General features: G+C 36.8%; 2 protein-coding genes across 2 annotated transcripts; both read right to left on the bottom strand.

The window, feature by feature from the left end:
• Nucleotides 1–10,369: 10,369 nt before the first annotated feature.
• On the bottom strand, nucleotides 10,370–469,468 carry KCND2 (potassium voltage-gated channel subfamily D member 2). Its single transcript, XM_032642997.1, is given in 7 exon segments — nucleotides 10,370–10,573; nucleotides 12,234–12,481; nucleotides 15,324–15,458; nucleotides 16,543–16,638; nucleotides 22,476–22,619; nucleotides 22,621–22,639; nucleotides 468,354–469,468. Coding segments are annotated over 7 exon segments (1,935 nt in total). The 3' UTR covers nucleotides 10,370–10,395.
• LOC116759344 (60S ribosomal protein L28-like) lies at nucleotides 399,634–400,019 on the bottom strand. The gene has a single exon (XM_032642999.1). The coding sequence runs from the start codon at nucleotides 399,994–399,996 to the stop codon at nucleotides 399,634–399,636; it is 363 nt and encodes a 120-aa protein (XP_032498890.1). The 5' UTR covers nucleotides 399,997–400,019.
• Nucleotides 469,469–576,716: the final 107,248 nt, after the last annotated feature.

A 576,716-nucleotide genomic window follows, 5' to 3' on the forward strand; every position in this document is an offset into this window, starting at 1 on the left:
TTTTTTGGATAATTCCCACTTCTCTCTTTTGAGCCCCAGTAGATATGTCCTCAAAGAGAACTTTTCTGGACCTTGAATCTTAACAATTTGCAATTACATATTATCTGTGTCTTTATTTGCTTAGTGATAGTCTTTTCAACTAGATGCAAGCACTGTGATGATGGGAATCTATTTGTCTTTTCTGTTGTTTTATTTCAAGTGTCTAGCAGAGCAGTGCTCAATCAGTATCTGTTGAATTAATGAAGTGAATGAATGAACTGTGGCTGATGCAAGTACCTCTTCATTTCAGGGACGAAAACACAATGCAGAGATAAGCAAATCACAAGCTGTTCCTAGATCTGATGCCTTTAAGTGATGAAATCCAGAATTGTGTGTTACATGCAGATTTGATACTATTTAATTTTACTGTTAACAAAAGGAGAGACTCTGCTGGAGGGGGGATGTGCACGGGCTTTGTAGCCGACCTGGGTTTAGCTCCATCTTAATCATTCACTGGTGCTGTGGCCCAGGCCTAGTTAGTTTCCTCGCTTGGAAAATGTTTTTCCTAACTCCAACTCCAAAGCTGTTGCTGAGAGTTGAAAGGAAGTGAATGGCTCACGTTGCCGGCTTCATGAATAAATATTAGCTGTCATTTTCACTGAAAGACCTTTATTTTGGCACTTAACTATGAAAGGGAAAGAAATAGGAACCAAGAATGATAAACTGTTGATTTCTTTAAAATACCCAGAAAAATTTCACTCCCGGATCATATAAAGGCCTGAAATAACAGGTAGTAGAAGGGAAATATTAAAACCCATGAATTTTACTGAAATCAAATAGATAGGTTCTTGGGGCTTCCCTGGTGACGCAGTGGTTGGGAGTCTGCCTGCCGATGCAGGGGACGCGGGTTTGTGCCCCGGTCCGGGAAGATCCCACGTGCCGCGGAGCGGCTGGGCCCGTGAGCCATGGCCGCTGAGCCTGCGCGTCTGGAGTCTGTGCTCCGCAACGGGAGAGGCCACAACAGTGAGAGGCCCGCGTACTGAAAAAAAAAAAAAAAAAAAAAAAGTAGATAGGCTCTTTACATTCCAAGGGAAATGTGTGTGTGCTTCCTAGGCCTGGAATGTTCTGTGCATGTCTGGCTCCTCCTTCTGCAGGTCTCACATGCCTTTTCCTACAGGCCATTTCTTCAACACCATGTTAAGTATCCCCCAACTCCTCCCCACACCACCACTGCCTTGCTGATATGAGCACTTTATACTTTTTTCCTGGTATGTCACTATGAACTTAGGTTGCTTAATTATCTATATATGTCTGCCTATGTTGGGTGCAAGTCAATGAGTAGACTATAAATACTGAAAGGTAGCAGGACATGCCACCCCAGGATATGACTGTAAGAGTTTAGGACTTGCCACCCCAAGATATGCTGCTTTGGTATATTGATTATTTGGCACTATAGGCACTTGAAATACAGCAAAGGCAGGGACAGGTGTTCTCTGAACTGCCCTTATCTGCATAAAGATAGAGCCTCCAAAAGCATCTCAATTGTCATCATTTCTCCTCCCCGGGCATTTCTTCAACCAGTGGGGACTGAGTCTTGTCACAGAAGAGGAGACTAGAAGTCTGCCCCACATCCAGACACACTTTGTCATAAATGATCACCACTTCCATCTATTCCTCAAAGGGCCCATTTATCTTTCCTAAAAATCGTCTACTGTCCCCTAAGAGGCCTACGTCCCACTCCCCGCTTTCCCTATTAAGATGGTATTTAATCCTGAATTCTAGGCCACTTAGGGGGTTTACTCATTTTCTCCGAGTATCTCACATATATACATGAGGTATACTGTTAAGAAACATCTTTATTTTTCTTTGCTTGCTTTTCTCTTGTTAGCCTATGTTTTGTTACAAGGCGTCTCAGCCAGGAACTCAGAAGGGTAGAGGGAAATGATTTTTCCTTCCCTACGATACCAACAAGAACAGGATCTTGTCATTGCTTTATCCCAGCACCTAACACGCTGCCTGGAATGTACAATGTGCTCACAAAGAAAATGAATGAATAGGATGGTTACCTCTATAGCCTGAGAGTCATTATGCCCCTTTGCAGAACTGTTTTTGTCACAGCTGAAGTATAATGCACTTATACTTCTTTGTTAGAAAATCTCTTGTAATTTATATAATTTGAAGCTATGGCCATTAAACTATACATTAAGGGGGCTTCACACAACTTTCTTGAGTTGCATCTTCGCTGCTTAATATTCAGGATGCATTAACATTCCCTTTGAGTGAGGGGACTTTTCTTCCTTCCTCTGGGTGTGTCCACAGTTCTCCACAGTGTCATATACAATGACTAACGTGGACTGGAGAATGTGGGCATGTGTGTACATCTGTGAACCGTATAAATTATAAAGCCCAGAGAAAGTGGTTTAGCCCCTTGAAAAGTAGGAAGAATAAGGGAGGAGCTCATAGATACTTTTTTTTTTTTTGTTTGCGGTTTGCGGGCCTCTCACTGCCGTGCCCTCTCCCGTTGCGGAGCACAGGCCTCGGGTGCGCAGGCTCAGCGGCCATGGCTCACGGGCCCAGTCGCTCCGCGGAATGTGGGATACTTCCCATACCGGGGCACGAACCCGTGTGCCCTGCATCGGCAGGTGGACTTTCAACCACTGCGCCACCAGGGAAGGCCCTAATATTTTATATTACATGTTTCTATTATGAGAAATGCACTGGATGCTTAAGTTAACTTATTTGTTTGACTTTACCTTACATTGTGAAAAACTGTTGAGGCTGTGCTCTAAAGTGTATTTTGGTCGTTGAATATATTTTTCTCTGTTATGAGAAGAAATAACACAATTTTTCTCTGTTAGGAGAAAGGAAGCACAGCTAATTAAAAATGAACGATAGCCACTCTGAAGTTCATTTGTATTTAAATTTTGACTATGGTCAGGGATTATTACAGAAACATATTTAACCAGAATCAGAGACACTCAGACACCATAAACTGAAGCATTTATAACCTCACTTCTTGACTTATGGCCTTAACATTATTCTCCTAAATTGAGTTTATTTATAATCATTTTATCATTCATTCTAAATTTCGGTGAGATACTTATTATAACTTGAGGCTATAGATGATGGGGGAAATGTCTTGAATTAATTTCAAATAATCCTACATAATTGATAGTCTATATCTAATAGTAAATAACTGCAGTGTAATTGAACTAAATTCTCAGAATCTCTGCCAATGACCTGAATTCTAGGTAAGATAGTGAAAGAAACTGACATGACATTGAATTCTTCTGGTCTTTCAAACTCTATATCTTCCAAACCATATACAGTTTCAGGTTCCTTCAGTCACCCATGGCCCCATTTCTTTCTTAGTCTCTCATTAGTGGGCTCGCGCACACTTGGATGAATAAATGCATTTTGTTTTAGATACTAGTGGAGCTGTCTGATACTATATTTATGTCTCCTTTTCAAATATAGTTTGATTTTTATATTTGAGTTTACCTGCTATATATTCCTACTTTGGAAAAAACAGAAATGAGAGTTTTTATCCTTCTGTAAGACAATTTGGAGAAATTTTACTATTTCATGGAAGCAAATTTTTATAATTTATCATCATGTTCAGTAGGATTTGAAAATCATAGGCCATGTGTAATATTAATATTTCTATACTTTTCTTTTTAATAATAATTGCACCTTAATTTTTCATGTAAAGAAAGTTTTGGACACATTGATACTCCCAATGAGTAATATGTTTACCTTTTGAGAAATAGGAAAGAAAAGATTGAAGTGGAAGGTAAAAATAAATTATTAATAGGCCAGTATTATTTTGGAACATAAAACATGCAAATGATGAAACCCAAAGAAGTTTTATGACAAACAGTTATATCCCAAGTACCATTTTAATATCCCAAGTACCATTTTAAAAGGTACATTAAATTTTCTACAGTTCAATATAAATCAAATGTCCATGTTTACACCTTTCCTAAAGCTTTCTATTTTATTAGGAGAAAATAAAAGCTATCAACTACCTACAGAAAAAGTTTGGAATTCTTTGTGAGGATGGAAAAATCCAAAATATTTTTAATCGTATCATATTAACTTGGAATACTGATTTATGCCATCACTTCGCCTATCTGAATATTTCTGTGCCTTATTTTGTACGTGGTATTAAATGCCAATAGGCATTTCATTATCGTCCTCCAGAATTTTTGTCTGCAGGAATTTGAGGAAGATACAAAAGATAATGAAGGGTGGGAACTGTGGTTTTGACTTTAATGCTAAAATGTTCTGCTATTATAAGCCTCTAGGGTGTGGACTATGGGCCAATTAGATGCTGCACATGTAACTACAGCCCTGATCAACAACCTTGAGAATTTTGGCAAGCCTTGCTCAAGAAGGGGAGTGAGCAAGAGATGATGTATGCTCTAACACATAATTCTCTCTGTTCCTGAAAAATTAACTCAATACGTTTGCTATGCTGATACGGAGTTGTTAGAAAATCTTTGTCAACTAGGACAGCACTATATTTCCCAGCTAGGTTCCATTTTTATTTTAATTCACCAATAGTCAATCAGGAATATTACTAATAGCACATTTTTCAAGATAAGAAAAAAACTTGGATCAAAGAAAATGGAAAGAAAAATTGATCGTCTTTGATAACGACATTGTAACCATTAGAGCAGGGATATAATAAGACTTCCTCCTACCTCCCATTTAAAAAAATTTCTCTTTCACTCTAGGAAAAGAAATAGCATCAATATTTCTACAAAATAGAACTCTGTGATTTAGTTTAAAATTTTATATTATTTGAATTAGGAAAACCCAGACCCATCCAGTTTCAGTGTTAAAGTTTTCTCAACCAGAATGTGGCCAATACAGAGCTTAGATTAATACATGTAATTAATGGATTGATGCATGGAAAGTGATTAGCACAGCGACTGGCATATAGTTAGGACTAAATAAAATTATCAGTCATTATTATTGTTATCTTTTCATGGTTGTTATAATCATTGTTACTTAGTGCCCATTTTGAATCTACAGAAGAAAGAACCTGTATATTGAAAAGAATGAATTAGAATTTTTCCTCTATGGTTTGTACATTCATTTCTTACGAGGTTGGCTGAGAATAAAAATAAAGCACGTTAAGTCCAGATTAAGCCCTATGTAATATTGTGTGTGACATTTTTACTTTTGAAATTTTTATATCCAGTGCCTCTGATAAGGAAATCTAACAGATTCATCAACCCAAGGTCAAGGTCCATGCTTTGGCTCTTTTAGCTCTCCCATTTTTCAGTATCAGTTCCTTACTCTGCTATTTTAGGGTTTCATTCTCTGCTGTACAGGGAGCTTGGGAGATCTCTGAGCAATTTATCAATGTTTAAATATTAGAAACTGATAATAGGTTAAGATAAATACCTTTTGGTGTTGTAATGTGTAGCTCTAACAAAGAAATTAACTTGATCAAACCAAAAAAAATGTTGGATTGTCAATTAGAATCAAAACCCAAGGATGCTGCTCTATCACCTTGTAGCCCTTTTTTTCTAGGGTTTTCTTTTTTTCTTTTCTTCTAGGGTTCCTCCAAATCTCTGTCTACATCTTTGGTCCCACCCTTTAATACCCTTCTTCAGCCAGCCCCATGTTTTGGAACTAACACAGACCACCCTGGCCCAACTTTTTGGTGAGTGCCACTAATTATGAACTTCCCTTTCTTTCTAGACTTACTGCTCGGTTGTGCCATTCTCGCACACATCTCAGTGGGAATAGTCAGATGAACTAATTTGAGGTGTGGTGTTGGGATTCACGGCAGCACTGTGTGGTACTCTTCCTGTAAAACTGTTTTAATAGCTTTCTTCACATCTTTTGAAACTATGGTAGGAAGAGCAGAGTGGATACTTGGAAAAGGCTGTGTTTTTACAATGCTCAAATCATTAACGTGAAGTTCTGCCTCCTTTTCTGTTTGCTTTGTCTTGTCTTGCTTTCCATTCTTTAGAAATACTCATGCGCTCTTATTCCGCTCCCCCTCCCCCCCATAGAAAGAGGACCACACCCTACAGAACGAGGATTTTAATGACATGATGGGGAGATTTTAGAAAGTACTTCAAAGAACACCATCTGATGTAAACTCTGTTGAAGAGATATCTTCAGGAGATTAAGTAAGAAAATGACTGTCAATATGACAGAAGGGAGGATACCTGTCATGTAGGATTCTGAATAGCAAAGTGAAGCAGAGAGCACTCCAAGCTGTTTTCCCCTACGTAAGTCCTTGAGGAGGATTTGGTCTCGATTCCTGAATGCTATTTCTCCAGCACCTATCACGATCTCTAGTCCGTCCTATGCACTCAATAACTAGAGTTATAAATAGAATGAACATTAGTTACTTATTGGATTTCCATAGAAAAACCAGAAAGGAAAATGATTAGGGGAAGAGGGAGAATAATCTAGTAAAAGAATGATTAGTGCTTGAAGAGAAATAAGGGAAAAGGTAAGGTGGGCAGTAAAGGACACAGGATTAGAAGGTACATTATGGATCTGATATTATTCCTCTAAAAGCTTTTTGCAATATATATATATATAATAATTGTCTTAAGCAAATGTGGTGTTCAAAAGTCACAATTCCTTATAAGTACAAAATCTTACTTATTGGAGACTGTTTTACCACCCTAAACACAGCCAGCTCAGGTGGATAATTTAATAATTCAAAAAATTACAGTCGCCTACATGATTGTGTTGACAGTTCTGATGAAGTTTACACAGTGCCGACCAATAACCATCCTTGTACCTGTGAGTTAATCAAACACTTTAATAACACTCTAGGGAAGAGGAGTTGGCTTTCTTATAAAACTCAGAGGAGTCATCTATCAAGAAACCCCTTTTTATTCTCTTAAGCAATGTTGTCGGCAGTCATTGATCTAACTCCCTGGAGGCTATTTTCAGGTCAACCTCTATAACTAAGTTGAAGGAATAGGGAGGTGTGCTGAACCTTTTAATGCAAGATTGGCATCTCAATAAATCAAGGACTGTAAAGGAAAATAATTAATAAGAAAAAAATGGAGACTATCCACTCAAGAGACTCACTAGTTATCACTAGTTAAAAGCACCCTCTGTACTAACTAAATGACTTACTCTTTCTCCTTCTTCTAATAATCTCTTAACATTTTCTTGCTTTTGGTCCCCTGTTGAAGAAAAACCATCAGTATGTGTATATTTAAAATAAAAGAATAAAAAATCTGCGTGTTTGTGTATAAATATAAATAAATACACACACACACACACACACACACACACACACACACACACAGCTAGACAAATAAATCGCCTGTTTCCATAGATAGAAAAGAGTCTTTGACTAAGAATCTAATTGGGTTCTGACCAAAGTTATTACCCCAGAGCTTCTCTTTGCTTAACTCAAGCAGTGGTGATCAAGAAGTGTGTAAGTTTCAGGTATCAGCCTTACTTCTCTCTGGTCGACACTGTGCAAGAGGCAAGCGGCATTTAGGGAACAGGCTAATAACTGTGGTCACACACTGTAGAAAAGCATCCTACTTGAAAATATCGATATAAAAAACAACTGATTTAACCCGACTATCTTTTTTTTAAAACCAGTAAAACCTTGCAATACACTTTACATGATCATAGTTAGTAGCTACGGAGGTGTAGTTGCCAAGATATTTCCAAAAATGACTATTTAAAGCAGTGGCACTCTTTCATCTTTAAATGATATTAACTTCTCTATTGAAGTCTCTGCCTAAATTCCCAATTGTTGGCAGAAAATTATTATCTCCACCATTTAGAGTAGATTTGTGTCAGCACACGATCGATGGTTCTTTGAGTTTGTCCATGTTACAGGCTTCTCCAAATATGTACGAAGAGTGTAGTACACCCTGGATTTTGGGAAAGGAAGTCAGTCTACAAAAAAACAGGGCAACAGTCAACCATGTCCTGTTCAAGCATGCACCATGTTTTATTTAAGTATTTCCAAAGGTCTATTTTTTCCAGCATAATGCAGATATTATGCTATCCTTTGAATAAGATATACGGATTTCAAACAAAATTGTCAAAAACAATGACCTTGGTTACTCCATATGGCACACAGAAATAATTACATTTCACTTACAATACAGATGCACTTAACACAGTCCTCAATAGTCATTCACCACCAAACACAGTATATTTTTAAATCACCTAAAACACCAAAAAAATTTTTTCTTTTCTGAAAGTCTAAAGAATTAATAGTTTTGGATAAATGATAAGTTGAAAAGGAGGCAGAATTGCAACAGAAATAATCTAACTGCATTTTTAAATGTAATATTAAGAACATGAAAATAGAACTTTTCCTTGGGAATCAAAAGACCTAAGTATTCCTGATTGAGTTTTTCTTTAGCCTACTTTTTAAAAAAAGTTTTCAACAAATGCCATCAAAGAAGGTTTCACTCTATATTTGCTCTAGAAGCATAAAGTGACATGAGGCAGGTGTTAATATAATTATTAATATTCACGCTTCAGGAGATTAGTAACTTTTAAAAGACATACTAGGAATAAAGCTAGTTCTTCCCGTGAGATAGTAGAGTTTATCTGACTTTCACTCAGCAAGTGTTTATAAATCTACTGGGTGCTCAGCATTGTTCTGGAAGCTAGTCTAGAAAGGGGAAGCAAGAATTTCTGGCTTTACTTGAAAATGGTTGGATTATTTCCTCCTTATGATAAATTATGATAAGCATTTTAAAAATCTCTATAGTAGACGGATAATTATTAACTCTTTCCATGTATTGAAGCTAAACTTATTCCTTACAGTGGTGGTTTGGAATGAACAAAACTTTTCACTGGACATAAAACTTTTTTACACTGTCACGTGCAGACGTGTCTGCTGATGTATTTTAAAGGTGAAAAGGTATCAAGACTTTTCAGTTAAATGTACATAGAGCTCAATTTTGCATCATCAAACTCCTGTCCTCCTGATTTAGAGGAGAAAATTGCTCCTTGCAATATGCAGGAACCTTTCTGAGACAAATCTGTGCTGTCTTCCCCAGTGGCGTAGAAAGCAGGCTTTCAACAAATATTGCTGCATAAAGCACTCCAGTTTATCTCTGCATTTCAATTCACGCTAGTTATTCTCAAAATGGATTCGAGATCTAAAGCAAAATAAATAATACATCAAGCGAGATTCTGGGATCACTGATCCTGTGATGTTAATCCCAGCCAATTCTTTTCATGAAACATACAATGATATATCCGGTATCTGGGCTTTTCCATAACAGCAAAAAGGTTAGAGATAATTCATAGATGTCAACTCCTTTTTTTCCTGATTTTTGACAAGGGGATTGACGATGATGATAATCTACTTATAAGATAACTTGTTGGAGAATACAAAAGTAGGAAAGTCCTTTGAACTACAAAACATTAGTCCAGCTGATGATGATAAATCCAATAGAAAGGTGCTATAGAAATACAGGAACAAATAATGCACTGTCACAGGAATACAGTGGACCAAAGAATATTACAGAAAAACATTTACGGCACAAGGGTTTTGGATTAAAAAGTTATCTAAAACCTGGCGACACGAGAAGTTTTTCTATGGAATGTGGCTCTTACTGTATCTAAGAAGATCTGGAAATACAACAACAGAAAATCCTGATTCCTGATACAACAGGTGTACAATGAATTATTGCAGTTGTAACAGTATCTAGGTGCAAGGTAAAACAATAATTAATACTGAACTAGCTGAACACTTTAGATTTACTAGTGAGCATCCCCATGAGAAATACTGCAGTTCTAAAAGGAGTTTATTTGCACAGCCCACCATGGAACATGAACAGTCAGCTTGTTGTAAGTACACAGAAATTCCCTCTTTCTACAATTATAGTTTATCATGCCGATTCTGAAGACAACGTAAGGAAACTGAGATCACGGCTCCAAAGAATTCTAGCATGCATTATGATGGTTTCCTTCAGTCAATACAAACGTGTTGTATGAGGTTTCTTTTTTTTAATGTGTAATAATAATCTTCATCATAGCCAATGTTCATGGTTTTAACAGGAAAAATTTTTATCAAAATGTTTTCCGTATTTTTTTTGTTTTGCATTCAACTGGAACATTATGTTCAAAGATTTATTTTATTTATTTTATTAAAAAAGAGTTCTGGTCATAAGAAGCATCAATAGGTGGCATTTCATTGTGCTCATTCACAAAGTCAAAGGGCCACAGACTATTTCTCAGTTTGACAGGTTAGACTCCATCTAGACATGCCATTTGGTGGTTTTATTTCCATCTTCAAGTTTGGAAACTTTGTCTTTGTTTCACTACCAACCTCCTTGCTTTGTCGTTTTCATCTGCGAAACGTTTATTGTTTCTTCTTTCTTCCACATTGGGATTCTTTCCACAGCCAGGGCTCAAATTCTCTTGGACCTGATTCCGACTGTCTTACAGAGCAGACACTCTGACAATGTTGCCTCCTGAGTACTCAGGAGACTCTGGCCTGTCATCTCCTTCGGGGGTGGTTACTGGAGGTGTTGGGATGCTTATTATTGCTGTAGTCACATAAGGTTGTTCACAGTTTAGTTTAACACACTCTTCCATTTTGGCATTTAAACTGGATCGGCTGGTGAGGAAAACATAGATTTAAGAAAGTGAGTCGTTTACTTAAAATTTTCTTTCCAATAACGGAGGAATACATGTTTTCATGTTTATAAGTAACATTTTAAATGGCTAAGAACAATCACCAAGATTAAAAAAAATGAAACACCAAACCTTAAGATAAATTAACGTGAACGTTAGGGCATTAACATCGAACAAATGTCTAAAAGCCAGCTGAATCTGGTTCAATCGGTGTTTCTCAAAGTGTTTTCTACAAAAATGCAGAGCAGGTGAGTTTTGGAAAGCCTAAGTTGAGCAAAGTAAAATAGTTTTCTTTAAGACAGGACCTCTGAGAGGTTTGAGATACCATCATGAAAGGGACATACCCTGTGGATAAACCTCAATTCTTTTGCCCACAGAATCTCTTTACTACCTTGTCTCTTTGGGATATATGAGGCCCTTAAGGCTCTCAACTTAGTGACAGCCAAATATTAAGAACTCAAGTTAGTCATTACTAATACTTAAACATTTTCCCAAGTGGTATTCTTGCATGAGTTATATACTCTGTGTAGGGAGGGGGAAAGAGGGTAGGAGTAAGGAGGGTAGACATAGGAGCTTTAAACTACTTTTTTTCCCATAGAAAACTTAATTAAAATGCTTGTCCTAAGATTTTCTTTATAAACACTTCTTCATTTTCTACTTTGTTTTGGAATAAATGTAAAACAAGATACAGGTAGAATATCTTAGAGACAGAAATCTTTCATTGCTCCAACATTTAATATTGGAGCAATGAAATAATAATGGAATAATAATATTCCATTTAATCCCAGAGACATCTGATTTTTTTCCACAAAGACTGTTGGATGCCAACAAAGAAGTAGCACTGAATTAACAGACTGTTAATCTGAAAAGATAAGCTTTTTAATTTGAAGAACAAAGGAAAATTCTTTGGACAGAAATTGATCTTTATAATGATTTATCTAGTTGAAATGTACTATTGATACTTACTATTACACATGTATGATTTTGGTCAAAAGAAGTAGCACGTAAACAGAAGCAAAGGGAAAATACCAATAGAAAAATTTCACTTAAACTGTCCACAAACTCACCAGAGGTAAACAATTTCAGCATTTTGCTTATCTTTTTTTGATATTGGATTGAGTTTTGTGTTTGTTGAGGCCCCAAATACCTTTATGATCAAAACTGCATACTGATTCAAAAGATTCCTTTGGGCATAGTTTTATTTTTCACTGTGACATTAACTATGTTGAATATTTTTGGGTGCTGTTGAATACCTTTCAATCATATCAATGTCAACTTAATTTGTCTCTTTTGCTTGTGTTGACTATCATTTCAGGCCATGTGTGTTGACTTAGGGGACTCCTGAGTGTAGAGGTATCTGCTCAAGAAAAAGTTGTGAGGTTGAAGAGGTAAGAATACATTTGTGTGTGCCTGACCTTCTTATCTTCTTTCTATTCTTTTAGTACTGATCCAGCTACACCTTTGACTCTTAGTGAATATTACAGTAGATTAATTTTCCTACTTGTTTCAGACCAGTTTTGTCTCATTCTAGACCCGAGGAACTAGGGTTTAATTGCCACAGCGGTGGCAACATGACAGTAGGTGGAGATGTGCTCTGAGAAGCAGCACAGGTGTGTTAAGGCACACAGATTAATCTCAGGTACCTGTTAGATAGCGGGGTTCTCTCCACACATCTAATCTGAATCGTGCTGAGTTCTTGCACACTGCCTCGGTGGCTTCCTGATATGTTGGCGTTTGGAATGCGGAAAGTTTTTTTGTGTCGTCTTGAACAGCAAGTGCTGGTGATGCCTTGTTGTGAAGAGACAGAGGGACTGTGACTTGAAGGACGATTAACTGTTGCGACTTGCATGCAGCTTTCTTCAAAGACTTGTTCATCCACAAACTCGTGATTCTGTTCCATAGTGGTAAGAAATGTGAAGAGAGCAGAGGAACACATTTTAACTTAAAAAAATGTATCTATTGTTTTTCCTGAAGTACGGTTGACTTACAGTATTATCACATTTTACCTCTGAAAAAAAGATGTGAATAGTTTTCTTTTTAGAAATGAAATATGCCCACGTACATTTACACTATCTTATGGGTAAAAAAATATCATTTTCATGATAATTAGAATCTCAAAGCTTCTTGTTGGCCTTTGTGTGAAAATAATCTCTCTCTAGTTAGACCCTGAGACTGATATACACAGACTGATTTAGTATCCGTTTATAGACTAACTTTACCTTGAAATATCATTTATTAAGTTAAATATAAAATCTGGAAGTGATCAACTAAATATTAGAAACCCTCAAAAATGAATATAGATAATACCCGTGGGGAATGTGTAAATTCACATGTACTTTATTTTTAAACAAATTGACAGACTGAAGTTATGAGAAAGAGACTATTTCAATAGAATGTTCCAAGTTAGATTGTCTGTTATATATTAGCAAATATTTTCACATGGGATTGAAATATTTTTTAATTAGAAAATGAGATAACTAAGACAATTCCCATTCCTTTAGATGCTCCTCTAAAATTCCCAGTATATAGAAAAATATGACTTATTAAGTAAGTAAAATAAGACTTATTCAATAAGTAAAATAAATTTATCAGAATGCATCACTTTATATTTGACCCAGAAGGGGTTAGCCACTGAACTTTCGAGGTCTCCATTCTTATCTTTGTGATACATCACTGGCTGGACCCATGATCTCTGTCTATGTTCCTCTAACCCAGAAGCCAACGGTGATGGACATCGTCTCACATACCACACCTTAGTGAAACACAGTGTAAAATCTGCTTTTAAAATATTTAATAAAGAATTGCTTCCTAAATTGCCTATGTCATACTTTTACCTCAGAAACATAAGGGAAAACATTTTTGGTCTGAACTACTAAGAGTATCTTCAATTACTATTTTTTTTCTTTGTGTGGGTGGGAATAGTCTTATAATAGAAGGCTTTGTCATGCCAATTTCACTTAATCATCTCTCATCCTAAAATATTAGTAAAACAACTGAAGGAATTTACTGGCTAATAGGAAAAATATTGTTTTAGTGACTCATTTTGCCATTTCTTTGCTGAGACAAGCATTTTGAAGTAAATGAAATTTAACATTCTGTTTAGAGTCCAGAGGATAATATGATCAGCTGAGACAGAATTTCATGTTAAATGTTAAATTTTATAGAAAAAAATACAGCTCACAAAGGAGTCACAATCTGTTACAATGCACACTTCACATACATAATACAAGTCATAAGGCGTGACATTCTAATTTATCTCATCAGGATTGAAAGGGAAGAAGTCATTCTGTGGCTGGTTAACGTATATTTTTGTAGGTAGCTCAATTAAACTATATTAATTAGTATTGAATAATTTTGATTAAAAAGCCCTAAAAGGTAAAATAGTCAAAAAATGGAAATAGAAAGAAAAGATAGGGATACATACATTTGATTATTGTTATCATTTAACTTTCAAAGAGTTATCCTAATAAAGTATAGATCTTTATTTAAGATACTAATATAATCTGTTCAAAGCCCTCAAATAATTTTCCATTTATTACGAGATAAAGATCAAACTTCTTTACGTGCCTCCAAAACACAAGGTTATCTGGCCACTGCCTTCCTCTCCTCCTCTACTTGTGCCATGGTACCCTCTTTCCTCTGACCACCCTCAAGTTCTTTTACTTCCTCTTAGGCCAAGTTCCAGTCTTCCTCAGGTGCTTACATCAACTTTTAGCCCCTTCATTTCTTTGCCTAACTAACTCATAATGGTCTTGTGGTTCTTAACTCAAGTTCCACCAGGAAGCTTTGCCTGACCTGGTACCCTCTGGCTCCACCCTCTTTGCCCTCAGTCCACTGGGGCCCATTTTTGCTTCCCCTGCTAGTTGTCCTTCTCCAGTAACATCCATGTTTTGTCCCAAACCCGCAGGCTCAAGGCGGGGCAGAGGCCATACCTGACTTCATGGTGTATCTTGGGTCTGGCTCACTGTCTGGCACGTAATAGGCAAGTAATACATGTTGGTTGAAAGACTATATAAGTATATGAATAAGTGGATGGACAGTATGTCAGAACTGAGAATACAAATATGTGCCTCTGGTGAGTGAACAAGCAGACTTGATCAAATACGGTGAAAGTTTTATTCTGCTCTGTGGTCACAGACTGTGATCCCTTTTGACAAGCTAGCTAGAAAACAGATGCCTTTGTTAAAGAGGCGGTCCAACTGGGAGCTTACAAGTGGAGAAATGCAGACTGAATCCTCAGCCCCAAGGGGTATGCCAGTAATTAAGTGCGTCATTTTCTTATGAGAACAGATAGTTTTTATTATCAATCTCTGTTTATTATACCTGTGAATGAAAGAAATGCTTATATTCAGTTATTCTCTATTTTGTTATTACTATTGCTATTCCCTTTATCCAGATGTCAGGAACACTTAAACTTCATTATTTTTATTTCTGTTTAAACAGTATTTTAAGAATCAGGAGAAGATATTCTATAGGACTTGCAGTCAGCTATTGGAAGACAGCTTTCCATCTGCATTAAACTGATATTTTAGCCTAGGGTTAAGATTACCACTAAGGATAAAAACATTTTAATAAGTCTCTAAAATACTTTCTAAGTTGAAATGTCACTACAGTCTTTCAAAGTAATTTCAATTACTGTGGATTTTTTTTGGTTTTTAGTATATTTTGCAGTAATGCAGATGGCGAAATTGTGCTTGGATGCATTAAATATTCACAAAAACCAGTGGGACTACTGTCTGAGTTGCAGGGGCAGCCAGTCCTGCCTTTTCCTTACCGTGGTTTTTTTCCAGGCAGTGGAGCAGGTGGTGGTGCTGGGTTTCAAAGCTGGAGCCGGACTTGCTAACAAAGCCTTGCTCATCCTCAGAGGACTGTTAACAGGGAGAAGACAGAAGGGTTTTCTATTTTATTTGCAAACAATGAGAACCTCAGCCACATATTTCCACAGAGAGATCTGGCCTATTTCCTGAGATTAAACGGCAGCATTTAAAAAAATTTTTTAACTAAAATGGATCAAATGTAGAGTTGCTTTGAGTTTGATAATCAGCATTTTACGTTTTCATCAAATTAGGCGGTCTGGCCTTTTAGACTTGCCTCCATGAGTTGAAACTTTAATTGTCTTTTACTCATTCATCTCCCAGCTACCTTTGAAAGCCTGGGATAATAATATTTAATCTAGTACTTAGATAATCCCGAAACCACCTTCATGCTTACGTACACAAAAGCTATTACGTAAGTAAAGATGACTGGAATCCTAAAAATTAAAAGAGAGTTTTGAGGTAAAAGTAAAGTTTCTCAAATTATATTTCATACCATGTGAACTTTATAACACAGAATGGTGTTCCCTCTTCAGTAAGAAGTAAAACAAGACAGATGTCAACTCTCCCGCCGCCGCATCGCCACTCAAATGAACTTTAAGGAGCATACGTAATTTTGAAATTAAAAAAAAAAAACAACCTAGGTATCTGAGTCGTTGAGAATTTTTGACTTTTCCCAAGTTTCTGTGAGATAGTGCAGAAATATTGCCCAACATGAATGGGAATCATGATTCACTGGCAATATTTCGCAGCCCCAGCTTCTAGCCTCAGCCAGTAAGGTCCAGGGCGACAGGCATGGAATTGGCTATTTATCCAAGGAGTCCTGGTTTGTTTTTGTGCAAATATGGTATTATAAACCATAATCTGTATACTAAACATACACAGTCATTGTATTCCGCCTGGGATGCCATTGTTAGAAAACAATTTTCGTGGATAGTTCTAGTAAAGACACATTTCTTTCCTCTTAAAAAAAAAAGAGAAAAGATGGTACAGGGTGAGGTTATTAAAAGATGACACCTTTGTTGTTTCATAGCCATTTTCGCAACTACCCACAATAAAATTATATGGTTAAGTAGAACTAAATCAATATTGCACCAATAATTTGAACATTAAAGGAAACGAAATGTTTGACTCGTACCTGCAGTTGGTTACTGAGTAAGCCATTCCGTTTGCTCTGCATGTAAGCATTTGCACTTCCGCTTTTAGCTGCCCGGATCCTGGCCAGTCTGGCTTTCTGTAAGAGAAGAAGAAGCAATGTCCTATTAAGATCTATGACTGGATTTCTTAAAACACTGAGTGCATTCTTATATAATCCTACTGTCGGCGCACATATTTTAAAAGCATGCCAGCTTCTCACATATAACTACTGAATAGTAAACTTTCACCATTGAAGTGCTTTATTTTAGTTAACGTTTATCAGTGAGATTGATGAACTACTCTGGAGTTGGGTTATACGTTTAAGAATTGTAATTAAGTCTTTACAGTAAGATCACGTTATTTCAGTGTTGTTTCTGTCAATTGTATCAAGAGAAAAATAGCAGCACGGCTTATATTTTCACTTATCCCAATCTGAGTAACTTAATGAAATGAAGACCCAGCAAACCAACAGCCAAGTTGTTTTCATTTAAACTAATGTTCTTTTAAATTTAGTAACTAAGTTCCAGGAACCTACTGCCTTTCTTTTTTTTTCTTTCCTCCTCTCTTCCCTACCCCTCCCCTCCCCTCCCCTCTCTACTTCTTACCTGCCTCCCTCCTGCTCTCCTTCCTTCCTTCCTCTCTCCCTTCCTTCAGTCCTTCCTTTAAAGAAAACTATTCAGTTGTATCTGCATCCTCAAATATCAAATTCTGTTTTTGCAATTCTTTTGTTAAATTGGCCAGTGTAGACGCTGTACAACATGGGCTCTCTAAAAAAAAAAAAAATTACCACTACCCTAAATTTATCCACTTTGTCTACTGGTTGGACTTCTGATATTCTGTTCTACTTTAAAACTGCTGTTGTATATCTGCCCCAGACTGTCATGGTATGAGTCTGGTTTTCATTTCCTGGGAAGCACTATTTTGGTGACCATTCTGTTCGTGTGACACATATAACGAGTGTACGTAAGGAAGAAACTGGAGTGGCTTGGGTAAGAACTTACTTGTAATGACTCTGTCTTTTCCCTTTCTAAACAACCCTGAGGAAGACTATCTCAGTCTCTAGCCCTGGAATCCTCTTTTTAATAAAACAATTTTTATTATCTAGATTTTTTAAATGGAGAATGAATATATACATATGACAAAAATTTTGATACCACAATAGTACGTGAAAAACAAGTAAGTCTCTCTGGACTTACCTACTCCTGTTCTTCAGGGTCAACCACTGGCAATATTTCTAAAGAATCTTACCAGAAATATTCTAGACATAAAAAAGCAAATATATATTCCTATGTATATACGCATACATTTTTACTCGGGAGAATATGCTACACACTCTTCTGGACTCAGCTGTTTTCATTTAGTGCAACTGGGACTCCTCCCATATCTACATAAAGCCACCTCATTTTATTTACGGTTGTGTAATATGCCACTGTAGGAATGAGAAGCATCATTTAGCTAGCAGGCCAACCACAATTAAGTTTTAAGGCACTTTTTGCTACTACAAGAAATGTTGCCTGCTTGGAACACCATGAGCCGATCTGCAAGACGAATTTCTAGAAGCAGCATTATTCCTGGATCAAAGGGTGTGTGTGTTTGTTTTGTTTGATAGGTTTTACCAAACTTCCCTCCACAGTTGTACCAAGGTGCCCCTTTACCCACACCCACAGCATTTGACAGTAGCACCGAGATGTTGGAAGCTCTCAGAATAGCATTAAGATATCATCTGGCTTCAACCCCATCCCTTCTTCGAAGAAGAAGAATTCTCCTTCGAAGAAGAAGAATTTCTTCTTCGTGTGTGCTGATTCCAGGTTAAAAGAAAACTGTACATAGATCATATTTATAAGTGATGGGAAAAATAGACAAATTTCACTCTTGGTTGGCACGATAGTGTTTAGATGACTCAAAATACTGAGACAGTACTAGAGAATGAAGTTGGAAGGTAGAAAATGCTTAACTTCAAGCTGTATGGTGCAGCCAGGATTTCAGAACAGACTCAATAAAACAACGGGAAGTGACAAGCACATTTGGAAATGACTTAGAATTGACGTAATAATTCAGAAATAAGTAATATAAATATACATTTGGTTTCCAGAAAGGGGTATTGTTGAAACTTCAGTCCTAAAGTCTCACTGGGCTCCTGGAACATTCAATGTTCCAGCAAATATATATTTGCCTTTTTTGGTTCCCTTCCTCCCTCAACCTTCCCCTCCTCTTTCTTTCTTTTTTTTTGTAACCACTGCATGTAATTATATTGCCTATATCATAGTTACTAGTCTCACCTATGTCATTCTCCAAGCATTTAGCCTCAGTATTAGGAAATATTACTTTCTTTGATAAATGAAACATGTACATTACCCAAAAATACTGTCCAACAAAGGAAAATGACATATTTTCCATAATGGAAAACCTACATATTATGGCAACAACTACCACAGAAGTAGTTCTAAGTTAGGGAAAAAGAAACAGTTGTTTAGAGACAGAATAGCTATTTAGCTAAGTCATGTACTGTGTTAGAAAAAGAACCTCCCATCTCAGTTTCATTCACGACTTTTCTTTCATTTTACTACAGTACTATATGACTTAATTGGTTTACTTGGTCTTGTGGCACACCATGCCAAATGTCTGCTGAATGCTGGCCTTCAACCAGAATACCAGAAATAGTAGATTAAAAAATGGAACTAAGTATAAGGCACTAAAATGCGAGACATGGTAATGCTCTCAAGATACATTAAGCTTTGGCTAAGAAGATAATACTCATAAAAAGATAAAAGTCAAAATAAGTCAAACAGAATTGCCAAATAGAGAATAGAGATAGCAAGTGACGTAAGATTTGGGGGGAAGAGAGAAATGCCTATGAGTTGGTCTGTCAAGGGGAAATTACATTGAGGATGCAGGACCTGGGATAAGATCAGAAATTTGAAGAGAGTAAGAAAAGAGACCAAATGTCTCCATATTCTGCCATTATATTCTGGTGTGTGTGTGTGTGTGTGTGTGTGTGTGTGCGTGCGTGCATGTGTAGAAGAGGATTTTTTCTTCAGATACTGAACACTTGCTATTTTTAATTGAAAAGAACAAATGCAGATATGCAAGACTGTCTTATTTTAATTGTGTATAAGGTTTTGCTTGAGCTTGGTGCTGTCAATGGGACTAAACATAAACAATTCTGGTCTAAAAAAGCATTTTGTAATATTTATTATTCAGCTTGACTGACACTTTTACTGAACGGACATCTTGCTTGACTGAATTAGCTGGTTATTTTTGCACAACTCTGATATTTGTCAAATCACCCAGTTCCAGATAAATCGAAACTATCTTAGCCTAACGAATGTTTATTGTTTTTTTAAAAAATTTCTTGGGAAGGAAAAATAGAAAATATCCCTTGGTAAGTAACTATTTATTTCCATATCCACCTTTCTTTCTTAGATGACTATGTTCAGTTTTTGGTCACAGGACTATTTACTGGACATATCACATTAGGTTATTATATTTGACTTTCTATATACTAGTAGTCACAATATTAAAATTCATTGCATTATGGCAGAAACTTAGAATACAGGAGATACTTTAAGATAAAAAATTCATAAATCATGCTTTTCAATTTAGTGTACTTTAAGATATCATATTTATTTATTTTTACATTCTAAATTTATTTAGATAAAAAAGCTTCTAAAACATTCTAAGATTTTTCTATATTGATTTGCTTGTTCAGATGACAAATTTAAAAAAAGAACAGATATTTTGAAGACTGGTTTATTTGAAAATCAGATTTGTACTTCGAACAGTTTTCATGCAGGTAGCTCTTTTTTTTTTTGGCATTGAGAAAATGAATGATAGGTGGCTATATTAAAGAAGTTGTTTCTAGACTGGAGATGGATGGATGCTGGAGAGCTATGCTTTTTGTAGGATTTCTGTTATTTTTAAACGATGCACTTGTGTGTACCCAGTAGAGAGACTGTAGTGTGTGGGCAGAGCCACAGCTGTGGTACATGACAAGCCCTGATGGATGCCAACTGTGGCCAAAATTCCTCCATCTCTGCTTGTGAAAGTGTGCCCTGCCTGAGACTACAACTACCCAGAGGGTGTCTTGTTTATTGGATTATCAGTTTTATTTATTACTATTCTCTATAATAATTAGTTAAAGGCTTGATACTTGTCCAAAAATGGGGGAATTCCATAAAGCAAGAAACTACAAGGCTAAAAGAGTGATTCTTTGCTAAAGGAAGCAGACCTCTGACAATGGATGTCAACAAATTCTCTGGACAACATGCTGTGTGACCACGTTGGTTAACCTGAACTTCCCAAAGAGTTACTTTACGAGGTTTTATATTTTATACTGTATGAAGTATAAAGTATACTTTTTGCTTTACTAAAGAGATCAACATTGTTCGAAAGCATGTTTAAAATCCTGTTCTAGAACTACCTACAAAGCCAGTTATGAACTGCACCAAAATCTCTCATGATATTTTAGAGTTATAGCCAATACTGTACATCCACTTTAGTCATGGTTATGAATGCTTTTTTTGATATTAAAAAAATAAATCTATTCTTAAAGGACATGATACAGTATCCACGAAGAATCCTGGAAATCTAGCACCATAGCCTTAAGGAAACTGTAAAAGAGATTTCCATAATTATTTTTAAGTAACAAGGGCCCTGACTCTCAAGGTGATTATTTTGACAAAGAATGGGGAGGGGAAGTGTGCTAACATTTAGTCAGTTTTTCTTTTTTTTAACATCTTTATTGGAGTATCATTGCTTTACAATGGTGTGTTAGTTTCTGCTGTATAACAAAGTGAATCAGCTATACATGTACATATATCCCCATATCCCCTCCCTCTTGTAGCCAGTTTTTCTGAGAGGCATCTATCTTAGTGTTCAAGTGTATGAACCTGGAAGCCAGATCCCTTGGACTGAGTGAGAGTTCTCCAATTTTTTAGGTATGCAACCTTAGAATTTCTCAAATCCTGGGTAGTTTAGAATTCTCATCTACGAAATAGGAATAATAATGGTAACTAACTTCTAGACTTGTTGAGAAGACTGTATAAATTATTTAAAAAAAAAACCATCAAACCAATACCTGGCACATAGGAAGCCACCAGTAAATGTTAAATCTTGTTAATACTATGAACATGCTTATATACATTTACATATAATCTTAATCTTATTGTGATGTAGGTATTGTTTTCCTGCTTTCACAAAGGAGTATGCAACCTGTTTACTCTGAGATCAGTCCATTGATGTGAAGTTCAGAGAAACAGTAAACTGCTGGGCCAAAAATAAAACTCAGCTACTAATGATCAAATTTCTCCTACTTCCTGTGTCAACTATGTGGATATCCGAGGACCTATTTCGGTGCCTTTAATAGCCCCTGTCTACTGGAAGCGGCTTGATCCCTGACGGACAGAGACTAGATGAATCAGATCGAGAAATCTGATTCTCATAAAATTGCCAAGAATCTATCTTTGGTTTACTACTGTCATTAGCGCTGTTCACCAAATATTTCTTTCCTTTTGTCTCTGGTTGCACAGGAAGATTGTCTTTCCCTGCCTCTTTTGAAGTTACACACGGCTATGTGACGGACTTTGGTTAAGGCAGTAGAGATGGAAGTGATTTGGCCCACTTCCAGGAGGAGGTTTTAGGAGTCAGTGTGTGATTCACCAAGTCCTTTCACACCCTGCCTGAATGATTGCAGACGCACACTGTCGAGATGGAGTTTCTATCACCAGACCAATCTGTAGCATGAAGAAATACTCCTTGTTGCTTTAAGCCACTAAGATATTAAGGTTCTTTTTTTACTATAGTATAATTTTAGCTTGTGCTGACTGATGCAGCTATCGACCAAATCCAGAAACACTGAACAGCCAGTAGGGGATTTTAAAGCTTACTATACAAATGGGAGACACTAAATCATGGTTGCACAGAACTGAATACAACCTTTTGTGCTCTCCGTTTGTCTGCTCGTTGATTTTGGTGGTAGATTCGACTGAAGTTGGATACAATCACTGGGACAGGCAGAGCAATGACCAAGACCCCGCTCAGCGAACAGATGGATCCGAAAATCTTCCCTGCTATGGTTTTTTGGTACCATGTCACCATACCTTGGGTTAGAGAAAAAACATATTAAGTCATAGAAAGTTATTTCTGTCTGCTACAAATAGTTTTCAGCTTTAACTCAAATGATTTTTTGGACCAATTTTTTCATGGCTAAAATATACATGGCTTGAGACTTCAATAAACTAGACATTATGAATATCTGAGTATAAAAATTACCTTTCAACTTTGCAGAAATTGACTCTAACATTTACAAATTGCTTTGATTGGAAAATATTTTAAGCCAGATGATGTAATGAGAACTGTTTAATTTGTCCTTTATATCACATCGGCACTTTTCTTTACATTTTACTTATAGTCAACATTTCCACGCTGAATGTCATAGTCTAGATAACACTCTTTTCCACTTAATTTTTTTCAACATTGGACTGGTTATGAAATTTAAATAGAAAAAGTGGTACATCACATTCCTGTCATCAGATATAATATCTTCAAAAAGTGAACTTTCCAAGGTCCCATTAACCTTCACTTGTGAAATCCAATGGCCATTTCGCCATGACGATCTTACTCAATCTCTTATTTGTATTTGATTTGTTTTTCTCTCTCCTTAAAATACTTCTGTTGGCTTCAACGTTAGCAAACTTCCTTAGTGGCCTTCTGCCTCATTGGTTGCTTCTTCTCCATCTTCTTTTCTGGCTCCTTTCCCTTATCTGATTTCTAAATTTTGGAGTAATTTAGGTCTCAGCCTCTTATCTTCTCCATATAAACCTCTTCCTATGTGATTTTATCCAGTCCCATAGCTTAGAACTATCTACATGCTGCCGATACACTAATTTACATCGACACCCTGATGTCTATCTTGAAAATCAGACAGTGGGTTCTGCTCTGATTATTCCTACCGCTAGATATTAAGAACACCCCAAAAAAAAAAAAAAAAAAAAAAAAAGAACCAATTAAGACTTAAATTAGCCAAAAAGGAACTCTTATTTCCCTAGCTCCCTCCAGCCCCCTCAAATCTGTTCCTCTCATCGTCTACCACCTCTAATTAAACAGAACCACAAACCACCCAGTTGCTCATATATCAACACAGAAAGAGCCACCCATCTTTCGTCCCTGCATCTCATTTCTCAGCCAATCTTGCTGCCTCTGACCAAACCAAACTATATTCCATCCGGGTTTCTTTCCTCAACCTCCATTTTACAATAATCTAAGCCATCATCATCGCTTCCCAGAGCCATGGATATTGCTTCTACTTGAACTTTTGTTTCTACATTTACCTCGTTAGAATTCATACCAATATAACAGCCAGAGTTATAGTTTTTAACATGGAGGTTGGGCTCTTGCTACTTTGCTTAAACTTTCTAATAAACCTGAAACTAAAATAAATCCAAACTCCTCACTCTTGTCTCCACCGGCTTACATCCTTTAGTCTCTGGCTATATTTCACGCCATCTTCCACCAGGCTCCCCATCCTCTGGCCACATTGGCCATCTGAATTTCTATCACATGTGCAGCCCCTAGATCATCATTATTCAGGATGAAACTTCATTGTCTCCATTCCAGAAGGTATTTTCTGGCCATCTTCCCCTTAGTGGTATTCTTTTCCCCCAGTCTTTCTCTATAACACCTTCCCATTTGACTATCTTCACGGTACTTATTAACACATGAAACTTCCTAATTTGTTCATGTGTTTTTTCTTTAGCTCCCCACATGCCCTGCTGACATGAGAATATAACCTTGATAAAGCTGGAGCTGTTCTATTTTGTATCTCACTAGCACAAAGCAAGTTCTTAATAAATATTAGTTAACTGAATATATTTTCTCTACCTTATTGATATAGAGTTCTTCTAAGAGTTCGTTCCTGGAGAGGGGGTCAAGGAGGAGGTCTTTTTTTATTGAAATATAAGTGACATATAACATTATATTAGTTTCAGGTGGACAACATATCGATTTGATATATGCATTTTTAATTGAGATATAAGTGACTTATAACATTCTATTAGTTTCAAGAAGGAGATCTTCTGATCATAGTATTGCAGAAGTTGCCCAGCTGCACCTCTGGAGCTCCAGCTACTCCCTGCTTGCTTTAGGGCTCCAGGGTGCTCAGCGCACTGAGAGTTTAGTCCTTAGAAACAGGGCACAGATATTGGAATCCAGACTTAGGGAGTTTGACAGTACCTGGGGATACACTGTATCTTGAAGGGTGATCTAGGAAACGATCATTCTAATTAACATTGTTTTTTGTGGGAACACATTTATATGTCAATATGGAGATGGAAGTTGCAGAAGAATTGGCCCAGGAAAGGCTGCTGGGAGTGACAGCAGGTTGTACTGACTAGCACTTCATTCTGTGACCCCGTTCCAGGCTCTAGTCCTCTGCTTTGAAGGCTCAGTGACTCATTCTTGTCAGTGTTTGATCAGCAGTTGAGCTAATTCACTGTAACTAAAATTCCCACACGGTTCTGGCATCAGAACGACAGTATTAATATACAGTAAAAGAAAAAAAACAACCCAAGAACTGGAATGCTGCATCCATATGAAACAGGGTCTCTTTCCATAGTCCATCGGGGAAGCTAAATCATAATCTGAAGATTATGTTAGTGAGGAAACAGTCAAAACCAAAGGAAATTACAAGGTGAGCGTAAAAGGCTCGAGGTCCTTCTTACCATAAGGATAGGCCAGTGGAAGATCAACTTTTTATACAACGCTGTGCACATGAGCCAATTACCATGTTCACCACAGTTCATGAGTGCCCGGCGATAATTTATAAATATCTTCTTTCCTTTTGCACTGACTATGCGTGAGCTCTGAAGAAATCTATAACACACATACTCCCCATATGTACATGCATACTTAAAAACAGCTTTTCAAAAAGGAGATTTGATTTTAATGTTTAACAGTTAGGATCTAGAAAGTGTCTCTCAAAAAGGAAAGTAAATAAAACTCAACTATTTGTTAGAGCCAGAGAAGGTAAGCATGAAGTCCATGTATCGATAATTAAAGTAAACCTTTTAAAATAAATTAAAACAGCTAAATGAATCCACCATATAGTTTTTCCTGCCTCTTTCTAAGAGATTTTTTAAAATTACTATTTATTAACTACTTTTTTGTATTTTAGGCTCACTATGTCATCCAGTGGGCAAGGTCAGCATACTTGTGATTATTAGAAAAAATTAAGGGCTAAACCGAACCCAAAGTTCAGTAAGACTTTAAGAAGAGAGATTGGTAAACTCAGATGGCAGGTGATGGTGGTGATAGGGAGGGGGGTAGTCATGCCCTTAGAAAGGCCACGCCTAAAAGAAGAAGGGAGAAAATAGATTCTGAGGGATTCAGTCAAAGGGATTCTGGGCCAACTGATAAAGCAAGTTTCCCTGAGAAAGCAATTTTTGATGAGGTGCCTGGAATTCAACTAGAAAAATAATCACTGTAAATCCTTTTTGAATATAAACAGAGATTATAATTTGAATAAAGCAGAAACTGAACTCATTACTCGGGGTGGGGCGGAAATGGGTAAAATGAAACATCTCGTTCGTGTTGTAACAAAAGGGGAGAAAGTAAGGATATAAACCAGCTTGCTGAAAGGCAGCAAATTCCCATCTAGAAGGATCCATAAGGGGAAAGAGATAACAGATACAAAAGGGGTGGTTTAATGTCATATAGCCATGCTGATCTGCATCAAATACAGTTATATCTGTTATTTACCTTTGTCATGTTTGTTTTGTAATCCAAATTTCCTTCACAATCAAGAAAGTGAACACTTGAGATGACTGACCAGTACCGCAATGGTTACGGTGGGAAGAGGCAGCGAGAGCACAGTGCTCGTTGGTGGGAATATCTCTCATCTTTCTACTCTTGGGTGGAAAGACAGATCTTTCACACATTACAGGAAATTAGGATGGTAGCCAAAGCTGAGGGAGATGGTGAAAGTACAAGGGAGCGGAACCAGCAGGATATTAAGGTAGTCCAGGCTGCCCTGTGATTACTCATGCAAGGACAGCCCAAGGCTTGGCTGATTGCAAAGGAGCACCTGCTGCCCCCTTCCATACACTCCTTGGTACTGAATCTACTACCCTCTCTGCTCTTCTCCTTGGCCCCCTGTCCTTATTAAGATTAAACTGCTGTTGATATTTGTAATAGTTGAAGCACATTTCATTCATTTGACTCTGTTGGAGAATCATGGAAAATGCACAGTGTGATTTGTATCTGTTCTTACATTGTCCGTTTGGTCTCTCTTCTCACTTGGGAATGACCTTGAGAATCGAAATGGGTAATTTTTACCTGCAAACTTGTAACTGAGCACAGAATCTGCTAGGGATGGGAAATAGCTCTCTGGCAAACCAAGTGCTTTCCTTTGTTCAACAAAGGATCTTTTAACTAGTATTCAAACTCCAACTCGTAGCAAGAAGCAAAATAGCCTTACAGACCTCAGGAATCATATCTCTGAAATTCAGTGGAGGAAAGGCATAGCACAGAAAACTTCATAATGCGAAGTGACACTTATCGTGGCCAAATGATCATTTTAAAGTTTACGTATTGCCTACAGTACTGCCATCTTTTAATGATTATTCTTATCCTAGGCAACTCGTTTGCCGGTTGGTATTTTATTTTTTATTTATCATATAAAAACACACTTTTCCCAACTCCTTATTCTTAAATTTATGCTAAGCCCAGCAGTATTATATATTCTATTCTTGTTTTCTTCAGAATTTAATATTATGCCTCAAGTCTTCAAAAATCCATTTTCCAAAAAGAGTTACACTAGAAAATTACGTAGATGTGGTTTTGTTTCCACAGAGACATCTTTTTCTATACTTAAATGAAATTGATTAAAAGAGTATGAGGGGCCTCTAAAGTCAAATAAGATAAATCTTGAATTCTTAAAATTTAGAAGAAAACAGTAGAGAGGATAGCATGATATAAAAGAAAAACTACCAATTAGTTTTACATTATGAAAAATGAGTAGACGTGAGCTTTGTTAATCGAAGGGAAGCTTTCCCCATACTTCTACTTTCCTCTGCTTCTTCTAACTTTTCCTTCTTTCTCCCACATTCACCATATAGAGTCACTCCAGTTTCTTTCTGCTCCTTTTTCACCCTGAACATCTGCCAAACTTTATGTTTATTGCTCCCTTTCCTCCTTTCATCAGTTAAAAGGTACAATATGGAGGTGTCATTCACATAAAAATGTTAATTCTAAATGTGTACTTACTGCCCCAAAATACTTGGTTAAAATTACATATTTTGCCATGTGTTAAAGATCATATTGAGTGGAGGACCAATTTCTCAAGAAGAGTTTCAATTGTTGATTCTAGAAGATTTTAATCTCTAATATTATCCAAAAGTTTCATGCTAAGTACTTGAATTCTGGCATGCATTCAATGCCCAAAAGTGGTAAATCTGGTTATTTCAGACAATCAGATAGAATGAATATATCATCTATCTATCAATCTAACTATCTATCTTCCCAATTTATCAAGTAATACTGAAATAGGATAGAAAATCTAAATAATTTTTAAGCATAATATGGTGTAAACCAAATTTTACTAATATCTACTCAAATTTTCCATTTTTGGCATGTCTCCAGAAATCATATGGCTAAAAACATTTAGATCTCCAATGGAGAACAATTCCCTTGACTGCTTTAACACAGTGTGAACACAATACTTCTAGCTTCTTAGTCCTATTCATACAGCTCTATTTTTTCTTCTCTTTTTATTTGAAGAGTATAAACGTAGGCTCATTGGATAAAGCAGAAATGTTATATAAGGCAAACCTCCCCAGCTAAGGCATGACTTTCCATCTGTGAAACTATTTCCCATGGATACCAAGAAAGAAAACAAAACTCAGGAATTTTATGAATAATTATAAAGGTATAAAAGATCTTCGTATAACAGGAAGGAAATGCTGATTTGAAAATAAACCTCGATGCTTATTGTAATTCAATCTCTTGCTCTCCCTTTTTCTTTTTTACAATGAAAAAGTCTTAAATTGCTAGGTACAAGGGACAGAGTGAATGGATTCTGTGCAGTTGCACTGAAGTCCAGGACATCCTGTACGCTGTATCCAGCAGGTGCTAGTTCAATAAATACTATATTTCGGCTACTACATGAGTATTAAAAAAAAACCAACAACTTTGTATGGAACATAAATCAGGATTTGGGGGTAGAAGTATTTGAAGACTAGGTATCTGCTATGATTATGATATGTTTACATGCTCCCTCAATCCCATACACAATTCATAAGTTGAAATCCTGATGCCCCCTGTGATGACGTTAGGAGGCGGTGGGGTCCGGGGGGTGGCCTTTGGGAGATGATTAGGTCATGAGGGTGGAGCGCTCGTGAATGGGCTTCATGCTTTTGTAAAAAGAGACCCAACAAAGCTCCCTAGCCTCTTCTGGCATGTGAAGGCACACAGAGAAGTGCCGTCTGTGAACCAGGAAATGGGCCTCACCTGCCACCACATAGCATCTGCTGGCGCCATAACCTTGGACTTCTCGGCCTCCAGGACTCTGAGAAATACATTTTTGTTGCTTATAAACTACCTAATCTGTGAAATTTTGTTATAACAGTCCAAATGGACTAAGGCATCTAATTAAATAATTAGATAAAAGTAAGTGATATGTATAATAACATCCTGGTAAAAGCAATTAGCTGATTGTGTGTTTGTGTGTGTGTGTGTGTATTTTAATTACTGATTTTGCGTTTGAATATTTCTCCTAGACCTGACTGCTAGTCAGAGAAGTCTGAGAAATAATTTCTTCTGACGTGGAAGCTGGATCACTTCTCAACTAATAATTCTACCCCTTAGGGCCTCAGTAGCTATGTTATTCATGAATTTTTCTGCCATCAACTTAGCATTCTAGAAGGATCACAGTTTGATGGATAATTTTTATAGTAGCTGCAATGTGTGCAAATAGCAAACAGCTTTTTTAAAAGTGTTGCTATATGACACCTGCTTATGGTACAGAACTTGTTTGCCAGAGGGGCCCTGGTATTACTTTGACACGGTAAAATCAATGTTTGCCTAAAAAGCTGCCTTGAGTTTGTTTCCACCTCTCTTCCTGCAGGATCAGTCACTATACTATCCTAGCTGTGTGGAAAATTTGACCATTGTTTTTGATTATCTAACATATATAGTTATTTAGAGTATTCTCTGTCTTCTCCTGTTTCTTTAAATCTAAACCAAATTTTGAGCTAATTTTTTTTTTTGTGGTACGCGGGCCTCTCACTGTTGTGGCCTCTCCCGTTGCGGAGCACAGGCTCCGGACGCGCAGGCTCAGCGGCCATAGCTCACGGGCTCAGCCGCTCTGCGGCACGTGGGATCCTCCCGGACCGCGGCACGAACCCGTGTCCCCTGCATCGGCAGGGGGACTCTCAACCACTGCGCCACCAGGGAAAGGCCCATGAACTAATTTTTTAAAGTGTATTTTTTGGTTTTACTTTTTCCACTGTTCACAACATTAATAATCTTAGCATCTACTAAATGAAAGGGGCAGCTAGAGTAAGCCCTTATTCCCATAATTAGAGGTTCCTAGCCAGGAGTCCATGGATTCTTAAGGAATTCATGAGTAAAATTCAGGTGGGTCAGGGAACTCTACGATAGTTTCTGTCTTCACAGGCATTTTCCTGAAGGTTGTCAGACCTTTTATAAAATTATTGAAAGTGTAATAGTCAAAGTAATGTTTAAAATGTATAGTTTGAATATTTAAGGACATATCACTTCGTCAGTATAAACAGTTTGAACACACTGCACAAAGGAAATGCTGTGAAAATCCCAGCATTATTTTACAACTGCAGAAATACCAAATGCCCACTAGGGGGCATAAAAACCTAAATGAAAGTTTGGAAATCAGCATCTCTTTTGGTTTTCACAAGCTGAGGGAGAGAGAGAGAGAACTATTTCCAGTAAATTGCCTGTATGGATCCCTTATCTTTGCCTACACGCATTCAATATTTAGGCTATATTTTGGGCATCTTATTCCTCTGGAAAGCTGAACAGGACAAAACCTCACCAATGTCATAGATTATCTATGTTTAGGGTATTTCCAAAAAGTGGGAACAGAATTCTGACAGCATTGTCTACTTCTTGTAGAAAGATACGTACATTTCTGTAATGTGAAATATCACTGAAGCATTATTTTCAGTAAGGAGCCCTTTAACCAAGGCTTTTAGTGTAAAAAATTAGGGGGAATTAAAGGACTGGGCTTGTGTATAGAAAAGGGGAAAACTGAGGAAAGGACAGATTCTTTTGGCACATTTACTCCCATTTGTACACTAAACTCTCAAAACAAGATTTCAGGCGCTCACTAACTGTTCCTCCAGCTTGTGCCCTTTTGAAACACAAATTCTTTTCTGTCTTCTATTTTTTCTCTTGATTTTAGCCTATTAAACGATCAAATGAGAATTTAAAGGCTGCAAATAAACCATACGACCCTGACCCAATATCCTAATAAAAATTTTTTACCCAAATAAATATCATCAGTAAAAGCCTTTATAGTCTTCTTTAAAGAATGCTTTGTTATTTTCAAAGTATTCTTGTCAGAGCCCCCATTCTCACATTTACTTTATTCTTCGTTTTTAAAAAAGTTATGAAAATATATGTACAATTGATTATTGTGAGGCATGCATATTAAAAACAAAACAACCCTGGAGCTGGCTTTCCCAGCTGTGGGACCACCGGAAATACTTTCCCTTGCTCTTGGATCCTAGTCTTTGTTTCCTGAAGCTATCCTTTCACCCTCACATATCTTAGAGTCTGATCATGTCATTCTCTTGCATGAAAGCCTTCATTGTCTCTCCATCACCTGCAGGAAAAAGCTCCAGCTTCTTAGCATGATTCACACAGCTCTTCATGACTTGGCCCCCAGCTTCCACTGCTCACCCGCATACCCCTCATGCTCTAACTGGAGCAAAAAACTTTCTATTACTGAAATGTACTACATCCCTCCATTCCTCTATGTCTTTGTATACACTTTTGTTCTAGAATACTCTCGTCTGCATAAATCGTTTGGGTGAACTAATTTACTGTGACAAAGAACAGGCATCAGTTCTTTATTTATTTATTTATTTTTAAAAGGCATTGGTTCTTATTTGAAGAACTTCTTGACAATTTTCTCTCTGTCCAGTAAGAGTAAAGCCTCCTTCTTCAATGCCTCCCATGCTGCTTGCAACTAACAGAGCACAATTAGTTTTCTTACAGGTCTTTTTTTTTTTTTTTTTTTTTTTGAGGTACGCGGGCCTCTCACTGTTGTGGCCTCTCCGGCTGCGGAGCACAGGCTCCGGACGCGCAGGCTCAGCGGCCATGGCTCACGGGCCCAGCCGCTCCGTGGCATGTGGGATCTTCCCGGACCGGGGCACGAACCCGTGTCCCCTGCATCGGCAGGCGGACTCTCAACCACTGCGCCACCAGGGAAGCCCTTACAGGTCTTTTTTCTCCCACTAAACTAGGAGGTCCAGGAGGTCAAGGATCACGTCACCATTATAAACCCAACTCTAACACACACCTTGTCCAAGTGCTGAGCAAATAGTTGAAACTCAATGAATGTTTACTGCTTAAATAAATCCTGCAGGGAGAGGTTTGATGGTAAACAATAAATATGGGAGGGAGTGAAGGAGAGTACACATCTCCTGCTCTTTTTCTCTTGATCAGATTTCCTTTTCTTCTCCACGCCCAGCACCATCTCATCTCCTCAATTTGTCTAAATTCCTCTTCGGATACTTAGATGATATGCCCAGAATAACCCAGTTCTACACTGTCGATTAACCTTACTTTTTATACCCAGAGAAATTATTTTTAACCTACATGATTTAAAATGAACAGAGAAGCCAAGAGACCTGACACTTTTCAGTTCCAACCGGCTTTCCATTGTCACATGCTTAACCAACATGTATCCGGCCGGAATTTCAAAATACAAATCCCTTCAAATTTGACAGGTTTCGCAATCCTCAAGTGCCCAACAATTTGAACACATATGACTCATGCTTCTCTGAATCTCACATATCATCCTGGGAAATGGCTAAGTCCTTCCACATCTCTCTAGCCTTCTCGAGGATGCTGCTAATATTAGATAGTGAGCATCAGCGATTCTCTGAAAATGTCATTGTTTGGTACCCATTTTTCTTAACAAGGTCCTTTCTGGTTATGCCCTGGGAGTATATTGGAGGAGATATGCTTATCTTCCACCAGAAGAAAGTTAATACATCTAGCAAGTCAAGGTCCCTGCCAATACCTGGTCATCTTGGCTCTGGGCTGATGGCACCAATTTCCATATTTTGGTGTGTTCAGGTTTTGCATCCCAAGGGGTTTCATCTTCAACGGTCAGAGCTGCTCTCACACTGGGAACTTTCTTCAGTTACCTGCTGCAGCTGTCCTTTGAAAGGTAACTCTGTGGGAGGAAGCTCCCCACTGTTCCTGGTTCTAAGTCACTGCTGCTGCACTGCGCGCTGTCACCCAGGGAGCCAAATCCCAGTGCCATTTTGACAGTTCTGCTCGTAAGTCTGTTTTCTTATAACCAGCCACTGATCTCCTCTGCTAACACCACCAAAATTATTCATTGTTTCCAATGCATTCAGACCCTGAAGTGCCTTTACCACTGGAAGAAGGAGGAGTTGGTCCCCAGGATCTTGCCTGCAGCACCAGTCTTAGAGGAGAATTCAGTTGGGCTAAATAAAAGCATGAAGTGGAGATGTTTATCATGAAAGTTTTAATTTTTTTTTCCACCTGAGTTTACACAGTCTAAAAACCTGTTAGCTGTTATAGGCCTCATGAGACCTTTAAGATGTCTTCAAGTATTTACCTATTTTATTTTGAACTGTACTTTAAAAATTACTTACGGATTATCCAGTAATGACCTAACACATCTCGTTTCTAATTCCACCCAGGAAGGCTTGATAATTTTGCCTCCTATTACCTACTCTTTAAATTTTACAAAAAGGAACGCACGCAATTCTAATTGTACTGGAGATAAGACTTGCTTGTCTTGCAGGCAATTAGGTTCTGATTTAGCAGCAGCAGTGTCTGAGGGAGAAGGTGGTGCAGCAAACACAAGCTGTGTCATTTCTGTAGATCTAGAGGCTGTGAAGTCCAAGGTCAAGATGCTGACACATTTAGTGTCTGGTGAGAACCCACCTCCTAGTTCACTGACGGCTGTCCTTTTGCATGTCCTCACATGGCAGCAGGAGGGAGGGAGCTATTTGGGGACACTAATCCTACGCATGAGGGCTCCACCCTCATGACCTAATCACCTCCCAAAGGCCCCACCTCCAAATACCACCACAGTGAGTGTTAGGATTTAACATATGAATTTGGGGGGGGGCACATTCTGTCTGTAGCATGATCTAGTGGCAGTTCCATGAATGGCCTGGCACCCCTCACTCAGCTGACCATCCTGGGCAGGTGCTGGGCTCCTCCTGTCTTGTAGTGAAGGTGAGAATCCCGTTTGGAGCTCACTAGCACCGAACAGTTTCTCATGAGGCATACAGCCAGGTCAGATGTCTGCCTTGTAGCCTCCCTATCTATGCATCATTCTGCCCAGTCACTGACCAGGAAAGTCACTTCTTTCCTGTTAAAAATTCCAAAATTCTTTAAGCAAAAATAATTTAATATGATTATGCCTCATGCAAATAGTCACAGCTGTTTAAATATAATAGGAAGTGAGATTGGAGAAGCTGTGATTTAACCTCCCAAAGACAGCCAGGCATTTCCACTAAAATTCTGGTCTTCAATTTAACCTAGAAAGTTTCTATATCCTTAAACAAACTTTGTTTTTGATGAGAATCCAAGGGCCTATATTTATATTAAAGATGCTTTTGGAGAACAATTCTATTCTGTTCAGTGTGAGACAAAGTTATTTTCTAAAATTGAATGAAGATACTATATTCATTTTGTGTTTAGATTCTTTCACCTCTTCCTTAGGAGATTAAAGCATTGATTGAATGATCATTTTTTCTGTTACCTATGTAAGTTAAGGCATATCCTGAAAAAACATAAATGAAGAGGGTCTTAAATAAATACATGTCTCTACCTCTATAGTCCTAACTGGTCAGATTCCTATATGAAAATTCTCCTGTGATAGGATCTAGCTTCAAAAATTTACAATGAAACAAAAAGGTGCACCTGTTAAAACATAAACCAACTAAAAAGAAACTTCTATAAAACATTATTTTCCTGAAGTTTTATTTTAAGGAAAAAGAGGAAACAAATTATGTAAAAATAAGTTGAAACTAGAAATTAAAATTAAAAAAAATTCCAGAATATATCTCACATTCCAAGCACACTAATACTTTCTTTTTTTTTTTTTTTTTTTTTAAATATTTATTTATTTATTTATGGCTGTGTTGGGTCTTCGTTTCTGTGTGAGGGCTTTCTCCAGTTGTGGTAAGCGGGGGCCACTCTTCATCGCGGTGCGCGGGCCTCTCACTATTGCGGCCTCTCTTGTTGCGGAGCACAGGCTCCAGACGCGCAGGCTCAGTAGCTGTGGCTCACGGGCCCAGTTGCTCCGCGGCATGTGGGATCTTCCCAGACCGGGCTCGAACCCGTGTCCCCTGCATTGGCAGGCAGATTCTCAACCACTGCGCCACCAGGGAAGCCCACTAATACTTTCTTACATCTTTTTGTATGTTCCTAATTTTTCTGGAAATGAGGTTAGATTATAGGCACAATGCCTTACTTTAAAAATAGTATTGTTTGTATTCAAGGTCTAAGCAGGAAAACAGAAAGGACCTCAAGTATTTACAACAGAATGGACTTAATGAAGGGAATTCTTTTTGGGGGTGGGGGGTCGGGGCGGAGGTGGATTTGCTGAGACAGGAGTGGAGTCTAACCCAGGGGGTCACAGCAGCTGAAAGGCATTCCACCATGAGGTTGCAGGGGCAAAGGAGGAGGAAGCTCGCTGAGCTCAAGGGCAGAGACCCTGATCGAAGTTGGGTCCTTACCAGGCCTTTGAGAAGGAAGAAGAGCCACTGAAAAGGGTTAACTGCTGCCTTAGAAGATGCAGAGAAGAAAACCTGGTTCCTCCTCCATCCCCTTCCAATCTTCCTTTGGCCTGCCTGGCAAAAAATCAGATCACAAGCCAGCCTGGGAAATGCAGACCACTAGGGTGTAGCTAGTAAAAGGCATTATCCAACTGGAACCCAGGGCTTTTTCCCCCCAAAGCAGGTCTCTGCCCACTTCACCACAGCTCACTGCTAAGGTCTGTTCTGATTCCAAGATGTTATGACCCAGACGCAGAGCTGTTATTTGGTTGATTGACTCCAGAGCTCCCCTAAAAAGCAGCAAATTACATTTTACCAGAATTAGAATCCTGGTAGTGAGACTGATAGGAACTCTCTGGGTAGCAGTGCCATGTGTCATGCCATCTTATTTTTGGAAACATCACAAGCACATCAGGCTTCCTACCCTAAGGACTAAGGGACAGTTGGACCTTCTTCTAGGGCAGGCTTGAGGTATTTCAGTTTCTATCAAATATGTGTGTTTCAATCCATCGTAAATTGAGAATAAGCTGAAGAACCAAAATATCTGTTTTGACGGAGTGAGAAAAAAAATGCCAAACATAAAGCAATCTTATAAAGATGTCCAATTAGATCAGATGATTGGAAAATGTTCTACTTGTATGAAATTGGGCACAATGTGTAATAAAAGCTGGTCCCTTGTGGCTTCCAAGGCTTGTGGTAAGTGCTGACAAGAGGCTCTTAATTAGAATAAATCATTCCAGAGTTGTATCCTTCAACAGATCATTGAGAATGCCATTAGTAATAAATTAAAGCATATTTGAAAGGCAGGTGAATAGATGTGAAACCAAATTACTTTCCAAAATGAATAGAGTTCCACAATTAGTTTACTTGCTTGTCAGCCTGTTTGTTGCAGAAGTATCTGCTTTGGTTGTTGTTATTTTTGTTGTCGTTTTTTATTCTAGTAATGAAAGTCTATAGCTAAACGTGTCAGAGCCTAGCTGTTAGTTATAAATTTAAGTACAGAAAATATATTCTTATGTTTAAAGGAAAATATAAGATTGTGGATGAGGGTTTTGGCAATAAAATAATAAACGATGTCTGCTTTAAATTAAAAAGTACATAGCGGTTCCCTTATAGATGTCAATAACATGGAAAGCTGGAATACTCTTAAAATTTGACAACTTGATGTTTCTACCAGTAATGAGAGTTTATAATAACCGTTTATTTACGGCTGTAGAGTAAAGCCTTTACAACACAGGACCTGAACCTCTAAAAGCATCACTATGTGATCAATGGTGCTTGATTTTTCACTATGAGAAAATGAGGCTGAAACCTGAAACGGCAGAAGTAACATTTCTTGAAATATTCCTTGAAACATTTGCTTGTGGTTTTATACATACAAATAAAATTGTCTGCTTGGATAAAAGCACTTGAAGTGCTTTTTACTTAAAGTAGTGAACTTCCACATATAAAAAAGAAAAAATAAGTTAAAGGAAATGAAAAAAGCTAAAAGCAAATATCCCTCTTAAATACATTTTCTTCCTTTCTTTTCTCTCTCCCTTTCTTACTCAAAAATTTATCTAGTTCCTATAGTGAGTGAGGTACTTCGATACTGATAATAAATTCAACACTTGGTTTTTTTTTTTCTTCCCCAAAGATCTTACAGTTCAGGAAGGAAGTTAGAGCAATAAACAAAGAATTGAACTCTCATTATCTCAGGTTTCTAAATACTTATGCATATTTTCTCTTACCTTCAAGATGCCTAAGGTTATTGTTTGCATTGAGCTCTATCTGATCTAACTTCTGCTGGAAACATGTTAATTATCTTGCTTGGACCTCTACTATTCACACTAAGGAGGAATGCCCCAATGGTCTACCCTCTTCAACCCTAAGCAAATCTCCTTTCCTCATTCTCAATTGTTTCTGGACTATTTTAAATGAGAGGTAATAATGTCATTAGGTTGCCTATGTTGTTCCTAACAGGCTCATTCAGAGCCCTCTTTCTGTAAAGGGCAAGATGGTGATCTTTTAGGCTTTGCAGGACATATGGCTTCTGTCACAACTACTCAACTTTGTTGCTGTAGTGCAAAAACAGGCCTAGATCATCCGTAAATGAATGAGGGTAACTATAATCCAATAAAGATTTGTGCCCATAAATAAATAAAAACTTTATTTATGGGCCCTGCAATTTGAATTTCATATAATTCTATGTGTCAAGAAATATTCTTCTTCTTTTGATTTTCTTCCCCTAACCATTTAAATATGTAAATGCTCTCCTAAAGTCCCAAGTGGTACAAAAACAGGAGATGGGTTGTACTGGACGTGTGGGTCGTATTTTATCAACCTCTGACTTAGAGGGGCCATTCTTTGTGTAATCAACTCACTGCGGAAAGGTTAAGTGTTGTTTTCCTGTAGAAGAGTTCGAAACCATTCAACTAAATGTTTCCTCAATACTGTTAGACATATTTCTTCAAACATTTTGTAATTTTTTTTTTTTTTTTTCCGCGGGCCTCTCACTGTTGTGGCCTCTCCCGTTGCGGAGCACAGGCTCCGGTGGCGCAGGCTCAGCGGCCATGGCTCACGGGCCCAGCCGCCCCACGGCATGTGGGATTCTCCCAGGCCGGGGCACGAACCCGCGTCCCCTGCATCGGCAGGAGGACTCCCAACCGCTGCACCACCAGGGAAGCCCCCATTTTGTAATTTTTGACTCTAACATTGTACCTTGTGGAGGGAAGAGAGTAGCGGAACCTCTGTATCCCAGCTCATCTGCCCCTTTCCCATCACAACCCCCTCCATCACTACTGGTGTCAATGAGTGTAAAGCAGATGAAAGGGGAAACAGGTTGATGGTTGGCTTGCTGTCTACTCTTTCTTTTCTTTCTTGGCTGCACAGCATGGCTTGTGGGATCCTAGTTCCCCGACTAGGGATTGAACCTGGGTCCATGGCAATGAAAGCCCAAGTCTTAACCACTGGACTGCCAGGGAATTCCTGCTGTCTACTCTTTACATAATATTGCTACAGAGGGTGGGAGGAGGATGTACTATATTCCAAAACCTCTGCTAAGTGTGGGAAGGCAGAGCTAAAAGAAGCAGTCCTTGTCCTGAGTGACTTCTAGTAGGGAGAGAGCCTGCACAGGAAATAACAAGTGACTACCACCATAATAGAAATAACTGGGGAATTCCTCGGGAGTTGAGTGTACTTGGGAAATACTTCCACAAGTATTTGGAAAGGAGGCAGATTGGAACTGAGTCTAGAAGAATAAAAAGGAGTGAGTCAAACAATCAAAAGAAAGGATACGTTGTTAAGAGGATTCCAGGCAACTCCTAGCAGCAGGGATGGTCTTCTGAGGAGGCGGAATAAGTCCCTGCCTCTGATGATGCTGAGATACCTTCCTGACAACTTCCTGTCTCTCATACTCTTTGAATTACTTAAATTCCAAGACGAGCAACCTATTCTGCCTAAGAATTCTTCTCTTTGCTAAAGTACAACTATTTGAGTACTAACACATTAAGCTTTTGAACTCATTTGTATCTCTTTGGGATTAAATTTATATATCAAATTGTTTCTTGAAGGCAGATTTTAATGGGGAAAGAAAGGTTCAAAGAAGGAAATAGGGTCCAGTAATGAAGCCTGCAGCATTGAAGTCCAAACTTGGACTGTTTGAAAGTTTTACCCAGGGCTGGTTGTGTCTAGAGAAAGCTTTTTTCGTGAACTGACTTTTAAAGGGGCATTTGTTTGTCTAGCAGGAGTGAAGGGAACCAGCCATCATGCCTTAGAGACCCTGTATTGATCTTTGCAGACAAACCACTAAATAGGACTTGACTGCTACACGATGGAGGATTAATCCTCCCTTCTGCATAAGCCTACAGTGGGCATGTCAATATGCATTTATGAAACCTTGCTCTGTGCAAAGAAGAGAGCGGAGAACCCAATAAGCAAATTAATGTAGGGAAGAAAAAAGGGAATGTGGCCAACATGTTTCATTTTTCTTCAGTGAAACTCGATTCAGTGAAATCAGAAAAAAACAAGTTTTAATATAACTTCCTAACTCTATTCATGGTTTTTAACTTACATGGTTTATACACAGTTTGATGCTAATTATATTATCATTTAGAAGGAATAAGATGTGAAAAAAATATTTTTATCACCTTAGTGAGGCTTTCTTGTTGAAACATCCCAAAGATTACAGAAGATTTGAAATAAGAATGAATCTAGGTAATTATAAACTCCTGCTAGCCTAGAAATATAATTTTGAGTGGAATTCTGCTTAGGCTTACTAAGTGAGTAGGCAAGTAGGAAATTTATCTGAGTGAAGTCAAACAAATTTCACATCTAAAATAATATGAAGTAGTTGTTTTTTTTAAACCAAATTGATTAGGTAAGATATAATTTTAACTCCCTAATCATTAATTAATGACAAAAGTCAAACAAGTACACAGATGGTTTTCAGTAAAGACAGCAAGTAGAGAACACACGGAAAGCTACATGTTGGCTTTAATGTCAAGTCAGAGAAAATTATGGTGCCTGTGAAGAGTCATCACTACATACCTACTGAAACATGGTACCATTAATGAAAGAGGATGTGGGGTCACGGGAGTATGTGTTAATTTTAAGCTCTACGATCTTTCTCATGATATACGCGATGTGCTGTTTTAACCTCCTCCCAACTTTTCTACTCGGAAACAAATGTAATCTTGCGGTAATTGCAATTCCAGCATCCTGACGTAGCAAGTAAGGGACTTTGAGGATGATTCTGATGAGTTTGTTTTAGCTGTTTTCGTGCCTTTGTGTACAGAACATCCACTCTTCACATGGTGATGTCTTCTTCTGAGAGCAGGACCATCTCACTCTCATGGGGTAATGGATCCAGATAAGAAGAGTAGCCAGCAGTTAACTGGACACAAAGAGGTAAGTGTAGCAATATTTTCTATTCTTTCATTAATTGGATATGTAAAGTACAAGTAACTTCAGAGGGGCAGAACCAACCTTGAAGATTTTCTTACTTTACCTGCTTACACAACTACCAATTTTTTTTTTCCCCCAAAACTAACCTTAACAACCCTAAAAAGCCCCGCATAAAACAAAACAGAGCAAAAACACAAAAAGCAGGGCTTCCCTGGTGGTGCAGTGGTTGGGAGTCCGCCTGCTGATGCAGGGGACGTGGGTTCGTGCCCCGGTCCGGGAAGATCCCACATGCCGCAGAGCGGCTGGGCCCGTGAGCCATGGCCGCTGAGCCTGCGCGTCCGGAGCCTCTGCTCCACAACGGGGGAGGCCACAACAGTGAGAGGCCTGTGTACCACACACAAAACACACACACACACAAAGCAAAAGAGAACTAACTTTGGGACAACAGAGATCACCTAACTTGGAACACTCTGCCAAATCCCTGCCATGTGTAAGCAGAGAGACATGACTCACCAACGGGACCCACCTCCACCAACCAAGATCCTCTTGAAGCAGTCAAGCTTGCTCAGTTATGAGAGTGCTCTGTCTCTAATGCTCCAGAAGGTGGATGCCAAGGAAAGCCTCAGAAATGAGTCAGAGGTCTATTTTGTATAGTTGGTCTGCACTGTCTTTGGGCTCTAAGTTCTCGATTCACCATCATTGGTTCTACTATCTCAGTAAGTCTTTAATTATCTCAAGAGCTATTTGATGTTTCCAAAAAGCTTTTCTGTGATTTAATTTCTATTTCGTTCACTTGAAATTTTTATATATGGCATTCTGCTCTCTAAAAATGGGTGCACGTTATAAACTCAGAACAAGAAGAGGAAGATGTCTCAATTCCCAAAGGTTAGGAATGGCTACCGTGATGAGCTTTTCCATTTTTATCTTCTATTTCATCATAGAACACACTCTTCCTCCCCAGGGAGAAGGTAAGTACCATAAGTATTAAATGTGAGCAAACTGGATAATACAGAAAGAATAGGCGAAATGCGTCTGAATATTGCTAGGTTCTTATGATTCCAAATTAATATACAATTCTGGAAGAAAAGTGTTCAAAGATGAGAAATAACAACCGGTAAGCTACATCAATGTGATTAGTTGTTTCCATGGATAGCTCTTTGCAGGCACAATGTTGGCTCATCCTGGGTTGTAATACAAACAAATCCATGAATTATAACTGAACACCTTTTATATGTTAATTGCATTGTGTTTATAACAACACATGTTTTTACTTACCTAATCAGATAAAAACAGTAATTTATTTCTTTGTCAGAACTCCTTTATCATCTAAAGGAAGCTTTATCTGATTAACTTTAGCTGGTAGATTAAAATTCTCGATGCTTCAACATACATTCTCAATGGACGCATGTAGGAGGGAAACGACTTTTTAGGAAGAAAACAAAAGTGAGCTTGTTTAGGAAAACTGAATGATTATAGGACTCATAATTATATATCGAACATTTGATCTTCTTGTACTCATTATCTATTAGCATTAGAGATTAAATAATAATCAATGTGCTCAAGAAAGCACTGTAATGGATCTACTACTCTCCAGATATGAGCAAAAAGCTTTTTCATTTTATAGCTTTCCTGAAATAAGCTATTGCATAGAGGGAAATGCTTGCTGTCGAGCCAGTATTGTTACTGGGCTTTTTTGTATTTGCTATGTCTGAATTTGCTTCTGGCATTCCAGTAAAACTAAACCAAACCAAAACGAGAATAGTGTATCATCACAATCCAGACTTTCTAAAGTCCTTACCCTCACATTTTAGCTGTGCAGTTCACATAACTAAAAACGTTACAACAAAACCTCCCAATGACAGCAGAGGTCAACGAGCCCCAGTTGGCACTTTAGTTTGTTTCAGGAAAAATTAGATGCATTTAAATTTCAGATTAGCAAGAGATGACAGGATCATTTGAATGAGGGTTTATTGCAGAGACACTTGTCAGAAATCATGTCCATCTCTGATGGCACATCGCCAAGATTTGTAACCTGCATGGATTTTACTAAAAAAAAAAAAAAAAAGTGTCTACTGTTACTCGTTGTCAAACACTAGCATATTATGCCTCTTATTACTCTTTCCCAGTTGACGGCATTTTATTTGAAGCAACAAGATTGGAGATATCTCATTTTAATCTTGACAAGACAGGGAGTCAGAACTGCTGTGGTCAAGCTCAGCCCTGTCTCCTAGCAGACTTGTGGATGTAGAGTGAGTAATTTAACCTCTTTGAGACTGTCTGATTATCTGCGATATGTGGGGATGAGCATATTCACTCTTGCTGCTTCCAAATTTGTGATGGGGGGTCATTACTCTAAACCATCTCATCCAGGGGGACTCTGCTGTTAGAGATGAGTTGGTGCGTTTCATAAATCATATTTATACAAAGTTCATAACCCCATCACTGGGTAGGTATTATCATCTACCCTTATTTTACAGATAAAGGAAAGAAGGCTTAAAGGGGCTAAGTAACTGCAGGGACAATCACAGGAGAAGCAAGAAGGGCCTAGGTGGGCCTGAACTCACATTCTTCAAGGGGCTTGCATGTGGTCTTTTCCCCTTTTTTACAAATGATGCTTTGCCTCCAGATGACATGCATGCTTATCAATGGCAGAGCTGAAATCTGACCCCAGGTATTCTGGAACTTGCAGGTGGAATCAATGTCTTTCAAGAAGCAAATGGGGGTAGATCCTGAATCCGTTCAGGAAATTTAGGTTCAGCCATCACTTCAGGGACCTGTAGCTGGTTTTTGAACTTCCAATTTTAGAGGACTATTGCTTTTAGTTTCCTTCTATTTTAAAATCAAATAAAATTTATTTTCTCAGGTGGAAATGTATTGCACTTTTCATTATGGACTTCTGTTTGCTCTCCTATCTAATATTCTTTCGTTCATTTATATTCTTCCTAGACCATAAAGATAAGTTAAAAAATAGATTTCAGAAATCCAAAATTCAAAGGAAAACCACAAAACTGAAGTTTTCAAAAGCTAAAGAGGCTCCACGGATGGAAGTACAAATTAGACCCACCGTACTAAAGAGAGAGCGCTTTCTATCTCAGTCCTTTTAAGATCCATGTTGATAAAAAGTAGAGCAAGAAGCCCCAGTTCTGCCTGATCTCATCAACTGTTAACCATTTAAATTGGGAGGAAGCACCTGAGACATCAGCTATCAACTCTAGAGCATAAATACTCAGTCTTCTTCATTTTCCTTAAGCTTATTTAGAGTCTTTATTACACAATCAGCTCTTTTACCGTCCACTTTAGCTGGTGTATTTTTATTTTTTCATTTCTTGTGTTGCCTGATTATAGCCTGAAACTCAATAGAGTTAATTGTGCTCCTAACTTTAAAAACAGACCTTGGTGAACCTGCATATTAAAATGAACCAAAATAAAAAATGAACTCACACTGAAAAGTCTGTTATGAATTGCTTTTGCCCAGAAACCAAAGCCTCAAGGAATAGAACCAGAATATTCTCTGAACTAAAGCTGAACAGAACTTGTATAAAACACAAAAACCATTTAAAATCTTTCACTTATCCCTAAAGAAATACAAAGAAGTCGTGTCAAATCCTCAGTGACAAGAAAGGCTATTTAATTTAGGGAACCCTATTGGGTCCCTTTTGCTGGCATGACCCTCTCCCACGGCCTATCTGGTTCTAGTTGCTTTCATAAGAAAAACATAATTTCCTTCGTTATAGGCCTTTGGTATTTCTTAAATTAAGTTTGGAAAAGAACATCTTCATAGCTAACAGACACTGAACTGTTTTAGGCTTCCTGGTAAAGTAAATGCAAGTCATTCAAATACAGTGTTAAATTCATTGCTTTACATATACTGACCTTCGGCTTTATTGAATAAAGAATAAATGTTATACAGCATGTGGAATATAAACTTACAGATCTAAATGTACATAGGCACTATACTGATGAAATCAGTATTTTTGAATCCTTAATCAAATGCTAAAATCAATATCTTCTTTTTTTTTTTTTGCAGTACACGGGCCTTTCACTGCTGTGGCCCGTTGCGGAGCACAGGCTCCGGACGCGCAGGCTCAGCGGCCATGGCCCACGGGCCCAGCCGCTCCGTGGCATGTGGGATCTCCCGGACCGGGGCACGAACCCGTGTCCCCCGCATCGGCAGGCAGACTCCCAACCACTGCACCACCAGGGAAGCCCTAAAATCAGTATCTTTGATGAGAGGATGTGACATCTCTCAGACAACTGATGATTTCTTTATAATTTTTATGTAAGCATTTGTATGTTATATACAATATATAAAAAAGTATATAAATGTAATATATAATCTACATTTTATATCTTTGTATCATATATATGAACCAGGAAATATTTAGTACAAAATTTTCTAATTGTAGTGTTGTTTAAGGAACTATACTGTGTATTTATATCTTCAGATAAGTAGTGGCAGAAAAGCAGAAAATACGTAAGCAACAGTGTCGACAGCCTAAAAACGTACAGAAGAACATAGCTAACTGCCTAATGTGAATTAAAAAATCAGACCAAGGGGCGAAGAGTGTACAATAGCTCTAGTTTGGTAAAAGCATACAGAGATTATCATTATTGTATCTCTTGCTTTAGTGAGCGTAGTGAGAATGGATCAGGTAGGAATGCATGTTCTGCCAGCCCTGAGTGAAAATCCTACTGCTGCCACGTAGCCTGTGTGTGAATTCCTTAACCTTGACGAGACTAAGTTTTCTTATCTGTCAAACAGAGCTGAAAACCTCAGTTAGTTAATTTTCTTGATACAGTCTAAGTACCAATCTTAGAATGGCTCCTTACGCCAAGACAGTCTCAAGTTATGATGATAAATAAGAAAACTTGTGTTTGGTATGGTTACCAGACCATTTGCCCTCAGAACTGCGGTTCATGTCAGGAGAAACTGGGGGAAAATGCAAAATCAACCCAGGCTCAAAGAACTGAGATGATAGTTGACCTCCTTTATGACTGTCTCTCTTTTCAAAGGGGCTGAAGTGTACAACGTCCTCCTGGCTAAAATATTTGCAATTGCATTATTGTATTGTTTAACTTTTATTCAATTTTAATAATGAGACAGAGGAGAAAATATTGCTTCACTAAATTACCTGCTCCCCACTCAGATCTGAATATTTAATAGCTCAGTCAATGGCAAAGCAATTATAAATGTCTGCAAATAAAAATAATTCCTTATTCCTGGTGTGCAAACGTATATATGTGCCTTCCTTATCAGTTACAATAGAAGTTTGAAAAGAGATTTGGGAACAATTTGTCATTCTTTCTTGTCCTCACAGTGTATTGAAATTAGGGATCTTTACCTTATTATAATTTGATTCATTACTGTGAATTTGAAGTGTGATTAAACCGTCAGGTACAAAGCAGCAACACAGTAGATACACACCGCGCACAGGGCTGGCTTCATGGGTGTGTGACGTTGCATTTACACACGGCCATGTGCTCACAAAGGCCCCCGGCTGGGTTTAATGTTCTGCTGCTGCCATCCTGAAGTTCTTAATAATTCTATCTTTGATGTTGTGTTTTGTAAGTGCAATCCTGTGGGACGACGGAGCACACACAAGAGCGGGGGAGATGCACACAGCATGGGCATCTGCTGTTCCTTGCTGCTCTATTTGCATATAACACGTCCCTTGAGCACAGAATCCTAGTGGATCCACACTAGGTGGGAGTTCAGCAAGACTCAAAGCAAGTACAAGATGAGTGTTACATCCCCGCCTGCGGAAGTGGGGAGTGCTCACAGCCCTGAAAAGTCACGCTTTCCTCTTGAAGCAGATTGTGGTTCAAACACAGAAAGAAGAAATGGCATTCTAAGAACTGTGAACAAGAACTTCTACCGCATCCCTTTTGCCTCCTGTTTTTTTGCCGACCACTTAGGCTGAAAAGGATGACCTAGAAGGAAAGGGGAAAGATAGGGCAACTGTAGGAATCCAAAACTTTTCCTTTCAGCCTTTCCTCACTCATCAGCAAGCTAAAGGTTGACAATGTTGGTGTAATGGGAGCTAATCATTGAAGGTACATAAAAACTACTGAGTTAGTTTTGTGCAGCGTTTCCATTATTCTTATAAAACCAAAATACACATGTGTATTTGCGTTATGAAATGCGGACTGTGTAATTTTGGTGTTTCTGTATAGAAGGGGAATATTCACATTTGCATTTAACTCTGATATTGCCCAATGTAAAGATGAGCTATAAAATTTACGGTAATAATTTAAAGTTGTAAGTTTTCTTTATTTAGAACCCCGTTAAGTAGCAAATAAAAATTATGACAAGTGAAGGGAAACTGTGGAAGAAGGGATAAAACTTTCCGTTTTAACACTTTTAAGGGACTTTATTTCATGCTTTTTGAACAGGGGCTCGCATTTTTATTCTGCGCTCAGTTCTGCGAATTACGTAGCCTAGCTGGCAAGAACAGGGTAACACAGTGGTTAAGTCTAAAGGCTTTGAAGCCACCCAGAGCTAGATCTAACTCATGTTCTGCCACTTAGCCATGGCCTCATTTTTCTAAGCTTCAGTTTTCTCATCACTTAATTATTTAATCAACCTATATTTATTGAGCTTACTGGGTATACTGTGAGGTACACAAGTGAGTTTCTTTACCTTCATAGAGCTTACATGGTAAAGAGGAAGACAGAAATTCAACCGATAAACAAAAAATAAGTGCATAATTACACATTAAGATAAGGGCTACGAAGAAAGACAAGGATATTTTGAAAAAGAAAATTGGGGAGGGTGTTGAGACCTAATTTATTTTGGGTAGTGAAATACTTAAGTTGAGACATAGAAGATGAGTAGGAGATAACTGGGAAAAGAGTTGGGCAAGGGAAGACATGAAAATACCTAACTCATAAGGCATCTATGAAGATTGATACACATGAAAAATATTAGGACAGTCCTGGCAATAGTACACAGTGAACACAAGATAACTTTATTATTATTAGAAGACTTATACTAGTCGGTCTAGAAGGTGATTTTTAGCTTTATCCTCACTATCCATTCACATTAGGTAATGTGTGTATAAATATTTTTCTAGAAAGTTCCTTATCAGCATAGTCACTCATTTAATGATATTTAGCTGAACTTCAAGTATGGAATAGGATTCCATTCTGTTAATTCTCTCTCCTTGGCAAAGCTCTTTCTTATACACACATATCAATTTCTAATGAATTTACTCGGAAGGCCCGTAGTTCGTGGTCTGAATCTATATGTTGTCTGACTCAGTTTTGTTTCACTGCATTGTGATAGCATGCTTCCCTTTGGGCATAAGAGCATTTCAATTAAAGAAAGCTAGTGAACGCCTTTCCTTCCTGTATTTAGTTTTCTCTTACTTGTCATTGATTTTAGCAACTGTCATGAAAATGAGAAAAAAAAAGTGTCTTTCTTCTCTTTGAGTTGTCACTTTTGTCTCTCCCTTTCTGCCAGTCACGGAATTAGCGTCTCCCTTATGCCTCTTTTATCAGAAAACAGGCTCTGTGTCATCTTCCCTGATGGAATCCCAGGTCTGAGGTCAAGTTAGCTAGTTTCTTGCCAAAGCAGAAACAGCTGGGAAAGGCTGGCAAGTGTAGAACTATCCCTGGGCAAAACACTGTGATAGGTGACAGTGGTATTTGCTGTCACTTTGCCCCCTCATCACTAGCTCTCTTACAGTCTTCTTTCCTTTATCACCCTGAGCCCTCAAGCTGATGGAGCAGTATCCTACTGCAGCCTGCCTTGTCCCTCAGCAGCATCCTGAGTGCCTGACAACCCCTTGTTCACCCCAACCAGAGGCAGATAACAAAGCATGAACTTCAGGGCTCTGAGAAGTGTCCTATCAATGTGTTCACAGTGTCAAGTCTGTATTTAATTTTCCAGAGTAAGTTATTGTACCCACTATAGACTGGCGCTGCTGTCTCTTTCTACTTGTACTTTACCGTCTTCATATTTCCCCTTTGGTCAGAAAGTGTGGGAGCACTTTGGGATCTAGCTAAAGGATTAAGTTGAGCATACATGTAGTTTGAGTTTAGTGGGCTACATTTATGTGATTCATAGCCACTTCCATGAATAGTTACTATTGTCATAGCTGTCCTGGTGTAGGAATTATTTCCAGAAATACACATACCACCCTCTGTGCCAGTCTCCCTGTACTTGACCCAAAGGCACAGGGCTGGAATCTGTATCAATATAGAAATGTGTTCTACATCATCTGGCAATGGAAATAGGTGGGTTTCTTCTAGATTGTCCAGAAGCTAGTCTGAGGAAAAGTCTTCCAATCATTAGATGTGTAAAGTGGTAAGCAAAATATTAAGTTCTCATTAATGTCAAGTTAAAAGACAAGTTTTCTCCTGTCAGGGATAGAATTGATCATTGAAGGTACACTGCATCATACACTTTTAATGGGAATTTTAAAGTAGAATTGTACCTAGTTACATTTCTAGAAAGACAGAATTCTTGCCTTTTTAGGAAACAAACCTTTAATAGTACTACAAACTATAAATATGTCTGTTTTATGCACCCCAACTACCAGTTAAATAAAAACCAAATTTTGATCAACGATGCTATAGCACAGACTGAATTCTGCTTAATTCTCTATGTAGAAAATACTACAAATACTATTCTTATGCAAAGAGGTGAGCAACAAGTATGCGACCTAAAAATGTAAGGCAAAAGTATTATAAATGTGTGGTAAACAATTAATTCATAGAAATATTTCCTGGATTTTGTGACATTTATGTTACTATTCAACTTTCTTAAAATGTATAAGTTGCTGTATTTTCATAATTCTAAATAAATATTTTTCTATGAAATTTTGCATTCATTTTGCATGTTTGTCTTAAAGAGTCCTCAAAACTATATAAGCTTCAGGCCCCCTAAAAGCTGTTACCATCCTCATTTCAACCCTATACATCTTAATCATCAGAAAATTAATGTTACGGTGGCAAGCATTTTCTGTTACCCTTAGTACAATTTTATGGTGGGGTACTAGCCTCTGTTATATACCCGTTCCAAAGGGTCTTCTAATCTAACTTTATAAAATGAACAGTGAACTGCACAATCCCACCCTCTGGATTTACACGCTGGTCCACAGCTGGAAGTGAAATAGAAGTTAGTCAATAAGGAACCCTTTATGGGGATAAGAGAGACAGAAGGGGATTCCAGGGAGCTGTGTGGACTAGGGTTGGAATGGATAAAGAGAGAAGAGAGAAACTGAGCAATACATCATGTGAGCAGAGAGAAAGGGGAGAGAGCAAGACCTTTATTTCTTTTCAAGTCCTCATTCCAACATGCTCTGTCTTGAGATCCATGGATCTCTCTGTAACGTTATAACATCCCTGCTTCACATCTCTCATTTATTGGGATTTGAATGACTCTCTGTTCCTGGCAGGGAAAAAAGTCCTGAAAAATCATCCTTCTCAATGAATTTGCATTTTACTGGAGGACTCTGAAAAATAATAGTTATGATTAATTGAATGCCACCAAATTATTGAATACCGACATCATCTCTAACCTTCACAATGTGTCCAGCAGGTAGCTATCATCGACATTTTAAAAGTGAGAAAATGACCTCGAGCAGATGAGTAACTTGCTAAATAAAGATCATGTAACTGGAAAGCAAAGCTGGGCTGGAACTCACCTTTGTCTGACTCTAAACTGCGTTCTATCTGTTATACCACACTACCTACCCGTGTCTAAAGCCAAAGGAAGTAATTTCTGCTGATGAAATTTTATGTGACTTTGAACACATGACTGTTGGATGTTGGAAGCCACAGAGATCATCCAATTAAGTCCCTCATTTTTACATTAAGGTCATTGACATCTTACAAGGGATGCAGATCAAAGTTCCCGAATAAGTGTTGGAGCAGAGCCAAGAACTTGGGTCTCCTGGTTTCCTTCCATTAAAATTTACTTATTCTGATAATGTACAAGAATCCCAGACATAGCCCAATACTCCTTGAATAAAAACTATTTACCTTTGGTAAATTCACATCTAATACTTCATAGTTTTATTCCAAAAGAATAGATTAATAGGCAATATTCAAGAAGTTTAAATATGAATTCTTTTAAAAAGTGATTTAAATTTTATTCCACATGTTCATTAATTTTAAAGGATTTACACTTTGTGTCATCTAGATTATTTAAAAACTAGAAAAAATGACAGTAATACTTGCTATCAGTAGCACCTGCTGTGTTTTACATATATTATTTCTAATCCATGCATAATGTAGTATGATATATATAGGGACAATGAAACTTAGATAAATTAACTGACAAATGGCCATCCAAATGATAAGGGCCAGAACAGGATTTAATCCAGATCTTGGTTGACTACAAATAGTAAATATTTTACCAATTTTGTTGAAGTTAATATACATAAGATTCAAAATGTGGGCATTTAGACATGGCTTATGTTATGCCCTTATTATTTTGTGCTTCTTTTCTTGCTATCTGTGAAATGATTATGGCTTGCCATTGAAATCAACAGTCTGGTTAATAGTTTTTAAATATTCCTTGAACAGAAACCTTGGTATATAAATACTCAAGACTGTGAATTTTCTCACTGAGAAGGAATAGCCTTTGAAGAAAAAATACATTATAAGAAAAACAGCGTACCTGACCAGGGCTTTAAGATTTAAGAATCATTTCTGTATTTCAAACTGAAGTTCAAGCATTTAGAAGATTTATTTAAGTCCCTAGGAAAAAAACATCTTGGGAATTCTACTATCCGGAATAATGCATCATCCAAAAATAAACCGGAATTTATTATGAAATTTTGCTATTTTAGAAGTGCCTTTTCTATAAATTGCTACTTGGCTATGGTTGGTTACACTGATATTGATTTTTGTTCTTCTCGAATAAACAGATAGAGGTCATGAAAGGTAATATTCTTTACCTAGACTTTTTCATTCAGGATTCTATTAGAAGGAATGTAGACAGGACTGGATAGTATTTGGCCAATAGCCATTATTATGTGAGGTGAAATGAATATAAATTTAGCAGAGTGCCTTGCATACCCTAAAAGCTCAGTGAGTTAGTTATTGCTATTTTTATTATTGGCTATAGAAAGATGCCAGGGAAACCATCAGTGATGTGGATGGCTCCCTAAAATGAACACAGCATTTTGTCAAATGTTTCACGAGACATCCAAGTGTGCTAGGCTAGTGGTGAAATAAAGCTGCTTTGCGTAGCTACAAGATGGGATTTCTGGGTTTGGTTTGCTCCTGGCTTTTTGCCATCCATGTCAGAGCCCTTGTCGATTGCTGTGGAAATGTGATCTGACCTGCTGATGTGATGCTGCTGACACCACAGTGCGGCCAGCGCCACCTGCAATGTATCAGCACTTTTCTGGCTGCAAGTTCCACATACCTCTAACAAATACCCAATTTCTCACTCTGCGGATGCACTTTCTTTTCTCCTTCTTGAACTTAGGCCCCCAATTTAGGGCTGTGTGATAACTGTTCTTCTGAATGTTACAGTCAATGAACGGCCTCACGTCATTTTCCACTTATAGTCAACTGAAAGAAAAAATTGGCAACCAAACACTCTGTCAGCATAGCCACATTGCTCCCAATAATTTTAACTGTAAAGGGTGAAAAAAATCAGTTCAGTATCCAGGTAATTATTCTCCACTAGGGTTCACCACCTTTGAAAGGCAGTTTGCCAAGGTCCTGAATATCACCACCTGAAGGGTGATGGCTAAATGCTGACTCCTGTCATGAAGCAGTAAGAATGGAAGAACACTTGCCTTGGATAGCTCCTAAAGGAAGTTACTGATGAGGGGTAGAGGCAGCTATCATTTTGGTGTTAATTTAATAGGCAGTTGGTGGCAGTGATGGTTGTATCCAGCTCATGTTCCAGTGAAAAGTGGCATGTGTGAAAATTTGACCCATGGTCAGATATTTTTTCTCTTTGACAGCAGCCATTCCAGAGTTTCTCAATAATGTCAACTTAGCCCCCCGTCACTGGACCAATTAGGACATCTAGATTCCACATTCCACATTTGAGACCAAGTTTTCCACTCTTTTCCTGGATATATTAGAATTGTGTAAACTGAGCCAAGACAAGAATAATCAAAAAGTGAACTAATATAACTTTCCATGCAAATGACTTAGGAAGAGGAGCTCTCCTTTAGAACATGACCAATTAGCCATCCTGATTTCCATCCTAAATTCACCTAGTGTCTACTTCACTTCTTGTCTCCTTCCCTGCTGGGCAGGGAGGGAGCTCTGGAAGCTTTTAATTTTCATTGTGAGTGGAACTGTGTGGCAGAAATTTCTATAAAGTCAATATAGCTAGTATACATTTTCCTTAGTAATAGAACTAGAACCCAAATTTTTACAATTGAAGTATAGTTGATTTACAATGTTGTGTTAGTTTCTGGTGTACGGCAAAGTGATTCGGTTGCATATATATATATTCTTTTTCATATTCTTTTCCATTATGTTTTATTACAGGATTCTGAATATAGTTCCCTGTGCCATACAGTACACCTTGTTGTTTATCTGTTTTATATATAGTAGTTTGTACCTGCTAATCCCAAACTCCTAATTTATCTCCCCCCAACCCCACTTTCCCCTTTGGTAACCATAAGTTTGTCTTCTACGTCTCTGAGTCTGTTTCTGTTTTGTAAATAAGTTCACTTGTATCATATTTTGATTGCACATATAACTGATATCATATGGTATTTGTCTTTCTCTTTCTGACTTACTTCACTTAGTATGATAATCTCTAAGTCCATCCATGTTGCTGCAAATTGCATTATTCCATTCTTCTTTATGTCTGAGTTTTCCACTTTACATATATACTACATCTTCTTAATCCATTCACCTGTCAATGGACATTTAGGTTGCTTCCATGTCTTGGCTATTGTAAATAGTGCTGCCATGAACATTGGGGTGCATGTATCTTTTTGAATTTGAAGCGTTTTCTCCAAATATAGGCCCAGGAGTGGGATTGCTGGATCACATGGCAACTCTATTTTTAGTTTTTTAAGGAACCTCCATACTGTTTTCCATAGTGGCTGCACCAATTTACATTCCCACTTACAATGAAGGAGGCTAGAACCCTAATTTTTTTGGCTATGCATTACAGTCATTCAACTAGGTACTAATTCAGCTAGGTATTACCATGTGACTAAGTGCTGGGCAGTGAAATAAATGCAGATATGTTGGAAAGAACTCTGGGGGAATTTTCCTTAAAAAGGAAAAGGAATATCTATATTTTTCCCCTTTCTACCTTCTACTGCCTGAAACATAAATGAAATAGATGGAACTCCAGCAGCCCTTTTCGGCCATGAGGACAAGGCCACATCTTAAGGGTAAGATGTGATCTAGAAGGAGACTGTGTCTCTCTAGACTTTGTGGAGTCACTGTATCAGCCTTCTATGTCCTACCTTTATTCTTCTTATATGTAAGGGTCAAAGGTACTTCTATCTTGTTTAAGTTACCTGGTCAAAATGAATCTTGATACAGATCATAATGCACACTACAGAAGGTTTTTTTTTTAAACATTACATTTATTAGCTATCGTCTTCCCCTCTATGACTCTGCACAACCCTATGTACTTTTGTGTTTACTAAATATTTAATGAGCAAATGAATCTTAACCATCATAGGATAGTTTTGTGCTACATCTGTAGAACTGAAAACATTGATTTCAAAATTTGTTTGCTTCATTAACGACCTTGCCAACTTGATTAAAATTGTTGTCAACTTTTGAAAAATTAATTTTTTTGTTCTTTAAGTGCTCAAAAGTTTGCATGTTGACAAGGGCCATAATGTATTAATTATGATTTATGTCATGGTTGTAAGATCATATCTAAATGGAATATTGACTTCAAACAAAAAAAACCCTAAGAGATAGCTTATTTATCATGTCATAATTTCATATCATGGCCATAAATAAAAATGTGACTTTGTAAATTGAATAGGCTATCACTCTGGGATCATGTCCCCCACTGCTTCCACAAGGTACAGTCCTACTTAATGGGAAAGAGTTAATATGGATACAGATAACTTTGTGAGTGTCCTTTTTAAAAGACTTTTTAAAGAAAAGTGATCTTTTCTCAAGTGTAATTAGCCTTATATCAATTAGCCTTATATCAATCAATTATATGTAATTAGCCTTATCAATATCATATGAATCTTCTCCCTTTCTACTGGCTCATTATTTGCAGTAAATATACATGAACAACAACAAAAAAAACAAACAAAAACAACAAACACTTCTCACCACTCAGTGAGACACTAAAGGACCATTTACTTTAGTGTCCTTTAGAGATAAACTTCATGAAAGATTAGTGTAAACTCACTCTCTATCCTCACTTTGATGAGACTTTACTAATGTAATTTATCTTGATCAACCTTTAGCATTTGCCACTCTTTTTAACATTATCCCTGAAGCTCTCTTAACTCTCAGCTTCTCTGGGAGCTCTTGTCCTGAATCTCCCAATTTAGCAGCCACCCCTTACTCTCATTCGCTGTGTCTTTTCTCCCACCATGCTTAAAACATTGTTTTTCTTAGTATTCTTTCTTGAGTTTTTTTTCTCTCTCACTTCACATGTCACCTATTTTCTGATGACTCATAATTGTACATTCTATTTCCTGAAATTTAGAGTTGTATTTCTGTAATCCTTAAAAAAATCTACAAACCTAAGGCTCATCTCACCCACCTAAATGTCAAGCTGCTGCCTCTACCCTCTCCAACAGTGTTTTCTCTTTTGGGTGATGACATCCTTATTTTCCTTCTCTATTCCTCTTTGCTTTGGAAAACTCATTCATCCTTTAAGATTAATTTCAAGTTTCATTTCTGCCTGGAAATGTTCCTGACCTTAATGGGGGATTTTCCCTCTCAGGTGCTCCTGTTCTTTGCCCCATAACACCAAGGTCTTACTTCTGTTTAATATTTTCACTCTGTTGTATTATTAAATTACTTATAAGTCATTCTCACTCCGCTTGTAGCTCCTTTTGAGCTGGGCTTCAGGTTGTTTATCTCTGTCTTTGGGATCTGCTACAGTGATTCACAAATGAACTCAAGGAATCCTTTTGAATAAATGAGTGAATGTTTCCTTAACCTTTGCAGATAGAGCCATAGTTTGGATACATTATTCACGGATTTCATCCGTTTTTCATTTGCTAGACTTTAATCATCTCCTATCTCAACTCGTCTTTTTTCATAAGTAAATTCCTATTAAGTTTACAGACTTTTTTTCACCTTAAAGAAATACCTAAGTGTATAGGAAAGAACTGCAGAATAATCATAGTAGTATTTTCTTGTTTCCCTATCTTTTGAACCCAAAACAGAACTGTTTTCTTGGTGGTGAGGGAGAAATACATGTCAGATTCTAATACCAAATTCCTTTTATATGGTAATTGTGATTAGAAACCTGACCTACTTATTGGGTCTGACACTAGGATTTATTCTAAATTTAGTCAATTAATCTACAGCCTGGCTCCAGTAGGTACTCACTAAATATCTGTTGAGTGATTTTATGCACAAATGACTTCATCCATTATTTCAAGTTGAGATAGCATGTGGACTAGCTCATAACTCATGGTAGTCATGAATAGCTGACATTTACTGAGGGCACAAAATGTGCCAGGCTCTGTTTCTTACTGTTTTATATGTATTATCCCATTTAATCCTCATAACAACCTTATAAGGTAGGTAATCAAGATGATGATGATAATGGTGATGATTATCATTTAACAAATTGGGAAACTGAGTCACAGAGCGGTTAAGGAAATTGTCTAGAATATCACCACTAGCAGGCAGTAGACCTGAAAGTTAAGTCCAGCAGTCTGGCTACAGCCTGCATGCTCTTAAGTAACCTGCAATAGGTGCTCTGTGATAAACAAAGGGACTCTCCATATACTTTTAAAGTAAATTTATATAGACAAATAGGCTTGCCTAAAATATGAGGGTTATGGGTAACCTAAAGAATTATTCCTTGACCTTTTATCAGAGTATAAATATAGTGATATTTAAAAATCCACAACCACAATTGGGTGAACTATAAACAAAAGCCCTTTATTATTTTCTAAAATGTCCAGTAATTTTATTTGAGAGCAGTTGATACACGATGTTAAATATATTTCTTCAGTCTCAGGCCCTGCTGACTATATTTTACTGTTTAGTGGCAGGCTACTTCCACTTTAACTATATTTCACAACTTTGTTGATTGCTGTTCTTACCATTATCCTGTCATTAGCCTCTCAGCTTCTACTTTTCATTTTCTTGCAGTGGGTCCGTGAGGGTAAATCTATTGCTTCCTTACTCTTTTGCATTTTACATGCTTTCACGTTTTTATGAAACCTCTCTAAAGGATAATCTGTATATCACCACATGCATGACTTACATATTAGAGTATACAGGAAAAATTTATACTCTGCAAAAGCTGTTAAAACCTGTTTAGCATATCAGACTAGGAACTCTTTATTATGAGGTATCTTGGTGCTCTTTTTAAATATCCTGGAGCTCTTCATAGCTTCTAAAACAAATAATTATAATAAAAATTCCTCTCGCACAAAGGTAAATCTAAAGGGGGATTATTTTATTCATCTAGACGGAAAAAGTATTAACTTTTTAGAGCCTGGCATTCTAAAAATCAACACTGGAAAGATGCTTAGTTAAGTAATGCAAAAATTATCAGGTGCGGTATAAAAAGTTTTCCTCTGATGACTTTACCTCATGGCAATCTCATCTGGAAGGAGAAAACACATAAACTATACCTGTAATTAGAATGCAAACTCACTCATTTATCAGCACTTAGGGAAGATTGATCCCCTCAATACACTCTCTCCCTATGTGAAAATGATAACACTTACCCTGATTCAGCAGTTCAAAGCTCTACAAAATAGAATATCCTCAAGATTTAAAAAAGGGATAATGTCACTATTTGCAAATGTATATAAATGTATTTTTCAAATATTTAAGTAATTATATTGATATTGATAATCTATAAGCATTTTACTTACTCATCAAGCAAGACAATTTAAGGTTTAGATTCAGTTCACACAGCTTTGTAACATGACCAACTTCAATATGGAAAAATGACCCAGGAGATCCCCATATACTTCCGTTAAAGTATTACATGTTGGGTGGGGTCTTTGCAGGCCACTCCTAATTAGCAATGAGAATGGTTAAATTAAACTTGGCCCTGGCACTCTTAACAAAATGGTAATTTATATTTTAGCTCAGCCAAAATTCTTTTCTGTTGAGGAAAGAAAACATATATAGTGAAAGGATTTCCTTTTACTCATTCAGTACTAACCAAGAATGTCTGCAACCCATATGGAAAAGAGCATCACACTGGGTTGTCTAGGAAAAATAAAACCAGGTTTTTCTAAAAGTAAATTACAGTTTGAGTTAGATAGCTTTATGCAATAGAAATGTTGCTTGGGATAATGACAATTCTGGCTGGATGCCTTGTTTGATGCTCCCAGAAGTGGTTTCGGTTGAGACTATTAAGTAAAAGGATTGATATGATATGGAACTCCAGTCAGTGGTGCTCCTTGTATGAGGATTAGTTGACTCTTCGATTTATTTTGGCATTTCATTTTACACCTCTTTTTGAAATCAACTCATGGCCTTGTGGTCAATCAACTTACATCTGTAAACTACTCAGTGAACTTCTACTTTGAAATACTTTATACGTATTCTGATTAGTCTTAACATGATCTCAATCTTTACTAAAAATAAATAAATAAAGGGCTTTAAATGCAGAGAGGAGAAAGCAGAGGGCTCTGCATGGATAAGCAGAAGAAAATGAAATTTCCATTTTCACTGTTTTTGTCATCGTCATCATCATCATCAATAAATATATTTATTAGGTTCACACATGCACTTGCCACTTCCTGCTTTTTCTTCATTATAATTTCACTTGAAGGCAAACACATTTGGGGATTATTAAAAACATGCTAATTCAGACAGTTTCATCAGTAAATGTTATAGGGGAAATTGGATATTCACATGCAAAAGAATTAAATGAGACCCTTACCTTACACCACCCACAAAAATGAACACAAAATGAATTAAGAACTCAAATGTAAGACCTGAAACTCCTAGAAGAAAACATAGACCCTTGACATGGGTCTTGACAATGACTTTTTGGATATGATGCCTAAAGTACAAGCAACAAAATAAAAAATAAATGAGTGAGACTACATCAAACTAAAATGCTTCTACACGACAAAAGAAACAGTCAACAAAATGAAATGGCAACCTATGGAATGGGAGAAAATATTTGCAAACCACACATCTGATATGGAACTCATATCCAAACTATATAAGGAACCCATATAACTCAATAGCAAACAACAACAGTGATTTTACAGAGATTTTCTTACTTGGAACAGCAAGTCATGTGATTTCTGAGCTTGCCCAATGCTGAGGTTTAACTTCACAGTCATCTACTAACCAGCACAGGGCAAGGGCAAACATCTCAGAGCACCCCAGGCATCATGATGGGTAGTAATAACAACAAGAAACAGAACTGCAGTGGTCCTTCTAACTCATTTTAGTCTTATTCATAATTGGAGGCTGTAGGACATAATTATGGAAAAACAATCTATCATTCTACTGGAACAGAGGGCAGCTGAGTTAGGACTTGACATTACCTCTGGCCTGGCTCATAAAAGGAGAGATAGTTGTCCACCAACTTGAGTGTATATCTGGCCATTTCCAGTAGAAGAAAGGATTGCAAAGTCATACTTAGTTATTTATAGATTGTGTCTGACTTAATTAATCCCAGGTACCAGACTGTACAGTTCTTATGAACATAAAATACTTTGTAAAGACCACCTGTGAGGACGGACCCTACCTAGGTCTAGGTGTCTAACATGAAGGGCTGTTTTCTAAAATATCAAGCTAGGATGGGCCTGCCCCACCAAAATGTAGATAGGACAGAGAGACCAAGTTTTAAAGTTTGGGGAAATGTAGACAATAATTGCATCAAGCTGGAGGCACTGGCACAAATGGGCTTGGGAAACAAGGCACCAACATGGGTTGCCAAGAGTTGGTTCTGAGTCTAATTCCCAGTAAGTAGACAGAGAAGATTATTCCTGTCAATTTTCATATTGCTACCCCTATTGTCCCAGGAGAGTAGAAAGGAAAGACACAGATAGACGCACTGGGGATTTAGACGGGACACTGTTCTAGCTGTCACTTTCTAGTTGTGTGACCTTAACCTCTCTGAGTCTCAGTTTTTTCTTCTGTAAAATAGGAGTAATAATACTTACTTTTTTGTGAGGACTAATTTTTGAGGTGGCACATATAAAATAGCTAATAACGGAGCTAGATGTGCAATAACCACACACTGGAGGCTATTTTACTTCCCTACTTCTTTCCTTTCTCTCCTCTTCTCCCCTTTTGTATCTCTCCTTCTCCCTCTCCCTCCTTTCTTTGACTCGGTCCTCTCATTCTTTTTTCATTATCTACTGAAAACTATTTTTAAACCACTTCCCATTTGCTAAGGACTATGTTTGTCACTGAGGATAAGTTGGTGCCTCAAAGTGGGAAAATGATCCCGGCCCACATCCGCTTACTGTTTAATAAATAAAAGAGACAAACATTAATCAAAGTAGGACATAGTGAGTGTAAAGAATTATAACTATTAAGTATAAAGCAGAAGTAGATGGTGTTATGAGAGTGAGTAATAGGGCTGCTAGTACCTTTTCCTTTTCCCCTTTCTATAAGTATAAACAGAAAAACAGACTATGCTAGAATAGAACCCAAAAAGCTGATAGAAAACGTAAATGCTTATGTGCTGATGAATTGATCTTGAAAATGCATGACTGCTGGTATTTCTGTATTTTGAATTTCTGGAATCAGGAAGTTGAATAAGAAACATATTTCTATTTTATGTTTGTATCTTACACTTCTTTGGCTCAGTTTTCTGGGATAGTAGTTGTTTTAGTAGACTTTCATAGGTTTACTCTTCCTTTGAGTAAATGAATAGAAATTTCTTTGTTCCCTTGGGGAAAAAATATACTTTGGAGTTCAAAACAGTCGAACGCCCAGAAACTCTATGTTAAATCACATTACAACCCCTCAATAGAAAATAAAGCTTCTTCCCTCATAGGAGTTTCATTGTAATGAATAGAACTAAGGCAGCTTCACAGTATGGAGTGCCCTGTAGGGGCTGAATTCTCTCCCAGGCCCTGTGGCTTGGACAGAATAGAGCACTCAAAGTCCCCATCTACATAAAAACTCCTGCTACAAAGTGACAAAATTCAGCAGTCCCAAGCAGCAAGACACTCTCTTATTGGATAATAATTCTCTTCTAGTTAATCCTAGAAGGGATGGGTTCCTTGCAGGAGGTCTTGGACTCTGGGATAAAATTAACTTTTTATTAAAGGACTGTGCCTGGGAAATCTCTTTTCCTCACTTGTCCTGTCTGTCAAGTCTGGGGAATTTGAATTCTGTCAGTCACATAAACATAATCTAGTGTGACATTTACTCTCATTATAATAAGTGACTACTTTATGGACAAAACTGGGAGAGAAAAAAAAAAGATAACTTCCAAAGATCTTTAATAGAAAATTTGGAGTTAAGTGATTCACAAAGCATCATAGTCAAAGACCATCATTTCAGAAGTTACCCTTGGAGTAGATTAACGAGCTGTGGCGCTCTTTGTTGCACTAGGAGTTGGCCTTCATGTAATATATCACACACACACACACACACACACACACACTAACAGACTCGTTATCTCTTCTCCAACTACCCATCATCAAACAAAAGAAAAATCTCTCTTGACTCCACTTCCCTCTCTGGCTGCCTCTTCGTTTCTCTCCTTCCTTCCCTTATAGCAACATTCTTTGAAAGATGCCATCCCCAGGGCATCTCCTTTCATTATTAGACTTTCTTCCCTGCCACTTCACCAAAATTGCTCCTTTGAATGTCCTCTGAGTGGCTAAATCTGAAGATCAATTCACAGTGTTGGTCTGACTCGGTCCATTCACAGCATTTGACACAGATGAACACACACTCCTCCTTGAAATACTTCCTTCACTCGGCTTTAGGACCCCGAGTCCTGCTGGTTTCCCTCCTAGCTGACCTCTGCTTCTCGGCCTCCACCTTGCATGGACCCCTTTGCACTGGAGTCACCCAGCCCTCAGGACCAGCACCACTCCTCTTTTATATGCATACTCACTCCCTTGGTGATCGCAGAGTGACTGGCTTTCTAATATTTATACTCAGATGACGCCCAAACTAGATCTTGTCCTTACATTCCAGACTCACACATCCAACTGCTCATGTGTCATGTTGAGTTGATGTCCAGTAAGCATCTCAACATTAACATGTCCCAAACTCCACTCTTAATCTCCCCCTCTGGTTCTGGTACTCCCTGCCTCTCCCAGTTTAAAGGTAGCATCATTCCTCTAGCTGCTCAGGCCAAAAACCTTGGAGCCATCCTGGACATCTTTCTCTTACACTCACTGTGCAATCTGCTAGCAAACCACGTCAGCTCAACATCTGAAACATACCTACTGCCCCTTCTCTTCTTTACATGTTCTCTGCCAACACTCTGGTCAAGCCACCATCTTCTCTCTCCTGGATTATTGTGACAGCCTCCCGATTGGTCTCCCCACTTGTGCCGTGTCTCTCATAGTCAAGTTTAGTCTAGTAACCAGAGATCCTGACAAAGCAGATGCTAGAAATGTCTGATAGATTTTACTGCTCTGATTAAAACCCTGCATTGTCTTCTAACCTCACTGTGGATGAAACCAAAGTCATGGGGATGGTCTACATGGCATACATCATCTGACACCCAGGTAAAGCTTCCTGCCCTCCCTGTACTAGTGTTACTCCCTGGCCTCCATGCTATTCTTCACCAACAACATACATGCTCCTGCCTCTGGGCTTTTGCACTTGCCTGGAATTCTCTTTTCCTAGATATCCAAGGCCTTTAGGTCTTCACTTAAATGTCATCAATACCTCCTGGGAGTTATTTGTGAATTTCTTTCCTTCTTAAGAAGTATTACCTAAAAAGGTAATACAACCATCTTTGTGTGTCTGTGTGTTTTCATTTAAAAAAGAATAAAGCCAATTTAAAAGTCATCCTAAAGAGGGTATTTTTCTGCATGCCTCACACTTGCATAATACATTAGCTCTTCATGGACAAGTACCAGGGAGCATACTTTGTCTATTGAACGTCTGTCACTGAAAATAAATAATATTTTCATTTTTGATAAAAAATTGTTGTTGAAAAAAGGAATATTTTCTAATCTCAGAAATACATTAAAGAATTTATACTGTGATTTACAGGGTGCCAAGGAGAAGATCAGGAAGTAGGTAGAAATATCTATAAGTATTGTTGATTTGAATAGAACTTCAACACATCCCTTGGTTGACGGTAAAAGGGTTTAAGAGATGGGCACTAGTATATAACCTTCCAAATCTTCCACTCCCCTACCCTGGTACAGAGGGTCAGAAATCTTGCTGCTTAGCTGAAGGATGCTCTGGGGAATTACTTAATGGAGACTATTCCCAAGATAAAAAAAGCTGTTTAGTTTCCTAACCTCGTTTATTTATTTGTCCCTAGGGAGAATAAAGAAGGGACTGCAAAATGAAGTTGACTTACACAAATTCCATGCTCCAAAGAAGCATCTTATTACAATCTTCAAGTACATTATCCAAGTAGTTTTAGAGAGAAGGATAGTGATGATTTATGACCAAGTTTTCATATAAATCATTATTAGTAAATCAGTATATTGATCCAAAAATAAAATGAGGGCAACCTGCATCATAAATTTTATGATTTGAGATTTATTATCTATATTTCAAGTAAATATTAGGTCTGATTTATACAGATGGGGATTTTAGGTTCATAGTCTTTATAAACAAAAATACAGCAAACTATGAAATTAGATTATCGAGCTGGAAATATTTTAGTTCAAAGACAAAATTAAGTACCTGTTTCAATGTATGTATCCAAGGTACAAACATTTATAAAAAGGGGAACTGAAGTTTTTGCGGTATTATTCACTATGATTCAAAATTGGTGACAAGCAAAAAGAAAACAATACCAGTGTTTCACGGTATTCTGTACAGTGCTGTTGAATTTTTTGTGTCCTCGTTTGCATTTTTCTTGTCCAGAAACAGAAAATGCAATGTGAATATCTGAGTTAGGCCCACCTCTGTGCATTTTTCAGCTCGTGGTCCCATTTCTCATGAAATAAGCCTCTGCAATATAACGATGCTATGTGTGGGTGATAACCATGATAAGGTTCTCTCTAGCATCTGGAAAAATGGTAAAGCAGAGGGGGTACCATTTGGAAGAGAAGATTGACTATGAGTAGTCTGCTTTTGGATACATCACTGAGTTATCCCATCTGCAAACGACCCTCCCTTTCTTTTGTTTTTCATATTCTGGATCTAGCTATTGGCATACAGGAGGTAAGACTTCCCTTCCTCATGCTCTGTCTTATAAAAGATCTTGTTTTGAGAGTGCTAACATTGGGAAAGACAGACAAAAGTATTTTCAGAGTGGTGCAGGTATTTCTATTTTTAAAATCCTAACCAGGCTTGAGTATTATTCTTTAAACATTTTTTTCCTCAGAGATTATGTTATGGAATGAAGATGGAGTCTCAAAATGAAACAAAGACTGAGAATAACAGACATAGTTTTCAGAAGCTCAAAGATAAGGACAATGAATTCTCATTGCTCTATGGAGGATCTTCAGGGACTGGGAAGACCTCCAACTATAGAGCAAGGTTTGTCAAATTACAGCCCATGGGCGAATTTGGTCTACCTCGTGTTCTTGTACAGCCTGCAAGCTGAGAACAGTTCTTAAAATTTTAAATGGCTGAAAACAATAAAAAAATTTTCATGGAAATAGTATGAAATTCAAATATCAGGGCCTATAAAGTTCTATTGGAGCTCACACATGTTCATTTGCATGTTTTCTGTGATTGCTTTCATGCTACAATGGCAGAGTTGGGTAATTTCCACAAAGTGTGTATGGTCTGCAAAGCTGGAAATAATTACTCTCTGGTGCTTTACAGAAAAAGTTCAGAAATTCTTTACCCAAATTGCAGTAGGATTCAGCCTCACAGTCTAAACTAAATGCAGAATTCTTTCCATACCTGCAATATTGATTTATCTACCCTTATTTTATTATTGTAAGTACAATTAAATAACTGAACTTCAATGACAAAAGAGATACTTTTGAAACAAGTAAACTGTTTTAAAAAGGTGAAGTATTTTAAAGGGTATATTTCAATCCCTATTTCACTAACTATAAGAATTATGTATCTTTTGCCCTTAATATTATGAGAATACCTTGATTAGAATATTGCTTATTATAACTCACCAGTTAATCTTATTTGGAATCGAGATATTCTTATGTGGGCCTTCAGAAATGCAAAATGCTTGATGTAAAGACCCTCTAAGCCAGGGGTCCCCAAACCTAAGGCTGCAGGCTAGTACCAGTCTGTGGCCTGTTTGGAAGTGGGCCGCACAGCGTGGGGTGATCGGCGGGTGAGTGAACGAAGCTTCATCTGCCGCTCCCCATCGCTCCCCATGGCTCGCATTACCTCCTGAACCATCCCCTCCTCCCTACCCCTGTCTGTGGAAAAATTGTCTTCCATGAAACCGGTCCCTGGTGCCAAAAAGGTTGGGGACCACTGCTCTAGGCTATACCCCTCAGGGACTAATATCTTGACCTTTGCTAGAGAGAAACTTTTGTTTTTTGTTTTGTTTTTTTGGTACGCGGGCCTCTCACTGTCGTGGTCTCTCCCTTTGCAGAGCACAGGCTCCGGACGCGCAGGCCCAGCAGCCATGGCTCATGGGCCCAGCCGCTCCGCGGCATGTGGGATCTTCTCGGACCGGGGCATGAACCCGTGTCCCCTGCAGCGGCAGGCGGACTCTCAACCACTGCGCCACCAGGGAAGCCCTGGTTTTTCTCCTTTAGAAACAGATTCTAATAGGACAACACCTGAGTACCAGGGGAGTGGGGAAGAAAAGTTCTCTTCCTATCAGAATGGCATCACCTTTTACTTTTTCTTAGTAGTAGAGAAATGTTAAAAAATTGGCTTGTCAGAATGTTCCTTAGAAACCGTTTTTTGAAAGAGCTTTCTTCCTTATGTAGAACAAAACATATTTTATCAGGATTCAAACAAAGCTGTGGAGTAGAAATTTTACTGCTTTTGTGACAGCCAACATGGAGTTGATATTGCAATGCTGAATGAGACCAGATTCTGCAGTGAAAAATAGCTTGTAGAGCAGGAGTTGGCTACACTTGCGTTTGGGTATTTCTGTGTTCAGCTCTGTGATCATGCATTTATCTCAGAGCTCCAAATTCTGCCAACTGACACTGTGGCATCTGATATCACATCCACTTCCTAGGGCTCCACGCATATTGTCAGATTATTGTCCCAGACACGTAATCTGATGCGAGGGAAGTGTTTGTGAGAACTTGAACAGACTCCTGCATCGATGTCTGTATTGGCCCAAGACAGGTCTCATGACACAGAAGAACCTTCAGAGCGTACACATTCTTAGTGCTTATTTAACTGCCCAATTTTTAACAACCAAATCGGTAAGGGTGATGTTCCTTACAGTGGAGCGGGAGAGAGTTTCACCTTTCTCCTAGTCTTGGTTTAGACACACACAGGGACTCTACCTTTCTCAGTGCTCATCTATGTTGCTGCCTCTGGGCCTTACTAGTAATTGTTTCTGAGACTTAAGATCTACCAGAAGATACAACAGAGTAATTACCCAGAGTCGACCCAGAATACGTACCTTCCTGTGTGGCTTAAAGTTGGCTTGAAGTGCAAAACCTCTTATTTCTTAATGGGAATAGGATGAAAACTACTAAGCAATCTGCTACAGGTCTCATTATCTACAAGGGAAATTCACATATCCTATTATGATATTCTAGGAGTGCTTCTTGTAATTTTTTTCTATTAATCTATGACTCCTTAAAAATGACTTCTACTTACATGTAGTTGCATAAGCCACGAGGCCCCAGGCACTGAAATGCAGTGTGCTAACTTGAACTTCATGAAACATATTTTAGCAAAGATGAACTTGCTATATTTGAAGGCCTCAGGTGTAAGGCGACTTCATGCTAGCATGCACACAGAGTTCAATACTTTGTACAAAATTAGGCCTTGTCTTGACAGAAGCTTTCTAGTTAATCAGCAATATCCCTTTTGCTTTTAGGTGATGATAAAGTACTCCATTTTCTTATTACAACAATTTTACTAAATAAAGGCTCTATTTGGAGATGGTCCCTATTATCCCAATGGCCCAAATAAGAAGCCACAGAAACATAAAAAAAAAAAAGTACAAGGTTATTTTATACACGCTGCAATGAAATCATCTGTGTTTACTTCACCATTCCTACATTACTCCATCTGCATTTAAGGTCTCAACTCTCAAGTCTGCTGAATCTCTGGAGCGCTACTTCCACTTCTAATTTCTTTTTCTTCTTAAAGAAAAATCAAGGGGATTTAACTTTTTGTTTATTCAGAATTCTCATCCCCTATTTTACTAAAGTTTCTGTACTAGAACTTGCTTTTGTCGTAACTATGCTCATCTGATCTTGTCATTGAATACACTGCTACCCTCAAATTTTCAATCTCCTTAGTCATCTTTTTTCTCTGAGCATAGAATGTCCTGATTGTGTTATACATGTTCAAATTGTGCATATGTTAAATAAGAGTTATAATATTATTTAAATAGTTTAATTATTCCTTTTGCTAAGTATCTTAGAAAATAGAACTTTTTACATTCATTTTGAGTATTTGCTTCTTGCACTGACTATAAAAATGCTATCAGTACCTTTCCAATTAGTTCTCTTGATGCTATCCCTTTTCACAGAGGATAAAGCACTTCTGAGTCCCACAGATATCTTTCAACACCATACCCTACAGAGTTTCTTGGCGACACATCATTATTAGTGTGTCTTCTTGCTGACCTGTTTAAGAAATGCCAACTAGTATGTCCATAGTAGACTAAAGTTCCTCCTCCATCTCCATTTGCAGTGTCATCAACAGAGAAAGCAAATCAACAACTGTAGGACTTTTTCATTTATTCATCAAACATGCACTGAATGACAGACACTCTGTTTGGTGTTTGATATAAAACTTGGCTCAGATTGCTAGGGGGAGGAAGTAATTTCCTCAGCCAGTGTCTCTACTTTCAAGACTGGCTAAAAGTCAGAATTTAATTACATTTTTCAGGTGAAAAATTGCACTCGTATTCAATTTCTGTGGCAGATATTGGTGTTTCCTTTTTCTTCAGCCATACCTCTTTTTTTCTTCCTTAAAGAAGTCCAATTTTACTCAGGTATGGGATAATGTTTTTCTCTGAAAAAGCAGCATCCAACCAGTGTTTCATGAGATAAACCAATAGGTTGTCTAAGTCAGCCACGGCAATCCCATTTGTCTCTACCAATAATGGGTTTTGAGACGGACAAATGAAGCAGTTTTGGCCAACAGGATAGATGGGGAGTCTTCTGGAAGTCCCAGCACATGGGAAGACTGGCCTTTCTATTCATATGGAAGTTGTTCTATGAAGACACGGTACTTACAGCTCCTATAGTTATCTTAAAACCCTAAGTAGGGAAATCACCAACACACCAAATGAAGACAGAGCAGAAAAGTGGAATAAACATTATTAAGCTACTAAATCAAACATGGAATGGCCTAACCCCAGAACTCTTGTTAAGAGAGAGACAATAAATGACTATTTCTTAAAGTACTTTTAGCTGGGCATTGTGTTACACACAGCTAAAAACCTTAACCCGATACAGTTAAAACCGTGTTCCCCCTTAACATAATCCTGAGTCACTGCTTCATTTCTGAAGACTTCTCTCAGCTTTAGCTGTATGATGTTGTTATAAAAGAGAGTGCTGTGTCTTTCAATAATCATTAAGATGGCTAATCAGTAGGACCAGTTTTTATACCATTAGCGGAGAGCTGGGATCAGTTTTAGTTGGTTCCATGGAGTGTTTGCCCTTTTCGTGTATATTGGTGTTTTATAGAAGGAACAGCGCGTCATAGGAATTTTAACCCATTTTACATGTTATTTCAATTCACTGTCCTAGATTTTATTTTACTCTGTATTCTACTAATTAGGAAAGGTGACCATTATTGAAAATGCATCTGAAAGATTGCTAATTTTTAAGTGTCCTGATAATATAATTTACCATGTGCAGCAAGAGATGTACTGTATTATGGAGCTCATATTTGTTAATATTATCTTTTATTCCTCCACATATCTCTGAGGGAAATAACTGATGGAGTGATAACAACCTACACTTGGAGAAAACATACAGAAATCTTGTGAAATTATGTTTACGTTCCTTAACTTGGAAAAAGGAAAATAAGGGAAGGTTACTACCGCACTGATTAACTGAATTGCTTCCAGTTATGGTAACTTCTGTTCTAGCAGAGTTTGAGATTATATTTTTGAAAATGAGACAATAAAGTGCAATTAAAGCTACTTTACATTCATTACGTTACGTAGGATCTTATCACTTAAAAAAACAGTATTTTTTCCATTGTACAGTTATCTACTTAAAGTTTAACTGTGCCTTTTTGGGAGTTTCATTTAATTATCTCTAAGTTAGTATTAGCTGCTTAGTTAGCTTAATTAGGTTATTATGAGATAAATAAAACCTTTCATATGAACATTCAGTAAAGGGTATTTCCATGTATGGTATTAAAAATAATCCCCTATCTCCGATATCAAAACTAGCATTCACATACTCTTCCTGTGTTTTCTTAGCAGTACTGCTGACAAATAGGCTTCTTGATATTCAACAATAAAAATGTAAATAGTGATAACCAAAAGACAGAGAGAAATTATGTAGCCCCAAACTCATTTATGTGCATAGGATAGTTTGATAAAAATAGAGTAGAAGGAAATTTAGTGACTTTCTAGTAAAATCATAATGCTTATGCCTTCATTTTATAGAGGTAGATATAGAAATTATTTGTTACTGATGCATTTAAAATATTTCTAACAGAAATGTCACCAGACGTCGGCACAGGTGAAGAACTGTGCTTGCAGAGTGAATGTGTTCAGTTAGTCATGTTCCCCATTTCTCTATCAAAACCTTCCTCACTGATGATAAAAGAATCTGGAAGCATTACTACTGAAGGGATTTTATAATCCAAGTATGCCACCTCTACACCCTCTACACCTCCATCCAGAGAGGAGAAAACTAAAACATAGAAATCTAAGGCTCCTCAATTATTTAGTAGCAACAGAGGTCCTGGCACTCCTAATTTCAGTCCAGTGCTCTGAAATGAATAGTCCTGGGCAGTGAACTCGTTAGGGGCCACACGTGACATCCAAATGCCACTTTGAAATAAGTCTCCTTTGGAGAACTGTATGTTTATATAGCCTGAGATGCACTAGCCATGAATACGTTGTTCAAAATGTGAAACTAATTTCAGTCCTTGAATGTGAACTATGGGGTTTCATCGTAAAGCACTAACCAGCATCGTGTACCATTACCGATAGTCCAACAGCTGTGCCAACACATGGTACCATGCTGGCATATCAGTCAGGGGCCTCAAGACCAAAGGGGACTTGCTTTTTTTGATTTAGTGATTCAGAGTTTATTAACTGTATCTGGATCACTTGTGCCTGAAATCCGTTTTATCTAAAATTAAACTTAGGGCTTCCCTGGTGGTGCAGTGGTTGAGAGTCCGCCTGCTGATGCAGGGGACATGGGTTTGTGCCCCGGTCCGGGAAGATCCCACATGCCGTGGAGCTGCTGGGCCCATGAGCCATGGCCGCGGAGCCTGTGCGTCCGGAGCCTGTGCTCCGCAACGGGAAAGGCCACACAGTGAGAGGCCCATGTACCGCAAAAAAAAAAAATTAAATTAAATTAAACTACTTATTCCCTACCTTATTTCTTCATTTCTTTATTCAACAAATATTTACTGAATGCTTCTTTGTGTCAGGCAACGCTCTAGAATGAAGGGATTTTCACAGCAGTGGATAAAACAAATTCCCTTCTCCCAAGGAGCTAACATAGTATTGGATTAGACTGAAAATAAATTAATATTTAATGAAATGAAAGGCAGCAATAAGAACTCTGCAAAGTTAGTGGTTAGAGAGATTGCACCTAGAGAAAAATATGGACTGGTGGCCAGAGAAGTCCTCTGTAATATGACATTTGGTCAAAGCTCCCATGTATGTGGCGCTTAGCATGTGCTATTTTGCCTTGTAATTTGTTATAGTCATTCATTGAGTATTTGTTATGTGCCTTCTGCTGTAAGGTATGCTGTCTCATATCATACGTGCATGAAACAGTCACAAGTCGTTGCCCTCATGGGGCTCACAGTCCAGGATCAGAGATACAACATGTATACATAGTAAGAACTAAAACAAGGCAGATAGTGGTAAATGTGGAAGAGAAATATTGGTAATGTGCTGAGGAGTTTAGAAGATGGAAAGAAAACGAAGGAAATGCTCATTTCTATTAATCTTGCCTCTTCCCCAACACATAGTAAGGAGGTAGGAATGATGTATTTTTCTTTCTTTGTATTTCAACTTCCTCACACAGTACCTTCCCTGTTTGGGTCTTGTTTGTACTATGGAAGTTTGCTGTAGATGACTATTCTCTGAATGTTGTTTCTTCTATCAGTTAGTGACTGCTGTCCTTTAAACTGTACTGTAGGTGACAACTATTCACATGTAAATGAATCATGTCTAAAACAAAATGTAGCTTCCTCTTTTAATTCTCTTGTATATGTCTACCTACCCCAATTTAAGCCATCTCCCACTTCTTCCTCTCTCTTAATCTATCGGTAGCCACATTATGAAGAGATGACTCTGGGTCTTCGTATCAATCTATGTAGGTATTAGGGGCACTTGAACGATGCATGTTTAGGTGAGCAAATGAATAAATGATAGGACCCCTTCTGTGTATTGAATTTGGCATTATTTAAATCACTTATGAAATGGACATTTTTTTCATGATTAAATGGAGCAGAGAAATGAAGAAAATTTTAAGTTAAAAAAAAAAGCTTTTAAAAGGAATGTACAGCTTGGATTTCATGGTTATTTTATTTATTTATTTATTTTGCGGTACGCGGGCCTCTCACCGTTGTGGCCTCTCCCGTTGCGGAGCACAGGCTCCGGACGCGCAGGCTCAGCGGCCATGGCTCACGGGCCCAGCCGCTCTGCGGCATGTGGGATCATCCCGGACTGGGGCACGAACCCGTATCACCTGCATCGGCAGGCGGACTCTCAACCACTGCGCCACCAGGGAAGGCCCTCATGGTTATTCTTAGTGGAGCAATAGAACTTCCGCTTCTAGTGCTTGGTTAGGCAGCAATTTCTTTAAGCAGGTGAAAAAAAAAATAAAGGAACTAAATTAATTATGTGCATAAAATATGCTGTCCATGCATTTAAATACACGCAGGGTTGTCTTCTTTTATGAGCCCTTTCAAATCCCAGATGTCTCATTTTAAAAGGAATTCTTTCAGTTTCTCTTTCAGTCAAAAGATTCAACCATTTTCATTTTCTGAGGGAAGAAGCCCCCAAAGCCACATAGAAGTTTTTAATCCTGCCCTAATAGAGGGTGAATTTTCCAAAATGCCTGCGTCTAAGGTAAACAAAATCCATTAAGAAGTAGTTATTAAGCCCTATGGACAGAAAATAATATTAGTAGCCTAAAAATCATAGCTTTGGGGTAATGAAACTCATTGGAAGTAGAATACAGAAGCAGGAACAGAAAAGGCAGAGGGCTCCTTTAGTATAAAAAAAATGATTATGATGAAAAATATAACTAATTGGTATTTTCATTGTTTCTTTCAATAAGAAAATCTCAAGAAACCTTACGGGACAAGAAGGGTGATAAAATGAAGCCTCAGGGTAGGCTATCCGATGGAACAGGATGGAAATATATACAAGTACAGAAACTTCACTGTTTACGTAAGTTGTGTAACGGCCTAGTCATATATATATATATATATTCTGTCTGTATATACTCGCTACCAGATTTAGTACTTTTGAAGGGCTTAAGGTTTAAAAGCAAGAAAATTCTTTTAGAAAGTACTGTTACCTTACAAGTGTAGTTCTAAAGTCAAGTACAACTGGATCAAGTCTCAAAAGGTTTTATGCTTTGAATTAATACATACACACACACACACAAACTAGACTGTTATATTCACAATATACCCTTATTGAGAGGGAATATATATACATAAATATGAAAGATTTTAATATATGTATATATATGCATATATATGTATACACATGTATGTATTTTATATCTATATCTATAGATATATCTATATCTGTATCTGTAGTGATATTGATATCAATATCTATATGGTGTAAGATTTCTAGGGAATTATAATTATTTTTTAAATTAATTAATTAATTAATTTTTGGCTGCGTTGTGCCTTTGTTGCTGCGTGAGGGCTTTCTCTAGTTGTGGCGAGCGGGGGCTACCCTTCATTGCGGTGCACAGGCTTTTCATTGTGGTGGCTTCTCTTGTTGCGGAGCACGGACTCAGTAGTCGTGGCTCATGGGCTCTAGAGCGCAGGCTCAGTAGTTGTGGTGCCCGGGCTTAGTTGCCCCGCAGCATGTGGGAATCTTCCCGGACCAAGGGTTGAACCTGTGTCCCCTGCATTGGCAGGTGGATTCTTAACAACTGTACCACCAGGGAAGTCCAGTTCTAGGGAATTAAAAACTGTAAAACGAAGTCCTATTCAATAAAATCCAACAGGGAATTAGAAATGCACAATATCTATTTAGCTGCTGGTATAAATGTAAGTGATGTTCTTGCTAAGAGCAGATTCCCTTAACCATCTTAGAATTAATATTTAAGAATCACAATGAAGTTTAAATGTAACCCATGCTAACACAGTACATGTGTTCTGTTCAGATAAGGAGTATTTTCAATAAATGGAGTGAAGGATCAGCCTTGGTCTCAATTCATTAAAGCCATCTATTGCACTGACAATTCAACAAAACGGTTCAGAAATTAACGATTATGTTTCCAATAAAACATATAGATGGAACGCTGATTAAACTATATGGACTACTGATTAGTTTCCTGAACCCTAAAATAACGCTTGCTATACATATTCTTACTGACCTAGAAATAAGCTTGAATCTCCTTTTAAAACATAAGCCTACGTTAGTCAACTTAGGAATTAAAGAACACATTCATATTGAAATCTTTTCCTACAGAAGCTAGTCTTTGTAATATCTCAGCACTTTGAAAATGAAAGTACTAAAATCACATATAACCACTGGAGATGATGTCCCAAAGACTGACAGACCTCATCTAATTTATGCTCTTCATGTCTCTGGAAGTTCAGGTTCCTATATTCTATCTACTGGATATTCAAATTTCTGTAATTCAAAGTAACATTTAGATCAGCACTGGATCTTTCATATATACTTGAATTCTCACCACCAATTATACATGGTCATGGAAACTCAACTCAATAGTGGACCCATCTCTGTCCTTAACTATTTCACAAAAACTAGCTGGATAGGGAGTCTTTGGGACTCACAAGTGGCCTGTTTCATCATCCTTTCCTGGATCTTATCAGTTCTTGGTTTATTGGCTTATTCTTCCTTGGAACTGATGTTTTTCAAGGTGACTGGCTACTGGCAGACCCTCTGATGTCAGTCATGTAATGTATTACATTTGTATCATCTTACATTTGTATTAAATGTAGCATCTTGTTAGCACTGTCTCTGTTTTCACTAAATATCAAGTCGTAAAAAACTTTTTTTACCAGGCCCAGTAGCTGTGATTTCTGCCTTTATTCAGTTCCAAAGATTGCTATATAGTCATCCTCTGCTCTTAAATCCTGGCAGCCTGATCACTGTCAGGGTCTCTGTGATAAGAATAGCAACTTTCAGCCCACTCTGATCATGCATTGCTTGATTTTTCCATAGTGATTACCCACTGGATTAACAGAATGCTTATTTAATCAGGACCCAACGTAATTAGTTATAACTTTATGATTTCGGGTTTCTGTCCTTCAACAACAGAGAAAATTTGATCACTACATTTAAATCCTTTAAAAGAAGATACCATTCTTAGTTCTTATGTAGTTTGATCACCCAGATTCTTCTTTTCTAACTTCTATCTTGCATCATCGAACAGTTGGATTTGTAAGCATTTTAGTCATTGTATTTTGAAATAGCCAGAAACACAAGGGAAGGAAATGTTGGAAGAAAGCTAGAAAACAAGCCTGGTTACCATGGCAAATATATGCACAGTATTTCCTAAGAGAAATGTAAATAATTGATCAGGAATTTTGCTCACTATTTAACTCATCTCTCTATATCTCAAAATATATTTATCTTCAAATGAATCAGATTATGATATTCAAGGCATTATTAAAGAAATATGAGTTTGTGGCCAATGTAGAATTCGTATAATCTAAAATGAATGAATCTGGTGTTAAGCCAAATACAGAAAATGCTACAGGTAACTCTACAACTGAGAAAGACTAACAATCCACACAATTTAAAGACATCTAGAAACTAAGTCGATCCGATGCAGAGCCGAGCACAGTGAGACTAAGCGATGCCCACACTGCATTTAAACAAAGTGAAATACATCCAAACTATGTTTTCAGTTAATGATAAAATTCCACTTAATTGCAAAAAAGAAAGGGAAGCTTTTAAAGACAAGACTTCACACACACACATACACACACACAATCAAAGAAAATCCTTTCAACACTGGCAACAGAAAAGCAACCGGCCAAAACAGTTCAATACAACAACACATTTATTGAGCATCTCTAAATGCTAGGTTGTTTTTGCTGCTGAGGATAGTTAAAAAAGTAAGCGGATGCTACACTTAGATAACTTACAAACTAGTCGAGCGGTTGGCAGCTATATAGCTCATTATAATACTATAATAAATGAGATCATTGAGAAATAAGAAGTGTTGTGAGAGCACAATGACCTTTGAGGTTGTTCTTATTCCTGACATCTACAGTTCCAGCTGCATGCAGATAGGTCTGAGATAGAAATAGGTCTGTGGCAGATGGGAAGTCTCGCTACGATTCATTCTTATACATATTCCAGAGTCTTAGACATATGCTGCATATAAGCATGCAATCACCACAGACAAACAGCAGCCACTCAATAAGGAATCATCAGGTTAAAAACCATTGGAGTTAGCAAGCTAAAGTAGTGTGAACAGAGTTTAAAATTTGTATTGATTCTAATTAACTAGATAGATGAAATAGTTGTGATTTGATGAAAGATTTGTAAGAAAAGAAAGTCTTATTTCCAAAGAAAGTTGTAGGTTGGAAAAGTTTTTTTTTTTTTAATTTCTAATCAAGGCTGGGATAAGATCAAGTCAGTAAACATCATAGAAATTCTGTAAATATCAAGAAATTGCTTTTAAAAGTGATGTATATTGAAGACACATTTATTTTGAAATTAATTTTATTATAAAGACACACTTTACTATTTTACTTTTTTGAGAAAAGAAAAGCCCTCCCCCCACATACAGACCCCAGGAAGAATATAAGTAAACTGCACTAATATTAAATTTGAGGGCCTTGGGCCTTGCAGGCACGTGTGGTTGGCCACGAAACTAGAAGTTTATGGAACTAGGAAGATATACCAATAAATTACCTTTAGGATCTACCTATTTTCTAATAGAAGAAGGGAAAATTTAATAACTGGAGGGATTAGGTTGTTTATCTGAAAATATTTGTCTAAAAAATTCTCAGACACATAGAATATAACCAGGTCTACTAACAGCTTTCCCTCAGGAAATTCTAGATAAAATTTAACATGCCTAGACCTGCAGTCATATATTCATTCCTTAATTTACTATTCTATCAATTTATATTGATTGAACTCATACGAGACCCTAGGATACAAATTCTTTTTCAGACTTTAAATTGAGTGCCTTAGATTCGCAGGTAGGGTCTATTATGGGACTAATATAAATAAAATACTTTCGTCTGTCATTAGAGGGACACCTAGATTAGGCTGGCCTGTGGCAGGTCATTTAAATAAGGCATTTTACAGGTGTTATCTGTGTTGCCTTGAAGGAAAAATCAGAGTTAGGCAGGTAAAGAAGGGAAGGCTGTATAAAGGCAGGAGGAATGAGTAAGAAACATTCAAAAACTCACACAATTCAAAATGCCTGGAATATAGATTGGGAAATGCAGATGATGTTGAATGTTGTCCCTAGGTCATGGAAGGCATTTAATGCCATTATAAGGCTTAGACCTTATTTTATAGTCTATGAGGAACCACTGAAGGATTTACAGCAAGGGAATGACATAATAAGATCTGCATTTTGGTAGGCTCATTCCGGCTGCAGAGCAAAGAATTGGTTAGAGCAGGACAAGACAAGACAGGAGACCAGTAAGGAGGTTGATGATGCATTCAAGTGTGAAGTAATGATGTGGAGTCAGATGACTCTGAGATCTGTAGACTTAACACAAATAGGAATGGTGGCTGAAGAGGCTCAATGTCAATGACGACTCTCAGATTTCTGGTTGGGCAACTGGTTAGATGCAGATGCTTACCACCAGTATGGGAATAAAAGAAGAGATGCAGATTTTGTGGGAAATAAAGGGAATTTAATTTTGAACATGTTAGTTTTGAGGAAGTTACAAAATATCCAGTTTGAGACAACTGGAATGCTATATATGTATGGATCTTGTATTTGTTTGACTATGCCAGACTGGTTACTATGGAAAAAGGATGATGCATGGGAATTTTACTATAGTATAAAATCTGAAAGGTTTCTCCCAGGTTCTTATGAGTGAAGCCAACTTCACAATTCATGGAAGCCGCCAGTGAGAAGACTGCCTCTGCCAGTTGCTGTTTCTATGTTCTACAGCTATATAGAGAAGCTCAGAGTTTGGGAAATCATTAAATTTTTTCTTGCCCTTCTCAAGTTAGAGATAGGAAATCTAGACAGCCTTTCAGTGGATTCTCTCTTTGTATCTCCTTACCTGTGGAAAAGCCTAGTAACTGAGATATGTAGTCAGATAGCTTTTGTTTTCCTATAGCCAGAGCACCAAGTTAGCAAATGATGAAAACAGTGTTTCACCATATCCATTATTTTCTCTGCTAGTTGTATAAATTCATCTAAATTCCATTGGTTCTAGCGGGTTAGAGAAACTCACAGAGCAACTTTAGAAGCCAAGTAAATGTAAGCTCTATATTCCTGTTTGTATGATAATTTGAGTGACCCTGGAGAAGGACGTGGCTGAAACTCAAAAGATTTATTTGTAGCCTACACAGAATTCTCCTCTTGGAAAATTCATTACTATCACCTCCATTTTACACATGGGAGATAATGAGGTTAGAGTATCATTATTTGTTTCCTCTAGGAAATAAAGAAAGCTTACTAACTCTGTCTATTAAATCCTATTTAGTTGGTTCTGCTAAGATCCATTTTGAATGTCTTAATATTTTACAATTATTATGGCTTCCCTAAAAGAAAAGAGCTTTACCAATCTATTTACATGACGAACTAGAAAGAATGGACTGCTAAAGGTTTTTGAGAAGAGCTGTTTAGAAACAGGATCATCTATAAAACACTTTTAAAAGGAACTAATCAAACTTTGCAACCGGTCCTCGATAATAAAGAAAAATGCCAATGTAGTGAAAGATAAAAATGCAATGATTTGGTAGCTCTATCATCATAAATATCAACGAGTTCTGTAATTTTAATGTTGCTGAAATTGGCACTAGGGCATTATTGATTTTCTGCATCATCTAGTGGTTTCCTGCAAATATCTTTTATAAAAGTGCATTATACATCTTCTTCATAGTCTTTCCTTGGGTCATATACTATCAAATCCTGCAGAGTACTATTCATTCAGCAGTAAGTTAAAGTCATCGAACATATTTCTATTAAAATTTTATTAGACTTGAACTAATATCCTGAAGCTGATACAGTGTAATTTTCCTGTTCAACCAGCCACCTGATTGCTTTATGTTAAGAAACATTTTAAAAATCAGGAAAACTTCCACAAAGGGCTATTAGAATTCATTAGAATTTTAGTTTTTGGCATTTTTAATGTAGACATAATTATTTTAAAGGCATATTGAAATAGTGACTTTCCTTTCTCATGAAATCCCTCCTCTTTTTTTCCCCCAGTTCTTTTCACTTGGGCAAAAAAAGACATTCTCATATCATGACCTATGTGAAATGTGTGTTAATTTCTGTTCAAGTCCCAGCTGCTTTACATCTTGACATAGAATAATTACTGCACCACACCATGTTAGAAAGAGAGAAGATAGAAGATAATTACTGAACTTTATGTTACTGTTGATGTGTGAAATGTTTCAACGAAGAAAATCCATTCATTTTGATAATAGAGGCACACTGGTTAAATGTGCAACTTTGTCCCATGAAAAATTTACTCTTAACACATTTTTCCCCTAGTAAACCATTATCTAAGAGCGCTTCAGTGAATTTTGATTTTATTTGGGGGGATATGAGACACACATATTTTAATGTGCATATTCTTCCTCTGGGTCACTTGGGCATAGTAAAAAGAACCTTTTTAGTTACTGACATATTTAAAGGCACTTTCTGCTTCTATTTGGGGCTGTCAGTGTATAATAAGTTTACTTTGGCATTACATGTCATCTTTGGTATTCTATGTCATCATCTCACACCTGAGAAGAGCATCTGCGTTTCTTGTCAGGGCAAGAAGCTAAGGTCAAAGTGGAGTGACACGTCTGGGTCAGCTGTTTCTTTGTTCCCTTTTTTATTGCTTTCTCCTTTTTCTGAAGTTCAGTTAAAGAGACAAGTTCGGGCATGTTCATGTCTGCTGCACAGAGACAGAAACTGGATAACCATGAAAAGGTTAGAGATATTTGGCTGAAGGGTTCTAATATTTTACATAAAATGGGAATTATGAGGTATTTCTCATGCTGTCCAATTTTTTCTTAAGACCACTCTTAGAAACTGAATAAGGGGCTAGAGGCCCATTAATCTCACCCAGTGTGGTGTTCCTTAGATTCTTATTACATACATGCATTCATCTGACTCAGGATGTTACTTCTTAGATTTTTATATATATACAGTATGCAGTTCACTTTTTTCTTTCTTATTACTATAATTAATTAATTGGAAATGCAGCTAAGATAGATAACATATTAACCCAAACCTGGATCCATCATCGATGGCTGCATGGATTCTGAGACCACTTTGAAGCTATATGCAAAAGACTTTCTATGTATGTGGCATCTGCACTTTTCTGGAGAGATCCACAGCTTTTAGTAGAACCTAGATGTCCCTCAAAGTTGGGAATCTTTGTTAATGGACCACATTCCTCTAACTAGCCACCATATAGGTTTTTCTTATCAAATTAAAAATGAGAAATCAAAGCCTATGCCTATGCTTTTTGCTATAGTAAGAGTCTTATTCTCTAGGGGAAAAAGAGGCTAAAAGCTTAAAATTAGCCTGCCACTTTATGCCTAATTAGTAGATAGTTGATTGGAATTCAGCTTGTGATGTATATTCTCCTCATGAAGTGTTCTGCAGGATTACTTAGGCTTCTTTCTCTCTTTCTTTCTGTTTCTTCCTCTTTCTCCTCCTACTCTTTTCTCAATTTTTCTTTGTCTCTCCCTCTGTGTAGCTAAAAAGTACAAATTAGAGACCTATTGAATAAATTTGGCCCTAAAATTTCTCTACTGTTAATTTCCTAAGTATTGGTGCTTTTTTGCCCCCTTGTATTATCCAGAGAACTACATGTAAGTGGTTAATAAAAAGAGACATGTTGAAGCATTATCCTTTGATGGAGTTTGTTCTTAGATAAAGTGGAGGGACCTAGTGGTTAAGAGTTAGACTAACTGTGCTGACTTAACCTAGCAACATAGGGTTGGGTCCAGATAGTAGGCACTGGAGATGCTCCTGCAAGGACTTACACATACCTCACATTGGACAACAAACAGGAAAATGGGGACATTCTCACTTGCATATATGCTAATTTACCCTTGAGTAAATAGGGAAATAAAATTCCAACCTGAAGTTCCCAAGGGTGACCTAAGGTATCATTTACATTTTGAGTCCCTGTTTTATCAGAATTGCACTGTTCTTGTAAATACTAGATTGTACATTCCTCAAGGAAATTACCTGCATCTTTTATCTTAGTATTTTTAGACACTAGTGGGGTACGGCACATAGTAGGTATTCAAAATTGACCAACTACAGTTCTCCATCCTAATTGGTAGGAATTCACTTTTTCTCCTTGCTGATGGTGGTCTTTTTAATCATTTCTGCCTTTTAATGCCACAGATCACAATGTTCTTTAATGTTCCTTTCCCAACACCCCCCCATGGCATATTTAGATGTATAACTAACAATTTATCAGATTGATTCAACGCTAAAAATATTTTGTGATGTAATGCTAGACTGGCATTATGCAGTCGCTTGTGAATAACTGTCAAACCTGCCTGGTCTTTTAAAATAAAATCCTTTCAAATTTCTCAGAGACTTGTACCCCATAATAGTTTTCTTAATAATTCTGTCCTCCTCGCCAGTATTATTTTCTGGTTGATTTGAAATTTTACTTGTCTAATCAAGAACTTAATATTTAGCATATTCGGTTATTCACAAAAATATGGGCCATATTTGAAATACTACCTGTAATTACTAATAGAGCAATTGCAGTTTTATACTTGATTGGCTCTGCGTGCTTCTGGATGATTTTCCCATTTGTTATTTGAATAATTATGCTTGTAAAATAAGACATAAGCACAGAAAGAGCTAATCTAGTTTGATCATTGCAGAACTATTTGAAGAAAAAGAGATGGGCTGTGTTAGTCAATGATCGTAAAGAGAATGAAAAGTAAATGACTCCAGTGGTTTCTTTTAGATTAGTAAAAGCAGCACAGAAAAACCTCCCAATTGCCCTTCTTCATCCTTAACTAATTTGATGTTGGCTTTATTGCTAGCAAGTCCACAGGCAAACACAACACCTTTCCTCTGTACCCTCAAGGAATAAAAGCTGTTGGCAATATTTGGAAGAAAATAAGGGTCTTGAATCTGTTTTTGTGCTACATAGACATGCAACTCAGTAAACTGGTTAATGAAGAATTAACTCAGTTTAAGATACTGAAAAGTGTATTGACACATCAAGTAAAGTTGTGTGTAAAACAAATCAAACGTGGGTATTGCCTAGGAGAGAGGTAGATGCGTTAGTAATGTTCAACCTAAATATCTGGCATGTTTTTTTAAATGTAGAACTATAAAAAGACAAATAATTATCAACTCATCAACCAACCAACTCATAAACAAAATCAGATTATTTCAGTAATTACTCAATAGATTATCTTATTATGGTGATACTCAAGCTTATTTCCTTCTACTCCATCATCCCCTTAAATATCCACCTGTTTGCTCTATAACCTGAGTGGCAAAAAGGAATTAAGTTTATGAACTGGAGTGCCACTGCCATCCACATAAAACTCAACTTTTCTGGAAACATCAGCATTTGGGGTCCCCGTGCTTTCAGTTCTGGTTAATTAAAACATGGCTTCAAGAATCTTTCAAATAAAAACCGGTAATCCGGAACAAATGATAATTAAATATGATATTCAGTATCTCTAAAGATAGATATATTTTTTCAGGGTATGAGGCATTTAAAATGCTAAATTGGTAAATATTCTGCTACTATTTGGTTTGAAAGTTACTGCAGAGTTTACCTACCTCCAAATATCTCTCCTACAGAGTTCTCTGGCTTAGAATAATTACTGAATCACTAACGTGATAGCCAAGGCATCCGGAAAGTCATAGGTGAAATGGAAGCAAAGCTTTACGGCTGCAACCAGGGGCTCATGAGTTCTATTTTCTCACCAGCATAATTGTCCTTGGCACATGATGATTGTACTTCCACTAGAAAACCTACAGTGACAGCTTATAAATGGTGTTGCTAAATATGTATTTCTTATGGCTTGTATCTTCCTCTCTCTTCTTTTCCTTTCTTCTCTCCCTCCCTCCTTTTCTCCCTTCCTCTCTCTCTTTGTTCTTTCAATAAGTTATTGCAGAAATCCTACCATGAGTCCAGCAGTGTATTAAATTCAAAATACAAAGATTAAAAATTTGGACCAGTTTGGTGAAGACTTAAGACATTCATATGATGACTTCAGACAAAGCTCTGATGATTGGTTTATAAACACTTTTGATCAAGGCAGGAAAATAAATAGTATGTTGAAAAAAAAAGTAAAGTAAAAGTAGTTGTTTGTAAAGCAAGACCATTCATGATGATAAGAAGGCTGAAGAACAAACAGCCAACTAACAAAAAACTAAGACACTAATGCAAAAACAAACATTGTCTAAAATTATGTATCCAGGAGTCAAAATGTGTGTGTGTGTGTACATGCATGCATGTATGCAAGTGTACATGTATATGCTTGCTTGCAGGTGCCTTTATTGCAAAGGTGTTTAGTATTGAAATGAAGGCCAATGAAATAGGTCATCAAAGGTCATAGAGACATTAACTCACTTTTGTTCTCCTACGCAAACACTCCAGAATTATAGTTGCATCACTGAGCACAAATGCTATGAAATGCTCTGGAAATTTAAATTGTGGTAGATAATGGTGAGAAAACTAGTTGCTGACTCTTGAAAGACAGAGAAGAGGCTGCACCGGCAGGTGAAGAGATATTGCAAAGAGTGTGTTTTCATGACAACCTCTTTCATAGCTGCATTAGCTTGGAATTTTATCCATGATCCAGAATTAAGTGAGAAACACATGTCACATTACAGAGAATTAAGCATGTACTTGTAAACATATACATATATACGTAAACACATTTTTATGAGCACAGAAAAAAGTGAAAAAATATAAATATAGATAGGTTAGTATTGGTTAACTCAGAAAGATGAGACTGGAGAAGAGTGGGGATAAATGACTAAATTTTTTCTTTACACTTTGTGTATTTTTATTGTTATGTCTAGCTGTTTTGTTCTATAGTTAAAAAATTCAGCAAATTTAAAAAGTAAAAGTTTAAAAAATTTTTGCTGTTGTTCTTAAAGTTTTTTTATTTATCATAGATTAGCAAAATCATCATAAAATTGGAGGACTGTCATGGGGTTGTCATCTTTTTAATTGTCCCATTTCATAAAATAAAAAAAAAAAAAATAAAGCAAGTAGGGAAGGCATAAAATCAGTTTATGAAAAATCAAAAAATTGTTATTTTGCTCTTTTTATTGTTTATTAGTGAAATTTGATCATAAAGTGATTTCATTTGTAACCTCTCCTTTTCGTTAATATGGTTAATTGACGTGAAGTAAAAGTGGATTCCAGTAGTAAAAAAAGAAAATAAAGGAGTAAGTGATTATTCCTCTAAGATAAGTACTTAGAAAGTGCTCCAAGAAATAAGAAATTAAAGTACTTCCAATCTATCATGTTCTAGCACATGTTACAAATGTACCCTTCCAAGTCACATTATATGTCTAGAGGAACATACTTTTTCCCAGGCTGGGGTCAGGCCTGAATGGTTTGGAGAGCTTCAGAAGAGTCCTGATTATTAGTAAAATAGTTCTATAGTTATATGTTTGGTTAGTCACCCTTATAAACAAGTTGGGGCACCTGTTAAAACTTCTTTCTAGCCTGAACGCATTCGGATGAATCAGTCATTGTGTTGGCTGACCAAGTCATTTAGTAAGGTAAAAGTCTTTGGAGTCCATTGAAGAAAATAAATAGGTGTCAGAAATCAGGATCAGGTCCAAATCTTTATTGTACCCTTACCTTCTGGTTTTAAATTTCTTTTTGCAGTTCTTGTGTTTCAGTGGATAATTTGGAACATAGGTAAATTTTATTTAGGTGGTTGAGTTATTTGGAGTAAGAAAGGTTAAGAGAATATGAAGGATAACTTCATCTTCATTTAGAAAGGAGAAAATGAAGAATAGATATTTTTACTTGATATGTAAACTCAGCTTGCCTCCCCTCACATGTTATAAATATCACACATTTTATTTTACTTTTTTTGGTAAAGTATGGCTATTATAGGAACAAGAAGTAGAAAAAGCCATTGTGTAGAACTGTGTTGTAAGGAAAGAAATATAATCAGGTCATTGAAACATTGCTTATTTGGGAAACATGCTGGGCTACAGATAGGGCTAGGTTATACAGAATTTTCTGATAATCAAAATGATAACTGTTATACCAAAACTTTTACCTGAATAAAAGCAACAGTATTCTAAATGCTTGGAGGTATTTAGAAGAAGATTATAATGCTTATTCAATTAAATTTTACAAAAAATGTACGGAATATCTAGCCATTTTCTCTACGGCAAACACTGTGTAGTAACACAGGATGAACATTCTATAGGAACTGTTCAAACAATGGGTATAAGCTTTTTAAAGTCCAGCCACAGAGTAGGTCATCATTAAAAAATGCTTCAACGTATTATTTCATTTACTCAGGTATTGTAAGTGTAATGATCTGAAACACCATTCACCAAAGTCTCGCGTAACAGGATTGCAGAGCCTGTGCTACTCTCCTTTCTTCTTTTACCTTGTGTCCCTCACTCTAAGCCTCAGGAACCTGTGGCCACGAGTATCACGACTAACAGCACCGCAGCATATTTTTGTGTTCAAAAAAAGAATAAACTGCTTCTTCACGTCCAGGTTTTAAACAAATAAAGGTTTTTTGTCTCTGCTTCTAGGAGCAATGCAGATCAGCCATTTTGTGGATTAGAAGAGTCGATCCTCTCTGCTCTCCACTCCCCCAAAGTTATCATGTAGGTTCAGATATTTTGAACCCACTTGCCTTTATAAACTGTACTGAAATTAAAAAGCATGATCTAAATATCATTTGAGAAAGTTTACCATATAAAATAGGATTGAAAGAAAGTGGTACTTAACACTCCTTCTCTTCCCGTTTTCTAGAAAAAAGGCCTGCTGTATGGTTCATTTTTAAATGGTGGGTAGAAAAAAGCTACATGATAGGAATGCATTTTTTACAAATACTTCATTCAATCAAATCCAAGAATACTGTATTCTTGCTCGAAATTACAGAGCCATTACAACATATTCTTGGCTATGCTAATACCATTGATACTTTCGTATGCAAGCAAGCCTCAGTTCATATTACAATGATCTATGTTTGCACCTTAGCATATAATGGTTTTTCAAGGCCACGCTGGCAGCCCTATCCTAATCAATAATAATGGCATGGTTTGAGTTTCTACAGTAAATTAAATCTAAACAAACTTAACATAAAAGTTATTTCTATTGAAATCCAACCAACTGGAAAGAAATAGGAGGCATGATACATAGGGCAAAGAAATGATCCATTCTTAACTGAAGATTCCTTTTCATATCTACTTTTGTTTTATTTAGAGAAAAGATTTTCTTCTTGATTAAGAAGCTTTCTTCACATGATCAGTCATTGTTTCTCTTCTGAAAATTAAAAAAAAAGAATGTATGCATTTTAATCAGAAGACTTTATGTACAATGCTCACTGCTTTTAATTTGAAGAAACACTTCAGGACCAAGCAACTTAAAAAAAAATAGTAGAATTTGAATAACATAATTAAAAGTATGCCTTGCCCGTATGTTGTAGTAGGGGGAAATGTCTATAACAAGAAGTTATTTACCTTGTAACATACTATATCAATCACGACCATTCATAATATCTCACCCACAAGGAACCTACAGCATCTCTAGGGGGTGATAATCTTTCCTACTGATCTCTGAGGCAACTAGAAAATCCAAAAGTAATTTTTTTTGCTATATTTGCCTTGCGGAAACTCGTTTTCTGTTTAACTATAAATGACTCATTGGATTGACGTACAAGGACAGTTGCTAATTTACTTACTATTTTCTCCTCATGGTATGCAATCAACACTACAACATCTTAATCAAAGAAAAGTTTCACAATCGCAATTTAAATGTAGGAGGCAACCGTGCATTTGCCAGTCATTTTCCACCCTTGTATATACAGAATTTAAATATGTCACATAATTCCACACACAAATACTGCTTTGCAGGTGGCGCCTTTTACTGCCATGCTTGTTGGATTAAGGTCTCTGATCAGGGAGTCCATGTGGTTGTGTCATTTTACAGCTATAGTTATAACTCAGAGTTGAGTTAGTAAAGAGTTTCAAAGAGAGAGCTGTCTCCCATCAGCTCAATTGTAGGATATGTGGAGCTCAGATCCCCTCATCCTAGAGGTATAGACAAACCTTTTACATACTTTTGCTTAGATGAAGGCATGGCAGGACCAAAGGGAAACCGGTCTCTCAAGTTTGAATAATCTTTCTTTGCTCCCTTCTCTCCATTGGTGGCATATTTGCTTCTTCTCCCTTTCCACCATTTACCTTTAGGCACCCAGCACTTTCCTATTTTATAAATCCCTAGTCCTAGCAAAAATTACCGCTATTGACTGAATGTTTATGTCACCCCCTCAAAAAAAAATTCATTATGTTGAAACAATCTCCAAAGTAATGGTATTTGGAAGTGGGTCTTTGGGGGGGGGTGATTAGTTCTTGTGGGCAGAACCTTCATGAGTGGGATTAGAGCCTTTATATAAGAGGTCGCAGAGAGTTCCCTTGCCCCTTCTGCCATGTGAGGACGCAAGGAAAAAATGGTCATCTATGACCAGGCAGGAGCTCTCACCAGACACCGCATCTGCTAGTGCCTTGATCTTGGACTTCTCAGCCTCCAGAACTATGAGAGATACATTTCTGTTATTTATAAGCCACCCAGTTTTTTGTATTTTTTTTTATAGCAGCCCAAACGGACTAAGTCGTTACTCATTCTGTTAGTCATATATTGAGGATTATTTCATACAAAGTCACGAAGGTTCCAATCCCTGTATATATTTCACCTCTCTTATTGGTGTTTAAGTTTGAAGGAAGGATTCAGTTTTGTTCATTTTTGTATTTTTTCAGGATTCAACACATTCCTGCTGCTGTAGGGCCATCCCACAATGCCTATCACGTACTGCGCTGGACAACTTTTGAATGAATGTGTGTGTAAGGAGAACACCTTCAGGTAAAGCATTTTAATGACTTGTTACATAGCATTTTAAATGTGAGGCAATAAGAGGATTATAATAATGATCAGGAGAGTGAATCCTGGAGCAAAGGAAACACTTTGGCGTGCTGGGGCTAGGACTCTGTCAAATAATCCCTGGCTGTTTGTAGGTAAAGAAGATTGGGACTGATATATACATACTACTATATATAAAATAGGTAACTAATGAGGACCTACTCTATAGCACAGGGAACTCTACTCAATACTCTGTAATGACCTATATTGGAAAAGAATCTAAAAAAGAGTAGATATACGTGTATGTGTAACTGATTCACTTTGCTGTTACAGCAGAAATTAACACAACACTAAATCAACTCTACTCCAATCAGGACCTTTTCTTTAAAGGTTTAAATGTTGGAGTATATGTTGGTGCTGCTGACATAGATAATGACTTACTTTTCACATAATATCAGGGAAAACAGCCATGGTTGAAAATAAGCTCTGGAAAACTGATCCAATGAAGAGAGAATAACATAAAAAAACAACTGATTTGGTTACTTTAAATAATGATAATTTCAATCACATACTTGATGAACTGCTTGTCATTTATGTCTAAACCCCATGTCACCCAGTAGACATTATGTGTCTCATAAATATTTGCCAGAATAACTTGGTTTGATTAAAACAATGAAATCACTCATCTGGTTTCATGTTTTGGAGATTATTCTGCATAGCAGTCTGCCACTAAACCACAAAAGAATACAAATACGTGAGCTGTTTTAGATATTGGGGATATAGAAGGAACAAAGCAGACTCAATTTCTTGCTTGTTTGGGGCTTACAACCATCACTACTGATAGCTCTTCCTCTTGAAAAAAATTGCCTTTTGTCTAAAATATCGTATGAGTTTGATGAGGGGTATTGATCGAATTCTGGTGGAAAATGGATTTGGTATTAGGTTAACCAGTATCCAGGCCACTTATCTTCTCTTGGTTCCATAAGAAGCTGAAGCATGAGTAGTAGCAAGATCCTTCAGAATGTGTTTTACTGGTCAAGAGGAAAACCAGAATATATAAACCTAAATAAATCTATCAAATATTGAAAGACAGTCACAAGGAAAAGTACATGCCTAATAAATATAAACTAAGAGTAAAAGCTTCCCATCTACCAAGAGCCAGCAATAGGCTCAAACGGGGGCCAGCACCATAATATCAGAGAAAATCTGGTATGCTGTATGTCAATGCCTGTTTTCACATCTGTTATGGGCAAAAATAATCTGTTTCTAATAACATCAGCTCAAATTATTTTTTTACTGTTTTTGACAGTACCCCATTCAATTCTGCAAAATGGCCTTTGTATACTGGAGATGAACACTCTTCCCAGAATTAGCAGTAAGAATGCATGGAAGTGAATTCCATTTCAATGCGTATCTGGTCCAGTGAAAATATCTCCTCTTGCCACGTGGCTATAGCTGTTTATTGCTCCGACGTGACAAACTTCCAGAAAACAGAATGTTTTTCCCCTCTGTGCAAGCACTGTTAAAGAGGTATTTCCCTCCGCCTTTATGGCAAAAAGTTTTCTTGGGATGTGAGTTTACTGCATTTGCATGTGTGGCCCAGAGGCCTCGTACAGTCTCAGCTGGATAGGTCCCTTGGAAAGGGAAGTAGCTAACATATCACATTTTATGATGAGGCTGCCAGACTGTCGCTCCCCCATATACACCTCCTAGTTGTTCTGCACGAGGGACTCCCTAGGGTGAGTGGGAGAGATAAATGAGGTGCTGAGGGGAATAATAATTTTGCACAAGGTGAAAGGATAAAGGAAAAGTGAAAAACATTCCTGCCTAGCCACAGGATAAGTCATATTAATTAGCCTGCGTATGACACAACTCCATAAGTGGAAATGAAATTTATGAAAAGAGAACCATAAAATGGATACACCTCATAGATAAATATTACTTGAATGCTACACTTCACAGCTTTTCCACATTGTATCAAATTACTTCATTATTCATGACCTTATTAAAATACATTATAGGTACACTTGGATATGAATCCTAAATACTTAATTTCAGCATGCTCTGTGTATTTAAAAATATAAGGAAACCTCCATTTCTACCATTTCAGATTTAGACATTTGCTTTACAGTGACAAATGATTAAGGGAAAGAGTTTTCTGTGGTTCATTTGGTTAAATACCTACGAGTCAAGTCTAGTCCACAGTAATGTAAAGGGTCAGTTATGTGCATAATCTAAAAAACATGAACACACCTTGGCCTCTAGAATATAACCTTAAGTATTTTCCACATGCTTACCTTCTGAATTTTGTTTGGTTTAGGATATTAATAAAATTTGTATTTATATCGTGGGACAAAAATTGGTCATGAAATGTCTCCCAAACATTGGTCGAATTTTGGACCAAGGGGAGGAACTGAGAAATGGAATATTGCCTGCCATATCAGTAAACAAAGGATGCCACAGCGAACAGAGATTGCAGCCAACTCCTATGGTGAGCTGGTGAGCCCTGAGGAAACTCAGGATGTGAAAACACAGGATACTGGCCCCAGATAGCTGAGGTGCATATCAAAAGAATGATTTCAGTGAGCCCAGACTCTTACATCTTCCCATACATAGAAAACAGTACTTTCCTTAACTTGAGATATCTAGTTTTCTTTTATTAACAGTAATCTTTTATTCCTACTACCTGCCGTTTGTTACAAAACTCCTATATATCCTAGCTCCCCCCCTCACCTCCTTGGAGCAATTTTAACAGGGTTACTTGAGATGCTGTCTCCCAGGCTTGAAGTCCTCAGTATGTCCGCTGAATAAAACATAACTCTCAAGTTTAAAAAAGAAATTGTATTTATAAATATACCCCAACTGATGACCAGGAAAGCCAGATCAGCCATGAAAAGAGATACATGCTAGTATGGAACACCATTTAGTATTTTTTTTTCTTTTTTCTTTTTTTTTTTTTTTTACGGTATGCGGGCCTCTCACTGCTGTGGCCTCTCCCGTTGTGGAGCACAGGCTCCGGACGCGCAAGCTCAGCGGCCATGGTTCACGGGCCTAGCCGCTCCGCGGCATGTGGGATCTTCCCGGACCGGGGCACGAACCCGTGTCCCCTGCATCGGCAGGCGGATTCTCAACCACTGCGCCACCAGGGAAGCCCACCACTTAGTTTTAAATACATGATATAGATTATCTGTAAGTAGATAAAGAAGAGTTAATGGTATATTAAAAGTTTCCCTCCTTTGAACCCTCTTACACTGTTGGTGGGAATGTAAACTGATACAGCCACTATTGAGAACACTATGGAGGTTCCTTAAAAAACTAAAAACAGAACTATCACATGACCCAGCAATCCCACTCCTGGGCATATACCTGGAGAAAACCATAATTCAAAAAGATACATGTGCCCCAATGTTCATTGCAGCACTATTTACAATAGCCAGGACATGGAAGCAACCTAAATGTCCATCAACAGAAGAATGGATAAAGAAGATGTGGTACATATATACAATGGAATATTACTCAGCCATAAAAAGGAATGAAATTGTGCAATTTGTAGAGATGTGGATAGACTTAGAGACTGTCATACAGAGTGAAGTAAGTCAGAAAGAGAAAAGCAAATATCATATAATATCACTTATATGTGGAATCTAGAAAAATGATACAGATGAACTTATTTGCAAAGCAGAAATAGAGACACAGATGTACAGAACAGACATAAATGTACAGATGTACAGAACAGACGGGGCAGGGGAAGTAGGAGGTGGGTTGAATTGGGAGATTGGGATTGACACATAAACACTACTCTGTATAAAATAGATGACTAATGAGAACCTCCTTTGTAGCACAGGGAACTCTACTCAGTGATCTGCGGTGACTTAAATGGGAAGGAAATCCAAAAAAGAGGAAATATATGTATATGTATAGCTGATTCACTTTGCCGTACAGCAGAAACTCACACAACATTGTAAAGCAACTATACTCCAATAAAATTTTTAAAAAGTTCCCCCCCTTTGTTAAAATACTTCTGCAAAATTATGAACTAAATATAATTTTAAACAGTTAAAAACCCAGCAAAGTTTGTGGTTTGAGTGTGTGCAATCAAGGTATAGCCTTTCTTCTTTAATCTTGCTCTATATAATTAGATTGATTAGATATATAGATATAGAGATAGATCATTTCAATTATAATTGTAGGCAAATATTAACGCTTCTGCTTTAGACTTTTTCTAATTAGAATATAGGTAATTATTCACAGCAAAGAGGCAAATTTTCCCTTCCTTTTTCATTCTTCCGATCTTCCATTAGTTTTTTTTGTTTTTAATATTGTGGTAAAAAAATAGCATAAGCTTTACCATCTTAATTTTTTTTTTTTTTTTTTTTTGCGGTACGCAGGCCTCTCACTGTTGTGGCCTCTCCCGCTGTGGAGCACAGGCTCCAGACGTGCAGGCTCAGCGGCCATGGCTCATGGGCCCAGCCACTCCACGGCATGTGGGATCTTCCCGGACCGGGGCACGAACCCGTGTCCCCTGCATTGGCAGGTGGACTCTCAACAACTATGGCACCAGGGAAGCCCCATCTTAATCATTTTTAAGTGTATGGTTCAGTAATGTTGCTTTAACAAACATCTGTGAGAAAACTAGTAGGTCATGAACAATTAGAATCTAGTATTAAACTGACTTTATGTACTTTTTCTAGAAAAACTTGAGCACAAGAGTTTACTGGAAAGCTCAATGCTCCTTTAAGAAATGTGTTTTTTCTATTAACATATTCCCCTTAAAATATTGTACATAAATAATTTTATCAACAGACTAGAGTTATATTTCTTTAACATGTGCCTATATCAGCATTGTTTCTCTTGTGTGATGAAAGGAGTAATCACTATAGTATAATGATTATCTTTTCTTCTCCAAGGAGTAATTAGGAATGCAACCCTGAATAAGTAATGGTATGTAAGTTACTGCTGGCATCCCAAGGATCCAGTAGCTTACACATTCTTCTTTTCAAAAGGTTTTTTCCTTTGATTATTATGCCTCATTTATGCTATCAAATATAGGATTCATCCCTTTTTTATAGCTGATGCTGCTTGTTTTGGAGTAAAGTAATCGAAGTTTATTGACTTCCTGGGGGAAAAAGTAATCTAAAGAATTTAAAAAATATTCTCCCTCTAGAAAAAATTCAAACTTTCTTCTACATAAATATAAAAATGGATTAACATGTATAACTCTTGTGAATTTACAGAAAAACTTCCCACCATGATAATTTTTATAAATATGGTTGGGAAGACATTCTGTGTTTTAGGTATATCTTTTGTTAACTCATTTAATGCTTTTTGAATAGGTAATACATACACATAATATCATGTTCAAAGAGAACAAAAGTGTATATAATGGTAAGTGAGTATTTCAATTTTTTCCCTTTCCCCAGTAACCATTGTGACTATTTTTTGTGTATCCTTTTAGGGATAGCTATTAATATATAAGAATATACAGATGCAATATGTGTTTATCCATATCGATATTCAAAGCTATATCTATTTATATCCATAAAGTTATATCTTTCTGCACTAATGATTTTATACTACACACACAATGGTGCACTTTGCCATTTTTCTTGACGTTGTATCAGCACATATTGTGCCATCTGGTTCTTTTTAACCGTTGTATAGTATTACATTCTATGAAACTGTCTGAATATACATTCATATAATGTCTAACATTTATCTAATAATTCAATAATCCAGTCCACTACTGTGTTGAACATTTATATGGCTTCAAATTTTTTGCTACTATAACCACTACAATAAATATTCTTATACATGTTACTTCACAAACGGCCAATATGTCTGCACAATACATTTTTAGAATTAGTACTGATGAATCAAATATTCTGTGAATTATAAATTATGATTGATATTTCCAAGTCACTCTCCATATAAATTGTACCATTTAACATGCCAACACTCAATGGATACAAGTATCTATTACTCCTCCCATTCATAGAGTATTTTATGTTAAAGTACCATATCTCCAGTCAATACCTGCTTAATTAAATATGATATTTTTCATTCTGTTAAAAAACATTTTTCTTCCTGAAAATATCAAATAACCCGCATTCTTGGGGTCATCCTAGGATTTGAAGAAAGAATCAAGCACAACTTGCTATTAAAACTGGCTGTAGAACCATGTGAGAGATTTCAATCACTCCTGCCTTCTCTGTAATAAAACAATACAACTTAATGGAAAAGGGTATTAAAATAATTGCTAATAATAAACACTTTTGAGTGCTAACCATATACGAACACTGTACAGAGAATTCAGAATTGGAAATGGTTTGAGTACATTTAAGGCACAGTTTAAAGTTAGATAAACAGGGCTTCTCTGGTGGTGCAGTGGTTAAGAATCTGCCTACCAATGCAGGGGGCACAGGTTTGAGCCCTGGTCCAGGGAAGATCCCACATGCTGCGTAGCAACTAAGCCCAGGTGCCACAACTACTGAGCCTGTGCTCTAGAGCCCGCGAGCCACGACAACTGAGCCTGCGAGACACAACTACTGAGCCCGTGAGCCACAACTACCGGAGCCTGCTCACCTAGAGGCAATGCTCCGCAGCAAGAGAAGCCGCTGCAATGAGAAGCCCGCACTGCAACGAAGAGTAGCCCCCGCTCGCAGCAATGAAGACCCAACGCAGCCAATAAATAAATGAAATTTAAAAATAAATGCATAAATAAAAAATAAAGTTGGGTAGACAGAATAGACATAAAAACACGCCTTTCACAGGATATTAGCTCGGTGCTTTGTGACAGCCTGGAGGGGTGGGATAGGGAGAGTGGGAGGGAGGGAGACGCAAGAGGGAAGATATATGGGAACATATGTATATGTATAACTGATTCACTTTGTTATAAAGCAGAAACTAACACACCATTGTAAAGCAATTATACCCCAATAAAGATGTTTAAAAAAAAACAAAAAACACGCTTTTTTTCAAGTCTATTGCTTGTTAACTTTCCCCAAGCAAAGTTAATGCTTCTCTCTTCCCATAGATAATTCCCACAGTCCTCTGTTTATATTGTGCCCCTTCTCACTGTGTGCCCTTCTCTTTGTGTTTATTTACTGACCTCTCAGCACCTTTCTGGACTGTGAGACCTTCAGGTCAGGAACTCAAGTTTTTGTATAGCCTCAGTATTTAGCATAACACTGGCTACATTGTAAGTGTGTTAACTATTGATTGTTTTATGAATAAGTGGATGCTGAGCAGTATCTTTTTTATCCTCACAATACATCCATGATGTAAATAATATTATTGTTTTAGATGAGCTAATTGGCATGTATAAGAGATAGCTCATTCTAGGTCGTATGGCTAGTTATTTGTAAAGGCAGAATTCATGTCTTAAGACGTTCCGACACCAAATTCAAGCTTTGGATGAAAAACAAGATGCTGCCTGCTAGGGAACAAATGAACTAATGAAGGCATCTCTCAGGCCCAACTGAGATCCAAGTCCTGCAGAATCACTGAGATTTGGTCTCAAATCTTTCCCTTATTGGGCTTTGACTATTCCACTGTCCCTGGGGGTTCTTCTCCATGGAGAATGATTGTAGAGAAAGTGAGTTTCTGCAATCACCTCTGTTCTTTTGGTCGCCAAAAACACATCCTCTATACACTAAAAGTTTTCCTGTTAATCACTAGGAGAAAGAAGATGGGGGTAAAAATTATAACAAGATGAGGAAATTACAAAGGTTCTGGAAAACTTAAAAGTTGTCTTTCTTTTGTGGTATGATACCTTAGTCTCTTCTTCTCTCCAAACTCAAGCTATGCCTAGTTTCCTCTCTCTAGCAGAAGGAAATGAAATTAGAGTTGAGATAGACAATGAAGTGGTGAGCCTCCACACACCAACATTACGAGGTAGCTCATGGAACCACATAGAGATAGTACACCGCCACTTACCCCAAATATGATTCAATTAAGATCATTTCCAGAAATGTCTTCTTAGTTCTCAAGGTCCATTCTCTTGGACTACATGAGGAAATTTGGGCTTCTGATTCATTATCTCTACTACCACAGTCTCTAAGTTATGAGTTAACAATGGGTTTTCTCAATGTTTTTTGGTTTTGTTTTTGTAATCACTGAGAAATATAGACAGCTAAAGTCAAGAGGCATGAGGGCATCTAGAGCAGAAGCATGTCTTTCTATCCTTCTAGTTCTTTCTTCTTCTTGTTCTGATCCATTTCTCATTAGATTGCATTATCTGTGACAGAAGGGCTTCTGGATAATTTGGGAGGTAGAGAGGAAATGTATCTTAACACTAAGATTAACAGATTTCCAACAGCTTTGTTAAACTGGATTGAAACATATTATTCACCAGAAATAGGCAGAATCACAAGAAGATTGATAAAATCAGAAACATGTAAGGTGTTCATGGGGACCAAATGTTTTCCTTTTGAGAAGACTCTAAAAAAGAAACTAATTTTAAGGCAATGAAAAGGTGCCTTGAATAATTGATTGCCTTAAAATAATTTATGAACTCAAATTTAAAATTTAGAGAAAGGAAACAGGATACCAGTGAGAAGCAGAATAATGTAGATTTATCACTTATTAGTTCAACATGAACTTTGCAATGTGCACAGCAGTTTGGTGGAAATACAAAATTTCTTGCCTTCTTGGGGCTTATCTTCTCCTGGATGGAAGAGGCTCTAAGCTAGGAATGAGGAGAAATGGATTCTAATCATAACTTCAAAAAAGACTCACTATATTAATCTAGGCAAATCACTTCATCTACCTCTAACCTCATTTTCAAGCTGAGGTTTTTCCTACTTATTTTATACAGTGTTGTTATAAAAATAGTGAATGTGAAAGCACTATACAAAGCCTATCGAGCTATACCAAAATAACAGGATGATATTTATTGTGTCTTATTCATTATAGGTCAGTAGGCACAGCTCTATGAGATTTCTGAATCAACTATTAATTCTGAATTCTTACCCACATTGGTAAACCTTGTTAACACAATTAGATAAATGTCTAGTTGAGTGGCCATCAAAATAACCAAAAAGCCAACTCCACTATGAATTATACTGGCATTCCTCTTTGCCCCATAACAGTATGACATGGCTAGGCAAACTAGACCAGAATATCACAGTTAGAAGAAGTCCTGAATAATTTCTACAGAACAAGAAAGTTTTAAAAATATTTATGAGCCCCTCCCCCAAATTCTGATGGTTTTCATGACTCTTTTAAAAGTTCACACGCATATATATGAAACCTTAGTCAAATGGAATTCTGGTGATTCATTTTTCTTTATTTGACTTTTATGAATTCATAAATACGAGACAATTTAAGTCCAATGTTGATTAACTTCCTTTATTTCTCAATGAAATATCTTTGCCCTTTGGAGAAAAGATAATTTATTCGGACTCTCTCTCTTTCTCTTCCTCCCTACCCCATCCTCCCTACCCCTCTCTGTCTCTCTCCAACTATTTACTTAAAGTAAGCGTTCTTGGAATATCCTATTGTTTATCCATTGAACATTACTGACTTACTTATCTTAGAAGATTTTTTTTCTTCTTTGTAATGAATCCCAATTTTTAACTATCTTCATAGGACAAAAAAGGCCATAGGATTAAAAAAAATCTTATCAGTGCTAATGTGTGAGTAATGATGCATTTCTTAGATAATAACATAGCTCTACATAAAATAAATCACAAGACTACGTATCTTGATTGTCACTGAGAAAAGAAGTCTAAGTTTGAGTTCTACTCAATTATTCTGTCACTAATTAGCTGTATGTCCTTGGGAGAATCCCTTAACAACTGTAGGCTCACTTTCCTCAACATTTAAATGAGGGGTTAAGATTAGTCTGTCGTTAAGATCTTTTCTTCCAGTGTCAAGGAGTCTATGAAACTTCTTGTATTTATAAGAGGTGCATTTCAATTTGCTAAGCAAAAGCTTCATTAATGTGATTATTAATTTTTAATTACATTACTATCATCTCTTAATAAGAATTTGCTTTTAAGAAATTAAAATACAATTTACAGTGACTTTGTAGTATTCCTAAGAGATATAAGTTAAGTTATAAAAAACACAGTAGCCATAAATAGAAAATGCTATTCTGGTTATAGAATACATAGGTAAATTATATCTTAGGGTCGCTGTAGTGAACTGTATACAAAGTGCAGATGAAAGTCTAATTTTTCAGGGCTTTTAGGCCTTCTAATCATCATGGATTTTGTTATTTTTAAAAGCTTGAGGAAGATATCAAATTTAAAATTTAAAGTCAACCCAAAGTCATAAATGTATATTGGAGGCACAGAGTTAAGACAGTGGCCTAGTTCCTTTCCTCTCACACTGAGGTGTCCTTTGCATTTTTGCACTGTCTGAATTCCTCTCTGCTTGTGTCTGCTCACCTGTGTTGCTATGCCTTATCTGCTCCTTTCCACATCTCTCTTCTTTCTCCCTCCATCTTGCAGTGTGTTCTTGCTTTTATCCTTCTTGTCTGTCTCCCTACTCTTCTTCTCTATTTTCACGTCCTTCTAGTAAACTATATTCCTTAATATTTTTCCTTTTCTTCCTTCTACTTGCTACTCTGAATTTAGTTTTTACTTCCATCTCCATAGTAACCCCATAGTTGAGCCCCCATTTCTCTTTATTATCTTTTTAATCCCTCTTCCGTTTGATTTTTTGATCTGCACTACACATACTCATTCATCCCAATCTGTGACCATTATTACCTTTACTTATTCATTATTTTAATTGTAAATATTTATTGAGCCTCTATATGGGCCATCAAGTTTTCTGCCTCTCTCCATGGAGACAAAATATTAGATAAAAAGACAGGTAATAGGGCTTCCCTGGTGGCGCAGTGGTTGAGAGTCCGCCTGCCGATGCAGGGGATGCGGGTTCGTGCCCTGGTCCGGGAAGATCCCACATGCCGCGGAGCGGCTGGGCCCGTGAGCCATGGCCGCTGAGCCTGCGCGTCCGGAGCCTGTGCTCCGCAACGGGAGAGGCCACAACAGTGAGAGGCCCGCGTACCGCAAAAAAAAAAAAAAAAAAAAAAAAAAAAAAAAGACAGGTAATATAGAAGAGAAGAAAAAGATATTTTAATCATATCCCTTGTTAGAAGTATGAAATCATCCACTTATTTATTCAATAAAAAATAAAACATAACTAATAATTAATTAGTTTATAAGCCATTGCTAATATGACTCTACTTAGACATGATTGCATAAGCAAGGCAAGATTCCTATATGCATCTCTCTGTATATACACAAAAGAATCATACCCATATTCATGAGCATATCTAAGTCTCTATATAGCATATATATATGAATAAAATCTATTTTTCTGGTCAATGTTTCCACTAAATTTATTAGAAGTTGTGAGTAGATATCCATGTTAAGTGAACATAAAAGTATAAATACTAGATAGTATACACACATACACACACATATAGACAGAATAGAATATTAAAAGTAACGGAAACTTACAACAAAGTTAACCTGAAAAATATTTGATGAAGTATATTAATAGTATTGTACTGAACAACAGTTAGGCTTGAATGGTAAGCCCTTCATGTAAAAGAAAATAATTAGCCTTTTATTTTTCCACAGCCAAATCTTTCACCAAACTCTTGGCTTCTTAATTTGACTAGAAATAAAAACAGATTTATTTTCAGTATGAAAACAAACTGATTTAATTAGATTGCTTTCCTAACAAATCATTAATGTTTGTAAAGGGAGTGAGAAAGGTGAGAGGAATCTTGATGTGTAGGACACACAGAAGACAAATGGTTTTATCAGGAGTAAAATAAAAATGGTGGCATGTGGTCCATGGGTTGTTGTGGAATAGTAGTATAGGCAGGGATTGTCTATGGTAATATATCCTCTTCTTTTCCTAAAAGCCATGGCAATTGTGATTTAAGTATTGAAGATTCAAGGTACTATCCTCACACCGGTAGCTAGTTACAGAGAACTGGGTTCAATGCAGTCAGGGCAGCCTGGGGCTGATACAGTGAAAGCAAACTCTGTGGCCTGAAGGTTGACATGATGTTTAACTGAAGGCAAATTAAGATCACAAGTCTTTGAATTCAGATACACTCAGTCAGTGGGGAGCATCACTGTATAAGGGTAGAGCTGGAAATGGAAAAACAAATCACAGGGGAAGTCAAGTTCAAAACCTAGCAGTATAGAGATTATTACTTCACAGTGCCTCAGATAAAAGAAATACTCTCAACCTAATATCTTCAGTGAATACTTTGTCATTTAGGCTATTTCTTAAAACTCTGTGTATCTGAGAAATGAATCTGAAAGTTTAATTAAAAAAATGGTTCCATGAGCTGTCTTTCCATAAGATCAAACACACTCGAGTAAATAAAATCAAGAAGGAAAGTTCAAAAAGCAAAGTTAGGCTTGTATTTTGGTTATCAGAAAATGCACTTTTCTTACTGTTGTCTATAGGAATACGGTTTGCACTAATTCAGTCTTGAATCTTTTTGCTGAGATGAAAACAAAATGATTTAATTCTTTCCCCACTGGTAGGATATCTGTATATTCCCTTGCATTTTGCTTTAAATAGCTTCCGCATTTAGAAACTGAGCTCTAGTTTCTTCCTTCCTTTTTTTTTCGCCATAAAATGGAAGCTATGCAGCTATTCATAGAGTCTTGGAGTGGGAAAAGTTTATTACTGCATCACAGCAAAACAAATCTAAAGATGAGAGTTGAGACAGAAAAGAAATCACAATAAGCAAAATTGAGAGTCAAATACCTAATTTTAAATAAATCACAATCAACAAAATCACAAATAGAGAAATAATTTTTTAAAAAGATGTCTTTGGCCATGATTGCATCTAACAGTGAAACAATTCTGAGCTATTGGGAAAAGGGAAAAGAAGGAGCTATCATTGTGGAAGGACAGGAACTAGGCAGAAGTCAGGCCATGGAGATCAAGGATACCAACGCCATAGGACGGTTGTTATGGGGTGAATGATTTTCAAGTTTCTTTTCATCGCTTATTTGGAAAAAGAGTCACTTCCTGGGCTCTGTTAAATGTGTCACAAATGGTGGTAAGAAGAAAATCTTGGGTCAGATTGTTATAGGGAAATGTCTGGCTTGCAAAACAATTCCAGCGTATCTCATTTTAATTTCCTACTGCCACAGAAGTGATTTCGTGGTCCAGGTCTGCACAAAACATAACAAAGCCACATCCTGGTGGAGGACGCTTAACATGATGGTATCTATTTTCTCACCTCACTAAATGTGAGGGCTTCCAATTCTTCCTAAAAGAGAAGGAAAATGGACCTTGCTAAGTGTCCCTTGAGTTTATGGCTTTATACAAATGAATGTAAAATATCCAGCCATTGGACACAAAACCCTATATTAGCGTGATATTTATCACGTGGCCAGCTGATAGGCAGACTTTTATAGCAATGAGGCCCGGGGCTACAGTTCTGTTCAATCTCTTTATTTAGTTGTAAGGACTGGAACTACTTCTGAACTTATATCTGTTTTACTAAACCAATTTCCTGAGTCATCTAACAACATATAACAAATGTCCTCTTGAACGCAGATCACTGCAGTAGGCACAAAGAGATTGAAGGCAGATATAGGACATATAAGAAGTTTACAGAGAGACAGAACAACTTCACAGGGAAAAAGCAAACTAGCAACACATAAGCTGGTGTAACTGTGAATCCATTCAACAAATATTCATCGTCTATCATGGTCCACATACTGTTAACTGTCAAAACAAATGTGGCCTAAGTAGATTCTAAGCCTAGCCTATATACTTAGGACCAAATCCCAGCCAGTAAACACAACCACTATGAGGGCTTAAAAGAATTATCAACGAAAGTCATTTCCAGTCTAGGATGCACTAGGAGAGGGAGTAAACATTAGACACACAAACAATGTCTGTGGTTCTCACTCTAAGTAAATCTGCTCTTAATTAACTCCAAGGATAGGATCTGGCTTCTGACAGTAATGAACAATTTACCAGTAAACAGAACCTAAAGCCATCATGAAATTATAAAGTGAATTTGTGTGATGTGCACATCCCTATCTTTGTGTGAAAGACAAACATTTTCTGCTTACAAGGAACATTTAATCTAGTTGAGACAAAACTGGATGCTGCCATCTTGACCAGAAATAAAATCTTTGCTAATGATTTCTTTGCTTCGATATATTTATGCTAACATTATTTAGTATTATAGAAACTAAATATGACCATTTCCTGGCACTTCGTGCGTTTTTAGGGATCTGGAAATTGATTTTTAAGTCGTTTATCCTGGCAGTTTCCTTGGTAAAGCTAACAGGTCTATCATTTACAGTACCTACCTTTCTAGAATCACCAAATTTTATTTGTCAATAGAGCCTGGCTGGAATGTCTGAGCCTCAGAAATGGAACTAAGTTCTAGTATGTGACTAATATATTTTTCAGTAGAGCTGAAAACAGGAATGTCCCTAATACCCATCATATTATCTTTCTCTACATATAATATTCTGAAATTCCTGTCCTAGCCTTGAAATATTACTCTAAACTCAAACTTGGTAGGTTGTGTCCCTATGGAGATTTCATTCAGTTTCTTAAGAACTAGGGTATAAGTTAGTTAACATTTAAACATATCTCACTTTAAAAACATACATACTTTTGCCAAGTTCATTTTGAAATAGTTTTTAGTGCGATAACAGGGAGAAATAAGCCTAGATTACTTATGTTTTTCCTAATAATATGCCCTGAAAATAGCTAATAAAAATAATAACATAGAAAACTAATAATATTATCCTACTTTTACATTTTATTCTTATTATGTTAATGTCACTCATGAGATTAAAAGTGTATTTCCCATGTCTAATATTCTTAGTTCCTTACTTTGGCACAAAAAAGTATTTATATGTGAAATACAGAAAGGCTTTAGAGGATGGTGCCTTATTCAGTACAAAATTCCAATATACAGTAAGTCCCCTCCATACGAATGAGCTCTGTTGCGAGAGCGCGTTCGTAAGTCCAATTTGTTCGTAAGTCCAACAAAGCCTAGGTACGCAACTAACACAATCAGCTATGTAGTACTGTACTGTAATAGGTTTATAATACTTTTCACACAAATAATACATAACAAACAAATACAAAAAATAAACATTTTTAATCTTACGGTACAGTACCTTGAAAAGTACAGTGGTACAGTACAACAGCTGGCATCCAGGGGCTGGCATCGAGTGAACAGGCAAGAAGAGTTAGTGACTGGAAGAGGGAGAGGAGATGGCAGATGGTAGAGCTGAAGGATTGTCAGCAATAGGAGACGGAGGGCAAGCTGCAATTTCACCCATGCTTGACGCTGATGGCACAGGTTCTGGTTCCTTGCTGGATTCTATCTACCCTCTTGAAAAAACGATCCAGTGATATCTGGGTAGTACTGTACCAGCTACATCACCGCTGCTTTTACACTTGCTTCTGGACATCCTGGGCTTGAAATAAAGATACTGTACTACTATACTCTATACAGTACTGTACAGTGAAGTACACAAAAGCACAACCGCTTGTAGAGGATGCACTCACGTGACAATGTACGCCAGACATGTGAACTAACTTTTGTGACTGGACATGCGAACACATGTTCGCATCTTTGAAAGTTCGCAGCTTGAAGGTTCGTATACCGCTCTTAATTTGTCATTCTTTAATTAGCAAACATTTTTTCACACTTACTATGTGCAAAGCTTGAGACAGTTGTGTCTGGAAGGATTTTTATGACAGATATTATGGAATAACGTGCTTTGAAAGCTGGAGTGTGCCATACAATGTAAGTTATCATCTTCATAGAGTTGAAAATTTTATTATAAAAATTCTGATATGTATTATGGAAAAACATGCTATTTTGGTATCACATAACATGCTTAAAGTCTTAGTATTTTATTTTCTAGATGTGTAATCTTGGCAAACCACTTAACCTCTCTGAGAACCAGTGTTTTAATCGACAATGACTGCTTCATAGAGAGATGGTTAGATTTAAATAATGTATGTGAAAGTGCTCTGTAAATTCTGAGGTAGTTTATAAATGTTGATTATTATAATAAAATATGGTTCCTGACTTAAAGAGGTGGAATATCTAACAGAAAAGAAAAAAGCCTGTTAAAATGCATCAAAAAATTTTTAATTCTCCTTAAAGGATTTAATGAAAGTCACATAGTATTTTTATATACTAAAAATGTATATACAAAGGCATTTAAAAAATAAGCATTTGACATACAAATATTATATATAAATTGTATATGGTATATATTATATGTATACTAAAATGTGTATGCAATAAAAATGGCATTTTTTATTATATGAATGGACAGATCTGGTTGCAGATTTCTCTTTGAGGGCAAGATCAATATCTTTGATCCTGGGATGTTTTTGTGATACAAATAGGGAAAGGATAAAAAAAAAACCTGCCAATAGTCAGCTCTCATAAATATTATAGGAAAAATGAAGCCCATTAGAAAGATGCTCTCAAGAGCAAACATCCAGAAATACTTTAATTACATTCTGATTCAATAATACTTTTGTTATATGAACTTAAACTAGGCATCAAAATCCCAGCACCAATAAGGACAGGGAAATTCTACGAGCTCTTACCTTGTTAGCCAATGACAATGGCTGATTTTTCAGGCTACATGTTAGTAGGTGAACACTTTTCTTTCTTTTTTTCCCCCCATTATCTTTTATCATTATGCTTCATAACACAGAACACTGGTTATTCTTTCCAGGAAATTTTTATAACTGGACTTTTAAGTATCAAATGAAAGAAAAAAGAAAAATGCTCAGAAAAGTTTTAATAAGGTTCTCACTTTACAAGGAATATCCAATTCAGTGATGTAATGACATTAATAATGTCATTTCATGTCATTGCGTGGATATTAAGCAATGCCACTTTGAAGTTTTATCTATCAGCCCATTGCATCTGGGGGGCATTTCTCCTGGGATGCCCCCTCACAAGGCCTATTAAAGTCAGTGGGACTCAGGTACCCAGTGGAAAGAAGAGGCAGATACTTGGAGAAAATGTCCATTATCAATGTGATTTACACAAGCTCACAGATGAGTTTGGTCTCTACAAGCATGCCAGTGGGGGAAAAGCTTGGCTGGAAATCTTGCTTGCTTGTCTCCAGGGAATCTAGAGGGCTCAGGGCCTTTTGGAATAGCCATTCCAGAAAGACTATCTCGTTTTATTTTCCCCACGTGTTCTCCTTGGGTTCAACATTGCAGGATTAGCTGGGGGCTGACAAATGACAGCCCCTGAATGAGCTGATGCCAGATCTACACAGAGACTAGGTAATTGGATCTGCTAGGTTAACTAAGCAGTTGGCCTAAACGAAGCCCTGAGGACTTCAATCAGATTCCATTTTAATTCTCTGGATAATCTGATATCCTACCTTGGTTGTAGAAGGAGCATTTCTCAGCTCACTCTCTTTCCCTTGCTTTTACTCTATAATCCTCCTATGAGAAATGTAGCCCACGTAGCAAAAAATGCAAATCATATCACCAACCTGGGCCTCGGCTCGATGGCTCCAATGACTGGGCAATATCTTTCAGAGCAAGAAGCCAAATGAAGGATTTACACCAGGAGCTATTAGTACTAACCAAATTCACAACACAATGAACATAAAACTTTTCCTCCTGTGAGACATGTTTTTGCGAGTTTGCATTATAACTTTAGCCTGTTCTCTATGGAAATACACATTTATACAAATATAAATCACTTAAATATGTGGAACTATATACCGTTGATAAATAAGGTTTACAACGCCTCTTATGTTTATGATGTATTTTTATGCAACACAACCATTTAACGCAAGGGTTCAAGGATCCTATTGACATTTATTTTTCTTCTTACCATATATTTATTAAGCCTGAATATAACATTCACATTAACATCAAACACACGTAAAATATGAAATTGCTAGAGAGGGATGATGACATATTTTAGTACTTTGATGGCGGTGCCAACATTTCATTTAGGATATTTATGTATGTCAACTAAAAAGGACAATAAATTTCAGTGAAGGCTCAATATATTACAAGACTTTTCATCAACACACTCCACAGGGTAGGCTAAAACTACAGAGGGAAGGAAGAAATACTGCTGAATAATCAATCTTTGAAAGCATTCAATGTTATTAAAAAAGTTACATTTAAAATATCCGTAAGTCTGAAAAATGAATGCAGCCGAAGTGGTATGATGCATATACGTGGGTATGAGAATTACATGGAACATTTACCTCTCTTTCTAATTTTTAGAATTAAGATTATTAAACAAAAATACATTAAAAAATACTATGGGATATTAGTGATGCTAGGCCGTTGATACAAACTCCACCCCTGCAGGTAGAGAAATCTCTTTGTGCGAAGCATTTTTTAGTTTCCAGAAACCACGCTTGCTAACTGGCACAGAATAAGCCTCCACATGTCTCAAACACGTAACAAAACCGGCAGACACACTTTTCAGTTTTAAGGGTCGGTGAGTTGGATTAGATACATTCTTTACTTGTATCTGCTACTGAAGATTGGAGTAAAGTTTGCTTATCTTTCCCCTATCCTGAGTGTGAACTGAACTGATGTGTCTAATATTTCAGCATTATAGACAAGTATTAACATGAATCCTTAAAAAAAAACACTATGCCCATTCTGTTGCAAATGATCAACATAATGAGAAGAATGGGAGAAGCACAGTTTTTTATTCCCCAGGGGGTGGAGTTGCACTGCTCCCCGCTAGAGCTGACAGTAGCATATTTTAAAGCGAAGGGACAGAGGCCCATAGTTGTGCTTCTTCTTCCTTTGGAAGGAATCATTTTATTCCCTATAAAAAGACCAGCATTCCTGTTTTTCAAGCTTTGTTCTCTGGTACTTAAAAATGTATCATATTGAAAGGAGACGTTTCCTAAGATCCCACCACAAAAGCAGGCCTCCTGATTCTGTGCTGTTCCAGAGTTATTCTTTTTCACTTGCATTTGCTCTGTGAATAAAGTCAGAAAAATTGACACAATTTTCTCTATCTTCTGTTGCCAAGAAGGAGATCTCTTCCCCAAATCAATGCCATCAAAGCTGCTGTAGGGTCTCTTTCTCTAGGCCTTATTTAGTAATACCAAGGTGTGTGTGCATGCTAGCATTTGAAGTTCTTTCAAGTATAAATGAGGCACCACAGGAAAACTGTTCTATAAAATTTATTCTGGGAAAATGAGCTTGAAAACACTCTCAGCAGAATATCTCTACAGAGGAATCTGGCAAAGTGACAACCTATATATTTTTGTTTTTCACTTTGGTAAATCAATCTCTCCAGACATACACACACACACACACACACACACACACACACACACACACACACACACACACAATAAGACCTCTCTCTCAATGGGAGTCATGACTGTAAATAATCTATACGTTGTTGGTACTTTTAATGGTCTCTTTCATTTCTATATAAGCCTAAAACATGTATGAAGCACCTGCTGGGTGCAAGTACTCTTGATTTCCAGAGAGAAATTTCCATTTTGAAGGAGAGGGAGGTATGTAAGCCTCCTCAGTGTGAAGACTGTTTACAAATGAGACCTATTATTCTCAAAATCTTAGGGAGGAAATGATTTTGTCATCACACTGAGAACTATACATATATCATCTCTATCCCTCTCCTAAGGGGTAATATCATATTCTGTCCAAAGGACCCTTTTAGCATTTACATGCAATTTAACACTCAAGAGAATAAACTTGAAAGTTGTAAAGTAAATAGATATCAGTTACGTAGAGAATCCAAATCTCTCCCCAAATTTTAGGGAAAATTCTCCCTTTTGCAAATTAGTTTCCTACTGCATCTATTATGGAACTGGAATACTTAGAGGTACACTTAGGAGTTATCTTAAATCTACCATCCCGACTATGTCTGTCCCTCAGTCGGCTTGCGGTTCAGTGTGTCTTACAGATCCCCAATCTCTGGAAGCTCAGATAGAGAGGCAGTCACGGAGAGTTTTCACTGGAGATGTTTTACAGTTCTCCACTCATTTGTTTTGAACTTAAACAGTAAAATGAGAAAGATAAAAACAGCCCGAGAGCTTGTAGGTAAGATCCTCTTTACCAGTACATGTCTAAGAAATTCCGAGGGAAGACCCTAATCCTAAATGTACCTGTCAAAATTTTGCTATGACCTTAACTTCACTGAAGCCATTTTATTCTCCTCTGCCACTTAAGCCAATATGATCTAATATCTCAATTTTACTGTTTCCTGTATCAGTAGTGTTTGTATTTTTGAAGGATGGTTGTCTTCCAGTGTCTGCTTCTTTATACTTTATTTTCGCTTTGGGGGAGGCAGGCATTCCACTGGGTCTTCATTTTCAAACTCTCAGCCAAAGCCACCCAGGAGCTAACGTCTTCCACCTAGGTCCCAGAACTCTGTGATGGCTATCATATTCTCCAGACTATTGATAGGGATAAAGACACTTCAAGCACTTTAGTTATCTGAAGAAGTTTAGAGAACGTATTTCCCAATTCTAGCTTAGTAAAAAGTCACCATAGACGGACTTTTTTCACCTAAACAGTGATTACATCAAGTTAATTTACTTATCCACAAACAATACAGGCATTGAAATGGCTAGATAAATTGTGGCTTCAGGTTAATGCTTATATCAGAAATGGACAGAAAAAAAATCTTTTCTGCATTTGTATAGTATTATTGATGACCAATAAAGGAATCACACTAGAGTTGTTTCTTACTCCTTAAGTGGACGATTGCCTAGAAATAGTTGAGAAATGCAAAGATTTTAAAGAAAAAATTTGACTAAGGATACTACTTTTCAAAGAGAGAGACATAGGTGAGGATGATTAACAGGTAAAAACCTTCAGTTACAAAATAAATGAGTCACAGGTATAAAATGTACAATGTGGGGAATATAGCCAATAATTTTATAATATCTTTGTATGGTGTCAGATGACAACTAGATTTATCATGGTGATCAATTTGAAATGTACAGAAATATTAAATCACTATGTTGTGTACCAGGAACTACCATAGTATTGTAGGTCAATTATACTTCAAAAACAAACTCACAGAAAAAGAGATCAGATGTGTGGTTACCATAGGCTGGGGTTGGGGGAAGGGGAATTAGATGAAGAGAGTCGAAAAGTACAAACTTCCAATTATAAGATAAATAAGTACCAGGGACGTAATGTACAACGTGATAAAGATAACACTGCTACAGGTGATAAATGAAAGTTGTGATAAAGATAACACTGCTACAGGTGATAAATGAAAGTTGTTAAGAGAGCAAAACCTAAGAGTTCTTATCACATGGGAAAGTAATTTATTTCTTTAATGCTGTGTCCATATGACATGATGGATGTTCACTAAACCTCTTGTGGTCATCATTTCATGATGTATGTATGTATGTATGTATGTAGTATGTATGCTACAAACCTTATGCTTATACATACAGCACTGTATGCCAATTATATCTCAATAAAACTGGAAGCAAAACAGTATCCATTTCAAATCTTTTATCTGTTTTGAGTCTGGTTACAACCCCTTGTACTTTGGCAGGACAGGTAGTATTAGCACCCATGTATTTTGGACTCAATGAGGTTTTGGATTTATGCAACAAGTAAGAAACAGAGAAGGAGCTTGATTTTCAGACATAATGTTGGGACTCTTTTTACTATCCTCACCAGTTTCTTATTTAATTTGACTCTTCTTCTGAAGTCTATGGAAAGAGAAAAGAAGCTAGATGGCAAGTTATGGAGACTCAATTCGAGAAATGAGACTCATCAAAATTTAGCAAACATTTTTTGGCACTTATTATGTGTCTTGAAATGTGACTTAACTATGAAGCAAATCTGGTTACTCACTTAGTCTAGACTGTATGTTCTTCAAGGGCAGACACCACTTCTTACTCATCTTTGGCTCAGAGAGTAAAGTGCTGGCATGGAATGGTTCACAAGGAATGCCTGTTGAATGAAATTACAGGGCAGACCTTGATTCTGGATGAATTGTCTTCTCTCTCCAGTTAGTTTACATAATGGAGCCACAAAAATAGAACTTATAAGTGCCAGTTCTCCTTCTTATAGTTCTGCAAGTCTTTAACAGTAGAGTATTTGGTTGTCAATTTGCCAGAGGTTGTATAGGCACTGGGTAAAAGAATTGAAGAGCTGTGCTATTACTTGGTGGATTACAGAGGAGAAAGCTGCCAGTTTAGATATCTTGCAAAACGCTCATTCCTGAATATTTTTTAACCTAAATGATGTTCTTAGTAGTTTACTTCACAGATCTTCAGACAGCTCTTTAATACATTCTTTCATGTCATCAAGACATTTTGCTAAAACTCATCTAGTTGCATTATTATCCAGGCAAAGCTGCAGCTATGTGGGAACTCAATCTCTTCATAAGTGAGAAAAGTGCGGCTTCATTTGATAAGAAGGAGGATATTGGCAAACACAGCAAAAAATCTAGTTAATCACAAATTTTAACCACTATCTAGTTGACATGTGCCTGCTGTGCTAATTGCTTCATTACCTAATTATGCAAAAAAGAATAGCATCCACAGCAAACACAGCCCGTGAAGCATTATTAAAATACAAAGAAACATGCTCTAGACTCTTTAGTGCAAGCATAAATATTTCATAATGAGGAAGAGTGCTTATTATATAAAAGTAATGAAGATTTTGTAGCTAGCTTGAGTTCTTCCTTTCACTAAACCTCCATAATGCTATGACGTGCCCTGACTTCTGCTGCCTGTGTTAAAGTCTTGTCCTGACTCCCAACCCACAAAGTAAGATTCTTTTTAGGGCATTGTTACATATCCCTTATCTAACAGATAATTTCTGATCACTGTGTATTTGTTAAATAAAAGAATAAATAAATAAGGAAGTGAATAAATCAGTGAATAAATAAACCCATCAATCAAGAGAATAGCTGTGGAACTAGAAGTGAGGCCCAGAAACCACTTTACTCAGACAAAAGATAGTAGCTTCTAGAACAGAAAGACCACAGCTGTGTTTTCAAGCTTATTAATAAGTGCCTTTAGTCCAGGAATTGATTTTTAAATAAACATACCCATCCCTGGGCAAGCAAATGAATATTGTCATTTGAAGTCTTCATGTTCCATTGCCTTAAATGTTTTTGAAACTCTTTAAGAATTGTTCTTGGAGAGTTTACGACTCATCCAAGAAATTCAGTTTCATTATTTTTCTACTTTTTTTCCTCAAACTCAAAAACAATATTTTGTCCTTGCAAATTAGAGCTCACCATTCATAGCGCTTAAATTTGTATGGTTAAAAAATTCAAAGATATACTTAAAGCTTAAATACTTATAATTGTTGCAGATATTATGAAGAAAGTTTTTATCATCCCGAATATAATTTTTTTTAAAAGAGTATCAAGTATCATAAAAAAGGGAGGCATCCCTGGAATAAACATATGTGCTCCAGGGTGTCTATTCTTTTTTTTTTTTTAACATCTTTATTGGAGTATAATTGCTTTACAATGTTGTGTTAGTTTCTGCTGTATAACAAAGTGAATCAGCTATACATATACATATATCCCCATATCTCCTCCCTCTTGCGTCTCCCTCCCACTCTCCCTAATCCACCCCTCTAGGTGGTCACAAAGCACCGAGCTGATCTCCCTCTGCTATGTGGCTGCTTCCCTCTAGCTATCTATTTTACATTTGGTAGTGCATATATGTCCATGCCACTCTTTCACTTCGTCCCAGCTTACCCTTCCCCCTCCCCGTGTCCTCAAATCCATTCTCTATGTCTGCGTCTTTATTCCTGTCCTGCCCCTAGGTTCTTCAGAACCATTTTTTTTTTTAGATTCCATATATATGTGTTAGCATACGGTATTTATTTTTCTCTTTCTGACTTACTGCACTCTGTATGACAGACTCTAGGTCGATCCACCTCACTACAAATAACTCAGTTTCCTTCCCTTTTATGGCTGAGTAATACTCCATTGTATATATGTGCCACATCTTCTTTATCCATTCATCTGTCGATGGGCACTTAGGTTACTTCCATGTCCTAGCTATTGTAAATAGAGCTGTAATGAACATTGTGGTACATGACTCTTTTTGAATTATGGTTTTCTCAGGGCATATGCCCAGTAGTGGGATTGCTGGGTCATATGGTAGTTCCATTTTTAGTTTTTTAAGGAACCTCCATACTGTTCTCCATAGTGGCTGTATCAATTTACATTCCCACCAACAGTGCAAGAGGGTTCCCTTTTCTCCACACAGGGTGTCTATTCTGAGGGAGGTAACAAACACTCATCTGATTATATGATCTCTGTCATATTTTCTTTTTTTTTCATTTGGTCAACGCTGCCTGTTGTATTTTCAATCTTTCACATTTTAGCAAACAAGCTCACCCCTTCTCTTATGCCTACCAATATTTGTGTAGTTCTTATAATGTTCTCAGCATTTTTCTGGCTCTCAGGATAAAGAGAATAAGGTACTATCCCTGCCCTCAAACTTTATAATGAGACACTAATATCTTGACAAGTCAAGGTAGCACCCACAGCCAATACTTAGTCCTTCCAATGGGTCTCAAGATGAAATATGTTGATTCCTATCCTAGCCAACTGAATGTTTAGTATTGTTATTTTAGCCATTCATTTCTCTATTACATCACACAGTCAGTTTTGAATATCGATATATTTATGGATGACATGCTCTAGACTCTAGGGCTACAGATGTGAACGAGACAGGCAAGCTCATAAAACAAGAAACTTAAATGTCATGACTATTTTCAGCAGGGAAATAAAAGGTATTAGATTCCCACTAGCAGGAAGATCTAACCTGGTTTGAGGGATTGGGAAAGTCCTTGCTAAGGAAACGATGTCAACAAATAGATTTTGAGGATCAACAGGAATCATCCGAGTAAATAAGAGGTAAGACTATTTCAGGAAGAGGGACCAGCATGACGTGGTTGACATGTGAGGAAGAGGACCTATGAGGTAGTTCTGCAGAAGTTCCAAAGTCGCTGACATCCAGACCTGGAGGTGGGGGAGTAGCCTGAGGTTAGGATGGATTGGGGGGCAGCAAGAGTCATGGGGATCTCAATATGGACCGGACTTTACCCTATGGCCAGTGAGAAGCTATTACAAGGCTTTAGATAGGGTGGTGACATGGTCACTTTTGTAATTTTAAAATTTCACTTTGGTGGCAAAGTGAATAGGAAGGAGGTGAGCAAGAAAAAACATGAGGAGTCTCTTAGGAGTTACCACAAGTGCCAGATGAGAAATGATGGTGGCAGTAAGTTATGCCGGATGGCTTAGGGAGCTAACTGGAGTTCATTTAACCGTTGAGTGCGATCACAAATATAACACCCAGGGCTCTGGATTGAGTATCCAGTGTATGTAGTACCGATTCCTGTGCCAGGAAACATGGTGAATGGAGCAGTTCAGTGTTGGTCTTATTAAGGAAGAAATGTGTTTGAGACATTTGAGTAGAGATGAAATAGACAAGTAATACTATCCGATCCTTGGATCGAATTTTAGTGTGTTTACAGCATGCTTTCTCACTTAAACCTATACACAAAATCTTAATGTAAAAAGGCATTGTAATGCAAGTATTATTATTCAATTAATATTTGTGGCTTGTGTAATACCCCCATTTTGTAAATAAAGCAACTGAGGCTCAAAGAGTTGAAAAGTGTTTCTTACCCAAGGTTGATTATAGGCCTAGAATTTGTAGCTTCAAATTTTATAGTCAATTGATTAGATCAATATTACATTGTCTAAAATGAAAAGATTCTACAAATGTCAAAGATCATGGTGATATTAGATACTATTTAGAAAGCTGACCTTATCTTTATAACCATATATTTACATGCATTTATGATAATTTGTTTTCCTTATACTCAAATAGCTTCAAAATGCTTGCCCAATGCTCAGATTTGAAATCCTTGCTATCTTACCCAATATAAAACTTGACACATTCTCTAGACAACATAAGGTTGACGTAAGTTCAGGCTTATAAATTTTCTTGACCATAATGCAGAAGTTGCCATTTTGCCAGAAGAGACTACTAAGCTTTTTCATTTATACACCATATGATGAATTCAGAGTAGCAAAATAGTTGAAAACATGGGCTACATAATTAAATTCTCTGGGTTCCAATCTTAGGCCCTTAGTCTTCCAGTAATTTTGATAAAGCACTTAAACTTTCTTAACTTCATCTGTAAAAGGAGAAATAATAATACTCATGAGTTTTGGGGGGAGAATTAAATGAGATAATCCAGATAAACCTGTGCTTACTTAAGTTTGACTCTAATATTACAGTGTTGTCCTAGGAAATAATATGTCTTTTTTCTTTCAAATGTTTATTGCCCTTTCTTTTTTTTTTTTTTTCTTGCTGTACGCGGGCCTCTCACTGTTGTGGCCTCTCCTGTTGCGGAGCATAGGCTGCGGACGCGCAGGCTCAGCGGCCATGGCTCACGGGCCCAGCTGCTACCAGGGCACGAACCTGCGTCCCCTGCATCGGCAGGCGGACTCGCAACCACTGTGCCACCAGGGAAGCCTTATTGCCCTTTCTTGACCATCCATTAAATGCCCGCATTAGAGTTGGTTTCTCTCTATATGAATACATTGCAGCTTCAGCCCTTGCTTCAATATGCTTGAAAAGTGATTTTCTTTGCATTGATAAATAGTTTCCCCTAATGGATGAGTCTCTTCGGACCTACCTGCCACATTTGCTGAAAAACAGAAACTTTATAACCAGTAGCATTGTTCTCCTTTCCACAGCTCTAGTGAAAGAACAATAAGTTTTAAGAGCAAATTGCCAATTAATTTAAATTGAAAAACAGACACCTTTAACCCTACCACCTCTTAATTTCCTTTTTCTCTGAGAAAGAAAGAAGACATTTCTCTCAATACTTGAAACAGCAATAAATCAAGGTTGTGTGATTTACATAGGATAATCAAGCCTGTGAGTGTCCTGTTACCAATGGAATTATTTTTCTTGTAGCTTGACTAACAGTTTAAGAAACACTGCAGGTTTTAAAGTCTCTCCTTATACCAAGGTTGGAGCTTCACCCTAATACAGTGAAAGAAAGTGAGTCCTTATCAGTCTTGGGAGAATCTTGGTGTCTCTGAAGACAGACTGTAGACAACCAATCAGATAGATGCCGGCCTGTCTAATGGGGAGTCCTTCTAAGTTCATAGGCTACCTCTAAAGTTAGCAGAGCAGAATATTAACCCCAGATCCTCAGTGTGTGATCCGTGGCACGCTACCTAAATTTCCAGGCCCATTTCCTGATCTGTGAGATAGTAAATAACACTTAGTGATGTTGTAATGATTTAGTGGGTTAATTTACATAGCACATATATTATACACAGGGCAATAAATAAATCATGGTTATTATTATTTAGTAAAATCAAATGAATAAAATAGACATGGTGTGGGAAATTTTGGTCAAGTATACTTTTTTTTCTCATTTTGTAATGAGTAATATGGCCTCCATATTTCAGTAGTAAAAAAAAAAAATATATATATATATATATATATATGTATTCAGAATGTTCCTCTCACTCTTCAAATAATCCAGACAGAACCAGTTTCTTGTTCTGTATGTAATGTACTTCACCTCTCTAAAGAAAGTAGTAACTGTAAGTTACAGGTTGTTGTCTCTGGTTTTAAAATTTCATTTATTTTAACTACTTTCAATTTCTTAGATGCAAGGTGTATACAAGACAGAATTATTTGTTTTCTGGAAGTATGCCCTTGTTTCCCACTGTTCAGCATGCGTGCGTATATATTGCTGAAATTACATCCTAATGATAGCAAATTGCAGAGCTATGCAATATTCTGTCCCATTTTTTTTTTTAGAAATAGAAAATCGGGAGACTTTAATAGCAGATGCTGCATCGTGAATACAATTTACTGGAACTGCTCTTGTCTAATCATATAGAAACCATGTTATGTCCTGGAGAGGTTATAAAAATATATAGGAATCCATTTATCCTCCAAGAAAACTGAGGCCTTAGAGTAATGACAAGAACCTGCAACTGAGTTGGGAGCCCTGACGTCATGAACTGAGACAGTGTCCTAATGACTTGATGTTGCAAGTCCACAACATACTGAATACATGAATAAAATGAGGACAACACTGACCACATAGGGTACCTATTATTTTAATCTTTCTCTGTTATTCCTTCGTAAGAATTTTTCTAAAGAGAATTTATACGTTTGTATAATGAAGAGTTTATAATCCTCATTTCTAGGTTAAATTGAAAATAAAGAACTATTGGTTCTTGATGCTTTTATTAGGAACAGATAAAATGAATTATGTGTACATAAAGTTACTTTTCCATATTTTCTATTTGTAGCTATAAACGGCAATCTATGCACAGTGATGTGTAGTCCAAACAATAGTCATTCCTTTCCAATATCATCCAGAAATCCAACTCCATAAAGTAGTTAAATATGCTGTTTTAGAAAGCACTGCATCAAGTAGACTATGTAATTTTATTTCCTGCTAGAGGAAAACTCTAATGCTGATTTCTCTGTGTATCCGCCTAAAAAGTGAAAAAGACTCATGTGAAAGCTTGCATTTTTAATATGGTCTTTCACATTTACATTATTTTAAGCCTTTGCAAAGTAATGAATTTCAATAACTTTAGACACTAGTTTTGATTTAAAGAATCACTGGGCCACAAATGGAAATGTTAAGACTATCTAAATGCCGGGCTACTTTTTAGTATATTCGTAGTTTTAAGTCTAGACAAATATATCAGCATCTCAGAAAACAAGAGTTGGACACATCATGATTCAGTGGATAGAGATGGTGAGAACATATTATTTAAACATGCAAAAGTGATATTTTATGATACCCTATGTTTGATTCAATGTCATCTGAATGAAAAAAGGATCAAAATATTACCATGAAAAAAATCTCAGACATTTTTCAAGATAATAGGCATTCATTTCCTCTTCTATCAGTAGTTTTGGAAGCAGTTGTTAGAAATACATCTAATCTCTTTTAAACTGCAGATCCTTAAGGCTGATACGATCACTAAACCAAAGATTTTCTAATTTACAGATTTAGTTAGCAGACGTAGTTAGCACTATTCCCAGAGCATTAACAGGCACATATACCTAATTTCAATTTCTTCCTTAAAATACTGTTGTAGTCTGCTTCTGCCAGGAATAATTTTCATATTAACACAACAACAAATGAAAATGCAAAATTTTAACTTAAAGATTTAAACACTCATGTCATTTATCCTAGAAAACCATATTGTGAAAAGTACATGTGATTCAATAGCCTTTAAGAGAGATACCATAATTCTCATTCTTCTAGTAGTTTGGGATTTCCCTAATGATATAAGCAACAAGAAGCAATTTTACTAGTATTACATGGATATTTTTATTTACTAGGCTTTCCTAATAGTTCCTTTATATAAATATTTAAAACAAGTTCTTATGAAATAAAAAATGTCTGAATTTTTGGTGTAACAGTTTCTCTACCATTCATGTCTGAAGGAATGGACTTTGTTGAATCATAGCTGGATATTTCTATAACTAGAGCAATGGAAATTGACACCTAAAATTTTGGATAGTTTGGAAAAAAAGAAAACTTCTTGCACATTAAACAAATGCAACAGCAACTTTGACTCCTCACATCACGGTCTGTATCACGAAGATTTTGTATCATGTTTCTTGTTTTTAAGACACTATGGTGCCTTAATTATTTCCAAAATGTTAATGAATTTGTACTGGCCAAAGAGTAACTAGCTCAGTGTATTGGGGTCAGTAATGCCTCGGTGTTCCACGTCATTATGAAAGTGACTTGCTAATTGCCTATCTACACATGATTCAGTGCTGAATATGGCAAAACAACTGGTTTACCATACTTTGAGAACATCCCCCTCAATAAGAGAAATGCCACGATCATATACTAATTGTCTTTATCTTCTTTAAATGACAGTGCTGGCATTTCTTTCCTTTGGTGCACACACTCCTATGTTAATTATTGTATGTATACTGATGACTCCCACATTTATAACTTCAGCCCCAACTTCTCCCTTGAACTCCAGACTCATATATCCAACAGCCTAATTAATTTCCATTTAGACGCTCAACTGACATCTCAAGCTTCATATGTTCAAAACCAAACTTAATTTCCACCCATCTGTTCCAACACGGCTCCATTATTCCAGTTGTTCAGACTAAAAGCTTTAGAATCATCCCTTACTCTTTCTCTTTCTCACACACACCACAGTCCATCCAACAGCCTCCAAATATACCTAGACTCTTGTCAAGTCCAACCATGTCACCTACCTACCCAATGGAAGCCATATAGCTCTCACCTGTACTACTGTAATCGTCTTCCAACTAACTCGCAGCGTCCATCTTGGACACCTACCCACTGTTCATCATTCAACAGGCAGAACAATTCATTTAAAATATGTCTGATTATTTAATCTTCACCTCACTCAAAGCATTGCTAAAATCAAAAGTTCAATGCATGGTTTACAAGGTCTACAACACTTGCTTTGCATTGCCTCCTCTAGTCCCAATTCATTTTGTTCTCTTTGCTTCCTCTAGACCAACCTGAGCACTCTTTCTCATACTCATACATGCTGAGCAGTTTCTTGCCTCAGGGCCCTTGAACTTATTTCTTCTGTCTTGAAAATTCTTCTCTCAGATACTGCGTGGCTCTTTCTGTTTATTTAAATTATTCCTGAAATGACACCTTATCAGACACTCTTCATGAGCTCCTATATCACTCACTCCCTTACGCCCCCCATTTTTCTTAATAGCTTCATCATATTCATTGCATATTTATAATCTTCATCCTTTAACTAGAATGTAAGTCCCTGAGTTCTGAGACTTTGGTTTCTCACGGTAGTTTCATCAGCACATAAGAACAATGCCTGGCACAATGCAGGAAAACAATACAAATTTACTGAGTTAATACAGAAAAGCCATGTGAAGTGATGGTGTGGAGACTTCTGTAATTAAAGCCAGATTTACAGAAGTTTCCTGGGGTGTTGTCCATTTATGTGGTGGCTGGACCTGGGCACTTGGGCTTATGGAATATGCTCCTTCTATAGCCTCTAGAATTCCTAGGAACATAAGGGAAAGAATTTTTCCCCTATAGGGACATGGTTAGTCCTGATTTCATTGATGTATTCTTATTTATGACACATATATGCCAAGGGAAATGGCATTCTTAGTCGCTAATTATAGGTATGCAGGTATACTTAGCTTCAAAATCTGACTTACTCACCTGGAAAAACAGTCATTAAAAAACTGAAATTACCTCAGAGGAGATTTCTGGTGAGGACAGGCACAGTTGGTTAGCAGCACCATAGCTAACACTGCCTCAGTGTCTGGTGATGTACATATTCCCTTGAGCCTGTGGAATGTCTGTACTGACTTGCTCTCTTTGTGTTTGATGCAGTAACTCTAAGAGTACCTGGGCTCTCTCTTAGTACCTCTCAGGTGACCCTATTGTTCAGAAAATAGCATGGAGTTTTGGTTTGCCTATGTGTTTGGTTTTATACCTTTAGCTTTCTCATCAACTCATGAGAGGAGATGATCAAAATCTCTGTCTTATTATCTGTCTTTACTTCTTTATACTGCATCTGTGTCTTGTTATATGGTTTTTCTCCTTTCCATATATTTGTACATTTGCTGCCATCAGTGCTTCTTAGATTAAAAAAAAAAAAATATATATATATATATATATATGCATTGTTATATCTACTCAGGGTCAAAGACTCCTGGAACCTTTCAGGCCTAACAAACTTTTTTTTTTTAATTTCTCAAATTACTAATTATTGTAGATTAAATAAAGTTTTAACTTTGGATACCTTAAGGCCTTTCAGCAAAGGCGATTGAAGCAGCAATTACTAGGTGTCTGCAAATAAATGGATGGTTTCCTGGCCTATTTATAATAAATTAATAGATGGTCTTAATATTGTACATAATCTATTATAAATGCACCTGCACAGTGGGTATATACAATTCTGTATGAAAATCTTTGATTAAACTATTTGGGACATTGTCATAACGTCCCACCTTAAACTGTAGTATAGACCAAAACATATCACTTTAATTCAATAGAAGAGATGAGCTCTCTGAGAAGTTTATTAATGTGACTGCTAGAAGGACATTGTCAAGTGAATCAAATTAAAGAACAATTCTTTTAGAGCTGAAATATACTCTAGCGGTTAACATTTAATAGGAACTTTACTTTTCAAATAAGCATTTGTTTGAAAAACTGACATAAATCAACATTAAGAGTCCTGTTGTAACCTTTTAAATCAAATACCTCTTTGTTAAAATAAACATTTCTTCTTTATCCATTTTTAAAAAATAATCATATTAAAAGTAGGATGTTATTCTAGGTTCATCTGCTTTTCTCTTCAACTAGTTGAAAAGACCCAGAAAGGCAGGCAATGTCTTCTCTGTGTCCCTGTGACAAGCACAGTGCTGGACACATTGCAGATATTAAATAAGGGTTCATGGAAACAGTGGATTCAACTTCCAGTCCCGTTTAGGTTCCTACTGTACTAAGTGCTTACTCGAAGTTATATCAGAATATAATGGCTTTGTGGTGTATGATGAAAATCGTACTGTGCACAGATGGGAGTCGATGTTGACCAGCTCTAGATAAAACTGAAAGAGACAGAGACTTTGCTTACCGCATATCACAGCACCAGATGGGAACTTGGGGGTCGTGAGCTAACAAGCATGAGGTTTTCTGTAGGAGAATCTTACAGAGATATATTTCTTTCGTGTACCACATTTTTCAAAGCATATTTACTGTGAGCTTCATTTGAAATTCCAAACAACATTATGGGTTGCATAGGGCAAAGACTATAATCTCCTTTTTAAAAATAGGAAGAAAATCTTACAAATAGAAAGGCAATGATTTGCCCAAGGTCACACAATGAATCAGCTTTCAAATCTTAAAGACAATTGCATCTTAATGTGCAGTGGAGGCTACTGTAATGTTTACTTTTAAGTAAATTCCAGTATTCCAGAAGAGATTGGTGCCATTAATTATGGACTGATTTGGAGATATGCCAGTTTTTGATACTATTGTTGGAAACAAATAGTGTTGGTTGATGACGGCACTTATACTACAACTAGCCAACCATGTACGCTTTGCAAAATTCATTAACCTCAGGATCACCTTGCTTAGAACCACCTAGCTGTGATTACTCTTTTAACCTAAATTTCATTAGAAATATACACATTAATATACAGAATGATAATTGGCATTGACTTTTATGAATCCTTGTTACATCTCCAAAGGAGTAGATGACACTTGAAAAAAGAGGCCATACCCTTTCTTTTATGGATTCTCCACTGTAATGCTTAATGGCAAAGTGGGCTTTTGATAACTTTTTTATTATATATTTAGTACATAAACTTACTCTTCGTAGAGTTTTATATAGATACAAAAATGGATCAGGCAAATTTATAAACTATTTATCAAGCAATAAAAGAGAAAATGTGAGAAAAGTAAATGATTAAATATTAATGTAGACCACACATTTTTAATAGTGATATTAAATTTAAAGCAAAAACTATAGGCTAAATGTTTTACCAGACACAGTAAAACTCTTAGAGGAAAACATAGGCACAACACTCTTTGACATAAATCACAGCAAAATCTATTTGACCCACCTCCTAGAGTAATGAAAATTAAAACAAATAAACAAATGGGACCTAATTAAACTTAAAAGCTTTTGCACAGCAAAGGAAACCATAAGCAAGACTAAAAGACAATCCTCAGAATGGGAGAAAATATTTGCTAATGAAGCAACTGACAAAGGATTAATCTCCAATATATACAAGCAGCTCATATGGCGCAATATCAAAAAAACAAACAACCCAATCCAAAAATGGGCAGAAGACCTAAATAGACATTTCTCCAAAGAAGCCATACAGATAGCCAACAAACACACGAAAAGATGCTCAACATCACTAATTATTAGAGAAATGCAAATCAAAACTACAGCGAGATATCACCTCACACCAGTCAGAATGGCCATCATCAAAAAATCTACAAACAGTAAATAATGGAGAGGGTGTGGAGAAAAGGGAACCCTCATACACTGCTGATGGGAATGTAAGCTGATACAGCCACTATGGAAAACAGTACGGAGGTGCCTTAAAAAACTGAAAATAGAACTACTATATGATCCAGCAATCCCACTACTGGGCATATACCCAGAGAAAACCATAATTAAAAAAACACATACACCCCAATGTTCATAGCAGCAGTATTTATGATAGCCAGGTCATGGATACAACCTAAATGTCCATTGACAGATGAATGGATAAAGAAGATGTGCGGGGAGAGCTTTAAGATGGCGGAAGAATAAGTCGCGGAGATCACCTTCCTCCCCACAGATACGTCAGAAATACCTCTACGTGTGGAACAACTGCTACAGAACACCTACTGAACGCTGGCAGAAGACCTCAGACCTCCCAAAAGGCAAGAAACTCCCCACATACCTGGGTAGGGCCAAAGAAAAAAGAATAAACAGAGACAAAGAATAGGGACGGGACCTGCACCAGTGGGAGGGAGCTGTGAAGGAGGAAAGGTTTTCACACACTAGGAAGCCCCTTCGCGGGCAGGCAGAGACTGCACGGGGCGGAGAGGGGAAGCTTCGGGGCCAGGGAGGAGAGCGCAGCAACAGGGGTGCGGAGGGCAAAGCGGAGAGATTCCCACACAGAGGATCGGTGCCGACCGGCACTCACCAGCCCGAGACGGGTGCTCACCTGCCGAGACGGGTGGGGGCTGGGAGCTGAGGCTTGGGCTTCGAAGGTTGGATCCCAGGGAGAGGACTGGCGGCGTGAACACAGCCTGAAGGGGTTAGTGCGCCGCAGTTAGCCGGGAGGGAGTCCGGGAAAAAGTCTGGACCTGCCGAAAAGGCAAGAGACTTTGTCTTGCCTGTTTCCTGGTGCGTGAGGAGACGGGATTCAGAGCACCGCGTTAACGAGCTCCAGAGACCGGCGTAAGACGCTAAAGCTGCTGCTGCCGCCACCAAGATGCCTGTGTGCAAACACAGGTCACTATCCACACCACCCCTCCCGGGAGCCTGTGCAGCCCGCCACTGCCAGAGTCCCCTGATCCAGGGACAGCTTCCCCGGGAGAACGCACGCACGGCGCGCCTCACGCTGGTGCAATGTCATGGCGGCCTCTGCTGCCGCAGGCCCGCCCCGCATCGAGACCCCTCCCTCCCCCCCCCCCCATCCCGGCCTGAGTGAGCCAGAGCCCCCGAATCAGCTGCTCCTTTAACCCTGTCCTGTCTGAGACAGGAACAGATGCTGTCAGGCGACCTACATGCAGAGGCGGGTCCAAATCCAAAGCTGAACCCCGGGGGGCTGTGTGAACAAAGAATAGAAAGGGAAATGTCTCCCAGCAGCCTCAGGAGCAGCGGATTAAATCTCTACGATCAACTTGATGTACCTGCATCTGTGGAATACCTGAATAGACAACAAATCAATCCAAAATTGAGGCGGTGGACTTCAGAAGCAACTATATATATATATTTTTCCCTTTTTCTCTCTTTGTGACTGTGTATGTATATGCTTCTGTGTTTGATTTTGTCTGTATACCTTTGCTTTTACCATTTGTCCTAGGGTTCTGTCTGTCCGGTTTTTTTGTTTTTTTTTTACTTAAAACTTTTTTTTTCTTAATAATTATTTTTTATTCTAATAACTTTATTTTACTTTATTTTACCTTCTTCTTTCTTTCCTCCCTTTTATTCTGAGCTGTGTGGATGACAGGCTCCTCGTGCTCCAGCCAGGCGTCAGGGCTGTGCCACTGAGGTGGGAGAGCCAAGTTTAGGACACTGGTCCACAAGAGACCTCCCAGCTCCACGTAATATCAAACGGGGAAAATCTCCTAGAGATCTCCATCTCAACGCCAAGACCCAGCTCCACTCAAAAACCAGCAAGCTACAGTGCTGGACACCCTATGCCAAACAACTAGCAAGACAGGAACACAACCCCACCCATTAGCAGAGAGGCTGTCTAAAATCATAATAAGGCCACAGACACCCCAAAACACACCACCAGACGTGGACCTGCCCAACAGAAAGACAAGATCCAGCCTCATCCACCAGAACACAGGCACTAGTCCCCTCCACCAGGAAGCCTACACAACCCACTGAACCAACCTTAGCCACTGGGGACAGACACCAAAAACAACGGGAACTACGAACCTGCAGGCTGCGAAAAGGAGACCCCAAACACAGTAAGTTAAGCAAAATAAGAAGACAGAGAAACACACAGCAGATGAAGGACCAAGGCAAAAACCAACCAGACCTAACAAATGAAGAGGAAATAGGCAGTCTACCTGAAAAAGAATTCAGAATAATTATAGTAAAGATGATCCAAAATCTTGGAAATAGAATGGAGAAAATACAAGAAACTTTTCACAAGGACCTAGAAGAACTAAAGGGCAAACAAACAGTGATGAACAACACAATAAATGAAATTAAAAATTCTCTAGAAGGGATCAATAGCAGAATAACTGAGGCAGAAGAACGGATAAGTGACCTGGAAGATAAAATAGTGGAAATAACTACTGCAGAGCAGAATAAAGAAAAAAGAATGAAAAGAATTAAGGACAGTCTCAGAGACCTCTGGGACAACATTAAACGCACCAACATTCGAATTATAGGTGTCCCAGAAGAAGATGAGAAAAAGAAAGGGACTGAGAAAATATTTGAAGAGATTATAGTTGAAAACTTCCCTAATATGGGAAAAGAAATAGTTAATCAAGTCCAGGAAGCAGAGAGAGTCCCATACAGGATAAATCCAAGGAGAAACATGCCAAGACACATATTAATCAAACTATCATAAATTAAATACAATGAACAAATATTAAGAGCAGCAAGAGAAAAATAACAAATAACACATAAGGGAATCCCCATAAGGTTAACAGCTGATCTTTCAGCAGAATCTCTGCAAGCCAGAAGGGACTGGCAGGACATACTTAAAGTGATGAAGGAGAAAAACCTACAACCAAGATTACTCTACCCAGCAAGGATCTCATTCAGATTTGACGGAGAAATTAAAATCTTTACAGACAAGCAAAAGCTAACAGAATTCAGCACCACAAAACCAGCTTTACAACAAATGCTAAAGGAACTTCTCTAGCCAGGAAACACAAGAGAAGGAAAAGACCTACAATAACAAACCCAAAACAATTAAGAAAATGGGAATAGGGACATACATATCGATAATTACCTTACATGTAAATGGATTAAATGCTCCAACCAAAAGACCTAGACTGGCCTAAGACATAGACATAGACTGAAAGTGAGGGGATGGAAAAAGATATTCCATGCAAATGGAAATCAAAAGAAAGCTGGAGTAGCAATTCTCATATCAGACAAAATAGACTTTAAAACAAAGACTATTACAAGAGACAAAGAAGGACACTATATAATGATTAAGGGATCAATCCAAGAAGAAGATATAACAATTGTAAAAATTTATGCACCCAACATAGGAGCACCTTAAAACATAAGGCAAATACTAACAGGCATAAAAGGGGAAATTTACAGTAACACAATCATAGTAGGGGACTTTAACAGCCCACTTTCACCAATGGAAAGATCATCCAAAATGAAATGAAATAAGGAAACACAAGCTTTAAATGAGACATTAAACAAGATGGATTTAATTGATATTTGTAGGACATTCCATCCAAAAACAGCAGAACACACATTCTTTGCAAGTGCTCATGGAACAATCTCCAGGCTAGATCATATCTTGGGTCACAAATCAAGCCTTGGTAAATTAAAAAAATTGAAATCGTATCAAGTTTCTTTTCCGACCACAACGCTATGAGACTAGATATCAATTACGGGAAAAAATCTGTAAGAAATACAAACACATGGAGGCGAAACAACACATTACTTAATAACCAAGAGATCACTGAAGAAATCGAAAAATACCTAGAAACAAATGACAATGAAAACCTGACAACCCAAACCTATGGGATGCAGCAAAAGCAGTTGTAAGAGGGACGTTTATAGCAATATAATCCTACCTTAAGAAAGAAGAAACATCTCAAATAAACAACCTAATCTTATACCTAAAGCAATTAGAGAAAGAAGAACAAAAAAAAACCCAAAGTTAGCAGAAGGAAAGAAATCATAAAGATCAGATCAGAAATACATGAAAAAGAAATGAAGGAAACGATAGCAAAGATCAATAAAACTAAAAGCTGGTTCTTTGAGAAGATAAACAAAATTGATAAACCATTAGCCAGACTTATCAAGAAAAAAAGGGGGAACACTCAAATCAATAGATTTAGAAAAGAAAAAGGAGAAGTAACAACTGACACTACAGAAATACATAGGATCATGAGAGATTACTACAAGCAACAGTATGCCAATAAAATGGACAACCTGGAAGAAATGGACAAATTCTTAGAAATGCAAAACTTTCCAAGACTGAACGAGGAAGAAATAGAAAATATGAACAGACCAATCACAAGCACTGAAATTGAAACTGATTAAAAATCTTCCAACAAACCAAAATCCTGGACCAGATGCCTTCACAGGCGAATTCTATGAAACATTTAGAGAAGAGCTAACACCTATCCTTCTCAAACTCTTCCAAAATATAGCAGAGGGAGGAACACTCCCAAACTCATTCTATGAGGCCATCATCACCCTGATACCAAAACCAGACAAAGGTGTCACAAAAAAAGAAAACTACAGGCCAATATCACTGATGAACATAGATGCAAAAATCCTCAACAAAATACTAGCAAAGAGAATCCAACAGCACATTAAAAGGATCATACACTATGATCAAGTGGGGTTTATCCCAGGAATGCAAGGATTCTTCAGTATAAGCAAGTAAATCCACGTGATGCACCATATTAACAAATTGAAGGAGAAAAACCACATGATCATCTCAATAGATGCAGAGAAAGCTTTTGACAAAATTCAACACCCATTTATGATAAAAACCCTCCAGAAAATGGGCATAGAAGGAACCTATCTCAACATAATAAAGGCCATATAAGACAAACCCAGAGCCAACATTGTCCTGAATGGTAAAAAACTGAAAACATTTCCACCAAGAACAGGAACAAGACAAGGTTGCCCAGTCTCACCACTATTATTCAACATAGTTTTGGAAGTTTTAGCCACAGCAATCAGAGAAGAAAAGGAAATAAAAGGAATCCAAATCAGAAAAGAAGAAGTAAAGCTGTCAATGTTTGCAAATGACATGATACTATACATAGAGAATCCTAAAGATGCTACCAGAAAACTACTAGAGCTAATCAATGAATTTGGTAAAGTAGCAGGATACAAAATTAATAATGCACAGAAATCTCTTGCATTTCTATACACTAATGATGAAAAATGTGGAAGTGAAATCAAGAAAACACTCCTATTTACCATTGCAACAAAAAGAATAAAATATCTAGGAATAAACCTACCTAAGGAGACAAAAGACCTGTATGCAGAATATTATAAGACACTGATGAAAGAAATTAAAGATGATACAAATAGATGGATAGATATACCATGTTCTTGGATTGGAAGAATCAACATTGTGAAAATGACTCTACTACCCAAAGCAATCTACAGATTCAATGCAATCCCTATCAAACTGCCACTGGCATTTTTCACAGAACTAGAACAAAAAATTTCACAATTTGTATGGAAACACAAAAGATCCCGAATAGCCAAAGCAATCCTGAGAAAGAAAAACAGAGCTGGAGGAATCAGGCTCCCTCACTTCAGACTATACTACAAAGCTACAGTAATCAAGACAGTATGGTGCTGGCACAGAAACAGAAATATAGATCAATGGAACAGGATAGAAAGCCCAGAGATAAACCCATGCACATATGGTCACCTTATCTTTGATAAAGGAGGCAAGAATATACAGTGGAGAAAAGACAGCCTCTTCAATAAGTGGTGCTGGGAAAACTGGACAGCTACATATAAAAGAATGAAATTAGAACACTCCCTAATACCACACACAAAAATAAACTCAAAATGGATTAAAGACCTAAATGTAAGGCCAGACACCATAAAACTCTTAGAGGAAAACATAGGCACAACACTCTATGACATAAATCACAGCAAGATCCTTTTTGACCCACCTCCTAGAGAAATGGAAATAAAAATAAAAATAAACAAATGGGACCTAATGAAACTTAATAAGTTTTGCACAGCAAAGGAAACCATAAACGAGACGAAAAGACAACCTTCAGAATGGGAGAAAATATTTGCAAATGAAGAAACTGACAAAGGATTAATCTCCAAAATTTACAAGCAGCTCATGCATGAGCTCAACATTAAAAAAACAAACAACCCAATCCAAAAATGGGCAGAAGACCTAAATAGACATTTCTCCAAAGAAGATATACAGATTGCCAACAGACACATGAAAGAATGCTCAACATCATTAATCATTAGAGAAATGCAAATGAAAACTACAATGAGATATCATCTCACACCGGTCAGAATGGCAATCATCAAAAAAATCTAGAAACAATAAATGCTGGAGAGGGTGTGGAGAAAAGGGAACCCTCTTGTACTTTTGGTGAGAATGTAAATTGATACGGCCACTATGGAGAACAGTATGGAGGTTCCTTAAGCAACTAAAAATAGAACTGCCATAGGACCCAGCAATCCCACTACTGGGCATATACCTTGAGAAAACCATAATTCAAAAGGAGTCATGTACCAAAATGTTCATTGCAGCTCTATTTACAATGGCCAGGACATGGAAGCCACCAAAGTGTCCATCAACAGATGAATGGATAAAGATGTGGCACATATATACAATGGAATATTACTCAGCAATAAAAAGGAACGAAACTGAGTTATTTGTAGTAGGTGGATGGACCTAGAGACTGTCATACAGAGTGAAGTAAGACAGAAGGAGCAAAACAAATATTGTATGCTAACACATATATTTGGAATCTAAAAAGAAAAAAAAAATGGTCATGAAGAACCTAGGGGCAAGATGGGAATAAAGATGCAGACCTACTAAAGAATGGACTTGAGGATACGGGGAGGGGGAAGGGTAAGCTGGGACAAAGTGAGAGAGTGGCATGGACATATATACACTACTAAATGTTAAATAGATAGCTAGTGGGAAGCAGCCGCATAGCACAGGGAGATCAGGTCGGTGCTTTGTGACCACCTAGAGGGGTGGATTAGGGAGAGTGGGAGGGAGACGCAAGAGGGAGGAGATATGGAGATATATGTATATGTATAGCTGATTCACTTTGTTATACAGCAGAAACTAACACACCATCGTAAAGCAATTATACTCCAATAAAGATGTTAAAAAAAAAAAATGATGTGGTACATATATACGATGGAATATTACTCAGCCATAAAAAGGAATGAAATTGGGTCATTTGTAGAGATGTGGATGGACCCAGAGAGTGTCATAGAGAATGAAGTAAGTCAGAAAGAGAAAAGCAAATATTGTATAATAACCCATATATGAGGAATATAAAATGATATAGATGATCTTATTTGCAAAGCACAGAGACACAGACATAGAGAACAAATGTATGGATACCAAGGGGGAAAGGGGTGAGGTGGGAGGAATTGGGAGACTGGGATTGACACATATACGTTACTGAAACTATGTATAAAATAGACAACTGATGGAAACATACTGTATCGCACAGGGAACTCTACCTAATGCACTGTGGTAATGTAAATGGGAGGGAAGTCCAAAAGGGAGGGGATATCTATATGTGTATGGCTGATTCATTTTGCTGTGCAGTGGAGGCTAACACTACATTGTAAAGCAATCATACTCCAATAAAAATTAATTAAAATCCCATAGGAAGTATAAACATTGTTATAACAATTGAAAATAGGTTCTCGTTTTAGATTAAAAATATCACAGAATTTAAAGTGTATCTTTGTCCTTTCATATGTCCTTACCTACATATTCAAAATTACATTCTCCCAAAGAAATTTTATAAAGGTAGCTTAAAACTTCTCTTTTTCAATTTGCAGGTAGGACAAAATATTGAAGATTTATCATAATCAGTAATAAAATGTAGCAATGAATCCAAAATTTTCACGTTTCTTATATTTGTTCTTGCTTTTGTCTAACACATTCATGATTCCCTCAACTTTTTCATAAGGAAGTTATTATCGTGACTTTCTTAGATTTCACAGTTCGGAAAGCTTAGATATGCTTCTGAATATGCCTTATTCCAATAATCTTTGAATTTCTTCATGATTTCTATTGAGTTTTCCACAAGTAAAATAAAATTTTCTCCCTCATATATAGTATGGATTAATGGACCCTTTCCTTGAGACTTTTCAATCTGAATTGAATGAATGATTCTATCTCAGATTAGAAAAGGGGGGAGGCAAGAAATCAGTTGAAATACAGTATATGGAACACAGCAACATAAATATGAAACCTATAATAAAGTTCTAAAATATATTCTTATTTTACATTTAAATTAAGTTAAAATTATGTGATAGTAGATAGTATTTTTGCAAAGCTTAGAGAAAAATCCAGAGATGTGAGAAATGGAATGGAGACTGCATGCAATGTCTTTAATGAGATCATTACATTTTTCTGTTAATGGTAGCAGCTTTACTTTGACATTTTACTATGCTTTAAAAAAATTTTTTTTTCTGCCAATTACTTACTCTGCTTCATCTGTTCTAAGTGATGCAGTACACTATATCACCTGATCTTAGATATCACTTATGAGGGCTACTTTTCAGTTAATTTTATGGCCGCTACATACTATAGTTATATGTTAAGACCATACGATATGGGCCAAGTTTCATTCTATTTCTTCCCCGGGAAGTGAATCACATAATAGGCAAAACTGAAATTAGATGCTTTTAGATACAATTAGTGAGTGATTTTTTTCTTAGCTGTGAACTTTATAAATTTGATCAAAACTTGTGTTGCTTCTTTTACAATATAATAAAGCTGCTTTCCCGAACATGACTACTCCTATCATTAAATATATTATCAGACAATGCCATGTTCTCTATTTACATTTTAATTTTTTATGAAAGATATCTGATTGGCTTCCTCCCCCATGGGTTGTTAGTAATTCCACATACTAACTGTTTAATGACAATATTTTTAAATATGAGAGAATAATAATAATTGTGCCAAATATGAGTCTCCCAGTAGAATGCAATAAATTATTTTTGTTGTTTTTCTTTTTTGGTGGTAAAGTTGCTGAAGATTTCAAAAGTCTGGAGATGCTCAAATTCCGGAAAGCTGCACCATAATTAACGTGTACTCTTTGGTAGAAGGATCCATGAAACAAATTTATCTTGAGTCCGAAATATACTGATACATCTATCTAATTTTGTTCAGGCTTAGTTATGTGATTTAACATAGCAAAGCGAATGATGTGTAAGGATGTCTTTTATTTGATGTCAAATTTAAATCCTGGAAGATTAATTGAATTGACAGTTAGAAGCTAAAGTTAAGAGCTTGTTGAATCTCCCATCTTCCATTTTCTCTTGAACCATTTTACACACTACCACCAAGAATAACTTTCCTAAAAACATAATGATCACTTTACAGGCGGCTCAAAAACTCTACATTTGTTCATTGCTTATTAGTCAAACATTTGCATCAACCAACTCGTTCCAACTTATTTTCAACCTAAACTAAATCTTATGCTTTGGGCACATTGGCTATACTAATCTCAGAACATTCCTTGTCCTTCACCCCTCCACAACTTGGCTCACCTCCTACAAGCCTAGAATTGCTTGTCTTCCACTCTGACCATTCATACTTTTGTAATTCTTCAGGACCTGGGTTAATACTCATAAAGCTTTCTGCAGTTCCTTCCTCTGAGCACCTTAAAAATGATTGTTTCTGTAATTAACTAGACAGTTTAAATCATGTGTTTCGTGGTATCTTTTTAATTCAAGAAACATTACTGAATGTCTTCCATATGCAAAGCAGTGGTGTGAGTGCTGTAGGACCTTGGTACTCAAAGTGTGGTCAGAGGAACCAGAAGCATTGTTGAAAATGCAGAATCTCAGAATCCGTCTGAGAACTATTGAGCCCTACTGAGCCAGGGTCGAGTCTTCATGGTAACAGGATCCCTCTGTGATTAAAGTTGGAGGAGAACCATGGTGGAGGGAGCAAATCATACCTGCCCTCACACAGAGCACCAACTAATTGTGGAGCACTAAATAATCAAGGCAGAGTGAAAGTCGGCAGAAAACTGTAAACAAAGTTCCCAGGGTGGGGGGATGCTGAAGGGAGAGAAGATCACAACCAATACAATAATAACTACGCCATGGAGTACCACTAATAATAATAGACACTTATTTGCTGATTCTAATGCGTATACTTGGTCCAATGCTAGGCATTTAAGGTGTCTTGTTTCCAATCCCCACAATGATCATGCTATGTAGTTATTAGGACCCTCATTTCACACATGAGAAAAAAGTGGGTTTAAAAAGATTATATACTAGTCAGCTATTGTCCAGGTCAGGATTTAAATCCATGGCTGTTTTCTCTGTTCTTTTTGACATTCCCCTGCCTAAACTTGTCATTTATATCACTACTCATACATTACTTTTCCGTTGAATGTGTTATTTTTCTCGAACTTGATTTCAAAGACTTTTCTGACCTTTTTTTTGGCCCTGTTGTGCTTGGCTTGTTGGATCTTTTTCCCCGACCAGGAATTGAACCCGGGCCCTCGGCAGTGTGAGCACCGAGTCCTAACCACTGGACCGCCAGGAAATTCCTCAAAGACTTTTCAAGTCTTCACCTTTATGCTTCTTTGATTCTGCTATAGGACTGATTGAAGGTACTAAATAAATATTACATTGGTATCTGAAAATTAACAATTCTCCAAAGGAGAATTTTTTCAATTTTGACAATATAGGACATACACTGGTTTGGTTTAGTCACAAATGTCTCAGTATAAAGGAAGGGGGTCTAAAGTGTGCATGTGTGTGTGTATGTGTGTGGAAACAGAAGAGTTATTTGAAAACCTGAGAGAATAAAATAATGACATTAGCCTGAGTATTCCATGATTCCGCTATGATCTCCTGAATACAGTGGGAAAGTAGGATATGTTTTATTAATGTATTTATTTGTTTACTTATTAACAGAAATGATGAGACTGTATATTTAATATTTACATTAATTATTTTGTTATTAATTAAATTACCTAATAACCCTTGGTAAATAACCTTTGGGTAAAAACTCCCATTCAGTCATCCCATAGAAAACCTGTCGTATCTATTGGGTTGGCCAAAAAGTTCGTTTGGGTTTTTCCATAACGTCAGGCTCCCTCTCTTAAAAAAGAATCCTGTAAATGCAAATATATTAGTTTTCATGATCTCTAAACTTTAAAGTTGATGTCTTAATAATTAAACCATTCTTCCAGAGAGGCTTAACATATGTTGAATTCTCTTAAAACGAACTCAGACACATCAGTTCTAGGTTGTTTAAAATCCAATATAACATGGCAATAAGCCATTTACTTAAGTAGAGGATTTTTATTTTGGAATAAGTGGCAATTTTCTTTTTCTTATAATCTAGTACAGCCCATAGAGTATATTGTAAGAGTTTCCTTTATAACTTGGTCAGATCATAACAAATTAATTAAATAAAGAAATAAGCCTTTGAGAAAGAAAGCTAGCTTCATTCTCCAAAACAAGATATTCCTTCATTTTTTAATATAGTTGAATGCCATTCCTCACAGAAGTATCAGAGGTAGCAGAACTCTTTCAGAAAAGATGAACAAAAAAAGGAAATAACTCCACTCATAGCACTCCTAGACTTTCTGCCTTCATAGTCAATGGCAGTTGTAAATGGAGATACTGAAATTTACCCCTATAATCTTGTTTTCTTCTCGCATAAAGCTATACAACATTTTCTCTTTTGTTCTTTTTATTCTGTTTCAAAATGTATTTTTCAATTACCAGCTGCCTACATGTTCTGAATTATTTGTACTGGGTGACAACAAGTTTTACCAACTTCATTATTTATTTTTTTTAGAAAAAACAACCCAATACTTATATCACCATTATTTTATAAAAGAAATTACATTTTCTATTAAAGAGCAGGTTTTAAATTGAAAAAATACTTTAATGAAAAGCTCACTTCACTGCCCGTATTGTTTAATTTTGCTCCCATGAAAACTAAAATATTTATCACAGACTTCAAAATGTATTAACCTGTATTTGGGAGTCTCTGGGTTAAGCAATACAGGCAGGTGTATTGTCCCCAGAATCACTGAAAAAATTGGCACTTCATCCTTCAATGTGTTTAACAGAAGCACAAGTGAAAGGTTAGGGGGTGACTTGTCAGAATGAGAGACAGGCTCAAGGTGACAAGATATCACAGGGGTATGTTAAAGATCTCTTTTTTAATTTTACCCAAGGTTTGCCCAGGATCTAAATCTTTGCAAAGACGGTTTTTACTTGTCCAATAACATTCAACTTATTTGGATCAAGACCGTATGACTTAGCATATCAATTTTCCCTCTTCCTATCAGTGGAGAGAAGTAGACTAATTCTTAAAATCATGAGTTTTTACAAATTCCTGGACAAAAAAATTGATACAAATTCACTTAGTTTTCCCAAGAAATTTTAACTCTTTTGTAATAGAATGTTTTGGCAAAAAATACCTTGTAGGAATCTTTTTCTTCTGTATTAAAACCACAAATAATTTTATCATGATTAGTTTTCCTAGATTTAGTTTTGTTCCTTCATTTATTCAAAATACGTGAACAAAATATATTAACTGAACTCTGACTACTAGGAACTGTGCTAGAGATATAGCAGTAAGAGAGATAAACATGGTCCCTGCCCTCAACATTTACCCTGATCTCCAGATTATATTCTTTCATGGATAAGACCTTATAGATTATAAAGGAATGAAAATGACTGAATCCCTCTCAAGAGTAAGAGTTTTTTGCAGTTAGAATTCTGCCAGTTTTTCATATGAGAGAATGAGTGATAGTATTTAAATGAAAAACTCAAGATACCAATTTTTAAATGTTACTTAATTATTGTTTTCTTTTCATAATTAATAGAATTATTTCTGTACTTAAAAAATTCTCAACACTCTCATCATTTGAGGTAATATAAACTATTTTTTTCATGCAATTAGACAGAAATGTTGATTTTTTTTAAGACATTAGAAGAAGGATACTCATATTGCCTAAATATTAGCTTTATGAATAATTTCACAGCTTGGTACATTTATCTGCAAAACAAATCCATTTCAGCCTCCTCTCTCCCACACACTATCTTGAATAGGGCAGATATGAATCTTGCTTTTGTATTTCTGTTTCACAAATTCATAATGCGATGTTCAGTTTTCAAAAGACTACAACAAGCCAAGAATCGTCATGACAATAAGAAAAATAAAATAAAGGCTTCCTGACTGTTGGGTTAATGCTCTTTAAGGAACCATGTCATGTGATCATATTCTGGTTGTTTAGTTTCCATTGCCATCGTTACAAATTCTATTTCATGCCTGTGAATTATATTTTCTAAGTTTGCATGCACAAAATAATATTTATTACACACTGGTTGGTTTTCTGATTTCTTAAATTCATGCATGAACAGGTAGCTGCTTTGTTTCAACTATTCCATAGGCCAGGTGATGTTAGGGTAAAAAGTTTAGTCATGTTTTCATCCCCTGATATAACTATTTCATTCTTCAGTCATACAACAAATATCTAAGAGAAGAGATAGTAAATAAATAATGACTTTCAACTTCTGGGATTCCTCTGGCAAATCTTCCTAAAATCACTAATGTGAGAACAGAGGATGTCAGAAAGAAATACTTTATGGGTTTTTTAACTGATGGCTCCAGCCTGAAATACAGCGAAATGTTGCTGACTGAAGTTCATTTAGACCAGATTAAACTGTAACTGAAAAGGCCTATCCTAGTCCACTGTAAATCAATCATTAACGTGATAATTAGAAAAAATATATACTAGGAGGAAGACAGTAAAAGCTTGCATTTTTTTCTGAAATAATTTTATGTATCTCCTTGTGAAACAATTGCAGTTGTACAAATGCTAAATGTTAATTATATTAATAATCGATAAACTTCAACACCAAGTAATTACATGTTTATAATTAGGGACCATAAAGTTAATGTAGCTATAATTCAGTTTAGACTCACTGAGAAACTATCCTTTTTTATGAGATAATATTTTAGGAAGAAGACAGATTAATGATCATTGAGACAGAGAGCTTAGATGATGTCATTTAACTACAAACTTTTTAGGCTTTTGTGAACACAATATTATCTATTTAATTCTACAATTTAAATAGAAAATATTTTAAATGTCGAAATGGAATTACGTTTTACAGAAGAGTCACTTGACTCATATTTGACTCATAGTTTGATTGTGCTTCCAAGATGGGAAAGTGGATAAACTGGCTTAAAGCAATTCATTACAAAAATCTAGAACACACATTCATTACAATTTCATTATAAGGTATCAAGCTGTGGTACAATTTCACTATAAGGTATCAAGCTGTGGCATACAAATGGTGATTCGGATGTTACCCAGAAGAATATAGTTGCTGGAAGCATCTTGCTATACCCGTTTCATGTATAACAGGCCCCCAGGTCAGAGCCTAAGGGCAGTGTGCAGTGAAACTCTAGAATATAAGTCATCCACATGGCACACCTAGAATTTACAGCATACGTCTTATCTTCCGAACGTGACATTTATGTTGCTGGTGGGGTTAATATACAGTGATTAGTGTGATCACTGGGGTTAGGTCATTCATTTTTGAATGATTAACCCTATGGTCAGTAGCATGTGCATGTTGTGCTCAGATGTTTGGGAAGAAAGAGACAAGGTGGAACTAAAAGCAGAAAGGGCAGAGAATCAAGGACACTGGGTGGAGCTAAGAACAAGAAGGGCTAAGAAGGTGATTTGGCATTAGGGTCTGAAGGATGCTCAAGTCTGACCCACCTTGAGAAACGCAAGTTACAGTATAACCTAACACACACACACCCCTGAAACAAAGTTTCATGAAACTTTTACCTTTGTTTCCCCTATTTAAATAAGATGGAAGATATATCCTATTTTATTTATATTTTATTCTATTCTCTTTCATTAAAAAGTATTACTGGTCCTTACAAAATAAGTCGATTTGACTTCGCTAATGAGTCATGATGTAGAGCTGAAAAAAAGTGACTCATTTTAATGAATGGCTCTTAATATAAACTACATGGATAGGTTTGAAGAGCTTATTAAAGTCACAAAATTATTTGAGGAGATGGTCCGTATCCACCAGATCCTGAAATGGATTCAGGACATCCCCGCAAGATAAAAGGTAAAATACATAGAACTATTTACAGTTAGAATAGTACAGAGTACACATGTATTATACTAACAACTTTATATGCGTCATCTCATTTAATCCTTACAACAGCCTTTACAGATTGGTACAAATTGTATCCAAAAACTTTCGTTGCATAGCACTCAATGGGAGAAAATTATTTTTTCCTTCAATTACTTAGTTGTTAAACAGCAAATAGGATTTTAATACAGGCATTTTGACTCCAGGCCATAATTTTTTCAAGCCTGTGAAATCCAGTAAACTTAACTTCCTCCCTCCCTCCCTTCCTTCTTTCCCACAAAAAGATTTATTCATAACCTGCTCTGTGCCATACATTGAGAACATAAATGTAACAAAGACTACCCTGACACCCTGTATAGCCCAGTGAAAGATAAACAGAAGTCAAGGCTGAGGGACATTTCGAAACCACAATAAGAGTCAAAGAAGAAATAGACATAAATTGACCTTGAAACTAGGGCAACTTCTTTTGACAGTCTTTTGTAAATTTCATCATCCAGTGGGAAACAATGCTAGATTTGGCAGGTCAAGATCTGTAACCTAGGAATCTGCCACACTTAGCATATCTCAGATTCTTGGTAGTAGACTGGTACACGCACCCTGGAGGGTCCTTTATTGGGACGAAGGTACATTCCTTTGAATGTTCACATGTTAACTCTAGGGTGCTGTTTGCAGTATTGAGATTAAATGCTGGTTGTTACAACCCACTGAGAAATCTGCAGAGTCTCTAGTAGTATCTCAGTTGTGGGAAAAGGGCTCAGGTGGTACAGAGCTGCAATTCTTTACCATAAGATTAATTTTATCAAAGGTCAAATTCTCCAGGTCTGGGTGTAACTCATGAAATTGACAATGTGCCTGTCAACTTCTCTGACAATACGTATAATAAAGATTCAGAATTATAGCAAAACAGAGAACTCTTTACAAAGAGTCATTCAAGGCTAAATTGCTTTTTACAAAGGCTAAGAGACCTCAACCTATTAGCTAAGGGCTTAGTTCCTTTTTCCATTTCACACACATAAATTTAGATAGAAACATCTTTGCAATAGATGGTGGCTAATGCTGGTTGTAATTATTAGGAATACGGGGAATGAAGGTGAAGCATCTCACAGTAATTGATTCTAGTTAGTGTTATCTGTTGAAATGTTTGGTGTGATTTTAAAGTCTTACGATTTTAAGAAAATGTCAAAATATTCTGTAGAAAACAAGAGTCAATATGGGAAGCTACAACTACTTTCAATTATTCTGTAATTCTTCTTTTGTAATTGTCTTCAGCCAGTTATGAGCCATATGGGAAAATATGTCTATTTGATTTATAGTCCCTTTATAGGGGCTATAATTTTATCAGTCCCTTTGTCTAATTTTGATCCTTGTTTTATATACCATATTTTGCTTATTGAAACTTTAGCTGTTTCTGAAAATTAGTTAATCTTTAGAGAAGAAAACTTATCATCATTTAAAAATATTCTTTCTAAAAGCTCTGCAGGCAATTTCAAAGGAAGTTTCCAGAAATAATGTCAATAAAGCTAGCATTTCTAGAGAAGATATGCAGGCTCCTAAAGGGATTGCTTTGAAGGGAAAGAATCTGTTTGAATATGTATAATTTCTGACAATGTTGATAAAATTTCTTCTATGACAACATTACATTGTAAAACACTTAACAATCTGCAAAGGAGAGAAAAAAACTCTTCATCTCCATTGGGATATATTCTTAATGCTGCTGTAATGTTCATTTTAGCATAGTTTATATGACTCTCAAAAGAGTGTCTAAACCTCCCCAGGGGTCTCTGGGTGAATGTTCCTGTCATATAAACAGAGGGACGAAGAGAATTGTTTGGGTGTAGAGTTTGATGAGGCTCTACAAACACTGAAATTGGGGCGATATCTCCTAGTCCCTTGGCCATCACATGAGTGATGATGCTTCTCTCATTCTGAGAATGTTTCCAGATATCTCAAGCTTAATATGGCCAAAATATCTTCAACTCGTCCTTCCCATTCTTTTTCTTCTCAATCAATATACCCAGTTGCTGAAGTCAGGTATCTGGAATTACTCCCTTTTTCTAAACATACAACTCTGAATCTTCAGCAATTTATCCACAATAGATGGTCTCAAATCCCACAACTTCTTTTCATGACTATCTTTATGAGCTTACTTCAGATCATTTAACAGTTATCCCCTAATTTCCTTCTCCTTTTCCACCTCCTTTCCACAAACCTGTATTAACACAGCAGCAAAGGGATCCTCTTACCAGGTAAATCTTAAATCTAAGCATGAGGTTCTCTTGGAATTATCCTTTCAATTGTAGTTTATTTCACTTAGAATGAAATCTCAAGTCTTTGCCATGTCCTAGATGGCTCTGAATGATGACTCCCCTCCCCTCCTGTTTTTCCCTCCAGAATCATTTGAGCTCCATTATTTATGTTTCCCCTAACATTTAAAATAAAGTCAGAGGTACTCAGATGAGAATGACACTCAAGACCCTCCAAAATTACCCAGGATTATCTCTGTTCTATCACACCTCTTCAACAATAATGCATCTTGTGTTCCAATCATGTTGATCTATTGAACTAACATGTTATCCAGTATAATAACATCCCAGATATTTCTCACCATCAACCCTGAAAATATGTTTACCTCAATTCACTGAAAAACTCAACCTATGTGATTGAGGTAGAACCAAATTCCAAGAAGTAAGAACTCCCTGAACTTTGCAAGTCAGTGCAATTCCAGTCATTTTAACACGTCATCCTTGAACATCGAGTAGCTTCAAGGCAAAGGATTCAGTCTTGAGAGAAGGAAATGGCTCCTTTGGAAAAGGAGCCCATGTAGCCCGATGCAATTTCAGACCATGCCATGAATCTATAATACTAGGAAAGCCAAGCCCTGGAGAAGCAATTATTTGTTACATTTTACTCTCTCCTATTTTCTAGTACAATAGCAGGGCAGTTAAAAAGGTGATTTATATAGAACTACATTCTGGTAACCACAGGCAGGATTTACAGGAGAAATGCTAAAGGAACAACAATAAACCACATGGAGAAGACCTTGGCTATTGGGAAGAAACAGCAGCACTTTAGCATCCTGTCACTCTGAGTTGGCGTTGCCCCTTATCAAATAAGGATGCGCCCAGGAAAGCTACAAGTGTCAGCCCCCAGGAAGACAATGGGCATATTGCCTTGAAATATGGGAGAGTACTTCTCCTTTAAGACAATAATACATTGGACTTCTTCATTACTATTACTTCCCCGGCCTAGGCTAGCAAACAATTTCTACATAAGAATATCTTATAATTAGACCCTTGGCCTTCAGAAATGGAGCCACACTCTGTGGGGTTTACAAACTATCTGCCAATCCAAATTCTGTTTACAAATGATCTTGGAGCCAGATTTCAGTGAAGGACTTTCAATGGCAAGGCCACTTTCTGTCACTGCAAATGGTTGCAAGTTTTCTTTCTTGAGGTTTGCATTTTCCAGCTATCTGCAGGCAGAGAGTAGACCAACTGACCTTTTGAGGTACTGTGGTGTGCCATTTTTCTGAATCACTGTGTAATAGCTGGTAGGTGTCCCCCAAACCCAGAGCACGGCCCTAAAAAGGAATTGAAAATTAAGAGAAACATCCAGTTTTCTACTATACAATGTATTGAATTTCCTCTCGATTTCTATGGCTATCTTTGAGCTTTTCCTATCAATAGATTCGTATGCACACAATTCTATAAAGAGCAGCTTGTCTGAAATTTCATTTATTTTACAATTTGAATTTATAAAATGATTTGTGAAACAAGGTCTGGGAATAACATGCAACCCTTTCCCAATTTATCAGTGGAAATTCAATTATTTTAACAAATGTCTAAAGAAGTAACTGAGTGAGACACACGTGATTGTAGTGTTCATCAGTTTATCAAGTTTCATATAGATCAGAAAATTATAAAGGCTAGTAACCAAAGCTCACTACATATACGATAAGAAGGGCCTCATTCTTCTAGGAACTAACCTCCATGATTGAAACGCAGGTTCCTTAGGACTTACCTTTAGCCAGTGAATTATAAAGACCTGGAATCTTAATGTGTGCATGCAGTAATTCGTCGGACTATTCAATGCAACACTCTGAAAGGGGTAAAATTTAATTATTTGAAGAATAACGTGAAAAAGTTTGTAAAACAAATATTCATGTCTCACATGAAATGCAGTAAAACAGACATGGCTGTTTTATATTTCTACATATTCCTTCATAATTTATTTAGTACCTTATTTAGTACCTCAGCAGCTCATCGTACGTGTTATTTCTTTCACTGCTGAATGACTCTTAATTACTTTATTTAACGGGACACAAATGTACACAAAATGAGTGTCATGAGGAGACAGGGCTATGGAACAAAGTGTAACATTCGCTCTTTATTTCATGCACTGTAAGTTTAAGGGTTTGGGCAGAGGGGATTTGAAAGACGAATTGTGGTGCTTTGTTCTGATATAGTTGCTTGTTCAAATTCAGCCTGAGTTGTTTATCAATGCTTTAGATATAAATTCAGGGACAAATTAGCAACGGAGCAATAGCTCTGTATCTGCTCAGTAGTAGTCAGCAACTCACAAAAGACACATCTTGGGGAGAGAGAGCTACTGGCTAAATTTTCTATAGGGCGGATTGGGAAAGCTGTAAGAACGAAGTCGCTGCATTCATTTTGGATCAAGCGCATTTCAGTGTTTGGAGAACCCCCGATGGTTGTGCGTCTTTTTGGTAAGAGAAAATTCAACAGAGCTGTTACGGCAGAGCCCCACCCGTGTGGTATAAACACCACGGGCCAAAGATATCTTCCTATGAAACATCCTTTTCTCTTCTAACCTCCGTTAGCGGTTTACTCAAGCAAGCACAGGCAAGAGCCCTGTGATGATTCCAAGGTTTTGTAACCTTTAGAGGAGGTTTTAAATATCATTAAAAGGAGGTCTTAAAAGGTCATCTTATCAGGCGACTCATCTTGGAACAAAGTCTGTTTTTCACTTTATTGTGGAGAACAGAAAATTAAATCTTTTTATATTCTCTCTCTCAGGTTTTAATCTCTGCATCTTTATTCATCTGTTCCTTTCTAATCTGAACAATTCAATCGGAGTTTTCTGGACACAGACCAGAGTTTTAAGAACAATTCTTTCCACTGCCCTTTCACCCCAACTCTAACCAAATAAATATCCCAAATCCACTTACATCCTTTCATCAAAAATTCATTTCAATGTTAACCTACACCTCCTGAAAATAGAGGGCACCAAGTCACAAATCTTCCTTGGCTGGGCCAGAGGAGGTCTATGAACTGCTGCAAGTGGCCTTGAAAGTTTATGGTTGACTACCTCAGTTTTCTTTAAGATTCTGTTCTTAACATGAAGTTTTGAATTTATAACAAAACTCTTTGAAGCTTCACATTTTAGAACAGCACGAAAAGGTACAATGACAAATTATGTGTATAATCATGAAACACTCTCTGAAAACTGTTTGGAATTTTTTAAGTAACAAAGCATAGAGGAGCCCAGATATTTGCCATCAGGGCAACCTTGTCTCCCACCGGCTTTCATTTAATGGCACGGTTCCCTACTTCCAGAGGGCGGCTGTAGGCTGCAGGACATGGTACTTAGTAATCAATTATCCTCCCTTAATGATAGAAGTAAAACTTAGATCATGTGTGATTTCTTTGGGATGGCAAGATGGGCGTTTTCAGAAATGATGTGAGAAATGGCTTTTGATAGATGGGAGCTTGGAGTTCTAAGAACAGCTGAGTGGGTGAAGAGAATAAAAGGGCAGGCTGGTTCATAGTCCTGAAAATACACATGTATCTACATAAAAAAGCAATAAAAACAAGGTGAGCAGATGAAGAGCATGCTGTTATGCTCCCCTTTAGTATGAAGACATGCGTTTTATAAAAAAGAGAGAATGCAGCTTCCTTAAAAATGACATAATCATGGAATGACTATACAAAGCTCTGAAAATAGTTAGTTTCCTCATGAATACTGATTTCATAGTAGTATAGCTCTCCTGGGTTTATTGCAGGGCAGGTAATTGATTTGTTTCCTCCAGAGCCTTGCCTCTCGAGCACAGTCCAGGCCACCACCAGTATAGGCATCTCTGGAAACCTTGTAGGAAATTCAGAATCTCGGGTCCCACCCCACAACGGAATCAGGCTCTGCATCTTATCAATATCCACAGTGATTCATGTGCATATGAGAGTGGGACAAACTCTAGTCCAGGAGACTCTCTATTTCTCTTGCATTTTTGGATGGAGGTGGTTAAACCCAGCTGCCCTGCATGAAACACTTGGTTCTAGCACTGTGAGCTTTTCAGTTATTGAGGAGGGATCCGGCTTCTCATTCTTAAAATGTTTCAAAGATTGTTCCATAATCCTCAGGGAGACTAAGAAGTACAGCTGGTTCAGCTAAAAGGTGCTATCGAGGCCTGCTTCATACTTTCATTATCCTTTCTGTAACTTCAAGTTCAGGGCAGGATAGTCAGACAGACACCTTCTGTGGTTTAGTCACACATGCCACTGAGTATCTGGGGCTTTGTATAAAGTAAATATGATAATATATCTGAAAGCACCTAGCACACAGTAGGCACTCAAATAGATGTGTGTTATTTGTGGGATAATTACTGTACTCATTCTAAATTATTGCAAAACAGCACTTTATATTTAAACATTCAGCATTCCTACGAGCAGGATGTGGACTTCACAAGTCCAAGGTAGAGGATTTTCGTATTGCTCTTCATTTATAGTCAAAGGGTACATGGAAGAAGGGCAGATTTATGGGCGTGTGACCTGTGCCATCGTACAGGGTGGCCTTACACTTGTTTTAAAGCCCAGCTATGACTGTCTTGAAATTTAAAAATAATTTCTGTACAAGAGGCTCGGCATTTTCATTTTGAAAATTACATAGCTGGACCTGTGTGGAAGAGATCTAGTGGTAAGCAGATCTTTTAAAATTTAACCAGAAATCCTGGCCTTAACTTCTCCCGTTGTAAACACAACAGATGGGAGAATTCTTCAGTAATGGCTTGTACTACAAAATCCTCAGTGTCTTTAAGCTTCAAAAGTTCACAGAACTCAAACACAGAAGTTTGGTTTTTTTTTTTCGCACAGCAATTATAGAAAAATAATGGGTGATGTCAAGATATACATACTATATGCATTAGCCCTCCCCAGTGTTGGTTTGACCACATCAGTAGATCCGTTTCTGGCAAAGTCTGACTGCCAAGAAATATATTTAGTAAGTTCCCAAGACTACTCCAAATCATGTGAACAGTTGTGTCAGGGTTGACAGCGGGCTCTCCTTCTCATCAATGAAAGTAAAACATGTTAGTTAACAATTTCAGTCAATCTAGTACGCTCTAAGACATCACAGGGGAAATGGAAGCTTTATTATAGAATCTGTTTCCCTCAACTTAATATGCTATGGACATTATCAAAGTCCTTAAGACAGTGGTTCAGTAGCTGTTGTATCATTGCATTCTTAACCACGTAAGAAAAACATTCAGAATATTATGAATTGCTTTGCATGACCAGCATGGTGTTCTGATATGATTAACCTGCTGAAAACCGAGGTCATATCTAAGCCTCAGTAGGAAAGCGTCCCACAGAGAGTCAGATCTCCTTTGTGTAACAGACAACTAGGCGGTGTACGTGTGACTCCTTAGAGGGTACATCAACTAACTGGTCAGTTACTTGTTTTTGTTTTTGCTGTTGTTCTTGTTTTGTTTTGTTTTTACGAAGGCAGTTTAATCGTGAAAGCCAACCAGACCTTTGGAAGTCTGGCAGATTGACGGTATCAGACACTAGTTCAAGCTGTGAAGGAATTTTTCCACTTGGTGTTTGGAGGAGTTGCTGGCCATATTTAATGTTAACTGTTAAATTTTCCTAGTCTTCCTGATGATGTGGCTGTGTGAATAAAGTACTGGAAACCATATAACTCTGGAGAGCTGGGAGTAAAGAATAGAAAATTGTGGGAAGCCCAAACAGCAGAAGTGAAATGACAGAAGAAAACAAAGCAAAAGGACTGTGAAGACTGCTGCAGCTCAGCTTTGGATTTCTGCAAACAAAAGACGAGAGGCAAATTAATCTCTTGTGCTGGGATCAGAGGTACTATAAATTAGGTTGGAAAACTAGAAGTGCCATAACCAAGGACCCTGTAAGTAGAAAATGTAGCAACACCCCTAAAAACCTGTCTATGTACTCGCAAATGGAAGAAATGCCTGGATAATTTTATCTCTGTGTGGTATCCTGCTGCCTGGGACTTTCAGTTGTGCTTGCACATGTAATGAAAGATTGCTGGTTCTAAGAACCTCTGAAAAGCAAGTAAATCTAAAACAAGTAAGTTATAAAATCATGAGGAGGCTGGTGTCACCATCCCCTCTTCATCCTGCAGTCTATGCTATTTTAGATTTTATTTACAATTTTCCATCTTTCTATACTGCTTTCCTCTTGATTCTGAATTATATTTGATCACCGTGTATCCTTCAATTAAATTTCTCAGATATTATAGACATATGAACAATGAGTTTTCTGGAGTGTAGGTCTAATCATGCAATCTTCAACAGCTCTACGCCTCCTACAGAAGAAAAAAAAAAATCTACATTGCTTAGACTGGTATTAAATGCAGTCCTTAGTCTAGGCTTAATATTTCTTCAACCTTATTTGTCACTATTTTCTTTCAGATAGTCTATGTAACAGTCAAGCAGACCTACTTCCCTTTTCCTGTCTGGGACTAGTGTTTTCTTAACGTCCATGCCATTGTTTCTACTGCTTCCTTTGTCTGAATTCCTCTTCCTCCATCTTACCCATTTCACCCCTACTCATGCTTTGTCCAAAACAAACAGTACAGCCTCTGTGGAACCTTGCCTATTTAGTCTCCGAGGTGAGAGCAATATTCCTTCACCCTTATTTTGTAATTCCATTATCTGTATCCCTTTTAAAAGATTTATCATGTTTGACTCGTATTTTAGTCACACACATGCCTTATTTATCACATTGAGAGTAATCTTGTATACACTAAAAAGTGCCTTAAGCATAGAATTCACTGAATAAATAATGAAAGAATGAATTTAATGAATGAATATTTACCTGGGATAAAGGGACAAACAGATAAATAATAACATGGTTTATGAGAGAGTGGATGGAACTAGAAAATAAAATTGGAAGTCTGTAGGTTTCTTACCCTATAGATACGTTACATTGAATATTCAGTAATATTCAATGAATACTCAGAAATATTCAATGCTATCCTTAAGATTGCATTAATGTCTCAGTAAAACTGGAAGAAAACATTTTCCTGAAAAAGATTGCATTAATGGAGTGATGGCAGTGGGAATGGCAAGGTAGAACCTCTGAAAACCTCACCTGCATAAAAGCAATGACAACACTGACAAAAATGATCAAAATACACTCTTACAGAAGTCTGGAAATTAACCAAAGGCTTGCAACAATGTGGACAGCATTTATTCAAAGAAAAAAATGGCTGCATCTCCATAAGAAAAGTGAGGTTTACATGTTTTTAACTCACCTATTCCCATTCTGTTCTCCCCAGCTTCATAGGAGTCTTTAAAACCAACAGCCCTGTAATCACAGTGAAAGCTAGCAGCCTGACAGGAATGCAGGGTTAGTTTAACATTTGAAAATTAATCACTGTAATACATAATATCAATAAATAAGGGAGCAGAACACATGATCATCTCAACAGATGAGGAAAAATATTTGGAAAAATCCAACACTCTTTCATGATGAAAATATCTTTCAAACTAGGAAGAGAAGGGAACTTGCCCAACCTAATAAATGGAATCTATGAAAAACCTATATCTAACATCATCCTTAATGGTGAAATACTGAATGCTTCCCCCTAAGATCAGGAAAAATATATTTTACTGGAGTTTCTAGTCAGGGCAATTAGATAAGAAAAATAAATAAAAGGCATCTAGGTTGGAAATGAAGAAGTAAATCTATCTGTATTTGAAGATGATATGATCCTGTATACAGAAAACCCTAAGGGATACACACACACACACACACACACACACACACACACACACACACAGAGCCAATAAATGAGTTCTGATGATTGAAGGAAATAAGATTAATATGTGAAAATCAATCATATTTCTATGTACTAGCAATAAACAATCCAAAAACAAAATTAGGAAAACAATTCCATTTATAATAGCTTCACAAAGAATAAAATATTTAGGAATAGATCTAACAAAAGAAGCATAAGACTTGTACACTGAAAACTCCAAGACACATAGAAAGAAATTAAACACCTAAGTGAATGGAAACACATCCTGTGTTTGCATGGCTAAAATGGCAAAATTCCCCAAATTAATCTACAGATTCAACACAATCTCTATCAGGATCCCAGCTGGCTGCTTTGCAGAAATTGACAAGCTGTCCTAAAATTCATACAGAAATTCAAGAGACCTAAGGTAGTAAAAACAATCTTGAAGAACTAGTTGTGACTCGCACTTTCTGATTTTAAAACTTACTACAAATCTACAATAATCAAGACAGTGAGGTACCGGCATAAAGATAGATAGATGTAGATCAATGGAACAGAATTAAGAGTCCAGAAATAAATAAACTCTCACATTTACAGTCAATTGATTTTCCACAAGAATGCCATGGCAATTCAACTGAGAAATAATGATCTTTTCGATGAGTACTGGGACAACTGGATATCCACAGGCAGATGAAGAATGAAGCTGGACCCCTATGCACATTATATACAAAAATTAACTCAGTGTGGATCAAATATCTAAACAGGAAGAGTTAAAACAGTACAACTCACATAAGAAAACACAGGTGTAAATCTTCATGATCTTAGATCAGGCAATGGTTTCTTAGATATAACACCAAAAGCACAGACAACAAAAGAAAAAAATAGATAAATTGGATTCATCAAAATTAAAAATTGTGTGCTTCAAAGGACCCTATCAAGGAAGTGAAAAGACAGTCCATGGAATGGGAGAAAATATTTGCAAATCATATATCTAATAAGGAACTTATATCTATAATATGTAAATCATGCTCACAACACAATAAAGACAAAAAACTCAGTTAAAAATGGGCAAAGGATTTGAATAATCATTTCTCCAAAGAAGATACACAAATGGCCAATAAGCATGGGAAAAGATGCTCAGCATCATTAACCATAAGGAAAATTAAAATCAATACCACTTCACACCTAGTATGATGGTTCTAAGAAAAGATAAATAATAAGTGCTGATGTGGATTTGTGGAATTGGAACGCTTATACTTGCTAGTAGAAATGTAAAATGTTGCAGTCAGTTTGAAAAACAATTTGGCAGTCCCTCAAAAAGCTTGACATTGAGTTACTATACGACACATCAATTCCGCTTTTAATTGTACACCCAGGAGAACAGAAAAGATATGTCCCCACAAAATCTTGTATATGAATGTTAATACCAGAATTAATCATAAAAGCCAAAAAGTGGAAACAAGCCAAATGTCTATCAATTGATGAATGGATAAACAAAATGTGGTATACTCATATAATGGAATATTATTCAGCCATAAAACTGACTGATGTACTAATATAGGCTACAACATGGATAAACCTTGACAACGTTACGCTGGGTGAAAGATGCTAGGTACTAAAGGCCACATATGGTATGACTCCATTTATATGAAATGTTCAGAATAGGCAAATCCATAGAGACAAAACAGAGTAGTGGTTGCCAGGACCTTGAGGGAGGCGAGAGTGAGGAGTGACAGATAATGGTCTAGAGTTTCTTTTGGGGGTAATAGAGACGTTCTGAAATTAGATAATGGCTGTGCAACTGTTTCAGCCCTTGACAAAGGTCACATGGGGGACAAAACTGCCCTGCTGAGAACCACTGATGAGACCTATATGTATTGTAAAAGATCTCAAGGAAGTATTATTAAATGACTCTAATAATAAAAAGGTAGAACAAAAAACTGCACTGATGTCATTTCAAAAATTGCTTGCAGTTCAGGAGAAGAGCAAATTTCAAACGGATAGAGTAGGAATCACCTGCAAAATAACTTTCCTATATGAATAATAGGTAGTAACATTCTACCTATGTCAAGGTATGCTAGAATGATTAAGAGGTCACTTTTATGAATGTTTTTTAATAACTGTTAGATGAAAGATGATGCACCATAAAAAGATATTTTTCCTGTTACATTTTGTACTTGACACAGTACTAAAAAGTATTCACTCTGTTTTCCACAATGATTAAAGCATAAATATATAAATAAAAACAAATCAAAACTTTTCATATTCCAGACAAGAAAATGCAAGGAGCACCTGTTTCTACTTTAATTGCCAGAGAGAACTTTGAATCTAAATTGGATCCTCTGAAAGAAGAGATATCACCTTAGTTTAAAAGTACCAAGGTAAAGGGCTTCCCTGGTGGCGCAGTGGTTGATAGTCCGCCTGCCAATGCAGGGGACACGGGTTCGTGTCTCGGTCCGGGAATATCCCACATGCCGCGGAGCGGCTGGGCCCGTGGGCCATGGCCGCTGAGCCTGCGCGTCCGGAGCGTGTGCTCCGCAACGGGAGAGGCCACAACAGTGAGAGGCCTGCGTACCGCAAAAAAAAAAAATAAGAAGAAAAACAAACAAAAAAAATACCAAGGTAAAAAGACAAAGAGGTAAAGCATCCTTATCAAGTTTCACTTAATAAGAATAACAGTAATCAGAATAATAGCACATAATATTTACAGAGTAACAGTAATCTTTTACATTTTAGAATTCATTAAATGTCAGGCCTTGCACTGCCCATTTTAAATTGCATTTAATTACATGATCCTATTAGGTGTGGCTCAAGGGATCACTCCCTTTTACAGCTATGGAAACTGGGTTTAATAAGATTCAGGACAGACAGGCAAGAAGTGATAAGATTGGGTCCTGAATTCAGGTTTATTTAATTACAAAGCCCATATATTATACCAGCTTCCCACTAAAGTTTTAAAAATTTCTTAAATCGTAAGAATCAGTGTACGACAAAGGGTATGACTTATTTTGTATTTCTTATTACATAGAACTGAATCTCTCACTCCATCTCTGCCAGTAGAAATAAAATTCACTACGATGAACATTTTGCAAGTATGTTTTCACACGACAGGGACCAGAGAAACTTTCAACACCGGGATTTGTTGTGGGTCTGGAGAAGGCCAGGATATGATGTCTGGCTCTACCCAAAAACTCAGCACAGGAGGTGAAAGCCAGGGAGGCTTAATAGGTGTGGAGCAGCCAAGATTGAACCTATGCCTGTCTCACTGCTGACCACTTGTTTTTTCTATGGCATCATGCCGCTCATCACAACCCTGCAAAACAGATAATACACATCAACTACAGGACTGGGCACCAGCCTCAAACCCTAACTGTGCACTCAGAGTGTGGTATAGAACTCAGGACCACACTCACCCTCAGAAAAGCAGACAGCCTGACTCTTGGAAACGGTCTGGCCTGGGGCTTTGACACATGAGCAGTCCCCTTGGGATATTTGAGAAGCTGTTCTTAGAAGGCACACGCATAATAGTCTCCTTCTGGGTTGGGGAGCTGTAAAAGGTACTTCCATGTTTGCTATTATATTTGAACTTCAATAGGAACCCATTAAATAGTAATCCAGATTCTATTATGCTTTAATTTTGTAAATGAAGAGATGGAGATTCAAAGAATTTAAGTAAATTCAAATAGGTCACATGTCAATGAGTGGGAAAACGTAGGTCTTCTAGTTCCATATGTAGGTAGTGTTCTCTCCGTTACACCAGGCTCATATGTAGACTACATTATTTTTTTCCAGGAAATGTTTTGCTCTATTATTTCTTTGTAGGTTAATACTTGAATCTCTCACACAATTTGTGTTGAGTTCATTCTTATCTCTCTCTCAGGAGTACAGGGAACATTTCAATAGATTTCTAAGAGTAATATTTACTCTCGCAAACTGTTTCTGAATCTGAGTATTTATTTCTATCTGCTCTACTTTATTTCAAGAATTCCTCTAAAATGTTTCCATAGAAACAACTGGAGAAGAAAATGATGAGCTTTGTAACATTCTCAGTGGATGTCTTTCTGAATTTGGGGCATTCATTCCTCAAAAGATTTGAGATGTTTGTTCTTTGAGGCAGGATAAATTTCTAAAGGGGATTCTCTTTACATATCTACTAGTGTTTTAGGTTAGAAGCTCATACTCTATAATTTTAATGAAATATTCCAAAGACTGGAATATATTCAAGCTCCATATTGTAGCTTAAGAGGGGTGCCCTCACCTATGTTATCTGCATGAATCCCTCTCTCTGCTCAGCGTTTTCACAATTTCCTAATGCTGAGGTTGGGTCATGGGGCCCAGATGATAGATGACTGCAGAAAGCACATGCATCTGAAGTGGGATGACCAAGAAGAAAACAAACAAGGAAAATGTACACAAAACCTTGGTGGTGTACTTGTAGAAGAAAAGAGGTAACAGACAGATGAATCCCAACACCAGGAATTTTGACACATTTAGAGGATCATTGAGGTCCAATATTTTTCCGTGGTAATCCATTTAACACCCATGAATTCTCTAAAATGAGGAAATCTGATAAATGTAGAGGATGTTGAAATTTCCCCTTATTGCTGTTTATATGACTTTATTATTTACATCTGTACCACAAAAGACTTGAAGTGGAGGCCATAATTCTGTCAGTAGGAATGGAGCTCTACAGCTTTTGTTCAGTGCATAGGGAACAGCAATAACTAATGCTGTCTGCTGTCGAGTGTCCTAAATGATATGCTCTTTTCTTCACTGGACAGTTTTATGTTGGAAATTTTTTTTTATCTACCTCTTCAAGGTGAGCAAATTGCAAAAATCACTGAATGGATTTCTATATTGGCCTCGCACGTGAGCAGATGGACCTGTAAATTAGCTAAGTGAGGAGGGGATATGTGCTCCAAGGGATACTAAGGTTCACTGCGGGTGAGAAGTTTTCTTTTTTTAACATCTTTATTGGAGTATAATTGCTTTACAATGGTGTGTTAGTTTCTGCTTTATAACAAAGTGAATCTGTTATACATATACATATGTTCCCATATCACCTCCCTCTTGCTTCTCCCTCCCTCCCACCCTCCCTGTCCCAACCCTCTAGGGTGGTGACAGATAATGGTCTAGGTGGTATCTCCCTGTGCTGTGCGGCCGCTTCCCACTAGCTATCTATTTTACATTTGGTAGTGTATACGTGTCAGCACTACTCTCTCACTTTTTTCCAGCTCACCCTTCCCCCTCCCCGTGTCCTCAAGTCCATTCTCTAGTAGGTCTGCGTCTTTATTCCCATCCTGCCCCTAGTTTCTTCAGAACCTTTTTTTTGTTTGTTTTAGATTCCACGTATGTGTTAGCATACGGTATTTGTTGTATGTAAACTAAACTAAAATGTTAGTTTCTCTTTTAACATGTAACTTCCTACTACAAATAGGCATATTGATCCTTCATATTTTTGGAACCAGTGTATCTTTGCTTTATTACTTTCTAAGCATATACTGGCTGGTATCATACTTTTCATATATGAATAACAATTTGGCAATAGTTTGGCTAATATTTAATTCATTAAAAAGTCCCAAAGTTAACATAATTATAAAAGAGTTCTTCAGGGAAAATTAGATACACTTTGCCTAATATTGTTGAGACATAGTGAATCTAAGTAAATAACAGAGAGACAGGTTGCACTTATCAAAGACTATCTGGAAAAATTCATTTAATATCATTATAATGAAGAGGGTGAGCATCTTTACCTTCTGGTTTCATAAAGATTATCAAAAAGGCAAACATAAGGTCAATGTTAACAAGAGTCATTCATACCTTCATTCATTCATTCACTCAGAGATTACTCCCACTTTCCCTTAGTTTCTCTACCTTTCTCTCTCCCTCCTCTTTGCCTCCTTCCCTTTCCTTTTTTCTCCCTCCCTTCCTCCCTTCCTTCTTTCCTCCCTCCCTCCCTCCCTTTCTTCCAGATCATATTATTTGAGTGCCTTCTATCTGCTGGGTCCTATAGGTACAAAGCTCTACCTTTTGAGGAACTCACAGTGTGGTTTTAAGAGAAACTCACTTGATCATTTTAAAGCTCAACTGTTTTTATTCTATGGCCTCTCAAAAAGGGGATTAAAAAATATCATTGAGACTGTTTTGACCTGGCAGTCTCTAAGCCCCAACGTATTCTTTGAGATATTAGCCAGGAGAGAACAATTTCTTTAAAATGGATTTTTAAAGTACTGATTTCTATTATGAGTTTAGTGGGAACTGAAGTGAGATTATTCTGCTTGGTATGCAGGAGTCTTAGGCGACATCTCTCCCGAGGGGTACACTGTGGACTTCTGACATACCAACCTCCAGTTTGTTATTGAATGTTTGAGGACTTCTTTAACTCTCCCTGTATGTTTGGGGCTTTGAAGTATCTGTTCCACCACAGAAAGAAAAGAGCTGTGGTGTAAACTGTGATTTCCAAAAACCAATCTGTATACTGGGTTGTACTATCTGCCGAAGAATTAACTCAACAACTATTTTTTGCACCCTTACCAAATGCCTTTACTGTGGGGAACTTGTTCCAAATCCAGATATCATGAGATCTACTTCTAGAGTTTCATGTTAGCTTGGTTGGAGGTGAGATCCCCAGACCCATTTTTAAAAGCGTTTATAAGATTGAGATTTGGAGTCCCTTGGGAGAATACCTTATGTATTAGAGTTCTAAAACCTCTGCCCTTTGAATTATCTGGTTATGAAAAGTGGAAGATCCCCATGAGCCACAGAGAAGAGTGACAAGGCTGGCCGTTTGGTGGAGGTTACAATTCTCCATTAAGCTTACAGTATTTTTCACAACACGTTCTGCTGTATTATTTTATTTATCCTAACCCAATCTCATGAGGTGTATAGATGTACTGGTGTTGTCTTCTACTCCTGGAGGGGATAAACTTCTGCCTGAAGTTGCAGAGGCTGGATTAGAATCAGTTTTCCAGCTCCATGAGTGGGGCCCTTCCCACTGAACCACATTGTCTCCCTCTATAGGCCAATCCATTCTTCTGCTACTTTGATACTCAGTGGGCAATAATTCAGAATAACGTAAGCTACGGAAGAGTACACTTTAATATTGCTACATGTTTTGAACCTAAAGTCTCCAAATATCTCACGAGCATTCAACAAATTTGAAAAGAAATGTTTCATTTGTAATCCTAACTATATGGGTGGAAATCTGAGGTATAACTTTACTGAAAGGCATTGAACATGGTTGGTGATGGTATATACTGGGGAAAGGGCTTCTCATTTTTGACTTTTTCAAAGAAAGTGCATGGGAAATCCAGATGAAGCAGAATCATGTTAGGAAAAGAATCAATCCATAATTAATTTAACGTGGAAAACCTGTATACAAATTGCAGTGGAGATTTTCTAGCAGTCCAAGAAAAAAATATTTACTTTTCTCATGATATAAACACAGACAGCTTTTCAGAAACTTTCCTGACACTGAGACATAAGTAAAATTTCTCTTATCAAGTCCTCATAACAAGATTATTGTGAAGGTTATCATAAAGGTCATCCTAAACAATGATCTATGTAATAAGTATCATTAAAAAATAGGTGACAGTGATATAACACCAAAATTTAATTTGGTAAAAAATTCTACAAAAAACAAACAAACAAAAGGGCTTCCCTGGTGGTGCAGTGGTTGAGAGTCCGCCTGCCGATGCAGGGGACACGGGTTCGTGCCCCAGTCCGGGAAGGTCCCACATGCCGCGGAGTGGCTAGGCCCGTGAGCCATGGCCGCTGAGCCTGCGCGTCCGGAGCCTGTGCTCCACAATGGGAGAGGCCACAACAGTGAGAGGCCCGCGTACCGCATAAAAAAAAAAAAAAAAAAAAAAAATTCTACAAAAGACAAAACCACTACAGGTGGATTTGGGGCCACCTATCCTGAGAATTAGATGAAAGTTGTGATTGGAACATCTCCCTCCAAAAATATAGACACAAAATTAAAGTTGCAATATGTGTAATGAAAAAACTTCTATGTAAAATGAAGGACCTAGCAGCACCCTACATTCCTCACATTCAGAATCCCTCCAATAAATGAATGGATAGTTTTAATGTCCCATTAATATTTGCCACAATCAGGCTTTTGATAAGGAATAAAATCAAGGCTTTGAAGTCTGAAATCTCTGGCAAGAGTCATATTTTTTTGGTGACTGATCAAAGGGAGAAACAATCCACTGGCAGAGGATGAAGTTAAGAGCCTTTATGAAAATTAAGGAACACAACCAACAGGTAAACTTCAGAGGCCTCTCTCTGACTAGAAATAAACAAAATGGCAATAATAATAATAGTAATCATAATAATAAAACCATATATTGAGCTCTTAGATGTTCTCACTCAAGTTTCCACTCAACTCTAGGAAGTTACTACTATCATAATCCCCATTCTAAATAGGAATAAACTGGGGCACAGTGAGATCAAGTAACTTGCCCCAGTTCTGACTCCAGAAAAGACACCTGAATTAATAGAATTCACTTGTAAAGTTTTCAGTTCTCCACTGGGGAAAAAAAAATGATGGCAGTTATTCTTCCCAGAGCATAAATTGTTTTAAAATAAATTGAACTCATAAATAATTGAACCCATAAAAGGCAAACTTTTTGTATTAAATCGCATGTTAAAATAAAAGAGTAACAATCATAAACTTTACTGCCTGCTGCCTTGTCCTAGCATTTGAGGATTTTAGGCTCAGTGAGCTAGAAAGCACTTCAACAGTCACTGCCTGTCCTCTTGCAAATGCTTTCACTTGTAGTAAATGGTTGTCAAATGTTCTTGGTCTTATGGCTTAAAATATCTACAGTCTCAGCTGCCACAAGAGTCTACTACATTCTTCAATATGTCTATGTATATTATGTTCTATATTAAATGTATATTTTGGTAAGAGTGTTAACAATTAAGTTTTAAAGTCAAAATTTCTATTTATTCTTGTGTTCTGCATATTCATCATTCACCTCTGATGTTTATTTCACACCATGAATTTATCATATCATAGTCCACACTCTAACGTGCACTTAAAATCTATTATCCATTATTTATGTTAAGTTCTCATCTTAGAAAAAAAGAAGATTCTCAAGCTATTGCATGACCGAATTTAGCTTTGTGCAAATAAACATTGCCTAGGCATGTGAGCCAGCTCCTAATTTTACGGTTAAGTATTTATCAGCTTCGGCCTGTGTCTTCCGAAGAATGTTTCTGGGCTGGCTTATGAGAAGGTGTTTTTTTGTTTGTTTGTTTGTTTTTTTTGTGGTTCGTGGGCCTCTCACTCCTGTGGCCTCTCCCGTTGCAGAGCACAGGCTCCAGACGCGCAGGCTCAGCGGCCATGGCTCATGGGCCCAGCCGCTCCGCAGCATGTGGGATCTTCCCAGACCGGGACACGAACCCGTGTTCCCTGAATCGGCAGGCGGACTCTCAACCACTGAGCCACCAGGGAAGCCCGAGAAGGTGTTTTTGATGAATGTTGTTGCTTTGCTTTGTGACAACGCACACTTTGTTTTGCTTTATGACATTTTAATTTGGGTTTTTCAAACTTAGTGCAAGAGATAATACTCTGAAACTCCACAACATTGCTCTGTGAAACTTTATTGAAAAAAATACTGCCAGATAGGCAGATAGATAAATGGTCCCAAACCTAAAGAAATTAGATAAGGGTAATTTAAAAATATACATTAGACAATGGTATAAAATTAATTCAGTTCTCTTCCTGTTTCTGTCTATTTTGCTATGCCGTCTTCCACCTGCCTTTTAAAGTTTTCATCTTAAGTGGTGAGTGAATGTAGTTTTCTTCACAAGCTTCTGTTTCCGAGGCCCACAGATGTCAAGAGGAGGGAGGAGTGACTGCAGCTGTGAAGCAGAATCAAGTTCCTTCCTTCCCGGTAAATAGCGGGGTGAGTAGTATTCTGCTTTGCTTTCTATAGGTAGTTTCCTATTAGATTCAATTTTAAGATGATGGGCCCAAACTAAATGGTCTCTGAGGTTCTGATCCTAGATTCTACTCTGAGGGATCTAGATTCTAGTCTGAGGGACCCATTCAGGAAAAACAAGCTCATTACTGTTTCCTCAAGAGCCCTGGGTACAAATCCTGAGATATCCTAGAACTAAACCAGCCCCTGAGGCCCTTTGCTCCTGATGGAAGAAATCAGTCTCCTACCTATTGGGCTTCATCTGGACCTCTTCACTTTTGACATATTTGATAGTTAAGGAATCCTGTGTGTGTGTGTATTATATATACATATACATACATATGTAATATAAAGTTTATATATTTATATATTATATATACATAATTTTTTACATAGTTACCTCCCTCTATTATTTCTAGCTATGATAAAAACCAATGATTACTACATATGCCCTTCAAAAGGACACACTATCATTTACATCATTTTAATTCTGGAATTTAGGATTACAAATGCAAGTTACAATGAGATAGGGACTCTAAATTACCTTCTGTACATCTTTTAGAATATAATGAAATAATAAGAAAAGCACTTAAAATCAGAAATGCCACTAACTCCTCACTTTCTTTCAGTAAAAGTCTCATTAAATTTCATGTGAGTTTATGCACATAAGGTCACCTTATCTTTGATAAAGCAGGCAAGAATATACAATGGAGAAAAAGCCTCTTCAATAACTGGTGCTGGGAAAACTGGACAGCTACATGTAAAAGAATGAAATTAGAACACCTCCTAACACCAAACACAAAAAAAACCTCAGAATGGATTAAAGACCTAAATGTAAGGCCAGACACCATAAAACTCTTCGAGGAAAACATAGGCAGAACACTCTATGACATAAAACACAGCTAGATACTTTTTGACCCACCTCCTAGAGAAATGGAAATAAAAACAAAAATAAACAAATGGAACCTAATGAAACTTAAAAGCTTTTGCACAGCAAAGGAAACCATTAACAAGATGAAAAGACAACCCTCAAATGGGAGAAAATATTTGCAAATGAAGCAACTGACAAAGGATTAACCTCCAAAATTTACAAGCAGCACATGCAGCTCAATAACAAAAAAACAAACAACCCAATCCAAAAATGGCCAGAAGACCTAAATAGATATTTCTCCAAAGAACATATACAGATTGTCAACAGAACTACCATATGACCCAGCAATCCCACTACTGGGCATACACCCTGAGAAAAACATAATTCAAAAAGAGTCATGTACCACAATGTTCATTGCAGCACTATGTACAATAGCCAGGACATGGAAGCAACCTAAGTGTCCATCAACAGATGAATGGATAAAGAAGATGCAGCACATATATACAATGGAGTATTACTCAGCCATAAAAGGGAAGGAAACTGAGTTATTTGTAGTGAGGTGGATGGACCTAGAATGGACCTAGAGTCTGTCATACAGAGTGAAGTAAGTCAGAAAGAGGAAAACAAATACCGTATGCTAACACATATGTATGGAATCTAAAAAAAAAAAAAAAAAAAGGTTCTGATGAACCTAGGGGCAGGACAGGAATAAAGATGCAGGCATAGAGAATGGACTTGAGGACATGGGGAGGGGGAAGGGTAAGCTGGGACGAAGTGACAGAGTGACATGGACATATATACACTACCAAATGTTAAAATAGATAGCTAGTGGGAAGCAGCCGCATAGCACAGGGAGATCAGCTCGGTGCTCTGTGACCACCTAGAGGGGTAGGATAGTGAGGGTGGAAGGGAGATGCAAGAGGGCGGGGATATGGGGATATATGTATACATACAGCTAATTCACTTTGTTATACAGCAGAAACTAACACACCATTGCAAAGCAACTATACTCCAAAAAAGATGTTAAAAAAAATTTCATGTGAGTTTTTATTACATTAAGAACCATAGAATTATGTCCTACAAATTATAACAGTATAAACATTCAGCTAAGGAGAGGAGCACATGTGTTAAAATAAAAAGAGATAGTTTTGTTATTTACTGGGTGAAGTGGGTATCCTTTCTCTGATATTTTACTATTCAGGAGTGAACATGAATACAAAGATATTGTTAAAGTACTTGTAAAACACCCTTGGCTTCTGAACACAGGTCTCAGACTTTAGGGGATCTTTGAGTCTACTGCAAAATCTATAGGAGCTGTCTGTAGATTAGCATTTGTGAATACTACCAAATTATTTTTTATGTTATTTGAAGCACTAAAAAATTAAAGTTATAAGAAGAAATGCAACAGCACACAGTAGGAGTTGTAATATGGACTTCATGCATTATTATAAAAGCAGTGTAACACTTCATGAGACTGGGACATTGTGAGGATAGGAGATTTATAAACCTGAAAGTGGTTGTTCTTCATCATTATATGGAGAGAACAGAGTGACTGATGTTACAAAAAAAACGTTGAAGAGAAAGGTTATCTTATCTGTGATTTTTTTTCCTTCCCCAAAGATAGATATATCTGTTAGGAGCTCTATTCACCTGGAAAAAAAAATCCTGTAAATCATTATGATATGTATTCCCCTGTCACTTATGACCACATGAATAAACCATTCTTACTGATTGTAAAACAGATCAAGAAGAATAGTATATAGCTGCCTTGAGGCTAAAATTTTGAAAAATTATGACACCTTTAAAAAAATAGTATTCTTAGTATCTACTTGTCTAGGTTAGAAATGGAATTTAGTAAAGATTTCTATTTCCCACGTTCCCTTTTGAATCTGTGACTCAACACATGTCTCCGCTAGATTTGGTGCATTTTAAAGAAACAGTTGTGGCCTGAATTAGAGGTCTTGGAAGCTTTAGAAATGCTTTAGAAATTTCAAAATGTTTAGAAACATTTAGGAAATGTTTGACTAAAACTGCAAAACGAGATACCAGAATTCTGTTTGCCTTTACGGAAAATGTTTACAGCATTTGGGCATCAAATGTGTTTGATTTATAGAGCTAAAATAGTGAATATATTAAAAATGTATATATTCAGAGATTGTCCCCTTCTATCCTTAAGAAAAAAAAAGACTAGCTAAAAAGCCATGTTTGGATTTCAAGTAGGAATCTGAAGGTAATTTAATAATGTGGTATAATATTGGATCTATTCCAAAATCAAAGAAGTCATCTATATTTATTTTGGGGGCTTTTTAGGTAGTTGGGCTTGATTCTTTAATGAAAACAAAGTGTTATTTCATCATGATAAAAGATGTTGAAGAGACTTGAAAAGTAAGGGTAGTCTTAGCCTAAATGAAACCATTCAAACAGGGCTATGAATGTGCCTTTGGCAGAGATTTATAACATCTACTTAAAATGCTACCCCGGTAGGAAATGAAAAGAAGAAAAAGAAAAAAATCCTCTGAAAGTCAGGAAACCATTGAGGAAGCAGTGAAAATCTCAACAATAAAATACTGAAATCACGAATAATATATTTTCAGCTCTTTGACAGTCTACAAAATGCACAATTATACAGACTTATACAGTAGGGAAAAGGGAGACTCAGTTGCTTAAAAGTGGCAGAACATTCTTTATCTGTACCTGACAATTTCTGATACAGGTTCAATTTATAATGATTTTGATAACAACACCATATCTTACAAGTTTAATTATGAATAAAGATTTTGGTGAATGTTAAGTGTAACCAAAGATCGCTTTTGTCCGTTGACAAGAGCAAAGACAAAAAAATACAACAATGATGAGCATTTCAGTATTTAAATAGAGAAAATGAGAATGGAAAAGCCTTCAGCAAGAAAAATAAATAAGAGCCAGCAACACTAGTTTAACTTTGGAATATACAGGCGCGATTTTCATAAGAACGTATAATGCCATTATTTTGCAATTACCTGTCTTTTATGTACACACACACGTTTGTGTGTGTTTATAATCACTGTATGTTTATACTGTATGCTATCTAAGATATTTAGAATCTGATCACATAATATATTGAGGAAAAAAGCTCATATAGACATCAGAGAGAGTAGCCTGTTGTATTTTTCTTGAGAAAGGATTACACAAATGAGCTCAGAATTTATAGACTGAGCTGGACTGAGCCACATGACTGTTAAAGGATCAATCTTGAAAATCTGCCATTTCAACCCAGTGAAACCTGGGAATTTTCTCATTAATGTGGACTCAATGACTAGGCAGTGACGGCTCAGAGACATCGGGAAGGATCATCTGATTTACTAGCGGTGAACATTTAAGGGATTAAGATTCATTACCATTGCTATCAAATATCACTTTTGGTGGAAGTCCCTGGTTCCAACAGCTAAGTATTGATCTGTATCACTGACTACGTTTTGTCTTTAGTCCCCTGGCCCAGCTTCTTGATTCCCTGCCCTGCCTCCTGGAGTTCATTCTTTACCTGCTTTTATAAATGGCACCTGCCTTCTACTTCTTTCCTACTGTCCTTTCTCTCCTTCTTGCCTGGTTCGTGATCTCTTACCTTTTTAAATATATGACAAACTAACCCTCTTCCAGTCTACCTGAATTTCAGGCCCTGGCTTCCTCCACAGAGTCCTGGTACAGTATGCTTCTCTGCATTCTTTCCTCTATTTATTCTGTCTGCCCAAGTCGTGCCTATGTAGTGAGCACATTCACAAACCTCTCCTTTCCCACATATTTTAAGAAATTCAAATTGGACCACATTAAACGTTCGCCAACCTTGGTAATATTCCTTACTTTCCCCTGTCTTTCCCCCTTTCTCTGCCTACGTTCTTCCCTCCACGTTTCCTTGTGAGTTATCCAAGGGCTTGACATGTTTTCACTGAGGTGAATTTATATAACTCTAATATTTCTCAGCACTTCATGTGCACAAAAAAGCAAGCATTAGTAATGTCACTATTCTACTTGGTCATTCCCAAGAAAAAGAGGCACACTATGTATGTATCAGGAACTCTGAGTTTGAAAAAAGCCCTGCCCAACCCAAGTGCTCTTCTATGCTGCCATCCTGAAAAGGGTGTGCTCAGCCAGGTGAAAAAAGTCAGCTCTGACTCACACAAATATACCAAAGAAATCCTAGCTACTTGTGGGTCCCTTCTTTTTCTGCCACTGAATTTTTTTTTTCATTTCAATGCTGATCATGAGAACTAATATAGTATATTTTTTTAAATTATAGGTGATTTTTTAAAAAAATTGATATTGATTTTTGGCTGGGTTGGGTCTTCGTTTCTGTGTGAGGGCTTTCTCTAGTTGCGGTGAGCGGGGGGCCACTCTTTATCACAGTGCGCGGGCCTCTCTATCGCGGCCTCTCTTGTTGCGGAGCACAGGCTCCAGATGCGCAGGCTCAGCGGCCATGGCTCACGGGCCCAGTTGCTCCGCGGCATGTGGGATCTTCCCAGACCAGGGCTCGAACCCGTGTCCCCTGCATTGGCAGGCAGATTCTCAACCACTGTGCCACCAGGGAAGCCCCTAATATGGTATTTTTTAATAAGCCCAATACGACTGCACATTTTCAGCTTTTATTTTGTTTTAGTGAATATTTCATCTTTCACCCAGTGTGCCTGCACTTGCAGAATGCCTTGTACAGAGATTGTACATGGTTCGCGTCTTGAGGATGACCAGTAAGGATTGTTGAGAGTCCCATTATGTTTCTGTGAGAGTTTGGGGGAGTTGGGGCGAGTCCTTCTGGCAGGAGAATGTTCTGCAGGAAGCTAATTCCTAGAAGGGGCGCCTTTAGACTGCTCCCAATGTACTTGTTTCAAATACTAACACGTTCAATTTTTTTCACTGATCGTTTAGAATGACATTGAATGTAAAATCCATCTTAGCCGAGCCAATGTATTTCTTCTTTCTGTTAAGAGAGTCAGTTTGCCAAGTTACAACATGGGTCACCTAAGAAATAACAGCAGGGATATCAGCAAGGAGACTTTAAAATGTGCTGTAAGAGCCACCTGAAAGTGAAACTAACAATGATCAGTAAAAGCCACGACTGAACACAATCAATAAGTGACCCAGGTCTAGGGGAAGTTTTGGGAAATGGATCTGCATGGAAGGCTAAGCTGTTGATACACAAGGGCAGCATATGTGCTATGAGGTAATTCAAAATGTAACGTATGCCCCTGAAGAGGATAGAAAGCTTATTTATATGAGTAAAGCATGTGCTCCATATGTCTCTGTCAACTGTGCATTCCAGATATTTACCTCAGTTTCATGAGAATTTCTCAAGGGAATAAAAATTGATATGATTAACACCCTCTGAAATTCCACTGGATCTATTAGCCACTTCCTTTCCTCACTGACCCAACACTGTTGAATCCGATGACCTCCCTGATGTCCTGTGGTTGACGCCTTCCCAGCTGAATTCTTTAGACATTAGTCTAGATAGTTGATTAAATTTTTGTTTGATATTTTTTTCCTTCAAAGCTTAATGTCTTCCTATACTTCCCTGTCTTAATTTTTTTTACTTGTGTTTCTTTCACCATTCACACACACACACACACACACACACACACACACCGTGGCTGAATTTGTTCCCCCCGAAATTCATATGTTGAAGTCCTAATCTCAGAATGTTACTATCTGGAGATAGGATCCCTAAAGAGGCAATTAAGTTAAAATGAAATCATTTTGGTGGTCCCTAATCCAATATGACTGTTGTCCTTATAAGAAGAGGAAATGTGGACACAGCAAAGTACAGAGGGAAGACCATGGGAAAGCACGGAGAAGACTGTCATCTACAAATGAAGGACAGAGACTTCAGAAGACATCAACACTGCCGACACCTTGGTCTTAGATTTCTAGCCTCCAGAACTATGAGAAAATAAATTTCTGGTATTTAAGTCACTCAGTCTGTGGTACTTTCTTATGGCAGCACTAGCAAAATAATACAAAATATAATAGACACACACACACATACATATGTCTTCGTGTGTGCGTGTATAAACATAACTATTTGTATGTATGTATTTGGTTCAATTCAACAGTTCATAGTTCAGTTTCAAAAACTGTACAACCTTATACCAATAATATAAAACACATTAGAAAAAATCATATTTTTAAACATAAATTTGGGAAATAAATAAAAATAGTCATCAAGAAGAATGCACCCCGATGTTCACTGCAGCTCCATTTACAATAGCCAAGACATGGAAGCAACCTAAATGTGCATCGCCAGATGAATGGATAAAGATGTGATACATATATACAATAGAATATTACTCAGCCATAAAAAAAATGAAATGATGCCATTTGCAGCAGCATAGATGGACCTAGAGATTATCATACTAAGTGAAGTAAGCCAGACAAAGACAAATATCATATGATATTGCTTATATGGGGAATGACCCACAGACATAGAAAACAAACTTATGGTTGCCAAAGGTGAAAGGGGGGGAAAGGGATAAATTAGGAGGCTGGGATTAACATATACACACTACTATATATAAAATAGATAAACAACAAGGTCCTACTGTACAGCACAGAGAACTCTACTCAGTATTGTAATAACCAATAAGGAAAAAGTATCTGAAAAGGAACAGATATATATACATATACAAGTATAACTGAATCATTGTGCTGTACACCTGAAACTAACACTACATCGTAAATCAACTATACTTCAACAAAATAAAAAGGAAAAAAAAAGAAGAATTAGAGACCATGGCGATGAACGTGGAGTGGTCCTGAGTGTGGAGCATATTGACCAGAGTGGAGATCCGAAATAAGGGAGGAAAGGGTATAGGATATTCCTTATCCACGTTCCTAACAGTGACTGAGTTCTTACCAATTATCATCATGGTTACAGGTACCTATTCAATATTAACTACGAGTAAGACGCTCTGCTAGTCCTATAGGTTATACTGCAAATACATCCTATGCTTTCTACCCTCCAGCAGTTTACAGTGACGTTGATATACACACACAAAACACACTCACATATGCAGAAAGAGAGAGAGAGTGCAGTGAAGATCAGATAGGACGAGAGACGACAGACCACAATTAAAAGCTAAGAAAACTGTTTGAAGCCATTCTGAAAGTTCTGTGGGTTATATAAGAGCTGAAAGTGAGCCTGGAAAGGAAGGAAAGAAAATGAATAATAAAAATGAAACGCCTGCTGGGCCAGGATTGGGGCCAAGGATAAGATCAAAATTGACCAAAAGATGAAGAGATGATTTTTTTAGGGGAAATTTATGTATTTGTTTGTTTATTTATAATCCTCTAAAGATTTGCTGAGACATTGACTTAATCCTTGGAAGTTTAGGAGTGGATAAGATCTCTGAGGATGAAGACATAAAGAAAAAAATGAGCACAAAGCTAAATACCTTGAGGGAAAAGCACACTTTATAGAATGGTTGGATAGAGAATACCAGCAAAAGAGGCGGAGAAGGGTTAGTCAGAGGGCTTGGAAGAGGCTCAAGTCCTCGCAGTGTGACAGAATCTAACCTGTGGGAGAAGCAGCGAGTGGCCAATAATAGAAAAGGCAGTAAAAGGTGAAGGGAAACAGACTGATTTAATGAGCAGATGATCATTCGTGTCCTTAAAACAATATCAGTACAGGATGAGGACAGAAGCTTCACTGCATAATATTAGAATGAGGAGGGTATATATGATGGCAAAACAAAAACCCTTCATTGAAAAGTTTAGATTTGCTAGAAATAATTTTTCAAACTTGAAGAGGAGCTAGTGGGAGAAGGGTCACATGATTTTTTTTTTATCTTGATGAGAAAGTGTTTGGATCATTGGATCTTCGAGGGGCAGCGAGAAGGGAGTGATTAACTTTGCTGCAGTATTGGGGCTGGGAGAGGTCACGGACCAGGTTCCGAAAAATCCAAGGAGAAAAGGTGGGGAGCAATTATACTGTTTTTTTCTAGATGAAGAGTGATATGTATTATCCTGAAACATTAAGGGGATCGAGGGCTTTCTTTTCTTTTCCTTTTACATTTTGATAAATTGTTAATATCTGCCAATTTTGGATTCCAGGCAAATAGCTTGCTGCTGGTTCACCATGCCTACTCTCTATCTGAGCAGAAATAAAAGGCACTAAGCTAAAGCTACAGAAACTAAAGCTACAAGCCACATTTTTCTTCTGTGAGGAATAAATGTAAGCGGAGCATTGCTTCTCTCCACACAGAAAGGAACTGAACCGTTGCTATTTCTTCTCCTTATTGTTGTATTTTATCCCTCTCTTACATTCTAATTATATCCCCATCAGGATGCATATTTCTCTCTTCAGTTCAATCCACACACTTTTACATCGTCCCTACTGTGGGCAAGACTGTGTTAAGGGCCGCCTATGATAGAAACTCTATCAGACTCAGAAAACAGGCAAGTGAGAAACAAACGGGTAAACTTGCTTGTAGAAAGAGGAACTTAAACTGACTCTAAAAACTACAAACTGTTGACACTGTCACACTTAACAAATTTGTTCAGAACAGCATGAATAAACCTAGAAAACTCTGCTTCGTGAATACTACTCGTTATTACACCTGCTAATAAGGCATTGCATTAGGAATCATTTATCTTGAGTTCTCAGAAGTTCAGTTTCAAATTCCAGTTTAGCAGACTCATAGTACATATTTTACTGTATGTCATCTCAAGTAATTTTGGAAATAGGTATCATATATGAATTATTGCAGTTGACATATAATATAGAAATTATTTAGGCCAGTCTTCCACCGAATTTAGGATTCCCTGCTCAGCTCTCCTTACAGGAAGGTCATTTGGCCTTTCTTCGAGTGCTTTTACAGGTGGGGGGCTCACTACCTTTTCAGACTGATCATTGTGTCAGAATGAAAACAAGCCCATACACTAAAGATATGGAAGTTATCTTCAGATTCTGGCTGCAAATTACAAAGCAGACAGCGTAAGATATTAGTTTGTCAAACACAAAAAATGGCTTCTTATAATGGAAAAGAAAATCATGTCTTTCTTATTAACAGAATACAAGTTCTAAGAAAAGGTGAATTGTGAATGTATTCAAGAATCAACAGAAAACATCAGACATTTGGAACAGGGGCAGGTGTTTGTAAACAATGAGAGACTGTCTGAATAATTATCACTTAGAAGATGCAGTGTCCTAATTTGGATTAGTGGCTTCTGCTGGCTCTCAAGTTTCAGGTCTGCCTTGCTGACTGTTTGTCTGGGAGAAGAAGGAGGAGGAAGCCTAGGGGGGAGGAGGGAGAGGACTAAGAAGAAGAAGAGGGACAGTTCACCTGTTTTCTGGACTAACTCGCCTCCTCTGATTCTTTTTCTCTAGGTTTTCACTGCCCTACTGAGGATGGTTATGGTCTCCGGATATGCAAACCCTGAAGGAAATAGTAGGACATTAATATCTGTGAGAAATGGGATGGAGACAGTGGGATTTTCATGGGAAATGTTATCTGTGGGTATGGATATAATCCAGGCAACACTGGGGGCTTCTAAGACTCAGTCTTCAACTACATGTTTCTCAGTATCAAGGATGGAGACAGGATGTCCAGCCTTGGGCCACTAAGGGCATTCCCAGATTTGCTGGCATATCCCACGTCTAGGTGCCCTCCATCATTCTTTCAATGCTTAACTTTTCTTCTGCTCTAGCATACTTAGCACAAAAGGAAGTTGCCCAATTTTATGCTATACTCTTTCTATAGTTTATTTCTGGTTTATTATGGTTAAAATAAATGCTCTTTAACTTGAAGCAAAATTAGAAATATGTGGACTCTGTACATCTTTGGAAAAACATCTTGGTGGGACGAAGTGAGAGAGTGGCATGGACATATATACACTACCAAATGTAAAAGCGATAGCTGGTGGGAAGCAGCTGCATAGCACAGGGAGATCAGCTCGGTGCTATGTGACCACCTAGAGGGGTGGGATAGGGAGGGAGGGAGGGAGGGAGACACAAGAGGGAGGGGATATCGGGATATATGTATATGTATAACTGATTCACTTTGTTATAAAGCAGAAACTAACACACCATTGTAAAGCAATTATACTCCAATAAAGATGTTAAAAAATAAAGTGTTCGTTCTGGAGTGGAATTCTAGGGAGGAATAGTTTTCATTTTATAAGAACAAATGTAGATTTCATAAACTTTATTTCTTGAATGGTATATCTTATTACTCACCTTGCTGAAGACAGAAAATAATTACAAAGCAATTATTGGCTAACTGTAAGCTCGTGGAGCAACCATAAGTGATAAGATTTAATGTGCTAGATTAGCATTTTTTATGGCAATATAAAATGAGTAGAATTTTAAGTTGGTGTTTCATTGCTTCACAAGAGGATTTTTTCTGGATGAATAAAAACTTATCTGAAAGGCTTTTTTCTTAAGAATACTAAGGATTTTTTTTAAGCATCCAGGAAGACATAGTTAACTAAGTGCTGCTCAGCATGGGCTGAAATGGAGGCAAGTAGGTCTTCATTCCTATCCTTGCAGCCAAGAGAAAGTCACTTCACAGAATTGTAGGAATGACGTGTGTTCCAGGAAAGGCATAGTTCACAACTGGCACATTCACAATAAGTTATGGACAAAAATTAAAAGGGAAAAATCAAAATGACCTTGCGGCTATATTATTACTGTTCTTTTCTCTCTTCCCAGATTTAATGTTTAGTTTTTCTTAAAACATGAAACAGATCATTTAAAAATCTCATTGTTAAAATTTAAAAAATCATCATTACATGTTTATATATTCTTCATAAGGATATTGGCAACATGATCCATTTTTTTTTAACAGTAAAACATTACACAATTGTGCACATCAGTCTTTATCAGGCTGTCATCATCTGTGGATTCTTCTCACTTTCTACGACTGGCCTAAGGATGGAGTAGTCTATTTCTTAGGAGAATGAAGAAAACAGGTTTAGAGGTAAATCTTCCATTCACTTATACAACTGAACAAAAAAGATACTTCATTTTTGTGACAGGGTGGTGCCTGGGGCTCTTTCATAAGCTGCTAGAGGAAATTTACATTTGCAAACAAATTTTTTTGACATCCAGTTTGGCAATATGAATAAAGAACTCCAAAATTATTCATACTCTTTGAACTTGCAGTCCCACAGAATCTAGCCCAAGGAAATAATTAGAGGTAATTAAAGGCACAAAGTTTTTCCTCATAACATTATCTATGAACACAAAAACATTGGAAGCAACCTAAATGTTTAACAGTAGCGTAAGAGCTAACACATTTGTAAGATGTAACACTGTGCAGTGATTAAAATATTTTACTTTAAAATTGCATGATATTTGAAAATCATTTTGTCCTTTCTCTGTTTGCCACAATAAGTATGATGTGTTCCAACCAGCCACGACATAAAATTGTGAGAGAATTAGGATGTAAAACTCTGTATACATCATGATCCTATTTGAGTAGTAGAGCGATGTATATGTACATATAGAAAGGAAAAGACATTCACTAAGATGTGAAAAAATGAAGTGTACAGTCTAAGAACTGCTAAGAATTTTAGACGTGACTTTGTCAAACTCATTTATTTTAGAGATGAGAAAGCTGAGGTAAGAGATGGAAAAAGATTCTTCCAAGGGCATGTGAGTTAGGAGTATGCCTGTCCATAATGTGATGGCCAGAGTCACAGCTTGCTTCTGTGACTCATTGTTAACAAACACAGCTTGAGACTCAGGGCTGAATAAGAGCATATTCTCCTGACTGTAGGTTCCCCAAACTCTGAGCACCATATGGCCAGGTGGACAGATTTTAAATTGTCAGAATCATTTTATAAGGAGACTCTTGATAAGGAGTTATTTATTTATTTAATATATCTCTTCGTAAGAGTGAAGAACGGGATCCATCCTATAGTAAGGATCCGCTCTATTTATGAGTAAGGAAATTTTGGATACTTCAAAGAAAAACATCTCTAGAAAACCACCATAATAGTCCCCCCAAAGATCAAACTATTACTGTTTGTTTTGTTCAAGTTGCAAAAGCTGATTTGAACAGAAAGAGTGAGAATGAGAGAGAGAGGAGTGAGTGCGCATGCTTGAGAGAAACAGTCTAGAACGGTGGTTTCTAACCCTGGCACCACATTAGAATCACCTAGAAGCTATAAAAATCCCAATGCACAGGCTGTACCCCAGCTCAATAAAAACAATTTCTGAAAGTAGGACTCAGGCTTTGGTATATGGTATTTTTTAATGCTCCCCAGGTGATTTAAATGTGCAGCCCAGTCTGAGAGCCATCAGTCTAGATGGCTCTCAAACTTGGCTTATCATTATTTTTGATAATTTATTTTGGTTCTTTGATACTTTGTCCTTTGCTGCAATAGCCTTTTACTCAATGCCCGGGTTCTCCATTTCTTTTCTTTTCTTTTATTTTATTTTTGCGGTATGCGGGCCTCTCACTGTTGTGGCCTCTCCCGTTGCGGAGCACAGGCTCCGGACGCACAGGCTCATCGGCCATGGCTCACGGGCCCAGCCGCTCCGCTGCATGCGGGATCTTCCCGGACCGGGGCACGAACCCGTGTCCCCTGCATCAGCAGGCGGACTCTCAACCACTGCACCACCAGGGAAGCCCTCCATTTCTTTTAAATGTTTGGGTCATTGATCAGATATTGTAACTAAAGGCCTTCCTGAGCACATTAAGTGCCATTTTTGTTGTCATTTGTTCCTTCTCAAGTATTGTCATTGCTATTTTTAATCACCTTTCATTTTTACTTTCATATATGATATGTGGAACTTGGCTGTTGTCGAGTATTTCTGTTCACTTGCACGGTCACAAGACAGTTGACTGTGATTGAGTTCAAGCTACTTTGGTCAACATGCACCTAAAATCGATTCCTTATGGAGGCAATTAAAAGGAAGTCCTTCAGATTTTAAAACTGAATACATTTAACTGCATTATAAACAACTGTCAACAGTGTTATTTTTGTTCATATTTTAGGTTAAATTCTGTGATGGAAAAATATAAATATTATTCTCTAGTGAAAGAACAAGAAAAAGTCGAGGATCTTAAGCCTTAATGTTTTCTAGGATTTACTTAAATTAGTTTTATATTTTCCTCATTCTAAGAGGATCTTTAACTTGGCCTCACTTTAAATGCCTAATACTAGCACAGGGACAAAATTGCCGAGATTAAAGCATTAAAGCAATGTAAAAATATTTTTTAATGCCCAAATTTAAGTTATTTAAAATGAGAATAGTATACAGAAAATTGAAGATAGGATTTCTCACAGGATTCTAAATTTTCTTTTCTTGATTTAATTTCAGAATAACTTCTCAACTTTAATTTATTTAAGTAGACTTTTACAGAACTGGTATCTTGCTCAATATGTGATATCTCACTTGACAACATATTAAGGTTTGGGCCTTGTGACTGTATCAGACATGCAAAAGGCTCTTTCTTCTTCTCACAGGGATATTTATTTACCCTTGCAGGCTTGCATTTACATTACTCTCAAGTTGATAGCACCCAAAAGATTTTTTTTTAATGAATGAAACCTCTATCCAAATGCCAACTGAAGATGTATTTTCCAAATCCATTCCCTTCATTTGTTATGAAAAATGTCCTTAGGTGCCCTGGACTACTAGGAGAAGAAGGTGGGTAAGGACAGTAACTGTCAAAATAAATTTAAGGGGGAAAAATGCAAGTGGCAGAACAACTGTTTCAGGAAAAGTCTTCACTTCAATTTGCAGTGCTCTGGGAACTTCAGATGAGCAAAGCTTGGAAATTTGTTTCTTCTTGCATTTCTGGTAGACTTTCAACGTTTCAGTCAAACCTTGAAAATGATTCTTGAGGCTAGCTTCCAATGAGCATTTTACAATTGCATCTGAAGACTGATAATGTGTAATATAAAACAAAAATGGGAAAAAAAGTGAAGCATTACAACATGAGTGACATAGTTACTTTTCTTGTACGTGTAAATTTACCTGTTGTGGGAGATTAAAGTAATCAACTTACCGCTTTATCAGAATTTTTAAAGATAGAATTTAAATCATCATAATCTGTCACATTGAATAAGGCAATGTATTGTCTGATGTATACATAAGCATTTGTACAAGTAATAAACCACATATAAACCACGTAAAGACATTTCTAAACACGGCGCTTCGCTTCTATGGTGATCCAGAAAAAACTAAAAATAGAGCTACCATATGATCCAGCAATCCCACTCCTGGGCGTATATCTGGAGAAAACCATAATTAGAAAATATACATGTATCCCAATGTTCATCACAGCACTATTTACAATAGCCAGGACATGGAAGCAACCTAAATGTCCATCGACGGAGGAATGGATAAAAAAGATGTAGTACATACATACAATGGAATATTACTCAGCTATAAAAAAGAATGAAATAATGCCATTTGCAGGTGACATAGATGGACCTAGAGATTGTTATACTGAGTGAAGTCAGACAGAGAAAGAGAAATATCATATGATATCGCTTCTATGTGGAATGTAAAAAAATGGTACAAATGAACCTATTTACAAAACAGAAATAGGGGCTTCCCTGGTGGTGCAGTGGTTAAGAATCTGCCTGCCAATTCAGGGGACACAGGTTCATGCCCTGGTCCGGGAAGATCCCACCTGCCACGGAGCAAATAAGCCCGTGCACCACAACTACTGAGCCTGCGCTCTAGAGCCCGTGAGCCACAACTACTGAAGCCCGTGCGCCTAGAGCCTGAGCTCCACAATAAGAGAAGCCACTGCAATGAGAAGCCCGTGCACTGCAAGAAAGAGTAGCCCCTGCTTGCCACAAGTAGAGAAAACCTGCACACAGTAACGAAGACTCAACGCAGCCAAAAATAAATAAATAAATTTAAATAGTTTACAAAAACTAAAATAAAGAACTTAAAAAAAAAACAGAAATAGAGTCACAGATGTAGAAAACAAACTTATGGTTACCAAGGGGAAAAGGGTTGAAAGGATAAATTGGAAGACTGGCATTGACATATACACACTGCTATATATAAAATAGATAACTAATAAGAACCTACTGTATAGCACAAGGAACTCTACTCAATACTCTGTAATGGCCCATATGGGAATAGAATCTAAAAAAGAGTAGATATATGTATATGTATAACTGATTCACTTTTCTGTGTAGCAGAAACTAACACAACATTGTAAATCAACTATACTCCAATAAAAATTAATTTTAAAAAAAGGCACTCCTAGACTTACAAGATTTTGACTTGTGATTTTTTCAACTTTGTGATGGTACAAAAGCAATACGAATTCAGCAATACAAAACTGAACTGCGAATTTTGAATTTTGATCTTTTCCCAGGCTAGCGATATGTAGTAAGATCCTCTCTCATGTGTTCTCATGAGGTCACAAGGGTAAGTAATTTGAAGAGGATCTATATGTAGAAACCATACACTTCTACATTGTCTTTGCAAATAGTGATAGTGTAGAATGAATTGCGCTTGAAATCCATTCTCCAGTCTAATACCACAACCTATGCATCTAGATATTTACTACTCTCATATGAATGTAAAAATATTTTTGAACAGATGGTCTTTGTACATTGTTTAAGCAATCAATGAACTGTATTTTAATTTACTTGAAAAAAAAAGCAGACATTGTACTGATGAGAAAAATCAAGCAATAGCTCCATTCTCAGCTTCTGCCTAAGCCTATATGGTAAGAATCAGGGAAATCATTCTTTTTATTTACCCAAGTGACACACAGATGAAGGTACTGCAGATAAACACCACCAATAAGAAACCGGTCACAAAGATAAAGCTGGGAAAATCCAGGTTTGGAAGCTAAGCATTTCTGCTCACTAGTGTTCCCCTTTCTGTCACTATTCCTTAGTTTTACCATTCTAATCAGGTTTCTGGGAGTAGAGATTAAGAGTGAAATGACATCAGAGAGAAGAAGGAGGAAAAATCGTTTTGGTGAAAAACATAAACAGCAAAGCCATAAAATTGTGTCTGGAGTACAAATGCCTGCCTTTGAGGAAGACTAGGCTAGTGGATCATACTGTTGGCAAATCCTGGCTTATTTTTAATAGTATCATTGGTTTTATTTAGCCAGATGTTTAGGTGCTGCATATCGTGGAAGATGGTTCATTGAGAAAGAGTTATGTAGCTTCTAAAGAGAAGACAGATGTTGAACATGAAAAGGAACCCTAAGGAGTAGTTCCTTGCCATGATACTTTATGGAAAATAAAAACCTAAACCTGAATTGTTTCCTGTCCATTTTTCCAGGGTAGAGTGAGAGAGGCATGGAAAGCTAGTCTGTCCTCAATTCAGGAACTGATTGAAAGAACAGCCAGACTGCCTTACGTTTTGCCTTTTTCTTTCTCTCCCTCCTTCCTTCCCTCCCTCCCTCCCTTCCACAAACGCATACTGAATCACTGCTCTGTGCTTTGCACAGGGCTTCAGGAACTGTACCAAGTTGAGCCAAGATTCCATTTCATTTATCTGATTTCAGTTTTAATTCATTTATTAAACCTAATAACGTTGTCTTTCTAAATCCTTTTCTCTATTTTATTCATATCTCAGCGTCTCTCTTCAGTTCAAAGCTGTAAAGCTAGTAGATTTATTAGTCACAAATAAAGGGTCAATATAGTAAATGCTGAGCTAGGCAAAGATGCTTAGGTACACAGAGTCCATATACCTACCATACCATTAATATCTGAATGTGAGTGGCAATGGAGAGGAACGTATAAGCTCTGCTTTGGTGAAGCTCTGAGGTGGGGTGCGGAGTGGGTGTCGGAAGAACGGGAGTGGGTGTGGTCACAGAAATGCTAAAGAAGCCTAGAAAGGAGCAATGGGGTGAAAGTCCTTAGATTCGGCAAAGTTACAGCAGTATTTGTATCACAGTGGCACTTTTATTTTTCAAACCTTTTTAACATTACTAACACAAGACATATTTAAGAAATACCAACTATTTATACCACTTTGGACATTAGCCAGGAAAGGAAAAGTTACACTCACTGTTAAGAACAGGATCGGTGGTGTTATATTTGTGAAAGAAATGCTGCTAGGTGATTGGAATTTTAAGAAATCCGAAGATGAAGGTAACAACGTGAGGAAACTATAATAGAGGTAAAACTATAATGAATACAGGAATGGTCAAATACTTAACTGAGAAGCATCTTCAGTGAGAAAGGTAATATTTATACATGAACATAGAAGAAGATATTATGAGATTTAGTAATAAATTAATTGTTTTGAGAGAGCACAAGAGAAAATGCAAAGATTAGCTGAAATAGAGAAAAATTGAAGGAAAGGGAGAAATTTAAATATCACTAGAATTCAATCGCCAATTTCCAAATATCTAATTTCCTTATATTATGCAGATATTCTAAAATCATATTCTAACAAACACAAATTATTTACACAAACGTTAAGAGGTAGGAGGGAAATGAATTAAAACAAGTATTTACACACAGAGGGAGGCTGGCACTTCTCTAAACATCCTTGATTTATTACCTAACAGAGACAGAAGTGGGAGTGTTTCAGTGATCTTTTTTTTCAACCATCATTAGCATTTGTCAAATAAAAATGAATCCCCCTTCTGAAAGGTCCCTTGTCTCCATTACAGCTCAATCAACCTGTCAGTCTTATGGCCCAGTGCAGGCTGCTCTCCAATTACACATCAACCTCCACTGTCCGCTATCTCAGAATCTCAATGTATAAACAAGAGTTTACAAAAAATCACTTTAGAGAGATATTATACTGTGGTTTACTGGAAAGATCATTTAAGCTAAAAAAATCTTTCTTTTTTTATTCTCCAAACTAGATTTTCTTTAAGTAACACCTGCTAGTTATATAATTGGCAAACACAGGAAAAATTTCCCATACGACAGTATTTTATATTTACTGATGCAGAGTCAGTTTGGTTTTTTAAAATATCGATTGTGTTTCTTTTTCATGATGCAGGAGCATTCTGTGTAGGGGGGTGGGCAGGAGGTGGCGAAAGGTGGTAAACAAGCAGAAAAAAAAAAAAGGCTTCATTACTCCAGTCTGAGTTCTTAATTTTGATTTGTACTAATAACAACATCCCCCAAAGTGAAATAAATGATTTGGGCTATTAAGTTTTATTTATAAATAAGGGGATACAATCAGGAAATAATTAGATAAATAATTTTCAGAGGCAACAATGAACAATTAGAAATCGTACTCTTAGGTATACAGCACTGGAGGGTATTCTGCTTCTCTTATCATTAATCCAGGAATTAGATTAATCAAGGAATCAAGTCTGGAATTAGAGCATCCACTTATTTGTAAAGGTTCTTAAGTAATACTACAGTTAAGGAAGGTGCTAACTACAGCATACAATGTGGTCACCTCAGAAATATCTTTATATGAAAGAGACTGCATAGCATGGATAAATTGAGAAATAAATGTACGTATTAATGCAAACTTCCTTCTGGATCAACTCAGAACTATGCCACCAAATTAACATTTTATTTTTTACTCTATCCCTATGCACTTACCCTTTCTATCTGCTGGTGGTGCTAGTGAGATATAGAGTGACCAGAAGTGAATGATGCATTCACTCATTCAGCCAGTTATTGAACATCTAGGAAGTGCCAGGGGAAACAAAAATTAAAAAAAAAAAAAAAAACCAAAATCAGACACACCCTGCCTTTATGCAGTAGATGAATAATCAACTCCTAAATACCAAATAATTCGTAAAAAACCTCATCATCTTTACCATAGCAAACACTTATATAGCACTTACTAAATTAACTCATTTTTTTCTCATAACAACTTGAAGGGGTAGGTCCTCTTACTAGCTCTATTTTATCGGTAAGGGGATTAAAGACGCAGAGACGTTTAGTAACTTGCTGAAGATAAAACATTTAAAAATGTTAGAAACCAGACAGCCTGGCCCAGAATTCATGCGCGAATCCACCTCTCAACACTAATTCTAGGTGTTAAAATCCTGACTGTTAATTGTACTTTAAAGCCGTATTTCCATGATTGGGACGTTTGTCACATTTCTTAAGTAATTCTTTTGGAAGTCTTGCGGTTTGGTTTTGATAAGACCTTTGCCCTAAAGTAAGATACAAAAGTGTTTTGAAAGGAATTGCAATGTCTTAATTTCTCATTCCTTTATAGTCATTTGAATTATTTGAAGTTCAATAAGACTTTTCTTCTTGATTAGTCTTTATCCTAATAATGGGAATGCACATTTTGCTAAGATAAATAAGAATCTGGTCAGTCTCTTTAGAAACTCAGTATTTCTAGAGTCAAATGATTTTTAATTCATCACAGAATACTTACGGAGTTTTAAGCCTGAGATTTTTAGTTTAATACAGAGCAGTCTTCACGTAACCCCACTAAATTTTCTACAGTATTAATCTTCCGGGTTAGAAAAAGGTTTATTTGCTGCCTGCCTCAAAGTCATTACACTTAGTTCCTCTACTTATGTTGAAAAGGCTTAGGTAAATGTTCCTGGATATTTTTGCAATGCTTTAAATTGGAAACTGATTTGTATCAACCATTTTTCATGTAGGTCTATTTCCAAGAACATACGTAGGGAAGTCCTAAATTAATCCTTGACGCATGCATTGGTTAAATTCAGGAGCTCTACATGCACCATTGATACAACCTACGTATAACTGGAAAGATGAAAGAGGTGAGTGCTAACCTGGTTTGATCCTACAGATTGTGATCTTATCGACAAACATCTAATTTTCTTCCCTAAGCATTGGCATGATGGCACACGTGATGTCAGTGCGTAAGATTAAAATCTGCAACCAGCTTTTCAGGCGGCAATATAAATCTTAATGAAAATGTTATACTGCATAATTATTGTGTCAGGAAGCAATTATAAGCAATGCTTTATACTGGGAGGAGAAAAGCATTTACTCATTTTAGATATTTGTGTCTCTCTGAAAATATTTGCATATAAAGACAAGTGATTGCAGAAGTTTATGGGTTGTCCTCACCCTGGTAGCTAAAATTCTGAAAGTGCTCTACCATATTCCTGTCTGAAATGCAAAACTGTAGCTCAAGCTTTGTAGGTATACCTGAAAGAAAATCTACTTCTGAGTTCGAAATTGTGGCAAATGTATTTTCTTTTCAGATTGCTGGCTATTTTTCAGATGACAGATACATGGATTTCAAAACAACGAATATACTTGAGGCAGTCATTTGTATCAAGTGGAGGGAATGATATAAAAATATAAACTGGATACCATTTCTATTGAAATTTTGGATCACTAAGGAATTACATTAAGTATATACAATTTCACGCGGGCCTCTCACTGTTGTGGCCTCTCCCATTGCGGAGCACAGGCTCTGGACACGCAGGCTCAGCGGCCACGGCTCACGGGCCCAGCCACTCCGCGGCATGTGGGATCTTCCCAGACCGGGGCACGAACCCGTGTCCCCTGCATTGGCAGGCGGACTCTCAACCACTGCGCCACCAGGGAAGCCCAAGTATACACAATTATATATGGCTGTTCACAGATCAGGTAGCAGAGTATGGTTATACCTATTACAGAGCTTTTATAAAGAAGAACCTTCATATTCTATGCAAAAGCATAGCAATCGTTGTGACTGCTGAAGAGATAATAAAAGGGTTGGTTGCAATGGTCTTTGAATACAGATAAGCACAACAGGAGCAAGAACATGAGGATTATTTTATTGGAGTTTTTTTTCCTTCAGAGACATGTCTGATAATAGCACTGATGAAAATGAATTTCCTATTTCTAAAAATGCAAAACAGGCTTATGTACAAACAAAATGTTTAGCATTTTTCAATGCACTCATCAGTAAAGCATAATCATAAACTTTATATATGAGCCAACATCTTAGCCCACTGTTAGAGGTTTAGGTAGGAATGTAAATGTATTTAAATATATTTGTATAAAGGTCTCTATGAAAATCATGTGTGAAAAAGATGAATAACTTGAACATTTAGAAGAAGCAATGTCAATAACAAAAAAGAAAAATATATGGAAATGAGATTTGGGAACCATAAGTTTGTGTGTTTATATATGTGTGTGTGTGTATATGTGTGTGTGTGCGTGTGTGTGTGTGTGTATGTATATATTCTGTTCTGTTCTGTTGATTTGTTAAACTTTCCTGAGCCTCAGTGAGCCTTATAAAATAGTAATGGAAATTCTTGCTAAAGAGGTGATAGAAATATTTTAAAAGACATATTAATATCTAGGTTACATTACATCAAGTAATTTAGAACAATGAGGAAAACAATGTCTCTTTTCCCGATTAATTCTTTCCCTTTTCCCCTAATCCATACAATGTTCTGCTATTTCAGAGTAGATGAATACAAATGCCAAAGCGACACCCTCAACATACACATGTCAGTAAGAGAAACAAAATTACAAGTCCCTGAACAAAAGCACCTTTTCTTTTTTTAGCTTTAGAAGTTCTCAGGGGCTCTTACTATCCATGACAGCCATCAGCTAACCCCTATGGATGGGTATTATGGTCTGGGAGCCCTCAATATTAAGTCCTTTGGGTGTCCTTTGATGAATAGGATGGCTTGTATACTCAGGAATTAGAGAATAATTCTGTAATCCTTGTGTTAAATCACTGGAAAATTGACTAATCATTCTCATCTTGACAGAATTTCTGAAAGTTAAAAATACTTGTCAACAATGCAGACTTTGATTTACTAAGTATAACAGAAGCAGAGTCTTGCAAACTCCTTCTCAGGTATTCTGCAAGGATATGCAGTCATATTTTTATTATTCAAAGAAGGAACACTGTACGAAGAGAATCCCAAGTCTCTTTTTCCTTGACTTAACAGACATGCAGTTCATTATGAAAATCATGAAATATCAGGAACTCTCATTCTTTTCTAGAAAATGATCTATGATTTCACACCTATGCAGAAAGATTCTTACAAACAGAATTCCCTAAACCAACTGTGTTAGAACTTACCAGATCCTAAACAGGCTTTTCACAGAAAAGCTGTCAACACAGCTATATTATGAACTGATAATTTTATTCATTGCTTGCCATCGTTCTCTTTACTGGAAATGCAACCAGAGGGGCTGTTACAGTCCTAGAATGTCTATTTTTACTAAGTTTTATTCCCTCTCTTTTCTGTGATGGGTAGACTATAAGTAACATAAAATATATAATGCAATGATGATTTTGAAAATATCCCATATTTCCTCCTTAAATTCAGATTAGCAACCATTGTCAGATGTAAAAATCTTTTTCTTGTAAATTAAAATGAGAATGTCATAGCCTTCAATCTGAAAAGCATTTTAAAGAGTATTTATTAGTACAATCTCCTTGCCCAGATATGGATCTTGAGGTCTACAGCTATGAGGTGCCGCGGACAAGGTCACAGAAGTAGTGACAATGCAGATCTCCTCGTGTCCAGTTCAGGTCTTTCCACTCTAATACAGTGCCGGTAACAGGATAATAGTCACAGGAAAGTGATTTTGTCTTTAATCTGTGGGTATCTATTCATAATATATAGTGTCCTACTTAAAATGTAAGAGAAATGTATTATTTATATTATTGGGACTTAAATTGAGCATGAGTGAATGCAAATTTTGAAAATGAGAACCTCACCTCCATTGCAAGCATCTAAAAATGTCACTCTACATGAGCAGGCATATTCGGTAATATATGAAGTATGATTAAAAATAAGAATGAAGTTGGGCACATTTTGTAGAGAGGATTCTAAAGGATGAACTGATTAAAACCTGTATCAGAATCATTCGAGGTTCTCATTAAAATGCAAATTCCTCAGCCCTGAACTAGAGTACCGAATCAGAATTTCTAGCAGTGGGAATATTAATTACATATTTTATTATAAATCTTAGGTAACAGACACAGAAAAATTGAGAATCAGATGTTTAAGGCCTTATATAACTACATAAGGATTATTAGAGACAATCTTGACATTTCTCATGCTTTATAAAAAATACATTTGTTCCCTTAATTTTTACATATGTTTTCCTAGAATGCATGTAAAACCTCCTGAGTTAAAACTTCAAAACCACAAGTAATTCTATGGAGAACACCCCAAAGAGTTAAATTAATTTTGATGTGTTGGAGCTTAAATCTAATTCTATTACACCCTGTTAAGAAATGTATGGCAGATGTATATGTATTTATATCCGTGTTGAGTAACATCTTTATTAATCAAACAGCTCTAATTTATTGATGCAAACTCTCAGTAACCAGTCATTAATCCATGGGCTACTATTGTGGTTTCCTCCAGGAAATCCTTTGACTGATGGGCCGTCAAAATGTGGATGGGAGAGCCCAGACCTGCAATACGGAGAAGAATATAGGGTGCTGTCTCAAGCTGATCATAAAAGCAGCCGTATCTATGGCATCAATTTCAAAATTGAACAAAAATTACAACAAAAATTACAACAATATAGCACACATTAGATGTTGGCCTTATTATTATTAATGAGTTCTAGATTAATTATCCCTTTTGATCTTTTCAGTGCTCCTGTGCTTTTATGGATGAGCAAACAGAGGCTTGCAGAGACAAAGTTATTTGTTACATATTTTCGTATAGTATTGTAGAAATGAGGATTTTAAAAAAATTATTTATTCACGTTTTTCCTGTTAGTATACATCCAAAAATAAAGAAGACACACTGTTTATCCCTGAGTAGCTACAAGTAGAAACATAAATATATAGACCAAGTGAGAGTAGCATCGACATATATACACCACCAAATGTAAAATAGATAGCTAGTGGGAAGCAGCTGCATAGCACAGGGAGATCAGCTCGGTGCTTTGCGATGACCTAGAAGGGTGGGATAGGGAGGGTGGGAGGGAGGCTCAAGAGGGAGAGGATATAGGGATATATGTATGCATATGGCTGATTCAAGTTGCTGTATAACAGAAGCTAACACAGAATTGTGAAGCAATTATACTCCAATAAAGATGTATAAAATAAATATATAGAAAGGTGATTTTTTTCTATATAATAACTTTTTTAAAACATCTTTATTGGAGTATAATTGTTTTACAGTGGTGTGTTAGTTTCTGCTGTATAACAAAGTGAATCAGCTATACATATACATATATCCCCATTTCTCCTCCCTCTTGTGTCTCCCTCCCACCCTCGCTATCCCATCCCTCTAGGTGGTCACAAAGCACTGAGCTGATCTCTCTGTGCTATGTGGCTGCTTCCCACTAGCTATCTATTTTACGTTTGGTAGTGTATATATGTCCATGTCACTCTGTCACTTCGTCCCAGCTTACCCTTCCCCTTCCCCATGTCCTCAAGTCCATTCTCTATGTCTGCGTCTTTATTCCTGTCCTGTCCCTAGGTTCTTCAGAACCTTCTTTTTTTTTAGATTCCATATATATGTGTTAGCATATGGTATTTGTTTTCCTCTTTCTGATTTACTGCACTCTGTATGACAGTCTCTAGGTCCATCCACCTTACTACAAATAACTCAATTTCATTTCCTTTTATGGCTGAGTAATATTCCATTGTGTATATGTGCCACATCTTCTTTATCCATTCATCCGATGATGGACACTTAGGTTGCTTCCATGTCCTGGCTATTGTAAATAGAGCTGCAATGAACATTTTGGTACATGATTCTTTTTGAATTATGGTTTTCTCAGGGTATATGTCCAGTAGTGGGATTGCTGGGTCATATGGTAGTTCTATTTTTAGTTTTTTAAGGAACCTCCATACTGTTCTCCATAGTGGCTGTGTCAATTTACATTCCCACCAACAGTGCAAGAGGGTTCCCTTTTCTCCACACCCTCTCCAGCATTTACTGTTTGTAGATTTTTTAATGATGACCATGCTGACTGGTGTGAGGTGATACCTCATTGTAGTTTTGATTTGCATTTCTCTAATGATTAGTGATGTTGAGCATTCTTTCATGTGTTTGTTGGCAATCTGTATACCTTCTTTGGAGAAATGTCTATTTAGATCGTCTGCCCATTTTTGGATTGGGTTGTTTTTTTGTTATTGAGCTGCATGTGCTGCTTGTAAATTTTGGAGATTAATCCTTTGTCAGTTGCTTCATTTGGAAATATTTTCTCCCATTCTGAGGGTTGTCTTGTTTATTGTTTCCTTTGCTGTGCAAAAGCTTTTAAGTTTCATTAGGTCCCATTTGTTTATTTTTGTTTTTATTTCCATTTCTCTAGGAGGTGGGTCAGAAAGGATCTTGCTGTGATTTATGTCAGTGTTCTGCCTATGTTTTCCTGTAAGAGTTTTATAGTGTCTGGCCTTACATTTAGGTCCTTAATCCATTTTGAGGTTTTTTTTGTGTTTGGTGTTAGGGAGTGTTATAATTTCATTCTTTTACATGTAGCTGTCCAGTTTTCCCAGCACCACTTATTGAAGAGGCTGTCTTTTCTCCATTGTATATTCTTGCCTCCTTTATCAAAGATAAGGTGACCATATGTGCGTGGGTTTATCTCTGGGCTTTCTATGCTACTCCATTGATCTATATTTCTAGACAGGCTATTTTAATGTGGTTTTATAAATGTTCCAATGGGCTAAGTACAGGCTATATGGGGAGCATGTAAGAGATACCTAACTCAGCTTTGGGACATTATGGGGGGATTCCTGAAGGGGAAGACACTTATGTGGACAAATTAAAGAACAGTAGTTATCCAGGTTAAGAAGTGGGAAAGGTGCAGTTAGGGTATTCCATGCAGAGGGAAGAGTTTCTGCAAAGGCTTGGATTTAGGAGTGTGCCTGGACTATTTGAAGTGGTACAGGTGGTTAAGTTTGGACCTGAATGTAGAGGTGAAAGAAAACAGGAAGCAGATCATTAAGGATTTTGTACATCATGCTGAAGAATTTGGACTTCAGTCTTTTGGTGATGGCAAGACACTGAAGGAATTACATTTACATTTTAGAACGATCCCTACCCGTGCGGAGAATGAATTGGGGAGGAGCAGAATTGAAGGCAGTGTGACCAGTCTGAAGGCTTAAAAAATGATAATTCAAGTCTAGGTAGGGACAGTGGAGAAACAGATGATAGATTGGTGTAGCCTATAGAAAGGGAACAGAATTGAAAGGATTTAGTGATTGATGTGGGTGATGGGGAAACAAAGAGTAGAGAAGGGTATCTCAGATGCTGGGCAATTAAGTGAACAGTGTTGTAATCTGACGCAGGAAATTCAGGAGGAAAGGCTTTTATGGTAAGAGAAAAGCCCTTCACTACTTTGGTATTTTTCTTCTAAATTATTCTTAAATTTACTCACTGCATATCCTTCGTGACAGTGGAAAGGGAAGAATGTTTAATATTTCTAAGAGTGATCTGGCTGTAACATGTCATACTATTTTTCAGCCAGCTATTCATGAGCTCATGGAGCTTGACAGGCTCTCCTTTTATTTCCTTATCACAGTACGTGTATCCTTACAGAATTTTCAGCTTTTAAGACATAGCATTTTCTCAGAAAGGATAATTCTTTGATTACCAGCGAAAATAATTACATTGAGCTTTCCTCTAACAGGTATGTTAAGGTTCTATTTTAGAGAAACACTTGTAATATTAGAACCTCTAACTGCGGTAAACAATAAATGGCTTGGTTGAGATCTAAGGTAAACCAAGAATATACACATTTCACGTTGCCTGACATTTCACATTTGTTCATATTGCAGATAGGCTGAAGTTTTTTCCTGAATATTAGTACAGTTTCCAAATACTTTTTCACAAAGATACTTCATCTCATTGACTCTATTACTGGCATATAGTATATTTCATTACCTTGTAGTAATTTGACATATTTACTTTTGTTCACCAAATCATTCCTGATTGTGCCCATATTTGCTCAGTACAGATCTTTAGAGTCAAGTGCAGTTCCTGTTAATGTACATTTGTTAAAAGGTATCTGTTTTACTTTATGGCATTAGAGTTTGCGTTTCATCTTTTTAATGTTTCAAATGATGCCAAATAATTGTCCTTTAAGAGACTGTTTTATTTTGAATGTATTTAAAAGCCTGTTTTTTATAAGTGAGAGAACAACTCATATCTTTTTATCTAAAAATCAGGAAGTTATTATCTGCGAGAAAACATCCTTTTGGGCTTACCTCAACCCCAACTATTTCTCCACTTCACAATAAATTTTTTTCAGCAAGAAGTCCGTCTCATCACTAATTCCTGACCACTGAAAATTCATGGTTCAACATACCACACAGTGGCTTTTTAGTCTTTCACTCGGTACCTCCTTGTTAACAATTTCAGTGGATATATTTTCACCCTTCGATTCTACGGCTTGCCTTTGAAGCCGACACTGTGGAACGTGTTCTAATCTTTGAATTTTTAATACAATATTCTTACGTTTTATCTTTTCTTTTTGACTTTTCCATCTCAATCAATTTTACTGTTTTATTTTCTGCTCTATTTCCTTAAATGTGGGTGTCTGTACTTCAGAGAATCTCACTTACACTCAGTACACCCTTTCTGAACAATCTTGGCATATCTATATTATCAACTGCTACCTTTGAGCTGATAACTCCCAGAGAGATAAATGCAGCCCTGACCACTATGTAAAAACATTTGACTCCATAACAGTTCCCTGAGTCTGTCCAAATAAAAAAAAAAATGGCCATCTTTCTCCCTTCTTCATAAACCTATTTGTACTTCTTCACATCCAATTTACTTTAGAAATGCTTCCATCTGCTTAGGTACTCGAGGCATCGAAACCATCCTATAATAGCTTAGTGATTAAGAATGTGGACTCTATAGCTGAACTGCTGGGGTTCATATCCCAGCTCTGTGACTTTGGGAAAGTTCATTATTTCTGAGTCTCAGTTTCCTCATCTGTAAAATAAAGATGAGAATAGTTATATGTTATATGTTGGTTTCAGGATTAATTTTCATAAATCCTTGGAACAGTGCCTGATACAGTATATGTAAGTTACTATTAACCTTCACCCTCTCCACCTTCCTTGTGTGCCTTAAATCCAATCAATCTTCCAATTTTATTAACTGTGCTTCCTACTCATGTCTCCTTTTGTCCATCTTCACTTCTGCTGTCCTTAAGAACAAGGATATAGCGGCTTTTAACTCTTCATTTATAATGCCCAATGCATAGTAGGCTCTCAGTCACTGTTAAGAAATAACTGAATAAACGCATAAATGTTGGAAGATCTGGCTCTAAAAAGGGGTCTCCAAGACTCCTTTTTTCTGGCAATCACTGGAATATTTGTATATCCTCTAAAGGTAATCATTTTGAAAGATTGATCACTTGTACACAAACATATTGGTGTATTTGTTAATCAGCCTTACTCTTTGTAAAGCTGCTGTAATATGGCAGTACTAATGGCTGGCTTATAGGCTAATCAACATTTGACATAATAATTGACCATGTTGCTCCCTACTATTTTTGTAGCGTTGGGCAGGTCATATACAGTTTCTCTGATCCATTTTCTCCTCCACTAAAATTAGTAAGATGGACAAGAATTATCCCAATGATCCCTTAACATTTATGACTTCAATAGATTTGAGCAACTATTCAACATTTCAAATATGAGACACCGAGAGAAACTCATCATGTAGAAAATTTCAGGCAGGGGGATATTAAAATAATGATCTTGATTTCTCAGCCTGTTGCTTAGTTCAGTGAGACAGGCTGGTAGACAGAATTTTCTAAAACACAGCTTTTATAATTTAATTCTGCAAGATTTCCCCTGTCTTAACATTCATTTGCACCTATTTCAAACACCAAACCCTTCTCTCTCACAAATGCAAAAGATTTTAGCTTAAGCCAGTTACCACATTAAAGTTTTGACCTTGAGCCCAGGAAGTGCTCTTTAGAAACTGAATCCCTATCATTTAAGATGATATTGGCTTTTAAAAATGACTAGTTCCAATATTTTACTGTCACTTTTCCCACTGGTTATTTGATTGGAGATTTTTTAAAAGGCATATATTTTGAATCAAATCTGATTCACCATTCCACTTCAAGTAGCAAGTCTTTTAAATGTAACCTTTTAAAACTACTGAATACCTAAAATTTCTTCTCCTGATTAATCTATGGCAAGCTTTTGTGTAGTAAAAATGGACTGCAAAAATGATTTCTGGGAACTGGGAAAAAGATTTTCCTGTGGAAATCAGGAGTGTTTATATCAATGATGAATTATTTATGAGTCAACCATATTAATGCTAAATTTTACCTGAGATCGACCCAACGATTTTGGCCCACATGCACTGTTTGCTTAAAATTATTATTTTGTGAAAGACGGTCACGTTATGATTTCAGTAGAGGAACAGGAAAGTCATTGCAGCTGTATCATGGTCCACAGAAAGCTGTTTTGAATGCAACATTAAATTGTTTATGCTAGCATTGTCCTTTATCTGAGAACTTTCTTCTCAAAAGGACTGTGAATATTTCACAATACCTCCTTCGGCGATCAGAGTTACTATGTATTAAGGTGTTGATTAATCTTCTGATGAATACCATTAGAAACTTAATTCATGAACTCAGATTTGGATGTGGAAGATTAGCATGTCGAGTTTCAAAGATCACAATTAACTAAAGCCAAATGCTAGTGCACAGCAACGTACTGTATCGCAGACTGGATTCCACTGAGCGCTCCAAATCACAGTTATCCCACGGTCATAACTGTCCATCAGAGTCTCAGTTTCAAGCATACTGTCCCACTTTGTCATGAGTACACTTTTTTGTTCCTAACAGACCATTTGCCTAATTTTTTTTCGTTTAGAAAATACTGTCATAACGACCTATAAAATAATGAACTGGTAGACCCTAGGGTAAATCTTGTCTTTAAGGGTGGCGGCTGATACCTAGCCCTGACTCCCTGGTCTACTCCTTTCTAGCTGTATGAGCTTGAGGAGATTTTCGAATCTGCCTAAGTCTTTGGTTTGTCATCTGTAGAATGGGACGAGTACTCTTCAGGAGTAGTGCTGACCACTTGAAATTGTCAGATCGAAAGGGAGATGGTGTGCGCACAATGCCTGGCATATAGAAAGCCCTCTGCTAACTGTAGCGATCATCAGTAGCAGTAGTAGTGTGGTAATATAGTAGTCCTAGTGTGGTTATCACCATAAAATGGAATTCAAAGTTCTTTACATAGTTTTTACTTAATTTTGCTTATGATAGCACGATGACGATCACTTCACCAAAGAATAAAGTTATATGCTGAAAGCTAATTGTATTCTCATAAAAGTGACTCAACTTCTGAGGGATGTAGTAACATGTTAATGTTTTTTAACCAATATTTAGGTTTACGTGTCAGTAATGTAAAAGAAAAAAGAAGTATTTACTCTGTGACCTCTGGCTATATCACTTATCGATCATTTATCTATTCAGATAATTTATAAACCAAAGGGTCTTGGCATGATGTTTTGGACTACCTCCCTCCTTTTATATCATTGTGCCCTGTTGGATGCAATGATTTCCTAAATATTTGCTTTTGCTTCTCATCAGACGAGGCTGAGTCTACACAGACAAAGGGGATAGAGATTTTGAGGGAACGGACAGTTATAAAAAAAATAGAAATTTAAGGCCCAAATTATCCTGCCAATAATGGACACATTCATCAGCTCATCACTTGAAAAACTCAGGGAACAGCTGACTCAATCTGTTTCACCATAGGACAAAAGACCATTATTTTCAATGAGAGAATCATTCAAGTGAAGATATTGTAAGAAACAGAATGGCTAATTAGTTGTTCACATATATCCGACAGATCCTATTTAGTTCTTCCTAGAATTCCAAGTGATGCACAGCTAGATAAAATTAATTTACTTCTAGCTGAAAATAAGGTGTTAATGTCCCCCTCCATTCTGGGAGTGAACAGTTAGGATGAGGATGCGTATGTGTGTAGGAGGAAAAGGTTTTCAGAACTGTGAATGTCACCAAGCATGCTATAATTTAAGGGTGTGATAGTTGTCCTTCTCCGACTGTCTTATCCCGCTACCTATGATTGCAACGCCTCTCCTTTTGTGATTCATCAGGGCCATTTATATTCTCTCCCTTGCCAGTTTTCTAGTTATTTTTATTATTTAATCCTGCAATAAAATCTTACCTTATAATAATCAGATCATAACTTTTTGGAGGTGCACCCTTTTGTTGAGCTCTAAACTATATGAAAACGTAATGAAACATGCCATGAAAATCTATATGATAATTTTCCAAAAGCCTCTGAATACTTTGTAGAGCTAGGGGAAAATATTAATAGTAAAAGCATCAGGGGGAAACATTAATAAAAATTTAAGAGGCCTATATTGTTAATTTTCTCAGCCAGGACGCAGGAAGTTAGCCAATTAGGACAATTGCAGATATTCAATTCTTATATTTCTTCAGGAGTTTGGTACTTATAAACCACACAACAAGAATTATTCTTTTTTAATTGCTCATTAATTTAATTGCTGCCTCTACAACTGCCGCAAAAACTAGGATTAGGCTGGGTCTTGACATGAAATTTAACGCAAAGGATTTTTACTGAGCACTTATTGTATTAATGTTCTGTTAGTTGGAATTCAGGAATAACAGAAAACAAAGTTCTGAACCTCTCAAGGAGCTTGGGCTATAGAGGTAGAGAGACATGCAAATCAATTAAAAATATGGATGTACTCTAGTAGGAAAGTTGTAAGTATGTTATTAGTACAGCAAGTCGGTTATTAGGAATAAAAACAAGAAAAATGTAGGCATTGAGAGTTTTAGGAGTATTCCTTGGAGAAGACGGACTTTGTATTGGAAGAGGGAAATGAAGGGACATTTCAAGCAAGACCAACAGCATGATTAAAGGCATGGCAGAGAACCTGAACTATTACTTATACAAATTGTTTTATTTCACCATTTTATATATGGCTTTAAAGATATCTATAAACAATTTTTTAAAAAATGACACAAAATATTCTGGAAAGTATTTCTCATTGGTAGGAACAAGCAATGTGTTACCTCAAAGACAGGAAAATGAAACACTCGCCGCCAGCAAGTGCAAGATTCAGAAATAAAACCCTGGGTTACAAACGTCAAGAGCTGGGAACTTTTATAGATTAACACACTCGTTGATTTAACAATACGCACAGTAACACCTGTAACATGTTAGTGAACAACAGTGCAAAATCTCCAACTGGGACGAAGATAACAGAGAGACAGACCTCTACCCAAGGAAAGTCGGTTTTATGCAAAACTCCTTCCAGTGACTTACATTTCGTGTCTAGTATACAGGTAAATCTGTTTTATTAATATTGTAAGTCTAGGTCATTTTCCAGCCCATATTTTTTCAGGTAATACTGTTTCTCTCTGCATTTGTGCAGTAAATCCTCTCTCTTCCAAATCTGTGCTTTAGTAGCAAGTCCTTATTCTGCATCCCAGTAAGGTAAAATGTCATAGTGAATAAAGCACTGTAGCTACATATCTGATGAGATCCTAAAAGAACCTGCCAGAAAAAGACTTTGAAACAGTGATAAAACAGAAGCAAATTCCTGAGTAGCGATCCAGCTGTTCTAAGGGGAGAGCCTTCAAGGTGGCAACGGTGTCCACGTAGTCAGACCCCTCTGCTCTCCCCAGCACACGTCTCCATGCTCCCCGAGAACAGCCTCCTCGCCAGCTTCTGTTCTCTTCTCCTTTCTAACAATACACATAGAATCACGGGTCACCTTAACCTGGTTGAAATCAGAGGCTCCCTGTGTGTGTGCTCTGGCACAGTCAAGCCAACCCTTGATTTATAGATTATTCCTTGTAAAGAAGATTCCTTCTCTGTGGCTCACCAAGAAAATATATTCATTTTAGTGTTCATTATGCCCCTTCACTTTTGAGGTGTGGAGAGATAGGAGGACAACAAATAGTGTTGAGAGACTATTTTGGTCACTCTTTTTCACTTAATATCGATCTCTTTGAAGTCATATACAGTAAGTCCCCTACATACGAACCTTCAAGTTGTCAACGTCCAGTCACGTAAGTTAGTTCACGTGCCTGGCGTACATTGTCACGTGAGTGCATCCTCTACAAGCGGTTGAGCTTTTGTGTACTTCACTGTACAGTACTGAATAGAGTACAGTAGTACAGTATCTTTATTTCAAGCCCAGGATGTCCAGAAGCAAGCGTAAAAGCAGCGGTGATGTAGCCGGTACAGTACTACGCAGACATCACTGGATCGTTTTTTCAAGAGGGTAGATAGAATTGGATCCAGCAAGGAACCAGAACCTGTGCCATCAGCGTCAAGCATGAGTGAAATTGCAGCTTGCCCTCCGTCTCCTATTGCTGACAATCCTTCAGCTCTACCATCTGCCATCTCCTCTCCCTCTTCCAGTCACTAACTCTTCTTGCCTGTTCACTCGATGCCAGCCCCTGGATACCAGCTGTTGTACTGGACTACTGTACTTTTCAAGGTATTGTACCATAAGATTAAAAATCTTTTCTTTATTTTTTGTGTTTATCTTTTATGTACTATTTGTGTGAAAAGTATTATGAACAAATTGGACTTATTTTTTTTTTTTTTTTTTTTTAACAAATTGGACTTATGAACGTGCTCTCAGAACGGAACTTGTTCGGATGTAGGGGAACTTAGCGTACAAGATGATGGTATGAAGGAGTTTGTATAAGTAGTCAGCACTCTCTTGTACCTCACATGTGTCCATTCAAGTTTGCCTTTAGTTCAATAATTGCTCAAGTGCCAGTCATTTCCAATGCTGTTCTTTTCAGTTTTAAACTTTCCCCTTGGTTAAACACTAGAAGTTATAATTCCTTAGTACTAACAATATAGAATGTTAGTGCATTTTAAGCTATTTTCTTTGTCCATAAGGAAAACTATCTCTTTTTTTTGTTGTTGTTTATGGGTATACTCATTTAACAACTATGTACTATACTAAAAGCCACAAATTTTCTGGCAGATATGCTCATATTCAGGAATACTGAGCAACTCAATTGGAAACTTAATCTGACTTAAGTGTTCCCTGAAACAAGTGTCATTATCTTCACAGTTGATTCACATTTTACACCTATTTAAATATACCTTTAAATTTCATTTCTTTGGAACCACACAAAACCTCCTTTTCTCTCAGATTTTAATCTCTACAGTTAAAAGAAGCTAAATCCTGAGCAAACAGCTGGATTTTGTAGAAAGCTCACTGTCTTGAATTTGTAAGAAGTTGACCTGTCAGATTTGATTTTTATGGAGTAGAAGACTTTTCAATCACTGTTACTTTCCAGTAAGAAAATATGAAGCAGGAAAAAATAATTAACATGTCCATGTTTTTTCCCCAAATTGCAAATGATTGGTCCATATTATTACCATCACCCCAACCATGATCCTCCCCTAGTTTAGTTTGTGAAAACCAATATAGGAAAGGGGATGGCATCACGAGCCACTAGGGGTCAGCAGACACCAGGAATGTGTGGCACCATTGTCCCTGTGAGGAGATATCAGGAGATAAAAGACCTGCAGATCTCTGGGTGGGTGTACAGCAATGTGGTTCCCTGACACCCATTTACATTTAAATTCAGATTATAGTGAAAGAAAAGCACCATACCTCTAAATGTGGGACCAATCAGGACTTTGTAGATTCTTAGGGTTTTGTTCTTAGATCCACTGCTGCCTTTGAGTATGTAAATGAATGGATGGAGGAAGGAGATTAGGAGAAATCAAGAAAGTCAGGCAACTGCGAAGGAGAGAGGGTAAAGCCTGTCATGTAAGAAGCAGCAGCTAGCTATGTTTCATTCTGTGTCTAACTCCAAAGATCCATGAGAACTTCTTTCTTCTGCTTTCTGTAATGCAGGGGCTCTCAATGTGTCCCAAGACTGGCAGCATCAGCATCTCCTGGGAATGTCAGAAATGTAAATTCTTGGCATCATCCCAGAACTACTAAACCAAAAACTCAGGAGGTAGATGCCAGCCGTCTTTTATAAACCCTCCAGGTGATTCTGCTGCCAGTTAATGTTTGAGAACTGTGGCTCTGCCTGATAGTGGAGATGATGTGAAACTAGCCAGGAGTAGTGTAACTGAGCAGGATCCTACGGTGCCTTCCAGGGACAGATGACCCCCGCCCCCCCCAGCCATGGTCTCTGCCTGCCTCTTGTTTGTAGAAAAGCTGTAGTCTCCCAGGCCTCCCCTGAGTCACAAAAGCCTGGCTCAAGAATCAAGGACTGAAAGGACATGAACATGTAGGGACGAAAGTAGCAATTGGGCCAGGAGAACTGGTAACAATTTCAACAGCAAATCAGTCATATGGCAGTCACAGAATCTTTAGTTCCTCCCTGAAGTACACAGATGACAGTATCTAATGTCCATGCTTGAGTTGTTTTACAGATGTTAAAACCCCCAGCAAATGGAAGAAGTTAACTACATGATGACTATGAGTCCATGGCCCCAAGACTGGCTGGAGCCTAAGAAGTGATAATGTTCATTTCTTAACACTGCCCTGTTACCTCACCATCAACCAATCAGAGAACTGTGCACAAGCTGATCGCACACTGCGACTCCCGTCCCTCACCTTGCCCTTAAAGACTCTTCCCTATAACCCATCGGGGAGTTCAGGTTTGTTTGAGCATTAGCTGCCCCGTACTCCTTGTCTGGTACCTACAATAAACACTGTACTTTCCTTCACCACAACCCAGTGTCAGTAGATTGGCTTTACTGTGCACGGGTAAGTGGACCCAAGTATGGTTTGATAGCAGTAGCAGGAAGGACATATTGTATTTACTCTAGAAGATCTAATTGAGTTAACTCTCTGAACTACAGTTACCGCCTCTTGGGTCCAAAGCTACCTTTTACTCTTTGGTGTGTACTTGTGGTCAAAACTGATTTTTGAATCCTTTCCATCTCAGCAGGAAAGTAGGCTAACTCTGTTGGGAGTAATAACAAAACACTAGTAATTCCCACATGAAGCACATTAAATGTTAAGGCCCGTGAGGGTGTGAGCTGCTTATCAAGGTCACAGGATGAGATGACCCAGAAGACCTCCAGTTTTTGCCTAAGCAATCTGCATAATAAACTTTTATTAAGGGAGAGAAGGAAAATTTGCAATGTCCAGGATGGGAGCCCCCCTTCACACTATTCTCTGAGCCATATAATGTGGGTGTAAAAAGCTGCTAGAATCTCCTTTTCTCCTCTACTTAATTCCAGCCATCTCTTTAAAAATATCCCTTCAGCCAATAAATACTATGAGAATCATTTTCCTTTGCTGAGTGATCTAATCTCTGTGCTACAGGATGGTCTAAAATCATCCCCGACAGATGCAGGCCGTTTCTCTATTTAGAGATTGATTGAGATGATGATTTATCAACCTCATCAACAGCTGTAGCAGCAGAAATGGCATATTGAGTACCCAGTGGGCACAGTACATTGTAGTAGGTGCAGGAGCTGCACAGTCAAGGGACCTATAACTCAGTTGTGAAAGCAAAGCAGAGCTTTAAAAAATTTACAGACAAAAGGGTAAGGTGTTCAGAGGGGTGGTTAATGGCAGGAATAGGTAATATGAGTTGTAAAAAATGTGGATTTTAAAATGTTCTCTCATAATTAGCTAGCCCTTTATATCCAATGAATAAACACACTGCCCATTCTCTTAATCCAACAGAAAGTAACTTTTGTGAATTCTTTTGGTGCTGTAAAACTGAAATTTTAATATACTTGGATCTCACTATAATTTACATATGTGGGATTATAAGGAAACATTCCATTCTAGGATTTGCATATACTTATATAAGACTTTTATTTCCCTTGAGGGTAGACAGTGATTGCGGTCTATTTTCTTGGAGTCTATTTCTCATTGGGTTTCTTGTATCCTGTGTCAACCCAAGCTGCTATGATCCCCAAAGAAGGTCAAAGAGAAATGCATTGTAACCAGCACTAACATTCTGTCTCCTGGTTATCTGACGTCCTCTTGGAAGTGCTATAACTCCAGAGGCTACTTGAGGGCAAGGATTTTGTTTCATTCATCTTCACTTCTTCGGTACCTGAGCACAGCCGAGTGCCTGGCACAAAATAAACATCCAATGAATATCAGATGAATGAATGACTGGGTACACAGATTACAGGCTACAGCGAACAGACATTGCTATCCTTTATAGCTTAGACACAGTTTGAGAGGAGGAAAAGCAAGAGCGCCTTTAAAAATCTAGACCTCTCCTGGTTTAGCTAATAAGAAATCGTGTGGTTTTTACAATGGCATTCTGTGGCAATTTTTTTTTAAGTGTGAAAGCTAACTTACAATGAAACAAATGTGATGGTGTGTCTTCCTGTGTACTGAGAAAATTTGATGAGTTCTATCTCATAAAAAACCCTGACTCACAGGTACAATGTTATTAACAGATAGAAATACAATTTCAAATTTTCTCCACACACCTTGCATGATTCAATGTTACATCTCCAATACCTAGTACAGGGCCTGGCAAAACTGATCAATGAATGAGTAAATATATATGAACAAATAAAGGAAATTTAGGGGATAGGCAGCCATATGTTGAGCTTTTCACTACTAGGGGTTTTTAGGGATCTGCTTTGATAGATATGGATGGTTTATAATTGCATAGAATTTATTTTAGAAGAAAATTTTTATATGCCTACTGATAGTGGAAATCGTTCTTTCTTAAATTGTTCAAATATTTCCAAGTAACTATTCTGTCCCCTTTCCTTCCTAGAGTCTCTCTCTTTTTTTTTTGAGTCTCTCTCTTGAACATAGCATAAAGAGGAACTTTATTAGAGTCCTGCCAGTTTATTAAAAATTCTGAATGAATAGAAAAGAAACGTACAAGCTTTTATTGTACTTGAATATTGATTGGCATTTTTCAATCTTCGGTTCTCTAGAATAAATAATTGCAAATTCTCTTTATTCTTTACTCCTTTTTCCTCGTGGGCTTCCAACACAACACAATTCTTTCTTTAGAGCTGGTCTGCTGCTGATCATAAAACCCTAATTTAATCTTTTAAAAGGAGGTATTTCCATTCGAGAAGTGCTATTTCAAGGTTGTTTTTCCAACTCCATTCATGTGTTGGACTGGGAAAGTCCATAGGAAAGTGACTTATTACTTTGCCTCCCTCCTCAGAATTTGCTTTCTCTCAAACTGATAGGAAGAGTCCGCAAACATAAAAGGCACATTGGTCTTACTCTACAGGCAGAGAGTTATGAAGGCATGTTTTATCCTGAAATGGCTCCCTGGAGACCTTGAAGAGCATGTGTGAATGCAAACGCGCGAGCTTCCTGTGGTTGACGACAAAGTGCTTGGTTGCAAAACCATTTCCTGTTTCTTAACATAAAATGGAATCAAGTACAGTCAAATACCATATGGCAAATCTGCAGATATATCAGCCCACAATGAGATCTGACCAATTGAATATTATTCATTCTGTCTCTTTAGTTTGGTCATTTCTTGTGGGTCTCCCTGCTTCAAGCAAAATATGAAATGAAGTGATGGGACAATTCTAATCATTTTGTTCTGATCACCGGGCTAAGAGGTAATCACCTCTGGCCAATTTCTGAAATGTCACTGAATCTTGTGTTACCTCAGTTTTCTCCATTTGTAAAAGGAGAATAGTCCTATTCACTGCATACCTTACTAAGCCAGCTGGTGATATACTTCGCTTTTTAGGGTATTTAAACTTTAAAAAAGAGAAGAAAATTCACTCCAATTTTAATACCATTCCCCCAAAAGGCAAGAGAACAGGTAGAACCAGTGAGAGCTGGTTATGGGTGGGTGGGTGGGGGATTTAAGAAGATGGGTGTCTTGCAATCCAAAAAATCCCTCCACAGAGGCACCTTCTAACTCCAGCTCTGTGTGAGATTGGCTGTGCCCTTGGGGGAGCCTGCTAAATTATCCATGCTTCCAACTACTCTTCCAACTCTCCTTTATTATCTTTACGCCCTTTATTATAATCCTTTTTGATATGGCTCTATGTTATTTGCCAACACTATAGAAAAAAACAAAACCTGACAGGACAAGAAAGGATGTCACACTTAGAATAGCTGAGGTGAAGAAAATAATTCACTGAAAGAAAGCATCTCCCTAGAAAGCATCCTGAGAAGATAATACTTTCACTTCTTCATGAAGCAGTTGCTCAGGCAACTCCCATTAATGGTAATGGGAGCTAATCGGTGAGAGGATAAACACCTTATAACACATTACATCTAAAACTCAGCAGGAACCGAAACACAGCTATTTTACTCAGTTAGCAGGATGGACTTTTAGAGTAAAGGGAAAACCTGCTGTTGAGTTCGCAATTCCTCCAGGTATAAAGGAAGGAAATTATTTTAAGTGTTATTTGTATCTGTAACCCACTACAGTGCTCTAGCTATAATTTGCAGCAACATGTCAGTTAAGTAATAACAGATACACTATACTGGTGTTAATCAACACACAAACACCAAGTGTGCAAAGGTGCAGCCTTGGCGGCAGAAGTGTGCTGAGATGCTTAGAGAAAATGACTCTTCTCATCCCTCTGCTTTCTCGTCGTCCTCTTCCCATTTAACTTTCCTACATATTCCCTCTGTGTCCTCAATAGAAAATGGCTAATTTCTGTAAATGGTGACTGATCTATAGAACAGAAAGAGTTGTTTTATTAAATCAGATCATCAGGATAGAGGTCCTCTTAAAAATGGCATGCTTTTAATTTCCAGCATGGCTCGATTACAGTATAGTGTGAATGTGCCCTCCCTTTAGAGTCTCCACATCTAAAGCTGATGTGCTCCTTCTGCTTTCACTTCAAAAGGGTCAGCCCTTGTTTCTGTGGCTTTTGGCATCTTAATGGATGTAGGGTCAGTTTTCCCTGAGATACCAACGCAGCTAAGGTGCAGTTACTGCAACTGAGTGCTTCTTTTGAATCCAAAGTCGAGTAAGATAGACGACATCTGAATGCCACAACCAAACAGAAACGGTGACTGAAACGAAACACTGCCGTGTTGTCGATGAGCTAGACATCCGTCTGTGGTCAGTCCTCCCAGGTATGCCCCTCGACTTGCTTCCTGTCCAGTGCTTTCCACCTCCTTTGCCAGCCTTTCTGGTCCAGCCCTTTTTACAGTCTTCATCAGCAACATGTAGCCATGGAGCTTGCCACCGGTAACATCACCCTCCTTCTTTCTCATTGAAATATAACTTCTATATCAGCTCCCCTTCAGCAGGCCCTGGTAAAATGACTGAATCTGACAGCATACTTCCCAAGGGAAAGCCACAAGAGCCTCATTCCTTCATTTCTTTTTAATTCATTCATTCAACAAATATTTAATGAGCATGTACTGCTAAGGTACTGATATGGAACCTTCCTTTCCCACTAAGAGCGTTATGGAGGCAAGACCTCCCTTGTTTGATCTCAAAGAAATCAGTCTCTTTGGGGAATACATGCTGGCTAGAAGGAGGAAGGTAGGCTGGACAGGAAGCCGTTTTGGAGGAGGCTGAGCTTGCAGATTCTCCTAACTCACTCCACACAGAAACTGACAACATCCACTTAAACTAAGTAAGACTGCTCACCTCCCTACTAGTGGTGCTTTTAATTAGTTCATCTAGTCAAAAATAAGTTTCTACCTCCTCCTTCCATTCCTTCCCCCGCACCTAACAATGTGATTTGGGACAATTTCATTCTTTTTATTAGAAATCAATTAGTTAATTTTTGGCTGCATTGGGTCTTCCCTGCTGCGTACGGGCTTTCTCTAGTTGCGGCGAGCAGGGGCTACTCTTCGTTGCGGTGCGTGGGCTTCTCATTGCGGTGGTTTCTCTTGTTGCAGAGCACGAGCTCTAGGTGTGTGGGCTTCAGTAGTTGTGGCTCGTGGGCTCAGAGGCTGTGGCTCACGGCTTCAGTAGTTGTGGCACAGGGGCTTAGTTGCTCCGTGGCATGTGGGATCTTCCCGGACCAGGGATCGAACTGTGTCCCCTGTAATGGCAGGTGGATCCTTAACCACTGCACCCCCAGGTAAGTCCTGGGACAATTTCATTCTGACACAAAATTTCACACTAGTAAAAAGTCACACGCAAAGCAGACTTCCACAAAAGCGAGAACTTACTTATTTTTAATGAGTCTCCAGACTCCCCCTCTGGTTCCTGAACTGGGTGGTGATTACCCAGGTAAATGCATGCCCTGTTGGAAATCCTACCAGCCATTTCTCTCGGCCAATTCTCTGGAGCACCCAGTTGCTGGCTAGAGAAACATCTTTTCTTTACAGAACTGAGAAAGCTGGAAAACCTTTTTAAGGTCATAAAGTTGGAACGGCTGCTTCCATACGGAAATGTGGAAACTGAGTCCCCATGAGCTTAGGCCTCCTGGCCACTGTCACACTTGTTTGTCACACAGTCTGAGGCCAGAGCTCTGTCTGAAATACTGCTGCTTCACTCCATCCTTGAAAAGCCTGTATCTAAAAATCTGTAGGACAAATGAAGGTGAACAAAGCTGACTGCCTCACATTCTTAATATATTACTCAAGTCTCAAGTCAGTATTCACATAGCGTCAATCATGTGATGACATTCTATACCACTGACAATACAAAGAACATTCAGGAAGCACCTGTTAGTCTTTTTTTGCACTTAAAATTAAACATAGAAGAACAGCGTAATTCTTAGTTGCCTAGAGTTATTTTAAGTAAAGTGCTTTTTTAAGATGAGTGAATAACTTATCCACATCCTCAGGCTGACTTTGAAAGCCACATCACCCCTAGATGTACTGGACCCTTTAACAGCAACAACAGAAAGAAAAAGCAGAGCCAACTGAGAGTTCTAGTAGCTTCTATGGGCCTGCAACAAGCATATCCCTGAGTCTCTGCTTGTCATTTTGCCAGAGCAAAGAAAAAGGGAAGATTCTTTTGCAGTAAAAACTGAAAAGAAAATGGAGGCTCAGGGACTGTAAGACCCACAAAAATCCACTTTCCTAGAAAGTGAACTCACAGGCAGAACTTCTTCAGATACCATTAGAGTAGAACAGACAATGATTTCAATCATTCAGCTCTTACTGGAGTTCATGGTGAAAGTCCAAGAGATTTTGGCCAACTCCAATGCTGGCTAAAATTGATTCATTCACAATCTGCCTGTCTATCTTTGACATTTTAAGTCTCATTTTAATTTAACAGAATGAAGACTTACATATAAATAACTAGTGAGCATTCAGATGGATTTCTTGTAACTTCGTGTATATTACAAATTTTATTTTCAAATAATTGTTTTTACTCTAGTAGTTGCCAGTGCTTACAGTTTATAAGTAACCAGTTTATAAGTTACTGAAGAACACTGGTTATAAGATGACTTATCATTTCTGACTTTGATAACAGATCTAGATTTCATGGGAAGAGTGAAATAGAAGATAACAATTTTAAAAATTATGAAGATTATTTTATATTGACTGAAAATCCACAACGTGAGAGCATAAACAATGTTTAAAGACATAAGATTTGTATTTAAGATTACATTGTAGGGACTTCCCTGGTGGCGCAGCGGTTAAGAATCCACCTGCCAATGCAGGGGACATGGGTTCGAGCCCTGGTCCGGGAAGATCCCACACACCACAACTTCTCAAGCCCTCGTGCCTAGAGTCTGTGCTCTGCAACAAGAGAAGCCACCGCAATAAGAAGTCCGCACCCCACAAGGAAGAGTAGCCCCTGCTTGCCGCAACTAGAGAAAGCCCGCACGCAGCAACAGAGACCCAACGCAGCCAAAGATAAATAAATAAGATATAAATAAATTTATAAAAATAAGATTACATTGTAGACAGCATGAAATACACATTATACTAGACACTAATGTAAAATGAATAAATTCTTTTATTGTGCTAAATATAACTTAAGTTTGTATTGTATTCCTATCCACGTAGACAATTCTCTTTTGAGTACTCAATGAACTATTTATTGCCCAAGAGTTTATCAACCCAGCTGTCCAACTCACAATTTGGATACTGTCAGGGTGAACTTGTGGAAGGACATGTTTTCCAGGTGTCAGAAGGATTTAAAAGAAGAGGACTTGAACTTAACAGTCAGAAGGACCTGGTGGCTTCTACTTTTGCATCTATGACTTAGCAGTCATGTGATTTGGGAAAATAAATGTTTTGACTCTTGGATTTCCAATTTCAAATAGAGAAATAGGGAAACCATCCTTCTCTTAATTCCCAGGGTTAATAAGAGGACCAAGTGAAGTAATGGATGTGAATCACTTTGAAAAGTGCATATGAAATGATTTCTCTCTCACACATTGCTAAGTAGATCCATCTCTAAAATTCAAGGAAAGAAGAGTATTACTGCTGATGTCCCTATTTTACCCATCTCCTCCTTCCCAACCCATTTACACTGTTGCATTAACAGGAACAGAACTGTGCTCAATAAACAAGTCTTGAGACCCACTAATAAATTTGATTTTCAAAATAGAGATCATTACTTTCCGGAATTGTTGGATCCTACTGGGAGGCAGGGACAGAGGCCAGATAATTGCCATTTGATATTTATCTTGCCAAAATTTGGGGAAGAAAATTAAACATTTATATATATTGTGAATAAGTTATTGTATATTTTAGTTTTGTAGGTTTTATTTAAATTTCTTGAGCGAACTCTCCTTGTAGATTATGATTTTTCCCCTCTCTAAGTATATTTTTCAGTTTATGGTCAGCTCAGAGAGTCAAGAAGCTAATAACCCTGGATTCTAAAAACAATGACTTTTGAGCTCTAATGGCTTGCTAGTTGAAGGAAGATTTATTTCAGATTTGATTTTTTTTCTTGGTAATAGCAGTTACTGAATGAGAGGTTAGAACATGTTCTTCATTTATTTCAGAATGACTTTTTTTTTTTCTGTAACTCTGAGTATTTTTTTTTAAACTGCTTCAACACCAATAACTTCTATCTTGTTTTCAAAGTCATGCTTGCTAAAAACCCACATTTCATTTGTTAGTGTATCAATCCTATACTGGCTGACCTGTTACTCAAATGTTCAAATAATTCTGTATCAGTTGAGGCTCTCCAATCTTTTCTCTGAGATCTGGCTTAACTTCAATGAGGGCGGACTAGCAAGATGGATATCTGCCTTGTTGTTCAATTCTACTATCTCATTCTCAGTGCCTAACTACTGCAGGGGTAGGTACCTAGAAATGCAGAGATTGATGGGTGGGAAGTAGAGGTAATTTCTGCACATAATGACAGCATGAATCAAGTTACTTTTGCAAGACGTTTTTCCTTTCAAAGACATGTCTAGGATTAGAATCTAAATATTTAGTTTACACCCATGGCCATGTTTGATTGGATAGGAGAGAGGGAAGTTTATGTGAAAAAATCTCTAGTTTTCAGAACCATGAAGGAACTACTAGTATTGAATATTCTCAGAGGCTTTCTATAAGTAAGCGTTATCTCTGTTTTTTGATATTCAGACTTGTTCTTATTTCCAAGGTAACTTAGGGAATTCCCAGCAGACTTATACAGAACAGCTCTAATCATCTCTTATCACTTGACTTCCCAAGAAAATCAGGTGATTTTGAACTCCAACTTTTTCAGTCACTGAGGAATTAAGAAATGAGCAAAAGTCATTGAGAATGAGTTTGCGGGAACATGTGTAATTATTATCAAGGACAGAAATGCAGGAGAGCAAAATTTGTCCTGGGAATTTGATCCTGACGTTGTTAAATTGATATTGTAGATGGAGCCATGATTCACAGATTTTTTTTTTTTTTAAGGATTAACCAATTACAAAGCCAAGGTCAAGAGGCCACTGCTGATTTTAGGTTGATGTCCATCCTTTATGAAAATATTTCCAGTATCTTGTGGGTGCATAGGGATTATTAATTTATAAATGGCTACTAATTTAAAAATAGTTCCTTAGATAAAATTTAATTTAGAATAAAACAAATAAGATATTTTAATGATGATATTGCTTTTTTTGTAATTCCGTCGTTGGAAAAATATTAAAGAATACATTGATGTTAAATGACATCCTTGCTCAAAATTGTACATAAGATAAGGTTGTATCTATTACATGATAGAATCCAAGCATGAACCATTCCTTAGAATTTCTGCTAATCTTCCCAGCTGCAGTTTTTTTGCTTTCCTGTTTCCTACTGCTCCTAACCTGTTATAATTTGCCTTAACATAGAATATTATCCCTTTAAGAAATTTATTTTTTACAATATGTTACCATCTCAATCAAAACTAATTTTTTGGAGGTGGCTAGTTCAGAGAGGACTAAACATTACCATATGAGTGCTAATGTTTTTACCTATGGAAACCCATAATTCAAATTGGTCATGGAGGTAGACAGCAATCACTAATATTTGCTTTCTCAGGAGTCATGTGTTCATCACTTCCTTGTCTATTGACTCAGTTTTTCAGATTAGTTGGTTAGAATGATGATCTATCCAAACTACACATGCCACCAAAAAGCTCATACAAAGTCACACCTTTTTAGGAGATAATAATTGTCTAAAATGCAGGTTCTCATCAGAAATGAATAAGAGTCAGTTGTATTCAGTGATGTCTATCATTCAGAAGGCAGAATGGCTGAGAAAAAATTCCGAGGATTCTTTTCAAATTAAACACTTAAATGGGTTATGCAACCTTGACTTAAAAAGAAAGATAAAATAAAAGGGACTGACAGATTTTTGAGAATCACCAGGAGTTTCCTACAGAGGATACATCCTATATACCAGACAACTATCTTTGGTTTTTAAAGTTCATACATTTGGACATAATTTCTACCACAATAAACAGTGTTATGTAGTGGAAAAAACATAAATTTAAAAAATCTAAACACTTTCTTTAAATTCTTGTTAAAATACTTAGCAGTATTTTGACGACTTAAGCAGCTGAACAAGTTACTTATCAGAATCTCATTTTTCCCATCTGAGAAATGGGAATGTGACAAAGAATTCTAGAATTTAAGGGTTTACATGTGCTCCTTCTTTCCCTATCTCCTAAAGCAGAAACGTGCTAGTCTTTTGTTGAACTGGAAAAGGATATGTAATAAGAGGACAACTGGAGAAGACAAAGAAAGGCTTGCTCTGCTAGAGAAGAATGAAGAAATCCTAGGGGGCATGACACTGGACTGAGGAGGAGACCAGAGAAGTGGCCGGAGAGGGGAGCGGTTAGAGCAGAGCAAGGCCAGAGGGACTGATGTTGGAAGAAAAAAGAAAGAGATTGGAAGTTTTGGAGATAACATAGCTTATAGAAAGAAGAATTTCTATAACGTATGCAATGGACACCACCTATAGTCTGCAAGAAAACTTTAATTATAGCTGTGATATTTTTCAATACCTTTAAAGACCAGTTTGAGTGCAGCGTGTGTGTGTGTGTGTGTGTGTGTGTGTGTGTGTGTGTGTGTGTGTGTGGTGTGTCCCTGTGAATCATCTTTTTCTGGATGCAAATTTATCAAAATTGACTTTGGTTATGAGCAAGTAGGGTCAAATGGACAGGTTAACAGGGATACTCCTCCCGTTGCTGGACTGCTATAACAGCTAGAATTATTTATTACATTGCCTGACCCATAGTGAGTGAGCAATAAATAGAAGTCATTTGCTGCATCCTAATGCAAAGAGTTGTTACAACAGACAATATTTCAACATTGAGTCATGCTTCCCAAGCCATGTGCGCAGGCTTCCAAATTGTATCAGATGCTATCAATAGATGACTGGAAAAGGTAAAGATCTCTCTAATGTTATTTAGGAATAAAAGTATTCACTGGCTCCCAGAGGGGTCAGACACTGACAGGACACATTTCATTAAACAATCTGGAAACATGCTGAAGTGAACTGAAAAGAACATGGAGGGTTGGTTAGGGCATTTTACTTAGAACAATGTTAGAATTAGGTCTTAATCACTTAATGCTGTTGCTGTGCTAGAAGTTGGGACACTTACCAGGGTAATTTTACTATTTTTCTCACAGTTATGGAGAATCAATACCTTAGAAATCCTGTGCTATTTAGAGGGGAATAAAATGAGTCAATTTCTTTTAAAACTGCTTCACTCTCATAATACATGATAATCAGCTAAGTGAATAGTGTCAAGTGTTGTGTTTCTCCCAAAGCCAGTTATAAAACTGATTTTAAAACACTTAAAAGGTGTTGACACTTGAAAATGAAATAAAATTACCCAATGTATGAAAAGTGCTTACTGTAATGAATTGAAATCTAATCCAATATATTGATATTATTGTTTGATGGTTGACACTGACACTGTCTTTGATTTACTCATTGCCTTTCAAATTGGAGCGCTGAATCCTGAGAATCTGAAATTTTGGGTTCTATTTCTAACTCCATTAATGTATCAGGTTGTAATAAGCAAATAATTGACTCGTGTTCCTGATATCAAAGCATTTAAAATATTTAATAAAATAGGTCACAGAAACATCTCATTAAACCAAAAATGATTGTAAAATGATATGTGTTTAAGGTAAACATTTGGAATATTATAATGATCTTTCACCATAAAGAAAAATGCTAAATAGAAGACCTGATATGACATTTGTTATAAAATACTTTCAAATGAATTAGCCCAGATGCCTGTGAATTTATTATCGAATATATACATGGACATGCAATTTTGATGATTAATGACATAATATGGCCCATTTCTCTTTCCTCCTGACCAGAAGAATTATCACATCATGTTTATGCAAACCACCGAGGCCAAGATCCACCTGCTCTCAGATCATCTGGTGCTTCCAGGCTGTGGCCAGAGGCAGCTGGAAAGTAAGCTGACTATGGCCTGTCCTGGTGGCCGCCAACTGAAGGGTTTTATGAGCTTAGAGCATGCAAGCCTCATGCATGAGCTCAAAAAATCCTCCTCCAGCCTAAGGATTCTCGAATTTGAACTTGTAAGCTCTCTGGTTTTTCTATATTTCATGAGGTGCTGTGGCAGCTGGTTTTTGTGTGAGTAGATGATGCATTCCACACTCTTATCTAAATGGGAAATACTCTCACCTCCTCCATCCTCTGAATAAATGCACTCAATCAGGACATCTCTCTTTTATAGAGCTTTCCCAGTGGTGGTTCTAATGATCAGCCAGGTTTGTTAACAACAGTTCTATTCTATAGCAAAGGTATGCAAAGGAGCTAGGGTTCTTCCCTTCCCCCGCATTTAAGTTGAGATAAGGACAGAAATTGAGAGTACAGGTTTAGAAATTTAATAGCAATTTGATGAGTACTCATAACTTTTGAATCTACTATTAGGTAGTGTTTTATAGGTCTTTATTTTTCTATTAATCCTTTTAACTACATTTGAAAAAAGTATTGGGGGAAAAAGTGAAATAGAGCATAAGCTGGGGTGGAGAGAGGATAAATGAGCAATACTGTTTTGAGTTCTACCATCTTGAATTATTTTTAATAAAAAGAATAAAATAATTTCAAATGATTTTGAAACTCTCAAGTTAACTATTTTGTTGTTAGGAAATATGTTTTAGCTATATAGACAGACACTAACCAATTCAGTCATTGACCAATGAAAGCTGTTACATTTCTATTTTTAGTGAAGCAGTGTCAATCCCATTCAAGGAAATCAGTTAAGAAGGTCGACACATTATTTTTTTAATTTAATTAATTTATTTTTAACATCTTTATTGGAGTATAATTGCTTACAACCCAATCCAAAAATGGACACATTATTTTGATGAATTTGATTCTTATTTTGATTGACTTACCTACTACAGTGGTTGAAAGTTGCCTGTGTAGACACAGACATCCTCCTAGGAGGCAGCTTTATTGGGTACAACTTCTCTTGTAGTTGGCATGCTAACGAAGTGTGTGAAATCTGAGCATTACTCCATATATAAATACTTATCTAAGCCTTTGGCATCATCCAAATGTCTGAGGCTCTAATTAAGAAAAATTGTAATGTCACTCCCAAATTTTGACATGTTTTGAAAACACAGACAAAACTAATATATCAGCAAGGTATGATCAAAAGTTGCTATATATGGGTCTTCTCAAGCCAGCTGGGGAATATTTAAGTAACTATATTAGGACATGAAGCTTAAAGGCTATATGAAAAGTACATCATTAATGTGTAGATCTATCAATGCCTATATACTCACATTAAAATAGCACAATTTATAAAAATAGCCTTAAAGAGATTTTGAGAATTTTGTATCACAAGGTAAGCTTAAATAGCATTTTACTTGTTACATAACACCTACTGCTGAAACATTTTACAAGTATATCATCTCACTTGATGCCTTAGCTATTTTGTTTTCTAACTCCCATTCTGTAAGCTTCACTATGGTGGATGCTTGCTCTTCTCGTCGAAGACATTTTCTTATTTTCATCTCTGGATGTGCCACACGTCTTCGAGTTGTGCTATTAAGACTTCAGGGCTAATAGGGATGCCTAGCTGTGCTATAAGACAGCTCTGGTCAGGGCTTAATAGCCAAAGCTTGTTTCTGGGTCCCCATCAGCGGGCTCCATTTTTGGTGATGCCTGAGCTATATCCTCAGGCATTACATGGGGGATGCCAGTCAGCGCCTCTGAGAGCCTTATTTTCCCGTCTTCCTTCCTTGGTTCTGCTGCCCTGTGCTTCGTGTTCTTTGGCAGGATTTTCTGTCAGATGCATCACAGACACCGGTACCCTTGTAAGGAATCATCACACTGATCATAAGCCCCAAAGCTCTCTTCAGAGGTGACTTTGGGCTCATAAGGCTAGAGGCTTTTGGCAACCAAATCCAGAGAGCTACCACAGATGTTCCTGAACTCCCAAGGCAAATATACAAATTAACTGCTTACGAGAAAGAATGAAGTTAAAGATATGTGTATATGCATTCTGTAATCTCTAGCTATCAATTGATAATCTATTTATTTGACTTTTTATAATAATCTCCCCCTTTGTTCTTGCCTATATGTATGGATTTATCTACCTATAATATATATAATTGATATATATTACTTATAATTATTACATATTACTTATAATTAATATATTATATATAATTATTGTCTGTTTCACAAAATAATTTCAATGGATAACTAGCTTAACTAGTGGCTACATTGCCTGGAGATCTCTAGCACATGAATGAATAAAAGACAAAAAATAGTGGACTGTATTTTCTTTTAAATTATCTTTCAGCTGTGCCACATACACACACATGCACATGTACACACACACAAAACCCAAGTAATCCAGCATTACGGACCATGCTAAAGTCTTCTGAGGATCATGGACTATCTCCAGCGGGATCCTTCATCCTGCTGTGGGTGGCACATTCATTTATATCCTATTATCATCCACAAATGATACAGTACGATTTTAGAATGGTTGCTCCATTTGTCAAAAATATGAATATCAACATATTCTGTCAGAAACTGTGATGACTACAAATTTAAATAACTTTATTAAAATCCAAAACGTTGGGAAAATAATTGTCGTGAATATTAGTTTGTGGGAAGCATTTTAGAACAGTAGGAGTCAGATTTCCAGTACATGCTTTGCAATAAACTATGTACCCTTAGGTAAATGATTTACCCCTCTCTGCCTCAATTTCTTCCTTTAAAGAATAAAGGTTTTGTAGCAGGTGAACTCTATGTTACCTTTCAGCTCCAAAATAAACTCTGCTAGAAATAAATGACATGTCCTCATCTAACTATTGCACAAAACACCTATTAAGTAAAGGTTTTTAAGATAGACTACCAATAATTACCTTTGTTCAAAGACGCCAGAAATCGTAATGGAACAGCAGAGAGGAAAATACTATTAAACCATTTATGACTCAAAGTATACAAATCATCAGAACAAGCCAGCATTCTTGAACTACATATGCCAGATGAAACAAGCACATAGCATGTGTGTGTATTGTTATCTGTGAAAGGGAATAATGATGGAAGTAAGTCATGCTTTAGCTACAGCAGAATGGAGACATCCAAAGGATACAGAACAACCCATAATTCTCCAGAAGATTCCTATAATAGTAAGGTTTTACTAGGATTCATCCACTTTCCCTCTTATTTATTGAGACATATATTTCAACTGTATTTGTAGCAGTTACAACTCTTTAAAACCAAAGACTATACATAAAACACAGTCTTGCTGGAGTGACAGAATGACTTTCTAGGATACATTCTTCTTTAATCAGAACCCTTTTCATTTAAAGAATGTTACATACCAAAGATCAAAAATAATTTCTTTATCACTCTACTTGATCTGGTATGTTCCTGTGAACATTAAATGCTATTTTATGGTGGATAGTACAAGAGACATTTTAAAATTTAAACAACCTTTTTATTTTAGAATAGATTCAGATTTATACCCCTATTTACCCCTCCCCGTTTCGACAATCGCTATCGCTAACAACTTGCATTACTACAGGACGTTGTCACAATTAAGAAACCCACACTGGTTAAGTGCTATTAACTAAAGTCCACACTTTGCTCGGATTTAATTGTTTTTTTCCCTGTCTATTTTCTGTTCCAGGGTCCCATCCAGGATACCACCTTACATTCAGTCATCGTGTACCCTTGGGCTCCTCTAGACAGGGGCGGTTTCTCAGATTTTCCTTGTTTAGATCACCTTGAAAGTTTTGAGGAATATTAATTGGTATTTTGTAGCATGCCCTTCAATTTGGATTTGTCTGTTATTTTTCTTGTGGTTAGACTGAAGTTAGGGTTTTGGGGAGGAAGACTACAGACTACAGTAAAATGCCATTCCTATTATATCTTATAATGGTACATTCTATCAGTAGGACTTATACTGATGATGTGAACCTTGATCACATGCCTGAGGTAGTGCTTTTCATATTTCTTAAATGTAAGTTATTCCCTGCTCCTTCCATACTCTACTATTATGAAGGAAGTCACCAAACACAGCCTATAAGGGGAAGGAATTACACTTCACCTCCTTGAGTGGCGTGTATCTACATAAATTATTTGGACATCTTCTGTATAGGAGATTCATACAAGAGACATTTTAATATCCATTTTCTAGACTACCATGGAATGTTGTAAAACAAAACAAAGATTTTTTTTTCAAAATCTTTGAGCTATGAATGACATAGTGCATCAGGGAGATGGAGAATTTTTCTTGGCCTTACCATTCCAATTTTATGACTGGGATTTTTCAATCCTTTTTCAAACTAGTCACTTTCAAAAGGAGACCATTAATTATTCTGCATCAATTATTATTTAACTAGAGTTATATTATGTAATTGATATTCAAGCTATTAACTCCCCATACTTACAGTGGCAGAAGGACTGCAATAAGAGATCTGTGGAAACATTTATACGCCAGGATCAGGGGGACCATGGACAGATCAGGACAAGAAGAGTAAGAAGGGGATGTTGTAGATCCACTTATCCAATTACTATGACCTATCCTAGTTTTGCATAAAACCAGCATATTTCACACTTATCTGAGGTTAAACAAATACATGTCTTGGTTTAATAGAAATTATTTTCAAACATTAGTAATGGATTTATGTGAGTTCATTTTATCCTTTAGAACAGTACCAAAATTTCTTAAGGGCTTTTGTAGGTAGAGTTCTGAGCTTAATGCAAGGTATCTACTTTGTTTCTTTAGTAGTATCTAATACTTAGGGAACATAATTACTGAAAATTTAAAAACTATGCCAGAAATCCGTTGTCAAATGTCAGATGAAAAAATGGTCTGAAAATCTGTGGTGAGAATAATCTCCAAAGGTTATGATGGTCTCAAATGGTTCATGAAGGAACTAAAATGTGAGCTGGACCTTGAAGGCATTACAACTTTGGCTAAAGGTGAAAACGTGCACAGTGCTTGAAGATCAGAAGGTAGACTTCTTTAGTTGGAGCAGTTTTAGCATAATAGATCAGAAAGATGACTGGAAAGTTGGTAAGTGCAGTAGACTTTGGAAGTCCTTGAATTCAAGGTGAAATACTTTGTAAATGGGTGGAGACTAAAGGTTTTAAAGATGAGCTATAATTTATTTAAATAATGTATTGATATTAACCTTTGCTGACATGAAAATAATGAATATTTACCAACAAAAATATAAAACACAGGGAAATAAAAAGAAGAGAGTAACATCATTTGTCAACTTTTCATCTGCAAACTACTGTAAACATGTACTTCATATCTTTCCAGGGGAATGTGTGGTGTGTGTGTGTGTATGTGTGTGTGTTGTGTTTGCATATGCATTTATTCTTAAGACATTATTATATATGACTATATAATAGCTTATCCTATATCTTCATTTTATATTGCGGGTGAGCATTTTCCTCTCTCATGACTATTCATAATTATTTTAGTGTTATTTTGCTTTAGAGGTGACATATAAAAAGCACATATAGGGCTTCCCTGGTGGCGCAGTGGTTGAGAGTCCGCCTGCCGATGCAGGGGACATGGGTTCGTGCCCCGGTCCAGGAAGATCCCACATGCCGTGGAGCGGCTGGGCCCATGAGCCATGGCCGCTGAGCCTGCGCGTCCGGAGCCTGTGCTCCGCAACAGGAGAGGCCACAACAGTGAGAGGCCCGCATACCGCAAAAAAAAAAAAAAAAAAAAAAGCACATATATATATAATATTCAAATGTGCATTCTGTTCCATTTGTTTATTTTCATAACTGATATATTACATCTAACTTTTAATCGTATTTTTCCTAGTATTTTATACTTCTTTTCTGCATCATCCTCCCACTAAATTTCAGTAATCTTCCATATCTTTTGTTTTTATAGTAATTTGAAAGGACTATATGATCTTTTTATTTCAGCTAGTGGGCACTTTCATTTTTTGTTGATATGTCACAACTAGCTTTGTGACATGGCTTTTTATTGAAAGAATACAGGATTTTACAACGAGGATATTATAACAATTTTAATGTTACATCATCAATTGTATTAGGATGTTAAAAATAACTATTTAGCTTACGTTTAAGTGATTTAAAGGCTTATTGTCTGTACTTTACAACTTACTTGGATGTGAGCCTATTTGTTTTATTTATTTCTCTGTAGCCATGTTACATGTCCACAGGTATGGATATTTGATATATTTAGTGGACATAGCTTTTAATTTTTACCTTAAAAGAAATAATGATGCATTGAAATCATAGAGAAAATTTCAGAAATATAATTGATGTTGGTACAATTACTGCATAGATTTAGCAAGAATCACCATTTTCCTTGCCTTCCCTCTGGTTTTTAAACATGAACTTAAAAAAATATGACTTAATCCCCACATTACATACATCTAGTGCTCTGTTTGATATGCCCATCGGACAGTTAAGCGGAATTCAGAGGAGAATTTTCAGCCTGAGGCTGGGAGTTTGTGCAATATTTAAAGCAATAAGACTGGATAAGATCACCTGGAGAGTGAATGCGGATTAAAGAGAGATGAGGCCCAGGGTCAGATAGCTGCACAACTCCAGCATTTCTTAGAAAGGGAAAGAAGACCAAGAAATGAGATTAAAAGAGGCGCTAGTCAAATAGGCTAAAAACCAGAAAAGTGTCGTGGCATGGGAACCAAGTACAGAAAGCCTTTTGTAAGGAGGTAGTAAGTTAATGTGTCAAAAGCAACTATCAAATAAAATGAAGGCTGAGAATTGACCACTGAAGTACGCAGGGTTGATGTTACTGGGGACCCAGGAAAGAGAACTTGCAGGAGCAAAGTGGGCTTAAAAGCCGGGCTGTAGCCCATTGTAAAGCAATTATACTCTAAGAAAGATGTTAAAAAAATATATATCAAGAGAGAAAGTAATAGAAACAAACATTTTGAGGAGTTTTTCTATAAAGGGTGACAGCTGGAGAGGGACTTTTGATCAAAGAAGCTTTTTCCCTAAGGTGGGAATATTTCAGAACGTTTGTATGCTGACGGGAACAATCAATTAATTGGTGCAGGAGAAAAGTGAGCAAGGACTTTGAGTGCATGAGAAGGGGTGGCATACAGATTACATTGCTGGACTTCAGTAGTGTCAGGGACAGTTCACCCATTGAAACAGGAGTAAACAGAAGTATATGGGTAAAGTGAAGAAAGGTTGGTAGATTTGTGGTGGAATAATGAGAAAGTTATCATCTGATAGCCTTTCTTTAAAGGATATAAAAGTCAAGGTGATCAGCTGAAAGAGTTAGGATCGGGGAGGAGGCACTTGAGGTTTGAGGAGAGAAGAGAAGTTATCAAACAGTCATTTCACAGTGTGGGAGCATGGATTGACAACAGAAATGCAGGAGGATTTCTGGGCAATGCTGAGTCATAAATCTGTGGCCATAAATTTAACATCAATCAGTACAGCTGTTGGTTTTCTTCAACCATGTTCACTGCTCACTGTAGGCTGGCAGTAGGAGGAGAGATGGATTTTTAACTAAAGCTCAAGTTTGACAGGTGAGGTTGATAAGGGAAAAAAACAGGCAAAGAACATGAGGGAGTAGGCAAGGGAGTGACAATTATAATGGTGAGTCATGTAATCTAAGCTATGTATAAGGGCAGTAAGGTTAAGTGGGGGTGAGGGACAGTAAAACATTAATAGTGTCAATGAATTGCAGGTTCCTATGAGACTGAAAAATGGCTAAAATTGGGCTCATAGAAGGAAGGTGGAGAGGTAATAAGCAGTGCTCAGACAGTGAAATATTTGAAATTGAGATTTTAGAGATGTTGCCTATAATGATTGGGATTGACCAGATCTAGGAAGACCCTGGAAATGGGTTCATAAGGTGGGATAGAAGAGCTATTCATTAGAAGACATGACCAAGGATCTCAGTGTTAGATGGAAGACCCTCCTGGACTCACCAAGGATGATGAAAGAGTAGCGTAGTTGATTTCAACCAGTGATGACTTTGGGAGTGAAGACAATGTTACTTAGCACTACAAAGAAGGATGGTGGATGTAATCAACAAAAACCACATGCTTTGATTAGTTTGTTTCAGAAGAGAAAGGAATGGTTTGTTTATAGAAGCTGAGGTTATTGAGGATGTATGACACTGTAGACTTGGTCCTGATTGCTTTTTAGGGGAAGACGGATGGCCTCCCTTTTGAGGCCAGTCTCTGGCATTTTACAGTGGCGACTGGGGTAGTGTTGGTCATATTGGTAGCACAACAAGTGAACTCAAGTCCTGCCATGAGCTGTGTTCAGTCCAAGGAGATAGGCAGCTCCTTTAAACTGAGTTCATCAATGGATAGCCCTGCACTAGAAAATGACTGCCTTTATTAAAACTGACAATGAAATAATCTTAGTGGTACGGTGTCTCCTCAAATTTGGGGGTCAGCAGTCTATTTACTTAGGAAAGGCACTTTTGCTGCTAGCTTGATTTGCTCTTTGGGATTTTACTGACATAGTTGAAATTTAGCCAAGGTAATGGAGCATTTCAAATTCAACTGGAAGGAAAGCAGCTGGAGGGCTGCCATGAAAAGCTTTCTAGAAGAGAAGAACAGGGTGAAGGTGAAATAGCCTGGTGTCTTCTACATTCCAGTAATTCAGATACTCCGTTTCATTGCTGAATAAGCCACTAGGAGAACCTCTTTCTCACTTAAGCTCAAAAGTAGACACCATCGAATCACAAATTTTAGTACAACTAGGGCTTGTGGGAACCTAAGAGGGGCACATAAGAAAGGAGACAGAAAGCATGGCCCAGACTTAGTTTCAAAATGGGTCCATGTGCTCCCAGATAATCATTCATAGCACACATTTGCTGGACACACCTTCACTGAAGTCCCTTGTTTGTGAAAGCTACCAACAGCCAAGGAGGAAAACTATTAAGCAGAGAATTTGTCCAAATATTGTTTTTAGGAGACATCGACTCATAATATTTACCTTTCCTGCATTGAATTCTGTATTAGTTGCTAGTAGGAAAAAAAAATTATAGGAAGGGATTAGTTACAGAGGTTTATAAAGATGTTTGTCAATTTGAAGGTCCCCTGAATCCTATAGCTTTATTCTCTCATGTGCCACATAGGTTAATGTTAAGGGACACTGAAGTTGAGAACAGTAGTCAAACTGAAACAGGGGTTATCATTATGTAGAAATACATAATACTACCAAAGAGTTGGCAACAGAAGAGTGGAAAAATTTTGTAATACTGTAGCCATGGTTGCATAGAAGACAGCTATCATTTCAGGGCAGTTTGCATCATCTTTCTGTTTCATTTACTTGTTGTGGGTTATCTCATTAAGGTGAGCCAATTTCTGTTCCATGTTCTGGAAGGTGCTGGCTAGTCTGAGTATATTAAGATGGAGAGAGTCCAAAAAAATAGAAGATATAGACTCCTACGACAATTTCGTTTCTTTTTAAATGACATATAATACCTTACATGACTATGAATTAATGTTTTGCCCAAATTGTACATTTAGATTGATTCAAGGACCCCAACTAAAATAGCTCATTGCTAAGGACCTTCTAAAATGTCATCAATTTGTTTTTCTTATAATGAATCACTTTTAAAACCTCTTCTACATATGTAACAAGTTTTCCTTTCCAATCTAACCTCTAAATCATTCTCCACAGCTAGGAAAAACTGAAAATTTAATTTTATATTGCAATTGAGAGTCTAAATTCTATGACTGCTGTCGTTTATAAAGAAGCTTTACTGATCCAATTTAAAGAGCCGTGTTTGTATAAACTACTGTGAAAATCATGCTTCCTTCCCTGAGGGTCTGAGAGTATTGGAACAATGTTTGTCTTTGTAGCAGAAAAGTAATAAAATCACAGAGAAAAGTAAGTATATCTGAATTGTTGTAATATGTTATTGTGTAGCACAATAGTAAAAGCCAGAGCTACATTTAAAAAATGTATTTATTTTATCACTTTCCACAGTTAGGTCACAGCAATTCTCTGTGATCAAAACAGATGGATAAATATCGCTTTTCTGCAAACCTGTCTGCCCCTTAGCATCCATTACTTGCCCTATTTCACAGATATGTCATACATTCATTCATTTATTCATTTAATAAATATGTCCTTATATTTCCTGTGAGTGTGGCAGTTAATGTAAAGATGTATTAGGCATTGTCCTGATGTTTACTTAATTAAGGGTCTCTGTGGAAGAAAGACACGGACACATAACTATAATAAGACAATGCAGAGTGCAATTAATGCTGCAGTAGAGGTTTAAGCAAAGAACTATAAGAACATAAAAAAAGAAGTCAATTTGACCAGGGGGAAGATGGAAAAAATGTTTTAGGGTCAGGTGGCTCCCTGAACTGGGCCCTGAAACGTGCACAGAGATTTAAAAAATTTTAAAAATATTCGACTTATTTCTAGAAGAACACATACTAGACTAAACAGCAATTACCTGAGAGGCTAGTGGTAGACTTGAAAATGGAGGTACGGGAAGCAGGAAGCAGTGAAGAAGACATGCACATATTTGCATTTCTGCTCTGTTTCAAATATGCTTGAATTTATTTATTTAGTTTGTAAGGGCAGTTAAAAATACATAGGTATTTTAGAAAAGTTGAAAAAAACACATAAATGTATAAAGAGGCAATAGAAAGCATCGCCACTCCCACAATCATGAAAGAGGAGTGGGATCTGAATAGGTACAAATGGATGAAAACCATATCTGGTCAAGGAAACCTTGAGTGTTGAGGGAGAACAAAAATCTCATGAGTTCCACCTTTCTGACATGTGTTTCCTACCAACGTTAAATTCATGTGTCACTTGCTGTGACGCTTTCACAGGCCCAGTTCCATACGTAGGGCTAATGCACACCTAGCAACCTTGTTAGAAATGCGGTGTCGCTGACGTCAGGAGTCTTGTTTTTGGCAGCTTTCGGGATGCCCTTGAGGCGAGTCCAACTAACATGCAAGAAGAAGTTATAAAAATACGACCCTTGAAATGTTTTATTGATTTCCAGGAATGAGGCCCCTAATGACCACTATACTTTGCTTGCAACATGTTTTATAGATGTTTTTATTAAAGTTGATTTAATTTCCCCCAGTTCACGTGTTCTTGCTAATTGAATCATTTCCCTCAGTTCCCAGAAGGCCATAAACTAGAGAATTTATCGCATACTGCGTAACAATATATATTAGAGTAAATATATCGATGTACCTTCTCTGCCAGCGCGTTGTGCAGAGCTGATAAAGTGCCATCATAATAACTCAGTGAATCTGATGTACTTCACTATATTATCACGAGCTCTATTGGTTACAAAAGTTAAAATGGTCCGTTGCTGTTATTATTGAATTAAAGTCAAATATTTTATGTGCTCTTAGGTATAGAAAAGAAACATTACCTTCTAAAAATTGATTCTGGAGGGTTATCTGGGGGTTCAGCTTATTGTTCTTCTGACAACGAATAAGATGTCAATAGAAATTGAAAAACAAAAACACTCAGGTCCCTATTTTGAAAAAAAGAAGCATGTCCAGTATGAATGTCATGGCATTTAAAAAACAAGAAGTAGGACAGTTATAAATTTAGGTAAACATTTTTCTACAAAAATAATGATCAAAACATGATATTTAAGGGTTTAATGAAATCTTTCCCCCCTACAATAAGTTTCATTTCTAAGTCATTTATTTTATTGGTTTATAGGACACATGAAATTTTCAAAAATAGAAAAAAATCAAAATTTGAGACTGTTTTTATCAAGTTTCTCAAACTAATCAAATCAGTTTTCTTTTGGGGTGCATGGGGATACTGAGCACTGTATTTGGATTCCTTTGTTAGGTACAATCAGAACAAAAGAAGATAATAAGATATTTTCTTTAAATTTTTACTGTAAGGTAATGTTTACATCCTTGCATTTTTACTTTCAAGTATAATCTTCCTTCTGTATATGAGAAGACAACTTCAGGAGAGTTTAAGGGAATTATTTTCTGCCAAAGCCACATAACATTTATAGCTGGGATTCATTTCAAACATTTTTATTTAAGATCCATTTTTTCTTTTATACCGTGTTTCTAAAATGTGCAGTCAATATTGATTAGTTGAATTCTGAAGTGAATCAGAATCAGAAAGTAATGTTGGGTGAATTGTACATAAAAATTCATAAAAGACAACGAATAGATCACACTCATATGTCAGCATGGTAAGAAGCATGATCTAGTGAGAATCTGTTGGGTCAAGAAAAGGCAGTGACTTCTGTTCTGTGGAGAAGGCTTTAGAGACCTTGGGAAATCCCAGGATTATGAGGGGAGATTATCATTTGTTAAAGGAGGAGAAAGGACGGAGAAGAGGACGCAAAGGATGCTTGTCTAGACTATGAGTATTAGAATAACACAGGAAACACAATTATGTTATAATGAGGTTATTAGCATGGGAAAACTGAAAACATTCCTAAAGGAGAAATCAAACAGGATTGTGTGCATAGAAACAAGTGTAAGAAGTCTCAATATGGTTTTGCTGAGGTAGTATGGGTCAACAGGGCATTTATGATAGGTTTTCTTTTTTCACTCACTCATTTAGAAAATGATTACTGAATGGATAAATGGCATTACACAAGGCACATGGTGTTTACTTTCATTAGTAAGTAAAGACTGGATAATGTTAATGTTGGAAAATTATATGAAGGGTGTAGAGAGATTTGTGAGTCAATTCAAATCTTGCAAAAGTATGAATTCTCCAAGTGTGTGTGTGGTCCCCTGGGGAAAAGACTGGGATTTCCTGCCAGATACTTAATTGTGTCCTCAGAATTGTAAGCAGGAATTTTGAATTTATTTCACTTACACCAGCTTCTATTATGATGATTTAAGATTATACAGTCATAGAATTCTGAATAAAAGTTAGTGCCCTGAAATAAAATAAAAACATTCCCAGAAAGTAAGGTAAGAACTCAGAAACTAATTAAAATTCTGGAGACTCAAAGGGGGTAAGTCTCATGCCTTGGTTCATTTTATGACTTAGGCTCAGAATCAAAAAATCTCAATTTCTATTCTGGAGCTCTAAATTTTAAAAGTTATTCCCCAAATCATAGTTTACACATATAATTTTAAAGTTTTTTTCAAGTGATAGCTTGAATTTGTACAGAATAGCAAAGAAACATTTAGGGAAAGATTTAGGAGGTGTCACAGAGTCTGGAAATTTATCCTATCTAAAACTAACAGTCATACCAATAGTAACTAACAAAAGATAAATGCCCTTTAGCCTAAAACATAGTTCAAGATAAATTATAATTATACTTCATTAATTTAGAATGACTAAAGAAGGAAATCAGGAATAAATGAAGATTGTTAAGTATTTAAAAAAAAATACAAGTTCCAAGTCATACTAGAGTGTGAGGTCCTCAAAGACAGGTATAGTATAAAACAGTTTTGAATACACTCCCCCCAAAATGTTGAATACACTCCCAAAAATGGGGATACATTGAATACACTCCCCCAAAAAGTAAACTTTATTAATTATCTCAGGATAATTTGGTACCCTAAGCTGGCTAACCCAAGCAATTTGTTGGCAAGAAAGCATCTCTTATATTTTAAGTTTCATAGAATACACATCAGGATATTGACTGGTCCTAGTATTATCAGAATAATTAAGAACTATACTAAAATTGTCAAAATAAATAAATAAACTACATCCTGAAATGAAATATCCATTTTTTAAAATATTTGTTTACTTACTTAGTAACTTGCAAAAATTCAGCAATTGTCTCCCTGTCATTAGTGTGAATTAACAAAGCCCTGCTGGAATAGCAGTTAGGATGGTAATTATGGAAAATGAAGTTACTTTTCTAAACAAATGGAGGTTATGTACATATTTAGTACAGCCCGAAAACTAAGTTTAAAAGTAAAAGCATTTTAATATATATTTTAAAAGCTAACGTGGAACTGAGGCAAAAACTTTTAAAAGCAATGTAATTGTTGCCTATTTTATTTCACTACCAGGCTATACTCCTATTTCTCAGCTCTTACTGCCTTATTATTTTTAGTACGTTTTGTTAGTTCCTTCTGACTTTGGCCTTTGAGGACATTAGCTGACTTTCTAAGTTTTGTAATTTCAAACAATACTGATTTTCAAAATTTTTCTGATGAAACTTCTATACTTTACATATTTCGCTCTTCCTGATGCAACACCTTTTTTTGGCTTACTAAGAATAGCAGTATTTTTACTTCTCATTGAGATGTTTCAAAATGTTGAATTGGTATACTCTGGCTTATGATTACTTTTATGTAAAAATCATGTCAGCTTAAAAAAATCTGTATATATCTATATCTTAAATTGCTTGTCCATGTAAAGATACACAAACATACATACACAGACTACTACCTAATCAGATAAAATCATTAGTATTTTAAATATTTATTTACTCAACAAAATAAGACTAATTTGTTCTGAAATGTCTGGAAATCTGCTTCATTATTCAAAGCACACATAAAATTTTGTCTCCCTGGATTTTTGCACAATATTCTTTAATGGCAGAAACCAAGCACAGTTATAATAGAACATAAAGAACATAGCTTCCAGTAACTGAAGTTACTATCTAATGTCAATAGCGCAATCACAATACGGTTTACCATACCTGAAGCGTTATGGGCTCAATTTAAAGGACAGACGGTGACTTATAAGTATTTCACTGCTTCTCTTTTAACAACTTATTAAACATTATGGGTGAGTCAGGCTGTAAATGTCATGCCCTGGTCACCTTAAAGATATAAAATTCAAAGCCAGATTTGATGCCATGTGATTTTATTTTCTCGCTTTATATTCAGAGCAGAATGTAATATTTGGGTCCAGTTTGGATTATAATTAATTTTTTTTAAATAAATCTTTCTCAAAACACTATAATTAATGATATACTTATAATAAGTCAAAAACTCTTTGGGGGTATTAAAAAAAAACGAAGATGATCAGAATCCGCACACAGTCCTACAGGGCTGATGCTCCTTCTGAGAGCTGAAAAAAGGATTACAGAGAACTGCCATTTCAGCTGAGTCTTCTGCAGAGGTTTGGACATGCGAGAGAACATCGCATCTGTGGGGCAATGCAAACAATTTAGCGTGGCTATAGTTGAGAGTGCGTATGACAGCATGATGGAGAATCAGTCTGGAAATCAAGGCAATGTCCAAATCATGAAGGACTTGTGTAAGTACAGCGGTCATACATCTCAATTTTCTCAGGACAATAGCACTTTATACTTATTATCACAAAAGTAATGAGTAGCAATTCCTCCTTTCACTCAAAAAGATGAGATAAATGCTATGTCCACTCTACTTATAAGCTATAGTAAAGGTTTGGTGGTTATCCTATACGCAGTAGGAAGCGTGTATTAATTCTTTAGAGAAAAAATTCTGTTTTCTCTGAAGAATTAATAAATCAGAGCCTTGAACTTTTAGAACTTTATAGACTAGTGGGAGACATCAGATATGTAGACATACCTGTAAAATGAGATGGGAAGTAGTTTGCTTCATAGAAGAACTATGGCAGTTCCAGGCTAGCCATTTCTTCCCCCTACATGAATCAGGGAAGACTCTATGCAAGATCTGTCATTTGAGGAGACCTTGAATGAAAGCTAGGGATTTGGACCTACATTTTCTTTGTATCTGGTGGTCCAGACAGCTCAAATTTACATATAGGAATAATTCACTAGTCTGGTTAACTATTATAAGAGTTATATATAACTATTATAAGAATTTAAAAACCAGTATTATATTAGCAAGCACACAATAAATTCGTGTCTTTAAAGATGTAAGTGCTGAAAATGAAGATCCATGGAGATTGTAAAGCTACAGTTTACACCATAGTGTCCCTAATTAGACAGTCAGATTGGTGAAATCCATACATACTCAAATCACTTCCTGTGTCAAGCCTTAGAAAAGTGCAGCTGTGCAGGCAGGAGAAATAAATTAGCATCAATGATTAGGTTTATGATCCTACCAGCATTGCTGATGAAGAGGGGAGAAACAGACGGTAGTAAACCTTCTGAACTGTGTACCTGTTGCAAAATTTACAAGTGTTCTTGGCAATCAGGGTTGTTCTCCACCCTTCGAATTGTCCCTGACAATAAATTATTTTTTCATGGTCCAGTCTAATATAATAATTCATGAAAACATGCCATGTCTAGCTGATGGTTTGTAGCACCAGAACTCTACGCCTTGCCAGTTTAGGATAAGGGCTATTTGGCTTCCCTCAGCTTTGCATTTGGCTTTGTGTTTTAAATCCATTTATACACACAGCCTGCATTTAAAAGGCACTTCCTGGTACTCTAGAATCCAATGAATTGGAAACTGTTTTATCCTCCTCATCTGTATGGTTCACCTACATAGGCTCTGGTTTTTTTCTGTCTCTGGTTGCTTCAATTTAGGCACAATCTAGTGAAAAGTAGTATGAATTCGGAATAAAAATAAAAAAGACACGTATGTCTAAGTAACGAAGGCAAGAAGCATTACTGAAAACAGCAGAATACAAGGAATCCCTTTATTATTTAGTATAGCCACTAAATGAGCACTTTATAGAGATTTGCTTTATTATTCATGAAACCAGCAGTAAATTTACCAGATTTTAGAGACACAGAACCTGAGACTTAACCCAATGTGATTTCTCTAATGTTACAAAGCAGCTCTATCAAATTGGGATTTAGAACATAATGAACCTGAATATTCATCACTTTTATTTACCCTCTCTGGTCCAGCACAGATGATTCTCAGTACCGTTATTCTGACTTACGCTGAACAACCACTTTTGCTAGGATTTGCAGCAGTGTTTGAAAGTGAGCCACTTACATGGCGATCATAACAAAGCACATTAGAGCAATTCATTTCTAAAAGCAGAAGAGGATGCGAAGAAGTCTTGTTTACCCTTCTGCTTCTTTCCAAAGATCACTTTACGTATATTACCCCACTGATCTTTCAATTTCTGTATCCTGGAGTGAGTAACTAAGGTAATTCCCTTAGCTAAAGCCTGACGAGATTAAGTGATTCACTCACGGTCATGCCATAAGTCCTGGGTTGAGGATTCAGTCTTTGTGCATTCTGTTCTAATTCTGTACCCTACCCTGTGTCCAATTGGGTAGATTAACTTGGATTTTAGAATAGTGCTTAAACAAGGCCTTTTCTGAAAAGTCCAAATGAAAGCGAACCCAGAGGACTACAGCAGAAAATAATTTCACTTCCTAACAACAGGCTGGGGACAAGAAGGGCAAATGGAGCTATAGAAGAGAGTGATCAGGAAAAGTGACAGGTGGAGTCCCAGACGAAAGCTGAAATAAATCAAAGTGGAGGCTGAGACTAGAAAGGGTGAGTTGTAACTTTGTGAAATGCAATTCCATTATCGTTACGATTTTACTTTTTCATAGAATAATAGAGGTGGACAGCACCCTGAGAGATCGAACTTGCCTTCAGGCAGCTAATTAGCTGATGATACAGGACAGAGGGATGTCAAGATGCATCTCAGAAAATAGGACTTTCTTCCAATTTACCTAATAGATTATTCTGCTGTTCTACTACCCCATTAGAAGTACACTTTAGGTGTCCTTATGTGTGTATGTGTGCATACATATACAAACTACACACCTACACACATAGACAGATATTATATTTATAAATTACTTTTAATGTTCTAAGAACTTTCCCATCCTTTTCATTTGAATCTTGTAACAGTTCTATGAGGTATCTGAGGCATATATTATTATGCTCAATTTAGACACTGGGAAATCAATGTCCCAAAACATCAATTGAATATATTTAAAAATTCAGTTTTATCTATTCCTTTGCTGCATGTGACTCAATATTTAAATACTTTCACTATTTAATCAAAAACAGTGCATTAAAAATTTTGAAAGTCCAAGAAGGATAAAAATATTCTACAAATTTAAGATTATCTAATCATGCTTATAAAATAAATCTGATACAGGTAAAAGAGGCATGCTCAATTGATCTAGTAATCATTTCTTCCTTCTGTAATTCACAATTACGAGTGAAAATTAAAGGAAACATTTGGAATATAATCCTAGAAATGATTTATTGAAATTGACCACCTAACATTGTACTCTAAGGGAGAGTTTTTAGGTTTCATGCTTTCCAGAAACTGATAAAATATATTTTGGGGTGAAGTTATTTAAATTAGAATGTATTCATTTTCCTTTCACTGCATTTATAGTATTCTTATGTTAGGGTGCTAAGATTATAGATTTTGCTTTCATGTGCCTCAACATAAATTTCACAGAGCTTAATTGGTAGAAAACTATTGTCATTTAATGACCCTCTTTCCATACTGTCATCTGTAGACTACATTTCCCAGTCAGTCTACCTCGCAGCCAAGCTCGACCCTGTGACTAGATACCACCAATGGAATAAACACAGATTATTCATGAAGTGGGCATGCCTTTTCCATTCTCTTTTATCTTTAGCCTCCTAAATGCAGAAGAGGATGGTAGAATTAAAAGATAGATGGGGGCTTTCCTGGTGGCGCAGTGGTTGAGAGTCCGCCTGCCGATGCAGGGGACATGGGTTCGTGCCCCGGTCTGGGAAGATCCCACATGCCGCGGAGCTGCTGGGCCCGTGAGCCATGGCCGCTGAGCCTGCGCATCCGGAGCCTGTGCTCCGCAAGGGGAGAGGCCACAACAGTGAGAGGCCCGCATACCACAGAAAAAAAAAAAAAAAAGATAGATGGAACCTGGGTTCCTGAATCACTATATGGAGGAAAGCCACCCACCTTGACATGTGAGGGCCAAATAAACTTCTATAATATTCATCCGCTAAAAACTGGAGATTATTACAGTTACCTTCACTAGTATACATATCCAAACTCTCTCTTTTTCTTCTTCTTTTTTTTTAAAACTGCTCTGAATTCTACATTTTCATCTTTCTTTCATTTACTAGCATATTGTCACCAATAAAAAATTAAATGTATAGTTGGTTCAGCTGATCACTTTCTAATATAATAAAATAACTTTAGCTTCATGTCTGTCTCATTATCTAGTTACTATCACACTATCACACTTCTTCATTCAGAAATTATATATTCTCTATTCTTTTTCAGAAGCTTCCTTGAGCATATATGCTATCGCTGTTGTTTTCGTTTACTGAATTTTCTTTTATTTCACTGATTCATGTCTATTTCCTCTAACCTTCACAAGGTCAAGAACTCTCTTCATCTCTCTATTCTATTTAGGAAATGTCTGTTAAATGAAAACTTCTATTTTCATACATATAGAGTTTTTTTTTTCATCTTGCATAGAAGCCAATGAATATTGGCATATGAAATTAAAAGGCACATTATAAATGACTGTACATGGTTTGGAAAAGGCCAGTTGACCTCATTCAATGAGAAATTATAAAGTACCTGTGTTCAGTAAATTTTTCACAGTTCAGGGTTAGAGCTAAACCCAGCAAATCCCACAACTTAATTCTGTCACCACAATGAAAGAGCCCCACTTCTTAGGGCCATAGACACGTCTATAAAATTTTATATAAAATCAGAATACCAACTTAGTAATTTACATGAGCAAAACTGACAACTGAGCCAGCATATTCATGCTTTATTGCCATCACATTTCTTCCCGTAAACTTAATCACTTCAAAAGCCAACTTGGAATCAAAAGGTTTATTGGAAAAAGAACATAAAGACTTAACAACTTGTTGCTTCAAATGTTTGATGGATTAGACTAAGCTACACTGATGCATTCATGCTAACAATAATTTATTTATGCAATAATGCTAACCTTGCCAATGAAACTATAATACTTGACGTCCAATGGCACCTTCATTTGCCATATTGTACCAGCAATTTGATTTTTACTTAAAGGTGCTTTTGATTTTATATTGAGCTAATTTATAGTATCACTTCTGCACCCATTCATTCATACATTCAAAAATATTTATTGAGCACCTATTACGTGTCATTGTTCTAAGCACCAGGTAACAAAGAGACCTAATCCTAGTGTTTCCATTATGTTGACAGAGACGGGTAATCAAATAATCACAAAAATGAAAGTATACTTACAAATTGATTTAAATGAGCACTGCAAAGGAATGAGTATTAGGTAAGTGCATAAACAACACAAATAGGTCCTGAACTATAATGAAGATGTTGGAGCTGATATCTGAAGGATAACTGAGTATTAACATCACAAACAGATTGGGAAGTGGTGCAGAGGGAAAAGGCTGAGCAAAGGCCTGCCGTGTTTGGGACACTGTCTGAAGAACGATACAGTTGAAGAGCAGAGAGTGAGAATATGAGGGCCTTGGAAAAGAGCTGGAAAGTCTGGTGGGGGCAGGCTCTGCTCAGCTTTGTTATCCAAGTTTAGAATTTTATCCTTTAACCTCAGAGATAAGGAGAGCTATTAGAAAGTTTAAGCAAGGTGATGTGAGCAGATCTACTGAAATCCATCATTCTGACTGCACTGGGATGTGAGAAATGATTGAAGGAAGATGAGGTGACTGATGCTGTAGCCTGGACCAGTACTGGTAAAGATGAGCAGAAAAGAATGACTCTCTTATTGATTTCTGTGAGCAAAATGTCAAGGGTCAGTTTTTCTCCCTCATTTTCAAGATTTTTTTTTGATACTTCACTGTGAGCATAATACAACAGCCATTGCTGTCCAAGCTCAGACTCCGTTAAGCTATGGAATTATGTGAGAAGAAAGACTTCAATCAGACTCATAGGGTTTAAGAAATAGGTATGATGTCTATTTTTAATGCATTTAAATAAAATTGTACAAATTATAGAACCATAAATTATTTGAAAATACAAAAGAAACTATTATTATAATTCCATTATTCAAAAAGCTATTAATATTTGTATGTATTCTCTTCCTTTTCAAATACTAAAGGTTTTAAGTTATTATAATAGCATGGGTTTTTGTGTATTTTCACTTAAAATCATAATCTTATGAGTTTCTATATACTTATAACTATCTTTCATACAGATACATCATTTCTTATTGAGTTTGTATCCCAGAATTTGGGTGACCATATCGCTATTGCCTAGTTCACTTCAGAATCATAAATTGAAGTTACCATAAATGACACTGCAATAATACCCTCATGCATAACTTTTTCATATTTAGAAGTATTTCATTAAAATATATTCTAAGAATTGGGATTATTGAAATGACAATATTTGTTAAATACCATCTCCTCTGCTAACTCTGTGCATAAATGGCAGACAAAACCATTTAAACAAGGACTTTCCATCCATGTTGTAATTATTTTTATTCTTACATGGTTATTATTACTTATTCATCATAAAGAACTCTTGTTAATATGTTCATTGTGAAAGTGCACTTGCAAAATTAATAAGAATAACCATGACTTTTGAAAAAATATGTTCACCAGGAAAATATTATGATCTTAAATAATTATGATAATTTATAATTTATATTCATGGCTTACCTGATAAAATCATTATATGTCTTAATGTTAAATTTGATTGCATAAATATTACATTAACTTCAATCACATAAGAATTTTAGAAACTATTTTAAATAAATATGAAGGTAATGAATCAGGCTTGAGTGTAAAAACTCCAAATACATGTAAAAGAATACATTTTATTATTTAAAAAAAATTTATGGCTCTGTTATAGAAATAACACTTTCATGTGAAAGAGAACTGGGGAAAAATATATACTAGTTTTCTACTGTTGCCTTAACAAATTACGAAGAAGTTAGTGGCTTAAAACAACATAAATTTATTATCTCAGTTCTCTTAGGTCTGAAGTCCAGGCAGGGTCAGCTGGTTTCTCTTCTCCTAATCTCACAAAACCGAAATCAAGGTGTTAGTTGGCCTAGACTCTTACGTGGAATTATGAGATATAATTCTGGAGAAGAATCTATTTCCAAGCTCATCCAGGTTATGGGCAGAATTCAGCTCCTTCCTGTAGGGCTAAGGTCCCTCTTTCCCTGCTGGCAGTCAGCCAAGAGATGCTCTCAGCTGCTTAAGGCCACCTGTGCTCCCTGCCATGTTGGCCACACCCTTTTCAGACTCGCAACAGTCTGTCCAGTCAGTCTCAAGCTTCCAATCTCTCAGACTTCCTCTCCTGTGGCATTCCTTCTTCTTCCAGCCAGAGAAAGTACTCTGCTTCTCAAAGCTCATGTGATTAGGCTGGGCGTCCCTGGAAAATTCATGATAATATCTTTAATTTTAACAACAGCTGCAGTCTCTTTTGCTCCAAAAAGTGCCATATCCACAAGGTCCAAAAATTAGAGCATGAACATCTTTGGAGGCCATGATCTACCCTATGGCAAAGTGCTATCGTACTGAAACAAATTGTTGTTTTAATTCTTCAGTTCTTATTTACCTCAGATTCCACGTTTCTTATCTATATATTGATAACAAATGTAATAAAATTTAGATTCACTATAACAATATTTTTCTACTTCATATCCACATGTTTGTAGAGTGAATGAATATAATCTGTACATATAACTTCATCCCTGAACTTTATTCTAGCAGATGGTTTAGTGTATTGATGAATTTTAGGGAAAATCTACTGAACTGCATTGAAATGCAGTTAAGAACTGTGATCATTTTCCAGATGATACAAGGAAAAAAATTATAAGAAATTGTTGATTTAACATCTTATTCTTGGAATGAAGCCTAAGTTATTGGCTTAATTTTTTTCCTTTTAGCTACTTAATTTTTAAGTAGTGAGCATTCACTTCAATGTCTCAACTGAATTTTTAAAATTCTTTCATTTATAATGAAAGAATAAATTCTTCCATTTATAATGAAGTTTATTGAGACAACAATATGTATTCAGTCAATTTCCTATTCCTGAGAAAGAATCCTTGGATGGAAAGGGTAGTGTGGATTTGCCTTAGAAACATGTTACAGCAGAATAATAAATTCTGATCATGAGATAACACACACACACACACACACACACACACACACACACAGAGACACAAGGTCTAGTATAATGCTATGACATAAGGAAAATTCCCTGTCCATTTTTTAATCCCCAGACCTGATGCTCTTCTTTTGAAGAGACAGGGCTACAGATTCCTAGTTAACAAACTCTTTCTTTAAACATAGATGATTGTATGGTCTTGAGCCATGAAGACAGAGCCCAGAGAACATGCAACTAATAAATGGCTGAAAGCAGTATGCCCAAGGAGAAGTGTATGGAGGGGAAGGGAACAAAACATATGCTTGAACCTTCTGAGAAGACCTATAGCTCATACTAGTGTAAAATTATATATTTTTTAAATTTTATTTATTTATTTATTTATGGCTGTGTTGGGTCTTCGTTTCTGTGCGAGGGCTTTCTCTAGCTGTGGCAAGCGGGGCCCACTCTTCATCGCGGTGTGCGGGCCTCTCACCATCGCGGCCTCTCTTGTTGCGGAGCACAGGCTCCAGACGCGCAGGCTCAGTAATTGTGGCTCACGGGCCCAGTTGCTCCACGGCATGTGGGATCCTCCCAGACCAGGGCTTGAACCCGTGTCCGCTGCATTGGCAGGCAGATTCTCAACCACTGCGCCACCAGGGAAGCCCTAAAATATTTTTAAATGAGCTATTTGACCAGCACATTAAGGTTTCAGGTAAGGAGAGCTGTATAATATTGAAAACTGATTGTGAAATACAAGAGGATTTATATTTAAATGCACTCCTGAGATGAATATCTTATAAGTTGTTCATGTTTAAATATGCAATGAAGACAGATAAAAAATGGTTAAATTAGACAATAGCAATGTATTCATAACAGCCACCCTTTATTGAAGTTATGTGTTAAATACTTGGGCTCCTAAATTTTTTTAATCTGCGTAACAAATTTAAGAAATTTTGTACATTGAGAGGTTCAAATAAATAACTTGCCTAAGGTCACATAGCTAGTAAGTGAAGGAGACTATATTTTAACGCAAATCCTGTACTTTTTTACTGTTATGCTGCACTGCTTCTTTTAGAAATCAGATACTAAATAATGGTTTTGCTGACACTTCACAACTTACTGATATTAATTATAACTTGAACTTCAGCTACGGATAGTATTTGTGAACAACAGTTACAGAAATTGTTATAGAAGATGCAATTCTGACTCAACAACTATACTGAGAATAACATTTTCCTTATTTTCTTCAAAGAGGATTTTGAGTATGTAATTAACAGGGTCTAACTCTCATCAGATTTAACTATGATTGTGCCTCCTGCAATACAGATCAATTCACAAAAATCATTACCTGAAAAATTGTGTGCAAATCCAATTTTGATAAATGGAATTGCTTTTTAAATATGCAATGAGGTTACATTAATAAAAGTAATTGTGTAGTCAATAATTTGTAAGATGAATCATCAATTCCTAGTTTACCATTGTTTTGTAGATTAGAACCTGACATACTAGACATAAAATTATTTCACTGGAACAAATGGTTTCCTTTGGAGCAGATAAAATTTTGACAACTGATAATGCTGATTTCATACCTCTCAGACTAACATCAGAACCTCTTGAGTTTTATGTAGAATTTTATGCAACACTTCTTTAGCTGATGAGGAAAGATCTCATTGTAAAACCTTTCTATCCATTAAAAAGCCTTCCTGAAGCTCTGAAGTGTAACATGTAACGGCCCACATGTTTGAGTGTATGTATGTGTATTTTGTATTAGTGGATATGTATTTGTGGGTCAACAGCAGAGTTCCCATTTTTCTGTCAAGTTAAATACAGACTATTTATATTAATAGAGTTCAGCCAATTCACCCTCGTGAGCTCAATTTACAGTACTTGGAGAGTCAGGCAGTATATACTTAGACTTCTAGCAGTAAATCATGTGAGTAGCATAAAGATCATCACCTTGAACCTCAGTTTCTTCCCCAATGCTTTTATGCCTTATCCTATACAACCTCCTCCTTCAGCTGGCTCAGCTTTGGAACACCATCAGGGTTTCTTTCTTGGACTCTGCTCTCTCTCTTGATAGAGACAGGAGAATAGGGTGAGGCTGGACTGAGAAACAATACATCACTTGAGAAACTGAAACAATGTTTGCATAATTATATAAACTACTAAAAGATTAATTTTAAAAAGAACACTATCATGTCTGCTTTTGTTTGGATACATGTATTACCAGAAGCATACTCAATAAAATCCTAGAAAAATTATTTCAAGTGTCAAGGAAAAGAAAAACTAATTTTCTGTGATCTTCTTCTATAAAGAAACATTCAGTACTTACAATTGAAATGGAAAAGGCTTTGATTTGGGGGAATTCACATATTCACTTATTCAACAATATTAATTGAAATGTGGAAGATCAAAATATGAATCATAGACAGATACCATTCTCAAGGATCTTAGGAGATAATACAGAACACTACATTAGAAAGAAGAAAATGCTAAGTATTTGAAAGAGGTATAATTAAAATGCTAAGATGCATTACTTTCTCTCAGTGTCAAATCCACCCTTCTATGCTATTTTGTGCTGCTGAAGTTGGCTTCTCCTTTGCCAGATGGCTTCCTGTTAGTTTTCTCCAATCAAAAGAGTAGATGGTTGAAGGAGGGAGAAGAAAGGTGCCACTTTACTGTTTTGCTTCCTGCTCCTACCAGCATCACCTCAGCAGTCGACTCAGAGCTATCAATTTGTTCAGTAATCCATTTCCCTCTCAATCTGTGAAGCCAGTTGTGATGCCTCATTCTCAGAATTCCAAGTCCTCATTCTGTGGGGGGACCTCCTTTGAGTTCTTGAGGCATCAGCAGTGGCAGAACATGTTCCCTCCTGAAGGTGTGGGTCCCATTCCCCTGGGGACTCCCTCCAAAATTCTAGGTTCTCATAATCCCAACCTCTAGAGCTAGGTTCGCCCAGCCCTAAGGGTGATATCTTCTTCCTACAATTACTGTCTCTTTATAAACTCAGGGTTCCCCTCTCCATTTGCCCTCCCATACCTGTTTAAACAAATTCTTGATTAAATTCTCTCTGGTAAAATAACTGTAATGGATTGTTTTTCTGACTGGATCCCGACTGATACAGCAATAAAAACTGACAGAAAGGAGTAAACACTTCCAGATGCAGTGATCAGGGGAGGCTCCACAAAACGTATGTATTTCCACTGTGCCATGAATGAGAACTTTGATATGAGTTGAGATTGATGGTCAGGAAAATATAAGAGGAAGTGGCAGAGGCAGGAAATCAGGAGCCTATAAGGGGAAGACGATTAGGTCATTTTGGCTGGGGGGGAGGGTAAGCAAACAGGAAGAGTGAGAACAACTCAGAACTACCTGTCTCTTTTGCTGTGCAAAAAACACAAAGTACTGGCTGGAGGCCTTTTGCTCGTATAATATAATATAACAAGAGAACAATAGATTTTAAAAAATGGAACAAGAGTACATTTTAAGTAGAAGTGAACTTCCTGACTTCAATAACTCACGTGGAAGCACACATTCATTATCTGATTTGTTGCAATAAAGGTAAATTGTAAATAAGTTAACATTTTTTATATGATTGGGTACTGGAATGTCCTATTTAAACACTTAATGAATATTTATATTAGATAGGACTATACATTATAGTTGACTTAAGTAATGCTTGATTTAATTCATAAGAGTGAGGTTATCAGTCTCCTGGGCACAGTGTGACATGTATTAGTGGGGTGCTTATAACTTGGACATTTGCAATTTATATATTGTCTTTGAGAAAACTGAACCATAACTTCTGCTTCACAACTGATTTCATGTTCTTTTGACATTTTTTCATATTTTTGACAGTTACAAAGCGTTCTTCGCCTTCTGGGTTTTTGGTGTGGACAGGTAAGAAAATGAGCAGGTCACTGGTCATGAGCAAAACCATCAATCATACCAGGTTTTGACTGTGAAAATCAGATATAACTTACATTGTTCATATGTACAACATCTTTTCAAAGAAACTACACCCCCGTAAGTATAAGTATGCTATAGATAAAAAATATATCCTTTTATCAGTTGCTTAGTCCTTCCAGCATAAATCCCACCTCAAAGGAAGCAACACGTGAGTACCCAAGGGCAGAGTTTGGGCCAGTATTATTAATGAATTCACATTTAAACGCTCATTAGTGATTTTAACTTGTTAGTAACAATACATTAAATGTTAGTCTCGGTGTTTTGCTCGAGTAATGGTATGGTTTAAATCAAACTGTCTTCAAAACAATTCCTGATGTATAGAGTGATTTTAATTTGTAGGACCTTTGGATGGATATTTTCAATCACTTTATTGGTTTCCTAAAATAAAAATGTCCACATTAAATGTGATTTTTATCTTAAGGATGCATTTTTCTATACTTACATGTGCAAATATATCAACAAAGAGCTGGCAATTAGGAAAAAACGACACCCAAGCGTTATTGTTAATTAAACTAGAACTAGGTTTCTCTGTATCTTTATACTCATCTACCAACATTGTATTCATCAAGCAAAGCAACTGGTTGATTCCATTAATGAAACTGGAGGGTCACTTCAGTGAAATAAATTAGTCTAATAACTTGTTTTTGCAGACATAGAGAACGGACCTGTGGACACGGAGGGGAGGGGAGGGTGGGGTGAACTGGGAGATTAGGTTTCACATAAATATACTACCATGTGTAATATAGATAGCTAGTGGGAACCTGCTGTATAGCACAGGGAGCTCAGCTCAGTGCTCTGTGATGACCTAGATGGGTGGGATGGGGTGGGGGGGAGGTCCAAGAGGGAGGGGATATACGTATACATATAGCTGAGTCACTTCATTGTACAGCAGAAACTAACACAACATTGTAAAGCAATTATACTCCAATAAAAAAAAAAATGAAAACCAGGCAAAACAACCAAAAAAACTGGAGTACCTGAGTCTATAAAAATGTTAAATTATTTAACCTCACATGGATACAACCTAAATCTGAATCATAATTGGCAAAGAGGGTTTAAAAGTTAAATGAATTAAGATAATAAAAATGAATGTGTGTGTGTGTGTGTGTGTGCGTGGTGTGCGTATGTATGAAGAAAAATAGTGATGCAATGTCACTGTTGATTGCCTGCATTGGTTGGCTTCAAAGTCTTCCACAGTTAAAACCTTCCAAATGTGCATTTCTCAACACATGCTTCAGAATGCGTGTGCACCGTCATTAGAATTTTGTGAGCTGCTAATAGATTAAGATATAAAAACCGGGTTTCACTAGAAAATTGCTCCATTCACCCACTTTAAAGAAACTTCAACAACATCTCAAAACTGTAATTCATAGTTGATTTAGACAGTCTCTGTCCTTCCTGCCTTTAAAAAAAGGAGAGCGAAAACCCTCACTAATTTGTTAAATTGATCCTAACATGCATGTATCATCTACAAATAACCTCATCAACATTCAGAAGAATTACCTAAATGAACCTGTCTACATATTGCTCTTTATAATGAGCCCCTACAAGACTAATGACTTATTAGTGCCATGGGCAATGAATAATTAATTGGTTGATTCTAAAGCAAATTGTTAAGAGTATAATTGCTACCTTTTCCTAATTTCTGAAGTTTAGAAGAAGTTAATGTGATGTTAATGTAGCCCAATAGACTCAATAACTTTTTTCTGTTTATTAACAAATTTAAAAAAATTTTTAAACTAAATATACACTAAAATGTTTAATATTTATATCTAATTAATCTTTAAAATCTAATATTTATAACAAAATAAGCAACTACATACATCACAGATCTTTCTTACTGTTCTATCAGTCTTTATCTTTAATCTATATTGTTCATCAATATCACTACCAATTTTCAATGTAAATAAAAATTTTGCACTTGCATTGTTTTTGAAATGCATTAATTCTTCTTTATCCTTTTGAAGGTTGGCAAATTCTCTGCTTTGAAAAGTGAACTGTACTATGGGGTTGTTGATCTTCCTAAACACAATCAACTCTCAATTATTCAATGTCAACGAAGGGAGGTATTGGTATGAATAAATAATGGTAGTTGGTAATTCACACATCTGGGTTAGGGCGAAGGCAATTTATCTCAGGTTGCTCCAATCATCTGAATGAAAAGGAAGCATAACTGAAGAAATTCCACTGGTGTCATGTTTGGGAAGTAGTGGGGAGGTGGGGCTGTTATCATATAATACAAATGGGCTGGTATGGGATCCTCTTCTGTTAGGGGCATAAATGTTCTCAATGCTGAACAGCTATATAGTAGCCTGACATTTCCATAAAACTCTAATTTAATATCTTTTAGGTATTATCTCCTCACTGAAATCTGCAAGGTTGGTGTTATTATCCCCACATTACAGTTGAGGGCACAATCTCAAGAAGGTCAAAAACCTCACACACAGCCCCGCTAATAGAAATGGCAATATCAGAACTTAAAGCCATATGTCTCCATTGTGCAGAAATCGAGATATAACAATTCATTGTATTCAAATAATGTAGAAATCATTCTTAGGATGTATAAATCACCAAGGAAGAAAATAAAATACTGATGTGTATCCCACTGCATGCTGCATAAGGTATATAACACTTTTTAGATTCATTCATTCATCTATTCACTCAACAAATATCTACTGAACACCCATGATGGACCAAGTATATCTAGTAAACAAAAAGAACCTCTGCCTTCAAGAAGATGACATACTTGGAGGACAGGACACATAAAAATCCAATAAAATATTAAGTGTATAATGATGTTGGATGGTAATAAGTCTTTTGGGGAAAAGTGAGGCATAGTAACAAAGATTTGCATGCATAGGATGAGGGAGGATTTGGTAAAGTCTAGGATGAGGGAGGATTTGGTAAAGTCTCCTTGATAAAGATGATTTTTTGAGAAGAGATGTGGAAAAAGTGAGAATGAGACACAGGGCTCTCTGGGTGAAAGAATGCTCCAGAGAGAGGAACTACAATTCTCTGAGTTGCAGTGTTCTCGACATGTTAAGAAACAGTGAGAAGATGAGAGTGGTTGGTAAGGAGTGTGCAAGGGAATCAGTAGTTAGAAAAAGCTTTGAGAAGTTTGTGTGTGTGTGTGTGTGTGTGTGTGTGCACGCGTGTGTGTACGCACGCACTCACGTGAGGGGGGCAGATAATAAATTATGTGAGGGCTTACAGACCATTTTAGGATTTGGGTGTTTTTTTTTTTTTTCCTGAAAATGGGAAGGAAGCCTTTGGAAAGTGTGGGTAGAGGAGTGATTCAGGTCTGCAAAGACTTCCTGGCTGCTTTGTGGAGAAGTGATATAGCGGGGCAGAGGGTAAAGTAGGGAAAACTGGTTAGGATGACTATATCTGTAATTTGTGAATGGTATGCCCAACATCTTAAAATGTTCTAAAAATTAATACATTTAAAGCTACAGTTGTCAGCTAATTTTGAATGTGGGAAAGAATTTAGTGCTTACTAAACAGAGAATTTTCAAAATTCATGGAGAGGGTTGTTAAACGATATGACATCAAATAGTCCCCTCCCCCAACCAGTCTTTGGGAAATTGGCATCTAGTTAAATTGCATATATTTATCAATGAATAAATTGAGATAAAGTGCTTTAAGGACCCTTGGATTTATGTCCTTGAGTTCCCCAAACAATGTTTCCTTCAATAGTTTCATGCACTGACAAGATTCCGGAAGGTGGTGTAGGATGAGCATTTGGATCCAGGCTACCTGGACTGAAAACCTGGTTCCAATACTAAATAGTTCATGATCTCGGGCAAGTGAATTGAAAATTTCTGGCCTCAGCTCCCTCTTCCTCTAAAATTAAGAATAGTGCCAACCTCAAAGAGTTTGTTAAACGTGAACTTGAATACATGTAGAGTGCTTAGACCATTGCCTAGTTGTCTCTGGCAGCTAGAACATGCCATATTTCATATGCTAACATCAAGCTATTTTGCTGAAAAGGGCGTCTTTGAGGCCAGGAAATCAAGGCCTCTTAGCCCGAACGTTGGTGCTAGTGATGTATATACTAGGGAATTTCTTGTCACATAGGAAAACATAAACGTTAACCTTCAAACACTGAAGCACAAGACATGACAGAGGAGAAACAGACTGACAACCTGTAGGGTTTTATAACTAGACGGTCATAAATGATGTAAGAGATGTAAGAGAGAGACGATTTTCACCACAACAGCTACCTGACAAGTCCCTGCTCCTGGGCAAGCGCTTGGTTAGAAGAAAGAACCAAAGGTTATCCAAAGGTTAACATATTGAGTCCTAGGTAGGTATTGTATACCTTACTGCAAGAATTGTAGGAATTATTTCCTGAATGAGAGGCAAAATCCATTTTAACTACATGAACATAAGTTGGCAAATAGTTTTGCAACTGGAAATTGTTTTTACACTGCATTGACATAACACAGAAAATGTCATTGCATCCACTTATTAATATGTTGGGTGCACCTGACATTCTATGCACAAATATAATAAACGCCAATACACAACATCCAAAAAATTAAGATGCTATTTGATCTCCAACAAGCCATATGACCTCTCTAGTGTGTTGCCAAAAGAGGTAAAACATTCGATCTTTGTGAAGCTTGTAAACTGAAGTGAGAATTCCAGCCCTAAATAAAATTCGTTTTGAATGCCTATCTCTAGACCACATTATATATATATATATATATATATATATATATATATATATATATATATATATATATTTTTTTTTTTTTTTTTTTTTTTGCAGTATGCGGGCCTCTCACTGTTGTGGCCTCTCCTGTTGCGGAGCACAAGCTCTGGACGCGCAGGCTCAGCGGCCATGGCTCACAGGTCTAGCCGCTCCGCGGCATGTGGGATCTTCCCGGACCGGGGCACAAACCCGTGTCCCCTGCATCAGCAGGCGGACTCTCAACCACTGCGCCACCAGGGAAGCCCGACCATATAATATTTTAATGTATTTTTTTAAATGCACTTTTTATTTTAGAACTGTTTTACATTTACAGAAAAATTGCAGAGTATAGAGAGTTCCCATATATATTCCACACTCAATTTCCCCTATTCTTAGCATCTTACATTAGTGTGGCACATTTATTATAATTAATAAAGCTATATTGATACGTTGTTATTAAATAAAGCCCATAATTTATTCAGATTTCCTTAGTTTTTACCTAATGTCCCCTTTCTGTTCCAGGATCCCATTTAGGATACCCCATTATATTTAGTAGTCATTTTTTTCTTGGACTTCTCTTGGCTGTGACAGTGACCCTAATATTTTTACATTATAAGTATAATTACAAGTAAACTAAAAGTTTTAATTGATTCATCCTTATGCTGATTTGAAAACTTCTTGGCAGAAACATTTCTTTCATGTTTTGCCAGTTTATGTCTCATGCATATTCACAAATATGTTTTGTTTCTAATATTTTATCAATGGCTAGTATTTTATTAGTATCCAATATTTCATCTAATCTTTAATTAGTGCCAGTCTCTGGAAACAGTAGGCTGGGGGAAAAGCACAGTTTGTTCCCTAATTTCTTTAAAAGGGACTATTGAAGGAAAAAATAAATCATAGAAGGTAACTTGCAACCTGAAAGTGTGTATCTGGAAGAGGATAAAAGTGGATTCATCTAGTTTACCTTGGTAATAACATTGGCGGATGCCACAAAATTGGCAGAAAATATATACAATTCCTGTGGCACAACAAACTTTCTATAGTTTGGATCAATGATTTTATAGACTGTTCGGAACAATTTTTAAAGTAACTTACAGAACTTTGGGAACAGCTAAAATGGGCATTTTGGGAACTTGAAGCATTTGTGATTTTTCACATTGACTTTGGCTTCCTTTTACTTATTTTTTAATTCTTCTTTTTTTTTTTTTTTTTTTTCGCGGTACGCGGGCCTCTCACTGTTGTGGCCTCTCCCGCTGCGGAGCACAGGCTCCGGACGCGCAGGCTCAGCGGCCATGGCTCACGGGCCCAGCCGCTCCGCGGCATGTGGGATCTTCCCGGACCGGGGCACGAACCCGTGTCCCCCGCATCAGCAGGCGGACTCTCAACCACTGCACCACCAGGGAATCCCTAATTCATTTTTTAATTGAGGTATAATTACCATGTAACATTATATTCATTTCAGGTGTACAGCATAATGATTCACTATTTGTATACATTGCAAAATGATCACCACAGTAAGTCTAGTTGACATCTATCACCTTGACTTCCTTTAAGACCAGTAGTGAAAGACTATTAGAAAAAGACTGCTAGAGCAATCATTTGGGGAGATATAATTTAATTCTTTAAACACAGCTTTTTTTCTTTTCTTTCTACCTTACTAGGAATAAGTAGTGTATGGCAGCCAGAGGGCAGAATGAATGGGAGAATTATATCTACTGCTACTTTCCTTGAGACCATCTTTCTAGCAACTTCCTTTGAGTATGAAATCTTCAAAATCTATCGGTTCATTTTGGGTGTTATAAAAAATAACAGAGTTCTTGTTTAGAGTTTCAGATAATGTTAAATACTCATTTCTGATTGGAAATCTCAGATCCCCAGAGAACAGAAATATATTACAATTGATTTTTTAAACAAGCTTTCTAATAGAATGTAAAACTGTGGATATCAGCAAAGGATATAATATTAATAATAGAAAAAGTGATATTTTAATTATAAGAAACAATTTTGATTTGTTCTAGAAACTATTTAGAAATTTTTTTAAAAAGTGGAAAAATCAACCAATTCTTTCTGTTGATGATTTTTATTTTTTAAACTAAAAGACTAATTAAAATCTTATAAATGTGCCTTGGTTTGCATTGTGGCTAATAAGGAAACAAAACTCTGAATTTCATTAAAATAATCAAAGGACCAATATAGACTCAATACCTCTTAACAATTCTAAAGAGAACAAGCTTATCATTAAATTAAGGGTAATGTAGTTTTAAAGTAAAATTTCAAATATTTGACACTTATCCCCAAGGAGCTTAGGTTGATGAAATGCTATTATGAAAATCAACTTCAACATATTATATAATAATAATGCTGTGTTATGTCAAAAATGCTTTTTTTATATGTTAAGTATAACTAGTTTGGAATGCAAGTAAAAAAAAAATCTAAAAAAGAAACCCAACAACAACAGTGCCTTATGTAAGATAAGAATGTATTTCTTTCTCACCCAAAAGTCCACAACTGAGAGGTATAGAGCTAAAAGGAGCTTCATGATAAAAGGGATGCAGACACGTTCTATCCTGACATTCCATAACACGTAGGCTCCCCTTCTCAGGTCACGTCACATTTCAAGATAACTGTTGAAGTATTAGTCATCAGGTGCACATTCCAACCAACAGAGAGGTGGAAGCGGAATGGACATACGGGGAACTTTCTTATAAATTGCACATTTAAGACTTCTGCTTGCAACCCATTAGCCAGAACTTCATCTCTTGGTCCCACCTAACTGCAGGAAGGCTGAAAGATGTGGTCTTTATTCCATGTGGTCATAAGTCTAGCTAAAAATTAGGGCTTATTAGTAAGGAAGAAGAAAAGGACTGACATGCAGGGTAACCAGCAAGTCTCTGCCCTGTATGTGGGTACAGAAAAATCAACAGATGTCCCCATTCAGCACAAATCTGGTAAATAATTAGAAATCCTATTCAGAAAAGGATTTGTTATAGATCCAACGTCTCAATCTTGCTCTCCTTTCCAAGTCCCTGCACTGGAAGAACAAGACTAAGAAAAACTATTTTCTTAAAATGTTTAATACATTTTATTAAAAGATGAAGAATAAGGTCCATGATCATATGTGGTCTTACTAAATAATGTCAAATAACCATTTGAAAAAATGTTTAACTGAACTAATTAAGCCAACTGGTTAATTTATTATTATAAAACAATGTCTACGTAATATGTAACATATATAACTGCATAGATATAGCCTCTGATATTTGTCAGAAATTCCATCCTTACTTTCTTCTTATTTGTGGGATTCCTCAGAAAATGAATAAAATATGACAATGAAAACAATGAAAGACTTATGCAAATAATATAGAAATTAATTAAATAAAATTAAAAAGGACTAACCGATAATTCTATTGCGGAAAATCTGTTTACAGATAGTCTAGCTACAACTAAGAAATCTCTCATTCTGCATATTACTATCTTTGGGTATTTGTATCTGTTATCCTTAATCTAGAGTCTATATTTAAGGCTTGGTTTATAATAAATGAATTAGGGAATTGTTAAATTTCTTTATTAAAACATTTCACAGTTTTAAATATTTTCCAGATTACTGAATTAATAAGTACATTTCAGTTTCAATGTGTTTCATAGGCTAAAATAGAAATAAATTTTTTGTATGTTTGAATAGCCTTATGAAATACGGTCTCAAAAAACTTTTTCTATTATCTTCCACAGGGTTTCTGTACTCCATATATCTTTGCTGGATGCTCTTTCAAGTTCTTTTTGGCAAGAAATAGAGTACAAATGCACAAACCCATGAAAGTATCTAATCTGTATGCAATCTATGGCCATAGAACAAAGATGAGCTAATTGGTCCATAAGTGGAATCTATGATCTTGGCATCATTTAGTATGCTGCTCTAATCCAATTAACTAGCCACTGCCCTTGCCTATATGCTGCTCAAGGGCAGGAATCATATATTTTTTTTGTACCCAGAATCTAGCACATTTCCTGGCGCATGAATTGAGCTTGATATTTATTGAATAAAACTATAATCCCATAATCTTCACTTTAAAAAATATCTGCTTTCTTTATGTATTTCTTCTTACTTCCAAATTTTGTGGGAGAAAAAAACAATTAAAAAAAAGAATTTTGAAAGAGAAGGCAAGATTGCCATTTTTCCTTTTCAGGGATTCAAATCAACAATTAGTTTAAATTATTAGAAGCAAATATACTGTAGAAAAAACTGTTAAAATTCTTGTATTAAATTTAAAGAATAAAAACATTAAAAGGAAATTATCTACATTTTTTGATGAGAAGATAGATTTTAATGCCAAATGTGCTTTTTCCATACAAGGTCAAACAAGAAATTAGACGTTAGAAGAGCAAGTAGCACCCAGACCATGGTGAGTAAAATTATACATGAGTAAGCAGGTCGGTCCTTATGACCCTACTCCAGCAGTACGTTTTTCTCATTTATCTATTATATCAACTCTGAGTTCAGAATTCTTACCACTATGCTAGCTATTCATATATCATGCAAATAGCTCCTTGGTTTTAGGTTGGCCTGGAGGGGGAACTGTCAAAGCTGGAGAGTGTGCAAGCTGACATAGGGCCAGGGGCAAGAGACTTTATTGAAACTTAGATTTTTGATTGACATGATAAAATTCCATTTTAGAAAAAAACAAAAATATGTTTTTTGTTATTTTATTACAAACATGCAGTTTCTCTATATTTTCCTAAGTTTTACTGTAAAAGAATAATGTTTTGGCATAATACTAAAATAAAAGCAATTGATTGAGATTTTCAGAGTTGTATTTGCAGCTCACTGCTTTACTTCAGCAAACCCAAGTTCTGTTTCTGTGTCTTGTTTTGTTTCTTTTGCTCTCTGCCCTGAGATTTGTTTTTGAAGATTCCTCAGATAGATGTCAAGAGGAAGAAGGAGCAGAAAGACATGTCTTTTATTTTAAAATAGTGCCTAGTGCTTCTTTTTCTTTCTTCCTTTCTTTCTTTTTTTTTTTTTTTTTTTTGCTGTACGCGGGCCTCTCACTGTTGTGGCCTCTCCCACTGTGGGGCACAGGCTCCGGACGCACAGGCTCAGCGGCCATGGCTCACGGGCCCAGCAGCTCCGCGGCATGTGGGATCTTCCCAGACCGGGGCACGAACCCGTGTCCCCTGCATCGGCAGGCGGACTCTCAACCACTGTGCCACCAGGGAAGCCCACCTAGTGCTTTTATCTTCAGCCAGCTCATGCTAGTCTCTGCCTGACACATTTTTACTGAGTTTCAAAAATAAAATAACAAAAGTTTAATGATGCTATTCAATGGTAGCTAGCAGAGCAGTTGTTTTAAAATTCGTGAGAATAAATTTATGACACTAAATACTGCCTGAGCATTTTTACTATTTTTTAAATTGGGTAAAATGTTATCTTTAACAAATATTAACCAGAATTTGGGCCCTTTATTTTAAAAAGCTAAAGTGCTCTATATTTTATAATGGGACAAGATTTCTTAGTGTCTTATCCAATACCAGATGCTAACAACATTTACCTACTCACCTGCTAAAAAAGAATATATCAATATTTATGAGTGATCCAAAATTCTACCAGCAGAAGCAGTGATCATCAAAGTCTTACCACAAGTACAAGAAGTACATCTGTGTATTGTAATGATATTTAGAAATTAGGCCTTTGGCTGAACTCAGACCTTCTTAATACTTTGCTGAGCTTTCCGTAATTTATAAAACCACCCCCTAATCCTTAATTCAAACATGTATACCAATATTTTTTTTAATTTTAATGACAATTGTACCACATGGTCTTTAGTATGGCAGCCTGCCTAGAAACCGTTTCAGTAAATTACGCACCAAGATGATCTACTCTTTGGATTGTCTCCAGAACAAAGACTATGATGTATAATTAAAACCAACTAACAATTAACTGCCATCAAATATAACACAAGGGACAAGCATTGTAAATTTAGTTATTTACAATAAGAAGCAACATAAAGGCTTTTTTCAATGAGTGGTAAAAATAGATCCATATTCTTGAGGTTATATTTTAAGGTTTATGCAAAATAATAGTTAAACAAGAGAAAGCTAACACGTTCCATATTTCATTGGGTTGAAGTAATTTTGTTAGCATAATAAGGAACTGTCTAAGAACTCAAAAATCATTCTATTTATTGCACGTTTTGAACTAAAGAATTATTTTAAGAGACATAGTAATATTATTTTGGCATCATTACTAGTTATATAAGTGTGAGGGTGTTGAATGAGCTAAAATTATGTTTTTGTACACTATATTTGTGTATACCAAAAAGAGTTACCTAATTACTGTGATGTATCTTTCATATTTAATACCCACATAAGAATCAGATCTTGAAGAGCTGAAAGAACAAGTTTTTTTCATTATTTATTCTTATATAACCTAGGGGAAAGACATAGGGAAGCAGCTATCTAATTATGACTGTTTTAGAAAGACAGAAGGAAGGAGCAAAAGATTTTTCAAGGCTTTTTATATATGGATGCAGAGGCGGCTTGCTGCGAAGCTAATGAAGCTTCAGGGCCCTTTCCTTGCAAGGGTCTTTTCCAAGGTCCCGAACTTAATTTATATTCCTTATTTTGTATTTTATTTCTATCGCTTACCATGGTTTCCTCCCTACCCCAAACTGTATAAGGCTGCAGGCTTCATAAAAAAGATACACCTGTGTGTAAATATGAACATCTGGACGTCTTTTCAGTTTTAAGTAGCTGGGGACCTCAGGATCGAGAAGGGACTAAATGTAGAGGAAACTGAAGAATTATGAGCTGAACGAACGTGGACAAGTTTTCATCATCTTCAGAAGCAAATATAGAGGAGGAGCAAAGGACAGCATGCATAAAGGTGAAGAAAAGTGGGGTAGGAAAGGTGGATGAAAGGAAGAGAGTATAAGGGAGGGATGTAGAAGAAAGAGCAGAAAGCTTAAAAAACTTATGTGGAAAATCATTTGAGTCTTAGGGACTGAAAAGAGGACACACGAGTCTCACGTGTGTTCTTGGCCACAGCTTTCAACCCTCTCACTTTAGTTCCATCTTTTTTTTGGCCACGCCTCATGGCATGTGGCGTCTTATATCCCGACCAGGGATCGAACCTGTTCCCCCTGCACCGGAAGCACAGAGTCTTAACCGCTGGACCGCCAGGAAAGTCCCTCAACCCTCTTACTTCAGAAATGAATTTGTAATCTCAAGTTTTAAAACATCAACTCTGCAATATTTGTATGGATTATTGTTACTTTTATCTTGGATATGCCATTGAATTTTTATTTCATAAAATATGAATTGGAGAAAAATCTCACAATATTCATTCAACATGGGAACTTCCTCTTCCTCCTCTATTTTCCTCTTTGAATTCATCCACTTTAGGATGCTTGCAAAGGAACTGCTAAGTGGCTGTAGTGCAGGAGATTACATTTGCAAGATGTTAAAATGGATTTCAGCCTAGACCCTAAGGCAATAGGTAGCAGATAAGTTAAGAGGATGTACCCTGCAAAAAAATTCAAAATAGATAAGTAAAAACTGAAAAACCAGTTTCGCCTTACCTACTTCAAGCACATGACATGGTTAGGAAAGGTGATATGAAGTGGGAGGTTTACAGGGCAGATTTCCTGGGGAGAGAGACTGTGCATGTCAGGACAGACAGCATTTCATGAGACCACTTAGAAAACCTTTATATGTTTCCCTGTAGATGGGAGATACAAAGAACCAGAGTCCGACTTCCAGCCAGGAGACCTAACAGGACAGAAGCTCGCTAACTGCTTTGGTGCTGGACTGAAGGAGAACGGCTGCTGTGTTGGAATTAACTTGAATTCCTACGGTTTGTTCAAGAGAAGGAACACAGAATCCTGTTTTGATAGGACCTCCTCAGCCAACCAAAGCGGGAAGTGGATTGGTGAATTCCTAGTTGTTGCTGAAGCAAGAAGCAACCAGCTGGAATAGAGAAACATTCATCCAGACTGAGGGACCTTTAGATGACAGACCCCAGGTCAAGTGGCCCATGAGAGAATCTAAACACCTGCTAGGCTCAGGCAAGGTGAAGCCAGGGTACCAGTCAGGAGCTCAACCTCTCCTCTCTGTTTGCCTCTCTCCATTCTTCTGCAACTCTGCTGAGGTCAGAAAATTTAGTTCACAAGATGGTGGAAAAAGGAGTGAAAGCTTGGGAGGAGGGAAGGAGATAAGAAAGGCAATATCTTACATTCTCTAAGCCAGTAGCCAACCATTATCAGGCCTCAGCTTTGGGAGATGAAAAACTTTACAGTTAAATCAGTGTTTTTATTATCATATAGAACTGATTGTTATATGGGATTCAGTTTGCTATTAAACAAGGTAGCAGTTAACGGGCTCCTTACGTTACATTTCAACCACTGGCTAGAGACCTCCCCCCATGGAGGAAATTTTAAAATGATAGTAAAGTAAAAATAAAGATGCTTTTTGACTATATCGCATTCACCCGGCTCATTCAAAGCACGGCTTACAAACATTTTATAAATTTTACAGATTGTTTTTCTATGAATATCCTTTGTTTAATTAATTAACTGAAACATTTTTAAAGTACATGTTCTGAAAAACTTTAACTCTGTCAAACATTTTTCTTCTAGTCACCTGAAGTAAATATTTCATGGAAAATTAAAATTTCAAAGTGAAGATTTTAAAAAATCTGAAACACCCAGGGAAATACAGAAAGCCACAGATGGAAATACATGATCTCATGTACAACAGTTGGAATTCCCTAAACAAAGCAGAAGTGTCAGCATAGGCTGAATTTCTTATGTTTGTGTGTCTGTGTATGTCTGCAGTTCCCAGCCTAGAAATGTATCAGAGAGCATGTTGACTTTAGAAGCTAAATAATTCAAGTAGATTTTGATTTTACATAAGTTCTTCACCTAACAAATAATTTTGTTGTTTTCTTCAAAATCATAAAATTTTTTTTTACAAAGATGATGCTCTGAAAGGGCAGAGGGCGTTTATTTACATGCCACTTATTTCTACTACACTGGCAGATGTTCAGTTTTTAGACTGGGCATGGAAGAAATATGATAATTAAGTGCATTGCTCAAGAACTGAATCACACCTCATTCCTTTTCTGTATGCAGTTATTCTCTACTATAATGTACAAAACCTTAAGGGACCTGTCATATAAATATTTCTAAAGATCAGTTAATACCTGCAGCATTGCCATCCATCATTACTGAACAAGTTCTGTTTTATACAGTAATCACATAAATCGACTAACAAGAGATTATAATTCTTTAAGACACACCTCTTGGTCCTTGACAAGGTCATTACTGTGCTGTGAGGCTGTTCCCCAAGATGACATATGTCAAAGTAGAAAGATTCGTGCAACTAAGAAACAAAGAACACGGACTAACAGATTCTGGGGTAACTAATCTTACTTGAAAAACATACTGAAAACATGGCTTTAGGTTTTAGCTAAAATTTGATGAGTTCTCACAAAGCCTAGTGAATTTAGCATTGCATTTTTTTTTTCCACACAAAAAGAACGAATTCTAGCCAGAAGTCAAATACAAATTTAACCATTATTTGTGGTACAAGAGAATGAAAAAGTGAACCAAAAGTCACATTATTTATTCACGTTTTGGCATTAGAGGAGGAATGTTCTCAGTAACAATACTTACACCACATTCATCATAACTCACAGTTGCATATGTTTTAAAAAAGTAAAGTTTATGAAATGAGGCAAAATTTTAAGTTATGTAATGATGAAATTCTGTTTTCCTTTGGAAAGTTGCATAACCTAGAGTTTTGGTTTTATTTTGCTATTGCTGTTGTCTGTTAGATTCTTTGGTGTAATCAGTTTGGGGTTTTTTTATTGAATTACTTTAGGATATTTAAAGGTTTTTTTTAACATCTTATCCAGAAAAATGTTTCTTTGGAAGCATTTCAAAGAAGTACAAGCACCTGGGAACTTCTAACACTGGGAATTGTGACATTCCTCACGAAATTTGCAACAGTGTTCCCAGAGTGAGGGCTTAGCATCAAGTCAGATATGCCAGAAAACACACTGTACTTTATAACTCGATAGGAGAAGTAATAAGCACTGATACTATAGCTACGGAAAAGCGTAAGTACAAGAACACTGACTTAATGTTTAAGATGATTGGTGGAGATGACGGGTTAAATAGAGGCTGTACCTAGCAGGGCCCTTCCTCGCTAGCATTTGGCGAAGCACAGAATAATCAGTCATTTCCCACCTCTGGACTTTGTTGTCAGTTCAAATAAAATCTTCTTAACTCACACCAAAAACCGCCAGAAATGGTCAGAAACCTTCTCTGATCTCTGAGAACAGTATCTAATTTAGTAAAACAATTATCAGGAAACAGAACGAATCACCTCTTTGGAACTAAAAAAGTCCATGTACAAAACATAATGTAATGAAAATGCCAATATAATCCAGTGTTTATTTAAGTGTTGCTATATCTTACATCCACAACTACTGTATTATTTGAGCATTCACTATGCGCCGGGTACCCTGTGCTACATGGGGGCAAGTGGTGGTACCAGAATTAATCAGATAGGGATCTGGTGCTCAAAAAATGAGGCATCTAATAGAAGAGACAAGGTGAAGTCAGGATTCTATACCATAGAAGTATGTGCTGTATGATACATCAGACAAGTACATGTGGAAGGCAAAAGAGTTAGGCATGGATTTTAGGTGGAGACAACATAAAATATTTTCATAATAGCATGTAAACTGGGTCTTAAAAGTAGGACTTGCTCTAACAGAAGGGTGTGTGATGGGGAGGGAACACGGGAAGAGGGGATTGGAGCAAATTGAAGGACATTCTAGTTAAAGAGAACAATATAATGAAAAGTGCCACGCTACTTATAAGAACTTCTGTGATGAAAATTATTACTTGAAAATGGCTTTATGTTCTTAAAAAGTAAGGCTGCAATTTTTAAAATATACATTGTACAGATCCCAAATATGGCATATAAAATCAGAAATAAAATGTCTTTTTGCTACTGATAATAAAAATAAGGAAATACGGTTTCTCCTTTATTATGGAACTTTAAATATAAAATAAAATTAACAGGATAATATAGATTATTATTTGTTTTTAATTGAGTTGTAATGTACTTATGATAAAATACATGAATATATTTTGAACATTCATTAATTTCCATAAGTCTGAGCAGACTTTGTAAAATTTCCCTTATCAGAGAATCCATTTAAATACAGCTCAGTATATAATGAGGTTTTCCTCCCTTTGCTTCAGCTGAATATTTATTAGTATAGAAACTTGACATGTTAGGCAATTAGAATATAATTTATGATACATGGCTCATGTGGATGAACTGCTTCCTGCCCATAATTTTAAATGTAAGTCAAATCACAGATTTCTTGTGTTAGTCCCAAAGAAAAATTTTCTTATGAAGTGAATAGTATATTAATATTTTTACTCATATCTTCAAGTGACCATGCTGGAAAATCGTATCTAGAGCAATTCATTCGGCCTCTTTAAAAGCAATTAAAAAGCACAAAAACTTTTTACACTGATCAGCCTAGGCCTTTTGAACAAAATTTATTTCCTGTAGGTAGACACTAACATGCTCGGGTTTCCAGGGTGCCTTTTAATATATTGTTCTCATTTGGTTTATTGAATGCTCTTTTAATAGCCCCTAGAAGCTACCGTGCGCCTTACAAGGTATCTATCTCAATGAAAGTGGTACCTGATCCTTACAAAATGTTGGTAAATGGATATCTCTTTAAAGTGATTATTAAATAAGAGCCTTCATGGCAAATTGCAAAAATTATGAAGACCTTGTTTCTTCCTCTACTCTTGTTTCATTCATTTATTTCTCTAAAAACCTTCTTTTTAATGGATACTGTTTTGTGGCAGAGGTTGCTAGGTGACCTCTGCTATCCATACTCGTCTTCTCCATGACTCGTCTTCAAACCTGACTTTTACTTGAGTGAATATTTGAAGTGAAACTACTTTCCTGGGTTCTTTTGTATTACGTTTGACTATGTAATAAATTCACGTCAATAAAATGCCGTTGGAAACGTCCTGTGCTTCTGGCTTCTGGGATCATTACTTAAAACATGGTAGTGCTACAACCTTTGCCACTTTTCCCACTCTCCGTGGATATTGAGTGTAATGGATGAAGCAACACTTGCCATCTTGGAAAGTGAGAAGGATGGTTACACCTGGGATGTCTGGCAGGTGCCTGAGTCCCTGCGGACTTTGTGGAGCAGAGCCACATTTACCTCCTGACACAAAGGAAATATAAATCTCGATCTTCTGAAAACCTATTAACATGATCCTAACTTAAATAAACACGTGAACCTAATCTTAGGGAATACAACTTGTTAACTCTGATCTTTTAAACATTCTGAGGATTCACCTTTTACAGAAAGTTTTCCAAGAATGAGCAGTATCCTGCCCTTATGAATAATTTCATTTTCCAGTGGTGGCCATACTGACCCTCCAAAGGGACCATAAGGGCAAGATGATCTCTTAAAATATACATCACAGGAAGGGAACCGTGGGAGCTTGCTGGAAATTAATAACAATGCAATTAAAGACATCTTGATAGAACTGGACGCTCTTATGTGCTTATTATTTTTATCTCTAAATGTTAGCAGTATCCTTTATTTTCACTTCACATTTCAGTCTAGTTAACAAAGAGAATAATTAATCAGTCTTTTTACATGCTACACATAACACTTAGCAGAGAAAGGATATTATCATAGTCTCAAATATATAACAGTTCTTGTAAATTATCTTTATCTTAAAAAGAACCTGGACAAATTCAAATGCCATCATCATCATCATTAAGCCAGATTAATAGCTTTTCATGAGGTTGGATAATGAATTTTCTTCGGCTTAACAAGTGATTGTACTAGGTAGTACAGGGTGTGTATACAAATTACCTGTAATTCCAAATGTTAGGGAGGCTGGCATCTTATAGGGAAGGTAAGACAAAAATAAGTAAAACACAAACCAGAGTACGAAACCTGCTACAAAGTACAACAGAGATTTGGAGAAAAGAAAGGTAAGGGCCAGTGGGCAGGGATTAGGAAAAGCTTCAAGAAGCAGGTAGCATTTAACACATCCACCTGCTGCGAGACAGTTTAGAACACGTGGCCTTCTCATCCGATGCCAACTGTGGCCTCAACTCGGACCAAGAGTGACACTATCAAGTAAGTCTGAGATTAGCGATCCAAGTCCTCCAACATCTATCTACCAAGGAAACTTCTCAGGGAGAGTGATGTTTATAGAACAGCTTTTGCCCAGGGAGGTCTCTAAGCCAGAGAAGATCTCTTTCTTCTAACAGCCATTGGTCTTTCCTTCTTTATTCCCACAACCTTTGAAAATGACTCCTCTTACTTGTATTTAGTCCTGAAGCTACCTGTCTATATTGACCTTTTCTTTATTTGATTTTGCCTGCCTCTTGTGTTAATTCATCCCCTTCTAGCATTTCTTTGGCTATGTCACATACCTGCTGCCTGTCCTTGGTATACTGCCTGTTAAACAACAATAGGGTAGAATATTACACTTTCTCAAAGCCTAAGAAGTTCTTATCCTTCTTGCTGCCTTAAAGACAGAGTTGCTGATTTGAGACTACTTTTGCCTCAACTCAGGAAGACACTACTCCTAAGGTGGGTGGAGCAGGACATGGGTAGAGTACTTAGGACTGTTGTCTACACTTTTCTTTCTAGTAATCCACCTACCAATCTTGACCTCAGCCAGAAGTGAAGGTTTATGAGTGACTTTGAGCCTATGCAATTCAGGAAAAAGAGGATCTCAACCGAAAATCTACCCATGACAAATCTAAAATTGTAGCTATCTACCTTTCTTCTCCTTCCTGGGGATGGGGAAAGTTAATGGCATTAAGATGCATTAGGCTGATCAGCCATCATGCTAATGAACAATCTGCATAGTTCTGGGTCAGTAACATTACAGCCCCAACTTTCCTGATTGAAAGGGACACAAGGACCTGGGCAAATTGGTTTGACAGGCTTGTTTCTTATCTCACAATGATAAAGAAGGTCTCATCGAAGAGCTGGATCATATTGAATTGGTTAAAATACAGTTATCATTCTGTCCTGCTTTAAAATATCCAAGAGTGGGTTGCTAATATTTTTGTTTTTGAAATGGAATGTTTGATGTCATTAATTTTCAAAACAACACTGTGCTTAAAAACAGCCCGCATTTTTCTACTGCTTGTAGAATAGGTTTGAATGTTAGCTTTTATAAAATGTAAACATGAAGGGTTTCCAGGTTAGTATACTAGGGAGAAAAAAAAAAACTAACACGTTTTAAAGATTTGATTATATTTCCAAAGCATCCACTTATTTCGGCAGCTTTATTATTACTAATGCACATGATTTCAGGGGAGTAGAGAGAAGCTGAATTTAAATAACTACTTGTGGCAAGGCAGCACCAATTATACACTCCAGGGCTATTTATGTCCTCTGGTGATCAACTAGCAGTGGGAAGTCAAATTGACAACACAGTGGTGTAATCACAATTATGGGTCAAACTTCAACAAGCCTGTTTAAATGGTTCCGTTAGGTTCTACTTGAAATACTGATTTACATATATTTTGACTATTTTCAGACATGTGATACACTTTAACATGCAGTGATATAATCACTGCCTGTAAGAATGCATTAGTCTAGAGCACCGAAAAATAAAATAGCATGTCATGCACACAAATTCCTGCAGAATTTAAATTGCATTAGAATACATCCCCAACCATATTTTAGAAGATTAAAATATCATTTGGCTTCCACAGCAGGGCTATTTAGTAAGGAAATTTGGATATTTTTAGAATTGTTTAAACGCACTTTTCTTTGGAGCATTAATGTATTTTTAAGGTAAACAAAAACTGTCCATAAGCCATGAGATACTTTCCTATACAGACCCGTGCCTTATCTAATTTTTACTTTTTATGCTAGTCTGACCTAAATATAGCTTTTCCAGGTGATTTCTCTCTCCACTGCAACCGCAGCTCCTGTGCAATGCTTTCTAAATATTGCTCTTTTTAGAGACACGTTTTCACGTGACATAAATATCTTATTTAAATTCTTTCCTTTTAAACATGTTGTCATAATATATAGGAAAAAAAGCACATGTAATGCATACTAAACTAAAGGGCATAATGATAATGTACACCTGAAAACTCATCAGTTATCTTAATGTCCAGACATTATTGCTTCTTGATGCTACCTGACTGCTCCTTCTGGGTGCCATCTTCCATCTTCCCCACCAAAAGAAACAGCTATGCTAAGCTTTATTTTATGATTTTATTGCTTTAAGATGTAGCTTTTTCTCCACATATATGTGTCTCTAATTGTTTTGTTTGCTGATTTCTAAACTGTCAAAAAAACTATACTGTTCTCTACATAATCAAATGATACTTTTTACTTATCTATGTTTCTACTATTTTATGATCCATTCCTTTTGAATGTAATTGCCTGTAGGTCAGTAATTTTTATGGCTTATTTAAGATACCATTGTATAAATATATTGTGATTTATTTACCAACTGTATATTTGAGATGTTTCTTGTTTAACACTATTCTGACTATACTCCTATGAGTATAGGAGTATACTCTGGATCATATGCCCTGATACAAATATTCAAGAGTTTCATAATTGATGGTATCAGTTTCTACTCCCATGCAACATATATGAGTTTGCAAAGTTTCATATCTTCACTAAAATCTTGCCCTTGTTAAAATTCTTAATTTTCACAAATAATAGTAGGTGTCGAATGTTATTTTGTTATGGTCTTAATTTGTATTCTCTTATTTTTCATAGTATTGAGAACCTTTTTACAGGTTTATGGTGTTTCTGTGTTTGCTTTCCTGTGAAAAGAAAATGCCTGTTTATGACTTTTGCCAATTTTTCTATTTGCTTTTTTTCTTCTGTATTTGCATTAATTCTTTATGAAATCACATGTTGTTTCTTCAGATGTCTGTCTCCAGACTATTAAACTCTAAATTCCTTGAAAGGAAGGATTGTACCTTCTTAGTTGTTATATCCCCAATGATCATCATCGTGGTTCAATTATATATTTCTCTCTTTTGCAGAGAACATGTTTCTTTTGCTAAAATTTCTTCTTAAATCATTAAGAAAAATACTAATCATTGTTCTATGGGATGCTTATAAGATGATGGGATAGGAAGGGTGTGGAAAGGAAACAGAAGCTTCCTTCTAAGCATATATATATGTTTGTATATATATACACACTTATATACATATATACATATGTCAATGTGCATATATATATATATATATATATATATATATATATATAAAACAATGTTTTAGTAGAGAGATGCTAACAAATTTTGGTGTGGAACACACCAGCTTATCTACAAAGTGACTTCAAAAAATCCACCTACCTTAAGACTTTCCTTCTAAATCACACATTATGTTATGATTTTGTTACTACAGAGAATATATAATTTTCTGTCTGCATGTGTATCTTACTTTTTAGTAGACCCTCATTCCACAAGAATAAGTAGAGATGGGAATTGAAATGTTCCAAGATCTAGAGAAATAAATTGCTTCTTATTTGATTGATGGCCCTGAAATAGTGTGGTCAGGAAAACACTGATGTCTGGAATAGACTTATACAAGGCATAAAGAAGACATTTCTCCATTTGAAGACATGAAATTGTAACTGTTATTTTGCACAGCACTATTTTTTTTTTTTTTTTTTTTGCGGTACGCGGGCCTCTCACTGCCGCGGCCTCTCCCGTTGCGGAGCACAGGCTCCGGACGCGCAGGCTCAGCGGCCGTGGCTCACGGGCCCAGCCGCTCCGCGGCATGTGGGATCTTCCCGGACCGGGGCACGAACCCGTGTCCCCTGCATCGGCAGGCGGACCCTCAACCACTGCGCCACCAGGGAAGCCCTGCACAGCACTATTAATAAAAATTTTGATTAGACATGATTCAAAAGGCCAAAGATTTAAATTAAAATTCCGACTGTTGTATGAAGTTTCTTAGCATTATAGATATTTCATTAAAACATAATAAGCTATAATTGCTAGGTTGTAATTACTTACATTAATTACATAATTGCACTAATCACATAAATAGTGCCAATAGTAGTAGCACTTTCAAACATTTCCTAATTGCTTCTAAAATTTTAAATACATGAAATGAGAATTAAAGCTAAAATTGAAGAGATGACAGAATTCTGAGATTTCATTTTTTAAATGAGTTAGAGTGTTCATAGGACTTAAAATAAATCCACAGGTATTCTGCTAAGATTTTATATTATTCTTATGCATTTAACACTTAAAGATATGATTACTTGCTGTGAATCTTCACAGAACTTGCTCTGTTATATACTAGGAATCTAGACTATTATTCCCATATGCCTGAGGTGAGCCTTTTTACTATAGCTCCATGAAACATAAAAAGAAGTTACCTTTAATTATGAACATAGGCTAACAACCATAGTATTCTACCTCTCCCAAAGAAAGAGAAACCTTTCTATAATACTAGAAAAGCTTTCTTTAAGTTGCTAGAATGTCTGATATCATATGTCTGTCCTATTGCTGTAGGAACGACACATTAGTGCCTAGCCCATAGTGGGCACCCCATTGCTACTTGTCCCATGATTAACTGATACATTTACATTTCAGGGAACACAGTATTACCCAATAAGGAAGTTTTCTTGCTCCTCCGTGGTATCTTCAACCCAGTGAACTCAACACTTGGAATGTGATATGTGTTCATGTTTCTTAAACATGATTCAGAATCTTATTGTGATGAACACATGTGAAAGTCTCTGCTTATTTTTTGATGATTTGGAGCTATTTTGTTAATCCTATATTAGAAGCCTGGGTGGCAGGTCTTCTCTCCTACGTCCTATCAGTGTGAAAGCATAAAAGAAGCTCTTTGGTCTTTACTAGTCACTAAGCATTCACTAAGTCCCTCGCTCTGGTTTGTAGATGTGGCCTGCATACTTTGTCCAATCATTCTCGGAACCTCAGTATAACTTCAGCAATGAGATGACAGATTTACTTGCTTTAGCAGTTTTATGCCAGATGGTGATGACTAATGCTGAATATGGAGAGAAATTTTATTTCCTGAGCTATCCATATTTGTTTTTGTAAATAATTCTTTCATCCAATCACTCCAAATCTCTTTGTGGCTATTTAGCATTTTTGCAATCTCCTAGGGAGTGCTTAAGGTACAGACTAGAGCCGCAGAGTTATGGCATAAAAATCACTCAACATCTTAGACTTGATGTGATCTGATGCTGCTGCTTAACTCGTGGTCTGTATTTTGAGCATCTTCATTGTTTATGTGTCATGCACGCCTTTGGAATTTTGATGAAATATATGGGTTCCTTTTCTGAACAGAGTTCTAAAATGCATAAAATAAATACATAGGATTAAAACAAAAACCATTAATACTGAAGTTCGGTTATAAATGTATTAGAAACTAAATCATGATATGCTTTGTTATCAACAAATCATGTAAGATAATATCTAGGATTGCATTCTAATAACTACCTAAATCACAAAGTAAAGATGAGCTGAAACTCTATATGAGTGCAACTACCATAATGCAATATGATATGATGAGACAGCAGGATAGTGATACTATTGTGTTTGTTGCTTACATTTGACGGAAATGCTAAATTTGAGGAAAATTCACATTTGAGGGAAATGCTAAATTATCAATGAGATTGGGAAAAAATGAAATTATAATTTTGTTTCCACCCAAATTTCCAGACACTAGAGTATTACTGAAATCTCTGATTCTTGTTCTCCAAACCCGATTGTCCTCTGCCCAGGGGAGATGTGGAGACAGAGCATTATGGTAACCCTCCTAGGGTTTAGGCTTCCAGATTGCCCTGACAAAGCCTAGGTTTTAAGTGTAGTTTAATAAAGGTGCTTCTTTGTTTACAGAATGACAGGATGACTCGTCTCATTGCCCATTTTTTTTGCTCATCTGGCTGGCCCACCTATAAAGGTGGGTGTTAGATTGAGTTGCCATCTAAAATGCTTTCAGATATCTTCTGTATGTCTGCCAAAATTATCATAGAGCACACATAATGGAAATTTAGGTAATCTTTACTAATTTCTTAACTTTACAGGATCCACAATGTTTACTGCTTTAAATCTGATACTCCTTCTATGTCCCTCTGGGATGGGACAAGAAGCCTAGTGCTTTCTTTAACTACAAAAAATACCACCACTTTTCAGATTAGCACTGATTCTGATAACGGTGTGATTGAGTGAATAACAGCAACTGAAACGAAAGCACTTTCATCTCTGTTGAAATCGCTGTCAATGCAACATGGAAAAATAACTTTATAGAATATGCCTCGTCAGCAAGTCGGATGATCCATCAGGGATAGGGGGAGGAGATCTTTGTAGTGGATGTGGAATTTCTGTGAAAGTTACTTATTTAGAGCATGTGATGATGACTTTTATTTCAGTTGGAAGTTTGTAGCTTAACTTGTATAACTGTGTTAATTGTATAATGCCTGTCTTTCAAAAGAAAAACAAGAAAGTGGGCTTCCCTGGTGGTGCAGTAGTTGAGAATCTGCCTGCTAATGCAGGGGACACGGGTTTGAGCCCTGGTCTGGGAGGATCCCACATGCCGCGGAGCAACTAGGCCCGTGAGCCACAACTACTGAGCCTGCGCGTCTGGAGCCTGTGCTCCACAACAAGAGAGGCTGCGATAGGGAGAGGCCCGCGCACCGCGATGAAGAGTGGCCCCCGCTTGCCACAACTAGAGAAAGCCCTCGCACAGAAACGCAGACCCAACACAGCAAAAATAAATAAATTAATTAATAAACTCCTATCCCCAACATCTTCTTTAAAAATAAAAAAAAAGGAAAAACAAGAAAGAAATTCACTAATCAAATAATAGAACTATTATTCTATTAAGGTTATTAATCTTTAATTTGTATATTGTGTACATATAATATATAAATAATATTAACATATATAATTTATACCCATATCTGACTCATTCATATATCAATTAAAGAGAACTAACTTATAATATAGTTATAACAATAATAAAATGATCTATAGATATACAGGTCCTTTTTATTATGCATGAATTAATTCCTATTTACGCTAAGTGTTTAGATATGATGTATTAGTTACACAAATACAAATCATTCTAGATGGGAGTATAGGATTATTTTGGCTTATGTTTAATATACAGAATATTAATATATATGCAGAAAGACAGAATTTATTTCCAGCAGAATGGTAATTTTAATCAGGATACTTGTTAACATTTAGCTGTAATTGTTGATTTATCCTAATGATCTAACATTCTATACTTTCAAATGGTTAGGGAAAATTGGACAGATTATTTAGAGTCACTTATTGAATACGTGCTTATTTTTTTTAAATCTGGAAAATATACTTTGGCTTTAATTAGCATGTTGGATACCTAAAATAAGTCACAAGTGATTAAGTAAAAAGACTTTCCTATTAATATTACTGCTATTTAAAGGACAATAATGTTTTTTAAATTTAATTTTTTTCAAATACAGAATAATGGACTAAAAAGACAATTCATAAACAGGAATACAGAATTAGTAAATAAACATGAAATAAGTTAACTAAAAAGCATGAGGATAACATTTTTTCCCAAATAAACCAATTTTATTTTACATTAACATACATTATTTTAATGTTTAAATAACATAATCTTCTACAAACAATATTTTCAAAGTATTAATACATAATTACATAAAATACTTAAATAAAAGATTTACAAATATTTTAAACAATAGACCTGTAGTCCTTCTATGAAAATAAAGCCACTGGTAGTACCATCCTGGCCCCCCTTTTTAACTGCACATCTTTTGTATCAGTGTCTGCATGATGGATAACTATTTTGATTCTGTTTTTGTACTTGATATGTAAAATCTTCAGATCTTTTTCATATTATTTGAAAAAACGTCTTAGCTGAGGTGAAGTCTGGGCAGTTGAGGTGAGATGCGGTTTCAGTATTTCATTACCTTGCCTTTCCAAGAATTTCAAGCATAATGATGGTGATGCTGTCCCAACAAAGTTTTTCTACACCACCTCATAGATGGGGAAGGCTTGGGGGGAATCGTGCATGTCCCATGCAATTGGACCTGTTGTTTAGATTCTGTGAAGTTTAGTGACACTGGAGACAGGGGAAGACATTCTATTTTTCTCCCTCTCTTTTTAAAATTCTATCTCATATCTTCCAGGTCCTTCATTTTTCCTGATATTCCATTTTTCAAATAGTTGTTCATTTTTCTCCTATTTGGACTTTGGTGCTTAGTTGTACATAGACGAGTGATTTACCTCAGTTTCTGATACTGAGAGCTAAATTGTTGCTTGCTCTAATATTAAGGGTATCCTTTTTTCTCCTTAACTTAAAAAACATTCCTTATTTCTAGTAAGATGTGTAGGCCTATTTGGCAAGAAAGTTAAACCTGTTAAAATGTAACTTATAGAATGGATACCAGTTGTTGGTGGGAGCGAGGCTGATCACTAGAGTTTTCCTGGACCATGCTTTTCACATTGGATTCCAGTAGCTTAGCGCATTGATTTTTACAATTTATGGCTTTCAAAGCCGTTTGCAGCCCTGATCCTTCATATAGTTCCAATTTGCTTACGTCAGTCAAGAACATTGAAATCGTTCTGTGGTAGCACGTTTCCTTTGTGGCTCTGATTTTTCAATAGTTCAATTCATTTAAATTGGGATTGAAAGTTAACATTGATTTTGCTTTTTAATGTCTAGCATTCCTCAAGGTCTAGTCAAATATATTTGGGCTTATTATATATATATTTAAAAGGACAGCATTGGTAGGTAGTAGTATTTTACAATTTCCCTTTGCATTGTCTCAATTACTGTAACCGATTCACATAATTTGTGGGTTAGCCAAGCCAGAAAGAAGACAAGAAGTGAGCCAGACACAGAAAGAAGCCTGCCGTTTCTCACCATTCAGCATGGAAATGTTTACTCATTCTCTTTGTGTTCATTTCGATGATCTACCTGCATCTGGAGTCCATGAATCTACATACAGGTTTTCTGATTCCATTTTGTGGAGTGGAAACCTCTGGTCCTTTCCTAGTACCGCTGTTGGCTGGCTAACTCCTGCCCATCTTAACTTGTAATCAATCTGTCTTACCTAACTCTTCTACCTTCAGAAGAATTTGGTACCTGCAATTTCTGAGTGTTTCTTCTAGAGTTCTGCAGCATTAATCACCTTACACCCTCTGGCTTCTTCCTGCAGGCTTAGGTTTCATGTTTTCTGGTCTTCTGAGTCAACTACCATTCCTCTCCTCCACTGCTGGGCTTCCAAAATTTCTATGATATTTTTCATTCATCATTTCTCTTCATATTCTCTTCGACTTCCCTAGTATTTTGCCTTTTTATTTTATATTATTATAACCTTGGTAGGCCTCCTGGATGGGGGAGAGCTAAACATATATCTTCACTTATACCAAACATATCTAAGTGTTAATTTCCAACAAAAATTTTCCCCAGAAATACAACTCAAAGGTTGTGTTTATAGCATTCAAACATATTAGATATAGTTTTCTTTATCATATAGCTTATAATTAGCTTGTCACAAATTATTATATTAATATAAATATTTTGTACATCAAAAATACATTAACTCATGGGTGAGTGAATTCAAATCAGTCAGATCTGTTCATTCATTCATTTATGCATTTTAAATATTTACTGAACACATTATATATATTAGGGGCTGGTAATACAGCAATGAATAACACAAGGTCCCTTTTCTCTTGTAGCTTATTTTCTAGAGAACAAAGAAACATAGTGTGTGGTCGTAACAAATGCTAAGAAAAATAATAAAATATTGTGAAGGGTCTTCAAGTTACTATTTTACAAAGAAGAACAGATCGCATCTTTGATGAGGTGGCAATTGTTATTAATTTTCTTTTTTATATTTCCTAGTTGATTCAAAAAATTCTCTAGTGTCTTCCACACACAGAGCACGTCTTTTGTCCATAGGGAATCCAGTTGAGGCAAGTCTTCTGTGAAACACCTCGAGGTCACTCTTCTGTCTGACCAAATCAAGGACTACTGTTCTCTTCTTTTGTGCTTTATGAAAAGCTATGGTCATATGTCATTGTTCAGATTCCGGTTCAGGCACTGTACTTCCATTCCCACACCTTGATATTTCATGTTGCCATGCAGTCAATTCTTTCTTGGCATTATTTGAAGGGACAATGGAGATTTTATTACTCTCAGATAATTAACCCTGGGCATTTTAGGATTTGAGATTTAGATGAGAGTTTTATAAGTTGAAGAAGTAATGTCCAGAATACAACAGTAATTTCATCATTAATACAATACAAAACTTCAGTTATTGTGACAAAATGTTGATGGGTGCAAGTATTACATTAAATGAAAGATTATTTTCTAGTTCATCCAAAACTAAAAATAAAAACATAAAAGCATAAACATTAAAGGCTTTCACAATGTTTCCTAAAATGCCTCCAAAGCATTTTTGTTTTAATTTTTCTTTACATATATATGTATATGAAAATGTGTGTGTGTGTGTGTGTGTGTGTGTGTGTGTGTGTGTGTGTATACACACATATACATACAACGTAGGTAAGCCTGGATCTTAGAAATAGGGTATGTTTGTGTATTTTATTTTACTATGAAGAAAAAAACCCCAAAGGTATAAAACTCTCATATTGACAGCTTTTTTAAAACAATACAACCTTGACAAGTTCATAAAATAAAATGAGGGGGTCACATAAATGGTAGATCCATCTCTCAATTGGAGACTGCAAGAGCTTTATATTATATATTTGATATGTTCTATAAAATACATTAGAAAAAACATGAAACCACTTAGAATGGAAAAAGGTATAGTAAGCAAGTTCAACTGGGAATGTTGAAAAGGTCCATTTTAATTTTAGGGAAAAAAGTACTTGTTGCAATGTATTTCAACAGAAATGCATTCCATATTAGAAATTTGTTGCTTTTTGGAGATGTCTGTTTCTCCTCCTATGTAATAAGCTAGATTCCATATCTACATAAAAGAAAGTAGGTGTAAACCCTTTATAGAATTATGGAAAATAACTCCACAATTGGTGGCCTCAAGAGGACAAGGGACACCTGTCCAACCCCCTGAAATCTTAGGATAGCTATGAGACCTTTCCAAATCTAGAAGCAGAAATGAAGGATTAGCCAATAATAAAAACTCAAAATGAAATAGATTAATAATAGTCACATCAGTGTCCTCTGTCCACACCTGCCTTGCCCTCACTTCCTATCTCCAATAAATTACATTGCTCCTCATAAATTTCTGTTTTGTCTTTTCTTAATCTTCACATTAAAACACTTTAACCATTGTTTTCAGCTATCACAAATTCAAACTGCTCCATGCTAAAAGAAATTTTCAAACAAGACAATAACAACAAAAGCATCTTCTTTGGATTCTTCTCCCCACTCAGATACCTGATCATACCCATTCTTCCCTCTTGTCAAACGTCTAGAAACAATATTCTATACTTGGTGTGTCTAATTCTTCAACGGATATTTATCAATAACACAATCAGCCTATCATTTTACAAGTTGGCTGACATTGCTTTCTTCAAGGTTACGAGTACCTTTCTAATTTTCAACTTTTGAGTCCCTGCCCTATTGAATGTACCTGTAACATTTTCTACCACTGTTTCTTTCTTTCACTGTTTCTCTCCTTGGCTACTCTGACAGTGATGTTCCTAACTGGCTTCCTCTCAGCTCTCCGAATCCTCTCAGTTGCCATTGCTACATTCTTCATTTCCCTTTCTCTAAATGCAGATATTTTCAAGAATCCTTCACCAATTTTTTGTTTTTAGCTTTCTGCTGTTCCTTTCAGATAATCTCAGATATTTCTATTGAAAAATATCACTTCTAAGCAAATAACTCTCATATCTATATGTATAGCTCTGACCTTTTAAAAAGCTGAGGGATACAGATTCATATTCCAGTTGCCTGTTGATTACTTCCACATCTTTATCATTCAAGCATCTCAAACTCAATCTGAACAAATTCTAAATCATCATGTTTCCTTTTCTTGTGTTTTTCTCCTCAGCATTCCCCTTGTTGAAAGCCACACGCTTTTCAAGATCTGATGCAAACACTACATTCTTCTTAAAGTCTCTGATCGTGTCAGTAAAAAAGGCTAATTGAAATTTTTTAAAAAGTCAATTCTTAAATGAAATATAAAGGCTTTGTTTCAAAAAGCCCTATAGCACAGTGGTTAAGAACCTAAACTTTCAAATCAGACAGCCTCGGGTTTAAATCTCAGCTGCACCTCGTAGCGATGCTGTGAACTTTCTCAAACCATTTAACCTTGCTAAGCCTTGGTTTTCTCACATGTTAAATGAAGATAATAATAGAACCTAATTTAAAGGGTTATGAGTAATGTGACACTGTTAATCATAAGCAATTTATCACTGTTCTCAGAACACAAATATTCAATAAATGCCAGTGATGATGGTGATGATTATGATGGTGGTGGTGGCGATGATGATTAAAAATACAATGCAATTATTAGAGTATAGGGTATGCTCCCAAATGGCAGTTTGAGCTAGAGGAGAGCACCAGTAAAATAATAAAGAATAAAATAATAAAGGGTACGCTTTCTCTCTTTAAAAAGATTTCCTGGAAGTTGCCTAGCTTTTGTTTCTCAAAATATAGCTGCAAGAAAGTCTGTGAAATATCTCCTTTTGTTGAGTGCAGGGCCATTGTGAATAAGGTAAGGAGAAAAATGAGTGGATCTTCAGGTAGGCAACTAAGCTTCACTGCCCCAAAGACTATGGTAGTTTCAGGTTTAGCAAGATTAGCCAATTAGACTTGATTATATCAGCTGTAGAGCTTACTGAATGCAATTAAGTTACCCTGTGATTACTTCTAGGACAAGAGCACTTGTAGATAAGTTTACAGGTTAAACTCAAGAAATATGATGAGAGTCTTGTTTCACCACTCCTTAGATTCACATTTAGAACTAATTTGAGTAGTGTATGGACTGCAACTTTACATGCTAAGTGAAATGGGAAATGTATGAGAATGTGAAAAAAAATCAATTTGGCCTTTAAAAGTAAGAAGAAAAGATTCTGACTTACAGATTTCTAAGAGCTTTCTGGACATAATTTTTTAGATATCTAAAAATTGCCACAAAAAGTTTATTTTAATGACCAAAAAGAATTCAAGACATATTTTCCCCATATATTTCTAAAGTTAGGAATGTTAAAATTAGCACAGAAATAAGATAATTAAATCTGATTTCAAATATGACAAATGCCTGCATATTATAAATTTATGATTTTTTTTTTTTTTTTTTTTTTTGCGGTACATGGGCCTCTCACTGTTCTGGCCTCTCCCGTTGCGGAGCACAGGCTCCGGATGTGCAGGCTCAGCGGCCATGGCTCACGGGCCTAGCCGCTCCGCGGCATGTGGGATCTTCCAGGACCGGGGCACAAACCCGTGTCCCTGCATCGGCAGGTGGACTCTCAACTACTGCGCCACCAGGGAAGCCATAAATTTATGATTTTTAATGGTCAAAAGATATCTTTTAAAAACTTTATGAAAAAATTAAACATAGGAATCTAGAGTTAAAAATAAACCAAATCCTCATAAAATCATCAGATTCAACAGTTTTCATGATTTTGCCCCATTCGCTTCAACTACTCTCTCTACAATTTCCTGAAGTATTTTAAAACAAATTCCTATATCATGTCATTTTACCAAAATGATACCTTTTAGAAAATAGTATTCAATCATTAATTGAAAATGTGTCTCTACCATGTGTCTTCTAGCGGTTTGGCAACATGTATGTCAAAAGTTTTCAAATGATGCCTTATCAAAAAGGAAGACCACTTTGCAAATGCTTTGTCGTTTCTATCATGTATTTTTCCTTTATTGCAGGCATCCACAGATCTTAGTGTTAAAACACCTTCCTTCTGAATGGTGAAAGAAAATTTATCATATGCACAGACCTAATTACAGACAATATTAAATGCACCCATTTCATCACCACATGATATATATGGTCAAAAAATAGTCAACAATAAGACACGGTAATCTTATCAGTTTAAACCTTAAAGTATTTTATGAATAAAGTCCTTGATAATTGAGCACAGATATTTATGTTTTGGGCAGGTATCAGCCTTCATCACCATCCCAATACTACCATGTAATAATGGTTTATATATATCCCTTCTCTATTTGAGTACTGTATTCTGATTCTCTCTCCTTTTAGAGGGATATTTCTGCAAACCAAATAGAAAATTCATGCTGAGAATTACCAGAATAAACATTTTAGAAATCCCTTGAAATACATCAGAATATATTTTAAAAATATTTTTTGAAATAACTCTTCCATAAAAAGTAACTACTAAAAAAAATGAAATAGTAACTACTGTTGAAAATAATGATATATGTCTTGAGGTTTGTTACAGGTATGCTTTAAGGAATAAAAAGTCCTTTGTAGTTAAACACATTTTTTCTAGTTCTTTTGTAACTTTATATGCTTATACTTCTCTCTTGTCTTTAAAGTTCACTAACTCACTAAATTAAAAAGTATTTCAAAATCAAGCCAAAGAAAATACCATTTTATTTCCATGGGTTGATAAAAACAGATTTTAATGTTTGATAATATACCTCTTTTTAAAATATTAGGTTAATTTTGTTATACAAGAAAGCTGAAATTTTATAAACACCCAGTATAATTTTCATCTTAACTTATTGTTATACAGATATGTATGATCAATGCTCTACTAGAATACATATAATGGTGAAATCTGAGTGGATAAGAGTGATCTACTAAATCTGTAATTAAAGTTGAAATATTACTTTAACTCTATGTTCTGCATGTGAAATGAAAACAAACAGAAATCTGTAATATGTACTCAGAATTTTTCTGATAAACAAACACCAATGTAGCTGTGCACTAAAAGAATGTATTTTAAGCTTCTTAGGAAAAAAATTATGAGGTTTTGCTGTTCCTTTGCCTCTCATTGATGAACCTGTATGTATGAAGCCTCACAACACATCTGTAACACTACAACCTTGAATTTTAAGTTGATATTGTCTGTAATCAAGTGTGAGTCATGAATTTCAATGCATTTGTTTAAACTGTTCCCTATAGCAAAGATGCAGAAAATACTTATTTCCCTGGTTAGTATCAAATTCAAATGAATTATATCATTTGAAACAAGAAGAAGACTCTAAGGTACTATCCTTCCTATAAAAATGCATAATGAGGGAGAAAAATATTAATGGTTTAATACATTATTAAATTAGAGAGGATCAAGTTTCCTTCTATTTTACATGGATATAATTATAAAATCCCCGTATGGTTATTTTCCCGGATTGTCTAAGAAAGAGATAAAAGATCCTGTCTCTGGAGTCTGATAGAAAACATTATAGCCAAAGGCCAGTACAAGAAATTGTTATAGAGTTGGAAATATGAATTGTTAGTAGGGCTTTTTCTCCAACTCAATTTTTTTCTTATGGCTGTAATTATACTATTCAAAAATATTTAAGCAATTCTTTACCCAGATCATAAGAGATTTAAAAAATTTTTAAGTTCTTTATTTTTCATATTACATCAGGAAAAGAAATCTTTTTTCATGATTCATTATCTAAGTTGAGGCTAAATTAATTTCCACTCTTTCCACGGGCCTCTGGTATAAAGAAAAAATGAAGACAGTAGCAGAATTTGGTGCCAGTACCATCCCTATAGTAAAGTGAAAATCTTACTTCACTGACAAGTTTTTTTTTTTCTTACCTGAAAATGAGCAGCCCTTACTGTTGATATCAATGGGGTAGCTAGTATGACTAAGTGATAATTTATAGGTGATATAAGGTAAATTTCAATGTATGACATACTGAAAATTTATGAGTGATAAAAGCATCATTTAAAAGTATCATATATAATATTACAGCACAGAATCTTTTATGCTTGCAGAATGCTTTAACAAGTGCAAGTGTTTTAGGACAGATTTCTCATTTGGGCTACATTTAGGCGCAATTTTAAGAGCATAAGGATTATAAACGTAATTGATTTTATACGGTCTATTTCTTTTTTATTTTTGCTACAAATTGTTGATGAATTAATTGTAGTAAAGATAAATAAATGATTAAAATAACTATTATAATAATTATTATTCTTAGCATTCACATAAAAGGGACAGAATCCACTTTAAGCATCTTGAAGAGAAAAGCTAGTGATGAGAGATAAATGGACAGGTCTGTGAGCAGAATTTTGAAAAAGAAAGCAATTCTTACTACTAGTTTTGACTCCAATTTATGTGTCTTCTAATAATTAAAGATACTCATGTTGATCTCACCTTACAAGTAGGGAGTCCAAATGAGGAATATCCAATAATGTTGCTGAAATACTCAGTAGGCCCTATATTATTCTAATTTACTCAGTGCTAGATAAATGCCATCCCAATTTGTCCAGCATGCTTGATTGCAGTGCCTTCCTCAGACCAACTGCCTTAGTAAATAGTTTCATGCAATTCTTTCTCTCTTCTCTTAAAATTAAATTTTAATGTTCAGAATGCCTCTCTAAGCTACTTAATACATAGCAAGATAGTTAGCATATAGTAAGATAGATAGCTGATAGTAAAGCAGTAGTATAGAGTGAGGTACTTCTAAACAAATTCAAGCTATCCTGTAGCTACTCTCTTACATATCTGTATCTAAACATTCATACACTGACGTTAGGTCAAAGGGAGAAATATGCTGGTGTTATAGAACAATCTAACTACTTCTCAAAAATGTCCTGTGGTAATAGCTACCTAACATACCACTTTAGTCATGAGATGAGGCCAGCCCTGCTGGATGGTATTTGTGAAGGTTAAGAGCTGTGCAAGTGTTTCAAGTCCATTGTGATGCTCAAACACAGCAATGGCTCTTACCGTTTAGATATTTCTTACTTTTCCTTCTATTGAAAGTTTCCTCTTTCTACTTTATTAGGTTGTGTTGTACTCTAACATAAGTCAGCACAAATTTCTTTTGAAAAGAGAAAGCGTATAATGGATATTTTGAAAGGAGGAGTAAGGGTGCAATTAGTAAGGATATATATAAAAGCACTATTTCTCACCTACCCCGCCTCACCCTTCCCACAGAGACACCTATATGCAAACCATGTACCAGAAAAAGAACAATTCAATATGAGGAAGGGTGAGTCAAGTCTAAAGTGTTAATTGACTCAAAGGGTTCATGGTATGAATAGAATGGGATGGGCTGGTTAGCTTCACATTGTCTAGTTTGCCTATTTGATGAAATAAAAAGTGTTCAATTAATTGCCACAAATTTGAAAGTATCTTTCTAGGTTAAGTACTGTTATAGACACTGGAATTATAGTAGTGAAGAAATCAGACAAGAATTTCTGCTTTCAGGAGCTTACACTCTAGTGACAGCTAAACACTTCTTGCTCTGCGCCAGGCACTATTAAAGTTGGTTTATGTGTTTTAAATCTCACGACAACCTCATCAGATAGGAACTATTAACACAGGTGAGAAAACTGAGTCACTGGGATTATTTCTCCCTAGGTTGTATGCACTCAACCACTTAGATAGCTGAGGTCACACAGAAATAAAGATTAACATTCATAAAGCCACTGTTTTCTGAAAACTCATACATTCTTTTCTAATGGAATTAAGTAGCACTTCTTAGGTTGGTTATAATGATGAACATTCACCTTTAAAACCTGCTGCATTTTGCATCCTCCCATAACCATTTTCTGGCTATTGTCAGTATATAAGTTGAGGTACCAGGATTTGATTTGGTGGGAACTCTATAATATTTTGTCTCTTCTGTCTTTAATTTTAACCCAATTTAAGCAAATTGGTCAGATCTGTGTTAAGATGAACATTCAGCAATGTTATATTGGCACAATATTACACAACATATATAACACCACATTAAACATTCTGTTGCTTATGATAATGCTATAAAAACATGAGGAAACTTGGAAGAGAAGAGCAAAATGACATTCATTCCGTCCGTGCATTCCATTCCTCGTCCATCATGCTCTGTTACTTGACATTGGAACCAGTCGTGTAAAGTCTGGGAACCTCAGGTTCTCCCTCTGAAACAGAGCTACCAGCAACCTTCTTCCACAACAACAGAGCTGGTGTGAGGATCTCACAGGAAAAATGTAAATAAAAAGGCTTCGACATTTTTAAAAAGTACTCGTATTTTCAGTTACAAATAATTTTAAAGAAAGGGATAGAGCATTTAGCCTGTCCTGTAGCAAGCAGTATGCGAGATCATTACAAAGATCCTACTTAAGGGAGGAGGGAAGGAAATGACAGAGCAGCACCCTGTGCATATCAGTCCCTCAACAAATGTTAGTTCACTTTATCTTTTCCACTGATATACACTAGAATGTATTCCTATGTATTTATGTACAACTTTAAGAACCAAACTGAAGAAAACAGAGAGAAATATAATTTCCTCTTGTTTCTTAAGGGCATAATGTTTAGATACTCTTAATCCCTTATTTCTCCTTTGCCTTTCTGAACCTAGGACTTTTCTGAGTAAAAATGTCTGGAAGGAATTAGCATTTCTCATAGCAAAAGTTCTCAAAGAGTGAAATGGACAATGCTCACTTTGGGTGAGCAATGTACATTTCACTGTATCTAAAACCAGGTCCTATATGGTCAAAAGTGAATGCCCTGAGGAGAGAAGATGACAGAGGTCCTGATTGGCAAGGGCTAGAACGAGAATACGTAGAGAAGCAAATGACCTTGACATCCCCTGCCCTCCTTCCCTGGAGAAACTAGATGAAGATCACCAGTGTTGAGGTGGGGAGATGGTGGTTAGGGGATATTACACAGTTAAGAGAAGCAGCAAAGGGCAGAGAATGCTCTCGCTTTTATTCCTCATTAAGGACTCTGAAAAGAAGCCACCACTCAGGTGACCCCACACGCACCTCTGATGCTTTCACATGAACTTGGCAGAGCAGAATGGTCAGGCACCGGCAGACTGCCGTGTCCATGTGGCATCCATAGCACCTAATTAGAAGCTGTGGCTAGGGAATTTGTGGGTGGAGGATGCCACAGAAAATAGTTGGGACAGTGCCTTTGCGGAAAGGACTGGGCATCACCGAAGCTGGGGCTGACAACAAGAGCAGCAAGACCATGGAGTGCCATAGTGAAGGGACCACTGAGATTAATGGGATATGGGGAAGGGGCATCATTAAACCACATCAAAATTACATGACTACAGACTTCAGTCAAGGATGACCACAGGAGGAGCATCAACTAGTTGAATAAAGAACACTGCCTTGAGTCCCAAGGACCTGAGATCTCCTCCCAGGGATAGTGAATCTCCCTTCTCATGACATGGTCACAAACCCTCCCCCTTCCCCCGATATACCCAGTGACTAGAGAAGGGAAGCAGAGTTACGGGAGAATAGCTAAAAGACTGAGCATTCCTAACCATAAAAGCTGAATATTCCTCCAAACTGTTAAAATTATTGAATTAAAAAAATACTTTTGGTTGGATTAGAAGCTTTTTTTTTCTTATTAACCACTGCATAGGTTAAGCATAAAGGAAGCTAGGTTAATCATACACATAAAAAGAAATTACATTACCTCTAAGCATGAGTTGGTGTTGAGTGACATTTACTATCCCGATACAAAAATAACCGAGGGTGGAGGAAGAAGAACTATTATGTGTGGTGATCAGAGGAGGCCCTTTGAAGGAGACGGCACTGGAGCAGCACATGAATGGTTAGAAAGACGGAGCTCAATGATCACAGTGGGGAGTCTTTCAGTCAGAGAAAGTGCAGAGCCCCCAAGTCATGAAACCTGACCTGGATGCCTTCCAAAAATGTGCTTTTTGTTGTTGTCACCAGACACATTATTCCCTGTGAGAGTGGCCGTGCAAGGTTCCGTCCTCTAAATTCAGCATAACCCATTGTTGCTTCAGATCACGTTCCATCAACCAGCTCAATCACAAGCTCCACACCCAGCTCTCACACGTCCCTCAGAGCTCAGTTTCCTCCACCCCTGAGGGCTGCATCTGAGCCTCAGCATTGCCTCCATGCAAACCTGGGGCTGTGTGCTGGCCCCATGCAGGCCCCAGGGCTGGTTGTGGCTGGAAAGCTCCACATTCCGGGTCAGGCTCCAGCCATCCTTGCCATCAGGGCACTCCTAACTGTCATGGTCTATATTTTCACAGATGGATTTCTTTTTGGTTTTGCTTCCTAGTTTTATTAACTGTTAACAATCCTTTGTCAACTCTCACTGACTCCTTGTGGATTTCAGCCACATGCTGATTCCCAGGTTCACAGCTGTACCTTTTCCTGAGCGTCTTCCCTAGTGTCACCATTTGTCTTCACAAACTTACAATTATAGTCAGTTTTGGATTTTCTATTGTTCATAGCATTCTGTATCCTTGTGATTCCTAAGTTTTAAGAGTCTAGTTCACAGAGTCTAGTTATGGTTGTTCTAAAGCTTGAACTTTTCACAATACTCCAAGCTTCCTTCAGAAAGTTAAAACAAAAACAAAAACACAACCTACCAACCAACCAACCAAGAACTGAAAAACAAACTAGGTGTGTGTCTGTCTGTGTCTGTGCGAGTCTATGTGTATATGTATTTCAAACCTCACAACAATCTTATGAGAAAATATATTATCACTATTTTATAAGAACTTGAGGCTTGAAGGTAAATTGCCCATGATCACAAGCTGATGACAGGGATTTGCTATTAGTGCAATGTTATTCTAAAGCCTATGCACTTTCCACTGTGACACAATGGACTTTTACTCCAGGTACTATCTTCTGGCATTTTTCCTGGCCTGCTTTTCACTCATTCCTGAGGTCACACTATCCTGGCATATTCCTTTTAGCAAGACTCCCACCCAGTTGCCACTTGGTAGCAATACAACCTCAGGTAAATTATATCACTTTCCTGAATTTTGTTTTCCTTATTTCTAAAATGGGGATAATAATTATAGTAATACACTGAGGGTTAACTGAGGTAATACTCGATGCATGATAAATGCTTATTCTTCTAGTCTAAGTGTTGTTTTGTTACTGGCCACATGTTCTTTGAAGGTTTTACCGTTAATAATCCTCAACCCCACTGAAGGTATGTGATTCCTTTCCCTACATTTTGCTTTACTGAATATTACCATATTATTACAACTTTGCTCCAACACTTTACATTAGTCAATTTTAAAGAATATTTGACATACACTCTGATATTTTGTAACTGAGAGTAGAATTCAGTATCCTATCCAATAAGTTTAATTTTCAAAAGAATAATGTTCTCTTGTCATCATTAGTCTCCTCACGGCATAGTCCCTGAGGACAGTGCTTGTGAGGTTATAGTGAATTAAAGTCTCAGAGAGATTGAATAGCTTGGCTATGAGTGAAGTGGACAGATAGTGACAGTAAAGAGCTCAAATTTCTGGACACTCATTATTAGAATGCTACCCAAGTCAAAGAAGGTATACCCTGCAGTATCAAACGTAAGTGATTCCATATCTGTGGTGTCAATATTTCATGCATGTGTTTTCTATTTAGGGATAATTTGGAGATATTTTTAAAAGAATTGTTTCTTTCAGTTAAACATTTAGAGGAATGTGTAATTCCAGTCAAGACAACCATAAGTTGCTATTATTTGTACACCTGCCACAATAATTTATCTTTATTTTGAGGAGTTATACTATGAAAAAAATAATGATGTCTTCAATTTGAGGACAGGTAGGCAAAAAAGATAATAACTTTCCAGTAGATTCTTAAGAAATACTGCTAATAAATGAAGCTATGTAGTCTTTCCTATCATATTAAAACATAGTAGCTCACTTAAAAGGTTTTTCATTTACGTGATTTATATATATATATATACATATATAATGTGTGTATATATATATATATATATATATATATAGTTAAGTATGGTTTGTCTATAATTCAGTGTGACAGTTAATTACATGGAATTTTGATCAGCATATTAACCAATTCCAGTGTCTTCCATGTAGGTTAATTGATGGTTCACTTGTAATTTCTAATGGTTTTAATGTTATACACACACACATTTTTCTTTTTTCTTATTTAAGTTAATGAAATGTATATGGGAAGTTATTAAGCCCTGTTACCAATTCACACATTGGCCTGTGAGGTATTACCAAGAACATTAATTCAATCCATAAATGAAGACTGGATGCATTTTAACTACATTCTATGTTACATATATAGTGTCATATAATAGTACATGCATGATATTCTAACAAATGCATTGAGTTACCATGACATCCATCCCTCTCTATTCCCCCTTGTCCACTATGATGGTTCCATTCTATGCCTTTTCTAGACAAGTTATCAATTCTTATAGAATCATAAACTCCTAAACTCTCTTAGCTTTGGAAGGGAAGTTAAAGGTCACCTAGTTCCTTCTCATCTCTACTTACCGTTTTCTCTGAAAGCAAAAAAAAAAAAAAAAGCAACCACCACCAGTAAAAAAAAAACACATTCTCTATTTAAAAAGTTTACGGAAGTTGGATGAGAACTGAGGGAGGAATAGCCTATGAGGGGAAGAATAGCCTTTGCATGGTTAAGTTTGAAAAAAATGTCACTATGGTGTTAGATCTAGGACATAAACCGTCAATCTGTATTTAAAAAGCTGACACTAGCTCACCTAGGGAAGAGACAAATAGGCAAGGCACACACAATGCACTTATGTTAAAGTCCTTGTGCATTGAGTGGAAAAGGAACTGGGGGCTTTCAGGGATAAATATCCCAGACTTCGGGATATTCCTAGTTGGCAAAAATTTAATTCATTTAATAATGTAAGTAAATTTTATCTCTTCCTTTTGAGTAGATGTAGCTGGTAGTGGTAGTGGTGAAATGGTGCTATGCGAGGTTTGAGCTTTATTATTTTGTGATCGCATGAGTGTTTCTCAGGAAGAGAGGTACTGTGTATACCAACTATCATACACGAGTATGAAAGGACTATTAATCTTGTTATTAAAAGGAAAACAATTTCAGATATCATGTCACCCTAGGAATCGATGCTCAACACTCAGTAAGAAAGTGAAGTGAAATTTTACTACATCTCCTATCATGAGAGATAAATGACTAGTCATAATCTCAGATCTCAGAGTAATGCTCAACCAATATTTGTAATCTGTATAACAAACCAAAATGGCAAGCGTGATATTTTTACACTACTAATAGGACATAAAAATTCAGTGTTCTTACTTTTTCTTTCTTCATGAACCAGAGACAGATTTTTCAGCCTCTGATTTGAGTAATACCGACGCTCGTATCATGCAGTTATTTTGGTAGTTTTCAATTTAACAGACTCAGATCAGATTTATAAGTGTTTCCATCAGAAAAACACTCACAATTGGTCTAACAGAGAAGATGAGAGACATTTGTGCTGATCTATATTTCACCCCAGTTCATGGCCACCGTCCAGGGTCGCTAATTTGGTTTTTGACTCTGTCATATTCCACTGAACCTTTCTGGGGAAATAGCCTATGCATCTGGCAGTTAAAAACAGACAGAAACGGAAATGGGACTTGAGCTCCCCAATCCTCTTCTACTGAAATACAGCATTGACTAATGATGATTTCCCTAACAATATTAGTGTTGTTAGACTCTCCCATATCCTTTTGTTGAAGTTTTCTGGCACCGGGGAGCTAAGAATGAACACGCAGGACATACTTAATGCTAAAAAGCTATGCATCCACTAAAGGCATTTAGAATTCCAAAGTGAAAGTATATGTAGCACTTTACTGTGAACAGAATTTAAATATGCCACTCATGGATGAAAACATGAATTCCATTTTAATTTCAAACACACATCTTTATAAGATTATATTCAGCTAATAACTAAACCTATTCCATTAGAGAGGTATGACAAAGATGAAGTGCCAAGCTTCACAAATGAGAGGATCTAATTCATCTATGTTTTGTGAATTACTCATGCTTGACATTTGAGGAATTTATACCAATGAAATGCATAATGGATCAAAAGTTAGTAAGTTTTCAATTTAATTTTCAAATATAGGGACTTAAGGTGTGGAGGGGAACTTTGAGGATAAGAGGCACTTCATGTGTGTGTCTGTGTATCTACATGCCATATACATAAGGATCTTTCCAGAATCTGCCATTATCATCCAGAGGCCATGTTTCCTAAGTAGGTTCTAACACGGAAACAAGTGGGATTTCACGGTCAGCAGTATCCCTGCTTTCAGTCGGGGATCAGTGAAGAATAAGCCTGAAGCTGGGCCTATATCCTGTGCAATCTCATTATGACAGGTTTCTAGGAAATCAATCTGTCTGCTGTTTACTGCACATTTCTCAGATAGATCACATTGAAATTCAGCCCTAAAGTTCAACTTTCATCCCGTAGAAGACAGCAACAGTGGAACCAATTCAATGTTAAAAAATACATAAATATGTAAATAAAATCGTGGCATATAGATAGGCTTGTTGCTGCTATGGCCTTTTAAATATCCATAAAAGAATACAATTTTCTAAAAATATCCTATAGAAAATTAAGTTTCCAAGTAGAAGTCACTTGATTTTTTTCCGGAAAGGAATGTTACAAGTATAAATTAGGGAATATTCATGCAAATAATCACTGGAAAGAGCCATTATTACAGTACTGTCTGGGGGGTGCTCCAGATGTGTATCATGAATAAGGTAATGACATTAAAAGAAGGACACTCCTTAAACAGTGTTCAGACAAAGCCATCCTCATTTCCCTCTCTGCTTTAGAGAAAATCATATTATAGCAGGGAGATTCCATTTGTTATTTACTTTAAAGCTGCAAATAAATTACTAGCTGTCTTTCTCCTACTCATCTAGCTGTGAAATGAGAGTGTAAGAGAGAATTAAGTAAAGTACTTAGTTAATATTTGTGAGGGATTTAAATGGGAAAACAAAGAGAAAAATCCTAATAGACAAATGCTGCTTTCTGTACTTAGACGGAATTAAAATTTTTCACACCCTGGTTACTAAACCAGCTGCATTCATTCTCCCAGAGACCAATTAGTTTACAACACACTTTTTCTTTAACAGAGGTCCAAAGCTTCCAGATCCTACCTTGATGAATGTTTATATATATATATATATATATATATATATGCATAATTGTCATTTATCAACACTAATGTTAACTGTGAGCTTTGTAAGTGGCCATTAAAAATTCTCAGTAAGGCCTGATTTTTCATTACAAAAATACTACAGAAGTACCTTTATGGATTTATGTTCCAGATGGTAGTACCATCTGGGAGCTAACTTTCATTGTCTAACGTTTTTTTGCTACATTTACATGTATTAGGCATCAACACCCACTTCTGGTTACAATCGTTTTTTCTTTCCTGAGTCAGTGCTTAGTAGAATGTGTTCTGTGTAGCTTATTATGAAATTGATCTCAGGTGTCAAAACAAAGTAAACAGATTGGGAATTTCATATTGCTAATAATAGAACAGCAATAACACGACCTCCATTGACCATTTCAGACGTGAGATCAGTAGCATCTGTGCCCTAACACATTGGCCTGAAATGTGTCTCCTAAGCAGGTTGGGTCTGCCACTTGGCTCCCTTGTGAATGTAGACTTTCCAGATGGTGCTGATGAAACTTTATTTTCTTGAGAGGCTGCATTCAAAGAACACCTGATGGCCTCCAAATGCACCAGAAATTAAACAGCTAAATTTTCTAGTAGACTGATAAAAATGAGAATGACATGGAGTGAACATTAACAACCACCATGCATTACCCTTTCCTTAGGGACACAGGTCCTATTCTAACTCAGTCTTCAGAATCGAGCGACAGATGGATAGGCCCATCTCTTTTATTCCACATACTATGACCAAGGTTTGACTTCTATTCAGCCAAAATGTCTTCTAGATGTAATTCTTCCTCCTCCATCCCATGTATCTAACCTACATAATTCTCATCAAATTGTCATAGTCTTCCTTTCACCAAACAGTAGTAGGTCCCCCAAATATGCCCACATCCCAATCCTTGCTACCTCGTAGTATGTTACCTTACATGGCAAAAGGGAATTTGGAGATTTTTTTTTTTTTTTTTTTTTTTTTTTGCGGTACGAGGTCACTGTTGTGGCCTCTCCCGTTGCGGAGCACAGGCTCCGGATGCGCAGGCTCAGCGGCCATGGCTCACGGGCCCAGCCGCTCTGCGGCATGTGGGATCTTCCTGGACCGGGGCACGAACCTGTGTCCCCTGCATCGGCAGGTGGACTCTCAACCACTGCGCCACCGGGGAAGCCCTGGAGATGTTTTAAAGATCTTAAGATGGGAAGATTATCCTGGAATGTTCATGTGGGCCCAATGTAATCCCAAATATCCTTCTAAGATAGAGGCAAAAAAGTCAAAGTCATAAGAAAGAGATGGGATGATGGAAGCAGAGGTTGAAACGATGCACTTTAAAGACAGACACGGGATCGTGAGCCTAGAGATGCAGGCAGACTCTAGAAGCTGGAAAAGACAAGGGAACGGATCCTGCCCTGGAGCCTTCAGAAGAACAAAGCACCAACAGGCACCTTGATTTTAACCCCATAATGCTCATTCAGACTTTTGGACTCAAAAACTGTAAGCAAGTAAATTTGCGTTGTTTTAAACACTAAGTTTGGGGTAATTTGTTACAGCAGCAACAAGAAAGTAATGCACATAATCTTTCCTGTCTGTGGGGTCAAGAGCTCTTTTCACAGAATCTTGAATTATTTTTACCACAGAAATAATCTGTAGAGAGGGACAATTTATTACCGAGGAAGAGTAAGGGAGCATTGCTTGAGCAATGTTCTCGAGAAGGTGAGAATGGCTGGAATCCAGGACACAAGTGGGAGGACTGTCTTCAGGTAGGAACAGAGACAACTGGCTTCCTTTTAAAACTATCTAATGATAAGAATATCACAGGCTATGGTAGCACTGTCTGGCAGCCTCTCTCAGTTTTCCTCCAAACCCTGTGAACAATATTACTCCTCATATTTTCCTCCTTCTTTCCTCTCTTCTTCCCAGTGATCCCATCAACAGACTGCTTCTCTTTCCCCACTGGATCTTTCAATATTCAGTCTTATCCTCTTCTAACTGCCATTTATGCTTATTGATTATTTATTTAAAATGAACGCCTTCTAGAACAATGGTTCTCAACTGGGGATGAATTTGCCCCCAGAAGGCATTTGGTAATGATTGGAGATATTCTGGCTGTCACAGCTTGCAAGGGATATACTGCTGGCATCCAGTGGGTAGAGATCAGGGATGGCTGCTAAATACTTTATAATGCACAGAACAGCCCCCCATAGTAAAGTTATGCATCCTTATATGTCTATTGGCTGTTGAGAAACCCTGTTTGAGAAGATACATCATTCTTTAACTAATGTTACAACACTCATTTTCCTCTAAGCCAACCCTCTTGAAAGAGTAGCCTCCCCTCATATTTTCTACTCTATTTATTTCCCGTTAATCCTTTACTACAGCATGTTGATTTCGACTCCTATACCCTTATGCTCTCCTTTGGGATGACTCTCTCAAACCCCTGACTTTAAATACTCCCAATACACAAGTGTTGCTCACATCTTTATATTTAACCAGTTCCACCTCCAAACCTCAGACAAATAGGTCTAAGGGACGGCTGGCTAGGCATTTCCCTTTCTTCATTTCAAACACCTCTAACTGAACACATACAAACTGATCTCATCAGTTTAACACTGAAATGTACTCTGCCTCTTGCACATACCACTTTCTTCCCCTCTTTGATATTTTATTTCTCTCTTCATGGTCCACTCATTATTCCCACCCACTTACCTGGCATATATGCTTATTTTTAAAAATTCAGTTCAAGTTTTTTCATGGAAATCTTTCTGGATACCTCCAGCTGCCCAGAGCTGAGTAAGATGCCCTTCCTCTGTGCTCATTCTTTATGTCTCATTGTATCCTTCTCTTGATACATCAGTTATACAGTTTGCCATATGGTATTTGCACTTAGATGCATAGGAATTAAAGTCTATGACATCGCATAATATTTTCCCCTAAGAATCCAAGATGGGTATTACTTGTGGGTTTGGATACAACCACACTGGACTTTCCCAGCTGCCTTCACAATGTGACCTTAACTTTAATGTCCCATTTCTCCGTCCTTTCTCTCCCAAATACTGCGGTTCAACCTTAGATCTGTAAAAAGACTTCTCTAACTTAGTGTTCAGAATTCTAGACTGGCCCCAATGACCTTTGCTCCCTGATGTTACTCTAGTGATTATGTGACCTTACGTGGCAAATGGGATTTGCCCTTCTAATTAAGATCACTGTCAGTTAATTTTAAAATAAGAGATTGTTGGACTTGCCAGGTGGCGCAGTGGTTAAGAATCCACCTGCCAATGCAGGGGACACGGGTTCGGGCCCTGCTCCGGGAAGATCCCACATGCCGCTGAGGAACTAAGCCCGTGCACCACAACTACTGAGCCTGCGCTCTAGGGCCCGCGAGCCACAACTACTGAGCCCGTGCGCCTAGAGCCCATGCTCCGCAAGAAAGAGAAGCCACCGTAACGAGAAGCCTGCGCACTGCAACCAAAAGTAGTCCCCGCTCGCCGCAACTACAGAAAGCCCGTGCGCAGCAATGAAGACCCAACGCAGCCAAAAATAAATAAATAAAAATAATAAAATAAAATAAAATATGAGATTGCCTAGGTAGGTTTATTCTAATTATATGAGCCCTTAAAAAATTATGAGATTTTTTTTCTGGCTGGTAGCAAAAGGGCAAAGTCAGAGACATAAGAGGCATGAGGGCTTCAAATGCCATTGCTAGATTTGAAGATGAAGGGGACCCCATGAAAAAGAAGGCAGGTGGCCTCCAGGAGCAGATGGTGACCCCCAGGCTCACAGCCATCAAGGAAACCAGAAGCTCAGACCTACAGCCCCAAAGAACGGGACTCAGCCAACAACCTGAGTGGGCTTGGAAACAGATTCTCCCCCAGAGCCTCTAGGTAAGAGCTGAACTTAGCTGACATCTTGACTTCAGCCTTGTGAGACTCAGAGCAGAAAATCCAGGCAAACCCACTGGAACTTCAAACCTAGAGAACTGTGAGATAATAAATGGCTGTTGTTTTAAGCTGCTAATTTTGTGGTGATTTTCTAGGTAGCAATAAAAAACAAATACCCTAAGCAAGCCCCAGCTCTCCCTTTATCTCAGTGAATGAATCACTCCTTATTCTACACCACAGTTCAAACAGCTAGTAGGATTCCTACATGTATCTGCTCCCTCAGCCACTAGCTTTTGTGTCCTAAAGATAGGTGGGCATTGTATATTATTCACATAATATCTAAGGAATAAATAAACAAAGGAGGTAAAAAATTTCATGTGACAGATAATTAGTTATACTATTGGTTTGGCTCTGTGGAAATAAACATTTATAACCTTAAGGAGGCAAATCAAACTATCTAACTGGCTTGCAAGGATAGACTCAGCCAGAGCCAGGATCCCTGACAACCCAATCTGATATAGCAGTAGAGCCTAAATGACAGCCTGGGGAAAACCAGGCAGTGCTGTGATATGCTTTGGGGTGGCTCAGTACACGCTCTTCTTGAAAAAACAGGCTCAACTGCAAGAGGAAGAAATGAGAAACCTTTGCACTATCCAATTCATTCTGTCAGGATATTCCACTGCAATATCCATGCCTCAATTCTTACCCTTCAAGAATAGACTGGCATTATTTTCTATACACAAAGATTTCACGTGTGTGGTTAAAAGTTCAATGCATGACCAGCGGTCCTTTTCTTGGAGTAATATAATCAGCAATGTCACCTTCAATTCTGATAAACCAAGATATAAATGGCAAAAGAGGTTGCAACCAAAGATGCCTCCTTTGTTTCCTTCTGTAAATCAAATACTGTGGATCCTGGTAAATTCAACCTATAATTTACAACCCAGGAGTAAAGAGAGAAGACTGACAGCTGAATGATTTTGTTTAAACTATACAGATTAGCCACTTGAAAGAACGTGTCTCTCATTTTAGACTAGGTCATATCAAAATGGAAAAGAACAAGATAGAGTAACCCAAAGGCATAGAGGAATTCTGCTTATCACACTGTTGCCTGTAATACTTTGCAATACAAACTAATTTGAAGAATAAAAAGAAACACTTAATGCTCATTTACACACCTATGGATCTGACTTCAGAGATTACAAATGTGAAAAATAAAACCCTCCAGTAACTTTAAAAGAGAGCACTTTAAGGACATTATCAGTTACATTTACTATGAGAGATTTAAGAGAGATTTAATTAATATATTCTTCTAGATTATATCATTACAATTGAAAAGACATAATTCTTCTGTCTTGAAGGACACACTATATTGCCAACGTTTAAAATTAAGTCATGATTTAATTATCTTAGCTTGTATGGGAAAGATTCCAATTAAAAAAAATAGATACCAGAACAAACTAGTAAATTATAGGCTACTTTCACTGATCTCCACAAGACTTCAAAGGGGAACAAATAAGCTTATGCTGTGCTAAACTTTGAGATTTTGTGATTGGTAACTAGTAGTAGGTGCATGACCTGTCTTAGTCTGACATACAGATGGTAAGAAAATAAGTATGGGTGAATATATAAACAGAAAACAGGATTAAAGCAGAGCAACAAACTTGTGTACTCATTTTTTTTATTTTCAGTATTTGTACACTCCACTGAAAGTCAATTATAGTGATATGGTTTTTGTATTGTGGTTCTTATTTGAAAAGTTCATTTGTTTTTCCTTTCTTGTGCCTTTCTACTAGTTATATTCCTGTTTCATTTCTTTTCATGGAAAAGAGCTGTGCATCATATGATAAAATAAGGATTATGATTACTTAATATAGAATAAAGTAACAAGATAGATGATTATTGAAGCCAAACAGAGAAAGGACTCAGGGCAGAAAGTATTTACTCTTCTATTTCCTATAATGATATATTTTCAAAAGCATTTTAGGGGCTTATATAATCACAAGTATTATTCTATTACAACAGCACTATTAGAAATGGTAATATTTCTCCCTGGCCGGAGACCCATTACAGTTAGGGTTTTCACTATCTACACTCTTTACAATGCTCATTTACCTGCAAATTTATTCTAAACAAGGCAAAGCTGACTGAATCTCAGAATCTAGACTTTATACCAGTGTCAAACGGTGAGTGTTCATGTTGGACTTTCCTCTTTTAAAAGGTTGATACTCTATTTGTATTAATGTTATCATGTTTAATAAACTTGTTTATAGGATTTCATTTCAGATAACAAATTTTAAGTATCTGCTGAAGGCCTTAACTTTGTAGCCCATTGCACACCAAAAAAATCCACTTTCTGGGGGGGGATTTATTTTATTCTTTTTTTTTTTTTGCGGTACGCGGGCCTCTCACTGTTGTGGCCTCTCCCATTGCGGAGCACAGGCTCCGGACACGCAGGCTCGGCGGCCACGGCTCACGGGCCCAGCCACTCCGCAGCATGTGGGATCTTCCCGGACCGGGGCACGAACCCGTGTCCCCTGCATCAGCAGGTGGACTCTCAACCACTGCGCCACCAGGGAAGCCCTTGGGGGGATTTTTTTCTGTACAATACATTTTGAAGTGTGCTAAGGAAACATCAGTGAAATTATGTGTAGAGAGATTAATCAATACTAAAAATTTGTCAGCACCTTCTTACATATCTCAGGCCACTGTGTGAAGAACTTAATTGTATTACTTTATTTCTGACATTTTTAATATCCTAAGTGCCTTAATTTCCATTTAGATTGATGAAAATAATTGTCTTTTTGGTTATTGTTAAAGAGGAATGCATGTAAGGATCCAACTTTCTCTAGTACATTTTAAAATTTTGTGAATTTACTAAGCATGATTTGTTAGACCTGCAATGGAAAACTACAAGTACAGGAGTGGGAAGATGATTATGATTTTAGAAAGGTGACAAAAGCGAAAGTAAATGAGGGCAGAAAACTGTTTTTTTTTTTCAAAAAAAAAAACCAAAAAGGGCTTCCCCGGTGGTGCAGTGGTTGAGAGTCAGTCTGCCTGCCGATGCAGGGGACACGGGTTCGTGCCCCGGTCTGGGAAGATCCCACATGCCGCGGAGCTGCTGGGCCCGTGAGCCATGGCCGCCGAGCCTGCGCATCCGGAGCCTGTGCTCCGCAAGGGGAGAGGCCACAACAGTGAGAGGCCCGCATACCACACACACAAAAAATAGCATTCTATATTACAAAAATAACATAATTTCCACTAATCTACATACATATTTATAGTTTGCTTTGAAAAAGCATCCTGAACCTCTTAGAAAACTGACAGTTAGTAGAAGTCTCTGTCAATTATATAACTTCAAATAGTAGCTCAAATATTTAGCAACCTCCCCAAATATCTAAAACTATACGTGTGGTGAAAAGAATAACATCAATGAAAAGGAAACTAAGAGACAAAGCCAAGTAGGTTTTAACTGGGCATTGATGAAAGAATCTGTGTGTCTTAAAAATGAACCAGAAGGGGCTTCCCTGGTGGCGCAGTGGTTGGGAGTCCGCCTGCTGATGCAGGGGACGTGGGTTCGTGTCCCGGTCCGGGAGGGTCCCGCGTGGCGCGGAGCGGCTGGGCCCGTGAGCCGTGGCCGCTGGGCCTGCGCGTCCGGGGACTGTGCTCCGCAACGGGAGGGGCCGCAGCGGTGGGGGGCCCGCGTACCATAAAAAAAAAAAAAAAAATGAACCAGGAGTGGCAGGTCGGGGGGAGGCATGGTAGCAAAGTACCTGAAATACCCAGCTGCTTGAAGATAACAGCAGTGATGGAAGAAATATTGTTTTTTTCAATCTGAGAAAACAATGTAATTATAATTTACTCTAGGAGTCTTAGTGGAAAAGCACCTGCTTTCAGGAATATTTTCCACAAAGAGGACAGAAGAGAGTGACCTCAGTGGCAGCTGACAAACCACCAAGGCTAATTAGCTGCTATCCTGTCAGTGGTACAAATCATTGTAAGAGCTGCAGGAGTTCTTTAAACAGGGGTGCCTGGGGCAGAAGGTGCTAATGACACCATAACCACAAACAAGGAGGCTTGAGGCAGTACATTGTCTCCTATGACTTTTGACATCCAGGAACAAGGAAGGTGCTGGGTGACAGCAGAACAAAAGTCAGACACTAGGTTTAACAATAAAGCATGAAGTAGAACTTTTTTTCCAAGCAATGTATCAAAGCAGTAAAACAAACATGTCTCAACTATCTGGGAAGGTATTAATTTTTTTCCAATAGTCTATAAAAAAGAACTGCTTGTCTTGGTTGAATTTGTAAAGAAAAGTGTCAAGCCTCTTAAATCTTTTTGTATTCTTTGTGCTTCTTTTTGTTTAGATTGAAAGAAAGTGGTCAGGGGCAAACTGAACCCCCAAATTAGGGTGATCACCTCTAGTTTCTGGTTAGCCTGTAAAATACAATCAGCATCAGTATATAAATGCCTCTGATACTTCCACAGGCTGTTTTTAGCTTTTTTGGTAACTTACTTCCCTTCATGTGTTCAAAATGGATAATTGCTTCTGTGGTTTATATTCTAGATTCTAATTACAAATGTTAAAATGAAAAAAAAAAAAGTCTTGGTGATGAAACAAATTCTCTTAAGTTTTTTAGTAACTTAAGGATGTCTTTGGGGGCTGAGAATAAAACTGGAATGATGAAACAGGAGACAGGATGCATGAAGAGACATCTGCAATCAGGATACAAGAAAGTGGAAAAAGAACCATTTCTGGAGTCAGGCTGACGTGAGTTTGGATGTAAGCTCCATCACTAGATAGCTGACTGTGGGCACACTGCCTATTTTTGTCCAACTTCAGTTTTTTAAACTGTAGTATGGGGATAATAATTTAGAGCTCTAATATTGTTCTTGGAATTAAATTATATTACAGCTTTGAAAGCTCCTAAAGGGTGCCTGGTCTATAGTCCTCATTTACTAAAATTCTCTAAGGAGAGCTCAACTAAGTCTGCACAGAGATAATAATGTTATGCTTAGTTATGGAGGAAGCTGGTGGCCTAGGACACACTTGGGAAAAGAATTTCCCTCACCTAAGTTTGAACAAGGGAAACATTCTCTTCTGCCTAGATTAAATTCTAGGATGAGAATCATTACCAGAGAGAAGCAAAAGGAAGGAGGCATTGAAAAAGAAACAAGTAGAAGATGCAGTCTCAGTTTATTAATTGTGCTATTCCCATGTTCTTTTATCTCTGATATTTGGAGGACAAGAAAAGAGGGTATTTATCTGGAACACAAGGAGGATTCCTGGACTGTGGGTTCATAGGGGTGAGGATGTATATATGATGTTCAAATAAAAGATTCTAAAGTTAAATTACTATGAAAATAAATTCCAAGGCACAAGGAGAAAATGTTATGGCAGAAAGGGAAATCTGTATGTGTTTTTATCCTTCATTTGGGGTCTTTATTCAATCATGTACTGGACAAATATTTTTGAGTGTTGACCATATGCCAAGAACTTACTGGGTTTTAGGCACTGCAGATGGAGAACTAATCAGACAGACAGAAATCCTTGCTCTCATGGAGCTTACATTCTAGGGGAGGAGTATATAAGCAGCACACAAAATAAACAAGTGATGTAAAACACTAGACAGCGATAACTGCTATGGAAAAATGTAAAGCAAGGAAGTGGGATGGGGAGTGCCATGTTGGGGGTGGGAATAGTCACTGAAATTTTATATAGGGTGTTCAGAGAAAGGTATATGTGAGTAAAGACTAAAGGAAGTGAAGGACCATGCTATGCAGATAATTTGAGGAAGAGCATTGTAAGAAGAAGGAACAAACAAGAACCAAGTGAGATCAAGCACCCCAGGTAGGAACATATCTTCTGTGCCGGAAGAAAAGTCAGGAGGCAAGTGTGGTCACACCACAGGAATGAGGGAGGAAGTGGCCAGAGCAGCAGTGGTGGAGATGACAGGCCAAGTCTTGCAGGGCTTTGCAGGCCACTCTAACTACTGGGGATTTTCTTCTGGGAGAGACTGAGGGCCATTGGAAGGTTCTAAGGGCCATGCTCTTCCACTATAATTGTTTCACATTGGCTGCTTTGTTTTGCAAAGACAGTAGGCTTTAGGAAATAATAATAATACTTTTCAGGGTAGAAACTGAAGGAAGAGTCAACAGGATTTGCTGGTGGATCAGATATAAGGTACGAGAAAAAGAGCACAGTTAAGGATGAAAATCCAAGGATTTTTCTACGTAGAAAGAATGCTCCATTCATTTTCTTGATTTATAATTAATAACTGGACAATTCTCAAATAATTCTGGTATATATTTTCATCTTGTCAGTCAGGGGTTCTCATGTTATGGTGCCATAGACCCTATCACATAAGATTCAAATTTTCCATTTGCCCATCAGTCTCATTAGACTCTGTTTCTCTTGGAAACAAGGAACATGAATTATTCATTTTCATTTTCTCAGGGCTGGTACAGGGCCTGACAACACACTGTCTGGTTATGGTGAATAATAAGTGCATGAATAATAATAGAATAATAATAATAGAATAATAATTATTATTATATAATTATTATATAATCATATTTTATATATTATATATAATATATTATTATTAGAATAATTATAATTATTCTAATAATAATAATAGAATAATAAACACTTTTATTCATTTTGGCCTTCTAGCATCTGAAACCATTTCTAAGTTGTGGGAAGACTCATCAATGAGTCTTGGTTGATAATCAAAGACTGTCTGGCTTGTAGAAGGTAAACGTGTTAAATATTTGCTTCCCCAGCTTCCTTTGTGTCCTGGGCCCAGATTTGTGATCTGGGGTCCTCCTTGCAGAGACAGCCGTAGAGAACGCAGCCTGGAGAGTTAGTACACATGATGCAGGGGACGGTTAGCATGTCCTTTTCTTAGCTGCTCTTTCCTTATCAGATTAGTTCTGAGGTATGGCTTTGGGTGAAATTCTTGCTTGCTGTGTCCTATGCTTCGTTCTCTAAACTTCTCAACTGTACTGTGAGTTACCCAATATCCTTTCATAACTTATTTCTCCTTAAATAGCCAAACTTGGCTTTGTTACCTGGAATGAAGAATCCTCACCAATGCAGTGCTCAATAAATAACCATTTAATGAAACAATAAGTGTCACATCCCACTTTTAAAAATGTATATGCATTACCCTGAGATGGAATAGAAGATAGTGGTTTGCAAATCCCCACTTCTGTCTTCCTATTTGTCACTTGCAAAAATATGGAGGAGCATACTGAAGGGAAAGAATGCAGCTCAGGTGGGATTTGATAGGAGGTAGATGAGAAGTAATGGAAATAGTTTCTGATTTTGGGGTCACTGACAATTTGAAAACCTGATAAATTGTATGGATTCTTGCCATACAAAACTGCACATAAGCAAAAGCACAGACTTTTTTCATGCAGTTTTAATGAGATCAAATCCTTTGGCATCCTCTCTCTCTGATAAAATTTTATATAGTTTTCAATAACACATTTTAAAAGGTGAAATAAATACTAGACTAAATCTGTTCTTACAATGCTGCTTTACACACATAATTAACATGACGATAATTTCAAATTTATAGCTAATACGATAATCAGTTTCATAGTAATGAAATTGCATTTACTTATTGTGATATTCCCAGAGAGAAAGTAAACCAGGAAAACAGAAATAAATAGTTGAATTTCTCTAGGTACTATATTGATATAAAGATATTAATATTGTGAAAACCAAAGATAAGGGTAAATGAATTAAAGTTTGAAGTGCTAAGTCAATGCTAAAAATTAATACCAACTAAAGAACAGATTCCGAGATTTGTACAGATTATTAAAGATCATCCAAACCAATGCCATTATTTTATAATAACGGGTTTCAGAGAAGTTAGGTCAATTGCACAATGTCACCCAACCAGTCATTACTTATAAAGGAAATCCTTTCATGAGACCAGTCATTTTAAGACAAAAACATCATATTACTATTTGTTCAAATGAAATTTTATAGCCAAACCCATGCATGTGAATCAGATAAAAGCAGAGTTGAAGAGGAAGACACTGACGGGCCTGCCAATCTTCTCCATGAGGAGCATGGTTTGAAGGCTCTGCACTCTATCAACTCTGTCTTCTGGCATTAATATGCAATAATAGTTAAAAAATAATTGCCCTAGAGATATCATACTAAGTGAAGTAAGTCAGACAGAGAAAGACAAATATCATATGCTATCACTTATAAGTGGAATCTAAAATATGATACAAAGGAACTTATTTAAAAAGCAGACTCACAGACATAGAAAACAAACCTATGGTTACCAAAGGGGAAAGGGGGAAGGGATAAATTCGGAGTTTGGGATTAGCAGATACAAATTACTATGTATAAAACAGATAACAAGGTCCTACTGTTGGACCTTGTTAATATAGCACAGGGAACTATATTCAATATCTTGTAATAACCTATCACGAAAAAGAATATGAAAAAGAATATATAGATATATGTATGACTGAATCACTTCTGCTGTACACCAGAAACTAACACAACATTATAAATCAACTATACTTCAATTAAAAATAATAATAATGGCCTATATGTGTGAAGGCTCCATGCTAAGTACGTTCAAAAATCTCATCTCACTCACCTTTCCATCAAACCTATACAATGAGTACAAATCAAGGAGTAGAGCTATTAAGAACCTGCACAGGGAAATAGAGTGACAGAGCTAGAACCTGAACCCAGAGATATTTGACACCAAAGCCTGTTCTCTAAGTCACTAGGCTGCAAAGACCTTCAATTTTAAAATGTTATGCATTTTAATAGACTTTATTGTTCTGTTCTATATTCACATTTTTCTTGCCTCTCAGAGTCTGTAAAATGTGCTCTTAAATAGGAAGAAAATGATAAAATTAAAAAGTATTTTATCAGTAAAAAAATCTTTTATTGATTTCTGTTGTAGTTTAGATAATCACAGACATAGATTATTATCCAGACAGTTCACAAAACAGGAAGAGTACTGGAAATGATTCCTTCGATTCATCAGTACATGTGGGCCTAGCCTATGACTTGCTATTTGGAACATTCTTCTAAGCCATTGATATTTCTAGAATTCTAAGTGACAACTAAGCATAGGAAATCAAGAGTTTAGACCCTTCTGGGGTTATGACAGCACCATGATGGCAAAGACATTTCATCTCTCTGAGTCAGTACAGATTGATTGGTAGGGATTATGTTGTGATTGATTAGCAAAGTCTGAAATGGTCTTGGAAGGAGAGGTGACATCACCAGAGCCATGTGTCTAGCTATTCTGTATAAACCTTACGTCATTCATTTGGGCTTTACCAGTCTACAGAGACACTGTAGTCGTTATTATTTAGTATTAGGAGTTTGTCAATCTGTACTTGGAAGCTGTCAGGAATAACTGATATAAAAATATGTAACACATAGTACAGCACCTGGCCTATAACAATATATTCAATCAATTATACCTATTTTTTTTTATTATTTTATTTTTTGTAAGAAACATCTAAATAAGCTACAAAACTTTTATCGATGTCTTACTTCTGCACAGAATTATATAACAAAAGTGCCTGTCATTCAAATTCCCCACTCTGTCCCCAGAGTTCTCCTAAATATATTTTTTTCTTGAGAGCTGATGCTCCCTAGGATTTAGTGATTTATTGGACATTAAGGTAAGCCAAGCAGTCGACCCGCTTCCTCCTGTAAATTCCAGCCAACTGCTTGCAGACACAGAGAGCCACATGACAAGCCGACACAGCACTGGCTTTGCTATTGTTACATGCAACAAGAGAAAACTCAGGACCTTCTACCTCAAACCAAATGGACCATTGCGATGAAAAAGTTCTGCCTGAGCTACAGGCACACAGGAAGCAAAGGGGATGGGAAATGCTTTGCTTGAGAAAAAGGCAAGAGAGAGAAGGAGAGAGGGAGTGAGAAGGAAGAGGAGTGAGAATGAGAGTGAGAATTGCAGACGATTGCTTTCTACTTTTAGTTAAAGGAAATTCAGCCCATTCTCGGGGCACGGCCCAGTGGATGTTAGGTTCCTCAATCTCACCAACAGGTAAGTCCCCCCATCTCCTCTTCAGGGAAGGCTAAGTAGGGAGATGTATCATAAATGTTCACTTTAATATCTTCTCTCCTGGACAGTGGATGAGAAGTCTCAATCTCTTTATGAAAATATGAGATGAAGGAAATGTGCTCTATCCCAAACATGACCCCCAGCCTATGACTTTAGATGATTTTATACTCACTCTCAGACAAATTGTATGTCCTCTGTCTCTTCTCCTAGTACCTCAAAATCAGACCATGCATTCAAACCAGTAAACGTATATTGAACCCCTATTATGTACTTAGGTGGAGAATGGTAGTTTCTTCACATAAATCAAACACATGTATTAAAGTAATTCATACAATGGAATCTTCAGAGGACACTATTATGATGTCTCACTGTAGGAATTCTTAACTGATTTGCTTTTCCAAAATTTCATATTATAGAGAGTGACTGCAGTGATATATCTAAACCTCTGAATTTTGCTCAATGATCTTATTCACAAAAGGCTGAAACTGGCACTTCGTCATTACGATTTCAGACTTGAAATGAGCAGAGCAGGCTGCGGTGCTACGTACTCTGACATCACAGTTGTCAGACACTGCAACTAAATCATAGAGTGAATGGCAGGCTTATCTAAGGACTTTTTTTTTTTTTTTTTTTTTGGCTTCCTCGGTTGAAATACTCCCTAAGGGAAGATTTTCTTATCTTAATGGTTTAAACATGCATTTGCTTCTATTAATGCTAATAAATCTAAGTCTTCACATCCTAGCCTATCACAATGAAGTTAAACTCGTAGCTTTAAAGGAAGATGTATTTTTCAAATATTAAAAATGTTTAGCTGCTAATGAACCAATGTTTTATAAAAACAAGCAAAAAACTAAAACAAACCGGGAATATATTACCTTCTCTTACAGAGAATCTAAAATCTTCTTAAATGGTGATTGATTCTTACCTTCAATCTGTTCAGGGAAAGGCAGAGGGGCAATGTGACCAAATTTTTAAATTTGAAGGAAAGATTTACAGTTCTTCATGTATGATTGTTGATTTAGGTGAGAGGGGCCTGGTGAAGGTCGTATGACAGATGCTAATATAGTAATACAAGTTTAAGTTCAATTTAAATATAAAGAAGGGAATGAAACGGAAATACACTTTCATTTTACTAACAGTGACTATTATTTGATATGAAAAGGGCAAATAATTCAAATGAATCCACATTTTAAAAAATAAGGCTTTCTTTGTCAAATTTGCCAGGGCAATTTAGAACATTTTTTAAAACTAGTAATTCATGAATCAAGGTGGTGATCTAATAATTAGTAAAAAGTAAACTGGAAAAGATAAAAGTATTGTATTTATTTCATGTCGGGCCAAGAATAAAAAGTAGCTATACACTGGAAAAAAAAAACAGTCTTATAAAAACAATCATACCCATATGAAAACCTGAAATAACGTAAGATGCTCATAAATATTCAGATGGGAATACTAATCTTGCTAATTAGAAGTAAAATGTCATATTTTATGACAAGGTCTAAGAGTAGAAGAAATCATAGAGATTTATAGTTTCATCTTTTAGGAGGTTTTGAACTGCAGGTAACAATATCCAACAAAAAGTAGCTTAAGCAAAAGAATATATATATATATTATTCTCGCAGTACAAGACATTCATAAGAATGGAGATACAGGGTTGGTACACAAGCCTAAATATTTATAGCCACTGAGTGATTCTGTAATTCTCTTGACCTTCTTTTCAGTTGCAAGATGGCTACAGAAGCTCTAAGCATTGCATCATCACATATCAATATCTAAAATTAGGGAAAAAACTGGGCCTCCTTTAACACATCTTTTTTTTTTTTTTTTTTTTTTTTTTGCCAGTGTAGAAAATTAAAGACCCAGAAGGCATTTCTTCTAATCCTGTTGGCCAGAACTAGGTTATATAATCCATCCTTGCCTTCAGGGAGACCAGGAAAGTGACTATCACACAGAAGGGCTCTCAGAAAGGAAGTGGGTGGGAGAGGCTTTGTGTAACCAACCTCTGGGGTATGGCATGGTAGTTACGATGTGGGCTGTGGTGCCAGACTTCCTAGCTTTGAATCCCAGCTCATCCATTTCCAACCTGTGTGATCTTGAGTAATTATTTAACCTCTTGGAGTTTTAATTTCCTCATCTACATAAATGGGGATAAAACAGTATCAAACTCAATTAAGGAGAGCTATTACTTATAAAATATATGCTTACAATTTATATAGTGAAACACAGCATTATTTGATTAACTGCCCTATAACTTTGAATCTATTTGAGTCTTTACAGAATTAGAACTAGGTACACCAAATTTTGAGAGATGCAGAATACATTAGAAAGGCATGTGAAATTATATTAATTCAATTTCAATGGTCTCTGATTAATAGCTGTATTAGACTCCTAGTAAACTCCAAGATATTTGCTTTGCCATCCCCCATCTCCCATAACAGTAGAAACTGAGTACAGAGCCAACTCATAGTTGGCCTATGAGTATAAGTGAGTTAGAAGCTAGAATCCTGCCCTAACTCCCCAACTTCATATGATAATATATTTGTATCTATAAATATGTAATATACAAATGCAATATTGCAACTCTTCCTTGCTTTAACATTGTAACAATTACACTCTAACCAAACTGTGAGACATTACAAAAAAGTATCAAATTCATCTCTGCCCTTAAATTGCCTATGATCTAGGTGAAGAGTCAAATTCAACATGAAACTAAATAAATGTAGTGCTAAATTATATTGCACTGAATCTGGTTGTGAGAGAGTTGAGACAGCGATTAGGGTGGACTAAAAGTAGTATATAAGAATCAGGAGGTGATGGAGCTTAAACTGCTCCTCAGATGGGAAAGACAAAAGATCAAAGCCCCCAGGGCATGATGAAGGATGGCTGGGCGTACTGACTAGATGGAGAATTGAAGAAATAAAATGAAATGCTTATTTTGAAAAAGATTGGATTAAATTAATATTTACTGAATGCTTACTATGTGCCAAGCCAGAGTTAAATGATAAAAATGAAGAATCCAGTGGAAATGGTCAAGCAATTAGACTGAATGGCTGTGTTGGATTAAGAGAGGGAGAAGTAGATAAAAAATTGTATATGGATTAGTTAATGAGTCCCATTCTTGGTTATTCACTTATATTTAGGCATTAAGAGTCCTCTAAAATAATTATATAACATATGTGTTACATTGATATCCTTTTCCCTAATATACAATAAAATAGAATAATCATAGCAAATATATTTTGAAAGAGCATAATAATAAAACAAATGTGAGAACTGATTTAGCTTATGTTTCTTCCAATACAATACCTACCATATTTATAATAAGATAATATCGATAATGAACATTTACTGGACATCTCCATGAGCTAAGTACTCTTAAAAGTGCTTTAAAGTTATTAACCTTTTGAGGTAGAAATTCTAATATTCTCAATTAATCAGTAAGGAAACTGAGGCCCAGGAATGTTAAATTACTCACCCAAGATGACAAAGCTGATAACCAGTAGAGCCAATCTGTGAGCAGTCTGGTTCCAGAGACTGTCCTTTTAACCACTGCTCCATATTTGATTTATGAAATTTAAAATGAACACAGAATCCAAGTATTGAAAATTTGCCAATATATAGTTCATCCCGAAATTTTAGAGTAAGACAAATATATATTATTGTTCTTCAATAATGGATTTTCTTATTTGTTCACAAAAAAATTTGTTTTTAAAATTTCAAATTCCTACTAAGATGTTCTCCAAGTATGACTGTAATTTGTGTCCAAATTCTGATTTTCAAAGGGGAGTATCTGTTAGAGAATATCGCAGTTTTTGCTTTTTATTTGGTGTTCTCAAGGATAACAGAATCAATTTTACTGTAAATACAATGTATGAAGAAAGATGTTCAACATCAATGCTCCAGTCATTCAGCCTGACATTTCTTTGTGAAGTGGGCAGAAAATTAAATTGCCTCAAATTAGAGGAGGAAATCACACACCACGAAAAGTAACATGTCCAATGACAGCTGAGGTCATGCTTCCACTGCAGTATGTGTGAATTTTACCATATGAGTTTCATTGATGGTAATGGAAATTGTGCAATCGCCCTTCTTAATGTGCTCTGAATGGTTACCCATTAACATCCTTAAAATACCAAATTTTTCCTGGCATTTTATGTTGGTTTTATAGTATGACATCGTTATTATGTATTTGTTTGGAAGGCTGAAGTTTACTTCCGTAAGTTTCCTTGGTTTTAACTTTTTAAGCTGTTCTCACCCAACCACCCCCAACCCCAACCAGCAGCCTGATATTCTAGATCTTGACTCTTTTGAACTGCTCTGGGCTTTAAAATAAGCACTGAAAATTAGAATCCATTAGTCATTTTTTCAGTGTCCAGATTTTACAGCAAACATTTTCTGAAACCTATTGGAGACCCCAGTGTACTCTGCAGTGGTCCTTAGTAAATAAGAAAAATCAGATGCCTTTACTTTAAAGGGCTACTGTCTGATAGAGAAGGTAAGAGATGAAAATGGCAAGTCTAGGCAATAACTAAGTCAATATATTGCCTTTATGAAAATTAGTAAAAGGTGCTTCATACCTAGGATAGAAACTGCTAAATGTTAAAGGTCTAATAAGATTAGAGAGCTTAGATTTAACCTCTACCTTGACCTCTGGTGGGAAGAAGATGGGAGAGGTAGGGAGGGGTGACCTCTGGGAAGTGAGTAAGTTTCAATACCACTCATTGTGAGCCAGGAAGGACAAAGTTAAGTGGAAATAATGCATATAAAGCAATTAGCAAGACTGCCTGGCATGTGTAGGTATTCGATGAATATGAATTGCCTTGGGAATTCAAAAGGAAGGGGAAATCTCTTTGAACTAGGGATTGCTGTAATTTCATTAAGGCATCGTGAGTCAGTGTATGAAGACATAAGGGACATTTCAAGCCAAGGAAACAGCATGAATAAGGAATGAAGGCAGGAAGGCAAGTGAAGTTCAAGAACAGGTCTCACCTTGAAGGGGAGTAAAGCACTCCCACTGAAGGTTCAGAAATGGGTGGGGCATTTTCCTTTGTCACTATGACTGAGAGCTGCTGTTGGCATGGACTGCACTAAAGCCAAGGAGGCTAAAGGCTCTTTAATTATTGCCGTACAACAAAACCCCCTGCAAGAATGCCAAAAGCAATCCAGTTGAGGAAAACTGAAGGATACAGTCTATGAAACAAAGCAGTAAGAAATGAAGTTGGAAAGCGGGCTCCAGTTTCATGCTGGACATCAGATGCCATGCAAATAAGTGTGTCTTAATTAGCAGACTTTTTGTCTTTTTCAACGGGGTGTCTTTGAAAGTTTTGTAATTGAGGAATGATATGATGAGTCTTTGAAAGCATTGAGAATAAGGAATATTATGATTCAACAGGAGGAATCTGGCACTCATCAGCAAGGTGAGTGAGTTGGGAAAAACTGGCAAAGGGGAGGGGAGTCAGGTGGAGTTTATAGGCAGTGAGAAGGAACAGGAGAGGAATAGCGGCAAAGCCAATTTCTCCATGGAAAGAGGCTGTGGCCCCAATCTCTTACTCATATTCTTTTCCTCTGTAGGAGAACTCGTCTTCCCCCCGCCCACCCTTGGAAATCGTTAACCAGTGAGACATTCAAGTTTTTCTGAGGGCTTAGGACCTGAGAACGGGAGGAAAATCCCATCTAATCTTTCAAAGCCAGAATTTCTTCTACCTAACTCTTTAGTCTGTCACAGTAACATTGCCTTGACAGAGATAGTGGGAAAGCAAGCATCAGAAACGCAATTTCAGCAGCACCCTCACCCTTATTAGCTGTTAAAAGCAAGCACAGGAGCTGCTGCTCTGGGGCTACACACCTGAGGTTGTCTGTCAAACCTGACACAGCTCCAGTGCTTCATGACTAAGAGCTACTAGCCCAGAAATACTTGGAAGTGATAGAGTCACACACACACAAGCATGCACACATCTGTATGCACACTCTTGTATACCCTTTCCCTCCCAGACCGAAATAAAGGTGGCCAATTAATAATCCTGAAAACATTTATGGACCTTAAATTTCTTCTTTTACTTTATCTTTAAAAATTCAAATAGGGCTTCCCTGGTGGCGCAGTGGTTGAGAGTCCGCCTGCCGATGCAGGGGACACGGGTTCGTGCCCCGGTCCGGGAGGATCCCACATGCCACGGAGCGGCTGGGCCCGTGAGCCATGGCCACTGAGCCTGCGCGTCCAGAGCCTGTGCTCCGCAACAGGAGAGGCCACAACAGTGAGAGGCCCACGTACCGCAAAAAAAAAATAAAATAAAATAAAATTCAAATAGCCTTAGACTGTTTCTTCCTGAGTTTGCTTTAAAGCAAAAACTGGAAATGACGGACACACACGGCCAGCCACATCAGCCAGCTCTGTACAGAGGGCACTGACGGCTATGTACAGTGTGCTCTTAGAACCAGTCACAAGACCATTTTGTGTTCTAGAAAACGTTCTGTGACTTCTTAGATGTGTGTCTATAAAAATTACTTGATGTGTGTTATATTAACACACCCAGCAATTAATTCCTTTCCAGCTATGCAAATCATGATATTCCATAGGTTAATTACATGTTGCTTCAAAAAAGATTTGCTGTTTTCTTTTTTCACTCTGCTGACTTTTAGGTTCCCACTTATTTTTTTGCATAGCATTTGGTATTTTATAAAATTCATTAAAATCTCTACTTATTATTTGCCTTCTCAATTAAAGAAAGGTTTAATTATTTAATCCAATAAAAGGAGGAGCTGAGTTTGCAACTCTTGGTTCTATATCAAGAGTTGCAAACTCAGATCCACAAATTTAAGATAACAGGTTGCAGAGGGAATGGTAGTAGACTAGGAAAAGCACACTGAACTAAAGGTGTTGGCATTCGGTGCTGTTAACCATCACCATGCTGGAGACACACAATGTATGTACTGACTGCATTAGACCCATGGACTGCAAGCCTGAGATCCCAGACCATAATGCTTCCTTCCTTCATATCTTTAATTGCTAATGGCGGATCCACATAGTACAGTCCGTGGAAGATTCTCTTTTTTAGTAATAGGCAGCGTGCCCTGATGCTGGAACTTCTGAACTTCCTCTGTGGAATCTGGAAAAGAGCTGTGGTGTGCAGTCTCTGTTTCAATTGGAAGAAAGTATATGCCAGGGTCTGTGGTACTTTTTAACCAAGAACTAGGACTTGTCCTTGATTCTGAATGAGTTTCCCTGGATGTCAGTTAACCAAAGGGAAAAGATAAGAAGTGGAAACTAGGAAGAACTTGCTTGGATATCATCTGGCTGCCAACCTGCTGGTAGTTTACACAAACCCACAACAATAGTCAAGGTGCCAGAAAGAAATTTACAGCCATGGGCAAAGTGTAGTAACCATAAATCTTGAGCACATACATTATTTTCTGATAAGCTGATTCCCTGAAGCACCATGAGATCTCCCCTAATTAATTTCAGTTCCATAACTAACCATTTGTTAAACTTACTCAGCAATTAGTTGTTGTCTAACTAGGTGTAGGAAAAATGTCTACAGGTTAATTACATGTTGCACAAAAGATAATTTTTTGTCCCATTTTCTCTGGGTTGCCTGTTAGATACCCATTTATTTTTACAAGTCGTTTATTATTTTATAGACTATTATAGAGTTCATGTTTGCTCTTTACATAAAGAAAAAGTAAACAAAGCCCACCCTGCCATTTGTTTCCAGAACTAAAAGTAAACCCCTACTTGGATAAATGAGCCTCAAAGTCAAAGAGCTACTTCCTGAAGAACAAAATGAATAGGACTGTGCCCACTTGTTGTGCAACAAATAAAAGAAATATATATTAAGGTCCTACTGTGTGCCACACACTTATATACCTCTGATGTTAATCATAATACTAAACTTCACACTAATTTCATTCTCCTAACAGCTTTTAGGCATATTTTATTAAAATAGGTGAACAATTTGTATAACAGAGGAGTTACATAACTTGGACAATTTCACAAAACTACAAAGATTCAAATGCAGGTCCCTCTGGTACTACGGAACACTGTTTAATTTCAAAATATCTGTGAAATTATCCTTTTACTCACTAACTAGTTTTTTCTTTCCAAAGCCAGGCAATTGGTTTGATGTATTTTGTCTTCCATGAAATTGCTAGTTGTAGTGTAATGTGAGGTGCTCTTGTATTATTTTATTTCCATGTGCCATCAGTGTGCATAATGGAAGTTGAATCAACAGCACAAAGGCTCTGACTACTTCTCACTCAACTGAAAGATTACTACAGACACAGAAAAAAGACACCCTCAAAATTTGAGCATTTTTGGTTACTTGCTTATTGAAAAACTGTCCTTGATGTTAAAGATATTTCTTTTTTGCAAAGATAGAATAGAGATATCTTCAGAGAATCCCGGAAAATGTAACCCAGGAAAGATGTAACCCGGAATATATTAATCCCGGAAAGATGTAGCCCAGGAATATACTAAAGCTCACCAGGATCACAGAAACCCTGAGATTCAGAAAATATTTCTGCACTCATTTCAGGAGGATGGGTAGGCAAGCACAATTCAGTGTGCGAGAGGTCAGGGAGGGAGCTGGTTATACAAGGAGTTCTGGAAGCGCCTCTCTGGGACGAATATGAATGATAATAAATGAGAGACAGAAGTTCTAAGTACACATTTGGGGTTAACTACTCTCCTTTTAAAACATTTCGTTAGTATTTTGTTACCTGCCTTCATTCCCTCAATTTCTGTACAGCAAAGTGAATTCAGAACCTACAAGTAACTAAAGAAAACCTTGCTTTCCACCTGGATGAATAAAATGAAATAAATTCTTGCATTTTTGAAAACTGTTCACCATCTCTCATCTGAAATCACTAGCCATCTGTTTTAATTTTGTAAACAGCCTCATCTAAAAGTCAAATATTAAATTGTATTTTATTACTGTTACTCTTCCTTCCCTAGAACATGAATACAAAATATAATATTTGTTTTCAACAATTCTTTGAGGAGGACTAACCAAGATCACTGAGCTAGCTTAAGAATTTCTTTTTCTATACTGGGTCCCAATGAATATAATCCTACACTGAAAGTAAACATGATTCCAGGAAACCTAGAATTCAATTACAATTTGGTATGGTTTATTTGATGATATATCAAATGGAATTCCTTACTATCCAACACTCAGTACGTTTACAGGAGACTGAAAAATAATGTTACATAATGATGAAGGCATCACTATAAAATCCTCTGTGCCTTCTGAATCTTCAAAGATTGGATTATGTTTAAAATAGTATGAATTACGAATGTTATTTGTGCCATTCTAACTTCTGGTTTGAGTAGAGATTCTAAGAGGTAAATAAAAGCACCCCGACGGGCACACACACATTCTTTTTGGCAAGGTAGCATGAAAGAGAGAACCCGGAAGAGGCTAGGTAGGAAATAAGTACATTCAACCTCATTATCAGGTTTGTATTTTCCCTGAAAATCTGTGTATAGGAAATATCTGGAGAATCAATGAGGAAGGTAAATTTTTATGATATAATTTCAGGAGTCAGGTTGTGGGAAAAACAGGTGCATGCATAAACCAAGATTTTAAATTCTAAAGAGGAGGCCTTGTCAGTACTTTTATACCCAGGTCTACCATGCTGACCAACACAGAACAGGGATTCAGTTAATATTTAGCATTTATTTGATAATGATGTATAAATGATTGAACTGATGCTGAAGAATGGAAATTCAAGTATTTCTCAGAATTTTATGTTAATGCACCTACTTTTATAGAGCCAAGATGCATCTGAGTTTGGAACTCAATTGTTCCTCCCACAACTATTATTTTTATTACATATTTCAAAACAAAACACTAGCTGAAGATCCTTTGACTCAAAACCAATTAAATCCTATTGTAATTGGTAGGCTCTAGATCCTGAGAAAAATTTACTTCAATTATTTCCTTAAACATGGCACCTGCAACATATATTTGAAGCACAGTACACACTAACTTCCCCTAAAAGGCGATTCAAAGTTCAATGTCTTTCAAAACATAATGTCTGCTTTCTTAATTAAGTGAGGTTTGATTCTGTCAACCCAATATTTCATGTATGGGGCAAAGCAGTATCAGGTACGGCTATTCCGCTACTGACCTTCTTGAACTAAGACCCAGCCACCCTGAACATGATTTAAGTTTCTAGAACAGGGTTCTGACATGAATAAGAAGGTAAATAAACATCTGTGAATTGAGTAGTGCATGAATGTTATGGGGGAAAAAAAAGCTGCTTAAAACAATATAATGTGGTTTACAATTTCAATAACTATATATAAATAAATTGAAAATGAACAAAAACAAGCTATGAGTCAGGCTGAATGTATACAATAAAATCTGATTTTTTGTTTGATTGCTTCTCTAAGGAATTTATAACACTTTCATTTATAAGAGCACTAAATAAAAAAGTTGATTAACGTCATATTTTTCCAGTGTAAAAATTAGGCATATAGAACTTCTCATTGTTCACTGTTAGTTTCACTATTTTGCAAAATATAATGATATAACACACAAGAAAATGTAATATAATCATAAATTCAAATCTCAGGATTGTAAGGACCTTAAGTATATTATTTATAATTGAAGCTATATATTCTCTTTTTTTTAAACATCTTTATTGGAGTATAATTGCTTTATAATGGTGTGTTAGTTTCTGCTTTATAACAAAGTGAATCAGCTATACATATACATATATCTCCTCCCTCTTGCATCTCCCTCTCACCCTCCCTATCCCACCCCTCTAGGTGGTCACAAATCACCGAGCTGATCTCCCTGTGCTATGTGGCTGCTTCCCACTAGCTATTTTACATTTGGTAGTGTATATATGTCAATGCCACTCTCTCACTTCGTCCCAGCTTACCCTTCCCACTCTCCGTGTCCTCAAGTCCATTCTCTATGTCTACGTCATTATTCCTGTCCTGCCCCTAGGCAGAACCTTTTTTTTTTTAGAACCTTTTTTTTTTAATAGATTCCATATATATGTGATAGCATACGGTATTTGTTTTTCTCTTTCTGACTTACTTCACTCTGTATGACAGACTCTAGGTCCATCCACCTCACTACAAATAACTCAATTTCGTTGCTTTTTATGGCTGAGTAATATTCCGTTGTATATATGTGCCACATCTTCTTTATCCATTCATCTGTAGATGGACACTTAGGTTGCTTCCTGGTTATTGTAAATAGAGCTGCAATGAACATTGTGGTACATGACTCTTTTTGAATTATGGTTTTCTCAGGGTATATGCCCAGTAGTGGGATTGCTGGGTCGTATGGTAGTTCTATTTTTAAGGAACCTCCATACAGAGGTTCCATTTTTAAGGAACCTCCCTCACCTGGCAATTTGTAGACACAGTCCTGGAGGAGAGTCGGTGAAAGCTCATTGAGATTGAGTTTATGCCATTTGATGGAACTGGGGCCCGGAATACAAATTAAGTTCAGCTAGAGAAAAATATAGAAAACGGTGTTTTTTGCATGCTTGAACACCTGAGCTTATACACTGAGATTTCTCTCTGCTACGAGTCTATGAATGACACATAGGACAACTCTTATTAATCAAATATTGCATTCTAATTATTGTATTTACATAATCTACCTAATTATTTTTAACTTCTAATCTCTATGTCCTAACTAAACTACATATCATCATTATTTTATGTATAGATTACCCTTCATCCCTGAATCTTAGTACATATTAATATCTACCATGAGAATATTTGTCTACCCGGGGTTTCCTCTCTACCTTTTTTATTTTTTCTTATACTCCCCTTAAGCTTGTCAAAGTGACAAAGGCCAATTTTTACTGGAAATAATGTCATCTTTTTGTATATATAACAATAGTTTATCCATCTTAGAAGTATAATAAAGTTTGATGGTCTTCCCTTCTTTTATTGTTTGTGTGTCTCTTTATTTTAGTTTCAAGCACTGTAATTTTCCAGTCTGTGGTCATATGGTAATTTGTTATGGTCAACATTTCAGCCTTCATATTCCAGTCTTAGACCAATTTCCTAACATTTGCGTCTGATCAGACCAGGTATCACAGGGCTGCAGATCTAAATCCTGGATCTTAATTTTCCTCAATACAGTGCACAGTGCCTTAACGGGGCAGCAAACTCTGCTAGGGGAGCTGAGAAAACACTTCCACTGCCCAAATATTCAAATCGGCATACTCCACTGAGAAAGGGAAAAATGGGAAAGGGCAGAGATGATGGGCTCCATTGAGGCCAGCTATAACATGCGTACAAGGGAATTGTAGTTCAGTTTAGTGATTTAGGTCGCCTTTGAATTCTGTTGTTATTGTTGTTGATGTTATTATTAATGTCCAATTTAAGTTTCAATTGGTTCTAAATTGTATGAATGCACCATTCATTTTTTCCTAAGGTTCTTCATTTGTTACAACAATCATTACCCTGCGCTTTATAATATTTCCTATAAAAATGAGATGATTTCCTTACTGAGTATCCAGTTACTTTCAAAGTTTAAGAAACACAGGTTTTCTAAAACATAATGTAAACTAGAAGGAATGGGAGGGTAGCTAGTCTAAAGTTTATTTTTTATATTCTATATATGAATTTTAATATTCACGAGATAAATTATTCATGTTTTCTCCCTACAGATTAGATGTGAATAGTTCTCTACTATGCAAATATATCACATTTCTTTTTTTTTTTTTTAAATTCCCTAGTCCTGTGAGTCTTAAATAGAAGACAATGTGTCCTCTGACATCCACTAATGGACAGTGATTACAGACTAGTGCAGGTGGGAAATGCTATTTCAGTGTAATAGCTCACACCTGGAAAGGTCTATTTTTTTCTCTAAGATCTTTTTACACAGCAGTGAAAATAAACTAATTAGGTCAAAGCATCACATTGGGACCCATGAGCTTTGACAGTCTCTCTAATCTGTGTCCCCACAAGAGGCCACTGTCCAAAGGCAAACAAGCAATAAACTCCAGCCAGAATAGGAGCTCTTGGTTTAACCATTTCTTCTTTTAGTGTAGTTTCTCCTTCAATTCATTGCACATGAATTCCTGCCTTGTTCACAGAGGAGAAAATTGGTATAGAGGGATAAATAAGATGCAAGAAAGGAAAGAGAAACAAGCAAGAAATGGTATTTTCTAGACCCATAGCCTCTGCTCAGACACAAGTACCATAAGGCCCTGCTTATGAGAGACAGTGCTCACAACCAGGGGTCAGGAGCATGATTCTTCAGCTGCCCCAGGCTTCTCTGGAAATTCTACACTGCCAGCACTGAAAGAGATAGAAATTCCAGGCATGGACACACCTGCTTTTATTCCTTTGATAATTTCACCCACTGCACGAAAGGAAAAAAAAAAAGACAAAAAGTAAAACTAAAAAGAACTTGCCATTTTTTCTCTGGTAGATCCCTCCTGTGGTTTAGTCAAACTCTCCCAGGAAGCTTGGCTTCACCACCACCTTAAGGATACAGGTAGCGGATCTGAGGGAGTCAGACCCCCAACAGTACTGGACCCATTTTTATTTGTTTCACCAGTGCTTCTTCTAAATGCAATGAAGCAAGTTTAGCTTTGACTCATTGGAATCCCTTAACAAAACAGTTTCTAGCTATTACTTCCCTTACCTATCTTTTGGGCACTTAAATTTCCCATTTGTTTAACTAATGGTTGTTGGTCATCTATATATAACACACCTGCATTATGAAAATTTATGGAGATGCAAAGATTTAAAGCATTCTAGGCCCTCAACAGTAAGCAAATAGTATGTCACACACCAAATCTGCATTTAACCCAAGCTTAAAAATGTATTTCTTTTAAAAATATTAAGTAAAAAAGCATAAATTTTAAAGTAGAAAAATAATTATAACCTCATCACTTATCCTAACACTTCCTGCTTCTTTTCAAATTTTGTCTATTTGCATAAACCATCTTCTATAGTATTTTAATCCTGTTGTTATACTATAAATATTAGTGCATGTTTGCTCATGTTCTCAATGCTGAACTAATTTTGATGATCATAAAACGTCATATTTCTTCTACTGTTGAGTATTAGGTTAAAAGGTTTTTTTACTAATCATCATTTTATTCAACACTCATTTACTGAGCATTTGCTACATGCCAGGCAATAGTGCTGGTTATCAGGGATACAGTGTGATTTCTAAGCTCCAGAGGTAACAGTCTAAGTGGTAGACAGACTTATTTATAAACGAAGGATTAAATACTGTGAGATACGTGCTCAGAGATCTGCTAGTAGATTGAACCATATTACAGAGAGTTTCCTGAGGGCCAAAAATAACCAAATAATACTCGGTTGTCCTACTTCAACTGAATACAATATGTATAGAACCCCTGATGATAGGAGACAAGGCTTCAGAGTAGAGGTAATAATTTGAACAGAGTTCTGAAGAAAGATTTGGATTTTACATAGCACACAGATAGGGAGAGCAGTGCTGCTGCATCTTTTATCTATTCTGATTCAGCTAGAGGACATGACACTCTCTCATTGTTAACAATGGCTTATCACTGCAGCCACACTCAACAAGGGGTCCCACCTCTGGTTGGGGGATGTGAATATCTGAGAAGTGGGAGAGGGGCATGTACAGATTCCAGATGATACTGATTATTATTCCCTTCTCACCCTTCCCAAATCCCCTTCCTGCATCCTCCAAAAAGTCACAGCTGGAGATGCAAGACCCATCCACCCTGTGTGATTGAAGCTTGGAGGCGCAGTTGAGGAGTAGTAGGAGATGGAAGTGGAAACAGGCAGGATCCAGATTGTGAAAGGCCATGGAAATCGGATTAGGGGATCTGGCCTTGCAATTGATGGGGAACCATGAAGGGTTCTGAAGTAGCGCCATGAAATGACTAAATTGGGACTTAGAATAATACGTCTGGGAATGATGTAGTGGACAGACTGACAAGGAAGGGACTGCAGATGAGATGAACGATTCTCCAGCAGAGACACAATGATGTTCAAGCTCAGGCAACTGCAGAGGGGTTTTCCTTTTCAAAAATTATTGCTATAAAATTAATTATCAGGAATGGTGTTACTCAGTAAAATGTTACAACTATTTTCATTTCTCTTAAAAGCTATTTTCAAGTTGCTTTCTAAAAATGGTGACTGTATACACATACACATATATGTTATGATGTGTACCCACGCATATATAAAAAGTATGAATGGTATTCTATTTTAAACACATCTCTACAAAACTGAGCATAATCCTTGCCATGCTAGACAAGTACATGTACATTGATATGTTTTCTTAAGTTATTAAGAAAAATGTAGTGTCTATGTCAAGAAGTGCAATAGTTCCAATGTACGTACATAACTGTAAACACACCTAAGGAAACACAGTATGCAATCCTGAGCAATCTTTATAGAGGCATTAATATACCAAGATAAGTCTTGAGGAGAGCTATCAGGATGGATGGAGTAATAAAAATCTTGTCATCTGAGAACTGCTTCAAAGAATTGGTGATATTTACATTGGGGAACAAAATACTAAAGGAATATGTAATGACTGTCTTTAAATATCTGAATTTCTGTCACAGTGAAAATATTAATGTTTTGATTGATTCAGAAGATGTTTTCTAGGATTCCTCCAGGATGGATGAGCATACATTTAGTGGAGTTAAATGTAGATTCATCCTAAGGCCATGTGCTTTATGAATTAGAACTGATCAACAGGGGTTTATGTTTGGAATGAAGTGATAACCCTCCTACCACTGCATACTAATCTAAGTTCTCAGGAACAGTTCCAAATGGAAGGCTGTGTGTGTGTGTGTGTGTGTGTGTGAGAGAGAGAGAGAGAGACAGAGAGAGAGAGAGAGAGAGAGAGAGAGAGAGAGAGAGAGAGGTGGTTATAGTGAGAGAAACTTAGGGTTATGGGAACCAAACAATGATGATGCGGCTGAGGAACCCAGAAGCTTTCCTTCCCTCAAAGACTCTGGACAATTCTCCTTTCTCATCTGAGACAGGACTGGAAGATGATCCCTAAATTTTCCCTAAGTGCTGAAAAGGCAGAAGCCTCCAGATCTTACACCCATTCCTCACCCACTGACTCTGCTTTCAACAAGCTCACCAAAACCAACCCCCTTGATTCCACAGGGAGTACCTTTCTGCCCTTAGCTAACTGAATTCTCTGCCGTCATTGACACTGACCTCTCCCTCCTTGAAACTAGTTTTCCTGGCCCTTCAAAGAAAAGGTGTTTCCGCCTTTTTTCCACTGAACTATAAGCCCAGTGAAAGCATGGGCCATGTTTGTTTTGCTTATTTCTGTGTACCTAGATCTCAGCATAGCACCTAACAAAAAGTGGGTCTTCCTTGTCATTCTTCTTTGCCAGCTCATTTTTCTCCACGTGACCCTTAAATACAGGTATTTCTCAGGCATTTTTTAAAATCAGTTACTTGGGCTTCCCTGGTGGCACAGTGGTTGAGAGCCTGCCTGCCGATGCAGGGGACACGGGTTCGTGCCCCGGTCCAGGAAGACCCCACATGCCGCGGAGCGGCTGGGCCCGTGATCCATGGCCACTGAGCCTGCGCGTCTGGAGCCTGTGCTCCGCAACGGGAGAGGCCACAGCAGTGAGAGGCGCGCGTACCGAGAAAAAAAAAAAAAAAAAGTTGATTTCAATGTGGAATCTGAAAACAGATTATTATGTACTGAATTATGTCCCCCCCCCAATTTATGTTTGAAGCCCTAACTCCCAGCGTGCCTGTTTATGGAGATAGGGCTTTCAAAGCAGCAGCTAAAATTAAATGGGGTTACAAGTGTGAGGCCCTAATATAAAATGACTGGTACCCTTATAAGAAGAGGAGAGACATGAGGGATGGAGAAGTCCATGTGAGGACACAGCAAGAGGACAGCCATCTGCCAGCCTAGGAAAGAGGCTTCAGGAGAAATCAAATCTGCTGGCACCTTGATCTTGAACATATAGCCCTCAGAACAGTGAGAAAACAAGTTTCTGTTGTTATGCCACCCTGCTTGTGCTATTTTGTCATGGCAGCCCTAGCAAACTAATACACAGATCAGTGAAACTTTAGGACTCTGTAACACTAAAATCCATTGGTCCAGCTTTCACTTTGGATGGATCTGTTAGCTACGCATAATTTTGTAAAATCATAGGTCTTTTGGAAAATATTAATTCATTGAGATACACAAATTTTCCAAATGTTGACATATTTCATTATACCAAATAAAAAAGTCATATTAAAAAGATATTCCAATCCCATCAAGAATGTCTTTATTAGATGTTAAGCTTACACTGACAGACACTAGTTTTGCAACTTTCTGATTTTTACCAGAATATATGAATTTTATTATTGACAACAAATACTGTCAGTAGTTTTTCTTTAAGTGAAGGGCTTATTTTATTCAATTTTGATATGTCAGCCAGATGACCAAATCTGAACAATCAGTCTGTCTATCAGTTGTTCTTTCAGGTAAAAATGGTGCTCCAAGAAAAAATTGGCTACTTCAGCTCAAACTGAGACAATCACACAAGGGTTTTTTTGCCTTCCCCCCTTCCCCCTCAAGACAATCTATATGCAGTGCAAGTTCTCCTTGCACACCTCCCATTAGGTCGCAATATTATTAAAAAATGAGTACCGAGGGGTTGACGTTTATTAAAATTAGTAATTTACTGGCTTTTAAAGGTTTCTTTTGCAAGTGAGGAATATGACTACAAGAGACTATTACAAAACTACCAAGAGTTTTACCCACCACTGCTTTTGCACCATTAGTAAAAAGACCAACACAGTGAGAAAAAAGAAAATAACATCTTAATAATGTTATGAAATTAGATTTGATCTTGTGAATTCCCAGAAACATCCTGGGGAACCCTAGAGGTCAATGAATCTCACCTTGAGTTAGTCTCTTCCCTGGAAACTTAACATTCAAAAGATCTAACACTGAGCTAATTTTCTTCCCTCTAGGACTGAGCCTCTCCCTGCTTCCCCTCTCATTGGTAGGCACCACCATGTACATGTTTCCTTAAGACTGCCATCTAGAACAATTCCCTGTTCTTGGTTTTGTGATGGAGAATCAGAAGAATAGAGGTTAACAAATTTAGAGGCAAAATAGAGGACTTTTAAGAAATGTTACAGAGGCTTATGTGGTTTTGTTTGTTTGTTTTGCGGTACGCGGGCCTCTCACTGTTGCGGCCTCTCCCGTTGTGGAGCACAGGCTCCGGACGCGCAGGCTCAGCGGCCATGGCTCACGGGCCCAGCCGCTCCGAGGCATGTGGGATCTTCGCGGACCGGGGCACGAATGCACGTCCCCTGCATCGGCAGGCGGACTCTCAACCACCGTGCCACCAGGGAAGCCCTGTGTTCTTTTTGTAGTCCAGAATTAAAGGCAAGAAACCGAGTAAGTTATAAATTAATTTTGATTTTTTCTTTTGATTGAAAAATCCATCACCAATGCTCTTACTTAGTTCAGAAAACATCTCTCAAATTATTTCAATATTATTTCAATGTTATGCACTGCACCAATTTATTCCTCCTTGTAGAGTCAGAGTTGATTGATTCACTTACAACTCTTTAATGGTTCTCCATTTCCCTCAGTAAAAAGTCCCAAATGCTTTCTCATAGTTTAATACTTTCTAATTTGACCCTGCTTATTAACTGTTTCCTCTTTTGTCATTTACCACATCTACATCAAGCTTCATGACAAAGTCAAACACATCTTCAGTTTCTTCAATATGATATTCTTTCTCCCCAGATTCCTAGTCGTCACATATGTTATCCTCTTTGAGTGGAACATTCTTTCTTTTCTCCTGATATTCACTTCCTATTCTTGCCCCTTTAATGCTATGGTTTCAACACTTCATCATTGTTCAATTCTGCTTCCACAGCGTCTGTACCTCTTTTATCACAGCATTTACTACAGTATATTGGAACTGATTGCTTCACTGCATGCAGCCCCTGTTAGATACTAAGCAATATGAGAACAAGTCCTCTTAGTAGTCATCACACAATCAACTAAGGCAGTTACCTGTTGACTTGGTTTTATAGAATTTTAATTGTAGAGCAGACGTTTAAAAAATGGGTTGATATCCATAATATAAGACATCAAGTTCAACATGATAAATGTGCTTTGTTTTAATGCCCTATGTTCAAGTGTTTATAATATTCAAATTGAAAAATATAGTTCTGAGAATGTTATGATAATACAGAAGGATACTATTGGTACAAAAATGTATAATCTTGAAAGATTTTCAGACATGTCAAAGACTTAAAGGAGGGAGAGACTGATATAGGCGTCTTTTTCAATGATTAGATAACTGTGTTATCTCTATTGAGAAAAGAGTCACAGCAGCAATGAAGTTAAAAAAAATAGTAGCGAACAAAACAAGAATCTCAATTTTTTAAATAAAATATATCAGCATTATCTTTTTACTAGAGTTAAAGAATTCCTTGATACAAAGGTTCTTATATAAATAAAAATGGATAAACATTTTCTCCCATATTTTTATATTCTTAGATTTTTATGTTTGTTTCACATGTGAAAAAAATACACATTTGCTGCCAGCTTTTAATAATCCATTCACAACTCATTGAACTCGATACCAGAGCCTTGGCATTGCTAGAGTAGTGGGTGAAATGTTGATATGCCCAGCTCAGTCCTTCCCATTTGTGGATGTTAATGGTCTGAAGAGATTTCTCATGTGGAGACCAAAAGTGGTCAGTCCAAGGTTCTGGCTAAAATTCGTCAAGATTGTCTGGTCCGCTGAATGATGTTTGAGTGTGTGGTGCAGACCACAGGGGCAGAGTGCCAAGACTCTGCTTACAATAGGGTGTTCCTGAGCAGTGGTAGGGGATATGGGAAAAGGGCTGGGAGAAAGAACTATGTGCTATGTCCTAGGAATTTGGGATCTTTATGTAATTTAAATTTGTGTGAAATACTGGCAGATGCTGGTTTATGATCAAAACAGTAAAATGACACTAACTTAGGGAACGTAAACATGAAACAAACAGTGACAAAGGCACTGGGAAACACTGGGGGGTTTGCTCTGAGACCACTCTCTACATCAAAGCAAACTTGAGAGAACATGACTAGCTTAAAATGCCAATCTGGGATTTTTCTGTATTCACCACATACACTTGACAATGAAGACATTTCCCATGGAGATTTTTCCACTTATCAGAAGTAATATTATAAATGCAAGGGAGACCTGCATATAAAGAGTACGTTGCTCCTATGTTATTCTCCAAAGACAGTAGTGTATTCTAAGGCTGCAGGAAATACGATTACAACATTTGAATTTAGCTTGGTTATTTAACTTTTAAGAGTGAAGCCCAAAATTAAATTGGTCATCAGCATCTTGAAAATACAAAAATGTAAATCACTTTTCAATGTTATAGAAGTCTCTTAGAACATGGAGAAATCCTAAATTCTTTCTTCCATTTGATTTCTACTAAATGAATATCCTTGTCTTTATGACATAAAAGCGTGTTATGAAAATTAAATTTGGATAGGATTTTATATTTTGGGGAGGTTAACATATAGAAAATAACTCCAGTTTAAGGGAATATTATATGTATAAGAAATAGAATTTTTTATTTCTTCCCTTCATTTAGTGAAGCATTATAATTGCATACAAACCTAATTATGTGCTCTCTTCATTTTAGACCTGGGAGATATTTTCTCATTCATTTTTAAAAATACGATCAATTATTGACACACCTAAGATAATTTACATATAAATAGAGAAGTTAGTACTATTTTCAGGTAATTCCCTTCCGAAATAAAATTGTCAAGTTATAAAAAATAAAAATGAGACAGGAATGGGGGAAGACTGTACGGGAGAGAGAGAGGGACAAAAGAAAACCTGCTGAAATTTAGGAGGGAATTTAAAAAAAAGCGCAAAAGAATGGTGTAGCAGATGAGGTGATTGAGAAGGTTGATTTGCTTCTCCCCACAAGCCAGGGGGAAACATGGTTCAGCACGGCAATAGGGCCAGGATGAATGTGCTTCCAGTACATCTCTGAAAAGAATGATGCGACTTCGGTGAATGGTGCAGTCTAGAATCAGAGGAGGGGGCTTTGCAGCACGCTCACGGCAAGATGCTGCTATGCTAAATAACAAAGGGAGAATCTGAGCAGAGTTGAGTTACAGGGAAAACCCTGTGACAGAGAATGGAAAATGTCTACAGTATAAAAGTAGCTAGAATGTACAGCAGTGGTAGGTGCAAATTAAATAGGTGATGCTGGCACTGGGGTCATCATGAAGGCAGAATTCATGTGTCTACTTCAGCTATTTCATCACTGTATTGCATGTCCCTTAGCATATTAATCCCCCCCCAAAAAATAGCTGTTGACTGAATAAATGTTGAGAAACACTGTCTCATGCAAAGCATTACATATCTGTGGCCTTGGCAATGGTGTGTGTGTGTGTGTGTGTGTGTGTGAGTGTGTGTTATATCCCGTGCATTCATTCCAATATCCTTTGCAAAGTGGCAAAATGTCCTATATAATGAGAGTGGATAGGGCAAGATGCACTTCTAACAACCTACATGGAGGGGATGTGCCAAGGTGTCACTGTTTATTACTGCTTTTCTCACTCCATTTGATGCTCAGTTTGCACCTGTTATATAAATATAAACATAGCAGAGCATAAGGAAAGGAAAAAGAATATACAAATATGCAATACAAAGAAAACTAATTATATACACCTTTGAAAAAGAACAGGGAGAGAGTAACGATTCTGAAGTTCCACTAGAAAAATTGCATCAATCTGTTCCCCCTTTTAGTAAACTCTGCCTTGAAATTTTTTTTTTCAAGACAAATCTATGATAGCAGCAGATATTAACTGTGGAAATAAACTAGCAAAATGCATGTCACACTGAAGCACAAATATACTTAGCCCTGTCTTAAAGCTGTGGAAAAAAAAAAAAAAAAAGTCCTTCCCTAATTTGCCTTTAGATTAAGGGGTAATTAAACCTGACTTCACAGACATCGTCACATAAGCTGGCAATTTATTTGTAACTTCATTTACTTTTATACCTCTTATTATTTTCTTTAGTAGCTAGGTTCAGATTTCTTACACGGGTCTGATTTCTGGTCTCTACTTATGAAGTGGAGGATGAGGTCAAATCCAGCTGTAGGAATGCACTGTTCATTAAACAGGGGAACTATTTCCGAAGACATTGCAAAAACCTCCAGAGCAACTACATCTTTCTTCCTGTGGCATCTGTTGTTGGCTTCCAGAGCTAGGCTCATGACCATTAATAGAAGTGATTGTGACCAAAATATCCCACCGCTTTTATTCCTTGTGATTGTTTTGCATGGCAATGCCGATATCACCATCTCAATTAGTCGCCCTGAATTGTATGTGACAAACCACTAGATAACATATTTACTCCTTTCATACAGGTCTTACGCTGAGCCAGACTCTTTACATACTTTATCTCATGTAGGCATCATTCAGTTCTGTCAAGTATTTAACATCTCCTGCAATTTGGAGATGACAACCTTAGAGACATTATTAACATGCACAGGGTCACAAATCCAATGGTGGCTGTGCTAGGACTTGAACTCCCAAGGTTCTGATCTCAAAGTTTCGTAGCTACTAAGCTCCATCGACTTGAGAGTCAAGTCCTGTTGAAATAATGTTAACTTTGTCATCAATATTAACATAAGCTGTAACAGTTTGTCAATGGCACAGCTATCGCCAGAACTTAAAGGAAATACAGAATAATTAATCATTTCCTCAGAAGCCTACAGGATAACCTACCATTTTAATATTTTTATCAAATGAGAAGAATTAAGAAAAGTGCCTTATTGTTAAACCTAGTATGAAACAAGCAAATCTATCTTAAAGGGCTGTGGGAATTAATATATCCCAAATTATTATATCTTATTTTGCTCAAGTTGAGTTAAAACAATCTGACAGAAAATAAAGAGTAAAACACTAAAAGAAGCAGTTTGGTTTTGATAGCCAAGTTTTAAAATGCCAGCAGTGTGTACCAGAACAGGAAGGGTTAGTAAACAAGGCAATAAAATGTAACATTTTGTTATAAAAGCCAGTAATGCAGCATGAGTGTAATGGGTTCTTCCAGAGAGAGAAATATTTCCTGTCTGTCATAGAGAGTAAAGGAAGACAAGTCAGTCCAGTTTCAACTGTGTCCCGTCTTAAATGGGGTAGATTCTTGTGCTCAGACCATATGGAGACTCTGTAAGCAGCTTTATGAGAGAAAAACAAACCAACCAACCCAAGCATCAATTTAGGTGTGATCTGTAAGTCACATTTAAGAACACAGGATGCTCTTACTTTGGGGTTAAGCTGAAGGTTTAGCCTGACAATTTACTTCTGATATATCCAAAGAACTGCCTCCGTCAGATTCTAGTGTCAAATCTAATGTAAAAGGAAAACCTTTCAAATAGCATTGAGCCGAATGATGAATAAATCATATTCACCAGCAACCCTTCCAACCATATGACCCCAGGTTAGAAAGAAAGGCACGTGCTACTTTTACAGGCGGCAACGTGACTAAAAGGGAGAATTTTGTGAAACAGGAGGGTAAGTAAATGAATGTCCTCTGGTCTAAGGGAGGTAGTTGCGGTCAGAGAAGAGGTCAAGTCAGAGGTTTGACACCAAGGTCTCCATTTAAGGTCAAAACAATAGAGCAGATAGTTTGGGAAAGTCCCATGGCAGGAGATTTGCATCTTTCTTCTCAGGGTGTAGCCCATAATGATCACAAGCTTCTGAGAGAAGGTCTGTATTCAGCACGACACTGAAGCTACATACATGGCAGCAGTTCAGAAGTGTCTGTGGGAAGTATCAATGCAGACTGAGGGCTGGGACAGACTGCCTTGTAGCATGCTCCCTTGCAAACATGGAGTACCCTGAGCAGACACAAAACGGCATGAGGTGAACTGACTCTGACTCCTGGAGTATAAGAAATTCCCCAAATCGCACAGGGTCACAATGTGTACGGGGGGAAAACTGCTGAGTTGAGGGCCAGAGGGCTGCCATGAAGCTAGATTCACAGCGAGTGGAGTAACCCAGTAGCTAAGGCTACAGACTAGGGAACCCAAAGCAGGGGATTGGATGGAGGAAGGGTCTGAGCCTCAGGTTTTACAGCATCTGTGAAAGAAGTAGAGTCCAGAGAACCAGGTGGGAAGAATCAGAACATCACGGTTATCTCCAGTGGACAGTCTCAGCAACAGAGGCTACTAACAGGGAACACATGAGAACCAAAGAGGGCTCGAAATGCCTCAGTAGTCACCAAAGGCCAGAGACCCACAGAAATGGGTACCCCATGCCACAGACCCACCATACCACATGAGGGTAGGACCAGAACAAACCCAGAAGTTAGCCCAAGGAAAATGGATCCTTTTCCAATCTCATAAGGATAACTGCACTGATGAGGAAGGAGGAAGAGGGAAAAACAGCACTGAGTGGGATTTGGGATTTGAATTGATCGCATAGTTTCTTGAGATGCTTCAAAATGTTTTGAAGAACAACAAAAGGTTTTAAATAAGGAAAGCTTGAGAACCTTATATTTATTTTCTACCAGCCAGAATGGTAAGGCTCCTGAGGATATTTAGATCACTCACAGAACATAAAGAAGGTACAGATTTTGGCATATCTGCATTAGAGTGTGCAAAATTTCAACCATGGTACATATGTCAGGCCCAGATGAGAGGATCCACCCCTTCACTCTTTTTCTACATTTAGCATTTCATGAACTTAGTAATTTTCCTAAACACTGTGCAAGGAGAATGTACTGAACAGCCTTGTGCCATGCTGCCGTCCTGCTGCATCTCCACAAGGAATTTCCCAGAAGCCATGCTTCTGACATGTGATGCCTCCACAGTGCACAACTCCTTAAAAAGCAACTGCAAGTCCGTGGTTCCCACCACTTCTCTTGTGAGGAGTAGTTGTGTTGGGCTGGCTGGTACTGAGATTGTGGATGGAGGGGTTCTACCTTGCTATCTAGGTTGTAAGTAGACTAGCCTAGCATTTCAAAGTGTGGTACCTCAATAAAGAGGGAGCAGCATGAAATGATGACTGGTATTCATATGGTCCTAACTAAAAACGGGAATGCTCTATAAATTGAGATTAAGGAGTACGTGAGATTGAATGGTTCATGCCAGATTCTCATCAGGGTGTTTCCAAATGGTAAGCTCTAAACCTGGCTGAAAATTAACAATCACTCATGGAGCTCTGGAAAAAGATTCCTAGTCTCGTCATGGTCAGACCCAACAATACGGTAAAATGTTTAAAACACTTTCACATTGCTGTTTTGTGATGAACACGTCCAGTTCTCCAATATTCAAAATAGAAACCTGAGTTTCAGCACGGATGTCACGTGTGCAGGTCACTTCATAGGAAAGGCTGAAGTGTCCTGGCCACAGACAAGGGCTCTATCCTGTACTTCTATCGCAGAGTAAATTGTCTAAGCTTTCTGAGCCAAAGTTTCCTCATCTCTAGAATAGAGGTAATTATCTACATTTACAATTACTATGACAATATGATAACAGTGCTCAATTCACACATAAAGGACATTGACATTATTGTTGATGACTGAGCATCACCCCTGTTACCCACACCTGTCACTAACTAAAGTGGCGATACTTGACTTGCAAGTGCTATGATTAGGAAATCTAACAGTGCCAAGTATAATCTCATAACTTAAAATATATTTTGGTCATATCTTATTGTTATGTATTTTTATTGATATATTTTATTTTTTATAGGATTGAATACTTGCCACAATATTAACAGCCATAATTATGATTGTCATTGTAAAAAGTATAATATATTGTTATTGTTATAACAATATCACTCAGCACTCCAATTTGTTCTCATAAATTTCTGTCTCACATAGCTCACGATTTTATGTATGCCAAATTATATAAATGCTTGATCCCTATGTTAATAGTCTTCAGAGGATATATTTGCCAGCCATCATTCTGAAGATGTTGTTCTCTTCCTTTGGTCTTTATAGTTTTTATTTTTTTAGTTTGAATTTGGGTTTTTTTTTTCCTTCTTATCTATACAGTACTCAGATAATGAAAATGTATCCCACCTCCTTAGTCATCAAGAGACAAGATGACAAGATTATGGATTTTGTTTCACTGTCTACTTGCAGGCTGATCAGTTAGACACTTCTCTCTCCACTCCAGATGGACATAAACCTCTTCTACTGAAGCTGTCCTTGACTATTGAACATACAGTTGTAGGTATGATTGTCTCCCAACTACTTACCTGAAGCTCATCTCATTAAGTACCTGGGAAACTGCTCTTTTAAGAGGCACCATCACCAAACTCTTCCTTTCCCCTTCCCGCCACATCAAGACCTATTTTCATTAATTCTGCAAATAATTGTTGAGCGCCTTCAACCAAACAGGCAATCTTACCCTGAGTCTCTTCTATTGACCCACTGACTGCATGAGGTAGTGGGTTCCTGTATATAAATTCTTTGTGTCTCTGTTTTCTGTAATTTTAAATCTCTGAATATTTGTAAAAGTAAAATGGGTATGATGTCCACTTGTAAAAATATCTTTCTTGGAATTCAATATTAATCATTACTAATTATAGAGAACTTATTCTATGCTAGGCACTAACTAAAGACTTTGCATGGATTAATTGTATATAGTACTCTTAACAACACTAAGGTAGATCTCTTTCGTTATAAATTTTTAAAAAGAAACTGATACTTAGCTAGATTAGAAAATTTCTTAAGGCCAAACTGCAGCAACCTGGCAAAGCCAGAACTCAAATTCAGAGAACTGTACTTTTACCATTATGCAAAACTGATGACCTTCAGTTCTTGATTATCTGCCCAGAGATCAGTTAGTAGGGGTCAGGGAGGAAAATACCTTTCTACAATTTTTTTGTTGTTGTTCAGGCAGTGAGGGTCACTGGGAGTGAAGTTTATTTAGGCCAGCCATGTTTATTTTTCCTAATCCAGTTTTAAAAACCTGATGATAGTGGAATTAATTCTTAGATCGTGACTATAGGTTGTGGCCATCAGCTTTTTTTTTTTTATTGGAGTATAATTGCTTTACAATGGTGTGTTAGTTTCTGCTTTATAACAAAGTGAATCAGTTATACATATACATATGCTCCCATATCTCTTACCTCTTGCGTCTCCCTCCCTCCCACCCTCCCTATCCCACCCCTCCAGGCGGTCACAAAGCACCGAGCACAGGGAGCTCAGCTCGGTGCTTTGTGACGGCCATCAGCTTTTGATAGTGTTTTTGGTTTTAACTTTTTCTATGTCCTTACATACGTGTGTTTTATATATATATATATATATATATATATATATATATATATATATATATACACATATACACACACACATACATATATGTGTTTATATGCATGTATGTACATATATGTGTGTGTAAAAATATGTGTAAATATACACACACACACACACATATAGCTGACACTTGAACAGTGAAGGGGTGAGGGGAGCCTTCCCTCACACAGAGAAAAATCCACGTACTGTGGTTCCTCTGTAACCGAGGTTCAGCTTCGAGATTCAAACAATGGCAGATGTGTAGTACTGTTGTATTTACTATTTTAAAAAATCCACATATAAATGGACCCATACAGTTGAAACCCATGTTGTTCAAGGGTCAACTGTATGTACACAACCTCCCACCACTGCCATTTCCTGCCTTGTCAATTGAGGTGCTCCAGTAGCCAAGAACACATTTTGGATCAGCTCCAAGAGAGGCTTCATATTGGATCCTACTGTTTAGTCAACTGCATTAAAAGGAGATTCCTTTGTATATACAAGTGCCGGTAACACGTTGCCAGAACAAATGGGATTCATCTGTATTCTAAATATACTTAAATTTAACAGAAATCACTTATAACTAAAGGGTTTTCTTTTCTTTGACCAATCATTTTAATTCTGCTTCCTAAAAATGCAGAAGCTATGGAAAATGCATTAGCAAGCCCCTTCAGCAATGCATAGCAGATGGGAATTTGAAGCTTAAGAGATACAGGAGGAAAAAGTTGCCCCTCCCTTGTAGTAGACCTTTTATTTCAGGATAGACAGTGATCCAGGTTTAAAAATGACTTGTGGGTGATATATATAGGAAGTAAAATATGTTCCGATTTGACAATAGGAACAGTACTTTTTTAGAGGAAAATATAATGCAGGGAGTCACTCACATTCAATTATATATTTTTAAAAAGGCAGAAGGGTTCAGTGGTACAGTGATAAATTATTTCACCAACAGAGGACTTGGGGAAGGGCTATCTGACTAAATATTCAGCAGAGAGCAAGTGTCAATTTAGCTAAGCAAGTGATTTAACCCATGATTTTGTTTTTCACTGAACGACCTGCCTTCCTGAATAAAGTAATGCCTCATTTTAGCAATGGTTAGGATATTAAAGCAATGGATCTGTTTGGTGGAAAAATTAAGTGAAAAAAATAGTCCAACTCCTTGTGGGTGGTATGGGTGGGAGGCCAGATGGCATTCTCAGAGTTGAGTTTCAGTTACTCAAAGTTGTTTCTCTAACCTGAACACTCCTGCTCAATGAATTGAGAGAGGTGAGCTGGGGTCAAGCATCTAGCCAGTGACTCTCAAGCCTGGATGAATATAGGCATCACGTGGTAAACTCATCAAAGATTACCCATGACAGAGCCCCATTTGAGACCAATTTCATTAGAATCTCTGTGTGTCAGGCATCTGGGGAATGGGTATTTCTGAAAGCCACCCACTTCCTGTCCAGGGTGATTCTAATAAGCTGCTTGGCTTGAGATCAGTTGGTGTCTTGGATCTATATTAAGTCCAGTTCAAGGTAGACCTTCGCTGCTGAAAGTAGTTGGTTCCTGAGGTGTATCTTTTTAATCACAAGATAAATTTTCCTGAACTTTTCTTGCTTATCAGGTTGGGAAAATAATAAAAGGTGCTTATGAATCTTAACTAAACACTACATTTTGTGAAATCATGATAATTAATGTATGAGCCCCTTTCTTCATTATCACAGTGAGAATATAACCTTCTGAAAGGCATCCTTGTTTATATCTAGATAAATGCTGCTGAGATCTTGGCATTAAGATGATAAAGTTAAGCTTCTACTCTCTCTTAATAGGATTTAGAGCAAAAACCAGAGATTAATATCACAACTGAGGAAGAAAGTAAAATTGACCTTTTGTATTAAATGAAGGACAATCTAAAAAAAGTTGTTCTATCTTAAAACAAGTAAAATACTTCATAATCCAAATGAAATCTTTTCTTGGATCAGCTTTTACCAAGTGGCTATTTAGTGGTTTCTTTTAAGTGAATATTTTATTATATTTCTGAAATTTATAAAAGGCCATTAAAAGAAGTCTTAGAATGCCCAGTGTTAAAGTTACACAGCAGGGCCTGGATACCTGGTTCAAAGAAATTAAGTTTATATTCACCATAAGCCAGATATTTTTCTTTCTTTGAACTTTGGATTCTGTGCTGTGCTGTTCCCACTGACACTGTAAATTAAAGGATAAAATGGTGACTTTCCACTCTGCTTCCCATAATGATGTATTCTTAGCTGAGCTTAGGTGAGAAATTTGAACGTTTCAGAAAATCAGATTGCTTTTTTTCCTGCCTGAGGGACTAAAGTGGCACAACACAGGATTGTATATCATTCCAAAAAATTTATACTTGCTTACAATATTCGATTTTTTTTAGCCTTTTATTTCTTCTCAACAGATTTTTCACAGCCACAATACTGGAGGCTGTTTCTGAAAACTGCTAATTTTTAGAAATAGACCAGTCAACCAAATTAGCAGGATGACTGAGGGAGAACTTTATTAGGGAGTGAACAGCCATAAGGTCTCAATAAATCTCTTCAGTCATCTGAAAAAATGAAAAGCTTGGAGGGATGAGGGGGATGGGACATGATTAGCTCAGATTTATTCTAACAACCAAGGAAACCAAATGTATGATTTTGTATAAGTCCCTTTGAAATTTCATTTCCACAGACTAAAATGTTTCTTGCCTGGGGGGGGCACAGTCATTTCCTGTGATTAACATGGATTTAAGAACTAGATGTCCTACTAGCAGGGTTTTTTTAATTTTTATTTATTTATTTTTTTGTGGTACGCTGGCCTCTCACTGCTGTGGACTCTCCCGTTGCAGAGCACAGGCTCCGGACGCGCAGGCTCAGCGGCCATGGCTCACGGGCCCAGCCGCTCCGCGGCATGTGGGATCTTCCCGGACCGGGGCACGAACCCGCGTCCCCTGCATCGGTAGGCAGACTCTCAACCACTGAGCCACCAGGGAAGCCCCAACTAGCAGGGTATTTACTTTAAAATACTTATCAGGCTTGCCCAACCTTTTCCTCATCAGAAAACTTCCTAATATCTGCATTATATATAGCTCATTATATTATTATTTTTTAAGATATTTTCCCTGATAGTCTAAGTCCCTTTAGTGCCAGGTTTATGCTTTTCCTTTGTGCCTGGCATAAGGCAGTTACTTGGAAAACATTCATTCAATTGAAATAAGGGCTGCATTATTCTTTGAAAGTATCATTTCACTTATATTTTTTAGAATGTGGGTGACTTCTCTGATTATGAGATTTTCAAGAGCATAGACTGGGTCTGGTGTTAGACACTCAGTAAACGTTTGCTGAATTGGACTGATTGTTTCTCATGAAATTGATCATTATTTCAATACATACTTAGAGTTGTTAAACCAGATTTTACGGAAAACAGTTATAAGATACTGTGAAAGCCAACTGCAGGAGACTAATATTATCTAGAGTGTCAAAGGAGACTTCTTTGAAGAAGTGATATCTGAGCCAAGACCGTAAAAACAAGTAGGTAAGGGTGGTGGTGGGATGGAGGGAGAAAGGCAGGGCAGGGAGGGGGGCGGACCTTTGAAATAGAGGCAAGAGTATGTGAAAGGCCCTGAGATAGATAGGGGGTTGACACATTAAATAAAAGCCAATGTTGCTGGAGCACAAAGTGGGGTAGAATAGTTTTAAGCCAAGAAAGATTAATAATTTAAACTATTTCTGGCTGTTATAGAAAAAAGAGAGAGATCTAAGAAAAGATATGAGCAGGCCAGACAGGATACTATTGAAGCAGTTCAGGCAAGAGAAGATGTACTTGGGTGTGATAATGATGGTGATGTTGAGAAGAGTGACTCAAACATATTTGGAGCCTAAATCAACAAGGCTTGCTAATGAATTGAATAAGAGGTGAAAGAAAAAAAGATGTTCAGAATGACTCTCAAGTTTCTGGTTCTGTAAACAGGAAGATGGCTGTCCGTTCCATTAAGGGATGGAACACAGGAGGAAGGCTGTATAACTTGTATAACTGAGTATGTATAACTTGGAACATGTTGAATTTGATGTGCTTTTCTGAACATCTAACTGGTAATATCTAGAAGACAGCTGATATACTCCTCTGGAGGTCAGGAGAGAAATGCGATGGAAATATAATCAGAGTCACTGGCATGTATGACTGGTTTTGAGCTGAAGCCATTCACTGGGTTGACTAGCCTAGGATGAAATATAGAATGGAAGGGGAAGGGCAGGCCTCAGACTGAGCCTACAATATCCCAAGATTTAACAGAAAAGTAGAGGAAAGGGGGCAAGCAAAGGTCACCGAGAAGGTGGGAACAGAGAGGTAGGAGGAAAACAACACAAAAAATTACGTTGGTATAGGAAAACAAAACAAAACAACAGTGTTACAAGAAGGAAGGTGTGATCCCATAAGCCAAAGACCCAAAAATTTTGACTGGATTTAAAAACATGCCGGGATAAAAAGTGGACAGTGTAAATGCAGGTGGGGCAGCATAGCAAGGTTTGAGAAAGTTGCTATCAAGAGAGTTTTGTTTCGTTTTGTTTTTTCTTGTTTTGGCTAGGTTATGTACAGGGAATGAACGGAGTAATAGGGATGTTGGAGTTTTGTAGAGCATAGAGCAGGCTTGAAATAATCTTTTCAGAAGGTGGGAATGACAAAATGTAGTAGGATTACATGGCAATGATAGTCCAGTTGAGGTTGATCAACACACACTAATTATAGTGGCACTAATTTGACGTGCACTGTTATTGTATCTGGCTGAGCCCAGCTACACAGATACAGGCCAGATAAAACAAATAGTTACCTTCATCAGGGTTTGCAGATTTTCATGATCGAAAGGCCAAAGCCAGTGGGGCAACGGAATCTGGGGTATTGATATGGACATAGTGACGTGATGATCCATGCAATTCAACCTAGTTAAGAAGAAGAATGAAACTAGTGGGAAAGAGTGAGAGCAGCTAATGAAGAAAGAGAGGCCTCTGATAATGACAAGGTGTCAGAGGGGTGAAAGAATGATCATATGGGGGTACTTCAACAATCAAGCTGATGAATGAAGAGAAGACAATTACAGTAACATCAAGGAAACTGAGGTGACGACGAAGTGGAAAATCGTCCTATGGCGTGTACTTCAATATTAAAGGTGTACTCACAGAGTAAGAAGCTTAAATTAGTGGAGGTGATATGGTTTTGAGGGGTAAATATACAGCACAGTTGTGAGACTGACTGCCTGAATCATAGCAGAAAAGTTTACGGGAGACGAGGAGGTCAAAATGAGGCACTAGACTCTAGCAACTAGGGTATCACACCAACATGCACCAACCCATCACTGCAAGCATTAGGTTGCAAAACACATGAAAGGATGCTCAACATCACTAATCATTAGAGAAATGCAAATCAAAACTACTGGCTTCCCTGGTGGCGCAGTGGTTGAGAGTCCACCTGCCGATGCAGGGGACACAGGTTCGTGCCCCAGTCTGGGAAGATCCCACATGCCGTGGAGCAGCTGGGCCTGTGAGCCATGGCCGCTGAGCCTGCGCATCCAGAGCCTCTGCTCCACAACAGGAGAGGCCACAACAGTGAGAGGCCCGCGTACCGCAAAAAAAAAAAAAAACTACAGTGAGGTATCACCTCACACTGGTCAGAATGGCCACCATCAAAAAATCAACAAACAATAAATGCTGGAGAGGGTGTGGAGAAAAGGGAACCCTCTTGCACCGTTGGTGGGAATGTAAACTGATACAGCCACTACGGAGAACGGTATGGAGGTTCCTTAAAAACAGAACTACCATACGACCCAGCAATCCCACTACTGGGCATATACCCTGAGAAAACCATAATTTAAAAAGACACATGCACCCCAATGCTCATTGCAGCACTATTTACAATAGCCAAGACATGGAAGCAACCTAAATGCACATCAGCAGACAAATGGATAAAGAAGATGTGGCACATATATGCAATGGAATATTACTCAGACATAAAAAGAAACGAAATTGAGTTATGTGTAGTGAGGTGGATGGACCTAGATAGAGTCTGTCATACAGAGTGAAGTAAGTCAGAAAGAGAAAAACAAATACTGTATGCTAACACACATATATGGAATCTAAAAAAAAAATGGTTCTGAAGAACATAGGGGCAGGACAGGAATAAAGACACAGACCTACTAGAGAATGGACTTGAGGACACGGGGAGTGGGAAGGGTAAGCTGGGACGAAGTGAGAGAGTTGCATTGACATATACACACTAACAAACGTAAAATAGTTAGTGGGAAGCAGCTGCATAGCACAGGGAGATCAGCTTGGTGCTTTGTGACCACCTAGAGGGGTGGGATAGGGAGGGTGGGAGGGAAACGCAACAGGGAGGAGATATGGGGATATATGTATATGTATAGCTGATTCATTTTGTTATACAGCAGAAACTAACACAACATTGTAAAGCAATTATACTCCAATAAAGATATTAAAGAAAAAAAAAGAATTGGGTTGCAGAAGAAAACTGAAATAAGTGCGCTCAATAAATATTAATTAAATGATCCATAGTGGCAAAATAGTCAAATGGGGGTAATGGTAACCAGAAAATTGGTGATTCTTTTGTGACTGTTTGTGGGAAACTTTCTGGAATAATCCCAAATGGCTTTTGATCTAAGTGAAAGTAGAATAAACTGTTTCAACTGTTTTAAAATACAGTGTCTTAAGTTTCTGCCTCTGGAACCATATTTTCTATATAAATTAAGTATTAGAGTGAGTCTTTGTTATTGTTATTTTTAAAGCATGACACAATTAGACTCTTCTCAATATGAAATAAAAAAATATGAAGAATGAGAAAGGATGAAGAAGTTTTCCAAATAGATGATTTCATTCTGTATTTTCTATTTTTTTTTCCTAGCAGGAGAGAATTATAACCTCATCATCAGATTTAGTACAAGAGGAAAAAATTGAACTTCAGTCTAATAGACTAACTTACTGTACATGTTCTGAAAAAAGGAAATTGCCTTAGGAATTATCTGAAACATAATAAATCAGTTTAAGGAATAAAACAGTACTATATATTGTAATGCCAAAAAATCATCCTGGAAGCACTGATTTATCTAAGTCTTCCACAGAGAAAAACCCCTAGCTAGCCAATGTTGGTCAGCTGACATGAAGCATTTATTTAAAATATTCAGATAGGGAATGTCAACTAACAGGCAGTAACATGAATTTCTCTTTTCCTATCAAGTTGAAGAACTTTTCCTTGGTGTTTTATTGTAAACTGTAGTATAATGCTTCTTCAGAATTTCAAGGATAACTTACATGAAAAGGATCAAATTGCTACTAAAATATAATTTCAGTATGTTGTATTTATTTTTAATTTGTATTTATTTATTTTTGGCTGTGTTGGGTCTTCGTTTCTATGAGAGGGCTTTCTCCAGTTGCGGCGAGCGGGGGCCACTCTTCATCGAGGTGCGCGGGCCTCTCACTGTTGCGGCCTCTCTTGTTGCGGAGCACAAGCTCCAGACGCGCAGGCTCAGTAGTTGTGGCTCACGGGCTTAGTTGCTCCTCGGCATGTGGGATCTTCCCAGACCAGGGCTCGAACCCTCGTCTCCTGTATTGGCAGGCAGATTGTCAACCACTGTGCCACCAGGGAAGCCCCAGTATGTTGTATTTAATAGTTTGAGATTATTCTTTCTCTAGATATATGAGTGTATATGTATACACGTGTATATACATATTTGGGAGAATTGAACAGTTACTGCTATTATATATCAAAGAAATGTCAAAAGTTAAACACACATTTTTCTCTAATAAAAATGCAAATGTAGAGACATCTGGACAAATAAACCCAGGAGAAGTTATGGTTTATTTAGTACCTGAAAATTCTTCTACTGTTAGTTATTTCCTAGTTGAAAAATTAATTTATCTAAATGAAATATTAATGTTTGATGCTATAGATAACAGTCTTCAATAATTCTTGAAATTTTTATTTTACTCAAATGGTACTTTACCATGTCACTGGATTGTTCAGCAGATTTCCATTAACTAGCCACTATCAACATGGTCAACGTTGATGTGAATGTTGAATCTTCCTTTAAATATCCTACTTCTTAAATAAAGTCTTCTTAATTACAGTATTGGGAGGATGGTGCTACTAGTCACAATTCCTAGTCTATCCATATCATATCAAACTTCTACTGCAGGAAATTTTCAAGCTTTTTCATTGGTTAGGATTTCAATAGAACTAACCCAAAGCAGAGAATTTATATTTAACATGCAAATGCAGAATACTTGATCTGGTATAAAGAAGTACTGCCAGAGCTTCTGCAGAAGTTGTAGATTTCAAAGGGCTGCTGTTTTAATGTTGCCTGAAGAATCTTAAAATGAAAGCATTAGGACGTTGGGTGACAATCCAGGATGATACTCTACTAGAAAGCAAACCTGCCAGAGTTTCCTGAAGAAATTAATAGCTCAGAAGGCATTTAGAATATATTTCAAACTACTATAGCTTCAGTGAATGCATTGTCTTAGAAAAAGCTAGCAATACAAAGATCCTTGGTGATCAAACAGAGTGGGGAGCTCAGGATAGAGTGACATCAGTCACATAGTTATTTTCAGGCTTAGAGGTGAAAAACAGAAACTACAGAAAAATAAACTATATAGGAGACCACAAGGAGTGGTGTAGTGCATGTACTATTCGTAAATTTTTCAGAAGGAGTAAGAAAAGATGAAGAACCAAGGTGAATCCAAATAAAAAAGTAAAGTCTTGGTAACAGATTACCTGCAAACCTAGTAAAGTATAGTGAGATTCTTAAGCTCTCCCTGCAACCTATATGGTAAGGAAATGGCACATCAAGACTTTGAAAACAGAAGAACAGAACCGAGCAAAACTTACGATAACCCAATCATAAGACAACCATTGTTGATTTCCTAGAGAGAGAGATGATATTAAAACTATGCTCATGACAATTCAGTAATTCTGAATTTAATTTTTATTTATTTGTTTGATTAAACATGTAACTTCTCAGTGACTCAGTTATCCATAATTGGATTAATTATTGTAAATCAATCTCTTTTTGCTTGTCTCCTGATTGAGCAATCCCAGCGAAGCCTTCTCTTTAAGATTCTTTTGGACCAGGAAGAACATAAATTAAAAAAATAAAATGTAGTATGATATTGTTAGAAGTAAAATACATGAACCCAGCTTTACCTACTGACCATCTGGCTGCTAGATGGTACTCAGGCAGGGATAATTATGCCTATGTATAGTTCTTGAAAGATGCAATTAGTTATATGAGTTGCAAAAGCCCTAACTAGGTAACTGAAGAAAATAGTACAATCAAAAGAGATTCACAAGGCCCAAGTACTGCTACATCATTTGCTACTTACCATTTCCATAATACTGCGAGACACTATATTTCCAATCCTCAATCTCTTCTGTAAATAATTAGTAATATAACCTATACATTATATGATGTTTGAGCATTCACCATGAAAATATAGAAGTAAAAAACAGGTATTACATGTTCTTTTCTTGCTAGTATATTTTCAAATACTTCTTCGGTGTCTGGTGCTCTTTCTTCCTCTTTTCTTTTATGTATACCTACGTATCCAGGGTCTTTTCTTTCTATGTATACCTCCCTCTCTTTCTTTTATTCACACATACATATAGTCACACCCAAAGAGTGGATCTGACCGGGCTAACTTGATAGATAACTGTAGTTAGAACAGAAATATTTCTTCTTTTTAACTTCTTTTAGCATTGTTAAATTTGAACCGTAAAGAATTTATTGGGGTCACCAATATCTGTATCTGAGGCTAAGTTCTTGAAAATAGTGATTGCAAGAAAATAAGTTAAGCTGGTCAACATATAACCAGGTATAAAGTAAGAGTAAAAAGATGTGTGCTTTTCCCCATAGGTACTGTCTCAACAATCTTCAAGGATAATGGACAAGTAAAAATTTAAATTAAAAAAAATACCATTTATGGTAGTATCTAAAAACATGAAATACATAGGAATAAACTTATAAAAATATGCTCAGGATATTTACCTTGAAAACTACAGAACATTGCTAAGAGAAAGTAAAAAAGACATAAGTATTGGACATACCATGGTCATGGAATAGATGACACAATACTATTAAGTTGCCAATATTTACCAAATTAATCTACACATTTAATGCAATACCAATTAAAATTTCAGAAGGGATTTTTGTAGAAAGTGACAAACTTAATCTAAATTTACACAGAATTACAAAGGGCCTATCATAGCCAAAAGAATTCTAATGAACATAACTGGAGGAATTGCACTATTTCATTTAAAGACTCAGTATAATCCTATAAGTGTAGTGGTATAGAAATAAGTGTCATATTAGCATAAAGACAGGCATATTCATTAATGGAATAGAATATGGAGTCCAAAAACTGACTCCTACACATGTGGTCAGATGATTTTCAATGAGCAAAGGTAAGCAATGAGAAAGGGTAGTATTCTCAACCAACAGCACTGTCACAACTAGATATCCATATTTATTTAAATAAATAAATAAATAAATAAGGGGGAAAAAAAGAGAAAAATCTATATCTGATTCTGCTCCTCAGTGAATAAGAGCCCCAAACTCCCTGTGGGGTGTGTGTGTGTGTGTGTGTGTGTGTGTGTGTGTGTGTGTGTGTGGAGAGAGGTCATTGGTCACAACTAACTCATGAAGTAATAGGGAGTCCCATTTTGAGCTGAATGCTAATGGAGTATAAAACAATTTCTAATACTGTGTTTGGATAATGCTAATCTTAATCTCTTTTGTTGTATATTCTCCATTTTTCTCAGACGATGTCTTTGGTGATCTTACTATCTTCACTATATGGTCTGTGTAAGTGTTATCATCTCCCATGTCTTCACATGTTGTATCATGGCATGCAGTGACTTGCAAACCTTTACTCTAGATCAGATCTCTCTCCTGGGTTCCAGATAAAATTTGAATATCTCTTTGATAGATTCCTCTGGATATACTACTGGGACCTTAAGCGCAACACCCACCACTGATTCATCTCACTGTTTGTCTTCCTTCATTATGCCTGCCCTTCACCCCATTCTGCTCTTCTTTTGTTCCCTGAATTGATGACTGATACTGCTTTTCACTCAGTTTCCAGAGTTACAAGCTCAACACTCATTGTTAATTCCTTCCTGACTTTCATATCCCTTCAGTCATCGGGAGTTTAGGATTATATTCCTTAGATTTTTTTTTAACATCTTTATTGGAGTATACTTGCTTTACAATGGTGTGCTAGTTTCTGCTTTATAACAAAGTGAATCAGCTATACATATATATATATCCCCATATCTCCTCCCTCTTGCATCTCCTTCCCTCCTACCCTCCCTATCCCACCACTCTAGGTGGCCACAAAGCACCGAGCTGATCTCCCTGTGCTATGCGGCTGCTTCCCACTAGCTATCTATTTTACGTTTGGTAGTGTATATATGTCCATGCCACTCTCTCACTTTATCACAGCTTACCCTTCCCCCTCCCCATATCCTCAAGTCCATTCTCTAGTAGGTCTGTGTCTTTATTCCCGTCTTGCCCCTAGGTTCTTCATGACCATTTTTTTCTTTTCTTAGATTCCACACATATATGATAGCATACAGTATTTGTTTTTCTCTTTCTGACTTACTTCACTCTGTATGACAGACTCTAGGTCCATCCACCTCACTACAAATAACTCAATTTCGTTTCTTTTTATGGCCAAGTAATATTCCATTGTATATATGTGCCACCTCTGCTTTATCCATTCGTCTGTTCATGGACACTTCGGTTGCTTCCATGTCCTGGCTACTGTAAATAAGGCTGCAATGAACATTTTGGTACATGACTGTTTTTGAATTATGGTTTTCTCAGGGTATATGCCCAGTAGTGGGATTGCTGTGTCGTATGGTAGTTCTATTTTTAGTTTTTTAAGGAACCTCCATACTGTTCTCCATAGTGGCTGTATCAATTTCCATTCCCACCAACAGTGCAAGAGGGTTCCCTTTTTTCCACACTCTCTCCAGCATTTACTGTTGGTAGATTTTTTGACGATGGCCATTCTAACCTGTGTGAGATGATATCTCATTGTAGTTTTGATTTGCATTTCTTTAGTGATTAATGATGTTGAGCATCCTTTCATGTGTTTGTTGGCAATCTGTATATCTTCTTTGGAGAAATGTCTATTTAGGTCTTCTGCCCATTTTTGGATTGGGTTGTTTGTTTCTTTGACATTGAGCTGCATGAGCTGCTTGTAAATTTTGGAGATTAATCCTTTATCAGTTGCTTCATTTGCAAATATTTTCTCCCAAAAGACCCTGAATAGCCAAAGCAATCTTGAGAAAGAAAAATGGAGCTGGAGGAATCAGGCTCCTGGACTTCAGACTATACTACAAAGCTACAGTAATCAAGGCAGTATGGTACTGGCACAAAAACAAATATAGATCAATGGTAGTGGCACAAAAACACAACAGGATAGAAAGCCCAGAGATAAACCCACGCACGTATGGTCACCTTATCTTTGATAAAGGAGGCAAGAATATACAGTGGAGAAAAGACAGCCTCTTCAATAAGTGGTGCTGGGAAAACTGGACAGGTATATGTAAAAGTATGAACTTAGAACACTCCCTAACACCATACACAAAAGTAAATTCAAAATGGATTAAAGACCTAAATGTAAGGCCAGACACTATCAGACTCTTAGAGGAAAACATAGGCAGAACACTCTATGACATAAATCACAGCAAGATCCTTTTTAACCCACCTCCTAGAGAAATGGAAATAAAAACAAAAATAAACAAATGGGACCTAATGAAACTTCAAAGCTTTTGCACAGCAAAGGAAACCATAAACAAGACAAAAAGACAATCCTTAGATATTTTTGAACTAGACCTTTCTTGTCCATTTCTGCTGCCACTGCCTTGGTTCAGGTCCCCATTTCTTTTTTTTTTTTTTTTTTTTTTGAGGTATGTGGGCCTCTCACTGTTTTGGCCTCTCCCCTTGCGGAGCACAGGCTCTGGACGCACAGGCTCAGCGGCCATGGCTCACGGGCCCAGCCGCTCCGTGGCATGTGGGACCTTCCCGGACCGGGGCACAAACCCGTGTCCCCTGCATCGGCATGCGGACTCTTAACCACTGCGCCACCAGGGAAGCCCCCCCATTTCTTAAATGAGTGATTATAGGAGCCTCTTGGCTTGTCACCAGGATGACCTTTCAAAACTGTAAACCTGAATATGACAATCTTCCTATAACCTTTCCTTGACTCCCCATCACCTACTTAATCAAGAACCTGCACAATCAAGTGAAAACTCTTCAGTATGACTCTCCAGCCTCACCTTTCACCTCTTACCTATTCATATAGTACTGTTCAGAAATATCAAATTATTTTAAATTTCTAGCATATATGAAGGCGTATCTCTTACAGTTTCACAATGCACATTAATATATTAAGGGCTCTGTGAAGACCTGTTATACGGGAACTTGCTTACTTTTTTTTTAATTGAGAAGTTCCCAAATATATTGAACTTCTAAATTTCACTCCTATCTTTACTCCTTCCCCAGGAGTAGCAATCTGAATTCGGAAGTAGGACTTCTGAAATTTTGATGACTATGATCTAGAAAATACTTATTTAATGGATGACATCAAAATCACTTAGCCAGAGATATGGGGAAGGGGAAAGGTAAGCTGTGACAAAGTGAGAGAGTGCCATGGACATATATACACTACCAAATGTAAAATAGATAGCTAGTGGGAAGCAGCCGCATAGCACAGGGAGATCAGCTCGGTGCTTTGTGACCACCTGGATGGGTGGGATAGGGAGGGTGGGAGGGAGGGAGACGCAAGAGGGAGGAGATATAGGAACATATGTATAACTGATTCACTTTGTTATAAAGCAGAAATTAACACACCATTGTAAAGCAATTATACTCCAATAAAGCTGTAAAAAAAAAAAAAATCACTTAGCCAGACATTCAAAAGACATTATTCCCCAACTCTCAGCTAATTTTCCAGCCTTTCCACTCCATACAGAAGCTCTTCATATATCCATACTCACTCTTATCTAAAAAAATCATTTTACTTTCTCATCTCTCTGTCTGAGCTCTGGGCATTTATCAGCCTAGAATGCCTCTCTGGCCCTGACCCATCCTTCATTATTCAGCTCAATTCCTCCCCTTGGTTTAATGTGTGGCTCACCTCTTCAATGAAGTGATCTTTTTCTATGAACCCCTTTAGCAATTATTACCTAAGCCATTACTCTGCAATTAATCATGTACTACTTTGTCACATATTTCTGCTATTGACTAGAAAGTTATTTAAATTTTTAGCATGCATCTGTTTTGCTTTTCAAAAAATGTCTTCAAACTCTTTGACCTATACCTGGATTCTCTTACTCTTCACCCAGGGCAACTATATATAGCAGGCACACCATAAATGGCTGATCTTTTGTTGCTGCTTCTAAACCAGCAGAAGGGATTTACTAAAATCATAAGCTTTTATATTAATGCAGTGAAAGAGAATTTCAAATGATGGGGAATTTACATATTTTATGTTGTGCAAACGAGGCTGACTTTGAGATTCCTAGAAGAAACAATGCATATCTTAAAGACAGTGCTTTGAATTTTATTTGAAATAATTATTCTTTGACAGGGAAAAATGACTGTATTCAAGAAGTAAAGACAAATTTCATCCATTATGATTAACTATTGATGCATCATAGTTACTTCATCAGATATTTTATACCTCTCCTATTCCACTGGAGAACAAATCAATTACATTAAAATATTTTTTCTGTGATTAGAATTGAATTCTAAAGTAGCACCTTTCTGCCTCCTACACAAGACAAATACACCTACCAGAAAGCACACAACTGAAAAATGAAAGCTACAAACAAATGAATTTTCCTTCATTTTTATCACTAACCAATACCTACCATAGCATGACAGAAACCAATAAACACTCAATGCAATTTACAGTTGCACTAGCATATGGTATTTCCCCAATAGCTTTCCTGATGTCTAAACCACTACCTTGAAAAGTACTGAATCCTCCTACCTTCATTCTACATTTAATATCTGTCACGATTCTGCCTTTAGAAAGACAATTTAGTCATATGATGATAGGTAGTTCGGTAACTACCTGACAAATCAGACTTTTAAAAAATCTGTTGTTCTCTTAATTTTGATTTGGAGATGACATTTATTGTTATGAACTTGTCAGCTATAACCTTGTAATGGTGTGCATGTAACTGATATATTTTAGTGCTTATTTACTCATTTTACTTGAAATATTTATGTAAATATACATGGAAATGTGTTCTTTATAAATCTCACATGAAAAATTATTCTGTATTTTTGGCAAGTCATCAGAATAAGATGCCATCTTTGAGTAAGATGTATTTTCCATTACTCTTCCTTGTTTCTAAACCTCGGTTGTATCCATATCAATCCTCACCGCTCAGTACACCTGGACCTGCCCAACTATCAGTCACCCTTGAGGAAGGTCGGGACACCCCTGGGATTTGCCACACAAGGTACTAGCCGTGATAGACTTTGTAAAGTCGGCTTGAAGTAGCACATGGTAAATGTTAACTTAAAAACTGAAAATAACAAATGATGTACTGGACTTACTTTAACACAATCTTTAGTACATGTTTTGGCCTTTAAAATGCTAAAGCTATACTGGATATTTTTATTTCTGGTCCTTTTGAAAAAATGTGGATCCTCTGCTTTCTCAAGATAAGTTGTGAAATTTAGATGGAGGCATTTAAATCCCAAATCCAGCAGCTTCTCTCCATCATCTTGTTAACTGCAAATAAACAGCATTCAAACTTTGTTAAATTTGTTCCCAAAAGGGTTTTTATACAGTCAAATATGAATTCGGGGGGGGGGTGAATGAATCCACTTACATATTACAATCTTATTTCAACTTTACCTATATAGAATGAAGTCCCTGATTTTATCTGCGGTGCCTATCACTATGCCTGGCATGTGTTATTTGATCCATCCATGGAGAGAGGGGGATACAAGAGGAAACCTTCACAAAGAGCCCTGAAAAAAAACAAGTGTAATAAAAAACAATCCTACAGCTCTTTTCCTATATCACGCATTTCAAAAATGAATCTAAGAGAGGTTAAGAGATACTCAAGTTATTGCTGGCAGAGCTGGGTCTAGAACCCTAGCCTGAAGCACAGGCTCTTGCCCCTATGGGATGCTGCCTCCCTGGGATATAAGGACTGACAGGAAATAAGCACCTCTCCCCACTCAGTGTATTAGCATACCTTTTTTTTTTTTTTTCACAAAATCTAAGGGTTTTTCTCATTTTCCTTGCTTTATGCCATTTCCGCATCTTTAAAACATGTTTAGAAATTTCAACAAGCTATAAACAGTATTTTTTTATTAAGAGATGTGACATTAAGAGGTGTCACAAATGTAGAGAGATTCAGTGCTTGCTGTATTCTACCAGCCATGCTGTAAAGGTTAGAAAAGTGACATGTACTAATAAGACCCATGGCACTAATGAGAGGATCTGGTGCCACACAGTATCTTAAAATCCTCCCCAGGGTTCATTACTATGCCATGTTGATCATGTCATTTTTAGTAAATTCAAGAGTGACTCATTCCTGGCTGACAGCTAAGTGCAGATACCGTTATGTTACCTCTAAAGCTCTGTCAGTGAACTTGTCAGAAAATAAAGCAGAGCCTCCTTACTAGGAAAACATAAACGTCCAAACTTCCCAGTTTTTTGTCTTAACATACTGAAATTTCCTGTATGCTCTCTACTGAAATATTAATTTTCAAGCATGGTCTGAACAAACATGCTTTACTGAAAAAAACTCATCATTGTGCCTTCACACAAAGGCTGTATTATCCTTTTTGTCTTGGAAAGAGATTTCTATTTTTACATTAGTTTCAACAATGTGCAAAAACCCTTAGAAATTTTTTTTCAAATATCCTGATATTTTTATTTATTTATTTATATGCAGAAGAAAAATTAAATGTCTATTTCCCTAAACAGAAAAGACATTTTTGTCACACACACACCTATGGTCACAAATATATAGTTCAGTTTGGGTTAATCTCTGAAAAGGAGAGCTTATAAACTCTTGGGAGCTTTGGTTCAGCCATCTTGTCATGTGGACAGTGCATGCGAGAAAGCCAGCCTGCCGAAAAAAAGAGAATCATGGAGATATGGAGGAGACAGAGACAGAAGAAGGATGCATACATTCCCTGAGGTCCTGACCACTTCCCAATTCTTGCATGCAATCCTGAGATCATTCTGCATGCTTTGATTTTTCTGAGACAACTTATATTTAATCAGTTAACCATTTATTTCTTGTTTGCTTTGCATTGCTTTTCTACTTAAGCTTTCTCGGTTTGGTTTCTGTTACTTGTAAATAGAGTCTTATTTGGTACCCAGGCCTCAACTGTTGTTGGTGGTGGTGGTGTATGTGTGAAAATGACATGAGGATAGATTCGTTTTTTTAAAATAAATTAGACTGCCAGAAATAAGGCTCTGGTAGAATGGGACAAACTACAGATTAATGGGATGAAAATATTATAGGTATCCATCAGGCTGGGTCCATCAGGGAAGATGCCTCCAGAAGCCAATGTACAAAATCTGGCAGGGTAGAATATTTTATCAGCGAGGTTTTACAGATAGATAGTTCATGGTAAAAGAGCAGGGAGGAAGGATATTGTGCAATCTCATAGCTGAGAATATGACTGCTCGTGGTGACTGAGATCTAGGGAGAATACAGTATTTAAATTTGGGGCTGTTCCATTTGTGGCTATAAATACAGATACCTTGAAAGGTGCTGTTACAACAGAGCTCATCTACTAAAAGTGGGTTATAAAATGGAGTCTGGTTGCAGAAAAAAATGTTAAGTGCTCGAGTACAGAAACCCTGTGGTTCTCGACCAGAGGGGATTTTGCCCCTTTGGGGATATTTGGCAACATCTGGACACCTTGTTGGCTGTTACAACCAGAGTAGGGGATTGTTAGTGACATCCAGTGGGCAGAGGCCACGGATACTTCTCAACATCCTGCACTTCCCAGGATGGCCCTGCACAATAAAGGATTATCTGATCCAGACATCAATAGCGCCGAGGCTGAGAAACCCTACTTAACCAATAAATAAAAACAAGTGGAATCTTTCGATACTTCAGAGCGAATCTCCAAATTCCAGGTTAAGAGTCCTGCTAATTCTCATCTGTAGAGTTAAATCAGTTTCAGATATTGAATAAGGGTTGTGGGGAGAGGAGCTTATCCTTGATTGAGTCCAGGTCCATTCCCAACTGGCACATTTAGTCACTGCCGTTATTTTGTGCGTGTGTGTGTTGTTTTTATTTTTATTAAAAAAATTTTCTTTCCAGTCATTAAAAAAAATTTTTATTGGAGTATAGTTGCTTTACAATATTGTGTTAGTTTATACTGTACAGCAAAGTGAATCAGCTCTACGTATACATACATCCCTTCTTTTTTGGATTTCCTTCACATTTAGGTCACCACAGAACAGTGAGTAGAGTTCCCTGTGCTATACAGTTGCAGTTATTTTTATATATTATATTTCTCAGCCTATGGCTAGCCTGCAGATATAGGACCCAACCTAACTGTACCTCAGTCGCCTCAGAGGCTTGTCAGTACTGGGTTCTCGAAGGCTTAAAGCAACTGCATCCTGACACACTAAGCCAAAACACAGAATTGGCACAGTGGCCTATTTCATTGTATGCCATAGCAGAAATGCTAAGCTAGGAGCACCATACTATAACAAGGATATTACAGAAAGAGAAAACATTTATAAGACTTCTAATTTGATGTCTAATAACTCAATGTAAACTGAAATAAGAAGATGATTCTATAATTTTACTTTTAAAAAGAAATACAGGAAAATGTTGATGTGTCGGTGCAGAGGTATTTCATCTACCCTGGCTCTGCATTAGGCCTAGGAATGTGTATCTATTTGTGCTGTACAAAGATTCTGAACGATGCAAATTTCAGAGAAGCACCCTTACACACAATCACCAAAACATGGGAATTCAGCAATTTTGTTTGACTGTCCAGGAAACAGCATAAGAATGCTCCTCTTTGACTCGAATACCCACTGTTCTAGTTTCCTATTGCCGCTGTAACAAATTACCAAACCCTAGTGGCTTAAAACAACACAAATTTATCATCTTACACTTTTGGAGGTCAGAAATCTGAAACGGGTCTTACTGGGCTACCGGCCTCCCTGGGGCTCTAGAAGAGAAACCATTTTCTTTCACTTTCCAGGTTCTACAGGCTTCTCCTATTCCTTGGGCCACGTCCCGCTTCTAGCATCAAAACCAGCGATGATCTGAGCCCTTCTCAGGATGACGTCCCTCTGGTTCTTACTCTTCTGCCTCACTCTTCCTTCTGTAGGGAGCCTTGGTCCAACAGGACAATACAGATAATCTACTTATCTTAAGGTCAGCCCTTTGCCATGTAACATAACATTTTGATAGATTCTGAGGATTAGAATGTAGGCATCTTTGTGGGAGACCATTACTATTGCTACCACATTCGCTAAAAAAAGCATTTTACAAATAAGTAGATACAGCTTACTAAGCTGTATTAGTCACAGAATCAAGCTTTGGCATTTGAAATGGGATAATTACATCAGACATTTAAAAAAAGATAGCAAGCAAAACCTTGAGGCTTTAAAAGAATTTCATGATCTTGTAGAAAACTCATTTCTTAATACAGTCTAACTTCTGGAATGTCCACAAAACAAATGTAATTTAGGAATGAAGGATTCTCAGGATAACATGACATCAAATAGTTATTAATTTTATTATTGCCATAACATTAAGCAGGGGATTTCTAATTTTATTAACCTTTTGATATGTCACAAAAATCCTGCCCACACTCCAGCTCTCCATCCCTAAAAATGTAATTCTCTTTAAAAAACTACAGAAGTTAAAAATACTCCTCCTTCCTACATTGGGAGTAAAATCAAAGCAAGTGCTATAGAGGACAGGGTGAATACTGCAGTCTTGTAGATGATCCTTCACATTGGTGATGAGGAACTGTGAGATGACATTTCAAAGACACTGACAAACTCAGGATCATTGATATCAATAATAGAGTTGATAGTTTTCTACAGAATGAAACTACCCCTTGGAAGAAGTATGCTTTAGCCTTTGATTCACTTATTAAATTTAGTAGTAATTTAGTAGAAGGGGTGCAGGAAATCACCTAACTGCCTCATACATTTTTAGGAGAAAAAATTAAAATGACATAAAGGTAGATCAATAACGCATTTTTCTGGGAAACCAAGAGATTTCCATCATTTCCATTCTTTAGTGACAATTTCCCTTTCAATGATCACAAACCCTGATGAACATAATGATGTCTCTAAATAGAAAAAAAAAAAATACTCGATTTTTTCTTTTTAAGACATCAAGGAAATAAACAGTGCATTTAAAAATGCTTACATCCTATAATAACAAAATGATAGTGAGGACTACAATGAACACTTTAGCACTTAACAGGGGTTTCCTCTATCCACAATACCTAAGTTATTCTAGAAAACAAATACAAAAAACCAAGCAAATGTATCTTCTCTAAGGTACAAAAAGGTTCATGAATTTAAATAACTATTTAAAACTACAGAATAGGAGAGGCTATATGGTATAGATAATTGTCAGCTGAGTTGCATGAAAAATAAGGAGTGTGAGATGTGTGTTATTGAAAACAAATGCCATATATCTTACCTATCCTTTTATCTATCTATCTATCTATATATCTATCTATTCTATCTCTCTATCTCTCCATCTATCTACTTACTTATCTATCTATCTATCTGTCCCTCAAATGCATTTTGAGGTCCTGGAAGCCTGAGAACATGTCTGTATTTCTTACATCCCATACAGTGCCCAGCAGTAACTTGATCTTAGTAGGCAACATTGTTTTTGCTTACTGCATTCTGCAGTACTGAATACTGACATTATCAGATATAGTAAAGTGATTAAATGACAAAGAGCTCTAATATAAATTTTTAAATTGCCAATTCATTGTTATCTAAGTTAAGTATATTCTATATTTCAAGTAATGCTTCCCAATTTTATTTATCACACTGATCTAATTAAACACCATTGGCCAAGAGTAGCAAGTACTGACTGGTTCCCTAACTCAACTGTAATATCAAGGGAAGGTTTAGCACTTCATTAAAATTATAACCTCATCCGCTGCTAGCTCAATCATCTAATAATTTAAAATATGTAGATTGTGTAAGTAAACAATATAAAAAGATAATCTGTATAAAATTTTAAAAATTGCAGGTACATTTTAAGTCCATGGGAACATAAAAAAACGCTGGAATTTATTTATCAGAGTTTCCCCTGCTAAGCAACAAAATGAAGCATCTTTGGATGGTAATGAAAAATTTCACTCTCAGGTACAGTAGTATGTGATAATAATAACCTTAAAATAGCAACCAGCTTGCAACTACTGGGCCATTAATCCACATAATGTAACTGATTTGATATTGCCTTTTCCAATCTCTCTCACAGCTTAAGACAAAATACCATGTTCCAATTGAGAAAAAAAATATTTAGGCCTTCCCTGGTGGCGCAGTGGTTGAGAGTCCGCCTGCCAATGCAGGGGACACGGGTTCGTGCCCTGGTCCGGGAAGTTCCCACATGCCGCGGAGCGGCTGGGCCCGTGAGCCATGGCCGCTGGGCCTGCGCGTCTGGAGCCTGTGCTCCGCAACGGGAGAGGCCACAACAGTGAGAGGCCCGCGTAACACACACACACAAAAAAAGAAAAAAATATTTATTAAAAAAAACCTTTCAGTACATAGAAAAGAAGCATTCATGGTTCTCAAAAGGTGGACTATACTAGGTTGTAAGATTACTACACTGTTCTTTGCTTTCTGTGTTCCTTGCTTTCTGTGTTTTAGTCAGCATCCATTTTGTGGGAAAGGGATGAACAGGGGAAGCTTCCTTAATTTAGTTCCTTTCATCTGAAGATTTCAAAAGCTTTGCTGATGGCTATTATTTACAGTCGCTGAATAAATGGGAGCACTGAGCCAATGCGAGGCTATAACCATTCTGTAAATGAATTACAAAGCAGTAGAATCTTGTTAAAACAAGTGGGAATGTAAAATGTCTTAGGCGTCCTGCTCAGTTGTGAACTCATCTTCCATTTTTCTAAGCAACTTTCTCCATTTTAGAACTTTATTCTGACATTTTAAGATTAATAATGACCTTGCTCACTTGTTCACACAGTCATTGGCCCCTGATTGTTTTTAGAAATGTAAGCCAGCTAACGTGGAAATAGAGCGTGATTGGTTTTTAAATGACTGAATCTATATGTCTTTTTCCCGTTTCTATTTTTCTATAAACCACCTTTGTTCATATCGAGTTAAACAACAACAAACAAAAAAAGAAGCAATAGCTACAGAGCACTTCATACTTATTTGAAACCCTTACACATACAAATTACCAAGACATTATGATAATTTAAGTAAATCCATCTAACAGAAATGCTAAAACTATAACCTGAATATGTTCATTCCATTGCTTTTCATTAGATTTTGGTCTCAGTCACCAAGTAAATAGATTAACCGAAGTTATGATTTAGTTGTTAAATAGCAAAATTTAAAGAAAATGAGGAGCACTGTTAAACTGGGCAAATGTAGAAACTATTTATAGTACTACAATTGACAGCTTTAAAGTCCATGACTTGGCAGGACAATGATACAAGGAAAAGAAACACATCCTTTAGAATTTCTAACATTTTATTCTGTATTGTAGTTGTAGTCGAAAGACCTTATATATAACAGTGGAATAAGGGAAAGAAGTACCAACTACTGATTGGATAAGTGGAGAATCTGTTCAAAATATGTAGTCATACATGCCAGGTACTTTACTAATATTCATGGACATGTTTTGAATCTTATTAAAATGATATTTTCTACTTTGGTGAACTAGCTTAATGAAAAGACTCCAAATTTAACTTGAATTTTGCTAATTTTAGCTGTTAAAATAGGCGCTTTTATATTGGCCGCTACATAGTCTCTCTCAACCAAGTGAAGAGTTAAGGTGATACCTCATTATTTATTCTATGGAGAATGAAATGTGTGCACAGATACAGGGCCTTCATTCCTAGGAACATGTAGATAGACTAAGAAAGAAAATCAGATAAGCAACGCAGGAACAACTCAGAAAGATTACCTTAAGGAAAATGGAAAATAATTAAATGTGGATAGCTTGGCTTTCCAAAGCCTAGAGGGACATGCTAAATACTGACAAAATACAACAGCAAAGTCATTTAGCAAGACAGGTCATTTGGTAAAATAACAACAATAACAAAAACCCATTAATGTCTGGTCTGTTTTATAATATGGTCATGGTATTCTGTGGTGTGTCAGAGATGAATCTGAAAGGTTCTTGCCCTTGCCATTGAATCTCCCTATGACTAATGGCTCACATTTGTTAAACATACAGAAAATTTTAGAGTTATAGTAAGACACACATACACATATGCACACATAAAAGCTAAATTAAACTCAGGAATACTGAACACTTACCTTCTAATTAACTGAGTTGCCTGGAAGTCACACTGTTTCCTGATGTTAATAAGAACTCACAAATAATAATTGATGCAGCCAGCTAAAAATACAAACTCAGGGCTTCCCTGGTGGCACAGTGGTTGAGAGGCTGCCTGCCAATGCAGGGGACACGGGTTCGTGCCCCGGTCCAGGAAGATCCCACATGCCGTGGAGCGGCTGGGCCTGTGAGCCATGGCCACTGGGCCTTCGCGTCTGGAGTCTGTGCTCCGCAACGGGAGAGGCCACAACAGTGAGAGGCCCGCATACCGCAAAAGAAAAAAAAAACAACCAAAAAATACCAAACTCAGTGAAAAATATACTTTCAAGTTAGGTGACGAATGTTCTATCGAATATATAATAATATAGATAATATAATAAAGTCTTATTATTAATGTTAAAATATAACTATTATAGCCATCCCAAAGAATAAATCATCTGGAGTTGTTCCAGGCTTGGTCAGCAGAGTGTCATGGACATTTAACATAAAAAACACTTCTTGACCCTGAAGATATAAATCAGAAAACCATTAGCTGAGGCACACTAGTTGATTCTTCGAAGCTCTACACACAGCCTCACATAATGTCCTCAACAATAAGGAGGAAAACTAATTGATCTTATAATTAATTTGACTAACACAGAATGTACATTTAGGTCAAAGAGTGAATATTGGGTTTGACATTGACCAACTTAGCTATCTACATGGATCAAATTAAACAAGTAATTGCGGGCACGTGGCCAGGTCAGACTATGGACTTGTACCTATTAATCTGCCTATATTTGGAAGTTCAGCTATTAATTTGGGTAATCTATTTACCTCAGTGTATGGCTGAACTTCTGGGATTTGCTCTGTTGGAAGTTGTAAGTGAACATAAAGGGTAGTCCCAAGTGAAATAGGCAATTTACATACGCGGAAAGTACAAAATTTTGTGTAACTGTGGTTAGGGAGGAAAAAAATGTGATTTCTATGTCACTGGAAAAATTACTTATTCAATACTCCAAGCCAATGTTAACGTTCCTACCTTGAAAATTAAATAAGAAGTCAAAGAACTGGAGCCGTTTTACTAGTTAACATTTACTTATATTGAGTTATATTGAGTTTGAAATTAAATATTAGAATAGTTACTGGAAACTGTCTCAAATACGTTTACTACATACAATGTAAAATTGTAACTAAAGAATGTGGAATAATCTTTTAGAGTTCACCATACATTGAAGATTAAAAAAAAAATACAAAGAAAGCCAAATTCTTTGCAGAAATAATGTCACCTCCATTGATATGTGAAACTAGAAAATCTTCAGAAATAAACTCCCACATAGCTAAGCATCAAGTATATAAAGGTTAGAGGAGTTTTTAAGTAAGAGAGTTTCAATAATAAGGAATCTAAACTTAGCATCATTAATTTGAATGGCATAGAACAGCATGTTTCTGACAATCAAGTAGCCAAGGAACAATCTGCTTCTTTGCAGATAAAGCTAAAAGAAACCACTTCTCTTCTCATTCAGCCAAAGGCAGGTAAAAGCAACTTTTATCTTAAGACGTATATGAACATTTCATTTGATTTACATGGTTTAAGTGGTGACTTGACAGCAGGAAGAGCTAACAGTCACTAGAAGTCCCTTCCATTCCTGGTTATTTTTCCTCCTATAAATTCATTATAGCACATAGTTAGAACAATTATTTATGCCCTAAAATAGAATATATTATCTGCGTATATTAATTTATCACACATCTCTCCCTTATGAAGTCATATGTTTTTTAAAGTAGTGTGAAAAGTTGCTCTCCTTCCAAAAATTTCACCATTTGAGATTTATGGTGATTAGAGAATTTTATATCTTTGGATTACTAAACATAACAGAATTGCAAGAAATTTCTAAGAATACAATTCAAGCATTAAAAACAGAAAGGAGGGCTTCCCTGGTGGCGCAGTGGCTGAGAGTCCGCCTGCCGATGCAGGGGACACGGGTTCGTGCCCCGGTCCGGGAGGATCCCACATGCTGTGGAGCGGCTGGGCCCGTGAGCCATGGCCACTGAGCCTGCGCATCCGGAGCCTGTGCTCCACAACGGGAGAGGCCACAACAGTGAGAGGCCCACATACCGAAAAAAAAACAAAAAAAAAAAACAGAAAGGAATGCGCCTATTCACCATGTTGCCTGATGGCTTTATCTGGAGACATTTCAATGAGGTGCTGAGGAAATCATCACAAGAAAAAAATTTTAAGTAACCTAAGCACCAAAACAAAGTAATCGGCCTGAAATTTCTGAATCTTAAATCTTCACAAAATTACATAATCAAACGTCATAGTATATATGGTGTTTAAACAAACTATACGTTAGCAAGGTTATATTGATATATGATAAAGAGGAAAGAAAGTACATCACACATTGCAAACATCACATAAAACTTCTGAGCAGTACACGTGTGCATTTCACCTGCTTAAAGAGATGTGAGAAGTCAATGTATTTCTTTGATACTAAGAAATTTCTCTCTGTGAAGGTATCTAACATTAAGAGTTAAAGAATTTTGAATGATTTTTCAGTGCTTATTAGGTAAAAGTAACTAATATTCACAGTGTCTCTCTGAGCCTGGTACTATGCTAGGTAATTAACATATTGGTATCTGATTTATTTCTCCCAAGTCTGATGGTTGTGTACTCTTATTCCTATTATATATATATATTTATCTTAAGGCTCAAAGAAATTAAATATTTTTCAAGGTCACATAGTAAATTCCATTAGATTGGAAATGAACTCAAAATCCATTAATTCAAAAGGTCTGGGTATTTTGGACAACTCAGAAAACAGAAGAAAATAAATTGAGGCTATCAAACTTCACCCTATTAACTTTCATTTTTCATACTGAGTATCAAACATCTCCATTACAGTGTTTGGAGGAAAAAAGTGAAAGCAACATAGTATGGTAATAAATATGAATTTTATGTGATAAATAATATTTGCTTTAAATATGTATTCTTACCACTGAAATTGATATAGGAGAGGGAAGCCAGATTGGTAAATAGTTTAGGATTAATAAAATATCTCTGAATTGTATATTTGTAATCGTCAATTTTAATATCCTATATACAGTAGTTATGCTAAATGACAACATCAGCTCTGTGCCTGTGAACTAACTAATTGTAACATGAACATTACAAGAGGAAGAATGGTGCTTATGACAGTCCTGATGGAGCAATTCTAGAATAGCAAAAAAATCACCTCAGTAAGGAGATCATTTTCAAAGTCATTAACATCGGCTTTGTTGTGCTAAATATCTTTCTACATAAAATAGCCTGGAGAACAAATTAGATATAAGGACAAAATTACTCATAATATTCACATAATAAATCTGGAAACTATTAATAGGTCTAACTTTGAAGAGATATTCTCTTTCAAAACATTCTAAACATTTTAAAAACCAAGTTTTTTGATACTTGATATTTTGGATATTTGATATTTGAATGAATGGAGAAGAAAGGGCAACATCATCCACTTCTAATCTATACAAATTTTAAATGTGAATTATCCAGGGAATGATGAATGACATATAAGTTTCATACGTATCTATTATTGAACAAGTAAAAAATTAGGAACAAAGACGTATTTATTGATACACAAAGTGAAGAAGACTAAAACTCATAACTATCTTTTGATTACTCAAATTATCTTACTTAAATTATCTTTTGATTACTACATTATTTAATACTGTATCTTAAACATAAAAATACTTTAATATAACTTTTGAGGGGAACTATGTAGCTTAGAGATTAAATTGAACCCCATCCAGTTCTACTTTGCAAGAGCTGTGCGATCTTAGCTCAATTATCTAAGCTCTCAAAGACTCAGTTTTTGTTATCTGTAAAACAGGAATAATAACTGTATCTTTCTCATGAGGTTACTGTGAGGATTAAATTAGATAAAATATACAAGTGCCGACCATATAACATAAACCATACCACTAGCAAGTGGTAAGTTCCCCTTAAGTGATAGAAATTATTATCATTGTGATCAGAGTCATCATCACAAAATGTATCCCTATAAACAAGGAATATGTCATTTTTTAAAACTCTGTGTCATGCATTTTTATATTTTCATTAGTAGGTAGTGAAACATCTTATATTTATGAAATCAAATCAAAGTAATACAAAAAGTATTTGATTTGGGGGGGAGGGATAAATTGTGAGGCTGAGATTGACATATACACACTACTACATATAAAATAGATAACTAATAAGGACCTACTGTAGAGCACAAGGAACTCTACTCAATACTCTGTAATGGCTTCTATGGGAAAAGAATCTAAAAAAGAGTGGATATATGTATGTGTATCACTGATTCACTTTGCTGTACACCTGAAACTAACACAACATTGTAAATCAATTATACGCCAATCCAAAAAAAAAAAGAAAGTATTTGGTTTGAGATATTACTAATGTGCTCACTTTTCCCTCATTAGTTAATGTAATCTTAAAGATTGTAATAGGAAATAATAATTTCCATCCATTTAATCAATAAGGACCATGAACATGAATTTATAATGAGGTTTAAAAGTCCAAACCAGCTCTCTCTCCTTAATAGCTGACCAAAGGAATTTCTCTTGACTCCACTTCTTGAACTGAAACTTGAGAAATGCCAAGGGCTCCATATAAAGGTTTCAACAACCCAGGAGAGGTTTGTTTCTATACTGCACAACCATATAAATATAAATCTATGTTAAACATTCCTTATGCTTATAATTGTCATAAGCCTAAAATAACTAAAATGCTACAGTTTAAACACAACAGAACGTAAAACCAATACAAATCAGGTTAATTCTAAATTACATTAACAAGTTAATGTGAAGGATGATTTTTAAATTTAATAATTTTTAGCACATAGCAAGTTAAGTAACTGCTACTTTATGGACCTTTTGAATTCACTAAGCCCATCCTATTGAACATGTGAAACATGTGAAAATCATTCTCCCCTCACTTTCCCTACTGGACAATGTAAATTCATCTTTCTACTGTGTGGATTAAGGTCATTTGACCTCTCTTTAATGAAAATGTATTATTTATGTATTGTCTACTTCTATCTTTTCTCAGTAGCCCTAGACAATTGAATAGAACAACATAGAAGCAAAATGTTTGTACATAAAAATTTTAAAGTGAAGAGTAAAATCTAGCAGCAGAATACATATATTCAACAAGAAAGAGGCCTATATTAATTTATTTTAGATTATCAGCAAAGAGATATCACTCATTCTAAACAGAATTATTGTAGAGAACACTCACATGTCTGAGAATATGCCCATGGAAGCCCATGGAAGCAGCTTTGCTTTAGTCCATCTGGATTGATTTCTATGGCAGAACCTTCACTGGGGTGGTTTTTGCTTTCAGTCAGCTCCCAAGGATTTGAAGTTTGCCAACTATCCTTTTATTTCCAAACTTCCTGGCTTGGTAATTTAATTCTGGTTCCCTTTTTCCCCCCTCTCTAAAACTACAAACAGGTTTTACACCCCACCCCATCACATCCCTCTCTTACCCCAATCTGAGTCAGAAACCCAGGCCTTGCTGAGAAAAGAGGATTTAACCAAGCACTCATTCATTCATTCAGCACATACTTATTGGGCACCTACTCTGCACACTAATACCCCATGTTGGCACTGGGGAGAGGGCGATGGATTATGCTGATGACACTAGGCCAAAATATTTCTTGCTAAACTCTCATTTGTATCAGCAGGTATATTTCACTGATCATAGAGAACTCTACACAGCTGAATTTAAAAGTTGGCTTTTATTCAATTCTATAAAAATACTTTTCCTGGGGGCAGGGGTTAATTTCTACATCACCATAAAGTTTTCTACTTTACCAATAATTTGCAATAGACACCAGATGCTTTAAACTTCTATATTTCCCAGAAATAATTAGTAAACACTTAAACAATAACCCATTCAATTAAAACAATTAAATATATCAAAACTTTAAAAATATAAACACATTTACAATAATCTAGTTCTATGGAAAACAGGCAACGGCCAGTTAACACAAATATATCAGAATTTTAGCCTAAGAATCTCATATACTTTCTTTGATTTCTTTGATTATATAAATGTATGCTGATGACTGTTATTCAGCTGTCGTGATGGCCAAAAGACATTGCAAAATCCTCACTAGTGATAGTAATAATAATATTTGTAAAAATAATAATGTATTATCACCAGTATCCTATTAAGAAAGGATAGGCACTATTGGAGGAGGTTTATTTTTGTACCATAAAATTAAAACAAATAGAAGTTGCACTGCTTACTGAAAAAATAAATCCTCAACTGTTAAAGGATAAAAGTTAAAAGAGAATATTCATTTAGTCCAACCTTCTGGTGATCAAGGTTTCCCTATCTTTGTCATTCACAAAAGGACATTTTGAAGAATTATATTCCTAATCAATTTATCAAATACAATTGGGATTTCATGCTGCTTTCTTAATAGCTTGAATAATGAGAAGACCCAGGGGAGAGGGGTATAGATACCATGTGCTTAGAAATTTAGAGCAAAAGTCCCCATTCGGCTTATGCAGTGACATATACACAAAAATAAGCCACTCAAATGTAAAGATGATTAAAAAATAAAAACTCTTCATTAAATTGTCCATTAGAAAAGAAAACAATCATAATTTTTAGCCTTTGTGGCAATTTTCCCAAGTCACCATCTTTACTTCCTTTAAGAGGCAAAATAAAGTTACATAAACTTCAATTAATACCAAAATTCTTTGACAATAACTTGGAGAATCTCACAAATAACATGGAATTTTAAGTAAATACCACATGTATATTTATTCAATGTGTCACTCAATTATTCATATAACAAATATTTACTGAGAGTCTGCTATGTGGCAGACACTGTTTTCGCAGCTGGGAATCTAGCAGTAATCAAAATAGAATAAAAGTCTGTACTTTCAAGGAGCTTACATTCTAGTGGCGGAAGGGAGATGACAAACAAGACAACAAATAAAGTATATAGTAAATTAGACAGTGACAAGTGCCCAGAAGAAAAATAAAGCAAGTGGTGATGGACATGGTGATTTAGTTTAGTTAGAATGACCCCGCTGGAAAAATTACATTGAATAAAAAACTGAAGTTGGTAAAGACAGAAACATCCTTTAATTACTGTCATACTTTGATTGTAGATACTTAAGAAAATTTTAAGCAGAATATAATTCCTCAATATTTTCCCCTCAATTTCCTTCAAGGAAATTTCTGAAAAGTAGCTTCAATAACGAGCAATGTTAAGACAGTGTTAAGAATGCTAAGACACTTCTTTATGAGGAGGTAAGAATGACCAGATGTTTCATTCAACAGTGAAATTTCTGGAAATGTCAGCATTTGTCAGTAGAATATAAATGTAAATGGTTTGTATTTCTTAGGTTAAAAAAAACTAAAAAAAGAAGACAGGATCCCATAAAGATTTCTGAATTCCTAAATATAAAAGAAAGGGATGCCTTAATTTTAACTCTTTTGCCTTTTTTTTTTTTTTTTTTTTTTTTTTTTATGCTTTACGCGGGCCTCTCACTGTTGTGGCCTCTCCCGTTGCGGAGGACAGGCTCCGGACGCGCAGGCTCAGCGGCCATGGCTCACGGGCCCAGCCGCTCCGCGGCATGTGGGATCCTCCCAGACCGGGGCACGAACCCGTGTCCCCTGCATCGGCAGGCGGACTCTCAACCACTGCGCCACCAGGGAAGCCCTCTTTTGCCTTTTTAATAAGTATTGGTAACTGATTACCAAGGAATATTTGGAACTGTATTTACTCTTTCTATTTGGGCCCTTTGCACGGAACTGTTCAGGGCCACCTCCTGTGGTTTCCAGCTAGCCCTGAAATACCTGGAGACATCCTCGGTAACCCTGTGCTCTAAAGAGCTACTGAGAAGGGAGAGGCAAGAAGGTAGCAAACGCCAGAGGAGAAAGGTGTTGGCAAGAGAAACTAATCACCTGTGATGCATCAATTACACATGATCATATAAAACAGATCTCATAGATGGATGTGGAACAAACATAAAAATAAATACGTTTAACTCTTGAGAAATATTTCTATATCCTGCACTATTCTAGTGTCCTCTTCCAAGTTGAAATCTGAGTGCAACGACTCCTGACGTAAACAATGTACAAATGCTTCTGACTTTGTCTGTCCTACCGTCAAACCTACATTTTAATGGCTGTGTCATTCTGACAGACTCCTGGGGCTAGACAAAAAAAAAAAAAAAAAAAAGGAAAGGCTTGCACTGAATTCTCAGGATCAATACAAAGCAGTGTCAAACCAAAAATAATGTGTGCTCCGTCTTGGAATACAAAGAAGGTTAGATGGAATCAGTATCATCAGGTGGTCACTGCACTTATTTCCAGGTGAGACCGAAAATAACTATGTGCTAGAATGAAAATAGCTCAATGCAGAACGACTGGAAACCAGTGCATAGGCCAACTGAGCTATAATTGTAAAGAAAAGGAGAAACATATGAAAATACTGGTATAGGACTGATGAGACTGTGTATATCAAGAACATTTTTCTTTCCTCAAAACCTTTAATGTTGTCTTTGGCTAGGCATGGCTCACAGTTCAGCTATTTCTAGAACAGTAAAGAGTCTACAAATGAAAACATCATATCCCTTGGAACTGTGCATTTTTTTCCTGTCTGAATTATTGGCTTTGATAGCGGTTTTTTACTGACTAAGAATTTGGAAGAATTGAGTAGTCTTTTTCTATGCCAAATTAGAAGTTAAATTTGCCCCTTTTCAGTATTCATCTATTTGCTAATTCTCCTTACATTGGGGTAGGTAAATATGACTGGTGACAACGTGGACGTTTTTGCAAAATTCATCCATTCAACTAATATTTACTAAGCACCTACTTTTTTTGGCCAGGCATGGATCTAGTCATGGGATATTCAGAGATACACAGGGAATTCCTGCATTCAAAAAACTCATCCTTACAAAATGGCAGGATCCATGCTTTAAGTGAAGTTATGTACAAATATCTTTGTTTACACAAAGGGAAGAATAACTAAACAGTCTGCGAAGTTATGAAAGACTGCTAGTTTTCACTAAATACTCATTCTTTCTTCTATAAGAATAGAGTTTTGGTTAGGCATAAGGTCCCCTTGCTCAAGACTACACTACCAGCCTTCTCTGCAGCTAGGATGGCCATGTGATTAAGTTCTGACCACTTGAATGTGAGTGGCAGTGATATGAACCAGTTCTGAATTTTGCTCTCAAAATATCTGGCAGTGTTATTTTTAAGCAAAGATTCACTTAGCCTGCTACCTAGATCGTGCCTAACATCTTCTAGGCAGGAAAATCAAAAGTCCTAAAAAGATTTTGTATGCCCGTGTAAAAGAGATTTAGATCAAGTCATCTAGTGGACGGTTTCAACTGGTATGTAGTATTCTGCATGCCTCAACCAGCCCACCCACCACATGAGTGCACCATCTTGGACATGGCTCCTTCAGCCCCTTGTGAAGATGCCCCAGGTGATGCAGCATGGCATAAACCAGTTGTAACTGTTGAATCCTGCCCAAATAACAGATCCATGAACAAAAAGAATGACTGTTGTTGTTCTGAGCTATGAAGTTTTGGGGATGGTTCGTTATGCAGCAATAGATAACTGACACACATGTCCAATTTCAAAAAAAATAGTCCCACAAAAATTCACTGTAAAACTATAGAGCATGTTATTCAGGCATAGGAGTATCAGATGCACACTGAAATTATGTGTCATGGATGGAGGGAAGGGGAGCTATTTGTGCTGATGGAGCTAGTAGTGACTAATACTGTAGCACTTCTTAAATATGTACTTTGTTGACAGTCTTTTGCTTCCTGTTAATATATTCATAAAAGTTATCAATAGACATATAACTGAGAAGACAGAATGCAATACAGATGGTTCCCGACTTCTGATGGTTTAACTTATGAGTTTTCAACTTTATGACAGTGTGAAAGCAATTAGGTAGAAACCATACTTCGAATTTTGAATTTTGATCTTTTCCCAGGCTAGCAATACGTGGTATGATACTCTTGTGATGCTGGGCAGCAGCAGTGAGCCGCAGCTCCCAGTCGATCATGAGGATAAACAACTGATACACTTACAACCATTCCGTACCCAGACAACCCTTCTGTTTTTCACTTTCAGTACAGTATTCAATAAATTACATGAGCTATTCAACACTTTATTCTGAAATAAGCTTTGTGTTAGATGATTTTGTCCAACTGTAGTCTAACGTAAGCGTTCGAGCACTTTTTTTTTTTTTCTTTTGCGGTACGCAGGCCTCTCACTGTTGTGGCCTCTCCTGTTGCCGAGCACAGGCTCCGGACGCGCAGGCTCAGCGGCCATGGCTCACGGGCCCAGCCGCTCCGAGGCACGTGGGATCCTCCCGGACCGGGGCACGAACCCGTGTCCCCTGCATCGGCAAGCGGACTCTCAACCACTGCGCCACCAGGGAAGCCCGCGTTCGAGCACTTTTAAAGTAGGCTACGCTATGATGTTCAGGAGGTTAGGTGTACTAAATGCATTTTCAACTTATATTTTCAACTTACAAAGATGATCTAAAATGTAATTAAAGAGTAATCCTTGGAAAGCCTCCATAGAATTTTTTTAGTAAATATCCCCAAAGTCTTCACAGTACTACAATATAATTCAATTTGACTATTGCTTAGCTGCTACTTTTTAGTTATATGAAAGTTAGGATGAATAATAACTAGACATATGGTGATCATTTTGAAATGTATACAAATATCAAATCACTCCTTTGTGTACGAAGAACTAACATAGTGTTCTGGGTCAAGTATACTTCAAAAACAAACAAACACACAATCTCATAGAAAAAGAGATCAGATTTGTGGTTACCAGAGACAAGTGTGCGGGAAGGGGGAGGGGGAAGAGTGAATGAAGGTAGTTGAAAGGTACAAACTTCCAGTTATAAGATAAATAAGTATTAGGGATATAACGTACAACATGATAAATACAATGAACACTGCTGTAAGTTATATATGAAAGTTATGAGAGTAAATCCTAAAAGTCCTCATCGCGAGGAAATATGTTTTTATTTCTTTAATTTTATATCTATATGAGATGATGAATGTTCACTAAACTACTGTGGTAATCACTTCATGATGTCTGTAAGTCAAATCATATACACCTTAAACTTATACAGTGCTGTATGTCAATTATATCTCAATAAAAGTGGAAGTAGAAAAGAGAAAAATACACTCAAGGAAAGAACCTTAAGTTTGCCTGTTAATGTTAATCATTAACTCAGAGTAGCAAAAGGTAAGAAGTTAACAGGAATTATCGGAGCAGATACTTCTGTTTCAAAGAGAAATTTTAGCAACATGTAGGACTTAAAAAAAAAAAATCACTAAGTCATTATGTTTGTATTTCAGTTTTATTAATGGTAAACATTATTATTTCATTTGGGACAGAAAATGTACTATAAATATTCTAAAATGAATAGAATGCTTTCTATGCTTGTACTCTCCCAGTAGCTTAACAAATTTACCATGTTCTTGTTCCCAGCATGGAAATTTATGCTATATAAAATTTTCATTTGTGTTCTTAAATGACCCAATCAATATCTAACCGATTAGGATTGGTCTCATATTCATTCTTTACACAACGAGAAGATTATCTGGGGAGAATAAAAGAAGGTTGGATATTTTTAGACTCTAAAACATTTTCCTATTTTCTTGAATTAAAATAGAAAGAAAAAATGCTTTCTCCTAGTTGGAATATGCTTCATAATCAGCTACATATTCTTTGAACTCCTTAAGGAAAAATAAAAATGTGTTCAGCATGACAAAGTTGATTGGATTCTAGACGAACTATAAAGTCAAGTAAATAAATCATATAAAACCACTGACTATACTCTTATCTCTATAAATACAAAAATTATGCATTTGACTTTTATCATTGTTTAGTTTTCCATTAAACCTAATAAGAAAGTACTAGTTCTCTCCTTTCTCATTCTTAAAAGTTAATGGCATAGTCACATTTAAACATAAATTGTTTTTACCTACCTAAAAATACTTTCTAGCAGAAATAAAATTTAAATCTAATCAAACCTTACAATTACACATTCATAGAAACAATTTACTCATAATTTTGACATTCCTTGTTTCTTCATAATATTTGGGAGTATCTTATCTCTGAGGGTAATTGAATCTTCCTCAGTTATATCTGAAATTATAAACAACACTTCTATGTATTATTCTATCCCCATTAATTTACTACTTATTTTTCCATCTAGCACTAAAAAAAGGCTTTCTTTCATCCCTCTCATTATATCAAATTAAGATAATAAAGAACTTGGCAGAATGTAGCCACAAATAAATCTGCCATACCTTATTTTCACTGTGTATCATATTATTAACAATAAAACTTGAAATCACTTCCCTTGAGCAAAAACGAATTACAGTATATAATTACCTTCATGAAATAAAAATTGTATTATGTGTAATATTTTGTTATCTGATTTCTTTAGCAATATATTCCGAAATTTTTTCATATCTTCAAACTTTCTGTGAGTAACACCTTTAAATTTTTGGTGTTTTTGACAACTCCTTAAGAAACCATTTTGTGAATTTAAAATAATCTAATTAACCCACTATTGTTGGTAAATTGTCAGTGCTCTTGAGATAATTACATCTAAAAAATTTTTAATAATATATACATATGCATACTTAAATTCCCCAAACCTGGTTATATACTGTAGGGCAGAATGCTGTCTCAGTTTGGATTTAGGGAAAGGACTTACCCTATTTTTCTGTGTCAGCATTTTCTATATATTGTGGCCATGATATTTGTCCCTAGTCAATACCTATATAAAACTGAATAGGTTCCTTACAAAAATATTTAATGTGATATCATTAGTAAGTCTGTAGCTCTAAAATTTGCTCATAGCAAAACCACAAAAGGAGTAAAATTTATTAAATATTTTCCATCTGATGATGAGTTAGGTTTGAAAACGTATTAATTGATTCTTTTATTTTTTTTCTTGGTCATTTCCCAAAGTCATACTACTTAGGAATTTGTGCTGCACCAGAAGCCACCACAGATCTTTAGCTGTCAGGCACCAATTCTCCATCCACACACTCCCCCGACCTAGAGATCCTACTCACTTCAGAACAAATACAGTCCTTTATAAACAGGAAGAGAAAAGACATAGATGAATGGGCAAAGACAATGCTATCCTGCAATACACCAATTAGCCACATAACTGCAGTCCCTATTGGTACTGTTTCTAGTACTATTAATGATGATGTTGGTAAAGCAATTCTGGTAAGGTTTTATAATATTCCCGTATAAAATACTCATAACCACTGATGTTCTTTTCTTTGTGCAGTAAGTATTTCTAAAAGCTATCTACAATTTGAACTGGCATTATGATGCTTGCCATACTTTTCTCATATTTTCACATAGTAGATAAACACATTTATTGCAGATATCATATGTCATATTTCCTTCAGAAAAAAAAGATATATATCAGGATAGTATAGGTTATGTTGTGGGAACAAACAAACTCCAAAGCTCAGTATCTTATCATAATATCATAACTAGCGTCAATGAAAACTTGATATCTCATTGATATAAAGTTGGTATCTGCAGTACTCCAGGGCTATTGTACATGTGATACACCTAGTGATCCAGGACAGCTTGACTTTGTGCATCCCCCATCTGGACAAGAGGCTTGGGTAGTGGTGTTTCCCTGCCCCTGCCCAGACGTCACACATATTTCCCCAAAATTACATTTTATTGGGCAGAACATTATATAGTCTGACTAACTCAAGACATTTGGAAAGTCTACTTTCATGTGTACTCAACAAGAAGGAATAAGATACAAATCTTTTAGAAAGGTTTCTAGGCCACAGACAGAAATGGATTGTGTGTGCAGGGATTTTAAGGATGACTTCAAGAAAGGCCAATTTGAAATTCCTTTGGAAGTCACCCAAAGACTTTTGAGTGTATTTTATTTCATTGAAATAAATAATATTTAACGTATCATTTTTCAAAGCAGTATAGTCAATTGGCAAGGAAGCTAGGGGTCATGAAATTTAAGTTGAAATTGATCAATTGTGACCCTAAAGTCAACACCTTACCTAATTTTTCTGTGCCATCATTCCATCAACCAAATAAGAGTAATAATAATAATTCAGTAATCATTTCTATTTCCCTGACATATGTTATTACATATGGATGAAGGACTTCTTCCATGGCTGCATGCCAGTAAGCAAAATATTATCAGTGATATTTTCAAATTTAACTGCATTACCAAGATTGGAAATTCCATGGTTCATAGAAAATACACTGTCTTGCTTTCCTGGACTATGCTATATGTCAGAATCATCTTTCTTATTCCATTCTTAAGAAAGAGCTAACCTTGAAGAAAAAGCAGATTAAACATTTCTTGTATCAAATATATGCATGGGTAGAGATCTGCCGGCTTTTAAACAACTATTAAAATTTCCTGGCCACTTATTTCCATTTTATTGTATTTTCAGTAACAAATGAGTTCTCCTCTTAAACATGCATATAAATTTCCCACATAGATTACAGAAGACATGAGCCATTTGCTACTGAGAAAAGGAATATTACAACTAAGATTTTATCACCCTTTTAATCCTTACAATAGTTCTAGTATATGATATTCCATATTCTTTAAGAAGTAAGAGTCAAACAAAAAAAAGCAAATTATTCAAGGAAACTTTCTATATTTCTTGCCACATTTTTGAGATGTTGGCATTTTTGAGCTGGTACTTAACAATGAGCTCTTAAAGTTATGTTGAAAGCAGAAATTATCCCAAAAGATTTATATGGCTAGGTGATGCAGTAAAAAAAAAAAAAATCACATTTTTGTGAACCTGCTTTGCATGTAGTTTTTTTTTATAACAATATTTATTATTTCAAACATCTTTTAGAGTTAACACAAGACTTTTATACAATTATTATTGTATTGTATTCAGTTATTGTACTTACTTATAATCCTGTGTTTGTGTCACTAGAGAAAATAGAGGGTCACTAAAGAAATTTCTAATTTAGATATATAATTTATTGAGATACCTTAATTAAGTAGTTTATTCCTTAATTCCCACAAGATACTGCATGGGAAAAAACTTCCATTTCAGCTGGTGTGAGTTTAATCAAAGGAGATCTACAAACTTTGTGATTGCTGGTCTAAGTTTATATTCCAAATGTCTTTGTCAAAATTTGTACTTACTGAAAGAAAGCAACGTAATACACGTTTTTTGAGGTATTTCTGCACCTTTAACAAGTCATCTTTTTATTCCTCAAAATGCTAATCATGGTGTGTGGTAATCATAAGGTAAATTTTTAACTATTGCATATATAAATTATTTTAAAGTCTTATTTTAAAGTTAAAATTATATACACACATATATATACATATGTGTATATAATTTTGACCACAGATATATGGTATATATATAAACCTTTTTTTTTTTTTAAATAAAGGGGAGGGAAATGTTAAGCTAACACTTTTTATTTGCCTTAAATATCAGGCTTAGGTGTTTCCTATGTTCATTCACTTATTAATTATCTAGTACTTCTTACACATCATTCTCTTTCCTCTAAAAGTATACAGTCTAGCTGGGAAAGGGTAGGCCAAAAAAAAAGCAATGAACCAATAATTTAACAGCTCTATTGGGGGGTCACATTTCATATGTAGGGTGAGCATATGAAGAGGCACACCTAAGCTGTCTGACTGCACTCCAGGAGGCATTGCTGAGGACATCACACCTTTTGAGATAAAATATAAAGGATATACAGAGGTTTTCTACGTGGACAGATTGGGTAAGAGCATTCCAGGCAGGACAGCATGTGCAAAACCATGGAAATATGATAGAATATTGTAAGTTCTTAGAATATGTGTCATTTAAAAATATAGTACAAAATAAATATATTGGCTCCCATTCTTACAAATAAAGACAGAGAGTTTAAGACTCTTAGTGGGAAGCCTGAATATACACTTATGTTTGACTCCTTAATATACTGCCTTGACCCTTTATATTCTTTTCTTAAGATATTTGTTTGTTGATTTATTTGGTTGCGCCGGGTTTTAGTTGCAGCAGGTGGACTCCTTAGTTGTGGCATGCGAACTCTTACTGGCGGCATGTGGGATCTAGTTCCCTGACCAGGGATAGAATCTGGGCCCCCTGAATTGGGAATGTGGAGTCTAAACCACTGTGCCACGGTGAAGCCCCTCTTTTCTTTATTAAGGTCAGGGCGTAGGGCATGACAGGTATACAAAATTGGTATCTTTCAAAATTCTGTCATACCTAGGAAAACTACTAACATACTACTCACTGATTTTGGAAATTAAATAGGATATATTTTAGAAAGCTAGTCAAGGGGTGAAAAAATCAAACTTTAATAATCCTAACATAAACTCTTCCTGGCTTTGGAACCTTGAGTCCACCACATTTCTAGTTGTTTGCCTTCTATGGATGTTTTTTCCTGCAACAAATTAAGGAATGAATTATAATGTTCTGTGATAAATGCTTCACCTACATATCATAATTTGCTTTTAAAATTAAATCTATACCCCATATTTCTCTGATCCTTCTAAAAATTCCCAGAGGGAATTAAGTCAAGATGATTACTTTCAGGTTTAGAAGGACAAAGTTAACGTTTATAGAAGTTAAGTGACTAAAATCTCACAGCTGATATACGGCTGAGCCAGAATTTGGACCCAGTTCTTCAGAGTTCAATCTCAGTACTTTCTTCAATACCACATCTAATGTTAACCAAAAACCCTAATTCTAATTTGAAAACATTTTCCCTTAAGTCAAAACATTAAGAGACACTGTGAATAGAAGACATACACAAAAAAGCTCATCTCCTATGTGAGAGAAAAAAACCTGACCTATAGATTCTGCCAATACTACCAGAAGAGCTGAACAAAAATAAAAAATTTAGAGTCATCTAAATGTTTTAAAAGAGACAATAAACATGTAGAAATTTTTTAAAATCTCAGTATGGATGAATCTTTTATGTTGTCATTATATCATCCAGTTGAGCTAAAACTGATAGAGCCTCACGTTTTTCATGATTCTTGAAAGGCAGTATTAGCTAATGAATTGAAATAAATGGTGTCAATAGGCTAAAAATATTTCAAAGAGGGTGAGTTCAGGTCGAGGGATTCTAATAGAATGCATATATATAAATACATATAATGTCTTATTTTATATTTACATTCATGTTATAAAATATTTTGTATTTAAATGTATTTATTTTTATATAAAAAGAAAATAAGAGAAAGTTTTTAAAAAATAACAATAGGGAAATGTCAATTACCATTAAGTGAACATAAATGATGTTTTTCAATAACTTACTCTCTTAATAAGGCAAAGAAAATCTGAAATTATTTCCTCAAAAGTTGCTAAGAGGTTTTTGCAAGGATTGTCTATTTGTAACTGGGTTCTTGGTTCACAATGTAAGTGTGACTTCCCCCCATTCAACTGCCTTCTTTTGATATCTGAAATTCAACTAAAATTCAATGGAATTTCAAGACGACGGAGCAGAATACAGATAAAAACTCACTGGGAATTTTATGTGATACTTTTTTAAAAAATAGTTGCTTGTTTAAGAGACAAGAAAGTCTCGATAGTTGCTTGTTTGACAGACAAGAAAGTCTACTTACAGTAGAAGTATATCAAGCGCATTGCAGTGTGTGTGCTTCATTGGGATTGACCGATTAGGGAAAGAAAATGAAAACAAGAACTTTGCTTTAAACCAAATACTCAGATTTCAATAAGATACATTTGCTATGACAATTAATTTTCCTTATAGGATTATTTGCCCCTCTTAAAGCCCTACATAACTTGCTTTGATTAAATAAATGACTTGTTACTTTTTGTATGTCATGCCAGCCTGAGCTGGGAGCAAAAAGGGGTTATTTCATAATGTTGAGAAATAATTCCATGACCATTACAACGACCACACAAACAGACTTAATTCATTTATAAACTTGAGCTTCGGCAGGAAAACTCTACGTTAACTGGTTTTTCAAATGCCAGAGAATGGTTCATTAGCTTTAACCGTAATATTGTGAAGACAATTCATGTAACAGAATGGAGAACCATATCTTTTTTTTTTGGTACGCGGGCCTCTCCCGTGGCGGAGCACAGGCTCTGGACGCGCAGGCTCAGCGGCCATGGCTCACGGGCCCAGCCGCTCCGCGGCATGTGGGATCCTCCCGGACCAGGACACGAGTCCATGTCCCCTGCATCAGCAGGCGGACTCCCAACCACTGCGCCACCAGGGAAGCCCTAGAACCATATCTTTTTATCTACATAAAAATAATGCAGTCTCTGATGAATTTAGGATTTCTGACAGTTCAGTTATCAAGCCTTGATATAAATTCATGTAGCATATTGAAAAGGCATATTTCCATTGTTATGGTACATTTAAATTGACAAGGAATAGAAGTGAACAGTGATTCTTCCTTCTAAAAAGACTTTCTATCCTATGTGATAAGCATTATGGCATACACAGCATTTACATACAGGAACTTGAAGGAATCTGAATTTCCAAGTATATTCTGATTAGAAGTGGCACGGACAGAAGTCCTCAGTTAATAATTCGTAATAAGCTGTTATTTTTAAGAGTGTTTTGTGAAGAAAAAGATAGCTGTTTTACTTATTCCTTCAAAAATGTATGTTCCACTGAAAACAAACAATATCTACACAAATCATAAATACCACAGTCTAAGAGACCTTCAAGATTTTAATTCAGAGTTTGTGGAATACTCACTAAACAACAACAAAATAAAAACTGAAAAACAAAACAAAACCATGCATTGTGCACCTAATACGTTCCCAGCACTTTGCCAACGTTGAGCACGAGGCAAGTGACTACTCTTCTAAAGAAGCTTAGGTTCCAATGTGAGAAATGATTAAAAGGCAGGGGTATACGTTTCTTTTCCAGAAAGGTGCAAGGTCTGTAAACACTGAAAAGAGCTAGTATTTTGTTCTGAATAGATGAGGATTGGTGAAGCTCATCAGAACATATACAGTCGAGGAGAGGATTGGTTCCTGGACCCCCATGTTGTATTCCAGGACCCCCATGGATACCAAAATCTGCGGCTGCTCCAGTCCCTTGTATAAAAAGGCACAGCACCATTGGCCCTCCTTATCTGTGGTTTCCGCATCTGGGGCTGTGGAGGGCAGATATCAGACATATCTTAAAGGACTATTAAAATACAGTAGTGCAGGTGAAGGGGGAGATATTCACTCAGGCAAAAGAAATACAATTTTAAAGGTACGGAAATACCAAAGGGCAAAGTGCTTTTGGGAGAAGTGCTTTAGCAATTTAGAACATGCCCTACAAGGGTTTGTGGATGAAAGAAAAAGTAGGGCCATATGACAAAGGACCGAGGTGGCCCATTACACATTCTAAATTTTATCTGAAAAGCAATGTGTGATCTTTAAACAGGGCAAGGCAGAGAGAGAACTTGCAGTAATTCAGCTAAGGAACATCTTAAAATAGTAATAGAAAATATAACTGTGCTAGCCTTTAGTCTAAATCTACCTTCTTTTTCATCCCCCCCCCCCACTAAACTGTATTGTATAAGGAAGTAAACCAGCTAAGAAGAATTATAAAATGCTCATTAATAATGCAATATCTTTGATCACAAATACCTTTTGGTTCCCTTTAAAATTTTGTTTAAAGATTTGTTACTTGAATATCTACTAAGGAGTAACCACTGTAATAAGAGTAAACAAATGTAAAGGTCAAACAATTATATGATAATCATGAACATAATTGCCAAAAATTACATTTAATCAAAATATAACTAATGTAATCCCAGGCTAGAATAGACAAGCTTCTCCTTAGGACAGATGAAATAAGGTAAAAACTTACTCAAAAAGGCAATTTTAAGCAATTTAAAACAATACTTTCAATCTGCACTTTCAACAGAATTATGCTAATTATGAATCCCACTTTTTTAACCATAAATAAGCTAGTAGTAGGATCAACTATTTTAACTGTTTATATTTCTGGGCTTATTAACCAGCCAGAAGATATAGAACTATAGAATATAAAATTACTGTCTATATTTAATTTTCATGATATTTCAAATCTTTCTGACATTTTCATAATAGAGATCGAGAAACTTCGGGTCTGTTTAATTTGAATGACATTGCCTTCATTCTTTAACAGTGGATAGGAAAACTTGTCAGCAAACTTCCTGTGGTATTTTTCTGAGTGCAAATTTGATACTGAAGGCGAGCAGAATTTGCCACCCCAAAATACGTCTCTTTTGCGTAGGGATTATCTTGAGCTGGTTATTTCTTTAAGAAACAGAAGACACAGGACTCAAGCAAAAGCTACCCTTTTGTAAAAGACATTTACATTTATAAGGGAAACTTCCATGTGTAAGGGTGTCTTCCTTTCTGTACCATAAGAGGAAGATGACAATCTCTAGAAACTCTTATCAATGGAGAAGACACAGACTTAAACCTACATAACAACCATACCTGTGTTTACTGTGCTGTTGCCTGAAAACCTCCCATAACTGGATCCCTACCTCACAACGTCCTCTTCTGTCTTTAGTTGGAGAAGGTATTTAAGCAGTTGGCTTAGGCCATTTCGGGAGTTACTCAGTTTTCCTGGGTATCTCCCATGTATACCGGAGTATGCATGTTATTAAACTTCTGTGGGTTTTTCTCCTGTTAATCTGTCTTTTATTACAGGGGTAGAGGGGTGGGGGGGGTGCCTCAGCCAAGAACCTAGAAGTATAGAGGGAAAATATTTTTTTCTTCCCTACAATACCCACACAAATAAAGAAATGTTTAAAGGAAAAGCCAGTCTAACAAGTTTTGTTAACATATAGATTTTTAAATTTTGTCTACTATCCATAGATCTAAATGTTCATATTCTGAAGGTATTAGATATTTAAAGCTTTAAGTGTTTATACTCATAACCACTTCTTTGCTGTGTGGAGACAGCTCTTGACCAAACCCCAAAACTATGGAATGTCCCTCCTTACAGTAGCACAGACAGGCCTGAAGAACAATTAGGTTCATTATCACTTTCAAAAATGAAGCAAGTGAAAGCTGAGTCAATTGTAAGGAGGAGGTAAAGAGCTTTTTAGATCTGCATACGAATCATTTCTTATAAAAGAGTTTCCTGCTTAATTCGAGATGATAAATGTACACTGGTTATTCTGGATTGAAATATGCCAGTTAATACTAGTCAGAAGTGAGATCAGGACCTAGGTGCAAGTTCTGCTCTCCACCTAGCAGAAGGATCAGGTTACTGTATTTTTCTACCTTCTTTATAGGAGGAAAAAAGAAGTAAATCAATGTTATATTTTTTAAAAAATATAGTACTAGATCAGAGAAAGGCAAAAATAAGATGAAAAACTCCCAGAGTAGAAATAATCTCTATAAAAATCAAGTAAATTACATCCTGAATTTAAAAATTAATTAGATATGGAAGGAAAAAAAGTACTAGGGCATTGGCAACTAATATGAAAATTCCAACAGGACTCAGGCACAAGTCACTGAAAGGTATCATTTTTTTCAGAGAAAATTCTAGTGAAGTTACAGGATCCCTGAGGGGAAATGAAGCTAAGGGCACCTAACTGGAGTAAAACTTTATAAATGGAATTCAGCTGACAGACTTCTAACTTGCGTCCAAAATGTCCAAGTTCATAAAGACTTATAGTCGAAAGACTGGTGGCAGCTCTTCCATTTTGGAGACTGAGCAGACGCTTTGATCCTGGAGTATTTGACAGAGGAATGGATAAAGAAGGTGTGAGATAATTGAAGGGTAGCTTATTTACAATGTTCTGTTAGTTTCAGGTGTACAGCAAAGTGAATCAGTTTTTACACACATATATATTTTTTTCAAATTCTTTTCTATTATACATTATTAAAAGATATTGAGTATCGTTCCCTGTGCTATACAGTAGGTCCTTGTTTATCTATTTTATATATACTAGCGTGTATCTGTTAATCCCAAACACCTAATTTACTTCTCCCTGCCCTACCTTTTGCCTTTGGTAACTATAAGATTGTTTTTTTATGTCTGTGAGTCTGTTTCTGTTTTGTAAATAAGTTTATTTGTGTGTATATATACATATATATGTGTATACACACACACACACACACACACACACACACACACACACACACACACATATATAGTGGAATACTACTCAGCCATAAAAAAGAATGAAATTTTGTCATTTGCAGCAACATGAATGGACTTGGAGGGCATTGCACTAAGTGAAATAAGTCAGAGAAAGACAAATACTGCATGATATCATATCAGTTATATGTGGAATCTAAAAAAATATAACAAACTAGTGAATAAAATGAAAAAGAAGCAGACTCAACAGATATAGAGAACAAACTAGTGGTTGTGAGTGGAGAGAGGGAAGGAGGGAAGGGCAATACAGGGGTAGGGGCAAAAAGGGTTATTATGGGATTATATGAAATCATGTGTGTGAAACTTTTGAAAATTGTAATGTACTATAGAATTTAAAGAACCTTGCATTCAATAAAAAAATTTTTTTAAAAAGATTTCATGAAGTGAAGCACAAAGAGCAAATATTAAATTATTAGAACCACTGGCATACCACTTGCTTTCAGGATAACTCTGATCAAATAAAGTCACCTGGTTTTGAGTTAGCCATTTCATTCATTCATTCACTTATTCATTCCATGAATTCTGGCTATTCTCTATTTGCTAAGTACTAGGCCAGATAGTACGCAAAGCTTTTTCTCTTTAGAGAGAAAGCTGACAATATACAGGCTTTGTTTTCAAGGAGCTCACATTGCATGGGAGAAATGTGCAAACAGATACATTATGAGATTACATATGTCTTCTAATAAAAGGAAGAAGATATGATAGTGAAATAATAGTTTACTTAGCTCCTATTAATTCTCTCCCTTCATGAGATATGTACGGCTGGCTGAAGTTCAGATTACCACCGAGCATTTTAGGGTATGGTATTTTTATTTTCCTTCAGGAGAAACAGTTTTCACGGAATCTTAAAATCCATTTGCTGAGAAAAATACAGAAGAGCACTCCTCCTCTCCGTTCCCCCACTGAGCCCCAATCAGGAAACCTGCCACAGTTCTTCACAAGCGTTCTCTGCCTAGGCACTGATTTAAATAGTCTAAGAGATCTTCCAACCTAAGGAATCCATTAGCTGTGCTGTGTGTTGCTTTATTTATAGGTTTGGTCCAGCCTTGGAAAATGCCAGGACATTGGGAGCTGCAAAGTATGTAAGTAGGCTTAAACTGAAGTCAGTGCCACTGTGGTAGATTACAATCTACTCATAATTTCATGCCCCTCTCTATGGGGCCTGTCCCTGTGGGATGTGTGTATAGCACTGCTCTGTTGAGCTTAGGAGTGGTCATGTGACTTGCTTTGGCCAATGAAAGGTGGGCAGAGGCCACGTGTGTCTCCTGACAGATTTAAGAGGGAGCCTGTGGCCTGGCACATTCTCTACCATCATTTATGACACGGACCTGTCCCAGATAAGGGCTGTTCGTTCCACCTGAGTCCAAGAATGAAGATAGTAAGAAGTGAAGCTGCAGCTGGCTCTTGAGAGACGTCTGCAGCTGGCTCTTGAGAGACATGTCACACCAGGGAGAAATAAACCTTCATTCAGAAACTGTGGTTGTCCCCTGAACATAAACATAAGATATCACCGTCTGATGTAATATAATCACTCCCCCTCAGCGTTGTCAATACTTCCCAGCTTTGTAATCTTTTCCTTGTAAAGAAGCAAAATAAGATCCATTCTAAATTAAGAGGTATTCATTACCTTTTCCTATTTGGGGCTTTTCCTATAAATAATCTTTGCTTCAACATATAAAAAGTTCAGGTTATGAGCAGGGAACTCTGTAATGCTGGATTTAAATTCAACTCTGTCCCTTTTCCACTGTGTGATCTTGGACTAGGAACTTAATTTTCTGTGCCTTGCATTCTTCTTCTGTAAAATGGGAATAATAATGGTTTACCTCCATGAGTATGTTATGAGGATTGATGAAGTTTGCACATGTAAAACAGAGGAAGTATCTGACATACGACAATGCTTTGGATATTAATATTTACTGTGACTATGGCTATTACTATTATTATTTGCTGTGAAGATTACTTACCAAGATATCTCTGCTTTCCACAGGTAATACATGTAATTGTGCATCTTCCTGAACTCAGTTCTAATCCAGCAGAAATTCCTGTTGACTCGATTTTCAGAAAGTATCCAGAATTTGAATAAATCAGATGATACCACTCTGTGCTCAAACCTTTGTAGTAGCTTTTCCCATTTTTTTCAGAGGAATCACTGGGTCCTTGCATAGCCACTTATGCCCTCTGAGGCCTGCACAGGGCCACACCCTCTGGTCCCTCTCTAATCTCGTCTCCTGCTACCCCCTTGCTCAGTCTCCTCCTGGCAAACTGTCTTGTGCTGGCCCTTAAACAGTCCAGGAAATGCTTTTGATCTTGAGTCTTTGCTCTAGCTTCTCCCTCTGCCTGGAATATTCTTCCTCGAGGTATTCCCACTGCTAAGTCCCTCACTTCCTTCAAGCCTCTGTCCAAATGCCACCTTCCTAACAAGGCAAACAGGTCATCCTTTTTAAAACTGTAGCTCTCCTCCCCACCACACATGCAATCGGCCCTCGTGACTCCCTTTACTTGTCTACGTTTTCTTTTCTAGTTTTGTCACAGCACTTATCACCATGTAATTTGCTTATGATATACGCTTAATATTCATATATTTTAGCTTCCATAGCAATGAAAGCTTCAGGAGGCTAGGGTTCTTTGCTGTGTTCACTGATTCCAAGCAATTCGAGTAGTGTCTGGCACAGGACAGGGGGAAAATAAATATTGTCAGCTGAGTGAACCAACAGCAAAGTGAGCATAATGTGAAAGCCTCCTTTTTATAAACAAAATCTTTATTTAGCAGTTAACTATGCCATCATGGAAAGTTAACTGCTAAGAAACTGTGCCCATTAAAAGAGAGGAAGTGCTAACAGGTAAATAAAGCCCAAATGATGAGGTATAGAGACAGAATGAGAGATTTCATATTCATGCAGATTCTACATTTAGAATGAGGAAGGTCAGTTATTTCAGGCTAATAAGAAAATCATGCTCTCAGAAGCCCTGAGACTGTAGCACTGTTTAGATCTCTACTTTAATATTTAATTTCATACATTTCCTGAAGGAAACGGATTAATAATTGCAACCAGTGAAGCATATACTTTAAAAGATTGACCCCCCGCAAGCTGTTGTGTTTTGAAGATTAAAATAGTGCCTTTTTTCTTTTCCTTTTTGCTTCTTTACAAGTCACTGATGTGACATCTTTCTAACTTCACAGAGCTGAAAATAAACTGAAGCAAAATACGAGATAACTAATTAGCCACATGCTTTGCAGGTTGTTTGTGGGGTCTGTGGGGTTTTTTTTTTTTTTTTTGAGACAACAACAAAGCAGGTTGGTGCACATTTGGATAGTTTGACTTGATCCTAGTGAAATATTAATTGAAGCTATTATACTTTTCAAAATTCCTTTCTACTTTAACCAATTTACCTCAACCCCCAAAACACTGTCAACTCTCAAACTCTAGCTCATGTACATTGATCAAAGAAGAAGGAGCAAAAATAATAAAACCAATACCAAATACCACCTCTACTGCAGCGCCTGTCAACATACTCAGGTGTGTCCAAACAGTAACTCCAGTTTTATTTGGGAAATGAGCAGCTGTAGATTATCCTCGGAATTAAGGACAATGAATAACTGAAATCTGATGAAGTAAAAATATCTTGAGGAGAAACTTAGTGGTTCAATTTCTCCGCAATGCCCTGTTTAATTTAGTTCTGTCCTTCATTTTCCAGGAAAGCATTCTCTGTCTCCATTATAGCCTTCTTCCCTTTTCAGTTTTCAATGGAAACTAATAATACATCCAAGAGATCGGACTTACAGTCAAATTCCCTGTAAACACCGTCCTATTACTAACCAAACTAAAAATGATAAAGGAGAATTAGTAAAAATGATTGCTCTTGAAAATTTAAATAGAATGTATAGAGAGCTTATACACTTTGGGATAAATCTGTACATTTTATTAGAAATAAAAATGCTGTCAAATGCTCTTAAGTTACAATCAGATTTCCTCTAGCAGGCAAAATTAGCTTTTAGAATAACAAAGATAATTTGGTCATTACCGTGTTTACTAAGAAGCACTTTAAGTAGACTTTAAAAATTTACATCAAGGATACATCAATGGGTTTCTTTCAGTGTAGTAGCTTGGCTTCCACACAAAAAAATACTTAATTGTTAAGAAATACGTTGAAACCCAAGGAAGTTACACTAAAACTAAAACCTCTCTATTCTATTCTCAACAATTAGCAGTTTCACCACTAAGGAGAAAATTATCTCAAGATCTGCAAGAAGATTCTGAACTGTAATATAATAAAATTATTAAAGGTTAAGAAATCTTCGACCTTTACATTCTGGAAATTTCTTTCATTGGAGCCAGCGAGAGGTAAAAGCTAAAGCTGAAATGCTTTGGATCAAATGAACCTTGACACAGTACTATAATCTGAGACCAATCACGGTGGAAGATGAGCTGTGTGTTCAGACATTTAGATGTGACACTCCTGGTTATGGCTTGCCCGGCTGAATTAATATCAAATACAACAACTATCCCAGGCCTTTTTACACTCCGGCAAGAAAGATCCCAAAGGAGCTTAAACCTTTAAAGCAGATATTTGTCAGGACTGATGCAGCCCTTGCCTGGTCACCTTGACAGGACAATGAAAGAGAAAGATTTGCTATTAACAGCTGTGTCCTCATTGGTATGTGTTCCTTTTGAAAATGATTATGAAATTAATTGATCACTATTTTCTGCAACTAATTGACCCTACAAGCTGAGTCTCTGGGCTTTCTTCTGAAAAGCAAACCCACAGCTATTTAGTAATCATAATGACACTTCTAAAATTTGCCAAGGACCTCTCCCCACCCTCCACTTTTTTTTTAAATGCTTTAAACCATAGAATAGACGTTCTCATTGGAAGGAAGGTCTGTTTAAATCACCTATGGGGCTTTTTAAAGTTATTCATGTCCTGAAATTCCCCATAGAGGCACTTCCTCTTCAACAGTGACTTTAGAACAATTATTAAAACTTCAAGATGCTAGTGATGAGATACTGCAGTGATGCTAATATCACAAGGGAAAGAAACACTATTTCCAAAATTATCTCCCAGCTCTACCCAATAGAAGAAGCTATTCAGACCCCCTTTATCTTTTTTCAAAGAAAACAGAAGAGTAGTCATTATATTCTGTCAGAACAGTACAGAACAAGAAAACCCCAGATGGCTTGATCCCTTTGGTTCACCTCATGAATCTGCTTCTCTAAAAACCACAGGAAACAAGCTTGGGAGAATGGTATCAGGCACACCAGGGTCTGAATCCTAAATTCTGCTATTTATGTTTTGACCTTAAACATATCCCTTCACATCCATGAATGCCAGCTAGCAAAGGTATAATAAGCACCTTGTCAATTTACTAAGCCTGTACGAGATAAGACATTATAAATTATATACTACAATATGCAATATTATAAACCCATGCATTATAAACACACGTCATGTGCCTGGCACATAACATGCATTCAACAGCTGTTAACCTATACTCCCTTAGAAACTGAAATAACGCCTTGAGGTTATATAACACATTTTGAATTCTTAAAATGCTCTCCCATGTATTGTCTCATTCACTTCTTAGAATAAAGAAAGAAGGAAGGAAAGGAGGGAGAGATGTGTGAGGCTGACAACTATTATCCCACTTAACTGAGCAGATGAGGAAACAACAGACCAAAAAGTTGGTAAACTACCTAAGGTCACACAGTAATGATAACGATTCAGATTCTGGAAATAATTTGGCTCAATCTGTGCTTTTAACAAATGAATAGATAAAAGTTCAGAGAACTTCCAAGTGAGAAAGTTAGAACCAAACTGGCGTGCTGTTTTCTAGGACAGCTGTCTTCTAACTACACCTAGTTTCCTCACATGTTGGGTTCCAGGCAAAGAGCAGGGATAGAGCAAGCATATAGTGAATGTACTGTGCCCGGAGCTTAGGAGAAAAAGGTCTGTACGTTATTCTGGAGCAGTCAGGAGATTCTCCCCAAATCCCAAGCCCTGTTTACTTTCCATGTCCATACCCAGGGCTGTATTACCAGCCCTAAGAATTGAAAAAGTGATTATATGAATAATGCCCCACACACATAATTATGTCGCACAATTTAACATTAACAAAAGAGTACTAAACCCTAAAATAAGGCCGAGAAGACCAACATAGAACTCTACCCAGCGCGACCATTTTAACACTTGTTTAGAAATTTTAAACACAAAGTTAATTTAATTTTTAAAATAATCTCAGCTTTACTGGTGCCCTTATCACACACCCAGTTGGCCAAGTGGACAGCCCAGAACTGCCCACATATTTGTCTGCAGGGCCTGAACACTGACTACACAGTGGGGACTAGGGCTGAGTCCCTTCTCTTATGCCGTTTCTTTCTTTGGTCCCACTATTTGTTCCATTCACGCTTTCTGCCTCTGATTCCATTAAGACTCCCAACCTTTCCAATCCCAGGGCCATATCCAGATTGATGGACTTGCTGCCCCATAGAAACAGGATTTCAAAAGATAAAATCGTGAAGGCATGAAGTTATCTATAGTGCATCAAAATACTGTGTCCGGTTGTAGTTATTATATTGTAAATCCTCAGTAGCAAAGTTTAACTTCAGGACACCAAGTGACTTCTTGGTTTTGGAAGTTTGGATTCAGAAAATTCCATGGGAAAGGAATATAAAAGTCAGCTAGCCGGAGATACATTTACTAGATCACCATCCCTTGGCCTTCCTCCCTCAAAAATTGTAGTGAACTCTAAATGAAAATCTCCTTGACTCCTACCCTACTGTTCCTTATACACATTGCCCTGCTTGTGTTTAATCATCACAACTCAAGCTTTTCTCAGTTTATTTCTCAGTAAATCAGTTTACCTTTCATGGGCCTATGTGAGTCACGGTGATGCTGTTTGCTAATTGGAATCATCTCTACTTTAATTAACAGTTGTCTAAAATCACTTACGAGTAAGGGCACAGCTGTCAACCCCTACAAGCCCTTTTAGATTTGACTTTCTCCATTTGAACATTTTAAATAAACTCTGGAATAATAATTTTAAACTTCTACTAAACATTGTTATTTTACTCCTATTTAAATTAGTACAAAGTGCTATATTTTATTTTTCAATTATATTTACAAGCTTTGTTTTTAACTTGGTCTTTTTTTTATTGGACTAAAATATACATAAAATTGACAATGTTAACCATGTTTAAGTGTACAGTCCAGTGGTACTAGGAACATTCACAGTGTTTTGCCACTGTCACCACCACCAGGACTTTTTTCACCTTCTCAGCTGACAGGGTTTGGTATTAACCCTGGCTCCAGAGACCCTCACAATCTTGCTGTGCCTCAGTTTCCCTCCTCTGCACACTGGTTTTGCCATCAGATGCCCTCTCCACTCGGGCAATCCTTCTGCTGCTGTTCCTTGTTATTTTTTTGGTTTAATTCTCTTGGTTCAGCCAACGAGCTTCTGCGAGACTCCCCTCCTCTGGACTGGGCTCTGAGCTAAGCCGTTTATGCAGCACCTCATATATTTCTCCCAAAGGTCCTGTAAGGCAGGTATTATCAACCACCCTTTCCAGATGAGGGAGCAGCATCAGAGACGTACCATACTCCAGGTCACAGTAATTTCAGAGCCAGGATTTGATTCTGGACTCTCTGATCTAGCCTCCTTCATCTCGTTCGGAATGTCATATAGAATCAAGTACAGCCAGCCCTGACTCTGACGTGAGTGACTGCTCTAGAAGGTTTCTAGAATCTGCATGGATTTGGGTATGTATTCTACGAACCACCTTCCATCAGGATTCTCAACTGGAGCCTTTAGCCCAAAAGAATTTGCTTGAAAATGGCTTAATTTCATACTCTAGATAAACTGCTAATGGAATTTACCAAACTGCTAAATTAAGCTTTTCCACTAATTACACACATATTCTAAAAGTGTGAGTTTAACTTTGAGCATGGGTCCCTCCCCAGGGAGAGAATCTTCCCTGGCCAGCAGGGGATTGGTCACCGTGTCATTTCTTGCTCTTGATCATAATCGATTATGCTTTTCTGTGCTCTCTTGGTGTCTTGCTGTAGCCTGACTCTACATTTACTCAGGCCAAAATAGTTTATTCCTAGGGTGTGGTTGTCCTGACCTCAAATATGGTCAAGTGTATTTACCACTTCTCCAGCAGGCATTCTTTCTAGCATTCTTATCTTTTGCAATGAGTCTCTCTGGCATATTTCTTGTTGCTCTCCATTAACCCTCTCTGTGGTCTGCACTAGCTCCTGCTGTGTTGCCCTGTACTCAGATTTGGGGACTTTGTCTTTGCTCAGAGCTCAGGGTTCTGGCTTTGGTAGATATGGCTTAACTCTTGGAATGAAGTCAGCTGAAGAAGCAGCAAGGCACCCAACGATGTCCACATGGTCTCCGTGCACAATAAGATAATTAATTGAGTGCCTGCCACGTGCCAGGTGCAGTTTCTAACCTAGGACTTAGCATCCCCATTTTAAAGATGAGGAAACTGTGGCTCAGAGAGGTTAAATTATCTGAGTTCACACCTCTAGTTCTGGTATAGACACCTACATCACAGACACCTCACCCATGCTGTTGATCCCTCTGCACCAGACTGTCTCCCTACAAAGGGCTGACCCCTTGCGGTGGGGCAGCGGGGAGGGGGGTGGTCTGCTTGGTAACAGAGCTTTATTGACCCACCTGTAAAATGGGAGATGAATCCACTGACTCCAAACTACCTGCCCCAGGCACAGGCCAGTCTGAAATACAGGGGTGGGGAATGCCAGTTTAAAAGTCTGCTACAGAACTTCTTTTAAAGGAATGTCATTTTAATAAATTGAACCACAGCTTGAATCAGAAACAAAGACACAGAAAGGAACTGCTAAGTGAAATGAATATTAATGAAAAAAAGTTACTAGGCCTCCATTATGTAATCACACATTGCAAACTAAAAATATATTTTTTTAAACTCACAAGCCCTATTTACTGGAGTTAGAATAAAAAGCTCTAATTTGTGCTGAATAGCAATCACTTTATACCACAAACCACATCTAAATTTTCTGACACTTTAGGGGCTAGATCAATGCGGTATTATTGACTGTTAATGCAAAAGCCGAAAATACCCGTGAAAACAAAAACAAAACAGATCAACGGATACTAATTGAGCACCTACTATGTGCAGTGCATTGTACCGGGAGAAAAAACAAAGGCCATAATACTTCTTTTGAAAGCGTATGTGACTATTGCCAAGGGCGTGGGACAGGCAGAATCTCCTCTAGAAGCAAATATTTGGAGAAGGCTTCACTAGGTAGGTGAGAACTGAGTGGGGCCTTCACGGAGGGTAGAATTCAGCAGACAGGTGATGGCAGGGAGTCCTAGGAGGAACATTCCATGAGGGTCCTTCGGTCCATCTCATTAGAAAGTGTCTGAGAACAAGTCTGCCTGGAAATTAAACCAATGAAGTTCTGCCCAGAACTTCATGTGCCTTAAACCTACCAATATTTCTAAGGGTTACCCCCTCGTCCTGCCGGCCTTCACTCAGTTTACCATCTAAAAGATGTGAGGAGGCAGGATGTGATTCTGGACTCTCTGATACTTCCTCTTTCATGTAGATACAATGTCATATAGCATCAAGCACAGTGGTCCTACCTAGACACACAGATGGTGTATTCTGGGAGGTTTCTAGAATCTGCATGGATGTGGGTGTGTGGCCTATGTTCCATTAGGCTGGAGAAGGTGTTCAGAACCCTGTAGGAGGGTCGGTGTGGCTGTAGAGTGGAAGCAGGTGGGGTCACCCTCAGCGACTCACCCTCTTCACACAAAGTGATCTGCCAGTAAAGGCAACCAAAACAGACCAAGGGAAGCCCAGGTGATAACCCTTAACAATAGGCCCACTACTGAATTCTCTCAGTTCTGCTGTCTGATTTCTGTTCAGCCCTGGTTATGGGGCCAAAGGCAGCCTTTCGCAGTTTACCACATCTGAGGCTTGGTAACGGTGGTTAGTTCAATCCTCTCTACCAATCCCTGCCCAGGTTCCTGACTTGTCACTCAGCTTGCAGCCATGCCATGCTCCGTGTGCAGCCTGCAAAGTCTCCTGGGCTGGGCTATCCCAGAGGCACTTTAGAAGGAGATGTTAACTATCACAGTGATGATCGCCGTAACTGTCTTATTTACAAGTTGTTTTTAACACATATATGATTCTTCACCTAAACACCTGTTTGTCATACTTAAAGAAATTTACATTAATACTGTGCATAGAGCTTCTATTTAGAACAAGAGCGTTGTTTGAAAAAAAACTCATTTTTCTTTTCTCGCAGGTACATTTTCCATTTCCTTCTTTTTCTGTAGCCTTAACCATGCCCATCAAAAAGTATTAAGTAATTGCACAATTGACATGACAGTATTTTTCTCATCTCTGCATTCATCCCCTACAGGCCTAGCACCTCCGCCCTTACCTTCCTCAGGTGAAGGCCGGATTGTTAAGGGCGCTGACTAAACCCATGGCCACAATAAAGGCAAACACACTCTTCTGAGCTCTCTGAGGAGAGACTGAAAAGAGGAACAGGATCTCTAGCTGATACACTGACCTTCGGCCTATGTTGGACCAGGCCTTTCAGTCTTCTTAGTCTCCAGGGTCTTGACCCATTATGAAACCTGCTGGATCGCTACAGTCTGAAATGATACCTGGTCTTGACTCGTCTACCTAGCCTTGAACTCTTGCTGCCCACGTCTAAAAGTGATTCCGTGGCTCGGGATACATCTCAAAAGCAGGCTTTGTCAGTTAGTACTCTTGAATTAGCACCTACTTTCCTTCCTTCCTTCCTATCTCAAAGCTAAATACGAGGACATAAGCAACAGCTGTGAATTTCACCTTAGCTTTGTCATAGCATCACCATCTTGTTATATCTTTAAGTGCCTAGTTTTATATCTTTGTCGACAATATCAATTGTGCATGCCAATATGTTCTTCGTGATAGTTTGTAACTTTTCTATTTTGCTTCTCACAATCTCTGTTCTCCTCCTGTCATCGCCTCAACTTATCCAAGCCTTAAGGTGCATCTCCTAGTCTGTGGATGGTTTTACTTTGAAAGCTGATCTCTTTTCTCATTGCTTTACTCCAGAGAAACCTGAATATCAAAAATGCCCCCATTTACTAAACCAAGCTTCCTTCTGGAGATCATTTAGTACATCGTTGTAGATGGCACACTGGGCAATGGTGAAGTCCCCCTTAAAGAACCTGGCAAAACAAAGTACGAAGCTGATATCAGGGTTGAATTTATAAACTAGACACACCGTGGATGAGACTAGCAACTAAGAAAGTAAGACGAGTTCCGGTGGTAGAAATATAGCAGCTAAGATTAATACATTCAACACATATTCCCTGAGTATCTACTCTGTGCCAGGAACTGTTTTAGATGCTTGGGATACATCAGTGAACCAGACCAAGGTGCAGGATTCAGTAACATGATAATGCAGAATCTTAAAGGAGGTGATGCAGTTAGCCAAGTGGATATCTGGGAAAAAGTGTTCCAGGCAAAGGAACAGTGAGTACAAAGGCCCCTCACGTGCTCCAGGAATAAGAAAAGCAGTAAAAAGGCCAATGAGGCTGAGGCAAAGTGAACAAGAGGAACAGCTGGAGGAGACATATCAGAAGGGCAGAAAAGTAAGGAGATGTCAGGGAAGACTGCCAGGATGGGAGAAGACCATGTAAGGCCACATTGACTATTATAAAGACTTTGGGTTTTACTCTGTTTCAAATGGGAAGCTATGACACATCTCTGAGTAGAGAAGTAACATGATCAAACTCAGGTTTTGACAAGAAAACTCTGGCCACTGAATGAGGGAAGGGTTGAGCAGAGATTCCGGTTAAGTGGATGGTGGGATGATGGAGGCAAGTGACGACAATGGCTCTGGCCAGTGCAGTAGCGATGGGAAGCGGCTGCTTTCTGGATAAATTTAGAACATAGAGTCTTAGATAACATGTGGGATGTGAAAAAGAGCTTGGAGTCAAGGATGCTCCAAGATGTTTCACCTGGAAATTGGAAGGACATGGTTTTCCATTAACTGAGAGAGCGAAGAGGTAGCTAGAGGAGATTTTGTGCAAAAGATCAGAAGTTTAAGTTTGCGCATATGTAGTCTGAGAGATTTACTAGGCACTCAAGGATTTATATCAGAGTCACCCTAAAAAATAACTCTCGGGGGCTTCCCTGGTGGCACAGTGGTTGAGAGTCCGCCTGCCGATGTAGGGGACACGGGTTCGTGCCCAGGTCCGGGAAAATCCCACATACCGCGGAACAGCTGGGTCCGTGAGCCATGGCCGCTGAGCCTGCGCGTCCGGAGCCTGTGCTCTGCAACCGGAGAGGCCACAACAGTGAGAGGCCCGCGTACCGCAAAAAACAAACAAACAAAAAAAAACCCAACTCTCTTCTCCCCTTTCACTCCTCCCCCTCCCTATCTCCCAATTCATAATTTATTGGGAAAATATTCTGCTGGAATCTTTCCTGCTTCTGTTCACCATTGGTCCAACCTACGGTAGTGTTGAATAGAAAAGCAGAAAATATATTGTGTAATTTCCAAAGATAAAATATATTTCGTTGTTGAACGGATTCTGATAGGAAGCCATATAATATATAGCCTATGTCAGAGAATTAATGACTTTTAGGAAACTTAATGCAGAATAAGTTATAAGGCAACCTCTTATTTTATACTTGAGGAAGCTGAAGCCCAGGGAGGATAAATGACTTTCAAAAGGTCAGTCGTCTAGTTATTACAGAGCTAGAGCTAGAACCCAGAGATCCTGTAAGCTATTAGAGCACATGGGCTCTCAGTTGATTTCCTGCTTTTGCCATTATTCATATGCTGCAGGATTCACAGTCTATTTACATATTTTTACTTGGAAATATAATTAAATACCAGACCATTAGCATAGGGTCACCACTTTCCTGGCCTTGAAAACAAAACTTTTTCTTTTCCTTCTTCTTCTATGCCTGTTCAGACCTTCAGTTAACCTCAAGATGAATAGGACTATGGATTGTAAAACGTCAAGCAGATAAATGATTTGCACCAATAAGATGGTCTGGGATTGAAACCAGAAAAAAAATGTAACTTTTAACTTTGAAAGACATTTAAATGAGTAGAGTTGGGCTATATAAAAACCATGACATTACAATAGTTCCAAAAAAATTATTTATGGAGAAAGTGCCGGACTATCATAATTCAGAAAAAAATTTTCTTAAGATTTTACAGCAGCACTTTCTTCTACTACAGGTTTAGTTATAATTTCATCTGGAAGAATTTGGGATCAAATGAAAATAAATGACAGATTAAATACCACGCAGTTAGGTAATACTGTGTAGCTTTAATTATAACCCCCTATAGTTATATAAAATGGAAGGTTATTGGTTTGGTTATCATTTTTTCAGCTGTACTTTCTATATCTTTTTCAGGAAATCCTCACACAGCCATAATGTTTACTGGATTTGCAAAGAAGCTACTAGATTCTTCGGGAACTGTACATCCTATTTAGCTCCGACAGTGTAGAAACAGACTAGACTTCCTTAAGGTAATTAAATAGACAGCCACACAAAAATCTTTAAAAGAGAATTAGAACTTACTTTGAAACTTCCTTTCAACCAGGTTCTCTCATGACATTAATGAGCCAAATAGGGATTAATGCGATTATGGCAAATCAGTATGTGCAAATGTCAAAGCTGTGTTTTCAACCACTTCTGATTTTGCCTTTCTGCTTTTCAGTCTTCGATCATGGCTCTCTCCTTTTCACACACATACTTAACATGCAACTCACTCACCGTGTGGTGGTGTTTCTCATTCTTCTCATCTGTCCTGAACACCTCAAATCCCAAGTCTCCACCCTGAATCAATGGCTTTTATAAATTGTCCTTTTAATAAGCACAGGAAGGTGATTTATTGGAAATTTAATGCAGGCAGATAATCTACTGAGAGATTAACTTATGTATTATTTCTAAGCTATATTCATTAGGGAACAAAAGGGAATCTGTCTCATCTTCCAGAATGCAGTAAGAAATTATTTCTAGGGACTGAGCTCTGCTTATACGAAGGAGTGAGAAAGAGATTTTTATTTTGTTTTCCAAAGCGAGACAGGAAAATTTTTAGGATAGGATGGGCTAAAGGCAACTCATTAAGCAGCCCTTGGTTTCAAGGTTTAATTCAGGCATTCACTGTACACTTGGGTTACAGTAACTTTCAGCCTGTAGGAATAAAGGCTACCGTGCAAGTCAAAACAGAGGGACCACTTTGGGGATTCATGTAAGCACCACCAAACCCGTACGTAGTCACACAGACAAGCGTGGATTCTCCTGCCACAATAAATGTCCAATATTGAAAGTCCTGCCAATATGTGTGTCTATAGAAAAAGAGTGAGTATTTGAGGTGAACTTAATTTTATTTAAACAAAGACAAATGACATTGTCTGCACAAATGTTTTAAAAGAATTTTACCTGTTGCTTACAGACAGTAGGCTCATAAATAACACAAAGTGGGGGAAAAAAAAGAAAAGCAAAATGAACACATCATTTTAAGGCTTTGATGAAGTAAAATGGATTTAAAATCCATTTCCATTTTTTGAAAGTTGTGAATTTTGTGTCCCATTTATTGTTTTCTTGTACCTAAAACTTAAGTTTTGTTTAAATTGAAATATATGCAATAATAGCATCAATATTGAGAGGTAAGCACCAAATCACATTTCCTTTAATGAAGAAAGGATATGGGAAAAAGGGTTAATGAGACAGGGAAAAGAAATTAAGCTTCACTCTGTCCCAAATCATCTAAATCAGATGCTTAATTAAAAATTTATTTAGAGCCACTCAGTCTACTTTCAAAGTGAATGTCATATAAAGCCAAATAATGGTTTTACATTTAAAGCACAAAGGCATCATCTTTATACAGGGCTTGGGTATATTCTGTTAAATTCTTGTAACTTTTAAATCTGATGCTTTTTAAAAGCTTCCAGATCAGAGATTAAAGTATGATATAATGTGACAAGAGGATAGCACACACAGTAAAATGAAGGGTAGATGGAGATGACTTTGATAAACTTTACCTCTACTAGAAGGTCCTTGGAAATCTTTGGTCAGAAAAATTATTAGACGAAAAGATAACCTTATATAGCTCTTTGAGATCAAGACAGGTACCTCTTTGCCCTCTCCCTGCAAAACCTATCAGAGATTTGATACATAATAAAGGTCAGTAAAATGTATTGAATTGACATAGTGAAAATGAGCTGGTGGGAGTAATCATTACCATCTTTCTCAGTAGCCTACCTGGAATTCTGCATGGAGAGTTATACTGCCCCCAAAGGAAAAGGCCATATTTACATAATTTTCACACATAGATTCTCTGGTTAAAAGCTTTTATGATGCAGAACTTGTTCCCAAACTAAGCACTTTTCATTATCAAAGAAGATGTTCTTAAAGTCTCCCTCCCGGGCTTCCCTGGTGGCGCAGTGCTTGAGAGTCTGCCTGCCGATGCAGGGGACGCAGGTTCGTGCCCCGGTCCGGGAAGATCCCACATGCCGCGGAGCGGCTGGGCCCGTGAGCCATGGCCGCTGAGCCTGCGACCCTGTGCTCTGCAACATGAGAGGCCACAACAGTGAGAGGCCTGCGTACCGCAAAAAAAAAAATACAACTACCATTAAAGTCTTCCCTCCCTTATTTATACTGGCAATTACTTTTACAGAAAGGATAAGGGAACAATGAGAATTAAAATTTACCTTGCCATTTATACAAAATAGATGTAACTTGTTATATTTTTTAACTTGTACGGGTACTCAACATTGTGAAGATACATAAGATCTTAAAATATCATGAGGTCTCATAATATCTGAAACGCTCAGAGACGTCAAATACTTTGTGGCCTAGGCTGGTGGTGGTACAAGCCACGGTATGTTCAGAAGGTCACGAGAGAGGCAAATATAAAACAATTCCCCCTCCTCCCACATATTGTCTAAACAACTTTACTTTTAATGTGCAGAATGTGTGCTGTTAGAAGACAGGAAGGGCACCTTTATTGGCAGAAAATTCAAGAAATTTTTTAAGCAAAGGGTATAGAATCTTTTCCAAAGTTGCCATTCATAAGGTAGGCTTCAGACAGAGCTCAATATGTTCCATTATCGGAAGCACTGAATATCATAACCTGATTATTTATTCCAGTTTGTAAAATACCACTACTACTAACCCCTCATGAGGCATAATGGGAAAGATGAAACACTAAGGAGCAATGAATGAATGCCACCTGTGGCTAGTGAGGGTCTCTTTCTCTCTCTCTTTTTAAGTATCTGACCTATGCCACAAGAGTAGACCCTGCTGTTGTAGTCAAAAAAGTTTACAATGTATATGCTGTATGCACAATGCAATGCAGAGGCCCCAGATGAGATCCTTGCTTCTAACAGTGAGACAAAATTTACCTGCACGGAATATCCAAAGTTACATGCAAGATAGCTAGCATATTATCAAATGTTTCCCTAAACATAGTTTAGGAATTCACTGATTACAAACCTCAAGCAAGGCTTACGCCTATGCAAGCTGAACTTAAAGACAGCCTTTACAAAACAATTAAAATAATGAAGAGTAGTTAGGTGGAATGCTTCAAGTAAGATAAACTGATGAGCAAAGGCATAAGGACAGACTTAGATACAGGGTCCATAAATGAAGGCTACTGCTGATATCGAGCTAGTAGAAACTCAGGGTTCTTGAGGCGGAAAGAATGAGATAATGCAGGAAAGACAAAATGAAACCTTAAATTGTAAGCATTACAGCACTAAAATGAAAAGTTTGAACTCAGTGCAACGATGGTAATTATTTACCTCATCTACCACCAACAGATCATTTTAGCTTTGAATCAATCCAATTTGGATTATGTATTGATATTTGCTTTTTTTTTTTTCTTTTTTTCCTTGCGGCACGCGGGCCTCTCACTATTGTGGCCTCTCCCGTTGCAGAGCACAGGCTCCGGACGCGCAGGCTCAGCGGCCATGGCTCACGGGCCCAGCTGCTCCGCGGCACGTGGGATCCTCCCGGACCGGGGCACGAACCCGCGTCCCCTGCATCAGCAGGCGGACTCCCAACCACTGTGCCACCAGGGAAGCCCCTATGTATTGATATTTGAAACAAAACACCCGAAGTCTGCTAGATTATGCTATGGATGAAGAAGGACTACCCTAATGCCAACTCTGAGAGGATTTTTCAAAACCATCACCATCTGTATTGGCATATCTTCTAAAGCCTGTTGTATACATCAGTTATACGTACCTCACTAATTCCTAGAGAAGTAACTTTGCTCTTACAGTCAGTTTCCATCATAAGAAGTACTGTTTCTCCTGTGTCAAATTTTCTTCAGATTATAATTATCCACTTAAGTTCTAGCTTGTATCTCCTTTTCTCCAGCATATGTGTCACGATCACCTCCATCCGTACTATACTTAACTCTCAATTTTCTAAACGTCCATGGTATTTTTTTAAAATCTCACTGGTGACAATTATTATATTTGCTGCCTGTAATACACTGAATTATGTCTTCCCAAAATTCATCTGCTGAAGCCCAACTTCTCTCTCCCCAACAATGTGACCGTATTTAGAGATAAAGCCTTTAAAAAAGGTAATTAAAGTTAAATGAGGTCAACGGGTGGGGCCCTAATCCTAGAACTGGCGTCCTTATAAGAGTGGGAGATACCAGGAGCACACACATGGGGGAAAGCCCATGTGAGAACAGCTGTCTGCAAGCTGAGGAGACAGGCCTCAGGAGAAACCAAACCTGCACACACCTTGATCTTGGACGGACAGCCTACGGAACTGTGAGAGATAAATTTCTTTTGTTTAAGGCACCCAGTTTGTGGTATTTTGTTATGGCAGCCCTGGAAAACTAATACACTACCTGTATTTACTGAATACTTTTCATATCTCCCTTATTTGACTTCGATACTCTGCAGGGCAGGAAATAAAATTATCCAATTTTTACAAAATCTCTTATACTGCTCAGGATATTTGATTTGTTGCAATAATGTTAGATGATTAAATGTTTGTATACACGAATGAGTGCATTTCAGATTCTTATAGAGGAAAGTACTCTTTAAGGAAGATTTAAACTACTGCTAGGATAGGAGAGTTAAAATCACTTAAGAATCCCAGTATAAAACAGGAAGAGCGCATTGTAATGGAAATGATTTTGACTTAGGAATCATAAAACCCTGACTTTGAATCCTGGCTCCTCCAATTAATAAGTGTGTAGGTTGGTCTTCGGTTTAATCATTTAAAAATTGGATAATAATAACACTTAACTTTCAGTATTATTAGAATTAAAAGAAATTGTTAAGCACTGACTAATTTCTGGTGACACTTGCTTAATAAACATTGGCTATTTTGACAATTTTACATAGTACAATTAGAAAAAGAATAAGGTAGGGAAAAACCTGACAAAAGGCAGTAAATGTATTATGAGAGGTCTGATAGATGCAGGTGAAGTACAGAAGACAAAAAAATAAAGAGCTTACTAGGGACAAGGCAGTACTGAAAAGCACAGCGCGGTCTGTTACCCCAACTTTTTATAGATAGCTATCCACAGGGGCACATAGTTCTTTCCAGCACTGCTAACTAGCCTGGAAATAAAAGAGGGTGACTGGATTCACATGGAGCTTGAGACCAGTCTGGAGAGTGTGGCCAAAATAAAAGAATATACAGAGAGAATGAGAAATATTAGATTCTTAGTCTATGCTGGATAAGAAAATATGACAAGCCAGAAAGGACCTGACAGCAAGGGAGGATGTGGGAATGAAAATCATGATTTTTTTTCCTGCTTCCATTTCAGTTATTTCTTGACTTTACCAAAACTATGGCTTTTCAAAATTCCACACCTGGTTATACTCAGACAGTGAGCCACACTGGAGGGGCAGGGGGTGGGGGGTGGGGGTGGGTCCTCTACTCTGATCACCTATTTTCAATTAAGTCATGGCAACAGAATTGCAATTTTATGATCATCTCATTTCTTACCTACTGTCATGATTCACTACTGTAGGACCTGTGGTCATTCAAAATATACATCTAGGATGTAGGATTGCCATTACAATGTCTTAAGATGTTATATTTATAAAGATAGAGCCTACTACTTACTGTTATCCTTAAAGTAGGTACTCTCAGAAGTGTAATTATAGTTTGTATGATGTTAATGGCATACCTCTGGGAGCACACATTATTTCACGGCTTTGTAAAAAATGTTATAATTATATAATCACCAGGGATGGCATTCCATCTGCTCAGGGAGCATATAACATCTCAGCGGTTTTCCATTAGAGCATCACTGATACGGAGTTGGCATAAAGAATTAGGTGCCCTCCCTCAGTTCAAGGTTAACACATAGGAATCACAGAATTCATACTCCCATTGAGACTGGTTTGCCCTTTCTCATAACTTTTCCTCATCTAAATGAGTTATTTGATATCTTAGGAGCTCTTACCTCTAAAATATAACATTTTAAAAGCTCCCTACTGTAAGAATTTAGGAAAAACAAAAACCCAATGTTCTCCAAGTAGCTAAGTACAAATTAATTGTGCAAACTTGCTGAAGTGATAGAGACATTTTCGTTTATTGTAAGAAATTTTCATGGAGGATTTAGAAATACTATTAAGTACAAGTTCCTCAGAAATTACAAATAATGATAAAATTTGATAAAATGTGGTTTCTGCTGCATGAATTTCCTACTAGAAGATACATGTATGCCAGTGAGCTTCAATAACCAAGAAAGCAAGGCAGAGAGGGTCACTTCTTGGTTTTATTACTTTAAAAAAGCAATAATAAACTCATTATTTGTTCACATAAATAATATATTTATCATTAAAAATAACTATACTTTCTAAAATGAATTGAAAGAGTGCCTTTTTGTTTAGCATTTTTGCAAATCTCTTTAATGGCCAGTTTAATAGAAAAGAGCTGGATTCTCCTACCTGCTTTTGTATTCAATCTGTTAAGATATGTTCTTTTGGTTGAAACATATGAAGACAATTCTGCCTAACAAAGATATATATTTGGGAAAGGGTGGTGCATTTTAATAGCATTCTCAGATAACTGTGGATATGCTTCTTCGATACTATACCAAATCTTGACTAGTGGCAGTTTCTAAAAGTAGTTGCAAGGTGGAATCTGAAAGCCCATCAATGAAGTTTCCATATTCTCTTACATTAAAATCCATCCCTCTATTTTGCGCTGTGAATGGATCTTTTGCCCATGCATAATTTTGTAACACCCTGAACTGAACATTTGTGAAATATAGTACCCTGAGTTATACTCACTTTTCAAACGTTGCCACATTATATACCAAATATATAAAAAAACACATTTTCAGCATAGACCCCACCTTATCATAAAAGTCTCTAAGTACTAGGAAGCTGGAAAACTCATAGTAGTGGCTATGACAGGCTCACCTTATTTATTTTTGAGCAAATGTCTACCAAACACCCACATCTCAATAATCATAGGAGGCATGTCAATTGTTCTTTCAAAAACAATGGTATTACATTGAAAAAAGTGGCTACTTCAGTTTGCCACCTGAGCAAGTGCACAAGTGTTTCTTCTTGAGACAACCAAGAGTATTTTGTTTGAAGCAGAAGTGCTCTGTGAATATTTACCATTTCATCACACAAAATATTTAAATATTAAAACCCTGAAAGGTTGAAATTTAATAAGGTTAATAACTTTTACCACTTCCACATTCTTAACTGAAACTGGTTCTTTATTTTTATTTTTTTTTTGCGGTCCGTGGGCCTCTCACTGTTGTGGCCTCTCCCGTTGCGGAGCACAGGCTCCGGACGCGCAGGCTCAGCGGCCATGGCTCACGGGCCCAGCCGCTCCGCGGCATGTGGGATCTTCCCGGACTGGGGCATGAACCCGTGTCCCCTACATCAGCAGGCGGACTCTCAACCACTGCGCCACCAGGGAAGCCTGAATGTTTATTTTTAAACAGTGAAAATGTGGTGATGAAGAGTATGAAAATTTGGTATCCCTGCCTTCATTTGTGCTAAGGTATCTCTATTCAGTATTGCTTTTGCAGCATCAGTGCAAATATCAATACTGTGAAAAGGGCAAATAAAGTCTTTGAATGGTATTTAGAAGGTTATACCCCATGGATTTCCTAAAAATATCTAAGAGACCCCTAGCGGGGTATGGAGCACACTTTGAGCACCCTGCACAAGCTCAAAACCCTTTCTTGAGCTCTAGACCCATATGTTCAAGGGTCCAGTAGATGTCTTATAGGCACTGCTCTTTCAAGGATCTTAACTGATTATTGGTCATATTTCTTCCTTTTCCCTCAAGCTGTTCCTCTTTCATTTCCTGTCTCTGACACCATCATTACACAAATCACTCAAGCTAAAGACCTGGGAGTCACTCTTGATTGTTTTTCTCTGTAACCCTTTGTATCTAGTTAGTCACCAAGTCTGATCTCTTACATTTATTCATTTCTGTCCAACACTATTAAGATTGAGTTAGTTCAAGCCTTTAGCATCTCAAAAAACTGCCCTATAACCAGTTTTCTTCCCCTAATCTCCTTCTCCTCCTATGCATCCTCTACTCTCCTACTAAAGTTAGCCTTTGAAAAAGCAAATTTTGATGATGCAATATGGAGAAACAGAGGTTCTGCGTCACACATACTGACCTCAATTCCTCCTCTGCCACTTCTCAGCTGAGTGACCTTGGCAAATTACTCAAGCCCTCTCTGTTATACTTTTGCCTTTGTAAAAGACAAAATTAGTAAAAGTATTTATCACATATGGTTGCAAAGACAGAATGAGATAATTCACACAAAGTGTCATCTAGATGAATTCATAGAGAGTGTTATCACATAGCCTGACATCTAGCAAGTTAGTAATAAATGCTAAGGATTATTATTTTGTCAATTCCCTCCTTAAGATTCTCCCAATTTTATTGTAAACATTATCCAACATGTCTTTCTCACTTCTAGACTATGATCTCCTTGAAGTTAGAAACTTTACCTTATCTTCACTTTATCCCAGGGCATAGCACAGCGTTTGAAACATAGTTGATGCTTAATAATTATCAGTTAATGACTGCAAAGTGTTCTCTGAATTATCCACAAGTGTAGACTTTGAATTTTTTGTCTTATGTCTCAATTCTTGAAGATTCTACCTAATTACCAGATGAAAATATACTGTAATATATAAACACATACAAGCTAAGTTATATACTAGGATTGACCTGCTGACATATTGTCCTCAATTGGCAAAATCCTAAGCCATTTTTAAAACACGTCTTCTAAAAACTTGTAAAAGCAAGTCTTAACATGTCCATTGATGGGCTTGAGGAAGGGTAGGGTGGGTCTATAAAACTCATTAAATTATATGTAATTTTTAGAGAATATCATGTATGCATGTTGGAGGGAAGAATGCATTTTGCTTTCTTCACATTCTCAAATGAGGTCTGTGATCCAGACAAGGTGAATAACCACTGATATAAAAGATGACAGAGAATATGGTACCAGGAGTTGGCTGGGTTCATGGCAGACAGGTGGAGATATATTTTTCAGCATGAAACTTTTTGGAATATGTCAGATCATACAATGAAGACAACTACCTACCAAGTGTATATTTATCTAAACATTAAAAATAAAAGTCATGAAATCCACAACCCTGAATGCAAATACCTGACCTCTAACCAATAAATAAGATCATTAAATCACAGTGTCAATGTTGCTACATGCTTCTTCACGGTCTACCTTGTGTTTGTTGCCAACACTGCAGGGGGCTTAGAGAGAGTCTGTGATAATCATAATCTTGGATTTTGTTTGTTTGTGTGTGTGTGTATGTGTATATGCATCCTCCCAATTTTTTTTTTTTTAACATCTTTATTGGGGTATAATTGCTTTACAATGGCGTGTTAGTTTCTGCTTTATAACAAAGTGAATCAGCTATACATATACATATGTTCCCATATGTCTTCCCTCTTGCGTCTCCCTCCCTCCCACTCTCCCCATCCCACCCCTCCAGGCTGTCACAAAGCACCGAGCTAATATCCCTGTGCCTTGCGGCTGCTTCCCCCTAGCTATCTACCTTACTACGTTTGTTAGTGTGTATATGTCCATGACTCTCTCTCGCCCTGTCAAAACTCACCCTTCCCCCTCCCCATATCCTCAAGTCCGTTCTCCAGTAGGTCTGCGTCTTTATTCCTGTCTTACCCCTAGGTTCTTCATGACATTTTTTTACCTTAAATTCCATATATATGTGTTAGCATACGGTATTTGTCTTTTTCTTTCTGACTTACTTCACTCTGTATGACAGACTCTAGGTCTATCCATCTCATTACAAATAGCTCAATTTCATTTCTTTTTAAGGCTGAGTAATATTCCATTGTGTATATGTGCCACATCTTCTTTATCCATTCATCTGATGATGGGCGCTTAGGTTGTTTCCATCTCCGGGCTATTGTAAATAGAGCTGCAATGAACATTTTGGTACATGACTCTTTTTGAATTTTGGTTTTCTCAGGGTATATATGTGTATATGCATCCTCCCAATTTTTTAGGTGATCCAATTTAAACTAATGAGTAAATTTTTAAAAGTACACATATGATACATAATGTATATAACATGATATGTACTATGAATATACATTAAAAACACATGTAACACAAAATGTAAACTGTAATATACAATATAAAATAAAGTTTATATGATATGTAATGTATAATACAGAAAAATGTTTTCTACAAAATTATGGCTTTTCCATCATAGTAGAATAATTTGCATATTTGTAGCTAATTCACAAGATTTTTATATAAAATATAATTTGAAGCCATTACTCTCTAAAATAATGAAAAGCCATTTTTTAAAATAACTACATTTAAATATCTTTACAACAACATTTACTAGGGATATACCAGTTTAAGATAGATTTTTCTTTGATTCATTTTGGCGGTGTTACAAATTTATGTCATTTAACAGTTAAATACACAGAGTGGACCTGGGTGTATATTGCTTAAACCAGTATTTGTCAAAATATAAGTATGATTGGGACCACAATTTAGGACTTGACAATTAATTTTACTTGCAGTATATGTTAAAAAGGTGTTCAGCTACAGGCTATCATGTGAATAGAAATCTGTCCCTAAGTTGAAATTTCCTAAGGAGTTGAGGTAAGAAATAACATGGACATATTATAAGCATAAACATTCTGAAGTCAAACACACTGATTAAAAATTCACAGGATTGTCTCTAAATTATCTAATAAAATAGTCATCATGCTGAAATAATCATTATCAACTTTTCTACCTTTATTATCTGTTCTTGTCTGCTTCAGAAAAATTAGAAAATTAAATGCAAAATCTTTCCATTACTGCACTGTTAAAGCTGTAAATTTAAAAACAAATCAGACTTTCATCAAAGGACAGATCATCCAAAATGAAAATAAATAAGGAAACACAAGCTTTAAATGATATATTAAACAAGATGGACTTAGTTGATATTTATAGGACATTCCATCGAAAAACAACAGAATACACATTCTTCTCAAGTGCTCATGGAACATTCTCCAGGATAAATCATATATTGGGTCACAAATCAAGCCTTGGTAAATTTAAGAAAATTGAAATCATATCAAGTATCTTTTCCGACCACAACGCTGTGAGACTAGATATCAATTACAGGAAAAAATCTGTAAGAAATATAAACACATGGAGGCTAAACAACACATTACTTAATAACCAAGAGATCACTGAGGAAATCAAAAAATACCTAGAAACAAATGACAATAAAACATGACGACCCAAAACCTATGGGATGTAGCAAAAGCAGTTCTAAGAGGGAAGTATATAGCAATACAATCCTACCTTAAGAAACAAGAAACATCTCAAATAAACAACCTAACCTTACACCTAAAGCAATTAGAGAAAGAAGAACAAAAAAACCCCAAAGTTAGCAGAAGGAAAGAAATCATAAAGATCAGATCAGAAATACATGAAAAAGAAATGAAGGAAACGATAGCAAAGATAAATAAAACTAAAAGCTGGTTCTTTGAGAAGATAAACAAAATTGATAAACCATTAGCCAGACTTATCAAGGAAAAAAGGGAGAAGACTCAAATCAATAGAATTAGAAATGAAAAAGGAGAAGTAACAACTTACACTGCAGAAATACAAAGGATTATGAGAGATTACTACAAGCAACTGTATGCCAATAAAATGGACAACCTGGAAGAAATGGACAAATTCTTAGAAATGCACAACCTTCCGAGACTGAACCAGATAGAAATAGAAAATATGAACAGACCAATCACAAGCACTGAAATTGAAACTGTGATTAAAAATCTTCCAACAAACAAAAGCCCAGGACCAGATGGCTTCACAGGCGAATTCTACCAAACAAACAACTATCCTTCTCAAACTCTTCCAAAATATAGCAGATGGAGGAACACTCCCAAACTCATTCTACGAGGCCACCATCATCCTGATACCAAAACCAGACAAAGATGTCACAGAGAAAGAAAACTATAGGCCAGTATCACTGATAAACATAGATGTGAAAATCCTCAACAAAATACTAGCAAACAGAATCCAACAGCACATTAAAAGGATCATACACTATGATCAAGTGGGGTTTTTATCCCAGGAAAGCAAGGATTCTTCAGTATATGCAAATCAATCAACATGATACACCATATTAACAAATTGAAGGAGAAAAACCATATGATCATCTCAATAGATGCAGAGAAAGCTTTTGACAAAATTCAACACCCATTTATGATAAAAAAAAAAACCCTTCAGAAAGTGGGCATAGAGGGAACTTTCCTCAACATAATAAAGGCCATATATGACAAACCCACAGCCAACATCCTTCTGAATGGTGAAAAAGTGAAACCCTTTCCACTAAGATCAGGAACAAGAAAAGGTTGCCCACTCTCAGCACTATTATTCAAAATAGTTTGGAAGTTTTAGCCACAGCAATCAGAGAAGAAAAAGAAATAAAAGGAATCCAAATCAGAAAAGAAGAAGTAAAGCTGTCACTGTTTGCAGATGACATGATACCATACATAGAGAATCTTAAAGATGCTACCAGAAAACTAGTAGAGCTAATCAATGAATTTGGTAAAGTAGCAGGATACAAAATTAATGCACAGAAATCTCTTGCATTCCTAAACACCAATGATGAAAAATCTGAAAGTGAAATTAAGAAAATACTCCCATTTACCACTGCAACAAAAAGAATAAAATATCTAGGAATAAACCTACCTAAGAAGACAAAAGACTTGTATGCAGAAAATTATAAGACACTGATGAAAGAAATTAAAGATGATATAAATAGATGGAGAGATATACCATGTTCTTGGATTGGAAGAATCAACATTGTGAATATGACTCTACTACTCAAAGCAATCTACAGATTCAGTGCAATCCCTATCAAACTACCACTGGCATTTTTCACAGAACTAGAACAAAAAATTTCACAATTTGTATGGAAACACAAAAGACCCCGAATAGCCAAAGCAATCTTGAGAAAGAAAAACGGAGTTGGAGGAATCAGGCTCCCTCACTTCAGACTATACTACAAATCTACAGTAATCAAGACAGTATGGTGCTGGCACAGAAACAGAAATATAGATCAATGGAACACGATAGAAAGCCCAGAGATAAACCCACACACATTTGGTCACCTTATCTTTGATAAAGGAGGCAAGAATATACAATGGAGAAAAGACAGCCTCTTCAATAAGTGGTGCTGGAAAAACTGGACAGCTACATGTAAAAGAATGAAATTAGAACACTCCCTAACACCACACACAAAAATAAACTCAAAATGGATTAAAGACCTAACTGTAAAGCCAGACACCATAAAATTCTTAGAGGAAAACACAGGCAGAACACTCTATGACATAAGTCACAGCATGATCCTTTTTGACCCACCTCCTGGAGAAATGGAAATAAAAACAAAAATAAACAAATGGGACCTAATGAAACTTAAAAGCTTTTGCACAGCAAAAGAAACCATAAACAAGACGGAAATACAACCCTCAGAATGGGAGAAAATATTTGCAAACGAAGCAATTGACAAAGGATTAATCTCCAAAATTTATAAGCAGTACATACAGCTCAATATCAAAAAATCAAAAAACCCAGGCCAAAAATGGGCAGAAGACCTAAATAGACATTTCTCCAAAGAAGATATACAGATTGCCAACAAACACATGAAAGGATGCTCAACATCACTAATCATTAGGGAAATGCAAATCAAAACTACAATGAGGTATCATCTCACACCGGTCAGAATGGCCATCATCAGAAAATCTACAAACAAGGGCTTCCCTGGTGGTGCAGTGGTTAAGAGTCCGCCTGCCAATGCAGGGGACATGGGTTCATGCCCCGGTCCGGGAAGATCCCACATGCCGTGGAGCGGCTGGGCCCGTGAACCATAGCCGCTGAGCCTGCGCGTCTGGAGCCTGTGCTCCGCAACGGGAGAAGCCACAACAGTGAGAGGCCCGCGTACCGCAAAAAAAAAAAAAAAAAAATCTAGAAACAATAAATGCTGGAGAGGGTATGGAGAAAAGAGAACTCTCTTGCACTGTTGGTGGGAATGGAAATTAATACAGCCACTATAGAGAACGGTATGGAGGTTCCTTAAAAAAACTAAAAATAGAACTACCATAGACACAGCAATCCCACTACTGGGCATATACCCTGAGAAAACCATAATTCAAAAACAGTCATGTACCAAAATGTTCATTGCAGCTCTATTTACAACAGCCAGGACATGGAAGCAACCAAAGTGTCCATCAACAGATGAATGGATAAAGACGTGGCACATATATACAATGGAATATTACTCAGCCATAAAAGGGAAGGAAACTGAGTTATTTGTAGTGAGGTGGATGGACCTAGAGACTGTCATTCAGAGTTAAGTAAGTCAGAAAGAGAAAAACAAATACTGTATGCTAACACATATATATGGAATCTAAAAAAAAAAAAGTGGCCATGAAGAACCTAGGGGCAAGACGGGAATAAAGACACAGACCTACTAGAGAATGGACTTGAGGATAGGGGCAGGGGGAAGGGTAGGCTGTGACAAAGTGAGAGTGGCTTGGACATATATACACTACCAAACGTAAAATAGATAACTAGTGGGCTTCCCTGGTGGCGCAGTGGTTGAGAGTCCGCCTGCCGATGCAGGGGACACGGGTTCGTGTCCCGGTTCTGGAGGATCCCACATGCCGTGGAGCTGCTGGGCCCGTGAGCCATGGCCGCTGGGCCTGCGCATCCGGAGCCTGTGCTCCGCGGCGGGGAAAGGCCACAGCAGTGAGAGGCCCGCATACCGCAAAAAAAAAAAAAAAATAGATAACTAGTGGGAAGCAGCCACATAGCACAGGGAGGGAGATCAGCTCGGTGCTTTGTGACCACCTAGAGGGGTGGGATAGAGAGGGTGGGAGGGAGGGAGATGCAAGAGCAAAGATATATGGGGACATATGTACATGTATAACTGATTCACTTTGTTATAAAGCAGAAACTAACACACCATTGTAAAGCAATTATACTCCAATAAAGATGTTAAAAAAAAGATAAAAACAAATCAGAGAATATGAAAGTTAAGATCCTCTTAGTAACATTAACTTGTCCGACATTGATTATATATAATTCCACTATTGCTGGTTAGTGTTCTAAGTGTACACTTTACTATAAGGCATAAGAAATGTAAAGAAATTAATGCTGTTATTAAAACTCTGACTTTTCACTCCCTTGGGTTATGAAGGTTGAAATCTGCAATCTTAACATTGTATTAGCATGAGATTCTGCAATCTAATGAAATAAACTGGTTGAGAAAATGGACTATGCTCACTCAGTGAAAATGCTGTCTGTTTTCTTGAATGGAACACTTAGAGCACCTCATATAATGGTAACAGATGAAAACTTTAATAACTTAGTAGTTTTTATAAACACTGATAAAGTTACCTCATAAAACGATATTATTGTATATACCTCCAAAATCTGTAAAATAATGTTATATGAAGTTATCAAAATTCTTATCCATTAAATAATGGAGACAAGTTCACATACAGTATAGTGTTATCTACCTGTCAAATATATAATTAATTCAATTACTGTTATTGCATTTGTAAAGGAACTAAAAAAGCACTTGTAGAAGGAATAATAAATAACATTAAGATCCCATTGTTCTTATGAAGTCTGTAAAGAACTACAGACTAAAAGGAATGAAAGATAGAAAAACAAACATAAATGATAAGTAAACTTTAAAATAAAAAAAATAATGAAATAAAATTAAACCCCCCAAGAGGGCCCGAGTCTTTGCAGGGTTTGTTCAGTGATACATAAAGTGTATAGAACAGTATCTGGGCTATAATAGCTGCACAGAAACATTTGTTGAATAAATTAACTTGGATGGTATCTTCAATAATACAGAAGTTCAAAAGCTCCTCTTTATAGGTAGTAAGAGTCCTTGAGAAAGGTTTAACAGCAGGGCAAATTTGAGTAACCAGCATAGCAACTATGCACTCCAAAAAAAACAAAAGACCAGCAAAGTCAAGTATTTCCACAATGAAAATCCATCCAAGGATATTATCTGAGACTAGTGGCTGCACTTCAGGCTATTTTACTCATAGTTACCTCATGGGGATAAACATCGAAGGTAGGTGCATTAAATTCAGAAAGACACTATTAAAATGATCACATTCCCTTGGAAAGCATCATGTGTGTGGGGTGGGGGAGTAGCTCATACATGATATGGTGATGGTGGTGTTGGTGATGATGGTGGTGATGATGATGGTCTCATATTTCTCACATCACTTGAGATGTTCATTTAATTAATCCCTGAGAAGCATCAGGAGAGCGTGGTGAGTCTTCCTTAGGTGGATGCAAAAGGACAAAATTAAATATCTTAAGAGGATTGAGAAAGAGGTAATGGCAAGTAGTATAAGCCTCCCATAAATGGGAGACATGGTGAGATGTTAACAGAGTGGAATGATACCCATTCTAGAGTGGGTCAATTAAAATTATTCTTTGGAACCTGTAGCACAAATATATATGTCAACTTGTTTATTCACATATTCAACAAATATTTATTGAGTATTTGGTATATTATTATGGGCCCTCTAGGAAGGCGACACATGTTCAAGTCCTGTGATATGCCGATATGCCAGTGATATGCCAATGAGTAACGCATAGCATCTGCCTTCTAAGGATATTATAATAAACTACAGGAATTAAGAAGCAACAGTTAAAACACATAAAGTTAGAAATATACAATCTTATATTTCTAAAAAAGTACAGATATGATTAATCCCTAAACATACCTTTAATAATGGCTAAAGCACATCTATTAAGGTGCAGCAAGATAGGACCCTTTCACTTTGGTCTTTCATATTCTTTGTTAGAAAGAATGCTAGATCCAGGAGACTGCATTTACTCACAATGAGCTTGTGAGGTATGTTTTGATCAGGTTTTATGGAGGATAGAGCAGGCTGGCTGCTCTGATCTCTGTTTATATCAGAGGAACTATGTCTCAGCTACCTTGCATGTACAAAAATGGTTAGTGCTAAATTCCTGACTCAGATAAGACCTGACCTTTATCTCGCAAGATATATATTATCTTTGTCAAGGCACATGAGCCCACTTTGTTTGGTTCTAAATTGATAGCCTTTTCAATTTTTAATATCATTTGAACAACAAAATAATCATTAGAGGCTTTAGTAACATAATCAGCAATGGCTTCTTAAAGTTCGATTCAGAAAGACCTCCAAGAGCTGCCAGCATCCCCAGAAGCCATGCCTCTGTTAGCCCTTTTAGGGAGGTGTCTTAGTCTGTTAAGGCTGCTATAACAAAATACCACAGACTGGGTGGCTTATTACAACAAAAATTTATTTCTCACAGTTCACTCGTTATCTGGTGAGAGCCTGCCTTCTGGTTCAGAGATGGCACCTTCTAGATGTAACCTCACGTGGTGGAAGGGGCAAACTAGTTCTCTGGGGTATCTTTTTATAAGGGCTCTACCATCAAGACCTAATCACCTTCCAAATGCCCCACCTCCTAATACCAATCCCCTTGAGAGTTAGGATTCCAACAAAGGAATTCTGTGAAGGGACACAAACATTCGGTCCATAACAGGAGGAAAACTGTGGCCAGACTCATCTGTAACAATCACTTCATTCTGTAGAATGGTGGTTTGTAGGACACCTAAGAGAAATCTTCACCATATTTGAAATCAAAGACACAGCATTATAGTGTTCAATAATTTCCTATTTATCTTCATCTAGAAAATGTACTTTTTAGTGTCCAACATGAGAGCTTCCTTCTTGAGCTTACTCAGCTCCTTAATGCAGTTGCTGCTGAGTTTGCAAATCCACATAAGTGAAGGGCCCAGATGCAGAAGTTAAAAAGCTGGGTAAGAATGAGGCCTCTTTGTTTTCAACTGTATATACACAGCCCAAAACCTGTTAGGACTACTTGAGTATTTTAAGGGCTGGAAGACCCTAATAATAAGTTTAAGAACTATTTACTGGAAGACCAAAAAAAGGCTTGGAAAATCTTCAAAGCAACAGATCATGTAGATGCTAGTTAACATTTTTGAGTTTACACCCTCTTAGAAACAACTTATTCAAAACAATGTAAAGATCTGGACTTAACTACTTGGGTAAATGTCGCTCATACTACAGTTTCAATGAAAAATAGTTATGGGACACTGAAGGCCACAAAGATATTTCATCCAGTTTTATTGCCTCACATTTCCCCATTGAACTATGTCTTTGAGGGAAAGAACTATGTGGGAAATAACCTCTCATATCCTCCTCTTTTCCAGAGCAGAGCAAAAATAGCACTTAGCATGTACAACAGAAATGACAGCTCTTATTAATAATGCTCATATCAGTCAGTGAAATATCTAAAAGAAGTTTCTCTCACATTTTCATCAAGACAGTGTGCTAGATTACATAAGAGAGAGACCAGTCAGGCAGGAGCAGTATAAAGAAATTTAGAAAGAGAAAGACAGAAACAGAGAAGAGAGATTGAGAAAGAGAGATGAGAAAAAGAGAGATAAAGGCAGAAAATTCTGAAGAAACTACTTACTTTCATAATAAATATACATTTTTCTCATATTTGGAAAAGTTAAAATTTTACAGTTGAAATTGTCTTTTCATTTTTATTAGATATGGCATGGGACAACATAGTCTGTTCTGGGTTTATGGACTTGAAAGCCATAATCTCAGCCTTGTCAAGATAAGCATTAACAACTAATATTTTAAAATAGAATTAATTAGTGACTCACACTCTCATTTTCCTTCCAGGACAAAGACTCTTCTTCCCTATTCCACTAACATCTCAGCTACTGGATTTCCTCTGATTTTTTTCAAAAAACATTTTGAGTGACACAATCAACAGAGTGAAAAGGCAACCTAAAGAATGGTGGAAAATATTTGCAAATCATATATCTAAAAGCTGTTAATATTTAGAATATATAGAGAACTAAAACCAACAACAAAACCCCTAAATAACTCAATTAAAAAATGGGCAAAGAACGTGAATAGACATTTTTTTCACCGAATATTATAAATATGAAAACATGGAGCATATGAAAACATGCTCAACATCACTAATTGTTGGAAAAATGCAAATCAAAACCACAATGAGATACCACTTATACCCGTCAGGATGGCTACGATCAGAAAAACATAAAATAATCAATGTTAGGGAGAATGTGGAGGAATTGGAACTCTTCTGCACTGCTGGTGGAAATGTAAAATGGTGCAGCCACTATGGAAAACAGTATAGTGATTCTTCAAAAAATTAAAAATAGAATTACCATATATTCAGCAATTCCATTTCTGGGTGTATATCCAAATGAACTGAAAGTAGGGTCTCTAAGAGATATCTGTACACATATGTTCATAGCAGCAATATTCATAACAGTTAAAAGGTAGAAATGTCCATGGATGTATGAATGGTTATATAAAATGTGGTATATACATACAATAGAATATTATTCAGCCTTTAAAGGAAGGACATTCTGACCACATGGCTGAACTTTGAAGACATCATGCTAAGAGAAATAAGCCAATTAAAAAATATTTTATGGGTCTTCCCTGGTGGCACAGTGGTTGAGAGTCCGCCCGCCGAAGCAGGGGACACAGGTTCGTGCCCCGGTCCAGGAAGATCCAACATGCCGCGGAGCGGCTGGGCCCGTGAGCCATGGCTGCTGAGCCTGCGCGTCTGGAGCCTGTGCTCCGCAACGGGAGAGGCCACAACAGTGAGAAGCCCGCGTACCGACAAAAAAAAAAAAAAAAATTGTATGATTCCACTTACACAAGAGACCTAGAATAGTCAAATTCATAGAAAGTAGCATGGTGGTTACTACGGAACGGAGGAGAGGAAAACTGGGAGTTGTTATTGTTTAAATTTTTTAAATTTAATTAATTTTTTTATACAGCAGGTTCTTATTAGTTATCTGTTTTATACATATTAGTGTATATACATCAATCCCAATCTCCCAATTCATCCCACCACCACCACCCCCCTGCCACTTTCCCCTACTGGTGTCCATAAGTTTGTTCTCTATATGTGTCTCTATTTCTGCCCTGCAAACTGGTTCATCTGTACAATTTTTCTAGATTCCACATATACATGTTAAAATACATTTGTTTTTCTCTTTCTGACTTACATCACTCTGTATGACAGTCTCTAGATCCATCCACATCTCTACAAATGACCCAATTTCATTCCTTTTTATGGCTGAGTAATATTCCATTGTATATATGTACCACATCTTCTTTACACCCATTCGTCTATCGATGGGCATTTAGGGGGAGTTATTTAATAGATATAGAGTTTGTTTTGCAAGATGAAAAGGTTCTGGAGATTGGCTGCCCAATAATTTAAATATATTTAACAATACTGAATTACACACTTAAAAATGGTTATGATAAATTTAATGTAATAGGTATTCTACCACAATTAAAAATAATCCAGACTTTAGTAAAAAAAAAATTTGTAAGGTCTCAATCTTACAACTTATGTGGCAGAAAAGCATACTGCCAGGTGAAAAATATATATGACCAATTATGTTCAAATAGGGTCGAAGGGATCAATCAAATGCTCATTCCTCAAATTTTAGTACTTTTCATCCAGCCAGTTATCCTGTTTTAAGCATCTGAACTATACTGTTTTGGTCCTCCAAAGATTCTCTCAGAAATATCTGCATAAAATTATGCATTTTTTAAGAGAAAGTTCTGCTCATTTCTCTTTTAATCTTTGATCTATTCATACTTTAAGATCAATTCAACATTTCTTACCCTGTGGGGGGTCTTCTCTCTATGACTGTGCTGAACACTCTTTCCTGTGGGCTACCATTATGGCTTACAAGTAACTCATTTATTGAATTTACTGCCCAATTACCTTTTTCCTATCTGTGAGCTCCTTAAGGGTAAGCATGCTTCCTCTTCATCTATGTGTCCCAAGAACTCAGCAGAGAGCCAGGCAAGAAATAAAAGTTTAGTATTTATTTATGGCATAATGGTGAAGCTAACTCTTGTAAAACCATCTTATTAAATAATTGAGAAATTAGTTCCTCTTAGAGATCAGAACTATGGGGGGATAAAAGCCCACTTGCTCCTTCTTACTAAATATTATTTTACCAAAAAATAAAATATAATTTTGTTTTTCTTTTTGATTTGAATATCAAGAAACTAAATGCCAAAAGTTTGTCCTAAATAAAAGTTTACCCCTAGCATTAGTAACCTAATATGAGTAATCTGGTATTATTACACCATTACCCCATCCTGTCTTATCCTTGCATCCATGCTACTGTAACATTATCTTGTTATAAACTATCTCAAGTCTATTTCGGAAGGAAGTGAGATATGATTAAAATATGTAAAATATGCAATATAAAGCTAAATATGAAGGTGCTGCTTCAAAGTTGTCTTTAGTTTCTTTCCTTTGTTCCGTGAATAATGTCTCCCACATTTCCGTAGAATCCTAAACAGCTGCGCTCTCATTACTGCAATATCTGTTCTTATATGCTTTATCTTGTCTGGTTCAGTTCTGAGTAGGCGGTATAGTCTGTTCTCCATAATTTGTTTTCTAATGTATATCCACTTGTGTGTCACATTAGTTATTCTATTTTTCCTTAATCTGCAGCTAAATTAAGCTATTTTTCAAAGTAATACGACAACCTAGTGAAGACCCTTTCTATGGAAGATATGCACACTTTAGTTGGTATAATTAAGACAACAGAAAATATGATTTCCTTCGATAACAATCTTAAACTGTAGAATTTAGGAGATCTATATCTAGATTTAGATTTAGGATAAACTGTGATGCTTTAGAAAAGTCTTTTGACTCCTTAGGACTCGATTACCTCAAAAGTTCTTTCCAAGTCTAAAATTATGGATCTATCAGTAATGTCTAGAATGATAGTTGAGGTTCTAAGCCCTTGCCTGGAAATAAGCATAAGCACTCACCAGTGTATACAATGCTTTCTATAAAAAGAAGCTACTCTGAATATCATGTTAAAATACTTCTTTATTCAGATTAACATAAAATAAAAGATTCGAACTGTAGAATGCCAGATTATGCTTGCATTTGCTATGAACTTCTTAAGTAAGTATATTGTCAACATTATACTACTTTCAATACAACATAGTTGCAAATATGGCTTCTCAATAATCACACAATTTCTCATCTTGGTATCCAGTACGGACATTAGTTTGGTCCAACTTACATATCCAATCAATATATGAGGATATCTTATGCCTTAGTAATTAAAGCCAATTCCCCCACAGACTAATTTCATCGCTGAAATATACTGCAAGTTTATTCCTACTCTCACTGTTATTTGCTCCTTGAAAAACATATCAGACCCTTTCCTGACAAACCAAATACCCTGAGTTTTGCAAGGCCTACCTGGATCGTTCATATCTTCTGTGAAGCATTATCGGGCTATCTGGTACTCAGACAGCTTAAAATGACCTATCCATTTTCTACATTTTTGTAGTACCACAGAATTCATACCTAACTTCTAATTTAACACCTAGTAATACATCAACTCCAGAACAGAGGAGCTAGTTCATCCATAAGCACATATCCTCCTTCTTGCCACACGTTTAGACTGCATTGCCCAACCTCTTTGCATCTGGGTGAACCTTATGACTAGTTCTGGCCAATGCCATGTGGGCAAATACGACGTTCAACTACTCTGATGCCTGGCCTATGAAACTTTTAAAATCTTTCATGCACTTTTCTCCTTTGTACTTTTCTTCTGGCTGTACACAGAGGATTCAATAAGGACTATAAGCTTCTAGGTGATCACAAAGGTCCTAAGTACCTCCATGAATGAAGGGATGGAATGAAGCTCCTCTCTCTGCCCCAATATACAACTTTATATGGTACCCTTGTTTTTCTCGGGTCGTTTTTTACTTCCCTCATTGACCATAAATGACTGAGAATATATCTCAATGCTTTTTGGAATTCTGTATATAAGCAAATACAATTATTTAATAACATTCATTCAACATAAGCTTTTTTTTTTTTTTTTTTTGCGGTATGCGGGGCTCTCACTGCTGTGGCCTCTCGCGTTGTGGAGCACAGGCTCTGGACGCGCAGGCTCAGTGGCCATGGCTCACGGGCCCAGCCGCTCCGCGGCATGTGGGATCTTTCCGGACCGGGGCACGAACCCGTGTCCCCTGCATCGGCAGGCGGACTCTCAACCACTGTGCCACCAGGGAAGCCCAACATGAGCATATTTTAATAGAAAATGCATATTGTCTTTAGATTTATACTCTCATCGTTCAATAATATGCATTCCATATTCATAAAATATTCTAAATATTTAATTATTTTTAAAAATTGCATACTATTCAATGATCATGCTAATCATATATCTGTATAATTTTAAAAAGTAAAACAAAAAATTAACGCTTTAGTATTCACTATGAAAGAGAATAATGGCCAGATTTTCTTCTGATTGGTGTTCTCTGTAGGTGCTATAATAAGTAATATAAAGCTAGAAATTGAAAAAAGAAAATCTGTAAGAGTCCATGAACACATTCTCAAGTCACTGAAATAACACACAGTTGGTGTATGAATGAGTTCATGAATCATTTATCAGCGGTGACAGAAATAGAAATTATTTCCCTCAGAAATCTATCTTTGTTACAGTACCCTGTAAATATGTTCAATATTTGAATCTCTACTTTTAGGGGGAACTAACATTAATTGAAGGCTTATTCTGTGCCAGGTGCTTTACATAAATCATTGTACTTACCCCTCACAACAACTCCCTGAGGTAGTTATTTTTATCCCCATTGCAGAGATGAAATACCTTAATGAAGAAAGAACGCAGCTCACAAATGGCAGAGCCCTGACTGGAACCCACACCTGCCTTATTCTTTCATACTTTTTCTCTCTAACACAGAATTCTCTCTAGCATCTCTCATCTAGGTACTTTTTCATGACACTTTGTGTCTAAAGTACTTTACTTCTCTATTCTAAATATCAACATAAAAGTTCAACCAGTTATAATTATTTAGTGAGTGTCAACACTATGCTAGACAGAATAAAGTTTTAAAACTCATGTAAGAGTTTGCCGTTTATGAAAGGTCACATTGAAAGATGTCCACTTCCATTATAGATGATCCTTTCTATACCATTTTTCTCCTCTCCTCCCTGTAAATCCTGTTTTTTAATCTCCTGTCACCATTTTATACTGCTCATTTTCTTCATTGTTGAAGTCACTTAATAACCTTGCAATTAACTCTTCCAAGTTTCCCAACTATTTTAGCTCTGGCCTAATGGTCACTCTTTCCAACATGACTCTTTTTTTCTTTTTTCCTTTTTTTTTTTTTTTTTAGGCAAATCAGCTGACAGCTTTACTGCATTGGGGAAGTGGATAGATCGCTCAGGAGCTCTTCGTGGGGCGAGTCCGCTTTCTCTTCGCCATCACAGGCTTCTGGCTGCGCAGGCCTGCCGCATGGCGGCCACGTGCAAACCCGGGCGGTACTTGTTCTTTCGGATCACGTGCCGGATGCTGCCGAGGGCGGCCCGGGCATTCTTGTTGATGGTGGTCCGCATGTTGGAAGTGGCTGCCTTTCGCTGACTGGATCTCCGCTTTATGACCACCACGACCCCTTTGCCGTCTGCCGCCAGCTCCACGCCCACAGTCCGGCGGTGAATGAACCTGTTGTACCGGAAGGAGCTGCAGGCCTTCAGGTTATTGGGCTCGGTGCTATACGTCTGCTTGTTCCTCTTGATCAAGAAGCTGGAGCAGTTCAGCATGATCATCCACTGCAGATGCGCTGACATGGCAGCAGCTCCTCTCGTGGCGGCGGCCGGATACGCTCCAACATGACTCTTGATTTAATTGACAACTTCAATATATACATATATGATCCTTCCTGACATGTGGCCTCGTGATTGCTTAATCTTCTTCCCTCTAAATATCTTGTCTTCCCTATTATCTCAGCCAATTAACTGCCTGGCCATTTCTAGACCTATCCATTGTTAGTAATGCCCATACTTTCACAATTCTGTTTCATGCAGCCTCAGTTCTCCGACCATCATCTCCTCTCTTTCCAGCTCATTTGCTGCAGTATCTCAACCTTAACAGTCATATGCCCACTGGGACCTTCAATCTATTGAAGGACACACATCTCAGTCCATCAACTCCCTTCACTAGGCAAAATTACAATTCGGCTTGGATTTAAATCTCTTCAACACCTACACTTGTACAGTTAAATATGCATGTAGAAACACACAGCAACTCTGAATGATCTCACTTCAAAAATTCAATTTGAAAAAGTGTTGGAGGACTCTGAAGGTTGCCCACAATCATACTATATTTCCCTAGTACATGTACTTTCCACTCTCCTTGAGGATGATTTCATACCTTCTCCTTTCTTCTTAAATTTCTAACACCTCCATACTAATACTCCCAGTTGATGGCTTTGCTTTGTCTCCACTGAGAAAACTGAAGCAACTAGAAGGAATCTCCAGAAACTCTCACAGCGACATGTATTCACCCACAATTGAACCCGTATACTTTGCTTTCTCTCAAGTTTCTGGATAATGATTATTTACTCTCTAAAACCTTCCCTTGTGCACTAAATACAATTTCCATCACCTATCCAAGAACTGCACAATGGAATTGATTCCCTTTTCTCTGTATTATTAATTTTTTATTATGTAGTAGAGAAAATCACCACCAGCAAAAATGTTATTTTTCTCCCATTTTAAAAGAATCATCTTTTAAACCCCGTTTCACCTACCAGCTACAACTGATTATCTTCTCCCTTCTGCAGCAAAATATCTTCAGATATTTGACTATACCCAGTAATATCAATTCCATTTCTCCTAATGCTCCTTAATCCTCTCCAGTCAGATTTGCCCCCTGATCATTACACCAAAACTATTCATGTCAAGATCACCAATTACCTCCAAATTGCTAAATCCAATGGTCACTTTTCAGTTCTTATCAACATCAAGTATATTGTCCTTGACATATTTTCTTCATTTGCTTCCATGATACCACACTCTTGATTCTCTTCTAACAATATTATTTTTACATCTCAATCTTCTTTGTTGGTTTCTCCTCCTCTTCCAGACCTCTTAATGTTGGAGTTCCCTAGATCTCAGTCCTTTATTCTCTCCCTCTCCTCTGTCTGCATCCACTACACCATGGCCTCAATCAGCATATACATTTTAATAACAGCAGCCATGTCACCCGAATTTAAACTTCTTTCCCAGACATGTTTTCTGAACTTCAAACTCCTATACACAACTGCCTACCTGCCAGATGCATTGAGTTGCCAAATAGATATCTCCCACTGACTTGCCCAAAACTGAACTTCTCATTCCCGTCCTCCTGCAAACCTATTCCACTCAGTCTGTTTTGTTTTTTCATTTAAATGGATGACCCATCCTTTCAGTTGCTTTCAGACAAAAATCTCGGCTTCATTCCAGATTTTTCCCTTCTCACATCCATATCCAATTTTTGGGAAATCCTGTTGTAATATCTTAAAATATATCCAGTACCTAATCATTTCTCACAATTCTCATTGCTACCACCTTGATACCAAGCCACGATTATTATTATTCCAGTGATTACTGAAATCATCTCTTAACTGGTTTTCCTGCTTCCATCTATGTGCAAATGATTTCAACACAACAGCCAGTGATCCTTGTCAAATATAAATCATATCAAATCTCTCCTCTGCTCCAAACCCTCTACCAGTTCCTCTTCTTAGAGTGAAACTCAAGTCATTACAAGCACCAACAAGGCACTGCAAGATCAGGCTCCACTTCCTTTCTGATCTAATTGTTCCCTCACTCATTCACCTCCAGCCACCTGAACTCCTTACTGAACACACCAGACATACTTATGCTCTAAAGGCTTTCACTAGCATAACTCTTTCTTGGGATGTTGTCCTCCAGATATGTGCTTGCCTATGGCCCTGAACCACATCAAGTCTTTGTTCAGATAACATCTTCTCAATGACATCAATTTTCACCATTTAAGTGAAAAATGCAACCCGACCCCCTTCTCCTTAGCGCTGCTTTGTTTTCTATAGCATTTATTACTTTCTCTTATCTAAATATTTTGTGTGTGTCTGTATGTATGTGTGTTCCCCTAATGTAACCCTAGTGCCTAGAATAGTAGACACATGGTATGTGCTCAATTAATATATAAAACAATAAATGGATCAAATAATGAAGTATAAGCTTACCAAACCTACACACACACAGAGCTCTAAAGAGAACTGGAAATTTATCCTTTATAATTGAAATACGATGATAATATACATCTAAATGATAATTAATAATTCTATATACAAAATAATAGAGTCTCAAAATTGTGAAGAACCTTAAAGCTCATACAATCCAGTCACGTATGCGATGTTTATGTTTCTTCTACATGTTTTCCCATAATAATTCTCTAGTCTATTCCTGAATACTGCAGTGATGGAGGACCTTTTGCATAATTTGCAATGAGACAACTGAAATTCAAGGTTAGTTAATGTTGCTTCATATTTTACAGCAATTAAAGACAGTAGGAATGATAAAATCTGAAACCAGGTCTCTTGCCTGCTAGTACCCTTCATTACACTCAACTCTGTATAGAAAACCTTTAGTGCATTTAAATATATGTTTGCTGAATAAACCAAATGACTTCTTTAAAACTGGCAGTTACAAAATTTTTATATAATTGCAGTCAATTTAAAAACATTATCAAGAGTCTACATATGTAGATAACCCTCAAAAAAAAAACTTGAAAAACACTCACTCATTTTAAAATTGAAATTCTTTTGTAAGTTTTCTCATTATCAGGCAATGAGGTTGATAAAGTAGCATCAAGTGATATTAAGCCTAGGGAAAGAGAATTCACAAAATATCTGAGGTAGAGAATTCCACTGGTAACTTCAAAACACCACTATACTACGCTCTAAGAAATCTGCCTTCACGTTAGAAAGAAGACAAAAATGAAAGCAAGAACAGAAATAATGTAGATAAAACAAAGCCCTTTAAAGCTTCCCTCCCAAAATAACTCAAGCAAAGATTGACTCTATCACTTAGAAAAGTCACTGTACGTTCTACTACTAGGTGAGTAGAAAGAGGTACTAAAAAGAAACAAAACCCACAGAGTATGTCTGAACTGTGAGTTTTTCATATTTTAATTATGTTTTGGAACTCTGCTCACCATAGCATGCTGTGATACAAAGGAAGAAAAACTAATAAATTATAAGAGTCAATGAAATGGTCATAATTAGGGTGTCTAAAGACAACACAGCCATCACGAATAACAAAGTGCTCAGTGGTGTCATTAAACTGTTTAAATTTCTAAAGATCTTCCTGTCAGAGTTCTTCTGTAAAGATGTTATACTTAACGGATAAAAGGACAATTTTTATTACTGTGAGACTCTGAAGTGTAAAACAGCTTGACATTTTTGATGCACCAAGTCACAGCATATCATGCTCAAATAGACTTTATTCTGTGCAGCTCAATTACATACACTACCAAATGTAAAATAGATAGGTAGTGGGAAGCAGCCGCATAGCACAGGGAGATCAGCTCGGTGCTTTGTGACCTCCTAGAGGGGTGGGATAGGGAGGGTGGGAGGGAGACACAAGAGGGAGGAGATATGGGGATATATGTATATGTATAGCTGATTCACTTTGTTATACAGCAGAAACTAACACACCATTGTAAAGCAATTATATTTCAATAAAGATGTTAAAAAAAAAAACTTTTAAAACTTCAAAAGAACACAGTGTCTTAGAATCATTTCTCAGAAGGAGCAAATTCTTGTTACCATGTTAGAAAACGGAAAAACTTTTGTTTTTAAAACAAAAACCACACCACATTAAAATATTTGTAAACTGATTCTCTCAAGTATTTTTCCTCCAAAGACTCTCTATATCTACTTGTGTTCTTGTTTTGTCATTATATACATATTATATATATATATATAATATATATATGCATTTGCTTATATATACATTATACAAATGTATATATTAGTTTCTTGGGTCTAGAAAGTTAAAGTTACGGGAATAGGACTTTAGAATTGTAAGGAAATTTACCGGGAATCTACTCCAACCTCCAGATTTTACCAACAGAGGAACAGAAGTGAACAAAATTTAAAAACAAACACATCAACAGAATCCAGGTTAAATAGAATCTCTGATGGACCCTTATATTTTATGTCATATACATATTAGGTTTGAAGATCTTTGCTTGAATAGATTAAAAAATGACTTCAACTGCAAATATTACTACCTGCATGGAAAGTCATTCACAATATCCTTCATGTTTTAAATTACTTACCTGCAAAGGTTGAATAAATGTAAGAACCACAGTTGATTTGCCAGGTAAAGAGAAATAATATTATATGATTGCTCTTATTTCAAAGCTAAAAAAGATACTATTTTAAAGATATGGGTCACACCCTGAAGTATGGTAAGTATGTACATTCGTGAGGACATCTATTATTTTTCTTTCTTTTCCTTATTATATAGTTCTACAAAGAAAACAAAAACTACAACAAAAAAGCAGACCAAACCAGTGCTGACAAAATTACTTGCGGTGCATAGTCAGTTGTGACTGTTCATGTGGGAACAGAGTTTGGGATTGTAAACAAATCCTTGCTGGAGAAAAGATAATTTCTTAGACCAGTGTTTGTTTTGCTTTTTCTATTTTAGTGTTTATGAGAATTGCCTAGTAATCCTTTTCAAAATACAGATCTAGGCTCTCCTGTCAATGCAACCCCAACCTCTACCTACTTGGAGATTTTAATAAGCATCCTACTTGATACTAAGGCACTGGGTGTATCTGTAAGGTTAAGGGAAACATTTTTCTCATCCTGTCTGCCCTCGACCTTTAGTATACTGATTGTTTCACAAAAGTACTTAATTCGAGAACTGGAATAACTCTAACTGCCTCGACATATAGAGAATTATTTTGGCTTGAGCACAACTCAGAATCTGAAAGATTTGTGTAATTATTTAGCCATTTTTAAGAGGAATATTATTGCCACTAAGTATATCCCTATGCTACTAAACTGCAGGAAATAGATATAAACATTTTTACCATTCGTGGAACCTGATTTCAAAGGTCTTCCTAGGGAAGAAGTTACATAGGCAAGCACATGACAGAATTTGTCAAGGGATCTGGAAATAACTCAAGCTAACATATTAACCACACAAAAAAAATGTAGGTGAAACTTTCATCTTGGATGACAATATGGCCAATTTAGGGGCAGTTTCAAGGTTAGGAGACTGAAATGAAAAAGAAGGGTGACTATTAACAGAATCAAAGACTCTCAGATTTGGAGATAGCTAAAGACATTATCCAATATAGTTACCCACCCTATCCTAATTATATAATATTCTTGACAAGGCCTTGATAGTTTCTGATTAAATACTTCCTGTGACAAAGGAATGAGACAGGAAATTTTTTTAAAATGTAACTATGTTTATCCCATTTTAAACAACAGGGTTAGCAAAAAATAATTAGAATATATGGCTTTGAGTTTTTACCCTAGGATAAGTTTTTACTTCTTAGCAATATTGATTGTGATATTGCTTCTTTGTGCTTCCCTAAGTTTGATTAAGTATTTGAGCCACATAGGAAAAACCCATGATTAAAATGAATGTAGCAATTAAACTGTGCTTCTAATGCAGTAACTTTGGGGAAGTTTTACTATAAATGGCAATCCCCATACTACTGCTGCCAGGCAAGGCAAGGAAGAAGTAAATTAAAGAAAAATAAAAGACATGGACACACCTTGACTTGCTAGCAGGGTCATTTATGTCTCCTATCTGTACTACTTCTTGAAACCCAATCCTACTCTCCCTACCCTCACCTCATCAGTGGGAGGAGGGGTGTGACTTGATGGGGACTTAGCACAGTCAGGCTGTAGTCTTCAAGGAGTCATCTCCAGATGACTTGTCACATCCATCTTGGAGAATAGGTTCTTAAACTGTGACAGTATCCTACTGTGTGGAAAAGAATTGGGGGAAAAAAAGGAGAAGCTAGTTTTTCTTTATTTACTGCATCACAGATTAAAATCTTATGCCTAAAAAACTTACATACTAGGAAGACTCCTGATACTTTAGCATGGTGGGTCCTGGGAGTGACACAAATAAACAGTTTCTACTGCTGACCCCAGGACCTGTTAGAATTTAAAGATGAAGTGACACGCATATTCCCTTCTCCGTATCAGAGGGCAAGTTTTCGAAGTGGAATCTCTGCATACCTTTTACCCATGAGCCAAGTTGCCTAGACTCTTAGGACAAACACTAAAATATGGAAAGTAAGGTTTTGCTGAATGTCATTGATTGGTTTGTTTGTAGGCTCTCAGACGGTTAACTTTTACTCCAGACCTGGATTGAAATGTATGTTCTTCAAGTCAGAAATAATTATCATCTCTCTAGCAAGGACACATAAGTTACTGCAGAAACATAGTGAACCTAGTCCAAACAAATGAGAGTGATCAAAAGAAGAAAGCAACTAATTCTATAGATATGTGATGAAAATGATTAGAAAATCGAACATTTTTCCAAAGAGACAAGATGAAATGAGTGACCCTGGAATCACCACTGACTGCCATTAGTTCTAGCCTTTGTAAATAGGTAGAATACTTATCATCAGTCTTCAGAATGTCATCCATTCAACTATTTTGAAATTTCTATTTTGTTGCTTAAATATTCTATTCTGTAGGCTAATCTGCCATTGCCATTTTACCAATTTTGATGCTCCCATGACAGGGATTTAAGACTTTATCTTCTTCTAAACCTAGAGTTTCCTCTGCTCCTCTTAAAGAACTGTCCACTGCAACAGAAAACCAATATAAAAGTAGCTTAGAATGTCAAACAGATATATTATCTCAAGAACCTAGTATCTCTCCACCCTTACACTGACAAAATTCTGATTATGACTAATTTATATGAAATAAAAATTACATTTACATGACATTTAAAAGTAAAAAATTTTAAACTTACTAACAAGTTGTAAAGATCTAAGGCACCGAGAGATGTTTTGAAAAGTATTTTGGAAGATGGTCCTCAAAGACTGCCTACAAATACATGAAATGGAGTAGAATTTTGGCAACAATAATTTATTTGTATTAATGCTAATAGCTATTCTACTGAATCCAGTACCAAAGTGTTATTATGGATGGAACTGGCTAGTTAAAATATCTGTATTGATCAAAATGAAAGAATAATTATAATATAATCAGTTAAATTTCAGGGAGTCAAAATTAATGCAACAAGTGGATTGCATTCTAGAAAAAAATGTATATTTAAATTCTTTGCACAACTTTCAATTTTTCTTACCCTGCCAACTGTGCCATTGTGGCAAAGGTCCTGAAGTGCTTCATTAGAAACTGAGTTTGCTTGTTTCAGTACAGTTTAGGTTACTTTTCAACAAATGGGGTTGAATTGCTAAGAATCTGTCCATCTTTTTCTTCTGGTGATTGACAGCAACCATCTGCAGGGTGGCTGATCTGAGTAGAAAAAGAAACTCAGCCTTCGTAAAACCCACTCAACTAGTAAAAATACACTGGAACATAATTATATCAACTAATCTGTAGTTATAATAATCTCTGATTACTATAAGCTCTTTATAATTTGAAAACAAACAATATTTCCATTAATTCTGGCAATAACCCTATGAAGAATTCAAGAAATGAATTATTAACCCTCTTTTACAGATAATCTTGCTGAACCTCAATTTTCTTAACACATCAGAATAACAAGATAAGTAAGTGACTGAAACAGAATCAGACTCAGGTATTTGTTCTCCAGCCCCATGCTCTTCCAATTGTCAGACAATTCTGTAAGGAATACCTGTTAGGAAGATAAAGTCTAGAAGATACCTAAAACACCAAAGACTGTCCACAGCAAATCTGGATGCATTTATTGATTTACATAATTTATAATAGCATGTGAAGTGAAACGATTTTGAATCTGCTAAATAAGTTGTCTTTATTGTGTTGGCCAAATTTCTGATTGCTTAATTTCAAAAGACTTGTCTAGTTCCCTTTTCACTTATTATAAAATGATTTTATGTGAACCTTTATATAAAATTGTCAAATTTAGGCTCCATAAGCTAAAGTAGGTCAGTGATTAATATCAATATATTCTGTAAAACGAAAGAGGGAGAAAGGGGGAAGAGGAAAGACACATTTTAAACAACCAAGTAACACTGAGCTTTTATAATTTGTTTCTCTTTTGTAAAACTCTCCATGTGGTCATCTAGAGCAGGTTTCTGTCCCAAGTTTTCTGAAACACTCCTTTAAAAGAAGCTCCAAACTGGGATGCCGGGGTATTAAAATTTCAGTGAAGCAGTTAAGAAGAAGTATCGGATATAAAGGCATCAATAGCCATTCATTTGTACTGGAAACACTACTTGATTAAATGAAAATCTAACTGCATTGGGTTTCTTACATTTCGTAAAGAACCTTCCAAAAAATGTCACCCACATCTACCTACTTTTCCTTACTCGACATAATTACTCCCCTCAAACTTGTTTCGTAAATGTATCACTAATTTTTAAGCATGAATAAAATATATGTGGAGCCCCATCCACCAGAGGGAAGACAGCAGAAGCAAGAAGAACTACAATGCTGCACCCTGTGGAATGAAAACCACATTCACAGAAAGACAGACAAAATGAAAAGGCAGAGGACTATGTACCAGATGAAGGAACAAGATAAAGACCCAGAAAAAAAGCTAAATGAAGTGGAGATAGTCAACCTTCCAGAAAAAGAATTCAGAATAATGATAGTGAAGATGATCCTGGACCTCAGAAAAAAAATGGAGGCAAAGGTAGAGAAGATGCAAGAAATGTTTAACAAAGACCTAGAAGAATTAAAGGACAAACAAATAGAGATGAACAATACAATAACTGAAATGAAAAATACACTAGAAGGAATCAATAGCAGAATAACTGAGGCAGAAGAACTGATAAGTGACCCGGAAAACAGAAAGGTGGAATTCACTGCTGCAGAACAGAATAAGGAAAAAGAATGAGAAGAAATGAAGACAGCCTAAGAGACCTCTGAGACGACATTAAACGCACCAACATTCGCATTACAGGGGTCCCAGAAGGAGAAGAGAAAGAGAAAGGACCCAAGAAAATACTCAAAGAGATTATAGTCAAAAACTTCCCTAACATGGGAAAAGAAATAGGTACCCAAGTTCAGGAAGTGCAGAGTCCCAGGCAGGATAAACCCAAGGAAAAACATGCCAAGACCCAGAGTAATAAAATTGACAAAAATTAACGACAAAGAAAAATTATTAAAAGCAACAAGGGAAAAACAACAAATAACATACAAGAGAACCCCCATAAGATTAACAGCTGATTTCTCAGCAGAAACTCTACAAGCCAGAAGGAAGTGGCACAATATATTTAAAGGGATGAAAATGAAGAACCTAAAACCAAGATTACTCTGCCCAGCAAGGATCTCATTCAGATTTGATGGAGAAATCAAAAGCTTTACAGACAAGCTAAAGCTAAGAGAATTCAGCACCACCAAGACAGCTCTAAAACAAATGCTGAAGGAAGTTCTCTAAGTGGGAAACACAAGAGAAGAAAAGGACCTACAGAAACAAACCCAAAACAATTAGAAAGTGGTCATAGGAACATACATATTGACAGTTACCTTAAATGTGAACAGATTAAATGCTCCAACCAAAAGACACAAGCTCACTGAATGGATACAAAAACAAGACCCATATATATGCTGTCTACAAGACACCCACTTCAGACCTAGGGACACATACAGACTTAAAGTGAGGGGCAGGAAAAAGATATTCCATACAAATGGAAATCAAAAGAAAGCTGGAGTAGCAGTACTCATATCAGATAAAATAGACTTTAAAATAAAGAATATTACAAGAGACAAGGAAGGACACTACATAATGATCAAGGGATCAATCCAAGAAGAAGACATAACAATTATAAATGTATATGCACCCAACTTAGGAGCACCTCAATACATAAGGCAAATGCTAACAACTATAAAAGAGAAAATCGACAGTAATACAATAATCGTGGGGGACTTTAACACCTCACTTACACCTATGGACAGATCATCCAGACAGAAAATAAATAAGGAAATACAAGCTTTAAATGACATAATAGACCAGATAGATTTAATTGATATTTATAGGACATTCCATCCAAAAACAGCACACTACACTTTCTTCTCAAGTGCACACAGAGCTTTCTCCAGGACAGATCACATCCTGGATCACAAATCAAGCTTTGGTAAATTTAAGAAAATTGAAATCATACCAAGCATCTTTTCCAACCACAACACTATGAGGTTAGAAATCAATTACAGGTAAGAAATATGTAAAAAACACAAACACACGGAGGCTAAACAATACATTACTAAATAACCAAGAGCTCACTGAAGAAATCAAAGAGGAAAGCAAAGAATACCTAGAGAAAAATGACAATGAAAACATGATGATCCAAAACCTATGGGATGCAGCAAAAGCAGTTCTAACAGGGAAGTTTATAGCAATACAATCCTACCTCAAGAAACATGAAACATCTCAAATAAACAATCTAACCTTACACCTAAAGGAACTAGAGAAAGAAGAACAAATAGTAAAAGGAAAGAAACCATAAACATCAGAGAAGAAATCAATGAAATACAAACCAAGAAAACAGTAGCAAAGATCAATTAAACTAAAAGCTGGTTCTTTGAGAAGATAAACAAAAATGATAAAGCTTTAGCCAGACTCAGCAAGAAAAAGAGGAAGAGGGCTCAAATCAATAAAATTAGAAATGAAAAAGGAGAAGTTACAATGGACACTGCAGAAATACAAAGCATCATAAGAGACTACTACAAACAACTCTATGCCGATAAAATGGACAACCTGAAAGAAATGGACACATTCTTAGAAAGGTATAACTTCCAAGACTGAACCAGGAAGAAATAGAAAATATGAACAGATGAATCACAAGTAATGAAATTGAAACTGTGATTAAAAATATTCCAACAAACAAAAGTCCAGGACTAGATGGCTTCACAGGTGAATTCTATCAAACACTTAGCAAAGAGCTAACACCCATTCTTCTCAAACTCTTCCAAGAAACTTCATAGGAAGAAACACTCCCAAACTCATTCTACAAGGCCACCATCATCCTGATACCAAAACCAGACAAAGATACCACAAAAAGCGAAAATTACAGACCAATATCACTAATGAACATAGATGCAAAACTCCTCAACAAAATACTAGCAAACTGAATCCAACAACATATTAAAAGGATCATACACCATGATCAAGTGGGATTTATCCCAGGGATGCAAGGATTCTTCAATATACACAAATCAATCAATCTGATACACCATATTAACAAATTGAGGAATAAAAACCATATGATCATCTCAACAGATGCAGAAAAGGCTTTTGACAAAATTCAACATCTATTTATGATAAAAACTTTCCAGAAAGTGGACATAGAGGGAACCTACCTCAAAATAATAAAGGCCATATACAAAGATCGGGAACAAGACAAGGATGTCCACTCTCACCAGTATTATTCAACATAGTTTTGGAACTCCTAGCCATGGCAATCAGAGAAGAAAAAGAAATAAAAGGAATACAAACCTCAAAAGAAGGAGTAAAACTGTCACTGTTTGCAGATGACATGATACTATACATAGAGAATACTAAAGATGCCACCAGAAAAGTATTAGAGCTTATCAATGAATTTGGTAAAGTTGCAGGATACAAACCTAATGCACAGAAATCTCTTGCATTCCTATACATTAACAATGAAAGATCAAAAAGAGAAAATAAGAAAAAAATCCCATTCACAACTGCAACAAAAAGAATAAAATACCTAGGAATAAACCTACCTAAGGAGGTAAAAGACCTGTACTCAGAAAATTCTAAGACACTGATGAAAGAAATCAAAGATGACACAAACAGATGGAGAGATATTCTATGTTCTTGGATTGGAAGAATCAATATTGTGAAAATGACTCTACTACCCAAAGCAATCTACAGATTCAGTGCAATCCCTAACAAATTATCAATGGCATTTTTTACAGAACTAGAACAAAAAATCTTAAAATTTGTATGGAAACACAAAAGACCCCAAATAGCCAAAGCAATCTTGAGAAAGAAAAACAGAGCTGGAGAAATCAGACTCCCTGACTTCAGACTATACTACAAAGCTACAGTAATCAAGACAATATGGTACTGGCACAAAAAAAGAAATATAGATCAATGGAACAGGATAGAAAGCCCAGAGATAAACCCATGCACCTATGGTCAACTAATCTATGACAAAGGAGGCAAGGATATAAAATGAAGAAAAGATATTCTCTTCAATAAGTGGTGCTGGGAAAACTGGACAACTACATGTAAAAAAATGAAATTAGAACACTCCCTAACACCATACACAAAAATAAACTAAAAATGGAGTAAAGACTAAATGTAAGACCAGACACTATAAAACTCTTAGAGGAAAACATAGAAAGAACACTCTTTGATATAAATCACAGCAAGCTCTTTTTTGACCCACCTCATAGAGTAATGGAAATAAAAACAAAAATAAACAAATGGGACCTAATGAGGCTTAAAAGCTTTTGCACAGCAAAGGAAACTATAAACAAGACCAAAAGAGAACCCTCAGAATGGGAGAAAATATTTGCAATCAAATCAATGGATAAAGGATTAATCTCCAAAATATATAAACAGCCCATGCAGCTCAATATTGAAAAAACAAACAACCCAATCAAAAAATGGGCAGAAGATCTAAATAGACATTGCTCCAAAGAAGACATACAGATGGCCAAGAGGCACATGAAAAGTTGCTCAACTTCACTAATTATTAGAGAAATGTAAATCAAAACTACAATGGGGTATCACCTTGCACCAGTTAGAATGGGCATCATCAGAAAATCTGCAAACAACAAGTGCTGGAGAGGGTGTGGAGAAAAGGGAACCCTCTTGCAGCATTGGTGGGAATGTAAATTGATACAGCCACTATGGAGAACAGTATGGAGGTTCTTTAAAAAATGAAAAATAGAATTACCATATGACCCAGCAATCCCACTCCTGGGCATATACCCAGAGGAAACCATAATTCAAAAAGACACATGCACCCCAATGTTCACAGCAGCACTATTTACAATAGCCAGGTCATGGAAGCAACCTAAATGCCCACTGACAGATGAATGGATAAAGAAGATGTGGTACATATATACAATGGAATATTATTCAGCCATAAAAAGGAACAAAATCGGGTCATTTGTAGAGACACGGATGGACCTAGAGACTGTTATACAGATTGAAGTAAGTCAGAAAGAGAAAAACAAATATCGCATATTAACACATATATTGGAATCCAGAAGAGTGGTAAAGATAAACCTGTTTGCAAGGCAGAAATACAGACATAGACGTTGAGAACAAACGTATGGACACCAAGGTGGGAAAGCGGGGGGTGGGGGATGAATTGGGAGATTGGGATTGACATGTATACATTAATATGTATAAAACAGATAACTAATAAGAACCTGCTGTATAAAAAAATAAAATAAAATTCAAAAAAATGTATATGTGGCAAATTGCCTTATGTCTCACATTAGGCAGCGCTGAAAAGTCAGTTTTGATATGCTGCAATAGGAATTGATAATTAGCTTAAAGTTATGAACACTTAAAATGATTCAACAAGTGGATATTTGCCTTTCTCTGATATTTTTAAGGGTAATTATTTCATTATTGTTTTTATTGGGTGGAAGGTAAAGAGCTGCTTCTGATACTAACTCGCTTACTACTTTACATTTCACTAATACCACTGCAGTAGGTATTGGCTATAGTGGGGTAAAGACACTGAAAGTAGAGCTGGAGAATGGGACACAAATGAAATTTTAAAAGGAGAAACAAAAAGCAAAAGAGAGACCTTTGGCTAGAGAGAATGGGATAAAATCAAGGTAATCTAAAGTCTTAGAATATGGTACTTAAACGTGCAGCCAAAGCATCAGGGTGATTTTTGAGTTCTTTGGATTCTTTCACTTACCTCAGAAGAACCACAAGACAATTTATTATGGTGGCATTTTTCTTTTAATATGACATATTCTTACATGTTTTTCCAGAAAATAAATTATAAGCGTAGTCACTAATTTATAACCATTGTTAATTTATTCAATTACTTGTGGTATTATAAAAGCTAAAGCAAAGCAAAAACACTTTTCTGGTACTTCTGTTAATAGGGTTAATACCAGCAAAATCTACCTTTCAAATCCCTCCTCGACTATACATGTATTTTTCTCCTTCTGTCTCTATTTCTTTCTTTTTTCATAATGAAAAACCACTCCTGAGAGCCCAGGCCAAGGACAAAACAATTTTGAAAACTATCAAGATCAAAATATTCAACTATTAAAAACAATATTTTTTTAAAAAAGGATAAGGTAAAAAAAGGAAAAGCAAAGGTTCTTTACCTTGATCCTTTTTCATTACAAATTTGAATCACAGTGACTAAATTATAATTAAAGCATATTAATTTACTTGAATATTACTATTTAATACTAAAATGAGTACATTCAATAAGACATATGTTTAAAATTTAAATCTGGAAAAATGTTATTTCCTTAAATGTTTCATGCTATATGGCTGTTAACTCTAGTAGTGTGAAAAGCTAAAACACAGGAAAACAATATTGTTTTGAAATCTTAAAAAACTGATTAAGAAAGAAATTGATTACGAAGTCACACTATGCAGTTTTCATTAAAAGGTTATTTCCCACTTAATATTCTTGTTTTTTTAATCCTCAAATCAGTTTGGAACCTGTTTCATTCCTCATTTCAATTTCACTTAGGTTCGTATGTGAATTTTACATAGTTAACAACGTTGATGCTTAATAATCTATTTTTTAAATCCTTTCTGAGGTATTGAAAGCATCATGCTTTATTTAGAAACAGTAGCATAAAAATAATGAAATAGCCAAATATTTACCTATATTAATTTCTCTGCACATGCATGATTGTTCTATCAGTTTTCACATTCTGAAGTGGAACTCATCCATCACTTTTGATATCAGTGTATGACCAGTTTCTTGTGCCTTTTTCTTATTTCAGCAGCTTTTGTGTTTGAGTTTGATGAAAAAGTCTATATTGAGAATAGTAATGTTAGCAAATGCCAACTGATTTTTTTTAATATGCCAGGCACTCTTTTGCATATTTAAAATAGATGGACTCATTTTGTCCTTTCAACATCCATCTAGAAGAGGTATTTTGTGATTCTCATTTTAAAGAAGAAGAAACTAACACATAAAAAGTTTAAGCAACTTGCCCAAGGTTTACCTATCTAGTGAATGGGAGCTAGGGTTTCAACCCAGGCTATATAGTTCTAGAGACTGTATCAATATACTCCCTCTATAGATCTAGTTTTATTTAGAGTAAAACAAAAGAAACTAACAAATGGAAAACACTTCTCAGTTGTGAATATTAACAGAGAATTTTATTTAATCATTTGGGATGTAAAATAAAATGTAATATACGTGAATTTTAAAGTCATGAATAACCTGGACATATTTGTAGCACAATCAACAAGCATTTTCTACATTTTCTGAAATTCTGAAATTTACTGGACTCTTAAATTAAAACAAAAACAGGGCTTCCCTGGTGGCGCAGTGGTTGAGAGTCCGCCTGCCAATGCAGGGGACACGGGTTCATGCCCCGATCCAGGAAGATCCCACATGCCGCGGAGCGGCTGGGCCCGTGAGCCATGGCCGCTGAGCCTGCGTGTCCGGAGCCTGCGCTCCGCAACGGGAGAGACCACAACAGTGAGAGGCCCGCGAACCACCAAAAAAACCCAAAACTCTTAATTGTGTGGATAATAGCAGAGAGAACTTCCTTCACTCCCTATACAGAATCAGTTATTTGGCACCCAGAGTGGCCAGTTTAAGAATAAACTGAAAATTTTTTATCATATTGCAAATTCTGAAGCTCAGAATAGTTCATTGTCAAAAAGGACTTGAGCAAGCAGGAGGTCAGTTCAGAAAAGATAACATGACAATTAAAAGATATATGTCCTCATTTTACTGAACAAAAATCCACCATTTTCTGCTGGGAAAAGCAAGAATTCTTTCCTTTAAAATTCATTAAATTTTGAAATTTTCATGAAAACAGCATCAGAATGAACTCTTGGGAGATGTAACTTAATTTTGAAATAGCAAGGAAAATTCATATTAAGGTTCTGAATCAGAAAGTATGCGTGAGTATAAATACATACTAAGCTAGTTATATTTTCATTATCTTGTAGTTTCATCTTACCACATGATATTATCTTATTTCCATGACAATAGATTGCAGTAGCTGCCCATTAGCTAGATTAAGGGGATCCATAACTGAATTAAGACAGGGCAAATAAGTAACCAATTGAACAATTTATAGTGAGATATTTTTATGGTATTTCTCAGATGACTTCAGTGAGATAAAAACATGATTGTTAAAAGTACTGAAAGCTGAGTTTCACAAACATTAAATGCATACTTATTGAAATATCATCTGTTAACTCACATAATTTATATGTAAAGAATATATAACTAAAACAAATTCGAATGTATATGTAGACTCAATACTTGAGGAAAATTAAGACTGTAGTATGGCTATGCATCTTATATATAAGCTCAGAAAATTATTTTCCTATTTTGAAGTTCAGAACCAAAACCTGAAAATGATAGATAAGCAACCTATAGATTAAAATTTTACTACATTTCTTAATAATATTTTCCTGCCTTTCTTTAGTGTTGAGATACATTTTATGTACTAACTTAATCACTCACTGATTCATTCGTTCATTCATTCATTATTTAAGATAAAATGTCTCCTCTTGATGTTATAATTGAACAGATCCATCTATTCACAGCACAGTCCTTAAGTATGCTTACTTAGGAAACAGATAATCCTAGATTCCCAGCCTTGCTATTTACTAGTTATGGCTGTTGGCAAATTACTTTCTCTAAGCACCAGCTTCCTCATGTATAAAGTGAGAATAATAATAGCATCTACTCAATAGGGTGGTTCTAAAATTTAAAGGAGATAATGTACAGAGCCTAGCACAAAGTTAATATTCAAAAAATATTATCAAATATTGAGTAAAAAATTAATAATGACTTTGACTACTGAAGCACTTAGGAAATCTTTCTGTAACACCTCATAAGAGCTGTGTAGAGTTCTATGGAAATAAACAATGAAACCTCTATCAATAAAGACTGAGCTATTGCAAGATGCTACCAGAAGGTCCAGTTGGGAATGCCATGACAGTACAGCATGAAATACAAACAAAATACAAGAACTGTAGCAGGCAGAAAAAATACAGGAAGTAATTGAGCAAAATTAAGATATGTGTCTTAGTGGGTGGTTATGTGTTATAGATCTTAGTAGGTGCTCAATGAGATCTGGGACAACACTGAACCTGAAGACTTAGGAACCTAATTGCTGTGGCATGCTCTGAAACTCACCCAAGGAAGAAAGGACTCAGTGGGAATTCGATCATGTTATATAATAGATATTTTCACAAATGTTATATAACTTAATTTAAAAATAAATGCCAAAAATTCTTGATGACCTGGGACAGTTTGCTTTTTAAAAGGTTATGTTGCCAGTTACAAGATAATTAAAAATCCTACATTATAATAATAACAAGTATAAATAATTAGGAAATAGGAACACATGTTGCTATTAGGAAATAGCAACATACTCCTAGCTCTTATTTTTTTTACATGAAATCTATAAACTTTATTCAGAATAATAAAGACTTGAATAAGTGAAGCGTTATACCACATTCGTGGATACGAAGATTCAATTTAAAAAAAACGTAAAAAGTTTTGTTTAAAACTTTCTAAAAGAGGACGTCTTCTACACCAAGAGTGACCATCTCTGTAATGTACTTTCCAAAAACCTGAGTTTATATATTTTCCATTCCTTTATGATGAAACAGAGTTGAATAAGTGCAAGGAGGACAAAGAATGTCTGTCACCTGCCATATCAGTAAACAAAGCATGTTGTGACCATCAAGCAGTCTGTCACTGCAGCCACACCCACCTGTATAACCTGAGGGGATTCAGGATGGAGAAAAATGGGATACAGGCCCTAGGTAGTTAAGATGCATATCAAAGGAATGATTTCAATAAGCCCAGACCTTTGCCACCTTCCCATACACAGAAAAGTGCTAAATACATTAACTAGAGAGATCTGATTTTTCTTTAATTACCAGTTATCTTTTGATGTTGATTATCTGGGGTTGTTTGTTGTGAAACTCCTATATATCCTGGCTCCTCCCTTACCTCTTCAGAATAGTCCCTCAGAGCTATCTGAGAGACTGTCTCCTTGGCTTAAGTTCTCAGCAAGTCCACCAAATGAAACAGAATTCTTAGCCTTTAGGTTGTGCTTTTTTTTTTTCAGTCAATTTCAAGGAAGGCTATAAAGGTGTCGAACAGTGTATTATGTGCCTCATATTAAAATTAATTATTTCCTGGGCTTCCCTGGTGGCGCGGTGGTTGGGAGTCCGCCTGCCGATGCAGGGGACGTGGGTTTGTGCCCCGGTCCAGGAAGATCCCACATGCCGCGGGGTGGCTGGGCCCGTGAGCCATGGCCGCTGAGCCTGCGCATCCGGAGCCTGTGCTCCGCAACAGGAGAGGCCACAAGAGTGAGAGGCCCGCGTACCACCAAAAAAAAAAATTAATTAATTAATTATTTCCTGTAATCTAATTAATTCATAAATTTATTTAGGTTCTGTAATTTGGGATCGATTCTAGCAAACAAAGTTTTGTCTATAGTCTTGAAATAGTAAATCCTCCTATTTACACTTTTGGGAGAGTAATCCTTGATACAGGAAGAGAGGGAGATGGAATTCTAAACGTTAACTAGTCTATATAAGAAATATTTTAGATAAATGTAGAGATAAAAACATTTACAAACACATTCTGAATTTAGTGATCATTAACCTTTCCTCCTAGGGTGTGTGAAAACTCATGTTGGGACATCTATATCTTAAAGCTTTGACATAGTTCCTGCATAATACCACCTGCACTCTCTAAAGACCTTTTATGCTAATAGGTCACCATGGGTAACAATATTCAAATTCATGCCCTTAGTTCTAGAATGCAAACTGCCAGAAAAGTCATAGATTTTATTCTCTTTTTCTTTTCTCCTTTTCAGTCTAAACTCAAGTTACTTAGCAAGCCTTGTAGATTGCATATTTTATGACAACATAGAAGATAAATTTATTATCAACAAACTAACATTTTCAAATCTGAAAAAAATGTCATTTTTTTCATAGTGTTTAACACAATTGTCACTAAATATTTATTGATGTAAGTATTTGATTTTTTCATCCTATCTCACTTCCTCAGCTACACATTAAGGCAGCTGGCTAGGCCTATTTTGGTCACCAGCATACACCTATCATTCATTAACAGGCATTCATTCATTCCTCTATGTTTATTGAATGTCTATTACTGTCTAGGCACAGTTAGGGGTGCAGGGTATAATGCAGTAATCAAGGCAGACCATATCACTGCTTTCCTGTGGTTTATATTCTTGTGGGCAAGATAGAAGATAAACAAATAGACTCTGAATACATATTTGTAGAACATGTGAAAGAACAAAATGAATAAATATTTATTTTGATTTATTACTTTATATTCCTATTCTGAGGGAATCTGATTGTAATTATCTGTAAAATATTCTAGAAGAGTTCTTCTAATTCTCCATTTCTTTTTTTTTTTTTTTTTCCCAGTACGTGGGCCTCTCACTGTCGTGGCTCTCCCGTTGCGGAGCACAGACTCCGGACGCGCAGGCTCAGCGGCCATGGCTCACGGGCCCAGCCGCTCTGCGGCATGTGGTATCTTCCCGGACCGGGGCACGAACCCGTGTCCCCTGCATCAGCAGGCGGACTCTCAACCACTGTGCCACCAGGGAAGCTCCCAATTCTCCATTTTAAAGACAAAATGAAATAAATTTTTCCTACAATAGTAGGTTACCAATTATTCTTGATTTTTCTTCCGTATCTATAAATATGCATGGATGTTTATGCACATTTATGCATATTGCTGTGACTGAACAAGTCACTTAAAGAAATAGATTAATGAGAATATTCAATGTAATCACTTTCCTTTTGAACCTTTTGCTTTAAGTCAGAAGTTTCCACTCTTTTTTTTTTGACCAGATGTCCATGATCAAAGTATAAAACAAGTGTCATTTTTCTATTCCACTCTGTCATAAAGTAATGAAACATTTATTAATGAACTGTACTAAAATGGCTACATTCAATTTATCAGAGTGCTCCTCTCAGGTAGCTCAAAAGAAAAGTAGGCAGCATCTGTGCGTGGATGTATTCTGTATCAGTCTTTCCCAATCAAGGAAGTACATATTTAACATATGAATAAAGAGTCATATATTTACTCAATATAAATATTTAAATGTATATACAAATAATATTTTAATAATTTATTAAGGGGCTTCCCTGGTGGCGCAGTGGTTGAGAGTCCGCCTGCCGATGCAGGGGACGCGGGTTCGTGCCCCAGTCCTGGAAGATCCCACATGCCACGGAGCGGCTGGACCCCGTGAGCCATGGCCGCTGAGCCTGCGCATCCGGAGCCTGTGCTCCGCAACGGGAGAGGCCACAACAGTGAGAGGCCCGCCTACCGCAAAAAAAAAAAAAATCTATTAAGAAAATAGAATGTGCCCAGAGAGGCTTTCATTTATAAGTTTTTATGTGGGCCCAACCCCATGTCATTTATCAAACTCATCAAACTCGCGTCTTTAAAGAAATCAATTTATGCAATTAAGAAAAACTTTGAAAACCAGGGTTTGTAATTTCACTGGTTATTGAACTGTTATTCTCCTGCTTTCCCTTTGATGTCAGTTGTCTTTTCCTGCTGTGGGTACTGGGCTCCTTTATGACCAAAGGTCGACCCCACAAGGCATTACAGGTCAATGTCACCTCGTTGATATGAATCACCAGTCATCTCACACCCAGCTGACACTGTTATTCTCAAATGGCTGATTCTATTTTTAAATACTAACAGTTTTTCTTCCAGGTAGTTATTTGAATCCAGTAATTAAAGCCATTGTGTTGATCAATGACTTTGTTTCAGAACTGTGTTTTGTTTTTGTTTTTTTTTTAATAAATCAGAGAATTGGGACTTCTCTGGCTGTCCAGTGGTTAAGATTCCACACTTCCACTGCAGGAGGTGAGGGTTCAATCCCTGGTTGGGGAACTAGGATCCCATATGCCACATGGTGCAGCCAAAAATAATCAGAAAATTACATTTATACTAAAAAACTATTTTTAGTAATATCTAGGATTTAGTTTAAAACTTTCAGCTTAATGGCACAAGATAAAAAGCCAAGTATTCATTGATCCAACACCTAAAAGTCATTTATTGGAACAAATTATCTGTTATCAAAAGACAGCCATTACCTATCTTGCCAACAATACTACTTACTGAGTTTTACTCAAATCATAGATAATATTAACAGCTAACTAGCTAACAAAGAGAAGAGTGCCATCTTTCATTCTTGCAGTGATGTAACACCCAGGGAACAGTATACAGACATTTTCTAAATGGTAGATGATGTCAGTGGCAAAATTAAAAATAAATATTTTCTTCCTTAAATGGATAAATTGTTTGAAGTACGCATAACATCTTATTTAAGCTATGCAAGACTAGAACAACAATCTCAAGACACATGTTACATTATAATAATTAGAAATAATTTTGTTTGCTTTATGACCCGTTTCCTTTAAAATACCCTAAACTTTAATACATGACATAACATGCCCTTGCTGCGTGGCAGAAAGAGCCAAGGACAAGGGAAGGGAGTTGGATTTTCTCCAAATCCTGTCACTGACTGGAAATGCAACCTCACGTGAGGTATTTAGTACCCCTTGGTCTTAGTTTCCCCACTTGCAAAGTATGGAATCTAGAACAATTCAGTGTTGAATGTTCTTATACTTCTAAAACTTAAAAGCCTATAAAGGTAGCTTATATTTGACGTCAAAAGTGTTATGAACTAGACTAACTTATATACCCCATTGATTTCAAGTATTTTTTTTTTTTTTTTTTTTTTTTTTGCGGTACGCGGGCCCCTCACCGCTGCGGCGCCTCCCGTTGCGGAGCACCGGCTCCGGACGCGCAGGCTCAGCGGCCATGGCTCACGGGCCTAGCTGCTCCGCGGCATGTGGGATCTTCCCAGACCGGGGCACGAACCCGCATCCCCTGCATCAGCAGGCGGACTCCCAACCACTGCGCCACCGGGGAAGTCCTCAAGTATGCTTTTTTAAAAGAATTCTTTCACTGCAATATTGATTCATTTCACCTGAAATTAAGTTTTCTTTACTCTGTAACAAAAACTAATTAATGGTAAAATGGAGATTATAGATTGCTTCTCACCCAGGTTTACGATAAAAGTTGGAGTTGGTTCCTAGAGAAGTAAAGACTCTTTGCCAAGTTACTATGTTGAAGAATTTAGGAATGACCAAATAAATAAAATAGGTGCAATTAATCTGAGCCATCAGCCTTAACCATGAACTACCTCCTCCTACGTCTAGCTCCTTTTCCAGTAAATGATTACTTCACAGATATTCAAGATGTTTTATGATAGCTTCTCTTTAGGACCTTTTAGAAATGCCATGTAATAGATTAGATCCCCAAATCTTTATAGTGTGTGATTAAACTAATCCATCAGCCTTATTATTTTCCTGTTTCATTGTCCAAATTGCCTTTTTCTATTTCTTAATCTCTTACCCCATATTTGTAGCTTCTTCAGCTCAAAAGATACTCTTAAAATGGTCCTTATACTCACTTGTTCAAACTCAATTGGTCATTTATAGATCTGAAAATATAAAATCTCACAAAAAGTATATTTGGCATGCCCACAATGAAAACATAAAACCCTACCACTGTGTTGCTTGACAAATACTTGGTTTTGTTTTGTTTTATTTTAATGTTAGTTATTGTTAATTCTCACATCAATAGCTAGTATGCACTTTATTAATTCCAGTATGTTTTCAATTTTTAAAACATACATTTCAGTGACTATGTCTATGTTAACTCCCTTAACACAAACTTCTCCCTGTTACTAGTAATTATCTTTTGATAGTACTGATAATAATGAAAAAATAAAACAAAACATGGTTGTTAGAATCAAGGATAGAAATTTAGAGCTGAAAAATGACTCTAATCTTCCCATTCCTCTCCAGTAGATGTCCCGGTCTCAATACTCAACAATCATTTTTCATCAACACAGACAGGCATTAAACTGTGTAAATTCGATATACTTTCTATAAAAGTTCTGCATCTTTACCATATACCCTCTATCCCTTCCTACCAAACATGCATACTCAACATGAATTTTTCAGAAATCAGACACAAGCACATACACACACACATAACACAGGCACAAACAAAATAGTTAAAAACTCCATCTAGCAGTAAATCAGTATGTATTAATATGTTCAGCATCTTTCCTCTTCCGTCATCCCCTCGAATACGAAAAGAGGCACCCTTTAACATTTAATGTGTGTCTATATCATTCTCCTGATTTAAATGCTTGGCATCTCTCAATGTCTAACAAACAAACAAAAATCCACAAGAACCTTAAAGTTTCTTAGTAAGGCACAACAAACCCTTCACAATCTGACCTAGGCTACCTTTCCCACCCTGCATGACTTTCTCCTATGTGTGCAGTTCTCCAGCCAAACTGAACCATCTTTTGCCTCCAATATACTTATCATTTAATGCCTAGTAATCTTTGAACCTATTCTTTCTACTTGTAATATCCTTACTCTTTCTCTGGGTATTTTGGGGGCAATTTCCTACTCATCTTTTCTCATTACTGTAAATGTCACCTCTTCTGAGCTTCTATAACGCACTTTAGGCATATTTTATGGATGTTAACATCTCCAGGATGCTATACCCAATAAATGCTTATTGTGTGAGTGATTAATTGTGATAGGGATTGGTGAGCACAGAAAGATATCCAAAATTTGGTTTCCTCTTTCCAAGATATATTTCTGAAGCATGGAAGAGAGAGTGTGTTGGACATAACTAGAACATTAGCCAGTATATGGGAAGAAAGAGACTAGAAAGAAAAGTCAAAGAATGGAAGAAAAAAGTCTTGATGTGTATATTCTCTGTGAGGCACAATGCAATGCATTTCACACATGCAGTCTCCATCTCTACCTGAGATATCTTTAAATTTAAAGTGTAAGCACATTCTTGTAGTTTCAATAGTAGAATAAAATCAACAAATAATCAAATATAAAAGGTGGACAATACAATTTTCAATAAACAAAGCTTATTATTATTATTACAAAAAATAATCATTTGCCTTAGACAAATGATGTTTAAACTCACTACTTTTTAACAAAGAGATGGTCCAAAGATATACACAGAAAAACCATAGACAGAAACACAACTATTGATTTAAATGTCTGTCCTAATAATCACATACATGCAAATTAAACAACAAACTACCATTTCCAATGGAGTAAGTCACACAGTACTGTAATTGTTAGTTTATCTGTTAGTATTTCCTGCTAAATTAAAATAGTAGAAGGCTGGACTGTGGTCTTTAATGATGCAGCAACATGCCTACACAGCAAAATCTTCGACTATCTCTTGAATGAACTAACTAATGAATGCATGAATAGTGAATGGAAATGATAGCACTTAACACTAGAAGGTATCGTGAATTGGACACTCTCAAACACTACACTTTGGATATAGATTCTAAGCACAGCAACACAGGCTTACTGAACAATCCTTAATTCATTTATAAAGTATTTTGTTATAGGTACCAAGCACCTCCACAGACCCTTTAGTTTTGATATATCCAAAACTGAACTTCTCTTCTTCAACAGGCCTGCTGTCCTTGCATGCTTTGTCTTGTTCTACCCCACCAGGTCAGAGGCACAGTACACCTTCCTCCCTCCAACTCCCATTTTCAGGTTGTCACTATATTCCTTTGCTTCTACTTTCTAACCGTGTCTCTCTCCTTTATACCAATCTTCCCTCTCATTTTCTTCCTTTTCAGCCATTATGATAAACTCTTAATTGGCTTTTCTGCTTTCAATTTCAACCCACTTTACTCAATTTTCCAAAGCCCAGCCACTTCGTACTTCTTGACTTGAAATTCCTTAGTAAGCTCCTGTCTTTGAAGTCCTTTTGTTGAGCACAGAGGCATCTCCCTTATTTGCAGCCTACGTGACTTCACCCCGACTGCATTATATGCTTCACATACACACACTGGACCATACAGACATGCCAAATTCTCATACTTCTAGGTTTTGCGTCTGATAGTCCTTGGATGTTCTTTCCAATCTGGAACACCTGGCAGGGTCATAGTCACCCTACCTGGCCAGACTAAAGTGACACTTCCTTTGTGAAGTTTTCCTTAAGTCCCCTCTACAGATATGATTACTCTTTCCTTTTTAATACCCCTGTATCTCTATATAATCCATTGTACACTTCTCTATGTTATGGGTCTGTGAGCTACTCAACTTCTGTGTACTTCTAGTGCCCGGCACATACAGTTCTAAAACTATTCAGTGTTTGTGATTATGCAGGTAGTACCAACTGACAAAAGAGCTCTAGGTGGGACAGAATCACTCAGGCAGGCTAAGTGACCAGACAGACTTTAATTTCAGTATATTTCCTGTTAAAATTTAAAAAATGATTTTCTTACTTTTGTATTTTTATAGCCTAAAGTAATATATGTACTTTAATATTTAATACTGTGATATTGTGACTCATAAGAAAAATACGTATTTGTTCATTCAGATGACCAAAGTATATTCCTTGTATATATTTGGTCTTCCTCCATGGTTTCTTGCTCACAACTCCCAAAACCCTTGGAATCTCCTAAGTGTTGAGAGAAATAAAGGTATCTTTTGTTTGTTATGTTAAGGAGGTGACTTTTGGAAAGTGCCCAAGGATGGGGGCTAGTTGCCAGTGGAGTCAGTCATGTGATTAAAGGGTTGGAACTTTCAGTCCCACCCTCTGAATTCCGAGGAGGGGAGAGTGGCTGAAGACTGAGTGAGTTCAGTCACTAAGGGCCAGTGATTTAATCAATCATATCTTTGTAATGAAATCTCCATAAAATCCCCAAAAGGACTAGGTTTGGAGAGTTTCTGGGTTGGTGAACACGTGGAGATGCAGGGAGAGTAGTGCACCTGCAGAGGGCATGGAAGCTCAGTACCCTTTCCCCATATCTTGCCCTATGCATCTCTTCCCTCTGGCTATTCCTGAATTACATTCTTTCATAATAAACCGATGATCTAGTAAGAAAAATGTTCTCTAAGTTCTGTGAGCCACTTCATCAAATTAATTAAACCTAAAGAGGGGGTCGTGGGAACCTCTGATTTACAGCCAGTTGGTCATAAATACAGGTGACGCCAAGCATGCACCTGGCATCAAAAAAGTAGGGGAAGGGGCTGGTCTTGTACTATTTCTCCCTTAACCTGTGGAGTCTGATTGTAGGCCACCAGGCTGGTGTCTGTAGCATTGTTTGATGTATGTGTGGGGAAAACCCTTCTCTTCACACATTGGAATTCGTGTCAGGACCTTTTAAATGCTGACCAGCTAAAATCTGAATGTTAGGAAAATACTTTATTGCTTAAAAGATAACATGATGCTAATTAGAATATATAGCAAGAAACATGAAGTATAATATTGATTATATGACTTCTACATTAAATGGAGGGCAAAAATGTTTATATAGTAAGACTTCATGGAATAAAGAATATAATTATATTAAGTCTTATCTCTAGTTTCTTGAAATATTTAAAGTATTGATTTAGCAATACAGTTATCTAAAGGATATTTTTAAATAATTCCAAAGTGATTTTGACATGATTTTGTTTCTTCAATGGCTTAAAGCAAGAAGGTTTAAAAACATGGCACATTTAGGTGAATTAACTATAGTGTTATTTATTGTGACCTACCTTTAGAAGCAGAGAAAAGAATTTGCTTCTATATTCCATTTGCCTTCAATTTCATAACCAACATTTTGAAAAGCTTTTCTACCTTACAAAGAAGTTTAAACGCCCAGAACCTGTGCCTTTCGTTAATAATAAAGTCTACTGTAACGTATGAAGCTTATGGAACAGAATATAGAATGTAAGGTCTGTGTCCTATTTTTGGCTTAGATTTTTGTTTAAGAAAAGCATAACTTGGTACAGTGTATTACTATTCTACAGTTTTTCTTTTAAAACTAAAAATAGCTCTATAGCTAGTCCCTCGTTGTTCCATGGTGATTTTGAAGGAATGCCAGAGATTATACTTAGAGCCCTATAAGAAATAAGAAAAAGACCAAACAGCAAATTTAGGGTTCATTCAGGAAGAAAGGTATTAGAATCATCTCTATTAACTAGGTTAATGGAAGGGAACCATAGCTCAGAAAATATAAAACTAAATGCTCTGATGCTTCCATGTAGTAATGTTATAGGGAACAAGAAGGGTAAAAAATACTGGGTGAAAGGAAAACTATCTAACAGGGATGATAACAATAGCATCAAACTGTCCCTAAATTATAGGTGAATAATTTAAAATACAAATAATCTTTACACAATGAGAAGTCTACCATATGTCGACATAGGTTATTTTGTTTAATTTCCAGATTGCTATGAAATATAGTAATGATGATCAATACAATACAATACAAATTTTTGAAAGCCATCTTTTGAATCTGGCATGCTAGTATTCACTATGAATTTTATTTGTTTAGATTGATGAAAAATATTTCCTTGGGCTTCCCTGGTGGCGCAGTGGTTGGGAGTCCGCCTGCCGATGCAGGGGACGCAGGTTCGTGCCCCGGTCCGGGAAGATCCCACATGCTGCGGAGCGGCTGGGCCCGTGAGCCATGGGCGCTGAGCGTGCACGTCCGGAGCCTGTGCTCCGCAGCGGGAGAGGCCACAACAGTGAGAGGCCCGCGTACCGCAAAAAACAAACAAACAAAAAGTATTTCCTTGTTCTTCATGATGTGAGGCCTGGAAGAGAGCCTTGAAGCCCTAAAAATGTTACATACACCACTGAAGGAAAAACTTTCTCATCAGTTTTTATTTGATTCCCAACCTCTGGATTTAGACCACTAGGGAGTTTTTTCAAGGTATCGGTATTTTGAAGCCACATGAGCAGCAAGCATTGCCGTTAGAGCTGCTGCATAAACATGTAAGAGTTCTGTTAATGTTACAACTAAATTTAAAGTATTATGAAAGTGTTAATTAATTCACCACATGTTTTGGTCATTATGAATTAATCAACAGAGAATTCATCTTTCACATGGAATCAGTGATAGTTGATTGCATTTGAAAAATATAAGGTCTATGATCTAGATATGACAATAAAATAGATATAACAATAAAATAGAATTTTATATTTAATCATTCCTTGACTTTCCCTCCTATGGCATCACTCTTGGGCCTAGCCGCTCCACGGCATGTGGGATCTTCCCGGACCGGGGCACGAACCCGTGTCCGCTGCATCGGCAGGCAGACTCTCAAGCACTGCACCACCAGGGAAGCCCAGCATCACTCTTTTATTTGAACAGTTACACTTTACTATCTTTAGTCAACCCAACACCTACTCTGCGTACCGACACTAATTTTAGATATGAGAGCTTAAGTCACTAACATTTTCTAGGTCTCAACAACAAAGTAAAAAAATTGGACCAAGATTTTCTCTAAAGTTCTTCCCAAATCTAACATTCCCTAACTCTTACATCTTTCATAACAGCCTTCACACCCTAGCGTACACAGTGGCAAATACATAGCAGGTGCTAAATAAATGCTTGTTTAATTAACATGGCATCGCTTTTACTACTTTATCCATCTAGGCTGACTGCAGGAAGATTGTGTTTCTTAAAGTTTTTCACAAAACTAATGGTTGGAACATCTCAAAACTCTCTCCAACTGATTGACTTGAAATCATTGGCTTTACACTCTTCCCATAAGACTGCAGGTTTGTACAGCTTTACAGACAATAACGAGAACACTTAATTACACACGCACGGTAGCAATAATCTCCAAAGGCAATTTAATTTCTAAGCTATGTACTGTAATCTCAGCCAAATCATAGATTCGCACAAATCAAAGTGGGATGAAGTTGGAGGATGAAAACCAATCTGTCTCCCTTTGCAGGACTCTAAACCTATCTTTAAATCTTTTGTAACTTGCAAGTCATATTAGGACCAAATATTGTAAATGAGTATTTTTAATTAGTGAGATGTTCTCATTGAAAGATATGTAACTCGGGCTGCGCACATCTGAATGCAGAAAGCATAACGCATTCCTTTTTTTGGAGAAGGATGTAATTACAAGTAAGGACACAAACTTGCTATGTGTCAACGTAGGTATGACAAATATACAATGTGGTTGAAATATCTTAAAGGTTAATGAAATATCAATGTAAAAATATTCTAATTTACAATTAATGCATTTTTTAGAGGATGTGATGCCATGTTTTGATGGCTTTATTTTTCTCAGAACATTTACCATTCATCATAAAATAGATTGATATAAAAGTAGTCCTAACAGTTTCTTTCAGAAGTTTGAGATATATAATATTTCTGCTCAATAAAGCACTGAATATATAAATGATTTACAAAAATGATCTGCAAGTAGTATGTCACGATTTGATTTTTTTTTAATCTTGAACATAAAGCACAATACTTTAGTACAATAAAAAGCTATACCATTTCTTTGCCAAATATAAAGCTTTACACATACTTTTTTTTTCCTGCTAGGAACAATTAACTAAATATTTACTCTCTTAACAAGTTTTTAACTGTGCAATACAGTATCATTAACTATAAGTACGATATTGTAAAACAGATCTCGAGAACCTGTTTATCATATATAATGGAAATTTTACTGTTTTGAAGTTTGGTTAGTCCTTCTTCATAGTAACCAGAATAAGTAGTCAATACATCAACATGATTTGAAAATATCCCGTAAAATGTAAACCTAAAATTCACGTTAATGACTTTGGCTGTAGCTCAAATAAACCAACTGGAAGAAAAAGAAAATCTTTATACCAAACTTCACATGTAGAAGCAGGAACTTCATACAAGTACAATGCTGAAAGCTTCAAAAGTCTAGGAGAAATAAGTTATTTCAAAAAGGAGTTTTGATTTAAACATAAGCTTGAGGTAGTTATGAAAAACATTAGGGGAAATTGGAAAGATCTTGTTAAAATAATTGAGCTTACAGAGCAGTGATAAGAATGTAAATCTGAAAACAGTCTTTGCATCACTTAGCTAGCTAAATAATCCTAGAAATGGAATCATTTTTCTTTCTCTCAAAGCAAAATTGGAATTTTAATAGGTGCAAGGAAAAGTGGTATGGAAACCAGAAGCACCTGGATTTCCATATCTTATGAAACACATTAAAGCAGATGAAAAAGAATATGATTTTAGCTTTTAAATTTCTAAAACTGGAGATACTTTTATTCTTCTTTTATAATGTACTATGACTTTATCAGCCGTGGATATATTTAAATTTTTGGAATAAACAAATAATATTTCCAACGTTCTTCCCTCAGAATGACATAAACTGATTATTGATGTATTTATGCATTTATTTCTTTATACTTTTCTTTTTTTGTTTCAAGCTATGCCTACTCCTTCCAGATGCCTGGAATTTTGATGCATCTATAAAAACTCTGCTTTGGCAATGTTACCAATGATTTAATCATCTTCAATTTTCATCAGTTTGCAATGGATACATTTCTTAGTCTGATGCTGAATACCCAGGTTCACTAACTATAATAACTGTGACAGCAATGGCAAAACGGACACAAAAATATCAACAAGGCTGTGTGATAGCTGCTAGGTTTCCTTGGGTTTGAGAAAGCTAATATAAGCATCAAGTATTGTCATAGGCGCTTAGGTGAAAAGTGCTTAAGAAAAATAGACACAGAGAGTAGTGGATTAAAAAAATTGGATATGTTTGTGCCATTAAGTACACATGCATCATGCATGACGAACTGAAAGACTAAGTCTTAGAGGGTTCAAGTAGGAGGCAGAATGCTGCACAGTTCTAGGAAAAAAACTATGTTGCTGTTATTTCTTCCAAACTATTCTAGGAGATGATTTTAGCAGATTCTGTGCTCTGTACTTAGCCTGCTGCACTTCCTACGATGAACCTGCCCAGGACTGGGTGAGTGCACACATTCTCTTCGGATTAATAGTTTGCCAGGAAGTCCTATTGCTGATGAAATCTGTTCACACCCTAATGCACTTTCTTACTCCTTGTTTATCAAGCAGTCTGTTGACTTCTCTAGTTGGTTTTCTTCATCTCACCTACTATTAATTTGGCAGTCCTAAATCTTAATTTTCCAGGTCTTGTTGAACCATCTAATTTCCAATATGTTGAGGAATGCTTCAGAAACCCATGCCAAATATAATAAAATCCCAACATTTTCACATCTATCAGCCTTCTGGACTCGACATTAACAGGTAGAGCTGAGCAAACACTACGGCTGAAGTTCCCCTAAGGGAAAAAAAAATAGCTGCATAAACATCTCAAGCATGACACTAATTCAAATAATTCATTTCCTCCAAGTATGAGAGATGAAAGTTCATCTGTGCTATGGTCACTTCTCAGTAATGAATAGCTAGTCTTCAACCTAGCTAGTTCAGTCCAAATGGTGAAGTAAAAATGTCTTGAGTGCTGACACACTTCTTGCAGTCCCTTGAAACCACTTCTTATAACATCAAAAGACAAAAATAGATCAAAATTGTTACCATTATAAAGAAGTACAATGATGTAACGTCAAGAGAAAGTAACTTATCTGTGTTTTATTTTTAAAACTATATTTGTCCTGATAACTTCTCTTTCTCCTAGTGGTTTGATTTGTACTTTTAGGGAAAGAAGTCTTATCTAGGGATATGTGTCAGCATTAGTTATCTCCATATTCATTCTTCTTGGATATGAAAGCCCAGATAACAAAAAACAATTCTAAGAATCTTTTTCTCCCAATTATTAGGGAGAGAGCATCATGAAACTCAATTGGTCATAGGGACCCCAGTAAGAGTTACTTTGTAGCTCGTCACCAACATTTGCTGTTTCTCAGTCAGCTACAAATTAGAATAGTCTATTATTGGTCATAAATGCCACTTGATAGTGGTAAAAAACTCAAAGATAGATATATGAATGCTAAAAGTCTGGAAAATTTTTAAAACTTAGTTTCAATTGATGAATCCGTTTGTTTTCTATTTGAGTACTACATCACATAATTCAGTATTGTGAACTTATTGTTATACTTCCCAAATTGTGGAGTGTCATAACCCACATGTTACTTCTGATAATAAAACTTAACAGGTATTATTTTGGAAGAAAACTGAGGTTCTATTCATGATTTTCATCACTACTGAAACATAATTTTTAAGCAATCTAAATAAGATCATTTAGTCTTGGAAATTCACCCCAAAGATTTTAGTTTAAATTTGTTTATTCACCTAAAAAACCTAGTAAGATAATAACTATCTAATTTTTAAGGTGATATAATATAATTTGAAATTTGACCTAACAATTTATAATTGTAATTTATATGAATATGTAAGGGGAATTATAAATATTATGCTAAATATAGTCATTGTTTTTTAAAATATCATCAAAATTATATCTTATAACTGGATCTTCATGTCTAGAAATACTCCTTCAAGAGTTCAACACAATGTGTGTAAACATTTATATAACAAATATGCAAAAGCCATTTGTTCAATATAAACCAAACAGCTAAGAGATGCCAAAGACCCATAGTTTATTGTACATACTTTCCTTTGATTTAAAGATCTGTGCACTCTAAAATGTATACCATCATTGGATTTAGTAATCCGCTTACTCCCAAGTTGAAGCTAGTCACTAATTCTAAAAATACTAAGTATTAAAAAAGGACAAAAAACAGGTCAAGGAAAAACCACAAGGCACTCAATACCTCACTGCTTGACTTTCCCTACATTTGTAATAGTGGTTGAGAACCAGGAAATTTACAACATGCTGATCTAGGGGACATTATCAGAGTCAGAGTGACTCCCACATCTGGGGCTTCAGGGACCACTCCAGAATGTAATGTGGCAGAAGAGTGGCACCAAAATGTGTCAAATATTTCGTAGTCAATAAATGTGCTATTTTCTATGCCTAGCTAAGTAAGAGATACTGAGTTTCATTGCAGGAGTAGACAGTTTTAGGTACCATTCTGCTTCTGAGTCTTCCACTTTGCTTTGAAAAACTCAAGTACCGCAGGGTTCCACTCTTTCTAGTTTTGCTGTGTCACTGTAAAATAACCTGTAAAGGCTTATACTCCTAGAGACCCTGAGAAGCATCCCATACTATGAGTAACCAGGATTTTTCAGATTAAAGTATGATAATTATTAACTCGAACACTGTTTCCTATGAATGCATCAATTTCCACAGAAAATTCTGGGTCTGCTCAAACTCTGCTTTTGTGAGTGTGAGTCACATGTATATGTGGTGGTGGAGGGGAGAGGAGAAAGTAGCAGAAGCTCTAATGAAATGCTGAGCAAGGTTCAATTCCTTCAAGGTTGCATGGGTCTGAAATAAATCTTATTAATGTTTTTTCCCTCTTTACAAAGCAATTCACAGTGGACTAAGCTTTGATCAATTAATAAATTGATAATTTACTTCAATATATCTTTCAATCATTGTACTTTTCATATTCTCTGCATATCGTGTGTGTGTGTGTGTGTGTGTGTGTGTGTGTGTGTGTTTCCCTTAAAGTGATGATTATCAGTGATGATAATGTAGGTATTTCAGCAAAGAAACAACTCTGTGACATAAGCTTCCAATGTAGCTAATGGGAAGAGGCAATTTTAACACACTTAACTTTTTATAATAACATTTCATTATTTTTTCATATTTCATGTAGATTTCTCTGCTCGTGTTGTATGTAGAGATTATTATGAATTGCAAGCTACATACATATATCTTGGTGATTGGCTATAATTATGTACTGGTTTTCATTGCAATGTATACAGGCAACAAATCTGTAATTACTCTGGCATTCTTTATGTTGCTTATAGATCCATTGCTTCTAAAATCTGGTTCCCTATGCATAAAAGGGGATTTATAATTTCTTTTTTATGGTACTGTGGGATAATCAGAATAAAATATATGCAATGCCAAAGAATTACTAAGTACTAATTTGATTATGCATTTATTCTTTCAAACTGTCTATAAATTATTCATCTTACTAATTAGCCTTTTAAGCCAAGAGTTAGAGAAAAAGAAGAGGTCCATATGGTCTTTGATCTTGTTTGTTTGACCTTAAACAATCAAGTAACACACACACACAAAAATGCATTTGGAAAATAATAAATATATCTCCCACGTTATACGTAACCTTTCACAAAAGTAATTTCAAAAAATAGGAAATATGTTCACTCAATCTGAATAGTGCTCTTTCCACCTGCACTTGTTCATTTTTCTACCCTAGTATAAGGCTATTTTTGAAGTGAGTCAAAGATCAGACTCTGCTGTTTTTGAATTTATACAAAAGAAATGAGAGTATCCTTAAGGTGGCTTAAAATAGAGGTTTAAATTCCCAGGATTACTTATTATTCAGCTTCCTGGACAGGGATGTGTAAACTGTTGGCTTATGTCTTACAGTATAATATCACAGGATTCTAAAAATATTGCATGTTTCCAAAGAAGGACATTGTTCTTTAAATTTACAAAAAATTCCCTGTAGACATCTTGAGCAGAGTTTTCTAAAAAACGACAAAGCTTAGGTACTCCACCAGCAGGGACAGACCTAGAAGAAATTTAGAAACCAACAGGCATTCAACAAAGACTCAGCTGCTACAACTTCAAGTAGTCTTCCTATCTCTGTCATCCAATTCTTGTAATTACTACTGAAAGGAAAAACAGAAGGGACAGAAAATGTGGTTGGAGTTCAATTAACTACAGTTATGCTTTCTATACTTAATATTGTTATAATGTATTTTTTAAATTTTAGTAATGTTTCTTTTCACAAGAAAACATTTAACAACAAATGTTCTCAGTCCCCCCGAAAGTCCTTACCTTAACAATGAAACAAGCTATCCACTATCTAATTTTCATGCATACATGTATACACATATACAATAGAAATACCATATCTCTTAGAATAATAAGATGAAAAACTATCTTTATCAATTCATTTAAGATAATTTCCTAATCAGCAGTAACAGAGGGTAAATTTCTATTCCACAAGCATCTCTATGTATGTTTACTTCAAACTGACCTTCTGCTGAACCAGACAGAATACTTCCAGAGAAGTTTTCATGTGCACACAAAGAAAAATGGAAATGTGTGAGTAAACAGACAATTCTTGGCTTCCTGGGTGCAGAGTTGGTTAATAAAGTTCCAAATGATCAAAAGAACTACTGTAAGTAAATTCACTTTTTCAAATTTCTGCAATGGAAAAGCCCTTAGAATGTCTTTAACTGTGCCATGTTAGATCCTTCTAGATCAGGTAATGCCATCAGAGCTGGAAGCCCAAGATTTGTGAAAATGTTGGGAAGGATCCCATCAGACCAAAAAAAAAACCAAAACAGCTCCTTTTGGATCTTTCTGAAATAGTTGATGGAGACCCATCCACCTACCCATTTACCATTCATATATCCATTTATTCAACTTTATTTTGTGGTTATTATCCTTACTACTATCAATATCCATTCATTTGTGTTTATTTTCTGTAATTCCAATGATGATAATGCTTCTTCTTGCTCATCCATTCAAGACTAAGCTAGAACTATCATTTACTGATCTAGGAAATGAATAAAACCTGGGAAAATTAGTTAAGCCTTTACGTAATACTCTGAGGCTGTACTTAAAGATGTTCATTGCCATACCCATGAATGTCAATTTTTAAATACCCACAACTGAATCAAATATCCCTTCTAAATATCTTCTACACAATCATCTTCTACCTGCATGAACTTAGCAATTGCTTTACAATTCTGTATCAGTTTACCCATCTAAAAAATGTGGGTAAAAGAAGTCCCTGTCACTTTAGAGTTCTAAGGATATAAGGAGATAATCCATTCAGGATAGTTCCTCTAATATCATAGGTGTAATATTGTGTGTACTAATAGCAGTCATTGCTATTACTAAAAGGAGGCAGTTTAGAAACTTTGGGCTCATTCCCAAGTCTTCTTCAAATGAAAAGGTCCCACTCTATCCCAATTATTCTGTAATTAATTAAAATCCTTACTATCATTGTAACGGGAAATTCTGACATAAAATATTTATATTGTTCTAATTTTTTTCTTCATAACAAAGGCCACTTTAATAATTATCTACAAAACCCTTAAAAGATCTTTAAAATGTGCATTGTTATCTCAGCTTCTTGAAACTTCTACTAAGAATTATGGATATGTTGGCAAAAATTCCCAAAGAGCTAACAAGAGGATGGGGCACACCTCTATGCTCTTTATCAAGAACCTAAATAAAGAAAAGGAAAAAGAAAAAACTGTATATGTTATGAAAGGAAGAATACAATGAGTCTAAAGTACCCACCAACCCAGCAAAATATAAACTGCAATATATACTTTAACTTTCTATAATATATATTAGCTTTTCTTTAATCACATTATTTAAACACAATTATATATACTAATAGTAATTCTATAGGGGGAAATAAAGGAATAAAAACAGACTCAATACTCTGACTGTGTCAATCCGCATGTTTTAAGCCAGAGATCAATGTGAGATTTCTGCAAATAATAGCTGATAGGTGTCAATTATCTATGTATTGGAAAATTTTTCTTTTAAAGAAAATATAAGGGAGGATAAATCAAGTTCAATTGTTCTTCAATGTCCTTAGAAACTGTAATATATGGTGTGCTACTAACTGAAAGACAACTACAAGTTCTATGAACTTATTTATTTGTTATTATGAAAGATATGCAATTTTTTAAAATTTAGGTTAATACAAGTGACTTAGCTTCTGATAAATCATTACTCTTTATTTACACAGTTTAAAGCTCTTCTTAATCCTATAATTAACATTGTGTGTTGTTAATGTTATTCTCTTTCTCATTTTCTCTCTCTCCCTTTCTCTGAAATGTTCCATGTGCTCTGCAAACATGGAAAAAAAAAAAAACAGTTCCTTTGGGTAAGTCAAAAGGAGTCACAGAAAAGTAACAATTGAAATAAGATTTGAAGAAATTGTAGAAAATCCTTCAAGTACACAAGAGTTTAAAGAGTGTAAAGCAGAAGGGATAGAATGCATAAAGGCAAAAACGTATGAGAGAAATTTGCTTGTGTCAAAGAATTCCCCATGATTGGTGTGTAGACAATAAAGAGACTTTCTTGAAGGCCAAAATGAAAAGTTTGGATTTTTGTATACAGAGAGTTGTTACTGAACAGTTTTAAGTTAGAGAATGACAAGATCAGAGATTGCATAGAGGGGCTAGGTTAATCTAAAGGCAGGAGATGAATCAGTAACACCACCTCATATGGATGAATTGGGCATTACATGGATAGTTAGACCTCCTTCCCAGTGTTTCACCTGTTGCATCCAAGCAACTACTCTTCCCTGACCCTGGCAAACGGTAAGAGAATTATTCTTCATGGAAATTCAACCAGAAAACTTTTATAGAAAGAGAAGCTTCGTGCAACAGAGAATAGAGGTGAGACACCATATTAATAAGAGAAGGTTGACATTTACAGAAGGTCAACATACTATTTTATATGTAACTGGATAGATCCCTAGAGAAAAAAGAAAGTAACATGCATAAGAATAAGAGAGTTTCTCTAGGGAATAGATAAAATATAATATCAAGTATTTGTTTTTTAGACAGCTATGTCTCCAGCTCTGTTCTAAGTACTTCACAACTATTCCCAAAAAAGACCTTTAACTCATTCCCCACTCATTTCCTCCAAAATACCAAGTCTTTCCACTTCTTGAGCTGCATGGTTTCCTGCAGCACACCACATTGCGTTGTTTTCTGTTGGTGTTCCCTGTAGAAAACATTTAGGTCTTAGCATATCTGATCTACTGAGTCATTTACCACTGTCCACACATTTCCCATTCCTTAAAAACTTATGGTAAACATTCATTTGTTGTCACCTCCTCTCCTAGTCTTTGCTCTCAGTTTAATGAGGTCTCAGAAAGGAGTAGAGATAAGTAGGTTAAAGTTAATTTGTAAACTAGAAACATTTATTTTTTGTATTCAGGTAGGGAAACTGAGTCTCAGAGAAGTTAAGTAACTTGTCATTTACACAGCTGATAACTGGTCAAAGACAAAATTAATTCTAGATGTATCTGCCTCCAAGGCCATTTTTCTCCTGCCCCCTGTACTTCTTTAGACAAAACAAATATGACTTCTTGATAAGGAAACCAAAATGATCATATCTAAGACATGTTTCAGTAATCAGTAATAACTGAAAACAATGTTTGAATCAACAAAGTATATTGACCAATAGAATTTGAGATAATTTTGATAATAAGAAATACAATGCCTAGGCCCCTTGAAATCTTAATTCTCCAATTTTATCTCTACTTGAGTTTTTGTTCACTTACTGTTAAAAAATAATTGTAAAATCCTACTAAGCCCTCAAAAGACAAACCAAAAGAGCTCTCATGATAGCAGTAAGAATGGTAATGTATCATCTCGGCATGCTACTGCTTGGAACTATTTCAGTAAACAGGATAAAGCTATGTTAGACCAGAGGAGCTGGTGCCCTCCTATCACCTTTATAGGAGCCATACAGTGATTATGAGAAGCATGGACATAAAACCACCTTTAGAATCATAAAAGGTTTTACATCATTTGAAGTTGGACTATGGATAAGGCTAAGAGACAAATTTTTTTTTTCTCTTTAGTAAAGCGCTTCAGTAAGTGGTATTCCAGGAAGAAGTATAAGAAGTTCTGAGTTTAAGATAGTTGCATTTCAGCTGCTGTAATGTTAAATTGGTAATTGCCCACATAAACAGCTCAAATATATCTGTTTACTTTACATGTACTCATGAAGAAAAAAAAAAAGGCTGCATCATAAAATTCTAAAACCCACAAGTTTAAGCTCTTCTGTCACATCTCAGTGCATTTAATATCCTTCTGTCATATTATTTATGACTTCACAAAGAAAGTAGTTGTTTCCTATTATCTGTTCAATAAATAAGTAGAGAAATGCAGGCTGCAGAGATACAATTTGTTAATGAAATAGCCCAGAGAATCTTCATGGTGTCTGGTCTCAGAAGCTTGCGCAGCATCTATTAAAGCCTGCTTCCGTTCTACAGAGTGACTCCAATTTTTACACGCTGATATGCCGCACTCAGGTGGCTGAGGCATGCTTCCAGGGTAGATTATGCAACATGAGTAATGCATGCCGTGATACAACCGATATCTGACCACACAGGCATGTTTAAACACTTCTCTCTACTTGTTCAACCTCCTTATACTACTGGGAAGATTGTCTCACTTCAGAAATGAGGTAAATGTCAAATTTCCAGTTCTTGAAACCATTTTCAAGAAGAAGAGGAGAAAGAAATCATGCTTGTCATAGTTTTTACCCAAATATCATGACCTTAAGAATGTACTATGTTCAAGAGATAAGACTGTATTGGTACAAGTTATAGGAAACCTGTAAGAGAGGCACAGAGTAGGTAGGTACATCACTATCCCCATATTTGTATACTTTTGTCACCTTGTAAAAAGAACAATCACAAAAATTCTCACATGCTATTTCTAAAAACATTCACCTTTTGCTGACAATTCCCACTGTTGAAAGAAATCAGTACAAGGAAAAGACTAGTCATAATAATATATGCTCCCCTTAATTGCTATGAAAGTTTTATTTTTCCTGTAAAAGTGAAGCTCCCCAAAAGGATATATGCCTCTTATCTGATGACATCAGATTTTGAAAAGAAATCTAGTAGAGGAAAGAAACATATCACATAAGACATGAAAACTTGCTCCTAATCTTAAACACAGCGCGGATTTCAAAAGTGAACCTATGAATAAACTTTGACTTTAATCAAAACCATAGAGTGACTGGATGATGCTTACATCTGCATATTGTTCACTATTTAAAGTGCAGTTTAATTTCCTCTAAGAATAAATATCTTATTTTTTGCCAGGGTTGGGGTAGGGTATTGGCTCAGATTCACAATTTGTATGAAAGACTACAGTGCAAAACTCTGAGGGATATTTAGTACATACACGTTTCAGTAATTTTGACGCTGAGTAATATTTATGAACTAATAATATTCCCTTGGATTTTTCTTAAATATTTAATTGTATTAACAAGTAGTTAGGTAATGTTCAAACCCCTAAAATTTTTTTAAGTCAGTTATATAAGCAATGCATATTTATCGCCTTTATTTTATTTTAATAGTTGTAAACATACATTTAGGCAATTGTAAAAAATATGTATTTATCATCGGATATAATAATAGCCATTAACATAAAGGTTGTTTTGATTAAGACTTTCATCAGGGTGGTAATTAATATTTCTGTATAGCTTCCACCACAGAAATGTTAGTAACATTTTACCTAACTCATTTCAAAAATCAGCTAGATCACCTAACAACTTAATATAGAATGGTTTTATGTATTACAGCATATTATGTTATGTTCTTCAGCGTCCCCAATTTAAATTTAAATAATTGACAGTTAACCATGATTAAATTCCCTTAATTCACTTTAAAAGTATTTTTGAAATTGTTGTTTTAAAAAATTCTCTTCTGTGTACTCTATCTCAGATATCTCGAAATATCAAGAGCCATAAAGTCTTAGTTTAAGGTAGAATAACCTGAGAGGTATTCCAAGCCCCAAAATAGTCCAGCGTGCACTTATCTGGGAGGAAGGTTTGTGCTTTTTTATTATGACAGTTTGGTCTTCCCCATTTACTGGAGTTATGACCAATTTGACAAAAAAAAACAAGTTCATAAAATAGGATTACTTAAAATGTATGTATATATATTATATATATATATATATATATATATCCCTGATTGTAATAGCTGCTAATCATATATGATTTGTGACTTACTATTTTTATCAATCTGTGACATTTTCACTTTCTAGTCACTTTTATTCAGCTGAAGATTACGCTGTGATAATACAATGTCCTGGAAGGTAAAGTGTTAAGCTACCAGTCTAAAAAGTGGTGTAAATACTCTCTATTTTTCTGCTTTATCCTACTCCTAGAGGTATTTCTTCTCTTCTTTCCCCTGTCTCTAGCTATCCCTGATGATTTTTCATGCCTCACCATATTTTTTTAAGTTATTGGAAATATAAAATATTTGGGTGGAAGAAGAGAGGAAAAAAGCAGAAGGTGTAGAAGTCAATATTTGAAAAAGTTCTATACACACAACTCCCTTCCCCACTTACACACAGAGAAACCTGTTGTTTTATAGAGGTTTTTGAGTAATCTGGCAATTATAAGTTGATGAAGAACACGGCCTCACAAAGTTAGGGATACTTCTTGCAAAAACATTTGTTTTTTACAACGGTAGTAAGAAACATAAGCAATGGACTTCTGTTAAATATTATTTATGTACAGTGTGACAAGTAATATCTCAACTTGTCTCACCCTCTTCTAAACTTTGCTATTTCATTTTTACTTTTTTAAGTTTAAAACTAAATTCATCAGAAACTATTGAATATTTTCCATAAACAGGGCACCATAAAGAACTCAAAACAATGACTAAACAACTGTTCAAAAATACTAATTTTTAACAAAAAATCATGTTTGGGTTTAAGAAAAGAAGATAGTTGCCTATTAACAAATAGAGTGAAGTATGGTTATAAAATATATGTAAATTTTGTGAGTAACATCTAAGTGATGTTTTATGGATGAGGCCCTGGAAAGAGACTGTAAAGCAACACAGGATTTCCGATGCTAAGAGAAGAGTCACAAAATTCTAGGTGAAGGAACAAGTCTGGGTCCACTACACACTAGCCACTTTACATATGTCATTTCAACAAATCCTCAAACTTCTCTACCCTAAACGCATTTCTGCCCACATCTTAAGATTAGTACCATTCTTATACATGTTAAAGATGAAAGCCAGGTGAAAGCCTTGGCAAAGATGAAAGCCAGGTAAATTTGAATATTCTCACAAAATGATCTGCTACCAGTGGCCGGGCCCTTAAAAAGTATTCAAATTTAAGACCCTGCTCACGAAATTAAAATTAAGTAAGTAGGGACTTCCCTGGTGACGCAGTGGTTAAGAATCCGCCTGCCAATGAGGAGACACGGGTTTGATCCCTGGTCCAGGAAGATCCCACATGCCGTGGAGCAACTAAGGCTGTGCACCACAACTACTGAGCCTGCACTCTATAACCCATGAGCCACAACTACTGAGCCCGTGTGCCACAACTACTGAAGCCCATGTGCCTAGAGCCCATGCTCCACAACAAGAGAAGCCACAGCAACAGGAAGCCCGCGCACCACAACGAAGAGTAGCCCCCCGCTCGCCACAACTAGAGAGAGCCCACGTGCAGCAATGAAGACCCAATGTACCCAAAATTAAATATTAAAAAAACGAACTTATAAAAAAAGAATCTATAAAAAAAATTTTAAGTTAGCAGTAAGAAAGTTTATTACTAAGAGCTTATAATGACTTTAATTCTACAGGATGCCTCCAAGAAAACCTGGGCTAAACTCAGTATAGACAAGTTTGGCTTCATTTAGGGGAATAGAACTTAAAGGTAGAAATCGAGGGAGGAAATATTTGGAGTGTTGAGGAAAGAGCAATGAACCCATAGACTCTGCAAAGCCACTGAGGAGCAGGAAAATGCAAGTGGAACGGTTTGGAGAACAATGAGTTCATGGTTGAGGATAAAGGAGACTGAAGTTGGAAGCAGAGAATCAGGTAAGGCTTTATCATTGCTTCATTAAGATATAAGAAAAAAAATCCCTTATTACCTCTGGGTTGAAGATGTCACCTACTTAATTTCCTTTATTACAGGTTGTCTACTTTTTTACTTATCTAGCCATCTCCTCATGATGGCTTCAGGGTAAGATAAAATGTCATAGCAACGTAGAAGGGCCACAAGAAAAGAAAAAGATAGAAAGAATATAAATTTATGTCTGGCTTAACTTGGACACATTTTCAACTGAACAGTTTGAACGTACAGCCTCATAATTTTCATGCTCTTGAAAAAGACACTTGTAAAATTATTTTCTTACTACTTTTCCAAGCTCTGGTTCAGAAAATTACTACCCTTTTGATGTGAAGGCTGATGTAACTAGTTATAGCTAGGAAGACACAATTCCTCCTTTAATAATAAAGAAATAGCAATCTTTCACCTAGAATATAGCGCAGTGTCTGGATCTGAAGCACGAAAGATTAAATCAGTAAGCTTTGAAATTCTATTATATTCAGGGAGACAGTGTCTCTGAGGACAATAATATTGACAATAGAAGGAGGTTTCTTCAAGAGCATTTCAACCTATTAGCAGACTGTGGCATAGTGAAAAGAGTGTCAGGCTGAAGGCAAGGAGACAGGCATTCCTAACAGGCTCGTTTAATCATCAGCTGAGTATTTAGGTCAAACTAGTCAACTCTAGTTTCACAATAATTCACTGCCTACTTTCGACCACCTATTCACAGTAGAGGGAGGATAGGAGGAACAGAAAGGGAAGACTGAGGAGAGAAAGAGGGAGATGAATGAGAGAGAGAGGAAGAGATAGTGGTAAAGGGAAGGAAGACTGAAAGGGAGACATGGAAAGAGGAAGAGGGTGAGAGAGGCCTTTTGTATATATTAGTGGTTCTTCACTTTAACGGGCATCAGAATAAGCTGGAGGGCTTCTTAAAACACAGATTGATGGGTCTCGCACCCAGAGTTCTTAATGCAGACTGTCTGGGGTGGGGCATGTGAGTTTGCATATCTAAAAAGTTCCCAGGTGACACTAGTGCTGCTGGTCTGGAGACCACACTTTGAGAACACTGTTATAGGCCTCCACCTACATGGAATCATACCAAGAAAAGAACAGGTGTCATTCAGTTTGCTCCTTACATTATTAAGAAAATTTGTCTCAATAACCATATTTCTAAAAGTCATTATTCTTTCTATGTGCTGTGTTGTTCTAAGACATTGAACTTTTCCTACCTATTCCTAGGATAGAATCATTATTACTTATATTTGTGCTATGATTAAATGGATTTATTTTATATTTCACCACATATCAGAGGTGCAAAAAAAAAGAAACAAGAAAGCAGTACACGTTTATGCTGATGGGGTAGTGACAGAAAAATGGGCATTCTCATTCATTGCTGGTGCAAGTATGATTTGCCCCAGTTGTTTCAGAATATCTTTTGGTGTATATGAAAAAAGCCTTACCAACTCAACAGCTAAAGGTACCATTGCACCCACAATTAATAACTGTAATTGAGCACTTACTCTGTGCCAGACATTTGACTAAGTGCTTTATTTTACATGTGTTACAATATTTAATTCTCCCAACAGCCCTAAGAGAAAAAAAGGATCCCACTGTGCTTTTTCTTGGACAGATCAATTTTTTAGTTATTCACTTGTGCAGACACTATTTTAAAAGAGACATTGACACACAGAAGAAAGATGTGTGTATACATATATATGCACACACACACACACACACACACACACACACACACACACACACACACATATATTCAGAATGAGAGTAGAAAGGTACATTCTCTATTTCACCCACCTCAGGATGCTTAGGCAAGACAGTCTGAACTTATTTTTTCCTGCTCCAGATGAATAGCCATGAAAGTAGTTCTAAATCTTGCCACGTCCAAAAAGAGGTTGAAGTCATAAAAGGCATTTCCCCTAATTCTGCCAAAATCAAAACTTTGTCCTTGGTAGAATATCAAGAAGCAATAAGCAAACTTATATTCAGTATCCTCGGGGAATTGGTTCCAGGACCCCGGTGGATACCAAAATCCAAGAATGTTCAAGTCCCTTATATGAAATGCAGTCAGATGTGGAACCCATGGGTGTGAAAGCCTGACTGTAATGCCTTTTCTGAGTTTTCAAGGACAAGTATTTAATGATCTGACCTTTAACCTCTAAAACCTCTTATTCCAAAAAAGTAAATAGTAGCTCTGTTTGGAAATGCAATTCTCAACTTCTGTGGGAAAAGATCCCCAATTTTGTTGTTTCATAATCCACAGAGGAAGACTAGCTGTGTTTTTCACAATTATAGGTGAGTCTGTTCATAGATCTCTGGGAATAAACCTCATCTACTCTTTCTCAAAAACTATATAGTATCTTCTTTTATGAAGTAATTGCTTCATCTCTCCCTGCTATAATCTATGGAAATTTTATTGCCAAAAGACAGCTCTCAAGTCATTTTGACTTGTAATATACATCTCCCATCTTTTCTTTATAACATGTGTTTGCCAAACAATGTAAAATATATTAGCAACAGAACTTTGAATTGTACTACATGTAACACAGGTAACAAAGTGTATTGTAAAGGATAGTAATGAGGAGACTGAGGTTCTAATATCTTGTTTTTTATTTCTACTCTATCTCTGCTTCTAAACAGCTGAGCAACCTTGTAAAGATCACTTCACCTTTGTGCATCTCATTTTTCTCATATGTAAAATGAGAGCATCAGATGAGGTACCCTCTAAAATCTACTCAAGCTCTCCAAATATATGATTTATTCTGATAAACTGTCTATGGTCCTAGGATGGTTTCTGGTTAAAAGACATTCCATATTTCTTAGTTCAGAAATATGCTTTTAAATACAGTTTGTGCATGAGTTCTAACAAAAAGTCGTTATATTCTCCAGTAGAATAAAATTAATAAGCTGTTTTTATATCACCCTTTTAGATCCAAACATTTCAACTATACATAAAACATTTAAGACCCTTTTTAATAGCATGCTTAGTATATTAATTAATATTATTTAAAGTGCATAGAATATGCAATAATTCATTTTATTACAGTAATAATATAGCTAGATAAGTTGTTAGAGAGAACTGTTTTAAACATATAGGGCGTCTTCACTAGTGATACTGGTTATTGCAGACAAATTAGGTAAATAGTTCTCTGTATTATATACATCATATATATAAATATATAAGATAGAAAGAATCTAATAGCAATATGTCGAAATACTAGCTTGTGTGTAGTTTGTTCTAACTTCTAACAAGTAAATTAAAGCCATATTTAGCGATGAAACAAGTAATGCCGGAATACGGAAATTAAACATACAATTCTAGCAAACATTCATTTTAGTAAGAAACAGTCATCTAGTTACCTGTTTCAGTTTGCCCTGTTCCCTTATTCAAGTAAGCACTGGTGGGGTTATGCAAAACATGACAGCAGCACAATTTCTGTCATTTTTGTTGATTAATTAATATACTTTCAATTTATAGTCCGTATTTGAATCTTAGCTTATAGAAATGCTGCCTTTATGTGCATAACTCAAGCAAAATTTCTAAGTTGGAAAAACTCATATTCTATTGCCAGCAAAGATAACATTGGAATAATATAATTTCAGAGGTTGCCACATTTTATTCCTCTGAAGAAACTGAGCTGCCATAGAATTGGAGCCAACATGGTGGCAGTTTTTGTAGTTCTTATTTATAAAGAAAGTAAGTGATTCCAGGATTTAATAAAATTGGCAGAAATCATTCTAACATTTCATTAAGCTCAGAAACAACTACAGCAGCAGAAGCAAACCCTTTAAAGCCTGTTTAAGCTTTTGGATGGTAATGCACCCCCAAAATAAGGAGATCTTTGGTAAATGTGGCGGGAGAAACTCAACGTTCACTTCATGACTAATTCTGCTTCATTGCTTTACTAAGCAGATAATAATGCAGTGGCTGTAGCATTTTTATGTTTACTACTCAGAATCAGATATTTCCAGATCTTGCCTAGAAGTGAAAGAGTGGCATCGACCACATAAAAATGGGAATGTTTATAATAACAATACTTGCCTCAGAAGAGCATTGGCTCCATAGTTAATACTATAGAAGCTTAAGTTATTGTTTGTTATGTGTTATTGTGTGATTGTTATATGCAATTCTTCATGTCCAATGGAGGTATTTCTTCAGATTCTTATTGGCTATCCAAGGGGACTTTGTAACTTTTGTGGGGCCTTGCTCCCTTAAAGAATTAAAAATGACATTTTACAACTGTGTTGGTATAAATATGAATACATTAATATTAAATATTAAAATCAATATTGTTAAATAATATTATTATTATTTATTAATAATATTAAATATTGTTATTATATTAAATAATATTATTTATTAATAATATTAAATATTAAAAAATTTTTACCTAAAAGTTCATTTTTTCCTGTTACTTTAACAGTAAGTAAACCATTCTCATGGACCCTCAAAAAGTAATGGCCATAGAAACTGTGCTTAATGTGAAGTTCACTTGTGGATATCGGAAGCTTAGTGAACTTGGAGTATATGGGGGAGAACAGTTCTTAGCTGTTAAGTTCCTGGATGATAATGAAGAGTTTCATTTAACCATAATTAATCTGTTTTGTTAAATTTGTGAGAATATTTCACAATGCATCAGTCACTATACAAATAACTTAATCAAAAAGAAAATATAATCTTAGCATATGTTCACCACTCAGTGTTTTTTTTCCTGAGTAATATCCATGTTCATTATATATATATATATATATATATATTTTTTTTTTTTTTTTTTTTTTTTTTTTGCTGTACGCGGGCCTCTCACTGTTGTGGCCTCTCCCGTTGCGGAGCACAGGCTCCGGACGCGCAGGCTCAGCGGCCATGGCTCACGGGCCCAGCCGCTCCGCGGCATGTGGGATCTTCCTGGACCGGGGCACGAACCCGCATCCCCTGCATCGGCAGGCGGACTCTCAACCACTGCGCCACCAGGGAAGCCCCATTATATATTTTAAAGATAAACAATATGATTCAGAATGCAAATCCAGTACTCAAGGACATTATACGAATTTATGATTCCTTGTTGTGGAAACACCATTTAGTTATTATACTTGTTGGTTGTGAGGAGTTCATTATGAGTTTTATCACTTGCCTCTTATTTTCTGGACAAAATACAATGGAATTATAAAATCATAAATGTCCTACTAACATGAATTAGTCCATTCTAAGTTAATTCAATCTAGTGAAGTGAATCTTTTCCAAACTGTTCTAAAAGAAGTTTGTCACTTATCAAGTATATCTTTATTAGGGCCTGGGACTGCTAATGTTTCCCTCAACGGGACCAACCCCTTTTACTATGGATCTTCCTTAATGCCAACTTTGCTGCAACAGAGAACCAGTTCTGGGTTTTCATTTGCAGAGCTTTGTATATATCATAGTTCTAGTATGTGCCAAAATAATTGTCTATTTCTACAAATAAGGCAGGAAAGTCATCTACTGACTGTCAATACGTCAGCATTAATCTTCAAAAGGAAATCTTACTACTGGAGCCTAAATGTTTCATCTCTTCTGTCAAAAACCCCTGGATGAGCTACCTCACAGGGAGACATGGTCATATCAGGCCTGGAATTGCCTATGGAAACTACTAAGAAATCTCTCGAAAGACATCTAATATAAAGACTTTGCCCGCTTTTTTTCCTTTTCTTCTTCTTACTATATGGAATGCAGACGTGATAACTAGAGCTCAATTAACCACCTTGACCATAAGGTAGAAGCCATGTGTTGAACTTGGTAGAGAACCTGATAAAAGAAGCCTGTGTCTCCAATGAAGAAATGGCCAAAACAGCTCTGGAATACTGACTTCATTTATTTAAGAAATAAAGAAATGTCTCTCTTGTTTAAGCCATTTTAATTTCAGGTTTTCTGTTACTCATAGCTAAGTCTAAACTACATTAAGTGTGGTGTTTAAAAATGAGTGAATATTAATAAAATAACAAGATAGTGAAAACCTCAGATATCCAGGAGAATTTTCTCATGCAAGTTTCTCTCTCTCTCTCTCTCTCTCTCTCTCTCTCTCTCACACACACACACACACACACACACAGAAGGACAAAAGTGTAAAAGCTATGACAGTCTCCTTATCAAACTCTTAACTCACTGATTGTAACTCATTTATTTACTTTTGTTTATGAATGGCATTTGCCTATTTCTTTTCCTGACAGTACAAAGCATTACTAAGAAAACGAGATGAAACAGAACCAAACAGTAATAACAAGTGAGGCTAAACGATATATGTTGCATTAACCAGCGAATCTGTCCTCAACCCTTTTACTTGGATCAAGAGCCAGTAGCCGTATTGGACATAGCTTAAGAGCTATACTTTCTAATAGCAGTGCTCAATTATTATCACTGTGCATGAGCTGAAGAAAAATGGATCTTAATCCTCTGTGTGTTTTCTCCAAGATTAGGCTTTAGAAACATTCCCTACTTTGCTCTGACATATATTGTTTTGAATTCATCAAAGCAGAAATGAAAAGAAATGCTTAAATCAACATCCTTCTCTCAGAAAACTTTTTTGTGCTGGTTCTCTACACTTATTTTTAGAGTATATTAGCAGGAGCACCAGAAATGTATGGCTGGATAAGGAAGTACTCTCAATCATCCATCATCTGAATCACACTGAGTATTCAATTTAAAATCATGAACTCATCAATCACTAAATAGCTAGACTGAAAAGTATCAGTGGCCAGGAAGTTTTTGTTTTTTGGGGGGGTTTTTTGTTTTTCCTTTTCTTTTTGCGGTATGCGGGCCTCTCACTGTTGTGGCCTCTCCCATTGTGGAGCACAGACTCCGGACACGCAGGCCCAGTGGCCATGGCTCACGGGCCCAGCCGCTCCGCAGCATGTGTGGGATCTTCCCGGACCGGGGCACGAACCCGCGTCCCCTGCATCGGCAGGCGGACTCTCAACCACTGCGCCACCAGGGAAGCCCCGGCCAGAAAATTTTAGTCAGTGGACTGGTATAGTTCATATTTCCAGTTGTTCTCAATGTGAAGACTTATTTTTGTTTTCAACAACATCATAGCACAGTAGCATGGTCGAGGTGCCCTAGTTAAATGAGTTTCCCATTTTTGGTGATTGTTCTAATTTTACGATAAAATTACCTAGGGAGAAGACAGTCCTTGTAGAAGCCTGGGACACCTGTGTATAGAGACGTTTTTATGATGTGCTTGCCTTTCTAAATTAATGCCTCAATTATACAGCTTTAGTAATACAAAAGTTTACTAGCCACACACTTAAAATATAGTAACTAGAATTGCTCTACATGCCAAGGTAGCTACTAGCCACGTGCGACTTATTAAATTTTAAATAATTAATATTAAATAATATTAAAAATGCAATTCCTCAGTCACCCTAGCCACATTGCACGTCCTCAACAGACACACTTGGCTAGTGGCTACTCTTTTGAATAAAAAAGACATAGAACATTTCCACCATCACAGAAAGTTCTACTGGATAACACTGAACTAGATTTTCGTGTATCAACACACTTTGAGAGAGTATTAATTTAAAAATGTTTACTCAACAGAACAAATTTAGAAAATACAAAAAGAAAAATGTCCAAAAGATTTCAGTTAGAGACCAGGAGGCTTGAAACTCCATGGGAAATGATAGCTATTCATAAAATAGCCATGACTAGAAATGTTTAAAAAAAAAGAGAGTTTCTGAAAAATAGGATTAATGCAGAGAAGCTATTTAAAAATAATCTGATTTAAAAGAGGCATCATGGAAATATAAATGTCAAGTAAGTAAGAGTGTTCAACTAATAAAAAACAATGGAATCAGTCTCCTTAGCATACCAAAGTTATAATTCTTTAAAAACCAATAGCTTAAACAATTCTTAGAAAATAATTGCTAACTGGATGGAAGGTTTAGTGTTTGGGAATTCTAATTGTTCTTTCTTGGCTCTTTTTTTGTTTGTTCATTTTGTTTTGCGGTATGCGGACCTCTCACCGCTGCGGCCTCTCCCGTTGAGGAGCACAGGCTCCGGACGCGCAGGCCCAGCGACCACGGGCCCAGCCGCTCTGCACCACGTGGGATCTTCTCGGACCGGTGCACGAACCCATGCCCCCTGCATCGGCAGGCGGACTCTCAACCACTGCGCCACCAGGGAAGCCCAACTGGCTCTTTGTAATGATGGCTCTTTTCCAGCTCTGGCTCTGGTTTCTTCCGACCTAGCCAGAAGATCCAAAGACTACTTCAAATGTTTGATTCTTCATTTCTCTAAGTATTGGAACACTGCTTCTCTCAGTAACTATGTATAGTACAGTATCGCATTTAAAGTATTCTTCCAAATTTATATGATGAGCACCACCCAGATAATTAGGATGACTATAAAGAATTCACTCTTAGACTACTTCACTATGGACTAAAAGAGGCTCTTTTAAAAAAATAATCAATATTCCCGTATGATCACACTATAGGCACATATTCAGTTCTGCCTTTCTAAAAGTGAAGGATAATATGGAGGTAGTCATTAGGATGAAGTGTTTCTCAGAAAAATTATCTGAAATCAGGAATCCACTTTTAAGAGATTAAACTGAAATAGAGATTTCCTTTCTGCATGGTCCTAGGAATTAAACTTGATGAGATCCAGCACTTTGAAACTTTTTGAAAATGTTGTGGGACAAGTCACCACATTTGAAGTATGACCTCAAACACGTCAGTTGGAACAAAACAGTCTGTTTTAAACACAGCTTTCAGGAATTAGAAGACATGTCAACTTCAGATGCAACACTTACACTTCTTGATACTGTACACGAATGCAATCCTGACCTGTCAAAATAATACTGAATGACTACAAATTCCCAGCACTAGAAGAGTTATGCCAACCTTTTCAATGTGTGAAAAGCAGAATTAAGTCTTTAGTACTGCACATGAAAAAGAAGTCCAATTGTTTTAGGTTATACTTGAGTATTCACTGTTTACCTCAAAAATTCCCATGAACTCTCACGGTAGGGAGTCCAGCCCAATTGTTGTGAATCCTTCTTTGGGGAGCAGTTTATAGCCACTCTAAAGCATTGAGAGTACCCCAACCCAAAAGTCAAGACTGTACAAAGGTGCTTGCTAGCAGGGATTCTGGAGTCAGGATGCCTGCACTTGAATCCTAACTTGCCCATATTTGGACTCTTGAGTTTGTACTAACTCATCTGCAAAATATTGATAGAAATTGCAGATTTCTATAAAGTTATAGTACGACAAAAACTAGAGGATCCATGTAAAACCATTAGCACAATTACTAATACATAGTAAATACTAACACATAATATCTAATATTCATATTATTGCTAAAATACCCTACTTAGACCTTTGCTTTTGTTATTTCCCTCCATCCTCATTTCTTTTAAGAGCCCATACTCATCCTTAAGTAGCTCATTCAAGACTCACTCTCAGCAAGCCCTCTATGAGACTCCCAGCTAGATTGGGTGTCCCTCTCCAAGGCTCCTATAATCCCCTGGCATAACTTTATTACTGTACCCTTCACATTGTAATGTGCATGTGTGTGTGTGTGTGTATTATGAGAGAGAGAGACTACACTGCGGCATATGCCTTCAAGGCAGAAACTATGCCTCATTCATCTTTGTATCCCTAACACTTAGCAAGAGCATGGCCAGAGTAGGAATGCAAATATTTTCTGAATAAATGAAAGAATAGAATCTTGATATTTACTAATAGCTACTGAAACAGAACATTTTAATATTCTTGCAGCCAAAGCTGAACTAAACTGATGTTTTATTGAGTTTGCTTCCTTGTTTTCAATATGAATTCTTAGTGCTACATATTGAAAATCATTATCTCCAAGCTGAGATCATTTCCCTTTATAAACAGTATACTGCATATTTTAATCAAAACCAACATAAAAATCAGCAAAATAATGTATTCAATGCCCAGAGTGTTAGATCAAATTAAGTTAGATACAGTTCCTGACCTCTAAAAGTTTTTAATACAAGAGAGAAAGTACAAGATAAATAAACATAGATGCCTCTCAAATATATTCTGTATGTATGTATGTGTACATATCTATGTACATAGCTACAATATACGTAATAGAAATGTAGAGAAGTTTAATGCACAATAACTGGCCATAGTGTTTACCTAACAAGCATAGTTTCTTTGGAAATCTTCACCACATTAATGATTTTTATAAATTTTTCATCATAGGAATGGCTTTCAGTCAAGTCCTAATTAATTTTTAGTAAACTATGAAACCATTCTAAGATGCTCATTATAACCTAAATGTATGTTGTCTCTAAATTTTAAGTTACATGAAAATGTCTTTATAAATATATACTTTGTAATCATACCTGTTTATTTTTTAAGGCACTAATAATCTAGTGATTTTATAAATCAGAGATAACGTAATAAGTTACTTCCAGGAAGAAAAAAGAGATGAAGATTGTTGAAAATATTGTTTGTCCGTTTATCAAGTGTAAGCTGGCATCATTTTCTGACTTAATATATGTTCATTACCACTGACATACTAATAAGCAAGTCAGATGAAAGTCTACAACTAACTTTTTTTTTTTTTTTTTTTGCCGTACACGGGCCTCTCACTGTTGTGGCCTCTCCTGTTGCGGAGCACAGGCTCTGGATGCGCAGGCTCAGTGGCCATAGCTCATGGGCCCAGCCGCTCCGTGGCATGTGGGATCTTCCCGGACCAGGGCACAAACCCGTGTCCCCTGCATCGGCAGGCGGACTCTCAACCACTGCGCCACCAGGGAAGCCCCTACAACTAACTTCTTGTAGCCAATATAAAGTCTATTTCTAAAGTAGTGACACAATCAATCCTCTCTCCTGTACTGAATGTGTATTTTATCCAGTCATGTATCATTTCAAAGATGCTTGGATAACTTCAAACAGAAGATGTTAGAAAACATCCTAGAGGTTTTTTTTCCCTCTGCAATAAGATAAAATAAACAAGGCTCCACAACCTGCCCGCCTTTTCACTAAACTATTTTAGAATGACTGTGTTAAGGATTAGGTTTCGTCTTGAATGACTTCAATTAGGAATGGTGCAAATCACAAACAACACATGCTAGAACAGTCTATCATAATAGTCTTTCTAAATACACTTCAAGAGCAGGAAATCTAGTTTTGTCATTGCTGGTCTTGACACACTTTGAACCAAGCCTTTTTCTACAGCATTTCTACCTCTAGAAAAGCAGTTTACAGTCCTACTACTAGTTACTTGACAAATATAAATAATTTCTAGACACGTGTTTCTGAGGATAGTGTACCTGTTTTGGAGACAGAACTAATCAATCCTTTCTAAGTCACATTTTGTTTACCTGTGAAATAAAAGCAAAGCCTATATTGCAGAATCACATGTTGTAAGAAACAATGTATGTAAAGCAGAGCTTAGTGTAGTGCCTGACCCAGGGTAATTACTCATTAAATGAGAGCTCCTGTTATAATGATGATGATGACCATGATCATCATCATCATCATCTCCATTTTTTATGTCATGGAATTAGTCTGATCAAATAAGGAGGAACAGGAAAGCTGCATGTCTGACCCTTTTCCTCTCTCCATCCCAGTTATCTTAATAGGCTCATTATTAATGATCTTCCTAGGGAGTGATGGGAAAAATCATCAGAAACCTGAATGAACCTCAGCCTCTGGTCAAACAGAACCAGACTAGCCCGTGGATGCTAGAACAATTCAATTAGGATTTTTGATATACTCTCTCCTTCTCTTCTCCCTTCCCTACTGGATTTTAAATGTCTGTTTGCACTGGGTAGATGCTTTCAGGTACAATGATATGGATAAACACTTCCATTGATGAGAAGGACTCCTATATAGCTTTTCCAGAAGAACATTGTCTATTGTGTGTTCTGTTTCATTTTTATAATACAATTGAACAGATGCATGGAGAAATCTGAGCCATGTAGCTAGGTTAACATTCAAACAATGCACTTTTATTAGCTCACAGAATGAAATTTCGCAAGGATTTTAAAAATCTGATAGAATTTATGCTCAAGTAGTAAACAGTATAAGGAAAGAGAAGAAAGAAAGGTTTTATAGCACTTCAAGTAAAAATAAAAGACCTGTTATTTTACCACAAGATCAATAGAAGTCATTGCATTTTAGGCCCTATTCAGAGATACACAGTATTAGTGTCACTGTAGGTCATGACCTCAATGTACTTTCTTCCAGTCAGATCAACTTCAGATATCTGAGATCAAGGCAATGAGGTGAGTCCAGAAATCACACTACATGACAAACTTTGAATGACTTAAGAAAGTCACCCTAGCAGAGAAAAGCCTAAGGAGGGACATGATATCTCTCTTCAAGTACAGCCCTGGAAAAGATGTGAAAAAGAAAACATTCTGTTCAGTCTCTAAAACCTAATCTGGATAAACCAGTGATAGAGAAAGGTGTTCCATGTCAGCTCAACGTTTTAAAACTTGATAAAAACGTGAGCTGTGCTGCCTTAAACTTCCAATGACACAGATTATTCAGAAAAGTTCATAGAAGGCCATATAAATATAGAGAATATATTAGAAAGAGGGGCTCTCAAATGGTAGAAGTTTGAGCCAGGTGATCTACAAGAAGTTTTTAGTTTCAAGATTCTATGATTCTAAGAATATAAAGAGCTACTGTTTGAAAAATCTCACTTAAATGTCTATATCTATGAACATGTTACTGAATTTATGTAAGTCTCATGGAGTATGATGGCTTAAGCAAATAACATGAAATCAAATGGGATTTGGATATCGCTGCAAATAAGTAAAAGTTAATTAGAACAAAGGAAGCAAAAGCACTAAGAAAATTGAGAGGTAATATTTAAATTAATTGCTTTCTTATTATAGAAATGGGTCTTTCAAAATATAGAACACGCAAAGACTTAATATATTTCAGTGTACTTATCTCTGAATCAACGTATTTATATTAAAGAGCAAATATTATAATATTTTCAATGGTAATACTAAACTATTTATAAATTAATGTTTTGAATCATTTGAAACTACAATGGATATAGGCAATCTTAAACCATTTGGAAAAAAGCAAATACCAATTATATTTTACCCACAAAAAAATTAAGAGAAAACCAACAGCTATAGAACTCAAAAGTTAGCTCACATGCATCCTAGCCATTCTTTCCTATTTACTAGGACAGGTCTCAAAGGAGGAAAGGAGGCCCCGATAGGAGAATAACCCTGTTCAAATATCCTTGTAATTTCATATGCTCCACAGTCTCTAACTTGACTACAAGAATTGATGGCTGACTCTTGTTCTTTCCAACCCAGGCAAACAATCACTCATTTCAGAGCGTTAGAAAGTTCTTCACACATCTTATACAGTGCAAACACAAATATATCTTTAAACTGCATCCAGGCTCTGTAGAGTCAGCCAGTGAGAAGAGCCAGGATTTAAAATTCCAGTTCTGCATAGAAATTATTCTTTCATACTTATATCTTTTCTTCATAGTGCCAAGCATATATTGTCTGGCACATAGGGATAGTCAATAAATTGAGTTAAATGAAATCTGGATTCTATGTTTATTTGTTAGGTTTTGCATATGACTGTGCATTTATTTTTCTGTTTTTCTGGGCATCATATTTTTTTCTGTTAAACAGTAATGTTCCAGCATGTTCAACTGAATGCAACACCTGATGTACATCAATTTCATAGATTATTAATAAATACCAATTCTAAGGTGATGGTGAGAGACAGTTAGAATATTATAGAGAGGTAAAGCCATATGTCATGTATCACAGATTATTTAGGGTGCTCAAGTGTTAAGACCATAAAACAAGATTCAAATGTCATCTAATTCAATCTCTATTCCATCCTCCTGCTAGAACTGTTTCTCTAATTTCACAAATATGAATTGAATTTTTTTGTATTCAGAAAGACATTTTTAATTTACTTTCATTTATTCCAAGGATATTTATTGATCACTTGTGAGGGTCAAAACACATGAGAAAAGTAAAAAATACAAATATGAGAACAAATATAACTTATAAGTGAAGGTATTATTATTTGTGTGACAATAATTATTTTCAAATTAATTCAGAGCAGAATTTATTAAGATTTAAAACGTGACAAGTAATTCCAGATTTTTGTTCAGTCAACATTCGACAGATATTTGAGTGCCAAAGGAATCTATGCACTGTGCCCAGAATACGCTCTGCACTTTTCTGCCACTGAGGCTGCTTATGCCAGGTAACAAAAGCCTCCTCTATGCCCCACCATGGCTGACATCACTAATTGGCCATGCCATCCATTACTGGTGACCCTAGACATGCCTGAAAATTCTTCTCACCAGTCACACAGGAAACTTCTAAATTCTAATGGAGTTAGCATACAAGAAAAAAAATATACATATACACTTCCATAGCTCTTAGTACATGGGATAGTGAGTAACCTGCTAGCTAAACAATAGTCTATGTCTAATGGTTTTGCATTAGATTTGGAAATATTCTCTAAATGGCCATTTCTTACGCTGATTGTCTATAAAAGCCAAGGCCATAATATTTCCTGATGGCATAAATCTGGAAATTTTTGTTGAAGCTCAGAACAATGGCCCAGGATAGATATGTATAGCTATGAGCCAACAGCAGAGATGAGAGAAATAATACAGAAATGTAGAGGATTTCTTTAGAAGGTTAAGGAAAGTGAATAAGGATTTGGAGAACAGTTTTACAGAGGAATAAAATCAGCATGTCAAAACTCTAGACATTTGTTTCATGTGTAATTTTTTAATGTACGTTGAGCTGAAGACTTTGCGTCTCTGGGAATTTTATTTCTGTATGCAGATATTTGTGTGTCAGAGAATGTGTGTAGCTGAGAGAGAAGTAGCTACAAAGTATTATGAGTGATATAAGTACCTAAAGTGGGTTGGACACTTAACTCTACAGTAAAAAGGAAAAAAAAAATCTTTATTAAGCATCCATGATCCACAAAGCAATGTTCTAGGCATTGTTATAAAACCTGCAGGGGAGATTTCAACTAAAGTCTGAGGTTCTTTGAAGAGAGAACTTTTGTCAGCAGGCATATTGAGGCACCTTAAACACAACAAGGCTACAGGTAGAGCATTTTAGACCCATGGATTGTTTTTCTTAATTGGTTCCTAGGGATACTGCAAATGAACAGAAATACAATATGAGCTTAGAAACAAATTATTAAAAATAAATTGCATGTGCAGCTCTTCAATAAAAGATTCTTCTAAATCAACTAAAATAAAAGTGAACAAAAATTATAGCCCCAATTAAAATATATTCTGGATTAAAATTTTTTAATCCATTTTTTTTAATATTTCAGATTTCAGTAGCAGGTCAGAACTTTGAAGCACGGTGCGATCATGATCAGGATCATGAATTTCTGTTGCATATTCTCTGATATTCTCCTAGAAGAACTTCATATCCAAATTCAGACTTGTTTCTCAAACATGTTCTATTGTTTTTGGTTCCAGCTTCCTATTTTAACTAAAAGACTTTGCTTGATTTTTTTAAATAACAGTTCTAGCTGTTTGAACTAAAACATGTTTCTAAAGGAGAGGCCGTATTTTGGTTTCCTTGCTCCCATTGTATTGAATAATTATTTAACTTATTTTCATTGATCATTCTTGACAGTGGGAATGAAAATGTGGCAAAGCAAGAAGGACAGCCCACGCATGGTATGAAAAAATATCACTGCTATGTCTATGGAGGTGGTGCCTGCCAGAAAGTATGGGCCCAATAAATCTAGACTCTCCCTTGCCCTATTACAAGTCAGATTATCTCCTTACACACATACACATTCATTCATTCATTCATGTTCTCCCTCTCTCTCCTTCCCTCCTTCCCTTTTTCCTCTCTCCCCAAATATATTTTGTTCAGCAAAAGTGGCATTACAGAGGGTTGATAAAACTGTCTTTCCTATTTATCTGACTTGGAATAAACCTGCATCATCTAACTAATCTCACTTCAAACCCAGATTTCGAAATGTCATGGCAGGTCTCTTGATCTTGACACTAAGAGACACTTAAGTTTCCATGAGATTACATTTATCAGGACTTTTATGACTGAATCATAACTTTTGACCAAAAGTTTCCTCCTTTTACCAAAGTTAATAACCAGAAATCCTGTAGCCACAGCTAATCAGACAGCATCCTTCAAGGCAGGAAGTGAATTTCAATTCCTGGCCATAGGAATCTTCAATCAACCTTTCCCAAGACCCTTCTCTTTGCACCTAGACCTCACGGGAAAACGTTCATTACATACTTCCCTATATTTACCAGGAAAGACTATGAAGTCATTTTGGACAGGCTAGCAGCCATGAAAAGCCAATTAAAAAGCTCAACATCAAATCAGCCATTCTGTGGATTTTTACACAAAACTTCCCTTATGCTCAATTATAATCTAAGAATGCACTAGTAATTTGTTTTCTATATTTAGGTCCTCCACAGTTGAAATCCCTGACATGTGATTAAAAATTATCCTCTTTGAAAAGTAAATCCTTTTGAATCAATTTTCTGCTTACATAGAAAAAAAAAAAGAGGAAAAAGAGAAAAAAATATACTCTAAGAAAATTCTGGTCTCATGAGATTTAGATTGACTTTACACTGGGTGCTGTCTTGGCTTCTCATAAGCTTTTCCCTAACTCACAGACCCCGATCTAAGACTCCATATTCCTTATGTTCATTATGATCAGTTGGCCAGTTAGCTTCTGCCCCCACTGAGGAAAGCTCAGCCCACCCATGCCTGACAGTTTAGGAAATCAGTAAGTTTAAAAGCTCACAATCCCAAACTCCCGAAAGGAAGCAGCTGTATCGTCTTTATTCTAGTTGCTCTGCAGAAGAGTAGTACTAATGTCCATTATCCACAACACCTTGTTCCTTGGCACAAGATAAGACACGGCTTTTGCAAAAAAGAATCCATTTATCACCTACACTGAAGATTATTCAATTTCTATCTATCTTCCCACATATATATTCATTAGGTAATATTAAAAACTAGCACTTTTGCTACTTCATCTAGATCGTTGTTTTGGTTTTTTTTCATCTCCAGCTCTAGTTTTTATTGTCCCTCACAGGTCTCTCTCAATGCAAATTCCACAGCCCAAATCCCAGCCAGAAGGAATGACAAATAATTAAGGACAAAAGATGAAAATAATAATTCACATGAGACTGTATGATGAACTTTGCATACTCACGAATATATGCCAACTATTTGTTATCAAGGAAATGGAATAAAGCTCTTCAGACCAATGAAAAGTTAGTTTTCTCTTAAGAGAGAAAGGTGGAATATGTATATAATGCCTAAGGGATGTCGAGTACTTGCCATAGGAGGCCAGTACAATAAACAAACAAGTACCAAAGTGTCATTTTTCAGTGTTCCCTTATTTACAGACAAATTACAAAATTATATAGAAATTAAACCCACTTGCATATTAGAAATGCACTTCAATTCACCCATGGATCCAAGAGTCACTGTTTTAAACAGTGTATTTTAACCTCCTTTCAAAAGATTACTAGCTCAAGGTCAAAAATATTCCCAGATTAGAATATCAGAGCTATCCTCAACATACAATCTTCCAGATCACTGGAAATTTTAATAATCACTGGTTCTTAAAATTTTATGAGAGAAGTGAAAATGCAGTTGTCATGGTTCCCACCTCCAGACATTATTTCAATTGTTTTAGGTGGCTGCTAAGGGTCTACATTTCTGTAAGTGTCCCAGGTGGTCCTAATTCTGATGGTCTTTCCATCCACACTAAGAAACATCACCCAGAATTTTCTCCACTCTACAAATGAATCTTGTAATACAGAAACGATATCCCATCCCTACCATGCTCGCAACTCTCTAATGTCTATTATGTCTCAAATGAAACCAAAGATCTTTACTGTGGTCCACAATGTCCTACATCATCTCATCCCAACAACCTTTCAGACAGTATTTGCTACGAAGCCCCTCCCCTGCTTTACTTCAATTACAGTGGCCTTAGGGAGAATACACCTTGTGGTCTTGGTACTTCTTTTCTCTCTTCTTCTAAACTCTTCATCCAGATATTCACAGGACTCCCTTCATCCCTTCAGAAAGCCATCAGCTCAGATATTCCCCTAGGAAAGGCTTTGTCTGTCTCCTATACAAAAATAGCACACTTCTTACCCCGACTTATTTTATTAATAGCACCCACCACTGCCTGGAATTATATATCTGTGTTCACTTTCTGCCTCTCCTACTAGAATACACAGTTCTTAAGGTCTGGAAGTTAGCAGTTATGCTTACTGCCGTGGTCAATAACAGGTAGTAAATGATCAACCAAAGTCTGTTAAATGGAATTGAACGCTATGAGTCACATTTTGATTTCCTGAGAGCATAAGTTACTGGTAAGACTTTGGGTTTCCCAAAGCACTATTACTGGTATTCTTAAAAGTGAGGAAAGTGAGGAAGAATCAGGCCCACATAAGAGCTAAAAAGACAAGACCTTTTACTTTTAGAACAAAACCTTCCCATTCTATTTGACATTATTTCAACTGTCTTCCTACTCTTTTACGTTATTTTTTTCTCATTATTAACTTCTGATAACTCACTTATTCTCCGCACACTTTTTATGATTATGATCTTCTTTACATAACAGACTTGTCAAAACTTCCAATGCAAAATGGATTGCACCATGCCAGGATATGTATCTACATGTATATTTACATTTTGTAAAACTGCCTTTTAATCGCTTAGAATGAAAACTTCTTCCTGAACAGAGAATACATTTATCTCATGTGTCATTTACAGACAATAGTTCTCTATTTTTAAACAATTCCATTCTATGCAGAAATGAGTGCACCTGAATAAAGGAAAAAAGTGCCAATTTGTGTTTACTGGGTAAGAAAGAGAACACCTTTCTAGTGACTGTCACCCAGGTATCTTTTTGACCCATGTGTCACTTGGGCTATTCATATTTAGATAGGGGACTGAACTTGAAAGAGAAGGCAATACATTTCTGTGCAGATTCACTTACATTGTAACACATCTCCATATGCTTCCCAGAGGCACGTGCAATTAACCCAGCCTTCACCAGAAAGCAAACTGATTAAGGAAATAGCCATCGACATTCATTAATTCTAACCTTTGCAGAGAAGAATGAGTTACAGCCCTCCCTAGTTAAAAGAAAAATAAAAAGGATGGACTGTAGTACATTCAAAGACAAAGTGTTCAAATTAAAAAAAAAAACTTGAAATTTGTTAACATTGAACAAAGCATGTGATTAGATTAGTCGATTCTTGCTAATGTTGAGATGGCACTGGTCCATGGCTAAGGAGCTCTCCATGGTGTGCATGTATCATCTCACAGCATGATCAGCAACACAGTAACCAGGTAATAAGTCTCCAAAAGGTATAGACCCAAACCTCAAAAGCCTTTCAATGTAGTTAGGCAGGCAAGAAGTAAAACCATAAATTATATTAAAAAAATAGCACTTACTAATGTCAAGTGTAATTCCAACTATAGAAGATGTAGGCTTGGGAGGTTGAGAAGGCTTCATGGAGAAGGTCAGTGTAAAGACCGGCTCTCAAAGGAGAAAATTAAAGGGCAAAAAAATCCAGTGGAATCTACTAATGCAAGGAGATATGCAAATGTACACAGAAATGTAGAGATGGTGTTTCACCCTGGGTTTCTTTTCAATACCAGATCATATCTCACACCGTCAAATCTAGCTGCTGAAGTTAGTGGGAGAACAATGCCTATTTCTATATATATACTCATGCTCAGAAAACAATATAAGACACATGGAGAGTAGGGAAAAAAAAGTCAAATCATTCTTACAGCTCTGCAGGAAGAATCATACCTCCTTTTCAGGGAAAGTTCTTTTCACCTTTCCCCTTCTTTCAATGAAAGAGAAGTTAAATTGTACAGTTTTTAACAATCTACAGGCCAACTCCTTTATAGATAATTCAGACAAAGTAACTGATTTATATTCTTCTCCATCAGGCCAGGTAAAATTTCACCATTGAGTAGTTTTCCCCCAAATGGCCTAAGAGTTCACCAGATGAGAAACACAGGGTTGCGTTATATCAACTGGGCACCTCATGATAAACTCCAGTACTGTATGAATAAATGCAGAGCTAGCAGTGATACTGAGGGATGTGGAAAGAGTGAGTCACAGAGAGTAGACCTAGGAGAGAAATGCATTAAAATAATAGAATAAAGAACATATTTATTCCTTTCTTATCCCTGAGCATCTGCAGTAACCCCCAGCTAATTAGTACTGCACATTTCTAGATAATGTTTTAAGGTCTTCAGGGGAAAAAAAAGAGTAGAAAATTGAAATTTCAAGAAGTACTACTGATATTTAATTGTGTAACTATGGGCAGGCCAAAAACAATCGTGTATGTGTAAAATGACAGATTTTAAATAGACAACAGCTAAGTTTCCTTCCACCAGGAATTCAGAAATTAGGGAATAAGAAATTTGAACTTCATGAACTCGTTTTCAAAGATGAGTATAATTGGAAGAAAAGTTTAGACAAATACATGACATCAGAATTAAATGAAGTAATTATACAAATAATATATATATAAGATCAAGTCTATCTGTACTCTAAAGGGAAATCCTGAAAAGAAAAAAAAAATCGTAACAGACCCACTGAAAATTAGAAACCGGTCCCTTTTCTAGGATGCCGTGCCAAGAGAACACATCTCATCTCTTCCTGACATACCTCTGTCTTGCAACCAAGCAAAGGCTTATAGAAAAAGACATAGAAAGCTGGGTGAATACACACTTTCAAAAAATACATACGTCACGTCAAATATTATCTCTAATTCAAATGGTGACTAAAACAAAATGAAGACACTTAAGATTTGGTTCCCTGTAATGCTAAAGGAGGAATACATATCACATTTTCTACATCTCTTTAAAAGTTCATTTTCAGCTCTCATCAATTAACATGCTCTATAAAGAACTCTGTAAAAAATGTGGTATAGTATCCCAAAATAAAAATGGATGTTACTCATAGAATGGCTCTTCACCCAAAAGATAAATTTTGGTCCCCCTGCCGCCCCCCAGCCCGGCACCTCGTGAAGATGTATTTGATTAACACGTTAGCAATATTCATGCATAGGTGCTGGCACAGGAGAAACTATAATTCCACCCATTTTCAGTATTGCTGGGTAAACCAGAAGTCTCTACATAAATGATTCCACAAGATACACTCCCAACATTCCCTAAAGCTATGTAGTCAGAATAGTGATGAATAGAAGGAAGATATTTCAAAGTTTCTTCTTCTTTTTAATAATATATACTTTATAACATGCACTATATAAAGTATATAACATATACAATACAGTTAATATATGTATATGTTGTATGGGATATATAGCATACTTGTATGTTATATGAAATAGAACATATATGACATACATATGACATATTTTATATAAATATATAATCCCCCTACAATTATGCCATTCTAAAAAGAGGAATTTTCCTCATACATTGTTAGGAAAATTACAATAAAAGTATTTTGCTTTTTTGTTTCTTAAAATAGCAATTTACCAACTATATCAAAATTAAAATATTATAGATTCAGTTTTGATAGTCTTATAAATAGACAACTACACTAAGTTTTCTAGGAGCATAGTTGTAATTCTACCATATTTGTTTCTGATGAATGCACACTATAAATGAAATTTTTGTTTTCCCAGGTTTGCAGGGAAACCAAGAATGCAGGTATTGCCTAAAATAATAGCTCCCCAAATATTTAATGTGCCACCTGGTACCTCTTCTAATTCACAAGTCATGAGCCTAAGGTTCAATGGTAAACTGAACCTAAATATATGTTTGTAAAATCGTTTTTGATTACAGGTGAATATTTGGAAATTTCCTAAATTTGACACCATTTAAGCACTACCACCTAAATGAAAAATAACAACAGGATGTTACTGCCCAGAGGTCATTAAGACAAAAGAGGACTTCCAGGTTCTTATTCTCCCAAGGCAGTTTAGGGTAGTAACTAGAGGTTACATTGCAGAAAAGAGGGAGGCCAGAAGTAAAAGGGTCATCAGGGCCCAGTGCAGGTCAACAAGTATGCTCAGAAAGAAAGGACTGAATGGAGGAAGAAATATATAGGGCCGCCCAATTTAAACATTGTTTTAAAAAAACCTTTCTGACATTCTTTCATTGATTTCTAAAATTGTGCTCTTGATGTTTCATACTTTAATTAATAGGAAATGGGTAGACTTCAAATTATATTTTAAAGCATTCACTTTACTAGCAAATTAAATAATTACTTATGTAACGAGCATGGTTAAAATATGGAATAATGATATATATGCTATTTCAAGGAGCACAAAAATGATTAGATGAATACACAATAGACCCACTCATTTCTTCAGACCGAAAAACCAACTGAATATTGTCTAAAATGACCTGAGAGGTAGCAGATAATTCTGCCAGTCCTGAATTACAAAATTCTTGGCCCTTTCTTTTCATGTAGATAATTTTGTATGAGCTGGAACTTTCAAACACCACTGTCTAGGATTGCATTTTCACTTCTATTATCATTAATTGATGAATATTAGCTCCATTAAAAATAACAGCCACATAAAAAGAGTTCATTGACTGTAATGGGAAATTCCTGGTCATCTATCAGACACGGATTGATTTTTAGCTGCAACTACTGAGTAGTTTCCAAAAAGTTTGTATCTTACACTTCATCGTATAAGACTACAGTGTAAAAAATAAATTCAAGCAACGGCTTTTGTTAATACTTTCTATTCTTAAATGAAGCTACTGAGTCACAATGCAACCAAAGTTAAGACACCAAAAAGGAAGGATTTTTTTAAATCTATTTTTTCAGAAAAGTATAATACATTTAAAATATATTTTGATGAGAAACAGAAGACATTTTTTGAGAAAACTTTGCTACATTATAAAGCATATGCTTTGTTAAATGTTCGTATATATTCTCCAATAAATGGGTTGTATCTTGATTGCAACATTTCTACATCTTTAAAGCATGACTGCTATATTACACCAGGATCATTAATTACCTTAATTTCCTGAAAATTAAAATTCTCATCTATAGTGGAACTTAAGTCTTAGAAGTAACTCCCATTTTGCTTCCAAGTTCTGAGAAAGTGTGTGTATTTAATTTTTCTTACATACTAACATTCAGAACACGTGAACTAAAACCATTTCATAGATTTTACTCAGGTATTGTGATTTAGTTTCTTAATTCATTTCAAAAAGTAGATGTTTCTAGGCATTTTATTTATATAATAAAAATTGTCATCAGTGGTTAACAATTCCTCATCTTTTCCTAAAAACAAAAATAGATTTCATAATAAAATAAAAATTTGAAAGTCATTTCAGAAAACAAGTTTTAAAATAATACTAACTTCTCAAGTCTAGAATAGAAATTTCTAGTCAGATGAAATTAGCATCTCATCAACATTCATTGTAACAATGCTTAAATTCAATCAGATAGAGGGCATAGAGTATTAAAATGACTTACTGATACTTCATGAAAAACACTGTCACAGACACCTAATTTTTAAAAATGTATTTCCTTTTAATACTTCTTTCATTTCCCCTTAACATAGAGTCCTCTTTTTATTCATAGGTACTTCTAATTTGAAGTCCTGATAGTGATTTATACTATCCAACTGTCCTTAATAAAGACTTCAAATGACATAAAGACAACAAGACACAAACCTCTTGGTTACAACTAAGCACCTGCACTGCTAAGGTATTCTGCATCTTCTTCAAAATGTGTCACAAAATTTCCAACAGGATAAAAGGGAAATATAAACAGTAGATTATAGAATTTTCACTGATTCATTTTTGAAAATCCACTAGTAGGCCTTCAAAAATATGTGAGACTAAATCAAAACCATACGTCATTATATTTTACTTTAACATAATTTCTTGACTTAGCCCAAAATTCTTCACATTTAAAATATTCCATTAGTTAGCCATAGGACAACATGAGAATTCTGTTCAACACAATATGTCTAATAAAATTAAGTTGACTTTAACCACATTGTCATTTAAAGAAGGCAATTAAATTAGGCTGAAACACAAAATTTAAAAAGCAGCCTTGGGAATAACTTTTTCTCTTACAGCCATTACCAAATCCTATTGAACTGATTAACCATGCAAGAAAAGCAGCATAAAGCTGAAGAAAGGGCACTAACATCACTACTTGGCTTATCTAAGAACTCATAAAAGTAAAAGGCTCTTACCATTTTATTTTACTATATACTCTAATATATAAATGCTGCTACTTTTCATCAGTATAACATTATTAGTAATGTCATATCTTTCTTCAATCACCTAAAAATCTTAATTCTAGCTTAAATTTTAAAGAACAATATTAATTCAGAATATGTCCCTTTGGTGGCAAAACACGATTACCACCAAATAAAATAACAAAGAAAAGTATTCTAAAAGGAAATTGGGGCCCAATATTCTCTAATGCAACCAGCCCTTGGTGACCATCAATCTCATCAGATACTGCTCTGCCCACTATGTGTATTTAATGAATATGCGCCCATTGCCTGATGGGATCTGTAGTTTCTTTAAAAAAGTGTGGTAAGAGTCACTTGCTTCTTTATTTGAAACTATGAACGTAGAAACTTAAATATGTTGCAAATATCATTCCACTGCATTTTGTAGAGTTGATCAGTTTCAGCCCTGATATTCTAAAACACTGCATAACTTATCAGCCATAATGAAAATGCATATATATGAATATGTGCATACATATTACAAAATCCTTTGATAATATCTATAATCTATGTCTTAAAATGCTGTAAAATGAGAATTATGGTTCTGAGAGGGAAAATGCACGCCAGAAGTATTCACATGAAAATAATATTTCAAATATACGTGGAAACTTTTCAGTTCAATACACTGAAGCACTTTCTAGGCATTTCAATATACAGTGTGTATTTTCATACCTTTACTTGAACACAAATTTTGTGCTTTTCATTGTCATTATATTTTTATGTCTTCATACATATAATACTGATGATCTTTATATTCAGGAATTCCTAAATTTCTTTCTGTATTTATCACTTTCAGGCATCAATACTCAACAATGGCCAGCAACTTCCTAAATACTTCAATCACTACGTCATACTCATATCATAGATCAAAAGAGTTCTTCAAAACCATTTAGATAATATTTTCCTGAACCCATTTAAGAAAGAGAAAGATTATTTGCTCTTAATAAGTATATAACTTAAATGGGTGCACAACCACCACATACATATTCCACCTCCATCCCATTTCCCTTGATGGCACCTACCCTAGTGTTGTCATGGTGACGATGGTGTACCAGAAGGCAGCAGGGATGCTGGTGAACTTGCTAGCAGAAGACCCCTTCTCTGCGTAGAACATAACCGTAGCGAAGATGATGATAGCCATGGTGAGCGAGAAGAGCAAGAAGCCCAGTTCAGAGGCACAGCTCTTCAGTGTGTACCCCAGGATGCGCAGGCCTTGAGAGTGGCGGGAAAACTTAAAGATCCGGAAGACCCGGAAGACGCGGAGTGTGACAAAGGCTCCACTGACATCCTCATTGTCTGTCATCACCAGCCCAATGTAATAAGGCAGGATGGCCACCACATCGATGATACTCATGACGCTACGCACAAAACGGTAACGACTAGGAGCTGCTGCCAGGCGAAGCAAGTACTCAACTGTGAAGATCATGACACAGGCTGTATCCAAGCAAAAGAAGGCCACGGCGTACCGCTCCCCACAGGGCAGTTCTTTAATGTGACCTGGGCTAGACCCACAGGGCACTGTTTCTACCACATTAGCGATGACTGAGACGGCAATGAAGAAGCCGGTAACATAGTAGAACACCAGGGCCATTGTGCTGGTGTGAGGGTTCTCAAAAGCCCGCCAGACCCTCTGCCGAGCCGTCATAGTGGGCAGCGCGCTCTCTCCGGTGTTGTCGGTATCAACATCGTCCTGAAGACGCTCCGCGTTCTCTCGCCGGCGATCCTTGTACTCCTCATAACAGCAGTCGCCGATAATTTCTGGGATGAGGCCAAAGAAGGCTAATTCTTCATCATAAGCGGAGATGCACTCATGGCGAGGGTAGTGGAGTTTCCCAGTGCGGTAGAAATTCAGGATGTGGCGGAAGATGTCTGGGTCACGGTCAAAAAAATACTGCTGAGTCTCTGGATGGTAGAAAAAGTCCCTCTCCGAACTGCCCAGCAGAGTGTCTGGGTACCGTTCCAGGGTGTCCTGCCATGTCTGGAAACGAGTGCCACTCACATTCAGCACAATTAGAGCATCCTGAGTCCTTTTCCTCTCCTGCCTCGGGGGAGCTGGCATGGGCCCCGAGGCCACAGGCATCCACCCAATGGCCGCTGCCCTTGCAAAGGGCAGCCACGCTGCTACCCCCGCCGCCATGGTTCCTTCAAGTGCAGGCCAGAAGGGCAATCAAGTCTCTACAATGGGTCACTCAAAGTAGCCACAATCACCCACCTCCTCCTGTCAAACAAATACTACTGAGAAATGTGGTCCAGAGGTATCAGCCTTATTCCAAGGTAGGGCTCCTGGTGAAGTCACAGTTCTCAGAGAGCAAGTTTCCCTCAAAGACAGGTATTTGGAGTAACGGGGGGAAAATACAATGTCCTAACAATCACACCTAATGATTGTGTGAACCTAATCAAACCTAATCAAATCTCTTCCTGCAGTCGGACCAGGCTAGCCCCGGCACAAATAAGTACACAGGTGACTTTAGATGCCTCAATTTCTTCAAACAGGTGTCTTTAATTTCTCCCTTAACACAGTCTGGAGTGTGTGTCGTGTAGGATAGAGGAGACGAAGGACAGACACTCAGTGGTATTCTTTTTTGAAGAATTAGGGAACCCTTCCACCTTCCTTTTCAGCTCTTTCAAACCTTCCCTTTTCAAGTGGCCCTTCCCGCCAAAGGAATCTCAAGAAGGAGACCTGTTGTTGTAGCTTCCGAGGTTCGGTCACAGCCGCTGCCCCACGTCTCTTTGGGAGTCTGGTCGCCACCTCTACTCCTCGGGACGTATTTGCAGAGACGGAAGTGCTGTGCGTTGGACGCGGCTAGAGGGCATTAATATAGATCCTCCTCCCTCACGTCTACGAGCACCCGCCGTGTCTGCCGAAAGCATTCGCCCAATCTCCCCTTTACTCTCTTGTCAAGTTCAGCTCAGGTGCGGTGTGACAGCTACAGAGCCCGGGAGGTGGCAGCCACCACTGCCGCCGCGGCAGCAACATCTGCTTCCGCGCACAACGCGCCTCGGCCGCGGTACATACCTGACGAAGTGCGCGCCGAGGCTGAGTTGCGGAGACTTTCTCCTCGCGGTGCACCCGGAACGGGAAAAGCTGAGAAAGCAGCTCGCAAGCAGCCGAATCCGATGCGCCGAGGGAGCATAAATAAAGCTCAAGCGAGCTCTTCTCCCCCTTCCCCCATTCCTCCGTGCCTCCCTCCTCCTTTTCACCTTCCAAAAGCCAGGCGCAGGCGAGCCGAGCAGCAGCAACAAGTTCAAAAGGTGCGGGGGAGTCGAGAACAGAGGGGACTCGCTCCTGCCAACTTACTGCGCCGCGGCGGTTGCCGGGGCCCGAGCGGCGCGGTGCGGGGCTGCGGGGCTGCGGGGCTGCGGGGCGGCCGGGCGAGCGGCGGCGGCGGCGGCGGCGGCGGCGGCGGCGGCGCGGCGGGGCCGGGGCCGGCGCGGGCAAACGCCGGAGCGCGGAGGCAAGAGGCGCTCGGCAGCGCGGGGGCGCGGGAGGGCTGCTTGCTGCTTCCCCGCCAGTGGGTGGTCCTGCATCTCCCCGGGCTCCCCGCTCCGCTCTTGCTCGTGCGATCAATAAATGAGGAGAAAATAAATAAATAACCGCGCGCACGCCCCGCCACGCAGGTTATGCAAGGCGTCTCCTGCCTTTCCCTCGACTTGACCTTTCTCTGCCCCCGCCCCCTCGGGCTTCTCTCGCTCCACCCCAGCCACGCACCAGCCCCGGCGCAAAATGTCACCGAGGGAGAGCCTCCAGGTGGATCTGCTGGGGAGGAGTGCGAGCCTCGTTGAACAAAGGGAAGCTTCACGCGCTCGCCTGCGGTGGTTTGGTGGAGGAGAGGAGGAAGGGGACCGATGCCTTGCTTCTGCCTCCCTGGGTCCCGGTTCAAGGCGAGCGTGAGGGCGTGGGGGGGGGGGGGGGCGGGGGGCGGGGAGGCGGGAGTGAAGGAAAAAGAGAGAGAGAGAGAGAAGCTGGGTAGGAGGGTGAGCAGAGCGGAAAACGCAGGAATTGGCTGTCTTCTGAGGGCTCTTGGGTAGCAAGACCTGCAAAGCCCCGCGGCGGAATTTTTAAGCGCTTTTTCCTCTTTCTCGGTCTTTCGGTTTGTTCGAACCAGATGTTAACGTTTCAAGAGTTAATATGTCATCTGTCCCACTTGCTGAAAAGTCAGACAGCCTCCTTGGTCGGGGTCTTGCCACAACTCCTTTTCCTGTCCTTTGCAAATGACAGGAAGGATTTAGAACCCGTTTTCTAAATGTCAGCATCGAGGGGCGTGCGTCTCCGTGAGTGTGCCTTCCCGTTCATTTTCTCTGCGCATCCATGCGCACACCTAAAATGATTAAAGTAAAGGGGTCCCTGTGAGGGGTAAGTAATGTGGGAGACTAGGAAATTGTCGCTTTCAACGGTTTTGTTTTTCGGGTACCCCGCCCCCAAGTCATTAGGAATCTTCCTTAAAACCAAGCATCTAACATTTATAACCACTAGATGGCGTGAATGGTGAGAAGTTAAATCCACACCTCAGGTCTGGATGCTTTAGAAAGGTGAAGGATCAAAATGAATTGACCCAACAGAGCATCAGATCACATAAATATCCTCAAATCCAGCCCCCACCCACCTTTTTAGTATTTATAGGAGATATGCTACTCAGGTCTACGCCTGCATTTTGATGGATATGGGATGTAATGTGGAGAGTTTCTGTTGAAATGCCTTTCAAAATTAAATGTACATTACTGAGTAATAATAATAAGAACAACAACAACAGTAATAAGAGTGTTTGGAAACAGTGAAGCTTCATCTATGTTGACTAAGGAGAGAAGCCCAATTTCTACCTGAAAATTACCTTTTCAAGATCTAGTTGGACTCTTCTTGGTTTGTAAAGTAAGTGGACTGTGATGTATAGCCTTAAATTGAATCAGCTTTCAGGCCCTAGAGATCTTAGGCATGATGTGTCAACCTTAAAATTTTGAAATAGAATACCTCAAAGAAGAGACATGAACTGAAAAACGGAGTATATAGAAAGTCACCAGAGAAGCAGAAAAACAAACCTTATAATGCACAGGATTTTCTGTAGAGATGGAAAGGTATTTTTGGTTTGTTTACTTGTTTACTGGTGTAGAGGCTTAGGGAATCCCAAGTTAGTAATTAATGAAGTCGTAGCTAACGCATCGTGTAAGTTTGGGATCACAGAACTGAAGATATCTGCTGTTCATCTGTTTGTCTTAGTTGAGCAGAAAGATACTTGTTAAAGAATCTGTATAGCCTGTATACCTGAAAACAACAGCAACGACCTGACCTGTTAACTGGAAAATAAAAAGAAAGGGACTACTTAGCAATTAGTATAAGAAAGTTAACCCCTTCCTAACCCAGACATGCAGGTGCATCCAGAGAATGGAAAGCCATGAATGACCAATTGATGCCAAACTGGCATGCCATCCTGTAGAGATGAGACAAGTGACCTAAACAGAACCTTTAAAATTTGCCTGTAGGGAACTGAACGCTTACAAATCTAAACGCATATGTTTAACCCTACAAAACGTCTAAATAAGCAATAATATAGAGCCTGCATTTTTAAGAAGGTTTTATGGTCTGCTCTCCCCGACTCTCCACAGGCTTCTTGAGATAGTGGAAAGATGTAGGCTTAGAAGTTAAACACAGCTAGATTCAAATTCTAGCCCAATAAGTTACTCATTGCCTTTGTTTCATTTGGCAAATTACTTAACGTCTCTGTTTAGAAATTATAGATAATAAAACTTAACTTTTGAGGCCTATCATGAAGATTAAGCAGAAAAATACTTCTGAACACCAATGTAGAACTTGACACATGGAGGGTAACTCAGTTCCTTTTCACTTTAATGCATAATGGAAATGCAATTCATTTGATTCAGCTATTTTAGTATGTTTACTCTTGCCTGAGTTCAAAAATTCCTGTACCATGATATGCAGGTAACTGATATTTTAATATTCATTCAGGTGTTGAAATGCTATATGAAGAGTATGCATACAGAATCCAGCAGAACACTATATTCTTCCCCTGTCCGGAAATTCCTGGTTTTCCTTCTTGTATTATCATTTTACATACTCTGCTTGGCTGATTGAAAATAAACTCAGCAAAATCAAAATTGAATTCATCACTTCTCTTCTCCAGTCAGCTACTCCTTCTGTTTCCTCTCCTTGGGATGAATAAAGCCCAAGAAAGAAACCTGGCAGGCATCATAGTCCATGTCCTGTTTTTCAGTACTTCCCCCAACAAATACACACACTCATCCAATGATCCTTGTGTATTCCACCCTCATTACCGTTCTATCCTTATACTGTACCTAGAGTGATTTTTTTAAACTATTTTGAGATAATTATAGATTCATATAGATTCTATATAGATATGAATCTATATAGATTCATACAGAAATAATAGGAATCCCTTATACCTATTACCTAGTTTCCCCCAAAAGTGAACTGTTGCATATTATAGTACAATTTCACAACCAGGATATTGACATTGATAGAATCCATGGACCTTATTAAGATTTCACCAGTTTTACATACACTAATTTTTATGTGTTTATACTTAGTTCTGTTTAATTTTATCATACATGTAGATTTATGTGACCGCCATCACAGTGAACATATAGAAGATTTCCATTACAAGGATCCCCTTTAATAGCCATAACCATCTCCTTCACTGCCCCCCTATCTCTTGTCAACCACTAATCTGTTCTCTATAATGTATCAATTCAAGTATGTTATATGTAGGAAATCATGCAATATGTAACCATTAGAGATTGTCTTTTTTCACTCAGTCCAGTTGTATTGAGATCCATCCAAATTGTTGCATGTATCAATAGCTCATTCCTTTTTATTGATGACAAGTACCACACTATGATTAAACATTCACCCACTGGAGGACATTTGGGTTGATTCCAGTTTGGGGCTATTATGAATAAAGCTGCTATGAACATTCATGTACAAGTTATTGTGTGAACATAAGTTTTCATTTCCTTGGGATATATAACCAAGAGTTACAATTGCTGTGTTGTATGATAAGTATATGTTTAGGGGTTTTTTTTTAACATCTTTATTGGAGTATAATTGCTTTACAATGGTCTGTTAATTTCTGCTTTATAACAAAGTGAATCAGCTATACATATGCATATATCCCCATATCTCCTCCCTCTTGTGTCTCCCTCCCACCCTCCCTATCCCACCCCTCTAGGTGGTCACAAAGCACCAAGCTGATCTCCCTGTGCTATGCGGCTGCTTCCCACTAGCTATCTATTTTACATTTGGTAGTATATATAAGTCCATGCCACTCTCTCACTTCGTCCCAGCTTACCCTTCCCCCTCCCTGTGTCCTCAAGTCCATTCTCTACGTCTGCGTCTTTATTGGACCTAGAGTCTGTCATACAGAGTGAAGTAAGTCAGAAAGAGAAAAACAAATACCGTATGCTAACACATATATATGGAATCTAAAAAAAAATTGGTTATGAAGAACCTAGGGGCAGGATAGTATATGTTTAGTTTTGTGAGAAGCTGCCATAATCTTTTCCAGAGTGGCTGCATCATTTTATATACCACCAGTTAAGGTTTTTCAGCGTCCTCACCAATATTTGGCATCGGCACTAATTTTTGTTTTAGCCATTCTGACAGTGTATAATGACATCTTATTGTGGTTTTAATTTGCATTTCTCTAATGGGTAATTTTGTTGAACATATTTTTATGTGCGTACTTGCCATCTGTATACTCTTCAGCAAAATGTATGTTCCTTTTTTTGCCCATTTTTTAATTGGATTGTTTGTTTTGGTTTTGGGTTTTTTTTACTGTTGACTTAGGAGAGCTCTTTATATATTCTATCAATTGTTCTTTGTCAGATATGTTGTCTGCAAATATTTTCTCCTAATACATAGCTTGTCTTTTCATCCTCCTCACAAGATGTTTTGCAAAGCAAAAGATTTTTTAACTCTGTTGAAGTCCAGTCTATCAAATTTTCCTTTTTATAAAACAAACAGCAGGCTTCCCTGGTGGCGCAGTGGTTGAGAGTCCGCCTGCCGATGCAGGGGACACGGGTTCGTGCCCTGGTCCGGGAAGATCCCATATGCCGCGGAGCGGCTGGGCCAGTGAGCCATGGCCGATGAGCCTGCGCATCCAGAGCCTGTGCTCCGCAACAGGGAGAGGCCACAATAGTGAGAGGCCCGCGTACCGCAAAAAACAAAACAAAACAAAAAAAACACCAAACAGCAAAAACTTATTATGGAAAGTTGTGAATATACATAAAAACAGAAAGAATAGTATAATGAATTTTTCCCTTTCTTAATTTTTTTTTTATGGATCATGCTGTTGGTGTCAAGTCTAACAATTCTGACTAGTCCTAGGTTCCAAAGATGTTCTCTATTTTTTCTAAATGTTTTATAGTTTTACACTTTAAATTTAAGTCCATCTATTTTTGACTTAATTTTTTGTATAAGATATAAAGTTTAGGGAAAGATTCTTTTTCTTTTTTTTTTTTTTTTTTGCCTATAGATAGCTGGTTGCTTCAACAACATCTCTTGAAAAGCCTATCCTTTCTGTATCAAATTGCTTTTGCAACTTGGTCAAAAATCAGTTGGGTATAGTTTTGTGGTCCATTTTTAGGTTCTCTATTTTATTCCATTGATATGTGTTATCCCCTCACTAACACCGCTCTTTCCTGATTACTGTAGTTGTATCTTAACTCTTAATGTGAAGCAGTTATTCCTTCCACCTAATTATACTTTTGCAAAATTGATTTAGCTATTCTAGGTCCTTGTCTTTCTATATAAATTTTAGAATTAACTTGTCTAAGTTTACAAAACACCTTTCTGGGATTTTAATAGGCACTGCATTACAACTATAAATCTATTTAATAGAATGTACATGTTCACTATGTTGAGTCTTTCAGTCCATAAGCACAGTATGTCTCTCTGTTTATTTAGGTCTCTTTTTTTTTTAATTTCTTTCATCAGCATTTGCAGATGTTTTATTATATCTATAATAAAGATATAAAAATTATATCTATATAAAAATTATATCTACATGTTTTATTATATCTATAACTAAGGGTTTCATTTTCTTTGGCACAATTGTAAATAGTATTGTACGTTTTTAAATTTTCGGTTTCTATATGTTCATTGTTAGTATATAGAAATGCAATTGGTTGTTGTGTATTGATCTTGTACTGCAATTTTTAAAAAAAAATTTTTTAACATCTTTATTAGAGTATAATTGCTTTACAATGGTATGTTAGTTTCTGCTTTGTAACACAGTGAATCAGCTTACATATACATATATCCCTATATCTCCTCCCTCTTGTGTCTCCCTCCTACCCTCCCTATTCCACCCCTCTAGGTGGTCAGAAAGCACCGAGCTGATCTCCCTGTGCTATGTGGCTGCTTCCTACTAGCTATCTCTTTTACATTTGGTAGTGTATATATGTCCATGCCACTCTCTCACTTCATCCCATGTAGCTGCAATTTTGTTGCACTTCCTTATTAGTTCTTGGGTTTTCTATGTGGAAAAATCATGTTACCTGAAGACAGGGTCAATATTACTTCTTCCTTTGCAGTCTGTATGTCTTTTTGTTTTGGGGTTTTTTTTTTGCGGTACACGGGCCTCTCACTGTTGTGGCCTCTCCCGTTGCAGAGCACAGGCTCCGGACGCGTATGCTCAGCGGCCATGGCTCATGGGCCCAGCCGCTCCGCAGCATGTAGGATCTTCCCGGACCGGGGCACGAACCCGTGTCCCCTGCATCGGCAGGCGGACTCTCAACCACTGCGCCACGAGGGAAGCCCCTGTATGTCTTTTATTCAGTGTTTTTTTTTTTTTTTTTAATGCACTTGTAATTATGTCACTACCCCTTTCAGTATTCTTCCATCTTTTTTCAGAAATCAGTCCTTAGCAGAGAGTATAGAACCCTTCAGGGTCTCAACTTCTTCTAACTGTTAAGTCTCATCTCATGATATCTTAATATTAGCTTAGTCACAGTCTCGGTCAGCTATTTTTAGTTTTCACAATTGGGTGTATTTTATCTTGATTCTGGGTCTTGATTCATGAGTCTCTTTCCCACATCTCAAGTACTCAGCTCAAGGGCCAGGAACCATTTTCTAACCTCTTTAAAATGATGTCCACCTCAAGTGCTCTGTCAGAGGCTGTAATACATTAGATGAGAGTTGTCTTTCCTTCTTGTTCTTAGCCACTAGACTGTAACCTCTTTAAGAGAAGGCTGTGGTCTTTTATCTCTGTAACCTCTGTATCTACCATTGTACTTGGCACACGGTAGAAACAGAGTGAATGTTTGTTGAGTGAATGAATAATTAGATGGTTAATATGTACTTTTTTCCATTATAGATTATTATGATAACTCTCTAAAAGACTCATAGAGAATCAAGCTGATCTAATACCAAGATGAACAGTGGAAAACAAATTACTTTAACAATGAGACAAATGATGCACATGTGTATAGCTGTTTAAAAAAGTGCTTTCTCAATGTACCTACTACAGTTGATTCTCAAAAAGGCCTTGTGAGGTGGGTGTTATTCTTATGTTTACTTCAGCCAATAGGAAACAAAGCTCAAGGAGGTTATATGATTTTCCAAGATTATATTGTACATCTGAGTCACAAAAACTTTCTCATTCCCAGGTCTTCTGACCCTAAATCACATATCCCTTTAGGTCTATAAACACACCAATATCTGCAATAGTTAATTCTCTTTGCCAGTTTGTTGTTTTTTGTACTGATGATGAATTTGCACAGACAGGTATTCAATACATACTGTCTTACTCATCCCCCATGGCACATCTCTGGGAGGTCTCTGGCCAGGGCAGGGAGTCAGTCTATGACCATGGAGAAGGGGAGCACTTCATATGTTCAACCCATATTTTAATCACTTATGCTAACTTTTCACAGTTATAAGCAAATTTTAATATCTAGATTTTATATATATGTATATATATTAGTATATCTAACTATATTCTTAGAATCTCTTCTCAGACAACTCTAACAGTTTGTATTAGGTTATTTTATTTTTATGTTTTTATTGAGATATAATTGACGTCTAACATTGTATTAGTTTTAGGTATACAATGTGATTGATATATGATATGATATATGTATATATTGTGAATTTATCTCCACAATAAAATTTTAAGTTTAGTTAGCATCCATCACCATACATTGTTACAATTTTTTTCTTGTGATGAGAACATTTAAGATGTACTCTCAAATATACAATATTTGTATTTTTGCAGCTTTCAAATATATGATACAATATTGTTAACTGTAGTCATCATGCTGTACATTACATCCCCAGGACTTATTTATCTCATAATTGGAAGTTTGTACCTTTTGACCACCTTCACCCATTTCCTAAATACGCTGTATTAAGTTATTTTAACATAGTATACTCTTATTAAGAAAAAAAAAAGTCCTGAATTAAGAAAGAAATTCAATCAACTGGAAAAATAAGCAAAACCTTTAGCCAGTAATTGAAATTTTGTGAGTTACACCTTAAGGTCTAGCAACTTCAAATTTTATATATCATATTTTTTCTTAAAACAACACATTTGTTTTAGTGTTAAATGTTAAGAAAAAATCAACATTTTTACCTTCAAATATTTGATCGTAAATTACAAACATTTCACAAAAACTATGATTCCATAGAAAAATATACAGTTTATTTTTATTAACTTTCTAGGTTCCATATTATTTTGTGTTTAGCAAATGTACTTTTCCAATAGTAATTTTGGTTTGGATTCTTTATTCTTTGGAAGATGTACAGAAGCCGTCTCTCTCTCTCTCTCTCTCTCTCTCTCTGTCTCTTTTCGGCCTTTGTTCCTCAGAGAAATAAAATCTGACTTACTAGAAAGGTATAGGGGACATGAGAAAGTAACAGCATTGGTAAGGCTAGTTAAATGCCTAAAACATATTTGAGATTTCAGATACCTCAGTGTCCCTAGAATATGGTCATCAAGGAAAGGGCAATGACCCTGTGTCTTTTTTTAGACCACTATTAAAAAGATAAGTTGGCAACCTGAGCTTAACTTCTTTTTCCCTTTATTAAGACTGTCAAAGTCCTTTTCAAAATCCTCTTCAAAGGATTGTCCCTTCTTTAGCTTTAGACTTTGAACATCTCCTATTAAAAATAACCCATTTTCAGAAGCTTTATTCCTCATATACAGAAAATCTTAAATATATTTTATATAATAAAATGGACTAGACTTTCAAAGTTCCCACAATGCTGCCCTGAGACCCTGTCACATTCTATGTGATTGGAACTCCGAAAGGCTAATAAATTTTGTAAATAGATGTACAAAGTCTAACCCTCATGTTATAGCTTCAATTCTGCCTCATGGGATGGCTGTCATGAAGGAACACAGTGGTTGTTTTAATATAAAGAATATACTTTTGTTGTTAAAATATTCATGATCTCATAAATGGTGATGCACATGTTGTTCCTATGATAGAAGAAGAGGGGGAAAAATCAGTTTTGAACACATTGTTATTACTGATCCCTTAAGATGTGCAAGACCAAGTTGGACAGTAGCATGAACCAAGCTGTTCAAGGTCAAGCTGCTGTCAGGGAGCTTGATATCTGGGATGAGGAAAAAGAGCATGGAAATCTCTTTCAATTCAAAGATAGCATTGCTTGTCAGTTTCACTTCAGAATATTTTCCCTAAGTGTTTTATTCTGAGCAACTGTTTATTTGTTAAAGATGGGAAAAGAGGGAAGATAAGAAGGACCGTATAAATTTGCTTCTTGGACTCATTATCATATTTATAACTTTGGATTAATTGCCATGGAATAATTCTAGTGCTATAAACTGAGAATTGTGACTACAAATGAGAAAGCAGCAGTGTGAGTTCTGAAGAAACAAAAGCCTTATTTTTCTGAAACCTGAGGAAGGTAAATTCTTGCATATGTCACTAACATTGGCAAAGCAGGTAAATTACTCTTCAATAGTTTATGGTTGTTGAAAATCTTAAAGAAGTCTTATAAGGTTTTCATCATTTAAGAAGCCACATTCTGTGAGAAAATTGGCAATTAATTTGTTTACTTTCTTTAAAAGTACTTGATGTGCTCTAGCAAGCTACTTTGCTACACAAAGTGTGTTTGCTTCATTATTTCTATACACAATTATGTAGTTGGCTTTAATTAACCATTCAAAATAGTAGAGTGAAAAGAAAAGCAGAACAATACGGTACTTAAAAATATTTGGTTAATAGAAGATCCCTGTATTACCTTACTTTTAGAAATTGATATTATGTAAATCTTGTTTGTTTACAACTTAGCCTGCATTGGATTTTAATGTAAACAAAGAAAGCTATTTAATAGAGGGTTATTAAACAGGTTTTTACATTGCAGCTGTTCTAGTCCCTCAGGTAAATACTCATTGAGAGAGAGCTTATTAAAATCTGTTCTACTTATTTATGTTTAAATTCTTTTTCTTTTCCCCTTGGGTGAAGTCTTTGTTGGGACAGAACTCCTACTGACTTTAAAAAGTGTTCTGTGCATATAGATTTGGGGAGGGCAGCAAGCTTAGAATGCTAATTAAGTAATTGCCTTTGATGTTTTGACCTATAGGTGTCTAATTTTCAATACCATTTTTTTGAAATATGAATTGTACTCTGAATAGAACATTTTGGAAAGCTCAGCTTTTCTACCCTAGCAAAAGATTTCATAGTAAAAAGGAGGTGTAAAGAATGACCTAAGTATTTAAAACATATTTTACGATATATAAACACATTTAAAACATAAACTATGAAAAAAGAAGTTGGGATAATGCATGATGTGAGGTGAAGGTCCTGTAGGGGAAACACGTATTGCTTGCATGGAAAGGAAATTGTGAAGTTAGAGGAGAAAGGAGTTTGAAAAGATTTTCCAACACTTTTTGTCTACGTCTAGTTCTCTAATTGATTTAAAGAGAAAATAACAAATATGTTTATAATTATAGCTGCATGTAGGAGAAAGCTAAAAGAGAAAAGACTAAAAGAAAAAAAACCCCAGCTATTTCAAATAAAGTGCAATAAAAGGTAAATGAAGGGTGAACTTAAGACAAATTGTGAGAAAAAAATGTAGCACGTATGATTATTTGCTGAGCATAGAAAGCTACGGCGAAAAAGATAACGTGCCACCAATTGTGAGCCCAGTGACTGGGAGAATAAGTGTGAGAAACAGGGAAATAGAAGGAAAACTTATTTAGGGAAAGAAGAAGCTACCTTCCACAATGGCATATTATTAAGGCAGAGGTTGCAGTAAGCGTTACGTGCACAAGATAGTATGGCTTTAATGGAAGCCCTAAGTTTACGGTTCCAGTCCTTCTACAAATTTATATTTTCATATTAAACGTTTGGACACTAGTATCCTGTTCTAGATCTGTAATTTCACTTCTATTTCTCTTAGATGCAGTGACTTACTCCTGAAAGAGGGAAAATAAAAATCTGTAAGAACCTGTTAGTGGTCAAGAGCCATAATACATTTCACTGGTGCTCATATTCTATTTCCTTAATAACTTCTCTCTCCCTAACAGAGGAATATATTTTCATCAAAATAGCCAACAGACTATTTGGTTAAAGAGCATTAAAAAAAAATTTCAGATTCTCTTGTACTCATAAAGTAGGACCACAGAGAATAGCAACATACGTGTTGCCTATTGTTATAAATAATTTAAATATATACATGTAAATCTTTCTCTTTCCCTCTGTCTCTCTGCCTCTGTCTCTCTGCATCGTAAAAAACACGAGTTCATTCCAATACTCCCAATCCAACCTTCTTGTTATCTTCCTTTCCATGGTTGGAGTGCCTTTCTCTGACAATGAGAGTCCTATCTCTCATTATCCTAGGTAGGTTTATTTGTTTTATTGATCCTCCTTTACAGAGCCAATCACTCTTTTCTGCCACTCTTCCCCATTTAACTTCCAATACTCTCTACCAGTTGTTTCCCCCCCCCTCCCCCGCTCCTGCCCCAAGATCCCAAATCCTCCCTTGGGCCTCCCCCTGCTTGGCTGCCCTCCTCACCCCTCTAGGCTGGGACACTGCATGTTGGGTTACCTCCCCACTGCGACACCTTCCTCATCATACTTGGACTCCAACATCCTATACAGGTTCCCCTACCCTGTGGAATCCCTCCTTTCCTCATGCATCCCTAACACCCTGTGTGGGAGCACCACAGCTCAACCAGCCTCCTTTCCACCTGACACATGGACATATATTTGTTCAGCCTTACTTACCGATATTAGGGATGAATTGTTCAGGATAGAAAGAGAATGGGAAAGGGAATGAACTGCACAGACTTTAAACCTTCAAGTAAAGGAACTTAATGCTCTATTATTTAGATTTTCATCAAAGTTTCATGTGAAAAAGTATCAGGAGTAATGTGGGAGAGAGGGCTAGAAGTACGAGTAATAGTGCTCCAAAGTAGGAAATACTGAGAGATATCCAGGCCTGGAGCACTGAGGATCAGTGTCTCCCTCTCCAGGAATCAGAGTTAAATCCTTCGCAGGTTACTTCATGTGCAGACAAGAGTTATCACAGCAGGCTGGAGGCAGCGACCTTTAGAAAGGCCTGCTTGAAAGATTGGCCCTTGACTGGTACCTGGAAACTCGGCCCCGAGTCAGTAGTTAACAGATGAAGGTTCACTCTGCCTAGACAGTGCAAACCGTATGGTTTAAGCTGAACACTTTATTTTTCCGTTCTGGGAGTCTGGAATGTTAGTACATGCTAGGCAGAGGGTGCCTGCATGACCAGCCCCCAGCTAGGTCTCTCATGGGCTTCTCTGGGTAGAAACATCACACAAATGTTGCTGCATTTTGTTACTGAAGGAAGAGTACACTCTGTGTGACACCTCATGTGATGGAGAGAAGTAGGAAATTGGACTCCTCCAGACACGGTGCCTTTCTCCCATATGATCCAGCCATGTAGTCTTACTCTATTGCTGTAATAAATCTTAGTGGTGAGTACACCTATCTGCTGACTGCTGTGAGTCTTTCCAGCCAATCTCTGATAGTGGGGGTGGTCTTGGGGACACCCAACACACCTCTGAACTGAGTTTTAAGTTCTCTGAGCCAAATTTCGTCAAGTGAAGATGGCATTGAGAGCATTTCTGGCCAGAAGATACAGCAGGAAAAAAAAAAAAAAAAAAAGAGAAGTATGGAAATAGGAATCAAATGGGGATCTACAACTCATTCGTTGTTTCCTAAGCAGTAAGTTTAAGGAAAGCAGTGTCAGAAAATACAAGCAGAAGGTGGATCTCAGAAGCCCTTCTATTTAGTATCACTTCTTAATACTTTAGGAAGTATTCAAGATGAGGAATAAATAAAATTGAAGGATTCAATGGATATTTGGGAAAGTGAACGAATAAGATAGGTTTTTATCCTTATTATTCATACTTCTGAGTAAAACTATTTATGTTATTATTAGTAACTCATTAGTCTGGAAAATTACTAGCCAATTAGCGATTTGGTAGTCTACATTTTAGAAAGAAAATCACGTTAAAATTCTCTTCAACTTAACAGTTCCTTGCAATAGACACTTTTATCCTATTCATAAATTCGGATAAATATTAGGAGAGGTGATAAATTTTGCGTTCTTTATTCAGTGATATTAGCATTTTGTTTTATATGTTTAAGGGTGTTTGTCAGCTTAAGAACTACCCTATACGTTTCAAAATATAATGCATCTACAAAATGAAAAATATCACTTACGTATTTTATGCAATATGAAATACTGTGTCAACAGCTTAAAATATAGTATCATATTTTTGAGATATTAAATAAATTCCTGTACTTCAGGTAATAGTAAAATTAAATGAACAAATACAGACAGCTAAGTCAAAAATTTGTTTGCTAAATTAGCAGTAGTGTTGAAGGTCAACCTATGTAACGCATATTTGAAACAAAACAAGAGTTGAATGTGAAAAAAAGGTATGTAATACATTTTGATTTTCTTATAGCTCTCAATGTACAGAAAAAAATTTTATTTTGCTATTTCTTAAGTATACTAATATTTTCATAAATTTGGGGAACATTTTGACAAATTTCACTTTGCAAACATTTTTGATTGCATATGTTTTTCAAAAGCCTTTATTATCCTTGATTTATATGGATCTCATCATAAATTTATTATTATTTTATGCACTGAATACTCTAGGCTAAGTCCTGTTCTAAGCACCAGGAATACAAAAGCCAACCAAACAGAGCAAGCACTGCTGTTCTGGAGGTGACATTCACATTCACATTACAAGGAAATACTCTATAAAGCAAGATGTACCTCTTACAAATGCTTTATTTACTTTTGCTCATGTGACTATTGCTTTTTGACAATCCTGCATGGCCTCAAACAACAGTCATTTTCTTTTGCTCATAAATCTGTAACGTGGTTAGGGCTTGGCAACGAAGGCTTGTGTCTAAGCCATGTGACCTACACTCATGCAGCTGACGTTTGGTGCTAGTTGTTGGATCGGGGCTCAGACACGCAGACTTCCCCATGTAGCCAGGTCTTCCTCACAGCATGATGGCTGCATTCCCAGGGAAGGCATCAGAACAAGACCTAGACAGAAGCTTTACTGCTTTCATGTCTAAACTTGGCTGTCACATAGCACCACTCTATTATTGCCTCCACAGGCTCTTCCAAGGTAAAGGGAAGAGGACATAGACTCCAACCTCTGATGGAAGAGGGGCAAGATTCTAGATCATGTGGGGCTAGAAATATTGTTGCCGCCATTTTTGAAAAGTACCATCTATCGTAACTGTAATGTCTGGGGAAATATTATCATACTTTTGAGGTATAAAGTATTGTAGTGTTTGTGAAATTATGGATGACCACATGTTAAAGACTTGAATTTTTTTAAGAATCAAGGTCTCACATCAAAGTACCCTAATAATGGAGGTACAGTTAGAATAACTCGTCAGGACTCATAACTCAGTCTTATCAATAAACTACAGGCCAATAAAGTATAAACTTCAGTCTAGCGTTCTATTTTAGTCACTGAGATGACGTTATTTAAATGTAATCAAACTCTCTGTGACCAATAGTTTGCTATTAGTAGTAATGAATAACTTGAATAAATCAACCTAGAAGTTAGATGTTATGATAAAACTCTTCATAATCAAAATTACAATAAAATAAATGTGAACTATTGTACACGAATATATTTGAGAATAAGAATTATCTCTCACATTTATAGATGGAATTCAAATGCATGCTTATCTTTTGTATATAAACATAAATAAAGGTAAATATACCCATAAAAAACCATAGACTAGGGATTCTGTGTTATGTTATGACAGGTATCACATGGCAGTTTCTTATCACTTGAAGATAAAATTACAAAATTATGGTTGAGTTTGAGTCAATTATTTTTCTTTTCAACATACACTTATCCAGTGTTTATGATCAAAGAAATCTGTCGCAGATGGTCAAATACAGCATCATCCCCACCCTCAAGGATTCTATAAGATAGTAAAGGCAGCAAAGAAAATAAGAGCTAGAACAGAAGGTATAAGTAATACAACACAGAGCAAAGAAGGAGGAGTAACTTCTGACCTAGGTGGGAAAATGAAGAGAAACATAATGATGTATTAGAGTGTGAGTGATCCTAACAAGATGAGTCATTTTTAGAAAACGAGGTGGAAAGCTTGGATCAGAAAAAAATGGCATTGCTTCCTGAGGTAACAATATAGCCCTTGGCTGTATGAGAAAATGTAATTGCGTAGGGCAAAATAAGAATTTGAATTGAAATACTTGTAGTGCCTCTGCATTGAGTCATTGAAAAGTTTACTAGCTACTTTTGTGAGTAAAGTGCTTGTAACAAGGTATAAAATTACCCTCAAATCTTTGCATGCATTCCTTTCATTCCTATTCTTTGCATGCATTCCTTTCATTCCTATTCTTTCTATAAACTCTTTTCATCTGTTGGCCCAAGGCCATAGACTCCTAACTGACCTATAGAATCCGTGCCCCCTGCAGTGGAAGCCTGGAGTCTTAACCACTGGACTGCCAGGGAGGCCCCAACAAGTTTTCTTTCCACCCAAAGTCTACAGCGCACAGTGATATATTGGAAATTAGAAATTAAAAACAAAACGTGTATTTCACTCCTCTGCTGAACTTTGAAGAGCTCATCATTATCCAGAGCATAAAGTTACCATGGTCCTGCAATGCTTCCATTTCATTTCCTGCAATCTACGCACGTCCCTCCCCTCCTCATAACCCCAAACAATCACCTACACAGACATATGTCGGAATACTTGCCATTTCCAGATTTTTTTGTATTTCTTTGTTGTTGTTTCCATATCCTCTGATGTAAATGCCATTCCTCCCCGTCTCTATCTGGTAACTTCTTACTCAAGTATGTCCTACTCTTTAAAAGTTTTCTTCAAAACCATAAGCTGCATGCTTCCTCCTCTTTACTCTCATAGAACCTTATACCTGTGTGACAGTATTTACCCTGTTTTAAATTCTGCAAGGATGGAATAGGATTCAATTTATCTTTGCATCTCACTTGATCGACCCGTAGTAGGTGCTGTCTTCAGCCCCTAAATACAGTGTTTTTTACCGTTCCATTACTCGTTACTCTTGAGAAAAGAAAAACAGGAGAAGCACTTATCAAGTGAACATAATTTAAAACAAGCTGAGTTACAAAAAGATAATAAAATTCCATCTTAGAAGAACTTTGAGTTTATCCATCATTTTAAAGACATGTTTGTAGGCATAGATATTAACAAAACATTTCAGAATTGATTGAGGAACCTAAATGACACTATAAAAATAGTTTACCAGTATATATTTAAAACATTGCTTGTATGGATTTCTGCTATATAAGTAGCTATATGACTTGGAATTGGAATTAGGGATGGTAAGTGGTGTTGCTATACTTTTCCAAATTCATTAGACTGTTAGGTACTTCTCTTTCCTCACCATTCTGGTGGCATTATTCTAGTGCATGCATAGAATATTGTTAGTGGATTGACACTTATAGTCAAGAAATATACTTTCTGAAAGGAAAGAGAACTTGACTTCAAGTAACAAGCTGCAAAGTATCTAGACTCTACCTGTGTTTATTCTCTCATCAATTTCAGTTTATAAAACATGTTCATTATTGAATTTTTATGTCTAGGCAAAGTCTTATCATCTTTAGAGCAGTTACAGTAAGCTGTTGAGCCTGTTCATATGTACAGTCAATAGGGATATCTCCAGCTACTTATACTTATTTGAGTAAAATAAAAATTCTGCAGACAACTTACAACACCCGAAATGGCAATGTTGGAGTTTGAATAATTGAACAAATGGATATTATGCTAAGTCATAAGTGTAAATTTAAAAAATATGTGACAAGAAAATCATGATTAATACTTAATTTACCAAAGGTTTTATTTTGTTTTGTTTTAGTTTTTATTGGAGTGTAGTTGATTTACAATGTTGTGTTAGTTTCAGGTGTACAGCAAAGTGAATCAGTTATACATATACATATATCCACTCTTTTTTTTAGATCCTTTTCCCATATAGGCCATTACAGAGTATTGAGTAGAGTTCCCTGTGCTATACAGTAGGTTCTTATTAGTTTTCTATTTTATATATAGTAGTGTGGATATGTCAATCCTGATCTCCCAATTTATCCCTCCCCCACTTTCCCTAAATTTACCGAAGGTTTTTAATTGTATATATAAACAAATACAGTAGATTGTAAGCTAACCAGTCTAACAAGGTCACTTTAATATGTGTATCATTTAGCTGGGCACCACAATGAATTGTCTAGATAACATCTTAAAGAGTGAAGTCAGCCAGCCTCACATATCATGTAGTTCTCACTTTTATGGGATGTAAAACTGGATACATTCTACTTTAATCCCAGCATCATTTTCCAATGGAGTATCACTAAGACTTACCTGAGTTTTGACTTTTACAGTAAAGTACAAACACTTCTAATAAGGGCAAACGTGATCATTAAAAAAAAAAAAAATACTATAATGTCTTTGACTTGATGGAAATAAAAGTAAACTTTAGTGTTTTATACAGGAAATCATTCAATAATTGTGTGACTTGTCTAGTCTAGACTATATTGCCATAGTTACTGCCTCATGATTAATTCCATGCTTATGGACCCAGCAGAGAAAGTAATTTCTGGGAACAGAAAAGAGGAGGGGCAAACATTTGAAAATAATTTAAATTTATATTTTTGAAATAATTTCTTTATAAATCTCTCTAAATCCTCTTGAAACATGCTTCAGGTTGTATAGAATTTAATCATAGATTATTTCTAGAGTTCTAAGCATTTCAATTTGTTACATATTCAATTATATAATTCTCATTTGAAATACAGTAGAGTCATGAATAGCTTAAACAGAGTATATTTTCTAAATACAAACTTTAATATCAGCAAAGTTATTTCCAGAAGAAATATGACAGCAGAAGTGCTGCTACATGTGAGGACAGGATTTTTTTTCCTCCACAAATTTGAGGCTTCCATTACGAGGCATCTTGGAATTTTAGTAAAGAGAAGGATTGCTTGAGAATGGGGCTAAGATGACTAGTTCAGCTTCAGGACTTGCCTAGGTAGATAGAGTTCACACCACAGGATATGGAAGGATGTGATAAATTCGGAGATGATTAGTGGACTTCATTTAAGATCATATACAAAAAACACACCCTGGAATCTCTTTGAAATATAATTAATTCAGTTTGATTTACATACAATAAAATTTCCCCATATAAATGTATATTTTAATAAGTAACCACAGTCAAACTATGGAATACTTGTAGCACCCAAAAATGTTTCCCATGTACCCTTGCAGTCAATTCAAGCCCCTACAATCAACCCCAGAAAACCACTGATCTGCTTTTCTTCATCATAAATTAAATTTCTCTTTTCTAAAGTTTCAAGTAAAAGCAATCATAGGGCATGTCCTTGATGTCTGAATAAATGTCCTAGGAAGATTTGTTCACAAGTATTTTGGGGACATATATCTTCATTTCTCTTACATAAATACCTAGGATAGGAATTGCTAGGTTTTATGATACGTGTTTAGTTACTTAATAAACTGCCAAAAACATTTCACAAAGTAGTTGTAGAATTTATATTCCCTTCAGTTCCAGTGGCTCTGCAACCTCACCAACAGTTGGCGTGGTAAATCTTCTCAGTTTTAGCCATTTTAATGAATATGTATTGGTATCTAATTGTGGATTTAATTTGCATTTCCCTAATAAAAAATGATGTAGAGTATTTTCATGTAGCTTTTGTCCACTTAGATAACTTTTTTGCCAGGTGTCTGTTTAAATCTCTTGCCTAGTTTGATTGGGTTAGTTACTCAATTTTCAATTGTAACATTTTAAAAAATATTCATTATGCAAATTCAAAGTTTGATACATGTATCATGTATACCAGCGGTAATGTGAATGATGGGGAGCGATGGGGAGCGGCAGATGAAGCTTCGCTCTCCTTCCCGCCGCTCGCCTCCTGCTGTGCCACCCAGTTCCTCACAGGCCTTGGACTGCCACACCTGGGGGTTAAGGACCCCTGGTGTATACCTTCTCCTACTCTATGGCTTGCCTTTTCAGTTTCTTTGTAGACTCTTTTGAAGAGTTTGTCATTTTGTTGAAGTTCAATCTGTCAATTATTTTTCATGTTAATGATTTTTCTGTCCTAAGAAAGTTTTGCCTATCCCAAACCTTGTAGTTTTTCTCCTATATTTTGTTCTAAAGTTTTATTTTAGTTTAGTCTTTTACATTTAGGTCTGTGACTCATTTTGAGTCAATTTGTATGTATTACAAGAGATGAGGGTCAAAGTTTATTATTTTCTATATGAATACGTAGTTTGCTTTACTGAAGACTCGTTTTTCCCCATTGAAGCACCTTGGTAACTTTTGAAAACTAATTGCCCATATATATGTGTCTATCTCTGGATTCTACACTCATCTATAGCTGTATCCTTACATCAGTACTATACTTCTTTGACTACACTAGTAGCTTTATAATAGATAGTTTATAAGTCTCAAAAGCAGGTATAGTCCTCCTACTGTGTTCATAATTTCAAAATTGTTTTTTCTACACCTGATCTGTTGTACATCTATACACATTTTAGAATCATCTTATTAATTTCTACATAAAAAGCCTGTAGAAGTTTTGTTGAAATTGCAATGAATTTATAGATCAGTTGAGAATAATTGCCAGTTTTATGATGAATGAATGTAGTATAGCTTTCCACTGCTTTGTTTCCTTCAATTTCTCGCAGCAGTGTTTTGCAACTTGCAGAGTATTTTGTGAATTCATGCCTAATTACTTTATATCTTTGAATGCTATTGTAAAGTGCTTTTAAAATATTTTTTCATTTTCAATTGTTCCTTGCTAGTATATAGAAACACAATCTAATTTGTTTTGACCTTGTGTCATGCAACCTTGGTAAGCTAAGTAGCCTAGTAGCTTTTTTGTAGCTAGACTGCTTGCTTATTTGACTGGTTGATTGATTGATTTAGGTTTTCAATGTTGCTGTGGTCTGCATGTGAAGATGACTTGAATTCTTTTCCAATTTTTAAAACTTTTATTTATTTTTTTTACCTTACTGCAGTGGTTTGAGTCTCTAACACAATATTCAGTTGAAGTGGTGAAAATGGATATCTTACCTTGTCGCTGGTCTTAGAGAAAAAGCATTCAGTCTTTTACTCTTATGTATAATGTTAGCAGTGTATTTTTCCTAGATTACCATTACCAGATTGAAGAAATTCCTTTTTATTCTTAGTAGGCTGGGTATTTTATTTATCATGAATGAATATTCAATTTTTGAAATTATTTTTCTGTATCTTTTGAAGTAATATGATTTTTCTCCTTTGTATTGATAAGATAATGAAATACACTATTTAATTTGTGAATACTAAACCTGCCATACCAAAATACACTTGTTCATGGTTTATTTTCCTGTCTACATAATGCTGGATTAGATTTGCTAATGTTTTAATAAAGATTTTATGTACCCATGACCATAAAAGATATTAATCTTTAGTTTTCTTTACTTATACTGACTATGTCTCGTTTTGCTATCAGGGTAATGCTGGCCTCATAAAATGAAGTTTCTCTTCCTCTGTTTTCTATAAGAGTTGTATAAGATTTTTATTACTTCTTCCTTAAATGTTGATAAAATTCACCAGTGACGCCATCTCGGTATGGAGTTTTCTCTATGAGACGGTATTTAATTAAAAATTCACTTTTTAAAAAGATATAATGCTGTCACTTCTCTCTCATATTGAGTGAACTTTTGTTGTGTAGTAGTGTGTCTTTCAAGGAAATTATCTATAGTGTCAAAGTTAATCAAATGTTTGTTGGGCATAAATGTGTTTGTATTTATTTCATTCAATGTCAGTAAGCTCTGTAGTGATCTTCTTTCACTCATGATATTGAAATGTGTCTTACCTCTTTTTATCTTGATAATTCTAGCTACAGGTTTATAAACTTCGTGGATTTTTCAAGAAAATGAGTTTTCATTGTCCTTTTCTATTACTTGTTCATTTGCATTTTTTTGATTTCTGCTTTTACTATTTCTTTCCTTATGGTTATTTTGGATTTAATTTGCTTTTTAGAAAAATCTTATTAAGGTAGATGGTATCTATGAAATGTCTCTGAAATGTTAATTAAATTTTTCTACCTCTTTTGTCTATCTCTTTGTTCTACAGCTCTAGTGACTATAGACTATATTACTTCATACCTTTTTTTCATGCCTCCAAATATTTATTGACCATATACTACATGGTGGTATAGTATACTGTGATAAGGCAATAGATAAATAAAGTATGAAAAGTAATGATAAATGCTACAAAGGAGATGAAGCAAGAAGGAGTGGAGAGTGACAGAGACACAGAAAGAGGCAGAGAAGGAAAGACATTTTTTTGTTAGGAATGTCAGAGAGGTACCCTCTAATATGTGCCGGTTAATCAGAGAACTTCAAGAAATAAGAGAAAAGTAAGCGAACGGATCATGTGGACATTTGGGAAAAAATTCCAGGCCAATATATGATAAAATGCTAAGGCAAGGAGACAAGAGGTTGATTAACATTTTTTAGCAACAGAAATGAACCTAGCGTGCTTGGAATAGAGTGAAATGGGGAGTAATGGTATGGCTTGAGGACAGAGTGGTAGAACAGGTCCAGATCAGCAGAGTGTTTTAACCATTTCAAAAACTTAGATTTTTACCCAGATATGTTGGGGAACCACTGAACGGTGGAGGAGTTACATGACGAATTTAACATGCTAGATGCTAGGTTTAATTTTATATCTTTTTTCCCTTTAAATTATCATTGATAACACAAGGTCCTGGCAACATTAGAGCAATAGATAGGTTTGATTTTACATTATGGAGTAGAGAATACCTTAATCAGCTCCCTCCCTCTCCATTTCCTGTGTCCCCTCCCTGTCTTTCTCTCCATCTCTGGGTCTCACTCTCTCTTGGTTTCTCTCTCTGTCTTTCTCAGCTATAAACTCATCTTTCTGGGAGTCTCACCTGTACAGACTTGCAGATTTTGATTCTCTGGTTTAATGATCTGCTGTAACTGTTTTGAAATTCTTAATTTTATCTTTGAATTGGTGCTTTTTCAGTGAAATCTGATGCAACACTGGTGCATATGCATGAACAGAGGAGGTATGAAGAAGAAAGAAAAAGTTTTATAGTTTAGCAGCTTTTTATGTTTTTGAACAAGGGTCCCATATTTGCATTTTGTACGAGGGCCCACAAATTATGTAGCTGGTTCTGTTCACTTAATCTTATTTCCCAGCTTTTCCTCACTTACAGGGATGAAGGATCCGATGAAGGCACTTTATTAGATGCTATAAGGAACACAAAGAAATTAGTGCCCCAGTCAAGGCTTTTTTTTTTTTTTTTTTTGTGGCAAAGGAGTTAGGATTCCGTGCTCCTTCATCAGACATCTAAGAAGAATGAACATGTGTGCTACAGAGTAAGAGAAGACAAGCTTTCACTTCACGGTTTTCTACACTTGCAAAAGAGCAGTAGTTTATCTGTCCTGTATCCTACCAATTCTTTTTGCAGGGGATGGGCTGGGTGTCACTGGGAATGTAAATATCTTAAGTAATAATTTATCATCTATTGAACAATTACTCTGTGCCAAGTCCTCTTCTAAACACTTTAAAATCATTAACCTATTTCAGCCTCTTTATGAGGTAGGTAGTATGGGAATCCCCATAAACAGGTGAGGAAACAAACAGAGAGATTAAAAAAACTTTTCAAGATCACACAGCTAGTAAGTGGCAAAACTGGCTCATAAAACCAGGCAGAACCTACCCTCTAAATCTTGTTCTACACTAAACCTTAAGAGAGCTAGAAATACAATTCTATGGGAGTTCAGAAGAGAGACAAGTTGGCTTCTGTGCTGACCTTAGAAACAAAGGTCAAACCTTGCCAGACACAATTATGAAGGAATAGAGGCAAGGGAAATTGTCCGTTTGTCATTTTACTGACATGTATAACTTAGAAGCTGAAAAGAAACACAGTTGTTATCTAGTGCAAGTCACTCTTTAAATTAAGAACATGGGACACAGAAATGATAATTGATTCTAAAAAGGTCACACAGCTAATTAGAGGGAAGTCTGGGAATAGAACCTAGGTTTCTTGATTTCTGGTTCAGAGCTCTTTTTACAAAGCCTCTACTTTGCATACATACATACAGATTGTTCTATTATGTGCCATTTGCATGAGTCTCAGTCATTTTCAACAGGGATATTCATCATTCGGAAGGCGGGAACTACCTATGTAGTACCTATACTACCTATGTATGTAAAGCATAGTTCCAAGAGCAAAGATAAATTATACCTATCAAAAACTCAAGGGCATTACCCTGTAGTATATATATATTTTAAATTAACATGTATGGTGCGTCCATTTAAATTAATAAAATGTAATAAATTTTCAAAAACATTTTAATGAATACATAGTATGAGCTATGATCTATCCCAGGTGTTAGAAATACAAAGATGACTTGTGAAAAGATAATACACAGCTGCTTAAACATGTCCTTCTGCCTCTTTGATGTCTTTGCTTGGAATGTCCTCCCCCATAACAGCCCATACCCGTTTCAGGTGCTTCCTCCTCTGAGAAGCCTTCCTTAACAGCAGGACATGGTTGGATGGAGTTGAAAATTACTTTCTATCCCCATCTGCCTTTTCCCTACCTCTATTTTGTATAAAAGCTTGTCATCCTGCTTGGCTTGGAACATTGGGAAGTCACATTCTCATTTCATTATTTAAATTTGTATCCTTATCCAAGCACAAACAAACCCCAGCACAATAACTGACACATAGTAGGTGCTGAATAAACTAATCAATGCTGGATAAATATTAATATGCTTTTACCTTAATAGATATTGGGGAAAGTGTTTTCCAAAGTCCATATGAATTAAGTCGATGATGTAATAATAATAAAACACTGACTGTTTATTCACTTAGTTCTTGTTTCTTCTCCTTTCACTTTCAGATATCAATAACTTGTGATACTTATGTAGAATAAATTAATAGAAGCAGGTTTTACCTTAATTTGAGGTTGAAACATTTCCAACATTCATTTTGGATTATTGTGTGTGCAAAATCTATCATTTGGACAATCTAACACAAATTTATTAAATGGCCTCATGTTTACCGAGTGGGGAATTCAGTGACATGAAGATGAACTAGAAAAGAGATACCAAGAGAGCAGAGGAAGTGGAAATCTTGAGATTATTTAAAGAAAGATATGGTAGGATTGATTGGCATGTTAGATGTAGCAAAATGATGAAGCAGACAGGAAAAGGTCTACTGTCTAACCTCAGTAATCAGAAGAATGATAGTTTCTTAAAGGAAAATTGAGGAATAGGGAAAAGATACATATCCTGGGAGGGAAGAAGAGTTAATATATGGACATGCTTACTCTGAAACAGAATATTCAATAGCTTATTTTGAATATGGAAACACAATGTAAGCCTTGTGAATATAAAGTTGAATGACCAATGAGAGGGCCGGGATATAAATGTGATGACATTATCCGTACTTAAGTGAAAATCAAACACAAAGAAGTGACAAGTTTTCAAAGAAATAATTATAATGAGGCCAAAAAACTGAGACCCTGGAAAGCAGAGGTCAGAGTAAAAGTATATTGTTGAGGAGGGAAAGATGAAGGTATTAGAAAAAAGAACTGAGTCACAGTTTATCTTTACTAAGTTTCAGGTCAGTAATTCTGAATAATTTGGTTATGTTATCAGGAAATATGAGTTGGTCCATATTAGGAATGAAGTAAGAGAAAGAAGCAGGATGAACTCGAGAGCATTTAAAACCCCTTTTTTAAAGAAGGTCTTTGTTACATGTAACAGAATAAAACATTGATGGCAGTTGCTGAGTGGACTGCAATATTGTTTTAGCATTTTTGCTAACTATGAATTTATTTAGTTCTTAAGAAAACAGAAAGAAAAAATATTGGACATTCAGTTAAAGTTGGCAGACTTTGCTTTCTCTGGAAGACCCACTAAAACAATAGAAGGATGTATTTGCTAAGACATAGATTCACAAAATCAGGAGAAAAGGAAAAGAAACTTGAGCAACGCAATTTTCAAAGCTGAAATGCAAAGATAAGTGGTAAATTATTCAGCATATTGTCAAAAGTGAGAATCCAGCAACGGGGAATACCAAAAGTAATCAAATTTATCACATGATCCCCCAAACTCTCACGAATTGTCACAACCAGCTATCTCTTAAAGTGAAAGGAATTTGAAAGAAGGAGGATTTTTTTTTTTAACATCTTTAGTGGGGTATAATTGCTTTACAATAGTGTGTTAGTTTCTGCTTTATAACAAAGTGAATCAGTTTTACATATACATATGTTCCCATATCTCTTCCCTCTTGCGTCTCCCTCCCTCCCGCCCTCCCTATCCCACCCCTCCAGGCGGTCACAAAGCACCAAGCTGATTTCCCTGTGCTATGCGGCTGCTTCCCACTAGCTATCTACCTTATGTTTGGTAGTGTATATATGTCCATGCCTCTTTCTCGCTTTGTCACAGCTCACCCTTCCCTCTCCCCATACCCTCAAGTCCGTTCTCCAGTAGGTCTGTGTCTTTATTCCTGTCTTACCCCTACGTTCTTCATGACGGTTTTTTTTTTTTCTTAAATTCCATATATATGTGTTAGCATACGGTATTTGTCTTTCTCTTTCTGACTTACTTCACTCTGTATGACAGACTCTAGGTCTATCCACCTCATTACAAATAGCTCAATTTCGTTTCTTTTTATGGCTGAGTAATATTCCATTCTTTAAGACTGTTTCACAAGCAGTCAGATCCATAGATCTCTACTCATCACAGTTGGGGTGACTTCCCAGACCCCCAGAAGAGCAGGTACAATAGCAGGAATTTTGGAAGGAACACACGAGGATAAGTGAGTGTTGTTTTACTGTACTGAGCAAAAGAGCTAAGGAAATACACACGTAACAAATTTCAGTCCTCGTCCCCTCATCCCCCGGCTTGTCTCCTAGAACCCCGACAGTCAGGCTCTGTATTTTGGACTGTGAGAAAATAAATTTCTGTTGTTTAAGCTACCAGGTCTGTGACATTTTGTTACAGCAGTGCTAGAAAACTAATAAATGAATACCTGAAATTGAACAATCAAAAAGTCACATTACAAGAATGTTCCATAGAGCAAAGAAGATAAATAAATTCTAAAAGAGAGGGATAATTGAGGAGCGTGGAGGAGGGAACTATTATTTTTCACAGCAAACTTTATATAACTGACTTATTAACATGAATAATTTTGACAGCAATTAAAACTGAACCTTAAAAATACAGATTTTTCTTCACTGGTTAAACAAATGTAACATATAAAGCAATTTATTTTCTGACTTTACTCTTGGAAATCTAGGAGACTTTGAATTGGTGAGCCCCTAGAAAATTAAGTTCCATTCTGGATATCATATCACATTGTAATGGATGAAGAAATCATAAAAAAGCTAGTCCGAACTCTCTAAACATACGTATAGATTAACTAAAGACCTACCCAAATATAAGCTGTTATTATTATTGTTATTATAATTTTATGTTCAAGTTGAAGGAGAAAAAGTTCACTGATCGTGTGGAATGTTTTCTTTTTGTCCCTGTAGATGCACATTTCATGCTCTCCCCCTGCTCTCTGCCCTGACAAACTGAACTTTATAGATTGTATCTATGAGCTTTCTTGCCTTCTGTATCAGGTTGGATTTTGAAAATGGGCAAACAAAGCAGGAAGTCAGAGGGAAGGAGGAGACTGAGATCCGGGGATTTGATGTGGCTTTGCTCCCGCTAGGATGCCTTGGATTGGTTGTGCCTCTCAGTGGAAGATTACTCCCCCTCCCAAGGCTATTGATTCTGTAGGACATTTTCCTCCCAGATTCTATAACTAGTCTTTCTCCACCCTTTGACCTCCAAGCTCACTACTAACTCCAGGTTACTGCACTATCCTTGGTTCCCCAACTCTCACTCTTTGTAAATAACCCCTATATAAACAGTCCTTGAAGTATATCCTATTTTGAGTGTGCTAATGGAATTTCTGTTGAGCATCTAATCATATAAAATATGGTGAAATATATTAGAAATTAACCACTTCCTTGCGTTCTGATTATATGGCTTATTTTCACATGGGCAGTAATTTCAAAGCTATTTTGAAGTTTAATGTGACTATTTAGGTAACAAACAGTATTTACTAGTATATCAAGATTTGTTAGCTATACAAATGGGCAAAGAAATTGCAATAATTTACTGCACATAAGAGGTGAGGTAAAACAGGGAACGATCGAGCTCTTTAATGTAGCTACCATGAAGTATCATTGCATGAAAAGAGGAGGCATACAATTATCACACATCATGTCCAATGTATTATTTATTTATACCAATTGTTTAAAATTGGAGGGAATGGTTTTGTCTTCAGTGTAGCTGTATCACTTGGGTAGAACACAGACAGAAAGGTGTAGTCGAAGGTGGCTTTCTAAGTAATAATTGCCTGATTTAAGTCCTTATTTCTTTCACATATGTATCAGGATGGAGCTTTAATTCTTAACTGAGGAAGAGTGTGACAAATATTCATTTCCACTTCACTGGTAAACTAATATAGAAGAATTAGGAGGAGTGAGATTGAAAGAGGCAACATCAGGCCTTAGAAGCAATTTCTGCTTACATTTGACCTACTGTACTAACTTGTGTGTTCCTTCTAGATCCTAATGGACCCTGCCTTTTCTTCAAGCAAATTTTGTTCCTTGGAGAACAACTTTGCTAGCATTCATTTAGGCGAAATGTTATTTACTTCAATTCACTTAGAGATTATAGAAATATGCTCAACAAAGAAACACCACTTCTAAAAACGTCTTTAAAATGTTTCAAATCAGGTACACAAGAGATTTGGGGTAGGGCTTTATATCGTTTAACTTGTTTTTTTGCATTCTTTCTTGCTTACTTTTCCTTATTTTTGTCTTAATATAGCTCATTTTCAGATTATAAAACTGTAAAATTATTTGAAAACTATAAGAAGGAAATAATATTTTATGGTCAGGCCACGCAAGAAGGCTATTCTCTTGCTCTCTGTACATCCCCTGCCTGACAAGTGCCTGCTTCACCTACACCCTAAGCACATGACTGACCTTCCTCTGTACTTGCCCCAGGCCCAGCTAGTGATTGTTCTTATCAAAGGGGCAGTGAGGGGCGGGCCCCTCTGCTGGTTTCCCTGGTAACCAATGAGCCCACCTGATGTCAATTCCCCTATAACTGGTAATTCCACACCCCCCACCCCCACCCCGGCTCCACAGCAAAGACTGCTATCATGTCCTGCCAGTCAACTGTTGCATACGGTGGGGTGTCGCTCCAGGACCTTGCTTCAGACGTGTAACCTCCCCCGTCCATTAAACCATTGATATCTCTATTGCTGACACTGGGCTCTTTCATCAGTCTTGAAGCTGGGCAAGCACAGGGCTTGTAGGCCTCTGGGGTGCAGCCCAACAAGTAAACACCAAATTTTATCATATTATGGTTAATACCCAATGTTTATAAATGAGACCATGCTTACACGTTTTATGTTTATTCTGATTTTTTACATAATGTTTTATAGTGATAATTATGCCATTATGTACTTTAAAAAACAAGATAAAAATGTATTTGTTTCTAATAATGGCAGATATGAAACTTATTTGTGAATTATAGGCACATATAGGGATTACTAATCAGGACTTGATTACATCTTTCAACATAAAGTACATAATTTGGAGGGACAGGTAATGGATTGAGGATGGGAGAGCGATGGTGCTAGTGTGTTATATCTAAGGAGATTAAGACCAATCCAATAGTATATGGTCCATAGCTCATTGAATTAGACATTAAACATCCTGGGTTGTAGGCTAGGTGCTACCAGTAACTAACTATAATGTGGGTAAATCAATCAATAGAAAAATAAGATTTTAAATGGTTGCATGCTCATCCATCCTGTATATATACCATAATTTATTTAAGTAATTCCCTATTAGATGATTTAGGTTGATTTCAGTTTGTCAATATTGAAACAAATAAGAACATGATGATAAATGAGGCCCTAACATGCAATCTTGGTCACCTACTTCTGAGAGACTGTTTACTGCTGTTGATACCAAGCAAAGGCTTGCTGCCTGAAGCCCATAGAAGCCAATACTATGGCACTGGCTTTTGAGAAAAGAAAGAGCTTTATTTCGAGGTTGATAGGCAAGCAAGGAGACAGGGGGAAGGGCTCAACTCTGTCTCCTCCATCCAGGGTTGGGGTAAAATTTAAGCGGTTAGGGGAATTTCAAACTTGGCAGAAGATGATTGGCTAGTCTCTAATCAGTCCATATATGGTAATCCAGCGACTCAGGTTGCTGGAAGCAAGATTTTTCTTATTGAAGGACTTCTTGCTTTGTAAAGAGGTCAGGTGGCAACGTTTCTATTCTTTGAGTTTCATAGCCTTTTTTTTTTTAAGGGTTTCTTTTTTTAATTAAGTGTAACAGGCAAAATTATTTAAGTCAATAAATTTTTAAGGAATTTCACATGTTCTGATTCTTTCCACTGCTCCCGGGTCATCCTGGAGACGTGGGTTCCCATCTCGCACATGCGCAGGGCTGTCTCTGTAAAACAACTCCAGGTTTGATTAATCAACAACGCGTTTTAGGGAAACAAAACCAGTTTAAGCTGGTCAATGTTTTACGCGTAGTTTCACTGCTGTTCTTCTGCCTCTTTGTTCAGTCCTTCGATTTTGGTGCAAATATGGAAAGGCAGTGATGCATAGTGGGCAAAAGGTAAGTCAAAGAGTTCAAGGTCGAAATTCTCACTCTTCTTTCTAGGTGTTTCCACATTGGGAATTGTACTTAATCTTTCTTAAAGTAATAATGTAAGCATTTGATGAGATTAGGTAGAGTTCTTTTTTTGTTTTTTTACTCCTTCCATGCATGGCTGCTAGATGTATGTATTCTACCCCTTGAAAACACACCAGGTCAAGAGCTGCTGGGAGGCGTGATATCTGATAAGACTGGGGGATTCAGTGGTCATGTGCGTACTATTGCACCCCTTTGCTGTGACGTGGTTCCTTAGTCCAAGTGCAAGGCAGTGTTATGCTGGGTCTGTCAGTGGATTAAATGCTTTTTATGTTTTTAAATAGCGGTGCAGAAAAGGCAAACCTATGCCCTAGATTCGTATTCTTTCTATTCAAAATTAATTGTTGGCTTGTACAAGGTGGAAGGAGTTGAATGTAATCAACGTGCCACTGAAACCGTGGGTTAAATCCATTTCACCTGCCTTCACTAATCAAGGTCCTGTTAAGACTTGCATGTCCTCCAAACAGCAGGTAGCCTAGACAATAAGATGTTTGCCTGAGTTGTTTTCTATGAACTTGGAATCAGCTGCATCTAGTTCCAGTTGAACTGGTTAAGACAGGCTAGGACCACGGACCCTTCCACTGGGCATGCGCAAGTGTCTATATTCAGCGACCTTTAAAAAGAGCAGAGCCTGTAGCTTAGTTACGCCTGCGCAGAAAGACAATCACTGCACGGTTTTTCCGATCGCCTTTCACCATGCTCCCCGTGTTCCCCACGCCGGAGCCTGCTCTGCTTCGTTGTTATGCCTACATACACCCAGTCTCCTTGCCTTCAAGGAGGTGGATCTGAGATTTGTTCTGCGGTCTCCTCGCTTGGCTGACTCCTGAGTAAACCCTCACTTTGCTGCAAACCTTGATGTCTCGGTGATTTCGCTCACTGTGCTCGAGCAGGAGGAACCTGGTTCGGTAACACCAAGGGGCGGATTTGCCTCCTCCAGGTAGGATGCCATATCAGGACACAGTGTTGGTGTTTGTGGCTAAGAGTTGGATGTTTAGCAATGGCAGTGGCTAAATCAGCTTTGTGGAGTGGGAACTTACACAGTTGGCCCCATGGGTATCTTTTATCCTTATCACCATGAGTCTTTGTGAACCTAACCGTGCCTGCTGTGGGGCAGACAATGACAGAGGCCAGCTGATCAAGTCAGGATTACTGGTCAAGTAATTCTGTCACCTTTGTTGTTTAGTGCTCCTTCTGTGGTGGATACTCTGTTGGGGGTTAATAAGGAATACAGAGAACCTCACTCTCTGTGCTCACGTCAGTGGTGGTGTCACCATGCCTCTCCCCTGCACCCTTAGCCCTGATCTTCAGAATTTTCTCTTTCCAGGCCTGGCCCAGTCAGTCAAGTCTTTTTTTTTTTTTTTTTTGCGGTACGCGGGCCTCCCACTGTTGTGGCCTCTCCCGTTGCGGAGCGCAGGCTGGGCGTTCATGGCTCACGGGTCTAGCCGCTCCGCAGCATGTGGGATCTTCCCGGACCGGGGCACGAACCCATGTCCCCTGCATCGGCAGGCGGACTCCCAACCACTGCGCCACCAGGGAAGCCCCAGCCAAGTCTTTTGTCACTGCATGTGTCTTAAGTGATTTTACCTTGGGCCCCAGCACAAAGTGGTAACTAAGCATACTGTCTGAAGCTTTGCTCATAAGAGAACTCCCCTTACTGCTGTCTTCAGTGGGGCAGAAGTACAGCAGCAGAACATTTTTGCTTGCTTCCACCTACCGAGCCAACCTGCCTCTGAGCAGAGCTTGCTACTTTCCTTCCTCTGTCATTTGCTGATAGAGACTGCACTCTACCCCCATGTGCCATAGGTGAAAGGTAGAGACATGAGTGCAACAGTGGTAAATGCCATGGAGATCTGGGCCACATGCTTTTTTTTTTTTTTGCGGTATACAGGCCTTTCACTGTTGTGGCCTCTCCCGTTGCGGAGCACAGGCTCTGGACGCGCAGGCTCAGCGGCCATGGCTCACGGGCCCAGCCGCTCCGCGGCATGTGGGATCTTCCCGGACCAGCGCACAAACCGGTGTCCCCTGCATCGGCAGGCGGACTCTCAACCACTGCGCCACCAGGGAAGTCCTGGGCCACATGCTTTTGATGTGGTGTTGCAGGGTTCTTCCTTCGTTAGCTGTCCAACTTTCTTGATCCTAGAGACATTGTATCCTATTAACTACATCCACACCTCTTTTCAATTAGGCTTTCTTGGCCTTTACTCCAACCTTGTCTCAATATAATGGTAACTCTACGTGCTTCTGCTGGTTAAATACTTCCACCTGGCCTCTGTTATAAGGGGAGAGGGAGCAGGCAATCCTCATTACTATCAGTGAGCTTAATTATATGACAGTATTACCACTGTCCCTGTTACAAGGGACAGCAGCTATTGAGGTTTACAGTAATGTGTGTGTTCCTCTAACTAGTGCATTCTCTACCATTTTGGTACGCAGGGTACCCATCAGGTCCTTGTGCAGAAGATAGGTAGCTAGTGGATTTTCCAGCCTTACACAGCATAGCCACTCTAACATGCCTGCTTCTGAGCCTTTTGATCCTTTCAGCATCTACCACAGGCATTTCTATTTAACTTAGTGTGGACCATTACTTTCTCTATACTTCAGGAGTAGTATGTTAATATTGTTTCCTGAGATCCCTGCCAAAGTATTATATCCTGTAACTTAGGAGAATGCCCAGAACTTCCCCAGGCATGTTGTGACTTGGCTTTGGTGGCTGACCATGAGACAAAGTGTGAAAAGGGTACACATGTTGTCTTGAAAGCAGAGGCTTCTGCTATAGCTTTGGTAGTTCTACCCTCTAACAGTAAGGAGTGGGCCGCTTTGGCAGGTCCAGAGAGACTTCAGTGGACTCTGGAGTCTCAAGGATTTTGAGTGCAGTGAAACATATGTCCTCAAGCCAGGTCTTAATACTCCACCTTTCCCAACCACATTTGGCATAGCAAACGTGGATTATGTAGACGGGGCTAAGAGTTAACCTTCCCCGAACTTTGCTACTTATATTGAGTTACATTGAATTGCTGGTCCAATTTATTTAGCTATCCTCTCTTCCCTGGAACTCTACTACTCTTCATAATTAAGTTGTGGGTTTCTTCCTTAGCTTTACCGCCCTCTGGCTATAGGAGATGTCTTTTCATGCTACCAAGGAGGACTTCTGCCTTGCACACTTACTTTTATTCAGTGATTAGTCACCTGCTTTTTAATGTCTTCCTCCAGTACGTAAATGGCACTTAGCAAGAATTATCAAGATAGGATTGTTCTTATAACTTGCTCTTCCAAGGGACTTAAGATATATATACTGGCAGGTATAATATTTGTTTTATCTCAAAAATAAGACATTAACTATTGGCAAAATTTAACAGTTGCATTGCAACAGTCTGCAACCAATGGGGTCTTATTTTGCACCTGGTTGTCAGGTGGTCCAGCTCCAAAATTCTGTTTTAGAGTCTGCTTCCTTGGACCCCTCCAGGTACCAACAGTTTTATGGTGGTTTGCCTGGAAAACAGATTATGAGGCAGAAATTTTTATGCTGAAAATGTATAAGGGACTACCTTCAGGGTCAACATCTATGGAAGAGTAAAGGAAACAAGATTAAACAGGGAAGAACTCAACTGTGATGTAGACCCATAGGTCTCAGTCTATCCTTTGGGAGTTCTAGGGGTGGAACAATACTTGAGATTGCTCCATCTCGAGGCAAGGACACCAGCTGTTAATATCCCAGTATCGCCCAGGTCTTGGATGCACACTGATCTTCAGGAGGGAGATGTGACCTCAGATAAGTATATTCTTTTCAGCTGAGAACAACTACCTGAGACAGAATCAGCTAAGAGCCATCAGTAGCCAACACTCCCAGCAGCTGGGAGAAGGTGTGCCTTAGGTTAGAAGGGGAATCTAGGCGGCACGTACCACACTCCAGAAAATATATTTTAAGTGAGATTGACATAAGATCTGTCTTAAATACTTTGTCAAATATTCCTAGTACATATTGCTAGTATTAGTATATAATGTCACCAACATGTGAATGCACCAGTATATATAAATTTATATATGTACAGATATATCCATCATAAATTTACATGGGTCTTATGTTTACATAGTTCCAGGCTGTCTGAAAAATATAATTATCACAAATCATACTATTAAGTCATTAGTATTTTATAAAAATCTGATTATGGTTCTTTTTAACATAATAAAAGCTGATACTGAATATGGAAAAGAGGACACTTAAGGACACATTACATTATTTGTAGTTTTCAGTATGAGGAAAAGGCAGAAATAATTCATGGTAGCCAAAGGGTTTAAAGAGAATAGAATTTTACAAATACTTGAGAGGAAAAGGGAGCAAAAGATGTAAGGAAGGAACATTAATAAATAAAGGCTGGTAAGTTAATGATTCTGAAGGTTCTGAGCTATTGAGATCATTTTAAAAAATTCATACTGGAAAGAAATAAAGGAGTGGGAAGCTTTGGATTATTTATCAATAATCAAGGAAAATTGATCTTGGAAAATTCTTAAATGCTAAGAAAATATGGTGAATATCTCCTTTAGAGAAATGAGAGTTAAATAAAAATATTAATAACTGGTCTTAAGTTTCTCTCTCTCTTTGTCTCTCTCTGTTTTAAATAATTTGTAAAGTTATAGCCTCTCCCTCTCATCTCCTCCTTATCTGGCTCTGGATTTTGATCCTAACACTATTTCAACAGTGATTTCCATTTCTCTGAGTTGGAGGATACACTCTTCTCTTCAGGCAGGGGACTCCTTCTAGCTGGTAGCCGGCCCACTAGCTGACTCTCCCACTCCCAAAATGTCAGAGATCCTCTCTTTGGCCTGTGTTTGCCCAGCCCTGGCACTGCCTTCAGGCAGCAGTTACAGGCAAGCATAACACTAAGCTCTCTAGAATTATGACATGCTATGTGTGATATGTAGGATATATATGTAAACAAAATAATCTCGATCTAGTCATTTTCTTTCTAGTAATCATATGTTTGCAAGAGCTCTACATTTTATAAAGTAAACACCACCTCTGTAAGAGTTCAGTCTATTTTCCACTCTGAATTTGAAATTAAATGAAACAAAAGCTTGCCTGAGGAAAAGGTGAAATAGTCACACTGTCTTCAACTAATAATCCCAGGTTCACAGAGTACGTTTTCTTTCAGCTCTCCCTCACATCTCTGGTAGGATGACCACTGCCTGCTGTATCGTATTTTACTACTACCAATGTTGAATCTCAATGAGGTGTTCTACTATAAGATCTATTTTTAACATGCTTTTTAATTATAAGATGCAATAGAAAAAAATGTCAATTCATGACCATTCATATTACTCACTCTCACCTGCCCCAGAAGTACCCAGTAGAGTTTTCCTTTGCCCGAGAGGTTCCTGGGCCATTTTTACACACATCACAATAAAGAGTGACAAGCAATGTCATGAAGCCAGAAAGGCCAATAGGCTTTACATTGGAAAGAACCGTGTGTCTGGTAAACGTTAGCTACAAGCCAAGTGAATGTATTAAGGCCAAACTTGTGTTTTTCTCCCCCAATTCAGACGTTGAAATCCTAACCCTGGTACCTCAGAATGTGACCATATTTGGAGATAGGGCCTTTAAGAAGGTCATTAATTAAAATGAGGTGATTAGGGTGGTCCCTAATCTAACATGACTGGTGTCCTTATAAGAAAAGGCAAGATTAGGATACAGATGTCTCAGAAGGAAGACCATATGAAGAAACGTAGAAGACAACCATCTGTGAGCCAAGAAGAGAGGCTTTAGAAGAAACCAACCCTGGCAACACATTGATATCAGACTTCCAGCCTCCAGAATTGTGAGAAGACACATTTTTGTCAAGCCACGCAGCTTGTGGTACTTTTTTATTGTAACCCTTGCAAACGAATACAAAAGGAAAAATTCAAAATGCTCAAATAATTATTGTGTTCTGGAAGGTAGATTGGAGTATTCTAGAAGGAAGAATGCCTGAAACCTTAGGGTAAGCTACTTGCAGTTTCAAGTTTAGGACAGAGTTTAAGAATGAAGATTGTAAGGCAGTTTGACATTTATTATGTAGGTAACCTCTATAGGACTTTTTTTTTTGAGAGAGACTGCAGCAAAATTTTAAATTATTTTTGTATATCGAATAAATGTTCTCTGGATTAGCAGAGAAAAGCCACCAAGTACTTGATCTTATATGTACATATTAACAATTATTAGCTACTTAGTACCTAGTATATTACCTCTAGTCATGATGAAAGTTCCTAGGCCAATAGATGAGAAATAACTTGTTCAAGTTGACCCAGAGATTCCAGAGCTGGAGTTTAACCTAGATTAATCTGATTGGAGCAATCGAGTTCTTTCTAGCCTATGTTGTGCAGTTTAAGTGTGTTTGGGAAGCAGCTGCTCATTGTAGTAGACGGTTGTTGCCTTGCCAGGATTCCCTTTACTGATCTGAGGTCACCCATCTCCCAGGTTCTGTGAGTGTGGGCTACTAACAGTTAAAGCTAAACCATTCTTTCTAGCATTCCCCTTAGAGTGTGGGAGAGAGTTTGCTTCAGGGTAGGATGGCTCTGTGGACGTTCCTCTGCTTAGAACTCCCCATAGGATTAGGCTGAGGCTGGATTTCATCTGCATGCACATGTTGTAGGCTTCTGCCCCTTTCCTGTCTTTCTCACCCCCTTAAATGGTTCACCTGAGAATAATATTTTAGTCACTGCCTCAAGAATCCCCATCCAGGGACTAAGCTTCTGGAGCATCTAAGACAAGGTTGTAGTAACTGGCTGAATAGTAATATGAATCAAGCTTGTAGGTAAATATAATACAAAAAAAAAAGAACCTAGCAGCTTTTTGACATGTAGTTAAATATACATCACATCACAGGGAAACAATAGTTGAAAACACGTAATCTGGAAAAAATGCTTACTGCAATCTACAGTATTATGAAGAAAATTAAAAGCATTTTTTAGCATAGACTGCAGTTTTTGCCAAAGTGCATTGGTTGGTACATAAATTTTATAGTTCTTTGTTTCAGGACTAGTTGATTACAAGCATAGAATTGCAATTCAAATTTTCTTAGTCCAAATGAAAATTCATTGTCATTTGTGTCTGTGGACTTCGAGGGTCAAGTTTACTTTAGACATACGTGGACCTAGAGGTTTCAGTTACTTTCTATATCTTTGGCTTTGCTTTATTCTATACACATATAAAGATGCCTCTGTAAAGGTAACTTTTCTAATGCCTAGGCAAGATTGGAATTGGCCTTGCCTAGGTCATTTGCTAGTGGTGAAGTAATCACTGTGTCCCACAGTATGTGGTACTCTCATTGAACAACCTGGGTAGTGCATATTACCACTGCAGTGGAAAGAGGCAGGTATTGACAGCACAACTGTGGCCACACAGAGAAAGAAATTCCTAGTGAAGCCCTGAAAAGGGGCATGTGAATGTATATTAGGTAGACAAAAATACTTTTATAATAGTCTACTAGTAATGCTATTAGCAGAACATGATAAAAGATAGTGAGATTCAATATATTAGGAAAATGCTGGGTTAATCAAATTGGAAAGCATTTGTTAGGGTAGGACTATTCAGTTCCTTCAAATACTAATGAAAACTTTGAATTTCCAAGATGGATATGCTATAGATTATTTTCCTAAATTTATGTGAACTTGGAACCTATTTTTAATGAAGTCTTTTATGGAATCCAGATATACTTGGGTCCAAAAACAGATGCCTCTACTTATTAGCTATATAACTTTGGAAAATCGGTTAAATTCTCTGGGCCTCAGTTTCTTCAGTTGTAAAACTGGAATAACTAAGTATACTTAACATGTATATTATGAGGATTAGAGAAAATGCATTACAAATGCTTGACTCTATAAAAGTAGTTTGTATTGGGCAAGGTAGTGTTAACTTGGAGACCCTTGAATACCTCCCAGGAGTGTTAAATTAACAAAAAAGTACTTTAATCTCATTTTAACAAGCTGAGAGGTGAATGAGGTATTTATGAGGATTAATTTATAAGTTGGGTATAGGTTGACTTGCATTTGGGGTGACAAAAGAGCCAGGGACCTGAAGGAGAGTTGAGAGGTTATTGTAATCAATTGTGAATTGATAGGTATCTGAACTAAGGAAACATAAGGCAGTAATGTACAACTAATAAGAACGAAGCATAAAAATCATTAGAAGACTTTCAGAATGGGCCAATTCAGCTTACCGTGAGAATTTTATTTTTCAAATAGTCTGTTTAATTGAATAATGATGGATGGGTGCTAAAAGATGTGCAAAGTGTCCTCTTTTTCCCAGGTTAATAAAACAATACACTGTGAAATACAATAAAATTTCAGAAGTTTAATCATCAGTAAAATCTTCCTTTATATACAATTACTCATTTTGTACAGTTCACATCTCTGCTAATAGAATGTGGTGTAAAATAGGGATTTTACTTTATTCGGTGATTATTTAAGAACAGTCTTATTTTAGAGTATGTACTCAGATAAAAACCCATATGCAGTCATCATATCTGAGACAGTATTGTAAAATTAAGTAGCCTGTTTTCAAATATTTTAGAGCAATAACCATAAAAAACAGAAGAGTCTTCAAATACAGAAATGCATTTCTAGGATTAGTGGTAGAAATTAAGAAAAGAGAAATTGAATTTAATATCTGAAAAACCTTGTCATTTGTGATTTTAATAGGCTTTACAAGGATATAATTTTACCTATATTTGGATCATTAGTATTTGTTATAAAAATACACTAGAGGGCTTCCCTGGTGGCGCAGTGGTTGAGAGTCCGCCTGCCGATGCAGGGGACGCGGGTTCGTGCCCCGGTCTGGGAGGATCCCGCGTGCCGCGGAGCGGCTGGGCCCATGGGCCGTGGCCGCTGGGCCTGCACGTCCGGAGCCTGTGCTCCGCAACGGGAGGGGTCACAGCGGTGAGAGGCCCGCGTACCGCAAAAAAAAAAAAAAAAAAACCACTAGAAACAAATTAAGAAAATTCTTAAACTTGGGTATTTGACTTACTGTAAACTGTAATAGTAATTAAGTATTTTTCTTAAGCTCATTAATAAGGGAGGATAAAAAGAAAAAGCACCCTGAATTATAGAACACAACTGCTTCCACAAGTAGTTTTTTTTTTTTAATTACTGCTCATAGGTAAGATATTGTTTGTTGCAAAAGAGGAAAAACAAAAGCTAGAACTACCTTAAACAATAAAAATGAATGCCAAGGAGTCAAAGGAAATATTGAAAATAAGTTTCAGAATGAGAAGAAACCTGGGAAGTCTTGTAGTTTGTGTAGCTACATTATTAATGTGACTCAGATTCAGCTTGATGTACCTAACTGTAGTGATGGTGGCTTTTGTGTGTGTGTGTGTGTGGAAGGTAATGAAATTGGCCCAACTTGGGTTAGGCAACCTTAATCAGCTGTGGCAGGATTCAGGGTCCTGTCATAGAAGGATCCATTGCCTTTCTCATAGAAAAACTGGTGTGCAGACCCCCAGTAGGACACCTGCTAAATCTAATAAATTAAATCAACTACAACTTGATCTTTAAACAAGATTAGCAGAGAAAATACATACATAAATTTGTTAGCCTTAAGAATATCCTTATCTTTCAATTCCTGTGTTTCTCTAGGTAAACTTAGAGCTGCCATCTTGGTGTAGCCAGCAGTGCATCGGTCTCACAACCTGAAGGTCTTGAGTTCTAGGTAAGCTTGTTAGATGAACTTTTTACCTAGGAATCACTTTGAGCATCACTTTGTACGTGATAGTACAATATTTTGTGCTAAAAACTTTAGTTATTGCAATTATGACTTTTAAAAAATTTTCAAGTGTAATCTTAATATCAAATCCCAATTTAAACAATAGACATGGGGTTGCTTTGATTGAATTAAGAGAAGATGTTATTGGCATTCCCACTTGCTTGGATTCTCTGCTTTCCCCTTACGGCAATCCTTAAAGTTCCATTCCAGAAAGCCATATCACTGCAGAATACAATCTGAAAAAAATCACTAGTGTAGTAAAAAGAGAGCGTGCATAGGATTTTGAATCACAGGAACAGTTTTATAAAATGCTGACTCTAGCACATCCTAACTTGAAGATGGGCTAAATCACTTAAATTCTCCAAATCTTCATTTCTTCAGCTGAAAAGTGTAGATAATACCTATGCCATCTAACTTACAGGTTTCACTTATTGAATAAGTCATCCACAGGAATGTCTACAATGCTATACACTGTTAATTGATATCGTAATTGGCATCTATTTCCCCACCTTCTGAGAAAAACATCCAAACTGCTAGTTCATTTAAGGGCATCTCTGGTCCCCATTGACAGCATGCCCATCAGTTTCAACAGTTCCTTCTCCTTTGCAATAATGATGTTGGCCTCCAAGGATATATTAATCAGTGACAATCTATATCCTAACAAAACATCAGCTATTCAATTATTTTGACATCATATAGCTTACTCTAAACGTGCTAGGGGCTGTTTATCTTCTTCTGTGGTCCTAGAAGAGGGAGAAGAACGAGCGTGAACCAGAGAGAAAGGCTCCTAAATCACTGATTTGACCCCATCACAGGAGCTTGTGCGATCAAATGTGAATAGCAAACTCAGTTCCTCTAAGGCCCCTCTGAGGATTGTTCATGGCGATACAGAAGGGTACACCCAGGGGAGATGGAGACAAAAGCACCTTCTTGATAATATTCACTTGAGAATGATTATAAACCATGAAATGAGTGACAGACTAAAACTGCTTCAGTTGAGGCATACATTTTCACTCTATTTTGGACGCTGGTACTCTGACAATGTATTTTAAGCTCAGCACTTGCTTTTTTTTAAAAAAATAAAATTCTTATTCAATTGTGTGAAAGGCACTCTTCTCAAGACCGAAGCTTTTCTGTAGTAATGTTGTCTGTTTAGATTTGAAGCCACTAGGGCCCTGGCACATACAGCTGGAACACTATTTTTAAAGATATATTGTGTCTGTTAATACAGAGGTCATGATGTAGATTTTTGCACTTAGAATCAGTATGAGAACGTGGGACTGTTCTTGCAGATCTTGGCTCCATCAGCAAATAAATTAAAATAAACTGGAGGCTTGAAATAGAAATAATCCTCCTTCCAAGTGTTTCATTTAGAGAATGACATCCTGTTTTCTTCAGAATATCATGGGTAATTCTGCATATGAATGAATTCTGGAACAGAAAAGGCCCAGCAAATGAAATACGCAAAGTAACTTTTAGAATTTCAGGATTCAGTAATAAAAATAAGTGATGATGCTTTTCCGTTCAAAGTTGAAGGGAACAAGGAAACCTGAAACTGAGATAAAGTTGTAAAATTTTATAACAATTTGTGATAGCATGGTAAGCTGAATTCTCCCTATAAGAGAATATAGTATATCTTTAGTACAATTTACCATTTATCTGATGAGGAAAATTTTGACACAGTTTGGCTATCAGCTATTGAAGGCAGACCAACATTCTGATTATAGTCATAAGTAGAAAGGTATATTTCAAAAACAACTGGACCCAAGCATAATTTACCTGGAAATACTCTGATTAGGCTCCCAACTGAGCCTGGAGAGGCTTTAACTGAAGTCCAAGGTAACTACTGTCAAAGTCGTAGAACCCCATTGCTATTAAAAAAAAAAAAAAGTACAGTGATATAATATATTAAAAAATAAATAATTTATAATCTTACAGGTACGTCTTCCATTATGTCACTGCTAAAACTTGCCCAGCAGTTGCAGTAGTCTTGGCCCTTGTCTGTCCCTAGTGCCCTTATGTTGGATTTTACTACTATTCTCCATTTGAAAGGAATTGGGACCTTAGCTGACTTCCCGTCTTGAGTATAAAAAAGATCAGTAGGATCTTTTTATATATTTTAATTGCCTAGAGTTTTTTCAGACTTAACATCCTTTCAGGAAGTAGTGAAAGCTTGCACTGGAAATGTCACGGCAGTTTTTGTATCAAGATGATAGTGATAAAAAATAATTATTTTGAACAAGTTGAATCTGTAAGATCCATGAGTTTATGTGAAATTTGTGTCAAAGATTGGTCAGATGCTTATTAGGTTTTTCCTTTCTCTTGAGTACAAACTATTTTCTAGTTCTTTTGATTCTAAGTGGAGTCATAAGACTGGTTGGTTGCCACCAATGAAATGTGAGCAGAAGTGACCCCTTACTACTTCTGGGGTAAGGCAGTTAAGAATTACTCCACAATCTGTTTCTTTCCCTGTTCTGTTGACTGGATGTGAATTTGAAGCCATGTATTAGAAATGGCCAAGAGTCGGTCGTATTGGCTCTCTGAAATTCTGCACGCATTAGAACCTTTTCTTCCCACAGTTGGGGGACCATTTTGTACTTTGGCACAAGTCAACAGCCACCAATTAACATTTATATTATCAGTCCTCCAAGATTTGAGGGTTGTTTATTACACAGCTAACATTACTTACCCTGACTAATAATACTCAAATAGAAAGAGGTAGTAGTAATTGTGATTACAGAAGGCAATTGTGATACAAAAAACATAGGATGTAGGCAAGAACCAGTAAAGACTGGGAACTGAGTATAACACTAGGTATTTCAGAAGCAATCATAACTGATTCAGGTAAGTAGTGGTAATATCAATTAGACAGGACAAATTATACTGGGGTTGAACAGTTAATTGCATTGGTTGTCACAATGGTTGTGAGCAACTACAAAAAAGTTTAAATATTGTGATTAAATTGCTTCCTAGGTCAGATGTTTCAAAAAAAGAATTGATAAGACACAAAAGTCCTCATCTCCTAGGAGATGAATTTTCTAAATGATACTATTAATTATAAAATACAGATGAGGCATGCATAAAATTTTAATAGTGCTAGCAGAACAGTCAACATATCATGATATTAGGGCAGTGGATCTTGTAATGCAGGTAAAAGAAAATTGGGAATGGATGATATCAATATATTTTGAGATTCAAACTAGGTTTCAAAAAGCAAAACTTATATCATTGAACAAAAGCTAATAAATTTAACAAATACTTGTTATTGAACACTCACTGATCTTCAGACTTTGTTCTCCATGTTTGGGATATGGGTGCCTACATTCTACATTTCAATAAGTTTAACTATTAAAATAAATGTCAGGGCTGGACCTTCAAGATGGAGGAGGAATAAGACGGGCAGATCACATTCCTCCCCATGAATACATCAAAAATACATCTACATGTGGAACACCTCCTACAGAACACCTACTGACTGCTGGCAGGATACCTCAGACTTCCTAAAAGGCAAGAAAATCCCCATGTACCTGGGTAGGGCAAAAGAGAAAAGAAAAACAGACAAAAGAATAGGGACAGGACCTGCACCTCTGTGGGGGAGCTGTGAAGGAGGAAAAGTTTCCACACACTAGGAGGCCCCTTTACTGGCAGAGACTGTGGGTGGCAGAGGGAGGGAGCTTCAGGACCACGGAGGAGGGCGCAGCAACAGGGGTGCGGAGGGCAAAGCGGAGAGATTCCCGCACAGAGGATCAGTGCCGACCAGCACTCACCAGCCCGAGAGGCTTGTCTGCTCACCCGCTGGGGCGGGCGGGGCTGGGAGCTGAGGCTTGGGCTTCGGAGGTCAGATCCCAGGGAGAGGACTGGGGTTGGCTGCGTGAACACAGCCTGAAGGGGGTTAGTGCGCAAAAGCTATTCAGGAGGGAGGCTGGGAAAAAGTCTGGAACTTCCTAAGAGGCAAGAGACCATTGTTTCGGGTGCGTGAAGAGAGGGGATTCAGAGTACTGCCTAAACAAGCTCCAGAGACGGGTACGAGCTGCAGCTATCAGCATGGACACCAGAGATGGGCATGAAAGGCTAAGGCTGCTGTTGCAGCCACCAAGAATCATGTGCGCAAGCACAGGTCACTATCCACACTCCCCCGCCAGGAGCCTGTGTAGCATGCCACTGTCAGGGTCCCGTGATCTAGGGACAAGTTCCCTGGAAGAACACACGGTGTACCTCACTGTTGAAATGTCATGCTGGCCTCTGCTACCTACAGTAGCAAACCCAAAACAATTAAGTAAATGGTAATAGGAACATACATATCATACATTAAATGTAAATGGACTAAGCGCTCCAACCGAAGGACATAGACTGGCTGAATGGATATAAAAAGAAGACCCATATATATATGTATATATATCACGACTCTTTTATCCACTTATCTGTTGATGGACACTAAAGTTACTTCCATTTCTTGGGTATTGTAAATAATGCTGCTGTGAACATTGTGGTGCGTGTATCTTTTCGAATTAGTGTTTTATTTTCTTCAGATATATACTCGGGAGTGGCATTGCTGGATTGTATGGTAGTTCTATTTTCATTTTTTTGAGGCAACTCCATACTGTTTTCCACAGTGGCTGCATCAGTTTACATTCCCATCAACAGTGTACAAGTGTTCACTTTTCTCCAGATCCTCACAAATATGTTATTTGTGGTCTTTTTGATGACAGCCATTCTGACTGGTGTGAGGTGGTATCTCATTGTGGTTTTGATTTGCGTTTCTCTGATTAATGATGTTGAGCATTTTTTCATGTGCCTGTTGGTCATCTGTATGTCGTCTTTGGGAAAATGTCTATTCAGGTCTTCCATCCATTTTTTTAAATCGGGTTGTTTATTTTTTTGATGTTGAGTTGTATGAGCTGTTTATAGTTGTTGCTTATAACCAGCAACTGATCGGTCGTATCATTTGCAAATTTTTCTCCCATTCAGTAGGTTGTCTTTTCATTTTGTTGATGGTTTCCTTTGTGATGCAAAAGCTTCTAAGTTTAATTAGGTCCATTTGTTTATTTTTGTTCTTGTTTCCTTTGCCTTAGATCCAAAAAAATATTATGATTATGTCAAAGAGTGTTCTATGTTTTATTCTAAGGGTCTTATGGTTTCCAGTTTTACATTTAGGTATTTAATCCATTTTGAGTTTATTTTTATATATGGTATGAGAAAATGTTCTAATTTCATTTTTACATGTAGCTGTTCAATTTTCCCAGCACCACTTATTGAATAGACTGTCTTTCCCTATGGTTTATTTTTGCATCCTTTGTCATACGTTAATTGAACATAAGCGGTGGATTTATTTCTGGGCTTTCTATACTGTTCCATTCACCTACATGCCTGTTTTTGTGCCACTACTGTACTGTTTTGATTATTGGGGCTTTCAAGTATAGTCTAAATTCAGGGGGCATGATACTTCCAGCTCTGTTTTTCTTTCTCAAGATGGTTTTTGCTATTAAGAATCTTATGCGGTTCCATACAAATTTTAGAATTACTTGTTCCAGTTCTATGAAAAATGCTATTGATATTTTGATAGGGATTTCATTGACTCTCTAGATTGCCTTGGGAAGTGTGATCATTTTAATATTCTTCCAGTCCATGAACATGGTATGTCATTCCATCTCTTTGTGTCATCTCATCTTCGATTTCTTTCATCAGTGTCTTATAGTTTTCTGAGTACAGGTCTTTTGTCTCCTTAGATTTATTCTTAGGTAATTTATTCTTTCTGATGAGATTATAAATGCGTTATTTTTCTTAATTTCACTTTCTGTTAGTTTATTATTATTGTATAGAAACACAACAGATTTCTGTATATTAATTTTGTAACATGCAACTTTACTAAATTCATTGATAAGTTCTAGTAGTAGTTTTTTGGTGGTGTCTTTAGGATTTTCTATGTATAGTATCATGTCATCTGCAAACAGTGATAGTTTTATTTCTTCCTTTCCAATTTGGATTCCTTTAATTTCTTTTTCTTACCTGATTGCTGTGGCTGGGACTTCCAATACTAAGTTGAATAAAAGTGATGAGAGTGGGCATCCTTGTCTTGTTCCTGATCTTAGAGGGAATGCTTTTAGCCTTTCACCCTTAAGTATGATGGTAACTGTGGGCTTATCATATATGGCCTTTATTATTTTGAGGTATGTTCCCTCTATACTGGCTTTTTGGAGAGTTTTTATCATAAGTGGATGTTGAATTTTTTCAAAAGCCTTATCTGCACATATTGAGATGATCATAAGATTTTTATTCATTTAGTTAATGTGGTATATCACATTGATTTGCAGATATTGAATCATCCTTGCATTACTGGGATAAATCCCACTTGATCATGGTGTATGATCCTTTTAACGTGTTGTGGATTTAGTTTGCTAATATTTTGTTGAGGATTTTTGCATCTGTGTTCATCAGTGATATTAGCCTGTGAATTTCTTTTTTGTGATACCTTTGTCTGGTTTTGGTATCAGGGTGATGTTGGCCTCATAGAATGAATTTGGAAGTGTTTCTTCCTCTACAAGTTTCTGGAATAGTTTGAAAAGGATAGGCTGTTACCCTTCTCTAAATTTGTTAGAATTCACCTGTGAAGCCATCTTGTCCTGGACTTTTGTTTGTTGGCAGTTTTTAAGTTACGGATTCAATTTCATTCTTAGCAATTGGTTTGTTCTAATTTTCTATCTCTTCCTGGTTCAGTCTTGGGAGATTGTACACTTCTACGAAATTTGTCCGTTTCTTCAAGGTTGTCCATTTTATTAGCCCATGGTTGTTCATAGCAATCTCTTATGATCCTTTGCATTTCTGTGGTGTCAGTTATAACTTCTCCTTTTTCATTTCTGATTTTATTGATTTGGGCCCCCTTCTTTTGTGATGAGTCTGGCTCAAGGTTTATCAGTTGTTTTTTTTTTTTAATCTTTTCAAAGACCCAGCTCTTGGTTTCATTCATCTTTTCTAGCTTCTTTAGTCCCTATTTTATTTATTTCTGCTCTGATCTTTATGATTTTTTTCTTCTACTTTTGGGTTTTGTTCTTTTTCTAGTTCCTTTAGGTATAAGTTGGATTGTTTATCTGAGATTTTTCTTGTTTCCTATTGTAAGCTTGTATGGCTCCAAGTTTCCCTCTTAGAACTGCTTTTGCTGTATCCCATAGATTTTGGATTGTTGTGTTTTCATTTTAATTTGTCTCCAGGTGCTTTTTAATTTCTTCTTTGATTTCTTCAGTGATCCATTGATAAGTAACATATTTTTTTTAGCCTCCACATGTTTGTGTTTTTTTGCAGTTTTTCCTTGTACTTGATTTCTACTCTCATATCATTGTGATTGGAAAAGATGCTTGATATGATTTCAGCTTTCTTAAATTTAACAATGCTTGTTTTGTGGCCTAGCATGTAACAATCCTGGAGAATGTTCCATGTGCACTTGAAAAGAATGTGTATTCTGCTGCTTTTGGATGGAATGTTCCACATATATCCTTTAAGTCCATTTCATCTAATGCATCATTTAAGGCCAGTGTTTCCTTATTTTCTGTCTGAATGATCTGTCCATTGATGTAAGTGGGATTTTAAAATCCCCTACTATTATTGTGTTACTGTTGATATCTCCCTTTATGTCTGTTAATGTTTGCTTTGTGTATTTAGGTACTTCTATCTTGGGTGCATTTACAATTGTTTATCTTCTTGGATTGATCCCTTGATCATTATGTAATGTCCTTCTTTGTCACTTGTTACAGTCTATGTTTTAAAGTCTATTTTGTCTGATATACATATTGCTTTTACTTTGATTTCCATTTGCATGAAATACCTTTTTCCATATCCTCACTTTCAGTCTTGGTCTTTCTTTAGATCTGAAGTGAGTTTCTTGTAGGCAGAATGTATATGGATTTTGCTTTTTTATCTATTCAACCACTGTGTCTTTTGATTGGGGCATTTAGTCCACTTGCACTTAAAGTAATTATTAATAGGTATGTACTTATTGTTATTTTGTTAATTATTTTGAGGTTATTTTTGTAGTTCTTTTTTGATCTTCTTTTGTTCTCTTCCCTTGTTATTTAATGACTATCTTTAGTGTGATGTTTGGATTTCTTTTCTTTTGTATGTGTATCTTTTATAGATTTTTGGTTTGTAGTTACCATGAGGTTTATATATAGCAATGTGTATGTTTGTGTGTTTATGATTTTAAGTTTTTAAGTTTTCAGCTATCATGTGTTCAGATGTGTTCTCTGCCTCTTTCTCTTTCTTTTTCTGGATCCCCTATAAAGTGAGGTCTCTTAAACTGTCCCCATATCTTTTTATTCTTTATTCTTTTTTTTTTTGTTCAGCTTCTTTGATTTCCACCATTCTGTCTTCCAGCTCACTGATCCATTCCACTGTATCATTTAATCTACTATTGATTTCTTCTAGTGTATTTTTCATTTCAGTTATTGTATTCCTCTCTGGTTGTTCTTTATATTTTCTAACTCTTTGTTGAAAACTTCTGACTTCCTGTTCTTTGCATCCATTCTTCTCCCAAGTTCTTTGATCACCTATGTGATTTTTATTTTGAGCTCTTTATTGGGTAGATTGCCTATCTCCATTTCACTTAATTTTTCTTCTAGGGTTGTATCCTGTTTCTTTACTGGAACATGTTCCTCTGTCACCTCATTTTTCCTAATTTGCTGCTTTTATTTCTGTGTATCTTGTAGGTTGGTTACATTTCTTGACCTTGGAGAAATTGCCTTTTATAGAAGCCCTATGTGTCCCAGCAGCACACTCCCTTCTGGTCACCAGAGCTATATGCTCTAGTGGTGTCACTTTTGTGGGCTGGGTGGGTCTGTCTGTCGTAGGCTGACTACTATGAGTTCTCTGGTAGGTGTAGCTGGCCCCTGTCCAGTTGGTTGCCAGGCCCTGCCTTGTGTGGAGGCTGGTGGCCAGTGTTTGGTAGGGCTGGGTCACAAGGCATATGGCTGTGGAAACCTGGGGGTTCCTGGGGCTAGAGCTGGCTCACTGGCAGGAAAAGCTGGGTTCTGGGGTGGGTGATTGGTGGCGGGGGGGCAGTGTTCCCAGATCTAGTGTTGGCCTGGTCTTATGTGGGGCTGGTTTTTGACATGACTGGCTTTGAATTGTGGGGTGTCCCAAAGCTTGTGTTGGCCCACTGGTTAGTGGGGTTGGATCCCAGGTTGGCTGGCTGGAGAGTCAAAGGTATTTCAGAGCTGGAGTTGGCATGGTGGTGGGCAGAGCCAAGTCCTAGGGTCTCTGGCTGCAGGGCCCTGGGGGTACCAAAGCTGGTGTCAGTATGCTGTTTGGTAGGGCTGGATCCAGGGCCTACTGGCTGAGGAGTCCAAGGTGTCTCAGAGCTGGATTTGGCCTGCTGGTGAGCAGGGCTGGAACCTGGGAGTCCCAGGGCTGGGGCTGGCCTGCTGGTGTGCTGGCTGGATCTTGAGAAGGCAGGCTGGAGGACGGCTGTGGTCCTGGGGCTGGTGTGTGCCCAGTGGTAGGTGGGGTCATTTTCTAGGAGATCCCAGGCCTGGTGCCCCCACCCACCAGTGTATAAAGCTGAGTCCTGTGGTCCTGGGGTTGGTGCCTGTCCACTGGTGGGTAGTACTGAGTCCCAGGGTCTCTGGCGGCAGGGCCTTGTGGGTCCTGGGTCTATGCCTGTGTGCTGGTGTGCGGCGCTGGGTGCTGGGCCATCTGGTGGATAGGGACATGTCTGGGGTTGGCTGTGGGCTCAGGGAGTCCTAAGGCAGCCTTCCTTCTGGTAAGTGGGGCTGTGTCCTCGCCCAGTAGTTGCTTGGCCTGAAGCATCCCAGTAACAACCCTACAGGCTGGTTGGTGGGGCTATGTCCTGAGGTTAATAAGCTCAAGGGAGGATTCCAAATTAGTGCTTTCCAGTGCCAGTGTCCACATGGTAGAATGAGCTCTCCAAAATGGCAGCTGCTAGTGTCTTTGCCCCCAGGGTGAGTTCCAGTTTTCTTCTGCCTCTCTGGGAGATTCTCCAGTATCAGCAGGTGCATTTGACCTAGGCTCCTTTCACATTACTTCTTCTATCCTGGGTGCTGGAATGTATGAGATTTTGTGTGCACCCTTTGAGAATAGGATCTGTACTTCACACAGCCCTCTGGGTCTCCCCTAAGTAAGCCCTGCTGGCCTTCAAAGCCAAACATTCTCAGGGCTTGTCTTCCCGGAGCAGGACACCTGGGTTGGGGAGCCTGATGTGGGGCTAAGTCTCCTTACTCCTTGGGAAGAACCTCTGCAATTGTAATTACTCTCCCATTTGTACGGCACCCACCAGGGGTATGGGTCTTGACTATATTGTGACTCTGCCCCTCCTACCTGTCTCCTTGTGGTTCCTTTTTTATATCTTTAGTTTTTAGAAGATCTTTTCTGGTTGACTGTATTTCTCATCAGTAGTTTCTCTGTAAATAGTTGTAATTTTGGTGTGCCCATGAGATGAAGTGAGCTCAGGATCTTCTTACTCTGCCATCTTGTATTAAGTCAATCCGTTTGCAACTGTTGAACCATCTTTGCATTACAGGAATAAATCTCACTTGATCATGGTATATGATCCTTTTAATGTGCAGTATAAATCAGTTTGCTAATACTTTACTGAGGATTTTTGCATCTAAGTTCATCAGGGATATTGGCCTGTAATTTTCTTTTCTTTTTTTAAAAAATTTTTTAAACATTTTTATTGGGGTATAATTGCTTTACAATGGTGTGTTAGTTTCTGCTTTATAACAAAGTGAATCAGTTATACATATACATATGTTCCCATATCTCTTCCCTCTTGCATCTCCCTCCCTCCCACCCTCCCTATCCCACCCCTCCAGGCGGTCACAAAGCACCGGGCCGATGTCCCTGTGCCATACGGCTGCTTCCCACTAGCTATCTACCTTACGTTTGTTAGTGTGTATATGTCCATGACTCTCTCTCGCCCTGTCACAGCTCACCCTTCCCCCTCCCCATATCCTCAAGTCCATTCTCCAGTAGGTCTGTGTCTTTATTCCTGTCTTACCCCTAGGTTCTTCATGAGATTTTTTTCTCTTCTTAAATTCCATATATATGTGTTAGCATACAGTATTTGTCTTTTTCTTTCTGACTTACTTCACTCTGTATGACAGACTCTAGGTCTATCCACCTCATTACAAATAGCTCAATTTCGTTTCTTTTTATGGCTGAGTAATATTCCATTGTGTATATGTGCCACATCTTCTTTATCCATTCATCCGATGATGGACACTTAGGTTGTTTCCATCTCCGGGCTATTGTAAATAGAGCTGCAATGAACATTTTGGTAGATGACTCTTTTTGAATTTTGGATTTCTCAGGGTATGTGCCCAGTAGTGGGATTGCTGGGTCATATGGTAGTTCTATTTGTAGTTTTTTAAGGAACCTCCATACTGTTCTCCATAGTGACTGAACCAATTCACATTCCCACCAGCAGTGCAAGAGCGTTCCCTTTTCTCCACACCCTCTCCAGCATTTATTGTTTCTGGATATTTTCATGATGGCCATTCTGACTGGTGTGAGATGATTTGTTGTAGTGTCCTTGTTTGGGTTCGGTATTAGGGTAGTGCTGGCCTAATTAAATGAGTTTGGATGTGTTTCCTATCCTTCAATTTTTGGAAGAGTTTGAAAATGATTGGCATTAGTTATTCTTTAAATATTTGATAGAATTCACCAGTGAGCCCATCTAGTCCTGGACTTCTCTTTGTTTGGAGGTGTTTGATTATTAATTCAACCTCCTTACTCTTTTCAGATTTTCTATTTCTTCATAATTCAGTTTGGATAGGTTGTATGTTTCTAGGGATTTATTATGATTCTTCCTGAGAAATATCTATAATTATTTGGAAATATTTTTTGTTTGATCTATTTTCTCTGGCATCCTTCCATTTATCTTATTTTTCATTTTCCTTTCCATGCTGGAGAAATCCACAAATTTGTCCTTCAAGACAGCTGCCGACTCAAGTAAAACTTTTGTTAATATTGCCAGTGTGGATTTCCGATGTAGTGCATATAAAATAGGACACTGTGTGTGCATGTGTGTGAGTGTATGTATGTGAATGTTTTCAAAGAAATGACTGTCTTATAGTCTAGACAACATATAGCTCTCTATTCCAGTGTTAGCTCAGACTAAAGATTATCACCCACTTTTATGTTAATATAGTACTTTAATCTTGATGTCAGCAGTAGCTAATAAGGAAGAGGAATCATACCTCCTTTTTGATAGCTAGTTGACCATAATAGGGTTTTGCTTCTGTGGTATTTTATTTTCCCTCTAAAGTATCTATGAAGATTCATCAAAGTCAAAACGCTTAAAATTAAAGATTGAATTCCAAACTATTGCCAAATTTTCAACAAAATTGCCATCTTATGCAATTGACATGAAAACTGCAGTCTGGAGCTAATGTAGACTCACGTCAATTCCAGAAATCTTGATTGCTAGCCATACATCATATAAAACTGAAATCTGTCTAGCCTTCTGTTGCCCTAATGTTATATAATAGGAATACACACAAATCCTGGACAATTTATTCTCTCTTGTATTCGTTAAGTACACTATGCAAGCATACCAGAGCCTAAGTAGCAAGTCAGATTGCTTAGAGAGAGGTGACTAGAAAAGAAAGTCACTGTGCTGTTGCCTCCATCAGAAGTGTCGCAGATGTGCTGGGGGTGCACAATGGGGCAGGATGGAAGTGCAGTATAGAGGTGATAGATGGTTGGGCTCTTTTCTGATGCTATTAACAATTAAAATGCTAAAACCATGTAGGCAGCACTGAGGACATTATTTTATGTAATGGCAAGAGGGCAAGCATCCAACACACTTAAAATATATATCTTAATATAATTGCTTGGTCAAATAAGACAAAGTGATAATTCAGCCCTAAACTACACAATTTGAAATTGGAATTTCATTTACCAGAAACGATCTTCTCTTTACTCTTATTCTTGAAATAACATCAAAATACTGAGCAGAAAGGTAAATCAATAACATGATGTATGAGTCATCTTGCTTAACTGATAGACATTCCTGACAATTTAATTAAGGGCTATGAATCTTGGATCAAAAAATTGTAATGAAATCTTACATTGTTTACAGCAATTTTCTTATACAAACAAAGCAGTACACACACACACAAACACACACACATATAAAATATTAGCATAATGGTTGTACCTAAACACTTTTAACCCTCAGTCAATCTAAAAATTGAGATTTGCAGAATCTTTGAGGAGAAAATAAAGCATAGCATTTTGAACAAATATCAAACAACCTAAAATGTCTATATTTTAGAGAAATAGACAGTTGCTCCTCTTGGTAACCCTTCAAACAACCCTTTTATATAGATTCTGGGGGTACTGTACCTGAATATTTAAGACTTAAACATTTAGGTCATAATTAAATAAAAGTTGATTTTTATACATGTATTTTATTGGTTAGGGTTACAATATTGCAGTTAGATGCTTTGAGAGGAACCCTTTAGGAAAATAGTTTTAGGTCTTTAAACCCAGAGATATTTCCCTAAATGGAAAAGTTTGCTTCCCAAATTCCTTTTACTAAACATATTGTATTAATTATATACATTATTGTACTATATATCAATTGTTTTATTCAGTTGTACTAATTATGTTTGTATTAGTACAAAATATACTGTATGAAATATATTCTATTAATTACACATTGACCATAAAATTAACATACAATTAATGTTCCAGCCAATATCTGTTTTATGAAATCCAGTCTATTCTTGCTACATTACACGTAAGATATTTAACATTAGTAAAGTGTCTTTTGACTTAGAGTCTACTTGCTGACATTTTGTTTTTTAATAAATGGCCTATAAATATTTGAAGGAGACATGTGAAGTACTATGTGAGCAACTTAAGTTGCTCCCTTTCCTCTTAAGGTAAGGGTTTCAGATGCTTAGGTGTGGAGTAAGGAAATTTGAGTTCAGCCTGTCTTAATTCTATTTCCATGGTTAGTGAGGAAAGCTTTCTCAAAAGTGCCGTTAGAGTGGTTGTTATACTGAGGGCGTATGTGCTTCCTTTTGCCCTTCATAATTTAACAATTCCACCTACCCAGTTATATTGACTCACACTCAAGGACGAAAAATATAATTAAAATAAATGTAGGGCTTCCCTGGTGGCGCAGTGGTTGAGAGTCTGCCTGCCGACGCAGGGGACACGGGTTCGTGCCCCGGTCCGGGAAGATCCCACATGCTGCGGAGCGGCTGGGCCCGTGAGCCATGGCCGCTGGGCCTGCGCATCCGGAGCCTGTGCTCCGCAATGGGAGAGGCCACAACAGTGAGAGGCCTGCGTATCGCAAAAAAAAAAAAAAAAAAAAAAATGTAAAGGTGAAGTTTTCACTTTTAACAAAATTGAAGGCAACTTTTTCATTATAAAGATATTAAGTGGCTAATGTTAAAATATTCAATTACACTGATCTCAGGATTAACAATCCTGAATTATGAATGAAATAATTTTTAAATCCCCTCATGATACTGCTATATTCATGTAACAATATTTAAGATTTAGTAAGGGTGAACAAAGAAGGTTTGGAGAAGATGCTAACAGTCTCCATTACAAAGTTTGCAAAGGCCATCTAAAGGCATGAAGACTAAAGAAGTTGAGGTGATAGTATATCTCAACTTGGATATATTTTGCATCAAATTTATGTAAAATATTTACTCTGTGCATCCTGGGATGAAAATCCCAATTGTCATTATCACCAAACTTTCTTTTCAATTTCTCTACTTTATAATATATATATTAGAGAACCAAAAATGCTCATATCTGCAAAGAGGAGAATAGTATATCCAGTCTGTGTAAGGGGTCCATGAAAGTTGTATTTCATACTGAGAATTCTAGATACTATCTTTTTCTTCAGTGCTATTAGAAGAAAACTTTTTCTCCAAGAAGAAGAAAAAAAATTATTATAGAAATATAATTTTGGCCATTATATATTTCATATTTTCTGTAGTTTTCCAATTGTATTTTAAATCAAATTTATAGATTAAAGATTCTTTTTTCAATCACCACTAATATAATATTTTAAACTTATTTAAAATACATCAAAATAATTAAAAATATCTGAAATTTAGATTATAGAGTGGCATAGGTAATATAGAAAGCATGCATTATTTTGAATTGTGTATTATAAAGAGGTGGGATGGATGTGTCATCTTTTTTTTCCCTAAAGTATCTGAATACTAGAGTGATTGGTCCAATAGTAAATCTAGCAGGAATGGTTTTATAGATTGTGAAATTGGGTTCCAACAGTGTCAAGACAGAAGGTCGTAGAGCAAATCAGTGGATCAGAAAGGACAGGAACTTGGAAATTTCTTTTACCCTCACTATTACTCACTGAAAATATGTTGAAAAATGAGGTTAAAATCTGACCTGTTGTCTTGTGTGTTAAGGTTGTGCGGATGGTCAATATATGATTTTGGACATGTGCTTTTATGTATTTTTTAATTTGGCAGCTTCTCTTCATTATATATTTATATTTAGTTCTATTTGACAATTATCCATTTTCTTCAATTGTTTAAAATAGTCTTAGGCTCATAGATAACTTTGAGTTGGATTCGTAAAAAAAGGAAATAAATGATAAGCAGAGGCAATTACCATGAAGCAGGAAAACAGGCCAATATGCAGAGCTTGATGTTGTATTTGTTGCAATTTAGCTGGAATTATTGGCATTTTATGTTTTAATGATAAACATTTTTATGTTAAGGAATCACATTTCTGTATTTAAGTCGCAATGCAGTCTGCTCCTTTAGCTACCAAAGAGACTTTTTTTCCCATAAGAGTCTCTGTATCTGTGTTTGGTTTATAAATTTTATTTCCTAGTACACTTATAAAATATTAAAGTTTGAAACTGCAAAAATAGGGAAGTAATTGAAACACCAGGTCTTCTTGCAAATATATTTCTACTTCTGAATGTTTTATTTCATCCTTTTACCTCGAAGTTTCTGGACACCGTCAAAAAAGGGTCAGCTTACTATTTGCTTGCTCTTTAGTGAAGTCCACTCAGATGCAACAAGCAAACATCCAAACTAAGAATCAAAGTGTAATAGAAGGTATTTCATTTTCAACCTTGGAGAGGAAATTGAAGGGGAATACAATTGACAATAAAATATATAAGCAAATTCAACTTAACATAGCATTTTAGAAGTATTGCTAGCAATCTGAAGGGGGAAAAACGGTTTGCATTAAAAAATGGAACCCAAAGTACTTAAAGTAGGGAAAAAAACAGATGGATTCCATTTAATATGGATTCCATGTTGTCTATAAGATTTTAAGGAAAGGATATTCTTTCTCTGCAAAGATTTCAAAGAGATACATAATATAAGAAATGGCTGTTGAGGCATGAAAAATACAGCCTAAAACCCCAGCTCACTCAGTATATTTTAACATTATAGGTAAGCAGGCTGATTTGGGGAGAGAAGAAAGCAGATCTGTGGCCCTACCCTGAGTGAGACATTAGATGGAAAATTAGATAAGGTCAGAATCTTGGACAGAAAGAATGATTTGTATATGTAAATTCCAGCCTGTGCATTTGGGAACTTCTGGGTACTCTAAACCTCTTTTCTGTCACTGGCATGGAGGCTGGTAAGCTTAATGTTTTTCAGTGTTAGCAGATTCACATTGCTTTGTCTGCTGCCTTATCTGTATCACTGCAAGGACAGGGTTTGTGCTGGAAGGCACTAGAGTCCATGCCTTTGGGTGTGCTTATCAGCTGAATCAAGACTGTAGTACACGACAGCCCAGTGCTGACTTATGTAGCCTCTGAGAAGGGACCATACAGTGAGGGTGGAGAGAGAGATATCTATAGTTGGCCAAGTTCACTCAAATGACAGGATGCATTATAAGATTTTAAAGTATGCAAGGAATCAGAAAACAGTATATATGTCTCTTGTAATTCCCTCTTTTAGAAAAGACATGAGAATATGCTAAGAAAGAAACATAAAAGAGATGGCATTCATGAAACAAGAGACTCCCAAAGGTGAATCATGGAAACAGTTCCTAATATTGACAGCTGTCCAGGTGAAATTAGAAAGATAGCTATGGAAGGGAGGTGTTCAAGGGGAAAAAAGGAACCTGAGGTACCTGGGCATTTGGAACAATTATTTTGCTTTTACAGATCTGTTAGAGCATATTAAAAATTAGCTACAGAGACATAGATAAACAAAATGAGTCATAACCCTAGGCAAAATTTTACAAGAATGGAAACTTAATACTAGTATATTACATAGTCAACAGTAATGCAATTTTGATAGGATGGATAGGGTAAGGGTTTTGGAATACAGGGTAGAGCAGAAGATCCAAAAAAGCTAAGTGACTCATAACAGAATATCAATATTCTGTGACTCTAAATATGGAAATAATTATATAAGCATATTTAGAAATATGGAGGTTAATGGCAGAAGAAATACTTAAGAGTACTGCAGGTGGCTGATATGGGAAGTAAGACTAAGGGATAGAGAAGTGTGGAGAAGGAGATTATTATTTTTGACTTTTTTTTTTAACACTAGGGAATTTTTTAAAACTATGTGCTTACTTGATTTTTTAAAAATAAAACAATTTAAAGTAAAATATCTACATTTTAAGGATGCATTTATTTCATATTGCTTTTTTAATATCCTGTGTAATTCTAATAACACAGTTATTAGTCCATAAAGTTCGGTAGGGAATATCTTCTTATTCAGAGTTTTCAGATAAAAGTTTGAGGCTCAAAGAGGTTAAATAACTTGCCTCGAGTTACATTTTCATAAGTGGTGCAAGGAGTATAACCTGAGTTGTCTTCTGGGTTAGTGTTCTATTTAAATACATTGCTATTAATTAAGATTTTGGTTGCGAGTCTAATATGCTTTCTATACAAGGATATATTTTACTGGAAATGTGTATATACAATACTTTATTTCCATTATGCAAGTACTTGTAAAATATGTCAAAACAGATGAAAAAAATTTACCCACTTAGTAATTCTTATTTAAATTGTCAAAAACACTGAGACTCTTGAGAGGGTCTAATCAAGTTCAGTAAATTTATAAGCAGTGTTTTTATTAATTTTTAACTGTGGACAACTTAATCTTTTCTTTAAACACAAAGTTGTAGAAAAAAATGTGTTTTACAGCAAGTTAGAGAGCAAAAGGAAATGATTTGTCCCCATGGAGATCCGCACTGTGCCTAAGGATAGATCTCTCTTGTCCTGCGTTGTTAACATCAAGGAGGCTCTGAACACCTGCGAAATGTGATGTCAGCCACGCTCAGCAACTTCTAGGACTCAGCTTCTAGGATTCAGAGAAGCTATGGAAACAAGAAGGTCAAACAAAAGGCAGCTTAGACTCTTGGATCATATGTCCAGTTATATCACAGTCTTTTTGTTCCAGCTTGATTAAAAGCGCTAAGTTGTTGGGTGCAGAGCTGACGGCTACTGCATAAGTTCAATAGATGAAGAGAGGATTTTTCTTTTTTCACAAAGCATAAGTAGTAGATTTAGCCGATCTCTTTCTTCCTGTTTTGAAGATTGTGAGTTTTATTTCCTCTTGCCTGGTGAGAAAAGAGTTTTACTGACCACAGAAAAGACGTGTGAAGGACACAAAGTTTAAACAGATGACTTAAACATAAATATGAAAGTCAAAAAAAAATACAGCATATAGATAGATCTAAATGTGTGGTTGTGGAATTAATTACCGAACTAAGGGCAATGGAGACCTATCTTGGTCTAGAGCTCCTTTTTCATTATTCTTGAAATTGGCTTCTCTTCTAAGAAGCCAGTTCAAATCAGTTCACCTTTTTCCAGGTAGATTCTTGGATGAGGATAACTTCAAAATTGCAAAGTGTTTTTTTTTTTTGCAGTTGTTTAAAGTTTAGGTATTAATATACAGAAACTTTATCAACTTGTATTGAATAGCTTTAGTTTTCCAGTTTTTATTGTTACTGAGATTTTTGGAGGTGCTGGAGACATGACTCCTGTGTGCAGAAATTTCTGGTAAAATTTCTCTTTTACTGAGATGGGGCAATCTGAGAGTTATTTTTCTCAAACCATGTATTCTGTTCTTTGTCCAACATTTTGGCAAGTATTCTTTCAAATGGCAGTAGCTGTGAGTAAAAATGATAGAGTTTAGTTCTTTAGCCATTTCATCATCTTTATATGTTTTTTGTATATGTAAGAGAAAAGTCAGTTACGTAGGTCCCATATTTGCTTTGAATGCTTTTTGTTTTTTTGCTTTTGCGGTACGCGGGCCTCTCACTGTTGTGGCCTCTCCCATTGTGGAGCACAGGCTCCGGACGTGCGGGCTCAGCAGCCATGGCTCACGGGCCCAGCTGCTCTGCGGCATGTGGTATCTTCCCGGACCAGGGCACGAACCTGTGTCCCCTGCATCGGCAGGCGGACTCTCAACCACTGTGCCACCAGGGAAGTCCCTGCTTTGAATGTTTTGCCAAAATTTTTATTAGGACTTTCAACTAGTCAGCTTTTCCATACATCTACTCTGGGAGTTTCAATGATGAATCCTGCTAACCTTTCATTAAATCATTTCTCCGACAAATACTTGAGCACTGAGAATATGCTGGGTTGAATGCTTGGGTTTGGCTCTACAGAGGGAACATTGTAGTCAAATTAGGCAATAGACAATAAACACATTTTTAAAAAAACCCAGAAAATTGTGATGGATGATTAATGATTTTAATTATTATTTTGAGGAAATACTAGGTTCTAAAGCCTCCTCTAAGTCATTAATTAAAGAACATTTATTTCTAGTAGCACTGTGACAAGCAAGTCATACCTTCTTTATTAATTGGTCTTTGTATTAGTTTACTAGGGTTGCCTACAAAATACCACAAACTTGGTAGCTTAAGATAACAAATTTATTCTCTTATGATCAAGGCACTGGTGAGACCATGCTTCATTTGAAAGTTAAAGGGAAGAATCCTTCCTTATTCCTAGCTTCTGGGGGTTGTTGGGAATCTTTAGCATGCCTTGGATTGTACCTGCATCACACCAATTTCTGCCTCTGTTTTCTCATGGCCTTCTTCCCTCTGTGCTGTGTGTCTGTGTCTTCACAAGACCTTCTTATAAGGATATCAGAATTTGTATTTAGGGCCAACTCTGATCCATAATGATCTCATCTTCAGAATTTGTATTTAGGGCCAACTCTGATCCATAATGATCTCATCTTAAGTAATTACATCTGCAAAGGCTCTATTTCCAAATAAGGTCACATTATGAGATTCTGGGTGGATGTGGATTTTTATGGGATGCTATTCAATCCAGTAAAACATTTTTTATAGCTTGGAGTACTAACTTCAATGCCTTATTTTATTATAAATTGTAACTTATTAGTGGAACTTTGGAATCAGATAGACCTGGATTAAAATTCCTTCCTTCTCTTTGACCTTGGGCCTGTTAGTGATCCAGTGTCCTTCATAAAATCTGGATAAAAACTATCTCAGGTGATATCAGATGCATTGATTCATTTAAAACCAAGCAATGGCAAATAGATGCCATCTTCTTCCTCTTTATATCTTTAGTTCCAAAGGAAAAGAGACTACAACAAACCTACCCAGAGACAAAGAAGGAATTCTTGTGCCAAGTTAGGGAAGATAATGCAAAATTATAAAGTTATTTGGACTGGGTTCGTATATTAAGAAAACACAGAGAGGGCAGACAGCAGAAGCAAGAAGAACTACAATTCTGCAGCCTGTGGAAGGAAAGCCATATTCACAGAAAGATAGACAAAATGAAAAGGCAGAGGACTATGTACCAGATGAAGGAACAAGATAAAACCCCAGAAAAACAACTAAATGAAATGGAAATAGGCAACTTTCCAGAAAAAGAATTCAGAATAGTGATAGTAAAGATGATCCAGGACCTCAGAAAAAGAATGGAGGCAGAGATCGAGAAGATGCAAGAAATGTTTAACAAAGATCTAGAAGAATTAAAGAACATACACCTAGAAGAATTAAAGAACAAACAAACATAGATGAACAATACAGTAACTGAAATGAAAAATACACTAGAAGGAATAAATAGTAGAAAAACTGAGGCAGAAGAACGGATAAGTGACCTGGAAGACAGAATGGTGGAATGCACTGCTGCAGAACAGAATAAAGAAAAAGAATGAAAAGGAGTGAAGACAGCCTGAGAGACCTCTGGGACAATATTAAATGCACTAACATTTGCATTATAGGGGTCCCAGAAGGAGAAAAGAGAGAAAGGACCCTAGAAAATATTTGAAGAGATTATAGTTGAAAACTTCCCTAACATGGGAAAAGCAATAGCCAGCCAAGTCCAGGAAGTGCAGAGAGACCCAGGCAGGATAAACCCAAGGAGAAACATGCCGAGACACACAGTAATCAAACTGACAAAAATTAAAGACAAATTATTGAAAGCAACAAGGGAAAAATGACAAATAACATACAAGGGAACTCCTGTAAGGTTAACAGCTCATTTCTCAGCAGAAACTCTACAAGCCAAAAGGGAGTGGCACAATATATTTAAAGTGATGAAAGGGAAGAACATAGAACCAAGATTACCTAGCAAGGATCTCATTCAGATTTGACAGAAATCAAAAGCTTTACAGAAAAGCAAAAGCTAAGAGAATTCAGCGCCACCAAACCAGCTCTACAACAAATGCTAAAGGAACTTCTCTAAGTGGGAAAAGCAAGAGAAGAAAATGACCTACAAAAACAGACCCAAAACAACTAAGGAAGTGGTAACAGGAACATACATATTGATAATTACCTTAAATGTGAATGGATTAAATGCTCTAACCAAAAGACACAAGCTCACTGAATGGATACAACAAGACCCATCTATATGCTGTCTACAAGAGACCCACTTCAGACCTAGGGACACATACAGACTTAAAGTGAGGTGATGGAGAAAAATATTCCATGCAAATGTAAATCAAAAGAAAGCTGGAGTAGCAATACTCAAATCAGATAAAACAGGCTTTAAAATAAAGAATGTTACAAGAGACAAGGAAGGACACTACATAATGATGAAGGGATAAATCCAAGAAGGTATAACAATTATAAATACATATGCACCCAACATAGGAGCACCTCAATACATAAGGCAAATGCTAACAGCTATAACAGAGGAAATTCACATTAACACAATAATAGTGGGGGACTTTAACACCTCACTTACACCAGTGGACAGATCATCCAGACAGGGAATTAATAAGGAAGCACAAGCTTTAAATGACAGAATAGACCAGATAGATTTAATTGATATTTATAAGACATTCCATCCAAAAACAGCAGATTACACTTTCTTCCCAAGTGCACATGGAACGTTCTCCAGGCTAGATCACATCTTGGGTCACAAATCAAGCCTCAGTAAATTTAAGAAAATTGAAATATCAAGCATCTTTTACAACCACAATGCTATGAGATTAGAAATAAATAACAGGGAGAAAAACGTAAAAACACAAACACACGGAGGCTAGACAATACATTACTAAATAACCAAGAGATCACTGAAGAAATCAAAGAGGATATCAAAAACTACCTAGAGAAAAATGACAACAATAACACGATGATCCAAAACCTATGGGATGCAGTAAAAGCAGTTCAAAGAGGGAATTTTATAGCAATACAATCCTACTTCAGGAAACAAGAAAAATCTCAAACAAAACCCAAAGTTGGTAGAAGGAAAGAAATCATAAAGATCAGAGCAGAAATAAATGAAATAGAAACAAAGAAAACAATAGCAAAGATCAATAAAACTAAAAGCTGGTTCTTTGAGAAGATAAACAAAATTGATAAACTTTTAGCCAGACTCATCAAGAAAAAGAGGGAGAGGACTAAAATCAATGACATTAGAAATGAAAAAGGAGAAGCGACAAAAAGACAGCACAGAGATACAAAGCATCCTAAGAGACTACTACAAGCAACTCTATGCCAATAAAATGGACAACCTGGAAGAAATGGACAAATTCTTAGAAAAGTATAACCTCCCAAGACTGAACCAGGAAGAAACAGAAAATATGAACAGACCAATCACAAGTAATGAAATTGAAACTGTGATTAAAAATCTTCCAACAAACCAAAGTCCAGGACAAGATGGCTCACTGGTGAATTCTATCAAACATTTAAAGAAGAGCTAACACCCATCCTTCTCAAACTCTTCCAAAAAATTGCAGAATAAGGAACACTCCCAAACTCATTCTATGAAGGCACCATCATCCTGATACAAAATCAGAGAAAGATACCACAAAAAAAGAAAATTACAGACCGATATCACTGATGAATATAGATGCAAAAATCCTCACAAAATACTACCAAACAGAATCCAACAACACATTAAAAGGATCATACACCATGACCAAGTGGGATTTATCCCAGAGATGCAAGGATTCTTCAATATATGTAAATCAATGTGATACACCATATTAAAAAACTGAAAAATAAAAACCATATGATCATCTCAATAGATGCAGAAAAAGCTTTTGACAAAATTTAAAACCTATTCATGATAAAAATTCTCCAGAAAGTGGGCACAGAGGGAGCTTACCTCGCATAATAAAGCCCATATAGGACAAACCCACAGCCAACATCATTCTCAATGGTGAAAAACTGAAAGCATTTTCTCTAAGATCAGGAACAAGACAAGGATGCCCATTCTCACCACTGTTATTCCACATAGCTTTGGAAGTCCTAGCCATGGCAATCAGAGAAGAAAAAGAAGTAAAAGGAACTGGAAAAGAAGAAGTAACACTGTCACTGTTTGCAGATGACATGATACTATACATAGAGAATCCTAAAGATGCCACCAGAAAACTACTAGAGCTAATCAATGAATTTGGTAAAGTTTCAGGATACAAAATTAATGCAAAGAAATCTCTTGCATTCCTATACACTGACAATGAAAGATCAGAAAGAAATAGAGGAAACAGTCCCATTCATCATTGCAACAAAAAGAATAAAATACTTAGGAATAAAGCTACCTAAGGAGGTAAACTCCTGTACTCAGAAAACTGTAAGACCCTGTTGAAAGAACTCAAAGATGACACAAAGAGATGGAGAGAGATACCATGCTCTTGGATTGGAAGAATCAATATTGTAAAAATGACTATACTACCCAAAGCAATCTACAGATTCAATGCAATCCCTATCAAATTACCAATGGCATTTTTTACAGAACTAGAACAGAAAATCTTAAAATTTGTATATAGACAAAAAAGACCCCGAATAGCCAAAGCAGTCTTGAGGGCAAAAAACGGAGCTGGAGGAATCAGACTCCCTGACTTCAGACTATACTACAAAGCTACAGTAATCAAGACAATATGGTATTGGCAGAAAAACAGAAACATAGATCAATGGAACAAGATAGAAAGCCCAGAGATAAACCCATGTACCTATGGTCAACTAATCTATGACAAAGGAGGCAAGGATATACAATGGAGAAAAGACAGTCTCTTCAATAAGTGGTGCTGGGAAAACTGGACAGCTACATGTAAAAGGATGAAATTAGAACACTTCCTAACACCATAGATAAAAATAATCTCAAAATGGATTAAAGGTCTCAATGTAAAACTGGACATTGTAAAACTCTTAGAGGAAAACATAGGAACAACACTCTTTGACATAAATCACAGCAAGATGTTTTTTGATCCACCTCCTAGAGTAATGGAAATAAAAACAAAAAATAAACAAATGGGACCTAATGAAACTTCAAAGCTTTTGTACAGCAAAGGAAAGTATAAACGTGATGAAAACACAACCCTCAGAATGGGAGAAAATATATGCAAACGAATCCATGGACAAAGGATTAATCTCCAAAATATACAAACAGCTCATGCAGCTCAATATTAAACAACCCAATCAAAAAATGGGCAGATGGCCTTAATAGACATCTCTCCAAAGAAGACGTACAGTTGGCCAAAAGGCACATGAAAAGCTGCTCAATATCACTAATTATTAGAGAAATGCAAATCAAAACTACAATGAGGTATCACCTTACACCGGTTAGAATAGGCATCATCAGAAATTCTACAAATAACAAATACTGGAGAGGGTGTGGAGAAAAGGGAACCCTTTTGCACTGTTGGTGGGAATGTAAATTGATACAGCCACTATGGAGAACAGTATGGAGGATCCTTAAAAAAACTAAAAATAGAATTACCATATGACTGAGCATTCCCACTACTGGGCATATACCCAGAGAAAGCCATAATTCCAAAAGACACATGCACCCCAGTGTTCCTTGCAGCACTATTTACAATAGCCAGATCATGGAAGCAACGTCAATGCCTGCACTGTAGGACCCACGAGCCACACTACTGAGCCTGTACACCACAACTGCTGAAGCCCACATGCCTAGAGCCTGTGCTTCACAACAAGAGAAGCCACCACAATGAGAAGCCCGTGTACCACAACTAAGAGTAGCTCCTGCTCACCCCAACTAGAGAAAGCCCGCACACAGCAATGATGACCCAACGCAGCCAAAAATAAAATAAAATATATTAATTAAGAAAATAAAATTAAAAAAAAACACGGTGAAATTCCATTTCATACCCACTAGGATGACTATAATAAAAAAAGACAATAACAAGTGCTGGTGAAAATGTAGAGAAATTAGAACCCTCATTCCCTTCTGGTGGGAATGTAAAATGGTACAGCCACTTTGGAAACCCATCTGAGAGTTACTGAAATAATAAACATATAGTTACCATCTGACTCAGCAACTAAAATCAAAGAAAATTAAAAACATGTGTCCATACACAAACATTCATAACAGGCATTCATAATAGGCAGAAAGTAGAAAAAATTCACATATCTATCAACTGATGAATGGATATTATATAGTCTTTTATATTCATTTTCCTTAGCCAGGAACCAAAACGCCACATGGATAGAATGATTAATGGCAAGAATTATCTTATCTTGGCTCTAGTACAATTACTATATTTGTTTTTCTAAAATTTAAATTCTTTTATTAAAGCAGTACATGTATAAAGTATCCTTTTCATTTTTAAAAAGCTACAGATAATATAAAGATTCTCCTTAAAGCTTACACTAATCCCAGATGGCCACCAAAGGTATCTCTTTAGTTATTGTTCCAAAACTTACCTCTTGGTGCATTTATACTATACTTCTTTAGGTTCTGAAATAAGAAATCAAATATTTTAAATGCCAATGAATGCTTCCAAATTGCCTTTAGAGGAACTGCAACAATTTATACAGCAACATTCATCCATTTATTTATAATATGTATATATATATATATTTTTTTTTTTAAATGTGTATTTTCTTGAGTGCTATACAAGTTATAACATCATTTTGCTTTGCCAGATCATTATATATCCTTTTTTGTGCCCTGTTCTTTGCCCTAGGAGGGTCACCTATTTATCCATATGAATGGACTTCCCACTTTTTGGTTTCCAATTGAGTTCAAGCTCAAAGATGTGACAAAAAGCAGAAGGATGGAGGAAAGTAAAGTTGAGGCTCCCTCTCTGGTTTCTTTGGGCTGAGTGTATCCCTTAAAAGGAGGGCATATCTCCTCTCTTCTCCCAGATTCCAGTAATCACTATTCCCTTGATCCTTTGGGTATCAGTATCGTATCAGTGCTGCTAGACACAGGGAATTAAAATATCCCTTATGATCTCTCCTACCTGGTCACATCTGTTAAGTTTGCCCTTCATTAAACATTCCTTGAATTATCCCAAATTGAGTGTGCCACCCAATTCCTGCTGGGAAACTAATCCAATAGCATTTTAATTGCTAAACTTTGCTTTAACTGCTGGGAATACAGTGAGGGGCGGGGAGGGGAATCTAACACAATAAAAGAGTGATTCCTCCTAAAAAGAAAAGTCCAGGCCCAGATGGCTTCACTGGTGAATTCTAGCAAATATTTAAAGAGGAAAAACAGAAAATATAAATAGACTTTTAACAAGTAAAGAGATAGTTTTATAACAAGTGGTTGAAAACAACAATCATTTGTTTAGCTTGTAATTCTCTGAGTAAACAATTTGTGCTGGGCTCGGATGGGTGCTTTTTTTGTTCTTGGCTGAGCTCACACATGCATTTGTAGTCAGCTGCTGAGTGGGTGAAGTTGGGCTGGTCTAGGAGGGCCTAAAGTTAGAAAGGTCATCTCTTCTTATGTTCTCTTAATCCTCAACAGGTGTGCTTAGGCGTGTTTGCATGGAAAGTAGGTAAAGTTATTGGGTTGGCCAAAAGGTTCCTTCAATTTTTTTCCATAAGATGGCTCTAGTAGCACTTACTTGTCTTTAACTTCATTCGAAAGTTTTGTTAGATTGTACGTGACAGCTGTCACATCAGTGTGCATTTAAAAGACTTATCAAAATTGGTGAATTTTTGTGTAGCCATTTTAATATTGAAGACAGAGGAAAAAGGCAACATTTTTGTCATACTGTGCTTTATTATTTCAAGAAAGGTAAGAACACAACTGAAACACAAAAAGTTTGTACAGTGTATGCAGAAGGTGCTGTGACTGATCAAACGTGTCTAAAGTGGTTTGAGAAGTTTCATGCTGGAGATTTCTCACTGGACCATGCTCCACGGTCGGGTAGACCAGTTGAAGTTGATAGTGATCAAATTCAGACATTAACTGAGAACAACACCACATTGGAGATAGCCCACATACTCAGAATATCCAAATCAAGCATTGAAAATCATTAGCATCTACTTGGTTATTTATGTTAATCGCTTTGATGTGTGGGTTCCACATAAGTGAAATCAACCTTCTTGACCATATTTCTGCATGCAATTTTCCACGGAAATGTAATGAAAATATTCCATTTTTAAAACAAATTGTAATGGGAGATGAAAAGTGGATACTGTACAATAATGTGGAATGGAAGAGATCGTGGGGCAAGCGAAATGAACCACCACCAATCACACCAAATGCCAGTCTCCATCCAAAGACGGTGATGTTGTGTGTATGGTGGGATTGGAAGGGAGTCCTCTATTATGAGCTCCTTCCAGAAATCCAAACAATTTCAACAAGTACTGCTCCCACTTAGACCAACTGAAAGAAGCACTCGACCAAAAGTGTCTGAAATTAGTAAACAGAACACATGTAATCTTCCATCAGAATGCCACAAGACCTCATGTTTCTTTGATGTCCAGGCAAAAACTGTTTCAGCTTGGCTGGGAAGTTCTGATTCATCTGCCGTATTCACCAGACATTGCACCTTCGGATTTCCATTTATTTTGGTCTTTACAAAATTCTCTTAGTGGAAAAAATGTTCTATTCCCTGGAAGACTGTAAAAGGCACCTGAACAGTTCTCTCTGCTCAAAAGTTTTGGGAAGATGGAATTATCACATTGCCTGGAAAAATGGTAGAAGGTACTGGAACAAAAGGGTGAATATGTTGTTCAATAAATTTCTTGGTGAAATGAAAAATGTGTCTTTTATTTTCTTAAAAAGGCACTTTTTGGCCAACCCGATATATGAGACAGAAGAACCATGTAAGGTTCCCTGATGCATGAGCCTGGAAATGGCCCATCATCATTACCCTGCATTTTACTGGCCCATGGAAGTCACAGTGCCAGCCCTCCTCAGTGGGAGGAGTTCTGAAGTCATATTGCAAAGGATAGGGTAAGATTGAACACTATTTATGAAATCTACAATTACCCAAATTTAATGTATACTTAATTGTAAGTCAACATGGAATTTTACCTGTTTAAAATGGCCCCCAAACTTATTTTTTTTCTTAAGTTATAGGGTTGTTTAAATATATTCTGCATACAAGTTGGTTGTCAGACATGTGAGTTAGCTTTTTCTCTTAATCTGTGGCTTTCTCATTTCTTAATGGTTTATTTTGATAAGCAGAAATTTTTAATTTTGATGAGGTCATATTATTTTTTATATAGTCATTGCTTTTTGTGCTCTCAGAATTCTTTGCATACCTCAGGTTTGCAGATAATCTTTGCTTTCTTCTAAAACATTATTTTATCTTTCACATTTGGGTCTATGATACTGCTGAAATTAATTTTTGTTATGGTATGAGGTTTCATTTATTTCCTATACTCTTATCTATTTCAACACCATCTTGAAAAAACCTTCCTTTCCCTATTAAATTGCTTTGAGTCAAAAAGCAATTGATTGTTTATGTGTGGATCTATTTCTAGTGATTCTGTTCTTGGCATTGATCTATTTGTCTATGTCTACACTATTTCCACACTATCTTGATTTTACAGGAAGTACTGAGATCAGGTAGTGCACATCCTCCAAATTTGTTCTTTTTCAAGTTAATTTTGGCTATTCTATGTCCCATGAATTTTCATATAAATTTTAGAAATTGCTTAACATTTATACCAAAAAAACTGCTATGAGAGTGACATCAGAAAGATGGTGGCATAGGAGTTTCTAACACTCATCGCATTCCAGAAACAGCCATTTGAACATAGGGAGGAACCTCCTTGACATCAGTCTTGGCAATAATTTTTTGGATTGGACACTAAAAGCACAAGGAACAAAAGCAAAAGTAAATAAGTGGGACTACATCAAATAAAAGCTTCTACATAACAAAAGCAAAAAAATCAACAAAATTAAAAGGCAACATACAGAGTAAGAAAAAATATTTGCAAATCATACATCTGATAAGGGTTTTAATGAAATATGTAAAAAAAAAAAAAAACCTCAGCAGAAACGAAAAAATCTGATTAAAAATTGGCAGTGGAAATGAATAGACATTTTTCCAAAGAAGATATTCAAATGACCTACAGGCATATGAAAAGTTGTTCAACATCACTAATCATCAGGGAAATGCAAATCAAAACCACAGTGACATACCACTTCACACCTATCAGAATGGCTGTTACTAAAAAATCAAGATAACATGCTGGTAAGGATGTGGAAAAATGGACCCCTTGTACTCTCTTGGTGGGAATTTAGATTGGTGCAGCTACTATGGAAAACAATTTCAAAATTTCTCAAAAGATTACAAATAGAACTACCATATGATCCAGAAATCCCACATCTGAGTATATATATGAAGAAAATAAAATCATTATCTTGAAGAGGTATCTATACCTCCATGTTCCCTGCAGTATTATTCACAATAGCCAAGGAATGGAAACAGCCTAAGTGACCATTGATGGATGAATGGATAAAGAAAATGTGGTGTATATATATAACACATACACACATATAGAGGTACGTTATTCAGCCATAAAAAAGAAAGAAATCCTGTCATTTGTGACAACATGTGTGGACCTTGAGGGCATTATAATAAGTGAAATAAGTCAGACAGAGAAAGACAAATATTGTATGATCTGTTTTATATGTGGAATCTAAAAAATCCCAACTCATAGAATCAAGAGTAGAATTGTGGTTGCCAAGGGCTGGGGGATGGAGAAAACGGGGGGACAATGATCAAATGGTATACACTTCTAGTTATAAGATGAATAAGTTCTGGGGATCTAATGATGACTATAGTTAATAATATATACATGAAAGTGTCTCACCAGAAAAAGTAATTATGTAAGGTGATGGATATCTTAAGATTTGAGTTTATACTCTTTGGGAGCTTAAATTTATATTATTCATTTGAGGAATGCTGGACTCCAACTCTAGAAGCCTGGAGGTTGTTTGGAAGTGAGTAATGAAACAAATGTGCTTTCCTTGGCCAATAAAGTGCCTTAGAGACATCATCACAATATCTTCAGGGAACGTATCAAGACCCTCGTAAAATAGGAGTTTTTATGTTGCTTTACAGGCCCTTTTCTTTTCACATGTGAGTCTGCTCAAAGCTGTGAATTCAGCTGATATTATAATTTGGTTAAATGTAGGTTAAATGAAATGGATACAATTAATTCTCATAGAATCAGAGAAATCCCTCATCTCCTGGTTAGATTTTGAGGCAAGAATTTTGGACTTCAAATTTTTTTTTTTTTAAAGAAACTTTATTTATTTATTTATTTATGGCTGTGTTGGGTCTTCGTTTGTGTGTGAGGGCTTTCTCTAGTTGCAGCCAAGCAGGGGCCACTCTCATCGCAGTGCGTGGGCCTTTCACTGTTGCAGCCTCTCATTGCGGGGCACAGGCTCCAGACATGCAGGCTCAGTAGTTGTGGCTCACGGGCCTAGTTGCTCCGCGGCATGTGGGATCTTCCCAGACCAGGGCTCGAACCCGTGTCCCCTGCATTGGCAGGCAGATTCTCAACCACTGCGCCACCAGGGAAGCCCGGACTTCAAATTTATAATCCATTTTCCTTAAAAAAAAAAATCAGTGTTTAGAAACAACTCACAAACCAACACCTTGGCTTACTTATTACATATTTTTCTACGATAGTGGCTTTACTGGTCCTTCAAAGCCTTGCCTTCAATAAGTCCTTCATTCCAGATGACCAAAAGTTATTACCTAAGAGGCTGAGATGTAATGGAGGTCAGATTTACATTGGTAAAAACCAATGAAAGCTTTATTATTATATTTTACTGTGAGACAGGTAGGAATATATTAGTTGGTTTTGAGCACAAAAGGAAATAAAATGATTGAATTTTTAATAGGTTCCTTCTCAGTGCTCTACTGAGAGTAGACAATAGGAACAAAGATAAAAGCAGAGAGGCCAGTAAGAAGTCATTGGAATGATACAGTTGACAGATAATAGTGGCTTGTACAAGCTACAAATGGAGATGGATATCTTTTAAAGATAGAATGAACGGGATTTGATGAGTAACTGCAGATGAGATATGACAGCAAGGAGCCAATGGAAAAGATAATGTTGCCAATTACTAACATGGGGAAGACTGGATGAGCAGTAGGATGAGAAAAGGGGAGTGGGGTGGGATGTGGTATCAGGAGTTCCACTGTTGACATGTTAAGTTTAAGACGTCTATTAGTTATTCACATTTAGATGTCAAAGAAGTGGCTGAATATTTGAGTCTAGAATTCAGGGACAGGTTTAGGTTGGATACAAAATTTTTAAAATTGACAGTATATAGATGCTGTCAATTCATTTTGTATATTGAGAAAATTATGTATGATCCCCAAAGAAGTCAGTATAGACAGAGAAGTTGTTTAAGGACATAACCTAGGAACACTATAACTTTTACAGCTGCTAGTATGAGAAAGATTAATTGAAATGTTAAAAAGCTGTAGGCCATGAGGTCGAAGAAAAATCAGGACATACTCTGATATCCTGTATAAAGAAAGTCTTGCCAGAAGAAGTGTGTAATCCAAGTGTCAAATGCTGCACATAGGGCAGATAAGATGTGGGCTGAGAAACAGCCATGGTGTATGACCACATGGAGTTCGTTGGCGACGTTAACAAAAGCAGTTTCTATGGGGTAGTGGGAGTGAAGGACTAGATTGTATCGGGTTCAGAAGAGAAAACACATTTTCAGAGTTTTGCTCTAATGGGTTTGGGATATGTTGAAATAATTTCGTCTTAAACTCTGTTTCTATTTTCTAAGATTGTGTTATTTCTTTATAATAATTCCATTTTATATTTCTATTGTAATAATTTTTTAAATTAACTTCCTACTATGAGAGATGAAGTTATTATCAGTATAACTTTCACTCCAATTTCTCCCTACAACTTTTGGTTTTTTTTAGAATACATTCGGACCTGGTTAGAGTTTGTAGCACTTACATTTCTGGTCTCTTCAGTTCTCCATGTTTCAGAATCTTAGTTCTGTATTTATATGATTTCAGTAAACACCACCAGTTCCTCTAAATGGCATCTCCATTTCCGAATTGTATCTTTTCACTGTCTCTTGGTTAGCTAAATTTCATTAAGTAGTTTTCCCAAAAGGACTCATGAATGCTGTCTTTGAGTTTATTCATATTTGAGAATATATTCCTTTTGTTTTTATACTTGAATGAAAATTAGGGTGAATATAATTTTCTTCATAACAATATTTCCTCATTGCTTTCAAAAATTTGCTTTACTCTTTCTGGTTTTGTGAATAAGCCTGAGTCGAGCCTGATTTTCCCTTTGCTGATGACTTCCTTTTTTCTACCTAGATGAAATATACTTTTAAAATATTAACATTTTTTTTTAACATCCAGTATATAACTCAATGTTGATTTTTATCTTTTAATTCATTTTGGTATAATTGGCATGTTTAATCTACTTACACAGTTTTTCATTTCAGGGAAGTTTTGCTGTGTCATTTCTCTGAATTCATTTTTAAGATTTCCACTGATGCGTTCTCCATTTTAGAATATTTCTTTTGGATCATCAATCTCTTTGTACCTATTATCTCATTCTTATCACACTAATCTTTGTCCTTTTCCTCAGTGTTTAAAGTGAGAATACAGATTTCAACAATAACTATTCTTCCTTGCTGTTTCTAATTTTATTTTATTAGATAAGGTATTCTATCATTTGAGTTTGTAACATGTTTCCTTTTCTCTCTTTGTAATATGTCCAAGAAAGTTTGTATTATAGATTTTTTTCTTTTGGATTCCTTTTATTTCTTCTCTGATTGCTGTGGGTAGGACTTCCAAACGTATATTGAATAGAAGTGTAAAGAGTGGACATCCTTGTCTTTTTCCTGATCTTAGAGGAAATGATTTCAGCTTTTCACTGTTGAGTATGATGTTAGCTGTGGGTTTGTCATATATGGCCTTTATTATGTTGAAGTATGTTCCCTCTTTGCCCACTTTCTGGAGAGTTTTTATCACAAATGGGTGTTGAATTTTGTCAGAAGGTTTTTCTGCATCTATTGAGATGATCATATGGTTTTTATTCTTGAATTTATTGATGAGGTGTATCATAATTTGTGGATACTGAAAAATCCTTGCATCCCTGGGATAAATCCCACTGGATCATGGTGTATGATCCTTTTAGTGTATTGCTGGATTCAATTTGCTAGTATTTTGTTGAGGAATTTTTGCATCTATGTTCGTCAGTGATATTGGCCTGTAATTTTCTTTTTGTGTGGTATCTTTGCCTGGTTTTGGTATCAGGGTGATGGTGGCCTCATAGAATGAGTTTGGGAGGGTTCCTTCCCGTGTGATTTTTTGGAAGAGTTTCAGAAGGATAGGTGTTAACTCTTCTGTAAATGTTTGATAGAATTTGCCTGTGAAGCCATCTGGTCCTGGACTTCAGTTTGCTGGGAGTTTTTAAATCGCAGTTTCAGTACTTGAAATTGGTCTCTTCATATTTTCTGTTTCTTCCTGATTCAGTCTTGGAAGGTTGTACCTTTCTAAGAATTTGTCCATTTCTTCTAGGGTGGCTGTTTTATTGGCATATATTGATATTTGCTTGTAGTAGTCTCTTATGATCCTTTGTATTTCTGTGGTGTCTGTTGTAACTTCTCCTTTTTCATTTCTAATTCAATTGCTTTGAGCCCTCTCCATTTTTTTCTTGATGAGTCTGGCTAAAGCTTTCTCAATTTTATCTTTTCAAAGAACCATCTTTTAGTTTCATTGATCTTTTCTATCGTTTTCTTTGACTATTTCATTTATTTCTGTTCTGATCTTAATGATTTCTTTCCTTCTAACTTTGGGTTTTGTTTGTTCTTCTTTCTCTAGTTGCTTTAGATGTAAGGTTAGGTTGTTTGAGATTTTTCTTGTTTCCTGAGGTAAGATTGTATTGCTATAAACTTTCCTCTTAGAACTGCTTTTGCTGCATCCCATACGTTTTGAGTCACAGTGTTTTCATTTTCATTTGTCTCTAGGTATTTTTTTTTATTTCCTCTTTGATTTCTTCAGTGATCCACTGGTTGTTTAGTAGCATACTGTTTAGCCTCCACGTGTTTGTGTTTAGTTTTTTTCTTGTAGTTGATTTCTAATCTCATAGCATTGGAAAAGATGCTTGATATGATTTCAGTTTTCTTAAATTTACCTAGGCTCCCTTTGTGTCCCATCATGTAGTCAATCCTAGAGAATGTTCCATGTGCATTTGAGAAGAATGTGTATTCTGCTGCTTTTGTGTGGAATGCTCTATAAATATCAATTAAGTCCATTTGTTCTAATGTGTCTTTTAAGATCTGTTTTTGTTTATTCATTTTCTGTCTGGATGATCTGTCCATTGATGAAAGTATGGTGTTAAAGTCCCCCACTATTATTGTGTTACTGTTGATTTCTCCATTTATAGCTGTTAGTATCTGCCTGATATGTTGAGGTGCTCCTATGTTGGTTGCATAAATATTTACAATTGTTATATTTTCTTCTTGGATTGATCCCTTGATCATCATGTAGTGTCCTTCTTTGTCTCTTGTAATAGTCTTTATTTTAAAGTCTATTTTGTCTGATACGAGAATTGCTACTCCAGCTTTCTTCTGATTTCCATTTGCATGGAATATCTTTTTCCATCCCCTCTGTTTCAGTATGTATGTGTCCCTAGCTCTGAAGTGGGTCTCTTTTAGACAGCATACATATATATATATATATATATATATATATATATAGGTCTTGTTTTTGTATCCATTTAGCCAGTTTATGTCTTTTGGTTGGAGCATTTAATCCATTTACGTTTAAGGCAATTATCGATACATATATTCTTACTGCCATTTTGTTAATTGTTTCGGATTTGTTTTCCTAGGTGTTTTCTTCTTCCCTTCCTCTTGTGATTTGGTAATTAACTTTAGTGTTGTGTTTGGATTCCTTTTTCTTTTTTGTGTGTGAAGCTATTGTAGATTTTCTGTTTGCATTTACCATGAGGTTTTGATATAGCAGTCTATCTATAAACAAGATTGTTTTAGGTTGCTGGTCTTTTAATTTCACGTGTATTTACAACATCCTGCATCTGTACTGTCATCTTCTCATGACTGTTAGTTTTGATATCATATTTGTGTGTGAATGATTTCATACCTTCACTGTATGTTTTCCTTTACTGGTGAGCTTTTCCATTCATAATTTTCTTGTTTCTAGTCGTAGCCTTTTCTTTTCTGCCTAGATAAGCTCCTTTAGCATATGTTGTAAAGGTGGTTTGGTGGTGAATTCTCTTATGTTTTGTTTGTAAAGATTTTTTCTCCATCAAATCTGAATGAGAGCCTTGCTGGATATTCTTGGTTGTAGGTTTTTCCCTTTCATCACTTTAAATATATCATGCCATTTCCTTCTGCCCTGCTGAGTTTCTGCTGAAAAATCAGCTGATAACCTTATGGGGATTCCCTTGTATATTATTTGTTGCTTTTCCCTTGTTACTTTTACTATTTTAGTAATCAAACTGACAAAAACTAAAGACTGTATCTTGGCATGTTCCTCCTTGGTTTATAATGCCTGGGACTCTCAGTGCTTCCTGGACTTGGGTGACTGTTTCCTTTCCCATGTTAGGGAAGTTTTCAGTTATTGTCTCTTCAGATATTTTCTCAGGCCCTTTCTCTCTCTCTTCTTCTGGGACCCCTATAATGTGAATGTTGGTGCATTTAAAGTTTTCCCAGAGATCTCTTAGACTGTCCTCATTTCTTTTCATCCTCTTTTCTTTATTCTGTTTCATGGCAGTGATTCCACCAGTGTTTCAGCTCACTTATCCGTTCTTCTGCCTCATTTATTCTATTAATTCCTTCTGTTGTATTTTTCATTTGTTATTGTACGGTTCATCTCTGTTCTTTAGATCTTCTAGCTCTTTGTCAAACATCTCTTGTAACTTTTTGGTTTGTGCCTCCATTCTTTTTCTGAGATCTTGGATCACCTTTACTATCATTACTCTGAATTATTTTGGGGGAAGATTGCCTATTTCCACTATACTTAGTTGTTCTTTGGGGTTTTATCTTGTTCCTTAACTGGAACGTATTCCTCTGCCATCTCATTTGGTCTGACTTTGTGTTTGCAACTTCCATTCAGCAGGCTGCAGGATTGTAGTTCTTCTTGCTTCTGACATCTGTCCCTAGTGGATAAAGCTGATCTAAGAGGCTTCTGCAGGCTTCCTTTTGGGAGGGATTGGTACCCTGCCCACTGGTGGGTGGAGCTGGGTCTTGTCCCTCTGGTGGGCACGGCTGTATAAAGGGGTGTGTTTATCAGGTGGCTGTGGGCTCAGGAAGACTTTAGGTAGACTGTCTGCTGATGGGCTGGGCCGTGTTCCTATCCTATTGGTTGTTTGGCCTGAGGCATTCAGGCACTGGGCCTACAGGCTATTGTGTGAGGCCAGTCCTTGGTGAGAAAATAGTGGTCGACAGGCAGGCTCACGCCAACGAGTACTCCCCAGAGCCACCACCACCAGTGCCTTTGTCCCTACAGTGAACCACAGCCTTCCCCCTGCCACCTTCCCAAGGGACCCTCAAAGACCATCAGGTAGGTCTGGCCCAGGCTCCTATCAAGTCAGTGCTTTTTCCCTGGGTTGCAGTGTGCATGAGACCTTGTGTGCACCCTCCAAGTGTGGAGTTTTTCTCCCAGTCCTGTGGAGTTCCTGTGATCAAACCCCACTGGCCTTCAAATGCTCTGGGGGCTCTTCCTCCCAATGCCAGACCCTCAGGCTGGGGAGCCTGAAATGGAGCTCAGAACTCTCACTCCTGTGGGAGAACATCTGTGACATAATTATTTTCTAGTTTGTAGGTCATCCACCTGGCAGGTAGGGGATTTGATTTTATCACAGTTGTGCTACCCCTACCTCTCGTTGTGGCTTGTCTTTAGCTGTAGAATACCTTTTTGGTAGTTTCCAGGTTCTTTTGGTCAATGGTTGTTCAGCAGATAGTTGTGATTTTGGTGTTTTCATGAGAGGAGTGAGGTCATGTCTTTCTACTCTGCCATCTTCTGGTTAGCCCTGATTCTAACCAGAAATTTATTAGAAATCTAATATTCTTTTGTCTGAAAGCATTCAGATTATTTTTTTTATTGAAGTATATTTGATTTGCAATGTTGTTAATTTCTTCTGTACAGCAAAGTGATTCAGTTATATAAATGTGTATATATTTTCCTATATTGTTTTCCATTATGATTTATCACAAGATATTGACTACATTTCCTTGTGCTATATATAGTAGGACCTTGCTGTTTATCCATTCCATATATAATAGTTTGCATCTGCTAATTCCAAACTCCCAATCTATCCCTCCCCAGCCCCCCCCTCCCTGCTGGTAACCACAAGTCTGTTCTCTACGTCTGTGAGTCTGTTTGTTTTGTAGATAGGTGCATTTGTGTCATATTTTAGATTCCACATATAAGTGATATCATACTGTATTTGTTTTTTTCTTTGACTTACTTCACTTGGTATGATAATCTCTAGTTGCATCCATGTTTCTGCAAGTGGCATTATTTCATTGTTTTTTATGGCTGAGTGATAGTCTGTCATTGAAACAACCTAATGTTGTTTCAACCTAAATGTTGAAGCAACCTAAATCTAGCTTGTTTAGGTTGTTTCCACGTCTTGACTATTGTGAATAGTGCTGCTATGAACATAAGGGTGTATTTTTTTAATTATAGTTTTGTGCAGATATATGCCCAGGAGTGGTATTGCTGAATCATATGGCAGCTATAATTTTAGTTTGAGGAACCTCCATACTGTTTTCCATAGTGGCTGTACCACCTTACATTCCTACCAACAGTATAGGAGAGGGTTCCCTCTTCTCCATACCCTCTCCAGTGTTATTTGTAGAATTTTTAATGATGGCCATGGTTCAGAATTATTTTGATGTTAATAATTCTACTGCATATATTTATTTGCATGTATTTTTCTGCCCAGCAATTCCTGGACTTTTCAATCTGTGTATGCACATCTTTCCTCAGTTTTGGAGTACTCTCTTTTATTTCTTTAAAGAGAACCTTTCTTCCATTCTCTTTTCTCCTTCATTTACCTTTACAGGGATTTAGAATGTCTGTTTTCTATTTCCTACCTCGTTTGTCTTTTTTTTTTTTTCCCCTACACTTTTCACTGTCAGTCCCTTTGTGCTGCATTCTGTATAAATTCCATGGCTATATCTTTTAGAAAAGTAATATGCTATTTAGCTCCTAAAAATAAATAAGCAGCATAACTACCATTTTAATATTTTAAAAATACTTCAGCAACCATTTAAAATTTTCAATTGTTTATATTTTCTTTGATAAGCTATTTCTTTCTTTCTTTTTTTTTTTTTGTGGTACTCAGGCCTCTCACTGTTGTGGCCTCTCCTGTTGCGGAGCACAGGCTCTGGACGCGCAGGCTCAGCAGCCATGGCTCACGGGCCCAGCTGCTCCGCGGCATGTGGGATCCTCCCGGACCGGGGCACGAACCCGTGTCCCCTGCCTCAGCAGGCGGACTCTTAACCACTGTGCCACCAGGGAAGCCCAAGCTATTTCTTTTGTCTTATTATACTGTCATATTTCATTTAAAATTGCATTCATTTTAGAATACCACAAGTCACTTTTATTTCAGACTTTAAAATTATGAACTTATTAAATATCAAAACTTATCTAAGCCTCAGAAGAGGCAAAGTAAAATGCTCTGCCTCTATTCTGGAAGACAGAAGTAGGTATAATATGGAAAAATAATGAAAAACAGTGTAGCAAAGTTCTAAAGTAGAGTCAGCATAAAAGGTCCAAATTGAAACTTTGAGATTATAATATGCAGGGATTGATTTAACTGTTTGCTCATAATATTTTATGCATTTGTAAATACTTGCAGGACTTAGGTCTGCTCACCCAACATGCAGCAAAGCCAATCCACTCACACCAGGTTGTGAGGAAGGAAAGCACAACATTTACTGCAGGGCACCAAGCAAGAAGAACAAGGAGTTAGTGCTCAAAAGACCCAAACTACCACTGGCTTTCAGGCAAGGGTATTTAAAGACAATGTTACGGGAAATGGGTCATAGGATGTGTCATCAGCTTGTGGACAGTTTTTTGATTGGTTGGTGGTGAGGTAGCACGGTGGTGTTTCAGGAATCAACCTTCTGACTCCAACCAGTCTATGGCCTACATGTTTGAGGTCAGCAGTTTCCACCTGGTGGGGGTCTGGTTTCTGTAAAAACAACTTGAGAATGTGTGTCAGACATTGTTATCTGTTTTCCTAAAGGAGAGTTAAGGTCCTGTGAACCCATCTCAGTTTGATATTGCTTAAGGTATTATCTCCTTCCTTGCTCAACTGCCTCTTCTTTGTTCCCATTCCTGTCCCTTCTTAACTGGTTAACTGCTTGAGCCCGATCTTTGGAACTCAGGGATGCCTAGGAGATAAAGCTTTTCCCACAAAGAAGAGGTAGGGGACACAGAGGGGAATTGTGCTGCAAGGCTTCACAAGGTTCTGCTTGATTTCAGTCATTCCTTTTCTTTGATACTCCTCAATCCTAAGAACAGGATAACCGGAAATAAAGTTTTGGATAGAGGTTAATTTTAAACTTGGCAGGAGAACATTTTTTGTGGGGGGAAACTTCCATTTCAATTCCTACTCTCGTTTTAACTTTCTCCAAATCTTTGAGAAAATGGGGGTGATGACTGCTCTGGGTACTTCCTGCTGAAACAGGGCATAACCCTGCCTCAATTTGGGAATGGACACAGAGCTAGAAATACTCCCAAGTCTTGGATCTGAGCCTTGCATGATTAGGATCTTAGTCCCTTGGTCTACTGTTTTGGTAGTAGTAGGAGGAGTGACAATCTGAACATTTAAACCTTGGAAAATATATCTCATTCCCTGAGGAATTCAGGAGAATAAGCCTGAAAAGCAGTCTGGACTTGGCATTTCTGAGGAGACTTGTTGTAGTAAGGTATTCAGTTTCAAATTTTATCTAAGGTGTTAACTTCTGATGTGGTATTTACATATACATAACAAGAGCTATTGGCCACTACATATATGTCTCCTTTTTCTCCTAAAATCTAATCTAAAGCAATTTTATTGTCTAGTACCATTCTGGCTGAAGAATCTAGTGCCTTCTGCTAGGAGGCTAAGATTTGAGCTGTCTCATTTGCCACTACTATTCCTAAAGTAAGAGAAAGATTTCCTAGTTATAAGAGGAGACCTTGAGATCATAAGGTTGCAGTTGGTATTTGCTAGTAGATACTGTTTGGAGAGAGACTGGTGGTGTCCTTGAGTCTGATACAGTTCAGAAAATTCAAGTTCTCAGTAAGATGCCTGAACCAGTTACTCTATTTTGATTTTTAAATTCTTTTCCTTAATAGTTAAAGCAGATGTACAATGCATGTTTGATAGCCACAGAATAGGCTGTTCTAGTTTAAGTTAAATCATGTATAAGCCAGAATGACTTCCCCATACCACAATATGTGAAAAGTTCTTCTATCATCATATACCCAATTTGTTTGCAAATCTTTTGATGATCAAAATATTTCTCTCTCAATGCCAGGGTGGTTGTTCCCTGTCCTGGGTCCATCATGTTCCTTGGTGCTAGGTCCAAGTTGTGTGTGTGTATACACACACACACGTACATACTTGCTTAGTTACTAACATTGGGGGAAAACTAATTAGACATAGTGGACAAATCTAATGGGGAAACAGGCTATATATTTTATCATTTATACCAAATTGTTGCACAAACATGGTACATGTGCTTTTACCAGTAGACTTAAGGCAAGCAGTGATACATGTCATGAGTAGTTATACTCTGACAACTTCACTAGAGACTTTCCTTTCTGTCCTGAACACTGCGGGTAACAATATGGTTAGAAGTAACACAGTAAATTTCAATTTTGTTAGGGAGACAAACATTTGCTAAACAGTTCCCTTGAATTTGTAGGATGGGTCTTACAGGCCTGGTCTGGATTCTTGAGTCAGCTGCCTAGCACTGCTGTCATCTTCTTTACATCCTGGTGTGGGTGTCATTTGAGGTCAGTAGTCCTTTTTATAGACCAGTCCAATGCAAAGGTCCTTCTTAAGTGGGAAATATGAACTCAAGAGTCAGTTCCCTTCTCTTTCACTGTAAAAGTACCTGAAAGGGGTCCTTTTTTCTAGGTTGGAGACAGTCCTTTAAATGATGCCTCTTCTAGTATGCATAATCTCCTGGTTGCAGGTCATGGGGAATTTGATCTTCATCCAAAGACAGATTGCTAGGATAAACTTCAGAAACAAACTTAGAGTGTTCTTTTAATAATTCAATTAAAATTTACAATAATAGAACAGAGCAACAAAGTGCTATCTGGGAAGTGAGTCTTAGGCAGTAAGTATAGTCCTCAATTAAGAAAACTAGAATTTATACACAGTCTTCTTGCCTCTAAAATTACCCTCATTTCTATCAAATATATCCAAATTAAGACTAATTTGTTTGAAAAATAATTTTGGTTAATTGATCACATAGGCTGTGCTGGAACTTTTCATAAGAAATCTCAGGCTGAACTTTTAAAAGGCCTCTCAAGGCCAAGAAAGGCATGCCAAGGGCTTGTCACAGATTCTGCCTGTGTTATCTATAGATTTGAGGGAATTCTTCTCTTCTCAAGGGCCCCAAAATATCTCGAGATTCCTGCACCTGCCAGGAGGTGACCTTCCTTATTCACATGATAATGCTGCTGGGGACCCAAGAGTTTCCAATTTCTGGAGGGATCAGGTAGAGATAAAAGATAAATGTTTCAATTCTGCTTACAAAGTATAACTTACAAAGTTGCTCTAAGTCATAATTAGCGTGAGGGGAAAGGTTTCCTTATATCTGGAAAACACAGATTAAGACACAGTATTTCAGACAAAAACCATAAAAATTATAATCACATTCACCAGTTCACTCAGTCCTATGTAACTAATCCATTTTAAGTTGTTCAGAAACCTGTACTTGTCAAAAAGTACTTTCTGTGAGTCTTCTTGAAGATGAAGCATTTCTGCAAAAGCATCAGAGTAAAATATTAACTGCCTATAAATGACAAAAGACTTAAAAAAGGCATGGTCAAATATTTGATTATAATGGAATTGATAAAGAAACTTGGTTACTGTTATGACCATAACATTTTAAGATAATAACTAGAATTATGACATAACATTTTATTAGGACATACCCAATTTTCAGGAATTCCATATAATTTCCAGAACATTTATATTAATGACATGTACCCCTATAATATAACCTAGGAAGCTTTCTTACCACTCATTTGACAACACTTTCCCATGTAACTTAACATAATCTCAGTTGGTTTAATCTCTCTTTTGGAGATGCTTCAGAGGCCCTTTGGAAAACTCAAAGTGAGCTATAAGTCAAATGAAATTTAATTGGAATTTGGGAAGTTGGTCAAAAATAACCAAAAGTTTCAAAACACTTGGGCAAACAAGATTATAAGTCTCTGTGAAATAATACTTACCTACTAAACAAAAGTAACAATAAAAGACTTTAGAGGCAAATACAGAAAGGTACAACGGATCACTTAAAAGGCAAAAAAACTCAATCTATTAACAGGGAGAGAAAACCAAATTCCAATCCTGCACCAGCCTACTTTCAGTAATCTATTTACCTAATTAAATTTAATCCATGTGTAGCCTAACCGTACACAAAACACTTTTCTTAGGGTTCCTTTTCCATAAATCTTCTATATCTATGCCTGTTTATCCCCTATTTCTTTTCTATTTAGAAATAACCAGCTTCAGGACAAAATCACTTTCCCTTCCCTTAACAAAATGTATTTCTGTTTCTTATATTTTTTCCTTGCATACAATGATGTTTTCATGTGTAACTTTTAGTTTCAATTATATATTTAATTAGAATTCTCAACTCATAAAACCTTCATTTCTATCATTTCTAGTGAAAACTAAGAAATAAGCAATTATAAATTGTCTTTTATATTAGCATCCTGTAGCTTGGCAAGCTTATAAATACTATTCATAATTTCTAAAATCATGTGCTTCCTTATAGAAAATATCTTTGTAGCACCAAACTTACTAATAGTCCTAAATATCTTTTGTTTCTCTGTAAAAGGAAGCCTGTATTTGTAATAAAGGAAGGCTGTATTTGTAATTAATGCTTCAACATCTTATTTGGGAATGATCTAGATAGTTTATAACCTTCCATCATTTACCTTAATTTAGCAGAACTCTACAGTTTCAAGTTACAAAAATTGGGAGAGACTGTTTTTAAGCAGACATTCCTAAAAAATAATCATTCCCAAAGTGTTTACCCAATACCTTATTTATAAGATTATTTGACTCCTAATAACCCTAAGTACAGTTAAAATTGTGCTTAATGTTGATGACCCTAAAGACATGTCTATATGAATTAAACCAACAAGCTTAAACTAACTTTAATACCAGACATTAATACTAAATATTTCCCAGATCACATGAACCTAAAATTCATCTGAGTTTCTTTTATGTTTCTGAAAATTTACATAGGTGTTTCATTTCCTTTCAGCGAATTAAATCAAGCTTATTTACAAAGTAATTTTGATAATACCATCTGAAGGGAAAGACATGTCATATCTATACTGTTCACATAACACATGCATATAGACACAAAGATCTAATAGTTTTTCAGCTTGAGTTTAAAAAGGCATCTTTTCCACCTTTTTCTCTTCTGTCTCAGAAGAGAATTAGGTGCTCAGATTAACGTTCCTGAGAGCCCAGGTAAATAGTTACATCTCAAAAGCATAGGGAGAGAAATGCAAGTTCCTTGTAGAAGGATTTGTTTCCTTAGGGTCAGAATCCTGAAGATATTTATCAAGCTGGATTTCTTTAACAGCATGAAAAATCAGCTTTAGAATGTCAAAAGAGCTCCATCTTGGCCATTCTTTTCTGGAATCTAAAGAATGTTATAGCCACATGGTTTTATGAAAAAGCCACATGGTTTTATGAAAAAATTATCTTTCTGGCTTTAGTCATGGAACCAGAACTAAAGGTGGTCCAGTTTTGTAGGACATGTCCTAAAGGACTATCTTTAGAAACTGAATGTTTCCCATGCCTTCCAATTAAAATAGTGCACCTTTAATGTAAATATACTCTCACACACATGATCAAAGCCAAACCAATTCCAAAAGGCTCACTTTGATATAACAGCATAAAAGCCTACACATAAGGTATTTCATCCTATTCAAAATACCATTTTTTTTTAACAGGAGAATAACTAAAAATTTCCCAATTTTGCAAAATACATTCTAAGGGACTACAAGCTGAAATAAGGCTCTGATTACCCATTATTAATTATTCACTGCCAGTGTTGTTAGACAGCAAACAAATCAATGCAATGCGTATTGGTCTCTCAGGGTCACAGTTCTCTAACTTGAGAACAGGAGATTCCCAACCACTACCACGGATACTGCCAAATATCCAAGAGTCTCCTTAGTCTAAAAGAGAAAATCAATCAATGCAATTCTCCACTTTAGGGATGGAGTCAAATGACAAGGTGTCCAACCAAAATCCCAATCCCAATCAATGCTATGCAATAGAGTATACCCTTTTGTCCTCACACATGAGGTCTTACCAGAGACATCTCAACCAGCCAACGCCTTCTCTTTTTTACCACAAAATTGAAAGTGCCATTGACTCTACTCTAGAGTCAGCATAAAAGGTCCCATATGTTTTGGATCATTGTATTTTCACTTGTCTCTAGGCATTTTTTTTAATTTCCTTTTCAATTTCTTCAGTGATCCATTGGCTATTTAGGAGGATCTTGTTTAGCCTCCACATGCTTATTTTTTTCTTTTTACAGTTTTTTCTTGTAGTTGACTTCTGATTTCGTATGGTCATGGTCAGAAAAGATGCTTGATATGATTTCAGTTTTCTTAAATTTACCAAAGCTCCCTATGTGGCCCAGAATGTGATTCTGGAGAATGTTCCATGTGCACTTGAGAAGAATGTGTATTCTTCTGCTTTTGGATTGAATGCTCTGTAAATATCAATTAAGTCCATCTGATCTAATGTGTCATTTAAGGTCCGTGTTTCTTTATTGATTTTCTGTCTGGATGATCTGTCCACTGATGAAAGTGGGGTGTTAAAAGATTTTGATTTCTCCGTCAAATCTGAATTAGAGCCTGGCTGGGTAGAGTATTCTTGGTTGTAGGTTTTTTCCCTTTCATCACTTTATGTATATTGTGCCACTCCCTTATGGCCTGCTGAGTTTCTGCTGAAAAACCAGCTGATAAGCTTAGGGGGATTCCTTTGTATATTATTTGTTGCTTTTCCATTGTTGCTTTTAATTTTTTTTTCTTTGTCTTTAATTTTTGTCAATTTGATTAGTCCTCCTTGGCCTTATCCTGTGTGGGACTGTTTCCTTCCCCATGTTGGGCAAGTTTTCAGTTAATTTCTCTTCAAATATTTTCTTAGGCCTTTTCTCTCTTCTCCTTCTGGGACCCCTGTAATATGAATGTTGATGCATTTAAAGTTGTCCCAGAGATCTCTTAGACTTTCCTCTTTTTTTTTCATTCTCTTTGACACCAGTGATTTCCACCATTCTTTCAGCTCGTCTTCTGCCTCATTTATTCTGCTACTGATTCTGTGTCAGGGGGTGTGTTTATCAGGTAGCCATGTACTCAGGATGACTTTAAGCAGCCTGTCAGCTTATGGGTGGGGCTGTGTTCCTTCCCTGTTGGTTGTTTGCCCCAAGGCATCCCAGCACTGGAGCCTATAGGCTGTTGGGTGGGGCCAGGTCTTGGTTAGAGAATGGCAGCCTCCAAGAGGGCTCATGCCAGTGAGTATTCACCAGAGCTACCACCACCAGTGTCCCACACAGTGAGCCCTAGCCACTCCCCTGCCTCTGCAGGGGCAATACTAGCAGGTAAGTCTGGTCCAAATCTCTTACGAGGTCTCCCTGGGTCCTGGTATGCATGAGATCCTGTGAGTGCCCTCCAAGAGTAGAGTTTCTGTTTCTCTCAGTCCTGTGAAATTCCTGTGATCAAACCTTGCTGGCCTTCAAAGCCAGATTCTCTGGGGGCTCTTCCTTCCATTGCCAGACCCCCAGGCTGGGAATCCTGACACAGGACTTATGTGGTATAATTATTTTCTGGTTTGTGGGTCGCCCACCTGGCATGTATGGGATTTGATTTTATCACGATTGCGCTCCTCCTACCATCTCACTGTGGCTTCTTCTTTGTCTTTGCATGTAGGGTATCTTTTTTGGTAGGTTCCAGCATTTTTTTGGTCAATGGTTCTTTAGCAGTTATTTGTGATTTTCACGTTTCTGTAAGAAGAGGTGAGCTTCTGTCCTTCTACTCCACCATTCTGTCTGTATGAAAGTCATATTTTAGGTGAGACTATAGATAGTGACTTCAAAAAAGTATACTGTGAAAATAGAATAGTAACCAAAATAAATTTGATGTAACTATACTAACATAAAAAACTTTGATATAGGAAATATTAGGGGCAAGGAAAGACATTTTATATGGATAAAATGGTCTTTATATAAATGGAGATATAACAATCCTAATTTCCTTCAAAATGCAAAAAGCCAAAATTTAAAGATATAAGAAGATAAACAGACAAATTCACAATCACACTTGGATATATGAACACAAATCTTGGCAAAAGGCTAACACAAAACTAAAGAATATATAATGTTTGAACAACACAATTAACAATTCTGTCCTATTTGACATTTATAGAGTCCTACAGTTAAGAGAAGGAAAATGTACATCATTTGCAGTAACAATGGGGTACTTTCCAAAATGAATTTATATGCTAGACACTTAAGTATAAACAAATTGCAAAGTATTCAAATAATAGAGGAAGTTTTCTTATCAAAGGGGAATTAAACTAGAAAACAACAACAGAATAATTAGGAAGTCTTCAAATGTTTGGAAATTAAGCATAAACTTCAATGAGTCAAAAAAATTGGAATGACAATTATAAAATACTTTGCATTGAAAAGAAATAACATGGCTTATCAAAACTTGTGAGATGCACCTGCAACAAAGCATATATAGAGACATTTACAGCTTTAAATGCATATACTGGAACAGAAAAAAGAATGAAATATTTCAAGGAGCTACAAGTTGAATAGTCATAAAATACCCTGTGCTACAGGTAGGATGGCAGTTCTCTGTGCAAGAATCATAATTTTATTTATAATTTATATGCTTTTGTTGTCACAGTCTTAAAATGAAAACATATATACTCAGGAAAGTTTAATGAGAAGTACAAAATAAGTATATAACATAAAAAATCACATACGAAAGTAATTTTTTCAGTGAAGTTTATTTTTCAGTACTAAATTAAACCTTCTGTACTCTGCTCTGATTCTGTTGTTGGGATTCATTTCATTGTTAGCTGGCTTTAATTTAGGTCAGACAATATCAACTAGAGAAAGCTTGGAATGTGGGAGTTGAGAAGAAGGTATTTACTACTTCCTGTTTTCCCTGGATCAGTGCTGCTGTAGAAGCAGCAACAAACTTTAATCTCCATATTTCTGGGGTTTTTTGTTTGTTTGTTTTTTCATTTTCAGAGCCAGTCTGACTGTATTCCACCCCAGGTGCCAGAAGCATTGAGAAGTACTCACTTTACAGATGTCTGAGCACCAGCTCTGTGATGCCCCTTCTGAGCCATTAGGTTCTTATGACTCCACCTCTTCCTCTTTTCCCCTAGACTTAGAAGTGGTAGCTGCTTCCAGTAATTATTAATTCTTCATTTTCTCTGAGAGAGTCACATTTTTGCTCTTTTGGTCTTCCAATAGTGATGCAACCAATTCCCTATTAGAAATGATTAAATTAGAAATGATTAAACTGGTTTCCAATTTCTAGATGGATCCTGACTGATCCAATTCGTGTTAAAGGAAGAAAACCAAAACTAATCTATAAACATCCCTAGAAATGTTCAGAATTAATAAAAATATTTTTAAAGTCCCTAAGTTTGCTACATAACAAAAAGTAAAAATCCTCAGCAAATCTGATAGTATTAAATAAGGCCCACAGATGGGGTAAATTAAAGAAACAGTACACAATTTGAGCAGGTGAAAATCCTAGCAAAATGGTGACAAACACCAAAGGCAGATGCACAAGGGACAATAACTAGGTGGTACTTCAGTTAACAGAGAAGTTCTCTTTTGAAAACTGAGTTAAAAAAATTAAAGATGGCATACTACAATTATGTATTATTTATTCAATAATAGTGATAACGTATTAACGTGTTCTTGTTAATATTATATCATACACTGTGGGTAAACAGAAAGTGAACAAAATAAAGTTCATGGCCTCTGGATTAGATACCAGGTTAAAACAGATGCCCAGGAGAGGCATCTATTTTAACACATTTATAAAAAATAAATATAACACAACTTATCCAAAGTAATTTGGAATTTAATGTAATGATTAATATGCGTCGAACCACCACACAAAATCCAAATAAAGACTCAGAGCAGGAACTATAGGGTGGAGTTTGGCTATTGCTTTGGTATCACTGAACATGGGCATCACTGAACATGGGCATGACTCCATTGCTCCATGTGATACTTCTTTCTATCTTGTTACCAGCTGGCTTATTTTCTGCTTTAATATCTTTTCTAGTTTCATAACAGTATGTGGCATAGTTTCTGATTTTTGCTTCTTCAAAACTCAGTGGAAAGGTGATAAACTGTGACTGTGGCTTTTGATCCTATTGCTACCTACTCTTTTTGTGTTTTCCAGTTCCCATTATTAAGGGAAGGATGGTTTTATTTTTTTCTTAGTTTTTTACTTCATTCTGCAATATAGGTCACCATCAGTTTGAGTCAGGTACCCGACACTGTTTCAACTCATAACGGCTAGGGTTATTTTTCAGGTAGCTTTTGTAAGGTTTTAGACTCCAAGGTGGATAACACTCAACAAAAAGCTTGATTGAGAGATTTGCTGTTTTGCTCCCAAACTGATAACTGTCTCTTAAGTAAGGTTCATGAATACCTGAATCAGAATATTCTGTCCTTGTTACACTCCAGCTCTATTTTATCTGGAATCTCTGGTAAGAGTTGGGAAATATGCATTTTCGCTCTTTCTCCAGTAAACCTAAGTACCAAAACACCTAGAAACACTTCCAAAGAAATACTAACCAAAGTGCTACTCTAGACTTTAAGTGCAATGTATACCACCCATTCTACATTCTTTGAACACTCCAAAATTCATCCCAGTGAGAGACTGTGTGTGTTCTTTTTGGGGTACAATTTTACCCCTGCTACTACTACAAATTTTTGAAGATCTGAAATATACAAACATCAAATTGGCATCAAAATATCAATTTTCTTTCTGGGAAAAGTAGATTAGATAAGCTGCAAAAATAAAGATTTCTGCCACATTTTCCAAAATCCAGATCTAAGACCCATGCAAAAGGAGATTTGGTCTGCAGTTGAATATTTTCTCAGGCGGCCTAAGAAAAAGTCACTGTTTTATACTCATCTTGTCCTGTGGGGTTGGGGTGGAAATTAGGCTCTAAAAGGTAGACCCAGACTTGAACCCAGATGTGCTTATTTTATGAAACCTGGATTCCATGAGGAATGGTCTGTTGCTATAAGCTAGCCTAAAAGTGAAAATAACATAAACTGTCGTCCTTAACACCTCAACCCTTAATAACAAAGGAAGGAGTAAAGAGTACCAATAGCTGTGAGGTTCTTGTCATTCCACCAATCAGATAAATCATTCCTCCTGAGAAGAAATAGTTTCAAGGGTGAAGGGAGAGGCAAAAATAGTTTTCCCAATAATCCCCAAAGAGATCAAGTTTCCATTGTAATAACTCAAAAGAATTTAAGAAAATTATCCACAGCCTAACCCTTCAAGGTGTCTACCTGGATAATACATACTTTCGAAAACCTTTAAACTTCCGTTCACTTAACTATATTTAAATATTATGTTTGGACTATGTAGAGGAATATATAAGAAATGACCTAAGAAATCTTGTATGTTATTTATTATAAAGATGGTGTTGAGGACATTGTTCACTGTGTTCCACTGTCTTCTCTTGAAGACCCATGGGGAAAAATTCACTGTCCTTAGTTCCAGAAATAGTTCTACTTCTCCTAAGCAGCCTCAAACCTTGTCCAAAATGAAACTCATCCCTACTTGCTCAGAACACATTCCTCCTCCTGTTTCTTAATCTTAGAAAATGGTGCTGGTGCAGTCAACTAAAGATATGGTGCTATTCCTTCTTGGTTCCTCCTATTTTTTCATGTTCTATATACAAGCAATCACTGAATTTTGTAAATTTCCACTTCTTTTATCTCTCTCTCTATTCCCACTACAACTACCTTAGTTGCCTGGGTTACTAGAACATCATTCCAATGTGTGTTATTGCTGTCTATCCTGTACTACACTAGGCCACATGTTTTGACCAATTTATCATAATTGGTTTCCATAAGGCAGTGGATTGAAATTGGATATTTATTTGTTTCACAGATTGGACTGTAAGCACTGCACTGAGAAGGTAGGTACTATGTCATGGACACTATAATTAACATAATTATTCTTCCTTATGTTAGACATTTGTGAACTCATCCTAGTTTTTATATCAATTCCTACAGTGATGTAGAACTTCCTGTATTATTTTAAGTAATGACATCTCCATGGATGTATCATACTTTGGATCTTAGCTAATTTACTCCATTTTCCTCTAGTATGTATTTTAAATCCAAATCACCTTTGGAATTAGGCAGGATATAAATAAATAATATAAACATTAATTCAACAGACCTGGGCTGGCAGGCAACCAGCAGGTCCTTGGGGACAGCCAGTTTCCTGTAAATCACATCTGGAGAGCTATTAATCTTGTTCAGTGCATGTCTGTGAGCTTCTATGTCTTTATTTACCTGTAGTTTCAGTAATAACATGCTTCAAGCCAACTCAGCTCTTAACTGTAAGGTATTAATAGATCTACGCCTAGAATGCTATTTTATTTCATGCTTCACATGCTCAATGTTTTTGACCTTTTAAACATTATTAATAAATGTCATAACTCTCTTTGACCTCATCATCTTTAAGAGACACTCTAAAAGCACTGCTGAGAGACATAATACTAAAAAAATAATTTTGAAAAACTGCTGCAGATAAGCTTATAATCTTTGGGTTATTTGGAGATATTTCTGGGGCTAGTTCAAGGGGAAAATGAGCAGATAATTAGCTGGAAGGGTATTCCTCCCTTCCTTGATTTTCTGCTTCAGCCATAGCATTCCACTTCTTTGAGATTTGTGTGGGCAGTTTAAAAAATATTTTTAAAACTGACTATAAGATTTCAGATGAAGCATTCTCATTTAATCAAATAAATATTCTTCCCAATTCTCTTTTCCTTAGAGATCTTACCCACAACACCCAACTTGCTGATTTGTTTTCATCTCTGCCTAAAGCCCTCAGTGTATCCTGATGCTTTAGTTAATCATGAATGGGACTCAGTTTTTATCTAGAGTTTAGTAGGATTAATAACACCATTCAAAAATGTGTTATTCGTCTACAGCAGAAGAGCCAGAATCTTGAAATGTAATTCTTTAAAAGAGTTTTATAGATTCTTATGTCACCAGCTTTATATATGCTGAATAGAATTGCATCAGATTAAAACCAAGTTACAAAGGGAAAGTATTAAGTACACACAAATTTGAAAAAGGATGAAAATTTTTAACAGTTAACAGTAATTCAACAGTAAATTTCATTCTATGTACTTCTGATTCACTTAATCAGGAAAACTTCAAGAAGCAAATATCTCAGGATAAATTGCACTACAGACAGTTGTTACCAAGCATCTGTCAAAATACCTAAAGAGGATTATTCTCATTAACCAGATTTTAAAAAAATCTACATTTTAAAACCATTAAATGAACTTAATGGAGTAGCAGTGATCATGCAGACTAAGATTATCTATTTAAGAGAATAAAAATACAAGAACCAGTGTTTCCTAGATGAACCAGATCCAGCCTACTGTGTATAAAATTAGATTGCTGGATGACTGTGGCTGGCTCAGATTCTGAGGTCATGATGACTCTTCCTTATGCTAAACAGATGAAATGTCAGAATAAAATCATAGCCTGGCTTTAGTTATGAATCTTAAATTAGGTGAGAGAAAAAACGTTTGCAAGTGTCATGTACTATGATTTAAGTTTTATCTCCTTATTCTTATCCAGGGTACCAGAAATCTTATTATATACCATGAAGACAACTTGCTAACTAAGCTGACTTTAAATGAACTTGTACTCACCTTTTGGGACCAAGTGAAGCATCTTCTCAATGCAGTTGGTTTACAATCATAAGCAAGCTACTGGATTCACACTGTATTTTACTTTCACGGTTAATACTGTAATTGGTAGGAGGCAAACCACACAAAGCCTGCTATATCATTTCTCCTCCAATGGCAACATACATTTAATTTGGGTGGGTGGCGGGGGCGTCAAAGATCAATGAGAAGTGAAAAATTTGAACTGAAATTTGGAGAAGGAGAAATTACTGTTATTTTGCTATTTTTGACACTTGGCTGTGTTGTATCTTAACCACCTAATTTGAGGAATATTGAAATAGTTCAATGTATTAGCACCAGTACACTTTGTTTATGTTTTAGGCACTCTGTATAGGGCATAAGTCTCTAAATGTTTTAGTTAAGGCTACTACCATTATATCCTTATTTGGAATAATAAGTTACTGGCTAAGTTTTTTAATAGATTGTGGCCGAGTGACATCATCTCTTGCTCAGGCTTCTGAAACTTGGAGTATTAGTATTTTAGTAGCACAGAACTTTGATTTAAAATTTTTCCTTATCCATATCAAAGTTTTGGGAGAGATAACATGCTCTGCAGGACTGAAACCTTCAGGGCTCAAAGGAACAGCACGCCTCAGGTTAATCTTTTCCATTAAAAATCTAGACTTCTCACATACATGGCTTTCTAGTTCTCTCAGTCTCTCCAAATCTTCCATAACTTTAATCTTGTGAGAGAATATGTCAACATATACATAAATATACACATATTGCTTATAGCAATAAATAAAACTTGCATCAAAATTATGAGCCTTGATTTTGAGATAATAAATTTTTCATCAAACAAACACTCCAGTGCTCTATTTGTTTAGTTTTGCACTATGTAGTGACAGGTCAAGGGTGTTCTTGGATGTGAATTAATTCTTTTATTAATAGAACATTAAACATGGTCCCCACCTTCACTTTACATATAAAATTTTCCATCCACCCAATTATATCTTCCTAATTAATTTTAATCACTTTCTACTACAAAATTTTAAATGTGTCTTTGGGTATTCCCTTCCTGTCAATGATTTGAATGGACTGCTCTATCATTTAAGGAAACTGATTAATACTTCCATGTATCATCTTTTGAGGGCTTTCTAGAATTTTAATGGATACCTTGATTCCAATCAAGTTTGAGACATATTGATGATAACCAACAGTTTGATTGATTATTGTATTTTGTGGGACCAGATTCTTGAAGGGAAATGGTAAATAGACTACTTAAGATCATAGTAACTGCTTTAAAATAAGTTAAGCTGTAGGTCAGACATTTAAAAGAGGTGAAAAACAGAGAATAATGAATTGATAGCTCTAGCCAAAAATAACCTTTATTTTTGAGAACATTAGTTTCTATAACCTGGTTGTACAGAAGAATCACTAAGTGTAGTTTTTAATAATACTGGTGTCTGGATCCCCAAAATTGCTGAAACAAAATCTCTAGGGATCTGTTTTTCTAAGAATTTCCTGAATGGTGCTTACACAGCCATTCCAATAAAAGAAAAATAAACCAGGCATCTGGGAACCACTAGTTAAGAATTTTATGCTTAAAAGCACTTAATTACACTTTACATCTCATTTCTTACATGTATAAAGCTTGGAAATCATTACACTATCCTTACATCAAAAAAAGCTAGAAAAACAGAAATTGAATGATTTTAAAGACACATCTCAGACCTGAGCTTGCATAGCCCAAATCTTTAGAAACAGGTGTATCCAGAGAGCTCTAACAACTGGGATCTGCTTACCTGGAGTAGATTGGCACTGGAGCCCTAAAGTGGTAGGAACACTTACCAGATAATTTTGATGGATTGCTGAATGTGACTAGTGCAAGAATGAGAAAGTCCTCAGGATCATAGTCTTGGGAGACTCCAATATCTCTAGAAATCCCACCAATTTCTCACAGTGAGGATCCAAGAAAGATGCTTCATGGCTCTGGTAGGGAGAAGATAGGAGTAACAAAATGCAATATGTCCAGACCTTCACCATAATAAAGGTATACTCTCCAGGGGAAAGGATTTTAGTTCTGAGCCTAATCTCAGCCCCATATAGCCTCCTGTTTTAACTAAGAGATCTCAGCCCCATATAGCCTCCTGTTTTAACTAAGAGGGGTGAAAAACAGAGCCAACAGTGTTTTGGACTGCTGTTCTATACTAGAAATAGGCAGCAGAGGAAGAAAAACTATACCACTGGAGAAACACATGTGAAGGTCACACCCCTGAAAAACAGGCCACTAAAAAATAAGGAGATTTAAGTTGGAAGGTTAGAGAATGCTCACTCTCTTCACACCTTATAACACAACAAAGTGAAACACACACAAAGAATGAGGAAAGAGAATAGAATATCCAAGAACTTTGGGACAATTTCAAAAGTGTAAAATGTGTAAGGAATGCTAGAGTAGAGAAGAGAGAAAGGATCAGAAGAATATTTGAAGTAATAATGGCGGAGAAGTTTCCAAAACTGGTGATAGACATTGAACCACAGAACCAAAAAGCTCAGACAACACTAAACAGAACAACACTGAAAACAACATGAACAAACAATAACCAAAAAACAAAACCCCCCAAAACCTCACTACAGCTAAATACATTATTTTCAAACTGCAAAGATAAATGTTAAAATGAGCCTAAGAAAAAAATCGTCTTACCTATTTATGAACAAATTTAACATTACAGTGGATTTCTTGTCAGAAACTGTGAGAGAGAGAATAGAATGGAGTAAATATATTTATAGATATATATATATAGATTTGAAAAATGCCCACATCTATTGAAACCATCCTTCAAAAATGGAAAGAAATATTTTTCTCATAAAAACAAAAACGGAGGGAATTTATTGCTAAACAGACTTGCCCTGCAAATCTTAGAAGTTCTCCAAGCAGAAAGAAAAGAATATAGATCAGAAACTTGGATCAATATAAAGTGAAAGAAAACAAAGGAGGAGTAAATAAAGGTAAAATAAAGTCTTTTATTATGAATTGATCTTAAAGGTACATGCTGACTTTAATATCAGTAACAGTGTTTTGGGGATTATATCATATGGATAAGTAAAATGACAGTGATGTTACAAGGAATGAGAGGAAAGAATTGGGAATTCTCTATTTTAAGTATCTGTACTACATATAAAGCAGTATAATGTTAATTGAAGGTGGACTTAGAAAAGTTAAAAATTTGTATTGAAAATTCTAGAGCAACTACTAAAATTTTTAAAAAAGCAGTGTAATTGATGTAGTAAGAGAGACAATCTTATAAAACGCTCAATGAAAAAATAAGCAGAAAAGGCAAAGGAACAAATGAAACAGAACAAATATGACAAATAGAAAACAGTTACACATGTGTCATATTTATCCAACTATAGCAATAATTACTTAAACACAAAGGTCCAACTGTATCTTGTCTAAAAGTAACTCACTTTCAATACAAAGAAACAGACATAAGGACAGCAAGGGGATGGAGAAAAATATACTAACAGTAATCAAAATTAAATCTGAATTAGCTAATGTCAGATAAAGCCCACTTATGAACAAGAAGGATTATCGGGTTAAAGGGATGTGTTAAATAATAAAGGGCTCACTCCTTCAAGAAAATAAACAACCCAAAATGTAGATGCACTCAAAAATAGAGTGTAAAATGTGTGAGAAAAAAAACCTGATAGAATTAAAAAGAAAATAGGCAAATCTACTATTTTAGTTGGAGACTTCAGCACCTTTCATTTGGGAACTGATAGGGCAAACAGAAAAGAAAATCAGTAGGATATAGTTGACCTCAACAGTAATACAAATGTATTTGTTCTAAGTGACATTTATAGAATGCTCCATCCAACAATAGCAGAATATACAATATTCACATTATTTTCAAGTTCACATGTATTCATTAAGATTTACTACGATCAGAGTCATAAAACATACTTAAACAAATTTTAAAATAGAAATTATAAAAATGATGTTCTCAGGACAAAATGGAATTAAACTAGAGCTAAAAAACAGAAGGATAACTGGAAAATCTCTAACTGGGAATTAATCAATATACTACTAGTAATATATGAGACAAAAAAGGTATAATATAAAATATTCTGAAGTATGTGAATGTGAAAATACAATGTATAAAAATGTGTGGGATGCAGCAAGAGGAGTGGTTAAAAGGAATTTTATAGGATGAAAAGAATATATTGGAAAAGAAGGTTGATCTAAAATCAATAATGTAAGCTATCACCTTAGGAAGTTAGAGAAATAGGAATATTTTAAGCCTAAAGCAAGTAGAAGAAAAGCAGCAATAAAAATTAGAGTAGAAATCAATGAAATGTAAAATAAAATAGAAAACATTAACAAACCCTAAAGCTAGCTCTTTGAAAATTTCAATAAAATCGATAAACTAGCTAGGCTAATAATTTTTTCATCTAGAAAAAAAATTAATTTTAGACTTACAGGAAAGTTTTGAAGATAGTACTATTTCCATATGCCCTGTGCCCAGTTAACGTCTTACATAGTACCATATATTTATCATAATTAGTGAAACAATATAGACCCATTATTATTAACTAAAGTTTGAGACTCTACTAGTAGATTTAAGCATTTTAAGTACTCATATGTATACAGTATTTTGTTTTATTAAAAATTACATTTGATTTTGAAATTCAACTTTTAAAAAATAAGGTATTGAATACTTATAATTGAGAACTTAATTAACCCAGAGATTGTCCTTAGAAATTACACTCTAAGCTCCTTATTTTAGAGCCAGTAAGAATGAAGACACAATGAGTAAAACGACTCTCCAGGATAACAGAGCTAGTTAGTGTCAGAGCTCAGATTGCAATACAGATCTCTGGATGCTAAGTTCTGTGCTTTTTCCTCTTCCCAACACTGCTAATTTTCCATCTTCTTCTCTGGTCTCGTTCCTCCAGCCTCGGGAATAAATTAGGATAATTCCTCCAGTTTTATCCCCACATCCCCACATAACTGGGAATAAATTAGAATAGCATTTGAATAATCTATAAATATATACTTTTCTAAAAAATTTACAGCCGCATGATAATTTTTTGAAATATTTTTAAAAAATGTTTAGAAATTAAATTTTTTTCAAACATCTCAAGTTTTTTTTTGGAAAAACGTTATGTATTTCATTTTTTGGGCATCTTCTATAGTAAATCATTGTAATACAGGCTGATATTTTTATCTCTGAAATATTATAAGCCATTTTAACGAAGAGATGGCCCATACAGAGCACCTGTACTGACCTAATAGACAGTAATGGCTCATTTGTAAGTTTTATAACCTAAGGGTTTAATATTTCACTGGAAAGACTCTAATAGGCTTTGACATAAGGAAAATCTATGGTGGAATTAGATGACTTTTTATAGATTAAATAAATAACACTCATTTAAAACATACACTTCAGTACCAGACAATTATGTAAATATTAAAGATAACTGTTTTCAACCAACTGCTTGAATTTCTACCACAGTTATAGTTTTCTATCACAGTTCTGGCCTACAAGAGGTTGATACGCATATTGCAAATGACTGTTGAGTACATTTGCTTAAGAGAAAGAAAACTGAGATTATTTCAGCTCCATTACCTCATCAGTGTCTCCATTTCTTTTAAATTACACTCATTATAACAAACATTTCATACAAAACATACAATGGGTGATTTCAAATACTGGTTTTATAATTAGCATATTATTACAAAGTGTTTACTTAAATTTGAATAAATTCTTTTTCTGATTACTTATTCTGCCCCCTGCAGTTTATCAACACATTTTCCCCAAACTTTTATATATTTAGCACCTAGTTAGGCTATTTATTAAAAATATAATTTTTTCAAGAATTTTTACTTTAGAATGCTTTTTAGAAAATTACTCTTATTAGAGTAATATCAAGTGATTCTCATGTAAATAAGTGGCCTTGCCTGACAAAACTCTGAAATATCTGACTAACCACAGTGTATTGATCTACTTAACCACTGTGGATGTTGGGCAGTCCTGTAGCCAACAGGATCCTCCATATTCTGAAAAGTGGAGTATGCCTTCTCTGAAAAACCTACCATGTATTATTTGAAACAATAGCTATATCAATGCATGGTCTGGGGTGATTCTAAAGATAAGCAAAGGAGATGATGTTTACTGAGGAATTACACAGACAAGGAATTTTGAAGGAAGCAATATCTCAGTGAGGCAGAAACGCAGGGGTGATGAAACAGACTGTAGGGGAGCAGCCAGACAGTCGCTGCTCTTGGTTGGCTTGAGGAAAGCAAAGAATAAAGAAACTCATACAGAAAATTTCTGCTATCTGAAAATAACACTTAAGGAAAGCATGACCCAACAAACAGCAAAGTACACATTATTCTCAAGTTCACATGGAACATTTGCCAGGAGAGACCACCTTCTGCACCACAAAAGATAGCTTGATGAATATAAAAGAATAGAAATCATACAAAGCATGTTCTCAGAACACATGGATTTAACCTGGAAATAACAGAGAGCTGAGAAATCCTCAAATATTTAGACATTAAACAACACAATTTTAATACATGACTCAAATTCAAGAGAAAAACATTTTGAATGTAATGGAAATATAAATACAACTTATAAACATTTGCGGGATGCAGCAAAAGCAGTGTTTAGAGGGAAATTTATATTATTGAATGCATATGTGAGAAAAGAAGAAAGAGCCAAAATCAATAATCTACATTTCCTCTTTAGGAAATTAGAGTAATAAGAGCAATTTTAAGTCTAAAGCAAGCAGAAAGACATAATAAATACTGCAGAACACATGAAATTGAAAGCAAGAAAACAGTGGAGAAAATCAACACCACCAAAAGCTAGTTCTTTGAAAAGGTGAATAAAATTGAAAAACTCACAGCTGGTCTAACCAAGGAAACAGAAGAGAAGACACAAATGACTAACATCAGAAATGAGAGAGGGTCATCACTTCTGACCCCATGAAACTATAATCTTATAAAAGGATTATAACAATAATACAGCTCCATGCCTACAAATTTAATAACTTAGATGAAATAGAACAATTAATTAAAAAGCACAGACTCCCAAATCTCACACAAGGAGAAATCAACGATATGACTAGACCTATATCTACTAAATAATTTGATTCAATAATACCTATGCAGGGCTCCCCTGGTGGCACAGTGGTTGAGAGTCCGCCTGCCGATGCAGGGGACACGGGTTCGTGCCCCGGTCCAGGAAGATCCCACATGCTGCAGAGCGGCTGGGCCTGTGAGCCATGGCCGCTGAGCCTGCGCATCCGGAGCCTGTGCTCCGCAACGGGAGAGGCCGCGACAGTGAGAGGCCCGCCTACCGCAAAAACAAAACAAACAAAACAAAAAAATCTATGCAGATAAATTCACTACAAAAAAGAAAACTACAGATCATTATCTATCTTTAATATAGATGCAGATACTCTCAAAAAAATATGGCAAATAAAATCCAACAATGTATTAAGGTATTATACTCTTCAATGAATCTACAGTTATCTCAACTACAGAAACAACATAATATGATATCCTGGGACACAAATTATGTAAACAAACAGAAAAACATGCCACATTTCTTGATAGGACTATTAAACATCCTAAAGAGTTTAATTTTTCCTAAGTTTACATGTAAATTTTTTAAGGGTTTAATAAAATACACAAAATAATTTTTTGGATTTAGAAACTTAAAAAAAAACAAGCTAGTAAATAAACTTCAAAACAAATAAGAATTATGTGGGCTTACCAAAGTTTGAAATAAAATAGATACTGAAATTATATGTTAAAAAGTGCTATATGGCTGAATAAATAGATAGACTAGAAAGTCTAGAAAAAATACACATTTGAGTTTAATGTATTATATCAGTAGGTTAAAATTATGCAATTCATGATGTTGGGACAACTGGGACAACAGACTGTCATCATAAAAATGCAAAGTTCCATCCTTTTCTACCACATTATACATTTCAAATTTCTACATGAATCTGAAACTTAAACATGAGAAATTGAAACATAAAAGTTTCAAAAATATTGGATAATTTTATAATAATATTGGAGTGAATAAATCTGACACAATATTTAGACATCATAAAATTGATGATTTCAAATGCATTTAAAATATATGCATGAAGAAGAAATACATAAAATGACAAGTGGAAAAATGGGAATATATTTGCAACTTATATCACATAAAAAGGGCTAAGTTCTCTAATTCTTAAAGATTTTCTTTTTTGATATGGACCACTTCTTTTTTTAAGTCTTTATTGAATTTTTTCCAATGCTGCTTCTGTTTATGCCCTGGTCCCTTGGTCGCAAGGCATGTGGGATCCTAGCTCCCTGACCAGGGATCGAACACACACCCCCTGCATTGAAAGGCAAAGTCCCAACCACTGGACCACCAGGGAAGTCCCCAGTTCTTTAATTTTTAAATACACTTGAAAAGTCAACATGATATATCCATTAACACTATGAAAACACAAAGGACGTGGACAGATAATTCAACTGAAAGTCAATATAAATAGCTTTCAAATATATGAATATTTGATCTCATAAAATAAATATTAAAATCATGAGATGCTATTTTTCACAGTTTCTTTAGGTACAATCACATTCTGATAACATACTGTGAGTGAAAGTGAGACAACAGGCACTGTTGTACTTTGATATTTTGGAGTTCAACTCTAAGACAGTTAGAAATATTTATTAAAATTAAGATTTCACATGTTCTCTGACATAGCAATTGTATTATTTGATTTGTATTATAAAGCTGACAACTAATTATAGTACAGCTACACACAGGTGTGCATATATATGCCTACATATGTAGCTGTTAAAAAGAATACAGAAGCTACATATCTACTTATATAAAAATTTCAAGATATATTTCTAATTAAATATGCATATGTGGATAACTGTATATGCATATATGCTTATATATACCTAAAATATCTTTGAGACTATCTTTGAAAGCACAAACAAGGACTGACAACAGTGACTGCCTCTGAAAGGATGATGAGAAGCCAGGGGCAGGGTTAAGGTAGAGGTTTAGTTTTTCCATATTGCAGGTATTACTGTTACCAATGGAAAAATAGATAAAATATATAAATAAAACATTAAAAAGAATTCTACACATTAATTACTATCATTAGTATCTCATCTATTCCATTTACTGCCACATAAATTATTGATGCTTTATTTTCTCTCTTCATAAATGCAAAGTATATCTTAAAGATGTCCCTCTTTTTTTTTTTTTTTGCGGTACGCGGGCCTCTCACTGTTGTGGCCTCTCCCATTGCGGAGCACAGGCTCCGGACACGCAGGCTCAGCGGCCATGGCTCATGGGCCTAGCCCCTCCGCGGCATGTGGGATCCTCCCGGACCGGGGCACAAACCCGTGTCCCCTGCATCGGCAGGCGGACTCTCAACCACTGCACCACCAGGGAAGCCCTGTCCCTCTATTTTGTATTCTAGAAGTATATCTTTGAAGTACCTTTATCCTGATTGTTCTTCTATTTCCATGTTAGCAGATTTAAATTTCACATTATTATGTAGCTCTGAGTTTAGACGGTTTTTGTTCTTTTTCCTATTCTCTACATACATGTAGAAAATACAGCTGGAATAATTCCTGAAAGTGACACTGAGATTTCCTGGACTCATTTACCTTTTGAACTTGCTTTCCTGAGAGCATTTCTATCTATTATCATTAGAAGAAATCAATTTCTTGAAGCTTATTTCTTTAACAAAATAATTTCCTTTCCCCCCTCTGTTTTATATTTAGGAAATCTTCACTCAAACTTGCCTCTCTCTCCACCCTTGAATAAAATGCTGTGGGTGTCTTTAATTAATCCCTTGTTACATATACAACTTCTGTTCTATAGCTAATGTTTTTATCCTTATTTGATTCGGAGGGAAGGGTATCATTAGCCATTTCTAAACAACTTATTTATTATTCATCTAAAAAGTCAGGATTGTATATGAAGATGTTGGCTCAGCAGTAAAGAAATGATCTCTTTGTTCTATTTGAAGGTTTTTTTTTTTTTTTTCTGTTTCCTTGATATCTGGAAGAAGATTAGTTAGGTAAACATAACCCCTAATTCACAATTTTTAAAAATGCAGTGGAAGTATTTTAAGAGATGATTTATACTGTATTTTTCTTTTCCTTGGGGGGGGGGATGTCACCTTCATTGTATTTCATTATTATTACTTCTCAAGCCGACTTCATATTTTGAGTTTTCTACACATTTACCATAAAGTAACTGGTTTCTTGAACATTCTTTTTGATGTCATTAAAATTCTAGGGTAAAGGTTATTTGATGAATACTTTTTCTTTCTCATTATTAAATACAGTTCCTAACTAATATAGAAAGTTAGTTTCCTAACTAATATAGAAAGTGACTTTTTGAAGTAGGGTTCTGCCTTAGCAAAACCCAAAAATATGTGGCATCGACTTAGCCATTGGATGGCAGAAGTGAGGAGACTAATATTGGAGATATAAAAAATGGCAATCCATGTTTGTAACTGCAAAAGATTTACTAAGTCATCACCTGCAGTAATAAAGAAAAAAACATGTATTTGCTGCATCAGCCACTTGAGGGGAAAAGTCTAGAAAGCAGGACTTAGAACATAAAACCTTGTTAGGGTGCGTTGGCTTCTATGGGATGGATTTAAAAAACACGTTCTAAGGGATAGGTTAACACATGAACAAACCGGCCAGTTTATGGTCAGAGATGAAGGGATAAAAGGGTCTCCCAGGTTGAAAAGCTACTGGTTCTAACTCCAAACAATGGGATATGGGAACCAAAGTTTTCATAAAATATCTTAGATGAACAATGTATAAGAAAGAAAGGGGGTGGGGGGGAGGGAGAAAGGAGCAGAGACCACCTTAAGGACCAAGTTGAGGTGGGATACATGAGAGCAAAGTGGCAGAAAAATAATGCAGATTTGAGACCTATGAATTAAGAAGGAACTTTGGGTGTGGTTAGCAGTGAATGCAATGCCTAGTCAATGTGTGAAGGAATCTTATTAGTAAAGAAACCATACGGCTGAACTAAAAATACCCTTGACTTTTGGAATCATTGAGACCCCCTAGTCTTACATGAGCAGTAAGCTTTAAAGGCAGTACAGTCCTGAGGATGGCATGCTCCAAAATCTTCACTTCAGATATGGTCAAGGAGAACAGTGGATAAAGGGGAGTTTCCGAAACTGCAGAGCCACGGGTCACGGCAAACAATGGGCAGAGAAAAGATTCAGGGCCTAAAAGTGTCGGTACTCGTTTTTATTGTTGTAGCTCAATAAATGGGTGTTTGTTAAGAACCAGAACTTTAATTATAGACAAATTAAAATTTTTGATTTTGTTCACTTACATTTGGGAAGGAAAGTCATTTCAAAAATTAATCAAAGCTACACATTATTACTGCTGTTTATCATCTGTACTCTAACAGAGCCTGTCTTATCTATTAAAAAGCATATCCTTTTCCCTCTTTCGCAATATGTTGATAAATAAATGCACACACATACACACACACATACCCATACACACACACCCACCTACACATCCATATACATTTCTCTAAGAATACAACTGCATACATACGTGTTGAGAATTGTGACCTATATGTATACAAATATATACTGGTCTGCTTTGTACAATGGAGCATCAGAATATTTTGTCTACTCTTCATAGGCAGTGCTAAGTATGAAGATAAAATTATTTTTACTAATAAATAAGACTTCTGGAAGCAATGTTGGTGATCACATACGGGTGAAATGAGAATTTCCCAGTGAAATGGAAATGCACAAACGTTTACATGATAATTATATACTACATACTCTCCTGGGTATAAGTAATTTTACTCATAATAACTAAATGAGTGATATTACTGTCCACATTTAAATGAAGCAATAGAGACAAAAATGAATTTCTTTCACTTTGCACAAGTGATAGATGGAGATTTAAATCTAATATTCTGAGTGGAAGAGTTACTGAATTGATCCAATATAAAGATGACACAGGAACAAAACCACCTACAGGAAAAACAGGTTACTCAAAACGGATACATAAGTTATTTAGGAATCATTTTACAAGAAAGAGTTGAACTATTATTATATTTTCATCTCCTTATTACCAATATTTTTTGTAGCCTGAAGTTTAGATTAAAATACTGCAAAATAGCTACTAAGAACATTCATTTTTGAAACATTTACCTTTTTAAGTATCATGAAGAGTGTGACTTAGTATACGATATTTTGTTTGGAAAGATACTGAGGCATATGGCTGATAGGTTTTAAAACCTTGTAATTACTAATATAAAATCTGAAATCAGGCAAAAAAATATTGAAGGAATCTTTTATAGATGAGGAACAATTTGTGAATGATTTTGTAATTCATTAAATTCTTTCAAACACTGCCTGCTAAAGTATTATCCCTAGGTAAATTATTGGTATGCCTTTAATGAGAATATTAGAATATATGCAATTCAAACACCAGCTAACTTAGCAGAATTTTTTTTAATTGGCTCAACCACTAATTGAAACCAGCAACTAATTTTTTTCCTCACAAGAATCTAAAGTAATATCCCAGACACATACATCTATTAGGTGAAAGAGTACTTAAATAATAAAAAAAAAATATTTATCTATATCAAGACTCTAGGGCTTCCCTGGCGGCGCAGTGGTTGAGAGTCCGCCTGCCGATGCAGGGGACATGGGTTCGTGCCCCGGGCCGGGAAGATCCCACATGCCGCGGAGCGGCTAGGCCCATGAGCCATGGCCTCTGAGCCTGCGTGTCTGGAGCCTGTGCTCCGCAACGAGAGAAACAACATTGAGAGGCCCGCGTACCACCAAAAAAAAAAAGACTCTAAGATATAGCGCAGCAATATAAAGACAAAATTATAATAGGATAAACATTTAAATGGATTACAAATACAATCATTTCATAAATTTAAAAATATTATTGAAGTAAAAAAATTGTTTTCAAAATATTTTAGTAACAAAATTAATACATTTTTGGCACTGAAAGTGAAATTTTAATTATCTGATTATATCTGTCATGTCATATCTGTGTAATAAAATCTCTATAATGGTGGTAAGTTTTGAGTTGAAGGTAAACCTGTTTTTTTTCTAGATTTGTGTGTACTGCTATGGTCCAAGACTGCGTGAGGCAGTGCTCTGATTCTTTACAAAGTGGTACAGTAGATCTGTTCTCTTACACACAACGTATAATACACTGTATTTCCTTGTGGCCAAAAATGATCATGAGGTCATTCAAAGATTTCCAGTCTAACCAAGAATGATAAAGGTTAAATTGTTTGTCAAAGAAACAAAAAGCCAAACTGTTTTCTTATATACAGGTTACCTTTTAGATTTCAAGTAAATTACTCATTGCACAGATTTTACTAAAGTTACTTAATATTCTAGGATATCTAATTAGGTTTAGAAAAAAAATCTCTACACTATAACATGTTTCTCAGCTT

Source organism: Phocoena sinus, chromosome 9, assembly GCF_008692025.1.
Source record: "Phocoena sinus isolate mPhoSin1 chromosome 9, mPhoSin1.pri, whole genome shotgun sequence".
Lineage (NCBI taxonomy): Eukaryota > Metazoa > Chordata > Mammalia > Artiodactyla > Phocoenidae > Phocoena > Phocoena sinus.

Excerpts from the sequence above, each read along its gene's own strand:
- LOC116759344 (XM_032642999.1), bottom strand. The coding sequence starts at position 399,996 with ATGTCAGCGCATCTGCAGTGGATGATCATGCTGAACTGCTCCAGCTTC.